Below are 523,379 nucleotides of genomic sequence, written 5' to 3'. Positions count from 1 at the left end.
TGACTATGAAGTGTGAGAACAGGCAAAATTAATCTATGGTGACAGGAGTCAGAATAGTGGTCACCTCTGGAGGGAACGCAAGTTGGCGACTAACTGAATAGAGCATGAGGGGCCACTTGGGGTGCTGGAAGTGGCTCTGCATCTTGATCTGGGTGGTGGCTACTTGAGTGTGTTCATATGTAAAAATTCATCAAGCAAAACACTGAAGATCTGTATGCTTTATGCCCTTTACTATATACATATTACATCAAAATTGTAAAAATTAAAAAAACAAACTAACGAGGGAGAGTTGCTCCCCGACTCACATCTGGGACCCCTGGGCCAAGCCATGGCTTCTTTCCTGTCCTCCTGCCCTTCACCTACGGATCTGTGGACACCAGGACAAGTGACAAGTGCCAGTTCACTGCTGCACTGGATGGATGACTTGGGGTGGGGGGCAAAGTGATACAAAGGTTGGCATAATTAGTGGGAAACCAGATGAGAGATTGGCATGCAGTCTGAGGCAGGATAAGCACTTCATGTTAAAATGCCTCCAGAGACTTTTCCGGTCTCCTGTTAACAAAAGGGTGTCTCATGCTGAGGTGGAGAAGGAAGAATTATATGAGCATGGATGATTTCCGCTCCCCTGGAAACTTGAGTTCGAGAAATACACACATGCGCGCGCGTACACACACGCACACACATACCCTACTTCTAACAGGCAGTGATTCCAGAGGAATTTAGATACTCAAAATGAGAGAGAGATTTAAGAGAAATCAGCAGGGTGTGCCAAACTCATTTAACATATGTATTAATGTTTTTATTTGTCTATTTGCTCACTGTAAAACTTACTCTGTGGTGTACAGCTGTATAAACTTGAACAAATGTATACCACCCTAGTATCTGTAACTGTCACTACTATTAAGACACAGAACAGTTCTATCACACCGAAAAATTCCCCTTCATAATCAACCCCTTGTCCCACCCAGCCACAGTGGGCCCTGGTCCATTCCCCATCTCTACAGTGCCTAGTTTTGCCTTTGCCACAATGTCACATTGATAGAATCACAGTATGTAGCCTTGAGGTCTGACTTTGTTTACTCAGCACAAGGCCTTTGAGAATCCTCCATGTTGTTGTGGGGGTCAGAAGTCCACATTCGGTTTTCTAGCTGAGCAGTAGTCTAGGGGACGGATGCACCACAGATTGTCTAGCCATTCACCAGTTAAAGAACATTTGGGTTATTTGTAGCTTTTGACAATTATGAATAAAGCTGCTGCAAACATTCATGTACGGGGTTTTCATTTCTCAGGCAAACACCTGTAAGTGGGATTTGCTGGTCAGAGTAACTTTCTAAGACACAAACAAACTGTTTTCCGAAGTGCTTGTACCATTTTTCTACATCCTTGTCAACATCTGGTATTTTCACTTTTAAAAAACTTTAACCATTGTAGTAAGTGTGAGTATCACACTGTGGTTTTAACTTGCATTTCCCTAATGACTAATGAAGGTGAGCATTTTGTGTGTGTGCTTATTTGCCATCCACATATCTTCTTTGGTGATGTGTCTGTTCAAATCCTTTGTCCATTTTTTAAATGGGGACATTCGTTTTCTTATCACTGAATTTGGAAAGTTCTTCATATATTCTGGATACTGGTACGTTGTCAGAAGTGTGATTTGCAAATATGTTCTCCCAGTCTGTGGCTTGTCTTTTCATTCTCTTAAGCATATCTTTCAAAGAGCAGTTTTTGATTTCAATAAAGTCTAATTGATCCATTTTTTCTTTTGTGACTCATGCTTTTCATGTCATATCTAAGAATTCCTTGGGTCACAAAAATTTCCTCCTATGTTTTCCTACAAGTTTTATTGCTTTATTTTATATATTATATTTGCATATATGATCCATTTTGAGTTAATTTTTGTGTAAGTTATGAAGCTAGGTCAGGGTTAATCTTTTCAATATGGATACCCAATTGTTCTAGTAACATTTATTGAAAAGACTATCCTTTCTCCATTGAATTACCTTTGCAACTTTGATGAAAATCAATTGACTGTATTTGAGTAGGTTAATTTCTGGCCTCTATTTTATTCCATTGATCTATGTTTCTATCCTTTCACCAATACCACATTGTCTTGATTGATGTGGCTTTATAGTAAGTCTTGAAATCATAGTGTGAGTCCACTGACTTTGCTCTTTTCCAAAACTGGCTTGACTACTGCAGTCCATTTGCTTTTCCATGTAATTTTTAGAATCAGCTTATCAATATCTACTCAAAAAACCATGCCAGGAATCTTGAATAGGATCGTACTCAATCTATAGATAAATTTGTGAAGAACTGACATCTAAACAATACTGAATTTCCCAATCCATGGACATGATATATCTTTCCATTTATTTAGATCTTCTTTGATTTATTTCTTCAGTGTGTCACAGCTTTCAGCATACAGATAGGTCCTGCACATACTTTGTTAGACTTACACTTAAATGTCTCACTTTTTTTTGGTGCTGTTGTAAATAGTACTGTTTTTAAAATTTTGAAGTCTAATTGTTTATTGCTAATACACAGAAACACAATAAATTATTGTGTATGTACCATGTATCCTGTGACCTTGCTAAACTCCCTTATTAATTCTAGGAGCTTTTTTTGTAGCTTCATTGGGATTTTCTACATAGACAGCACTATCTTCTATAAATAAAAACACGTTTATTTCTTCCTTTCCAATCTAGAAGCCTTTTACTTCTGCATTTTAAGGTTAATCCTATCCCTGGTTAAAAGTTTTCCCTTTCAAAACCCAAACCTCACAGTTCTTAAGATGTTGACCATCTCTCAGGTTGCACACTAGTAACTAAAACTGGGGGCCAACTAAATTACATCTGTCAGTTCTGGTTAGATTTTGCTGTAGTAACAAATAGCCCAAATATCTCAATAACAAATGTCTCTTACAACAAAAACGTTGTAAAATCTTGCTTGTAGTATACATCCATTATTGGATGACAGGAGGACTCTGGCCTCTGGCTTTTCAGGGACCCAGGCAGAGAGGCCAGCCACTGTGACTGTGCCAGAGTAAAGGAGAATTCCAGAGAATTTTTCACGGAAGATTCATTGGTCAGCCCACAAGTGACTCACATACATTCTGCTCACAAATCACTGACCAGAACAAGTCACATGACCCCATCCACCACAAAAGGGCTAGGAAATGCAATCCCACCATATGGCTGCCAGGGAGAGCCAAAAATATTTGGTGAGGAGCACTGATAACTATCAAGGCATATCTCATACACAGACACGTGCACACAAAGGATAAAAATCACTCTAATGCAAACCAGAAAGTTGGATGTGCCTTTAGAGAACTATAGGGAAAATCCAATTAGAGTTAAGAGAAGGTTTCTCTTGTATGAGGGGAGGCCTCAGGCAGCAGGAACCTTTGAAACTAGGCTTTGAAAGATGTTAGAAATCGGACATTCCATATGTTCCTATTTCATAATGTGGTATAGTAGTTAAGAGCAGGGGTTCTAGAGCCAGATTGTCTGGGTTCAAATCCCAAATCTGCCCCAAGGCGAACTGTGTGATCTTGGGCTAGCCATTTAACTTCTCTGTCCCAAAGTTTCCTTATCTGTAAATTGAAGCTACTACTTGTACCTGCTTCACAGGCTGCTGAGAGGATTAAATGAGTTAGTGTTTGTAAGACTCCAGAATAATGCAGGGCATATTATAAACAGTAAGTGCATGTACACACACACACACACACACACACACACACACACATCTCTGTCTTCAACCAACTCTAAATCCCTGAGATATTTTAATGCAGAGACTAGATAAGAAAAAAAATAGAAAATTAGTTAATGGTGAAATTTGCCCTTGGTTCCAGTGACCCAGGGCTGCAAACTGACAAAGCCATCCATTCTGCATCTCCTGGACCCTGAAGCCGTGAACAGAAATGCCACTCAGATTTCTCAGCTGTAGGCCAGCATTTTCCTTCCCTGCCTGGAGCCATACGAGCTGAGCCTTTCCCAGGACACTTTCCTCTCTGACTTTGAGGACTTAAACTCTGTTTAGGAAAGTCTTTCCACCAAGCTGTGTGAAAATAAACCTTCATTCATCACCTGCCCAGGGATGTCTTCGGTGCCAAGCAGGAGTTGAGACCCCACAGGACAGATGAGCATGCCACTCCAGGGGAACTGCTCAGAAACACGCTTTCAGTGACAGGTTGCAACCAGCACTAGGAGACCTCCACCTCTCTCTGAAGATGAGCCACTAAAGAAATGTTTCTACTGTACGTGGGCAAATAATAAATCTGATGAGTTGAGTAACAATGAAAACGTCCTTTGGTTTAGTTTGTTTGAATGACTAACGCTCTTGCAGGCGTAGGCCTGTGTCTGGTTCTCATAACAACTCAATGAGGAGTGTGGAGGCGGGGCTTGGGGGGTCATTCCCCCCCTGACCCCCTGCGTCAGAAAACTGAGACTCAGAAAGGGGAAGTGACTTGCCCATGACCTTGCAGCCAGTAAGTAACAGAGGACCAACTTGAACTCAGAGCTCCTTCTCCTGGTTACCTCGTAGGCCCTGTTTCCAAAAGGATTCAAGGTGTTCTATCAGCAGGGTACCAAATGATTTCATTTTGTATTTGATATATTTATTAGCAAAATGTAAAACCGGAACAAATCAGTAATTTGAAACTTCCCTTTCCAATAAATTTGATTTGTTTAAAACAGTCAATTTAAGGAAAATATTAAGCAATTAACAGCACAGATGGCACACATTTTAAGGCAAAAATTGTGAAGGCAGTCCCCCAAGGACTGAAGGCCGGAAGTCCTGCCGTAAGACGGCTGGCATGAAGAGTGACCTGGGTGTGGGTGCTCCGGGCCTGGTCCTATCACTAAAGGGCTATGTGACTTTGTATTGGCCATGACCTCTCTGAGCTTCAGTCCTGTGCTACATAGAATGACAGGGTTAGTTGCAGTAGTTTCTGGAGCCTCCAGCTGGAATCTTCTAAGATTGAAGCTGGATGTTATGTCCCAGAAGTGTGAAGGGCTGTGTTTCTTTGGCCCCCTTCTGCAGCCAGCTCTCATTTTCCTGAAATAAAGTTGCCAGGAGACTGCCAGGCCCAGGACACACTCCTCTGTGTCAGCTGCTCGGGGTCCTTCCTCAGGAGCTTCAAAGGAAGGCCCCTGCAGCAGCCTGGAGTCTAAGTCTCCTTCCCTCTCCTTGGCTGTGTGCTCCAGCCCCCACAGCCTGTGTAGGAGGGGAGACCACGACCGGCAAAGAGGGAAAAAAGGGGTTTCTGCAGAGCCATCCTCCAGTGCTGAAGGAGCCAAGGGGAAGACTTGTAAGAACTCCAGCAGGGAGGAGACTGAAGATAGCGAGAGGAATGCAGTTCATGAGAGGCCCGCCCTGAAAGGGCACAGGGTCAATGGAAACATTTTCTGGAAAGATCCAGGATTCTCATTTGAATGTGCCTTAAAGGTAGCAGGTGGGTGGGAGCTCTCCTACCACTGACCCAGATCAGCATCCAGCACAAGAAAGTACAGGAAGGTCACCATCAGCTCATGAAATTATGAGGAAATCCAGGGCCACCCTGCCCTGCTTTGTGACCTTGGGCAAGAACGTCACCTCTCTGTGCCTCAGTTTCCCTATCTGTGAAATGGATGTAATAACTGTAACTATCTCCTGAGGTTCTTGTAGGGATTAAGTAAAATAATATATGTAAAGCCTAACACAGGGTAAGAATGAATGTTACCATTTATGTTACCTATTGATAAGTTTAGACTGGGCAGCCAGGACAGCATTGCAGCTTGGGAGTTAGATAAATGTGGGTTGAAATCCTGCCTTGGCCGCTAACTAGTCCTGGAACACTGGGCTTCCATTGATAAAACAGTGAGAGTACTCATCTCAAGAGAGGGTTGTCGTAAAGATTCAATTGCATGAGCGCATAAAGCACATAGAAGACCTACACATTTGAATTGCTCAGTAAATTACAGTTGTGACACACATGGGGCTGTAGGCCCCCAATCCTCCTCGCAGACAGCCTCGTTGCCCCCGCTGCAGTGAGTGCCGCCAGCAGACAGGTGCACTGTCCGCACCTTCAGGGCCTGTGTGTCCCCAGTAACTTCCCTGAAGGCAGACGCCCCCCCACTTCTTTGGTGTCCCCAAGCTATTCAGCACAGCACTGCAAACATAGGTCAGCTCCAAATGCTTGTTGATGGGCTGACTGATTTAATGACTTACTTCTCAAACACAGGCTATATGTGGAGGAGGTCCACTTTGAAACATTTCAGGTGGGAGAGGGGAAAACTCAGCACAGCCTAATTCCAAGCCCACAGCCGGCATGTCTGCCAACGTAAGAGGTTCTGCTTTAAGCTTGGGTACAGAGCTCGGGCTTTTGGGGATCCAGTTTAGTTCTCATCAAAACCCCTCCTCCCTCCTGCGGCCCCGGCTGGGAGGACGGGAGCCTGGGGCTGACCTCGCTTCCAGTCAGCACAGAGTGAGAAAATGCAGTCTCGGCAGACGTGCCACTTCCAGAAGATTTTTACCCTACAGAACTTGACAGATTTTCGACCTCACTCTTTAATTTGAAGTTGCTCATATTTCCCCTCCCCTCCCGCCATTCCAGCTTGGGCAATTTTTCTCTGAAGCGACAGTTTCTCAGTTGGTGGTTGCATTCCAGAGTGGGTTAACGTGAAAGTCAGAACTGCCACATCTTGAATAACTTAAACCAAAGTGACGACTGAGTAGGGGATTGGCTAGAATGTAGCACAGTCCTGGGCTTTTGAGCAGTAGTTTCCAGACACCAGTGCATGGAGTGGGGCCAAGGTCCCGCTCCCGTGGAACTACAAGCGCTGAAATGCAATAATGGGCACCACGCTTCGCAGCTCCTCGTATCACAAGGTGCATATTTCCACCCCCTTTGAACCCCGGCTGGCCTTGCGACTTGTTTGACCAGTGGAATGCAACAGAACAGACTGTTGATTCCTGGCTGAGACCTCAGGAAGTCTTGAACCTTGCCCCCTCGAGCTCTCGGAATGCTACAGCTGCCATGTGGACCAGCCTGGGCGCACCTGCTGGAGGGTGAGCGAACATGCGGAGAAAGGCCCCAACGGAGGCCATCATGTACCAGCCAGCCAGTCCCTGCTGACCCCTCAGTTGCCAGCAGATGTATGAGCAGATCCAGTTCAAATTAGCCAAGCCTGGCCCAGGCAGAAGAACAACCCAGCTGAGCTTGGACCATATTAGCACCCTACAAAACCATGAGTCACTAAATCAGTCATGATTAACGGCACTGAGTTTTGGGGTAATTTGTTCCGTAATAAAATGGATAAGGGGGTAGACTGACTAACATAGAGGGAAACAGAAAGTCAAGAAGAAAACAAATAGAAGACCAGGATCACACAAACTGTGACACGTGTCATAAAGGAGACAAACAGGGTGCAGTGATGGAGAAGGACTATGGGGGACAATTTGGAAAAGATAGTCGAGGGAAGACCTCTCTCAAGAGGTGACATTTTTGCTGAGACCAAATGAGAGGAAGGATGCAGTGAGATGAAGCCCCGAGGGCAGAGGAAATTGCAAGTCAAAGCCTCTAAGCTGTGTTTTAAGAAACAGAGCAAAGGCCAGTGTGGCTGGAGCCCAGTGAGAGAGGGAGAGTGCGGCCAGAGGTAGTCAGAGAGGTGGGCAAAGTGCAAAAGAAACCACTGGAAGGTTTTAAACAGAGGAGTGACGCCATCTGATTTCCATCTTTAAAAGGTCACTCTGGCCGCAGGGTGGAGGACGGGTTACAGAGCGCCAAGAGGGGAAGCAGGGAGCCTGGTTAGGAGGCGATTGCACAAGCCAGGAGAGAGGAGTTGCCGGCTTAGACCGGGGAGGTGTCAGCGATGGTCACGAGAAGGGGTCAGACTCTGGAACTGTTCTGGAGGGAAAGCTTCCTTTTAGCACATATGCTGGCTTGACCCCCAAATCGGTTATTTGATCCATATGTCTAATAAAGTTAAGGGCACTGGTATTGCTTTACTCTTCATATGCTTATTCCAAAACTTTTATTGAGGAGTTTTTAATAAGTGTATAATTCACTCATGTTTTATACGAGTTTTTATTGTTAATTATTAATAGGTGCATAAGGGTTTCCTCATACTTAAAAAAAAAGTGGACAAAACGTTAATCCAACGTCTGGTTGTACAGAGACTAAAGTCTTTGGTTCATAACTCTTATATTCACAAGTTTGTGAGTAGGATACATTTTTTTTTTATTCAGAAATTATTTTGAAACTTTTAAATCAGAATCCCCAGGATAGATCTCCCAAGATGTCAACATTTGCTTATAAGCTATTGACTTAAAATGTTATTTTTCTTCGGAGTTAATTTGGAAACATTTGTTTAACAATTATTGAGACACAGTGTAGTCTGGTGATTAAAATCATGGGTTCTGGAGCCAGTCTGCCAGGTTCAAATTCCAACTCTGCCATTTATTACTTGTGTGATCTTTGGCATGTTTTTAAAAATGAGGTAATAACAGAACTTCCCATATGGTAGTATTGTGATGATTAAATTATTTAATACATGGAAAGAGCTTGGAACAGCCCCTGGTACATGGTAGGTACTCAGTGTTAGCTCTGACTATTTAATATCAAATGCCTTTAGGATGCCTATCACTGAGCTACATGTCTTTGTTAGCATGACTGGAAGGGACAGAATAACATTTAAAAGTAACAAAAAAATGTATTTCAGATTTTCACTCATCCAGCATTCCCCCCTAACTTTCTGTCTCCGTGAGTTCTGACGGTGTGTTGTCCTGCTGACTGTCCCCATGCTCACTGTGCCGCGGCCAGCACCAGCCTTGAGCTCTCTGCTGCGGACTGCACACAGAAGAAAGATGCATGTCAGCAGCGCTCCACAAGAGGTGGTGGCCGAGTTGTCCGTGAGGCTGCCGTTAGGAGGGACTGGGGCTGAGGTTATCTTGCAACGTCTTTCAGACAAATGTCTAGCACCTGGGCTGGGATGGCTTGAACAGCTGGGGCTCCCGGACATCTCTCTCTCTCTCTGTGGTCTCTCCTTGTGGCTCCTCTGACTTGGCAGCCACAGGGTAGCCAGACTTTCTATATGGTGGGCCAGGCATCCCAACGGTGGCTGTGGGGAGACAGGGCGAGAGAGAGACAGCAAAGAGCGAGGGCCAGGCAGAAGTTACTGCCTCTAGTGACCTAGCCTTGGAAGTCACATAACAGTCACAACCAACATCGTATGTAGTCTATTACTTGAGGCTGTCACAAGGCCCGCCTGATGCTCAAGGGGGAAGCAGCACAGACTCCACCTCTTGATGAGGGGACAGCAAGGCTCTGGAAGAGCATGTGGAACTGGACATACGATGGCCGCTGTGGGAAAATAAGCTCTGCCACAGATGGAAAGAGCCAGTCAGTCAAAGCATGACTTACACTGGCCAAGAAGATGATACCCACCATGAATCAAACCACAGGTCCCCTTGAGCCAGTTTAATTCACAGCTTGACCTGAACTGCCCTACCTTTATCAGGTTAAGACAGCGTGGTTATGAGGACAAGGGGAAGGATAAGCAGGAAACTCCTACTTGCTGAGCACCTGCTTTATACCCTGAATGCTTCACACAAAGTTAACTGTGGCTCAACAGCCACTCAGCTCAGGAAGGTGAGGATGGCAATTGGAACTGGATCCAGTGGACCAGGCTTTCTGATCTACGCCAGCCTCAGCTGACTGCTGGGCATGCTCACCCCCCAGCCAGCTGCCAGGTGATCTGGGGCACCTTGCTCCTCCCCCACATGGGCTCCCGTCCTCCAGGCAGGCGAGCCTGGGCTTGTTCGTGCAGTGGGAAGGCCCTGGAGCAGCAAGCCCCATCGGGCAGGGGCTTAAGTCTCTTCTTATGTCACAGTTGCTACTGTCCCACTGACCCCATCAAATCACAAGGTCAGACAAGATCCACAAACATTGCAAGAGTGTGGACACAGGGAAGGAAAGAACTTGTGGCCATCTTGGCAACTCCCCACAGCCCGTGTGAGAGGTACATTTTGTTCACCAGCCTCTCCACAATTTCCCGCAGGAAAGCGTCACAGAGAGAGAAGGAGCCTGCGGGAGAGCCCTTACGCATGCCCTAGGACAGCAAGGCAGGGCCAGGAGCAGAGTCTCAGGACCCGTCACCCCACCAGACAGACCCACGTGGGCCCAGGGCAGGGAGCGCACCCAGCCTGGAGTGAAGGCAGCTGCTTTGGGACGAGGGAGAAGTGAGTGCGAGCAGAGGAGGGAAAGGCCCTTTCCCAGGGGGTGTGGGTGGGCACGACGGCTCCCATTCAGCGCCCACCACCTTTCCCAGAAGGAAGCTGCCATTCGACCTCAGCACATTCATGTCATTAGCAGCAAAAGAAGTAAACGCCACTCACTTCTGCTTTTTGCTGTTTTTTTCTCTGCACATTTTGGTTTTGGCAGAATGGAGCAGCTCAAACCAGGGGACTGGAAGAACAAAAGGTCAGGGGAGCAGGAAAGCTACCAACCACACAAAGGGACCGACCAGGTCACATGGTCAACACGGAGGTACAGACCTTGTGCATTGGTTTTCAAAATTGGCCTTGGATCTTGGGCCTTCTTTATTTCTTCTGCTTAGATGCCTCATTTGTTTACCCAAAACATAAACTAAAGCCTTCCTTTGAGGCTGCAACTATGGGTGGTGGTTAGCAGTTAAGCTATGAACAATTTGTCTCCAAAAAACAGTCCCTTTCCCCACCATCTCTCCTCCTGCCCAAGCCCACCCAATGCCCATGGCCTGGCTGCCAGCCCCTTAATGGAGTTCCCAGTGTCTGTGCCCCCTTCAGTCAGGACGGTTAGGTCCGTGGGACGGAGACCAGACCCTGACAGCAGACACATTCTTGGCCAAGGTCTACGCAACCTTCCCCCAGTCCTGACACCCTTTGAGAGCCATGTGAGCCACAGGCAGTACCTGCTTGACTCCTGGCTGCTCCTGACTTACTTCCCAAATCCAGAGGCCTTGTGCCACAGGTGGAAGAATGGCCCCCCAAAGAGGCCGTAGTAGTCAGCTAGGGCTGTAAGGAACAACTGGCCCCAGGCCTCTCTCCTGGCTTCCGGTGGTTTGCTGGTGATCTCGGGTGTTCTTGGCTTATGGATTCATCACCCTGATCTCTGACTTTGTGTTCACATAGCCCCTCCCTGTATGTGTGCATGTGTGTGTGCGTACATGCATGTGCATGAGCACTCTCTGTGCCCAAATGTCCCCCTTTTTATAAGGACACAGTCATACCAGATAAGTGCCCACCCTAATGACCTCATCTTAACTTAATCATCTGCAAAGATGCTATTTCCAAATAAGGCCACATGCACAAGTACTGAGGCTTAGAACTTCAAAAGCCATGGGAGACACCATTTGTTCCATAACAGACGTCTACGCATCAATCCACAGAACCTGTGAATTTGTTCGTGTACATGGCAAAGGGGACTTTGCAGGCATGACTAAGGTTCCTCAGAGGACTCTGAGATAGGGAGATTATCCTGGACTACCAGCTGAGCCCAGTGGAGTCACATGAAGCCTTACAAGTAGAAAAGCTTTTCCCACCGCGGAGAGACAGATGTGTGAGGATGGAAGAACAGCCAGAGAGATGCGACACTGAAGATGATGGAGGGGCCCCCAACCAAGGGATGTGGTGGCCTCCAGAAGCTAAAAAAAGAGAGGAAATGCATCCGTCACTAGAGCTCTCAGAAAGATACACAGCCCTGAAGCACCCTGATGTCAGCCCAGGGAGACCTGTGCCAGACTTCTCACCTCCAGAACTATTCAAGACTTAAATTGTACTGTTCAAGCCACCAAGTTTGTGGTAATTTTTAGGCAACGAGAGAACACGAGTACAGCTGATATTAAGCCTAAGCAGGTCTTAGGCCATATTCCCCAGAAGCAGGGCCTGAGTCAGGGATTTTTGTGAAGGTGATTCATTGGAGGGAGCAAGATAGGGCAGGGGGATAAAGCAAAGCAAGGATGTGGTCTCTGCTGGAAACTAGCTTCAGCTCTGAGGCATTAACAGCACCACAGCGGTATTCAAATTTCTGCAAGGCTCTTACACCACCATGCCAGTCAGTGACCGATCAAGACCTATGGGGGGGTGGGGGAGGGGTCCAAGTAAGGCAGGGCCACAACTTGCAGAGATAGGAGCAGCTATGGGTTATCAGCCTCCATTCACAATAGCTGGCAAATGGGGGTCCTACAGATAACTTTGGGCAAGACAATCTAACCTATGACCTTCAGCTGCCTCATGTATATCCCATAAGGACAATATTTTTTTCACAGTTTTAGGGTGCTTATCTCCTGTGCTTCACAAGGACGTGACTTTGCCCTGGTCAGCCCAAGGCTTCTATTTGCGAGTGGCGGGGCGGGGGGGGGGGGGGGGGCGGGGCGCAGGGTGAGAAGAGATTGACATTTTGCTAGAGGGAATATGGAGAGAAAGACCAAGGTAATAGTTGATTTTTGACATTCAGAATTGAAATATGCAGCAGGGAAGGGGCTGGCAAGCCAAGAGGTTGTCTTCAGGAAAGATTTTCCAGAATCCTTGGTCTCTTCCTACAGCCAATCTGCAAATGAACTCGGAAGATTGCACTCCTGGGTTTTTACTACAGGGAGAAGGGGAGACCTTTGTCTGCCGTAAAGATGTAGCTGGAGTCAGGACGAAGGAAAGGTGACAAAGGGGACATCCCATCCCTTTTCCAGCTTAAGACTCTGTGAGAAGTAGGGCAGTGGAGGTGAGGAGGCAGTCTTAGGGTGTGTCCTGAGCTCCCCTTTCTGGAATGTGCAGTAGCCACATAGACAGACAAGAGGGCCTCGGACAAGCCTGAAACAGTGACCTTAAAGTCAACTGGATGGCACAGAGGGATTGAGCACTGGGTCCCTGGTCCTCCCAAGCTGCCTTTGGTCTCTGTAGGGTATGACACCTAGGTAACAAGCCAGAGGGCCCACCACGAGGCCACTTCAGTAGGACAGTGCAACCCTGCTGTGGGCCACACAGGCCTCAGCAGGCACCCAGGGGCTGTAGTCAGCACGCACCCAGAGGCCTGGCCATGCTGAGAGGGCCACAAGCCTTGACCACACCAATGCTCACTGAAGGGTGAAAGCAGCCACAGACAATATGTAAATGAATGAGCATGGTTGTGTTTCAATAAAACTTTATTTACAAAAACAGGTGGCCAGCAGGATTTGGCCTGCAGACCATAGTTGGCCAGGCCATGTTTTAAGAGAAGGAAAGGCAGCTGCCCTTTTCTTTTTCTTAATCTCAGTCTCCCTTCCCCACCCTTGCTTCCACACTGAGTCTCTTAAATTGGAGAAGTTCCCAGTGACTGTTAGAGGAATGAGTAGCTTGACTTCTTGGCTCACTGTGGCATAGTACTCCATTATATGAATCCACCGCAACTTATTTATCCATTCTACTGTTGGCAAACACATGGGTTGTTTCATTTTGGAGCTACTGTGCGTCCATGAACATTCTTGCACACATCTCCTGGTGCATGTGTGGAAGTTTCTCTAGGGCACATGCCTTGGCGTGGAATTGAGGTCTGTAGGCTATGCACATGTGCCAGTTTACTTGGCAATGCCAAAGAGTTGAATCATTCATTCGCCCAGAAGCAGTTGGGGGAGGCTTCTTATTGCTCCACATCCGTGTCTCACGGATTTCTTTATTCCAGTTCCTGCAATCCTTTCATCTCTTTCTTAGCCATGGTTCTAGCTTCACGACCCTGGTTTCTTCCTCTGGTGACTCTTCAGTTCTCCACATGATTCATTCATTCAGCAAATATTTACTAAGCACCTACCCAATGCCCAGACACTGAGTTGGGCACTAAGAGCTTGGACAAACAGAAGATGTGGGCTCTGCTCTCAAGGAGCTCAGCGCACTGATTAAGACAGATAACAGAAACAAATCATTGTGAAATAGCATGGTTCGGGCAACAAGAAATGCATGCACAGCATTACGGGAGCACTGCGGAGGGGCACTTGCAGGGCTGAGGCCCAGGAGGCCAGTGGCTCCATGGACAGAGTTGGGCAGAGAGGATGCCTGCCTGGATGCTGTCTGTGTGGGTCACTGATGTGAACGCGTGCCCACACACTTACACCCAGAGATTCCCAGCCCCAGAGTGCAGCTGAGCTTAAAGCACACTGGGAAGTGTCAGATCTGAAATCCCAGCTCTTTTCCCACAGTGAAAGGCATGTGAATTAAGTTGCAGTTCCCTTTGAAAATTCTAAGTTTCTGACGGCCTGGCCCCACCTGCCGGGCCACTGCCCTCCTCCGCGCACAGCTCCCGTAGTGGTGGCCACTGCCCTCTGTGCAGAGGGGCTGGAAGCCCACACCTGCCACAAAGCATCTCCCTGCCTGGGGCCATCCCTGGGAGGCCTGGCACCCCGGCCCAACCCCCTTTGTGCTCTCAGGATAAAGTTGATATTAAGGGCTACTCCAAAAGAGATAAGAAGCCTCCACTGGCACAAAGGCAGACCGTCAGCGGTCCCAGGCCCCTCGGAGGCGTTCCTCCCAGCCCCCCGCACCGCATCTCCGGCGGTGGGCCACGCCAGGCCGCTGGGGCCTGCTCTGTCGCTGGGCATGAGCAATGAGCTGCTCAAAGACAGCGCATTGGTGTCATAGTGATGGGCATGGGGTGTAAATATCCCTGGTCCCTTAATGCAGACACAAACCCCAGAGCACCACCGCAGGGTCGGGTCAGTTACTTCCGTGGGCTTTGCTGCGCCTCCTTCACCCCCAGCCCACTTCTCACGCCCCTCCTGGTCGTTAGTGCAGCACCATCCCATGAAGCCTTAGATCAGAATTTGCTTGCAGGGAACCCCACCTAAGACAAAAGATGAGTTTCTGGACTGGTAAGGCTGCAGTTCGCACTGGCTTGATTTGGGGAAAGGCGGGCCCAGGGTGAGCACCGCCTTGTTCACACCACTCGGTGACAGGCCCCCGGGTCAACGCAGCTCCTTCTCCAGGCTACAGGTCACGGCGTGACGGGGCCCGTTTCTCCCTAAGCATGGTGAAGTATGTGAGCGAGCTCACCAAACTTTCTGGACCAAGGCCTTCTCTGCTACAATGCTAATAGGCCACTGAAATGCTTAGCCACTGAAAGCAGCTTCTTAGATAAAGTGTGCTTGGACTAGCCCTAGGGCTTCTGAAAGGCATCATGACGGGGGGCACACAGGGTTGGGTCCTGACCACTCACCCTGGGATTACAAGAAGGGGCTAGGGGCACTTTCATTCAGGAGGGGAGACAGCAAAGAATGCCCTTGATATTGATCGAGCCTTCCCTGGCCATGCATGTTCTGAAGGAAATTCCTCTGTAACTGTCCTTGACCATAGAGGGTCATGAAAATACTAAGGGAGCATTTTTTGTCTTAACGTAGCACCTCTAAATCATGTATCTTGGCAGCCCAGATCCTGCTGACTTGGGATGTCAGAATTGGCAGGTGTGAAAAACCCCTACCATCCATCACTGTGAAACTCACCTTCCCCCTGGAGTCTGAGGCTAGCAGAGCTAAGGAGAAGGAAAACACACCGAGGAGGAGAGATGGCTGGAGCATCAGCCAGGGCTCTCAGATTCAGAGGCCCGGACATTCATCATGAGCCAAATGAAGGGTTAAGCCAAAGCCTGGCAACCTCTCCATTACCAGCTCCCTCCTCTGAACAGCTGGCAGAAGGCAGGCCAGACAGCTTTTGAGAAGCCCATGGTTTGTGGCCCAGGTGCCACTTGGGTGAGGTGGCCTCATGAGGACCTTCGGCCAAACCATGGCCAGGTACCCTTGGTGCACCTGCCCTGATCCGTGCACCCTGGGCAGAAATTTGGTAGAAGGTACTTGTCAGTCAGAGCAGAGCTGACATGCAGCACCAGACCCAGGGTTCTGGAAAGGGTGTTGTGGGGTCAAGAGGGCAAGGCCCAGGAATGAAGAGACCACCGGGGCATATATGGCTGCAGGCAGGACTGCAGTGTGCTCACTAAGATCCATTCCCTGATTCCCCGGCACACAGCTAGATGCACTGCCCAGTGCCCCTTGCATCAGCATGGACATGTGACTGCGTTCTGGCTAATGGAATGTGGACAGAAATGTGGGGTATTTGTCCTCATCTGGGCATGGATCCTCCTCCAGGATCCCCTGCACTCCCTACCCCACCTGCCTTCCAGAGGCAGCAGCCTAGCGGATGACACTGAAGCCCAGGGGAGGGCAGAGCCGCAGGTGGAAGGAATCTGAATCCCTGCATGACTCCATGAAGCAAACCGCTCCGCCCGCCTACCGCCCCTCCATGGCCAGCAGGACTTGGTGTGGACAAGAATAAGTGTCTATTGTGTTAATGCGGTGGGACTTAGGGGTTAGAGCAGCTAATATTACCTAAATGAACTCAGCAGGGAAGCTGAACCATGACAAAAGCAATCTTCATTGTTGCCCAATCTGGCCAAGGGTGGGCCCTGCCAACAATGACCTGACAATAATGAAAAACAAACAAACCAACGAAAAACTAGCTACCTGGATCAAAAGTTTCCCTCTGCAATTTGAGAAGCAGTATACAAAGCAAGCGTTGTGCCGGCTGACTGGCCAGGCTGTGAATTCTGGCTTTGTCATTGGCTAGCTGGGTGACCTCCCAAGGACACTTCTCCTCTAAGGCTTCAATTTCCTCACCTTTAAAACAGAGATAACCACATCTATTTTTGTGGTGTTAAAATGCTCAGATTCAATGAGATTACGTATCTAGTGCCCACACAATGCCTGATGTATAGTAGGCCCACCTTAAATATGAGGCTTTCTCTGCAGACTTCACGCTGCCATTTTCCCACATAATCACCGGGTAGTGTCTGACTTCGGTAAAACGGCAGACACATATACCTCTTGCAATTTTTCAGGTGCAGGAGCAAGATTGGGACTGGTGCTGGCCTTCTCTGTCATGCTGGGCCAACTTGACTGAGGATTTCATCCGATTGATTGATCACATTCATTTTGAGCTGCGTTTGGCCGCTCAGAGAAATTCATCTCCAGCCCTCACACTGAGCTGGAAGGCTGGCCTGGCCCCAAAGACACCTCAGCAAATCTACCCAGCTCCAGCGGCAGGCAGCCAGGCGTCTGGTCCCTCAACCTCAGTCATGGAGCTGTGACTGACAGGCAGCGGGGAGCTGAAGCTCTCATGTGAGGATCTGCTTTGGCTCCTAGAAAAATAGCAGCAGCAGCAGGCTCAATTGGAAAGCAGCCCTGCCAGCAGGCTAATGCTGACGCCCTGCTGCCCAGGGACCCACACCAGAGGGTAAAACAGCAGGTAACTGATGGCTTCCCAAACTAACTTAGCAGACTGAGTTGACTCTAGAGTTTAAGACACAGGTTTGATTCCAGCCCAACCCTAGCGGGCCATTTCCTGACAGCTCAAAGCGGAGAGAAAAACTGACTGTTGCTTTCTCAGCTGTATACAGAAATAACCCTTTGCAAGTGTGGGCAGCTCCAGTAGTGGGCCTCAGGACTGGCTGCACAATGGAATCAGCTGGGAACCTTAAAAACTCCTAACGTCCAGGTCACGACAAAGACCAATGACAACCAAATTCCCGGAGCTGGGATCCAGGCATCTGGAGTTTGTAAAGCTCCCCAGGTGATTCCGCTGGGCAGTCAAGAGTGGAGACCACTGGGCTCCAGCTTCCAAGTGCCCACCCAACCATCAGCTCCCTTGATGTAGGACTGCTGGCCCCATTTGACAGAGAAGACAATAAAATCAGACAGTAAAAGTAATGTGCCCGAAGGCATATGCTCCATAAGTGAAGGAGTCGGGATGTGGCCCCAGGCTTTTGGTACTGAATTCAGTAATTTCTCTCCTTAGCCCTCTGGCCTCATCTTCCCCTTCTGTCAAATGAGTATACCACTGACCTACCTAAAAGGGTGGTTATAAGGATAAAACAAGTCAATTTACTTTTTATTTATTTTACTGCCTATCTACATACAGCCTTCTGGTCTACCCAGCACTATTCAAGCCCTTTACAAATACTAACTTGGCTTTGTTCGCCAAGATAGCCTCCTGTGCTCTCCTACACCACCAGAGGGAACTGCTCCAGGAAGCAATTTAGCAACACTAACAATTGCCTTTAAAATGTATGAACTTTTGGGCCCAGCCAAGTCTCATAACTCACTAAAAGGAAATAATTAACAGTATATGAAAAACCATAAGGGTGATCATTGCAGTTTTTATAATGACAAAAAATGGAAACACTAATATTCAAATATAAGGGATTCATGAAATTGAAAATTATAGTACATCAAAAAACTGAACTAGCATGGCTTGGTTTTAAATAGTATGTGGCACACTCTTTCGTGTGGTCTGACTCGAATTCTAAGGCAGCTATGTTACAACTCTGTACATTGTAATAACTGATAGCAATGTAAACTCTCTCTTGCTTAGCAACACGCAAATCCTGCCCAGTCCTGTCCTACTAAGGTTCAACTGACTGGCCTCCCCACTGTGGGAGAGGTGGGTTTTGCCTTCATTTGCATATTCAACATTTTGATCTATTCTTTGGATTTTCTTTTGAACTGGTTACACCATCTGCCTGGTTCCCTCACTGATTAATGAGTTCAGTAAAATCTTTAGCAAGTGTAAAATTAAATTAGATTAAACAAAGCAAAGCAAAATAAAATAAATGGTATGTGGCAAATGGACGCTAGGGTGGCTCCATCTTCACACCCTGCAGAATCCCCTCCCACTGAGTGTGGGCAAGACAGGCAACTTGCTTCTAACCAATAAAATATGGCAAAGGTGATGAGATGTGACTGCTGTGGTTGCATTATAATACAGATAAATAAATAGATACAGTTATAAAGTTGATATATACACACAGATATACTACTTATCTTTCTAGTACACATAAGAATGACTCTCTTGTTTCCCTTGAAGAAAAAACAGCCATGTCATGAGCTGCCTGTGGAGAGAGCCACATGGCAGAGAACTGCTGGTGGCCTCTAGGGCCTAAGGGCAGCCTCTAGTCAAAAGCCAGGAAGAAGTTATGCCCTCACACATATAGCCTTAAGAGAATGAATTCTGCCAACAACCTGAATGAGCTCAGATGTGGATTTTTCCCTAGTCGAGCCTCCAGATGAAAATGCAGCCTGGCCTTCCACCATGACTGTTGCCTCATGAGACCCTGAGCAGAGGCTCAAACTAAGCCAGGTCTGGACTCTTGACCCAGGAAAACTGAGATAATAAGTGTGTGTTGTTTTAAGCCACTGAATATGTGGTAAATTTGCTATGCTGGGGTAGAAACTGACAGAGGAACCATGGAAGAATATTCTTTTACATGAAAGACATTTACAAAATATTACTGAACTACAAACTCAGATTATAAAACAATATGATCCAACACACACACACACACACACACACACACACACACACACACACACACACACTCTGGAAAGCTAATAATATAGTAGAACTTGGGATGACTTTTATTTCCTTCTTTTTGATTCTCTGTATTTTCTAAAATTACTTGCATTACTAATATAACATCAGAAAATGTTGCAAATAAAAATACTGAATAAGATATTCAAGTGTTAACAGTGGTTATGTCAGGGTAGTGAAACTGTGGTTGAATTTTATATGCCAGAATTCTAGAAAGTTATTTCAATTTTTCTACTTTGAAGAGCTGGCACTGACTGGTGTAATTAAGCAGAATAAATAAATAATTCCTAATTATTTTTTCAATTATTGAAAGAAATTCCAACATCCTTGTTCCCAGATTTAATTAAGAGGAAAAAACCATCCACGTAGGGTCTGTCTGCCACACATAGATACAGGATGACATAGAGCCAACAGCACAAACTCCAGTACCACATGACCTGGATTCCAAGCCTGGCCACCCAATTGTATTTTCTGAAGCTGGACAAATTACTTAGTCTCATCTATAAAATGGGAAAATAAAAGTATCTATCTTACATGGTAAGGATATCATGGGGATTCAATAAGATGGTGTATATAAATTATTTCTAAATGAGTCTGGTATATAATAGGTGCTCAGCAAATATTGGTTCATGTTACCATTATTATTATTGTTGTTATTACTATCAACCAACTTCCCATTGTACAGGTGGCAAACATTTCAGTCCTGGTGCTGTTCTTAGGCTCAGTTTTTAAAACAAGTGCAAAAGAAAAACATAAGAATTATAATTATGGCATATTAATTCAGATATTAAAAGGAATACCACATCCCTTGAAAGACCTGAAGTGGATACTGTGGGATGTTGAAGACACATTTTGCCCACTTCAATGCTACAAAGCGGTTAAATATAATTGGCACTACTATGCCTCTGCTGGGGTAATATGTGGTGGTTGGGACTGGCCCTTTAAGAATCTGAGTCATGCTGATTTGAGGTTTATTGCATGCTGTAATAAACCAGTTAGTTATGGTGTGAGGTGAGCCAGGTCTAGGTCAAAGTTCTCTCTCAACATTCCAGGGGCCTCTGGGCGCTGGGAGGGAGGTGGAAACAGTCCAAGGCCACCAAGAAGCACAACAGAAGAGTTACAGCTGCCCTTGGGATAGTGTCAAAATCTGGGCTTGCTTGGGGCAGGCCAGGCGGAGGAGACTTGACAAACAGGCTGGAGCAGGAGAGCGGCCAACATGAGGGGACTTGCAGGGAGGGTGACTGGGGGTGTGGCCACAGGCAATAGGCAAATAGCCAGCCAGCCAGCCAGGCGGAATCGGGGCTGTGCTACAAAGTTTTCATTGGCTGGGACAGACCTGGCCTTGGGAGTCTGGCAGAGAGCAGTGGGCAGAGGCTAGGCCCAGCCTGAAGGCGCAAGGGAGCCAAGCTATTGGCGGCAGCAGCACCACCATGAGACGCTAAGGAGGGCTTGTCCCATGGAGTAGTTCTAAGGCGTGAGTATCTTTCAGAAGCATGTGGCTCCAAAACACTGCCAGGGACAGGCCTGGAGTTGCATTCAAGTTAAATGAAATCCACCTAAATCTTCCCCAAGAAAACTCCTAAAGGATCCTCATGTTTCCTCCGGATGACCTGTGTCCACCCTCACAAAGAACTAAGCAGCCGACTGGTAGCACCCATTTTTAGATTAGGAACTCAGTTGTACATGGGGAGGAAGGAGCAGTGTATCCCCAGACTCCGAGAAGACATAGTGCCTCTCCGGTGAGTCAGGCTTTATTATTATTATTAATTATCCTTTAAGAGAACCTACAGATGTGCTTATTTCTGAAGAACTGGCCTTTTAAGATTCCAGTATTGCAACATGGGGATCAGTTCTCTAGTGGACAACTAAACAGGTAGAAACCAATATAGACACATTTTCCTTTCATGTGGGACTGACCACAATGTAACCAGCTTCTTCCCCTGGAAGGAAGATGTCTAACCTGAAAGGACTGCCTACTTTGGTGCCCTCCTTTCTGGTCTCATGGCCAAGGCCATACCTAGGCCATTGTCTCCTTAGACCCAGAACACTGCAGGAGGCTTTTTACCCTGCATTTGGCTTCTAAAGCCAGCATACCCAAATCACTGCTTTGAGGGGTGCAAAACTCCACTCAAAAGCCTGCCGTGGTGCCTACATTAGTCAGGGTGAGTAATGCCAGATGCCGTAGCAAACACCCAACATCTCAATGACTTAACATGATAAATTTTCTTGCTCATGGGAAGTCCACTCTGCTGAATGGTTCTCCTCTAAGGGGAGACTCGGGTGTGTTCAGGGTTGAACTGGCACCAACCAGCTGCCAGACGGGGCAGAGGAAGAGCATGGATGTTCCTATACTTACTACCTAGCCATCTCAGCCTGGAGGTTATGCACATTCCTACCACTCACATCCCATTGGAGAGAACTACTCATGTGCAAAGAGAGCTGGGAAAACAGTCCCTGGCTGAGCAGTTCATTCCCAACAACGCTACACTACGGTGGGAAACCCAAATCTTTGATGGTCAGCCAATCATCTATTCCATAGCACCTCTTTGCCCACTGAGTTACTTCCAAACTCTTTAAGATGGCATTCAAAACCTACTCCAATTTAGCCCCAATTCAAGTCATGAAGACTATCTTCTTAGCCAATCAGAATGACCCAGTTTTCCTCCAGACATATTGGTTAGCTTTTGTTGCACAGCAAACGACTACAAAACAATGGCTTAAAACAACAACCATTTATTTAGTTCATAGTTCTTCAGATGGACAATTTGGGTTGAGCTCATCTGAGAGTGTTCTGTTCTGGTTGTGCTCACTCATGTGTCTATGGTCAGCTGTTGGGTTTGCTGGGGACTTTAGGGACTTTTAGTCTAGAGGGTTCCTCAGCTGGGACAGCCTGCCTTTGGTTCATGCAATCTCACACCCTCCAGCAGGCTAGTCCTGGCTTGTAAACACAGCAGTGGCTGGCTTATAAGAATGAGAGCAGAATTGTGCAGAGCCACTTGAGGCCCTAGCTCAGAACTCACTTCTGCCGCATTTTTTTGGACAAAACGAGTCACAAGCCAGTTTCAATTCAAGGGGTGGATATTAGATTCCATCTCTCGATAGGAGGAGCTTCAAAACTAGTATACCAGATAAACACTATTCTTCAAACCTTTCTCACAATGTGCCATCTACCTAAAACCTCTCCCAGCTCCTTGTCTTTGGACAATTCCAGTTCAAATGCCTCCTATTCCACAATGGCTTCAGGCTTCGTTTAGGTTCTCCCCAAAACAGAGCCTGAGACAAGTACTTGAGCACAGATGTTGAGTAAAGAAGTAAGGAGATTAAAACAGAGATGGAGGAAAAGCTGGTATAAGTGTGCTTTACTGAGCCCACTGCTGCGGACAATGAGAGGTTGATTCCATGGGGATCTCAGAGAAGTTATGGGTGCCTTTCAGAATTGTCCATCCTTGAAAGGAGTGGAGCCTGGAGCCTTTATCTATTAGCTCCCATTTTTTTTTATTGGTTGAAGGCTGGCTACCAGAGAGGGCAGTACCCTCCCACATCTTGCGGTACTCTTGTATATGGACCCAGCCAGTTCTCACAGCAGCAGAGGAAAGCCCGGAGGCAGAAAGACACAGGTGCCACCTTAAAGTGGGATGCTGCCACTATGACCCCGAGCTTGCCTGGAACTCTCCACTACAGCCATGTCTGAAATCAGAGACCAGGGAATGTTCTGTGAGGTACCAAAAATGTTAGGTATAAGTACCCTGATGTCTTGTCGGAGGGGAATTCTCCTTCCGCGTGGGTCCTGTGCTCTGCAGCCCCCACCATTCCTTCGGCACCTATCACACACTGGTTTAAACTGCATACATTCATACATGTGTATGATCTCCCCTGCTGGACTACATACTCTGGAAGGACAACAGCCACATCAGATAGAACTTCTAGACCCCTCTGTTGGCCCCTATCAGTGCTGTTGACCGAGTAAGGGAAGAACTCCTACATCCAAGACATTGAATTCTTTCAGTCCAACACTCATTCAACAAGTAGCTGTAGATAGCCCTATAATGTGCAGTGCTGGGGGGCTTGTAAAAAGTGAGCAGACAAGAATAAGAAGAAGACCCACACTCCCCAATCTTAAGAATTTTGTAATCTAGTCGGGTCTATGAACCACACATACACACCATAAAGCCTAAGATGCCCAAAGCAAAAGTAAGTATGTATGTCTATGGCAGCGCTGGCAGAGTAAGCCGCGGGGGGCGACGGTACACAGGGGAGACTCACTGGAAGCTTCGGGTTGGTCCAGCTGCCGTCACAGAAGCCTAGCTGAAGGAGATAATGATGCAATAAAAAAGGCGTCACCTTCACCGAATGACTCAATATTTTCACAGCGTCCTTCTGATCATAAATATGGCACATGTGCATTATAGAAGGATTGGAAGATGCCAAAAAGAACATAAAGTAAGAGTTAGCACTCCTTCATGATCTTACCATCCAAAGGTGACCGCTGAGGCCATGCTGCCATAGTTCTTTCCTTCCTTCTTCTGACACATTATGTTACAGGGTTGAAGTCCTCCTGGGTATTGATTTCTGTTTACTTAGCCTGAGAGCTAGAAGAGACAAAAAATTGAGTCCAAGTTCCTCACTATATAAGGGAGAAATGGAAGACCCAGAGAAATGAAGGGCCCAGAGCTGAGACCACACTGAAGGTCTCCCAATCCCATGCTCCTTCTATGATAGGATGCTGACTCTATTTATCTCTTCTTCCTCCCCACATAACTGTGAATACAGACAAGACACTGATGCTTGGGGCTTAAGATTCCCCCAACTCAGTATCTGCGCTTGAAATTGACTGTCAACATGTGTGTGCCGTGCTGGGGAAAGACACAATGGTGGCCCAAGAGAGCCACCGCGGGAGCTAGAGGAGGTGACCCAAGGGAGAGAGCACCCAGCACGTGGCAGGGGCTCCGCGGGGAGGCCGGGGCGGGCAACCAGGGGCAGAGTGGCAATCCCAGCTCTGCTGTTTCCACACGGCCTCAAGTGTCAGCTCACACGTTCTGCTGCCCATGCTGGAAAATAAAATAAACTCAGCTGGGAGGGTGGGGCTGCCAGGTCTCCCCTCTGTGTCTGGGTGGATTCATTTTTCTATAAACTTTATGGCCCTTTGCAGTAAGGGCTGCAGATGTTGCAGGCCCCTGTGAGCAGACATTCACGACTGTAAAATCTCAGGGAAATTATACGTCTCAGCCTTTCAAGTCAATGAGCTAAAACCCAACATAACATTCTGGCCTCGTTTAGTATTTACCCCATTACAGCAGGCTGGGGATTAGTGGCAGGGAACAATTAGTAGCACTTCCTGGGGAGCAGCCATGGTCAGTGGAGTCACAGATAAACCCAGTCTCTCTGTGTCTCAGCCACTGTGATTATCTTTCTTCTGGGCTTAACTGATAACACAAACCCTCCAGTACCAGGGGAGAAATACATTCAGGGATTGTGCGGGTGGCAGAGAAAGCAGCACCTCTCTTCCCACAGGCAGCTTCCAGCCCCTGCACCGCCATTATCACCCATGCCAGGGGCGAGAGAATCAGAGTGTCAAAGGAGAGCCTTGGAATTATTGAACCTTCCTCCTGTGCTGGAACCTGGTGTAGTCTTAGAAAACCTCCTGTATAATAATCAGGAAGGCTTACAGGAATTTTAGAAAGAGAGCATTTGGAAGTCACAGCTTGCTTGCTTGCTTGCTTGCTGTCTTTCATTCTTATAATAAATGCAAGACCATCTCTTTTGTTCACATATACCTCAGCCTCTGAACACACTTCCGTGGAGAGGGATCAGGTTGCTTGTGTAGCGCTACGCATCATTTCTCTTCCAGAATCAGGACAGGGCATAGCATTCTCACTGCCACGAGCAACCAAGTACACAGGCTGCTCTCTTCCTCCCCTCCACCCAGCCTCTCCTCCCTCTAAACCAGCCCTTCCTCCCAAGCCGGGAAGTCAGTGAGGGGGGAACAACAATCTCCCCAGCACCACGTTTCAGCGTGAAGCCAAGGCACTGCAAAAAGCAGACTCCGAGCAACTCTCAAAAGCAGGGTCTTTTCGAAAACACTCTCTGCTCCTCCCTCGGACGACTAAACAGGGTGCAGACTGGTTCACAAGCAGAAACCTTGCAAGTGGGAATATAGAGACGGTGACATCTCCGAAACGGAACTGGGGAGAAGAGCCACTTGAAAACACTGGATTCACTTTAAATTCCCCAGGGAAACCCAAGATTCCCCAGGTGCTGAGAACCATTTCTAACCAGCGAACAAACAGGCCCTTCATCGCCGAGCCCACCCCAAGGAATGTGCCAGGATCCAGCCCAGCGCTGCTGGTGGCAGTGGGCAAAAGCCCAGGTCCCCTTAGTTTATCCAAGCCGCTTTGGCCCTCTCTCACTTACATGCACAGAGTTTGTTTTCCAAAGTCATTGCCAAGGGCTTCTCCCACGGCCTGACTGACTCCCCAGGTCTGCCTTTGGTGGAGTAAACGAGAGCTGTTATTAATAAGTTTGGCGGTCAGAAGATGAAGAAGCTCCCATCTGATGGCTTCTATTTTCTCTTTGAAAATGATGACGAGTTTATTTCCTTTAAGTTCGATGCAGGTGTTGTGTGTGTGTGTTAAGGGTGTCTGTGTGAGTGTGTGTTGAGTGTGTGAGCGTGTGTGTTGTGTGAGTGAGTGTGTGTGTGTGTGTGTGTGTGTGTGTGTCTTGGCAGAGGGCAGTGTTGAGAAAATGAAGGTTGAAAATAACTCCTACAGAAAATGGGAGACAGACTTAAGGACATAGAGAATGACTGTGTAACAGCAGTGAGGCCCCAGCTAACTTGGACAGTCTGCGTATGTGCTATCGTCCGTCTTTTTCTCGTGAGCCTGGGTATAGACTGAATGAGGCTGAGAGCCACACTGATCCGGCGGCAGGTTTCGTCAGGTAAGTGCACTTGAAGGACAGTGAGGCTAGGGAGTTGAGGGTATTTTCAGGAAAGTGAAAAGGACCTGCAGGGAAGGCAGGAGAGAACACCAGAGCTCCCATGAGGCAGGGTACAGAGCTAGTCCCACCACGCAGAGCGGGACGATTCAGAATTTGGGGGCAGCAGGTTGAGGACTCAGAAGCCATTTGCCTCGCCAGGGGGCAATAACGAGCCCTAAGCTAAATGCGGCTCTGGTCCTGCCTAGCAAATCTCAAAAACAAGACCCAGAAGATTCAAACTGCTTCTAAGTAATTCAACCACATCCCAGAAAAGGGGAAGACTATTTAGAGGACTGCAAAAAATACCCAATATCCAACAAGGTAAAATTCACAGTGTCTGGAATGAAATTTTTAAAAAAAATACCAGGAAAGCAAAGCGGCAGGAAAATCAATCAATTGAAACTGACCCAGAATGACAGAAATGATTGAATTAATAGACAAAGTCATTAAAACAGTTATAACTGTATTCCATATGTTCAAGAAGCTAGAGGAAAGAGAGCAAGTTAAATAGAGACAGAAATGGTAAAAATATAGGTAAATTATAGTTCTTTAAAGCACGGGGGAAGGTTGAAAGCAAAATACATAACATAACAGATTCCCAACATATGCAGATGTAATAGGTAAGACAACTATCGCATGACGTGGGAGGGCCAAGGGATCTATATGGCAGGACAGTATCTACAGTTCCGCTGAAGTAGGAAGACACTGATTCTAAATAGACTGTGAAGAGTTAGGTGTGCATTTTGCAATCCCTAAAGCAACTACTGATCAACTGTTCAAAACACACCACAGAACTGTCCCAATAAAGGAAACCCTACCTCTGTTGCAATAAAAAAGATAATAAACCATCAGAAAACTACCACCACCTCAATTATTGCTCTAGGAAAGGGGGGTCAGCAAACTATATGCCCTACAGGCCAAATTTTTGTAAATAAACTTTTATTGGAAAACAGCCTTGTTCATTTATTTATGTATTGTATATGCCTGTTTTCATGCTACAATGGTAGAGCTGAGCAGTTGCAACAGTGACCACATGGCCTACAAAGCCAAAAATATTTACTCTCTGGCCTTTTATAGAAAAAGTTTGTTGATTGTTGTTCAACTACCATAAAGCCTCAGCCCAGGCCATATCAACAAAATGAAAGCCCCCTGATCTGCCTCTCAACACCCGTGAGGTTAGAGCTTCATACATAAGTGCTTCTGCAGAGAAGCAAAACTCTGGGTGTGCTCCAGGAGAAGAAGGGCAGCCACCTTGCTTCCACTCTGCAAAATGCTCAGGGATGTATCCTCAAGGCACAACCTGGGACACACACGGAGTACAAGCTTTGAGAGGAAATGGGAAATGAATTTAGCTTTCCAGTCCCCAGCTTGCAGAAAGCATGCCGTAGAGGCTGGAATGGAACTGAGAGGGCCAATTCAGGCTGTCTGCCAAACCATCCACCTTGGTGGTCATTCCAACTAAGGAATCCATGGCCAGGCCGACAGGGTGGAAACCAGGAAGAGGTTTAAAGGGGGAGAACAGAAGGCACACTTTCCTTTTATTATTTAATTTTCATTGAAATATAATTCACATACCATAAAATTCACCCTTTTAAACTGTATGATTTAGTAGTTCTTAGTATGTTCACAGAGTTGTGCAACCATCACTACTATCTAGTTCCAGAGCATTTCATCACGCAAAGTGAAAAGCCATACCCACTGGCAGGCACTCCCTGTTCTCCCCTCCTCCCAGTCTCTGGCAACCACTAATCTACTTTCTGACTCTATGGATTTGCCTATTATGTCCTTTCATATAAACAGACTCATACATATGGCATTTTGCATCTCACTTCTTTCATTTAACATAATGTTGCAAGGTTCATCCATGCTGTAGCAAGTATCAATACCTCATTACTTTTTTGGACATGTATAGATACACCATATTTTGTTTATCCGTTTATCAACTGATGGATATTTGGGATGGTTCCACTTTTTGGCTATTATAAATAAAGCTGCAATGAACATTTGTGTACAAATTTTGGCATGGACATATATTTTCGTTTCTCTTGGGTGTATGTGTAAGAATGGAATTGCTGGGTCATATGGTAACTCTATGTTTAACTTTTTGAGGAATTGTCAAGTTGTTTTCCAGAGCAATTTTATAATCTTGACACCATTGTTTGAGGATTCCAATTTCTCCACATCACTGCCAAAACTTGCTATTTTCCATTTTTTAATATTATCATTCTAGTGTGCACAAAGTGGTATATCATTATGGTTTTGACTTGTATTTCCCTAATGACTAATAGTGTTGAGCATTTTTTCACATGCTTGTTTGCCATTTGTATATCTTTTTTAGAGAAAAATCTATTCAAAGACTTTGCCCATTAAGAAAAATGGGTTGATTTTTATTGTTGAGTTATAAGACCCTTTACATATTCTGTATACTAGTCTATCATCAGATATATGGTGTGTAAACATTTTGCCTGATTCTGTGAGTTATCTTCTCATTTTATAGCGTCCTTTGAAACACAAAAGTATTTAGTTTGATGAAGTCAAATTTATTTTTTCTTTCATCACTTGTGTTTTTGCTGTCATAGCTAAGAAACTATTGCCTAATTCAAGGATATGAAGATTTGTGTGTATATTTTCTTCTAAGAATGTTACAGTTTTATGTTTTTTATATTTAAGTCTTTTTTAAGTTAAACTAGGTCCATTTTTAAGTTAAATTTTGCATATAATGTGAGGTAGTGGTCCAACTTCATTATTTTGCATATGGATATCTAGTTGTCCAAGCACCATTTATTGGAAAGTTACTGCACCTTATTAGATTGTCTTGGAATCCTTGTAGAAAATCAATGGGCTGTAAATTTAAGGGTTTATTTTTGGGAATCTCAGTTCTATTCCATTGCTCTATATGTCTCTTCTTATGCCAGTACCATATTTTCTTGATGACTGTTGCTTTGTAGTAAGTTTGAAATTGGGAAGTGTGAGTCTTCCAACTTTGTTTTTCTTTTTCAACACTGTTTTAACTGTTCTGGTTATTTTGAATTTCCATATGAATTTTAGGAAAAGTTTGTGGATTTATATAAAAAGCACAGCTAGGATTTGTATAGGGATTACATTGAATCTGTATATCAATTTGGGGAGTATTGTCATCTTAGCAATATTAAGTCTTTCTACCCATAAGCATGAGATGTCCTTCCATTTACTTATGTCTCTAATTTCTTTCTATGATGTTTTGTAGTTTCCAGGATACAAATCTTACACATCTTTTGTTCAAATTATTCCTAATCATTTTATTCTTTTTTTTGTAAATGGAATTGCTTTTTAATTTCATTTTCAGATTCCTTATTGCTAGTGCATAGAAATACAACTGATTTTTTAATATTGATCTTGTGTCCTGTAACCTTGCTGAACTTATTGCTTAGCTCTAATTCCCTTCCTCCCTATGTGTGTGTGTATGTGTGTGCACATACACATTCCTTAGAATCTTCTACATACAAGATCACGTCATCTGCAAACATAGATAGTTTTACTTCTTCCTTTCCAATCTGGATAACTTTTATTCCTTTAACTTGCTTGACTGTGCTGGTTAAACGTCCATTAAATGTTGAATAGAAGTAGCAAGAAGGCTACATCCTTGTCTTGTTCCTATTCTTAGGGAGAAAGCTTTCAGTCCTAAGTATGGAAATTGTGAGTTTTTTATAGATGCCCTTTATCAAGTGAAGGAAGTTTCCTTCTATTCCTAGTTTGTTGAGTCATGAAAAGGAGTTGGATTTTGTCAAATATTTTTTCTTTGGATTTGAGGTGATCATGGTGTTTTTATTCATATGATGTATTACATTGATTTATTTTCATACATTGAAACAATCTCACATACATGGGATAAATATCAGTTGGTGACAGTGTATAAGCCTTTTTCTATGTGCATTTGGTTTGCCAGTGCTTTGGGGAGGATTTGTGTATCTGTAATCACAATGGATATTGGTCTGTAGCTTTCTTCTCTTGTAACATCTTTGGTTTTGGCATCAGGGTAACACCGGACACATGGAGTGGGTTGATAAGTATTCTCTCTTCTCTATTTTTTGGAAGAGCTCATGAAGGCATGGTGCTCATTCTTCCTTAAACATTTAAGAGAATCTACCAGCGAACTCATCTGGTCCTACGATTTCCTTTGTAGGAAGTTTTCTGATTACTGATTGAATGTCTTATATTCAGATTTTCTATTTCTGCTTGAGTCCATTTCAGTACTTAAATCTCTGGGAATTTGTCCATGTCATCTAGGTTATCCACTTTGTTGGCATATAATTGTTCATGTTATTCCCTTCTAATTATTGTTATTTCTATAAGGTCAGTAGTAATGTCCCCACATCCATCACACACTTTAGTGATCTGAGTCCTCCCTTTTCTTGTTCAATCTAGTTACAAGTTGGTCAGTTTTGTTCATCTTTTCAAAAATTCAGCTTTCAGGTTCATTGATATTTCTCTATTCCTTTTCTGTTTTCTATTTTATTACCTTCCACTGTAATCTTTGTCATTTCCTCCCTTCTTCTTGCTTTGAATTTAGCTATTTTTTTACTAGTTTCTTAAGGTAGAAACGTTATTGATTTGAGATCTTCCCTTTTTAATGTAAACATTTACACCAATAAATTTCTCTGTAAGCTCTGCTTGCAGCCCATAAGTTTTGTCTATTTCTCCCTTCAATTCTGTCAGCTTTCACATTATGTATTTCAGGACTCTATTGTTAAGTGTACTTATGTTTATAATTGTTCTACCTTCCTGATGAATTGGCCCTTTTATCATTATAAAATGTCCTTCTTTGTCACTAGTAACACCTTTTGTCTTAAAGCCCATTTTGTCTGATGTTAGTATAGCCACTCTAGCTCTTTTTGGTTACATTTGCATATCTTTTTTATATCCTTTTACTTTCAAACTATTTGCATCTTTGTATCTAAAGTGTCTCTTCTTTGTAGATGGCATTTTGTACATCATTTTTTAAATATCCGTCCTACCAATCTCTGCCTTTTGGTTGTTTAATACACTTATATTTAATAATAGAGGATCTATAGCTACTATTTTGCTATTTGTTTTATACACAAATTATATCATTTTCATCTATATTCCTCCATTACTGCTTCTTTTGTGTTAAATAGATATGAAAGAAGAGAGGAGATGTGAACTCAGTAGCCAAGGCAGGTTTATTGCTGACCCTGAGAGGCCCCCTCGGTCCCGGCCAGCAGAACAAAGGAAAGGGGGCCTCTAACAGGTCAGGAGGATTGTTGTGGGCTTTGGCGGGCTCTCTGAGGGGAGGGGTCAGGGGAAAGGCGGGCTTGTGGCTTGCTGACATGTCCTCTGGAGGATGCTTGGAGCCTAGGTGAGATGAAGCCTAAGTCTCTCTGAGATGGTGGGTGGGCTTATTCCAAAGGCGGTATTCAGGTCCAGATTCTATCAAGATATATTAAGAGTATCATTTTAATTCTCTTTTCATTTCTTCTACTATATTTTTTAATGTGTAGTCATTGCCCTGGGGATTATAATTAACACCTTAACAATTAACAATCTAGTTTGGACTAATACCAACTTAATTTTAATAGATACCAAAACTTTGCTCCTATGTAGCTCCCTGGATCACTGTAAGTTTTTGACTAATTTTCAAAGTTCTGGAAAAGTTTATTTTGACCATTTTTGCTAGTGTTCTTGTTGCTTTTATGGTGAATTGAATTTTGGAGGTCCTTGCTCCGACATCCCCAATAACATTACTCCCAGGCAGTTTACTTTTAAAAAGTGCCCACAAGCTTGGGCAGGAGTGAGATGGAGTAGCCGCAGGACTGGGAATCAAGATGGCCATTGTGCTTCCCAGCAGGCACACAGCTCTGGAGGTCTGGAGGACTGCACTGTAGTTTCCGATTATCCTCCCATCCCTCTATCTATGCCCTCTGCCCTGTGGCTTGGCAGTGCTTCCATCTACAGGTGGAATACACCTCCCTGACCCACTGATGATGTTGCTTAGCCATACGGCTTTCCTTGGCCAAGTGGAATGTAAACAAAAGGAGGATGCCGGGTTCTGAGCTGAGACCACAGAGCAGTCGATGTTTCCATTCGCCCCTTCTGTGCTTCTGCCATTGCCATGAGAAGAACACAGCCAGCAGCTTGCTTGCCCAAGAAGGGAAAGAGACCCAGGGAACCGACCTGAACTCGACCTAGAGCTTGGAGCCAAGTTCAGCCAAGCTTGGTCTGTATCATGCAAATGTCAGCCAACCCACAGGTGTGTGAACAAGAACAAATTACTTAAGCCACCGAGTCTGGGGCTGGTTTATTATGCAGCACGATTGTGGCAATGATACATGTTGCTGAATGATATGTGTTGTTTGGATCAGGCTCTTGTAAGACCTGGACCTCAAATAAACCTACCAGTTATTTGTGCCATCACCATTTCCCTTATTAACAAATGGAAGAGTTTGCTCCACCTTCTCTGGGCCAAGATAAGGAACCATTTTAGTTATGAAATTTCTGTCAGTTATGGAATGAGGATATGGTATGAAAGGCAACTATCACATTGGATCAAGCACACTCAGGAGAGCCCCCATCTCTCAGGGAAGCAGCCAGAAAATCATTCTCCAGATATCAGAAACTCAAGGTCAAAAGACCATGTCTTTTTTTCAAAAGAGAAATGATCAGTTCTGTCTCTGAGAGGAACAGTTTGCAACATGGAATGCTGCAATGGAAACTCCAGTTTTTATTCCAAGGATTTTCCTCCAGAATACTATGTCCTTCAGAACAATTTGTGATCACACAGTTTTCATTGGATGACATCATTTTGTGAGGAAAAATATCTCAGTATCTGGCAAAATTTGCTCAGTATATGGCAAAACTGTCCATAGGATCTGGGCCCTGAAAAATGGTTGAATGTGAGGAAGATATATGGGAAAATGGGTGAAGGTACTGGGTAAACTTTATAGGTGGTTTTTAAAGTGTTGGTAATTTTTCTGTTGACTACTGTATCATGCTCAGATAAATTTTTAGTTTTTAATAGGTAACCTCTAACTTATTGATGATGTTGATCATAGCTGATGATCATTTCCTGATCATTAGAATCATGTTAAAGAATGATGTAAGAAGAATTGGTTAATTCCTTTCTGGATTTAGGAAAGAAGATGCTCTAAGAGTTAGTAAATAAATGTACGTGTGAAAGTTTAAACCTAGCAAATCAGACGCCTGTACCCTCAATCTTAAGACATGTCTTATTTATGTAACCCCCTTCAAGAGGGGCTTATTTACATCAAAGAGGTATTTTTGTAATGAAAGAGAAACACATTTCCTTGAGAACCAGAGTAAACCAAGTACAGCTGCTTGCTTGAGAACTGGCGCTTTCTGGCAGATTGACAATTTTTGTGAGTTTGTGACAGCCACTGTTGCTTACCTATCCCAACTCCCATCACAGTCATCTTCACAGAACTAGAACCCCAATTTTATTCTCTCTAACTATGGTCTAGCTTAAAGATTACATTTCCCCAGTCTCTCTTACAATGAGATTTATAGCTAGGTGACTAAGTATTGGCCAATGAAATGTAAAAGGATATATGTATGGCTTAGAGGAAGTCTCTTTAAAGGAGTGGTAAGCCTTTCAATTACCTCTTTTCCTTCCTATTGCCTGAATATGGATGTGATGACTGGAGATCCAAGCCAATACTTGACCATAAAGTGATTAAAGAAAGGAAGCCACGTGCTAAGGATTATAAAGCAGAATGATACTCACCAGGCTTCCTGTGACAACATCAAGCCATCGTAGTTATTAGCCCTGACATATTGCCTCTAGATTTCTTTTACCTGAGAGAAAAACAGAACTCTCTCCCTTAAATCCGGGTTTATTATATAATGTACATGCATTAATATTTGCCCTTTTTAGGTGGACAGTTCAATGACTTTTGGCAAGTTTATACAGTCATGCAACCACCACCACATTCAAGATGTAGAACATTTCCATCCCACCCCAAAAAGTTCCCTCATGCTCCTTTGCCCTTGATCCCTTCCCCCATCCCCAGCCACTAGCCATTGCTGATTTGATTTCTGTCCAAATAACCTACTTTGCCCAGAATGTCATATAACTGGCATCATACAGTATGCAGCCTTTTGTGTTTGACTTGTTTCACTTGGCATAATGCTTGTGAGATTCATCCATGTCATTGGGTGTATCAGTAGTTTGGGCCTTTTTTGGCTGTTACCCCATTCTGCTGATGGATATTTGGGGTGTTTCCAGAGCTGGTAACTGCAAATAAAGCTACTATATGTATTTGTGTACAAGTCCTTGTGTGCACATAGTTCATTTCTCTTGAGTGGGACCAATGGGTGTTCTGGTGAGTGTGCATTTAATAAGAATCTACCAAACCTGCTTTCACCACGAGCAATGTATGAATTCTAATTGCTCTACATCCTTATCAGCACAAGAATGAATTTTTCATTTTACCCATTCTAGTAGGTGGGTAGTGGTATATCATTGTGGTTTTAATTTGCATTTCTCTAATGACTAATAATTTTGAGCATCTATTCATGTGTTTTTAGGCCATCTGTATTTCTTCTTTTGTGAACTATGTGTTCAACTCTTTTGCCCATACTTTTACTTAATTGTCTTACTATGGAGTTGTATTTAGGATATAAGTCCTTCATGAGATACGTGCTTTGTAAATATTTTCTCCCAAAGTGCAACTTATTCTCTAATTTTCTCAAGTGACTTTAAAATAATAGAAGCTTTTAATTTTGATGAAGCTTAATTTACCAAATTTTTCCTTTGTGGTTTGTGCTTTTTGTATCCTCCTTAAGAATTCTTTGCCTATCCCCAAACCTCAAAGATATTTCTCTTATGTTTCCTTCTAGAATTTTTATAGTGTTTATACTTACACTTTGATTTACGATATATTTCAAATAATTTTTACATATGGTGCAAGGTAAGGGCTGAAGTTCACATTTTTAAAAATATGGTTATTCAGTTGTTCTAGCACCAGTTGTTGAAAGACTATCCTCTTTCTGTGTTGAATTACCATGGCACCATTGTTAAAAATTAATTGACCATATATGTAGTGAGCTATTTCTGGACTCTGTTTTGTTCCACTCTATCCTTACACCAGTGCTCTGCTGTCTTGATTACAGGAATTTTATAGTAAGTCTTCTAATCAGATCTTGATAATCCTCCAGCTTTGACCTTTTTATTTTCAAACTTGTCTTGGCTATTTTAGTTTCTCTAATTCTCCATAAAAATTTTAGAGTCACCCTGTCAATTTCTACAAAAAAGAGTCCTAGGATTTTGACTTGGATTGCTTTGAATTTATAGATAATTTGAGAAGTTCTGCCAACCTAATAATTTTGAGCCTTCTGACTCATGAACATGGTATATCAAGAGAGAAAAATAAAATTTAATCGTGTATAAGACACTGAGTTTGCTGTTACATGCAGCCAAGCCTAATGCTAACCAATACAGAAGCACTCACAATTCCTTATGAATGCATCAGATAGTAAAAGAAATAGATGGGAGTGATAAAAAAAAAGGCTACCAAAAGAGCACCTGAAGGAGCTTCCAATTGCCAAAGGTGAAACAATTTGAGCAATACAATAATGATAGCACTGGATAATAACCCAAAAAAATAAATAAATATCCATGAGCACAAAATGATATAAATAAACAATTGAATAAGTAAATGAGGAAGAAATATTCCTTTCATAAGAATTTCAATTAACATAGATAGAAAGAGTGGCAGAAATAGAGAATCACCCTTAGCATACCACAGCAATAATTCCTGCAAGCAAAGTTCCCTGATTTATATGCATGTGCCAAAACCATCCAGCTGCACACCTTATATATGTGCAGTTTATTATATGTCAATTATACCTTAATAACACTAGAAAATGCATTAATCTTACTGCCTTTCATTCTTCAATGAAAAATTAACAATTTGGCTCTTCATTCGAGTAGAGAAAGTGAACCTTTTGCAGGCAGAAGTGTTCTCATGCCTATCAGAGCACACCTCAGGGAGTCACCCCTGTGCCCTCACCTCACCACTTCGGGTGCTAGCCCACCTTCCAACAGCCAGCACCTGCATCTGCCTGATGGATTTCTCTGCTTGCTGAAGCCCACTTTGCCTGCCCATCTCTCAGGATGAAGTGCCAGGGAATTGATGCCCCCAGAGGAACTTCCCTCAACCAGTGACTGCTGGGAAATGATTGGTGTATAAAGATCTCAGCTTCCTCACCTCTTGGGTGGAGTGACTCTGAAACACATTTTTCTACACTGTTGCCCAGAGTTCCTCAACAAGTTTATGCTCTCCACTTGCCTACAGAGCTAACTGGCTTGATAATGTACCTTTTCCCACCCTTGTCTCACTTCCCCACTTCCCTACTGGCATTTCCTTTACTTCCAGATAAACTACTTGCACTTGAACCCTTGACCCAAGGCTGGCTTCTAGGGAACCCCAACTAAGACAAACATGTTGTGGACACCTTTAGTGAACACACGAGCATCTCTTAGAAAAAATGGTGGGGAAACACTGCCTTTGAATAGAAAAACTACCAAGAACTTTAAGATCCCAACACTGTTTTTTCCAGCCTACAAATATGCTTTAGATTTACTGTCTATAAAACCAGTGCAATTAAAAATAAGCAATAATATGTGTAACTGGCTTAGAAATCTGCATCAGAAATCTGCTTCTCACCATTTCTGATGGATAACTCAGGCAATCTTGGCCATCACTCAGTTTATTCTCAGCCTAACAGTATATATTTGTTTGTCACTGTTCAGCAACTCTCTGCTCCTGAGGTTTTTATTTCTGCTATCCCTTACTTTGTTTTCATATCTGAGAAGAAAAGAGGAAGGCAAACTCATTGCACAAAGCTGCAGCTTTATAAGGCAACTACTTATCCTAATGAGAGGGGGTGCTGAGCTCAAGCCTTGAACACAATGGGTTGACAATGAGCAATTTGCATCACACATTAACATGGCAATTAAAGGCCATGAGAACTCTATAGATATTGGAAATGAAACGGTTCTGGAAATAGCAGCAGCTGACGTGGTTCTTTATCACCTCTGAGGAGAGAGTGCTGGTAATTGTGACAGACTGCAAAAACTGCCCCAAATCTCTACCTTTCCCTGTGTCCACACTCCTTTTCCATGTAACTCTGCAGTGTTCTTTTGCTATACGTTGGGGCTCAGCCATGGGGCTTACTTTAGGGCAACAGGGTCTAGGAGAACATGACACAAGCTGAAGCTTGAAAAGAGCTTCCATGATTGGGGTGGCCGGCTCGTGCCCTCTGCCACCACCACAGGAACACGCTCAGGATGGCCTTCTGGCAGATGAGAGACAAGTAGAGCGGAGCAGAGCCCAGTCACTGCGCTCCTTGTAGGCAAGGCGTCTTGGACCAGCTGACTGCTAATCACCAGATACGTGAGGGAGCCCAAGCAAAACCACGTACACTGCCCAACTGAGACCAGCTTAAGTCACCAACCCACAGACACATTAAATGTATGTCTAATATTTTAAGCCACTGAGTTTTGCAGTGGTTTATTATATAGCATTTTGATGGAGATAGATAATTAACACAGTAAGATTGGAGATTGAGGAATATAACCTTTCTTGGGGCAATAAGGTCCGAAATTCACATAAAATTCAGCAAGTCATCTGAATACTCAGAAGTATCTAGATAAGTGATGGGTTCTATAGCAACCAGATCAGAGGTTGCAAACTAGTGGCCCACCATCCACATCCAGTCTAGAGATGCATTCCTATGGAATGGTGAAAGCACTACCTCTTATCTTCTTTTAAGTCAGAAAGAATAAGTGAGTCTATATCAGAGAGCTTACCATTTAAACTTCTTTCACTACTACAGATTGAATGTAAAATCTAAACCTAAACCCTGGGGTCTAGAAAACTGACTTTGTATCAGACAAGGTTCAGTTAGAGAAACAGAACACTAGGAATGATGTAGAACAGGAATCTATTACAGGGATTTGACCTTAAGCAATGATGGGAAACGGTAAAACAGTTTGGTTGTTTCCTCTGTGTCTGGTATGGAGCCTGTAGGCAGACAGGCATGAGGTCAGTGACAACAGGGGCAACTACAACCTTTGAGGAACAAGCTGGAACTTGCACTGGCCTTTCCCCATCTCAAGCCTCCAACCTCATTGCTTTGGGTGACCTGCAGGAGAAGCTGGTGCTCTTCCATGAAGCCACACTGACGCCTGGCCTTGGGAAGAGATCCTGTAATGGCTGCCGCTGCAAACCTGGCCGCTGGCCTGGAGACAAGGTGTACCCGCAGGTCCCCGGAAATGGGCAGAAGCTCTAACAAGGCCTCACAAACACGGCCTCCCACCTTCCAAGTCTCCTGCTGGTTTCCCCAGAAATGGGCTGACTCTAACTAGAAACATACAGGGAGGGGAACTCTGGGAAATGTAGTACCAGCCTAGCCAAGTTGACACATTACAGAGCCACCAGATCTTGACACTTATTTGAACAAGTGAAAACTTCGGTGGAAATCAGGAAGCCTGCTATTATATCCTAAGTTTTAAATTTCTAGATGAAAACTAGAGAGAAGAGCCACCCAGTTCAGGCTGTGTGACTGCAAATGAATCAAACTGGCTCAAATACAGGGAGATTTCTTGGCTCCTAAAGTAAGTTGAAAGGTAGTGTGGTTTCAGAGAAGGCTGATTGCTGCTTCAATGACTCCTTCTAGGACCCACATTCTTTCCATCTTTTTGCTGACCATCCTTAGCATGTTAGGTTCGTCCGCGGGCTTGTCTCTGCCTGGTCACAAGGTGGCGGAAGCAATTCCAGCCATCACATCCCCACACACTATCATCCCAAAGTGGCTGTTTTGGACGTGTGAGGAAACCTTTCCCAGAAGTCTGCCTAGCAGACCTCTCTTGTACACTTAATTTATCTCGCATAGCTCTCCACTTAGTACAGAGGGCTTATCCCTTTTAACAGCTTGGTAAAATTCCATGATACGGATGTCCATAATTTCTTAAGCATGGAATGAATTTTTATTTTCAATATGTCCAAAGCAGACATTAGCTACCCAGGGGCAGATACTACCCATGGATGTGTTTTGTTCAACCACCACAGTGTAAAGTTTCAACATGTGGACCTCAAGGGGGCCTATGGGATGCGGTGGCCAGAGCTGTCCACCAACACCCAGCCTCCTCTTTTGACACTGGGAGGCCATCACTGGGAATGGCTGCGCTGCCAGGGACATTTCCCAGCTGCCTGGCAGCTGGAGCCACGGGACCAGGCTTCCCCAGTTAGATTTACATGAAATGTTCACAAGAGGCAAATCCAGAGACACTCAAGTCAGGTTAGTGGTTTTCTCGGACTGGAGAAGGGGGATGGGCAGAGGTTACTCAATTAAACCCCCATTTAATGTACAGGGTTTACTTTTGGGTTATGAAAGCATTTTGTAACTAGACAGAGGTAGGGGTTGTACAACACTGAATGTACTGCTGAACTCCTCACCTTAAAATGGTTAGTTTTATGTTATGCGAATTTTATTTCAATTTTTAAAAATTAAAAAAAATAGATGTGAGAGAAAACAGCTTTTCCCAACTTACTGTTAAGAATAAAGTGGTAATTACAGAGAAGACAAGTAGTGATTCTACAGAATCTTACTACGCTGATGGACAGTGACTGTAATGGGGTATGTGAGGGGGACTTGGTGATGGGGGGAGTCTAGTAAACATAATGTTCCTCATGTAACTGTAGATTAATGATACCAAAAAAAAAAAAGAATAAAGTGTAATTGTTAAAGCCACCTTGAGGTCAGGAAGAGACAAGTCTGAGGAATAACAACCATCTAAAGGTGGCAGAGCAAAAAGATGCAAGGAACCTGGGTTCTGGATGGGCAGACAAGCCGTTTAATTGATCTGCCACAAAACCACTTTTCCCTAGGTCTTGTGTGTGTGTCAGTGTGAGATAAAAACTTCCCCTATTAAGAAGTCCTAGGGATGGGATGTTTGCTGAATGCTTTTATTTTTTCTCTTTTATTTATATTTGCTGTTTGGAAGCTGGCAGCCTTCTGGAAATTTCCTTGCATGATTCCAGAAACTCCCATAATTATTTTCAGGCATCACAGCTTTCAAAAACACTCATCTACTCACCTGCAGAAATCAGACATGCCCCATTCCTGCTGTTATAAAAGCCAAGCCCTGTGAACCTAACAACTTTCAGAACCTAATCACCCCAGTCCTCCCAGAAACAGACCAGAGCAGGACAGAATGCAGGTACATTCCCTTCAGATCTTATTTGCGGTCCACGGGCACTTGACACTGCAGTCAGAAGGAACCTCACCTTCAACAGAATGGTTCTCTCTCTCTTTCTAGTGTCAATCTCATTTCAATTAATTTAAGTGTTTCCATATATGCTACTGGGGTCTCTTCCCAGTCTCACCACCAGATGAGCACACACATGCACACACTTCACAGCATGTGACTGGAGAAATATTTTTTACTTTAAAAATCACTCCAAAATCACAATGCCACAGATCCTCAAGGTAGTTCTGCCTCAGCCTCCCCTGCCCTACATCCCAAGAAAAGCACCTGGGGTGGAAGTGGAAAGGAGGTAGGAAGGCAGCCTGACACTTCGTGTCTCTGCCAAGCAATGGAACCGTGGAGGAGGTAGAAATCTTCTGGGAGACCTGAGCTATGGCTGTGGGGGCCCCATGTCAGCAGCCATACATGCTACGTAGCAGGAGCCAAGGTAGGAGTTGCCTTCGTGTTCCCTAAGACATGCTGTCTGAAGAACTCAACTGAGGTCTGCTGGTTAAGTTTTGTGTCAGGTGTAACAAATCCCAGCTATGACTCATGCGATGCTGTATAGCTGACAGAATGCTTCCACACACACCTTGTTATTTTGCTGGGGCTACAGTTCCTCAAGCTGGGTCTTCTTGTCCCCACGTCATGATAGGAAGCCAAGGACAAGTTAGAAGGAGTGACTTTCACAGAGCACAGCATAGAAGTGGCAGTGCCCTGATCTCCTGCTCTTTCTCTCTGTGTTCTCTGTTGTGGACATCTGGGGCCCCGTTGCCAGGACTTGGCCCTCAGGGTCGTCCTGAAGGACCTGGGAGTCTCCAGGGCCTCCTAACTCCCCAGCACCGTGCAGGTATCTGAGGCACCCTTTCCGAACCTCACTGGTTCAGCATGTCTCTGCAACTGTGTTAGCAATGCTGCTTTCATGACTCCTGAACTGGGGAGTAAATAACCCTGCAGGCTGATGGAGGTAAGAATAGAATCTCCTCTAGAAACCCACTAGAAGCACCCATTATACTTCTATGACCTGCCCCCGCCACCGCAGCCCCTGCCAAAACAAAAAAACAGTCTTTCATAAAACCATGAATGTCAGAGAGGTCAGAAAGGGCTTTTTATCTTTGAGCCTCTTCCCCATCCCTTCCTACCCCAACCCCAGGAAATTCCTGGTAGACACCATCATGTTGAGAGTTAAACAAGGACTTTGTATTAGTGTCCTATTGCTGCCATAATAAATTACTACAAATTTAGTAGTTTGAAACAATGTAAATTATACTTTTGGAGGTCAGAAGTCTGGATACAGCATGGCTCACCTGAGTACTGTGCTTAGAGTTTCTCAAAAACAAAGTCAGGTGTTGTTACAGCTATTCTTTTTGGAGGCTCTGGGGATGAATCTGCTGCCATTCACATACAAGTTGTTGGCAGAATTCAGGTCCTTGTGACCATAAGGCTGAGGTTGTTTCCCTATTGACTGTGAGCTAGAAGCCTCTCTCAGCTCCTTACGGCCACCTGCATTCCTCACCTCACTGTCCTCTCCCCCTGCAAGTCCTCATCACGCTCCACATCTCTCTGCCTTCCTCTTTCACTTCTAAGGGCTTACAATGTGATCACATTGGGCCTGTTGAATAATCCAGGACAATCTCCCTATTTTAAAGTCAGCTGATTAGTAACTGTAATTACATTGGCAAAGTTCCCTTTGCCATGTAATGTAACATAACCACAGGAGTAACAGCAGAGGGCAAAGACCACGGAGGCCAAAATTCAGCTTATCACAATCTACCCTCTGGTGGGGCCCATGATGCCAATCCATTCCATATGCAGCTGGTCCTCACAGCATCCAAGTCCAGATTTCTACTAAAGATATCTCTTTATGGTACTTAGACTTTCTCTAACATGAATTAAGATTTCTCTGTGATTGTCCTCAATGCTTCTGAGCCTCACCAACAGTCTTTAATATCCATATTTCTATTAATAGTCTGTGTAAGGCAATCTAGGTTGTCCCTTTTTTTTAAACTGAAATACAGTTGACATACAATATTATATTGGATTAAGGTGTGCAACATAGTGATTCAACAATTAAATACATTTAAAAATGCATAATACATTATAAGAATAGCTGCTGTCAACATACAAAGATATTTCAATACTATTGTTTCCTATGATGTACTTTTCATCCCTGTGACTATTTATTTTTATTTTTTTATTTTGATATCATTAATCTACAATTACATGAGGAACATTAAGTTTACTAGACTCCCCCCATCACCAAGTCCCCCCCACATACCCAGTTACAGTCAATGTCCATAAACGAAGTAAGATGCTATAGAGTCACTACTTGTCTTCTCTGTGTTGTACAGCCCTCCCCGTGCCCCACACACACATTATGTCACCTAATAGTAATGCCCCCTGAACCCCCTTGTCCCTCCCTTCCCACCACTCCTACTCAGTCCCTTTCCCTTTGGTAACTGTTAGTCTACTCTTAGGTTCTGTGAGTCTTCTGCTGTTTTGTTCCTTCAGTTTTTGCTTTGTTCGTATACTCCACATATAAGTGAAATCATTTGATACTTGTCTTTCTCCGCTTGACTTATTCCACTGAGCATAATACCCTCTAGCTCCATCTATATTGCTTCAAATGGTAGGATTTGTTTTCTTCTTATGGCTGAATAATATTTCATTGTATATATGTACCACCTCTTCTTTATCCATTAGCTTGCTTCCATTTCCTGGCTATTGTAAGCAGTGCTGTGATGAACATAGGGGTGCATATGTCTTTTTCAAACTGGGCTACTGCATTCTTACGGTAAATTCCTAGAAGTGGAATTCCTGGGTTAAATGGTATTTCTACTTTGAGCATTTTGAGGAACCTCCATACGGCTTTCCACAATGATTGAACTAATTTACATTCCCACCAGCAGTGCAGGAGGGTTCCCCTTTCTCCACAACCTCGCCAACATTTGTTGTTGTTTGTCTTTTGGATGGTGGCGATCCTTGCTGGTATGAGGTGATATCTCATTGTCATTTTAATTTGCATTTCTCTGATAACTAGCAATGTGGAGCATCTTTTCATGTGTCTGTTGGCCATCTGAATTTCTTCTTTAGAAAACTATCTGTTCAGATCCTGCGTCCATTTTTTAATTGGATTATTTACTTTTTGTTTGTGGAGGTGCATGAGCTCTTTATATATATTGGGTGTCAACCCTTTATCGGATCTGTCATTTATGAAAATATTCTCCCATACTGTAGGATACCTTTTTGTTCTATTGATGGTGTCCTTTGCTGTACAGAAGCTTTTCAGCTTGATACAGTCCCACTTGTTCATTTTTGCTTTTGTTTCCCTTGCCCGGGGAGATATGTTCATGAAGAAGTTGCTCATGTTTATGTCCAAGAGATTTTTGCCTATGTTTTTTTCTAAGAGTTTTATGGTTTCATGACTTACATTCAGGTCTTTGATCCATTTTGAATTTACTTTTCTGTATGTGGTTAGACAATGATCCAGTTTCATTCTCTTACATGTAGCTGTCCAGTTTTGCAACACCAGCTGTTGAAGAGGCTGTCATTTGCCCATTGTATGTCCATGGCTCCTTTATTGTATAATTGACCATATATGTTTGGGTTAATATCTGGACTCTCTATTCTGTTCCACTGGTCTGTGGCTCTGTTCTTGTGCCAGTACCAAATTGTCTTGATTACTGTGGCTTTGTAGTACAGCTTGAAGTTGGGGAGCGAGATCCCCGCTGCTTTATTCTTCCTCCTGTGACTATTTATTTTATAATTGGATATCTATGCCTTTTTATCCCCCTCACCTACTTCACCCATCCCCCAAAATCCCTCCCCTATGGCAACCCCCAGTTTGTTCTCTGTGTATATGAGTCTGTTTGTTTTTTTGTTTTTGTTTTTGTTTTTTAGATTCTTGTCTTTCTCTGACCCGTTTTACATGATACCCTCTAGGTCCATCCATGTTACAAAAGGCAAGATTTCATTCTTTACCATGGCTGAGTAACATTCCACCATATATATGTACCACATCTTCTTTTCAATTCATCTATCAATAAGGAGGTGGCTTTCATCTTAACTATTGTAAATTTAAAACACTGCAATAATCATAGGGGTGTATACATCTTTTAAAATTTGTGATTGTTTTCTTCAGGTAAATTCAAACAAGTGGAACTACTGGGATATGTTATTTCTATTTTTAATTTTACAAGGGATGTCCATACTGCTTTCCATTCCCACCAACAGTACAGGAGGATTCTCTTATCTCCACATCCTCACCAGCACTTGTTATTTCTTGTCTTTTGGATACTAGGTATTCTGATAGGTGTGAAGTGCTATCTCATTGTGGTTTTGATTGGCATTTCCCTGATGATGATTAAAGAAGGTGACCATCTTTTCATGTGTCTGTTGGCCATTTGTACACCTTCTTTGGAAAAATGTCTATTCAAGTTCTCTGCCTATTTTTTTTTTGACAGGGCATCTCTCATATTTATTGATCTGATGGTTGTTAACAACAATAAAATTCTGTATAGGGGACTCAATGCTCAATGCACAATCATTAATCCACCCCAAGCCTAATTCTCATCAGTCTCTAATCTTCTGAAGCATAATGAACAAGTTCTTACATGGTGAACAAATTCTTACATAGTGAATAAGTTCTTACACGGTGAACAGTACAAGGGCAGTCATCACAGAAACTTTCGGTTTTGATCAAACATTATGAACTATAAACAATCAGGTCAAATATTAATATTTGTTTGATTTTTATACTTGATTTATATGTGAATCCCACATTTCTCCCTTATTAATATTATTATTATTATTTTTTTTAAATAAAATGCTGAAGTGGTAGGTAGATGTAAGATAAAGGTAGAAAACATAGTTTAGTGCTATAAGAGAGCAAATGTAGATGATCAGGTGTGTGCCTGTAGACTAAGTGTTAATCGAAGCTAGACAAGGGCAATAAAACATCCACAGATGCAGAAGATTTCTCTCAAAACAGGGGGGGTGAGGTTCTAAGCCTCACCTCTGTTGATCCCCAATTTCTCACCTGATGGCCCCCCTGCGACTGTGCCTGTCTTAGGTTGTTCCTCCCTTGAGGAATCTTACCCGTCTCTGGCTAACCAGTCATCTTCCGGGGCCATACAGGGAAATGTAAAGTAGGTAAGTGAGAGAGAGGCAATATTGTGTGAAAAGGTTAGCTTTTTACTTCTTTGCATATTTATGCCCTGTGGCTTCTATGCCCAGCATTTGTCTTGAGGTATCTTTACCACTTGGAAGAATTATGATACTCGGTAAATTCGATTTGAAGCACAAATTCTATTTAAGGGTTGTAATTAGGAAGGAAGAAGAAAACCTATAGAAGTAACAGGCGGAAGAAAACATGGGAAGATTGATTATTTCTTTGACATATCTTCTTGTAGAGTAACTTCAGCATGTATAGGTTTTAAACTACTAATTAAATTGTGCACACACATTAACATGATAGGAGTACAGTTACATAATCAAAGCAGACCTATAATTACCAGCCATCGCCAGTGAAACCAAGAAAACCAGTTAGGCACCTTAGACATTTGTGAAAACTTATCTATGATATGGTGGATATTGTCCAACTGAACTTGAGCAGTCTGAGAGAAATCAGACAAATTACAACAACCCATTCCTGGGGACTGTTCACATCCCATATGTTCTTTTAACACTAGATAGTCTGTAGTTGTAAGATTTTGGAGCGCTACAATTTGCACTTCTCCTAATTCTTGGTTGAGTTCCAAAAGTATAGATCCAGCCAAATTTGTTGTTTTACTGTATGCACAGGCCAGCTTAGATATCTCCTTCTTAATTCCCATGGCAAGTCCAGGAACTGGTGGGATGAGTGCATCTACAGCTGTAGCAGCGCGTGGATTTTTGTTGGGGTTTTTTGATGATCATCTTCTGGCATGAGTCTTCCAGCGAGTGCTGATGTTGGAAGTTCTCTTTCATATCGTATCTTAGTTCATTTTCGGGGTAGCCAAATTAGGCTTTGATCCTCTGTATAAACACAAACAGACCCTTTGCCTACACTTTTATATGCTCTTTATACCATTGTGTAGAACTCATTGGAGGTCACCCCATAGGAACAGCTTTTTTTTTACTTTATTTTTGTTATCATTAATCTACACTTACATGACGAATATTATGTTTACTAGGCTCTCCCCTATACCAGGTCCCCCCTATAAACCCCTTTACGGTCACTGTCCATCAGCATAGCAAAATGTTGTAGAATCACTACTTGTCTTCTCTGTGTTGTACAGCCCTCCCCTTTCTCTCACCCCCCCATGCATGCTAATCTTAATACCCCCCTTCTTCTTCCCCCCCCTTATCCTTCCCTACCCACCCATCCTCCCCAGTCCCTTTCCCTTTGGTACCTGTTAGTCCATTCTTGGGTTCTGTGATTCCGCTGCTGTTTTCTTCCTTCAGTTTTTCCTTTGTTCTTATACTCCACAGATAAGTGAAATCATTTGGTATTTCTCTTTCTCCGCTTGGCTTATTTCAGTGATGGTAATACCCTCCAGCCCCATCCATGTTGCTGCAAATGGTAGGATTTGCCCTCTTCTTATGGCTGAGTAGTATTCCATTGTGTATATGTACCACATCTTCTTTATCCATTCATCTACCGATGGACATTTAGGTTGCTTCCAATTATTGGCTACTGTAAATAGTGCTGCAATAAACATAGGGGTGCATCTGTCTTTCTCAAACTTGATTGCTGCATTCTTAGGGTAAATTCCCAGGAGTGGAATTACTGGGTCAAATGGTAAGTCTGTTTTGAGCATTTTGATGAACCTCCATACTGCTTTCCACAATGGTTGAACTAATTTACATTCCCACCAGCAGTGTAGGGGGGTTCCCCTTTCTCCACAGCTTCGCCAACATTTGTTGTTGTTTGTCTTTTGGATGGCAGCCATCCTTACTGGTGTGAGGTGATACCTCATTGTAGTTTTAATTTGTATTTCTCTGATAATTAGTGATGTGGAGCATCTTTTCATGTGTCTGTTGGCCATCTGTATTTCTTTTTTGGAGAACTGTCTGTTCAGTTCCTCTGCCCATTTTTTAATTGGATTATTTGTTTTTTGTTTGTTGAGGCGTATGAGCTCTTTATATATTTTGGACGTCAAGCCTTTATCGGATCTGTCATTTTCAAATATATTCTCCCATACTGTAGGGTTCCTTTTTGTTCTATTGATGGTGTCTTTTGCTGTACAGAAGCTTTTCAGCTTAATATAGTCCCACTTGTTCATTTTTGCTGTTGTTTTCCTTGCCCAGGGAGATATGTTCAAGAGGTCACTCATGTTTATGTCTAAGAGGTTTTTGCCTATGTTTTTTTCCACGAGTTTAATGGTTTCATGACTTACATTCAGGTCTTTGATCCATTTTGAATTTACTTTTGTATATGGAGTTAGACAATGGTCCAGTTTCATTCTCCTACATATAGCTGTCCAGTTTTGCCAGCACCATCTGTTGAAGAGACTGTCATTTCACCATTGTATGTCCATGGCTCCTTTATCAAATATTAATTGACCATACATGTTTGGGTTAATGTCTGGATTCTCTAGTCTGTTCCATTGGTCTGTGGCTCTGTTCTTGTGCCAGTACCAAATTGTCTTGATTACTATGGCTTTATAGTAGAGCTTGAAGTTGGGGAGTGAGATCCCCCCTACTTTATTCTTCTTTCTCAGGATTGCTTTGGCTATTCGGGGTCTTTGGTGTTTCCATATGAATTTTTGAATTATTGTTCCAGTTCATTGAAGAATCTTGCTGGTAATTTGATAGGGATTGCATCGAATCTGTATATTGCTTTGGGCAGGATGGCCATTTTGACGATATTAATTCTTCCTAGCCACGAGCATGGGATGAGTTTCCATCTGTTAGTGTCCCCTTTAATTTCTCTTAAGAGTGACTTGTAGTTTTCAGAGTATAGGTCATTCACTTCTTTGGTTAGATTTATTCCTAGGTATTTTATTCTTTTTGATGCAATTGTGAATGGAGTTGTTTTCCTGATTTCTCTTTCTATTGGTTCATTGTTAGTGTATAGGAAAGCTACAGATTTCTGTGTGTTAATTTTGTATCCTGCAACTTTCCTGTATTCCGATATCAGTTCTAGTAGTTTTGGGGTGGAGTCTTTAAGGTTTTTTATGTACAATATCATGTCATCTGCAAATAGTGACAGTTAAACTTCTTCTTCACCAATCTAGATTCCTTGTATTTCTTGGCTTTCTCTGATTGCCTTGGCTAGGACCTCCATTACTATGTTAAATAGCAGTGGGGAGAGTGGGCATCCCTGTCTAGTTCCCGATCTCAGAGGAAAAGCTTTCAGCTTCTCGCTGTTCAATATAATGTTGGCTGTGGGTTTATGATATATGGCCTTTCTTATGTTGAGGTACTTGCCCTCTATTCCCATTTTGCTGAGAGTTTTTATCATGAATTGATGTTGAATTTTGTCAAGTGCTTTTTCAGCATCTATGGAGATGATCATGTGGTTTTTGTCTTTCTTTTTGTTGATGTGGTGGATGATGTTGATGGATTTTCGAATGTTGTACCATCCTTGCATCCCTGGGATGAATCCCACTTGGTCGTGGTGTATGATTCTTTTGATATATTTTTGAATTCGGTTTGCTAATATTTTATTGAGTATTTTTGCATCTACATTCATCAGGGATATTGGTCTGTAATTTTCTTTTTTGGTGGGGTCTGGTTTTGGTATTAGAGTGATGTTGGCTTCATAGAATGAGTTTGGGAGTATTCCCTCCTCTTCGATTTTTTGGAAAACTTTAAGGAGAATGGGTATTATATCTTCTCTGTATGTCTGATAAAATTCCGAGGTAAATCCATCTGGCCCGGGGGTGTTTTTTTTGGGTAGTTTTTTTATTACCGCTTCAATTTCTTTGCTGGTAATTGGTTTGTTTAGATTTTGTGTTTCTTCCTTGGTCAGTTTTGGAAGGTTGTAATAATTTTCTAGGAAGTTGTCCATTTCTTCTAGGTTTTCCAGCTTCTTAGCATATAGGTTTTCATAGTAGTCTCTTATAATTCTTTGTATTTCTGTGGGGTCTGTTGTGATGTTTGCTTTCTCATTTCTGATTCTGTTGATGTGTGTTGATTCTCTTTTTCTCTTAATACGTCTGGCTAGAGGCTTATGTATTTTGTTTATTTTCTCAAAGAACCAGCTCTTGGTTTCATCGATTTTTCCTATTGTTTTATTCTTCTCAATTTTGTTTATTTCTTCTCTAATCTTTATTATGTCCCTCCTTCTGCTGACTTTAGGCCTCATTTGTTCTTCTTTTTCCAATTTTGATAATTGTGACATTAGACTATGCATTTGGGTTTGTCTTTCCTTCTTTAAATATGCCTGGATTGCTATATACTTTTGTCTTAAGACTGCTTTGGCTGCGTCCCACAGAAGTTGGGGCTTTGTGTTGTTGTTGTCATTTATTTCCATATATTGCTGGATCTCCATTTTAATTTGGTCGTTGATCCATTGATTATTTAGGAGCATGTTGTTAAGCCTCCGTTTGTTTGTGAGCCTTTTTGCTTTCTTGGTACAATTTATTTCTAGTTTTATGCCTTTGTGGTCTGAAAAGTTGGTTGGTAGGATTTCAGTCTTTTGGAATTTACTGAGGCTCTTTTTGTGGCCTAGTATGTGGTCTATTCTGGAGAATGTTCCATGTGCACTTGAGAAGAACATGTATCCTGTTGCTTTTGGGTGTAGAGTTCTATAGATGTCTATTAGGTCCATCTGTTCTGGTGTGTTGTTCAGTGCCTCTGTGTCCTTACTTATTTTCTGTCTGGTGGATCTGTCTTTTGGAGTGAATGGTGTGTTGAAGTCTCCTAAAATGAATGCATTGCAGTCTATTTCCTCCTTTAGTTCTGTTAGTATTTATTTCACATATGCTGGTGCTCCTGTGTTGGGTGCATATATATTTATAATGGTTATATCCTTTTGTTGGACTGAGCCCTTTATCATTATGTAATGTCCTTCTTTATCTCTTGTTACTTTCTTTGTTTTGAAGTCTATTTTGTCTGATACTAGTACTGCAACACCTGCTTTTTTCTCCCTATTGTTTGCATGAAATATCTTTTTCCATCCCTTGACTTTTAGTCTGTGCATGTCTTTAGGTTTGAGGTGAGTCTCTTGTAAGCAGCATATAGATGGGTCTTGTTTTTTTATCCATTCTATTACTCTGTGTCTTTTGATTGGTGCATTAAGTCCATTAACATTTAGGGTGACTATTGAAAAATATGTACTTATTGCCATTGCAGGCTTTAAATTCGTGGTTACCAAAGGTTCAAGGTTAGCCTCTTTAGTATCTTACTGCCTAACTTTGCTCGCTTATTGAGCTGTTATATATACTGTCTGGACATTCTTTTCTTCTCTCCCTTCTTATTCCTCTTCCTCCATTCTTCATATGTTGGGTGCTTTGTTCTGTGCTCTTTTTAGGAGTGCTCCCATCTAGAGCAGTCCCTGTAAGATGTCCTGTACAGGTGGTTTGTGGGAAGCAAATTCCCTCAGCTTTTGTTTGTCTGGGATTTGTTTAATCCCGCCATCATATTTGAATGATAGTCGTGCTGGATACAGTATCCTTGGTTCAAGGCCCTTCTCTTTCATTATATTAAATATATCATGCCATTCTCTTCTGGCCTGTAGGGTTTCTGTTGAGAAGTCTGATGTTAGCCTGATGGGTTTTCCTTTATAGGTTACATTTTTCTGTCTAGCTGCCTTTAAGACTCTTTCCTTGTCCTTGATCTTTACCATTTTAATTATTATGTGTCTTGGTGTTGTCCTCCTTGGATCCTTTCTGTTGGGGGTTCTGTGTATTTCCGTGGTCTGTTCGATTATTTCCTCCCCCAGTTTGGGGAAGTTTTTAGCAATTATTTCTTCAAAGATACTTTTCATCCCTTTTCCTCTCTCTTCTTCTTCTGTTGCCCCTATAATACGGATATTGTTCCTTTTGGATTGGTCACACAGTTCTCTTAATATTGTTTCATTCCTGGAGATCCTTTTTTCTCTCTCTCTGTCAGCTTCTATGCGTTCCTGTTCTCTGGTTTCTGTTCCATCAATGGTCTCTTGCATCCTATCCATTCTGCTTATAAATCCTTCCAGAGTTTGTTTCATTTCTGTAATCTCCTTTCTGGCATCTGTGATCTCCCTCCGGACTTCATCCCATTTCTCTTGCGTATTTCTCTGCATCTCTGTCAGCATGTTTATGATTCTTATTTTGAATTCTTTTTCAGGAAGACTGGTTAGGTCTGTCTCCTTCTCTGGTGTTGTCTCTGTGATCTTTGTCTGCCTGTAGCTTTGCCTTTTCATGGTAATAGGAATAGTTTGCAGAGCTGGGACGAGTGACGGCTGGAAGAACTTCCCTTCTTGTTGGTTTGTGTCCCTCGTCTCCTGGGAGAACAGTGACCTCTAGTGGCTTGTGCTGGGCAGCTGTGCGCAGACAGGGTTTCTGCTTCCTGCCCAGCTGCTATGGAGTTAATCTCCGCTGTTGCTGTGGGCGTGGCCTGGCTCGGGCAGCTGCTCCAAAATGGTGGAGTCGCATTGGAGGGGGAGCAGCCAGGAGGTTATTTATGTCCGTGAGGGGCCGCCGTGCTCCCTGCTGCCCAGGGGGTTAGAGTGCCCAGAGATCCCCGGATTCCCTACCTCTGGACTAAGTGTACTGCCCTGCCCCTTTAAGACTTCCAAGAAGCACCCGCCAGAACAACGATCACATAAAAAAAAAAATGGCCACTCGTTTTTCTTTTGTTCTCTGGCGCTGGCCTCCAATACCCTCTCGTCGGTCTTGCTGCCCTGTTTCCCTAGCATCCAGGGCCCCGCGCATGCACTGTGTCTGCACTCTGGTCCAGATGGCTGGGGCTGGCTATGTAGCAGTCCTGGTCTCCCTCTCTCTTCCCGCTCCGACTCCTCTCCTCCCGCCGGGAGCCGGGGGGAGGGGCGCTTTGTTCCCGCCAGGCCAGGGCTTGTATCTTACCCCCTTTGTGAGGCACTGGGTTCTCGCAGGTGTGGATGTGGTCTGGTTGTTGTCCTGTGTCCTCTGGTCTTTATTCTAGGAAGAGTTTGTCTTTGTTATATTTTCATAGATATATGTGGTTTGGGGAGGAGATTTCCGCTGCTCTACTCATGCCGCCATCTTGGCTCCGCCTCCATATCTCTGCCTGTTTTTTAATCAGATTATTTGGGGCTCTTCTGGTGTTAAGTTTTATGAGTTCTTTACATATTTTGAGTATTAGCCTCTTATTAGATACATCACTTGCAGATATCATCACCCATTCAGATTACCTTTTCATTCTGCTGATGGTGTCCTTTGCTGTGCAAGCTTTTTGGTTTGATATAGTCCCACTTGTTTGTTTTCACTTTTCTCTTAAGACAATCTAAGATTTTCTCTATCATGCTGTCATGTCCTAAGTGAGTTACTTAACCTCTCAGGGTTAAAAATTTCCCCATCTGTGAAATAATTCTAGTTTCAAATTTTAGGAGAAAGAATACTCCACCAAATGATCTTAATCATCTTGTGAGCAGCTTGGGATTTTAGGTGTTACCATGCTCCAAGAGAACAATGTCATCAAGTCGTCCAGTGGTCATATTTTGGCCAACTCAATGAGGTGGGGGCACAGTATGACTAAGCTGTTTCCCTGTCTTGAAGTCAGGGGTGGGCTGGAACTCACTGAGATGACTCCTGAGATGGGAGCCCTGTGCCTACTACTTTGCAGGGCTAGACACAACGGCAAGGCCTGACAACAACCAACAGTCAATTTTTAATTTTTAACACGGCAAACACATGTGTGGCACTTATTAGGCACTGTTCTAAGTACATCATATTTATATTAACAAGCACTCTGACTGGTAACTTACAGGTGAGGAGATAAGGCACAGAGAAGCAAGTAACTTGCCTATGATCACAGAGCTATTAAGGGTTGGAGCTAGCCTCTGAATCCAGACAAACTCCAGATCTCATGCTTTTAGCCACTATGTTGCACTGCCAGAGAACCATCCTTCAGGCCCTCTCTTCCAATTCATCCTAACAGTGGAATTAAAAGAGGTGACAAAAGGAAATTATCCTCCTGCACCACCCCACTGCCTCCAACGGAACCATCAGAGAATTAATGAGCAGTGCTTGGGAAAAGAAAAGGAGGAAACTAAAACCGGAGTTGCAGAAGGAGGTAGAAGGTAAGGAAGTTGGACAATTATGAGCTCAAAATGTTAAAAGTTTCTCCTGTCTCTCCATGTCTTCTGCCTCACCGCAGCTTAAAGCTGACTTCCAGAGATGCTAAGAAATTCTAGAGTCAGAGAGGAATGAAAAAGGGATCAGCTGTGTTCCTCACAGAGCCCAGTAGGCTGAACACACAGTGGGGGCCAATAAAAAAACTCGATTGAATCATATTTTTAAAATGTTTATTATTGTGTCTATCAGAGGAAGGAAACGTGCTATTGAAAAGCAAAATTCACTAAAACCAGCAATTTTGCCATCTAAGAAACAAATTCCTGTTATTGAGAAGTAGAGTTCTACATTTTTTCTTCCCTTTACAAAAGCTGGCAAGGAAAGAATGAAAAAATAGGGAAATGTTGAAGTTTCTACCATTCTTCTGTGCTCCTAAAGCTGGGCTTGCAAACTGGCAATGCACAGGCCCAAGCTGGCTCTAAGACACGTTTTGTTTGGCCTGCCTGTCAGCCTGCACCACGGTCCCCCTGCCAGCCCCCCAACTCAGTGTTTTAAATTGGAAATAGTTGCCAAAATATAAAAAAAATAGGCAAGAATTCCTTGACAGATGTATTGCAAATAAGTTCTACTGTTTCACAGCTTGCCAAACTCTTTTACTTGTGAATTTTGATAAACAGAAGTTCTTAATTTTAATGAAATCTAGTTTCTCAATCTTTTCCTTTATGGCTAGTGCTCTGTATACCCTGTTTAAAAGACTCTTTATGAAATTCATTAAGATATTATCCTAGGCTTTCTTCTAGAAACTTTGTTTTACCTTTCACATTTAGATCTATGACCCATATTGAATTAATATTTGTGCATGGTAGAGATCCAGGTTCATTTTTTTCCATGTGGATATCCAATTGCTCCAGCACCATATAGTGACAAGACCATCTTTCCCCCACTGAATTATGATGGCATCTTTATATTAAAGCAAGGGAGCATACATCTGTGGATGTGTTTCTGAGCTACTCAGTACCACTGACCTATGTGTCCAGCATTTGCAATACTACTACACTCTTACTGTGGCTTTATAATAAGTCTCAACATCTAGTAAGAGTTAAGTCATCCAACTTTGTTCTTCTTTAAGATTACCTTGACTACTCACTAGAATGAATGCTTAAAATTGGTGTGTGGATGTACGATGCATATTATGCCTCAATAAAAAGGTAAGTAACACAAAAGGGACTTTCTGGGGGTTAGGGAGATGAGATATCGAACCTCTCTCACAGAAATCAGAAATTTGGCAACAAAAGAGCCTGTGTGGCAGTAATCTAGAGTGGCCTTTATTCACGGTATGCAAGCTCCAATTTGTCACAGTCCCCACCTGTTGTTTCTACCAGAGGCAGATGGGCCACTGCCACTTCTCATCTTAAGTCGCGCCACCCATTTACACTGCCACTTGGACCCTGGCAGTATTCGGGTTAATGAACGACTTCAGCAGAGCCCGTTGATGTAGCTCTGACCAAGGGAAGGGGTGCTCCCGGCAGCGGTGAGAAGGCTACAGTGCCCTGGATAATTGAGGGAAATGGAGGGAAGCCTGAGGGGGGCTTCTCTGGAGCAGGCTTCTCAACACGGCACTCCTGGCATTTTTGGCCAGATCCTTCTTGGTGGTGGGGGCTGTCCTGGGCACTGGAGGACATTCAGGAGCAGCCCTGACCTCTACCCACTAGATGTCCTCCCAAGCTGGCACAACCAAAAACGTCTCTAGACCTCGCCATATGTTCCCCAGGAGGCAGAGGCCAAATTGCAGCCACTGAGAACGCTGGCCCAGACATAGAGAGGAATAGGAAGAGCAGGAGAGACCTGCATGAGGTGTGGACACGGGGGTAGACTAGAGATACGGGCAGCTGCCCCCAGCTCCACCTGCCCACCCTCCCCTGGCAGGCAGAAGCAGAACAATGAATCTACAAAGAAGGAGAGGAACACTTTGAGGGACATAGTGGACTGTGCCACAGGGAGCTGAAAACAGGACAGCTGCATCGCAACCCCCTAGAGCATCTTTCACACAGAATAAAACGTGAACAATGTCCCCTGGAGCTGTGCGATGTGGTGGCCCTGGGTACAGACTATTTAAGAGCTCCTGGGTCTCTAAATTGTCTATAAATTTCTGCACTTTTCCCATTCTACCCCATCCTCCACACATATACATACAAATGTGTCACGTAAATGATGTTTGGGGGTAAAGAATGGTCCATCTATCAAACTCATTCCTAGGAGGCATATCAGAGCCAGAAGTAGCTAGGATAAAACCATCAATTCCCTCATTACCTCTGCCTCTTAGAACCTCCAGAAGGACTGAGACGCAGGCTCTCACTACACGCGGGTAGAGGTTCAAGCGAAGTTCATTCGCATTTCAAAGGTCCTGCATCATCATTCTCTGTGTCTGTATCCCATTTGCTTTGCTTTCATTTCCTTCCCCAAGCCTTACCTTTATTCCCCTTGGCTTTCCTGCACCTCCTAGCTTTGATTAGGTCTAGGACGGGCTGGAGGCATGTGCTGTTCTGCAGCGGTGTACCAAGGATGGGAGTGGTCCATCCCAGGTACAAGAACACAGGGTGTGTTCCCTGTAAAATTAAAAAAATAATAATAAGACTGACTAAAAGTCAGTCTGCTTTTATTATCATCATCCACTGGCAATTCTAAACTTGTTTGGACATTGGTCAATGATAAAATGCTCCTCCCCCTCAAAAATATTGCTGGTCTATGTTCTATAGAATTAGTGTGCCTATTGGTTTTGAAATATATTATACTTACATAAGCATAGCAACATAAGACAATTATTTTATATATGTATGTATGTATATATATATATATAAAATATTTATTGCTTTTGGTTATGATGCTAAAGGATACTCAAAAGTATCTTAACATTTTTACACAATTTCTGTGCCAATTCCTTCTTCCTGCCAAATCTGTCAAGAGGATTCAGGGCAAATAAAGGAAGGTATGTCTGGGTTACAATCTTATACTCCAAGATCCTTCTTATTCTACATTTGAAAGAAAAATGTGATGGGAGAAGAACCACTCATACCTGCAAACATGCATGTTTGTGCTTCTGGAACACCTCATATTTGAAAAACAACACGGCAGGACTCTGAAGTTGGAGTTTACCATGGAGATCCTATACTTGGAGCATTTCTCCTCTAGGCTTGGGAATTTTTCACAATTGTTAAATATACTCAACTGAGAACTCTTTTTCAAAAGGAATTGGATATCTCAGCTTTATATCCAAACTCTTCATTTCTGCACTTTGATAAGCCTTCTTGCCAAAAAAGTTTAAAAGAGCCCTGTACCTCTTGGTCATCTCGGGGCCCTTGGTATCTCCCCCAAAAATAAAGAGTTGAGGAGATAAAGTCTCCCACCATCCAAAAGGGCTCCTGCCCAGCAGCGTTTAGTCCCTTATGTTCTGGGGCTTTGGTCCTTTGGCCAAACACATACCAGAAGATGTGTAACAAATCAAACTAACAGGCTTGGTTCATGTCAGGAACACTAGTTTACAACCTTCCAATGAGGCATTTCCTTTCTAGGGAGTAGAAAAAAATTGGGAGAACACAAATCACTCCATGCGTATTAGTGAAGTGACTTCATGCATCTGTGTTTAAATCTTCAAAGGGGCTATAATCTCAGCATGCACTATGTCTTCTTATGACATGCAAGGCCTTCCCATCTGGCTTTTTGCCTGACTCTTGCCAGTTGCTCCCCTCCACACTCTATGTCCACCCATTAAATGCAGAGAATCATCTTTTGCCATTTTCAGAATATACCACGCTCTTATCCTGACTTGCCTTTGCATCCACAGCTTCCTCTGCCTGAAACACCCACTCCTTCTTAGATAATGCCTTTTGCTCTTTTAAGACTCTTCCATGAAGCCTTGAACCTTCCTGGCGCCCCACTGCCTGAATTAGATGCCCCTGTGTTCTCAGAGCAACCTGGCCTTTCATCTTCAAGCGGACACTGTGCTCACAACGTCTTCCTCCTGAGCTCACAGCTAGACTACATTTCCGTCTCCTTTGCTGTTAACTCTCATCACATGACTGCATTCCTGGAAATGAAATATGCATAGAAATGGTGTGTCATTTCTGTGAAGAGTAATTGTATTCTCTCTACAGTCTCTTTTTCTCCTCAGACTGGCTAAGGAGAAAACTCTCTAGCCCTAGAGGAAGATGGACACAAAGAGTCTGGGTCCCTGCAGGACCACAAAGAAAATGGTACAACTATGAGCATCCACTCCAGATGCTGAGTGAGAAATAAACTTCCATTGTGGCAATTCATTGACCTCTTAGGTTTCTTTGTTGCAAATGGCAGGATTTCTTTTCTTTTTATGGCTGAATAATGTTCCATTGTGTATGTGTACCACATCTTCTTTAACCATTCATCTACTGATGGACATTTAGATTGTTTCCATATCTTGGCTATTCTAAATAGTGAAGCTATAAACATAGGGGTGCATCTGTCTTTTCAAATCAGGGATTTTGTTTTCTTGAGTGGAGTGACTGGGTCAAATGGTATTTATATTTTTAGTTTTTTGAGAAACCTCCATATTGCTTTCCACAGTGGTTGAACCAATTTACATTCCCACCAAAAGTGTAGGAAGGGTTCCTTTTCTCCACATCTTTGCCAGCATTTGCTGTCTCTTGTCTTTTGGATAGGGCCATCCTAACTGGTGTGAAGTGGTATCTCATTGTGGGTTTTTTTTGCATTTCCCTGATGACTAGTGATGTGGAGCATCCCTTCATGTGTCTGTTGGCCATCCGTATTTCTTCTCTGGAGAAGTGTTACGGTTCTTTGTTACAGCAGTTAGCCAAGCCTAATTTATCATAGCACTTATCCTGCGCTGCCATTACAAGTCATTTGTAGGTCTCTGTGAGCTCGCTGGGGGAAGGGGTTCTGTCTTGGAGGGTCCCATCTCTAGTGCCTAAAATAGGGCTTGATACACAATTGGGGCACAGTAAAGCTCTGTGAAAGGGAGGTCAGGAGAGGGAACCACTGCAGGAATGGACACTGAATGAGCTGAGGCCCCACATGCGTCAGTTTTCCCTCTCTGTACCACAGTTTCCTTGACTGTCTGATGAGGCTAGCTTGATCACTTCAACTTTGGTGAGCATCAGTATCACCTGAAGGGCTTGTTAACACAAAGATTACCAGGCCCACTCCCAGAGTTCCTGTTTTGATTGATCTGGGGTGGGTCCCAAGAATCTGCATTTCTAATAAGTTCCCCAATGACACTGACACTGCTGGGGACCACACTTTGGGAACTACTTGCCTAAATGATCTCAGAGCTCTTTTACTTCTAAAGTGGGTGACCTAGTGATCCTCCCCAGTGCTTGGGAAAGGTCTGGGTCAGTGATGTCCTGTGTCCAAGCTTAGGAGCCAAATCATGGATGGTTTTCTAGAGTTAGTTTGGCACTACTACTAGATTGGAAATATCCTATGTGTAGTCCACCATTTGCATTCACAATACAGGATAAAACCCCAATCTGACAGGAGACTGGTGTCTCTTAAAATTATTCACATTTTAAAGGTAAGAAACTACAACTGGGGTGCCAGATTACTTAGTTCGGACTTCAAGCCAACTCTCTCTGAAACTCCCCCTTCACTCCTACCACAGCTAAGGATATGTTGATTGGTAACCTTTTTAACAAAAAGAACACTGACAAGATGAAGCAAATAACCTGACCCCACATTAAGTCATGTTTTCAATTCAGTGGATCTTTAAAAATCACTGTGAATTAGCTGTGATATCCCACAATCACCCAGTATTTACTCTGTATAGGCCTTTAAGAACCTAGCTCAGATCACCAGGAAGTAAAAATAACTAAGTGTCAGACTTTGATTTAATTGGGAAGATGTCCAACTCCTTTTCATTTCACTTGCATTAAATGCACGAGACCAAAGGTGGACCACAATTTATTGAACACCAAGACTCCATAAAAGCCACTCTTAAGTCATCATACATTTATTTTTAACATAGCACCCCAGTTTCACATTATGTACATTTTCCAAAGTTGGAGATTCTTAACCTACTGTGTTCTTCACAGACTTTCCAACAAGTGTGAAAAAGAGGCAGTAAGGTTAGCTTGAGACTACAAGTCACAATCCAACACAGGCTATCCTTTATTTATGTTTAAGATCAATATACATAATGCTCCCAAAGTTTAGTAAATGAATGAGACTCTAGCTGAGTAAAATATTAACACAACTTGCTAGCACATTATCATGAAAAGATGGAAGGCATCAAATATATCTTTGCTGTTACTCATTTTACTGTTCAATGTACCTGTAGTGAAAAAATATACATTTTTACTCTCAAGGTTAAAATAGACCACTCAGCTCATTATCCCTCCCAGCCCACTGGCATGAAGACTAAAATGGCTCTTCCCACCTCTGGCTCACTGGAGACAAAAAGAATGGAGGTGCTAAAGAGTATACCAGGCTCCCAAAGTGGGTGCAGTTGATGCCCTCACACAAGTTGCCTTAAAACAAAACAAAACCAACATAACCCAGTTGACCCAATCACCATACAAAGGGGTTATTGCATGAACTGTTCTGTTCCCAGGGCAGAGCTCCCTGAAGGGGCTTTAGGATCCAGTCCTGTTGTCCAACAAAGCACTTTAGGACAGAACCGGAACCTGAGGACTTCCTTTTGTAGCCCCCTCAAATTCCAACTCCAACCCTCTTAAAGTACAGTCCTCTGGTCTTCAGAGTCATAGACCCATTTTCTCCAACTTCCCATGGCCATGAACTTATAGCTTAGAGCAAGACAGGAGAACTCACAAAACATGAAAAATAAACATTCCCCAATTGTTGAGAGCAGACCAAGGCTTCTGTAACTAGAACAAGTCCTCTCCGCTGAAACCTTCCTATATGCCTTTTAGAAAAGGTTTCTTTATCATCATGTGTATTAATAGATGCAGAAAATAATTATACAAACCTAAAAGCGACAAGGTACCTGGGATGTCCTGCTCATATTAACAGACTGGCTGTTTCAAGGGAACATTTGTAAGGCAACCTCTGAAAAAGCCTATCTTTGGGGAGGGAAGCAGCCCTTAGACTCTGCTTGCACTGCTTGTAAAGTCTGGCTCCTATGTCTGTTGTTCTTACAGGTGCTCTTGGGAGGGTCACAAAGCTAGATGCATTTCCCATTACAAACAAGCAAAGCGAGGTGGCTCACAGAGTGACTCACATTCAAACTGCCATCAATGACTGACCTGTTGGCATTGATGGGAAGTCTCCCTTAGCCTGTGCTGAAGGAGAAGCAAGATATGTCACCTCAGCACTCCAAAAACCCGTCTCCACTTCTTACTACAAACTTGAATCACACTGAGTAATGATGCAGAAACAGAACAAAACAAAACACCCTTTACTAGACTGTAAACTCAAGCAGTCCTTTGAAATCAGAGTTTTAAAAGAGTACACTTGAAACAGTATGACACCTAGAAAGAGAAACCAAAGTTACTAAGTGTTCTTTACTAGGAGAAAAAGACCTCTCCACTGATATTTCATTTTGTTCACACTCATCCTGTTCAAACCACAACCTATGGAGACCTACTTGTCAATAATATGGGAAGATCTGGTTGCTATGATATTTGAAAATTTTTTAGATATTTTAAAAATCATGTTCCCTTGGTGATATCTAGTTGGGAGGTGTGATTCTAGCTCATGTTGAACAAATGTTTTTAGCTCTAAGGTGTTATACTATAATTGGGATCTTTCCAACTACTGCTTAGAAAATGACATCTACAAATGCTTGCCTTAACTGGAAGAAACACATCCATTCCAAGGTTTTCTTATTGGGCTTCTGAATACCTACCTATTATTACTAAGGTTGTGAGATCATTAAGAAATAAACAACTATCATTTAGAAACAGACTTTAGAATCAAGTCACATATACAGAGAAGAATGTTTTATGATAGCTCAGACATTGGTAGGAAATCAAAGGAAAATTCTTATTTTTGATTACTCACCCTAAAATGTGCTGAAGGTAACATTTGCAACCCAAGTAACCAAAGATATATTGAAGAAAACTGTAACTTACTACATATTGGGTTCATTTCAGTCACAGTAGTCTATTTTAAAAACAAACTCCCATAAGGAATATAGGAATGGAATCCACTCAAAGTAACAGCTGTCAAAAGTTCTGCCAAGAAACTCAGAGTAATTTACTGCATCATGAAAGATGAGGTGTTCGGAAGAATAGTTCATCATATTCTTTCCCTTCAGATTTTTTGTTTCAATCCAAGACAAATATCTAGATCTAAAACTCATTAAAACATGTTTTCATATTTTACGACTGATTAGATAAATAGAATTCAACATAGTAAATAGAAGAAACCCCTATAATCTATTTTTAATATTGCCTAGAAGCTAGAGGACTTAACTTAGAATCCATAAAATCAGGCTAGCATCCCAACTCTGCCACTAGCTACCTCTTTCTATGGATTATTCGGCTAGGAACCATGGCTTCTTAGGGCCTTGGCTTCCCCACAAGCAAACTGCAGGAGATGAATACCAGTCTCTCAGCTCTGACATCCGATTCTCCAAAGATGGTAAAATGGACACAACTGCCAGCTAAGCTGTCTCCTCTCCCAGCCAGGCCCAAAGCACTTCTCTAATATTAATAAGGCAGTTAGATCCTTCCAATTAAGGCAAACAGCTACCTTGACTACAACACGCATCTCCATTCCAATACCTACCTTTTGGTTTTGCTGGAAAGGGAGGTGGTAAAAGCAACAAGCCACACACAAAAGACACTTGGGTACCCAACAAGCCCACCATCAACCACTACTGTGATTTATCCTCAGGACCCCATGGAGGAAGACCACTTAACAACAAGATTATTAAACCCCTGGATGGGGGCAGCATCAACCGGCTGTCCACAGAGTTCTGCCCAACAAGCAGGCCTAATTTTGGAGTAGTTTTATAGAAGAAGTATAATGGTGATTTCAATAACCCTGCCTTCCTATAAAATAACATTAAAGGCTCATAGAAACATTACCAGGAGTTATAACCCTAAGTTTAAAATGTACATCCAAAGAAAACAGAGAAATAGAAGATGAGCATTAGTTAGGTAATAATAATGATATGCGTGTGTGTGTGTGCATATGTGTGTTTTAAAAATCCAGTTCTTAGCAGCTGATAAATGGTGGTCACTATTAAGTCCAGTCAAGAAGGTTGGATACAAATATTATTGGCATGTGCTTCAACGCAATGCCTACCTTAAAATACTGGTGAAACTATGCAACTCATGGGGTGCTGATTGTCCAATGCAAATTTTTCCCTTTAATGAAAACTAAGCCGACTAAACAAAACCCCAACCTCCTAATTGGCTTATCCATTGGCATTGGCTTGGTGGGGAAAAAACACATCAATATTTTCCAAATGCATAATATAGACTAACATTCCTTAGTTTACATGTGTGCTTAATGGATATGAAGTGCTATCTCCAGTGAGTGCATATGCACTGGGAGAGAGAACGTGTATATACTGGTCTCTCCTGGATTGAATGTAACAAAAGGCAAATGTGCTGTGAAATGCCTGCAACAAGGACACTGTTGGTTAATGTCTTGCTGCCCTCAGATCTCAGAACATGGGAAAAGAGGGGACCTAAAGTATTTGCACTGACCCAGTCATAATCTTAGGAGGGGATTAACTGACTCCAACCCCTTCCCACAGCAACAAAAAAAGGCAGCCGAAAGGGAAGGAAAATCGGAATAGAGAAATAGTTTCAGTTTTGTGATTTTCAAATCAAATCAGTTCAAAATCTTTTATTATGCACAGAATAGAACCAATTTGTTTTTCTTTGGAAAAACATCATCTGTTGGAGCTCCTCTGCCATAAGATACTGATAAAGCTTGCCAATGAAATAAGGAAGCATTAAATAAACGCCTACTCTTTCTAAAAGCTGTCAACCCTACTGAAATCAAAGGCTTAATCCCAATACACTGCAAACCTATCCTAAACCACTTCAAAAAGGACCGTAGGCGTACCCCACCCTCTAGCCTAAGAATGGGTAAATTAGCAAAAGGCTCAAGAGACCTCCTTTCGTGCCATCAGTCTCTCCAAGTGATGTTAAAGATGGTGTGCCTTGATCCCTGTGAGGGTTGGTCAATTCCCACTTTCAACTTGAGCTTTAGGGGAAGCAGTGGCTATTCGAATTTCTAGAGGGTATACTGGCTTCTGCCATTCGAGCTTGCCGCTTTACATCTCTTACACTGGAGTCAGCTGGACTCCTCCAGACCATGGAAAAACCAATCACTTCCCAAGAGTACACTTCACAGAGAACAAACAGTCACATATCCAGTGTGAAAACTGGCCTTCCTTTCATTATTTCTTTATATCCAATATACACACAATCCAAGTTAAAATAACAAAGACAAAACTAACTACTAGAGATTGTTGAATTGCTGATAATAACCATTTCCCCTTCTTCTCCAGTTTGAATACCTGGGTTCAAAAAACAATTATGTATCTGTTCAAAGTCTCATCAGCCTTTCATATCTGATGGGTGATTTCCAAATTCATGTGTTTACAGATATGTTTCCCATGCAGGATAAAAGTAGAGATCTGGCAACTATTTAATTTGATTGGGAGAGGCAGTTAAAACAGACTGCTCTTGCCTAAAAATGTACATAAAAGGACTGAGTTACCCGGGTTGATGGTCTAGCTGGGCCAAGTTAAACAGACCACTGACAAAACCTCCATTTTATAGAGGTGTAAAGAACCAGTAGGTCTTTGCCATTCAACAGAAAACGACAGTCATATATTATTCATAGCTAGATATAATATCAAAATGGCACTAGAGAAGCAATTTTTGGCATGTAGTGGTGGAGGGCACAGTGCCAGTCTAAATCTGATGCTTTTGTTTTATTTTAGTTTTTGTTATTATCATCATCATGCCAAAGACTAACCAATTGAACTTCCAATGATTCAGGAAACCAACCTACCGTATATGATATACATACAAAAATAAAACAAGCATCATGATGGCACCGGGTTATAAGGTTTTGTACAAATCATAAATTCTTTAAATAAACAATGCCCTAAGTTGTTTTATTTGCTAGAATAGTTTTTGATAAGGAGCAATACCTAACACCTTGAGGAAGTACTTAAGAATGGGAGATAAATTCCACCAATAATTATAGTTTCGAGTGTGATAATCAGTTGTATTTTTTCCACCAGAGTAAAACGTACAAGTAAAGTACAAGAGAAAAGGTGATATGGATTGTATTCTACTGCTCACAGCTTTTGACACAGTTTCAAACATCTAAGACAAGTAGTTGAGTTGAAACATTCAAATGAAAGATCTTGGCAGAAAAGGTCACCCATGGTTACTTGAATCTTGGGGGTCACAACACAGTAACTGGACGAAGTTGTTCCAACTGGTTTTCCAATGCAATCCGTTCTTGATGAACCTCCTGATTTGTACAAAACAGAGAGAAGAAAAACAAAAACACAAAGGGGTCATTTCCTGGGTTCATCCCTACTTGATCCAATATTAAAAAGAAATGTATAGTTGGACCCACAAACACTTATGTGCCATATGACTCCAGTGGACTGAAAGGCACATATTTAAAGCTGGTATGTAGACACAGGAGGCTTTACAAGTTGTAATTTCTCAACTCCTTTCTGAAGATGATGAAATGAACCTGACTAAACCACTCCTTCCTCCCAGCCTTAATCTCAGGCTCAGGTTTAAAACAGCATTGGTGGCTGGCAGGGAATGACACTAAAGATTCAAAGACTGATCAGAAGGTAGCAGAAAAGCAAAAGCAGACTCCACAAGGACTAAATCTCTAGTTACAACGTCTCATTTTCAATCCAGCACTATCTATACTCAGTCAAGTCTGAGGGATGAGAAAGTATGCTGGCCACCCCTCCATCAAAGTGTTACCCAAGCTCCTGGATAAAATATGGCTAAAGGCAGAAAAGAGGGTCAGCAATCTGCTATTTTGAAATTCAGAATTTCATCCCTAAAGCAGAATTACTGGCAGGAGGAGAAGGGTATACATGAAGGCATTCTAAAGTGGAATCGGTCAAGGTGGGAAAGGATTCTGCAGAAAGGCTGGATTCTGAGACGCTCCAGAAGAATCAACATGTTTATAGCACAGAACTCAACAAGCATTTATTTACCCACCCTCCTATCCTATCCAGCCAGCCAACAGCCTTTGAGTATCTATCTACTATTGGCCGTATTCTGTTCTAGGTGTGATGGTACCAGCAAAGAACAAGACAGCTCTGACCAATGACCTCATAGGGATTATAGTCAAATGGCTAGAGAAAGACAACGTTAAAGAGCAAACACTTTCAGCAGGAAATAAATAAGATGATGTAATAGAGAGTAATGGGGAATCTGGGAGAAAGACAGAGGAGTGCTCAGGGAAGGCTTCTCAAGATGCTATCTGAGCAGACTTGAATGAAATGAGGGGTGAGCCATGTGAAGATATGGTGGGGGAGGATAATCAGGGAAGACAAAATGGCAACTGCAAAAGCCCTGAAGGGGGAATGAGCTTGAACAATTTATTTAGGAACAAAAAGGTCTGTGTGATGAGCACAGGGAGCAAAGAAGATATTGCCAGGAACTGAAGTGAGAAAGTTAGGCAGGGGACAGTGTGGACACAGTAAAGAGAGTGGATGCCACTCTAAGTGCAGGGGGAGAGCACTGAACGCTTTGAATTAGGGAAGACACGTGACCTAATTCAAAATTTTCACTGCAGCTATTGTGTAGACAGTGGATTGTAGCAGGGCAAGAGTGGGAGCAGGCAGCAGTTGGGAAGTTACTGCCTGGACACAGGTGAGAAATGAAAATGGCTTAGATCAGCTATAAAGATGGGAAGAAGTGGATCAATTCTGGATATATCTTGAATCTAGAACTGATAAGACTTGCTGAGGAAGTTGATGTAGGAAAGAAGGAAGGGGGTTTTGGACTAAGCAATGGATGGCTAGTAGTGGTATTAATTGAGAACCAGAAGATTGGAAGAAATAGGCATTTCAAGGAGAGCATTGGGAATTAAGCATTTGAAATGTGTATTAGATACATCAGGAGAAAAGGCTGAGTAAGCAATTGTAAATACATGTCTAGAAATCTAAGGAAAAAGAAGTAGGGCTTGAAACAATCTAGAATCACCATGTTAGTCTTTCAAAGCCATGGGACTGTATAATGTCATCTAGCAAAAGACTACAGATAGAGGTTGGAGGTAAAGATGGAACTGAACATACCTACCATATTCATTCCCTACTAGAACTCCACTAAAACAATTTCAAAAAATTGTTTTAAGTCATAGACATACAAGGACAGGGAAAACAAAAGGGATAAAAAGGTGGTAGCGATAAAAACTTGTATGCTAGAAGGCAAACTAATGAACGGAAATGACTCAGCAAATCTAAGAAAAATAAATGTGGGGATTCTACCAGTCACTGAGAATGACTCTTCCAATTATGCATTATGAAACTGGGGAAGTAACCACAGGGTGGATTCAGGATCCACTGGCCCCACTGTGAGATGGACCTGAGCTACAATGCCACTGATCACCTGACCTCCATAAGCATCTACTCTGACTGGTGGGTCACAGGGACATCTTGAGTCTCTTGGAATTACTGTCAGTTCAGAGCCAGTGTCCAATAACCCACCCAAAATCAGACTATTTCCTTTTCCCCAAAGAACAGTCACCCTGATAAATGGCCTTTCCTTTGGGAAAGGCTAGGAAAGATTAACAGTATGAATTTTTGGTTGCATAGTGAGGTACCTTCCTTAAGGTGACCCAGATGTCCCTTTACTCAAGAGGTTCTACTTAAACTGACCTTATCTGGAAGTTCATTGAGAGGTCATGACTAGAGCTGTTTTGATGATTCTTCAGACTTGTGTTCACTAGACCTAGAACTTTTTCACTCATACAGATTAGGTAAACTGAATCACAAGCTAAGCACGGTGTTAAAACAGGAGCCAAATCGGATTTTACACAGAAGACTCCCTGACTCATTCATATTGGCAGCTCCAGATTCCTATGAAAGGGGAGGAAGACTGGCTAAAACAAGTGTTAGTTCAAAGTGTGCTTCAGAAGCAATTAGATCCCCAGGATCCTTCCTGCCACAGGGCAGAACACTGAAGATTTATTCAGTGAAAAGGTAAAACAAAGGGCTTCTAGATTAGCAATACACAGATACAGTTGAGGACAAGACACTAGACTGGAAATAGAGGGAGTAAATGATTATCTTGGATGCAGAGACCCACAGCCCTCTTCCTGCACTGAACCAGGTCTTTCTCTCCGTGCAGGAGACCAAAAGAGTCTCTTCTCTGGGGACTCCAACCAGACCAAAAGGAAAGAGCCAATGATACTGCCTTTGGGGGTTCCCCAACTGTATAGCCCAATCAGATGCATGAGTGAAGCCCAAAGCTGCTAAGCCCCACTACAGGCTATGAAATTCCAATCAGCATTTTCATCCCCTTCCTAAATATAAGCAAAGAAGGACCATCAGATATTGAAAGAAAGCATCTAATGAGAAATATGTACAAAATTTAAAAGCAAGTATGCAGGACAAAGAAAAATACTTCCATTAAGAGAGGCTATTGTAACAATGAAACAAGAATAGGATACCATCAGAAAGAATTGGAGAATAAAAAATGAACTCCTGGTCATTAAATAATAGGGGATTTAGAATTTAAAATTAAGTCTCTAGAAACAGACTAAAACAGAGGCAAAGGAAGAGGAAAGAAAGAAAATATGAGAAAATTACATAACCAAGCTAAGAGGTCCAATGTCTGAAAAATATCAGCAAGGGAGAACAAGGAAAAGGGGGACAGGGGAGGAAAATATCAAGAACAAAAATCAAGAAAATTCCCAGAACTAAAGAATATGGTTTTCCAAATTAAAAGGCTTTACCAAGTACACAGAACAATGGATGAAAATGACCTACACCACAGCAGAGGAGAGGGGAGAAAAACCCAGAAGCAAACAAAGCACAAAACAAAAACAAGGTCACCACACAAAGATTCATAAAATAGCACAAAATTTTATGTAAAATTGACTATTTTTTATTTTAGTGCACAGTTCTATAAATTATAACACATGTATAGATTTGTGTAACCACCACCACAAAAAAGGTACATTGCAATTCCAACAAAAAAAAGCTCCCTGGTACTACTCACTGAGACACAAACCCCCACTTCATGCTGTTTTCCAGCACTATAGTTTTACCTTTTCAAGCATGTCAAATAAAAGGAATCATGCAGCACATAACCTTTTGACACTAGCTTGTCTCACTCTGCATGTCTCTGAGTTTCATTCAAGTTGTTCTATCATTCCTTTTTACTGCTGAGTACTATTTCATTGGTGAGTGTACCACCATTTATCCATTCATCCTGTGGAAGACATTTGGGCTGTTTCCAAGTTTGCACTTACCACATGAAACTATGAACATCCACATACAGGTTTCTGGGCGAACAAAAGTTTTCATTTCACTAAGGTAGATATCCAGGAGTAGGACTGTGGGTCACATGGTAAGTATACATATAACTCCTCAAGAAACTGCCAAATGATTTTTCAGAGTGGGGTACCATTTTGCATTCCCATGACCAAGTCATGAGAACTCCAGTTGTCAGCACTTGGTGGTGTCAGTATTTTCTGTTTCAGCAATTCTAATATGTGTATAGTGGGTATGTGGTCACGGTTTTAATTTGCATTTCCCTAATGGCTAATGATGCTGAATATATTCTCACACATTTATTTTCCATACTTACATACTCTTTGGTAAAGTGTCTATTCAAGGACTTTTTCCATTTTTAAGTAGAGTTGTTTGAGTTTTGAGAATGCTTATTATTGAGTTTTGAGAGTTCTACACATAATCTGGAGAGAAGTTCTTTAAATACGTGTGTTAGAAATATTTTCGCCCTTGTCTGTAGTTTGTCTCTTAATTCTCTTGACAGTGTTTCTGGCAGAGAAGTTTTTAATTTTGATGCAGTCCACCTTATTTTTTTCTGTTATAGATTGTTGCTTTTGCCATCATTTCTAACCCCAACATGAATATCTTTTCCTAATGTTTTCTAAAAATTTTATGCCTTTATGTTTTAATCTGCATCTATGACTCATTTCAAGTTAATCTTTGTACAAGGAGTGAAGTTTTGATCAAGTTTCATTTTTTTATATATGGATGACCAATTGTTAGATAATAATTTGTTGGAAAGACTATCCTTTCTCCATGAATTGATTTTGCACCTTTGTCAAAGACTGAATGGCTGTATTCATGTGGTCTATTTCAGTACTCTCCATCCTGCTCCACTCATCTATGCATCAATCCCTCTACCAGTACCCTACTGTCTTGATTACTGAAGGTTGATACTAAAGTGATTCCTCCAACTTCATTCTTTTTCATATTTGTTTTAGCTATTTTAGTTCCTTGGTCCTTACGTATAAGTTATAGGATTAGCTTGTTCAACAAAAAAATCTTGCTGGGAGTTTAACTGGTATTACAATGAAACTATAGATCACTTGGGAGGAAAATTACATCACTACTGTGTTCAATCTTCTAATCCAGGAACAGCATATGTCTCTCCATTTATGTAAGTCTTCTTTGATTTCTTTTAGCAGCAATTTGTAGTTTTCAGTATACAGATCCTGTGTGTTTTGATGAATTTATACTTAAGTATTTCATTTGGAAGAAGGGTAAGCTACTGTGAATGGGAATGGTATTGTTTTTCAAATTTCCATTACCAATTATTCCTTGCATGTATATATATATCAATAAGATTGCTTGTTATGTTGTTGACCTTGTGTTCTGTGACCTTCATAAACTCAGTCAAAAAAAGGAAATTTTAGAAATAATTCAATTTGCAATAGTGACACAAATCTTAAAAACTGGGAATAAATTAAACAAAAGACATTTAATACTTACATACTCAGAACCACTAAGAGGAATTTTACAAGATCTAAATAAGTGAGAAGACATGCTCTGCTCACAGACCAGCAGACTCAAGATCATTTGGATGTTGATTCTCTTTAAACTGATCTATACATTCAATGCAAATCCAATCATAATCCTAGCAAGCTATTTTGTAGCAAATGACACACCAATTCTAAAATTTATATGAACAATGGGCCCAGAATGTCCAAAAGAATCTTGAAAGAGAAGAACTGGTTCAAAAATGTATACTACCTGATTTAAAGACCTAATACAAAGCAACTGTAATCAAGGTTGTATAATAGTGGCCTAAGGCTGAATAGATTAATGGAAGAAAATAAGAACCCAGAAATAAATCTACACTTATACGGTCATTATATTTTTCACAAGAGCACCAAAGTAATCCCAAAGAGGAAAGTAAACTCTTTTCAACAAATGGTGCTAGATTAATGAGATATTGATATGGGGAAAAAATGAACTTTGACCCTAACCTGATGCCATACATAAGAACAAAACTTAACTGAACATGGATTATACACATCGGTGTAGATACTATGGAAGTTCATTAAAAAATTAAAAATAGAACTACCAGGAATGACATCAATATCATGGCTGAATAAGACATCCCTCATCCATGTCCCCCTGCTAACAATAATTTGGCATCAATTCACAGATAAAGTGCCTTTGTGGGAGCCGTGGGATCCAGCACCACACACCAAGGGACTGAGGAGGAATCTCACACAGCCATGCATTGGGTAACAGGCACACAGACCTCAGTCCTGGCTCTGGACCCTGCAGTGGCCCGTGAACCAGCTCTAGTCCCTTGCAGCCACAGTCTAGGGACCCCCAGAAAGCCATGTTTCAGACAATGACTCACAGATGAAGGAGCCTTTGCAGAAGTCCAGGTTTCCTGCACCTAAGTTCCATCACAATGCTGGAGCAAAAAAAATGTAGGTTTGGATGCATTAGAGAGTGTAAGAGAAACTGACTTCACTCACATCACCCACCCAGTAAGACAGCCCAGCTTAGGGCCATGAGAGATCTTCTTGGCCCATGATTTCTTCCACGGGGTGAGAAGCTCTTGGCTTTTCCAGCTATGTGGGATGCTACTACTGAAGAGGCTCAATTCTCTCCTGCCCCATCCAGGGTACTGAATTGTGAACTGCATTAGTAGGGGACAGGAAGAAGCTGGCAGAACAGCAGACAGGACTCTTCAAGGGGATTAAAGGAACACAGGTCCTACTAAACGTGTTGTGGGACTCCATCAAAAAGCCCACCCATGAGTCTCTGAGGATCTTCCAACTGGCCACAGGGCACTCCCAACACTCCACTAGCCTTACTCTTAAACACACTCCCACCTTGTGGCCAGCTCCCCATTCATACTCCCAAAGACAGCAGCAACAGCAACCTTTGGCAGATGACTGCGAGCACATGCAGAAAGCCTGCACTGGCCCAAATCCCTGTGGGCCAGGGAGAGACCACAAATTTGAGCTTTAGTGCCACTTTTGAGAAAACAAAAGGGAGGCTGTCTGTATTCAGCCTGGTATTTTGCAGGACCAGGAGAAAGCATACAAGCTTAAGAATTCTGCCATAAAAGGGTGCAAGAAATCTCAAGCAGGTATATCCAGAGCACGTGTGAAAAAGCCTCAGAATCCTTAAGCAGATCTGGTGGAAGGTATTTCTCTCCTGAAGGCAGTTATAAGGACTGGAGATGACTACTACTTCAGATAAGAAGACAGCAATGTAAAACATCAAGGAAACATGACACCAACAAAGAATCACAATAATCTAGCAATCAATCCCAAAGACATGGAGATCTGATTTAACCAATAAAGAATGTAAAATAGCTGTTTTAAGGAAACTCAACAAGTCACAAGAGAACAAAGTCAACAAAATCAGGAAAACTACACTACATGAACAAAATGAGAAGTTTAACAAAGAGAAACCATAAAAAAGAACCAAACAGAAATTAAAGAATACAATAAATGAAAAGAAAAATGCAATAGAGAGCATCAACATCAAAATGGATCAAGCAGAAGAAACAATCTGAGACAGAAGACAAGAATGTAGAAATAATCCAGTCAGAGGGAAACAAAGAAAAAATATTTAGAAAGAGTAAAGAAAGCCTATGTGATCTACAAGATACCATCAAAAGAAATAATTTCTGGATTAGTGGAATCTGAGAAGTTGAAGAGAGGAGGAGGAAAAAAGTTTATCTGAATCAATAATTGCTGAGAATTTCCCAAATCTGGGGAGATATGGGTATCCAAGTTCATGAAGCTCACTGATCACCAAACTCAATTTAAAGAGATATTCTTCAAGACTCATTATATAAAACTATTAAAAATCAAAGACAATCTTAAAAGCAGCAAGAGAAAAGAAGCTTGTAACCTTTACAAGGGAACCCTCATAAGGTTACCAGCAAATTCTTCAGCGGCATTTTACACACCAGAAGAGTGGGATGATATATTCAAACTTCTGAAAGAAAAAAAACTGCCAACCAAGAAAACTCTATTTGGTAAAGCTACACTTGAGGAATATAAGAGAGAGAAAGACTTTCCCTAACGAAAGCTGAGGGAGCTCATCACCATTCAACCTGCCTTAAAAGAACTGCAGAGTTCTTTAAGCTGAAATGAAAGGATGTCAAGTAGTAAATAAAACATAAGAAAATATACAACATCCTGGTAAAGATAAGTATGTAGTCAAATTCATAGTCAAATTCAGAATACTCTTAATACTGTAGAATGGTGGGGTATTAACCACTTACCTCTAGTATGAAGGTCAAAGGACAAGAGTTTTAAAAGTATACCTAAAGTTATGTGTTAATACACAATATAAAAAGAGGTCAACTGCGGCATCAAAAACAAAAAGGGGTAACTAAAGGGTAGCGCTTTTACACGCAATTGAAGTTAAGCTTTTATTAGTGTAAAATAGACTATTATAAGATGTTATATATATATATATATATATATATATATATATATATATATATAGCCTCACAGTATTCCACAAAATAAAAGCCTATAATAGATTCACAAAACACAAAAAGAAGACAACCAAAGCACACCACTGCAGAAAAATCATTAATTCACAAAGAAGACAGCAAGAGAGGAAGAAAGGAACAAGGTAACTATAAAACAGCCAGAAAATAATTAACAAGATGTCATCAGTAAGTCCTTACTATCAATAATTACGCTAAATTTAAATGATTAAATTCTCCAATCAAAAGACATAGATTGGCTAAAAAACAAGACCAAACTATACACTGCCTACAAGACACTCACTCTGCTTTAAGTTCACACACAGGCTCAAAGTGAAGGCATGAAAAAGATATTCCATGCAAGTAGACACCAAAAGAGAACAGGGGTAGTAGCTATACTTAAAGTATATAAAATTTACAGTATAAAGTATAAAGCTATACTTAAAGTTTACTGACATATCAGACAAAACGGACTAAACAGACTTTAAGCCAAAAACTGTAACAAGAGATAAGGTCATTATGTAATGTTAAAGGGGATAATTCATCAAGAAAATGTAACAATTGTAAATATATAGGTACCCGGCATCAGAGGACTTAAATTTATGAAGAAAATACTAACAGATCTGAAGACAACAATAATAGTAGGGGAACTTCAATACCCCAGTTTCAACACTGGGTATATTATCCAGACAGAAAATCAGTATGGAAATGTCAGACTTGAACTATACTTTAGACCAAATGGACAAAACAGATATAAAAAACACTCCATCCAACAAGAGAAGAATTCCATGTTCTTCTCAAGTGCACATGGAATACTCTCCAGGATATACCATACCAGATGATAGGTCACACAACAAGTCTTAACAAATTTAAGACTAAAATCATACCAAGTATCTTTTCCAACCACAATGTTATGAAACTAGAAATCAGTAACAAGAAGAAAACTAGAAAAGTCACAAATATGTGGTGATTAAATGAACATAAAAAATAAACCCAAATTAAAAGTGAAGTCTATAAGAAACACCTACTGTATGGAGATACACTAAAGCCAGGCAAGAGACTCTTTAAATACTGCAATTCTACCCACACATAGTCAGACAAATAACATTTCAGTTGGGATGCTTAAAAATAGAGCACAGGGGAGAGGATTAAAGATGGCGGCGTGAGAGGAGAGACAGAGGCTTCCTCCTAAAACTGGATACAATTAGAAAATTTAATTGGCGCAACTAATCCTGAGAGAGCAACAGGAAAGAGGAGGCGTCAGACTGCACACACCTGGAGAAAAGAGCAGACCTCAGCGAACGGGGTAACGTACCAGAGCTGTGGCTCCGCGGGACCCGAGCCCCTCCCCGACCCCAGCTCACTGGCAGGAGGAAGAGAAACGGAGCAGGGAGGGAGTGGAAGGCCTGGGACTGCTGAATACCTAGCTCCGGAGATCTGCTCTGGGAGCACAAACCTACATTTCATGGTGCTTTCATGAGACTCGCATGACTACCAGGTTGGAAAGTTAATACAGGCAGAGTTCCTGGGGAGACTGGGATTCCGGCTGCTTGTGGAAAGCAGGGATCCATATCTGGCTGCTCTGGGACAAAAACTTCTACCTGTGTGACCGGCCCACTGGCTCAGGCAGTGGAGACAGACACAGCAGCCAGGAGGCTGGGAACAGCTCTTTCCTCCCCCCAGGCACCAGTACCGCTCCCCTGCGACCCCCGACATTGCTTCAGGGGCTCAGCAGCTCCAGAAGAGAGCTTCTGGACACTAGAGGGCGCCATATACAAACATGAAACGCCAAAGGAACCTTGTCCAGAGTAAAATTGTTAATACAACTCCCGAGAAAGATTTAAATGATATGGACCTCGTGACTCTTCCTGAAAGGGAGTTCAAAATAAAAATCATCAACATCCTAATAGAGGTAAGGAAAGACATCCAAGAACTCAGGAATGAATTCAGGTCAGAGATCCAATCATTAAAAAACACGATGGAGGGTATTAAAAGCAGCTTGGATATGGTGGAGGAGACAATAAATGAAATAGAAACTAGAGAAGAGGAATACAAAGAAGCTGAGGCACAGGGAGAAAGAAGGATCTCTAAAAATGAAAGAATATTGAGAGAACTGTGTGACCAATCCAAGTGGAACAGTATTTGCATTATAGGGATACAAGAAGAAGAAGAAGAGAGAGAAAGGGATAGAAAGTGTCCTTGAGGAGGTAGTTGCTGAAAACTTCCCCAATCTGGGGAAGGACATAGTCTGTCAGGCCATGAAGATCCACAGATCCCCCAACATAAGGGACCCAAGGAAGACAACAGCAAGACACATACTAATTAAAATGGGAAAGATCAAGGATAAGGACAGACTGTTAAAAGCAGCCAGAGGCAGAAATAAAATCACATACAAAGGAAAGCCCATCAGACTAACAACAGACTTCTCAGCAGAAACCTTACAGGCCAGAAGGGAGTGGCATGATGTATTTAATGCCATGAAGCAGAAGGGCCTGGAACCAAGATTACTTTATCCGGCAAGATTATCATTTAAATTTGAAGGAGGGATTAAACAATTTCCAGATAAGCAAAAGCTGAGAGAGTTTACCTCCCACAAACCATCTCTGCAGTCTATTTTGGAGGGACTGCTATAGATGGAAGTGTTCCTAGGGTTGGATAGCTGTCACCAGAGGTAGGAAAATCAAGGTAGGGAGGGTGAAGCAGGTGATTGCGAGGCAAATGCAAAATTAAATTGACTATCCCCAAAGTCAATCAAGGGGTAGACAAAAAGTACAGAATTTGATACATAATATGTAAAGAATGGAGGAGGAAGAAAAAGGAGGAGAAATAGAAAAGAACCTTTAGATTGTGTTTGTAACAGCATACTAAGTGAGTTAAGTTAGACTCTTAGATAGTAAGGAAACTAACCTGGAACCTTTGGTAACCACGAATCTAAAGCCTGTAATGGCAATAAGTACATACCTATCGATAATGACCCTAAATGTAAATGGACTGAATGCACCAGTCAAAAGACACAGAGTAATAGAATGGATAAAAAAACAAGACCCATCTATATGCTGCTTACAAGAGACTCACCTCAAACCTAAAGACATGCACAGACTAAAAGTCAAGGGATGGAAAAAGATATTTCATGCAAACAATAGGGAGAAAAAAGCAGGTGTTGCAGTACTAGTATCAGACAAAATAGACTTCAAAACAAAGAAAGTAACAAGAGATAAAGAAGGACATTACATAATGATAAAGGGCTCAGTCCAACAAAAGGATATAACCATTATAAATATATATGCACCCAACACAGGAGCACCAGCATATGTGAAATAAATACTAACAGAACTAAAGGAGGAAATAGACTGCAATGCATTCATTTTAGGAGACTTCAACACACCATTCACTCCAAAAGACAGATCCACCAGACAGAAAATAAGTAAGGACACAGAGGCACTGAACAACACACCAGAACAGATGGACCTAATAGACATCTATAGAACTCTACACCCAAAAGCAACAGGATACATGTTCTTCTCAAGTGCACATGGAACATTCTCCAGAATAGACCACATACTAGGCCACAAAAAGAGCCTCAGTAAATTCCAAAAGACTGAAATCCTACCAACCAACTTTTCAGACCACAAAGGCATAAAACTAGAAATAAATTGTACCAAGAAAGCAAAAAGGCTCACAAACAAACGGAGGCTTAACAACATGCTCCTAAATAATCAATGGATCAACGACCAAATTAAAATGGAGATCCAGCAATATATGGAAATAAATGACAACAACAACACAAAGCCCCAACTTCTGTGGGACGCAGCCAAAGCAGTCTTAAGACAAAAGTATATAGCAATCCAGGCATATTTAAAGAAGGAAAGACAAACCCAAATGCATAGTCTAATGTCACAATTATCAAAATTGGAAAAAGAAGAACAAATGAGGCCTAAAGTCAGCAGAAGGAGGGACATAATAAAGATTAGAGAAGAAATAAACAAAATTGAGAAGAATAAAACAATAGGAAAAATCGATGAAACCAAGAGCTGGTTCTTTGAGAAAATAAACAAAATACATAAGCCTCTAGCCAGACGTATTAAGAGAAAAAGAGAATCAACACACATCAACAGAATCAGAAATGAGAAAGCAAACATCACAACAGACCCCACAGAAATACAAAGAATTATAAGAGACTACTATGAAAACCTATATGCTAAGAAGCTGGAAAACCTAGAAGAAATGGACAACTTCCTAGAAAATTATTACAACCTTCCAAAACTGACCAAGGAAGAAACACAAAATCTAAACAAACCAATTACCAGCAAAGAAATTGAAGCGGTAATCAAAAAACTACCCAAAAAAAACACCCCCGGGCCAGATGGATTTACCTCGGAATTTTATCAGACATACAGAGAAGATATAATACCCATTCTCCTTAAAGTTTTCCAAAAAATTGAAGAGGAGGGAATACTCCCAAACTCATTCTATGAAGCCAACATCACTCTAATACCAAAACCAGACCCCACCAAAAAAGAAAATTACAGACCAATATCCCTGATGAATGTAGATGCAAAAATACTCAATAAAATATTAGCAAACCGAATTCAAAAATATATCAAAAGAATCATACATCACAACCAAGTGGGATTCATCCAAGGGATGCAAGGATGGTACAACATTCGAAAATCCATCAACATCATCCACCACATCAACAAAAAGAAAGACAAAAACCGTATGATCATCTCCATAGATGCTGAAAAAGCATTTGACAAAATTCAACATCCATTCATGATAAAAACTCTCAGCAAAATGGGTATAGAGGGCAAGTACCTCAACATAACAAAGGCCATATATGATAAACCCACAGCCAACATCATACTGAACAGCGAGAAGCTGAAAGCTTTTCCTCTGAGATCGGGAACTAGACAGGGATGCCCACTCTCCGCACTGTTATTTAACATAGTACTGGAGGTCCTAGCCATGGCAATTAGACAAAACAAAGAAATACAAGGAATCCAGATTGGTAAAGAACAAGTTAAACTGTCATTATTTGCAGATGACATGATATTGTACATAAAACACCCTAAAGACTCTCCACTCCAAAACTACTAGAACTAATATCGGAATTCAGCAAAGTTGCAGGATACAAAATTAACACACAGAAATCTGTGGCTTTCCTATACACTAACAATGAGCCAATAGAAAGAGAAATCAGGAAAACAACTCCATTCACAACTGCATCAAAAAGAATAAAATACCTTGGAATAAACCTAACCAAAGAAGTGAAAGACCTATACCCTGAAAACTATAAGACACTCTTAAGAGAAATTAAAGAGGACACTAACAAATGGAAACTCATCCCATGCTCATGGCTAGGAAGAACTAATATCGTCAAAATGGCCATCCTGCCCAAAGCAATATACAGATTTGATGCAATCCCTATCAAATTACCAACAACATTCTTCAACGAACTGGAACAAATAGTTCAAAAATTCATATGGAAACACCAAAGATCCCGAATAGCCAAAGCAATCCTGAGAAAGAAGAATAAAGTGGCGGGGATCTCACTCCCCAACTTCAAGCTCTACTACAAAGCCATAGTCATCAAGACAATTTGGTACTGACACAAGAACAGAGCCACAGACCAGTGGAACAGATTAGAGACTCCAGACATTAACCCAAACATATATGGTCAATTAATATTTGATAAAGGAGCCATGGACATACAATGGGGAAATGACAGTCTCTTCAACAGATGGTGATGGCAAAACTGGACAGCCACATGTAAGAGAATGAAACTGGATTATTGTCAACCCAAAGCACAAAAGTAAATTCGAAATGGATCAAAGACCAGAATGTAAGTCATGAAACCATAAAACTCTTAGAAAAAAACATAGGCAAAAAATCTCTTGGACATAAACATTAGCTACTTCTTCATGAACATATCTCCCCAGGCAAGGAAAACAAAAGCAAAAATGAACAAGTGGGACTATATCAAGCTGAAAAGCTTCTGTACAGCAAAGGACACCATCAATAGAATAAAAAGGTACCCTACAGTATGGGAGAATATATTCGTAAATGACAGATCCGATAAAGGCTTGACATCCAAAATATATAAAGAGCTCACACACCTCAACAAACAAAAAGCAAATAATGCAATTAAAAAATGGGCAGAGGAGCTGAACAGACAGTTCTCCAAAGAAGAAATTCAGATGGCCAACAGACACATGAAAAGATGCTCCACTTTGCTAGTTATCAGAGAAATGCAAATTAAAACCACAATGAGATATCACCTCACACCAGTAAGGTTGGCCACCATCCAAAAGACAAACAACAACAAATGTTGGTGAGGTTGTGGAGAAAGGGGAACCCTCCTACACTGCTGGTGGGAATGTAAATTAGTTCAGCCATTGTGGAAAGCAATATGGAGGTTCCTCAAAATGCTCAAAATAGACTTACCATTTGACCCAGGAATTCCACTTCTAGGAATTTACCCTAATGATGCAGCACTCCAGTTTGAAAAAGACAGATGCACCCCTATGTTTATCGCAGCACTATTTACAATAGCCAAGAAATGGAAGCAACCTAAGTGTCCATCAGTAGATGAATGGATAAAGAAGATGTGGTACATATACACAATGGAATATTATTCAGCCATAAGAAGAAAACAAATCCTACCATTTGCAACAACATGGATGGAGCTAGAGGGTATTATGCTCAGTGATATAAGCCCAGTGTAGGAAGACAAATACCAAATGATTTCACTCATCTGTGGAATATAAGAACAAAAGAAAAACTGGAGGAACAAAACAGCAGCAGAATCACAGAACCCAAGAATTGACTAACAGTTACCAAAGGGAAAGAGACTGGGGAGAATGGGAGGGAAGGGAGGGATAAGGGCAGGGAAGAAGAAAGGGGGTATTATGATTAGCATGTATAATGTGGGGGGTGGGGGAAAGGGGAGGGCTCTGCAACACAGAGAAGTAGTGATTCTACATCTTACTATGCTGATGGACAGTGACTGTAATGGGGTTTGTGGGGGGGGACTTGGGGTAGGGGAGAGCCTAGTAAACATAATATTCTTCATGTAATTGTAGATTAATGATAACAAAATTTTTAAAAAATTACAAAAATAATAGAGCACAAAAAGGTAAATACAGCATGAATATTGTAATAATCATTGTTTAGGAAATTTTTATCTTCCTTTTTAGTCTTCATTCTAAGATTACTAATTTTCATACATGTTTATAGCTATCCACAGATACACCCACAGAAGCATGAGGGACCAAGTATAAAACGTCATTTGCCTGAGGAACATGCGTGAGCTTCTAAATGTAACTTCTACCTATGACTAATTTAATAAAGATTTTTGCCGCAGAAAAAAAAGGGAAGTCTACAAATATCTTTAAACAAATGAAAATAGAAGCAGAATGTAACAAAACACAAGGCCAACAGGTACATGAAAAGGTGCTGAACATCACTAATCATCAGGGAAATGCAAATCAAAACTACAATGAAGTTACTACCTCACACCTGTTAGAATGGCTATTATTGAAAAGATAATTGTTAGTGAGGAAATGGAGAAATGGGAATGTACATTGGCAGAGCCACTATGGAAAACAGTACCAAAGTTCCTCAAAATTAAAAAAACAACTATAACAGGATTCAGCAATCCCACTTTGGGTATCCAAAGGAAATGAAATCAGGATCTCGAAGGGATACCTGCACTCCCCTGCTCACCACAGCATTACTTACAATAGCCAAGATATGCAAACAATTTTAGTATCTCTCTACAAAAGAATGGATATAGAAAATGTGGTCATACATACAGTAGGATATAATTCAGCCATAACAAAGAAGGAAATTCTGCCATTTGTAACATTGACGGACCTTATGGGCACTGCCAAGTGAAGTAAGTCGGTCAGAGAAAGGCAAATGCCTTTCGATATCACTTGTGTGTGGAATCTAAAAAAGCAAAATTCATAGAAACAGAGAGTAGAACGGTGGTTGCCAGGGGCTGGGGGAAATGGCAAGATGTGGTCAAAAGAACAAACTTCCAGTAATAAAATGAGTAAATTCTAGGAATCTGACTAACAGCATGGTGACTATAGTTAACAAATATTATATTACATACTTAAAAGTTGCTGAGAGAGTAAATCGTAAATGTTCTCACCATATAAAAGAATTGGTAATTACATGAGGTGATGGAGGTATTAACAAAAATACTACGATAATCATATTGCAATATATGTTTATCAAATGAACATATTGTACACTTCAAAATTATACAGTGTTATATAAGCACGCCTCAGATACTGCAGGTTTGGTTCCAGACCACCTCAATAAAGCAAACATTGCAAGAAAGCAAATATCACAATAAAACAAATCAAGTACATACAAAAGTTATGTTTACACTACTGTAGTCCATTCAGTGTGCAATAGCATTATCTCCTTAAAAATGTACATACCCTAATACTTTATTGCTAAGAATTACCTGAGCTTACAGTGAGTCATAATCACTGATCACAGATCACTAAACAAACATAATAATAATGAAAAAGTTTGAAATATCATGAGAATTACTGAAATGTGATGCAAAGATATAAAGTGAACAAATGCTGTTGGAAAAAATGGCATGAACAGATTTGCTGGAAGCAGGGTTGCCACAAACCTTCAACTTGTAAACAATGCAGTATCTGCTTAGGGCAATAAAGCGAAGCACAATAAAATGAGGTTTGCCTACATGTCAATTCTATCTCAATAAAGCTAAAAAAAAAAAAAAAGAACTACCATATGATCCAGCAATCCCATTTCTCGGTATATATCCAAAGAAACTGAAGTCAGTATCTTGAAGATATCTGCACTCCCATGTTCACTGCAGCATTATTCACAACAACCAAGTGATACCGGAAGCAACCTAAATATCCGTCAACAGATGACAGATAAAGAAAATGTATTTACAGCTGACCCTTGAACATATGTGTTTGAACCATGCAGGGCCACAAAAATGTGGACTTTTATCAATAAATGTATTGAAAAATCTTTTGGAGATTTGTGACAATGTGGAAAAAACATTTTCTTTCCTCTAGCTTACCTTATTGTTAAGAATACAGTATATAATACGCATAAACATACAAAATATGTGCTAATCAACTGTTTATGTTATCAATAAAGCTTCCAGTCAAGAGTAGACTATTAGTAGTTAAGTTTCTGGGGAAGCAAAAGTTATATGTGGATTTTCACCACATGTAGGACAGTCGGTGTCCCTAACCCCATGTTGTTCAAGGTTCAACAGTACAGTACATACAACAGAATATTATTCAGCCTTAAAGAAATCTTGCCGCTTGCAACAACACAGATGTACCTGGAGGCCATTATGTTAAGGGAAATAAGCCAGACACAGAAGGACAGACACTACGTGATACCACTCATGAGTAATTTAAATAGTCAAACTCATAGAACAGAGAGAACGATGGTTGCGGGGGGAGGGTGCGGGGGCATGGGGAAGTATTATTCAAAGGGTATAAAGTTTCAATTATGTAGGATGAATAAGACCTAGAGATCTATTGTACAGCATATTGCCTATAGTTAATAATACTGTTCTAAATAATTAAAAATATGCTAAGAGGGTAGATCTTGTCTTGTGTTATCACATATACAAAATAATATTAATAATAATAATATACAAAGAGGAAATTTTCAGAGGTGATGGGTGGTTTTAACTGTGGTGATGGTTTCATGGATAGTAATCTCCAAACCCATCATGTCACATACATTAAATATGTATAGATTTTTATATGTGAATCATACCTCAATAATGTCTTTAAAAAAAACAAATGTATCATAGACCAAATGTAAAAGTTAAAACAATAAAGCCTTTAGAAGAAAACACAGATCTACATAATTTACATGTAGGCTAAGTTTCTTTATACAGGAAGAACTAACCATAAGAGAAAAAAATGATAAAGTAGACCTTATCAAAATTAAAAACTTCTCTTGATGAAAAGATACAGTAAGAAAATGAATAGGCTTAACAAAGACTAGAAGAAAACACTCATAAAGTGTATGTCTGACAAAGGACTGATAACCAAGATAATATAAAAACCACCTACCTACAACTCCACAAAAAAGACTAAGAACAATTTTTAAATGGCCAAAAATTTTGAAAAGACACTTCAAAAAATAGAATATATGAAAGGTAAATAATCCCACAGAACAGTGCTCAACATCATTAAGCATAAGGGAGATACAAAATAAAAACTGCATCACCACAGGCCTGGCTAAGTACTAATAATACCAAATGTTGGTGTGGGTGTGGAACAACTGGAAAAATCTCAACCACTTTTGGAAAAGCTCTAGCACTTTTTTAATAAAACTAATCACATATACTCACCATATTACCTATTAATCCTAATCCGAATCAATTACCCAAGACAAATGAGAACATATTTTGATACAATGACTTATTCAAGAATGTGGGTTTTTTTTTTTCAAAATAACCAGAAGCTGGAAACAGCTCAAGTATCCATTAATAGGAGAGTGGATAACCAAATCGTGACATATTGACATATTCACTCAATAGAATATCACTCAGCAATAAAAAGGAACTGATTATTGACACATGCAATAATATAAATGAATCTCAAAAACATAATGCTAGAAGAAGCTTTACACAAAGTACATCATTTATATAGTTATAGAATAGGCAACACTTTGGCATAAAAAATCAAGAATACTGGTTGCTTTTGTGTGAGTAGGGAAGGATCTGGTTGGGAAGGAACATGAGGGAGCCTCCCAGGGTGATGGTAACATTCTCTATCTTGATGGGGTTTGGGTTCTATAGATGTATGAAATTGTTGAAAACTCAGCAATTGTACACTTAAGATTTAGGCACTCATTGTATGTAAAATTTATATCACAAGAAAAACCTGCAGAAACACTGAACTCTAGTTAATGATATGCATGTTGAAATATTTAGGGGATACGTGCAGATGTCTGCAATTTACATGAAAATGTTAACAGTAAGATTGACAAATGGATAAATAAAGGGTAGATAAATGGATAGATATGTGATAAAACAAGTTAATGGTAGAACTGAAGGGGTGGCTATAAAAGTATTTCCTGTATGATTCTTTCAACTTTCTTGTAGGCTTGAAAGTGTTCATAATAAAATACTGGGACAAAGGGAGAGGGTAATAAAAGAGAAATCAAAGAAGGAAGAGACAGCAGAGCATGCTAAGGAGGAGGCATCAGTGAAGTAGGAGGAAAATAAGAATAATAATGTATCCCAAAAGCCAGTCAGAAAAGTGCTTTCTGAGGAGGGAATGATCAATTGTATAGAATTTTTCTGAAAATTTGAATAATAGTAAAGCAGGTCTGCTGGGTATGGCTGAAAGAGGGGCATGAGTGGAGGAGAATAAAGCCACACTGAAATGGATGGAGAGCAAACTGCTGGTAAGGAAGCAGAGTCAGCAAGTAAGAACAACCCCTAAGAAATTTAGCTATGAAGCAGACAGGGCAGTAGCTGAAGAAGGATGTGGGGTCAAGATAATGGATAATACCAGAGCATGATTATGTGTGGACAGGAATGATCCAGTAGAGCACCAAGGGATGTAGGAGAATTGTGCCCCCTGAAAAGATAAGTTAAGTCCTAAGCCCCAGTACCTGTATATATGAACTTATATTGGAAATAGGGTCTTTGTGGATGTAATTTAGCTGAAAGAAGGTTATGCTGGTTTAGGGTCGGTCCTAATCCAATGACTGGTGCTCTGATAAGAAGAGGATACAAAAAGAGGAGGAATGTGGACACAGACACAGAGAGACACAGAGAGAACACCATGTTGAGTGTGGAGGCAGAAACTGAAGTGCACCTACAAACCAAGGGACACCAAGGATTGCCAGTAACTGGGAAGAAAGGATTCTCCCAGAAAGCCTTTGGAGAGAGAGCATGGCTCTGCTGAATATGACCATGATTTCAGACTTCTAGCCTCCCAAGCTGTGAGAACAGATGTCTGTCATTTTAAGCCACCAAGTTTATAGTGCCTTGTTACAACAGCTCTAAGAAACTGACACAGAGATTAATGATGAAGAGAAATGGGTGATGAGGATGGGGTGATGTCCTTAAGAAGGTGAATAGAACCAACTCCAAGGTACCAGGGGAGGGGCTGGCCTTTGACAGTATTAGGGTTGCCCTATTCTACAAAGTATAGCATCATTACAGGAAAATTTAAATGAGGAAGGCCTCACCCAGATGCTCTAGAAAATAAAGAATGCTTCAAGCAAACAGCCTTTGTAATAGATTCTCTGTCCTTTTAACTAACACCCAATATGCAGCCTACACATTAAAGTTACTAGTCTTCCTTTAACCATACAAGAACCAAGCCATAAAACTTAAATACAGCAATTCTCTGCCTCCCAAAAGGAGCTGCAGAACAAAGAGGCTAGTCTTACCAACAGGAATGGAACCAAATGCTCAGCCAATGGTCAAAGCAAAACAACCATATGAAAAGCCTGGTAATCCAAATGTGGCAAATTTCTTACCTTGAGCTGCTGTTGGAGTTCACTGTTCAACCGGGCCAGCACTGCATTTGCCTCTTTATTTTTGCGGATAGCAGTTTGAATAGCCTTCTTCTGTTTGGAAGACTGTCTACAAAAAAGTACAAACAGTTCTGTGAAATAGAACGTAAGACGTCTGGGCCCTTTTGGGTCAGAACTCTGATTCATAAGAACTAAACTAACAACAGGCTAATGTCACAGGGTTCCAAAAATAAAATCATCTATTTGCAGGCAGACAAGTAGGCAGGCACACACCAAAGGAAACAAATTTGTCAAGATGAATTATTTATACCTGAAGTAATTCCCATTTTATAACTTGAAGAAAAGCTGTGAGTTGGGCCTTTTCAAACACTGTTCCATTTATTCCAACACATTTTAATAAGTATTTCTTCCTGACAAACCATATTAACTGGAATGCCCTTTCTATGTAAGCACTGATGGCATTCAAAAGACCTGCAGGTGGACCCTGTGGACAAGTCTCAAGGAAATGAATAGAACATTCTCTTTGGCAAAATCCTACATTAATTCAGCCAGCCTAGGTAACTTCTTCATTTCTTAATTATTAGGCATGAATGCCTGAGTATGCGTGTGTGAGTGCACATATGCATACACCAGCATACATCTGTAGCACTTCAGAAAAACACAGAAATAATTTAATACCAATATTCCCAAGTTAAGCCAATAGTAGATTCACAGAACAGGTATGACTAAGGTGTCCATATGTCCCACTGTGCCCATTACAGTCTCTACTTACACCAACCCTAATTATTTTTAGCACCTCCTTTCCACCCTCAAAACTGTCCACAGTTGGGATGATAAATCAGGTGGTTTTATAACCTATATATCCCACAGCAAGAATACTGAATTCTCAAAGCAAAAAGGTGACTTAAATTCCCCTAGAAAAAGAAACTTATTTGTAATCCTTGGGAGATGGGTTCTAGGCCAAGGCAACTAAACTGGAATGCATTGTGACCACTGTAGAGATCTGATTAATATTTACTGAGAATATACACTATGCTAGCCACTCTAACAATCTGTAAATTCCCCAGTAAGTTTAGAATTAAAGATTGACTTTTTCATCCATAAATAGGTAGAGAAGAGGCTTCAAAATCTACTTTTAAAATGATATAGATTGGATTTCTGGTTTCAGGACAAGATGAAGTAGACACACTTCTCTCTCTTCCTCCCACTAAGTACAGTTAAAACCTTGGACATAACATATAAAACAAACATATGATGATTCCAAAAAGTGGAGTGAAGAAGCCAAACCAGCTAGAGAAGTCAGTCTATAAGGAAACACATAGCAGTGAGTTCCCTAGGTTTTCCTTTTCATTTCAAATATCCAGACTGGATAGTGGAGAAGCCGGCAATACATAAATGCTAATGAGGGCAAACAAACAAACAACAACAACAACAAAAAACCCCAAATCCTGTTCTCTCTAGCCAAAGGGTTTGGAAAGGGGCAGCCTAGCAAGACAGAAATTAGATATAATATCCCTCCCGAATACAGATGCAAAATCTTTAATAAAATATTAGCAAACAAAATTCAGCAATATATCAAAAGAATTATACACTATGACCAAGAGGAGTTTATTCCAGGGACGCAAGCTGATTCAATATTCAAACATCAATCAATTATCCACCGTCTTAAGAGGTGAAAAAAGAAAAATCAGATGACAGTGTATCAATTGATACAGGAAAAGTACCTGAAAAAACTCAATATCCATTCATGGTAAAAACTCCCAGAAAACTATGAATAGAGGTGAACCACCTCAACTTGTTAAAGAACCTCTACAAAAAATCTACAGCTAACATCATAATTAAAAACAGAATGCTTTCCCCCCAACATTAGGAACAGGGCAAGGATTTCTACTCCCATCACCATTTTCAACATAGTGCTGAAAGTCCTAGACAGCACAATGCAAGAAAAGGGGAAAAAAGCACACACATTGAAAAGGAAGAAATAAAAACTATTCCCATTTGCAGATGACATGATGGTCTGTGTAGAAAAACCCAAGAATCTATTTTTTAAAAAAACCTCCTAGAATAATAAGTGATTTCAGAAGGAAAGAAGTGAGTTTGCAGGACAGAAGATTAACATACAAAATCAATAGTATTTCAGTATACTAAAGATGAACACTTGGAAATCAAAATAAAAAATATGCTATCATTACAAAGACTCAAACTGAGATCCTTAGATATATCAAAAAACATATACAGAATTTACATGCTGAAAACTACAACTGAAAATTATATAAGTGATGAAAGAAAGAAAACAGGATCTAAATAAATGGATAAATATATCATGTTCATGGACTGGAAGACTCAACAGAGTAAATAAGTCAACTCTCCCCAGATTGATATAAAAGTTTAATACAATTCCTATCAAAATACCAACAAGGGCTTTGTAATTCAAGACAATTATTCTAAAATTTACATGGAAAGTCAAAAGAATTAAGTGGCTAAAACAATTTTGAAAACAAAAAGTGGGAGAAATAGGAGACTTATTATATAGCTATAGTATCAAGTAATCAAGTAATAAAGACATCAAACAGACTGTGTGGTACTGATAGAGGTAAAAACGCACAGATCAGTGGAAGAGAACAGAGAGCCCAGGAATACTCACACTAGCACAGCCAACTTATTTCTGATAAAAGTGAAAAGGCAAGTCAAAGAAGAACAGCCTTTTCAACAGTGCTGGAATAACTCAATGTCCACAGGCAAAGAAATGAACCTTGACCTGAATCTCACATCTTACATTAAAATTAAAACATTATGGATCAACTTAAATATGAAGTGTAAAATTATAGAACTTTTAGAAGAAAACATAAGAGGAAACCTTCAGGACCTAGGGCTTGGCAAAGAGGTTTTCAATGTGACAACAAAAGCACTGTCCATAAAAAAAATCAGTAAGTTGGAGTTCATCAAATTTCAAAAACTTTTGCTCTATGGAAGATTCTATTAAGAGGATGAAAAGACTTAAAGCTAAGACTGGGAGAAAATATTTGCAAACCACAGATCTGACTATTGATCTGTATTTAGAATATACACCGAACTCTCAAAACTCAATAGTAGAAAACCAATTCAAATAGAAAATGGGCCAAGAACATGAAGAGACATGTCACCAAAGCAGATATATGATGGCAAATACACACATGAAAAGATGTTGAACATCATGAGCCATTAGGGAAATGCAAAGTAAGATCATGATGGGATAGGACTACATACCTATTAGACTAGCTAAAAAACAAACAAACCAGTGACAGTGCCCAATGCTGATGAGGATGTGGAGAAACTGAATCCCTCACATACTGCTGCTGGAAATGCAAAATGGTACAGCCATGGTGGAAAACAACTAGGTAGTTTCTTTAAAAACTAAACATAATGTAGCATACAACCCGTCACCCTCCTTGACATTTATCCCAGAGAAATGAAAACTTATGTGCATACAAGAACCTGTATACAGATGCTCACAGCAGCTTTATTTGTAATACTCAACAACTAGACACAACCAAAATTGTCTCTGAACAGGTGAATGGCTAAGCAGACTGTGGTATATCCATGCCACAGAATATTGCTTAGTAGCATTGACTGAGATACATAACAACTTGGATGGATGTCAAGGGCATTATGCCAAGTGAAAACACCAAAACTCAACAGGTCACATGCTGGGTGATTTTTTTATGTAACATTCTCAAAATGACAAAAATTATGGTGATGGAAAAGAGACCAGTATTTGCCAGAGATAAGGGATAGTGAGGAGGCAGGCATAGGTATGACTTTTGTACCTTGATTGCAGTGGTGGTTATAAAATTCTACACATGATAGAGTGGCACACAACTATACACAGACACTGTCCCAGTGTCAGTCTCCCAGTTTTGATATTGTACTCCAGGTTAGGTAAAGCAATCTGGGAGAAACTAGGTGAAAGACACCTGGCACTTCTTTGTACTATTTTTGTAACTTCCTGTGAATCTATAATTATTTCAAAATAAAAAGTTTTTTAAAAAGATGTTGATCAGAACTGGATGCCCCTCCTTAAACTACCACCATGCTATGTACACCCAGTTTTTAACAGTTTCCCCCTTCTCTGGGAATGTCTCCATCCACTTCCCTCTCCTCCACAGGGACAGGCCCCTGGCAGGCAGTCCTATGTGTCTTAGGAAACCCTCCTCTCTATTTTCACACATGAATGGATGCTGGCCCATGCTAAGCTGACCAGATTCTCTCCCACAGGTATATAGGTTATAGCTAAGAGTTCAGCTCATTCTGGGCCCTGCACAGTGAGAATGAAATCTCTAGAGTTACAGGTGGCTGAGAAGTTTCCATAGATAAAAATGACAACAACATTCTAAGAAAGTTGAGAGGGAACAGGAGCCCCCAAAAGTTTTTAATCCGCTATTTCAATCTGTTCCTGCCACTACTTTCCATAAGTCACTCCTACATCCTTTCAATAAAGAATATGGTTTTGCCATCTCAGGTTGCTTGTATTATTTTCAACCAAAGGAACCCTAAGTAACGTGAAAATAGCACAAACCCCAGAATACCTCTCAAGGGTTCAGCAAAGGCATTTAACTTGCCTTATCCTCTTAAGAGTTGCTTCTATAGTTTGTCCCTTCAGGTTCCTCCTAATATTGTTACTCACTGTTCTAGGCTGGACTCTAACTTGTGCCCACTGTGTACCTTTATAAGGAGGAAGATGAAGGAGTAATCGTTACACAACTGTTATTTTGCCTATTTCTACTGTGCCATTGATTAGAACTGCAGCTCTGTGAGACACAGTCCACGCGAGGGTTTGTGGCGGACAACCCTCCAAAACCTGTTCTTGTGTCTCCTTGTTTTCAGCAGCCTATCAGCATCAGCTTGAGCTAGGCACATGGCCTTCCAAGTAGGAACTACATTTACCTGGCTTCCTTGCAGTAGGTGAAGTCACATGATGAAGTTTGGGCCAAAGGGATCAGAGAGATGTGATGTGTGTCACTTTAGAGTCATATCCTTAAAAGTAACTTGTTTTCTCTCCATTTGTTCCCTCCCCCTTCCCGCGGCCTGCAATGTTAATGTGTTAGTGGTGAGTGATCTTCACCAAATGGATAAAGGCAACCCCCAACAGGGATCCAGAATAAGAAGACAGAAAGCACCTGGGCTCCAGGACAGTACTCTGCTTCTGGACCACTCACCAACTCAGACTTTTACATAACAAAGAAGTCAATTTCTATGTATTTTGGGTGACTGTTACCTAGTTTTTGTTCGAACAGCTGAACTAGTATTTGAAAGAATATAAACTGGGGTCTCTAGATTAGAAAAATCTTAGCCTTCATTCTGGGCCCTAATTTCGCTCAAGGAATTATGAGTATAGCTTCTAAAAACTGAACTTAAATGCCTTTTCTCTACCTGGAAATGTTAGATTTTCACTGGGGATGCTAACCATCGACTCCACAGACATTCGGGTACTGCTGAACATGAGGGGGGAAGGAAACTATCCCCAACCACACTGAGAACACCATGCAGGCATGCAGATACTGACGACCTGGCTCACAGGCATGCTCAGGGGCAGTCCAGGCCACCTCCTGGGGTTACAGAGAAGAGCAGAGGACACAAAGGCTGGCACAGGTTGAGTCATAATAATGTCACATGACATCCTCTATCTCCAAACCACTCAGGTCAGTCTATTTTCCCAAAGTCCATCATCCTAAGCAAATACAAAAGATGTGGGGGGAACCAACTAAGCCAAATTATTTCGAGAAAAACCCATTTTATCCTTATGGGCAGCTCATTAGTGATGACATGATCTGAGAGCTGTTTATTACTTATGACCTGGACGCAGCAGCTCACCTGTAGAGAACATTTTATTAGTTCCCTTACCCTAAATGGAGTAGGCAAGGATATCTGAAGGAGAATTTATTTCTTCTAACAGGTCAGTTCTGATGGTCACTTCCCAAAAAGCTGATGGCCACTTTGCAACTAGTCTGTTTTTTAGTCTTTCTCAACCAGTGTTCTGTTAAAAAATTAAGAAAATGATTTGTGACTCCTTTCTTAATTTCCTCAAAGATAATACACAGTAAAGACCACTCTAGATATGTGGGCGAGAGGTTAACTTACTATAGACGATGGATGTCTAAGGGTATCTGAGCTTAACTCTTTCCCAAAACCCTGACTGAGAAAGGACTATAGAGACTAATCATTGTGCATCTGGCTGTTTCTCTCTCCAGGACTTAAAAAATTATGAATGCTAAGTCACTTCTTATCACTCTGAAATAAACTGGTCTGGGAACTAAGTTGCATAACATTCTCTGACCCCAGAGCTTAGATCCCTGCCATTTATAGCACTATTTGTGTTTCCGGTGGACACTGGCCTCTCTCAGCCTGACACCATGTGGTCACCTAACTAGAGAGTATCATGGTGAAGAATAGTCATTGAACAGGCAGAAAAAGAAAATACCTCCCTTCAACAATGGGCTGGCACATTGGATGTCCACATGCAAAAGAATGAAGTTGGACCCCTTTTTCATACTATACACAAAAATGAACTCAAAACTGACCACAGGTTTCAGTGTAAGATCTAAAATCATAAAACTTTTCAAGGCAAACACAGGAACAAATCTTCATGAACTTGAGTTAGGCAAAGGTTTCCTAGACATGACACCAAAGCACAAATGACAAAAGAAAAAGATAAATTGGATTTCATCAAAATTAAAAACTTTTGTGCTACAAATAATACCATGAAGAAAGTTAAAAGACAACCTACAGAATGGGAGAAAATATTTGCAAATCATATACCTGACAGAAGACATATCCAGAATATGTAAAGAACTCTTGATTCAAAAATAAAAAGATAAATGATCCATGTAAAAATAGGCAAAGGGTATGAGTAGACATTTCTCCATAGAAAATATACAGATGGCAAATAAGCACACAAAAGTTGCTTAACATCATTAGTCATTAGGGAAATGCAAACCAAAACCACAATGAGATACCCCTTCACAATCACCAGGATGCCTTTAATAATTAAAAAACCAGATTAATAAGTTAATAACAGATAGTAACAAGTGTTTTCAAGGAACTGGATAAATTGGAACCCTCATACATTACTAGCAGAATTATAAAATGCTATAGGCACTGTGGAAAAAAGTTTGGCAGGTCTTCAAAATATTACAGACTTACCGTATGACCCAGCAGTTCCTCTCACAGGTATATACTTTTGATATAATGAGTTATAAGAAATATGTATTTGGTCATTCAGATGACAAAGGTATATTTCTCAGATATATTTGGTCTTCATCCACAGTTCCTGAAATGCTTCAGAGCCATAAAGGTGAAATGGGTGTCTTGTTCTCTTGAGTCTTTGGGGCCCCACCCAAGGGTAGGGGCTGGTTGCCAGGGGGACCAACGATCTGATTAGAAGGTAGGCACACTCAGCCCCTAGTCCCCAACTCCTGGGAGGAGAGAGGGCAGAGGGGCAGAGAGACTGGAGGTTCAATCAGCCAACAGCCAATGACTTCGACAATCATGACTATGCAATGAAGCCCTCACAAAAACCAGAGAGGAGCATTTTGCTCTTTTGCATCCTGCTTCTCTGTTGGAAAGAGAGTTTCCATGTGCCACCAAAGTAGGCTCCAAGCTCCATGAGAACACAAGTTCCTTTATTTGGGACCTTGACCTATGTATGTCTTCAACTGGCTGTTAACTTGTATCCTTTATTAAGCTGGTAAATGTATTCTCCTGAGTTCTGTGAGCCACTCTAGCAAATTAATCAAAACTAAGCAGGGGAGGCTGTTGGAACCTCCAATCTGTAGCTGGTGGGTCAGAAGCATAAGTGACCACCTGAGGCTTACAATCGGTATCTGTAGTAGGGGGTGGAGGGCAGTTTGGATTCGGCAACTTGAAAGGAATACTCGAGACAAATGAAAACATAAGTCTACACAAAAACTTATACACAAATAGTATAGCAGTATTACACTTAGTAGCTAAAAGTGGAAACAACCCAAATGTCCATCAACTAATGAATGCATGAATAAAATGTGGTCTATCCATACAGTGGGATATTATTCAGTAATAAAAAAGATTAAGTTCTGATTCATGCCACAATGTGGATGAACCGTGAAATCATTATACTAAATGAAAGAAGCCAAACACAAAAGACCACATGTTGCATGATTCCATTTACATGAAATGGCCAGAACAGGGAAATCTATAAAGACATCAAGTAGATTAGTGGTTGCCTGAGGCTGGGAGGAAGGAGAAAAGCAAAATGACTGCAACTGGGCACAGAATTTCACTCTGCGGTGATGAAAATGTTCTAAAATTAGATTCTGATAATGGCTATACAACTCTGACTATAAACCACTGAACTGTGTACTTGAGGGAAAACTTTATGCTATGTGAATTACATCTGAATAAGGCTATAAAAACAGAAAAACAGACAAAGAAAAGAAAATGAAAAAGATCTCTGGGAATTCCATCAGCTGCCCTGCCAACCACTCTAGAGGATGTTGTAGCCACAACTGCCTAGCATTAAAGTGAAGTGGAGATTAAAGTGCAAAGCTGGGGTGAAGCATGGAAGAAAATTTAGCCATCTTTGTCCCTGACAGGGATCTGTCCCCTATGCTCGAGAGTAGCTGGAAGATGGTCAAAGTTCTCGGTGACCATTAAAGACAAAATACAGTTCCTTTTACACTGACACCACCAGAGAACTGTCCATCTGGAAAAAGAAAAACCATCATCTGAAGAGAAGCACTGCATGGATTCAGAATGTGACTTTGGCTTCAAAGGCAAATCGCACCCACAGAACCTGCTGCTTCTCTTTCTGTAACAGTGTAAGCAAGAGAAAATTGGCAGCAGCCTGAAATCTGCAGGACCTCTAGGACAGTGTCAGGGCATATCTTGAGCATTTACATTAGTGGCCAGTGAGGCTCACTTGAAGTCACGCACAACAGCAGGTCTGTCCTCTGCGCCTCTCTCAGTTTACCTACGGGGCAACTTGGTCGGCTCTCCTTAAAGCCAAAGCCTTTTGGGAAAGGATGGTTTGTTCAGAGCAGTGTTCTCATGTTCATAGGTGTCCCTACCCTCCACCCGCTGTCTGTTACATGTGGTCAGACAGATACCTGTAGGTTCTGCATGTGACCATTCTGTACTGATGACCAACAACAGAAACCCTTTATGGGGATTAAAGAGGAATCACACACCATGTCACTGAGAGTGGGTCTGAGCGGCCAGCCATGTGCCCCAAGGAACATGAGACAAGACAGGTGAAGAGGAAGAACTACCATTTATATGACTGTTTTCCTCCTAGGAAAATGTGGGCCAGCACAAGGAAGAGGGGCAGGAAGGAAAGAGGGGGAAGGGAAAGAAATCAAACCAAACAGAAACACTCCACAGCCTTGTACTCACTTGCCCCCTGGGTCAGGTGAAGTCTGTAGTTTAGAAAGCCTCTTTCTATGTTACTTGGGAGACTGTAATTCCACCATAGAGGTGAGTAAGGTAAGACTACAACCATAAAAATCACACCCTCCTAAGGATGTGAGTATAACTGTAAACATATTTACTTTTATACATACATGACAATTTAAAGGGAAATTTCTGACCTTGCTTTCATTTATCTGTTCTACTTACTTTTGGACTGTTGGATGGGGTTTCACAGTTGCTCCAGAAGCTGGCCCACCAACAGTGGTGGAAGGTTCTTGGTTTTCTGCAGCTTGATTTTCAGGTCGAAATTTCCTACGGATAGGCTTTGATGGGGGTTGAGAATATGGTATGTCCTGCAGATTAAAAAAATAAAAAAACACAAAAAAGTTGTAAGATGAAATGCTCCCCCATATCATGCCAAGGTCCCATGTTCCTCCAGGTCCAGTCCCAAGGTCAGGTGTGTGCTCTATTCAAACTCCACACCTGAGAATATGTAACTGATTCATGGCTGAGCATGAACTGGAGGGACATAAGATTCCAATAGCCCTTCTTTCTGTCTCCCCCCCGCCTTTTCATGCTTGCAGTCTATTACCTCTTTTTGTTACCTAGAAGGACACAGGAGTCATATTCCAGTGACCCACTTTCCCCCTCCCTTCCTTCCTCTCTTTTTTAAATACTGTGTGCCCCTCACACCAAGGCACCTTCTCTAACTGAAGACAAAATTCCCTCGTGCCTCATTTGGGGCTTTTTGGAATATATCTGTAGTTTCAAAGTTTGTAAAAATCTCAGTCCTATGCTCATCATTCTCCTACCCCCAATTCCTACATGAAGTCAAGCTCAAGTGCCATAGTGTCTTCTGGAAGGAGGCAGTTGGCCTGCTTCCTTGGAGACTCCCACGTCACCTGTGCTCCCAAGCCCAGGGCCTGCTCTCTGACAGAAGGGCCTGAGAAAATGGGGAAGGACAACAGGAAGACAGGAAGCTCAATGCAGAGCACGATGAGTGAGCAGTACATATGGCGCAAACAGCCCGTAACTCGGTGACACGGGTTGGCTAAGATGAACACACCAGGATACAACAAGGGACCATGGTTCAAACATGAAAAAGGGGAGACTACCCCACCCCCAAGAGGCTCGCCTGGCGTTTTAGCAGTGTGCAGTTCTGCTGAAGGCATCTGTCCCTCCCCACAGCACCTCCTGATCTTGCCAAAAGCAAGGCTGTCACAGTTAGCTGAGAGGTTGAAGAGGGAAGTACAAACTGTCACTGACATCAAGGTCAAGCCCAGGTGTCACCAGGACCCTAATCTTCACAAAAAACCCAAATTCTGGGAAATCTGGATCATTAACAGGCACATGAGGACATGAAAACCTTACAACAGTAGATGTGCTAACAGGCAAGAAGCCCGTGAAGGAGGGGGCCGGGGGTGGGGGGCAGTACTCACACTGCCACCACAGTAGCACCCTCGAGTTGGCCTTACCTTCTTTGTCGGACTACTTTCTGCAGCTTGAGAGGGAGCTCTGTTCAGCTGGGAGTGTAGCTCTGCCTCAGACGCTTGTTCAGACTGTAGCAAAAGATCACAGGAGGATAAAAATGCAAAAACATAACCACCTAAATATATAATGAAGAGCACTTAGAAAAATAGCTATTAATTGATTTAGATCAAGTTGCAGCCAAGCACGGTCAGGTCTATTAATCCCTGAGAAAACCTTCTGAAGACCCTGCAATTCCCTCCCATCCTTCCTTCTAGCATTGTTCAGCCTTAGGAAGAGGAGTCATGGGAATGTCTTCTATAATTAGACATATGCATATTGCTAAAAACTAATGCTTTACAAGCTCAAACTAAAAATAACAAAAAAGTAAAAATTTTAACCTGAGTGCTAAAAAGAAAAAAAGTAACCATAAGAAAAAGTACTGAATTAAAAAATACATATATATTCAATTCCTAATAAAGAAATTCTAGTAGATAAGAGTCTCTACCATTAAAAAGGTGGGGGCCAGAGAATACAATGGAAGAAATGAACAGAAGGGTGGAGGCTGCAGAATGGTTTGGGATTAATGAGTAACTGCACAAAGGCTGGTGAGGACTGCTCCCCCAAAGCGCTCCAAAACAGAGCCGGGGCCACACAGCCTAGCAGAAGAGCACAGGAAGACCGGGTATCATGGGAGACTCCCTTTCTCCCCAGGCTGACTAAAGTCAGCTGTGCTAGAGTGCTTCGCTCCCAGCTGCTAGCCAGCCACGCAAATGTTACATGCAGAGAAAGAACCCTCCATAGGAACAACGGGACTTATTTAAGTGTTATGCTGACATCAGTCCTCCATTTCCCCACTACCTAATCTGCATTCCAGAAACACACACTGCAGCACAACGAACAGCTACCAGGTGGGCCCACTTTGTCCCTGACCTGGCCCTCGCTAACCTCTCAAAAGAGCATGTTTTCTTCCTTCCTCTGACTCCACTGAAATAGCTTCTCACCGAGGGCAGCAATGCGCTCCCCTTTATGGGTTCTACCTGCCTCTTCCAGGCTTCACGTAGACCTTCCTCTGCTCAGCATGGCACCCCTGACTACCTTTTCAAACTTTCTATCCCTGGCATCTGACGAGCCACAGTATCTCACTGGTAATCATCATCTCTGTCCTGTTTTGACTCCTCTGTCCCTCAGAGGTTGGATTTCTCAAGTTTCTGTCTTCAGTACTTCTGACCCCCGTCCAACCCCCTCCTACCCTACTCCCACCCCCATTCATTCTTTCCCAGAGTAATCCCGTCTGCTCCTACATTTTCACTCGCCTAGCTTGGTTCCCAACCAACTCCCCACCTCTTCCAAACCAATTATGTAGGCACTCTGCATGCCTGATTTCTAGTTTCAAGATTTTCTTAGAGCTTTCTCCTTCCCATTAATGTTAACTGTATTATTATTATTCTAAGCATTATTAACAGATACTAGGAAACACTAAACACTATGTGTCACACATCACTGTAGACATTCTGCATGGATTACTGTACTACATTATCACAGTCCTAGGAAGTAGTTATTATCCCCATCTCATTAGTGAAGAAACTGAGGATCAAAAAGTTAAGGAACTCACCCAAGACCACACAAATAGTAGGGTCGGAACCCAGGCCTCACGTCCCAACACTGGGCTTGTTGGTCACTATGCCTCAGGTACTTTTGGATCGGAGTGTTATTCATTCAAGCAATACTTACTGAACAGCTTCTGCAGGCAGGCCCTGTGCTAGATCTGGCATTCAGGGATGAGCAGGACCCTTGAAGTCCAATGGGAGATGCAGAGAAATGACTGGGCAAATAGCTTCAGAGGAATTTGGGCTATGGTGAGAGAGTATGGGGGCTCCAGGAGGACCCAAGCCTTGTGGGTCAGCAAGGACTCAGGTGAAGCTAATGGCCCAGCAGAGACCTAATGATAAGCAGGTGCAGCTAGCTAGAAAGGCTGTGCATGGATGTGGTAATAAAGGAGGGTCTGGCACCCAGAACACCAGCTTGGGGTACCAGGAAAACACCAGGGCCTGTCCCAGAAAGGAACCATGGGTGAAGCAGTTGTGAGGCACACCCACTCTTAGGCACCCTGAGCTTGAAGCACCTGGGAAGCACCCAATCAAAACTCTGGAGGAGCCACACACTGCCAGGAGTTTCGGGAATGCAAGTGCTCACATGCGCCCTGTGGGCTCTGACAAATGGCACCACATGGCAAGATCCACAAGCGTACTTTCAGCTCGTTATTAACAGCTGAGTGAGAGCCCCATCATGCCCTGAATGCAGGGCTTCCCCTGAGCTGTGCTAGAGCACACAACTTGGACCTGAGACCCCTTCTTGCCTTCTACATGCAAATCTATTGCTTGTAACCCATTTGTTCTGGTCCCAAGTCTATGTGTGCAGCCCCCTGCAGAGCCCACAGGTGTGCACTGACACAGCCCACCAGCCAGGCAGGAAAAAAAAAGGAGTGGCAGACAAGTCCTTTGTCTTTCAACTGGTCAGTCCCGGTCTTGCCAATGGGTTTCAGCCCCGGGAAAGTTTGCTATGGATTCAGTGTGACCAAAGAAAATGACAGCAAAACGTTCTTGGGGTGAAAGGGTTATACACAACTTTATTTCCAGGTGGCAGGTCAGTCACTAAAATCCTGTTCACTCAGAGCGAGTCTGCAGGCAGCAAGCCAGTCTCTGCCTCGAGGCCCCTCTGTCCCACACAGCTGTCCTCTGGGCCTCTCTGCACAGTTGTCCCGCACAGCCGTCCTCTGGGCCTCTGTCCTCGGTGCTGCCACCACTCCAGCCTCTGCTCTGCTCTCCCGCAGCCTTGCAGCCCTGCCACCATGTCACGTGCAGAGCACTGGGCGGAGCTCTTTATATAGAGTCAATAGCCATGTATTGCCCACAGGTGTGCAGTGAGCTAGTCAACCAGGGCCTGGTGAGAATCCTGGCCACAGAAACTCTCATTTTATCCACAGTCCCCTTCACCACCAAGCAGACAGAAAGAATGCGGCCTTTTTGGGGAGATGTGTGAAGTCACGTTCTTGTGCGCATACCGAGGGAAATGATATATTGTACCCTTTTTTCAACAAAAACGAAGATTCTGAGAAACAGTACTACAGCATCTTTGTCAGCACCTCCGTTTTCTCTTAAACCTCTCTAAAAGGCTCAGAAGGATGAGGAAGCAGTTGTGAGGCATGTCTGCAAAGGTTTTTAAATTCACAAATTTACCTTTCTGAAACTGTTTCTGAGTGCCCGTGTTTTCTAGCTCTATGACTGGTAATAAACAACTCCTCGGCGTTATGCCAGGTTGAATCTAACCATCAATCCTCTTAGGAGGAAACTCAAGACCACCTGACCCCTTTCTACTGCTCCACAACCAATTGTAAATGTGCCCAACTCTTGAACATTCAGGGTAGCCAATCTCAGGAGAGGCCAGGAACACAGTAATCAGGAAGTTCTGAAAAGGCACCGCTTCCCCAGGGCCAGGAATTATCCCAGGAAAAGGGATGGGGAAAGAAACCCAGCTTCAGGATACACACTCAGGATGAGATTTAGAGATGCAAAAGCCCCTCTTCATAATAAACTATTTCACTTTTCTTCTGGAAAACAGCCTGAGACTTACATCAGGCTTAGCAGCTGGAAAGCAGAACCAGAGAGATTTCTTCGCTTTTCAGACTTTTCTAAGTTAACAATTTGGGGAGAATGATAACCCATGAAAACAGGGGGGTCACAGTGGCTCCTTTTTTTCCTCCATATATTAGAGAAAGAGGGATGAACTCTACTACCAATATGAACAATATGCCCTTGTATGAGTTTTGGTTGTCTGAACTGAAATCCAATGCCTGAATCTTATGAAAGGAGTATTTGGATTACAATTAATATGGCAAATGGCAGTCCTTCCCTCATGGCCCCATATATAACAACATGTACCCAGCCAGGATGTGACAAGCCAGGAAAATGTACTTTTAGCCAAGAGCCCACTGAAATTCTAGCTAAGATTCCTTTTAAAAATATGTATCTCATTGTAATATTAATATTCCCCTACTCACAAGTGATAAATATTATTTTCATTCTAATTTGCAATAAAAAGCCTGGATAGATTACATGTACTGGGAAGGTGCTGCTACTCAGGATGTAGAGAACAATTCTAGGGCTTTGCCCATTCCTGTAGTTGATAGGACAATATGGCCCCTGCTCAGGTGGCTCCCCAGAAATGGACATAGGCTCAGGGAAGCTAAGCATTTTGATACTCCACCAGAAGAAGGGTCCATACAGTTATTCAACTATACAGATAGTTATTTCATACATCTAATGTATCTCTTTGCAAGAATCCTCATCTCAGGTTCTGCTTTTAGGGAACTGGCCCTGAGATACCAGGCAAAGAGCCCCCAAAAGAGATGAGTTAAAGCACTGAAGTACGCTCCTCCTTGGTCCATCTCCTGGATCACTGGCTTTGGGGGAAGCCAGGTGCCATACAGTGAGGACAGTCAAGCAGTTCTAACAAGGGTGCTGTGGAGCAAGAAGTGAGGCCTCCTGCCAACAGCCATGTGGAGAGCCATCTTGGAAGTGGACTCTCCAGCCTCCACCAAGCCTTCAGATGACTGCAGCAGTGACTGACATCTTGACTGCAGCCTAATGAAAGACCCTGAGCCAGAACCACCGAGATTACTGTGAACTAGAGTGGTTTCTCTTTTCCCAACCAGACAATACCTGATACATCCATGTTGAGGATTTGCAGGTTATCCTGAAGGCCACAGGAACCACTGCAGGGTTTTGAGTAGAGAGGTGGTCTAACTAGATTTTCTTTTTAGAAAGATTATTTGGAATCCAGTGAGTAAAACAGATTGGAAGCAAACCATGCTGGGGGAAGGGAAGTCAAAAGGCTAAAGAAAAAAGATAAGAAATAGTCATTTAAATCAATCTGATGAGAATGGGGATAAGCAGATCTGAGAGCTATTTGACTAGAGACTTGATCTATCCACAGTGATTGATGGGATGTGGAAAGTAAAAGGAAAGAACAATGACCCATGGAAACCAAGTTTCAGTCTTGGACAATGGGTGAATAGTTGAAAGAAAAAATGGTTTAAAGCAAGAGGAAAGAAACAGCAGCATAGAAGCTGAATAAAAGTAAGCAGATTCATCACAAAGCAGTTCTAGAACAACCCACCTCATACCTTCTTATAGCAGTATCTCTCAAATAGGGGTTCCAGGAGTTCCAGGTTCTACCAACTGCCTAGAGCAGGGACAGGCAAACTTTTTACTGTAAAGAGCCAGACAATAAATATTTTCAGTTGTACAGACCATTTGCTCTGTCTCCGTTGCAAGTATGCACCTCTGCTTGAGTGCTCAAGTAGCCATAGCCAATACAATGAGGTGTCATGACTGTGCTTCAAGCAACTTAATGCACAAAAGCAGGTGGCAGGATAGATTTGGCCTGGGGGTCTCAGTTTGCCAGCCCCTGACCTAGAGGAGAAAAGAATCTACAGGTAATCAATCTTAGGAAACACTACATAGTCCATCTCCGCCTTAGAAATCCACAGAACACACAGCATGTCACACACACTCTGGAATTCCATGAGGTAAAGGATGCCCTTGCCTTTGCTTAACCCAGCAGTTCCCAACCTTATTTGGCTTAAACTCCTTATTTTCATATAACTCCTATTAACATCGAGCAGAACAAATGTTCTGTGGCACACACTTTGGGAAACACTGAGCTATAGACTGGCTAAGGGGAACAAAGGAAAAATATTTCATTTGACTTGAATGCCAAATGACGAGTTCCACACCTAGTCCTTCAAGAGGAACATTCTCCACAGTGGTTGCCAGGTCCAACTCCAGGGCCCCTGGTGTTCTGCCCTCTTCTTCTGGCCTTGGCCAAGAGTATGGAGGCAGGGTAAGGGTGGGGTTGCTGCTTGGCAGTAAAGGCCTCCCTTCCTCCCTCCTTCCCTGCAGTAGCAGCAGCTGCTGCCGCCAACTACTCCTCTGCATGAATTTATTTATTGGGCTCCTTTAAAACCTCCTGGACACAAATACAATAAAAATCATTCATTATAGTAGTTAAAGCAGATGAACACAATGCTGATAAATTACAGTTTTTTTTTAAGTAGCTTAAAACAACATGTCTCAGATTCCAGTTCCACCCAGGCAGGCTAACTTTGCAAAGGTTCCATAGCTCCCATCTGAGCCCAGGTGCTCGTCACACCTCCCGCCTGGGCCACTGCAAAAACTTCTGCAGGTCTTTTTCCAGCCTTCACATTTTTTTCCCCAGTCCAATCCACCCTGCACACCACTGAGGAACTAATCTTGTAAAGCATCTTCTCATCAAAACACATTTTCTCAAAGCCCTTCAGTGGGTCCCTAAGGCCTATGGCACACAAAACAATCCCTCAGCCAGTTAAAGATCTTCCATCATCTGGCTCCAATTTACCTCTACCTCATAACTACATTAGCTTGCTCATACGGAACCCGCTCCAGGCACATGGTATTACCTGAATCTTCAAACACACAAGAAGTTTTTTTCCCAACTCAATTCTGTTTGTTCTAGGCCTTCTGGAACGAAGTGGTTCCCAAATATAGCTGCACAGGAGAATTATCTGGGGAATTTGTATAAATTACAGGCTTTTAGATACTATCCCAGACTTCCCTAATTAGAATCTTCTAGAAGTGGAGCATTAGAAACTTCTATTTTAACAAGCTCCCTGGGTGATTTTTATGTAGCCAGCCCAGACCAACTGGGCACCACTGATGACCCAAACTCTTCATTTAAGAGATGAGAAAACCAAGTCTCCAAGGTCCTAGGCTGAAAAAGGCCGCAGGTGCTCCAGTGAAAACTAGGCTTCTTATCTGTTTTCTTGTCCATTTACCATGGAGATAATAGGGGCATATGCCATATGGTTCCATAAATAAATAAATATCTAAAGCTGGGCAAAATTTTCACCAAGACGACTTCTGTTTAAAAGTCAGACTTGCAGTGGGCCACGGGAGCAGCCCGGGCCCGCCCAGGGAGGCAGGGCCCGCCGGTAAGAGGCTCCGTGCGCTGTCGTCGCAATGTGGAAACCTGACACACGAGATGTTACCAAGTTGACTTCACTTTCACATGAAGTTATCAGCAGACAGGCCACAATTAATATAGGTACAATTGGTCATGCAGCCCATGGGAAATCCACACTTGTAAAAGCTATTTCTGGAGTTCACACTGTCAGGTTCAAAAATGAACTAGAAAGAAATATTGCAGTCAAGCTTGGATATGCTAATGCCAAGATTTATAAACTTGATGACCCAAGCTGTCCTCGGCCAGAATGTTACAGATCCTGTGGAAGTAGTACACCTGATGAGTTTCCTACAGACATTCCAGGGACCAAAGGGAACTTCAAATTAGTCAGACATGTTTCCTTTGTTGACTGTCCTGGCCATGATATTTTGATGGCTACTATGCTGAACGGTGCAGCTGTGATACATGCAGCTCTTCTGTTGATAGCTGGTAATGAGTCTTGTCCTCAGCCTCACACTTCTGAATACCTGGCTGCTATAGAAATCATGAAACTGAAGCATATTTTGATTCTACAAAATAAAATAGATTTGGTAAGAGAAAGTCAGACTAAAGAACAGTATGAACAGATTCTTGCGTTTGTACAAGATACAGTAGCAGAAGGGGCTCCTATCATTCCAATTTCTGCTCAGCTGAAATACAACATTGAAGTTGTCTGTGAGTACATAGTAAAGAAAATTCCAGTACCCCCAAGGGACTTTACTTCAGAGCCCCGACTTATTGTTATCCAGTCCTTTGATGTCAATAAACCTGGCTGTGAAGTTGATGACCTTAAGGGTGGTGTAGCTGGTGACAGTGTTCTGAAAGGAGTTTTAAAGGTGGGCCAGGAGACTGAAGTCAGACCTGGCACTGTTTCCAAAGACAGTGAAGGAAAACTCACGTGTAAACCAATCTTTTCCAAAATTGTGTCCCTTTTTGCTGAGCATAATGATCTTCAGTATGCTGCTCCAGGAGGTCTTATTGGAGTTGGGACAAAAATTGACCCCACTTTGTGCCAGGCTGACAGAATGGTAGGGCAGGTACTTGGTGCAGTTGGAGCTTTACCTGAGATCTTCACAGAGTTGGAAATCTCCTATTTCCTACTTAGACGCCTTCTAGGTGTACGCACTGAAGGAGATAAGAAAGCAGCAAAGGTGCAAAAGCTGTCTAAGAACGAAGCGCTCATGGTGAACGCAGGATCCCTGTCGACAGGAGGAAGAGTTAGTGTGGTCAAGGCTGATTTGGGCAAAATCGCATTGACTAATCCTGTGTGCACAGAAGTTGGAGAGAAAATTGCCCTTAGCCGAAGAGTTGAAAAACACTGGCGTTTAATTGGTTGGGGTCAAATAAGAGGAGTGACAATCAAGCCAACAGTAGATGATGACTGAATAATTCCTGTTAAATAATACATTTGGATGAGTTTTGAATTTCTCTTAACAACCTAGGGGTATGTTTTCATAGCAATATTGAGGAATTAATATCACAGCTGATTACCTTAGTAGTAGCTATAAGGTTATTCTCATTTTTTGGTGATTAAATTTAACCTTTAGTATTAAAATAGGATCTACAATAAATGTAAATTGGTGTAATGTTGGGTTGAATCTACATTTTAGCAGAAATTAATCATTGTCAAATAATGTCTGATTTATACATCAGTTTTGAAATGAAATATGTACAGCAGGTTTGAAATGAAACTGCTATAACCAGCCTTTGCTGTAGCATGCATATCACTGAACCTGTCTGAAATCAAATTTTTCTTCCTATTTTTCATGATTGTGTTTGGGTAGCTCCAGGCTTGAAGAACTGTTATACCAGTGAAAATTTGAAGATACAAATTCTCGAAAATCAGCTTTCCTTGGCCCCGCATTTTTATATTGCTTTATCTTTGAAATTTTGAGTGAAAAGTAAACTAATAAATACTACCCTTTAGAGCAAGAGTGCTTGCTCCCATGGACACACCTTTCTCTCCCCTTCCTCTCATTTCTTGGACTAGAATGCAGGAAATCAAACCCAGAAGTTCTCACTCTTTACCTGTGGGGCCCTGTGATTGTTTCTGCATTGGTTTATGTGTGAAACCCAACAGGCTTCCCTCATTGGAAAACACTGTTATACCAGATGATTCTAGGTAAGTAACAGATCTTTGTAGGCCTTGTTTTATGTTTTTTCTTAACTGCTTAATGGATACAGTAAATGATGTAAGTTCTGATATTAGTAAACTTTGGATGTTTCAAGAGGTAAATGACATTAGAAAGCAAAGGGTGAGCCCTTTGATTTTTAATTTAATCTCCATGTTCCTGCACTTCTCTTGTGTTATGCATTTTAACCTATATTTTTTGTTTCGTAAGAGTGTTAGAGAGGTGATTCCCAACTCTGGCTGACATTAGAATTGCTGGAGAAACTTAAAAAAAAAATGCCCTCCATGAACATATCTCCCCGGGCAAGGGAAACAAAAGCAAAAATGAACAAGTGGGACTACATCAAACTGAAAAGCTTCTGTACAGCAAAGGACACCATCAATAGAACAAAAAGGCATCCTACAGTATGGGAGAATATATTCATAAATGACAGATCTGATAAAGGGTTGACATCCAAAATATATAAAGAGCTCACGCACCTCAACAAACAAAAAGCAAATAATCCAATTAAAAAATGGGCAGAGGAACTGAAGAGACAGTTTTCCAAAGAAGAAATTCAGAGGGCCAACAGACACATGAAAAGATGCTCCACATCACTTGTCATCAGAGAAATGCAAATTAAAACCAAAATAAGATATCACCTCACACCAGTAAGGATTGCTACCATCCAAAAGACAAACAACAACAAATGCTGGTGAGGTTGTGGAGAAAGGGGAACCCTCCTACAATGCTGGTGGGAATGTAAATTAGTTCAACCATTGTGGAAAGCAGTGTGGTGATTCCTAAAAAAAAACTCAAAATAGAAATACCATTTGACCCAGGAATTCCACTCCTAGGAATTTACCCTAAGAATGCAGCAGCCTAGTTTGAAAAAGACATATGTACCCCTGTTTATCGCAGCACTATCCTAAGTGTCCATCAGTAGATGAATGGATAAAGAAGATGTGGTACATATACACAATGGAATATTATTCAGTCATAAAAAGAAAACAAATCCTATAATTTGCAACAACATGGATGGAGCTAGAGGGTATTATGCTCAGTGAAATAAGCCAGGTGGAGAAAGACAAGTACCAAATGATTTCACTCATCTGTGGAATATAAGAACAAAGAAAAAACTGAAGAAGCAAAACAGCAGCAGAATCACAGAACCCAAGAATGGACTAACAGTTACCAAAGGGAAAGGGACCAGGGAGGATGGGTGGGAAGGGAGGGATAAGGGCGGGGAAAAAGAAAGGGGGTATTACGATTAGCATGTATAATGTGGGGGAGGCGGCATGGGGAGGGCTGTGCAACACAGAGAAGACAAGTAATGATTCTACAGCATCTTACTATGCTGATGGACAGTGACTGCAATGGGGGTGACTTGGTGGTGGTGGGAGTTTAGTAAACATACTGTTCCTCATGTAATTGTAGATTAATGATACCAAAAGAAAAAGAAAAAAAAAGTCAGACTTGCCACAAAAAAAGAATGAGAGTGCAAGGGGAATTGGTGGGAGGTGGTCAAGAGGTACAGACTTCCAGTTACAAGGTAGATAAATACCAGGGGTGTAACGTATAACACAATGCCTAGAGCTAACACTGCTGTATGATACATGGGAAAGTCATTAAAAGAGTAAATCCTAAGAGTTATCATGAAGAGAAACTTTCCTTCCTTTTTTTCTTCTTTCTTTTCAGCTTATATATCTGAGAAAATGGGTGTTAGCTGAACCTGTTGTGGTATAATCACTTCACAATACAATATATGTAAGTGAAACCATCATGCTGTATGACTTATATAGTGATGTATGTGAAATATTTTTCAATAAAAATGGAAAAAAGAATCAAATATCATTAAAAAAATAAGTTATCTAATTGCAGAACTGCTGAACTGTGTCTAACTGGTCAAAGTTTTTTTTAAGCTTATAATATTCATGCTACTGACAGGTTAGAAAAAGAAACTCAAGCTTCATTTATCATCCAAGAATGCAGGCAGATCTCAAGACTGGGAATTACAAAGTCAGTGGCTAATTCTAGACCTATGAGCAGACAATTGTGCTATAGCCCATAAGGGGATCTCCAGCATCCTATTGGTATTCTAAATGTTATTTGGTGCCTAATTTTCACCTGACCCCCATCTCTACTAGGCACAGAAGATGCAGAACCAATGGCCAGCAGCACACTGAGCACAGCAAACTCCATAATTCCGCAAACATCATTCCTCAGAGAGAGGATCCAAAGGACTGAATCCTCTGCAAGAACAATTACCAAAATCCACATCCCAAGTGACCTGTCAGAAACAGAAATGGAGATGATGTGTGAGCACCTGGAAGGCAGGATCTATGTGTTGCTTCACTATCATTTTCCCAATGCCTAAGCTGAATGCCAGCAAAGAGCAAGTCCTCTGATCAATGTGTGGAACGAGCTAGTAATAAACCCAGTGGTGCTTTGGGTTCTACTGGACAAGCCAAGAATTCATCTCACAGTAACTAGAGCCACAGGACACACCAGTTACAGGGCAGAGGCTTTCGAGTCAAATCCAGGCTTTGCACTTACTTGGTGTATACCTGAGGCAGGTGCTTAATCTCTCTGAGCCACAGTTTCTTCATCTGCAAACGGGGATAACTCATGTAACTCCTAGCATTGTGAAGATTAAGCAAAATATCTGTCTAGAGTGCTAAGCACAATAACCTAGTAGCTGCTCGATAATGGCAGCTACTATCATAATTAGGTTTCCCACGCATACATTCAACTACTGCAAGTAGTGGCCAATTCAACATAAGGGACTTTTCCCCTCTTGCAAAAAAATGAAAACCTAGACTAACAAAGTTCTGAAGCCAGTTTAGATTATAAGTAAATCCTTAAGAAAGTTACCCATAATCCAAATTTGTGCCACTGAATATTACTGCTACTAATATTGGAGGGAAGATACTTTAAAAAATGAAAGCTCTTGGGGGGGGATCGGAAGATGGCGGCGTGAGTAGAGCAGGGGAAATCTCCCAAAACCACATATATCTATGAAAATATAACAAAGACAACCCTTCCTAGAATAAAGAGCAGAGGACACAGGACAATATCCAGACCACATCCGCACCTGAGAGAACCCAGTGCCTCGCGAAGGGGGTAAGATACAAGCCCCGGCCCCGCGGGAGCCGAGCGCCCCTCCCCCCAGCTCCCGGCGGGAGAAGAATAGGCAGAGCGGGAGGGAGACGGAGCCCAGGACTGCCGAACACCCAGACCCAGCCATCCGGGCCAGAGTGCAGACACAGTGTGGGCGCAGGGGGCCCTGGATACTAGGAAAACAGGGCACCAAGAAAAGTGAGCGGGCACCGGAGGTCATAAGAAAAGTAAGCGACCAATTTTTTTTTTTTTTTTTTGCTGTTTTGTTTTGGCGAGCGCTTTTTGGAAGTCTTAAAGGGATAGGGACCCCAATACAAGGAAAAAAGGGCAGCAAGAACAGTGAGCGGGCACCGGTGGCCTGGCGCCGGACGACACCAGAAAAGCGAGTGACCATTTTTTTTTTTTTTTTTGCTGTTTTGTTTTGACGACCGCATTTTGGAAGCCTTAAAGGGATAGGGACCCCAATAATAGGGAAACAGGGAAGAAGACCGCTGAGCAGATGCCTGAGTCTGGCGCCGGAGAATAAAGAAAAACGAGCGGCCACCTTTCTTTTTTTTTTTTTTTAATTTAAAAATTTTTTGTAAATTAAAAAAAATTTTTTTTTTTTGTGCTCGTTGTTTTGTTTTGGCGGGTGCTTTTTGGAAGTCTTAAAGGGGCAGGGCGGGACACTTAATCCAGAGGTGGGATTCCAGGGATCTCTGGGCACCCTAACCCCTGGGCTGCAGGGAGCAGGGGGGCCCCTTACGGAGATAAATAACCTCCCAGCCGCTCCCCCTCCAACGTGACTCCACCACTTTGGAGCTGCTGCCCGAGCCAGGCCACGCCCACAGCAACAGCGGAGATTAACTCCACAGCAGCCAGGCAGGAAGCACAAACCCTGTCTGCATGCAGCTACCCAGCACAAGCCACTAGAGGACGCTGTTCTCCCAGGAGAGGAGGGCCACAAAAAAACAAGAAAGGAAGTCCTTCCAGCCGTCACTCGCCCCAGCTCTGCAAACTATTCCTATCACCATGAAAAGGCAAAGCTACAGGCAGACAAAGATCACAGAGACAACACCAGAGAAGGAGACACACCTAACAAGTCTTCCTGAAAAAGAATTCAAAATAACAATCATAAACATGCTGACAGAGATGCAGAGAAATACGCAAGAGAAATGGGATGAAGTCCGGAGGGAGATCACAGATGCCAGAAAGGAGATCACAGAAATGAAACAAACTCTGGAAGGGTTTACAAGCAGAATGGATAGAATGCAAGAGGCCATTGATAGAATTTAAACCAGAGAACAGGAACGCATAGAAGCTGACATAGAGAGAGAGAAAAGGATCTCCAGGAATGAAACAATATTAACAGAACTGTGTGACCAATCCAAAAGGAACAATATCCGTATTATAGGGGTTCCAGAAGAAGAAGAGAGAGGAAAAGACATGGAAAGTATCTTAGAAGAAATAATTGCTGAAAACTTCCCCAAACTGGGGGAGGAAATAATCGAACAGACCACGGAAATACACAGAACCCCTAACAGAAAGGATCCAAGGACGACAACACCAAGACACATAATAATTAAAATGGCAAAGATCAAGGACAAAGAAAGAGTTTTAAAGGCAGCTAGAGAGAAAAAGGTCACCTATAAAGGAAAACCCATCAGGCTAACATCAGACTTCTCGACAGAAACCCTACAGGCCAGAAGAGAATGGCATGATATATTTAATACAATGAAACAGAAGGGCCTTGAACCAAGGATACTGTATCCAGCACGACTATCATTCAAATATGACGGTGGGATTATACAATTCCCAGACAAACAAAAGCTGAGGGAATTTGCTTTCCACAAACCACCTCTACAGAACATCTTACAGGGACTGCTCTAGATGGGAGCACTCCAAGAAAGAGCACAGCACAAAACACCCAACATATGAAGAATCAAGGAGGAGGAACAAGAAGGGAGAGAAGAAAAGAATCTCCAGACAGTGTATATAACAGCTCAATAAGCAAGGTAAGTTAGGCAGTAAGATACTAAAGAGGCTAACCTTGAACCTTTGGTAACCACGAATTTAAAGCCTGCAATGGCAATAAGTACATATTTTTCAATAGTCACCCTAATGTAAATGGACTTTATGCACCGATCAAAAGACACAGAGTAATAGAATGGATAAAAAAGCAAGACCCATCTATATGCTGCTTAGAAGAAACTCACCTCAAACACAAAGACATGTACAGACTAAAAGTCAAGGGATGGAAAAACATATTTCAAGCAAACAACAGTGAGAAGAAAACAGGGGTTGCAATACTAATATCAGACAAAATAGACTTCAAAACAAAGAAAGTAACAAGAGATAAAGAAGGACACTACATAATGATAAAGGGCTCAGTCCAACAAGAGGATATAACCATTCTAAATATATATGCACCCAACACAGGAGCACCAGCATATGTGAAACAAATACTAACAGAACTAAAGGGGGAAATAGACTGCAATGAATTCATTCTAGGAGACTTCAACACACCACGCACCCCAAATGATAGATCCACCGGGCAGAAAATAAGTAAGGACACAGAAGCACTGAACAACACAGTAGAGCAGATGGACCTAATAGACATCTATAGAACTCTACACCCAAAAGCAACAGGATATACATTCTTCTCAAGTGCACATGGAACATTCTCCAGAATAGACCACATACTAGGCAACAAAAAGAGCCTCAGAAAATTCCAAAAGATTGAAGTCCTACCAACCAACTTTTCAGACCACAAAGGCATAAAACTAGAAATAAACTGTACAAAGAAAGTAAAGAGACACACAAACACATGGAGGCTTAACAACACGCTCCTAAATAATCAACGGATCAACGACCTAATCAAAATGGAGATCCAGCAATATATGGAAACAAATGACAACAACAACACTAAGCCCCAACTTCTGTGGGACATAGCAAAAGCAGTCTTAAGAGGAAAGTATATAGCAATCCAAGCATATTTAAAAAAGGAAGAGCAATCCCAAATGAATGGTCTAATGTCACAATTATCAAAATTGGAAAAAGAAGAACAGATGAGGCCTAAGGTCAGCAGAAGGAGGGACATAATAAAGATCAGAGAAGAAATAAATAAAATTGAGAAGAATAAAACAATAGCAAAAATCAATGAAACCAAGAGCTGGTTCTTCGAGAAAATAAACAAAATAGATAAGCCTCTAGCCAGACTTATTAAGAAGAAAAGAGAGTCAACACAAATCAACAGTATCAGAAACGAGAAAGGAAAAATCACGACGGACCCCACAGAAATACAAAGAATTATTAAAGAATACTATGAAAACCTATATGCTAACAAGCTGGGAAACCTAGGAGAAATGGACAACTTCCTAGAAAAATACAACCTTCCAAGATTGACCCAGAAAGAAACAGAAAATCTAAACAGACCAATTACCAGCAACGAAATTGAAGCGGTAATCAAAAACCTACCAAAGAACAAAACCCCCGGGCCAGATGGATTTACCTCAGAATTTTATCAGACATACAGGGAAGACATAATACCCATTCTCCTTAAAGTTTTCCAAAAAATAGAGGAGGAGGGGATACTCCCAAACTCATTCTATGAAGCTAACATCACCCTAATACCAAAACCAGGCAAAGACCCCACCAAAAGAGAAAATTACAGACCAATATCCCTGATGAATGTAGATGCAAAATTACTTAATAAAATATTAGCAAACCGAATTCAAAAGTTTATCAAAAGGATCATACACCATGACCAAGTGGGATTCATCCCAAGGATGCAAGGATGGTACAACATTCGAAAATCCATCAACATCATCCACCACATCAACAAAAAGAAAGACAAAAACCACAAGATCATCTCCACAGATGCTGATAAAGCATTTGACAAACTTCAACATCCATTCATGATAAAAACTCTCAGCAAAATGGGAATAGAGGGCAAGTACCTCAACATAATAAAGGCCATCTATGATAAACCCACAGCCAACATTATATTGAACAGCGAGAAGCTGAAAGCATTCCTCTGAGATAGGGAACTAGACAGGGATGCCCACTCTCTCCACTGTTATTTAACATAGTACTGGAGGTCCTAGCCATGGCAATCAGACAAAATAAAGAAATACAAGGAATCCAGATTGGTAAAGAAGAAGTTAAACTGTTAAATTTGCAGATGACATGATACTGTACATAAAAAACCCTAAAGACTCCACCCCAAAACTACTAGAACTGATATCGGAATACAGCAAAGTTGCAGGATACAAAATCAACACACAGAAATCTGTGGCTTTCCTATACACTAACAATAAACCAACAGAAAGAGAAATCAGGAAAACAACTCCATTCACAATTGCATCAAAAAAAATAAAATACCTAGGAATAAACCTAACCAAAGAAGTGAAAGACTTATACTCTGAAAACCACAAGTCACTCTTAAGAGAAATTAAAGGGGACACTAACAGATGGAAACTCATCCCATGCTCGTGGCTAGGAAGAATTAATATCGTCAAAATGGCCATCCTGCCCAAAGCAATATACAGATTTGATGCAATCCCTATGAAACTACCAGCAACATTCTTCAATGAACTAGAACAAATAATTCAAAAATTCATATGGAAACACCAAAGACCCCGAATAGCCAAAGCAATCCTGAGAAAGAAGAATAAAGTAGGGGGGATCTCACTCCCTAACTTCAAGCTCTACTATAAAGCCATAGTAATCAAGACAATTTGGTACTGGCACAAGAGCAGAGCCACAGACCAATGGAACAGACTAGAGAATCCAGACATTAACCCAGACATATATGGTCAATTAATATTTGATAAAGGAGCCATGGACATACAATGGGGAAATGACAGTCTCTTCAACAGATGGTGCTGCCAAAACTGGACAGCTACATGTAGGAGAATGAAACTGGACCATCGTCTAAGCCCATATACAAAAGTAAACTCAAAATGGATCAAAGACCTGAATGTAAGTCATGAAATCATTAAACTCTTGGAAGAAAACATAGGCAAAAACCTCTTAGACATAAACATGAGTGACCTCTTCTTGAACCTATCTCCCCGGGCAAGGAAAACAACAGGAAAAATGAGTAAGTGGGACTATATTAAGCTGAAAAGCTTCTGTGCAGCAAAAGACACCATCAATAGAACAAAAAGGAACCCTACAGTATGGGAGAATATATTTGAAAATGACACATCCGATAAAGGCTTGACGTCCAGAATATATAAAGAGCTCACACGCCTCAACAAACAAAAAACAAATAACCCAATTAATAAATGGGCAGAGGAACTGAACAGACAGTTCTCCAAAGAATAAATACAGATGGGCAACAGACACATGAAAAGATGCTCCACATCGCTAATTATCAGAGAAATGCAAATTAAAACTACAATGAGGTATCACCTCACAGCAGTAAGGATGGCTGCCATCCAAAAGACAAACAACAACAAATGTTGGCGAGGCTGTGGAGAAAGGGGAACCCTCCTACACTGCTGGTGGGAATGTAAGTTAGTTCAACCATTGTGGAAAGCAGTATGGCGGTACATCAAAATGCTCAAAACAGACCTACCATTTGACCCAGGAATTGCACTCCTAGGAATTTACCCTAAGAATGCAGCAATCAAGTATGAGAAAGATCAGTGCACCCCTATGTTTATCGCAGCACTATTTACAATAGCCAAGAATTGGAAGCAATCTAAATGTCCATCGACAGATGAATGGATAAAGAAGATGTGGTACATATACACAATGGAATACTACTCAGCCATAAGAAAAGGGCAAATCCAACCATTTGCAGCAACATGGATGGAGCTGGAGGGTATTATGCTCAGTGAAACAAGCCAAGTGGGGAAAGAGAAATACCAAATGATTTCACTTATCTGTGGAATATAAGAACAAAGGAAAAACTGAAGGAACAAAACAGCAGCAGAATCACAGAACTCAAGAATGGACTAACAGGTACCAAAGGGAAAGGGACTGGGGAGGATGGGTGGGTAGGGAGGGATAAGGGGGTGGGAGAAGTAGGGGCGTATTAAGATTAGCATGCATGGGGGGGTAGGAGAAAAGGGAGGGCTGTACAACACAGAGAAGGCAAGTAGTGATTCTACAACATTTTGCTATGCTGATGGACAGTGACTCTAAAGGGGAATATAGGGGGGACCTGGTATAGGGGAGAGCCTAGTAAACATAATATTCGTCATGTAAGTGGAGATTAGTGATACAAAAAAAATAAAATAAAAAGGCAGTTCCTGTGTGGTAACCTCCAATGAGTTCTACACAAGGGTATAAAGGACATATAAAAGTGTAGGCAAAGGGTCTGTTTGTGTTTATACAGAGCATCAAAGCCTAATTGGGCTACCCCGAAAATGAACTAAGATACGATATGAAAAAGAACTTCCAACATCAGCACTCTCTGGAAGACTCATGCCAGAAGATGATCATCAAAAAACCCCAACAAAGATCCACGCAGTGCTACAGCTGTAGATGCACTCATCCCACCAGTTCCTGGATTTGCCATGGGAATGAAGAAGGAGATATCTAAGCTGGCCTGTGCATACAGTAAAACAACAAATTTGACTGGATCTATACTGTTGGAACTCAACCAAGAATTAGGAGAAGTGCAAATTGTAGCGCTCCAAAATCTTACAACTATAAACTATTTACTGTTAAAAGAACATAAGGGATGTGAACATTCCCCAGGAATGTGTTGTTTTAATTTGTCTGATTTCTCTCAGACTGTTCAAGTTCAGTTGGACAATGTCCACCATATCATAGATAAGTTTTCACAAATGCCTAAGGTGCCTAACTGGTTTTCTTGCTTTCACTGGAGATGGCTGGTAATTACAGGTATGCTTTCATTATGGAACTATACTCCTATTATGTTAATGTGGGTATGCAATTTAAGTAGTAGCTTAAAACCTATACATGCTGAAGTTACTCTACAAGAAGATATGTCAAAGAAATAATCAATCTTCCCATATTTTCTTCCGCCTGCTACTTCTATAGCTTTTCTTCTTCCTTCCTAATTACAACCCTTAAATAGAATTCGTGCCTCATATCAAATTTACCGAGTATCATAATTCTTCCAAGTGGTAAAGATACCTCAAGACAAATGCTGGGCATAGAAGCTACAGGGCATAAATATGCAAAGAAATAAAAAGCTAACCATTTCAAACAATAAGGCTTCTCTCTCACTTACCAACTTTACATTTCCCTGTATGGCCCCGGAAGATGACTGGTTAGCCAGAGACGGGTAAGATTCCTCAAGGGAGGAACAACCTAAGACAGGCACAGTCGCAGGGGGGTCATCAGGTGAGAAATTGGGGATCAACAGAGGTGAGGCTTAGAACCTCACCCCAACTGTTCTGAGAGAAATCTTCTGCATACGTGGATGTTTTATTGCCCTTGTCTAGCTTGGATTAACACATAGTCTACAGGCACACACCTGATCATCTACATTTGCTCTCTTACAACACTAAACTATGTTTTCTACCTTTATCTTGTATCTACCTACCACTTCAGCATTTTATTAAAAATAATAGTAATAAAGAGAGAAATGTGGTATCCACATATAAATCAAGTATAAAAATCAAATGAGTATTCATATTTGAACTGACTGTTTATAGTTCATAATGCATGAGCAAAACCGAAAGTTTCTGTGATGACTGCCCTTGTACTGTTCACCATGTAACTTATTCACTATGTAAGAATTTGTTCTCCATGTAAGAACTTGTTTGTTATGCCTCAGAAGATTGGAGAATGACGAAAATTAGGCTTGGGGTGGATTAATGATTGTGCATTGAGCATTGACTCCCCTATACAGAATTTTATCATTGTTAACAACCATTTGATCAATAAATATGAGAGATGCCCTCACAAAAAAAAAAAAAAGAAAAGTACACACTTCCAATGGTAAAATAAATAAGTAACCGGGATGTAATGTATAGCATAAGGAATATAGTCAAAATAATGTAACAACTTGGGATGGTGATAGCTGGTACCTAGAATTATCATGTATATAAATGTTGAATCACTATGTTGTACACCTGAAACTAATGTAATGTAATACTGTGTGTCAACTACCCTTCAATAAAAAATACTTATCTACAAAAAATAAAATAAAAGCTCTTTCATGCTTTCAGATTTCATGGCTGTTTCAGCAGACAGCTTATACTGAACATCTCTGGTGGCCTCCTATAGCAGGCCAATCCAACACTGGAGACGCCCAGGGGAACACTGACAGAGGAGCTCAGGGAGAATTTCAGTGGAAGTGGATAATCAGTAACTATAATGGGCAACTAGTCCCTTGATATAACAGCCACACAGCATAATCCCTTGGGGATTCCTGAAACCCACTGGATTATAGACAACATCCACGAATAAGACTTACTGTTACAACTAAAGGATCATGGGTAATTTATTTTGGTCTAAAAGACATTTTGTTCTTCTATTTCCAATTTCTAATAATAGACCAGAGATGAGTCAAGTCTGAACCCTACCCTCTCTCGTCAAATACCTACAGCCATATTATAATATCATTTACAGAGTCAACAACACGGACCTCACAAAGTTGTGATTGACGACAAGATTCTCTTGAGACACATATTCCCCACTGGATATGGTTGAAGATGTCATAGGCATGCCTCTTGCCACACCAAACAGGCCATGACTAAACAGGAACCCACCACCAGCACAATTCAAAGGAATCTGGTTATGAGGCCTTTAGAAATCCTTTTTGGCTGGTTCCCCACCTCTCACATAGACTCACCCAATATTTTAAACTTATAATTTTCAATTCCCTTCCGAACTCCACTGTTTTTTTATTAGTGATAGGGTGTTTGAATAAGATCTTTTCTAACCACTGATAGCGCATATATAGACGGTGATTACTGTCCCCTTTTGGGTTGACACAGTCCTTCCTTCATGAACTATGTCCATCAGAGGAAGGTAGCTTAAAAATTTAAATTAGAAATAGCTGGCTAGAAATGGAGCTAAAAAAATTACATAAGAGTTAGGAACCAGCCATAAAATAAATTCAGTACTTATGAGGATATAGAACTGGAATAGGAACAATATTGATAGGGGTATAAATCAGAACAAACACTTTATAAACCTCTTTGGCAGTATTCACTACAGCTGAATATAGGCCATATAAGCCTTCCCCATGACCCAGAAGTTCTACTCTAGGAATCTATGCAAGAGGAATGAAAACATAGTCCATTCAAAAACTTTTACACGAATATGCATAGCAGCATTATTCATAATTGCCAAAATTGGAAAACTACCCAAATGTTCATCAATGATAGAAAATATATTTGCACATACAATGGAATACTATATAGCAATGATCTACAATTACACCCAACAATATGGATGAATCACACAGTTATCACTTCAGCAAAAGAAAACAATCACAAGAGTATATACTGAATGGTTCCATTTATGTAAGGTAGAAAACAGGTAAAACTAATCTATGCCTTTAGATTAATGAGACATTAACAGTAACCCTAAGAATAAAGGAGAGTAATTGGAAAATGTATTAAGAGGGGCTTTCTGAGGTATTATTAGTAATATTGTTTCTTGATTTCAGTGCTGATTACACACATGTTCAGCTTGTGAAAACTGAGCTGCATGGTCAATGTGTACTTTTCAATATACATATTACATTTCAATAAAATTTAAAAAAGAAATCCATTAAAGCCCATTTCCTGTAATGTCCTTAAAGTGCCACCTAGTGGTACAAGTTAAACATAAACAAGAGGGAAGTTTCACCTTTAGCGATTTCAAAAATACAGCCCCATTTCTAACAGCACATTCTGGGATTGAGCTGAAACAGTGCCGTAGTCCAAAAAGACAAAACAAAACTCTTGTCTAGCACACAGAATCCTGACACAACACAAGAATTCAGTGGCAAGTTAAAGCTGTCTACTACAGAGAACACCAGTACCAATGAGCCAATGAGGCACATCTCTTCCCAATTCCACCTATGATCAGCCTTGCTGGGAGTATTTACAACAGAGACATTGGTAAAGGCTACAAATTGGGGCGTTTTCTTTTTGGGGAGAGACGGTTTACCAGCACACCAGTAGGTAATACCTACAGAGCGTGATGAGCACAGCAGGATATTCAAGAGGGAGAAAAAATCTTTTATCCTGTTTTCCCAGGACAGGCTTCTTTCCCTCTTCTCACCTTGAAGGGAAGGCCTCATAGTCTGGTTTCTTCTAATTATTCTGGAAAAACACAAAGTAGTGAAAAACCACCCACAGCAAGTCTTTGAAGCTGCCAGCTGAGTAAAGGGTATCTGCTCAAGGTTTTGCTAGGAAAGACAGAGCATCTTGGTCAGATTAAGGCCCTCAAGGCCAAGCCACTAACTATAGCCACAGGCATCATGCTCCCTGAGTTAGCAGATGGAGGGTTAAAGGGCTGATGAGGAAGTCATTCCTCCTTTCCACTGATTCTTCTCCTTCACATTTCCATTAGTTACAGCAAGAGGTGATGATCTGGGTTTGACCTATAGGCTGTAGTTTGCTAACCCCTGGTGAAGGCAAAAGGCCACCCGTGAAAGGTTGCAGAAGTGGGAAAGAACATGATTCTACTAGCAGTTTAGTAAGCCAGCCCAGCACTCATTCTGGGCTTGTGAACTGCTCATTTCTGGCTATCCTGTGTCTGTTCATGTTTGCCAACTACACTCTGCCTCTGTTTTGCTGGGCCTACTGTGATAATAATTATAACGGCTAATTGTCATTAAAGCTGACCATATGCCAGACACCATTCCAAGTGCTTTAAGGATATTAACTCATTTAATCATTACAATAACTCAATGAAAATAGACACTACCATTATCCCCATTTTACAGATAGTGAGATTGAGACACAGAGAGGCTAAGTAATTTGCCCAGACACATAGCCAGTAAGAGGCAGATAGGATTTGGACTAAAAGCCCATGTTCCTAACTGCTCTGTCTGGGTGCCTCCCTGGGCCCAACCCCTAGTTGTCCTCCACTGTCCTTTTCCATTAATACCATAGCATATTTGGGGGCCTCCCATCCCACCCCCCCGCCCCACTTCCACACTTGCTCCTCCCCTGACACTTAGGAGTGCTTCCTGGTTTCTGTCATTGTGTGGTATGGGGAACAAAGAAGAGAAATAAGAATCCCACCAGTCAAGAATCTAGAAACCAACCATAACTGACCTTCAGGAGAAAAACTGAGCTATCTTGTTAGTTACAGGAAACATGGATTCCAGCTAGTGCCTACAACTCTTGACAATAAAGCATGAGGAGATGGATTTAAATGAGACACATGGAAAATGATGGTTATATATATGTACCATGAGAGACTATAAATGGATGGTATTAGGCATGACTGCTGTCAGAGGGTGAAAGAAGATGAAGGGGCCACAGGAGAAGAAGCCAATCATAACCTTTGTGCCCCCACAGTTCTGAACAAAGTATTGGCTTATCAGAAGCATATCCCACTAATACCTGAAGAATCGATTAGATGAATTTACCGCATCTTCTAGAGGAATGATGCCAGCAAAGTAAGTGTTGCACAATACCATAAGCATGATAACAATGAGAAGGGGAAATCTAAGAAAGAACACAAGCTTCTAGTGGTGGGCTGAAGCTGATTAAGAGGTTTTGTAACATAAAAGGTATCCCTGATAACGCGGCAACTCGTTTAAAAGACAGAGGTTAAGAAAATAATCCTAAAATATGGTTGGGTAGCACAGCATAGGAGAAAGAGCTGGCAGGCTGGGACAAGATAACCAGTGTTAGAGCCACAGCTTTAACTCTTACTTGCTGTGGGTGACCTTGAACAAGTAAGTTCTCTAGCCTTAGTTTATATCTGCAAAATGAGGACAGCAATAGAACCTATTGCTCATGGTTGTTATGAGGATTAAATGAGTTAATATTTTTCAAACACTTCAAAGACCATCTAGTACATAAGTACTATACTTAAGTGCTTGATAAATTAATAAAATAATCACAAAGCCTCTATGGTTTGTATATTTTTTAAAACCAACCTTGAAATGCATAAATAACAATTATTTATTATACAGAAGTTCTGCCTTTCTGTTCCCTTTTAGAAGGCAGAGTAAGGGTTACAGGTGGCCTTTTGCTACACTAAATATGGCCTAATGACCAAAATGTGAAGGTTACTTTGGCCAAGATGAATGTACATCTAAACTGGGGAAGGCCCTTTAAAAATAAGCATTTTAGCTTAATGTAGGAAAATACTTCATATTTGGAAAATCATTGGTGGGCACAGAGCCTGGAAATTCTTACTAACTTTTGCTTAGCAGGCCTATAGTTAATTTGTGTGACAAGAAATGCATGATTTTTCTCTCTCTAAATGCTTATCATTAAATTTCTAGTACCTCCCCAGAAATCGTTCCAGCTCTCCTCTTTTACAAGAGCTGGCTCTGTCACTTACTAGCTGTGAGGCTTCAAAAGTAGCTTACTTCTACTCTCTGAACCTCAACTTGCTATTCTATAAAATGACATGCAATGACAGATGTGAGAGCATGAGCACAAAAATGACTCAGACACACTCAGAAACAAGATAAAGATCCCTGTGGGGCCAAATCACAAAGTGGGAGGCCAGGCTGAAGGTTCAGAACAGCAGAAGTGCTGAGAGCTCCCACTAGGGACTGAAACGCCCCACGTGAAGCAGGCGACCAGCACCAAGATCATTCTCTGAAGCCAGAGGCTGAGGAGATGCTTCACTACCTAAAAAGCTGCAAACCCAGGAGGACGCCTGTGAAGCCCTGGGCTGCCTACTTAGGAAAGGATGCAGATAGAGCACTGCAGCTCTGTCTTGGGCTCAGTCACCATCCAGTGCCACCTGCACAATCCCTGTACCATTTGCACCAATGGAAGCACTGAACCTCAAGTACAAGAACTGGCCCTAGACTGGAGGCCCATGAGTGTGGGGTTGTTGGGTATGGTTGGCAGAGTTGCCATGAACTGCTAGAAAGGGAGGAGGAGCTCAGGGAACTGAGAATGAAATTAAACTCCAACTCAAAATAAGACTCCTCCACAAATTTTCAAAAAGCATAAAGAAAAAAACCAACACTAAGAGAAAGAATGGCCAAAATAAAAAAAGAGACAGAGAGAGGTGAATTTATTCCTGACAAAAATGAAAATAGAACAAGTTGAAAAAACTTTAGTACTTATGTTTAGAATCCTCCCAAAGTTAAAAGTAGGGAACACTGTCAAAGAAATAATCAATCTTCCCATGTTTTCTTCCACCTGCTACTTCTATAGCTTTTCTTCTTCCTTCCTAATTACAACCCTTAAATAGAATTCGTGCCACATGTCGAATTTACCGAGTATCATAATTCTTCCAAGTGGTAAAGACACCTCAAGACAAATGCTGGGCATAGAAGCCACAGGGCATAAACATGCAAAGAAGTAAAAAGCTAACCTTTTCAAACAATAAGGCTTCTCTCTCACTTACCAACTTAACATTTCCCTGTATGGCCCCGGAAGATGACTGGTTAGCCAGAGACAGGTAAGATTCCTCAAGGGAGGAACAACCTAAGACAGGCACAGTCGCAGGGGGGCCATCAGGTGAGAAATTGGGGACCAACACAGGTGAGGCTTAGAACCTCACCCCCCTGTTCTGAGAGAAATCTTCTGCATACGTGGATGTTTTATTGCCCTTGTCTAGCTTGGATTAACACATACTCTACAGGCACACACCTGATCATCTACATTTGTTCTCTTACAGCACTAAACTATGTTTTCTACCTTTATCTTGTATCTACCTACCACTTCAGCATTTTATTAAAAATAATAATAATAAAGAGAGAAATGTGGTATCCACATATAAATCAAGTATAAAAATCAAATGAGTATTCATATTTGAACTGACTGTTTATAGTTCATAATGCATGAGCAAAACCGAAAGCTTCTGTGATGACTGCCCTTGTAATGTTCACCATGTAACTTATTCACTATGTAAGAATTTGTACTCCATGTAAGAACTTGTTCATTATGCATTAGAAGATTGGAGACTGACGAAAATTAGGCTTGGGGTGGATTAATGATTGTGCATTGAGTACTGACCCCCCTATACAGAATTTTATTGTTGTTAACAACCATTTGATCAATAAATATGAGAGATACCCTCACAAAAAATATATATATATTTTTTATATATATATATATATATATAAACACACTTCCAATTGTAAAATAAATAAGTAACCGGGATGTAATGTAGAGCATAAGAAATATAGTCAAAATATTGTAACAACTTGGGATGGTGATAGCTGGTACCTAGAATTATCATGTATATAAATGTTGAATCACTGTGTTGTACACCTGAAACTAATGTAATACTGTGTGTCAACTACCCTTCAATAAAAAATAATTATCGAGGAAAAAAAAAATGTAGGGAACACATCCTAATAAAGAACAGACAAGTATGAAATAGAAACTAGGAAAAGTGAAACAAGAACAGATTGATATAAAAAATAATGGACAAAACCTGCAATCATACAGTTACATGAAAAATTATTAATTTGAAAGAAGAAGATGATTTTATTCAGGTCCAGCCTAGCAACATCATGACATAAAAAGATGAAAGAGCTATTACTGGATTATTCAAAATAAAAGATGTGTTGACAGAATAGAAACATAACTAACTAAAGTTTGAGAAGAAAATAGAAGAAATAAGTCGAGAATCAAAACCAGTAGTGACATAACTAAGAGTGTTCTAAAATTAAAGACATGATTTTCCAGATGAAAAATGCACACCAAGCATCATCCGGAATAAATTTAAATCTACGCCTAGACACATCACAGTGAAACTGAAACAGAACATTGAAAATAAAGTTTTAAAAGCCACCCTAGAGAAAAGACACTCTCCCCAAAGAAACCAAAAATAGACTAATAGTAGAATTCTCAGCAGCAACAATAAATGCCAGAAGAGAAGTAATGCATTCAAAATGCTGAGAGAAAATCACCTTAATCTAGAATTCTGCACATAGCAAAATTACCATTTGAAAGGCAGTAAGAGTTTACTATCCAGAGAACATAGATGAAAAAGCTATTAGATGATGTATTTCAGTAAACTGTTTATATGAACCTCACAATTGCTGGAGTTATCCTAACTATACAATCATGCAATATTAACATTCTGTCTTACCATAAGTTCTGAGAGCAGGGTCTCTTAAAATTAGCTTCCAAAGGTCATTTTGTTCTAATAGAGCTTTGAATGACTTTTTTTCTCTATTCTAGTTGTCATCAGAGAGCATTTTTTCCCTTTTTCACAATCCTTAATTGAAAGAGGACACCTTTAAAAAGAAAAATGACATGATTTTTGCACCAAAACAGTTATTTAAACTTCAGCCAATTACTTAGCAGTTTACCCACAAATGCTAACTAGATGTGTGACATTTAGGGCTGAAATGTCTGGAGACCTTCATGGCTACCCTAATTCTCACACATACTACTCACACACAGTCTCCAGAAACTAGAGAGTGCATCTGTATAAGCACATTATTATAAGATGAGATAGGTAATTTATGAATGAATGACTTGATTTAGGTGACCCTGTAGCCCCCTAATAAGAGTTAATGGAAATCCACTGAGGAGTTGAGAATCTCAAAAGCCCACTAGGAAGGAAATGCTGGTCAGTAACGCTGGGAAAGTAAATCAAAACGTGACCAGAGCAAAGGGGCCAATACTACATTCCATGGACCTTCAGGATCACCCTCAGAGAGCAGAACACCTTACTGTCGAAGATCTACTAAATACTTTTATGCAGTACAAATGAGACACACTTCTCTATTTGGCTGTTATCTCTGTTTTCTACTATTTCCCACGGTATCACTTTAACAGATACCTAATATTCTATTAGGAAGATATATAATACTGTTAAACAGAAGCCTTTCTTCTTGGACATTTATGTTGTCTATATTGCTTTTATTTTTATCGATAATAATAAAATCAATGTCATCAAAGAACTTTTCATTTCTTTTGAACTAGTCCTCAGGATAAATCCTAATGGCATTTGTTGATAGCTGGCAAAACATTAAATGCTCTTTTTAAAAAGGGGGAATTTATACTTAGCCTTTCCTCCTCTATTCCAATGCCAGTATTTGATCACTATTTCTTACTCACTCTTCTCATTAAACTTATCACTATGGCTATTTCCTCTGCCTTTCAAATTTCTCATTCAGAACCAACTGTCTGAGAAGTTTTCGAATTCCCTTCATAAATCCTGATAAGAGGACTTGACAACTTTCAAGATTCAATCAACAGAGGCTGAGCTAAACCACAATTGTTTCTTCATGCTACCCCAACCTGGAGCTATCATTCACTCTTCAAGTAGTCTATGAAACAATTCTATAACTAGAGAACACAGAGTAAAATGTACCACCCAAGTCAATACAGGAATAAATACCTTAGACCAAACAGAATCATTCTACTTGAATATTCAACTTTGATCATTTCAAAACAATGCTATCTACAGCAAGACAAAGATTTGTCAGGACCTGGTTTTAATTTAAAATAGAGCCTTTTATTTTAACTAGAGGACAACACAAGCTTAATTACATTCTTGGTCAGTCTAGCTAAAGATTTGTCAATTCTACTGATCTAAAAAAAAACCACTTTTGGTTTCCATGTTATCTCCACTGCTTTCCTATTCTCCATCTCCATTCTAGTCTTCATTTTCTTCTTCCTTCTGCTAGCTTTGGGTTTAGCTAGCTCTCCTTTTTCTAGTTTCTCACAGTGTGAAATTACCTTATTTGACTTTTTAAAAAATAAATGTTAGTAGTGGAATGATCCACCTTTTTTACTTGCAAAGGATGAACAGAAAGCTACTATATTTCTCTAGGACATTTACAAAGAGTTATCTTCACCTTAAGAAGACACTGACCAAAAATAAATGTCCACTTATTTGACTTTTTAATGTAAGTGGTTACAGCTATAAATTTCCCCAAGTACTGCTCTCACCGCATCTCATAGGTTTTTAGTAAGTTTCTATTTACATTCATCTTAAGGTATTTTCTAATTTCACTTGTAATTTCTTCTTTGACCAACTGGTTTTTTTAACACTATGTTGTCTAGAGGAATAAAGGAATGGAGAGGAAATACAAAAACAACCAGAAAACAATTAATAAAATGGCAGTAAGTACATACCTATCAATTACCTTAAATATAAATGGACTGAATGTACCAACCAAAAGACATCAGGTGACAGAATGGATAAAGAAACAGACCCATCTACGTGCTGCTATAAGAGACTCATTTCAGACCCAAAGACATACACAGACTGAAAGTGAAGGGATGGGAAAAGATTATTTCATGCAAATAACAGGAAGAAAAGAGCAGGAGTAGAAGTACTTGTATCAGACAAAATAGATTTCAAAACAAAGAAGTAACAAGAGACAAAGAAGGACATTACATAATGATAAAGGGGTCAGTCCAAAAAGGGGATATAACCATTATAAATATCTATGCACCCAACAGGAGGATCACCTAAATATGTAAAACAAATACTAACAGAATTAAAGGGGGAAATAGATGCAACATATTCATATTAGGTGACCTTAACATGTCACATCAACATATAGATCAACCAGACAGAAAATAAAAAGAGAGGCACTGAACAACACATTAGATCAGGTGGACTTAACAGATATCTACCAAACATTCCATCCAAAAGCAGCAGGATACATATTTTTCTCAAGTATACATTGAACATTCTCCAGAACAGATCACATACTAGGCCACAAAAAGAGCCTCAATGAATTCAAAAAGATAGAAATTGTATCAAGCAACTTCTCAGAGCACAATGGTATGAAACTAGAAAGAAATTACACAAAGAAAACAAAAAGTCCACAAACATGTGGAGGCTAAACAACATGCTTCTAAATAATCAATGGATCAATGAACAAATCAAAACAGAAATCAAGCAATACATGGAGACAAATGAAAACAAAAATATAACAATTCAAAAATTCGTAGGATGTTGCAGAAGCAGTTCTAAGAGGGAAGTACATAGCAATACAGGCCTACCTCAAGAAACAAGAACAATCCTAAATAAACAGCCTAAACTTACAATTAAAGAAAATAGAAAAAGAAGAACAAATGAAACCCAAAGTTAGTAGAAGGAGGGACATAATAAAGATCAGAACAGAAATAAAATCGAGAAGAATAAAACAATACAAAAAAATCAACAAAACCAAGAGCTGGTTCTTTGAGAAGATAAAATAGATAAACCCCTAGCCAGAGTTATCAAAAAAAAAAAAGAGTACACAAAATCAGAAACAGAAAAGGAATAGTCACAACAGATACCACAGACACACAAAGAATTATTAGAGAATACTATGAAAAATTATATTCCAGTGAACTGGACAACCTAGAAGAAATGGACAAACTCTTAGAAAAATACAATCTTCTAAGAATGACCCAGGAAGAAATAGAAAATCTTCCAATTTTCAGGACAGACTGATTACCAGTAATGAAATTGAATTGGTAATCAAAAAACTCCCAACAAACAAAATTCCAGAACCAGATGGCTTCAAAGTTAAATTCTACCAAACATTTAAAGACCTAATACCCATCCTTCTTAAAGTATTCCAAAAAGCAGAAGAGAAGGAAATAATTTCAAACTCATTCTATGAGGCCAGTATCACTCTAGTACCAAAACCAGACAGAGACACTACAAAGTAAGAAAATTTTAAACAAATATCCCTGGTGAACATAGATGCAAAAATCTTCAACAAAATATTACCAAACCTAATTCAAAAATACATCAAAAGGATCATCTATCACAACCAAGCAGACTTTATTCCAGGGATGCAAGGATGGTACAATATTCATAAATCAATCAATGTCATATACCACATTAACAAAAGGAAGGATAAAAACCATATATGATCATCTCAATAGATGCTGAAAAAGCATTTGACAAAATGCAACATCCATTCATAATAAAAAAAACCTCTCAACAAAATGGGTGTAGAAGGTATGTTGCTCAACATAAAAAAGGCCATATACAACAAACCCACAGCTAACCTCATACTCAATGGTGAAAAGCTGAAACCTCTTTCTCTAAGATCAGGAACAAGACAAGGATACCCACTCTTACCACTTTATTCAACATAGTACTGGAGGTCCTAGTCACAGCAGCAGACAACAGAAAGAGATAATAGGCATCCAAACTGGTAGGGAAGAAGTTAAACTGTCACTATTTGCAGATACATAGAAAACCCTATAGATACATAGATACATAGAAAACCCTAAAGACTCCGCAAAAACAAACTATTGGAATAACTGGATCCAGCAAAGTTGCAGGATAGAAAATTAACACACAGAAATATGTTGTATTCCTATATACTAGCAGAAAGAGAAATCAGGAAAACAATTCCATCTACAACTGCATCAAAAAGAATAAAATACCTAGGAATTAAACCTAACCAAGAAGTGAAAAGACCTGTTGAAAACTACAAGACACTCATGAGAGAAATTAAAGAAGACACAAATAAATGGAAACCTATCCCATGCTCATGGATAGGAAGAATTAATATTGTCAAATTGGCAATCCTGCCCAAAGCAATTTACAGATTCAATGCAATACCTATCAAAATACCAATTGCATTTTTCAATGAACTACAGCAAACAGTTCTAAAATTCACATGAAACTACAAAAAAAAAAAAGAAAAACCAAATAGCCAAATCAATCTTGAGAAAGAAAAACAAAGCTGGGAGTATTATGCTGCCTGACTTCAAGTTATACTATACAGCTACAGTAATCAAAACAGTATGGTAATCAAAACAGTCTGGTACAGGCACAAGAACAGACCAATAGATCAACTGAATAGAATAGAGAGCCCAGATATAAACCCACGCATATGTGGTCCATTAATATACGATAAAGGAGCCATGAGTATACAATGGGGAAAAGACAGTCTCTTCAATAACTGCTGTTGGGAAAATGGGACAACTACATGCAAAATAATGAAATTGAATTACTAACTCCATAAACAAAGGTAAACTTAAAATGGATCAAAGACCTAAATATAAGACATGAAACCATAAAACACTTAGAAGAATACACAGGCAAAAATCTCTTGAACTAGACATGATCACTTTTTTCCTGGCCACATCTTGTCAAACAAGTGAAACAAAATAAAAAATGAACAAGTGGAACTACATCAAACTAAAAGCTGTACAGCAAAGGACATGATCAGCAGGACAAAAAGGCAACCTACAGAATTGCAGAATATATTTGTAAATGATTTATCTGATAAGGGTTTTTAACATTCAAAATATATAAAGAACTCATATGCCTCAACACCAAAAAAAAACAAATAACCTGACTGAAAAATGGGCAGAGGACCTGAACAGACATTTCTCCAAAGAATAAATACAGATGGCTAACAAGTACATGAAAAGATGCCCCACATTGCTAATCACCAGGGAAATGCAAATTAAAACCACAATGAGATATCAGCTCACACCAGTCGGAATGGTCACTTTCCAAAAGACAAGAAATAACAAATGTTGGCAAGGATGTGGAGCTAAAAGGAGCCCTCCTACACTGTTGGTGGGAATGTAAATTGGTGTAGTCACTGTGGAAAGCAGTATGGAGGTTCCTCAACAAAATAAAAATAAAATACCATACGATGCAGTAATTCCACTTCTAGGAATTTACCTGAAGAAAACAAAATCCGTGATTCAAAAAGATACATGCAGCCCTATGTTTACTGCTGCATTACATGCAATAGCCAAGATATGGATGCACCCAAAGTGTCCATCAATAGATGAATGAATAAAGAAGGTGTGGTACATATACACAATGGAATATTATTCAACCATAAAAAAAGAAATACTGACATTTTCAGCAACACGGATGGACCTACAGGGTATTATGCTAAGTGAAACAAGCCAGGTGGAGAGAGACAAGTACTGTAGGACTTCTATGTGGAACCTAAAAAGAAAACAAATCAAAATGAACAAAATAGCAGTAGACTCAAGACACTGAGAAGAGACTGGTGGTTACCATGCAGGAGGGGTTGCCCATTTCTTAATCAGGTTATTTGGGTTTTTTGGTGTTAAGGCATGAGAGTTCTTTACGTATTTTGAATGTTAAACCCGTATCAAATAAATCATATACAAATATATATTGGGTAGGGAGGGAGGGTGAGGGAGATTAAAGGGCACAAAAATTCTCAATCATAATATAAATTGGTCATGGGGATGGTAGTAGAGCATGGAGAATATAGCCAGTGACTCTGTAACATCTTTCTATATTGACAGATAGTATCTGTACTAGTCAGGGGGGTGGTATAAGGATTTAATATTATGGGTAACTGTGGAACCACTGTGTTGTATACTTGAAACCAATGTAAGATTGTGTATCAATAATACTTCAATAAAAAAGACTATGTTGTCTAATTTCCACATATTAGTGAATCTTTCAGTTTCCCTTCTGTTACTGATTTCTAGTTTCATTCCACTGTGATCAGAGAAGATACTGTGTATGATTTCAATCTTTTTAAATTTACTGAGACTTGTATTATGGCTAACATATGGTCTATCTGGGACAATGTTCCATGTGCACTTGAGAAAAATGCATACTCTGCTGTTGTTGGGTGGAGTGTTGGATAGATATCTGTCACTCTAGTTGATTTACAGAATTGCTCAAGCTTTATTTCCGTATTGGTCTTCTGTCTAGTTGTTCTCTCACTTAAAGTGAGATATTAGGTCTCTATTATTACAGAACTATTACTCCCTTCAATTCTATTGGCTTTTCCTTCATGTATTTTTGGGCTGTGCCATTAGGTGTGTTCATGTTTGTATTTTTATTATCTTCATGGACTGATCTTTTTTATCAATACATAATGTCCATGTCTCTTTTAACAATTTTTATCTTTAAGTCTATTGTGTCTAATAATAATAGAGCCACCCCAGCTCTCTTTTGGTTACTCTTTGCATGTAATACCTTTTTCTATCCTTTCACTTTCAACCTATTCACATCATTGAACCTAAAGTGAGTCTCTTGTAGACAGCATATAGTTGGATATTTTTTAATACATTCTGCCTCTGCCTTTTAATTGGAGATTTTAAGCCATTTAATTTGAAATAATTACTAGCAAGGGAAGATTTCTGCCATTTGCTGTTTTCTGTGTCTTAAACCTGTTTTGTTCCTCAATTCTTCCATCACTGTCTTCTTTTGTGACTTATTATTTTCTTGTGTACCATTTGTATTACCTTCTCATTTTTTTCTGTACATTCTTAAGTTGTTTTCCTTAGTAGTTACCCTAAGGATTGGTTAACATCTATTAACAAGTTTAGATTGATACCAACTTAGTGTGAATAGTATACAAAAACTTTGCTCCCTTACAGCCCTGCCACCTCCTATATTATTGTCACAATTTACATCTTTATACCCGTGTGCCCATTAATAGATCTGTAATTATTTTAAGCATTTACATTTTAAATCATACAGCAAAATAAAAGCGGAGTTACAATACAACAATGCAGCAATACTATCTCTCACATTTACCTATACAGAGCTACCTTTTCCATCCTCATTTCTTTGTACAGCTTCAAGCTACCATCTAGCGTCCTTCCATTTCAGACTGGAAAACTCCCTTCAGCATTTTTTATAGGGTAGGTCTACTACTGACAAACTCCTTGAGTTTTTACTTACCTGGGAATGTCTCCATCTCCAGTGATGGAGATACTTATCTGTAGGTATGTAAAGTGCCTCGCCAAGCCACATGCTGCCATCAGTTTGGGGTTAGGCGACTAGACTCCCCCTTTGGTCCCTGCTGAAACCATGTCACCCAGCAGGAAAATACCACCCTAAGCTGTGTGCTGCCACCGGGTGAGGGGCAAGAGACCAGAATCCCCGGTCAGTTTCTGCTCACACCAGAGTGAGGGGCATTCATGGCATTAGCCAAAGGTAGGGCAGGTATTGTCAAAAAGTTTTATATATAGCTTGGCTACCTCTTCCTCAGTCCTTTGGCTAGGGAGTAAAGTTTAGTTGGGGCTTTCTTTTTCTTTTGTCTGCATCTATTGGCAGTTCTGGGTTGCAGGCTTCTCCACTGACCAGTCCAAGACACAGGGAGATTTTTTTTAAAACCCAGCGAACTCACTGCCATGCTGTTCTTCAAGTCCTGAGTTCCTAGCCAGTCCACTTTCCTCTTTATATCTTTCAACATCTTCTTTCTATCTTCTGTTATATTATGTCCAAGGTTTTTAGTTGTACTTAGCAGGGGGCAGGGAAAAGGGAGAGATTAGTCCAAGCCATCTTGTCCTCCACTGTGTCTTACAATGTTTCATGTATACTTGTAGTGAAATTTTTCTTGGACAGAGGAATACAGCACAGAATCAGAGACCTGAAGCACTAGTAGGATTCACCTAAGTCTCATCTTCTCATTTCACGTAAGAGGCAGTAGGTCCGTGAGACTAACTTGCTTACTTCCCCGAAGCCGGAGGCTACACAGTAGTATGGCTAAGAATAAGACTACAGAAACACACATTCATATAGTGCTGTATAGCTTAGCTAAAGATAAATTCTGGGCCTAGATATTCTTTCCTTAATCACAGAAATACTCACTAACATACTGTGACTTTCAGCTGACCTACAGCATGCACTGTAGGAGAGAACACAGCAACACTTAGGAAGAAAATTTAGGTGGCATCTTAGGTGATGTATGTTTGTAAATTCTCCTCAGAATAATTACTGAGTTTTTCATTTATGAATACATAGAAAAATACCTCTTGACACATACTAAATTTATATTTGGGGATGAGGGAAAATTAGGATGTTGTACATGCCTTTGGAAGCTCACAGAGACACTTTACCTACACAGCCAATATATTAAGGTGATTTGGTGACTAATGTACATTATGTCAGGTCATCTGAATATGACACAGGATCTCATGATATCTGATGCATACTCACTGAGTTTTAATTTGATAAAGAAAAAAGCCATGAAATTTTAGAAGCAGTGATATTTCTGTAGTGTTTATACTTCAAGAATGTTTCCTGCTGTTTTCTTAGATATTTGAAAGCTGCCCATGACATAATACTTTATTTTACTCTCATGAAAATGGATTTAGTACATGTTTAAAATGGATTCAGTATGTGTTATACTTTAATCAAATTTACATTTTAAAAATGTATTAGATAACCCTGTAAGAGAGCTACATAATCACCAGTAATGCCAAAAAGAACCTAAGAACTCTCAATTTCTTCCAGGGGAACTTAGTATTTTGTATCATCAACTAATTAACTTACGGAAAGAATACTTGAAATTATAGACAGGATTTTCTTTTAAAAAGCATAAAGTAGGGGTGGAAGATGGCGGCGTGAGTAGAGAAGTGGAAATCTCCTCCCAAAACAACATATCTCTATGAAAATATAACAAAGACAACCCTTCCTAGAATAAAGACAAGAGGACACAGGACAATATCCAGACCACATCCGCACCTGAGAGAACCCAGCGCCTCGGGAAGGGGGTAAGATACAAGCCCCGGCCCCGCGGGAGCCGAGCGCCCCTCCCCCCAGCTCCCGGCGGGAGAAGAGCAGGCAGAGCGGGAGGGAGACGGAGCCCAGGACTGCCGAACACCCAGCCCCAGCCATCCGGGCCAGACTGCAGGGCCCTCGATACTAGGAAAACAGGGCAGCAAAAACAGTGAGCGGGCACTGGAGGCTGGGCGACAGAGGACATAAGAAAAGCGCGCGACCTTTTTTTTTTTTTTTGCTTTTTTGCTGTTTTGTTTTGGCGAGCGCTTTTTGGAAGTCTTAAAGGGATAGGGACCCCAATACTAGTGAAACAGGGCAGCAAGACCGGTGAGCAGAGGCCTGAGGCTGGCACCGGAGAATAAAGAAAAACGAGCGACCACCTTTTTTTTTTTAATTAAAAAAAAAATTCTTTTTTTTTTAATTTCAAAAAGTTTTTTTTTTTTTTTTTTGGTGGTCGTTGTTTTGTTTTGGCGGGTGCTTTTTGGAAGTCTTAAAGGGGCAGGGCGGGACACTTAATCCAGAGGTAGGGAATCCGGGGATCTCTGGGCACCCTAACCCCTGGGCTGCAGGGAGCAGGGAGGCCCCTTACAGAGATAAATAGCCTCCCAGCCGCTCCCCCTCCAATGCGACTCCACCACTTTGGAGTAGCTGCCCGAGCCAGGCCACGCCCACAGCAACAGCAGAGATTAACTCCATAGCAGCCGGGCAGGAAGCAGAAACCCTGTCTGTGCGAAGCTGCACATCACGAGCCACTACAGGTCGCTGTTCTCCCAGGAGAGGAGGGCCACAAACCAACAAGAAAGGAAGTCCTTCCAGCCGTCACTCGTCCCAGCTCTGCAAACTATTCCTATCACCATGAAAAGGCAAAGCTACAGGCAGACAAAGATCACAGAGACAACACCAGAGAAGGAGACACACCTAACCAGTCTTCCTGAAAAAGAATTCAAAATAACAATCATAAACATGCTGACAGAGATGCAGAGAAATACGCAAGAGAAATGGGATGAAGTTCGGAGGGAGATCACAGATGCCAGAAAGGAGATCACAGAAATGAAACAAACTCTGGAAGGGTTTGCAAGCAGAATGGATAGGATGCAAGAGGCCATTGATGGAATTTAAACCAGAGAACAGGAACGCATAGAAGCTGACATAGAGAGAGACAAAAGGATCTCCAGGAATGAAACAATATTAAGAGAACTGTGTGACCAATCAAAAAGGAACAATATCCGTATTATAGGGGTCCCAGAAGAAGAACAGAGAGGAAAAGGCATGGAAAGTATATTAGAAGAAATAATTGCTGAAAACTTCCCCAAACTGGGGGAGGAAATAATCAAACAGACCACGGAAATACACAGAACCCCCAACAGAAAGGATCCAAGAAGGACAACACCAAGACATATAATAATTAAAATGGCAAAGATCAAGGACAAGGAAAGAGTGCTAAAGGCAGCTAGAGAGAAAAAGGTCACCTATAAAGGGAAACCCATCAGGCTAACATCAGACTTCTCGACAGAAACCCTACAGGCCAGAAGAGAATGGCATGATATATTTAATACAATGAAACAGAAGGGCCTTGAACCAAGGATACTGTATCCAGCACGACTATCATTCAAATATGACGGTGGGATTAAACAATTCCCAGACAAACAAAAGCTGAGGGAATTTGCTTTCCACAAACCACCTCCACAGAACATCTTACAGGGACTGCTCTAGATGGGAGCACACCTAGAAAGAGCACAGCACAAAACACCCAACATATGAAGAATCGAGGAGGACGAACAAGAAGGGAGAGAAGAAAAGAATCTCCAGACAGTGTATAACAGCTCAATAAGCGAGCTAAGTTAGGCACTAAGATACTAAAGAGGCTAACCTTGAACCTTTGGTAACCACGAATTTAAAGCCTGCAATGGCAATAAGTACATATCTTTCAATAGTCACCCTAAATGTTAATGGGTTGAATGCACCAATCAAAAGACACAGAGTAACAGAATGGATAAAAAAGCAAGACCCATCTATATGCTGCTTACAAGAAACTCACCTCAAACCCAAAGACATGTACAGACTAAAAGTCAAGGGATGGAAAAACATATTTCAAGCAAACAACAGTGAGAAGAAAGCAGGGGTTGCAGTACTAATATCAGACAAAATAGACTTCAAAACAAAGAAAGTAACAAGAGATAAAGAAGGACACTACATAATGATAAAGGGCTCAGTCCAGCAAGAGGATATAACCATTCTAAATATATATGCACCCAACACAGGAGCCCCAGCATATGTGAAACAAATACTAACAGAACTAAAGGGGGATATAGACGGCAATGCATTCATTCTAGGAGACTTCAACACACCACGCACCCCAAAGGATAGATCCACTGGGCAGAAAATAAGTAAGGATATGGAAGCACTGAACAACAGTACAGCAGATGGACCTAATAGACATCTATAGAACTCTACATCCAAAAGCAACAGGATATACATTCTTCTCAAGTGCACATGGAACATTCTCCAGAATAGACCACATACTAGCCCACAAAAACAGCCTCAGAAAATTCCAAAAGATTGAAATCCTACCAACCAACTTTTCAGACCACAAAGGCATAAAACTAGAAATAAACTGTACAAAGAAAGCAAAGAGGCTCACAAACACATGGAGGCTTAACAACACGCTCCTAAATAATCAACAGATCAACGACCAAATCAAAATGGAGATCCAGCAATATATGGAAACAAATGACAACAACAACACTAAGCCCCAACTTCTGTGGGACACAGCAAAAGCAGTCTTAAGAGGAAAGTATATAGCAATCCAAGCATATTTAAAAAAGGAAGAGCAATCCCAAATGAATGGTCTAATGTCACAATTATCAAAATTGGAAAAAGAAGAACAGATGAGGCCTAAGGTCAGCAGAAGGAGGGACATAATAAAGATCAGAGAAGAAATAAATAAAATTGAGAAGAATAAAACAAGAGCAAAAATCAATGAAACCAAGAGCTGGTTCTTCGAGAAAATAAACAAAATAGATAAGCCTCTAGCCAGACTTATTAAGAAGAAAAGAGAGTCAACACAAATCAACAGTATCAGAAACGAGAAAGGAAAAATTACGACGGACCCCACAGAAATACAAAGAATTATTAGAGAATACTATGAAAACCTATATGCTAACAAGCTGGGAAACCTAGGAGAAATGGACAACTTCCTAGAAAAATACAACCTTCCAAGACTGACCAAGGAAGAAACAGAAAATCTAAACACACCAATTACCAGCAATGAAATTGAAGCAGTAATCAAAAAACTATCAAAGAACAAAACCCCCGGGCCAGATGGATTTACCTCGGAATTTTATCAGACATACAGGGAAGACATAATACCCATTCTCCTTAAAGTTTTCCAAAAAATAGAGGAGGAGGGGATACTCCCAAACTCATTCTATGAAGCTAACATCACCCTAATACCAAAACGAGGCAAAGACCCCACCAAAAAAGAAAACTACAGACCAATATCCCTGATGAACATAGATGCAAAAATGCTCAACAAAATATTAGCACACCGAATTCAAAAATACATCAAAAGGATCATACACCATGACCAAGTGGGATTCATCCCAGGGATGCAAGGATGGTACAACATTCGAAAGTCCATCAACATCATCCACCACATCAACAAAAAGAAAGACAAAAACCACATGATCATCTCCATAGATGCTGAAAAAGCATTTGACAAAGTTCAACATCCATTCATGATAAAAACTCTCAGCAAAATGGGAATAGAGGGCAAGTACCTCAACATAATAAAGGCCATCTATGATAAACCCACAGCCAACATTATATTGAACAGCGAGAAGCTGAAAGCATTTCCTCTGAGATCGGGAACTAGACAGGGATGCCCACTCTCTCCACTGTTATTTAACATAGTACTGGAGGTCCTAGGCACGGCAATCAGACAAAACAAAGAAATACAAGGAATCCAGATTGGTAAAGAGGAAGTTAAACTGTTAAATTTGCAGATGACATGATACTGTACATAAAAAACCCTAAAGACTCCACCCCAGAACTACTAGAACTGATATCGGAATACAGCAAAGTTGCAGGATACAAAATCAACACACAGAAATCTGTGGCTTTCCTATACACTAACAATAAACCAACAGAAAGAGAATTCAGGAAAACAACTCCATTCACAATTGCATCAAAAAAAATAAAATACCTAGGAATAATCCTAACCAAAGAAGTGAAAGACTTATACTCTGAAAACTACAAGTCACTCTTAAGAGAAATTAAAGGGGACACCAACAGATGGAAACTCATCCCATGCTCGTGGCTAGGAAGAATTAATATCGTCAAAATGGCCATCCTGCCCAAAGCAATATACAGATTTGATGCAATCCCTATGAAACTACCAGCAACATTCTTCAATGAACTGGAACAGATAATTCAAAAATTCATATGGAATCACCAAAGACCCCGAATAGCCAAAGCAATCCTGAGAAAGAAGAATAAAGTAGGGGGGATCTCACTCCCCAACTTCAAGCTCTACTATAAAGCCATAGTAATCAAGACAATTTGGTACTGGCACAGGAGCAGAGCCACAGACCAATGGAACAGACTAGAGAATCCAGACATTAACCCAGACATATATGGTCAATTAATATTTGATAAAGGAGCCATGGACATACAATGGCGAAATGACAGTCTCTTCAACAGGTGGTGCTGGCAAAACTGGACAGCTATATGTAGGAGAATGAAACTGGACCATTGTCTAACCCCATATACAAAAGTAAACTCAAAATGGATCAAAGACCTGAATGTAAGTCATGAAACCATTAAACTCTTGGAAGAAAACATAGGCAAAAACCTCTTAGACATAAACATGAGTGACCTCTTCTTGAACATATCTCCCCGGGCAAGGAAAACAACAGCAAAAATGAGTAAGTGGGACTATATTAAGCTGAAAAGCTTCTGTACAGCAAAAGACACCATCAATAGAACAAAAAGGATCCCTACAATATGGGAGAATATATTTGAAAATGACACATCCGATAAAGGCTTGACGTCCAGAATATATAAAGAGCTCACACGCCTCAACAAACAAAAAACAAATAACCCAATTAATAAATGGGCAGAGGAACTGAACAGACAGTTCTCCAAAGAATAAATACAGATGGGCAACAGACACATGAAAAGATGCTCCACATCGCTAATTATCAGAGAAATGCAAATTAAAACTACAATGGGGTATCACCTCACACCAGTAAGGATGGCTGCCATCCAAAAGACAAACAACAACAAATGTTGGCAAGGCTGTGGAGAAAGGGGAACTCTCCTACACTGCTGGTGGGAATGTAAGTTAGTTCAACCATTGTGGAAAGCAGTATGGAGGTACATCAAAATGCTCAAAACAGACTTACCATTTGACCCAGGAATTGCACTCCTAGGAATTTACCCTGAGAATGCAGCAATCAAGTATGAGAAAGATCAGTGCACCCCTATATTTATTGCAGCACTATTTACAGTAGCCAATAATTGGAAGCAACCTAAATGTCCATCGGTAGATGAATGGATAAAGAAGATGTGGTACATATACACAATGGAATACTACTCAGCTATAAGAAAAGGGCAAATCCAATCATGTGCAGCAACATGGATGGAGCTGGAGGGTATTATGCTCAGTGAAAGAAGACAAGCGGAGAAAGAGAAATACCAAATGATTTCACTTATCTATGGAATATAAGAACAAAGGAAAAACTGAAGGAACAAAACAGCAGCAGAATCACAGAACTCAAGAATGGACTAACAGGTACCAAAGGGAAAGGGACTGGGGAGGATGGGTGGGTAGGGAGGGATAAGGGGGTGGGAGAAGTAGGGGCGTATTAAGATTAGCATGCATGGGGGGGTAGGAGAAAAGGGAGGGCTGTACAACACAGAGAAGGCAAGTAGTGATTCTACAACATTTTGCTATGCTGATGGACAGTGACTGTAAAGGGGTTTATAGGGGAGACCTGGTATAGGGGAGAGCTTAGTAAACATAATATTCGTCATGTAAGTGTACATTAGTGATACCAAAAACAAAACAAAACAAAACAAAACAAAAAGGGCAGTTCCTGTGTGGTAACCTCCAATGAGTTCTACACAAGGGTATAAAGGGCATATAAAAGTGTAGGCAAAGGGTCTGTTTGCATTTATACAGAAGATCAAAGCCTAATTGGGCTACCCCGAAAGTGAACTAAGATACGATATGAAAAAGAACTTCCAACATCAGCACTCTCTGGAAGACTCATGCCAGAAGATGATCATCAAAAAACCCCAACAAAGATCCACGCAATGCTACAGCTGTAGATGCACTCATCCCATCAGCTCCTGGACTTGCCATGGGAATGAAGGAGATATCTAAGCTGGCCTGTGCATACAGTAAAACAACAAATTTGACTGGATCTATACTGTTGGAACTCAACCAAGAATTAGGAGAAGTGCAAATTGTAGCGCTCCAAAATCTTACAACTACAGACTATTTACTGTTAAAAGAACATAAGGGATGTGAACATTCCCCAGGAATGGGTTGTTTTAATTTGTGTGATTTCTCTCAGACTGTTCAAGTTCAGTTGGACAATGTCCACCATATCATAGATAAGTTTTCACAAATGCCTAAGGTGCCTAACTGGTTTTCTTGGTTTCACTGGAGATGGCTGGTAATTACAGATATGCTTTGATTATGTAACTATACTCCTATTATGTTAATGTGTGTGCACAATTTAAGTAGTAGCTTAAAACCTATACACGCTGAAGTTACTCTACAAGAAGATATGTCAAAGAAATAATCAATCTTCCCATGTTTTCTTCCGCCTGCTACTTCTATAGCTTTTCTTCTTCCTTCCTAATTACAACCCTTAAATAGAATTCGTGCCTCATATCAAATTTACCAAGTATCATAACTCTTCCAAGTGGTAAAGATACCTCAAGAAAAATGCTGGGCATAGAAGCTACAGGGCATAAATATGCAAAGAAGTAAAAAGCTAACCATTTCAAACAATAAGCTTCTCTCTCTCTTACCAACTTTACATTTCCCTGTATGGCCCCGGAAGATGACTGGTTAGCCAGAGACGGGTAAGATTCCTCAAGGGAGGAACAACCTAAGACAGGCACAGTCGCAGGGGGGTCATCAGGTGAGAAATTGGGGATCAACAGAGGTGAGGCTTAGAACCTCACCCCCCCGTTCTGAGAGAAATCTTCTGCATACGTGGATGTTTTATTGCCCTTGTCTAGCTTGGATTAACACATAGTCTACAGGCACACACCTGATCATCTACATTTGCTCTCTTACAACACTAAACTATGTTTTCTGCCTTTATCTTGTATCTACCTACCACTTCAGCATTTTATTAAAAATAATAATAATAAAGAGAGAAATGTGGTATCCACATATAAATCAAGTATAAAAACCAAATGAGTATTCATATTTGAACTGTTTATAGTTCATAACGCAGGAGCAAAACCGAAAGTTTCTGTGATGACTGCCCTTGTACTGTTCACTATGTAACTTATTCATTATGTAAGAATTTGTTCTCCATGTAAGAACTTGTTTGTTATGCCTCAGAAGATTGGAGACTGACGAAAATTAGGCTTGGGGTGGATTAATGATTGTGCATTGAGCATTGACTCCCCTATACAGAATTTTATTGTCGTTAACAACCATTTGATCAATAAATATGAGAGATGCCCTCACAAAAAAAAAAAAAAAAAAAAAGGACAGGCTTCCAATGGTAAAATAAATAAGTAACCGGGATGTAATGTATAGCATAAGGAATATAGTCAAGATATTGTAGCAGCTTGGTAGGGTGATAGCTGGAACCTACAATTATGTATATAAATGTTTTATCACTGTATTGTACACTTGAAACTAATGTAATGTAATACTGTGTGTCAACTACACTTCAATAAAAAATAATTATCTAAAAAAAAAAAAAGCATAAAGTATAAGCATTTCAGAAGAAGTTCAGGGCCTACACACTGCCATTTGAGTTTAAGTGAGCCTGTTTTTCCTCCCAAATCAAATAAAGGTACCATTTTATAAACAGTTATATATAAGAAATTTGGCTTTGAAATAGAGTAGCATGCCCAGCATATTCCTATTGGGTTCAAAATTGCCTTAGAGACCTGATTCTAGCCAGATGACAAAGTCAGATAAGGCTGAGTGGACTAAGGTTTCCTTTCAAGGCCATCTGTATTCATGGCTAGTCCTTCACAATGTCCACACAGAACTTAAGGAACACAGTGACTATTCCTTCTAGCAAGACCTTCCCGTCATGCCTCTGACCATGACGACATCAGCCATCACAAGAAGCCTAAGACTCCCAGGCCATCTGTCATACTCTGGATTCTTGTCCCCACAGGGTCTAGGTACATCTCCTAATCTGACCTCATGCCTTCTACACCCCTAAACTCGAGAAAGCCTCCCACTACAAGAACTCATGTCATTCCATCAAAAAAACCCTACAGTCCCAACTTCTTTGAACATTTCTTCTTCTTACCTTAATTCAGTGCTTGTCAATCATGACCGCACTTCAGAAATCCCTGGGAAGCTTCTTAAAACTCTTATGCCCAGGCCTGTTCCCACACCAAAATTTTTGGGGGTGGGACCCAGGCCTCAGAAGGATCAAAATTCCCCAGATGATTCCAATGTCTACAAGGATGAGCACCACTGGGCTGACACCCTGCACTCTCCCCTGAGGGACTGCTCCTGGGACAGAACTCTCTTGACAGGGGCCCCTTCCACTGCCCCAGCTCTGACACCACCGGACTCAACTGAGCAGGCCACTTGCTCCTCGCTGCCACCTCTGAACAGTAAACCTCTCTCCCCTGAACTCTCCGAGCTTTCCAAGTTTCAGTATTACTTGAACACATGGGGACCTCTGTCATGAGTTTCTTTACATTTGCTTTTTCTCTATGATAAAGCTCCTAACTTTTCAGCCACCTAAAAAGAAAAGTTGTCTTATTTTCTTTAGACTCATTATATTAGTCATCTCAGCCCTTCCACAAAGCCTTCTTGGTCTCTCTAAGCTTAGAAGCATTGATGAAATGCTTCCTCCATAGAAGCATTGATGAAATGCTTTCACCCTACAATGCAATTTTAACAGTTATTACATTGTTGGTGAGGAGTACATGCCATTATTAAGGTGAGAAGTTAGTGGTAAAAATAGGACAATTCTGAGCACATTACAGGGAGTCTCAATTCATCAAATGTGATGCTAATATAAAACTGAAAAGATTACCCTTTGCTACCAAAAAACTCTTTATTAAAGATAATTACACTGAAGCTATGGCTCTATCATAATAGCCACAAGAAATCTGGCATGAGATCAACACTATTAGAGGAACTTAACTATTGAAGTACCAAATATAGACACTTGGCAGAGAACTAGCCACAGGACAAGCACCAACTGTGTAGATGGCATTACACTTAGTTTATATGCAAACAGTAAGCTTTAATTACTAAGGTTAACTATCATTTTAACACTGCTCCACACGAAATAGTTAACTGGAATTGCTTTTTAGTCATTTATGCTATGAATGAGTTTTTTACAAAAAGAATGTGTCACCTCTTCTGAACTGAGCCAAAATATCATGCCCTGGTCCACAGGAAAATATAGGACACAAACCATTTGATTCTTTTTATATCCACTTGGTCCATTTTGATCTTACCTATAGTATGAAAAATAAGATGTTTATTTGAATGTATTCCTTTTCCTAACTCCAGGGCCCCATTTGTATAACTTAACCCAGATGTTCATATCATACTGATGGCTGGTATAAGTAGGGGCCAACTAAACTGCATTTTATACTGAAAACCTATAGCTCATCTCTCTCACTCGATAAAAGTAGAGATATATGTTTAATGTAGTACCAACGATCTATATATATATATCTTGGCGCACATTCATGCAAATGTACAAATTCTTTTCTCTTGAATACATAAAATCTGGAAGTACATCATTCATTAGCCACACAGTTTTTTAAATAGTGTGCCTTTGAAGGAATAAAATGTTTTCTTTATTACAATCGAGTCTTGCCCATTTATCAATTTAATAATTGAAAATTTTAATCCAAAACTTTTAAATCTTTTCTCAGACTAATAATTACTACTAATCATTATACTACTTTATTCTACCACATTATACACATTATACTAATAATATAGTGATTTTAATTATATCAGGCTTCCTGGTTTCTCCCCTAGGTACTACAGTTTAAGCCCCATAACAAGAAGTTTCCGTAGTTAAGGGTATGTGTGTATGTGTATATATATAGATAGACAGATAGTCTATATATACCAAGGAACATTCAAAAAATTTTAACAGAAAAGAAGAATTCAGAGTGTTTGAAGTTTTCTGTAATAAAATTTGCTGTGTGAAGTGGCAAAAATGACCTCATGAGAGAGTAAGATAGAAGGATTAGAAAAGCAAGGAAGAAAACACAAGCTGAAAACATAACAATTTGAAATCCCAAGCTAATATACAATAAACATTTTCATTTTCAACTCATCTAGGTACAACTATTGTCTTAAGTTATAAAAATTTAACTTTAATCACAGAGTAAAGAGATGAAGTGACAGATGAAAGAGGTTTGGAAATGTTCTTACTAATACCTTAAGATTGGTGTGTAATAATGTTTCCTAAACACTAAGCCCTCAGGATATTAACAGGTATTTTGTAAATAAAGAGACGAACAATCATAGAAGTTAAGAAACTGCTAGCTTTAACAGAACTGGCCAAGTTTCTTTACTATAGGACTTCAAAGCCTTTAATGGGCTCATATACACTGTGACTCTCCCAGAGCAGCAGCCTGCAAATTTGTCTTACCACAGAGCCCTATTATAAATTTCCTAGAAGACTGTTTTATCAGAAGTAGTTTGAGAAAGGCTAGACTACATAGGTGCCCCATACAGACGGTTGAGTTTCCCCTGGGGCCAATTTAGGAACTTGATACTTCACAAAGACTAAATACAATCACGTGTTTATTACCAAGGACTTCCTCTGGTGAATATGTGTGCCACACTTAGAGTGGGCAAAAGGGGCAGAGTGCAGGGAGGGAAGTGGCATAGGGATTTGCTGCCGGCATTTCTTACACACCTGTTTCTGCAGTCTGAAATCTCCATGGTCAGGCAGCTGAGATGGAGGCTTGGGCTGAGTGCTGGGCTCACTGTTTACATTGTGATGGGAAATCTGGTAGACAAAGAAGCAGCCTCACTCATCAACAGGGACTTGAGAGTTCCCAGTCCCCCATCAGATACTCGATCACTAAGCCGCAAAGCCAGCCGGGAGCCCACCTCAGCAGCTCAGATAAGGACTGCTGACAGCAGCAGCACACTTCACTACCAGGAAGTATCTATTGTCACCTGTGCAGCAGTAGAAACATAAGGAGGATGGTCACAAAAGCCCTTTCAAGCAGGTCTTCCACACATTCACCCAGGTGGCTCCCAAGCCCTCGTGTGAAACCAGCAGCTGGTAGATAAGCACCTCCAGAATGCCCACTACCTTTGTTGTGACCAAGTCCAGATTTGCTGTTGGTGCAAATCAGGAGCCTCATCTCATCTAGGTCCTCCTTAGGGGAACAGAAGTGAATGCCTCAATTGCCAGTGTAACAAACGGATCCCTGTGTTCCTGTATACACAGACACTTGGACTCCAGTGAAGGGAAGGGGAGGGGCCGTTAGGACATGGACCTCGGTTTGGGAGCCGACTCTACTATTTAGTAGCTATGTTACCTGGGGTGACCTGCTTAACCCCTAGAGTCTTCAATTTCCTCATGTATTAAAAAAAGGGGATATTAGTATATACTTCACAGGGTTTCTGTGAGGATTAAATAATATGCATTGAAAGCACTTAGCAAAATGGTCTGTTGTAGATGCTCTGTGGATAAAGTAAAGGTTCCTGTGGCCAGGATTCTCCCCTGGCCCTGGTCAGCTAGCTCACTACACACATGTGGGCAATACATTGTTATTGACTCTATACAAATAGCTGCCCAGTGCTCTGGGCAACACGGTGGTACTGCTGCAAGAGAGCAGAGATGAGACTGAAGTGGTGGCAGCACTGAGGACAGAGACTGAGATGGCTGCAGGTGTAGAGGGGCCCAGAGTCAGAGACCGGCCTGCTGCCTGCAGACTTGCTCTGAGTGGACGGGATTCTAGTGACTGACCTGACACCGTGGGAATAAAGTTGGGTATAACCCTTTCACCCTAAAAACATTCCACTGTCATTTCTTTGGTCTCACTGAATCCATAGAGAACTTGCCCGTAGCTGAAACCCATTGGCAAGACATGCTCTATAAACAGAGCTAATGATTAACATGAGCAGAAATTATAACAAGGGAAAGGCTTAGGACAGAACTAAAGCTTGGCATTAGATATATTGAAGGGACTCAATAAACACTTGTTGACTGAGTAACTAATATATCTTAAAGCCAGTGCTAGAGTACTGGAAAAAGGGTTCTCACTTGTTGATTTGTGTGGGTCAGGAAGAACAGGGCTTTGTATTAATTACCTTCAAACTGAAGCAAGAAGCCAATACCTCCTGGTATTTTTGTTTCAAGGTTGAGCGGATGCTAAAGACCATCTAATTCTCTAAAATAAGGACAAGCTAATGTTAAAAGTGGTTTCAGTGACTCAGTGAGTCCTGAGATGCACTGTATGGAAAGGTATGCTCTGAATCACCCAGAGCAGTAAGGTAGAAACTGGGACTGTTTGAAATTGCCCAACATTTTCTGCCAGAAGTCAGAGAGCATCTTCAAAGATAGTTTCTTCAGCAGAAATTAATGAGAGGAAGGATCTATAGCACCCTTTACCACACTCCACATTTGCTGCTTGCTTTTCATTTTCAACTCTGCAAAGTTGAAAGGCCATAGTAGTGTGTGTAAATAAGGCAGAATAAATTCACAGGTGAAACAGATTTTGGTGACAGGCTCTCCCAACTCCTGCTGTTTCAGCTTATTCCAAAGGAAAATACCAACCTAAAGAAAGCACCACAGATCGAAACAACAGCACTAACTTCATGTTGATGACCATTTAGTTTTAGTTTGTGCAGAATTAACACAGTTCCTAAAACACTGATGTAAATATAGGCACCCGGACTTCACATACTATGATAGAAAAATCATGTCCCCTGCCCCTGGTTGGAAAGATGCCCTTTCTTCTGCTCCTCTCTGTATGAAAACCACATGCAACCCTCCACAGCCAAGAGTGAACCAGTACACATTTGGTTGCTTATTAAGGAAACTTTCCCTTTTCCAATGAGGTTAGGAACTGACTGGATAAGCAGAAATTCAACCACTTTCTGCTCTCTTCACCCAGATGTCATCTTGGGAATCTAACTGGCCAGTTCTGTGGCAACAGACCCTTGCAAAGGAAGCACAGTGTAGGACAACATCCCTACAACATTTACAGAAATCAACATCTGCCTCCTACCTGGGATGGACAAGGTCTCGGAGGGAGCGCAGGTGGTGGAGGCAACAATCCTGACATAGTAGCTGAAAAGAAAAACACATACTGTTAAGAACCACCAAAAACAAAACACCCTTCTACTTCTTATCTAAGCATAGCAACAGCATTTAACATGTTTAAGTTTTTGTTAAAACGTCGTTCAGAATTCATCTGAAGGCTTAATTAAAAAAAAAGAGTACATGCTTTTTCTAATCCTTTTTTCATTTTCATCCTACCCCACATCCAAGTATTTATATAGGCTGCTGTGATTAAGACTGTGTAGAGCAGTAAGGAAAAGACACCCTTTGATCAAAGGACTAGAACCCAGCATGGGAAGGCAGTCAATCCCTCATTACTGTGATGTTAATTTTTAATAGTTTCAAATAATCTAGGCCCTTTGGCTTCTCTTCTATTTCCCCCTGGCTCTTGGCCATTACACTGCTCGTTAGCTCAGCCAGTACAGCCCAGAAACCAAGGGAGCCTGAATTCCAGTGCCTTCTAAGGATGGATCTGACTGCTGGAAGGGAGGCTGAAAATGATGGAATGAAATGATATTTAGGGATTCTTCAAAGAGCTCGATTTCCTTCTCTCTGCTGGATCCTTATTAATATGAAGCATCTTTTGAAAGTAAGTTTTGGTCTCATATTTTTTTAATTTTGTGAGATATAGAGAAAATTTGAGTTAAGCCAAGAACATCTGAATTGTAACTTAACAATGAAAATAAGTATCTGCTATTGAATTATAAAGCTCATAATCACACACAAGAAATAAGTTTATTATCACACACTGGCAAGCTAAACCACATTCTTTACAAACTCCTTAGAAAAGCACACCATACTCTATAAAACTATACATAGTGTTTATCTGCAGTTCTGTAATATGTGTGCTAATATTTGGACAATTTTCTCTGCCTTAAAAATAAACCATAGCAATGTGCCAAAAACATAAAAGTTTTTGCAAATCACCTTTAATTTGACTTAGCCAAATCAGACAAGCTAGAAAACGGAGTTCAGGGCTTTCCACAAAGTTAACTCAGAGTAATTTCGTAGAGACTTTCATTCTGAGCCAGTACACGGATATGGCACAATGATGTAGGCCAATCAGTGATTTCTTTCAATATGTCTTTCATTAAAATTTATGAAACACGAGTGGGTCAAAACTCCAGAGGTGGTGAGATAACAAAGCAGGTGGCTGCAGAGAATGACAAAAGCCTCAGCAATTCTCCACCTCAGGTCCCTACTCCACAGGTCCTCACAAATTGGGCCTTTAAATTACCAAGTACTTTAAAAACAAAATTTTTAAAAATCTATACATGCTTTTAAGGAAAAGGCCTTGCACTAGAACAAAGTTTAAGTTAAAATAAACCCTTTATTAACAAAAGAAGACTAAGAGTTGATAAGCCACTTAATTAAACTGACTTCTGCTGCCAGCCAAGAGGGAAAAAGAGACCAGATTTACCCTTCCATCTGAAGCAACCAAAAACAAACACATGCTTTTTATATGAAACAACAGTTTAAGACACTAAAACAAAACATATAAAACAACAGTTTTCAAGATACTAGAAAATCAGGCAACTAAAGACAGTGACCCCAGAGAGACAGGAATCAAACAAGTGAGCCATGTGTCTGCCTGTTCTGCTTATTGCCCAGTTACTCAAAACAAGACCTACATCAACTTGTGTCTGATTAACTTCATTTTTACCATTATGTCATTTTTAAAAAACAAATGCCCTGTTTTTGTAAAAGATGATCTGAGGGTCTGTTTGTGAAATATACTTTTGGATAAAATTTTATCACCTACAACTATTAACAGTTTTGTTTCCTCTTTTCAGTACCTTTACTTTTGTTTTGAATCTTACTTACCTAGGTAGAACATGTACTATAAAGTTGAATGATAATAGTGATATGGGCATTCTTCTCTTGACCTCAAAGGTAAGGCTTTCACTACTTCAGTACTAAGTATGGTATTTGCTTTAGGTTTATTGTTGATGCCTTCTAATAGATTATGAAAACTCCCCTCTGTTCTTGAGATATTTTTATGATAATCTGTTTTTGAATGTTAACCAAGCTGCATCTCTATCCATTAAGATGATGGTATGACTTCTTCGGAAAAATTACATTATGAACTTTTAATATTAAAATACCCTTGCTAACCTAGGTTAATCCAACTTGGTCAGGTTTTTATGTCTGCTAAGGTTTAGTTGGCCAGTATTTTGTTTAGTATTTTTGCAACTATATTCATGAATGAGACTGACAGGTGAGTTTCCTTTCTCATACGGTCCTCTGTTATGCTTGATTCAGCTGGAGACTGCTCCCCATCTATCCTCTGGAATAGGCAGTGTAAGATCAGAAATTTTTGTTGTTTTTCTGTCAGGTAAAATGATAGCAGAACCATTTTGGCCTGGAGTTTTAACACAAGATTTTTAATCATTTCTTTAACTGTTACAGGATTACTCACTTTCTAATTCTTTTTTTTTTTTGGTATCATTAATCTACAATTACATGAGGAATATTATGTTTACTAGACTCCCCCCATCACCAAGTCCCCCCCACATACCCGATTACAGTCACTGTCCATCAGCATAGTAAGATGCTATAGAATCACTACTTGTCTTCTCTGTGTTGTACAACCCTCCTTGTGCACCCCCCTACATTATGTCTGCTAATTGTAATGCCCCCTTTTTCTCCCCCTTATCCCTCCCTTCCCACCCATCCTCCCCAGTCCCTTTCCCTTTGGTAACTGTTAGTCCATTCTTGGGTTCTGTGAGTCTGATGCTATTTTGTTCCTTCAGTTTTTTTATTTGTTCTTATACTCCACAGATGAGTGAAATCATTTGATACTTGTCTTTTTCTGCCCGACTTATTTCACTGAGCATAATACCCTCTAGCTCCATTCATGTTGTTGCAAATGGTAGGATTTGTTTTCCTGTTATGGCTGAATAATATTCCATTGTGTATATGTACCACATCTTCTTTATCCATTCATCTACTGATGGACACTTAGGTTGCTTCCATGTCTTGGCTATTGTAAATAGTACTGCGATAAACATAGGGGTGCATATGTCTTTTTCAAACTGGGCTGCTGCATTCTTAGGGTAAATTCCTAGGAGGGGAATTCCTGGGTCAAATGGTATTTCTATTTTGAGCTTTTTGAGGAACCTCCATACTGCTTTCCACAATGGTTGAACTAATTTACATTCCCACCAGAAGTGTAGGAGGGTTCCCCTTTCTCCACAGCCTCACCAACATTTGCTGTTTGTCTTTTGGATGGTGGCGATCCTTACTGGTGTGAGGTGATATCTCATTGTGGTTTTAATTTGCATTTCTCTGATGACTAGTGATGTGGAGCATCTTTTCATATGTCTGTTGGCCATCTGAATTTTTTTCTTTGGAGAAGTGTCTGTTCAGATCCTGTGCCCATTTTTTAATTGGATTATTTGATTTTTGTTTGTTGAGGTGTGTGAGCTCTTTATATATTTTGGATGTCAACCCATTATTGGATCCATCAGACTTTCTAATTCTTAAGTCAGTTTTGGTAAATTACATTTGACAATTCATTTTAACTAAATTTTCACATTTATTGTCATAAAGGTTTTCATACTCCCCTCTTATCATCTTAATCTCTGCATATCTAATTTCTTCTTACCATTCCTAATAATGTTTGTGTGATTACTCTAGTCTTCATTAATCTCACCTGACATTTGTCAGTTTTATTACTCTTCAAAATAACTTTTTGAACCTCTGTGCTGCATGCTTGCATTCTCTTTCATTAATGTCTGTTCATCTCCTTCCATTTACCTTCTCTGGGCTTATTCCACTGTTCTCTTTCTTGCTTAAACTGGTTGCTTAGCTCATTAATTTCCAGCTTTTCGTCGTTTCTGATATAAGCATATAGCACTCACTATAAGTTTTCTTCCAAGTATCTCTTTCTAGAGAATTTCATAGGTTTTGCTATGTGACATTATTCAGTATTTAAATTTTGCTAATTTCTATTACAATTCTTTATAATGTTAACTTCTGCCTAAAGTTTATGCTTTATTGAGAGTCTATTAATAGCAAGCTTAGTCAGTTTCTGTGACTGCAAAGCCTTCATTTTGCACTCATTCTTGAAAGATGATTTCATTAGGTATAGATTCTAGGTTGACAGCTATTTTCTCCCAGCACACTGAAAACAGCATTTCACTGTCTTCTGGATTCCATTATTGCTGTTGAGAAGTCACAAGCCAATAGAATCATCATTTTTTGGTAGGTAGTTTTGTCTTCTCTGATTGTTTTTAAGATCTTCTCTTTGTTTTTGGTACTCTGCAGTACCAAACTTTACCCTGTGTCAGCATGTGTTATTTCCTCACTTGCATTTTCTTCCAAAACCTGCTGAACTCCATTGGAATTTGAACCATGTGGCATCCCATTAACTTCAGGAAATTCTCAGTGTTTCTTCAAATATTCTTTCCACCATTTTCTCTCATCTCTCCCTCTGGAGATCTTTGTCTAATGGTGCTTTGTTCTGGATAGTTTTCTAAGATCTATGTCCAATTAACTAATTCCCTTTTCAACTGTACTTAATGTCCTGTTAATGTAGACTACAGTCAAGTTTATCTCAATTACTAAATTTTTCATTTCTACAGGTTCTATTCGATCTTTTATCAAAATGACTTTTACCTTTTGGTAATTTCTTGAGTAGTATTTACTTTCTTCATCTCCTTTTCTTTCAACATATTAAACGTATTTAGGTAACACTCTGTGTCTGGTAATCCCCAAATCTGAGTGAGGGCTTTGTATTTCCTACTACTCTGTTGCTTCAGTTGGCTCTCTCACTGCATTCCATTTCCTACAGTGCCAGCAACTTTTACCCTGAGCACATATTCCTTGGAATTTTACATGTACAAATACTTTGGGGCCTGGGTAGAAATTGGATTCTCCTCTATTACTTCTGCCAGAAACCTGAAGGTACTATCATCAACCTGGGACCACTTTAAACTTAAAATCTTCACTGATACTGCATAGGATTTTTAGTTTTTGCTCTCCTTACATTTTTGTTAAACATCCTATATAGTAAGATTTCTAAGCATAGACAATAGTTTGAATATTAGCAACTAATCTCACTCTTACCTCATTAAAACCACAGTGAAGAGAACTTCTTTAAATTGTTTCAATTTAGAACTGGGAAAATAGATGAGTAACTGACAAATGAATGAGCAGTAGAGAAAGCAGAAGGTAACCATTTGCACGACAGAAGCTCCCCACTTTTCAAGAATTAGAGACATCAAACTACTCTGGAAGTAGGGACAAAATGAGGAAAGCAATAAAAAGTAAAGAAAATGAACTGACAGGGGATCCTATTTCCTACCCTGTAGGAGAAGGGCATACCTCAACAAGATCCTTGAAGATCTGGTTCCAGCTACACTTCACGCTGTTTTTGGCTTCACAATCCCTGCTGCTGGGGTCCCCTCTGCCATAGTGGCCATGCCCTACCCTACTTCACCTAGGTAACTCAGAATATAATAAGTGACCAGCAAATATTTGAATTAACATTAGAAAGAACTACAGGATTAGGCTCCACCCCCACATATAAAATTTCTTTAAAAGACTGAATAAAGCAGTTTAGGAGCAGTTAGGTACTGAGGGCTTCCTCTCCCACATTCTGCACACTTTCAGCATGTTTCATATGTTAGCAAAAGGCTAGAAGTATTTTTCTTCTCCAGGGAGGACACCAGACCCAGATGAAGGCATGGGGGCCATATTGAAAATGGGGGAATTCAGTACATGTATGTACTCTAGATGATGAGAGTCTTCTAACCTTCTCCCTCTCTGCTCCCAGACTTCCATCCAGAGATTGGAAGAATTGCTCCAGGGAATTGGACCAGCCAAGAAGGAAGATCCAGATATCATATCATGAGATTGCCAACAAGATGATGGCCCAACCAGATCATTCTACCATGAAGCCCACAGATGGTAAGCCACATGCATTTGTCCCTATATTCCAGCCAGCTTTTTAACCCCCATTCTTAAATATAAGCAGATGATGAAGTATTAGCAGATAACTGCACAAAAATTTCTAACCTGAGATACAGCAATAAAAACAGAAAAAAGTAACATTAAAGAAACAGATTCGATCTATACTAGCAGAAAATTATTAAATGCATATTATTAATATCATCAAAATGATCATTCAATTTACTCCAAAAATATTCAAACATTTACTATATAGGCCGGGCACTACTTGAGGCACTGTAAAAATATCAGTGAAAATTTTCAATACAGGAAAAAAAGCTCTACACTCATGAAGCTTCTATTCTATTGAAAAGACAGATAAAGAGGTGGGAATGAGGAATAAAATCTTTAATAGAGTCATCAGAGAAAGCCTCATTAAGAGATAAGGAGATGATATTTGCAAAGAAGAAATAATGGGATGCTGTTGAACAACGATCAATGAAAAAATTAAAAAGAGCTCCTGGAAATTAAAAACATGATAGCAGGAAGGGAAAGCTTACTAGAAAGGTTCAAAAGACAATCTGAGTTAATCTTAAAGCAAGCAGGGGAATTGGAAATAGAAAGTTCCACTAAAAGAAAGAAAGAAAGTAGCAAGAACAAATCAATTAAATAGTTCAAGAAAATTTCCCAGAAATGAATACTATGAGTTGCTAAATTGAAAGAGCCCACTGAGTACTCAAGACAACGGAAGGAAACAGACCCATGGCAAAGCACATCAATATGAAATTCAAAATACTGGAGTTAGAAGACTCTACAAGTTTCCAGCAGTGGGTAGGAGAGGAGGGAAGGCCATGTACAAAAGATCAGGAATCCAAAAGGTTTTGGACTTCTTAACATGCCAATGGAAGCTTGAATTCATTGGAGCAATGTCATCAAAATTCTGAAGAAAATTTATTTCCAACCGATGATTATATACCCAACCTAACAGCCTGCACAGTGACTCAGTTAAAGATATTTTTAGACATTCAGGGACTCTAACTGAGCTCCATGCACCCTTTCCAAGAAAGCTAGTCAAGGATGTGCTCTACCAAAACAAGAGAGTAAACCAAAAAAGAACAAGACATGGGATACAGGACAAAGCAAGTCCAACCTGGGAGAAAGAGGAAAATAATCCTTGGATGACAGCATAGGGAGATGCCATGATGAAAACTATGTACCAGCCATAGAAGACAATCACTTCAGATTTCTTCAAAACAATGAAACTAGTACCTAATGGTCAGAATTTCATAAGAGGAGCTTTAGAAAATTGAGGGAGCCTACAGTTGGTTCAGGGGCAAGAACATTGAAAAGAAACAAGTGGATTATTCCGTCCAAGGCAAACAAAAATCTCTGCAAGCAACACAAGGAAATAACTATTAGCTTATATAGTCATAATAATAATATAAACACTAAATATTAGTCTAACTAAAATTATAACTATACTGGAAGAGTAAAAGAAGGGAAAAGTGTGCTCGCTTCAGCAACACATATACTAAAATTGGAATAATACAGAGAAGATTAACATGGCCCCTGAGCAAGGATGACATGCAAATTCATGAAGCGTTCCATTTAAAAAAAAAAAAAAAAGGAAAAGTGCTAGGGGAGTGAAGACAGTAGATGATGAGTAAAACTGAAAAGTCAACAGAAGGTTATAAAAATATGTTATTTTGAAGTATGAAGGAAATATGAAAATAATCAGCAAAAAAATCCTGTCTGAGAGTGTATTCTCCCAAGTCTTAAGGTATATCAATAGCCTTGGAGGAACTTCCCAGACTTTAGTTCGTCCCCTTAGTTCAACACGGAGCCCTGGGCCTTCCCCTTGACCGTATCAGGATATCAACTGTGATTATTCACTTTTTCAGCTTCTTCCCTCTCTTTCCAAAAGTAATGTCCACTGGTCTTCGGTCAAGAGAAGGGAAAACTGAGAGTATACACTCATTTCACTTCACTCCAGATGTGGAACATCAGAAAGAATCCTCAAGAGTTGCCTACTCACACTCACAGCTTCTGGAGGGAGGCAAGCAGAGTCAAGAGTGCACCCAAAGCCTCAGGTTTTCCCTTAGTGGCCATGCTTTAAAAGAAAAGCCTGAATAGACATACCATTTGACCCAGGAATTCCCCTCCTAGGAATTTACCCTAAGAATGCAGCAGCCCAGCTTGAAAAAGACAGATGCACCCCTATGTTAATCGCAGCACTATTTACAATAGCCAAGAAATGGAAGCAACCTAAGTGTCCATCAGTAGATGAATGGATAAAGAAGATGTGGTACATATACACAATGGAATATTATTCAGCCATAAGAAGAAAACAAATCCTACCATTTGCAACAACATGGATGGAGCTAGAGGGTATTATGCTCAGTGATATAAGCCCAGTGTAGGAAGACAAATACCAAATGATTTCACTCGTCTGTGGAGTATAAGAACAAAGAAAAACTGAAGGAACAAAACAGCAGCAGAATCACAGAACACAAAAATGGACTAACAGGTACCAAAGGGAAAGGGACTGGGGAGGATGGGTCGGAAGGGAGGGATAAGGGGGGGAAAAAGGGGCATTACTATTAGCAGACAGAATGCAGGGGGTGGGCATGGGGGAGGGTTGTACAACACAGAGAAGATAAGTAGTGATTCTACAGCATCTTACTAGGCTTATGGACAGTGACTGTAATTGGGTATGTGGGGGTACTTGGTGATGGGGGGAGTCTGGTAAACATAATGTTCCTCATCTAATTGTAGATTAATTATACCAAAATTTTAAAAAAGAAAAGAAAAGCCTGTATTAGCTCATGCATCTTTCCTTGTTTAGTTGCTGCTGAAAAATCTCTTCCATGTGTTTATGTTTCTATGTTCATTTCCCATTAATGGCCAGAGATATTAATATTTTATTCTACCAACTTTATGTCTAAGTCATGTTTTTGTCCCCCACTGCCCCTAAACACACTGCTTTGTGTTTAGTAAGAACTCACATACTCCATTTATGACCTTAAATTGGATTCAAATGTTATCCAGCATGCTCTGATAATAAGTATTTTTTAAAAAGAAATACATCTTCATGCCAAGTGAAACTGAGAAATTATGTTGGATGAATAATCTAGTGTATATATGCAAAAGATGACAACATACCTGTTAATAGTAACACCTGCTTTCCCAGGAGGGAAGAGAAGGACAGAAAAGAGGGGAGAAGACTTTTTTCTGCATACACTAAAAGCTACCATACTCGTAAAGCAACTGCAGGTGTATTCCTAAAGTCTTACAGTTAATAAGGTGAAACACCAAGTATCAACAAGACTGTCAAATCAAAAAATTTTTGTAAGTGCAATCAAGGAAATTAATAAATATCCAAATACTGAAAAACAGATTAAAAAGCTCATCAAAGAAACTTTGATTTAATCCTAAACTTGGAAAATATAGTAATAATTTCAGTTGTTTAAACTTATTGAAAGATGAACATTTTCTGACACTGATCCACTGAATCTCAGCTTGTTGGTATCTTCATCCAAAACTCTAACTTCTAAAATTTTTTATCCTCTTAGTTCATTATGCTTAGAAATTTTCAGACAAAAAAATTATTCATAGATATTATTGTCTATTTACTAATTTCCTTCAGATTTTTACAAAGCTCCAAATCAATGCCTAAATGAAAACATGTTCCAACGTACAGAGTGGAAATAAAGCAGCAGATGTGGCAATTGAAAGCTTTAAGGAACAGAAAACCAATTCTTCAGGGAAGTGAAACTTGGAATAACTTCAGCTGTGGAAAAGGGCTCCCATCCCCCCAAACTAGGAATATTTTATGAAGAAAACAAAAGCATTCAAATGCCAAAGAAAAAAGAACACTTAAAGGGCGGAAAATGTTGAAAGAGCCTGCCAGCGGGACCTTTACTTTTAAGTATCAATCAAGTAGAGAGTTAGCCATATGCAAAGCTTCAGGAAATCATCAGTAAGGACCATTCCTCTTCTCAGCAGGTTCATAAAAATGGCTATTTCTTTGTAATAGAAAATGTTCTTTCTCTCCGTTCTAATCACCAAAGCATGTGTAAGCCTATGCCTATCCCCACATCTCCCAGTTACATACAGTGATGGGTGCCTCTTTATATGATGAAATGTTTGCCAAGGAGTACCCTTCCAATGATACCTGCCTTGATCCCCTGATGATGCCTCACTTACCCAAAAAAACAAGCTCATTAAATTCTCTGTTAAACGGATCAATTTTTTCCCCCACTGGTTAAAAGAGAAGAACTTTTACATGCCTTGGAATTGTTCAACAGGAAAATATTAATGACTTCGTTTGGAAAAGTAATGAAATAAAATTCAATTATTTCACTTTGCATATGAGAAAATTAAAGCCAGGAGAAGTAAAATGACATCAGCAAGGTCACAAGGCTACTATGATGCAGCAATCAGTATCACATTTGAAACCTACAGGACAGGTATGGTACAGCACAGAAAAGGGCACTGAGATGGGCAAAAAGCAGCTGGAAGGGGTTATTCTATACCCAGGGAGCAAGTATGTCAAAAGACTGCAAAGCAAGAATGTATTACAACTTCAAGGAACTAAAAGGATGCTTCTGAATGTGCTACATACCACAAAGTCAGATAAATAAGATCCTAGACACTATCTAAAAATGTGCCATTGTAGCAAGTATTTAGCCTTCTGAGTTATGTGATCACCTCTTCAAAAGACTATATATGACTCCCCTGCTTTAAAAAACATTCAGTGCAGTACTGGCCTAAGGACATATAGATCAGTTGCCTATAGAAAAAATAAGGTGTGCTCCCAAAATTAAATTACTATAGATTGTTTTCTCTGACACCAAATCTGCTGCAACAAAGATTTTCCATCTTCAAAGGATTCTGGTGGAAAACAAAGCAATTACATTCTCTGGACCTCAGTCTCCTCACCTGTAATATGTGAGAGTTCGCCAAGATGATATTTAAGTTCCCTTTTGGCACTGACACTCCATGATTCTAGCATTTATTTGACAGTGTTTACCAGTATAACTCCTTCCTGCACCATGGGATACGTGATAAAGGTTAACTAGGTCCCAGATGGAGACACAGGCAGTTAAGTGACAAGAACACATTTAACCTTGGTGAAAGTCACATTTCATTTCTCATATTACATTTACCAAAATGCATTCTCCTAATCATTTAAACTCCAGAGGTTGGTTAAAATGACTAGTAGTGTGTGTGTATGTTAGAAGGAAAGCATGCAACCTGGAAAAAGATTCTAAAATCTGGGAACTGCCTCTTTTCCATCATGAATTTTTAAAATATTACATATTGAGACCAACTTCTAAATCCAAAATATTTCAAAATGAGCTTGCGATGACCACTCCATGCCAAAGTTTCTCAATTACTCCACAAACTTTTACAATCTAGATTAACCCTACCACTCCAATGGACTATTCTCTAAGACTTCCTAGGGACATATTTTACAAACTCCTTCTCCCCTACTCTCACTTCCTTTTGGCCAGGCAGCAGACTGTAGATGTCTGGTCTCCACTTATTCCTGAAATATACTCCTCTGTGGACATGCCAGGCCATGGTACTGTGTCCCTTACTGAAGTCATGTATTTTCATGGCTTCAGATCTATTTGTCAAGAAGGAGTTTGGCATTTACACTGAAGGTCCTGAAGAGTTCTGAGCTGGGAGGTGACATCACAGCTGTATTTAAGAAAATTAATCCTGTTGCTTTATGAAGGAAAGAATGAACCAAGAAAACCAGATTAGAGACTACATAGTCATCTCACAGGCAACTGGTAATAAGTGAACCAAGGCAAATATTGAAGAAATATCAACAAAATTTGATTCCAAAAGTCATATCCATCCTTCAAAGGTTAGCTCAACAGCCTATGGAACCTCCATGAACAAATCCACAGATCACCCCAGTTAGAAATCACCCAGACTCAGTACCCTTCTCACATCTAATTATAGTACTGATTGGCAGAATTTGGGACTACATGCATCTTCCTCTTGGAGTTCTCCACGATACCAAGCAAGTGCTCAGTAAATATTGGTTAAATGAGTAAGACACTTTTCCTTTTTCCTGGTCACCACTACTGAAATCAATTTCAGTTTTCATTTAATTCTATAAACTCAAATGCATATAAGGAATTTACTGATGCACTGAGAATTATACTGTTTTATGGTATTCTTCATCTCTGCAGCTCACAAGCTTTATTAGTCATAAGTGAAATGTTTAACAGGAAAATGATTAAATAAACCATGGTAATTAATAAAAGCAAAATAAGTAAAACAGAGTATCACCATTTTGCGGCTACCAATGCAGCAGTGGTTTCCTGGAAACAGCTCTCTCCAGCTTGTGAGAGCCAACGTGCACATGTATTCCAACCCCACATAAAGTGACACATCAGTGAGAATGAAATTGTTCATGAGAGGAGTGTTTATACCATATAAATTGGCAAATGACCAGTGGTTAAACATTTGTCAACATACCACTGGATGTAGGCAAGGATAATCAATACCTGATAAAACCATTATTTGTAAGGCTGTTGGGGATTATCATAATGGATGGATTATGCAAATACTACATGAACCCACTGATTAAACATCACAAAAACAGAGGCACTGGACATCAGGGGCCCCCCTAATGTGATGAAGTAGGAAGTACACAGCATCACCCTGATTCTAATCAAACCTAGATCTACCTACCAGTTTATAGAAATACAGGCAATGGAAGAACTGACAACCAGCCAAATACAGAATGTAGAAATGTCTATAGAGTGGCTGATTTTCTTATGAATGAATTATCAATGGGGGCCAGGGGAAGACACAGATTGAAGGGGGATTAAAAGACTTAACAGATGTCAAAACAAACATAATGTGTGTGTAGCCCTTGTCTGGATCCTGATTTGAACAAGCCACTATAAAAAGACATACTTCAGACAATTCAGGGGATCTGAACACTAGTTAGATATCACATGATATAAAGGGATTATTAATTTTGTTACATATGATAAAGGTTTAGTGGTTAAGCATTTTTAAAAAATAAGGCCTTAGCCATTACAGATACACTAAAGTATTTATGTATGAAATTATACACTATCTGGGATTCACTTCAAAAAATCTGGGGGTGGGGGTTCTCTATTTTTACATACACTTGAAATTCTGCATAATACAATTTTCAACAGAGTAGCTTGTGTGCAGAACACATATAAAAGAATGAAAAAATTATCAGTACTGACATGGACACATTTACAAGAAATAAGAAACATGCACAATGTGATGCCAATTATTTTAAAGATAAAAAACATGAAATTGATGTCATAGGTACACATATACATTCATAAATTAACTAGAAATGTCAGAGGGATACATTCCCTGGGGGAGACACTGGGCCTGGTGGGGATGAGGTTAAGGAACAGATTTATAAGGTTCAAATTTTACACAAAGGAGAAGTATTTGTTAATTACTCAAATGAGTCTTTGAAGCATTTTAAAAATAAAGGTTATACTACCACTTCCCACTGCATCCTACAGAAATTCTAGTCCTGTTCCTCTGCACACTCCCTCATTAAAGCACTCATCTGGCAAGTACAGCTGTGAAACTGGAAGGCAGATATAAAGGAGAAAGCACCCTACCTAGTGGCAAGACTGGACATACCCTCACTCTGGCAAGCTTTTGTAGACCTCTTCTAAGCCTCTGTCTTCTTACAGCAGGCACCGAATCACAGCACTGTACTAATGTAGACATTTTCATACAACTCATTGTAAAAGAAAAAACCCTGTGAGTAGAGAAGGGAACAGAAAAAGGCAAAACAAAGGAAAACAAAACAAAAGATAGCACACTGCAACCACACCTCCCAAAGACTGAGACTGGCATGTATCTAGATGAGCATGCTCAGCACAGCCACAAAGAAGCTTGGAAGGATCTGGACTTTACTTTTACTTCCAAAAATGTTCAATTTTTTTTTGTTATCATTAATCTACAATTACATGAAGAACATTATGTTTACTAGGCTCTCCCCCTCACCAAGTCCCCCCCACAAACCCCATTACAGTCACTGTCCATCAGCGTAGTAAGATGCTATAGAATCACTACTTGTCTTCTCTGTGTTGCACGGCCCTCCCCTTTCTCCCACCCCCCACATTATACATGCTAATCTAATACCCCCTTTCTTCCCTCCCCCCCCCCGTTCTCTGTCCCTTCCCACCCATCCTCCCCAGACCCTTTCCCTTTGGCAACTGTTAGTCCTTTCTTGGGTTCTGTGATTCTGCTGCTGTTTTGTTCCTTCAGTTTTTCTTTGCTCTTATACTCCACATATGAATGAAATCATTTGGTATTTGTCTTTCTCCACTTGGCTTAAAATGTTCAATTTTTATTTGTCAATTAACCTCAATAAAGTTGGAGGAAAAATAGTTAAGACATTAACCAACCTGATCTATAGATTCACTCACTCACCACCAAAATCCCAACCAACTGGCTTTTTTTTTTTAACAGAAACTGACAAGCTGATCCTAAATTTCATATTGGAAATGCAAGGGACCTAGAATACCTAAAACCATCTTGAAATGGAAGAATAAAGTGGGCAGACTCACATGTCCAGTTTCAAAACTTGCTACAATTCAGCAATAATCAAGACAGCATGGTACTGGCATAGTGACAGACATATAGATCAATGGTGTAGAATTAAGAATTCTGAAGTAAACCTTTATGTTTTAGGTCAACTGATTTTCAAAAGGGTACCAGGAAAACTAAATGGGGAATTAATAGTTTCCTCAACAAATAATGCTGCGGCAACTAGATAGATACATGCAAAAAAATGAATTTGGACCTCTCTCTCATACCGCATACAAAAATCAACTCAAAATGGAACATGGACTGAAATTTAAGAGCTAAAAATACAAAACTTTTAGAAGGAAAGAGGAATAAATGTGGCCTTGAGTTATGCAATGACATGACAACAAAAGCACAAGTGACACAAGAAAAATCAACTTGGACATTATCAAAATTAAAAACTTCTGCACTTCAAAGGACACCATCAAAAAGGTTGAAAAGGACAACCCAAAAAATGATAAAAAAAAATATTTCTAAATTATGTACCTGAAAAGTGATTTATGTCCAGAATATATAAACAACCCTTACAACTCAGCAAAAAAAAAAGACAACCAGATTTAAAAATGGGCAATGATTTTGAATAGACATTTCTCCAAAGATGGCATAAATATGGCTAATGAGCACATGAAAAGATGTTCAACATACTAATCATCAGAAAATGCAAATCAAAACCATGACAAGATACCACTTTATACGTACCAGGATGGCTAAAATTGAAAGAACAGACAGTAACAAGTGTTTCAATGATAGGAAGAAATTGTAATCCTTATACACCATGAGATGGTAAATTGGCCCAACTGCTCAGAAAAATAGTCCAGTAGTTCCTCCAAATGTTCAACAGTTACCACATGAATTTCTGAATCCACTCCCAAGTATATACCCAAAAGAAAACATGTTTGAACCAAAACTGTACATAATTGTTCAAAGCAGTAGTATTCATAAGTTAAAAAGTGGAAATGACCAAAATGCCATCAACTGATAAATGAAAAGTGCCACATCCATACAATATAATATTACTCATTCATAAAAGGAATGAAGTACTGACACATGCTGTAATGTGGATAAACCTTACAATCATCATGCTAAGTAAAAGCAGCCAGTTATAAAAGACCATATATTGTATGATTCCATTAATGTGGAATGTCCAGAACGGGCAAATTCATAGGAACAGAAAGCAGATTAGTGGTTGCCAAAGGCTTAGGGGAGAGGAATGACGCTAATGGGAGTGGGTTTTCTTGTGGGGTGAGGAAAATGGTCTGAAACTGGCTAATGATGGTGGTTGCACACACTATGAATATACTAAAAGCCACTGGATTGTATCCTTTAAAAGAGTCAACTTTGGAGTATGCAGAATATATCTCATTAATGCTTTCATTAAAAAAAAATGTCCAGACTGCCAAACTAAACCCTTGATCCAAAAGTTTGGGGATGGGGCAGGAATCCTATAATCCTGCCCGATTTCTTAATCCTACTAGAGTTTAAATGGGAACAAGTAGCTCTTGCAGGAATGATACAATAAGGAAATCTGTAAGATCAAAGCCATTAGTGTGGCCAATTTCATCCTTTAGAGAACTTCAAAGGTAAGTCTGGTCTTGAGAACATCTCTTATTCCCCAAAGTTTTGCCTATTTCTCAAGTTACAGAAAGAAATATTCATTTGTAGTAAACCCAGGGCAGACTCTTCTCAGCCCCTCACTCAATAAATACACCCCAGTTACAAGTTAAGATAGAGCCCTTATCACAACACTTTGCCCATCTGCACATCTTACAGTGGGGGCTCTGGGAAGCTCTCCACAACTACTCCTCAGTGTTGCAGAGCACTGAAGAGGAATCTGAACATATCAGGGCCTTAAAGAATGCTCTGGAATAGTTCTATCATTTCACGCATTCTAGGTGGCGACAGCACAGTGGCCATAGAGATCCCCTGGCTACAGAATGGGAGGCAAGCTTGAAACAGGAAAACTCAGTCAGGGAGGACACCTCTGGTACTCTCAGGCACCATCTGGTCACTGCACCTGAAGAGTGAAAAGCAGAGTTTTTCTAACAGGTAATATCTGTACATGAGGCAAAATTTAAAAGATACAAATGGGTGTTCAATGTAAAGTAAGTTTCTCTCTCACTCCTGTCCGTAGTCATCCTATTCTCTTCCCCAGAGGCAACCACTGTTACCAGTTTCCTAAACATCCTTCTGGAAACAGTCTATACTTTTAAGAGCATATATATTCTGTGCCATCTGTTTTTCACTTAAATTATCTCAGATAGCTCTCCATTTAGTATAGTGAACTTATTCCTTTTAACAGCTTTGTAAAATTATTGATGGCAGGTCACCGTCATCAATAAGAGTGGAAGGAGGGGAGTTCCTACCATACACAGTGGAACAGAAGAAACTTCTTTTACAAAAAAAAAATTACCTTATGAAAACAACTGTTTCAATGAGGAAAAGGAGGTTAGGGTCTATTAAGTACTGCCTTCACAGTGTGATGTTTCTTACAGGAATTTCAGGAATAAAATATGTTTCATGGTGGTTACGTATAGAGCTATAAAATCTAAAGGGCACTGACCAAGCCCCGGGTCTGCCTGCTGCTAAATCCTATCCACCTGTGTCATCACTGACTTGGACTTCCTTGCCCATTTTTGTTTTCTCTCGAACCCAGCAGCTGTGTGAGACATTGAGAGGAGGGCTCTACAACCTGGATCGGCTATGACAAAAGTAACCTCCCTTTTACACACAGCCATCACTGCATATCAACTTCTCCCTGTGAAAATACACGCTCTAGGTGTAATGCCTGCATCTACTCCCTAGAGCCCCCTGGGACAATCCAGATGCCTCTAAGTCACAAGTTCATACTCTCATTACAGATACCAAGGTTAAAGCCAACTGTCCCAGGCTGCCAAAGCTGGCCATGTTCATTTTTATGTTATTCTTTCACATATCCCATATAAAATTTTAGTTATTCTTTCCCATATCCCATATGAAATTCCCATGTTACCTATGTTCATAAATCTGAAGGCATTAATGCCACCCACTTCCAAGCTAACTCCCTTAAATCCTACCTGAAGCCTACCCCAGTCTGTGGACTCTCCTCCCCTCAGGCTCTCCAGTCTTTTACCCTATTTGCTGCTTCTCTGTTTGTATCAACATCATCACTCCTTTGGGAACAACTGTCTCATCTTTTTCATTTCCCTTACATTCTTGCTTCTTTGGATCTTCTCTCCCTCCTACTTCTGCTCCACACCATTATTCTGCTGGAGGCCACTCTGCCTGAGCAACTTAGCCTCCTTTACTCTGTTATTCACAGTCCTGTGATAATACACTGGCTCTCTTTTATCTTTCCCCTTTAACTCAAGTCCACATCTTGATTCATCTCATGTTCTCTTCCCCTCTTTTCTTTACCTGTCCTTATCCTTCTGTTGTCATCAACAGGGTCACCCAGGTAGAGTCTGTCTTAAGTGGTACAGTTGGCAGAAAGACAGGTACTGGGAGCTATAAGGACACCAGCCCAGTTCATCAGCAATTAGCTTACCTTCCCCTCAGCCACCCTCACATTCCCAAGTGCTCGAGGTAAGAACACTGCAGAAAAAGTGAAGAGGAGCAGATGGTCCCTGTGATCAGGCAAAGAGATGTAGTAACAGAAATTGAGTAAGCCTTCTGAGCAGGCAATTCACAAAAGAAGAAATATGAAAGGCCAATGGTACGAAAAGATGTTTAGCCTCACTAGGAATCAAGGAAATGCAAACATTTGCTGATGAGATTGATAATGACTAATAAGATGAACATGAACCAGTGCTGACATGGGTGTGAAGAAGCCCTCTCAAACAATATTAGCAGTGGAGTAAGTTGATCGGTAGAGGTTTCCTATAACGCAGTTTGGTGACATATACTTACACTTCAAATGTCTAGGGCCTTTGACTCAACAACTCCAACTTGTAGGATTCAGCCCAACAAAATAAGTAGACAAGGAAACAAAGAGATAGATCAAAGGCATTACTAACCTCTGCCTTGTTTATGACACGACAGCACACTGAGCTTGGTGGGGGGAGCCAGGGAAAGGGAGGTTCATGCCTGGAAAGGGGGGAGGAGGAAGGGGAGGAGAAACAGAGGTAGAGGGGGAAGGGGAGGAGAAGGGGCCGGGGAAAGACAGGGAGTGGAGGGAGCGCAGAGGGTGCCAGGAGGCCACAAGGGCAAACAGAGAGGCTCACAAGGGACGCTGCGAGAAAGGAGCAAGGAAAGTGCACTCTGAGGCCAGTTGCACGTGAGCACGAGAGGAAAGTGTGGGGAAGAGACTGGGAGAAGGAGAGCAGACAGGTGAGAGAAGAATCTCTCCAAAGGCACAATCAACCATGGCACATCTGTATAACATAAGCCTCAAAAAAAGATGACGCAGTTCTCTACTCTGAACCAGAAAAATGGTTAACTGAGAAGTTCAGGACACTGGCCAGTAAGCATAGTGTGAGCCAGCTTATCTAAAGTGACACAAAGACAAGTGCAGCAGAGGGGTTACTACATGGGTACCATGGTGCTCACTGGGTGCACTATTGTGACAGATTTATACTTCACACTTTCTTGTCAGAATTTTAATAAATAATTTCTAGCAATATGCAAAACACTAAAATTCTACATAATTTTGACAGACCCTTGTACTTTCCTGTGAGAATTAACCAACATGGAAAAAAATTAAGTAGATGCAGGCCCCACCTGCTTTTTTGTTTTTTTGTTTTCTGTTTCTTTGTTTTATTTTAGTATAATCCACAATTGCATGAGGAACATTATGTTTACTAGACTCCCCCCTTCACCAACTCCCCCCCACAAACCCCATTACAGTCACTGTTCATCAGTGTAGTAAGATGCTGTAGAATCACTACTTGTCCTCTCTGTGTTGCAGAGTCCTCCCCTTTCTCCCACCCCCCACATTATACATGCTAATCATAATGCCCCCTTTCTTTTTCCCCGCCCTTATCCCTCCCTTCCCACCCATCCTCCCCAGTCCCTTTCCCTTTGGTAACTGTTAGTCCATTCTTGGGTTCTGTGAGTCTGCTGCTGTTTTGTTCCTTCAGTTTTCCTTTGTTCTTATACTCCACAGATGAGTGAAATCATTTGGTACTTGTCTTTCTCCGCCTGGCTTATTTCACTGAGCATAAAACCCTCTAGCTCCATCCATGTTGTTGCAAATGGTAGGATTTGTTTTCTTCTTATGGCTGAATAATATTCCATTGTGTATATGTACCACATCTTCTTTATCCATTCATTTACTCATGGACACTTAGGTTGCTTCCATTTCTTGGCTATTGTAAATAGTGCTGTGATAAACATAGGGGTGCATCTGTCTTTTTCAAATTGGGCTGCTGCATTCTTAGGGTAAATTCCTAGAAGTGGGATTCCTGGGTCAAATGGTATTTCTATTTTGAGCATTCTGAGGAACCTCCATACTGCTTTCCACAATGGTTGAACTAACTTACATTCCCACCAGCAGTGTAGGAGGGTTCCCCTTTCTCCACAACCTCACCAACATTTGTTGTTGTTTGTCTTTTGGATGGCGGTGATCCTTACTGGTGTGAGGTGATATCTCATTGTGGTTTTAATTTGCATTTCTCTGATGATTAGCGATGTGGAGCATCTTTTCATGTGTCTGTTGACCATCTGAATTTTTCTTTAGAGAACTGTCTATTCAGCTCCTCTGCCCATTTTTCAATTGGATTATTTGCTTTTTGTTTGTTGAGGTGCATGAGCTCTTTATATATTTTGGATGTCAACCCTTTATCAGATCTGTCATTTATGAATATATTCTCTACACACTGTAGGATACCTTTTTGTTCTATTGATGGTGTCCTTTGCTGTACAGAAGCTTTTCAGCTTGATATAGTCCCACTTGTTCATTTTTGCTTTTGTTTCCCTTGCCCGGGGAGATATGTTCATGAAGAAATCGCTCATGTTTATGTCTAAGAGATTTTGTTGATGTTTTTACTAAGAGTTTTATGGTTTCATGACTTACATTCAGGTCTTTGATCCATTTCGAATTTACTTTTGTGTATGGGGTTAGACAGTGATCCAGTTTCATTCTCTTACATGTAGCTGTCCAGTTTTGCCAACACCAGTTGTTCAAGAGACTGTCATTTCCCCATTGTATGTCCATGGCTCCTTTATCGTATATTAATTGACCATATATGTTTGGGTTAATGTTTGGAGTCTCTATTCTGTTCCACTGGTCTGTGGCTCTGTTCTTGTGCCAGTACCAAATTGTCTTGATTACTGTGGCTTTGTAGTAGACTTTGAAGTTGGGGAGTGAGATCCCCCCCCCTTTATTCTTCCTTCTCAGGATTGCTTTGGCTATACAGAGTCTTTGGTGGTTCCATATGAATTTTAGAACTATTTGTTCCAGTTCGTTGAAGAATGCTGTTTGTAATTTGATAGGGATTGCACTGAATCTGTATATTGCTTTGGGCAGGATGGCCATTTTGACGATATTAATTCTTCCTAGCCCAGAGCACGGGATGAGTTTCCATTTGTTAGCATCCTCTTTAATTTCTCTTAAGAGTGTCTTATAGTTTTCAGGATATAGATCTTTCACTTCCTTGGTTAGGTTTATTCCAAGGTATTTTATTCTTTTTGATGCTATTGTGAATGGAATTGTTTTCCTGATTTCTCTTTCTATTAGTTCATTGTTAGTGTTTAGAAAGCCACAGATTTCTATGTGTTAATTTTGTAACCTGCAACTTTGCTGAATTCCGATATTAGTTCTAGTACTTTTGGAGTGGAGTCTTTAGGACTTTTTATGTACAATATCATGTCACCACCTGCTTTTTATACTACAGAAATGCTCTGCTCTTCATGTGATCAATTTAAAGGGCTCATTAAAATTTCATTTGTATATTGGGAACAAGACAGGGATGCCCACTTTCCCCACTGTTATTCAACATAGTACTGGAGGTCCTAGCCACAGCAATTAGACAAAACAAAGAAATACAAGGAATCCAGATCGCTAAAGAAGAAGTCAAACTGTCACTATTTGCAGATGACATGATATTGCACATAACAGCAAAGGACACCATCAGTAGAACAAAAAAGGAATCCTACAGTATGGGAGAATATATTCATAAATGACAGATCTAATAAAGGATTGACATCCAAAATATATAAAGAGCCCACGCACCTCAACAAACAAAAAGCAAATAATCCAATTAAAAACTGGGCAGAGGAGCTGAACAGATAGTTCTCCAAAGAAGAAATTCAGATGGCCAACAGACACATGAAAAGATGTTCCACATCACTAATCATCAGAGAAATGCAAATTGAAACCACAATGAGATATCACCTCACACCAGTAAGGATCACCACCATACAAAAGACAAACAACAACAAATGTTGGTGAGGTTGTGGAGAAAGGGGAACCCTCCTACACTGCTGGTGGGGATGTAAAGTAGTTCAACCATTGTGGAAAGCAGTATGGAGGTTCCTCAAAATGCTCAAAATAGAAATACCATTTGACCCAGGAATCCCACTTCTAGGAATTTACCCTAAGAATACAGCAGCCCAATTTGAAAAAGACAGATGCACCCCTATGTTTATCACAGCACTATTTACAATAGCCAAGAAATGGAAGCAACCTAAGTGTCCATGAGTAAATGAATGGATAAAGAAGATGTGGTACATATACACAATGGAATATTATTCAGCCATAAGAAGAAAACAAATCCTACCATTTGCAACAACATGGATGGAGCTAGAGGGTTTTATGCTCAGTGAAATAAGCCAGGCAGAGAAAGACAAATACCAAATGATTTCACTCATCTGTGGAGTATAAGAACAAAGGAAAAACTGAAGGAACAAAACAGCAGCAGAATCACAGAACCCAAGAAAGGACTAACAGTTACCAAAGGGAAAGGGACAAGGGAGGATGGGTGGGAAGGGAGGGAGAAGTGGGGGGAAGAAGAAACGGGGCCTTATGATTAGCATGTATAATGGGGGGGGGGGCACAGGGAGGGCTGTGCAACACAGAGAAGACAAGTACTGATTATACAGCATCTCACGACGCTGATGGACAGTGACTAATCAGGTATGTGGGGGGGACTTGGTGAAGGGAGGAGTCTAGTAAACATAATGTTCGTCATGTAATTGTAGATTAATGATACCAAAAAAAAAATTTCATTTGTGTAAACCTGTACTGAAAAGACAATGGAATTAGACTATGAATATAGGTAGCACCCACCTAGCTATTCCTTGGCATTTATCAAACCAAAATACTTTCCCTCTTGAAGCTGCATCAACCTTGAAGATGTAAAAAGAAGTTGCCTTAATGCAAGTTCTTTCAAAAGCAGCCCCTGAGACAGGGGCTTGGAAACAGGTATTTTATTTGAGTGTCGGGAAAGGGCAGGAGGGAAGAAAGCCAAGAAAAGGTGTGCTAATGAAAGGGATACCACAGCAGGCAATGAGGATTTGGCCCCTCTGCGAGCCCTCTGAGAAAACGTGGAGAGCAAATCACAGAAGTGTCCCAGTGGGGGTCAAGGAAATCAGGGGCTTTACCCTCAAGACTCCCTTTCCTCAAGGGTCCTCTGTGGGAATGAGTGCCTCTGGGCCAAACATGCTGCTATTTGGATTAGGTTCATCATCTCACCAAACCCCACATTTCCATGGAGTTTTGGCCATATGTTACAGATTAGGAATCTGAGGTGCAGAAAGATTAAGCCATTTGCTGAAAATGAAGTAGTTAATAAGCAGCTAAGCTGGACTCCAAATCCACCTTTCTCTTCCACCACATGATGCAACATTGTAAAAGCCCCAGCACATCCATTCCCCAACAGAGCTGGCACTCCCTGTGGGGTTACACAGCCGGAGAGATGCTTGCACGTTTCCAGCCTCTCTCCTTGCAACGAAAGCGTACTGAGATAGCTTCCCAGGTTGTTTTAATCTTCTTGCATCCACAGAAAAATCGTCTAGGTCATAATCCACCAGCCATGTGAAATTTTTATAGCATCATCATCCATGGCTACTCCCACTCCAAATACCAGTTACTATGAAATTATGCCAGAATTTGGATCAAAGTATGGGGGAAAATTCAAGGCAAATTTTTATCTGATGAACTCATGGCAGAAAATCAAATTTCAGGGAGTTCCAGTATGTTAAAAAGTAAAAAACAATCTATAACTTATTATGAGGAGAGTACTTTATTAGAACAACTAAAACATGCTGAGCTCTACCAGGACACAGAGGTCAGGCTAATGGGTCAGCCAAGGAAAGTCTTTTCTTGCTTTAGTAGAAAAGATAATAATCTTCAAATAACTAGCATCTGAGACTGGCTTGATTTAAAATGCACACAGATACAGAAAAAGTTCCAGGAAACCACTGTATTTATAGCTTGCCTGCATTAGTCAGTGGAGCGGCCTTGCTGCTCTCAAAATAACACCTGGGAAGGCACAGTGTCCTAGCACCCTCACTAAAGCAAAGGTGTGGTTCTCATCTGCGGTCCCATAGGTTCCCGAGGAGGATGCCTCACACTTCCCAGGGAGCCAGGAGAACACACAGGCCCCTCCAACCTCCCCCACCTCTAGCCCAGCTGTTCAGCAGCTGGCTCAAGTACACCCCAGCCCAGGAGCTCCAGAGGAGCCCACCTGAAGGAGCCCTTGCCCTAGACTCCTCCACCAACCACCTACCATCAGTCAGATTTAGAAGGCAGAGACCCCTTAAACATCATACCCTACAGGACACAGGATCTTTGCCTTAAGGATAAAGTGCACGAGAAGATTCTGGCCAGGTGCTGATTACCAAGATCTCTCACAGAAGAACCACGTTAAGGGTCAGAGGAGGAAAAGACAGACAGAAATCTTGTGAACAAATTACCATGAGGCAGAGAACAAGACCCCAGTCATACCCTCAGTGGGCTGTCTAGGATCGAAGATGTTTATCCTCTTGGTAAAGAATTTCTTAATTCTTGATCCACAGCAAGTGTGGGCAAGGTTCCAGGCACATGTGAGTATCTGTGTGCCCAGAGCTGCCTTCCCTCCCAAGAACGCCATAGCAACATGAAGGCCTTCCGGGAATGGGCAATGGCCAGGTCTGTGCGTTCTCTGGACTCACAAAGGCCTCTGTGGCAGACACCCATCCACTGAGTGCAACAGGAAAGGGAAGGGCTGGGGAGCAGAGAACACTTCACCTGGCATACTGGGCTGGAAGACTTTATTCAGATCCAAGGAGGAGGCTCTGGAATGGGTTTTCTGTGGCCGCGGTGGCGGGGTGGGAGGATCCTCACCCCTTTTCATGGCCTCTTCTATGGAGGTGCTAGAGTAAGATCTGCAGCAAAATAAGGGAAGGTCAGAAGGGAGACAGCAAAGCTTTACTCTGAAGTTGGGTTGAAATGGTAAATACCCACAAAAGCCTGCAAAAGGACTGAGGAGCTCCCAGAGCAACATGAATTCTGGCATCCCTTAGATGCCACTATCTGCACTAACTGCCGAAACCGAACAAGTCATAATCTTTTTTAACCTCTTTTCTCTGATTATGCCTTAGACCTAAATTTACCCAAAAGGGAAAGCTTCCTATAAACTCTAATCAGTTTCCATTGGAGTTAATGAGAGTAACATGTAAACGCTTCCTGCTTAGGTACTTCTTTATTTTAATAGAAGGGTTTCATGGTATTAACTGACTGCAAAACTTTCCTCCTGTTCACATGCAAATGGAATTGGGACAGATAAGGTGAGAGTAAGAATCAAATGTTCAAGGGCATATGCCACAAATGAAATTCAGGAGAGGAAAACACATCAATTAGGTTGAGAAGTCTAGGTTGTCTAACCATGAGAAATATGGGTTTTTGGAAATTTTCAAAGCAAAAGGCTCCTCTCAACCTTCTCCTTCAATCTGTATGAAGGCAGTAGCTAACTAGGCAGCTTTTGAGATTTTAACTCCAATGACGACATTGAAAGAAAAAGGAACTAAATAACTTGCCAAAGGTCACACAACTAGGAAGTTACACAGGTCCCATTCAAATTCCAGTCTCTCACTGCTTCTAGCGTATTTTTCTCACTGTATTTTTTTAAACATTCTAATAGGGGATGAAACCTTTTGGCAGTAGCAACTAGACTGTTTATATTAGAGACCTACTTACTTGCTAAATTAACTCAACTCAGTACTAGTTCATTGCTAAGGAATAGGTTTGTGGACAAGTTCCCAATAGTTTTCCAAGAAGTGGATGTGTACATCTGCTCTATTCAGTGTCTGAGCTAACTTCATTTCAAAGAAGAAAATGACCTATGAGTCAGAGATATGTCCTAGCAACAAATTTACCACAGAAAACTGTTCTCAGTACTTAGCTCTTCAAGTGATAATTATGAAATTAGAATCTATCAATTACTATTAAGCAACTCCCGCTCTTGTAAAGCAAGTTTTCTCACAGCAAGTTTTTCTTTTCCTAAGTTTCTCAAGGTTTCTTTGTGGTAGTTGAGTTTTGTTTGTCATGCAAGGTTGCAATTTTTAATAAGGCCACTGTAACAGCATGTGACATGCTCTGGGGTGGTCCCTGTAATATAACTGGCAAGACAGGCAAGACAAAGGCATGCAGGAACTAGCAAGAAGACTGTTCTAATACTTTCAACCAAAGGAAAAGGGAATTGGTATGAAAGGACAGTTTTCAAATGAGATCACTTGATTTAAGAAAGAAAATTAGAGACCCCAGCTAGAAATTAAAAGAATTTTCTATGCTAGATATAGCGTTAGTGACATTTTCCACTCAAGAAGGAAAAAATGTATGTGTATAAATAATGTGTGTGCGTGTATATATAAATTATTATACACAGTGAAGCATAGTATCCCATACCACATCTCATCCCATTTTGTTTCCACATATAATCTGTGTATTTATATTTTCATAAGGAAATTTAACTGAATATCAAACCAATGATACTGTAAAACTATGACTGCAACCAATTAAAATATAAATGTGCAGGGAATCAACAAAATGATGAATGTAGTACTGTTAGAATGGTGGCTTTCCCTCTTTCCCACTTCTCCAAATCTTTCTTCTTCTAAAAAGGAGGATAAAAACAATTTCATTTCCTTGGTCTCAGTAAAGGTCCAGTTGGGAGTAGTAAAAATAAAGCCATCCAAATTAGACAAGAGGGCCATTTCCTAAAAGAATAATATATAAAATTTAACCTGAGATATTAATAATAGAATATGCGACTCAGATTTTATAATCCCCTCACTTTCAGGAGAAAGAAGTCATCAGCAGAGGTGAAAACTGTGAGGTTCAATTTACTGTTAGCATAGTACACCTAAGTACGTTTCTATAATTCAAAAAAGGTTTTTCCTACTATGAGGGCAGGTAAATGTCACCATTCCTACATCCTAAAGCCAGCAGAAACTAATCTGTAAAAGATCCATTCATACTTTAAAAAAAAAAGAATGAATAAATATGGTAATAGAAATACTGACTGTACCTTTTCTTCCAAACAATATAACTGTATCTACTGTTTTAAAAAATATGAATATAGATATCTGTCTTCTATGAACAAGGAAACAAAACCACAATTTGCAAAATCCAGACCTAAAAGATAAACTAATGAGTAACTCTTTGATTTAGAGAGATGAGATTTCCTTAAATGTCAGTATTACATGCACATAAAATATGATTAGATTTAAATTCACTTTTTCAGGAAGGCATCTAGTAACCAAAGGAGGAAAAAAGTCACTAAGAGCCAAAGTAAAACTTGGAAAACACACACGTAAGTGTCCTATCTTATACTAGTCTACTGGGGTGAAGAGCAGCCCCAATAGCATTTCCCCTCTTTGACGTTCTATTAGTTCGACTAGCGCTTCTGTATTCCTCCTCGCTCCTCCCTTCTGATGTCAGACGTCCGCTTCAGCTCCTCCTTCCTGGCTCTCCCTCTTCTATTAGCCTCTACAGCTTTACAACCTGCGAAGCCAAGAAGAGGCTCTAAGGACGAAGACCACGAGCACTGCTTACCTGAAGCTTTAAGCCTCAATGAAATCACCCTAAGCATTTTCTTTCCCTCCTCTAGATCTTATTCCCCTAGGTGTCTTACTTTTTGGTGTTTGCCTTGTCATGACAGTAAATTTTGGTGTTAGTTACCTTTTGACCGTATCTCTTTCTTTCCAAGCTACTTCCCCCTATTTGTTAGCAGCTTGCAACAAACGGGTCAAATCGCACAAGCTACCTCTTCACGGCAGGTGGCCGCAGAGCAGCAGCCACCATTCTCCAGCGCTAACAAACAGAAACTAAGTCTCCCCAGCAGCACTGCATGCTCCAGTCAGGCCCCTGAAGACAAGTGAACTTACCTATAGTCTAAGCTTCAGATCGAAAGGAAAAGGAGATTGTGGGTTGGGCTTGGGGTGGGGGGAGGGTACTTCTAGGCAGGAACAGGGCACACAGGCATTAAAGCAGAAATTAAACAAACACTACCTGGATCTTGGTCTTGATTTGAGACTGCTGGAATCCTTAGGAGTGGCTGAAACAAAGATTAGTTGTTGTTTGCCTGGGTTTCATTTCTGTAGTTAAACAGGTTTATATGCAGCACCTGGGCTAGTACAGACAGAATACATCAACAGGTAAGCAGGAGGTAGAGGGATCCATGTGGAGAACTGGCCCTCCACATTTGCATGCTTTGTAATTTCTAAAGCTAAAGGCACAATTAAAAGGAAAGAAAAACCAACATATTTTTCCTTTCATCAGAACACTAAGAATAGCACTATCAAATCTAAGTTGATTAATGAAGAAATTCTCACCTAAAAAGACAACCTGCTCAAAGGGTTATCTACTTACATAATAATGGGTTCAGACTTAGGGTTTGTGGGTCTATCATGATAGCCTAGTAACAGCTGTTGAACCAGTCTCTCCTGAAGGCTAGGAAGAAATCTATCAGGTTGCATATTTTAAGATTTTCTTAAAATATACCACCAAAGCAGCATGGCTGCAAGAAATTAAAACTCCCACAAGTAAGGTAAATGAGTTATGCAGCTCCTTCTTTAAGAAAACATTCCTGTGTCCCACGTCTCTGAGACCAAACCATACAGAAAATATTATAGAGTGAAATCATTAAAATGATTTGTCAACCATACAACTTTTCCTTATCAAATTTAAATCATAAACTAACTCACTCCCAGTCATAACTATCAACTCCCATGGATCCACTTTCCCATCACAAGTTGCTGAGAGTAATTAGAAACATTTACAAAAACATTCATCCTCTTTTTATGTTTCAATCCTTTATGGAAGACAACTTTAGAAACCACTGCAAGCTTTTCATAATAAAATGTCATAAAATTTCATAGAAAAAAGTGTTACTAAATAAGAACAAGAAGAATATAATTTGTATATTGTTTGCACAAATTCTTCCAGAAAGAAAATGTCTCTCGGCATTACGCCATCCCCTTTTACATTGCTCCAAAGATCAAAACCTCCTTGATATGAAGCAGCCTGAATTTATGATGCTCATGAAAATCCTAGGGTTAGATAAGCAGGGCAGAAAGAGGGGCTGAAATGCTAAGAAAGCACAAAGAAAACTAAGCAAACTAGCAATCACACTCCCTTAGATATGGTTGGCTGCAGAAGACATGCATTTCTTCCATCCTAAGCATTTTGGCATGTCATAATGAGAACACAGGCATCTTTCAACTTCAAACCACTGAAATGCTGCCAGAGCCCTGAAAAGCCCAGGAAGCTGAGGAGTCTGAGCCTGCCTTGCCCATTATCAAGCACCCGGCACCTGCACATAGATGGAAAACTGGCTCCCCCTCCTACAAACCCCAGGCAGCAAAGGAAAGTGGCCTAAGGGGAGCCTCTCCTCCAGCCGGGCAGGCTGCCCTGGGGCTGGGTGGACAGCGTGACCAAACTCACCCCAGAACTGGGGGCCACCCCCAGAGCAGACTGCCCACAGATGGCTCTGCGCCCCTCTTCTCTCTCAGGCCGTGCTGCTTTCCAGAAATATGTGAGTAGAAGTCTCAGCCATGCTGAAGTACTGTTTCTCAAACCATACCACAGTGACTGTTAATTCCTTTGTCAATTGTCATTATCTTTGTCTTCATGCTGGGGTGAGAATGGGTGTAGTAGAAGGGATGAGCCTTGTTGGTGAGAGATAGGCAGACAGATGGGGTAAAGGGGACCGATAGTGTGACCAGGCCAGGAGCCCTGAGGCTTAGGTGCTCCTCTTGGTCATGAGTCTAACTAGCTCTTACCCCTCTGAACCTCAGTTTCCTCACCTACCAACTGATGATAATAAAAATACAGTCCCTTTCTCACAGGAAGAAACAAGAAGGTGAAAGTACTTAGAAACTGAAAGTATTTTAGAATTGCAAAATATTTCTGTTGTAGAGCATTCCCAGTTTTTCAAGCCTAGAAATCTGGTTTCTAAACTCAGCTCCTTCTAAGACAGCAAAGGAGGTGCAGGTGGGAGCAGGTAATGGAAGGAAGAGAAGTGCTATACCCCGTAAGACCACGGGGTGATAGCTGGCAATGGGGCCACTGCTAGAATCACCAACAGCATCTGAAGACTGCAGTGCAAGGATGAACGGGCCAAACACCCTCAGCATGACCTAGAGACATCAAGGGAAAAGATCACAAGTGTGCAGTGTACTCTGTTGAATTGGGCTAGAATGTGATGTTAGCTGAGAACTCTGTTAGACTCCACTAAGATACACACTTCCAACAATTAAAAGGGTAAGGGCATATGAAAACACATGGAACAAGGAATACCACAAATCCCTGATAACAGTCCCACCCCATCTATAAGCCACCACATCACCATCATCACCATTACTACTGTCAGCATCATTATTACCACCCCAGTACAGAAGAGCAGGGCAGGGAGGTGCTTCGCCTTCCACTTGCAAAAACATATCCCAGGCAGGTCTTGATAAGTCTCCCCAGGTTTCAGACCAAAAAAGGCTGCAGAAAACTATTCAAGTTAAGTCTTCCATCAGCCTCCAAGTCCCTGAAAATCAGACTTAGCAACTGCAGCATGTGATTATCTACAAAAATGGCAAGGGGATGCTGTGTTGGAATCCAGGCAGAAGGCAGAGAGCAGATCATAGCTTCTCATTTAGCTGGGAAGAGGGAAGAACAACAACAATTTCCTAGAACACTCCAGGCATGTCATCTTTCCAAGAAACAGAAATGGGTGTAAGGGCAAGCCTAACATTTAGTTCTCCAAAAGGCAGCAATTCAACCGAGGTAAACTGTCCACATGGCATGGACAGCCATTCAGAATTAGAGACCAGCACCTTAAAATCTAGTGTCTCCTGCTGGAACCCAAACATTACCCAAGAAAGTGGGCATTAAACACATTTTCAGATGAGGGATTCCCTCATATCTGCTCTGAAAAGGGGCAGCAGTAGTAAGAACAACTCAAAACCACAGCGCAAGCTCCTAGGCCAAATGTGAAGAAAATTCATATGTACTCCGTGCACTGCGGCACACCCTCATAGGTTTTGTCTGGTGACGCCATGCCCTATTCAGGGAAGAAATGTTAAAAATGACATCTAGGGTAAAATAGATGAAGGGGCTAAAAAGGCACAAACTCCAAATACTAAAATAATTTAGTCACTATATGGAACATAGCTCATAATATTGTAATAACTTGGTATGGTGACAGATGGTAACTATACTTATGGTGAGCGTTATGTAATGTATATTATTATTGAATCACTGAGCTGTTCATCTGAAACTAATATAATGTATATAAACTATATTTCAATAAAAATTCTTTTAAATGATTCTAAAGCTCTGCCTCAGAGAACATGTGATGCTCATGAAAAGAATAAGAAGAGTTACTGGCCTCAAAGGCTGTTGGAGTAGCAATTCAACTCTCCAAATTTAAACAGCATTTAACTAATACCATTACATGAAGTTTACAAAAGCTGTGTCATATCCACTTTAGCTCCAGAAATTGGAGTTGTAAAGAATCTACCTCAGGCATCTGCCCTAGTGATGAAGGAACCCAAATCAGTTTCAAAACCCAAAAGCAGGCTTGAGAATTCCTACCACTTCTGTAGTCATGGTTGATCTACAATCTTAAATTCCTAATTCTTAACATCACCTTTTAGAGGTAGCAGTTCCCAAAATAGGCTGTACAAGAGAATCACTTGCAGGGCGGTGGGGCAGGTTGGGGGGCGGGGAATGCTGCACCAAAAATACAGATTCTTAGGCCTTATCATTGAAATCAATCACATTGCTCATTATATTTTCTCTCTCTCTCTCTCTCTCTCACCCACCGCCCCCACCCCATACCTCTCTTTTAAATCTTGAATGAACTTGGTGTTTGGGAAATGCTATACTATAGCACAAGCTTCAATGTTATACTGATTCCTTTTTTTAAAGGAATTAAAGGAATTAAAGTTCCAACTTTAAACAAATAAGCCTGGGATGACAGTGAGCTAACCAAAATAGACAGATTTACTTATTAAATATTGAGAGAGAAAAATAGAAGAGAAAGTGGCAGCTTCTTTCATATCCTCATAACCAGAGCTCCAAACAGTAATATGTCCCCCAGCAAGTTTGTTTTCAACTAGGCTCATCTTAGTTCAATGATGGCTCCATCAAGACAGCTAAGGACACAGGCCCAGCTATCTTCACCATTCACAGACATAGTTCCAACTCTCTAAGAACCTAGGCAAAGACAACTTTAATTTTTCTCTTGGGATCCACTCACTGTACAAGCACAGTTACTTGCCCTCCTGATGGTGAGTATCATGAAAACATTTGAGATCTTTGCTTTGGAAATAGAAAATTTCGACTGTGGGCCCCCAGCTGACCTACCCCACCAGTTCCTTAGTCAATACAAAGACCGCAATGGCTTGTTGAAATCTTCTCAACCCTAAGCCTTCTCAATTTTACTTAGTAACAATGAGACTCTAAATTAAAACCGATTCTTACAGTGAAACCTAAACTCAGAACTTTAAAAGAGTGAAGGGGTTTAAAAAAAAAAGGTTTCCTTATAATAAAACACAAGACAAATATTTAGAGAGAAACATATACATTATTACAGATGTAGCAATCTTCTACTCAATGGAACTACTGCTTTGTTTTGTTTTGCTTTTTCATTAGAAATAATTATGTTAAAAATATATTAAAATGTTTTTCTCCTACCTGGATCCTCAGACATGTCCTTTGATAAGGCTTCATCCTCAGTACTTTTCAAAGCTAGCAGTGTTTTGTTTGTTTTTAAAGGAGAGAAAGGAGAAAAGAAAAAAAAAGTTATAAAATTTAATTTCTGGGGCACATTACATTAAAACAAAGAATCCCTAGTCATCACTTACAAAAAGTGATGTTACAAACTTCTGTAAGTTGCTATAGCACTTACTGAAACAATGAAGTATGGAACAACCTAGGTTCTCCTATGGAGAACAAAGCAGGATTTTCACCTTTCCAGAGAAAGCGCCTCTAGTGGCTAGGAGGAGTATTGTTGGGAAGTATAAGGAATTTCGCCTGTTCATTCCTGACATCCAGAACAAGGACAACAGAATTTCTGGGAGACCCAAGCTTCAGTATTTTTAAGAGCTCGCCCAGTTATCACAATGTGGATTCAAGGCTAAGACTTCTGGCATACTTGTGAAAAGAGTGATCAGAATACATGCCTCTGGAGACAACATCCAGTTCTGCCTGCCTCTCCTGAGCAAATATTTAAATAGAGAACATGCAATTATTGTTTCCTCACAGAAAACTTCTTTTTCAAGTTTATCTCCTGTACAAAGCTGTGTCAATGGCAGGTCTTGACAGTAAGACCTGAGATAGCTTCACTGGTTTTTAGTCCCTTCAGATAAGCCTCTCGTTCATGGGTAGGGAACCAGAGTCAGGTAATAGAATATTGGCTTCACATTTAGGAAATCTTGGTTCTTTATCCCCACTCCTTTTCTTACTAAGCATGATTCATATTATCTGAACTTTAGTTGACTCCTCTTTAATTTTAGGTAATAAACATACCAGCCTCCATTCAGTTCCGTGAGGACTTAAGACAACAGTGTATGAGGAAGGATTTGGTAGATGATAAAGCACTATGTGGCACTCCATAGTGGGGGAGAGGGTTCATCCTGCACATCTAGATATTCCGAGGTGAACGCATCTCTGTGCTCAGCGGTAGAGATAACAGTGAACACTGTGCTACACTGCTTCCCACCCATGAAGTAGGAAAGCCAAATTGTTGCTGGGCTCCACACTGCAGCCCCACACCCACAAAGTCACAAAGAATAAAGCCCAGGGACAGAGACTCTCTCCAGCAGATAAGTTCCTCATGGATTAGACCTGTGTACAAATATGTGTTTATACTGCTATTCAAGAATCACATCTGTGGACACAAGATGTTAAGCTCTCAATTCTTTCAGCTTCCAGTCATTTCCTAATTCATATGACCAGATTCCAATGTAAGATGTCAGAGCAGCCTGAGGATCAGCAGCAATAAGGGGCCAATGAGTTTGGCGGCTTTGGACACTCAAGCTCTTGTTATCACTTTAAGAACTATAGTTCTGTGACAACAGTGTGAACTACTTAATCCATCCAAATATATTCATATACTGAGAACTGTCCTCACAAGCTCTAGAAGCCAGCCATTCCAAAAGAAGTGGATAAAGAAACATAGGTATTATGTCCCTAAAGGAAGAAAACTCATTCTTTTCATACCTTGTTTGTCATCACCAATCACATCTTGGATAGGGACAGGAAATTCAGCCATGTCTTTAATAGACAGCTTCTTGAAAAAGAAAATTAAATTAATTATATGGGTTGGAAGGGAAATTAAGTCATGTGCCCATATGATAAAAATGTTTTAAAAACTACATATCTCACCAATATTGTGTCTTCGGAAAATCCTGGCACTTAATACTATCTTATTTTCTTAGGTTCCTAGTGAGGCATAAGTTAATTTGTATGGAGAATGTATATGCAATAAAAGAAGAAAAAAAATAATGATTCCAATTGAAGCATACATATAGACCACACACATTAAATCTGAATTGGGTGTGGGACTCAGCCACAGAGTTACATAGCATTTGCTCATTAGTCAAGAACAAAACAAACGCTATGTATTTTTTCACAAGCAGAGAGAGGTTCTGACAAATGGTCCCACAATGGGTTTATTTGCCAGGATCTGTTATGCAGAGGGTATTCAACCCTGATTCAAACAGCCTCCTTGTCAAGGAATAAGAAAATTTTACTAATGAGCAGAACACAATTTTCTCCTAACTCTCATATGGGGGAAGTCTTCACTTATACTAGTAAGGTGGACACCCAAATTGATCAAGTACTGATTAGTTTAAAATTATGTTTAAAATCTACTTACTATAAGTTTATTTCTTATAAACTCTCAATTAACATTCACTCTAAGACCTCTGATGGGGCTGAATTAAAGAACAATAGATATTCATATTTGCTATATATATATAACAAATTCTGGAGAGATACATACAAACTGAAGGGTGACTGGATAGATTAGGGAAAGTGACAGGAGGAGGACTTGTCATTATATTCTTTTGATATTCTTATTATTTTAAACATCCTCAAAAAATCAAATACATAAAATTTTAAGACCTGGAGCTATCTGGTGCTCCAAAGAGTTAACTGGTTAACCCTTGAAATTTGAACAACCTGAGATAAGCAATGCTGCTATTTATAAATTGTTTCCAAGAATGAAGTTATAGTACTGCTTGGCAGTAACCTGATCTAGAATTTAATAATCCTCAGGTCATTATTGGCAGTATAATGAAGTCTCCAAATGTAATTTCCTAAGCAAAGTCTAGTATCTCCAGTAGAACAGAGAATGTATCTTAACAGTGCGTTTCTTTCACTTTGTTTTCCCATCTGCACTATAAACCAGATTCTTAGAAGAAAATGATTTAGAAGTAGAAAACATAGATAAAAACACATCCAAAAACACACTCTGAAAGAAATTTTTTAAATCTAAATAAATGGAAAGACATCCCATGCTCGTGGGTCAGAAGACTTAATACTGTTAAGATGGTAACACTCCCCAAATTCATCTATAGGTTCAATGCAATCCTCACATTTTTACAGAATTTGACCAACTGGTCCTAAATTTCAAATGGAAATGCAAGGGACCCATAATTGCAAAAATATTCTTGAAAAAGAAGAACAAAGTTGAAAGACTTCTACTTCCCAATTTCAAAACTTACCACAAAGTTATAGTAATCAAGACAGTGTGGTACTAGCGTAATGACAGACATATAGATCAGTGGAATAGAATTGAGAATCCATAAATAAACCCTTACATTTATGGTCAGTTGCTCTTCAACAAGGGTGTAAAACAATTCAATGGGGGAAAACTGTCTTTTCAATAAATAATTCTGAGACAACTGGATATCCATATACAAAAGAATGAAGTTGGACCTCTTCCTCAGAGCACACCCAAAAATTAACTCAAAATGGATCACAGACCTAAAACAATAAAACTCTCAGAAGAATATACAAGAGTAAATCTTCATGACCTTGTATTATACAATGTTTCTTAGATATGACACCAAAAGCATAAACAACAAAAGAAAAAATAGATAAATTGAACTTCATCAAGATAAAAAACATTTGTGTTGTAAAGGACACTATAAAGGGAAAAGAGAAACCAAAGAAAAAATACTTGCAAGTTATATATCTAATAATGGACTTCTGTTCAGAAGATAATAGAAAACACAACTCAACAATAACCCAACTATACACGGGCAAAGGATTTGAACAGACATTTCACCAAAGAAGACATACAAATGGCCAGTTAGTACATGAAAAGATGCTCAGTATCATTAGTCATTAGGAAATCGAGCGCAAAACCACAATGAGATACCACTTCACTCCCAACAGGATGACCAGAATCAAGAAGACAGACAGTAACAAGTGTTAACAAGGATGTAGAGAAAGTGGAATGCTCACACATTGCTGGTGGAAGAATGTAAAATGCTGCAGCTTCTGTGGAAAGTGTTTGATAGCTCCTCAAAAAGTTAAACACAAGTTACAATATGATCCAACAATTCCACTCCTAGGTATATATCCAAGAAAATTAAAAACATGTTTTCACATAAAAACTTGTACATGAATGTTCATAGCAGCATTTTTTTTTAAAGCCCCAAAGTGGAAACCACCCAAATGTCCATCAACTGAGGAATGGACACACAAAATGTGCTATGTCCACTCAATGGAATACTACTCAGCAATAAAAAGGAATGAAGCACTGATACATGCAGCAACATGAACTTTAAAGCACTATACTAAGTAAAAGAAGCCAGTCACAAAAGACCACATATTGTATGATCCTATTTTATATGAAATGTCCAGAATAGGCAAATTCAGAGACAGAAAATAGATTAGTGATTACCAGAGGCTGGGTAATAGGAAGAATAGTGAATGGCTGCTAATGAGTATAGGCTTTCTTTTGGGAATCACAAAAATGATCGAAAAGTAAGACTATAGCTATGGTTGCACAACTGTTAATGTGCTAAAAACCATTGAATTACAGACTTTAGAAAAGAAAATGATCCAGTAATCTAAGAAATACTACTGAAGAATATGTGAAATTATAATATTTAAATCCTGATAGAAATAAGTACATGGTTACAGCTCTGCTGTCTTTAGAAAAAGATGTATTATTGAACAAACTTCTCATGACCTGAACCAGCCACAGCTTTAGTCACAACACAGTTATATGGAGCCATCACTCACAAGGCTGCTACCAAGATCTATTTAAACTCCATGTATGCATTCATGAGAGATTAAAAGATTGGGAGAACAATGAATAAAATAGAAGAACATGAAATATTTAATCATTAGCTATTAAAATCTGACCTATACTTCCTGAATGGCCAAGTCATCAATTAACTTTATTACTTCACCCATGAATTCTGTTTATTACATCATTCTCTAAAAGCACCTCACCCTCAAGAAAAGCCATCTTGTTGGTAAAGTGTTTTTTGTTCTTGTTCTTTTGCCTTCCTGGCCTACAAACAAACCTCTCCGGACACTGCCAGCAGCCCCAAGGTATACTGAGGGCCATGAATAGTGGCTATGTATCTGCATCTCCATTGTACACATTCTGCAGAAAAAGGAATTTAAAAGAGTCAAAACTCTTCAAATGCACATCTATCACTCCTCCTGAAATCACCATGTACCTTTTTCCCATGAGTAGAAATCTGTCGAGGAAAGTAACATGGAGTCTATGACTCAAAGAGAAGCAGGAAGGCCAAGAGAGATGCTATCAGAGGGAGCACTACAAAAGCAAGCTTGACTCACTGACTCACTCACCAAGGTGTGGAGGATGTCATCTACTACACAGACTAGAGACATGAGAGCCCCACGGGAAAGAATAATCACACACAGTTACAAGAAGTTAAAGAAATGGCCCTACATCCTGTCTTTGACTTCTATCATCTTGTAACAGCTTTAACTAGGGTCAGAGGACTGTAAGAGAAGCCTATGAATAAACCTCCATTTATTAAATATCTCCAGATTTTTTTGAGGACAGAACGCCGGGTACCAGAAGTTGTCATCATAGCAATCTAATAGTGATGATGATGAAGGTGGTGATAGTAACAACTCCTATTTATGGATGCATACCTAAGGACCACTAAGCATATGGCTAAGCCCTGACATCAATGGCCCAACATTATGGAACTTCTCCAATTTCTCTTTAAGATCACCCAAATCAGTCTTCATGTGGTCCAAAAGCTAAAAACCTTGAGGGAGAAGGCAGCTTTGAGTGTGACTTGGGGCCCTCATATATAGTCCTCCAACCTCCCCTCAAAATCTTTCTTGCTCCTTATACCTTGTTAATACTCAGCTACTAAAAATTCAACTTTACAATGTGTTTTAGAATTAAAACTAGGTTAAAGTAAATAACTTGGCTAGTATTTTTCTGCTTAGTCAGGTTATATCTAAATTTCACCTCTAGAAGGTCAAGAGACTACTTATTTCACCATCTAGTTTTACGGAGAAAAGAACAAAAAAATGATTACAAATAGATCTCACATCTAAATTTGAAAGGCTGGACCTCACGTAAGTACTAAATAAGAAAGGAAAATGTTGGGAAAGTGGATTTTCCAGAGTTTGTAAAGACCATATGCTAATGGACTTTTCTACACACATCCTTACTTATTAACATATGAAGATCTTTTACCTCCATCCGATTCAAGTCACGGGGTTGTTGGTTTGCTGGCATTGACTCAGAATAAGAATCAAACAGTGCACATTCCCACTTGGGTTTAGGAAAAGCTAAGAAGAAACAAAAAGAATAAATAAGAATATATACTATAATCATAGGGGACATTGTTTCCTATCAGCTTTTCTGTGCTTGTTAAATGTAACACCACAGTCACCTAGCTCCTAGGTACTAGTTATGGCACTAATTACACTGAGATAGTATTTTAAGTTCTTTACATACACAACCTGGTATTTCTATTATCCCCATTCTACATGTAATGAAACTGAGCAGCAGGGAGGGTCAGCAACTTACTCAAGGTCTTACTGCTGGTCAGTGGAAGAGTAGGGACTTGCAAGTCAGCAGTCCTGCTGGAAGGTCCATGCTTCCTAGCACTGCAGGTTGTAACAGTCATTTTCCACATAAACCATCACTATCGCAATACTTAAGTTTTAACTATGGTACTAGCATAATTTTTAAAAGGCAGTAACTATGGTGACAGTTTTAATACTATAAACATTAAGGAAATACTTCATTTTAACTATTATTGTTAGAAATAAACAAAATCTTATAACGGTATATGCCCAAGAAAACATTATGAAATACACATTTATTTTAGTTAGCAGGAATAACAAAAATAAAAGCACAAGTTCTTGCTGATTTACAACAAGGAGATAAGACTCGCTTTATGGGTTTCTTCAAACATAGAACAGTCACCAGGGTTGTTAGCTGGGTAGCTGAGTGGATCAGCATGAGGAAAACATCGTGTCACTTGGTAAGCTAATACTTAACACTCATGCTATTAGAAGCCGATTCTGTTTTACCTCTGTCACAAAGTAATTAAGAAAGAAATGTCTTAACAATTAGAGAATTTGTCAATATTCCAAAGAGGAAAAGCAGATTGCGGGTAGACAATAAACAGAAGGTACAAATCTAGTTTGTCAAGACCACCTATTAAGAAATCAAAACCTTAATGTCACTCAAAAGAATTTTGAATCAAATGTTAAAAATGGATTGGCATTGCATTTAATCCTTTCTCACCCTCGTAATCCCCACCAGAATTTGAAATGTCAGCTTGCCTGCAGGAAGGCACTGACCACTGAGTAACAACTACCACATGCGGCTGAGTACCAGCACCTTGAGTTGCTCATCTGCATACTCTGGTCTGAATTTCACTGACAGCCGCTGGGACAGACTGCAGGCCCTGGTGGTTTTTCTGACTAAATGAGGTGATCTTTCTCCTTCGCAAAAACTCGGCAAAACACCTTTGCAACTACCATTCCTCAATCCAGTCCCAAAAGCAGTTTTAAACAAGGTAAGATTTTCCTTCCTAGTTTATCAATCAGACTGATGCCTTATCATGGGTTGGGAGCAAGGGAGTCTTCCTATGTAGAAAGTGAACACATTCCAAAGCTACAAATGCCATCAATTAACTGTTAAATCTCTCTCCAGCATGTCCCCATCTCTCCACCTATACTGTCACCTCCCTAGTCCCAGGCCCCCACAGCTCCCACATGGACAGCTGCCATAATCTGATCTTCCAGTTTCCACCCTTGCTCCTCAAAACCTGCTCTCTGGTCAGCAATCAGCACATCATTTCAAACAGCAAATCAGATGGTGTCACTCTCCTGCTTCTCTGTATGTCAATGCCACTGCCCATGATTTGTTCCCCACCTTCCTCTTTAGCCTCATCCCAGACCCTCCAGCTCTGGCTCTTTGTACTCCAGCCACTGTGACCGAAGCTTTACCTGCCTCCCGTATTCCAAGCCCCCTCTCAGGGCCTCTGCAGCACACCTGCTGTCGCCTCTACCCTGAGCCCATTCATCCCCCTTCTTCACCCTCATGTCTCAGCTCAAACATTTAAGGAAGTCTTCCCTAAGGTTATGCACCTTCTTGTGCCAGCTATACTTCCCCTTCATAGTACCTATAAACTGGCTCCAATTATGCATACATGAGTTTATTTAATATCAATCCTCTAATTGCCAGCAAGTTCCAGGATGGTAGAAACTCTCTTTTATACAGCATGCTGACCACAGAGAATAACACAGTGCCTCTCACATAGTAAGTACTCAATAAACAATTTTTAACTACACAGTAAAAAAATCTATACTAGAATCCACCCTGTCACCTAGACATGAAAATATCAAAAAGCTCCTTTTGCTTCCAGTATGGCCTTTTAATTTTCACTGTTAGGGGAAAAATCAAATACAACAATTCCTGTTTCATTATTTTATTGAAAACAAGCCTATATAGTTGTGAGAATAATGGTATCAACCAAATTCATATTCTTCACCAATCTTGTTGCAAACTGGATTAGATTTTTTTTAAAGACTGAATATAAATCAGTTAGAAAAATGGTGAAAAGACTAAGCTTTGAAAAAAGCTAAATGGGAAACCATAAACATGAACCCCCAAAATGAATAGGCCCACTCATATTTTGCAAAGTCTAAAAGCACAGAGAAGACCTAGGCAGTTCTGACCATTTTCTTGGGCTATATACAAAGGTAAACATGGGTGATAAAGCATTTAAAAGTTAACTGTTAAACCTTCAGGGTTTGCCTAAAATACACTGCCACTGAATTTTGCGAGGTCTCTCATGCTTCTTGTTCGAACTATATAATTAATATTTTAAGATTAACCCCACAAACTCTGGAAATGATGCACAATTTTTGTTTAATTGAAGGGTATGTGATGGATTCTTCAGTTTTTTCTGTATAAATGCATGCTGACTGCCTCCATAAAAGACCAGGAAGTAACAAGGGTTTCATGCCAAATGAAGGGAGATGCCTCCTGACTGGTGCTCTGTTTTATAGACATCACTCTACTGTATAAGCAAGGCATCACATTTTCCTTAGACACCACTCTCTCTTGCCAATAATCATCCATGTTTTTAAGAGACCTTCCCTAAAACGCAAGAAAGACTGATGCAAGCACCAGCTGTTTCTGGGCCCTTTCAACAGAAGCTATACTTTTCTGAGTAAAAGAAATCAAATCCCTGCCTACTGCCTTTGAAACAGGCAGGAGACACTATTAGTTTTTCCAGTCTTCCAAAGGAACTGATACAAATGTCGGACTCATCATGACTCTTTCCTAAGCTAAGGGCTTGGAGGTAACTCTCATTAAGGATAAAGACAAGGACAGTTCTATTTCAACCTTCTGGTGTGCTGAAATGTCCTCTACCTTTATCTGACTGCAGTTACATGGGTGTATACACATATGTAAAAATTTATCAATTGTACATTTAAAATTATAGCACCTCACACATTTCATTGCATGTAATTTTCTAACTTTTTAATTAGGTATAAGAGTTTTATTCCAGTCCATTGCCCAAGGCCACTTGAGGACACTGAGTCATGTCTAAAGACGCTAAGTCACATTTGGCTTTACAGGAAGATCTTCCTCTTCACTTTGTATCAGCTGGGAGGTTCAGTACTTGCCTACTCCAAAATTTTCATGCAAGGGTAAGTGACTTTGGTTCACATCCATCCAGAGAGTACTAGAATGGGAATAACAGATCACTCACACTTACCCAGGTCATTCCTATTTACTCATATTATAAGAAGTAAAAGTCTAATACTGGTTAAAGGACTGTAACTGCAGATAGAAAGGACTCCCTAAGTGTCTGAACACCACTTAAGAAACAAAAGTTACCTATAAGACCTAGACAGAAAATGCCTAAAGTGTAGGATTTACAATGAGGCCTTACCTGCTTGCAGGTACTCTGGCTGCAGAGTTGGGGGCAGGCCCTCAGGCAGTGGGTAACCATTCTTCCGGGCCACAATGAGATGAAATGCAGCACAGAACTCAGGCAGGGTCAAAGCTCCATCACAGTCAGCATCACTAAGTTCCCTAAATATCACAAATGTCATGAGCACTGAGCACAGGGCTTAGAGGAAAAGTTACTCTGGCTCAAACATGTAAATATAACTCTCAGGTTCCCTGGTTGGTGGGCCCTGCAAGGGCCCCAAGCCCATATGAAATCTCAGGGAGCCACTTGAAGGAAGAGAAATGCTGATCAACAGCACTGCATAGTAGCCCTTTATAAATAAAAAATTCTTCAGGTTCTCTGGTAGGTCTGTTTTACAACACTGAGTACACAAGACAAGAAACTGTAGCACGCAAAAGAAAATAATGCCAAGAATTCCATGGTTAGTTGACAGTCAATTGGTAAATGCCTGGTGTGGAGAGCTCCAGATTTGGTGCTCAAAACGGTCAGAGAAGGGGCTGACCCCAGCCATGTTACAGGTGTCCCGGCCATTATACAGTTACCCAAGCTCAGAAATAAGCACTTCATTTTACACCTTTAAGAAAAAACCTGAACTTTTCAAGTCACATAAATGTTGCATTAAAAATTTGCTTGAGTGATCAAAACTGAAAGTTTCTATGATGACTGCCCTTGCACTGTTCACCATGTAAGAACTTGTTCGTTATGCTTCAGAAGATTGGAGACTGTTGAGAATTAGGCTTGGGGTTGATTAATGATTGTGCATTGAGTCCCCTGTACAGAATTTTATTGTTGTTAACAACCATTTGATCAATAAATATGAGAGATGCCCTTTTAAAAAAAAAATTTGCTTGAGAATTCCCTCCTGGGAAAATACAAATAAGCTCAATAAATACTGGTTGAATTATATTTTCAGATAAAACTAGCAACTAGGGAAGGCTGGAACCAGATAAGACAGAAAGGAAGAAAGGAAGAAAGGTAGAGTCTTAAAAAGGCTTATCTTGCTTCAGTCATTGTTTCCTCATGAAAGGCATAGACCTATTTACTCAGCACAAAAGAAACTTATTTGCCAAAGCAACTAAGACCCCCATAATCTCAACCAGTTTCCTAGGTGTTCAGAGACAATATACTTGTGCTATGACAAGGAGAGAGATAAGACATATAAAATAAGAGGTAAGACATATAAAATGTACTGGAAAGGTGTCATTATTTAAAAGAAATACTGAAGGCAACTCCCATAGCTTTCCTTTGGACCAGTCATATCCTCCTCCGTCTCAAATGTTTAGATTGCACCAGCCCCTAAGATGAAGTGAGGAAACTGGTTCAAATGCTGGATGGAGAGAATACCATGCAGCTTTCATGGATATATCTCAACAAAAAGATAGGAAGCCTCATGTCCATAATGTTAATACTGGGAACTTTGCTAAAACAGACTATATTCTTTTCAAGATGATTATTTTTTTTTTTTGGTATCATTAATCTACAATTACAGAAAGAACATTATGTTTACTAGGTTCCCCCCTTCACTAAGTCCCCCCCACATACCCCTTCACAGTCACTGTCCATCAGCGTAGTAAGATGCTGTAAAATCACTAATTGTCTTCTCTGTGTTGCGCAGCCCTCCCTGTGTCCCCCATGCACTATACATGCTATCGTAAGGCTCTCTTTCTTTTTCCCCGCCCTTATCCCTCCGTTCCCACCCATCCTCCCCAGTCCCTTTCCCTTTGGTAACTATTAGTCCATTCTTGGGTTCTGTGATTCTGCTGCTGTTTTGTTCCTTCAGTTTTCCTTTGTTCCTATGCTCCACATATGAGTGAAATCATTTGGTACTTGTCCTTCTCCGCTTGGCTTATTTCACTGAGCATAATACCCTCTAGCTCCACCCATGTTGTTGCGAATGGTAGGATCTGTTTTTTTCTTATGGCTGCGTAATATTCCATTGTGTATATGTACCACATCTTCTTTATCCATTCATCTACTGATGGACACTTAGGTTGCTTCCATATCTTGGCTATTGCAAACAATGCAGCGATAAACATAGGGGTGCATCTGTCTTTTTCAAACTGGAGTGCTGCATTCATAGGGTAAATTCCTAGGACTGGAATCCCTGGGTCAAATGGTATTTCTATTTTGAGCATTCTGAGGAACCTCCATACTGCTTTCCACAATGGTTGAACTAGTTTACATCCCCACCAGCAGTGTAGGAGGGTTCCCTTTTCTCCACAACCTCACCAACATTTGTTGTTGTTTGTCTTTTGTATGGTGGTGATCCTTACTGGTGTGAGGTGGTATCTCATTGTGGTTTCAATTTGCATTTCTCTGATGACTAGCGATGTGGAGCATCTTTTCATGTGCCTATTGGCCATCTGGATTTCTTCTTTAGAGAACTGTCTATTCAGCTCCTCTGCCCATTTTTCAATTGGATTATTTGCTTTTTGTTTGTTGAGGTGCATGAGCTCTTTATATATTTTGGATGTCAACCCTTTATCAGATCTGTCATTTATGAATATATTCTCTACACACTGTAGGATACCTTTTTGTTCTATTGATGGTGTCCTTTGCTGTACAGAAGCTTTTCAGCTTGATATAGTCCCACTTGTTCATTTTTGCTTTTGTTTCCCTTGCCCGGGGAGATATGTTCATGAAGAAATCGCTCATGTTTATGTCTAAGAGATTTTGTTGATATTTTTTACTAAGAGTTTTATGGTTTCATGACTTACATTCAGGTCTTTGATCCATTTGGAGTTTACTTTTGTGTATGGGGTTAGACAGTGATCCAGTTTCATTCTCTTACATGTAGCTGTCCAGTTTTGCCAGCACCATCTGTTGAAGAGACTGTCATTTCCCCATTGTATGTCCATGGCTCCTTTATCAAATATTAATTGGCCATATATGTTTGGGTTAATGTCTGGAGTCTCTATTCTGTTCCACTGGTCTGTGGCTCTGTTCTTGTGCCAGTACCAAATTGTCTTGATTACTGTGGCTTTGTAGTAGAGCTTGAAATTGGGGAGCAAGATCCCCCCCCACTTTATTCTTCCTTCTCAGGATTCCGTTGGCTATTCGGGGTCTTTGACGGTTTCATATGAATTTTTGAACTATTTGTTCCAGTTCATTGAAGAATGCTGTTGGTAATCTGATAGGGATTGCATCGAATCTGTATATTGCTTTGGGCAGGATGGCCATTTTGACGATATTAATTCTTCCTAGCCAGAAGCATGGGATGAGTTTCCATTTGTTAGTGACCTCTTTAATTTCTCTTAAGAGTGTCTTGTAGTTTTCAGAGTATAGGTCTTTCACTTCCTTGGTTAGGTTTATTCCTAGGTATTTTATTCTTTTTGATGCTATTGTGAATGGAATTGTTTTCCTGATTTCTCTTTCTATTAGTTCATTGTTAGTGTATAGGAAAGCTACAGATTTCTGTGTGTTAATTTTGTATCCTGCAACTTTGCTGAATTCCAATATTAGTTCTAGTAGTTTTGCAGTGGAGTCTTTAGGGTTTTTTATGTACAATATCATGTCATCTGCAAATGATTAATTTTTCCCCTAGCTTTAAAATCTAATATAAGTCTTCTCGTAAAAAAAAAATATGCTAGAATATATTGCTGAAGAACATAAATTCAGCTCAGAATCACAGATACACTGGCATGAACAAGTATTACTAGAATAGTTTTTCCAACAAGATACACAAAGCATAATGAGCGATTTTTAAATCATACCATAAGTTTTATAAACCTTCATGAAAAAAGTTTTACATAAATATTCTAATGTTTTCCTTATATATTTATAGCACCATGGACCCCCACCCAGACTTGAGAAATAATAGCCCACACACAGCCAGGACTCTAGAGGCACCAAGCGTTTTCATAAACACAAATAAGGACATCTGGACTATCCCGGAACAGCCCTTCTGGAGCCAGGGTGGTGGCTGGCTCAGCAGCAAGGTGCAGGGCACGCCACAGCTGCAAGTCTGAACTAGGGCCCAGATGATAAACATCAGTCAAGTTTATGAAGCTCAGAGGCAGCTAGAATAGTCAAATTTTAACTTAATTCTAAAACATCTGTGGACATTCCTTTTACCTGGCCTCATAAAATATTGTGAAGAATAGCTTTTCAAGGTCCTCTGGTTAATTGCATCACATTAAGTAGAAATATTTGAAAATAAAATACACAAGATGGGAATTTTCATATGCCCACAAAACTGTTTAGACTGAAAAGGGAAGTAGATGAGGGTAATGATTAGGAATTACTTTTTAAATAATAACAGTTATAGTACATAGTATGTGCCAGACACTATTCATTATGCTTTTCATTTAATTAAGTTATTCAATCTTCCCAGCAAAAAAAAATCTAAGTTCTATTCACTCTCTTAGTCTGTTAAAAAAAATTCAAATGATAAGACTTTTAAAATTCAAAAGTAGGAACTAAGGAACACGTATGTTTGACACTATGTGGTATTAAGTGAACTTACCATATGTAAGAGAGTTCTGGAATGGAAAGCTTTGATTTGGTGAAGAAGTTCTTTGCCACAGAACCTGTCAAGAGCCATTTGTTCAAATAAATCATTAATTACTTATCTAGAGCAGCTTTTATATTTATTAGTAAATAAATCATCATTTTTTCATTCAGCAATCCCTCCCACAGAACCATAAACATGACATTAAAGCAACTATGAATCATATGGCTAAAAAACAACATATGAACAGCTTTTAAAATAATATATAAATTAGAATAGGCTAAAAGCAGCAAAGACATAATACTATGACCTGCAAATTATATAAATTAATTCTTATTTTTCCAAAAATCTGCAAAATTTCACTAAAATTTCAAAAGACAAATTCAAAATTATTAAAGTAAAAATCTGTCAAGAACTTTTAATAAAAGTGAGAAAGTAATACACAATCATAAAGTAAAAAAAAAGGAAATTAACACCATTAACCTCATCATACAGAGATCAGAGATCTTGGGAAAGGGTTTTGGTGAGATTTAAGATCTCTTGGTGACTCTTGGAGAACCTTATCCAGGAACCTCTTGCTACTTTCTATACTCATTTTTTACTAACTTATTTAGTCATTCTTTACTTATTTCTTTACTCAAATTTACTAATATTAATTGAAATCAGGTAATCATTCCATTTTACACGTTCCATAGCTGCAAGTTAGAGCTGCCCTTAAAATGTTAGACCCCATCCTTACTGAGATTGAAGTTCTGATGCTTTCAACTCTCAAAATAGTTTCACAATTCAAAAGCCTGAATTTTAACACAAAGAATTGTCAAATCAAAGTCCCAAGATCTATTTAAACAAAGTCAAAAATCTTTCCTTGGAATTATAAGTCTTCTAAATTGCCTTAAAACAACACATTATAATGAACCCTAAAGACTTATTTTCCTTGGATAGATTAAGGATCAAAGGCAATCTGCTCTATAAACCAATGAGCCTTCTCTCCAAAAGCATCCTGGAAATAATGCTGATAAATGATGTTGGCCATCAATGCAGCTACCTTGTCAAACATTTCTCAGAAATGCCTTAAAAACCTATTTAAAAACTATTTTATAGATATAAAGACATTTCCACTCTTCTCATTCTTTTTCTCCCTTGATACCCTTCAAATCACACTAGTCCCATAACCCACAACTTGAGACCTCATCTTGACTTCAGACAATAGAGACTGCTGTACCATGGCATCCCAGAGAAGTCAGGTAGCCCAGCCGTCAAGTTCACTTGTACCCTGGCTGCCACCCACCAGAGGGGGCAGCTGATAAGCCCAAGTGCTCCCCACTTAGTGGTGCCAGAAGTTCAAACAAAGACCTGCAACCCTCACCCCAGGGCCACCCCCAGCCAACCTAGAAACCCCAAGCCAGCCTCCTTTCCTTCCTTCTCTCCAGCCATTTTCAGATCTGCTAGGAAACCACAGGTGGGGAGGAAGAGGGAGAGGTGAGGCTTAAAAGCTGCCAGCAATCAAGCATCAAAACATGGATTCAGACTTTCTATTGGAAGGAGTCTCTCAACCTTGTAAACTATAGCTACACACAGCATTGACATGTCAGTGATAAAATGTTAACACACTTAATAGATACAGATCTTTAAAAAATAAAGAACAGTAATGCAATATAAAAATGAGGAGAGTTATGAAGGTTCATAGAAATAGATGCAACCAACCTTTAATCATATTTTTAAAAGATTCAACCTTGTTCATAAGAGATCTGTAAATTAAAACCACACAAGCATAACAGCCTATCAGAAGGGGGAAAATAGAAGTTAACATATTCTAATAACAAGAATGTGGGGAAACAGGCATCTCACACAATGCTGGTGGGATGACAAAATATCATAACTCCAATGAAGGAAGGTTTTGCAATATCTAGCAAAATCACATTATCCAAAGATACTCTGACAAAAGGATAAAATGACTTGTGAAAAGGCTATTCACAATAGAAATATATGCATTAGAAAAACACTAGAAATGATTCAAGTAGGGAACTGCCTGAATAAATGATTGCACATTTACCCTTACGAGTAGTATAAAAGTATAAAAGGGAACACGAAATATCTCCACATGCAACTATGTAGTAGTCACCTGGATATATTATGAAGTGAAAAAAAAAAGATGGAGAAAGATATAAATAGGAAGCAACCATTTATCTAGGAAAGGACAAAGATAAGAATACACACACATACACACATAGTTACTTTTATTTTTAAAAACAGACAAACCATAAAACAGACAGTTACCTATAGGGGCAAGGAAGGAACAGGGTAGTAGGAAAAGAGAGAATGGCTAGCTTTCTTTGTGACTGGGATTGTATTATAGACTCAATTTTAGAACCACAAAAATATTTTATATAAGTATAAAATTAAATTTTAAAACTATAATCCCTAAAAATTAAAATCAAAGCAAATAAAATTGAAAAGAACAATGTCAGAGAACTCCTGATTTCAAAACTTACTACCATAATCAAAACACCATGGTACTGCCATTGGGCTAGACATATAGATCAGTGGAACAGAATTAACATCCACAAATAAGCCGTCACATTTACAGTCAATTCAATTTTGACAACAATGCTGAAAAGAATAGTTTTTTAAAAAATGATGCTGGGGGATGGATTAAATATGGCTGCATGAGACATGAGACAGAAACCTTCTCTCAAAACCACATATAATATGAAAATATAACACATACATCATACCTGAAAGAGCAACAGGAAAGAAGGCTGCAGCAGGCTCTCTACACATGGGGAAACCAGCAGACCTCAAAGAAAAGGGTAACACACGAAAGCCATGATTCGGAGGGACACAAGACCTTCCCCCACCACTGGCGGGAGGAAGAGAAATGGAGTGGGGAAGGGGTGGGGGCCTAGGAGTGCTGAACACCCAGACCTGGAGATCTGCTTTGGGAGCATGAACCTACATTACATAGTGCTCTGGAGATCAGTGGGGTTGGAAAGCTAAGACAGGTGGAATACTTGGACAGACTGAGATTCCAGCCACTTATGGAAAAGAGGGATCCACATCCAGCCGCGCTGGGACAAAAGAAAGGTGGGCAGTCTGAGAGACTTCCTAACAGCAAGAGGTTGGCTAAAGGGGCAAAGATTGCACAGAGCTGCTGCTCAATAGAAATGATAGGTGGACAAAATTGTCTGAGAGCACTCTGCCCAGCAGATTGGGAACTTTCAGCAGTATCAGGCGCTACATCCCCCTGGATGGCTACACAGCTACAAGGGCCCCCACCAAGACATGCACCCTGCTTTGCATTCCACTCAGCCAGCAGCAGCTCACAAAACAGCTGCCCACACCACTGCACCAGGCCAACTAGAGGACGGCCCCACATATAGCAGGTACAAATGCAAACCATTGAGGCTTCTCCCTGGGTGCTCAGGCCACTGGCCCTGGCAGTGGAGGCAGGCACTGCAGGAAGGAAGCAGGAAAGAGCCTTTTTCCTCTCAATGGGCACCAGCACCGCTCGCCTGTGACCCCCACCATCACTCGAGGGGCTGAGCAGCTCCAGAGAGTAGAGTTTCTGGGCACTAGAGGGCGCCGCCTACAAATAAGAGACGTCAAAGGAACCTGGTTCAAACCAAAATCCCACAAACACCAGAAAGAGGACCAAGTGAAACTGAACTCATCAGTCTTCCAGGAAGAGATTTTAAAATAAAAATCATAAGCATGCTCAGGGAGCTACAGAAAAACGTTCAAGAACTCTGGAAGTCAGGAATGAGATAAAAACACTGAAGAATTCAGTATCTGAAAAGAAACATACAATGGAAGGATTTAAAAGCAGATTAGATGAAATAGAGGAGACGGCAAATGAAAAAGAAACTAGAGAACAGGAATACAAAGCATCTGAGGCACAAATAGAAAAAAGAATCCCTAGGAATGAAAGAATATTGAGAGAACTGTGTGAACAATCCAAACGGGAAAACTTTCACATTATAAGGGTACCAAAAGAACAGAGAGAAAAAGGGATAAGAAGTGTCTTTGAGGAGGTAATTGCTGTAAACTTTTCAAATCTGGGGAAAGAGATAGTCTCTCAGACCATGGAGGTGCACAGATCTCCCCACACAAGGGACCCAAGGAAGACAACACCAAGACATATAGTAATTAAAATGGCAAAGATCAAGGATAAGGACACACTATTAAAGGCTGCCAGAGAGAGAAAAAAGATCACATACAAAGGAAAATCCATCATGCTATCATAAGACTTCTCAACAGAAACCTTACAGGCAAGAAGGGAGTAGCGTGATATATTTAATGCAATGAAGCTGAAGGGCCTCAAACCAACAATACTCTATATGGCAAGGTTATCATTTAAATTGGAAGGAGGGATTAAACAATTTTCAGATAAGTAAAAGCTAAGAGAATTTACCTCCCACAAACCGTCTCTACAGTGTATTTTGGAGGCACTGCTACAGATGGAAATTTTCCAAAGGTTAAATAGCTGTCACCAGAGGTAATAAAACCACAGTAAAGAAAGTAGAACAGTTAATTACTAAGGAAATGCAAAATTAAATCAACTACACCCAAAGTAAGTCAAGGGATAGACAAAGAGTACAGAATATGATACTTAATATATAAAGAATGGAGGAGGAAGAAAAAGAAAAAAAAAGAACCTTTAGATTTTGTTCATAATAGCATACTAAATGAGTTAAGTTAAACTCTTAGATAGTAAGGGAATTAAACTGGAACCTTTAGTAACCAAGAATCTAAACCCTGCAATGGCAATAAATGCATAACTATCGATAATCACCCTCAATGTAAATGGTCTGAATGCACCATTCAAAAGACATTGAGTCACTGAATGGATAAAAAACAGTACTCAACTATATACTGCCTACAAGAGACTCACTTCAAACCCAAAGACATACAAAGACTAAAAGTGAAGGGATGGAAAAAGATATTTCATGCAACTAATAGGGAGAAAAAAGCAAGAGTTGTAATACTTCTATCAGACAAAATGGACTTCAAAACAAAGAAAGTCAAAAGAGACAAAGAAGGACATTACATAATGATAAAGGGGTCAGTCCAACAATAGGATAGAACCATTATAAATCTCTATGCATCCAACATAGGAGCACCTACATATGTGAAAATAATTCTAACAGAATTAAAGGGGGAAATAGAATGCAATGCATTCATTTTAGGAGACTTCAACACACCACTCACTCCAAAGGACCAATCAACCAGTGAGAAAATAACTAAGGAGACAGAGGCACTGAAAAACATTAGAACATATCAACCTAACAGACATCTACAGAACACTACAGCGAAAAGCAGTAGGATACAAATTCTTCTCAAGTGCACATGGAACATTTTCAAGAATAGATCATATTCTAGGCCATAAGAAGAGACTAAGTAAATTAAAAAATATTGAAATTGTACCAACCAGCTTCACATACCACAAAGGCATGAAACTAGAAATAAATTACACAAAGAAAATGAAAAAGCCTGCAAACACATGGAGGCTTAACAACATGCTCCTAAATAATCAATGCATGAATGAGCAAATAAAAACAGTGGTCAAGATATATGTGGAGAAAAATGACAACAATAACTCAACAACACAAAATCTGTGGGACACAGGGAAGGCCATGCTAAGAGGGAAGCATATTACAATACAGGCATACCTCAGGAAAGAAGAACAATCCTATATGAAAAGTCTAAACTCACAACTAACGAAATTAGAAAAAGAAGAACAAATGAGGTCCAAAGTCAGTAGAAGGAAGAACATAATAAAGACTAGAGCAGACATTATTTATTTCTATAAATAAATTTCAATAGAAAGAATCAATGAAAGCAGGAGCTGGTTCTTCGAGAAAATAAACAAAATACATAAACCCCTAGCCAGACTTATCAAGAAAAAAAGAGAGTCTACACACATAAACAGAATTAGAAATGAGAAAGGAAAAATCACTACAGACACCACAGAAATACAAAGAATTATTAGAGAATACTATGGAAAATTATATGCTCACCAATTGGATAGTCTAGACGAAATGGACAACTTTCTAGAAAAAAACAACATTCCAAGGCTGACCCAGGAAAAAACAGAAAATCTGAAAAGACCAATTACCAGCAATGAAATTGAATTGGTAATCAAAAAACGACCTACAAAAAACACTCCTGGACCAGATGGCTTTACCACTGAATTTTATCAAACATTTAGTGAAGACCTAATACCCATCCTCCTTAAAGTTTTCCAAAAAGTAGAAGAGGAGGGAATACTCCCAAACTCATTTTATGAGGCCAGCATCACTCTAAAACCAGACAAAGACACCACAGAAAAAGATAATTGCAGACCAATATCCCTGATGAAAAAAGATGCAAAAAATTAGCAAATCGAATTCAAAAATACATCAAAAAGATCATCCATCACAATCCAGTAGGATTTATTCCAGGGATGCAAGGATGGTACAATATTAGAAAATCCATCAACATCATCCACCACATCAACAAAAAGAAGGACAAAAACCACATGATCAATTCTATAGATGCCGAAAAAGCATTTGTCAAAATTCAACAACCATTCACAATAAATAATCTCAACAAAATGGGTATAGAGGGCAAGTACCGCGACATAATAAAGGCTATATATGACAAACCCACAGCCAACATCATACTTAACAGCAAGAAGCTGAAAGCCTTTCCTTTAAGATTGGGAACAAGACAAGGATGCCCACTCTCCCCACTTTCATTCAACATAGTTCTAGAGGTCCTAGCCATGGCAATCAGACAACACAAAGAAATAAAATTCATCCAGACTGGTAAGAAAGAAGTTAAACTGTCCCTGTTTGCAAATGACATGATATTGTAAATAGAAAACTCTAAAGAATCCACCCCAAAACTACTAGAACTAATAACTGTATTCAGCAAAGTTGCAGGATACAAAATCAATACACAGAACTCTGTTGCATTCCTATATACTAATGGTGAACTAGCAGAAAGAGAAATCAAGAAAACAACTCCATTCACAATTGCATCAAAAAGAATAACATACCTGGGAATAAAACCTAACCAAGGAAATGAAAGACCTATACCCTGAAAACTACAAGACACCCATGAGAGAAATTAAAGAAGATATTGATAAATGGAAATACATCCATTCTCATGGATAGGAAGAATTAATATTGTCAAAATGACCATCATGCCTAAAGCAATCTATAGACTCAATGCAATCCCTATCAAAATACCGACAGCATTCTTCAACAAGCTAGAGCAAATAGTTCTAAAATTCATACGGAACTACAAAAGACCCCAAATAGTCAAAGCAATCTTGAGAAGGAAGAAAAAAGTTGGGGGCATTACGCACCCTGACTTCAAGTGCTACTACAAAGCCACAGTAATCAAGACAATTTGATACTGGCACAAGAACAGACCCATAGAACAGTGGAATGGAATACAGAGCCCAGATAGAAGCCCAAGCATATATAGTCAATTAATATACAATAAAGGAGCCATGGATATACAAGGGGAAATGACAGCCTCCTCAACAACTGGTATTGGCAAAACTGGACAGCTACATGTTAGAGAGTGAAACTGGATTATTGTCTAACTCCACACACAAAAGTAAACTCGAAATGGATCAAAGACCTGAATGTAAGTCATGAAACCACAAAATGCTTAGAAGACAATATAGGCAAAAATCTCCTGAATATAAACATGAGCAAATTTTTCCTGAACGCATCTCCTCGGGCAAGGAAAACAAAAGCAAAAAGAACACATGGGACTACACCAAGTTAAAAAGTTTCCATACAGCAAAGGACACCATCAGCAGAACAGAAAGGTATCCTACAGTATGGGAGAATATATGTGTAAATGACATATCTGACAAGGGGTTAACATGCAAAATATATAAGGAACTCACAGGCCTCAACACCCAAAAACCAAATAACCCTAATAAAAAATGGGTGGAGTATAAGAACAGACAATTCTCCATAGAAGGAATTCAGATGGCCAACAGACACATGAAAAGATGCTCTACATAGCTAATCATCAGAGAAATGCAAATTAAAACCAAAACCACAATGAGATATCACCTCACACCAGTTAGGATGGCCAACATCCAAAAGACAAAGAACAACAAATGTTGGGGAGGATGTGGAGAAAAGGGAACCCTCCTACACTGCTGGTAGGAATGTAAATTAGTTCAACCATTGTGGAAAGCAGTATGGAGGTTCCTCAAAAAGCTCAAAATAGAAATACCATTTGACCCAGGAATTCCACTCCTAGGAATTTACCCTAAGAATGCAGCAGCCCAGTTTGAAAAAGACATATGCACCCCTATGTTTATCGCAGTACTATTTACAATAGCCAAGAAATGGAAGCAACCTAAGTGTCCATCAGTAGATGAATGGATAAAGAAGATGTGGTACACATACACAATGGAATATTATTCAGCCATAAGAAGAAAACAAATCCTAACCATTTGCAACAACATGGATGGAGCTAGAGGGGATTATGCTCAGTGAAATAAGCCAGGCAGAGAAAGAGAAATACCAAATGATTTCACTCATCTGTGGAGTATAAGAACAAAGAAAAAAACTGAAGGAACAAACAGCAGCAGACTCACAGAACCCAAGAATGGACTACCACTTACCAAAGGGAAAGGAACTGGGGAGAATGGGTTGAAGGAAGGCACAAGGGGGAAAAAGGGGCATTACAATTAGCAGACATAATGTAGGGGGGGCACGGGGAGGGCTGTGCAACACAGAGAAGACAAGTAGTGATTCTATAGCATCTTACTGTGCTGATGGACAGTGACTGTAATGGGGTATGTGGTGGGGGCTTGATGATGGGGGGAGTCTAGTAACCATAATGTTGCTCATGTAATTGTATATTAATGATACCAAAATAAAATAGGAAAAAAAAGAAATGGCAAAGGATTTGAGTAGACATTTCTCAAATATAAACAAATGGCCAATGAGAACATTAGAATATGTTCAGTGTCATTATTCACCTGGGAAATGCTAATCATAACCACAAAGAGACACCACTTAACACCCACTAGGATAGCTATTATCAGAAGACAGTCAATAACAAGTGTTGACAAAGATGTAGAAATTGGAACCTTCATACCCTGCTGGTGGCAATATGAAATGGTGTAACCACTGTGGAAAACAGTTTGAATGGACCCCATATGACAGTTACCATATGATCCAGATAATATATCCAAGAGAAATAAAAACATACCTCCTCACAAAAACTTTCACACAAATGTTTACATCAGCATTATTCTTAATAGCCAAAAAGTGGAAACAACCCAAATGCCCATTAACTGATGAATAGATAAATGAAATGTGATATATCTATACAATGGAATTACTCAGCCATAAAAAGGAATGAAGTTCTGGTGTGTAGTACGACATGATGAACCTTAAAAACTTTATGCTACGTGAAAGAGGTCCAACACAAAAGACCACACATTATAAGATTTCATTCATAAGAAAGGCCCTATTTGAATAGGCAAATCTATATAGAGCAAAAGTAGTTTAGTGATTACCCACGGATGGGAGGTAAGATAAACAGGAATGGGGACTAATTGTTAATAAGTAGGTGGTTTATACTGGGGGGGTAATGAAAGTGTTCTAAATTTAGATTATGAATATAATTATGAATATACTCTGTGAATATGTTAAAACCACTGAATTTTATGGTTTGAACAGGTCAATTTTATGGTGTGTGAATATCTCAATAAACATGTTTTTAAAAGAAGACATCACCTAATGGCAACATATGAAATTCCTCTTGACTCTGATCAAGCTAAACTGTTTTTTAAAAGGCATTTGCAAGAAAGACAAGAAATAACAAATGCTGGCGAGGATGCAGAGAAATGGGAACCCTCTGCACTGTTGGCGGGAATGTAAATTGGTGCAACCATTGTGGAAAGCCATATGGAGTTTCCTCAAAAAACTAAAAAACAGAAATAATATTTGACCCAGTAATTCCACTCCTAAGAATTTATTCGAAGAAAACAAGATCTCTGATTCAAAAAGACATATGTATCCCTATGTTTATCACTGCTCTATTTGTAATAACCAAGACATGGAAGCACTTAAGTGACCAGCAACAGACGAAGCGATAAAGAAGGTGTGGTACATATACACAATGGAATACTATTCAGCCATAAAAAGAAATCTTCCCATTTGCAACAACATGGATGGAGCTAGAGGGTATTATGCTCAGTGAAATAAGCCAGGCAGAGAAAGACAAATACCAAATGATTTTACTCATTTGTGGAGTGCAAAAACAGAAGGAACAAAATAGCAGTAGGCTCAAAGACACTGAGAGAAGACTAGTGGTTACTAAGGGAGACGGGTTGGAGAAAAGGGGAGGAGAGGGAAGGAGATAAAGGGGAACAATAATTGGCCATTACAATATAGGTTGGTCAAGGGAGCAGTAGTAGTACAGCACTGAAAATACAGTGAATGATTCTGTGACATCTTACTATGTTGATAGTGACCACACTAGAGGGGGTGCGGATTTAATAATACGGGTAACTATTGAACCACTGTGTTGTATATTTGAAAGCAACGTGGGATTGTACATCAATGACACTTCAATTTTTTAAAAGGCATTTGTGAGACAATCAGGGAAATTTGAACCACCAGTCAGAAAATGATGTCTGTATTTATGCAAATATATTTTAATTACCTTATTTCACAAGAGAAAATTAGTCTTATTTCCACACCTTAATGTGTCAGTTACAATTATCAAGAACATATTGTTATTCTTCAAAATTGAAGTATAAAAAGAAAGTTTTATGAACTTTTCTTCCAGATTCTACTATTTCATTGCTTAGTCTTCAGCCCCATAAAATGTAGGCACACAATTAAATCAATTCCTCTTGGTTTGAATTTTACATGAGAACTCAACAGGAACACATATTTCTGAAAGCAAACCAAAAGAAACGACATGTGGACATAAAAATGCTGGCCAATTTTCTTCCCATATTTTAATTTCCTTCAGAAAAAACAGAGGAGAAAGACAAGAGCCAAACAAAAGGAGCATGAATTTGCACTAAGTCATTAATACATAAGACCTGTGACACCAACTCTCTAGAAAGTTATTTTGTACCCTTACTTTAACACTAATATAATGAATAAACAAAGATGCTGTCTTGGTCACACTCTTATTTCAAAAACTGGTTCAGCTACTGAGGCACAGGGTCTGGATCAGGTTCCCCCAAATTCCCATTTAATCCCTTTGAAACTGAAACAGTTTCCCAAATGTCATTGTTAAGTGTTTTTCTGCATGGTTTATAATTGGTAAGAAGTCAATCTTAGAGGAAAAGAAACTGAAATCAGAGATGGCTGTTGCATTCATTCACTTCTCAAGAAAAAAATGTACTGTTATTTATGTGAGCCAATGATCACGTTCTTACCCATCAGACTTCATTACCTGAAATGAAGGAACTTGGATCAGGCTGCAGGAATCGGAACTGATTGACATAGTACTCTCGCTGCTCTTCGGTTATCCTCCAGGGTTCATCCGGGTAATTACTGTTGTTATCCTGTGGTTCTCTCTCCACTGAAAAGGACTTTAAAAATAAAGCAAATTATCAGAAAATCTGTCCTTAATGAGATGACAGAAATTTTAAACACCAATAAGTTATCATGCATTATAATACTTTTTTACTCAAGGGAACAAATTTAAACATCTTGTAACTAGAATGTAAACTTCTAAAAGGCAGACATCATGCTTTATACTTTTTTTGCATTCTACAAACTTGTTAACAGAACTGGACATGAAATATTGAACACTTGGTGAATGACTAAAGTTTTTCTAATGTGATGAAGGCTGGGTAAAAAGACAATAATTCTTATCTTCGAATATTCATATTTTGATGCTTTCAGATGAGCTGAGTAGATAGTAGAATAATCTAGATTCTTTTTAAACCATAAAAGAAAAATCTAGAAAGGCTATAACCACATCACCTTTCTTCCTGAGGCATTCCGATTGTATAAATCTAGAAGTCAAAAGTTCCACCTCCCCAGGTGCTACTTGCGTGGCAAGTCAGGATTACAGAACCTCTCATTCCACATCTGTGAACTGGGGATAACACTTGGTAACAGAGCTGGGTAGAGTAGCAGCTCGCATGGTACCTCAACAAACAGGGTAACAAGGGGTGCAACAGACCTGCCACTAGGGGTCGTGCAAGCCAAATTTGAGGATTTAAGGATACAAAGAACCAGACAAGCAGCGCAGGAGGAAACAAAGCTCTGCAAGGCAGCGTGGAAAGAAGCACAAAGGGTGAGTCTAGGCAGAAGAGTCCAGGGCTTTGTTCCAACTTGCCCTTCTACCCTAAGGCTAAGGAGCAACTTGCCAAGGGCCATCTTCTTGAAACCCAGAGGTGAACACAAAGAACAAGAGCGTTTAGGACAGTAAACTAGGATAAAGAAAGGGAGAGGTATTACTGCTAATAAGCCATCAAGTTGCCTGCTTCCAAACACACTATCAAGGAATTAATCATTAGGAGGGCATCCTACTCATATTTCTAGAAAAGACAGACCATCTCCTCCCCCTTCCTCTACCAACACACCCACCCCATTGTAGGAAGTAATTCTTCCCAGGTCACTCAGGTCTCCTCGGACTGCATTCAAAGAATAAACAGAACTAAAAAATTTTGAACTGTCATATAACCTCGAGATGTCCCTCTTTGAAATTTTCATACTAGGTGAGTTTCCATTAAATGTGAATCAACCCATTTTTAAATGTCCCGGAAAAGTACTATCCTTTAGTTAATACCTTCAATTCATAGTGTTTTGAAATTTACAAAGCATTTCCCAAGCTTTAGCTCATCTGAGCATCCTAGAGTGTTTGAGAAGTAGACATTGCAGGTAGTAGTATCCTTTTCCCAGGTGAGAAAGTGGAGGCGCAGAGATCCTAAGAAGGGACTGGCCCCATATCCTTCAATGAACCCCTGCAGCCAGCAAATAACTGCCCTCTTTATCATCTATTGTTCAAAGCCAGGATCTTGCACATCAGGTTTTATTATATCAGGCTGCATCCATCTGAACTGTTTTTCAGAAACCCCTTATCATTCTGGTAATAAACAATATAAAGAAAGCAAGGAAGGTCAGAAGTCACTCTGGGCACCCAATGGGCCACTCAACTTTCCAAAATGCTCCCACCACATTCCAGGGCCAAATTCAAATGCTCCAGCAACACTTTCTGAACAAGCCCAGATGTTTGACCAGGTTCCGGGACAAAGGATGTCACCCAGGGAAGAGGATGTCAGAGTGACATGGATAGGTTCCCAGCCAGACTATATGTGTAGAGTTCACAGAAGCACTGACCTCCCAGTCAGCACTGACAGAAACAGCTGGAGTAAAGGAGCCTAAAAGGCAGGGCATGGGCAGGACAGACAAGAATAGATGTTTATGAGTGAACCATTACACGAGCTGAGACGGTTCACAAAGCCAGTCGGACAAAGGTGGAAAGCTCTGTCCCAATGCTGCCTTCTGAATCAAGATGCTGAAATCTCCACACTGGGTGTTGGCTTCTGCCTGGAACTGAAGCTGCCACATCCAGTTGTTGTTAATGTCAACTCATGTTTGCTCTTTCTCTAATTCCATAACCATGTGCTCCTTCTATTTCCTCGCCCACATTACCTCACTCCTGAGTAACACCACTGGCCTCTTAATCAGGTCTCGAGTTTACTCTGACACAGGAATCAGAAATGACAGGAGAAAGTGATTGATTCCTCTGCTTAAAAGCATACAAAGATGACCTGTTAACCTAAGAAAAAAATCCACTTCCTCCAACTGGCCTTTAAGGCCCTTAAAATCTAGCCTCCACCACGTTCACTCTCAGCAGGCTTCGGATTGCACACATGCTCACTCTTCATGGGTCGAATTTGTGTCTTCTTCCTGGAACACCCTTCCTCTGATCCCAGCCTGCTCAAATCCTACATATTACTCAAGTCCCATTTCTTCAAAGGCTCCCCAGTGTACCTGCCAGGCCCACAGTCACTGCAGATGGCCTTGCCCATTCCCCAGCTCTTCTCCACAGGGGTGCCTGGCAGCCATGTGTGTACCACAAGACCCACTTCACACCTGGTCTCACCCAATTGAGTTCAATCATGGATGGGGATGGGGACACAGTTTTGGCCTGTGGGATGCTCTGGCATAGAAAGCTCTTCTGTAGCAAGAACAACTTAGGCCAGATGTTCCTTCTTGGGAGTGTGAATAAGAAATATGAAGATGAATAAGTAGAGAAAGCAGACCCTGAACAGATGCACAGCAGGGCTATGATGGAGAGTGAGGGACAGATGAGATTGAACACCATGAAGGACCCAGAACCAAGCATAAGCAGAACCTGTGAGGTAAAGAAGCACTGAAAGAGTAGGGAGTGAGGACAGCTGTAGACAGTGAAGGTAAGCAGACAGTGAAGCAAACTCAAAGCACTTAGGGCACCTTAATGTAGTACAAGCACTCATAACCAAGAACTCCCACTCCTCAGGGCCACTTGGACACTCCTTGTCTCTCCTTCCTTGGATTCCCATTAGAACCCCAATTCCTCATCCTTCTGAAAAAAAGGAGATGGCAAGGAGAATTCCTTCTCCCCAAAACTAAAGAGGCCTTACAACAAAGAGAGGGTACATGACCACTGTGCACCCCGTACCTAGTGTGGTCCTCACACTGGCTTGCACTGAATGTGTTAACCCACCCCATCACTTTCCCCTTGCTCCTCACTGCATGCTTTTAATTGATTTAATAAACCAAGTAATTTGAGCATCTTAAAAAATATGAATCCTTATTATAAGTATCACACAGTTTAAACACTTCAGGTGCTCTTGAATATCATCACTCAGGTTTCAACCTAGAGGGCCAGAACAATATCATACTGTCCTTTCTTCGACATATAGTCCCTAGCAGGTTGTCTTGCCAATGGGTTTCAGCCCCAGGCAAGTTCACTATGGATTCAATGTGACCAAAGGAATGACAATAGAACATCCTTGGGATGAAAGGGTTATACCCAACTAGAATCCCATTCACTCCGAGCAAGTCTGCATATAACAAGCCGGTCTCTGCCCCTGGACCTCTCTGCCTGCACAGCTGTCCCAGTCTCTGTCCTCGGCGCTGCCACCACTTCAGCCTCTGCTCTCCTGCAGCCTTGCAGCCATGCCACCGTGTTGCCAAGACAACTGGCCAGGGCTCTTTATATAGACTCAATAACAACAGGTTGCCCACACATGTGTAGTGAGCTAGCCAATCAGGGCCAGGTGAGAATCCTGGCCACAGGAACCTTCATTTTATCCACACACATACATCATAGACACTAAAAAAGTAGTGTGGGGTCCACTTATTAAAGGGTTCTACTAAGTTCATGGGGTATGTCATATTGAAAGAGATGCAGAAACACTATGCTGTGCTTAATAAATGAAAACCCATAAGTCCCTTTCATACTTTAAAGTTTGAGATCTATCAAAAGAATATAAAAGAAGTCCCTATCTGTATTCCGGTAATTCATTCACAGTCTCTGATCTCTATGGGGAGTTCTCAACTTCCATATCCATTAAGTGAATATTTCAGCAACAGGTAATGGCATATGTAAGGGGTAGATTACATTCCATATATCCTTAGGCTAAAATATTCTTAAACAAATCTGATCCACTACAAGAAGCAAAATCATTTGAACTCTGCTGCATAAACAGTTACCCACTCATTCATTCATTCAACAGATACTTATTGATCACCAACAATATTCCAGACACAAGTGATGAGGGGATACACTGATGGGCAAACAGATTCTTTTTCCCCAGGCAGCCTAGAGTCTGGTGAGGGAAAAGACAAACAGGCAATCTCAAAACAGTGAAAAAAAATCTCAAAGGCCGTATCAACATCTCCGGCCAAAGGTCAAGGTGGCCCAGAGGTAGGGAGAGCAATGAGAGGAGTAAGAGAGAAAAGCCACATGATCACCACCACTGGAAGGCTCATTACATCAGTGGGAAGGCAGCTCAGGACCTGTCTGTCAATAAATAGGGAGCCAGCTCACTGCAGAACCGAGATGCATGCAATGTCTTCTCCAAATGAACCCAAACGTCAACCATAACAATCAACACAACTTTTCAGACAAAGATCTGAAAAACCAGCCACCAAAGAAAGAATAATTGCAAAGGCTAAAGGTATCAAGAAAAGGAGGTAGATGAGCTATAGAGCCTTGGGCATCCAAGAAGCAGCCAGAACCAGGCAAAGCTCCACTTTTGCACGCACCCTAAGAGGCCTCTCCCAGTTCAATTCCAGCTCCAGTGGTTTTGTTGGCTGGGTGGAGATACTTGCTAGCTGGTGCCAATTTTGAGATCTGCCAGCATTTTTAAGTAAAAATGAGAGAGAGAAATCTTCCACATCTGTCTGCTTAAGCCACATACATATGGTTCATTATACAGTTTCTCAAGACACAGGAGAATTAGGTTTGCTTGTATTTAAAACATTCAAACCCCTGGTTTTGTTTCAAGTGAAATGCAAATATTTGGCACTGCAAGTTATTATCTCTGGGTGAAACAGGCTGTTTTTAATGAAAGAGACTTCAAAAGACTCATTAAAAAGTAATACTATTAATAAAATCCCAAAAGGTGACATTTTCCCCTCAAGAATCTTAAAAATCAAGCACAGCTGAATAATATGAATTGCAAGGAGGCACTGTCAAGGAGAATTTGCAAAGGGTGTGTATATTGTTTCAACCCTAGAACATTTCTGTTTAGAATATAACCCTACCCTGGAGGTATCCTGTAAATACTGCCTGATAGTCCAGCCAGCTCATCTGAAGGTGCAATTATCTGATACCAGTGTCCTTTTGGTGCCTTAGTAAACAAACCATCTGAAGTAGCAAAAGTTCATACCAAGTGCACAACGAATATGAGAACACCTCCCCTGACAACAGTATTTTGGAAATAAGATTGCCATGGTACAACCACTCATCAAAACATGATTTCATGAAAGAAGATGTGGTACATACACACAGTGGCATATCATTCAGCCATAAGAAGAAAACAAATCCTACCATTTGCCACAATATGGATGGTGCTAGAGGGTATTATGCTCAGTGAAATAAGCCAGGTGGAGAAGGACAAGTACCAAATGATTTCACTCACTTGTGGAGTATAACAACAAAGCAAAACTGAAGGAGCAAAACAGCAGCAGACTCACAGACTCTAAGAAGGGACTAGCAGTTACCAAAGGGAAGGGGCTGGGGAGGTTGGGTGGGGAGGGAGGGAGAAGGGGATTAAGAGGCATTATGATTACTACACATAACGTAGGTGACTCACAGGGAAGGCAGTATAGCACGGAGAAGACAAGCAGTGACTCTATAGCATCTTACTACACTGATGGACAGTGACTGCAATGCGGTGTGCTAGGGGGACTTGATAATATGGGTCAATGTTGTAATCACAATGTTGCTCATGTGCAACCTTCATAAGACTGTACATCAATGATGCCTTAATAAAAAAAAGAGATTAAAAAAATCCATGATTTCATGAGCGAAGATGTAAGGAAACTCAATCACCCTAAAGTAAAAAATGGCTAACAGGCTAGTGAGACTAGACTATAGCCCAAGTGAGATTATTAATCAGCCTAAGGAAAGATCATGGGAATTGAACAGTCATGGGGCTGAGAAAAAAAGAAGAGTCACAGAGGCAAACGACAGCAGAGCTCATATGTGGGATTATGGCAGCTGTTCTCCCATCATCACACCCCACCATGCCTCATGTAGAAATGTCACTGAATGACTGCCCACCCAAGAAGACATTTACCAGCCCCCAATGCAGCTAGGTGCAGCCATGTGACCAAGTTCTAGCCTATACAATGTGAGCACAAGTAACCTGCATGTTTTCCAGGCAGGGCTAGCACCCTGTGGCACTCCACTATGCTCATCCCCATCAGCCGCTAAATGGGGATGGCACAGCCACAGGACAAAAGGAGCCCTGGTGCCTGAATCAACAAATAGAGGAAAGCCATCTGCCAACATGTTGGATGAGTGAGAAATATACTGAATGTGGTAAGTCATTAATATGTGGGACCTATTTGTTATAGCATCTGTTACCCAACCTACCCTATCCTTCAAGCAAGGCCCAAAAGAAAGGCAGACCTGCCCAGTCCCAACAGTGCAACCATTCCTACACTGAAGATGGAAGCATGAGGCTTAGTTTTATAATTTCACCACCTAATGACAGGAGATGGTTCGGAGCACACACAACTTTATCATTTGATTGTCCATGCAGACTGTCAATAGGGACAGCATGTGGCTGCATCTTAATAGCCATCTTTCCTTGTTTGGTTAATATGAGTTTATCTTTCACAGGTTTGAAGGAGAGTCCCAGGGAGGATGTACAGAGTAAGAAGAAAAGGCTAGGGCAAAACTGTGGGAAAACTGTTAAAAGAGAATGAAGAAAAAGAGCTAGAAAAGGAAACATATGTGGGAAAAAAATCCCACATATGAGCTCAGTAACTTTGTTCTTAACATTCAACGACTCTGTAGGACACTCCATAATCTTGTTTATACTCGTCTCCCACCGCAATTTCACTATAGTAGAAGGCCCATACTCAACTCTGATCACTGCTATATCCCCACCATGTAGAAAAGTGACTGTAACATGGGAAATGCTCAATAAAATGTTAGCTGAATGAGTAAACAAGTAAACGAATGATTGGACAAATTGTCCATTCTGATCAAAAGACAGACAGATTAACCTGAGTGCTTCTGTAATGACTGGAGCTGAACTTTACATGCATTTACCAAACAATATCACCCAATGTATAAAGGCTGGGTCCTCTCCCTTACTATGAAATTGGAAAAAAATCCTTCCTTTTTTTTTAACTTCTTATTTTGAAATAATTATATATTCACAGGAAGTTGCAATAAATTACTTCTGTTTTTGCCTGTAGAGAAGTTAAAGTTAAATTCTAACAAAGCAATTTAACCTTATCAGTTTCTTCACGGAAATAAAATCCACAAAAATGCCTTTAATCACATATTACCAAACTCTCTTAAAGATCTAATTTCAGCAGCTTAGAAGGTTGACTCTCAAACTGTAGGAATAACTAAATCTAATGAGCAATACACTGCTGTTTTTAAGATAAATTTTTTAAATGATCACCAGACACAAGGGAATGTTAGGTACGTATTCATTACTTTGCTAAGTGCTAGGTACTGTAAGCCCCTGAATACACATGACTATTTTCATCTTCACAACCCTGTGAAGTAGGTCCCATTATTCCCATTTTGCAGAACAGAAGACCGAGAGTTAGGGAAGGGAAGTGACTTACCAAGACCACACACCTAGTGAAAGGTAGAACCAGGACATGAGCAGAGTCCAGACCATGTACTCATAATCAGCAATCCCTGTAGTTCTCCCCTCTCATCCATGTACCCTGTAACAATGCACCATTTCCCTTTAAGAAACAACCTCACAGCAAGGCCGCAATCATTGCAGCAACTCTGCATATTGAGAATCTGAGCTTCAGATATGAATATCCTATACTTACACCTCCCTCCCCATTATTTACTGTTAACTGTAGATTTTGGCCAGTGAATTATTAAATTATACAGACAGAGCACTATCTTATTTCACACATCATTTTTGCCTGTAAGCATCTGGCTTGTTTTCACATCAGGAAAAAATCCTGTAGATTGCCACACAATACAGGTATTGAATCATTTCACTGTAATTTTGGTATGTGGCACTAACAGTATTTTGGTTAGCATAAGAAATGTTTATGATTAGTCACTCTCCAATTCTTCCACCAAACATGCTACTCCAGCAGGGCATGTTTCCTTAGGACTTTGCTCTCTGCTTAAATAAGTCCAGGAGAAAGTGAGAAATCAGCAACAGAGGAAACTGACAAGGCTGTGGACTTCCAGTGCCCAGTCCTATCCTTGCCAATTAGGTCAAGTCCACCTGTCTCTTCCCCACCACATCCTCCCCTTAAGACTCAAGGCAGCCTGAGGTCAGATGAGAAACAGATGCGCCAAGTCTCAGGCTGAATTCAAGGAATATTTTAGAGAATGAGGCAAAAGACTGCAGGTTCTGGAGGCAGATGGTCTTGGGTTCAAATCCAGAAAAGCCACTTACTCACCATGAGACTTGGCCCAGTTACTTCACTTCTGAGCCATCAGTTCCCCAACTCAAAGGCAGCGCCTACCTCCCCAGCCTCATCTCCCTCCCACTCCAGGCTCTAGCCACCCTGACCTTCTTTCAGTTCTTCAATTGTGTCCCCACTCCATATTTACACGTTGGATTGAGTCACTCAACACCCACTCCACCCCCTCTTCTTATCATTTCTTGCACTGCAGATATTGGCTAGGTAAAAACTACCCTGTGCTAACACCTTTGCCACTAGAATTCCAGATGGGACTTAGGCTCCACTCAACACAACCACAGAACACTGATTCAGAACCAAGTCACAGGGTGAAAGAGGCAGGGAACAAAGCATTCATTTTGCTGGCCTAGATCAAGGCATGGCGTGGAGCAGGAGCTGAAAGCTATGAGCGGCAGTTGCCCAATTTCTGCCGCATTCTGATTGTGGCAGAGGCAAAGATCCCTTAGCTGTCCAGTCCTGCTGTGCAGTTTGGGGAATTATTCCTGCTAGCTCAGCACAGTCTGAATCTTCAGCCCTTCCAAAGATTCAGTGGGCTATTATCCACACCCCTTACTACAAATCCCTATTTGTTTAAGCTAGCCAGAGTCAGTTCTGTCATCCACAATGAAGAACCCTGACCAAGACCCACCCTTTGGACTCTTCCCGCCAAATGGGACCTCTTCTCACCTCCCAGCACCATCCCTCCTTTGCCTGGTTAACTCCTAGTCATCTTGCATAGCTCAGCTCAAGCATCACCTCTCTGGGGAAGCCCTCCCTCACTTTCGAGCCCTAGGTTGGATTTCGCTGTTATATGCCACTAAAGTACTCCATTGCCTTTAGGGCAACTCTCAGTTTCCCAGTATACATGTAGAGGTGGGATATCTGATTCACATCCATCTATCTCCCCACCTCCCCAGTGCAAATTCCCTGAGAGCAGGGGCCACATTTGTAGTTCTCTGAGTTCTTGGACTACCCTGCATGATGGCTGACCCACATAAGCCACTCCATAAGTATTTCCAAATGGATGAGTAGAAGACGTAATTTTGCAAGTAGTCTACCTTGCAAGACTGTTGGGAGGACCAAAAGGACACATACAAGTGAAGGGGCCAGCACAGTCCTGGGATGAAAGCAGCACACAAGAGGTAGTAATTCTTGATGGGATAGGCAATAGGGGGCCTGACAAAGCCTGCTCACCTGAGATCAGGCAGAATACTGATGGGCCTAGGACCTGAAATGGTGCCACTGCAAAGTAGCCCTTCAGTATTCATTAACCGAGATCCAAGGGTCCTGGGGAATACCCCAGAAACACCACTCTCCTTTCCAGCTTTAAAAAGTACTGTCTGCGACCAGGAGTTCAATCTGGTATTTTCAACCATACATGAGAAGCTAAATCAGAAACACTCCTGTCTACCACATCAGTGTGGGCCCTAGATACTACCAGGAAAGTTCTGGAAATACGCCTTTAAGGAAATGCCCATACCTGGTAGAGAAAAGCAATGCTGACCACACAAATAAAATATGCTCATTTGCTTACATCAGTAGTATAATTGACCTGTTGTAATACCACCATATGGATGCAGAATTCTAAATGTGTACCAGCCTACCATTTTTACCCTCCCCCCACCTATCTCTAAGCACGGATGCTATAAGGTCTTAAGGCAGCACCCAGTCTGTTCTAAGAGGCTGAATCAATGTCTTTTTCCCCAAAACATCCTTTAATCTCTATCCCAGTTACCTTCTTCTTATACCCTGGAACCACCTTTCTTTCAGTGACCCAGTATCTCTTTACCATTCTCATCCTGTAATACAAAACATTTTTGCCTTTCATGTAGAAGTACCTCCCAGCAAAGAAACCAAGTAGCTATCACCAGTTTAACTGTCAAGAAGTAAGAGTACATGGTAAGCACCTGAGGAACACAGTAAAAGACAGCTAAAAAAGATTTTGGCTGAGAAAAGTAAATTTCAGTATCAACTGAAATAAAATGTTTTAAAAATAAAGGCTAGAAAATCTGACAAAGAATTATAAGTAGGTGAAGGAAATAAGTAGGAAGGAGGCTGATGCTGTGAAAAGTAAGACCTCTTCATGCTACAGTGACCATTGGGATATCTGGGGATCCTAGGTAGACTCAGTGAAGAGTTCAAAACACATTAACCTTTTACCACCGAGGAGATGGTAAAACTCCGGGTAGGGTGTGAAATCAAATGGGGAATAAATCTGGTAAAACAAAATGTCAAGGCAAGAACAATGCACATGAATTCCTATGAAGTTTATCAGACCAGTTCTTCCTGTTACACACAAAAGCAAACACACACATAGAGTCTCTCCTCCCTCTTCCTCCTCTTCCTCCCCCTCTTTCCCTCAGTCTCTTTTAGTTCAGTCAGAGAACATAGCTGTGTAAGCAATGCTGAGGGACACACACACACACACACACACACACACACACACACACACACACACACACACACACACACACACACACACACACACACACACTGTGTTAACATTTACAATCCCTAACAACGGAAGACGTTCCTAGCCCTAATTTTAACCCATAAACTAAGTAATTCAACTTTACTGCCATGAAGGTATAAACAAGAAATCCCTTTTGCCACCAGGCCTGAGAAGCTTCAGAACCAAAAGGAAGCTAGGGTCCCTAACCTCTTTCAAAGGCCTCCGGTGCCCAGGACCTCCTCTTGACCATGCAAGAAATTGTTTTCCACATATCCTGTAGCCTGTCACTTGTCCAAAACAAAAGACACCAGCCTCTGGTTTCAGACTGGTAGGAATGACAAACCAGTAAAAAACACTGATAGCCCAGAAGCAAAAAAGGGCATAGGATATAAAGAAGCAATTTACAGAAAAGGAAATACAAATGACTTGTAAACTTGAAGATATTCCACCTCACTAATAAAGAGAAATGCTAATTAAAATTACAGAGATATCATTTTTCACCTATCAGAATGGCAGACCCTTTTTTAGCATATTGTGTTTGCATGGGCATGGGAAAATAACCTTTTTCATACATTGTTGGTAAAGTGTGTAAATTGGTACAGTCTGTGGTTTGAAAATACCAAAAATTTTAAATGTGCAGAGATTTCACCCTATTATTCCATATCTAGGAACTAATCCTATATATATGCAAACAATGCTGGGACTGCAAGTTTCAGATGTTGATCAGAATGGGCTGGTTAAATGATTAATGGAAGATGTATACAATGAAATACTATGCATTTGAAAACCCGAAAAGATAAGGAAGTACTTTTGGAACTTCCATGTTATTAAAGCTTATTTTAAGTAAAAAATGCAAAGTGCATAACAGATATATAGTATGCTACCATACTTATAAAAAGGAGACTATATATTTTGTACATATTATATGTAATTACATGTAAGAATACCTATAACTCACTTGTATATGCATAAAATATTCCTGGAGCAATACAAAAAAAGGTCACAAGTTGCCTCTGAGCTGGGGAACTGGATGGCTTGGGGAAGGGATGGGAGAGCCACTTTTCACTCTATCCTTTTGTGTCTTTTGAATTTTTGACAGATATTTTTTAAATTCCTGATTGCTCTGAAGAACAAGAACATTTGAAAGCTCACATCCAATACCTGAAAAAAAACCTGAATTTCCTAAAATATTAAGCAAAAAGACTATTCATTCCAATGATTGGATGCTGAATTTGATATAAGCACCTCTAAAATACCAAGGTCATGAGCTCCAACACTAGCCCAGGGTCCCTAAAAGTCTCCCTCAGTACCCAGAGGCCACCCTTCTTACAATTAGGCAGGAAGGACTTGAATACAAGACAACAGAGGAAGCTAGAAGAGAGCAAGATTGCCATCAACACATTAAAATGGCACTGTGAGGGGAATTAGTTACCCCAGCCTAGCCTAGCACCATGCCCAATCCATACTAATCCTCTAACCACCTCTAACCTTCACTTCAGATCCCCCCATTGACATGACTAATTCAGGTTGGCATTTTACATTCTGGGATGTGGAGTCCAGCCAAACCACACTGATAGGCATAAGAAGGAAACTTAAGAACTAAAGAAAGAAAAACACATCAGCCATGAAAACCACAAACTTCTGTCCCAAGAAAGGCCCCTTGCTCTCATCTTAAACAGAACAAATGCTCCAAACAGGAGGGGATCAGGGGGCGTGGGCAGCAATGGCGGGGTGGGCCTCTACTGATGCCAAGCAAACACTAAGGGAATCAGACTGTTGCAAATTATTACACTGGACTATTAAATCCATTCCAAGTCATCCACGTTGCAGAAAACAGAAGGGATTTGTCTGAGGTCACACCGAGTTTGGCTGGGCCTAGATGAAAACCTGTCTGGTTTTATCTACACTATACAGTGAAGTCCTTTGAATGGTCAATTGCTGCCAAATACTTAAATGCAGCCCTGGCTCTCCCCAGTGCTCATATATCCTACCATCTCTTTGACACCTCCTGTAGGCTAACACAAAAGCTTAAGTCCCAACATCCAACATTGAGCTCTCCTCCAAATACCTGAAACACCAGTTTTTCATCCAGGACCCCTTAGCTTAAACAGATGACATCACCATTCATTGGTTTCTGAGCCAAGGACTAAACTGTGTTCAGCATTTTAACTCCAGCCCTACCACTTCCAGTTGTGACCTTGGCTAAATTAAATAAGGTCTTTAAACCTCAGGTTTTGTCATCTGAAAAATGGGATAATTACAGGAACTATCTCCTAAGACAGCTGTGAGCACTGAGAGAAAGGATGTACATAAAATGCTAAGCACATAGAAATGTTTTTGTATGTTCAGTCTTCTCGCCTACTCCCCCACCCCACACCCTTCACCTGGTTACCTATGATTCTGTCTTGTTTCAACTCAAATGTTACTCTCCACTAGAAGCCTTCTTCTATCACCCCCTGCCTGCCAAGGTCATAAGTAAGACCCCTCCATTTTCCTCAAGGCGCAGTGTGATTCCCCCTCACATCACATATCATAATTATATATTTACTTTGTGATGGTTTGATTAATGGTCATCTTCTCCCATAGCCTATTAAGCTCTATGAGGGCAGGGACCTGAAGTGTTAGACCTAATTTTTGTATCCTCAACATAGTTCCTGACACTTACTTGTTATTTAGCAAACAGAAGTCAGGTGAAGTACCCAAGAAGCATATTTATCAGCAGAGAAACAGACCTAGATATTACAAGAGAAGTCACAGGACATCAACCCAAGTGAGAGCTCATGTCCCTCCCATCTAGGGGACTAGGTAGTTAAGAGCCCAGTGAGCCCCATCTAACCACTGGGAAGTTCATGACTAACGGCTTGTTTGACTAGGATTCTAACCATACAGGATTTGGTCTCCACAGAACTAGAATACACTCTCCAGAAACATGCACAGCCACACCCCAGAGATTTTTTGGATGACTCCCAGTCCCTTCCATACCTTTCCTAATGTAACCATCATTCCACAGTGTATGTGATTCTCATGTTTAAAGACACGTATTTTCATACCACAGGACCTCTAAACACAGCCAGCTACTACATTTGGGGCTCAGCTGAAGAAACAGTTCTGTGTTCCAACTTGGGGGTAAAACTGAGCTCTACTGGACCTAGGAGGAAAAGGCATGTTGGCTCCCCAGTGCCAATACCAATAAGGGATTTTCAGGAATATCTTTTACTACACTCAATGTTTCTTTATGCAGCAACTCCAGAACCTAGCCTCCTTGTAATATGGGGCTGTAATGTATAGCAAAGTATTTGTCAATGCAGCTTTTGACACCAGGCAGGACTGGTTCAAATTCTGGCTCTGCCTCTTACTAGTTACGAATGAAGCCTTAGACCCCATTACTTGACCTCGGCCACAGTTAACTCATCTATACTAATAGATAAAACAGTGCTTCCTACGCATACACAGTTCTGGGTGCAACACCCAGGCGGCCACCTCTTTATGGGACTCCCCAAGCTGGACAATTGAAATGTCATACAAACCACCCAGCAGGGTCCCTTGTCTTTAGGGTCAAGTGAACCCAGTTTTCACACACACACACACACACACACACACACACACACACACACACACTCACACACACACACTTTTTTTAAGAAGGGGCGGGGGAAATAAGAGCTCTTCAGCCAAAGGAAAATACTGGAGAAAGGGAAGCTGAAATTTTCTAAGCTCTGGTGTAGCCAAGAGAAACTGAGGTATCACTTGTGCTTCTGCCCTAATATTTTGTTTCTCTATTACACGAAGGAAACAGTAGTTGTTGCCATTTGCAAAGTGACTGTTCTCCAAACAGCATGAGACCAGGCACTGAGAGAGAATACAGAACTACCTTTGCCTTCCAAAAGCTTGCGGTGTAACTGGAGGCACAAAACAAACGGGCAACAGCTAACTATGCCCTGAATGAGTAATAAAGAGTAAGGCTGAGATAAGATAGGCTGCTTTGGAAAAAGTAAAACTCTCTTGAAGGAGGCACCTAATGACTAGGCAGATGAAGGTGGAAGGAAATTTGAGACATAGCAAAGACAAAGAACCAGGTTGAGTTGGCCTAGACATACTAAGAAGGGATAGAAACATACAGAATAAAATAGATTTAGGAAAATGTATAAGCAACAGAATAAGAAGTGCAATATTTGCACGAGGGGGCAGTTTTACTTCTTCCTTGAAAAAAAATGAGAGAGCAAGCAAGCCCATCAAAAAACCATGTGTCCAAAGTCACCCACCAGCAGCACCCCTCAAAATCACTTACCCGAATAAGGGAGGCCTGGTGCCGAGGGGGCTTGGCCCCTGGGCCCCCCGATGAGGGTCCTTCAGGCTGGACGAGGGGCTGTCTAGCCTCATAAGGAGCTGAAACAGCAAAAGAGAGTCAGCATGGTACACAGATTCCACCCAAACTTTACCACTTCACACTCAAACTGATAGAGCATCTGCTCTTCAGGGAAGAATTCGCAGAGGAATTAAGAGTTTACATGCCTAGGGCCACTTAGGACAAACAAACCTTGATGCCCCTGGCTACAATTTAACTAAACAATCTAGACATTCAACCAATTCATGGTAAAACAGGAAAACATTTACATCAGGTTAAGGATTAGGAATAAATTATAAGAGTAGAATGGGGAGAACCTAAAATGGGATAGAAAGCAATCAGCAGTTAGAAAAGTGCCATGTTTTAAGTGTTCAAATTCTAAATATAAGAAAATTCTATATATACCCTACTGGTTAAAAGTCTTCCATTCATCATCCACCCTGCAAAGAAGCAAAAAAATAGGCATTTTGAACACTTAACATTATCATTTTTTTTTTTAATAAACGGCACTGTCTTCTTTACCCCATTGGAAAAAATGTAAAACCAAGTAGAGAAAAATACAAAGAAAGATAAATGTATCATATATGTATTATTTTATCATTCCATAACCAAACTGAAAAGAACTTTGCTAACTTTTAAAAAAGTTCTTAATCCACAAAACAAATGTAGTTTTTCATTCCTTTCAATTCTATAACACTTAATAATGACCTTGCCAATATGGTAGGAAAACAATTAATCATAACCAGGTAGTATTCAGTTCCAGTAGAAAGGAGAAATTATCACCCAAGATGAAACCATTTCTGATCTCTGTGGGTTAACAGTTCAAGTTTTTGGAAGTACAGAAATAAGCAAAATGCTTTATTTCTGTAGCATCTTGATAAATAAAATTAGGTAGGGAGAGCAGTGCAGCCTAGTATGGCATCACCTTTAGTACACTTTGACCCTTTTAAAATAAAGAAGGTATAACAACAGCACACCAAGGACAACAAACCACTCTTGGGCTCAACATCTGCTTTTGGTATTGCTTCCAAGGAACTGGAATGCAACAGCTTAACACATTAAAATACATTAAAACACATTCAAATACTAAAATCATTGCCTGGCAAACCATTAAGTAGATTTTCAGACCCTGCTAACAATGGACTAAAAATGCAAAAACTTCAAAAGAAACATACACAGGAAGCTCATAATGCAGATCTTAAAAAACAGGTCTCAGCTAGCAAGCAGGCATTGTCTTTGAAGAAGGATTTTTAAGATCATTCCATTTTGACAGAATACCTAATTAAACTCTTAATGCTGGAAGGTTTAAACCACAGTAAACCGTACCGTGGTTGCATTACTAGTGGTCATGAGCTTTCCATGGGGAGCTGATCCCACAGACCTCTGGTTCTCCTCAGAGGGCAGGAGCTTCTATTGCCCAGGAGGGACACATATGAGGGAAGCCATCTGGCCCATAGATCCAGTCCCCCTGCCACAAAGGCCTTCCCTTGGAAGAGACAGACACACCTCATCAGCAAGGCTTAAACAAAGACTCAGCCGCATGGGGGGATCATTTTTGAAGAGGCCTGGCCTCAATGGCAACTTTTTCTACTCTTGCGGGAAGCCTAGGCTGGCTATGCCTGCCTATGACTGAAAAGGTCAGTGTCTGAAGCCCATCTGGTCACAAATCTAAAAGACATGTGCCCTGATCTGCTCTTTCACTACAACAGCTGATCGTCAAACCATCATGGTCCTGACTCCTGTCTCATTCCTCAACTGGATCCGAACTCAGGAGGTTAAAAAGGTTAAGTGTTACTTATTACCTCTACTCGCCTTCCTCCCAAATAAAACTCAAAACACGCAACTCAATGCAAAATAAACAATTCTTATAACCCCTTACAAAAGGTTTAATAAGGAAATAGAAGTAACTTTCTCCAAGGAGAAGTGTATAAATGAATCCTAAAGATTTCATCACCCTGAGATTCAGTGTCAAACTAGAACAGAGACCACAAGTAACTGCACAATAGACTCTACAGCCGTAATCAACCCAATGAGTACCTAGGTGACTTTCAAGAATACTTGAGAACTTCAAAAACAAAACAGGTACTAGATTCTAAAAACATAAACAAAATACTAGGGAACACCAGAGTACCTACAATGTGCCAGAAACTGTGACAGGCACAAATGTTTATGCAACATTTCTCATATGCTCCATACAGCAAACCTCTGAGGTAGAGATTATTCCACTTTACAGATAAGGGAAACTGAGGCTCAAAAAAGTAAAAACCTAAAATCACACAAGCTAGAAATAGGCAGAAATAAGAAATATTTGACATCAGAAAAAACTCACATCCCAGCCCAGGTTCTTAAGTGAATAGATACCTAGAATTGACATTTTCAGAATAAAATGTATAACAAAAAGCAGAACTTGATTTTTGAAATAAACATTACATATCAGAAGAAACAAGTAAAAAAGTTGAAAGTAGTCACCCCTGGAAATCAGAAACAGGTTGAATGAGAAGAACAGTTGTTTTTGACTACAGGCATTTAAAGTATTATTTAACTATACACATGTATTACTCTGATTTAAACATTATTTTTAAAAACTATGAATAGCAGTTACTGCCTCTGAGGGTTGTGATAAGAAGAAAATAATGTACACAAAGACCTCTGCACAATGCCTGGTGCACAAGACTTACCCAATGAACATTAACTAGAGCTATATCCAGGAGCCCAGGAGAGAAGGTGAACAGGGGCCTGAATCACAGGTTGTTCTGAAGATGTTCAGGCTGATTTAAAGCATACATTTCACAAATGCCCCAGTAGCCAGGAATCATGGCAGAAACTTGAACAAGGAAATGACCCCAGAAAAATGTACTCCAAGAAAATTATCCCAGAGCAAAACTCGTTTCTGAAAGAGGCATAAATTAATAATTCTTGAATGCTTAGTACCAGAGGCACTGAGGTTGAACAGGTTTTAGAGATGCCATTATATAGATCAAAGGGAAGGTGGTATACAGAAATAGGAAAGAGAATCCTAGATTTGTCACATGCATTGATGGCATTGTGAGGGCGAGAGAGGAAGAGTTAAGAAAACAGATGGAAACTGAGTTCTGAAAATGTGGGGAGAATGAAGACATGTGGGCTTCTCTTACTTCTTAACCTAAAGAGATACGACAGAAAAGGAAGCAGACAGGCAAAGAAAATCCTTTGGGAGGAAATCCACAGACATTATAAAAATAAGAATGAACCAGTTTCAAAGTAAACAGTATCAATTAGAAGCAAAAATCATAAGATGGACCCAACTTACAGATGGAAAAACTCTCCCTTCCTTTGACTTAGATAGATAGAGAAGTCTAAATGGAAACAACTGTAAATCTTTTATTTCTTAATGACTTTGTTCCCAGGTACAGCAACCTAACAGTTTCCTAATCAATGGTTAGACCTAGAAAACTCAATTCCCTGAGAAACAGAAAACTGTTCAGATTCCTCCTCTCTGTGGGTAAGCTGTGCAAAGGAGAACCCTCTGGAAGAAAAGTTCAAGTTTAAGGATCATGACGTAGGAGAAAAACCAGGAAGGGGTAACAGAAACTTAGAAAACGAATGTTTCAAGTATGAAAGAGTGCCCACAAGGAGATGTCACTTCACATCTAACAAAATGGCTAAAATTAAAAACACTTAAGAAAAAGAAACTACTGAGAATACCAAACACCAGTGCTGGCGCAGAGCACTGAACTCTCACACACACTGCCAGTGGGAGTATATAGCACATTGTAAAATGCTCTGGCAGTTTATATACACCTACCCTAAGGTCTGGCAATTCCACTCCAAGGTGCCAGGGAAATGACAATATATCTCACATAAGACTGGTACACAAATGTTCATAGTACCCTTATCCATAACAGCCAGGCACTGGAAATGAACCAAATGTCCATCAACAGGAGAATGGATCACCAAACTGAAACATTCACACAATGGAAAACTACTGAGTAATAAAAAGGAACAAACTACTAATATACATAACAATATGGATAAATCTCAACCATTGTGCTGAGGGAAAGGCAGCAGACTGAGTACAGTCATTCGATATGATTCCATTCGTATGAAGTTCTAGAAGAGACTAAACTAATCCATGGTGATAATAACCAGAACAGTGCTTGCACGGTGGGGGGGTGGGCAGCAAATAGACTGGAAAGGGGCATCTCTGGGGTGATGGCAATGTTCTATTCTTGACTCAAGTGGTGTCTACATGAGTGTATCCATTTGTTAAACTTCAATTTGAAAATTTTAAATGTGTGTATTTTATCATGTGTAAATTTAACCTTTTTTTTAAAAAAAGCATAGAAAAGAATGAAGGCGTGTACAACCTTGACATAGGTTACTAAGAGTCAAGAAAGATGGAGAGAGGCACGTTATTTCCTTTCCAATGAGGGAAATGAAGCCCAATTTAAATGGAATGAGAGAATGGGGCTTGAAGTAAAGAAAGTGTATAGACAAGTTTTTTAAAGGAGTATCAAAAAAGGTAGAACTTGGTGATAGCCTGATTCAGTAGAAAAAAAAGTATTTCACCTGGGAATTAAGAAACAGGGCACCACACTAGGCAGAGGACTCCCAAATTCCAAGCCCAAATAAGATTAGCAATAAAAAAAAAAAAACCCTCTTCTAAAACTAGGGCAATCAGGCAAGAGAAACTATAAAAGGAAAATGAAGAATTCTCAACCCCATTTCCTTTCAGAAGCAACGTAACAGTCTCCTAATCAATGGTTAGACCTAGAAAACTCAATTCCCAATAGGACATTCAAGTTTCAGGAGAGATTTTTTTGTTATTATCCCTTAACAACATTATCTCACATTTGCATAGGACTTAATTTCAAATCAGATTTTATATTCACATTCTCACTAATCGTCACAACACCCCTATAGGATACTGTTACTCCATTTTAGAAGAGGACAGGAAATCGTGGTTCAAAACAGTTAAATGGCTTTCCCAATGTCACATAGCTAGTCACATAAATCTACACTTTCACATTCCAATTGAAAGATTTTTCCATTATGCCACACCTGCTTCTCTCTGCAAGACTGCAGCCTCTCTTTAGTCCAGCCTAGCATACATTTTTATATGTGTCCCTCTAGAAGTCACCACTATTTTCAATGCAGCAAAACCTGCAGAAACTGGGTCATTTTCAACCACGGCTCACAAAATAAAAAAAAGGGGAGGAAGCTACAGATATCCAATTCTAGAATACCTTTAATTGGTCATATCTTATAGGAACCTGAGCCTCAGGAGGATAAGATGCTGCAGTGAATTCATGGAGCTTTAAGCACTGCAGCCTAGGCAGCCAACTCTGCAAGTCATCCTCAAAACCAACTAACTTATTTTGCCTCTAACATGGTCAACATAGCAAGCTACCCCACAGCTGGGCACTTCATATACTTCTCAGCAAAATGGTCCCCCTAGCATTTCCCTTATTCTTATTCCCAAACAGAAACTAAATATTTTCACTTATGTGATCAGTCTTTAAAGATTGAATCAACTCTGTTGCTTTTGGTTTGCATAGTTAATATTTTTTATGTAGTTTCATAACAGCAGTTATTATATAAATATGTTTGGTATGTTTGCAGAAAAGGAATAACAATTCCCAAACAATACAAACCCTAAATATGTCATGTTCCTGTGTAATGAAATCTGTGTATGAAGGTTTAAATCATCTAAACCATTGTTTACCAGTCTAAAGATGAACTAGCTTGTAGGACAGGAGACGTGACATTACTAAGATACATTTCGTTCTTTTTTTTTAAACCTGGCTTGAGAGTGTAAAATTAAATTGAGCCACATGTCCAAAGACAGTGGTAATTAAGTCAGGAGATCCAGCAGCTGGTGGCATTGCTGCCTGACAGATGGAGGAGTCTCTAAGACACTGCCTGGGATGGCCTCTTACCTGGATGCATCTGCTCTGTGCTGCTCCGCAGTTTGCTGTAGCCATGGCTCAAGGGTACCCTCTGGTAATGAGGCGGGGAAGAAGGAGGGGAGGCGAGGGGTGACATCGTGGGAGACTGTGTTTCCTGCTTCAAAGAACCAGAGCAGAGTTCAGAGGTGATCACTCCAGAAGCCTGGCACTCTGAGCTGCAGTTATGAAGTATAATGTAACTCTATTGCTGGTGAACTGGCTGATCTAACAAATGGAGGAAATGTTCTCTCAAAAACGTAAATGGCTAAAAAGCAATGTCTGAGGACTCAAAAGTCTCCCAGAGAATAAAGTCTCCCCAGTGCTCAGTTACCTAGATTACTAAAACAAGACTGAAACACTCCTAGTTATTCCAATAATATATTCCTTTGAAAAATTAAAGACATTGATCACATGCATGACTTCATACTCCCCAATCTTGACCTCTTTGTGGATAGATTCCATTTTCATTCATTAATAAAAGCTCCTACTTCTTGGATTTACCACTTATCACATCTTCCAGCAAATGTGAATATTCTTAAAAATTATTTAAAATGCACTACAAGAAGATATGTCAAAGAAATAATCAATCTTCCCATGTTTTCTTCCATCTGCTACTTCTATAGCTTCTCTTCTTCCTTCATAATTACAACCCCTAAGTAGAATTCGTGCCTCATATCAAAATTACCGAGTATCATAATTCTTCCAAGTGGTAAAGATACCTCAAGACAAATGCTGGGCATAGAAGCCACAGGGCATAAATCTGCAAAGAAGTAAAAAGCTAACCTTTTCAAACAATAAGGCTTCTCTCTCACTTACCAACTTTACATCTCCCTGTATGGCCCCGGAAGATGACTGGTTAGCCAGAGACGGGTAAGATTCCTCAAGGGAGGAACAACCTAAGACAGGCACAGTCGCAGGGGGGTCATCAGGAGAGAAATTGGGGATCAACAGAGGTGAGGCTTAGAACCTCACCCCCCCTGTTTTGAGAGAAATCTTCTGCATCCATGGATGTTTTGTTGCCCTTGTCTAGCTTGGATTAATACTTAGTCTATAGGCACACACCTGATCATCTACATTTGCCCTCTTACAGCACTAAACTATGCTTTCTACCTTTATCTTGCATCTACCTACCACTTCAGCATTTTATTAAAAATAATAATAATAATAATAATAAGGGAGAAATGTGGGATTCACATATAAATCAAGTATAAAAATCAAACGAATAATCTCAATAGACCTGACTGTTTATAGTTCCTGATGCGTGATCAAAACCGAAAGTTTCTGTGATGACTGCCCTTGTACTGTTCACCATGTAAGAACTTATTCACTATGTAAGAACTTGTTCACCATGTAAAAACTTGTTCGTTATGCTTCAGAAGATTGGAGACTGTTGAGAACTAGGCTTGGGGTTGATTAATGATTGTGCATTGAGTCCCCTATACAGAATTTTATTGTTGTTAACAACCATATGATCAATAAATATGAGAGATGCCCTCTCAAAAAAAATTATTTAAAATGCTTAATACTAAATATTCTTGGAACTTACTATACCAAAGTAAAATGCTAGCTTTTTTTAAATCTTGAGATATTACAAAACAATTCATTATGGGCAAACCACTCTAACTAATCCACTCCTAAACATTAAGATGGAGCCTTAAGAAGCTGTTATTTGAATCTCACTTCAAGTGTGAACTTTGTGTAGGACACTAGGCAAGGTAAGCAACCTTACTCTGCTTCTGGGTTTCCTCCTCTTTTTTGTTTTAATGCTACCAACAGAACTGGTAACTGGACTACCCAAGTAACAAGAGAACAGTACTTCTTTATCAACACAGAGACTATACAGGTGTTCTTAGTGTAAAAAAAAAGCAATCTGAGATACTGATCAAATACACTTCTTCAAGAAAAACAAATATTTACTTTTAAGTGTGAGCTCACACCCACAGATTGGGTGGGCCTAACATAAACCCAGCCTGAAGAAACAGGATGGCTCCTCAATCTCACAGCCAGGGAATGGGGCCTTGAAATTTCCCAAGGCCTCAACCACCTGGAATAGTGGACCCTTATTACTCTCCAAATGCTGGTAGGAAAACATGTCAAAGAATATTGACTGAAAAATCCTATACTCCTTTTTACATATATCCCTGAAGAGCTAGTTTAAAATGTATCAGAATTATGAAAGCAACAGTATATGGGTTATTGAAGAAGACATGCTACACCTCAGCTATAAATATAAAACGTCTGCAGCAATACCTCATATATCCAGCATTATCAGGGTGAGCCATATAAATTATTTTTCTGACTTAATCCTTTAGTATTCAGTGTAGTTCAAAAACATTTTGATTCATTTTCCTAAAATATAAGAAATTTTTTTGCCTTATAGAATATATTATATTGAATATAATTTGACTTTTCTGCATGATTCAGTGTCTTATTAGAAGTATGGGGTATACCTTAATGCCCTCAGGGTTTACTAAGGTGTAAGGCTATTTACCTCTTCTAGATAGGCTTACTCTGGTATTTTCTACTTTTGTCTACCAACCACCGCCTGACTATTGCAATTAATGGTCTACTTTTAAAAGCCCACCCTCTCCATTCTTGTTCCTAACCTGATAAATGTGTAATAGCAGCATTTCCCAAACATGCTCCCCCCAAAAAGATTCCCTACTCAAAGTTTAGAAAATGCAGATCTCTAGGTCTCTTTCTTACAAGACTTCTCATGGCCTTTAATATGCTCATGTGCACTGTGGATCTCCAAGACTGTAGATTTAGTGCTTCCCTCCAAAATAGGATATGAAGCAGCATTCTCCAAACATATTTAACCACAGAAACATTTTCTCCAGACTTTTTTGGAGAAGACCTATTAAAAACTGTTGGAAGTTACATTTCAAAGAACCCACTTGGAAATGCTGAGTACAGAAATCAAATAAGTGTGCTACATCAGGAGCCTGACTGTAGACACAATTCTACATTAAACTCTAGAGAGCCCATGGGTGGCTCATGGTAATTTCTATTCATTAGTCTCTTTTCCTTGCTACAAGGAAACTTCACTGGCTGACTTCCAAGTCTGTAACTGAACCCCAGATGATGAGATTTGCTGGAAGCTTGACAGCAGACATGAGGTACTGCTACATGAGGTTTCATGTCAGAATCACATGGACATACCTGATCAGACTGTTTACCTGTTTATCTTCATCATCCATTCTTTTGAAGGTATTTTTTTCTGGGATCAAATATGGAATGTGAACTTTAGTCCCATGCAGCTCAGCCAGGTTTCCAAATCGCATGTCACCATCGGTCTTTGACATCACAAAACGAGGCAGTGGCAATTCTTTAGAACCAGAATCAGAGAAGCTCCAATGAGACTACTTTAAGACTGTTAAAGGAGAACCTCGTGGACAAAAGATGAATCACTTTTGAGGAAAAATTCCAGAGCAGTAAATACAGATTAAATTTTTATTTTTATACAGTGAGGACTCCTATATTATTATTATTGTTATGATATATAATAATGTCATAATAGAAAAATGCTTGTTTTACCAAGGTATTCTAGTTTAACATTTTTAAATATTGTCAAATCACTGCAGAACAAATGAAGATTTTGGACTGATCTTCCATTTCAGCCCTTTTAGTACAGCACCAAGAGAAAGGATGTGGTAGTGAGTAAATACAATAAGTAACAAACGTGGCAGGCAAAACTTACACGGTGCTTATTACATGCCAGACACTATATTAAAATCTGCAAATATTAACTCATTTAATCCTCACAACTTGATTTGTTAAGACTATCATTAACCACCTTTCCAATGTGGAAACAGACACAAAAGAGCTAAGTAACATCCCCAAGTGCATGCAGCTCCTCTGTGGCAGAGCTGGCTGTTAACCAGCGCCCACTGCCCCTATTCCTAGGGCAAACTTACTGGATAGAAAGAATAGTTTCCCACCCTATGTCATTCCCTAAGGAATTTTCACACTCAATCAGCAGTTGTGTTTTCATAATGGAATAAGGAAAATGGTATCAAATTAGAGCAATCAGTCCAACGTTCAGCCAGATTCTACTGTGAAAACCATTAGCCACACTCACAATGCTACAAAGAGCTGAAATGCCATAGTCTGCTATATTTACTTCCAAATATCTGACAAAACTACGCTGAAACCAGAAATGATTCTCTGGCACACTTCTCATTCTCAGCACAGCAACTAACACACAATCACACAACACAAAGAACTCCAAAAGTGGGGATAATATTATGGCTTATGCATAATGATTTGCATCTGTATCCATTGTTCAGGAGAATACTCATCAGTGTGCCTTTGCACTTCCATCAGCTCTCTAGTCCAAAAACACAGCTGCTCTTCCAATGATTGATGCTGTGCTAAAGCCAGAAAACATCTTAGCAACAGCAAGCAAGTATCCTAGCTCCCCAGGCAAAGAAGGCCCCTGGCTCTCTAATATCCACATCATGTTTATTTTTAGTTGCTATGTCCACATTTGATTCAAAGAAGTGGGCAAGATGACAAATCCCTGTGTGATCAATCAGCCAAAGGCCCAAGAGACATAAATAGAATAACCAATCTGGAAAATTAAACCAAGACTCATCTCTAAAGAGAGGATGGCCACCATTTTTAATGTTTCCCAACCTTGGCAGCTCTCCAGCACTCAAGGCAGGACTGGACTTCAAAAGAAAATCTAGATTCTCAGTAAATCAAATATAAATTAATCTTATGATTCTCTTCTCAGAAAGGTATTTGTTTCAGCTCAGTCTGCAAAAAGGATCTTAAAAAAAGATGGAACAAGATCACATAAAATAATCTGCAGCCTGATCTACCCACAAGATGACTTAACTTTCAAGCACTACTTGAGGGAAAAAAGAAGTAAAAGCTCAGCATTTGTAAGATCCCCCACCAGTGCTTTACTGGCGTTCAACAGATAACTCCAGGAATAATGGAATACAAACATGGTATGATCAATATCAACTACTCTACTAGGGCTCCCAGCTACCCTTTAGGACACTATCACTTCACACATTCTCCTTCCCTGAATATGGCATTTCTCCAGAACTGTTCACCTGGGAAAGAACGTCTCCCCCAGCCAGCCAGCAAACAGCAAAAGACAAAATACAACTGAATTTCTGTCATACTTTCTTTGGCTATGTGATTTTAAGCAACTCTCACTTAACAGACTTGTAACCATGCATCATAATATTCCTATCATTGGAAATGTTAATTTCCCTTAAGCTACTGCTAGCTTTTAAAAAATGAAACTCTAGTTTGTTAATATTCAATCGAAATATTTTTCCCTAGTACCATATACACCAATAGTGAAACTTCATTAGAAAATTAATAAAGTATTTGCTATCTAGCTATATATGTCAAGCAATCACAGGAGAAGATCCATTTGTAGTAGCTGGTTAGAATCTTTTCCCCCAAATTGAATTAACGCACAGTAAACGAGAGTTTGAATTAAATGTTTACAGGGGCCAAGCAGACAATGAGTACAGCCATCTGAGGCAATAGTTTGTTTCATAATGGTATCTTAGGTTGTAGTCTTTGAACACAGAAACGCATTGTATATTAAATATATTTTCCCTTCCACAAAGAAAACTAGTTTTCCTCCTTTTTTAAACATGTGTCTCTAAAAATTAAGGGAAAACTTCGTTTTTCTAGGTTTGATGGAAACATGAATATAAGAAATAGTTCAATTTCCTCAATCCACTTCAGAAAACATAAATAGTATAAATGAAGTAACAAATGGCAAATCACAAGGGGAAAGGCGGGGCTGGGCAGAGAGACTGTGTCCTATCTAAACTGGCAGCTGCTGTTCACTGTCCTTCAATACTGTCCTTCAATGCTGTCCACTAGAAATATAATGCAAGCCACATACATAATAATAAATTGGATAGTAGGACATTACAAGAAATTTTTTCAAGTGAAAACACCAGTCACAAAAAGACAAGCACTGTATGATATCACTTATATGAGGGCTCACTAGTCAAACTCACAGCAACAGAAAGCAGAATGGTGGTTGCCAGAGGAAGAGGCAATGGGGAGTTGTTTTTTAATGGGTACAGAATTTCCTTTTTGTAAGATGAAAAGCATTCTGAATTTGATCAATAAATATGAGAGATGCCCTCTCAAAAAAAAAAAAAACAAAAGAGCGGCTAATGAACTAAAAAAACAAATTTATATTTGTACTTTTCAGAAGTATCAAGGAGAATATTCTAAGAAATTTTATATAGAAAGATATGGACTGAATAGACTACAATAAAAATAATATTCACTTGCCCAGAATGGACATAAGAGGGCATATACAATTAACACAGCACATTTTAAACAACAATAACAGTAATTCCCATATACTGGAGTCATTAAGAATATGAAAGAAATAATGTATACAAATTAATGTGTTATGTTGTTAGAGTTATACAATTTATTATTGCATTGCTTTGTGAAAATCCTCCATCCATGTAACCAAAAAATACAAAATCCCCTAACAAGGATTGACTAAATAATTGAAATTCAAATACTTGCAATCACATGTATTGGAGAGACATAATTTTTAATTGTGAGAAAAAGGCTAACTGCTAGGTCTTGTGGACAGTTTTCCAGAGTACAAAAATTATTTGGATTAATTTATATTCCTACTGTTAAAGCCCTTAAAACAAGGAAAAAATATCATTAATTCCTACTGGCTAAAATACAAATATCATCTATTAAGTATTAAGAGTAATTTCTTTCCTAAGACCTGTGATGCACCTGAGAATTATATTACCACCATGAATACAACACAATTTTACACTGGCAAAAGAATATATGTCTATACATCTTTCTAGGTGATACCTTGCAAACTCATTTGGTAACTTCCTCAAACTACATTTTGAACTTTTGTAATACCTCTCTCAATTGACAAACTACTTTCTCTATTTTTAATTAGGTTCTTTTAACCATATATACCCTTAATTTCCAGGGTATCCAGAGCAATTCTTGAATAAAAGTAGAGGAAACTGTTGTCTTTATCCCTGCCTAAAGAAACTGATACAAATAAAATGTGATTTAGTTCTATATTAATAAGGTAATATGGTACATTAAATAACCTGTGTTTAGATGTTTCAAGATGTATTTGCACAAAACTACAGTGGAATTGCTTGCACAATTAAAAATTATCCAAAGTAAAAAAAAAAAAAAAAGCATTCTGAAGATGGATGGTGGTGACGGTCACACAACAATCTGAATATACTTAATACCACTGAGCCATACACTGAAAAATGGTTACGATAGTAAATTTTATGTTTTCTTATTATAATTTATTTAATTTTTAAAGTAAAAAAAGTGAAATTTTAATATATTTTAACCCAATGTTATCATTATGGCATGCAATCAGCATAAAAAATTATTAATGAAATAGTTCACATTCTTTTTTCAGACTAAGTCTTCAAACTGCCATGTGTATTTTATCTACATCACAGTTCAGATGTGCCACATTTCAAGTCCTCAGCAGCCACACTAGTTTGGCTACTGGTTACCCTGGCTGGAACAGCACAGCTCTAGCTGATGGCGGCCATGAGGGACTGTGGACCACTGTGGCCAGAAATAAGGATTTTACTAAGAAACATGTTAAATGATGACAACTAATAGATTTCTTTTTAAATTATGTAAAGAGTATTTGTATGGCAGAATAATTTATATAGATCTTAAGGGTACCATTTGAAGAGTTTTGACAAATGTACATATAAACAACAACCAAAATAAGATACATTTACATCACATAGATTTCCCTTCACACCCCTTTCTAGTTAATCCGCTCCCCTTGTCCCACTCGGCAACCTCTAATTTCTAACCCCACAGGTTTCCTCTGCCATTATAGAACTTCCCATCATGGAATTAGACAGTATTTACCCCTGTGATTAGTTTCTTTCACAACATTTTGTCTCTGATAATCATTCAATGCATTGTATGCAGACACAGTTCATGCTTTTAGATTGCTACGGCATAATCCATTTTTATGAATACATTGACATTTTTAATCCATTCTCTTGTGATGAACATTCAGGTGGTTTCCAATTTGAGGCCATTATGAATACAGCTGCTATGAACTTTCTTATAAATGTTTTTTGATGCACATGAATTCATTTATCTGGGGGATATGAACCAAATCTAACCCACTGCCCATTTCTGTACAGCTTGTGGGTTAAGAACAGGTTTTATACTTTTGAATGTTTGAAAAACATCAAAAGAAAGCATGTCATGATGTGAAAATTATATGAAATTCAAATTTCAGTGTCCATGAATAAAGCTTTACTGGAACACTGCCACAGTTGTTTACATATTGTCCAATCTACTTTTACAGTTCAAGAGCAGAGTTGGGTAGTTACAGCAAAGGCCATATGGCTCCCTAGAGTATCTACTATCTAGCCCTTTGCAGGAAAAGTTTGTTGATCCCTGTCTTACACAATGCAATGGTCGAAGTAAGATGTAGCCTTACTAAAACTTAATGAAAAAATAGTTTACACTGCTTGAGTTTTTTATTTAAAATTCAATAATTTAAATTTTCAATTCCTTAGTCACATTAGCCAGATTTCAAGTGCTCAGCAGTCAGGCATCTATGGCTAGTGACTACCATGTTAGATAGCACAGTTCAGATGCTTTTCCAAATGTATGAAAAGAGATTACCTGATTTTATGCCCATTAAAAGGCAGGTACTGTGGATATACCCCTTTCTCCAAGTGAGCAATGTGAAGCTCAAAGAGATTAACTTACCTGAGGGCACACAAAAAGAGATGGAGCAAATGGAGATGGTAGTACAGCATATATACAGTCAATGATTCTGTAACATCTTTCTATGCTGATAGACAGTAACTGCACTAGAGAAGGTAAGGATTTGATAATGTGGGTAACTGCTGAACCACTGTGCTGTACATCTGAAACCAATATAAGATTGTATATCAGTGATACTTCAATTAAAAAAGAGTGATGAAGCAAAAAAGATTCAAAATTAGGCAGTCCTATTGCTGGGGCTCACACCCATAGCTGCTAGGTTATACTGTCTTCCTGAAAACTAAAATATTCTTTGTATTGCAAGTCTGAACAGTCAGCATGAAACTGTAGCATTAAGATCTGGAAAGTGATCTAGAGAAAACCTGCTGGAATATCTATATCTTACAAGTAAGGAACTAAATAAGCCCAGGAAGGCGAGGGCAGGCCTAGTCTTAGTCATGCAGCAATATAATGGGAGAATTATGACCACAACACTCCTGACTACTGGGGCTCCCTTCTCTTCCCACTATTTTTTGTTGCCAATTCATTTATACCAGCTATTTATAGGTTAACAAAAAGCAACGACAATAATATTCTATAATTCCATAGTGAAGCCATTCCCCCACATTTTCCTGAAGTTACTTCGGAAAAAAACATCAGGTCAGTCTTATCAACCCAGATCTGGGTTGGTCAAAGAGTTCTACTTGCCTACCTGCACTAGCCACCAATTAATCTGGAAAAACCTCTTGCCAATTTGGAAATAGGTAGCTATATAGCTAGAGTGGAGATTGGAGATTGGTTTGGGAAGGGTGATCTTGTAATTTTTTTTGGAGGAATGACAGTAAGTTACACTTACCCATGATCAATTTCATAAAAGGGTATTTAACAAAAGGAAAAAAACCTATCTCAGAACTGAATATATTTCATCTCATAAATAACTCACATTTTGTCCTAATTCTTTCTCCTTTCACTATAGACTATGCCAGACTACTATCCAGTCAGGAACCAGTTTGGGGAACACAGGCCTAAAGGCTGGGTGAATCACATTATTGTACTACTGGGGTTCAGAGACTCCCAAAGGGCTATGGAGAGATATCAAGGGGTTTGTCATCTTAGATGAGAAGAAAAGTTGTATCTTTATGCTCCAAATCCCAACCGAAAGTTAGCAGTCCTTTCCATGGTGATCGCAGACAACAAACTGCTTGTAGCATTCATTAGCAGTGCCTGTAACTTTGTCACCCATCCAGATCAGGTATTTTTATGTCATATTACACTTGCTGTAGACATCTTGAAGTATTGCTTGTGCTCATCACTACTTTCAAAGTATAGTAATTATTTAGATCACTGTTAAATCTTTTATTTAATACATTAATAAAAAGGCATGTATATTACTATATAACAATTTTTAACATCTTGATTTTAATTTAAATATAATTGGTTTCCCTTATAATCCTGTGTCTCTGTATGTATTTAAACCATTATTTCAAGAAGGGGTCCATAGACCTCAGACTGCTGAATGGGCCCATCGCACAAGGTGAAGAACCCTACTCTAGACCCTGTCTACAGATTCCCTCAGTTCTCACCCCACCTCACAGCCAGTCCTCAGGAAGAAGAAATGTACAGCAGTTCTCAGGGCAAATGCTCACCCCATGGTTTCCCTGTCAGGGATTCTCTACTGGTCCTCAATCCTGCCCCCACCACTGGCCTTCTGCCCTTCTAAGTCATCCTATGGTTCCACCATTTGTTTAACTGCTCAAACTAAGGTGAGGCTAGAGAGAGGCTTGGTGCCAACATTTAAGGAGGCACTCACTCTCAAGGCCAAGTGCAGAATTGCACTTGCATGGCCCTGACAGTGAGTGCCCCTTAAATTATGCATACTAAGCGCCTCTTGCCTCACCCCATTACAGGTCCTGGTATAACCAAATATGTGCTCATCAGAGTTTAAGCACAGCTCTTGAAAATGCTCCACTGGACTTTCATCAGAAATCACTCTCAACCTTGGCTCCACATAAGAATCACCTGGGAAGCTCTTAAAAATCCTGATGCTCAGGCTATACTCCAGACTAAATGAGATTTTTCAGAGAGGGGGGTGGTAGGCACATGTATTTTTTATTTTGCATGTAAAGCTCTCCAGGTGATTCTCAAGTACAGATGAGTCAGGGAACCAGGGCCTGAAAAAGATGACTTTACTGTAAGTGTCCCTCAGGAGTTCAAGGTGAATCTCAGTTCCAACTGTTTGAGCTTAAAGATGGACAAAGGATTAAATCTCACTCCCTACGCATGCACATTCACCTCTTCATTCATCCAATCATTCAAAACTTGCCCTGAATGCCTACAATGCCCGACAGCACAGGCGTTACCAGATCCTCCTCCCTTCTCCTTAGAGAAGCTTGTAGACTAGTGAGGGAGACAGACAAACATCAGTGAAACCTGTAAAGGAGTATTTACAAACTGATGAAAGTGCTAAAAGGAGCAGGTGCTGAAAGAGAATAAAGTAGGGAAGAGATTGTCACACAGAAGCACTATCTAATAGGCCCATCTAAGGATTACCTAACTCCTTAGAGGTATGTACTGTTTTGACTTACTATTTACTCTTTATTGGGCATTTTACAATGCTGAAAGGGTAGATATTAACTTGCAGAAAATGGTTAACAACTAATTCTTGCCTAATAGCAATGCAAACTAATTCCATCTTAGAAAACAGTACAGTAAGTTACAGTTTTACTGCTCTACAGGGCATTCATCAATTTTATATGTAATTTAGCAATCTGATTCCAGCAGTCTTTCTTTCCATTGACTATAAATACTTCTGACTCTCCTATACTTCCTTAAACCAGCTTTACTATTTGCTGGTTCCTTCATTAATAAATTAATTTGACAGGATCTATTTTAGACAGGATGGTGGGGACAGTCTATGAATCCTGAATGATGAGGAGGAGCAAACAGCTGTGGGAAGGAGGAGGAAGAACAGACCACTAGGAACCCAAGACCTTGAGACAATGTGGTCTTTCCTGCAGCAGGAAAGAGATGGCCCAGAAACGGCCAGACGGTCAGTGAGGCTGGGGGACAGATTATGAGGAAGGGTGAGAGGTGTGAAGAGAGGATGGAGAAGTCGGCAGAGACTAGTTTATGCAAGCCCTACAGATCAGTGTAGGGCTTTAAATTTGGAACTACACATGACAAGCAAATTGCTGGAGGGTTTTTAGGAGGAGGATAAATGATCTGATAGGATTTCTAAAAAGACCACACTTGCTACTGTGTGGGAAAAAAGACAAGAGTAGAGAAGAGAGTTGGCCAAGAAAACAATGACAAAACCATTGTGGTATCCAGGTGAGTGGCTGAAGGGGGCCTGGTGTAGCAGGGGCAGGGAGCAGAAATGGAGGGAGCAGGCAAGGAGACTGAAGCTACATTGCCAGGACTTTTGAAGGATTATATGAGGGAGTGAGGGAAAAGGGCGAATATCAAGAATGACTTCTAGGTTCCCAGCTTGAGCAACTGTAGAAAGTGGTGGCATTTACCAAAATGGAAAAGGCCAGGGGGTTAGAGGTTAACACAGACATACACACAAGCACATGCCATTCATGATGTAAGGGTGGACTCACAACTCCCAGGCTGTGATGGGGCTACCACAGCCTTTCAGGTTATGTTCTCACACAGTATTTGGCCTTTAAAGTTTATGTCATCAAGCATTAAGGTAATGGATTTCAAGCAACAAATTGGAAAATTCCAAGGAGCAGCTCAAAGTCTGGCCCAATCTTGCCCTCATTCTTACTCAACATACGCTGACTGCAAATAACTTTTACTTAATGAATCTGTAAGGGAAGGAAGAAAATTCAGAATTAACTCTGAGTATACTGAAAGCTTCAGAGGGAGAAAGTAGCATCAGGATTCATAAAATACAACTGAGAAAGCCTTATGTTTGTGAAAAAATATTAATCCTTTACACAAGTGATAATTTAGACAATCCTTTCCCCCTCCTCCTGGAAATTAAGTCATAGATATGGGCACAAATCAGGTAAAGGACTTCAGTCTAACCTAAAATAAGCAACAAAAGTGTCAGAAGTTATTCTTATACACAACAAAGCAGCTCTAACTTTCCCAGAAAATAAAGTTGGAAGTTACTACAATAAAGCTTAATGGCCATTTACAATGGAATGGAAACAATCAGTACCTACCACAAATCCAAAATCAATGTGATGTAACTTTAATCACAGAAAGTGACTTACAGCAGTGACTGCTGTCTTGCAGAAATAAACCCCAAACTTGTCACTGAAAGAAAGCTCCATCAAGTCACCTATCTAAGGAACCAAATTATGTAATACCAGGGGGTGCCTTTGGGGCCAGATTTTTACCTCATTTGGAAAATATTCCATGATTACAGATTATAAGTCACCACCTTAATAAACATAAGAATAATCAAAAAGAGACTACTTTGCATGGCAATGCAGAGCATGGGAAATGGAAGCTGAGCTTCTGGATCCAACTCTACTAATCTTGCATCCTTAGGCAAGTTACTCAACTCCCCTAAAATTCAAATTCCACATCTGTAAAAGAGGGATAACAACAGTAGCACAGAAGAGACGTCCAGTCCATAACCAGTTCTCCGCTCCTTGCAGGTGCACATGAGAGAATTACATCTCCCCCAGTCGGCTCTGCCATTCAGTGGATCCATGTGACAAGTTCTGGCCAGTGCACTGTGAGCAGCAGTAATGTGAGTCACATCCAGGCCAAAGCATTTAACTGCTGGGGTGAGAAACTATTTCTCTGTTATGACAATTATGGGAACAGGTGCTATGTTGGAGGGGCCATAAGATAAAGCAGCCAGGATCATAGAGCCAACACTTGGAGGACAGATGCCCTAGAGGGTCACCCTGACCTACTATAAAGCAGGGAGCAAACCACTGTTTGGTTAAGGCACTGAGATTTCCATGGCATTTGGTATCACAGCTAATCCTAGGGAATGCAAACTTAACACAAATAATTAATTTAGTAGGATGCTGTGAAGACTAAATGAGATGGTGCCTGGCACACACTAAGCCTTTAATAATGATTAGCAGGATGATAGCAGCTCCCAATGATTAGTGCAAAAGGGCTTTCTTTCCCCTAGACAAGCTAACCAGAATCTTCTCAGGTATTTGGAATTGTCTTACAAGGTTACCATAGACTAACCATAAATCCTGAACCCTCTTCAAGGTCTACCAGGGACTTCACAGGACAGGCATGAACAGCTGAATGGTTTTTATCTTAAAATGAGGGAAAGGAGAGGTTCTGCATAGCCATATGGACATGTGAAAGCAATCTGTTTCAGAGTGAATGAACAGAGAACATCAGCACATCCCCTGAATAATCTCCTTCCCCATACAGATTTGTAAAGTCAACAATGAGGCAGTACAAATGATGCTAAGCGTTTGGGGCTTTGCTTTTTGTTCAGTTGTGGAAAGTGTTCAAGTATACAGTGGGTTTGAGGGTAAGGATGGCAAGATAAGGGCATATTAAATCAAAACTTTAAGAAGATAAATTCATTCTACCACAATTGTGGAAGCCTCAAAGTACTCCATAATCATCAGAATAGAACTTCTAAAACTGCAGAGTTAAAGGATGATCATATCAGAAGTGACTGGCAGGGACAGGAGGGAGAGAAAAGAAGCAGTTCCACTCAAACTCTCTGAGTTACTTGTCCCCTTGTTCCTAACAGAGCCTTAAATGACATTACAGATTCCTCAAGTGGAAAATTAAACTGATTGTTATTATTTTGCCACAGGTTCTGAATTGCTGTCCCTATCTATTCCTGCTAAAGAACAAAATCTATTTTAACTTCAAGTCAGTTAAAAAAGGAACTAATCTCAGGTCACTCTCTAATTTGGTTCCCATTTAAAAAAGAGAAAAAGAAACTAAGATACCTGCTAAGTTTTCTTACCTTATTTCACAGAAGAGTTGGAAGAAGAAAACAAGAAATCCCATAAATGCTTATAGAACAGGGCTTAAGCCCACTAAAAATGGGTCTCATAAGCAAGAAATCTGTCATGAACAGTAAAATGTATAAATGGGAGATACTTACCACATTTAATACTCTCTATCCGCACAGGGAGGCCAGACTGCGCTGCAGCAATTAATTTCAAGGCAACGTAAAACTGTGTTGGACCAAAATAACCAACCCGCTTTGCACCACACAGTTCTGTGATCTGAAAACAGACAAGAAAGACGATGCTGAAAACCCCATTTCATAACAGGAAAATGAGACAAGAGATATTATGAAATCTCAAGAATTTCACAGTGTAGCTAACCAAAAAGTCCCTGGAGAACCTATGTGTACACACTGGTTGGTTTCTTTTTCCTCCAGTTTATAGGGAGGCTTTCAATTCAGATAATTAAATTCTACCTACTCAGGATGTTTCAGGACTGGGTGATTATTCCTCCTCTTTAAAGATAAAAATAAAGGTGACAAAGGATAGCTGTAACTCTTCTTACAAAAGAGAGTGAATTGTCCCGGGGGTGGATTCTAATGTACAAACTCTAGAAAGTCACTGAGGTGAAAAGAGAAAAAAAGAGAACAGATTAGTCATTATCACTACATGTGGATTTTCCTAGTCGATCAAAACTAAAAGGGAATTAATTATTTTTAAAGGTCTCAGGCAACATCATTTCATAAGCATTAAAATTACATCTTGAGTGCTCATTTCAAGAAAGTACTATACACAAAAATATTTTCAAGATATTACAATCTTTTAGACCTCAAACTAACACATATCCTGTTGGTAGTTTAAAAGTAAATATTCATGACTTTTTAAAAGTTATTTCAAAGTAACAGAGACTCAAAAGTCCAAATAACAGTAAGTAGACTGAAGAACTAAAAAGCACCCCCCACTTCCTATGCCCCAGAGGAAAACACATATTCTTCTAGAAATGTTCTATGCATATATATAGCACACACCTGTGTTTTTCCTGTTGTTTATTCAGTAGTTGATACAAATAGAATGGCACATACTATTCTGCAACTTGTTTTTCATTTAACATTGTCCCTGGAATATTTTTCTCTATCACAACAGTTCAAGTTACCTCATTGTCTTAACAACTGCATAATATTCTGCTATACACTGTGGGGTTATTTTTTTAGTTGGTCCTTATAGATAGGCTTTTAGATTTCCAATAACTAAATATTAGAAGCACTTTCAGAACAAACTATAATAGCCACTAATTAATCTTAAGAAAATTTCCATAAAATTTCAACTGGGATGTCAACAAAAAATGGTGAAATAAGGGCCTCCCAAAACTCCTCCATCAAAGCAATGAGAAAACCAACTAAAATGGACAAAACTCTGGGAATGAAAGGCTTGGAGCAATCCAGGGAGCATTTATTCAAGAAAAACCACTCAGTCGCAGGAAGGACATCAAGCTTTGCACCCTTTTAACTGGCCTTACTCCCAGGCCACAACCCCAACTGTGAGCATGTTCACTGTGATAGCAGTTATCCCCAGCCTGCAGTCACAGGGACACAAGCAGCCTGGCAGCCATGGGAGGGGTCAGGACAAGGCTGGGCTTCTTGGATATGTAACTAGTGTTCATCAAACTGGGTAGTTCTCAACCATTGTTTCTTCAAATATTTTTCTGTCCCTTTCTCTCACTTCTCTTTTGCTACTTGTAGTATTTCCAGTAGCCTGTGGTCTACCTCCCCTAGCCCTAGACTAGGATCTAGGGATGGAGGGAGAGAGTCCTGACTTCTTGGCTGTACCCACCAGGAGCAGAGCTTCCACCATACAGAACTAGTGAGATAAGGGAGGGAAGCTGCTCATGGCTCAAATGCTGCAGACTCATTGTTCTTACCAAGCCTTAGTAGATTTTCCTGAATATTTCTCCATTTGTTGTTATGTCCTCAGGTCAGTTTCCAATGACTTTAACTGATTGTTTTTTACAATCACTGGAAAGAGGATCTGCTGAGTTTCTCACACTGCCATTTCAAAAGTCTCAACCCACCTCAGATTCATTTTTAAGTGGAGAAGCTGCAGGGCATTATGGCAAAAGGAACAGCCCTTGGAGTAAATGACTTGGGTGTGAATCCTAACCCCAGCACTAATTAGCTGTTTGTATAACCTGAGGCAACTTCTTATTAACTCCCTGAGCCTGGGTCTCCCCATAGTGTAAACAGGGATAATGGTCCTCACCTCCTGAGTGCTAGCTAGAGCAGCAGGGCTGCCAGCAGTGGCCATTCAAGTAACGCATCACTGTCTAGTTTACTGGTCTACTTGTCTTATTTTGTTCCCACTCCAGCTGCTTATTAGAATAACCTGAGGAACTCTTGAAAAACACAATACCTAGGATTCACACCCAAAGATTCTGCTCTATTTGGTCAGTGGTGTGGCCCAGGTATGGGTATTTTTGTAAAGCTCTGAGGGTAATTCTAAGGTGTAGCCAAGGTTGAGAATCCCTGTCTTTGATCTCATTCTCTCTCCAGGCTTCAATTACCATCCAAATAATCACCAAAGCTCGCTTTCCAAATTAAACATCTCAGACATTCCATGCACTTTTCCAAAACCCTACAGGACACCTATACATGGATACCCTAAGCCATCTCAGACATACCATAAATCTCACTCATTTGCCCCTCCCCACATGTCCTTGAACCTGCTCATCCTGCAGCAGCCCTCACCTCAGTTGTTGACATCAACCATTCCACATCCCAAATCAGAAACACTATCTTCAACACTAATCATACCTACCTAGTTGATTCTCCCACAGAACCACCTCCCAAATGAAGGCTACTTCTCTTTTGCCAGTGCCTTAATCCTTCCTAGTATGTTTCTTGGCTATCATGACAAGCTTTAGTTCACATATTTAACTGTATAGGGACAGATTTCTTTTTTAACTTTTTTTAAATTTCATTCCACTAGTTGCTGTCGTACTCTCAACTACAAAGAGGGTAGGCACTAATCCTGAGAGAAGCAAAGAACACTTGAGACTGACTTTCAGGTAACAGTGTGTCACTTTTCCTCAAGCAAGCAAGTGGGCATCATATACTTATCAGAATTTGTTTCTAGAAGAAATGTTGCTCTCTGAAATGTAAACCATTTTTCTACTAATTTATATATTTTATCGAAGTATAATATTCATATAGAAAAGCATAATATACATACACAAAAGGACACAATCATAAGTGTAGAGTGTATAGTTAGGTTGGTTTTCATAAATGGAATACAACTACATAACTAGCACACAGATCAAGAAATAAAACATTACAAGCCTTCTAGAAGCCTGCTTTGTAGCTCCTTTCAATCACTACCCACATACCATTTTCTGAACATCTAAAACCACAGATTAGTCTTGCCTGTTTCTAAACTTATACAAATGGAATTACAGACTATGTATCTTCATGTCTGGCTTCTTTGTTCAATTTTTTTGTGTCAATATACCACAAATTATTTATTCTTCTGCCACTGGACATTTGGATGATGTCCAGTTTGGGTCTACTGTGAATAGTGCTGCTATAATACCCTTGACAAACCTTGTTAACACATGTGGAATGGAATACACTGGAGTGAGATACACTTCTCTTTGGTTTACACCTAAGAGTAGAGTATCTGGTTTACCAGATATATATACATTCAGCTTTGGTAGAGATGACCACATTGCCACCATCAGTGCTGGAGACTTCAGACTGCTCCACATCCTGGCCAACACTTGGTACCTTTTGGCTTTTTCATTTTCACCATTCTGACGGGAGTGCGGTAGTATCCCACTGTAGTTTTAGTTTGCATTTCTCTAAGAACTATGAAGTTTAGCACCTTTTCATATGATCAGAGGTATTATGATTCTGAGACCAATTCCAACATATTGGCGGGGGTGGGGTGGGGGTAGAAATTCCAAGAACTTCTCCAGACACCAACTGAGTGTCCTACAATTCAACTCAATTCTGACACTATCTGCCCAGACACAGCATTAGATTCCACAGGTTGAGGACTCAGACCTAACAAGACTGCCCCCTCCACATCCCCACTTCAGATGCAACCTTTGCTTTTGACCAACCGGCTACAGGAAGTTTCAATAACCCTCCTCCTTGGGCTTCAGACACCAATTGTAAATCCAGGGTATTACCTGTACTTCTGACCAACTGATTATAAATCAGAGGCTCCCATGACTATCTCCTCAGGTTCAATTAGTTGATTAGAGCAACTCACAGAACTCAGAGAAACATTTTACTTACTGGATTACCAGTTTATTATTATAAAACGATGTCACTCAGGAACAGTCAGATAGAGCAAGGCATGGTGGAGAAAGCTGACAATACTGTTCTCATGCTTAACAATATCTCAGCCTAGATCCCCATCACCCTCAAGACAAAACCCAGCCTCTTTAGTATGGCATTAAAAGTCCCTTCACAACCTGACCCTGAAAAACTTTTCTAGTTGTAGTTTCTTAACAGATACACACACATGCAAGCACACACCTAATTCCATAGCTGCAATCAGCTTCTCCCACTTTCCCAAATACATCTTGCCCTTTTACATCCTGTATCTGGTGCACACAGTGCAGAACATAGGACACTAAATAGCCTTCAAGTCAAGGTTGGTTTTTAATGAAGAAACTAATTTATTTTATGACTTTGGGCAAATTAATCTCACTTGCCTGAAACCTAGTATCCTCATATGTAAAACAGAGATACTGCCTCCCTCACAGGACTACTGTGAGGAAAAAAATTAAGTAACATACTAAATGAACTTAATGCAATGCTTAGCAATGTTCAAAAATTGTTGGGTTCCATTCCATTTCCCGGGAAGTAGAACAGCCTCCCTCCCCACTATATTTAATTCAAATGTTATTTCTCTGTAGCTCCTTCCCAAGTCTGCAGGCATATTTTCCCAGTGTATTCTAGGACTACTCAAATGTCTGTAAGTGTCCATCACATGATATGTCTTGGATTGGATTCCAAATAAAAGGGGGAGAAGAGTAAGTGGGAACATGGGTGAAAGCAGCATGACCAAGAGTTGAGAATTACTGAAGCTGGGTGATGGGCCCATGAGGGGTCATCATCCTACTCTATACTTATGTATACATTTGAAATTCTCCATATTCAAGCTTTTTAATGTCTTTTTCAGCACTTAACACATTAAAATTATCTATTCACCTCTGCCTCAATTAAAGTGTCTTCTCTCCAAGGGCAAGGGTAACTTCATTTTATCTCCTAGCATAAGGAGGCAACCCACGATACTGTCAAAAAATTCTCAACCAAGTAAATGAACCACCCCTCATGAATAAAATGGACCTGAGTGTTACAATACATCCCTTATTGTGAATAAATTACCAATCTTCAGATACAGGCTGTACGTGGAAAAAACACCAACAGTGTCAATGTAGTTTCAACATCAAAAAAGCTGTCTTACAGAATAGTTTCTAATATTAAGAAATTATAATCCCTGGTATGCTAACAACTTAACCACTACATTTCAGTCAGTGTTAATATAGCATCGAGTTAACCTTCAGTTATTCCTTTACCATAACTAGCACATAGAACTGGAAAGCTCTTAACTGATGGTAACTGAAATTGCTGCTAAAACATTCACGATGGTACTTTGAGACTAACCCCCAAATCTGACATTAGTAAACCACCTTATTTACTTTGGAATCTGTCCTTTGGTCCTATTTATCACTAGAACCACAGCTTTATAACCAAGGTAGCATATACACACATAAATGAGGTAAGCCCACAGGTCACTTTTCTTGCTCTTTGTGCACCAAACCTCCAAGAGACCTGCCAAAAACTTTCTGAAATAGTCAAGCCACAAGATTAAGTCATTACAAGCTGTTAGAACTTACGAATGGAGCCTCATAAGCCTGAGATTTCTCAATCCAAAAAACAGGTTAATTTTGTAAGGCTTTTTTTTTATTGAGGTTCAAAACATTCTAAGTCTAAATTAATTCTTCATGGAAACACTCTAAGTCATGGGTAGAAATGTTTTAATGCATTCTAAAGAAAACAAAGTGGTGCTTTATTCCAGACACTCAATTAGCAGGAGGTATTTTATATAAATGCTCCTTTTAACAGGCCCAAGTTGCCAAGCTTTTCTCAAAATAAAGAAAAAGTCAAAGGGTTCCACTCTTCTTTAGTCTAAACTCCAAACCTGTAACACTCTCAGCTGGATCTCAGGTTACACATTGTGCAAATTTCTGATACAGAACAAGAATCTATGGACTAGTGTTTGTTTTCTCAGGTGAAAGGCAAGGGGTGAAAAAAAACGGAATGGATGAAATCAACTTCCTTACAGCTTACAGATGTACACTAAACTGTCGGGGTGCTGGATACAAATCAGAAAAATTCACTGACCATTTGGGAGGAATCTGGACGATGTTCTGGAAGACTGAAGCCCACTAAAATAGCTTCCCTCCTACCTAATTCTGAAAGATTAAGTGACTGTGCTGAGTAATCAATCCTCACATGTTCCAGTTTGCCTGAAATAATTCTTTCTTTCCAAACTGAAATGTAATAAATTCTCAGAACTGTTCAATGGTTTGAATAAGCTTTCTCTTTCAAGCACTTTCAAGGCTTCCTTACAAAGATTTAAAATTTTTAAAAGAGAGGGACTGGAAGAATTCTACAGGAACACCAGTGGACCCGTTTTCCATTTTCTCACCACTGCAGCTGGCCAAGTCCAGATTCTTGGCTTACTCATTGACTGCTTTCAAGTCCTGCTCCCAGACTCATGCAACTTCACACACCACCACCACATTCCCTCCATTATACCCTAACAAACAAGATCACCCCAACTCAAACAGGTTTGCAGGGCTCCTCATTCCCTTTCCTGTAAAACCCAGTCTCCTGAGCATGACTGTTGAGGCCCATTTGGCCCACACTACCTGACAACCCCATGTCTGTTTCCTCCCCACTTTGCATCTAAGGCTTCAGCCACTCCAAATGCCAACCAGTCTCAACACATGAAAGCCATTCAGGCCTCTGGGCACCTGGTACATCCTCGTCCTGGAAACTGGATATCTCTCCACTTCTTTACCCACCAGCCTCATTCTTCAAATCATCTCAAAACCAACCTTATTTTGGCAACCTTAAATCCCTCCGCAAGGTGTGTTTTCTGCATCCCCATCATCCTTTTCACTAGCTATCACATCACTAGCCTTGTTAATATAGCAAAATTGGTATTTTGGTCATTGTCTCCACTGTCGCCCATCTCCTTCCCCTACCCTTCAAGTGTCCAGCAAAAGGCAAAGGAATATATATATCTATCATTTTGTACCCCCCAGGACTCATACTTCACAATGCTTGCCATTTATTCAATTACTCAGTGAATGCTGAATTAACTGGTTTTCACAGCCTGTAGTAGCAGAACCCTTCTTCTTTCTCTCATCTCATAATTACTTTACAAGTAGCTGCTAAATTGGCTTCAGTCATCTCATACTGCATAGCCATAAGAGTTCCTGCAGGAGTATAACAGAACATTAATTTCTCTGTTCCCTCCCTGCTCATCTAGGAGGGACAGGTTAGGGTCAAAGTAGGAGGAAAGGCCTCTGCCATGCCTCACCCTGCTCCTCTGCCCGGGGGGTCCAGAACCTCCCAGTGGTGCTCGAGCCACTCAGCACTCTGGAGATGGGCTGCAGGCTGCTTTCTCCATGCTCCCCCAACACAGCATACCCCAGGGGAGGTCAGGCTCCAAAGCAGGCACCCTCAGCAACAGAGCTAGTGAGGAGAATGTGAAGTACATGCTTATGAATTGTACCTCAGCCTCTCAGTAAACAGCTAAAGAGACAGGTCAACTATCCTGGGATTTCCTTTCTTATTTTTTTATACATTCAAAAAATCAAGGGGGACTTTCAGTCCAGAGCAACCTGGGTGAGCCACCCAAGAAAACATAAACCCCATATCCAATTAACCAAAATTAGGTTGGTATAATGCCTAAGTCAAACCACCACACTGTTAAAGACAGAATAGAGAGAACAGCCTTCTAACACCTAAAAGTACACATCAGTTTAAAATATATTGGGCCCCTCCCCAGTGAAGGCATCGTGCTCAGTGTTTTGCTAGGAAGTGAGCGGCGCTAAACAAAACTTTTTATTTTTTCTCTCTCATTCCCTCCCCTCTATCCCTCTCCTACCTCCCCACTCCTAAATACTTTATTATTCACCTCTCAAGAACAGGGATATTCTACACCATCCCACCATCATCACCACACCTCAGGAAATGCACATTAATATTACCATACAACATATGGTCCCATACTCACATTTCCTCAACTGGCCTATGGAAGTGGATTTTCTTTTTCCAATCCAGGATTTAATTAATGTTCACGCATTACATTTTTATTTTATGTCTCCTTAGTCTTCTCCTAATCTAGAATAATCCCCTCAGTTCCTCAAGACACTGAATCCTTTCCTGCATTCAAATAGTTGTCCTACAGAACATTCCACATTTTGGATTCGTCTGTTTCCTTGTGGTAACATTCAAGTCAAACTTTTCTGGCAAGAACACCACATAGGTGATGTAGTGAGAGATACACATCAGTGAAGTGTACATGATGTCAGAACATCCCACCATCGATCGCCAAGCTTAGCCATTTGGTTAAGGTGATGACAGGAGATCTCTTCACTGCAAAAACATGTTTTCACACGGTACTTCGAGACCACGTAAATAATCCATCCCTTGACAAACTGCCTTTTGAATCTGTTAAATACTAATTCTAAGTCAGTCTAACTAAATTACATCAGCATCTACAGAACTGGAATTCTAATGCAAAATCACAACAAAGATGGGGATCATATTTATTCCATGAGATAAGTACTATTACCTCTACTTTAAGTACAAATAAACACCATAACTCAGAAAGTTAAGTGATATATTCAAGGTCACAAGTTCAGAGCCAGTACTCAAACCTCCATATGCCTGGGTCCAATGTGCATGGTCTTTCCATTATTTCAGGATTGGAAAACTAATGCTCATGGGCCACATCCAGCCCACTGCCTGGTTTTGTATGCCCCATGAGCCAAGAATGGTTTTTACAGATGACCATTTGCAGTCAATTTGATGCTAGGGAACACTTACTTTAAATTCCATTAGGTAAAATGTTAGCCCAAAGACAAGAATTCCATGCTTACTAATAGATCAGTTATTACAAAAAAAATTGTACTTAATTATGATTTTATTTTGAATATTTTCAATAGTAAGTTCATGAATGTTTTTTTCTCTCTTATTATGTACCTCTCTAAATCCTCAATTTTGCCTCTTGGCCTACAAAGTCTAAAATATTTACTGTCAGGCTCTTCACAGAAAGAGTTACCATGCCCTTCCAACATGACACTGCATCCCCTGAGCTATACTTTATATCCTTGCAGATACCCTTAATAGCCATGCAGAAAGAGTTCTCTTGAAATACATCAGCTACAAGACATGAATTCCAACTTAAAGACTCAACACTTGGCAACAGGAGAGCACACATGCATCCCCCCCCGTTTTCCACCCATTTATGTACTGTACATTTGTTTAAATTTTTCAGAAGCTTTTGAACAAGGGCTTCCTACATTACTACAAACTTCCACAGCAACCAATTGGAGCAACTGGATGCCACATTTCAGGTATGAGCAAAATCTATGCAATAAATCACAAGCTAAAAGTAATATTCTGCTTTGTTTCAGCTTTAATGAGGTATAACTAACAGACAAAATTGTAAGATTTTGAGTGAACAGTATGATAATTTCATATGCATACACATTGTGAAAGGATTCCATTGAGTTATTTAACACATTCATATTCTCATTTTTTGTGTGTGAGAACACTTAAATTCTACTGTGGGTACAATTGTAATATTCCAGAATCTCTCCCCTGGCTTTAGTGCATCTGCATATCAACAGGTGTTCCTAAGGGGGGGAGAGCAATAGTTCATCTCCATATCAGTGGATAATTAACTGGGCAACCGAGGGCTTATCTGAACCTGAGAGATTGGGTGGAGGCTTCGCTTGCTTCAGCGAGAGCAGGAAAGAGATGGCCCCCCAGACTGCAGTTTCTAAGCAATAAACGGGTTTTAAACTTTATTTCTCCCTTTGACTGATTTCAGTTTTAGAGGTATTTTGCCCTGGGATTTCCTCTCCCAGGGCAAATCTTTTAGCAAATCAACTTTCTTAGCAAATTTCAAATGTACTATACAGTTATATCAACTAGTCACCATGCTATACATTAGACCCTCAGACTTTATTCATCTTAACTGAAAGTTTGTACCCTTTTATAAGCCTCTCCCCATTCTCCCCACCCCCAGCCCCTGGCAACCACAATTCGACTCTGTTTCTATGCGTTTGACTTTTTTTTTCTTTTTTTAGATTCCACATATAAGTGATACCATGCAGTATCTACCATTCTCTGTCTGGCTTATTTCACTTATTTGCTTTTTATTTTTAAAGGGAAAAGGTGTTCTAAATCTTCATAACCATTGTCTGAGAACTTCCTTATGCATTTGTGAACACATCATGATTCAAGACACCCCCAATGTGTAAGCTACTCCCAAAGTGCAAATCAATTGTGGAAGCTACATTCTATTTTCGATCCCCCAAGATGCCATTTAATTTAGGACTAGAGATACTGTATGCCAGGTCCAGCCTAGATACTAAATATAGGCCCTATTGGCAGGTTATGGCCCAGATCCAGTTTGCCAGCATTCTTGGCCCAAGGCTCAAAACTCACCCCAACAGAGGGGAAGACCCAGCCTCCCACTCTGGATCAGATGAGATATGAATGGGGAAAAGACTGGGCAAAAAAAATCAGGTACTTGTACATTGCTAGTGGGAGCACAGATCACTACAACATCCAGAGACCATTTGACAATATCCATAAGAATTACAATCAAACTTTTGACCTAGCAATTCTACCTCTAGTAATTTATGTTCATTTTACACAAGCAAAATGACATACATACAAGGTCATTCAATATTTATTTTCTAAGACACAGATGGGAAAACACCTAGAGAGAGGTCCATCATCTAAAATATTAGTTTAATCAATTGTGGATCACCCACACAAGGGAATTTTAAGCAGCTCTAGTGGTCATTTGTCATATATGTGATTGCCCATCTTTTGAAAAGCCCTTTTCTGTTTGGGAAAATTTCTCATATTATAATTTTCACCTGCCAGCATGAAAGCTGGGAAATTCCTAGGCTTCTCTGCAGCTAAGCTGCAACATGTGATCAAGTCTCCACTGATCAGACATATCCACACAAGACTTTGCTTCAGAGGTGAGAAATGTAAGGAAAGTGACTCTTGCTTAGAGCTTCTGCTTCAGCAGGTGAGAAGCTGCAGTGGCCTCAAGTTTGCCCTCCTGGTTCGGGACAATGGAAGCAGATGCAGTCCAATAAAATCCCTGCTATCAGCTGCTCAGTGCAGGCAGGAGCCCAGGTGGCTTCCACTTAATACTAGTACTATGCATGGCTTGGGGTTTTGTTTCTGGAAAGCTAGATGCCAGCCTGTTCCTCCAGCCTTCCAAAGGATTCCATGACTTACCTAAAAACCCAATCCCTTTTTGGATTAACCATCTAGAGTAGATTCAGCTGTTTGCCACAAAAAACACAAACTAAAAAAAATGAGGGTGCTCTGTGCACTGACATGGCAAGATCATCAAGTTAAACTGTTGAAAAGAAAAAAGCAAGGTGCACAATAGTGGGTAAAGAAAGTAACAATGTTTTTAAAGGGGGTCAAATATAGATGCATTTGCTATACGGTTTGAACTGCATGGGTCCACTTATACATGGATTTTGTTCAATATATTAGGAAAGTTTTTGGAGATTTGCAACAATTTGAAAAAAATTTTTCCTTTCTCTAGCTTAATTTTAAGAATACAAAATATATAGAGAAAATGTGTTAATCAACTGTTTATGTTATCAGTAAGGCTTCCAGTCAACAGTAGGCTATTGGTAGTTAAGATTTTGGGGAGTCAAAAGTTATATGCAGACTTTTGACTGTGCAGAGTTTGGGGCCCCTAACCCACACATTGTTCAAGGGTCAACTGTAAGTTGAAGCTAACAAACTTGGCTGCTATGGATAAAGTGAAGGCTCCTATGGCTAGGATTCTCACCTGGCCCTGGTCAGCAGCTCACTACACACATGTGAGCGATACTTTCCTATTGACTCTATATAAATAAAGAGTGCCAACCAATGCTCTGGTATGGCCACACAGCTTCATAAAAGCAGAGACTGCAGTGGTGGCAGCACCAAGGACAGAGACTGAGAAAGCTGTGCAGGTAGAGAAGCCCAGAGGCAGAGACCAGCTTGCTGCATGCAGACTCACTCTGAGTGGACAGGATTCTAGTGATTGACCTGCCACCATGGGAATGAAGTTGGGTATAAACCCTTTCACCCCAAGAACGTTCCATTGTCATTTTTCAGTCTCATTGAATCCATAGTGAACTTGCCAGGGGCTGAAACCCATTGGCAAGACAACTGGCAACGTAGGCAGGATTCATAGTTGACCAGGAAAAGAACAGGCTGCTCTCATGGGAGGAGTGTTTCAGTGGGCTGCCCCTATGGATGCGGAGACATTTGAGTGTCCCCCAGTGGACATGTGGTCCAACGTGGCTTGCCGCCTGTAGCACTGGGCCCCACCCCAAGACTGGGAAGGGTGGAAGCAACACCTGAGGCAGTAAAGTTGGCCCTCAGCAAAACAGGGAATTCCTTAGAGAAACAGAGTGCCCATGAGGCCATGGGAACCGTGGGGAGTTTTCTTCTCACAATATTGAGAAATGCCGTAAGGGAGAAAGACGTCCTCCTGCAGGAAGCACAAGAAGAGGCAACACAAGAAAGAACGTGAGCTGCGAGGTGCCGGTGAGGAGGTAAAAAAAAATGTGTTGGTGACTGTAATGGCATCACTACAGGGTGCTGTGGGAATGGTAACGGATGTCGTGATAGCCCAAGAAGCAGCAGCACAAGAAGGAGCAGCAGGACGAGAGCGCAGGCTGCCAGATGTGGTGGGGCGGGTGAAGGATGTAGTGGAGCCGTCAGCCCCAGAAATGGAGGAGCACAAGTTTGACAAACGGGTGGGGGTGGAGGCCCTGCCGGTGCCGGAGGTATCAGCCCCTCCTCAGCTGAAACCCCACAAGGTTGAAAGCTGCTGGAAAGTCCAAAAGAAAATAAAGACTTGGCAACCACGGGTTCCCTCCAGGAGAGGTGCCGCCCTCTCCCCAGGTCGTGGAGCACACTATGCTCTGCTTCTGTCCTCAGGCTGGAGTGATGAAAGCACAAAAGGAAATATGGTCTGCTCCTCCAAGGAAGGATTTCAAGGGCCCCGTGAAGGTCACAAGGACCCAGGTGTGGGTTGATTTGATAAAGGCAGGAGCAGACAGAGAGAAACTGGATGGAAAGAAAATCAAACAGGTTCTTACAGGAGCTGTGGCAACAACTGAAACCAGAGCAGTGGTTCTGGCCACTGAGAACGAAGCAGAAGCCAGAGACAAAGCAACAAAATAGGCCTGTGTGTCTGCAAGACTTTCTGCTGGAGAGGCTGGAGAAGGGTGGGTATTTTAAGGCCCACCCATGGTCCTTTTGGTTAACTCATGTGAGTAGAACTGGTTTGAATACAGCCGGGATGACCACTTGGTGGCAGTGGATCTCCTCAGGCTTGAGGGTTATTATAATTTGCTGTAATTTTTGTTATTTGTATATTGTCGTAGCCTCTGTTACTATGGAATTTGCTTACAATGTTCCAGCTTCCTACCACAGGAACCATTACAGAAGATTGAGGGCACATAGATTGAGAGGCGAGAATCCCGTAGGGGTGGAGTGTGGATAAAGTGAAGATTCCCAGACCCAGGATTCTCACCTGGCCCCGGTCGGCTAGCTCATTACATGTATGTGGTCAATACTTTGCTACTGACTATATAAAGAGCTCTGCCCAGTGCTCTGTGAGACACGGTGGCATGGCCGCATGGCTGCAGGAGAGCAGAGACTGGAGTGGTGGCAGCGCCAAAGACAAAGACTGAGACGGCTGCGGGGACAGAGAGGCCCAGAGGCAGAGACCGGCTTGCTGCCTGCAGACTCGCTCTGAGTGGACGGGATTCTAGTGACTGACCTGCCACGGTGGGAATAAAGTTGGGTATAAACCCTTTCACCCAGGAACGTTCCACTGTCATTCCTCAGTCTTACTGAATCCATAGTGAACTTGCCAGGGGCTGAAACCCATTGGCAAGACAGCAGACTCCAGGGAAGGGAAAGTTGGCTAGGGCACAGGGAAAAGTTTACTGTATTTCATTTTCTACTTCAGAATTTTGAATCATGTGGCTATACTTCTGTGGATAAAATGAGAGTTCCTGTGGCTAGGATTCTCACCTGGCCCTGGCTGGCTAGCTCACTACACACATGTGGGCAATACATTGCTACTGACTCTATATAAAGAGCTCCACACAATGGTCTTGCCAACATGGTGGCACAGCTGCAAGGCTGCAGGAGAGCAGAGCAGAGGCTGGAGTGGTGGCAGCACCCAGGACAGAGGCCCAGAGGATGGCTGTGGCTATGCGGGCAAAGAGGCTCAGAGGCAGAGACCGGCTTGCTGCATGCAGACTCCCTCTGAGTGGATGGGATTTTAGTGATTGACCTGCCACTGTGGAAATAAAGTTGGGTATAACCCTTTCACCCCAAGAATGCTCTACTGTCATTTCTTTGGTCACATTGAATCCACAATGAACTTGCCTGGGGCTGAAACCCACTGGCAAGACAACTTCCTACTTAAAAATGAATTTAGAAATATTGTAAGGAGTTAGAGACAAAACCTAACCCCATGTAGACATACCCCAAAACCATTCCCCTCCCACCTGCTCTAAGTGAAATTTCAAAACAACACCCAACTGGACAAAGCTGCAATGGTCTTCACACACCAAGCCCAGATTTAACACAGAACTTGCCAACACAGAACTTAGCTTTCTAGAAACTAATTCTCTTTGTCAAAATTAGCTCTGTCTAAAATAACAAAAAATGTTGGTGAGGCTGTGGAGAAAGGGGAACCCTCCTACACTGCTGGTGGGAATGTAAATTAGTTCAACCATTGTGGAAAGCAGTATGAGGTTCATCAAAATGCTCAAAACAGACTTACCATTTGACCCAGGAATTGCACTCCTAGGAATTTATCCTAAGAATGCAGCAATCAAGTATGAGAAAGACCAATGCACCCCTATGTTTATCGCAGCACTATTTACAATAGCCAAGAATTGGAAGCAACCTAAATGTCCATCAATAGATGAATGGATAAAGAAGATGTGGTACATATACACAATGGAATACTATTCAGCCATAAGAAAAGGGCAAATCCTACCATTTGCAGCAACATGGATGGAGCTGGAGGGTATTATGCTCAGTGAAACAAGCCAATCGGAGAAAGAGAAATACCAAATGATTTCACTCATCTGTGGAATATAAGAACAAAGGAAAAACTGAAGGAACAAAACAGCAGCAGAATCACAGAACTCAAGAATGGACTAACAGGTACCAAAGGGAAAGGGACTGGGGAGGATGGGTGGGTAGGGAGGGATAAGGGGTGGGGGAAGAAGAAGGGGGGTATTAAGATTAGCATGCATGGGGGGGTGGGAGAAAGGGGAGGGCTGTACAACAGAGAGAAGGCAAGTAGTGATTTTACAACATTTGCTATGCTGATGGACAGTGACTGTAAAGGGGTTTATAGGGGGGACCTGGTATAGGGGAGAGCCTAGTAAACATAATATGCGTCATGTAAGTGTAGATTAATGATACCAAAAAAAAAAGGCAGTTCCTGTGTGGAGACCTCCAATGAGTCCTACACAAGGGTATAAAGGGCATATAAAAGTATAGGCAAAGGGTCTGTTTGTGTTTATACAGAGGATCAAAGCCTAATTGGGCTACCCCAAAAATGAACTAAGATATGATATGAAAAAGAACTTCCAACATCAGCACTCTCGGGAAGACTCATGCCAGAAGATGATCATCAAAAAACCCCAACAAAGATCCATGCAACTGCTACAGCTGTAGATGCACTCATCCCACCAGTTCCTGGACTTGCCATGGGAATGAAGAAGGAGATATCTAAACTGGCCTGTGCATACAGTAAAACAACGAATTTGACTGGATCTATACTGTTGGAACTCAAACAAGAATTAGGAGAAGTGCAAATTGTAGCACTCCAAAATCTTACAACTACAGACTATTTACTGTTAAAAGAACATATGGGATGTGAACAGTCCCCAGGAATGGGTTGTTTTAATTTGTCTGATTTCTTTCAGACTGTTCAAGCTCAGTTGGACAATATCCACCATATCATAGATAAGTTTTCACAAATGCCTAAGGTGCCTAACTGGTTCTCTTGGTTTCACTGGAGATGGCTGGTAATTACAGGTATGCTTTGGTTATGTAACTATACTCCTATTATGTTAATGTGTGTGCGCAATTTAATTAGTAGTTTAAAACCTATACATGCTGAAGTTACTCTACAAGAAGATATGTCAAAGAAATAATCAATCTTCCCAGGTTTTCTTCCGCCTGCTACTTCTATAGCTTCTCTTCTTCCTTCATAATTACAACCCTTAAATAGAATTCGTGCCTCATATCAAATTTACCGAGTATCATAATTCTTCCAAGTGGTAAAGATACCTCAAGACTAATGCTGGGCATAGAAGCCACAGGGCATAAATATGCAAAGAAGTAAAAAGCTAACCTTTTCAAACAATAAGGCTTCTCTCTCACTTACCAACTCTACATTTCCCTGTATGGCCCCAGAAGATGACTGGTTAGCCAGAGACGGGTAAGATTCCTCAAGGGAGGAACAACCTAAGACAGGCACAGTCGCAGGGGGGCCATCAGGTGAGAAATTGGGGATCAACAGAGGTGAGGCTTAGAACCTCACCCCCCCTGTTCTGAGAGAAATCTTCTGCATCCGTGGATGTTTTATTGCCCTTGTCTAGCTTGGATTAACACATAGTCTACAGGCACACACCTGATCATCTACATTTGCTCTCTTACAACACTAAACTATGTTTTCTACCTTTATTTTGTATCTACCTACCACTTCAGCATTTTATTAAAAATAATAATAATAAAGAGAGAAATGTGGTATCCACATATAAATCAAGTATAAAAATCAAATGAGTATTCATATTTGAACTGTTTATAGTTCATAATGCATGAGCAAAACCGAAAGTTTCTGTGATGACTGCCCTTGTACTGTTCACCATGTAACTTATTCACGATGTAAGAATTTGTTCTCCATGTAAGAACTTGTTCGTTATGCTTCAGAAGATTGGAGACTGATGAAAATTAGGGTGGGGTGGATTAATGATTGTGCATTGAGCACTGACTCCCCTATACAGAATTTTATTGTCGTTAACAACCATTTGATCAATAAATATGAGAGATGCCCTCACAACAACAAAAAAAAAAAGAAAAAAAAAGTACACACTTCCAATTGTAAAATAAATAACCGGGATGTAATGAATAGCATAAGGAATATAGTCAAAATATTGTAACAACTTGGTATGGTGATAGCTGGTACCTAGAATTATCATGAATATAAATGTTGAATCACTGTGTTGTACACCTGAAACGAATGTAATGTAATACTGTGTGTCAACTACCCTTCAATAAAAAATAATTATCTACAAAAAAAAAATTAGCTCTGTCTAGCTGGGTGACTGTGGAGAAGGCACCTGAATTCCCTTGGTCTGCTGGAATGAAGCAGTCAGGCTAGAGAGCACACAAACCTTTTTCTTGATCCAAAATGCTACAAAAAAAAGGAATTGCATGGGTAAAAGCTAAAACCGTGGTTTGAACCTCTCCCTCTGGCACTTACCATTTCTGCTTTGTGTAACAGTTCTCAGTATGCCTGCTACACCCCGCTGCAAGGCTGTGAGTCTGCAGAGGGCAAGTCCTGCATTTTAAAAACCACCCTTGCATCCACACAGCATCATCTCACTGGTTTCCCACTGGGAAGGCTTATGGAGTAAATTAAATATGCCTACTGAGTTTGAAGTCTTTACTACACTAAGAGAACCCCTAAGCATGTTATTTTTTATCTTTCAGTTGTGACTTATGTGAGTATATCAACCTATTCTGCCCCCCCAAAAAATTTTAAGTTTTAAAGAATCAGAGACACTACCTGATCCAGGATAGCAAGAACCTCAGGTGAATTTGGGTAAGTCACTCTGTAATCACCTGATTCCAAACAAGCAAAGCCAAAGAGAAACACAACACATCCTCCCAGAACTTTGATTTTATCTCATTTTTTTTGTTTGCAGGAGGGGGATCATTTTATATTAAAACACAGAAATATGTTAAAGGGTCAAATATGAAAATAATATGGTTCTTAAAAATGATGGGTCTCTGAATGTAACTCATGAAACCATAAAACTCTTAGGAAAAAAACAAAGGCAGAAATCTCTGGGACATAAACATGAGCGACTTCTTCATGAACATATCTCCCTGGGCAAGGGAAACAAAAGCAAAAATGAACAAGTGGGACTATATCACACTGAAAAGCTTCTGTACAGCAAAGGACACCATCAATAGAACAAAAAGGCATCCTACAGTATGGGAGAATATATTCATAAATGACAGATCCAATGAAGGGTTGACATCCAAAATATATAAAGAGCTCACACACCTCAACAAACAAAAAGCAAATAATCCAATTAAAAAATGGGCAAAGGAGCTGAACAGAGTGTTCTCCAAAGAAGAAATTCAGATGGCTAACAGGCACATGAAAAGATGCTCCACATCCCTAATCATCAGAGAAATGCAAATTAAAATCACAATGAGATATGACCTCACACCAGTAAGGATGGCCAACATCCAAAAGACAAACAACAACAAATGTTGGTGAGGTTGTAGAGAAAGGGGAACCCTCCTACGCTGCTGGTGGGAATGCAAATGAGTTAAACCATTGTGGAAAGCAGTATGGAGGCTCCTCAAAAAACTAAAAATAGAAATACCATTTGACCCAGGAATTCCAGTCCTAGGAATTTACCATAAGAATGCAGCAGCCCAGTTTGAAAAAGACAGATGCACCCCTATGTTTATCGCAGCACTATTTACAATAGCCAAGAATTGGAAGCAACCTAAGTGTCCATCAGTAGATGAATGGATAAAGAAGATGTGGTACATATACACAATGGAATATTATTCAGCCATAAGAAGAAAACAAATCCTACCTTTTGCAACAACATGGATGGAGCTAGAGGGGATTATGCTCAGTGAAATAAGCCAGGCGGAGAAAGACAAGTACCAAATGATTTCACTCATATGTGGAATATAAGAACAAAGCAAAAACTGAGGGAACAAAACAGCAGCAGAAACACAGAACCCAAGAATGGACTAACAATTACCAAAGGGAAAGGGACTGGGGAGGATGGGTGGGAAGGGAGGGATAAGGGGGGGGAGAAAGGGGGCCTTACGATTAGCATGTATAATGTGGGGGGGGGGCACAGGGAGGGCTGTACAACACAGAGAAGACAAGTAGTGATTCTACAGCATTTTACTATGGTAATAGACAGTGACTGTAATGGGGTTTGTGGGGGGGGCTTGGTGATGGGGAGAGTCTAGTAAACATAATGTTCCTCATGTAATTGTAGATTAATGATACCAAAATTTAAAAAAAAGAAAAATGATGGGTCTCAAAGAATTCTACACTCAAGCTGACTGCTTTGGTTTTTGCCCAATAGATTGGCATATACAGGTTTGATGGAGTGATTCTACAGATTTTTATTATCATACAGTTAGACTGTCTTGTGGAATGAGGAAGGATTATAGATAATAATGGCATTTGATGGCAATGATTTCTTATCATGGCTTTTGTAAACCAGCCCTTTTTTGGCAAGCCAATGACACTGCCTTTCAAGCTGTCCAGCTGGCTGAACACGTGTGGGTACACCTCTCACGGCCAGCAGTTCCTCAGGGCTGGCACCTGCCTAGGGAGAAACCTCGATCTAACAACTCAAGGGTGAGGAGAGGAGAAAAGGGTGATGGGGGTGAGCACCAAGGTACAAAGGAAGCATTCTCCCCAACATAAGAACACAGTCACTGTGATGTGGGAGAATGGCTTAGGGGAAAAGAACAGAATCGAAGTAAGAACTAACATTTACTGAGGGCTGTCTGTGCAGATTTAACTGCCAGGAATTGATGAGATGAAGGAAACCTCTCTGTCTCTCTCTGTCCCTCCCTCTCCCTCTCCTTCTCTCTCCCTCTCCCTCCCTCCCTCTCTCCCTCTCTCTCTCTCTCTCTCTCTCTCTCTCTCTCTCTCTCTCTCTCTCTCTCTCACACACACACACACACACACACACACACAGTCTTGAAACTAGAACTGAATTAAAATGCAACTACAGCTCAGATTACAAAAGAAAATTCATTTTAGGATTCTGGCCCAGGTTTCTGGGCACTGTGTATCACAGACTTTTGTACAGCTGGAGGCAGTGGAATCTCAGGTGAATTACACATGCACTGCCAAGATTACATAAAGCCTTTACTGCTTCTGGCAATTCAGACTTATCTAAACAGTCAAAGGACTTACTTTTCAGACAATTCGTTTATTGGCATTTTTACTGTTTTTCAAAAATAAAAACACAAGTTGGGGTTATTTGGTATTTTATAAGTTTGTTGACTTTTGTCCATTCTACATTTCATATCTTTTACTTTACACATACTCAATGCACATGCACGGACGCACACATTTCTTTCTGAAAGAAACTAGTGCCTGAGTGAGAGAACATAGTAAGCTGTTCTCCAGGACACTTCATGTAACTGGAGCCTCCCATGTTATACACAAATCCTCAAAATGCTTTCAGAGAGGAAGAATGAACGGAAGGTTCAGTCTCAGATCACACTGGAGTTCTCACTCTCCAGCCTAAATCCAGACAGACTGGAACTCTCCAGCAGAGTTAAACTCAACCCAAAAACAGGACTTTTTGATGGAGTAGGCAATTTGACTTTATTAATTGGGTTTCTTTGCCCTATCCAATTGTTAAAATAACAAATGCTCCTCTCACCTCCCTGACATTTTGGCAGAGACTCTCTGAGAAGGCTGGCTCCTCAAAGCAGGCTACTGCAGGGCACTGAAACTGCAGATGGCTCCCTCCCTGTTCATGACTATTCTCCCCACAGCAGGGCCTCATGACAACCAGTACATTCAGTCCCCCTGCATCATGGCAAATGCAGATGGACTTAAGGGGTTTCGGCCCAACTAGCTGGAACCCAGCCTCAAGCCCATTCTGTAGTAGGTCCTACTATACCTACAGGCCACACTGTATTGACCAAACTCACCTCTTCCCATGACCAAATTCCCTTTATACCCCAGCTATAAACGTCCATCCTCTTCCCTCTCTGGCTTAACACACACCCATCATTTACAGCCAGGCCTTGCTCTCACCTGTCTGTCCATTCTGCAACTCACCCACAGCTACCTGCCAACATTTCTCTGATAGTCAAAACACTGTACTCTCCCTGCTCTTAGATCTGACACTGAACTGTGTTTGCCAGGAGGGACATCCCTAGGACCCAGGTAGATCTCCTGTCTCCTACCTTGAATTGCCAGTAGACACTGTTCCATTAACTAGACGTTGCATTGCCTAATCTAATAACATCTACCCATTCCCCTAAACTGGTGCCCCCACCAGAATGGGTAACCTGAGACCTACGTCCTCGTTTCTCCTATGACATTCTAACCCAAGTACACACACTCACCCAAGCCACACCTGGAGATGTGACAACTTACAGATATTTGACACAGAAAGAACAGTCCCTTCCCTCAAAGGATTTATAACCTGTTATGGACTGAATTGCCCCCCAAAATTCCTACGGTGAAACCCTACCCCCCAGGAGATTAGGATTAGATGAGGTAATGAGGGTGGCGCCCTGAAGGATGAGATTTAGGCCCTTACAGAATCACAAGAGAACTTGCTGCTTCTCTCAGCTCTCCACCATGAGAGCACACAGCAAGAAGTCAGCAGTCTGCAACCCAGAAGAGTCCTCACCAGAACCTGACCATGCTGACACCCTCATCTCAGACTTCTAGCCTCTAGAACTGTGAGAAATATATTTGTTACAGCAGCCTGATCTATGACATAACCAGATTGGTATATTGGTGTGTATATCTAAGTGTGAGAGAAAGGATCAACAGTTTTCAAACACCTACTACACACCTTCCAGGCATGATGCTTTTCACTTTCATGTTTTATTTAATATTTAAACTAATCCCACATGAATTTGTAGGTAGGCACTTCAGGATTCAGAAAGGTTTTTAGAGAAACCACCTGTAACTCCAGGTGGGAAATCCCAGGGCAAAATACCTCTAAAACCGAAATTAGTCAAAGGGAGAAATAAAGTTAAGAAACCAATTTATTTCTTAGAAGCAGTTGTCCCATCTCTCTCTTGACCAGGCCGCAGCAGAAGAGAGCTCCACCCAACCTCTCCAGTCCAGATAAACCCTCACTTGCTCTTGGTATGTAGATGAACCACTTCTCTCCACCCCTTGAGATACCTATTGATATGCAGATGTACTAAAGCCAGGTGAGAGATTCTGGAAATACTGCAATTTTACCCACACCACCTGAAAGTAAAGATCTTGCCACCCAATAATTTGTATTATAAACATCACATGAACCAAATTCACTATTCAAATAGGTTAGCAACCCCTTATAATCACTAACATACCATTCACCCATTTCTCTTAGGTGGCACGATGAACGGAGTCTCTTTGAGCCCACCAACTTAAAGACACATACTGTTTGTACCTTGGCAGCCAGAGATACATGCAAATCAGGGCCCAATGGCCATGGGTACACATCAGCAAGAGAGAGCAGGTGTAAAAGGTACAGCCTCAGAAATGAGAATTTTCTCTCAACAGAACCAAGGAAGGAACCACAAAGCTGGCTTCATCATAACTGAGCTATAACAAAGTACAGAACAGAAACTAATGAACATGTGCCATTTTTCTTTTGGCTGCCCAGCATCAGAGCCCCTGTCAATGTTTATGAAATTTTCCACCTGCCTTCACCTAAATAAGCTAAAAATGTCAGGTACTCACTTTCCTGATTTCTTCTCAACCAGGGTATGGGCAGCACAGGACCTAAGGTTGGCCAAACGTACCACACAGATGTTTGAATCAGGAATGAGTATGCAAAGCAGCAGGAATAGTAGATCATTGTTTTCAGGAAATAGCAGCAATGCCAGTTCCCAGGGGCAGCAGGAGTGTGGAGCCCCACACCCCAAGTACACTGCAGGCAATGTGGGGTGTAGCTGGAGGCAGCAGCTATAGATCCAGCATCCTTGCTGAACCAATTCTACCTGTAGTCCTAGGCAGTGCTGCCCCTTAGTTGTGCATTCTTCGAGCCTTTTCCGCAGCTTTCCTACCAGGGAAAGACTGAGCTACCCAATATCCTGCCAATAAACTCTTCTGTTTAAATTACCCACAATTTCTCTTACTCATGGGATTGTGTTACTAAGTCCTGGCTGTTAGAGAGGACAAGTTAAAGGCTGACTGGTAGAGCTTCTGAACTCAGCTGTATCAATTATCTATTATGCGTAACAAACCACCCCAAAACTTTAGTGCCTTACAATATTTATTTAGTTCATCATTCTGGGAGTCAGCAATTTGGGCTGAGCTCAGCTGGGCAATTACACTGATCCGGGCCAGACTGCACTGACCTCAACTGAGGCTCACTTATGCTTACACAGACGGCTATCAGATTGAACCACAGCCTCCATTCTCCACCATACGGCCACTCATCCTCCAGCAGATGAGGCTGGGCTTTTTTACATGGTGGCAAAGTTCCCAAAGCAAGAACTGAAGCTGTAATGCTTCTTCAGGCCTACGCTCAACACTTGCCCAGGTCACTTGTCATTTCTAATGTATTCTGTGGTCAAAACAAGTCACAAGGCCAGCCAGGACTCTAAGTATGGAAACACAGATCCACTTCTTGAGTATTGGGGGAATTTTGCAATCTATCATACCTAGTTGATAAATAAATAACACAATGGGGGAAGCTGTCACAATAAAGATAACCCTACAGATTCCCATTTATTAGAACTGCTTTATATTCAGAATCTGTGCTGTCACCACCATTGCATTAATTCACCACCAACACCAGTCACTGATTCAACAATAGCTAACTAGTAGTAAAACACACCATGAGTCTGCCAACTCCAAAGGCTTTAAACAGTTTCATCCAAGGCAGGCCTCTTGGATCTCTCATACTGTAGGGCATGCTAAAAATTATGGACTGTCAAGTCATGTGGCATCAGACCATCTCTCTGACCTTGAGCCTCTCTTTGAACCTTAAGCTTTCCTCCCCCAAAACTCAAAATCAACATTTTCTGCATATGAACAAATGGGTAGTTTGATCACTTCAGGCAGAGGACTAGTTAATGTCCATAAGTTAAAGAAAAACCCACTGTAACTTTAAGGGGATCTAAAAAGCTCTGCTCTGAATTTGTTTATTAAGATCTTGAGTAAATTTAACCATATCCTCTTCCAAGAGCCACTTATTTAGGCAGACCCCACAAACTGAAACTAGATGTTTCTCTGACAACTGTTGAACTGAGAGAGGAAAGTCTCCTGAAAGAAGTCTCCATGGAAACCACCCAGTTCTTGCATCTACCATTTACCTTCTATTTGGCTGGCATTCAAGCACATCAAATCAGCAATCAAAACATAAGGAAGTTGGACGGGCTTTGGAGCAATGAAGAATGTCTGTGTTTGGTACAGTGAGATTTTCCAGGAAAAAGAAAGCATATTCAGTCCAAATGTCTCAGGACTCAGATTAAGAAGCGTCTGCATGCCTAACCCATCTTTTTTTAAAAGACAGTGTACTGCAACACACAGATCTTACTATGCTGACAGTGACTACACTAGAGGGGGTGATGACTTAACAAAATGGGTGAATGTTCAAACCACTGAGTTGTTTATGTGAAACCATCATAAAATTGTATATTAATGCTACTTTAATAATAATAAATAAATGGCCCAAAGAGCCACTTGCAAAAAAAAAAAGGCAGTATACTGATTTCCCTAGTGCTGCTATGACAAAGTACAGGGTACAAATAAATAAAAACCATAAAAACTATTTATTTGGAAAAAAACAGGGTTAAAAAAGATCAGAGAAGAAATAAACAAAATTGAGAAGAATAAAACAATAGCAAAAATCAATGAAACCAAGAGCTGGTTCTTTGAGAAAATAAACAAAATAGATAAGCCTCTAGCCAAACTTATTAAGAGAAGAAGAGAATCAACACAAATCAACAGAATCAGAAATGAGAATGGAAAAATCACGACAGACTCCACAGAAATACAAAGAATTATTAAAGACTACTATGAAAACCTATATGCCAACAAGCTGGAAAACCTAGAAGAAATGGACAACTTCCTAGAAAAATACAACCTTCCAAGACTGACCAAGGAAGAAACACAAAAGTTAAACAAACCAATTATGAGCAAAGAAATTGAAACGGTAATCAAAAAACTACCCAAGAACAAAATCACTGGGCCAGACGGATTTACCTCGGAATTTTATCAGACACACAGAGAAGACATAATACCCATTCTCCTTAAAGTTTTCCAAAAAATCGAAGAGGAGGGAATACTCCCAAACTCATTCTATGAAGCCAACATCACCCTAATACCAAAACCAGGCAAAGACCCCACCAAAAAAGAAAATTACAGACCAATATCCCTGATGAATGTTGATGCAAAAATACTCAATAAAATATTAGCAAACGGAATTCAAAAATATATCAAAAGGATCATACACCATGACCAAGTGGGATTCATCCCAGGGATGCAAGGATGGTACAACATTCGAAAATCCATCAACATCATCCACCACATCAACAAAAAGAAAGACAAAAACCACATGATCATCTCCATAGATGCTGAAAAAGCATTTGACAAAGTTCAACATCCATTCATGATAAAAACTCTCAGCAAAATGGGAATAGAGGGCAAGTACCTCAACATAATAAAGGCCATATATGATAAACCCACAGCCAACATCATACTGAATAGCGAGAATCTGAAAGCTTTTCCTCTGAGATCGGGAACAGACAGGGATGCCCACTCTCCCCACAGTTATTTAACATAGTACTGGAGGTCCTAGCCACGGCAATCAGACAAAACAAAGAAATACAAGGATTCCAGATTGTTAAAGAAGAAGTTAAACTGTCATTATTTGCAGATGACATGATATTGTACATAAAAAACCCTAAAGGCTCCACTCTAAAACTACTAGAACTGATATCAGAATACAGCAAAGTTGCAGGATACAAAATTAACACACAGAAATCTGTGGCTTTCCTATACACTTACAATGAGCCAATAGAAAGAGAAATCAGGAAAACAACTCCATTCACAATTGCATCAAAAAGAATAAAATACCTAGGAATAAACCTAACCAAAGAAGTGAAAGACCTATACCCTGAAAACTATAAGACACTCTTAAGAGAAATTAAAGAGGACACCAACAAATGGAAACTCATCCCATGCTCATGTCTAGGAAGAATTAATATCGTCAAAATGGCCATCCTGCCCAAAGCAATCTACAGATTTGAAGCAATCCATATCAAATTACCAACAACATTCTTCAACAAGCTGAAACTAATAGTTCAAAAATTCATATGGAAACACCAAAGATCCCGAATAGCCAAAGCAATCCTGGGAAAGAAGAATAAAGTAGGGGGGATCTCACTCCCCAACTTCAAGCTCTACTACAAAGCCATAGTAATCAAGACAATTTGGTACTGGCACAAGAACAGAGCCACAGACCAGTGGAACAGATTAGAGACTCCAGACATTAACCCAAACATATATGGTCAATTAATATTTGATAAAGGAGCCATGGACATACAATGGCGAAATGACAGTCTCTTAACAGATGGTGCTGGCAAAACTGGACAGCTACATGTAGGAGAATGAAACTGGACCATTGTCTAACTCCATACACAAAAGTAAACTCAAAATGGATCAAAGACCTGAATGTAAGTCATGAAACCATAAAACTCTTAGAAAAAAACATAGGCAAAAACCTCTTAGACATAAACATGAGTGACCTCTTCTTGAACATATCTCCCCAGGCAAGGAAAACAACAGCAAAAATGAACAAGTGGGACTGTATTAAGCTGAAAAGCTTCTGTACAGCAAAAGACACCATCAATAGAACAAAAAGGAACCCTACAGTATGGGAGAATATATTTGAAAATGACACATCCGATAAACGCTTGACGTCCAGAATATATAAAGAGCTCACCCAGCTCAACAAACAAAAAACAAACAATCCACTTAAAAAATGGGCAGAGGAACTGAACAGACAGTTCTCCAAAAAAGAAATACAGATGGCCAACAGACACATGAAAAGATGCTCCACATCGCTAATTATCAGAGAAATGCAAATTAAAACCACAATGAGGTATCACCTCACACCAGTAAGGATGGCTACCATCCAAAAGACAAACAACAACAAATGTTGGCGAGGTTGTGGAGAAAGGGGAACCCTCCTACACTGCTGGTGGGAATGTAAATTAGTTCAACCATTGTGGAAAGCAGTATGGAGGTTCCTCAAAATGCTCAAAATAGACTTACCATTTGACCCAGTAATTCCACTTCTAGGAATTTATCCTAAGAATGCGGCACTCAAGTTTGAAAAAGACAGATGCACCCCTATGTTTATCGCAGCACTATTTACAATAGCCAAGAAATGGAAGCAACCTAAGTGTCCATCAGTAGATGAATGGATAAAGAAGATGTGGTACATATACACAATGGAATATTATTCAGCCATAAGAAGAAAACAAATCCTACCACTTGCAACAACATGGATGGAGCTAGAGGGTATTATGCTCAGTGAAAAAATAAGCCAAGCGGAGAAAGAGAAATACCAAATGACTTCACTCATCTGTGGAGTATAAGAACAAATGAAAAACTGAAGGAATGAAACAGCAGCAGAATCACAGAACCCAAGAATGAACTAACAGGTACCAAAGGGAAAGGGACTGGGAAGGATGGGTGGATAGGGAGGGATAAGGGGGGGAAGAAGAAAGGGGGTATTATGATTAGCATGCATAATGGGGGGGTGGGAGAAAGGGGAGGGCTGTACAACACAGAGAAGACAAGTAGTGATTATACAACATTTTGCTATGCTGATGGACAGCGACTGTAAGGGGGTTTGTGGGGGGGACCTGGTATAGCGGAGAGCCTAGTAAACATAATGTTCTTCATGTACAATTAATGCATGCTTTAAATATCCTTAATTTTGATCATTTAAAGGGTGTCAGATGATCAGCTATGGAAGTACATTTTTCTGATAATATTCCTTTCTCTTAAAAAAAAAAAAAAAGCAGTTCCTGTGTGGTGATCTCCAATATGTTCTTCACAGTGGTATAAAGGGTATATCAAAGTGTGGGCAAAGGGTTTGTTTGTGTTTATACAGAGGACCAAAGCCTAATTTGGCTACACAGAAAACGAATTAAGATACGATATGAAGAAGAACTTCCAACATCAACATTCTTTGGAAGAGTCATTCCAGAAGATGATCATCAAAAAACTTCAACAAAGATCCTGGTGCTGTTGCAGTTGTAGCTGCATTCATCCCACCAGTTCCTGGACTTGCCATCAGAATGAAGAAGGAGATATCTAAGCTGGCCTGTGCATACAGTTAAACAACAAATTTGACTGGATCTATACTGTCGGAACTCACCTAAGAATTAGGAGAAGTGCAAGTTGCAGTGCTCCAAAATCTTGCGACTATAGACTATCTACTGTTAAAAGAACATATGGGATGTGAACAGTTCCCAGGAATGTGTTGTTTTAATTTGTCTGATTTTTCTCAAAATATTCAAATTCAGTTAGACAATATCCATCATATCATTGATAAGTTTTCACAAATGCCTAGGGTGCCTAACTGGTTTTCTTGGTTTCACTGGATATGGCTGGTAATTGTAGGCCTGCTTTGGTTATGTAGCTGTATTCCTATTATGTTAATGTGTGCATGGAATTTAATTAGTAATTTAAAACCTATACACGCTTATGTTACACTACAAGAAGATATGTCAAAGAAATAATCAATCTTCCCATGTTTTCTTCCGTCTGCTACTTCTATAGCTTCTCTTCTTCCTTCATAATTACGACCCCTAAGTAGAATTCGTGCCTCATATCGAAATTACCGAGTGTCATAATTCTTCCAAGTGGTAAAGATACCTCAAGACTAATGCTGGGCATAGAAGCCACAGGGCATAAATCTGCAAAGAAGTAAAAAGCTAACCTTTTCAAACAATATTGCTTCTCTCTCACTTACCAACTTTACATCTCCCTGTATGGCCCCAGAAGATGACTGGTTAGCCAGAGACGGGTAAGATTCCTCAAGGGAGGAACAACCTAAGACAGGCACAGTCGCAGGGGGGCCATCAGGTGAGAAATTGGGGATCAACAGAGGTGAGGCTTAGAACCTCACCCCCCCTGTTTTGAGAGAAATCTTCTGCATCCGTGGATGTTTTGTTGCCCTTGTCTAGCTTGGATTAATACTTAGTCTATAGGCACACACCTGATCATCTACATTTGCCCTCTTACAGCACTAAACTATGTTTTCTACCTTTATCTCGCATCTACCTACCACTTTAGCATTTTATTAAAAATAATAATAATAATAATAATAATAATAATAATAAGGGAGAAATGTGGGATTCACATATAAATCAAGTATAAAAATCAAATGAATAATCATAATTGACCTGATTGTTTATAGTTCATGATGCGTGATCAAAACCGAAAGTTTCTGTGATGACTGCCCTTGTACTGTTCACCATGTAAGAACTTATTCGCTATGTAAGAACTTGTTCACCATGTAAAAACTTGTTCATTATGCTTCAGAAGATTGGAGACTGTTGAGAATTAGGCTTGGGGTTGATTAATGATTGAGCATTGAGTCCCCTATACAGAATTTTATTGTTGTTAACAATCATATGATGAATAAATATGAGAGATGCCCTCTCAAAAAAAAAAAACAAAAAAAACCAGGGTTTAAAAAATTAATTTATTATCTCAGTTCTGGAGGCTTAAGCCCAAAATCAAGGTGTCAGCAGGGTTTTCTCCTTCCAAGCACTCTGAGGGAAAATCTGTTCATGCCTCTCTCCCAGCACTTGACAGCCCCAGGAGAAGGCTGGCTTCAAAATACATCACTCCAATCTTCATCTTCACATGGCATTCTTCCTGCATAGATAAGAGCCCATCCTACTCCACTGTGATCTCAACTTGATTATATCTGCAAAGACTTATTTCCAAATAACATCACATTCCAAGACACTGGGGGGTAGGACCTCAACACAGTTTTTTACAGTGACCCAATTCAACCCATAACACAAGACTTTTAAATAAAGTATTTGATGTTACCCATTCACTCAGTATTAAGGCAAATTGATAGCTCCATTTAATTTGTGGCTTAATCAAAATAGAAAGAAGGATCATTCTTGGTCACAAAGCCACACCTAGCTATTGAAATCTGAGTAGTGCAACCTTTATTCATGTGCCCAGCCCAAAACTGGAATTCCTAGTGCAAAAGAGAAGAAAGGGATAAATATCAGGAGACATCTAAAAATCTCTATTATATAGGCAAAGGGAAAATTCATTCAGGAAAACCAAGTCAAGCGTTCAGCTACTCAGGTCCATGGGTAAGAACACACTGCAAAAAATGAAATTATAAAAGTTTATGATGCTTGGAAATGACCTTGGAACTGAAAAGAAGAAGCGTTTGTGTCTAACAGAAAACCAGAGGCAGAAGACTCTCAAAGGGTAAAGAGAGAACAGCATCCCAAATTAGAAGTACTTGAGGAAAAAAGTCATACACTTTCGTATAGGGACTCACATGGAACCACATGGCTCCATTTTAGAACAAAACTGGGCCAGGACCTTAGAACACGAGCAACTACAAAAGTGCTACATTATTTAGTATTTATTCTTCTGACTCTGATCTTTACAGATCTTTTTTTTTCTTAAATACTTTTTTAAAATCAAAGTTTTTATTTTGAGATATAGATTCACATGCAGTTGCAGGAAATGATACAGAAAGATACTGTGTACCCTTTACTCAGTTTCCCCCAATGGGAACATCTTGCTATATATATATATAGCACAACCAGGATATTGACACTGATACAGTCAAGACAGAGAACACTTCCATCACCACAAGGATCCCTCATGGTGCTCTTTTATAGCTAATCATTTCCTTCCCACCCCTGCCCCCTCAACCTCTGGGAACCACTACTCTGTTCTCCATTTCTATAATTTTGTCATTTAAATATTATATAAATGGAATCATATAGTATGTAAGCATCCAGCTTTGGCTTTATTCACTCATCATAATTCTCTAGAGATCCATCCAGTTGCATCTCTCAATAGTTCATTCCTTTTTACTGCTGAGTTGTGTTCCATGGTATGGATGTACCAGTTTGTTTAAACATTTGGCCACAAGGGGACATCTGTGTAATTTCCAGTTATGGGCTATTATGAATAAAGCTGCTATAAACATTCATGTACAGGATTTTGTATGAACACAAATTTTCATTTCTCTGAGATAAATGCCCAGCTGAACAATTGCTGGGTCATATGGTAGTTGCATATTTAGTGTTTTTAAGAAATTGCCGAACTATTTTTCAGAAGGGCTATGTCATTTTATATTCCCATCAGCAAAGTACAAATAATCTCATTTCTCTGCAGCCTTGTCAGCATTTGGTGATGTCATTTTTTTTTTTTTAGCTGTTCCAATAGGTATGTAGTGCTATTTCACTATGGCTTTAACTTGCATTTCCCTAATGGGTAGTGATACTGAACATCTTTTCATGTGCTTATTTGCCATCTGTATATCCTCTCCAGTGAAATGTCTGCTCATGTCTTTTTGCCCATTTCCTAACTGGATTTTTTTATTTTTTACTATTGAGTTTTGAGAGTTCTTTATAGATAGTCCTCTGTCAGATATGTGGTGTGCAAATATTTTCTCCCACTCTACAGCTTCTCTCTTAATCAAGTCTCAGAGTAAGTTTTAATTTTTATGAAACCCAATTTACCATTTTTCTTTTTATGGATCATACCGTTAATGTCAGGTTTAAGCTACCTAGGTCCCAAAGATCTTCAGGTTCTTTTTAATTTATAATTTTGTTTTATATTTAATTTGGGACCCATTTTGAGTTATTTTTTATATCAGGCGTGAGATTTAGGTCAAAACAATTTTTTTTGCCTATTGATGTTCAATTGATCCAGCAGCATTTGTTGAAAGGCTTCTTTCTCCCCTCCATTTAAGCACCTTTGCAATTCTGTCATCAATTGGGCATACTTCTATGGGTCTACTTCCAGGTACTTTCTTCTATCCCACTGACCTATATATCCATCCTTCCACGAATACTATACAGTCTTCATTACTGTAGTTAAATAAGTTTTGAAATTAAGCAAACTGACTTCTCCTTTATTCTTCTTTTTCAAAATTGTTTTAGCTATTCTAGTTCCTTTGTCTCTCCATACACATTTTAGAATAATCATATCTATATCTACAAAAATTCTGGCTAGGATTTTTTATAGGATTTATGTTAAACCTGATTATCAGTTTGGGGAGAACTAACATCTACTATTTTGAGTCTTTTAATCCATCAACATGATGTCTCTCCATTTATTTAGATCTTGATTTCCTTCATCAGTACTGTATAATTTTCAGCATACAAATCCTGTGCATGTTAGAGTTGTACCTATTTTTTTATTGTAAATGGTTATTTTAATTTCAGTGTCCATGTGTTCACTGCTAGTATACAGAAATACAATTGATTTTTGTATGTTTACCTTGTATCCTATGACCCTGCTGAACTCACTTATTAGTTCTAGGAGTTATTTTATGGATTCCTTCAGATTTTATACATAATAATGTCATCTGCAAAATAGGCAGTTTCATTTCTTCCTTTCTGATCTGTATGCCTTTTGCTTTTTCCTGCCTTACTCCACTAGCTAGATCTTCCAGCACAATGTTGAAAAACAGAGATAGGAGCAAACACATTCTTGCCTTGAAAATGAACCCAGATAGAACCTCAGAGATGTAGCAAGAAATGAAGGGTAAACAAAGTAGCAAATGTAGATAAACTGATATTAGGAGTTGGCAAACTAAGGTCAGCAAGCCAAAATTGACCCACTGCCTGTTTTTGTAAATAAAGTTTATTGGAACATGGGCATGCACAATCTTTTATGTATTGTTTGTAGCTGCTGTAGAAGCTAAAATATTTACTATCTGGTCCACTAGAGAAAGAGTTCACTAAACTCTGACCTACATAAACAATGCCTGCATAAAATAATAATATCTTGTGGAGTTTAACATATACTACTAAAATATAAGACAAAAATAATGTAAGTTAGGAGAAGGAATAAGTGGAGTTAAAGGTCCTTGCATTATCCAGAAAGAGATAAAGATAAAAATTATTGGTAATAATTTTTTTTTACCAAAGCATCCCCTAAACACATCCTAAGTTCAGAGGGAAGAAAAACCTCCATCTCCTCTCATTCCTCTGCTTTTCAGTCAAAGTAGAATTACTCACCCAGTAGCATCACTAGGTACCAAGTTGTTATGTGTCTATAATAAACCCCTCCTTAAAATATCTGTAAGGGTACTCACCAGTGCCAAACCATCCATCTGCATACTTTTCACTGCCCGATGACCAGTCATGTGGTTTGCCCATGATTGAGGCAGTTTCCAGGATGTGAGACTTCAGTGCTAAAATTGAGAAAGTCCAAGTTGGCCACCCTACTTCCAGCTCCAATGGCCCATACTCATGAAATGGACTGAGCAGGGCACGAACAGTTCCTCTCTTTTCCATTCACTTCTGGTGAACAGGTCACTTCTAGTAACCCAATGAGCAGGTCACCAAGCAGAACTCATTAAAGTCAAGCACACTGCCTCACCTACAGGTATCACTTATAATTGCTCCCCAAATGCTGTTTTTGAAAGCACACAAATTCAGTGGCTTCTCAAAGGTGCAGTGTGTCAACCAGTTAATGGAAATTGAAAGACTCATGGATATTTCATCAGGCTCTGCCTTCTCACTCTCTAGATCCCTGTGTCCTGTTAAAGGATACCAGTATGTAGCACAGAAACAAAATCTATTTTAAGCTAAAAGAACTGGGAAACTTCCAAAGAGCACTGACCTGAAAAATCTGGACAGAACAGAGGAAATCGATTTTCTACCAAAGCCATGCAGAGGATTAGACTCAGCTTTAGGCTAATAAAAGATTTACATTCCATCCAAGTCTCAATATAACATGATACACTGATGAAAACATGCTCGTGAGCTGACATGCTGACACACATTACAAAGTCCAAAGTAAAAGCTCTTAAGAATGCGAGTCCCAAAGATACAAGCACAATATGTAAGTTGCATTAAAACTTCTGTAATGAACCACAGCATAATCAATCATACAAATGATTTTCATGATTAATTTTTATTCTCATTCTGGTCCCTTTTCAAAATGACTGCTCACAAAACTTCCAGGACTAAACATCAGCATCAATCATGCATTTATAATAATCAAAGAACTCTTAAAAGTGATAACAGATATCTTAAAATTACAAAAATCTCCCGCTTCCTACCTTTCAAATATTAGACAACTCCCCACCCCCACTGTCACCACCCATGCAGACAACTGTGACACTACACTTTACTATAAAACTCTATTATGTCAAGATTTCCTATACACAGCTACTCTTAGAACCAAATGTAGTATTGGTGACCAGCTTGACCTTGACTGATGTGGGCACCTACACTGGGCCGTATGCAATGAGAAGGCAGTTCTGCCCAGCAGATGGCCATCTATTCTAGCTACAGTGAAATTAAAATTAAAGCTGTTTCTTTCACAATGTTCTTCACTTTTGCAAATTTTCTTCAAATCCTGAATTTTTTTTTCAATCTTCTATGTCTAAGGAAGAAAATATGATGCATTGGATGTCGAGTCAATAGAAAAAGTCAAGGAAAGTTATCACTGTGTAAAAGAAGCATGACACTGGGACTGTAGAAGTCAAGAATGAAAGTGAGTGAGCCAACCTCCATGTAGAATTGGTCACATCCAACTGAATACAATTTTGAGAGAAAAAGGAAAATACTTAAAGGAAGCAAAAAGTCCTAAGCCAATGCAATCAATAGTGGTTAAAAGTGATGGGCTGATTCCTGAGGTGGAAACTTTTTTGATTTCATGGTTGCACGATTAGACACAGTAAATCCACATACCTCTGTACCCAGTCAAGGCCCTTTATTCCCCAAAGCTCAAACCAAGTGAAATACACAAAAGTATAGTTAAACTGCTTCAGGAAGAAGACCTACTAACATCCTCAAATTTCAGGAAAACTTAATTCAACCTTAGAGAGAGAAAAACTCAGTTCTGAACTTGTTTAAACAAATTCCCTTTCCAAGAGCCACTCAAATTGATGGGTACCACACATTAGCTAGAAGGGGTGCTTATCAGCAACAACTGAATGAAGAAAGGAAAGTCTCCTGTAAGAAGTCTCCATGGAAACCACTCAGTCCTTGCATCTACCATTTTTCTTATACTTTGGCTGCCATTCAAGCACATCAAATCAGCAATAAAAACGTAAGGAAGTTGGAAGAGCTTTGGAAAATGAAGAATTCAGTGTTTGGTACAGGGAGATTTTCCAGGAAAAAAAAAAAAGGTAACACAAGCAATCTGACCTTCTCAGGACTCAAGAGGCCTGTGCTAGTCAGTCCATTAAAACACAAACCAAATATTCCAAATGAAGTATTTGCAACACAGCTTTTAGACCAAGAACTCGAGTTTGCTCATTCACCAAATGTGTATAAGAGCAAATTTATATTTTCATTTATATTGTGAGTGATATGGGTATTTTAAAGTTTGAAATTCTGGTTTGGAATTTTAGACTATGAAAAGGAAATGCCATTTCTAATTTTGCAACTATTGGAAATAAGGATCTTGCACAATATTGTAACCAGCCTCCAAGAAAGTCCCCAGTGATCTCCACCTGCTAGGATTCATGATGCCCTTGTACAGCCCTTTTCCATTGTATCAGCATTGTCTGTGTGACCAAAAGAACATGGCAGAAGTGATATGTGACTTCTGAGGTGAGGACATAGAAGACAGTGTTGTAGTTTCTGTCTTGCTGTCTCTCTCACATCCCTCACTCTGGATGAGGCCAGTTGCCAAGTCACAAAGACAATAAAGTAGCCCTAAGGAGAGGCCTGTGTGATGAGGAACTGAGGCCTCCTGCCAACAGTCATGTGAGTGTACCATCATGGAAGCAGATCCTCCATCTCTAATTAGGCCTTTGGATGACTGCAGTCGTGGATGACAACTTGACAACCTCAAAACAGATCCTGAGCCAGACCACCCAGCTTACCTTCTGAATTCCTGATTCTCATTTCAAGTGTATGAGATAATAAATGTTTGTTGTTTTAAAGTGGTAGGCAGCAATAGATAACTAATACAACACATAACTGTTAGCTCTCAGGCATTGCCTTCCTTTATGTTGAAACCAATGCTAAAGAGGTAGTATAGTAGTGTGAGAAGAACAGGGTTCTGCAGGCAAACATACCTGGGTCAAATTCCAGGCCCACCACCTAAAAGCTGTGTGATCTTGGTCAAACTGCTTACCTCCAGGGCCTCAATTTATTCATCTAAAACAAAATGGAGATAGGAATAACAATTTCAAAGAGTATTTGTAAAAAAAAAAAAAAATCAAAAAATATATAAAGAGCCTGGTACTAAATAAGCATTTAATGTTAGTTCCCTCCTTTTTAAGGGGTAAATGAATCCACTAAAGCTGAGACAATTTATGAACAGAAACAGAACTACAATTAAACTGAATCCTAGGGGAGTTGGAAAAGACCCCTTTACCCATGAGCACAAGGGAAAACCTCAGAGCTACTATCAGGCTCTGCCACATAATTTAAAAAAATAAGGGGGCCGCCCTGTGTTTTAAGTGTTTTATATAATTCATTCCATTGAATCTTTTCAACACTCCTGCATTAATCAGGATAACCTAGGTTATACTAACACAGGGTTTCTCAACCTCAGCACTACTGGCATCTTGGACCAGACCAAACTTTGTTGTGGGGGCTGTCCTAAGCACTCTAGCATGTTTATCAGCATCTACCCACTAGATACCAAACAGCACTTTCCCCAGTTATGATAACTAAAAATGCCTCCAGACATTGCCAAATGTCTCAGAGTAAGAACTGCAGAACTGCCTCTGCTTGAGGACCACTGTGCTAAAGTATCAAATAGTCACCAAATCTTAATGGTTTTAAAATGACATTTTTTTTCCCTGCTCATGTCAAAGTCTACTGTATATTGGAGCTCTGCCCAAAATCATTTTCATTCTAGTACCCAAGCTGATGGAGCTGTGTCTATCTCGAACATCCACCAGTTGTCAGGGCAGAAGGAAAGAGATAACACAAACCACTTGCTAGCTCTTAAAGTTTCTGCCTGGAAGAAAGTACATATCACCTCTGCTCACAGGCTACTAGCCAAAACAAATCCATGGCCCAAGATGGTATTAAGAAAGGAACAATGAATATTTGTAAGCAATTACACAGTCTATCAACTCCTAAACCATCCAGAGATACTAACATTTTTATAGATGAAGAAAGATGTTCACAAGTAACTTAACAAAACACACCATAGCCTACCAAAATTCTACCCAAACCTACGAAACACACTCAAAAGAAGCAACATTCTCTCTACTTAAGCACTGTTTTTGCAAACTGCATTCTATGGAAGCGAACAGCTTCTAGAGATTCTATAATACTTAACCATTTTAATTTCACTTTTAAAAAATATTTTATTCCACTCCTAAGTATATAGCCAAGAGAACTGAAAACACATGTCCACATAAAAAGTTACATGTGAATGTTATAGCAGTATTATTCATAATAGTCAAGAAGGGGAAACAACCTAAATGTCCATCAACAGATGAATGGATAACAAAACCATGGTATATCCATAAGTGAAATATTATTTGGTCGCAAGGAAGAATGAAGTACTGATACATACTACAACATGGATGACCCCTAAAAACACGCTAAGAAGTCAGACACAAAGACCACATATTTTATGATTCCACTTATATGAAATATCTGCAATAGACAAAACTAAAGAGACAGAAAGTAGATTAGTGGTTCCCTAGGGCTAGAGGGCAGGGGGCGGGGGGAAGGACTGCTAAAGGGTTGGGGGTAATGAAAATGTTCTAAATTGACTGTGATGATAGCACAATCCTGTGGATAAACATCACTGAATTGTGCACTTTAAATAAGCAACTTGTAAGATATGTGACTTGCATGGTAATAAAATTATTACCAAAAAAGAGTTGCCAAAATAGATATAAAAATGCTTTTTGTTGTTGTTTTCATTGTTATCATCCCTTTTTTCCAGATCACTGTAAAATAAATGTGATACGATTTGCCTACAGGTGGAGATAATCTAGGCTCTCAGACAGTGCTTGATCACAGTCTGAAGAACTGCTTCCCTACAGGAAGAAGAGGAAATAATAATTTGGAAACACAAGAAGGTGGGTGACCCAGATTCACAAACTTGGTGGAAATAAAAATAAATTTGAAATTTCACAAAAATGTTTGTTTGTTTACAAGATAGCACCTGTAAAGAACCAAGTACCAACTACCTACTCCTTCAGCATTCTTCTGGAGAACATTAGAAGACTACCAAGAATGCTTTAAAGATAAAGGGGCTGGCTGTAATCAAGTAACAGACCAGAATGATGGTTTCACATCACAACAAATTCACTCTGCCACCTTTTGCAAAATAGTATCTTGAGGAAAGGCCAGCGGTGACATTTTATGTAAACCTACCTCTAGTCACTCTGCCTATGTTTTCTGTACTTCTGTATTCACAGTCTCAGCCATAAACTAACAGTTTCATGGTTAAACCTCTAATCCCTCTCCACCAGGATACACCACAGAACAGCTCCACAGGAAAACGTCAGGGTCCCAATTCCCATGGAGCACGCAAGCTCCCACATCTACCCCATGGAGACTGTGGCCCTGAAAGGCAGGAGGCACGAGACACTGTCTGGGGCAATGTGGATAAAATGAAAGTCCCTGTGGCCAGGATTCTCACCTGGCCCTGGTACACAAGTGTGGGCAATACACATTGCTATTGATAAAGAGCTCTGGTCCAGTGGTCTGGGAGACACGGTGGCATGGCTGCAAGACTGCAGGAGAGCAGAGCAGAGGCTGGAGTGGTGGCAGTGCCGAGGACAGAGGCCCAGAGGACGGCTCTGTGGGACGACTGTGCAGAGAGGCCCAGAGGACAGCTGTGCAAAACAGCTGTGCAGACAGAGGGGCTCAGAGGATGGCTGTGTGGGATGGCTGTGCAGGTAGAGAGGCCCAGAGGCAGAGACCGGCTTGCTGCATGCAGACTCACTCTGAGTGAATGGGATTTTAGTGATTGACCTGCCACAGTGGAAATAAAATTGGGTATAACCCTTTCACCCCAGAAACGTTTTACTATCATTTAATTTGGTCACACTGTATCCATAGTGAACTTGCCCGGGGCTGAAACCATTGGCAAGACAGGCAACTTCCAGGAGAGTGTGACCCCTACCACAATCCAAAAAAAGTAAACTGGAACCTGCTGAGGGAGGTCATCAGGAAGTGACTGCTGGTTGACCCATGAGCTGGGCCCAGGCAATTGGAGGCTCCTCAACCCCTCCCCTATCCTTGGGATGTGCACTCCATTGCCTTCCTATCTCTTAGAGGCTGCCCCAAGGACATAGCCTTGAGACAATGATGTGGTGCTGAGACCATCTGGCCAACACACTCACCGAACCCAGTTAAGGCTTCTATATAAACTCTCAAGATTTCATGGGCGGGTGTGGAGATCTACTGGTCTTGCCATCGCCGAAAACAAGCCACTGTAAATTCCCTTGATTATTTAAACCTGCCACCTACCAATCTGGAATGGCCTGCCTTCCTCTGGTCTTCCCCTGCCCTCCCCTTCTGAAGGGCGGTTTCACATCACACCTGGGAAGCTCCTGAGGAGGTGTGCTTGCAGAAGGAGCAGAACCTCTTCCCCACACCCAGGGATTTAACAGAGATCTACTGAATGCAGCCCAGTACAAACAAGAAAACCATGTCTTCTCCAGCTATGTCAGGGTAATAACTTAGCCCCTGAAGACAGATTCTCAAATAAAAGTCAAAGTTGATTGCACAGTAATTTTTAGGGCCCACAGAGGAGCCAAAAGAAAAAAATCCCCTTTTAATCTTTAAATTTTTTAAGGTTTCCTATGAAAGACACTTAGGCAGAAAACTGCTTTCTTAAATTGTGGTCAGAAAATTAAGTATGGTAACTTATAATCCATGCTCTACTAGGGGACAGGTTATTCATTTTTCATGAAATGGATCCTTTGGCAGGCTAGTTAAGCATTATGCATCCCTTTTAGGAATGATGTTTTTAAATGCAAAAGGTAAAACATAGGATTACAATGGGAGGCAAATGTATTAAAATAGTTATTAAAACTTTATGCTAGAAGGGGCGGAAGATGGCGGCGTGAGTAGAGCAGCGGAAATCTCCTCCCAAAACCACATATATCTATGAAAATATAACAAAGACAACCCTTCCTAGAATAAAGACCAGACGACACAGGACAATATCCAGACCACATCCGCACCTGAGAGAACCCAGCGCCTCGTGAAGGGGGTAAGATACAAGCCCCGGCCCGGCGGCAGCCGGGCACCCCGCCCCCCAGCTCCCGGCGGGAGAAGAATAGGCAGAGCAGGAGGAAGACAGAGCCCAGGACTGCCGAACACCCAGCCCCAGCGATCCGGGCCAGAGTGTAGACACAGTACGTGCCCAGGGGGACCTGGATGCTAGGGAAACAGGGCAGCAAGAACAGTGAGCAGGCACTGGAGGCCGGGTGCCGGAGGACATAAGAAAAGCGCGCGACCATTTTTTATTTTTTTTGCTTTTTTGCTGTTTTGTTTTGGCGAGTGCTTTTTGGAAGTCTTAAAGGGATAGGGACCCCAATACCAGGGAAACAGGGCAGCAAGAACAGTAAGCGCGCACCGGTGGCCTGGCGCAGGATGACACCAGAAAAGCGAGCGCTCATTTTTTTTAATTTTTTTTTTTTTTGCTGTTGTTTTGGCAAGCGCTTCTTGGTAGTCTTAAAGGGATAGAGACTCCAATACTAGGGAAACAGGGCATCAAGGCCATTGAGCAGAGGCCTGAGGCTGGCACTGAAGAATAAAGAAAAACGAGCGACCACCTTATTTTTTTTAATTGAAAAAAAATTTTTTTTTTAAATTTAAAAAATTTTTCTTTTTTTTTTTTTTTGGTGGTCGTTGTTTTGTTTTGGCGGGTGCTTTTTGGAAGTCTTAAAGGGGCAGGGCGGGACACTTAATCCAGAGGTAGGGAATCCGGGGATCTCTGGGCACCCTAACCCCTGGGCTGCAGGGAGCAGGGAGGCCCCTTACAGAGATAAATAGGCTCCCAGCCGCTCCTGCTCCAACGCGACTCCACCACTTTGGAGTAGCTGCCCGAGCCAGGCCACGCCCACAGCAACAGCGGAGATTAACTCCATAGCAGCCGGGCAAGAAGCAGAAACCCTGTCTGCGCGCAGCTGCGCAGCAAAAGCCACTAGAGGTCGCTGTTCTCCCAGGAGAGGAGAGCCACAAACAACAAGAAAGGAAGTTCTTCCAGCCGTCACTCGTCCCAGCTCTGCAAACTATTCCTATCACCATGAAAAGGCAAAGCTACAGGCAGACAAAGATCACAGAGACAACACCAGAGAAGGAGACAGACCTAACCAGTCTTCCTGACAAAGAATTCAAAATAAGAATCATAAACATGCTGACAGAGATGCAGAGAAATACGCAAGAGAAATGGGATGAAGTCCGGAAGGAGATCACAGATGCCAGAAAGGAGATTGCAGAAATGAAACAAACTCTGGAAGGGTTTATAAGCAGAATGGATAGGATGCAAGAGGCCATTGATGGAATTGAAATCAGAGAACAGGAACACATAGAAGCTGACATAGAGAGAGACAAAAGGATCTCCAGGAATGAAACAATATTAAGAGAACTGTGTGACCAATCTAGAAGGAACAATATCCGTATTATAGGGGTCCCAGAAGAAGAAGAGAGAGGAAAAGAGATGGAAAGTATCTTAGAAGAAATAATTGCTGAAAACATCCCCAAACTGGGGGAGGAAATAATCGAACAGACCACGGAAATACACAGAACCCTCAACAGAAAGGATCCAAGGACGACAACACCAAGACACATAATAATTAAAATGGCAAAGATCAAGGACAAGGAAAGAGTGTAAAAAGGCACCTAGAGAGAAAAAGGTCACCTATAAAGGGAAACCCATCAGGCTAACATCAGATTTCTCAACAGAAACCCTACAGGCCAGAAGAGAATAGCATGATATATTTAATACAATGAAACAGAAGGGCCTAGAACCAAGGATACTGTATCCAGCACGACTATCATTCAAATATGACAGTGAGATTAAACAATTCCCAGACAAACAAAAGTTGAGGGAATTTGCTTTCCACAAACCACCTCTACAGAACATCTTACAGGGACTGCTCTAGATGGGAGCACTCCTAGAAAGAGCAGAGCACAAAACACCCAACATATGAAGAATCGAGGAGGAGGAACAAGAAGGGAGAGAAGAAAAGAATCTCCAGACAGTGTATATAACAGCTCAATAAGTGAGCTAAGTTAGGCAGTAAGATACTAAAGAGGCTAACCTTGAACCTTTGGTAACCACGAATTTAAAGCCTGCAATGGCAATAAGTACATATCTTTCAATAGTCACCCTAAATGTTAATGGGTTGAATGCATCAATCAAAAGACACAGAGTAACAGAATGGAAAAAAAAGCAAGACCCATCTATATGCTGCTTACAAGAAACTCACCTCAAACCCAAAGACATGTACAGACTAAAAGTCAAGGGATGGAAAACCATATTTCAAGCAAAGAACAGTGAGAAGAAAGCAGGGGTTGCAGTACTAGTATCAGACAAAATAGACTTCAAAACAAAGAAAGTAACAAGAGATAAAGAAGGACACTACATAATGATAAAGGGCTCAGTCCAACAAGAGGATATAACCATTCTAAATATATATGCACCCAAGACAGGAGCACCAGCATATGTGAAACAAATACTAACAGAACTAAAGGGGGAAATAGACTGCAATGCATTCATTCTAGGAGACTTCAACACATCACTCACCCCAAAGGATAGATCCACCAGGCAGAAAATAAGTAAGGACACAGAAGCACTGAACAACACAGTAGAGCAGATGGACCTAATAGACATCTATAGAACTCTACATCCAAAAGCAACAGGATATACATTCTTCTCAAGTGCACATGGAACATTCTCCAGAATAGACCACATACTAGGCCACAAAAAGAGCCTCAGAAAATTCCAAAAGATTGAAATCCTACCAACCAACTTTTCAGACCACAAACGCATAAAACTAGAAATAAACTGTACAAAGAAAGCAAAGAGGCTCACAAACACATGGAGGCTAAACAACACGCTCCTAAATAATCAATGGATCAATGACCAAATCAAAATGGAGATCCAGCAATATATGGAAACAAATGACAACAACAACACTAAGCCCCAACTTCTGTGGGACGCAGCAAAAGCAGTCTTAAGAGGAAAGTATATAGCAATCCAAGCATATTTAAAAAAGGAAGAACAATCCCAAATGAATGGTCTAATGTCACAATTATCGAAATTGGAAAAAGAAGAACAGATGAGGCCTAAGGTCAGCAGAAGGAGGGACATAATAAAGATCAGAGAAGAAATAAATAAAATTGAGAAGAATAAAACAAGAGCAAAAATCAATGAAACCAAGAGCTGGTTCTTCAAGAAAATAAGCAAATAGATAAGCCTCTAGCCAGACTTATTAAGAAGAAAAGAGAGTAAACACAAATCAACAGTATCAGAAATGAGAAAGGAAAAATCACGACGGACCCCACAGAAATACAAAGAATTACTAGAGAATACTATAAAAACCTATATGCTAACAAGCTGGGAAACCTAGGAGAAATGGACAACTTCCTAGAAAAATACAACCTTCCAAGATTGACCCAGACAGAAACAGAAAATCTAAACAGACCAATTACCAGCAACGAAATTGAAGCGGTAATAAAAAACTACCAAAGAACAAAACCCCAGGGCAACATGGATTTACCTCGGAATTTTATCAGACATACAGGGAAGACATAATACCCATTCTCCTTAAAGTTTTCCAGAAAATAGAGGAGGAAGGGATACTCCCAAACTCATTCTATGAAGCTAACATCACCCTAATACCAAAACCAGGCAAAGACCCCACCAAAAAAGAAAACTACAGACCAATATCCCTGATGAACGTAGATGCAAAAATACTCAACAAAATATTAGCAAACCGAATTCAAAAATACATCAGAAGGATCATACACCATGACCAAGAGGGATTCATCCCAGGGATGCAAGGATGGTACAACATTCGAAAATCCATCAACATCATCCACCACATCAACAAAAAGAAAGACAAAAACCACATGATCATCTCCATAGATGCTGAAAAAGCATTTGACAAAGTTCAACATCCATTCATGATAAAAACTCTCAGCAAAATGGGAATAGAGGGCAAGTACCTCGACATAATAAAGGCCATCTATGATAAACCCACAGCCAACATTATATTGAACAGCGAGAAGCTGAAAGCATTTCCTCTGAGATCGGGAACTAGACAGGGATGCCCACTCTCTCCACTGTTATTTAACATAGTACTGGAGGTCCTAGCCACGGCAATCAGACAAAACAAAGAAATACAAGGAATCCAGATTGGTAAAGAAGAAGGTAAACTGTCACTATTTGCAGATGACATGATACTGTACATAAAAAACCCTAAAGACTCCACCCCAAAACTACTAGAACTGATATCGAAATACAGCAAAGTTGCAGGATACAAAATCAACACACAGAAATCTGTGGCTTTCCTATACACTAACAATAAGCCAACAGAAAGAGAAATCAGGAAAACAACTTCATTCACAATTGCAATAAAAAAAAATAAAATACCTAGGAATAAACCTAACCAAAGAAGTGAAAGACTTATACTCTGAAAACTACAAGTCACTCTTAAGAGAAATTAAAGGGGACACTAACAGATGGAAACTCATCCCATGCTCGTGGCTAGGAAGAATTAATATTGTCAAAATGGCCATCCTGCCCAAAGCAATATACAGATTTGATGCAATCCCTATGAAACTACCAGCAACATTCTTCAATGAACTGGAACAAATAATTCAAAAATTCATATGGAAACACCAAAGACCCCGAATAGCCAAAGCAATCCTGAGAAAGAAGAATAAAGTAGGGGGGATCTCACCCCCCAACTTCAAGCTCTACTATAAAGCCATAGTAATCGAGACAATTTGGTACTGGCACAAGACCAGAGCCACAGACCAATGGAACAGACTAGAGAATCCAGACATTAACCCAGACATATATGGTCAATTAATATTTGATCAAGGAGCCATGGACATACAATGGCGAAATGACAGTCTCTTCAACAGATGGTGCTGGCAAAACTGGACAGCTACACGTAGGAGAATGAAACTGGACCATTGTCTAACCCCATATACAAAAAGTAAACTCAAAATGGATCAAAGACCTGAATGTAAGTCATGAAACCATTAAACTCTTGGAAGAAAACATAGGCAAAAACCCCTTAGACATAAACATGAGTGACTTCTTCTTGAACATATCTCCCCGGGCAAGGAAAACAACAGCAAAAATGAGTAAGTGGGACTATATTAAGCTGAAAAGCTTCTGTACAGCAAAAGACACCATCAATAGAACAAAAAGGATCCCTACAGTGTGGGAGAATATATTTGAAAATGACACATCCGATAAAGGCTTGACGTCCAGAATATATAAAGAGATCACACGCCTCAACAAACAAAAAACAAATAACCCAATTAAAAAATGGGCAGAGGAACTGAACAGACAGTTCTCCAAAAAAGAAATACAGATGGCCAACAGACACATGAAAAGATGCTCCACGTCACCAATTATCAGAGAAATGCAAATTAAAACTACAATGAGGTATCACCTCACACCAGTAAGGATGGCTGCCATCCAAAAGACAAACAACAACAAATACTGGCGAGGCTGTGGAGAAAGGGGAACCCTCCTACACTGCTGGTGGGAATGTAAATTAGTTCAACCATTGTGGAAAGCAGTATGGAGGTACATCAAAATGCTCAAAACAGACCTACAATTTGACCCAGGAATTGCACTCCTAGGAATTTACCCTAAGAATGCAGCAATCAAGTATGAGAAAGATCAGTGCACCCCTATGTTTATCGCAGCACTATTTACAATAGCCAAGAATTGGAAGCAACCTAAATGTCCATCGACAGATGAATGGATAAAGAAGATGTGGTGCATATACACAATGGGATACTACTCAGCCATAAGAAAAGGGCAAATCCAACCATTTGCAGCAACATGGATGGAGCTGGGGGGTATTATGCTCAGTGAAACAAGCCAAGTAGAGAAAGAGAAATACCAAATGATTTCACTTATCTGTGGAATATAAGAACAAAGGAAAAACTGAAGGAACAAAACAGCAGCAGAATCACAGAACTCAAGAATGGACTAACAGGTACCAAAGGGAAAGGGACTGGGGAGGATGGGTGGGTAGGGAGGGATAAGGGGGGGGAGAAGTAGGGGGGTATAAAGATTAGCATGCACGGGGGGTAGGAGAAAAGGGAGGGCTGTACAACACAGAGAAGGCAAGTAGTGATTCTACAACATTTTGCTATGCTGATGGACAGTGACTGTAAAGGGGTTTATAGGGGAGACCTGGTATAGGGGAGAGCCTAGTAAACATAATATTTGTCATGTAAGTGTACATTAGTGATACCAAAAACAAAACAAAACAAAACAAAACAAAAAAGGGCAGTTCCTGTGTGGTAACCTCCAATGAGTTCTACACAAGGGTATAAAAGGCATATAAAAGTGTAGGCAAAGGGTCTCTTTGCGTTTATACAGGAGATAAAAGCCTAATTGGGCTACCCCGAAAATGAACTAAGATACGATATGAAAGAGAACTTCCAACATCAGCACTCTCGGGAAGACTCATGCCAGAAGATGATCATCAAAAAACCCCAACAAAGATCCACGCACTGCTACAGCTGTAGATGCACTCATCCCACCAGCTCCTGGACTTGCCATGGGAATGAAGGAGATATCTAAGCTGGCCTGTGCATACAGTTAAACAACGAATTTGACTGGATCTATACTGTTGGAACTCAACCAAGAATTAGGAGAAGTGCAAATTGTAGCGCTCCAAAATCTTACAACTACAGACTATCTACTGTTAAAAGAACATAAGGGATGTGAACATTCCCCAGGAATGGGTTGTTTTAATTTGTCTGATTTCTCTCAGACTGTTCAAGTTCAGTTGGACAATGTCCACCATATCATAGATAAGTTTTCACAAATGCCTAAGGTGCCTAACTGGTTCTCTTGGTTTCACTGGAGATGGCTGGTAATTACAGATATGCTTTGGTTATGTAACTATACTCCTATTATGTTAATGTGTGTGCGCAATTTAAGTAGTAGCTTAAAACCTATACATGCTGAAGTTACTCTACAAGAAGATATGTCAAAGAAATAATCAATCTTCCTATGTTTTCTTCCACCTGCTACTTCTATAGCTTTTCTCCTTCCTTCCTAATTACAACCCTTAAATAGAATTCGTGCCTCATATCAAATTTACCAAGTATCGTAATTCTTCCAAGTGGTAAAGATACCTCAAGACTAATGCTGGGCATAGAAGCTACAGGGCATAAATATGCAAAGAAATAAAAAGCTAACCATTTCAAACAATAAGGCTTCTCTCTCACTTACCAACTTTACATGTCCCTGTATGGCCCCAGAAGATGACTGGTTAGCCAGAGACGGGTAAGATTCCTCAAGGGAGGAACAACCTAAGACAGGCACAGTCGCAGGGGGGTCATCAGGTGAGAAATTGGGGATCAACAGAGTTGAGGCTTAGAACCTCACCCCCCCGTTCTGAGAGAAATCTTCTGCATACGTGGATGTTTTATTGCCCTTGTCTAGCTTGGATTAACACATAGTCTACAGGCACACACCTGATCATCTACATTTGCTCTCTTACAACACTAAACTATGTTTTCGACCTTTATCTTTTACCTACCTACCACTTCAGCATTTTATTAAAAATAATAATAATAAAGAGAGAAATGTGGTATCCACATATAAATCAAGTATAAAAACCAAATGAGTATTCATATTTGAACTGAGCATTTATAGTTCATAACGCATGAGCAAATCCGAAAGTTTCTGTGATGACTGCCCTTGTACGGTTCACTATGTAACTTATTCATTATATAAGAATTTGTTCTCCATGTAAGAACTTGTTTGTTATGCCTCAGAAGATTGGAGACTGACGAAAATTAGGCTTGGGGTGGATTAATGATTGTGCATTGAGCATCTACTCCCCTATACAGAATTTTATTGTCGTTAACAACCATTTGATCAATAAATATGAGAGATGCCCTCACAAGAAAAAAAAAAAAAAGGACAGACTTCCAATGGTAAAATAAATAAGTAACCGGGATGTAATGTATAGCATAAGGAATATAGTCAAGATATTGTAACAGCTTGGTAGGGTGATAGCTGGAACCTATAATTATGTATATAAATGTTTTATCACTGTGTTGTACACTTGAAACTAATGTAATGTAATACTGTGCGTCAACTACCCTTCAATAAAAAATAATTATCAAAAAAAAAAAACTTTATGCTAGTTTGTGACAGAGTAATAGGTATTCTCTTTTAAGGCACAGTGAATAAAGTGAAGGTTCCTCTGGCCAGGATTCTAACCTGGCCCTGGTTGGCTAGCTCACTATGCACATGTGGGCAATGCATCACTACTGACTCTATATAAAGATCCCTGCCTAGTGCTCTGGGCGACATGGTGGCACAGCTGCAAGGCTGCAGGAGAGCAGAGCAGAGGCTGGAGTGGTGGCAGCACTGAGGACAGAGACTGGGATGGCTGTGTGGGCAGAGAGGCCCAGAGGATGGCTGTGTGGGTAGAGAAGCCCAGAAGCAGAGACCAGCTTGCTGCCTGCAGACTCACTCTGAGTGGACAGGATTCTAGTGATTGACCTGCCACCATGGAAATAAAGTTGGGTATAACCCTTTCACCCCAAGAACATTCTACTGTCATTTCTTTGGTCACAATGAATCCATAGTGAACTTGCCCAGGGCTGAAACCCATTGGCAAGAGAGGCACTAAGATCAAGAACTAACAGAAACTCTAATAACTGCCAAAATTTTGTAGTAGTGATCAGCATAAATATTGCAAGACATGTGCAACAGCTGTGATGCAATATGAACCTGATTTATTCATGACCAAGTCACAGGTGGGGCAAAGAGTCCTGTAATTTGTTGCCTGCTTTCATTAATTGATGAAAATGCAAAATATCCATTCTAGTCAAAATAAAGATGTACTTTCTTTTCCACTCAAGGTTAGGGTCACCTTGAATTCGACCCACAGATCCCATGGAGATCTGAGAATCCAGGGTAACAACATCTGTTTAAAAATGAGAAATAACCAGAGGGTTTCTCTACATGCTAGATGGGAAGCTGCCTGATTCATAAATCACTTAATAAAAACAACTAAATACTCAAATATTTTAAAAATGAGTAATAACCTAAGATGTAAATCCTTCCCAGAGGGATGCAAATTTTAAGATGACTGCAGACACCACTTAAAATGTTTTCTTTATAAGCAACATCAACAAAGAGTTATGATTTTTGTAATTTTTTTATACTGCCAATGCCTAGTATCCAGCACTTTAATAACAAAGCAACATTAATAAATAAATAACATCTAAACCTGGAATAAAAGAAGTAACCCATGTTCGCTTTTATTCTGTACATTCTCTTGACATAAATTCTGTTATCAGAGTTGGCTGACTGCCTAGAATTTTATCTGAACTAGCTCTCCACCATGGGAGAGAAAAGCAAATTTTATACTACCCCCGGAATTTATTGTCCACCTACCTTCAACACTTCTTGAGACTGTTCTCAGATTTCTTAATCAATACTGAAGCAAGTTAAATTTCCAGTGGCTATGAATTTTGGCATGCTTAATGGTATCCATGGCAACATCCTAACTGAAAACATTCAGTTCCCAGTGGATCACCTTTTCCCATGAAGCATTTAACAGAATCCATTTAAATCCTCCCACATATTTGACACTCTACAAAGAGTCTTACAAGTACTAGGTAATACATATATGGTATAGGGGGAAACCTGTAATCTCAGCATTCAAAAATAATTCTAGGGAATTGTTTATGGGCACTCAAAACTCTAACTAGGATGTGTTTGCAAAACTTGGTAAATTTAGCATCTTGTCTATAATGAAAACAGCACTCATAAGTTAGGAAAAGCTTATCAGAAATTTCCTTCTGATAAAACATCACTTTTCCTACTTTAAAGATCCAGTGCTACAAATAATAAATATAGGATCATAAAAAGATCCAGCTTTACTATTTTTCTCTTGTCCATGGCACATGTTTTGTGATATCAATCAGTACCAGGGTGAAGAGCGTAGAGAATCAGATGCTGCCATTAAGAAAAGCCATTTTATCTTTTTATACCTCTTCTTCCTTGTATGTAAAATGCAGATGAAGATGTGGTGTCCCTCTCCTACCAAAAACGTGGGAGCATTACTGCAACTGAACCCAAGCCTTACTTTCACCAAAACTGTATCGCGGCAATGATGCTCCTTCCAGTGCTCACTCAGCAGGAGGGAAATAAAAAGAAAACACAAGGGCCCAGAGAGAGCATGGATACCAGCCACGGCAGACAGAGTTTCAATAACCTGAGACTGGAAAAGCTGTACAAATGTATTTATTATCAAACTGTTTCAACTTATTATTATCAGCTTTTATTGAATAAAAGGTCTTCTGTGCTCACACCAGATGGCCAGGAGAGCATTAGGAAATCATTTCTAAAGGATGGTGCTCAGTAACCCAAAACAAACCAAAAATTGAACCTCCTGCTATCTGGACAACTATCATCCACACAAAGAGCAGAGGACATGAAGTATTATTTCTTCAGCTTTCTACCCTGATTGGGTTAGAAACATGACAAAATAAAATGATAAATATCACAATCCCAGTACCAAGTATGTTTGAGAATACATAACTGAATTTAAAATGGAGGCTTTCACTTCATCACCAGCCTGTAAAGAGCACAACTACCCAGGGACCACCATGATGTGAGAAGCCTAAGCTGTGGGGAGACACCCTGGAGGATGAGATACCACACGGAGAGACACTGCTCATGGAAACTGAGGAGCCATTCCTAAGGGTAAAGAGGCCATCTTGGAAATGGAACCTCCAGCCACAGCTACCCAACCAACAACATCTAGAGCAGAGATGACCTGCCAAGCTGAGATCTTCTGAAATCTCTGCCAAAACTGTGGAAACGGATGCTGCAAACAACTAAGTTCTGGGGTAGGTTTTCAGTCAGAGCTGAGGTAATAATCTCTTGCATGAGCTTTGGTACAAAGAAGAAACAGTGAGGCAGCCTGACCATTCTTCAGACAAGAGTAGAAAATGAACAAGTGTTGATATTTGATCAGAGAGAGATTAAAGATGGCAGCATGAGAGGTGAGACAGAGGCTTCCTCCTAAAACCACATATAATACGAAAATATAATTAATACAACTAATGCTGAAAGAGCAACAGAAAAGAGGGCTGTGCCAGACTGCATACACCTGGACAAAAGAATAAACCTCACGGAACAGGGTTGGGAACTTTTACAATCTTCAGGCACTCCATCCCCTTGGCTGGCTACACAGCTCCAAGGCCCCTCACCGTGATATGCAGCCTGCTGTGCCTTCCTCCCGGAGAGCCTGCACCTGGCTTGCAAACCGGCAAACCCTGCCTGGCATTTGGCCAGCCAGAGGGGAACCCCACCTACAACAGCTACAAACGCAAAGCATAGAGGCTTATACTTGTGTGCTCAGCCCACTGGTTCTGGTACTGGAGACAGGCATAGCAGCCAGAAAGCAGGAAACAGCTCTTTCCTCCCCACAGGCACCAACATGGTTCCCCTGCAAGCCCTGACATTGCTCCAGGGGCTGAGCAGCTCCAGAGAGTTAACCTTCTGGGCACTAAAGAACGCCACATACAAATATGAAACATCAAAGGAACCTGCTTCAAAGCAAAATTATAAATACACCAGACAGAGTCAAATGAGATCGACCTCATGAATCTTCCTGAAAGAGATTTCAAAATAAAAATCATAAACATGTTCATGGAGGTAGAGAAAAATATTCAAGAACTCAGGAATGAATTCCAGTCAGAGATCCAATCATTATGAACACAGTATCAGAAGTGAAACATACAATGGAAGGTTTTAAAAGCAGATTAGATATGGTGGAGGAGACGATAAATGAAATAGAAATTAGAGAACAGGAATACAAAGAAGCTGAGGCACAGAGAGAAAAAAGGATCTCGAAGAATGACAGAATATTGAGAGAACTTTACGACCAATCCAAATGGAACAATATTCACATTACAGGGGTACCAGAAGAAAAAGAGAGAGAAAAAGGGATAGAAAGTGTCATTGAGGAGGTAATTGCTGAAAACTTCCCTAATCTGGGGAAGGAGATAGTCTCTCAGGCCATGGAGGTGCACAGATCTCCCAACACAAGGGACCCAAGGAAGACAACACCAAGACATATAATAATTAAAATGGCAAAGATCAAGGATAAGGACAGACTATTAAGAGCAGCCAGAGAGAGAAATAAGATCACATACAAAGGAAAGCCCATCAGGCTATCATCAGACTTCTCAGCAGAAACCTTACAGGTCAGAAGGGAGTGGCATGGTATATTTAATGCAATGAAGCAGAAGGGCCTGGAACCAAGAATACTTTATCTGAAATCATTATCATTTAAATTTGAAGGAGGGATTAAACAATTTCCAGATAAGCAAAAGCTGAGAGAATTTATCTCCCACAAAGCATTTCTACAGTGTATTTTGGAGGGACTCCTATAGATGGAAGTATTTGTACGGCTAAATAGATGTCACCCAAGGGATAGACAAAGAATACAGAATATGATTCATAACATACAAAGAATAGAGCAGAAAGAAAAAGAAAAAGGAGGAAAAAAAAAAAGAACCTTTAGGAGTATTTACACCATGGCAATCAGCAAGTGCTATAAATTAGGACTTTTTGTTTTCTAGAGAGTAGGTCTGTAAGGACAACACTGTCAGTAACCCTCTGATATGAAGAATGACTAAAGACAGAGGGTGTTGCCATCGCTACTTATCAGGGAAGTGCAAATAAAAACCACAATGAGATATCAATCACCTCACACCAGTTAGGATAGCCAACAAAGAAAAACTAGTAACAACAAATGCTGGTGAGGATGTGGAGAAAGGGGAACCTTCCTACAATGCTGGTGGGAATGTAAGCTAGTTTAACCATTGTGGAAAGCAATATGGACGTTCCTCAAAACACTAAAAATAGAAATACCATTTTACCCAGGAATCCCACTCCTTGGTATTTACCCAAAGAATACAACTTCTCAGACTCAAAAGGATAGATGTACCCCTATGTTTATTGCAGCACTATTTACAATAGCCAAGATATGGAAGCAACCTAAGTGTCCATCAGTAGATGAATGGATAAAGAAGATGTGGTACATATACACAATGGAATACTATTCAGCCATAAGAAAGAAACAAATCCTACCATTTGCAACAACATGGATGGAACTGGAGGAAATTATGCTCAGTGAAATAAGCCAGGCAGAGAAAGACAGATGCCAAATGATTTCCCTCATTTGTGGAGTATAACAACGAAGCAAAATTGAAGGAACAAAATAGCAGCAGACTCACAGACTCCAAGAAGGGACTAGTGGTTACCAAAGGAAAAGGGTGGTGGAGGGTGGGTGGGGAGGGAGGGCGATGGGGATTGAGGGGTATTATGTTCAGTACACATGGTGTGAGGGGTCACGGGGAAAACAGTGTAGCACAGAAAAGGCAAATAGTGAATCTGTGGTGTCTTACTACACTGATGGACAGTGAATGCATTGGGGTATGGGTGGGGACTTGATAATACGGGTAAATGTAGAAGCCACATTGTTTTCTCATGTGAAACCTTCATAAGAGTGTATATCAATAATACCTTAATAAAAAATGTTTTTAAAAATGAACAAGCGTCTTCCCAGCTGGCTAAGACCTCAAAGTTACTCATCCTTAATCCTCAGGCATAAGTTATTTATGGAAGGAAGTGGATCATCTAACTTCTGGCCAACTCCCTCCAATAGGAATCATGCAGGCTCCAGAGACACTAATGGTGAGAGGCTACCTCATTCAAGTTGAGGTTTCCCACAAGCAGGGAGGCTGGATGGAGTAGGGCCCTAAAGTAACTGCTGACTATTAAGATAAATGACCTCCTGCCTCAAGGAATCCTCCCCAACTGTGAGACCGCAAAGAGATCCTGTAAACTGTGTTTGGCACGTACCTAACTAATAACATGTTATGCGATCTGTCAGTCTGCTACTCTCTAAAGAGCATGACACTCATACTCACAGGCTAGTCCTGGAGTATCTCTTCATTTACAGCCCTCCTGAACCATGGAATCTGCTAACAGTCACAAGGCCTTGTCAAATTTGTCAAGAAAATGAAGCAGACACCCAGCACCATATAGCAAAGGAATAGACGGGTCATCTGGGATATTTTATTATTTGAATATTTTTAAATCTATTTCTTCAGCTCCAGATAACTGGGACATGTGGCCATGCTTTTAAAATTAGTTCTATGGGGCTATTAAAATTAGTTCCAGTAAATACTCCTACCACAGAAGAATGACTGGGTAGGTGAACCCTGGAAGAACACTGAGGAACGTTACTAAGAATAAGGAGAGTTTCTACTCTGCAAAGTGTTTCACAGTTTCATCCCAAAGCACCCTGTGGAGAGAAGCCAGTTTAGTCATGTTCACTTTACAGACCAAGAAATAGGGATACACAAAGAATGCAGTGAGAAAGTGCCTCTATGAACCCTGGGCCTGTAACACTGATAGAATTTATCCCAATTTACATGTATCTGTATCTATCAAGCCATGCATAAATGCTTTGATGATCTGAATGACCATACCCAATTGGTGGACAGCAAGATGGAAAATAAAAGAGGCAATTTAAACTCTGGTCTGCCCTACTAGAGGAATAACTTCACCTCCCCTTGCCCTTATCCCATCCAAAATACCCGAACCCCAGAGGTAAAAATTATCAAACTAATGATTGTTTCTGTTAATTGTCAGAATAAAACTGCTTCCCTTACCAGGATTTGGAGTTAGAGTAATTCAAGATAAAATGCAAAAGTTGCTTCGTATTATATGGCAAATAATAATTTTATCATAGTCCTGATATGGGAGGAAAAGTCGAGTGATCTTATCCCAGGTAACATAGGTAGCTGGTGTTTATTCAAAAATATTGTGATGACATACAAAATGAGGTTGCCAGAATCTGGGGGAGGGGGAAGGTGATTTAAATTATTGTTTAGCAGGCACAGAATTTCTGTTTGGGAAGATCAAGAAGTTCAGGAAATGCACAGTGGTGATGGCTGCACACTGGAACGTACGAAATGCCACAGAGCTGTACACTTAAAAATGGTTAAAATGTAACTTTTATTACTTTACTACAATTTTTAAAATTGTAAGGAAAAAAATGTCTGCATAAGAGAATAAAACAGGAGGGGCGGAAGATGGCGGAGTGAGTAGAGCAGCGGAAATCTCCTCCCAAAACCACATATATCTGAAAATATAACAAAGACAACCCTTCCTAGAATAAAGACCAGACGACACAGGAAAACATCCAGACCACATCCGCACCTGAGAGAACCCAGCGCCTCCCGAAGGGGGTAAGATACAAGCCCCGGCCCGGCGGGAGCCGAGCGCGCCTCACCCCAGCTCCCTGCGGGAGAAGAATAGGCAGAGCGGAAGGGAGACGGAGCAAAGGACTGCGGAACACCCAGCCCCAGCCATCCGGGCCAGAGTGCAGGGCCCTTGATACTAGGAAAACAGGGCAGCAAGAACAGTGAGCGGGCACTGGAGGCCGGGTGCCGGGGGACACCAGAAAAGCGAGCGACTTTTTTTTTTTTTTTTGCTGTTTTGTTATGGCGAGCGCTTTTTGGAAGTCTTAAAGGGATAGGGACCCCAATACTAGGGAAACAGGGCAACAAGACCGATGAGCAGATGCCTGAGGCTGGCACCGGAGAATAAACAAAAACGAGCGGCCAACTTTCTTTTTTTTTTTTTTTTTTTTTAAATTTTTTTTTTTAATTTAAATTTTCTTCTTTCTGGTCGTTGTTTTGTTTTGGCGGGTGCTTTTTGGAAGTCTTAAAGGGGCAGGGTGGGACACTTAATCCAGAGGTAGGGAATCCGGGGATCTCTGGGCACCCTAACCCCTGGGCTGCAGGGAGCAGGGAGGCCCCTTACGGAGATAAATAGCCTCCAGGCCGCTCCCCCTCCCACGTGACTCCACCACTTTGGAGCAGCGGCCCGAGCCAGGCCACGCCCACAGCAACAGCGGAGATAAACTCCATAGCACCCGGGCAGGAAGCAGAAGCCCTGTCTGCGCGCAACTACCCAGCACAAGCCAGTAGAGGTCGCTGTTCTCCCAGGAAAGGAGGGCCACAAAAAAACAAGAAGGGAAGTTCTTCCAGCCATCACTCGCCCCAGCTCTGCAAACTATTCCTATCACCATGAAAAGGCAAAGCTACAGGCAGACAAAGATCACAGAGACAACACCAGAGAAGGAGACAGACCTAACCAGTCTTCCTGACAAAGAATTCAAAATAAGAATCATAAACATGCTGACAGAGATGCAGAGAAATACGCAAGAGAAATGGGATGAAGTCCGGAGGGAGATCACAGATGCCAGAAAGGAGATCGCAGAAATGAAACAAACTCTGGAAGGCTTTATAAGCAGAACGGATAGGATGCAAGAGGCCATTGATGGAACTGAAACCAGAGAAAAGGAACGCATAGAAGCTGACATAGAGAGAGACAAAAGGATCTCCAGGAATGAAACAATGTTAAGAGAACTGTGTGACCAATCCAAAAGGAACAATATCTGTATTATAGGAGTCCCAGAAGAAGAAGAGAGAGGAAAAGAGATGGAAAGTATCTTAGAAGAAATAATTGCTGAAAACATCCCCAAACTGGGGGAGGAAATAATCGAACAGACCACGGAAATACACAGAACCCCCAACAGAAAGGATCCAAGGAGGACAACACCAAGACACATAATAATTAAAATGGCAAAGATCAAGGACACAGAAAGAGTTTTAAAGGCAGCTAGAGAGAAAAAGGTCACCTATTAAGGAAAACCCATCAGGCTAACATCAGACTTCTCGACAGAAACCCTACAGGCCAGAAGAGAATGGCATGATATATTTAATACAATGAAACAGAAGGGCCTAGAACCAAGTATACTGTATCCAGCACGACTATCATTCAAATATGACGGTGGGATTAAACAATTCCCAGACAAACAAAAGCTGAGGGAATTTGCTTCCCACAAACCACCTCTACAGAACATCTTACAGGGACTGCTCTAGATGGGAGCACTCCTAGAAAGAGCACAGCACAAAACACCCAACATGAAGAATCGAGGAGGAGGAATAAGAAGGGAGAGAAGAAAAGAATCTCCAGACAGTGTATATAACAGCTCAATAAGCGAGCTAACTTAGGCAGTAAGATACTAAAGAGGCTAACCTTGAACCTTTGGTAACCACGAATTTAAAGCCTGCAATGGCAATAAGAACATATCTTTCAATAGTCACCTTAAATGTTAATGGGCTGAACCCACCAATCAAAAGACACAGAGTAACAGAATGGATAAAAAAGCAAGACCCATCTATATGCTGCTTACAAGAAACTCACCTCAAACCCAAAGACATGTACAGACTAAAAGTCAAGGGATGGAAAACCATATTTCAAGCAAAGAACAGTGAGAAGAAAGCAGGGGTTGCAGTACTAATATCAGACAAAATAGACTTCAAAACAAAGAAAGTAACAAGAGATAAAGAAGGACACTACATAATGATAAAGGGCTCAGTCCAACAAGAGGATATAACCATTCTAAATATATATGCACCCAAGACAGGAGCACCAGCATATGTGAAACAAATACTAACAGAACTAAAGGGGGAAATAGACTGCAATGCATTCATTCTAGGAGACTTCAACACACCACTCACCCCAAAGGATAGATCCACCAGGCAGAAAATAAGTAAGGACACAGAAGCACTGAACAACACAGTAGAGCAGATGGACCTAATAGACATCTATAGAACTCTACATCCAAAAGCAACAGGATATACATTCTTCTCAAGTGCACATGGAACATTCTCCAGAATAGACCACATACTAGGCCACAAAAAGAGCCTCAGAAAATTCCAAAAGATTGAAATCCTACCAACCAACTTTTCAGACCACAAACGCATAAAACTAGAAATAAACTGTACAAAGAAAGCAAAGAGGCTCACAAACACATGGAGGCTAAACAACACGCTCCTAAATAATCAATGGATCAATGACCAAATCAAAATGGAGATCCAGCAATATATGGAAACAAATGACAACAACAACACTAAGCCCCAACTTCTGTGGGACGCAGCAAAAGCAGTCTTAAGAGGAAAGTATATAGCAATCCAAGCATATTTAAAAAAGGAAGAACAATCCCAAATGAATGGTCTAATGTCACAATTATCGAAATTGGAAAAAGAAGAACAGATGAGGCCTAAGGTCAGCAGAAGGAGGGACATAATAAAGATCAGAGAAGAAATAAATAAAATTGAGAAGAATAAAACAAGAGCAAAAATCAATGAAACCAAGAGCTGGTTCTTCAAGAAAATAAGCAAATAGATAAGCCTCTAGCCAGACTTATTAAGAAGAAAAGAGAGTCAACACAAATCAACAGTATCAGAAACGAGAAAGGAAAAATCACGACGGACCCCACGGAAATGCAAAGAATTATTGGAGACTACTATGAAAACCTATATGCTAACAAGCTGGGAAACCTAGGAGAAATGGACAACTTCCTAGAAAAATATAACCTTCCAAAATTGACCCAGACAGAAACAGAAAATCTAAACAGACCAATTACCAGCAACGAAATTGAAGAGGTAATCAAAAAACTACCAAAGAACAAAACCCCCGGGCCAGATGGATTTACCTCGGAATTTTATCAGACATACAGGGAAGACATAATAGCCATTCTCCTTAAAGTTTTCCAAAAAATAGAGGAGGAGGGGATACTCCCAAACTCATTCTATGAAGCTAACATCACCCTAATACCAAAACCAGGCAAAGACCCCACCAAAAAAGAAAACTACAGACCAATATCCCTGATGAACGTAGATGCAAAAATACTCAACAAAATATTAGCACACCGAATTCAAAAATACATCAAAAGGATCATACACCATGACCAAGTGGGATTCATTCCAGGGATGCAAGGATGGTACAACATTCGAAAGTCCATCAACATCATCCACCACATCAACAAAAAGAAAGACAAAAACCACATGATCATCTCCATAGATGCTGAAAAAGCATTTGACAAAGTTCAACATCCATTCATGTTAAAAACTCTCAGCAAAATGGGAATAGAGGGCAAGTACCTCAACATAATAAAGGCCATCTATGATAAACCCACAGCCAACATTATATTGAACAGCGAGAAGCTGAAAGCATTTCCTCTGAGATCGGGAACTAGACAGGGATGCCCACTCTCTCCACTGTTATTTAACATAGTACTGGAGGTCCTAACCACGGCAATCAGACAAAATAAAGAAATACAAGGAATCCAGATTGGTAAAGAAGAAGTTAAACTGTCACTATTTGCAGATGACATGATACTGTACATAAAAAACCCTAAAGACTCCACCCCAAAACTACTATAACTGATATCGGAATACAGCAAAGTTGCAGGATACAAAATCAACACACAGAAATCTGTGGCTTTCCTATATACTCACAATGAACCAACAGAAAGAGAAATCAGGAAAACAACTCCATTCACAATTGCATCAAAAAAAATAAAATACCTAGGAATAAACCTAACCAAAGAAGTGAAAGACTTATATTCTGAAAACTACAAGTCACTCTTAAAAGAAATTAAAGGGGACACTAACAGATGGAAACGCATCCCATGCTCATGGCTAGGAAGAATTAATATCGTCAAAATGGCCATCCTGCCCAAAGCAATATACAGATTTGATGCAATCCCTATGAAACTACCAGCAACATTCTTCAATGAACTGGATCAAATAATTCAAAAATTCATATGGAACCACCAAAGACCCCGAATAGCCAAAGCAATCCTGAGAAAGAAGAATAAAGTAGGGGGGATCTCACTCCCCAACTTCAAGCTCTATTATAAAGCCATAGTAATCAAGACAATTTGGTACTGGCACAAGAACAGAGTCACAGACCAATGGAACAGACTAGAGAATCCAGACATTAACTCAGACATATATGGTCAATTAATATTTGATAAAGGAGCCATGGACATACAATGGCGAAATGACAGTCTCTTCAACAGATGGTGCTGGCAAAACTGGACAGCTACATGTAGGAGAATGAAACTGGACCATCGTCTAACCCCATATACAAAAGTAAACTCAAAATGGATCAAAGACCTGAATGTAAGTCATGAAACCATTAAACTCTTGGAAGAAAACATAGGCACAAACCTCTTAGACATAAACATGAGTGACCTCTTCTTGAACATATCTCCCCGGGCAAGGAAAACAACAGCAAAAATGAACAAGTGGGACTATATTAAGCTGAAAAGCTTCTGTACAGCAAAAGACACCATCAATAGAACAAGAAGGATCCCTACAGTATGGGAGAATATATTTGAAAATGACACATCCGATAAAGGCTTGACGTCCAGAATATATAAGGAACTCTCACGCCTCAACAAACAAAAAACAAATAACCCAATTAAAAAATGGGCAGAGGAACTGAACAGACAGTTCTCCAAAAAAGAAATACAGATGGCCAAGAGACACATGAAAAGATGCTCCACATCGCTAATTATCAGAGAAATGCAAATTAAAACTACAATGAGGTATCACCTCACAGCAGTAAGGATGGCTGCCATCCAAAAGACAAACAACAACAAATGTTGGCGAGGCTGTGGAGAAAGGGGAACCCTCCTACACTGCTGGTGGGAATGTAAGTTAGTTCAACCATTGTGGAAAGCAGTATGGAGGTACATCAAAATGCTCAAAACAGACTTACCATTTGACCCAGGAATTGCACTCCTAGGAATTTACCCTAAGAATGCAGCAATCAAGTTTGAGAAAGACAGATGCACCCCTATGTTTATCGCAGCACTATTTACAATAGCCAAGAATTGGAAGCAACCTAAATGTCCATCAATAGATGAATGGATAAAGAAGATGTGGTACATATACACAATGGAATACTACTCAGCTATAAGAAAAGGGCAAATCCAATCATTTGCAGCAACATGGATGGAGCTGGAGGGTATTATGCTCAGTGAAACAAGCCAAGCGGAGAAAGAGAAATACCAAATGATTTCACTTATCTGTGGAATATAAGAACAAAGGAAAAACTGAAGGAACAAAACAGCAGCAGAATCAGAGAACTCAAGAATGGACTAACAGGTACCAAAGGGAAAGGGACTGGGGAGGATGGGTGGGTAGGGAGGGATAAGGGGGGGAGAAGTAGGGGGGTATTAAGATTAACATGCATGGGGGGGTAGGAGAAAAGGGAGGGCTGTACAACACAGAGAAGGCAAGTAGTGATTCTACAACATTTTGCTATGCTGATGGACAGTGACTGTAAAGGGGTTTATAGGGGAGACCTGGTATAGGGGAGAGCCTAGTAAACATAATATTCGTCATGTAAGTGTAGATTAGTGATAGCAAAAAAAAAAAAAAAAAAAAAAAGGGCAGTCCCTGTGTGGTAACCTCCAACGAGTTCTACACAAGGGTATAAAGGGCATATAAAAGTGTAGGCAAAGGGTCTGTTTGTGTTTATACAGAGGATCAAAGCCTAATTGGGCTACCCCGAAAATGAACTAAGATACGATATGAAAAAGAACTTCCAACATCTACACCCTCTGGAAGACTCATGCCAGAAGATGATCATCAAAAAACCCCAACAAAGATCCACGCACTGCTACAGCTGTAGATGCACTCATCCCACCAGTTCCTGGACCTGCCATGGGAATGAGGAAGGAGATATCTAAGCTGGCCTGTGCATACAGTAAAACAACAAAATTGGACTGGATCTATACTGTTGGAACTCAACCAAGAATTTGGAGAAGTGCAAATTGTAGCGCTCCAAAGTCTTACAACTACAAACTATTTATTGTTAAAAGAACATATGGCATGTGAACAGTCCCCAGGAATGGGTTGTTTTAATTTGTCTGATTTCTCTCAGACTGTTCAAGTTCATTTGGACAATATCCACCATATCATAGATAAGTTTTCACAAATGCCTAAGGTGCCTAACTGGTTTTCTTGGTTTCACTGCAGATGGCTGGTAATTACAGATATGCTTTGGTTATGTAACTATACTCCTATTATGTTAATGTGTGTGTGCAATTTAAGTAGTAGCTTAAAACCTATACATGCTGAAGTTACTCTACAAGAAGATATATCAAAGAAATAATCAATCTTCCCATGTTTTCTTCCGCCTGCTACTTCTATAGCTTTTCTTCTTCCTTCCTAATTACAACCCTTAAATAGAATTCGTGCCTCATATCAAATTTACCAAGTATCATAATTCTTCCAAGTGGTAAAGATACCTCAAGACAAATGCTGGGCATGGAAGCTACAGGGCATAAATATGCAAAGAAATAAAAAGCTAACCATTTCTAACAATAAGGCTTCTCTCTCACTTACCAACTTTACATTTCCCTGTATGGCCCCGGAAGATGACTGGTTAGCCAGAGACGGGTAAGATTCCTCAAGGGAGGAACAACCTAAGACAGGCACAGTCGCAGGGGGGCCATCAGGTGAGAAATTGGGGATCAACAGAGGTGAGGCTTAGAACCTCACCCCCCCGTTCTGAGAGAAATCTTCTGCATACGTGGATGTTTTATTGCCCTGCTCTAGCTTGGATTAACACATAGTCTACAGGCACACACGTGATCATCTACATGTGCTCTCTTACAACACTAAACTATGTTTTCTACCTTTATCTTGTATCTACCTACCACTTCAGCATTTTATTAAAAATAATAATAATAAAGAGAGAAATGTGGTATCCACATATAAATCAAGTATAAAAACCAAATGAGTATTCATATTTGAACTGACTGTTTATAGTTCATAATGCATGAGCAAAACCGAAAGTTTCTGTGATGACTGCCCTTGTACTGTTCACTATGTAACTTATTCATTATGTAAGAATTTGTTCTACATGTAAAAACTTGTTTGTTATGCCTCAGAAGATTGGAGACTGACAAAAATTAGGCTTGGGGTGGAATAATGATGGTGCATTGAGCATTGACTCCCCTATACAGAATCTTATTGTCGTTAACAACCATTTGATCAATAAATATGAGAGATGCCCTCACAAAAAAAAAAAAAAAAAAAGGACAGACTTCCAATGGTAAAATAAATTAGTAACCGGGATGTAAGGTATAGCATAAGGAATATAGTCAAGATATTGTAACAGCCTGGTAGGGTGATAGCTGGAACCTAGAATTATGTATATAAATGTTCTACCACTGTGTTGTACACTTGAAACTGATGTAATGTAATACTGCGTGTCAACTACCCTTCAATAAAAAATAATCATTAAAAAAAAAAAAAAAAAGGAAGAACAATCACAAATGAATGGTCTAATGTCACAATTATCGAAATTGGAAAAAGAAAAACAAATGAGGCCTAAGGTCAGCAGAAGGAGGGACATAATAAAGATCAGAGAAGAAATAAATAAAATTGAGAAGAATAAAACAAGAGCAAAAATCAATGAAACCAAGAGCTGGTTCTTCGAGAAAATAAACAAAATAGGTAAGCCTCTAGCCAGACTTATTAAGAAGAAAACAGAGTCAACACAAATCAACAGAATCAGAAACGAGAAAGGAAAAATCACGACGGACCCCACAGAAATACAAAGAATTATTAAAGAATACTATGAAAACCTATATGCTAACAAGCTGGGAAACCTAGGAGAAATGGACAACTTCCTAGAAAAATACAACCTTCCAAGATTGACCCAGAAAGAAACTGAAAATCTAAACAGACGAATTACCAGCAACGAAATTGAAGCGGTAATCAAAAAACTGCCAAAGAACAAAACCACCGGGCCAGATGGATTTACCTCGGAATTTTATCAGACATACAGGGAAGACATAATACCCATTCTCCTTAGAGTTTTTCAAAAAATAGAGGAGATGGGGATACTCCCAAACTCATTCTATGAAGCTAACATCACCCTAATACCAAAACCAGGCAAAGACCCCACCAAAAAAGAAAACTACAGACCAATATCCCTGATGAACGTAGATGCAAAAATACTCAACAAAATATTAGCACACCGAATTCAAAAATACATCAAAAGGATCATACACCATGACCAAGTGGGATCCATCCCAGGGATGCAAGGATGGTACAACATTCGAAAGTCCATCAACATCATCCACCACATCAACAAAAAGAAAGACAAAAACCACATGATCATCTCCATAGATGCTGAAAAAGCATTTGACAAAGTTCAACATCCATTCATGATAAAAACTCTCAGCAAAATTGGAACAGAGGGCAAGTACCTCGACATAATAAAGGCCATCTATGATAAACCCACAGCCAACATTATATTGAACAGCGAGAAGCTTAAAGCATTTCCTCTGAGATCGGGAACTAGACAGGGATGCCCACTCTCCCCACTGCTATTTAACATAGTACTGGAGGTCCTAGCCACGGCAATCAGACAAAACAAAGAAATACAAGGAATCCAGATTGGTAAAGAAGAAGTTAAACTGTCACTATTTGCAGATGACATGATACTGTACATAAAAAACCCTAAAGACTCCACCCCAAAACTACTAGAACTGATATCGAAATACAGCAAAGTTGCAGGATACAAAATCAACACACAGAAATCTGTGGCTTTCCTGTATACTAACAATGAACCAACAGAAAGAGAAATCAGGAAAACAACTCTATTCACAATTCATCAAAAAAAAAAATACCTAGGAATAAACCTAACCAAGGAAGTGAAAGACTTATACTCTGAAAACTACAAGTCACTCTTAAGAGAAATTAAAGGGGACACTAACAGATGGAAACTCATCCCATGCTCGTGGCTAGGAAGAATTAATATCGTCAAAATGGCCATCCTGCCCAAAGCAATATACAGATTTGATGCAATCCCTATGAAACTACCAGCAACATTCTTCAATGAACTGGAACAAATAATTCAAAAATTCATATGGAAACACCAAAGACCCCGAATAGCCAAAGCAATCCTGAGAAAGAAGAATAAAGTAGGGGGGATCTCACCCCCCAACTTCAAGCTCTACTATAAAGCCATAGTAATCAAGACAATTTGGTACTGGCACAAGACCAGAGCCACAGACCAATGGAACAGACTAGAGAATCCAGACATTAACCCAGACATATATGGTCAATTAATATTTGATAAAGGAGCCATGGACATACAATGGCGAAATGACAGTCTCTTCAACAGATGGTGCTGGCAAAACTGGACAGCTACATGTAGGAGAATGAAACTGGACCATTGTCTAACCCCATATACAAAAGTAAACTCAAAATGGATCTAAGACCTGAATGTAAGTCATGAAACCATTAAACTCTTGGAAGAAAACATAGGCAAAAACCTCTTAGACATAAACATGAGTGACCTCTTCTTGAACATATCTCCCCGGGCAAGGAAAACAACAGCAAAAATGAATAAGTGGGACTATATTAAGCTGAAAAGCTTCTGTACAGCAAAAGACACCATCAATAGAACAAAAAGGATCCCTACAGTGTGGGAGAATATATTTGAAAATGACACATCCGATAAAGGCTTGACGTCCAGAATATATAAAGAGCTCACACGCCTCAACGAACAAAAAACAAATAACCCAATTAAAAAATGGGCAGAGGAACTGAACAGACAGTTCTCCAAAAAAGAAATACAGATGGCCAAGAGACACATGAAAAGATGCTCCACATCACTAATTATCAGAGAAATGCAAATTAAAACTACAATGAGGTATCACCTCACACCAGTAAGGATGGCTGCCATCCAAAAGACAAACAACAACAAATACTGGCGAGGCTGTGGAGAAAGGGGAACCCTCCTACACTGCTGGTGGGAATGTAAATTAGTTCAACCATTGTGGAAAGCAGTATGGAGGTACATCAAAATGCTCAAAACAGACCTACCATTTGACCCAGGAATTGCACTCCTAGGAATTTACCCTAAGAATGCAGCAATCAAGTATGAGAAAGATCAGTGCACCCCTATGTTTATCGCAGCACTATTTACAATAGCCAAGAATTGGAAGCAACCTAAATGTCCATCGACAGATGAATGGATAAAGAAGATGTGGTACATATACACAATGGAATACTACTCAGCCATAAGAAAAGGGCAAATCCAACCATTTGCAGCAACATGGATGGAGCTGGAGGGTATTATGCTCAGTGAAACAAGCCAAGCGGAGAAAGAGAAATACCAAATGATTTCACTTATCTGTGGAATATAAGAACAAAGGAAAAACTGAAGGAACAAAACAACAGCAGAATCACAGAACTCAAGAATGGACTAACAGGTACCAAAGGGAAAGGGACTGGGGTGGATGGGTGTGTAGGGAGGGATAAGGGGGGTGGAGAACAAGGGGGGTATTAAGATTAGCATGCATGGGGAGATAGGAGAAAAGGGAGGGCTGTACAACACAGAGAAGGCAAGTAGTGGTTCTACAACATTTTGCTCTGCTGATGGACAGTGACTGTAAAGGGGTTTATAGGGGGGACCTGGTATAGGGGAGAGCCTAGTAAACATAATATTTGTCATGTAAGTGTAGATTAGTGATACAAAAAAAAAGGGCAGTTCCTGTGTGGTAACCTCCAATGAGTTCTACACAAGAGTATAAAGGGCATATAAAAGTGTAGGCAAAGGGTCTGTTTGTGTTTATATAGAGGATCAAAGCCTAATTGGGCTACCCCGAAAATGAACTAAGATACGATATGAAAAAGAACTTCCAACATCAGCACTCTCTGGAAGACTCATGCCAGAAGATGATCATCAAAAAACCCCAACAAAGATCCACGCACTGCTACAGGTGTAGATGCACTCATCCCACCAGTTCCTGGACTTGCCATGGGAATGAGGAAGGAGATATCTAAGCTGGCCTGTGCATACAGTAAAACAACAAATTTGACTGGATCTATACTGTTGGAACTCAATCAAGAATTAGGAGAAGTTCAAATTGAAGCGCTCCAAAATCTTACAACTACAGACTATTTACTGTTAAAAGAACATAAGGGATGTGAACATTCCCCAGGAATGGGTTGTTTTAATTTGTCTGATTTCTCTCAGACTGTTCAAGTTCAGTTGGACAATGTCCACCATATCATAGATAAGTTTTCACAAATGCCTAAGGTGCCTAACTGGTTTTCTTGGTTTCACTGGAGATGGCTGGTAATTACAGGTATGCTTTGGTTATGTCACTATACTCCTATTATGTTAACGTGTGTGCGCAATTTAAGTAGTAGCTTAAAACCTATACATGCTGAAGTTACTCTACAAGAAGATATGTCAAAGAAATAATCAATCTTCCCATGTTTTCTGCCGCCTGCTACTTCTATAGCTTTTCTCCTTCCTTCCTAATTACAACCCTTAAATAGAATTCGTACCTCATATCAAATTTACCGAGTATCATAATTCTTCCAAGTGGTAAAGATACCTCAAGACTAATGCTGGGCATAGAAGCTACAGGGCATAAATATGCAAAGAAATAAAAAGCTAACCATTTCAAACAATAAGGCTTCTCTCTCACTTACCAACTTTACATGTCCCTGTATGGCCCCGGAAGATGACTGGTTAGCCAGAGACAGGTAAGATTCCTCAAGGGAGGAACAACCTAAGACAGGCACAGTCGCAGGGGGGCCATCAGGTGAGAAATTGGGGATCAACAGAGTTGAGGCTTAGAACCACACCCCCCCTGTTCTGAGAGAAATCCTCTGCATATGTGGATGTTTTATTGTCCTTGTCTAGCTTGGATTAACACATAGTCTACAGGCACACACCTGATCATCTACATTTGCTCTCTTACAACACTAAACTATGTTTTCGACCTTTATATTGTATCCACCTACCACTTCAGCATTTTATTAAAAATAATAATAATAAAGAGAGAAATGTGGTATCCACATATAAATCAAGTATCAAAATCAAATGAGTATTCATATTTGAACTGACTGTTTATAGTTCATAATGCATGAGCAAAACCGAAGGTTTCTGTGATGGCTGTCCTTGTATTGTACACCATGTAAGAACTTATTCACTATGTAAGAATTTGTTCTCCATGTAAGAACTTGTTTGTTATGCCTCAGAAGATTGGAGACTGACGAAAATTAGGCTTGGGGTGGATTAATGATTGTGCATTGAGCACTGACTCCCCTATACAGAATTTTATTGTTGTTAACAACCATTTAATCAATAAATATGAGAGATGCCCTCCCAAAAAAAAAAAAAAAGTACACACCTCCAATGGTAAAATAATAAATAACCGGGATGTAATGAATATAGTCAAGATACTGTAACAGCTTGGTATGGTGATAGCTGGTACCTAGAATTGTCATGTATATAAATGTTGAATCACTATGTTGTACACCTGAAACTAATGTAATGTAATACTGTGTGTCAACTACCCTTCAATAAAAAATAATTACCTACAAAATAAAAAAAAAAAGAATAAAACAGTCATAAATAGCTAAATCATGCATTAACATTTAAATGGTAGAAAACAGCTAGGAGAAAAGTTAAAACAGTTTCAATTACATGTTAAGTATTATGTCAATCTGAACAATATTGAAAGGCTTTTCAATCTAAACACTGTTGGTAAGAGGCTTCAAATAATTGATCACTGATATTTCATATCTAAAAATACTTCAGACTTAGGTAATGCTTTAACCAAATGATCAAAATTTAAACCACCAATGAGGGGCGATGAGACATCACATGCCTCCTGATGCTTTCACTACCTGAGAAGGACATGTCACTTTATGCAGTATCCAGACAAAAATGCATAATCTTAATCTGAACATGAGAAGCCATCAACCAAACCCAGATTTGGTACGTTCTACAAAAGTGTCATGAAATGTCACTGTTCAATGTGTCAATGTCACAAAAGACAAAGAAAGGGAGGAACTATTCTAGATCAAAGGAGACTAAAGAGCCATGACAAATAAATTTCATATGTGATCCTGTATCAGGAAAAAACAAGAGTCCTACAAAGAACACTGTGGGGACAACTGACAAAATTGGAATAGAGACTGCAGACTAAAGTATTGTGTTAAATTTCCTGAAATTAATAACTGTATGTGGTTATATACAGTTTTCAAATTTAACACCTCAAATTTAATAATTCAATATCTTGACTAGATACTGTAAAGTTAAAGAAAAAAGAACTGTTCCCAAGTGTTGTAATCTAGTTAGTGAAAGTGTTTCTCACAGGGTTATGAATTAGCAGTTGTGAAACTACGTGTCTACCAAAATTAAACAAATAGATAAATATATAAGTTTAAACTATTAAGGCATACAGGACCATGATATGATGTATGCAACCTAATCTCAAATGGTTTAGTATAGACAGATGATAAATAGATGGAATGGATGGATGGACAGATACTATATATATAGATAGACAGATTTTATATATATATATATATATATAGTGTATCTATCTATCTATATACAGTATATATAAAATAGAGAGAGAGACCAGGGAGGGAAGGAAGGATGGAATAAGGCAAATGTGGTAAATGTTAAGTAAACCTGGGAAAGGTTATACAGGATTTCTTGGTTACTATTCTTAAAACTTTTCTGTCATTTGAAATTACTTCAAAATAAAAAGTCTAGCCTGGATCCTAGCATCACTACATGACAGAATACCACTTACGCAACCTGCGTTGTGCCCCATTTCCTTGAGTCCCCCATGCAGAGCCGCAGTCACCAGCCTCAGTCGCAAGATGTAAGAGCAAAATAGGTCTTTATTGCTAGTTCGAACTAGGGTCTCAGAGGCCCATCAAAACACAGGACTCAGTCTGAGACCCAGAACAAAGTTCCCTTTTTGCTTTTATACTTTTTGGAACAGTTAGGGGCTTTCCAAGGGGGAGGGGGTGGTCTATTGTGACCTTAGCTTATTGGCTGAGGAGGTTGCTGGGCAAGGTTTCCATGGGAATGGGTCTGGCTTGAGCGGGAAACTCAAAATGGGGGACACAAAACAAAATGGACGGACACAGTTATTCAAAATGGAAGACACAAAATGGAGGCAGGGGTCATGTAGGGGACACAGCTATTCAAGATGGTGGACACAAAATGGAGGCAGGGGTCAAGCTAAGTTATTCAAGATGGAGGACACAAAATGGAGGCACATAGTTATTCAAGATGGGGGACACAAAATGGAGGCGGGAGTCAAGCTAACCTTCCAGGGGTCCCACACCTGCAACACCCACACTGGGAAGGAAAGCTTCTGTTAAGCCCCCTGAAAGCTGGACAACACAGTTGCTAGTGTTTATACTAACCAATATAATAGGACTTCAATGTAATTGATCTTTGCTTCTTGTAGGACACAGCTCTATTTTACTTAATCGAATATTTATCACAAATACTCTAAGAAAGAACATGAAAAGAAATGGATATGTATCCACCAATGAATGCTAAAAATTAATGGGCAAAAGTTTGAGGAGAAATAGGGTACTTCATAATCTCAAAGCATCTCCCCCGAGATCCTTTAACTATAGAGGAAAGATACCCTGCAGACTCAACTAAAGGAGTCAAGGGAAATGTCACCAGTAAGTATCAACATTATGAACTCTATAATACAATGCACTTTAAAGGATGATCACCATTTTTCTAGTAATCTTGCCAAGAATGCACAACTTTACTCAAATCATAAGAAAATATCAAACCCAAACTGAGGGGCATTCTACAAAATAAATGATCAATACTCTTCAAAACTGTTGTGAAAGACAAAATGAAGAAACTGTTACAGACTAGACAAGACTGAAGATAAATAACTAAATGCAATATGGAATTCTGGGTAGTATCCTAGAACAGAAGCCGACCAGCAGGGGGAAATCTGAATAAGGTCAGTAGTTTAGTCACTAATATTGTACCAATAAAATCTCCTGTTCCTGAGAGAGATTAAAGATGGCGGCATGAGAGGAGAGACAGAGGCTTCCTCCTAAAACTGAATACAATTAGAAAATTTAATTGGCGCAACTAATCCTGAGAGAGCAACAGGAAAGAGGAGGCGTCAGACTGCACACACCTGGAGAAAAGAGCGGACCTCAGCGAACGGGATAACGTACCAGAGCTGTGGCTCCGCGGGACCCGAGCCCCTCCCCCACCCCAGCTCACCGGCAGGAGGAAGAGAAACGGAGCAGGGAGGGAGTGGAAGGCCTGGGACTGCTGAATACCTAGCTCCGGAGATCTGCTCTGGGAGCACAGACCTACATTTCATGGTGCTTTCAAGAGACTCGCATGACTACTGGGTTGGAAAGTTAATACAGGCAGAGTTCCTGGGGAGACTGGGATTCCAGCTGCTTGTGAAAAGCAGGGATCCATATCTGGCTGCTCTGGGACAAAAACTTATATCTCTGTGCTCAGCCCACTGGCTCAGGCAGTGGAGACAGACACAGCAGCCAGGAGGTGGGGAACAACTCTTTCCGCCCCCCAGTACTGCTCCCCTGCAACCCCTGACATTGCTTCAGGGGCTCAGCAGCTCCAGAGACTACAGCTTCTGGACACTAGAGGGCGCCATATACAAATATGAAACGCCAAAGGAACCTTGTCCAGAGTAAAATTGTTAATACAACTCCGGAGAAAGATTTAAATGATATGGACCTTGTCACTCTTCCTGAAAGGGAGTTCAAAATAAAAATGATCAACATCCTAATGGAGGTAAGGAAAGGCATCCAAGAACTCAGGAATGAACTCAAGTCAGAAATCCAATTGTTAAAGAACACGATGGAGGGTATTAAAAGCAGCTTGGATACGGTGGAGGAGACAATGAATGAAATAGAAACTAGAGAGGAGGAATACAAAGAAGCTGAGGCACAGAGAGAAAAAAGGATCTCTAAAAATGAAAGAATATTGAGAGAACTGTGTGACCAATCCAAGCAGAACAATATTCGCATTATAGGGATACCAGAAGAAGAAGAGAGAGAGAAAGGGATAGAAAGTGTCTTTGAGGAGGTAGTTGCTGAAAACTTTCCCAATCTGGGGAAGGAGATAGTCTCTCAGACCATGGAGATCCACAGATCCCCCTACACAAGGGACCCAAGGAAGACAACAGCAAGACACATAGTAATTAAAATGGGAAAGATCAAGGATAAGGACAGACTGTTAAAAGCAGCCAGAGGCAGAAATATGATCACATACAAAGGAAAGCCCATCAGACTAACAACAGACTTCTCAGCAGAAACCTTACAGGCCAGAAGGGAGTGGCATGATGTATTTAATGCCATGAAGCAGAAGGGCCTGGAACCAAGATTACTTTATCCGGTGAGATTATCATTTAAATTTGAAGGAGGGATTAAACAATTTCCAGATAAGCAAAAGCTGAGAGAGTTTACCTCCCACAAACCATCTCTGCACTCTATATTGGAGGGACTGCTATACATGGAAGTGTTCCTAGGGTTGGACAGCTGTCACCAGAGGTAGTAAAATCAAGGTAGGAAGGGTGGAGCAGCTGACTGCAAGGCAAATCCAAAATAAAATTGACAATCCCCAAAGCCAATCAAGGGATAGAGAAAAAGTATAGAATCTGATACCTAATATATAAAGAATGAAGGAGAAAGAAAAAGGAGGAGAAATAGAAAAGAACCTTTAGATTGTGTTTGTAACAGCATACTAAGTGAGTTAAGTTAGACTCTTAGATAGTAAGGAAACTAACCTGGAACCTTTGGTAACCACGAATCTAAAACCTGAAATGGCAATAAGTACATACCTATTGATAATCACCCTAAATGTAAATGGACTGAATGCACCAATCAAAAGACATAGAGTCACTGAATGGATAAAAAAACAAGACCCATCTATATGCTGCTTACAAGAGACTCACCTCAAACCCAAAGACATGCACAGACTAAAAGCCAAGGAATGGAAAAAGATATTTCATGCAAACAATAGGGAGAAAAAAGCAGGAGTTGCACTACTAGTATCAGACAAAATAGACTTCAAAACAAAGAAACTAACAAGAGATAAAGAAGGACATTACATAATGATAAAGGGCTCAGTCAAACAAGAGGATATAACCATTATAAATATATATGCACCCAACACAGGAGCACCAGCATATGTGAAACAAATACTAACAGAACTAAAGGAGGAAATAGACTGCAATGCATTCATTTTAGGAAACTTCAACACACCATTCACTCCAAAGGACAGATCCACCAGACAGAAAATAAGTAAGGACACAGAGACACTGAACAACACACTAGAATAGATGGTCTTAACAGACATCTACAGAACTCTACACCCAAATGCAGCAGGATACACATTCTTCTCAAGTGCACATGGAACATTCTCCAGAATAGACCACATACTAGGCCACAAAAAGAGCCTCAGTAAATTCAAACATATTGAAATCCTACCAACCAACTTTTCAGACCACAAAGGTATAAAACAGGAAATAAATTGTACCAAGAAAGCAAAAAGGCTCACAATCACATGGAGACTTAACAACACACTTCTAAATAGTCAATGGATCAACGACCAAATTAAAATGCAGATCCAGCAATATATGGAAATAAATGACAACAACAACACAAAGCCCCAACTTCTGTGGGATGCAGCGAAAGCAGTCTTAAGAGGAAAGTATATAGCCATCCAGGCATATTTAAAGAACGAAGAACAGACCCAAATGAATAGTCTAACGTCACAGTTATCAAAATTGGAAAAAGAACAAATGAGGCCTAAAGTCAGCAGAAGGAGGGACATAATAAAGATCAGAGAAGAAATAAACAAAATTGAGAAGAATAAAACAATAGAAAAAAATCAATGAAACCAAGAGTTGGTTCTTTGAGAAAATAAACAAAATAGATATGCCTCTAGCCAGACTTATTAAGAGAAAAAGAGAATCAACACACATCAACAGAATCAGAAATGAGAAAGGAAACATCATGATGGACCCAACAGAAATACAAAGAATTATTAGAGACTACTATGAAAACCTATATGCTAAGAAGCTGGAAAACCTAGAAGAAATGCACAACTTCCTAGAAAAATACAACCTTCCAAGCCTGACCAAGGAAGAAACACAAAATCTAAACAAAGCAATTACCAGCAAAGAAATTGAAGCGGTAAACAAAAAACTACCAAAGAAAAAAACCCCTGGGCCAGATGGATTTACCTCGGAATTTTATCACACATACAGAGAAGATATAATATCCATTCTCCTTAAAGTTTTCCAAAAAAAGAAGAGGAGGGAATACTCCCAAACTCATTCTATGAAGCCAACATCACCCTAATACCAAAACCAGGCAAAGACCCCACCAAAAAAGAAAATTACAGACCAATATCCCTGATGAACATAGATGCAAAAATACTCAATAAAATATTAGCAAACCGAATTCAAAAATATATCAAAAGGATCATACACCACGACCAAGTGGGATTCATCCCAGGGATGCAAGGATGGTACAACATTCGAAAATCCATCAACATCATCAACCACATCAACAAAAAGAAGGACAAAAACCACACGATCATCTCCATAGATGCTGAAAAAGCATTCGACAAAATTCAACATCCATTCATGATAAAAACTCTCAGCAAAATGGGTATAGAGGGCAAGACCCACAGCCAACATCATACTTAACAGCAAGAAGCTGAAAGCTTTTCATCTGAGATCGGGAACAAGACAGGGATGCCCACTCTCTCCACTGTCATTCAACATAGTACTGGAGGTCCTAGCCACGGTAATCAGACAAAACAAAGAAATACAAGGAATCCAGATTGGTAAAGAAGAAGTTAAACTGTCATTATTTGCAGATGACATGATATTGTACATAAAAAACCCTAAAGACTCCACTCCAAAACTACTAGAACTGATATCAGAATACAGCAAAGTTGCAGGAAACAAAATTAACACACAGAAATCTGTGGCTTTCCTATACACTTACAATGAGCCAATAGAAAGAGAAATCAGGAAAACAATTCCATTCACAATTGCATCAAAAAGAATAAAATACCTAGGAATAAACCTAACCAAAGAAGTGAAAGACCTATACCCTGAAAACTGTAAGACACTCTTAAGAGAAGTTAAAGAGGACACCAACAAATGGAAACTCATCCCATGCTCTTGGCTAGGAAGAATTAATATCATCAAAATGGCCATCCTGCCCAAAGCAATATACAGATTTGATGCAATCCCTATCAAATTACCAACAACATTCTTCAACGAACTGGAACAAATAGTTCAAAAATTCATATGGAAACACCAAAGACCCCAAATAGCCAAAGCAATACTGAGAAAGAAGAATAAAGTGGCGGGGATCTCACTCCCCAACTTCAAGCTCTACTACAAAGCCATAGTAATGAAGACAATTTGGTACTGGCACAAGAACAGAGCCACAGACCAGTGGAACAGATTAGAGACTCCAGACATTAACCCAGACATATATGGTCAATTAATATTCGATAAAGGAGCCATGGACATACAATGGGGAAATGACAGTCTCTTCAACAGAAGGTGCTGGCAGAACTGGACAGCTACATGTAAGAGAATGAAACTGGATCACTGTCTAACCCCATACACAAAAGTAAATTCGAAATGGATCAAAGACCTGAGTGTAAGTCATGAAACCATAAAACTCTTAGAAAAAAACATAGGCAAAAATCTCTTGGATGTGAACATTAGCGACTTCTTCATGACTATATCTCCCCGGGCAAGGAAAACAAAAGCAAAAATGAACAAGTGGGGCTATATCATGCTGAAAAGCTTCTATACAGCAAAGGACACCATCAATAGAACAAAAAGGTACCCTACAGTATGGGAGAACATTTTCGTAAATGACAGATCCGATAAAGGCTTGACATCCAAAATATATAAAGAGCTCAAGCTCCTCAACAAACAAAAAGCAAATAATCCAATTAAAAAATGGGCAGAGGAGCTGAACAGACAGTTCTCCAAAGAAGAAATTCAGATGGCCAACAGACACATGAAAAGATGCTCCACATCGCTAGTTATCAGAGAAATGCAAATTAAAACCACAATGAGATATCACCTCACACCAGTAAGGATGGCTGCCATCCAAAAGACAAACAACAACGAATGTTGGCAAAGTTGCAGAGAAAGGGGAACCCTCCTACACTGCTGGTGGGAATGTAAATTAGTTCAACCATTGTGGAAAGCAATATGGAGTTTCCTCAAAATGCTCAAAATAGACTTACCATTTGACCCAGGAATTCCACTTCTAGGAATTTACCCTAAGGATGCAGCACTCCAGTTTGAAAAAGACAGATGCACCCCTATGCTTATCGCAGCACTATTTACAATAGCCAAGAAATGGAAGCAACCTAAGTGTCCATCAGTAGATGAATGGATAAAGAAGATGTGGTACATATACACAATGGAATATTATTCAGCCATAAGAAGAAAACAAATCCTACCATTTGCAACAACATGGATGGAGCTAGAGGGTATTATGCTCAGTGAAATAAGCCAAGCAGAGAAAAACAAATACCAAATGATTTCACTCATCTGTGGAGTATAAGAACAAAAGAAAAACTGAAGGACCAAAACAGCAGCAGAATCACAGAACCCAAGAATGGACTAACAGTTACCAAAGGGAAAGAGACTGGGGAGAATGGGAGGGTAGGGAGGGATAAGGGCGGGGAAGAAGAAAGGAGGTATTATGATTAGAATGTATAATGTGGGGGGTGGGGGAAAGGGGAGGGCTTTGCAACACAGAGAAGATAAATAGTGATTCTACAACATCTTACTATGCTGATGGACAGTGACTGTAATGGGGTTTGTGGAGGGGACTTGGGGTAGGGGAGAGCCTAGTAAACATAAGTAAAAATAAAAATAAAAAATAAAAAATAAAAAAATCTCCTGTTCCTGATAAGTGTACTAATTATGTAACATGTTAACATTAAAGGAGCAGGGCAAGGAATATAAGAAATTGTATTATTTTTGCAGCTTTTCTAAAAGTAAATTTTTATAAGCTCATCTCAAGTGATCGAATGAATATTCCTACTGAATTGAACATACATATTAACCTCCACTCCCACTCAAAATTCCACTAGAACAATAAAACAGGGCTTTTTTTAAAAAAAGGCTTAAATCTACAAGAACAAAATTATGGTGGCTAGAAAACAGATGGACATACAATGACTGCAGGAAGTGGAAACCAAGAAGGTCAGTTCATACAACAGACTCTGGGAAAGGACCCAACTCCCTATGAGGTATAGACAGAGCTAGAAGCACAACGCAGCATCTCAAACCTAAGACACCATTATTTTACATAGCACTAAGAAAACACTGCCAAATAAGACATACTTTACCACTTAGCATTTATCTTAGAATTGCTAAAAGAGCTCTTTTGGACTTAGATTTTTCATTTATCACTTATATACATAAAAAGTAAAATAAGCAAAATTAATTACTCAAAGTTTTCCTAAAACTTCTTCACATGCACAATTGGACTTTTGTCAATCTTTCTAAGAGTGGTCAGCATCCATAATTTTCCACAGTGTTGTCCTCTGTGTCATCCACAGCATTCAGTGATGCATCATTTCTTTAAAAAAATCCATAGAAAGAAACTGGAATCATTAGTACTCAGCTTTGAAATTATGTAAAGCTGCACTATTTTTGACTCCCGCTTTGAGTTTCCTGCTAAACCCTGAAGGTGCATCCAATTTACCACTTCTCTCACTACCCCCACCTCCCACCCACTTGGTTCTTAAGAGTTAACAGTACTCCAATCTAGATTCCAGTATCCTTTCCCAAACTACTAACACCCAGTCTCCCAGCTTAAATGCAATATAAAAAACCATTAACTGTGAAATGCCATAATTTTAAGTGGGGGGTGAGGGGGTTCAAAAACAGATAAAACAAATTAAGACAGTGTAGAACTAGCTTAATGATAGAAATACAGATCAAAATAATGGAATGTACAGCCCAAATATAAACCCTTGTATTTATGGTCAATTGATTTTGGACAAGGGATCTAAAACTATTCAATGGGAAAAGAATGATGCTAGGACAACTTTGCAACAAATGATACCGGACAAATGGATATCCATATACAAAAGATATTAGCTGAACCCTTACCTCACAACATACATAAAAATTAACTCAAAATGGATCAAAGATTTAAATATAAGACCTAAAACTACAAAACTCTGGAAGAAAACATAGGAACAGATCTTCATGATCTTGGATTAGGCAATGATTTCTTAAATATGACACCAAATACTTAAGTGACAAAAGCAAAAAGTAAATTACCTCATCAAAATTTTTAAATTCTGTGCTTCAAAGGACACCATCAAGAAAAGGGAAAAGACAACCCACAGAATGGGATAAGAATTTTGCAAGTCATTTATCTGATAGTGAACTTGTATCTAGAATATATAAAGGACTCTTACAACACAATATTTTATAAAGAAAAATAACCCAATTTAAAAATGGCCAAAGGATCTAAATAACCATTTTTCTAAAGAAGATATACAAATGGCCACTAAGCACATATCATCAACATCACTAGTTATCAAGGGAATGCACATTAAAACCAGAGTAAGATACCATTTCTCACCCACTAGGATGCCTATAATCAAAAAGACAAACAATAACAAATGTTAGCGGGGATGTGGAAAAACTGGAATCCCTATATATTGCTGGTAGAAATGTAAAATGGTACAGCAGCTTTGGAAGAGTCTGGCAGTTCCTCAAAAGGTTGAACACAGAATTACTGTATGACCTAGCAATTCCACTCATAGGTAATTAACCAAAAGAAATGAAACATATATGCACACAAAAACTTGTACACAAATGTTCATAGCTGCATTATTCATAATAGCCATAAAGTAGAAAAACCCAAATGTCCACCAATAGATGAATGGATAAATGAAATATGGTATAACCATACAACAGAATATTCAGCAATAAAAAGTACTGATAAATGCTACAACATGGATGAACTGAAAACATTATTTAAGTGAAAAACGCCATTTACAAATGAACACATATTGTACCATTTCATTTACAAAGAATGTCCAGAATAGGCAAATCCATACAGAAAGCAGAACTGTGGCTGCCTAGGGATAGTGGGATTGGGTGTGACTGCTACTAGGTATAGGTTTTGGGGGTGAGGAAAATATTGTGGAAATAGACAGTACTTAGTGAATATACTAAAAACTGGATTGTACACTTTAAATGGGTGAGCTGTATAATATCTTGATTATATCTCAATAAAGCTGTTATTTAAAAAGTAGGGAAACAAGAGACAAAGGAGAAAACATTTTCTAAAAATAATTGCCTGAATATTCCAAAATTATGTTGAGTATATTAAATCCAAGAGGATGAATGTGGAAGATGTAATCTTTATCATATATGGGATTTATTAAATTAAAATAGCAAATCAGTGCAGGTGGCTTAGTTAGGATTATTAAAGTACAGATGTTTATATGTTGGCTGAAAGCCCAAAAGTAGAAAGCAATATAATCAGAAATAAACAGAGCTGGCAGGATGATAATTACTGACCTAGCAAAGGAAACACATTAACTAGTGAAATGACAAGTCATTATCATCTCTTATTTGGGAAGGGTTATGAATATTTGTTATGATAAAAACCAGTAGGAAGAAAAGATGCTCCACATCACTAATCATCAGAGAAATGCAAATTAAAACCACAATGAGATAGCACCTCACACCAGTAAGGATGGCCACCATCCAAAAGACAAACAACAACAAATGTTGGGGAGGACATTTGTGGAGAAAGGAGAATGTAGAATTACATTCTACACTGCTGGTGGGAATGTAAATTAGTTCAACCTTTGTGGAAAGCAGTATGGACGTTCTTCAAAAAACTCAAAATAGAAATACCATTTGACCCAGGAATTCCACTTCTAGGAATTTACCCTAAGGATGCAGCAGCCCTGTTTGAAAAAGACATATGCACCCCTATGTTTATTGAAGCACTATTTACAATAGCCAATAAATGGAAGCAACCTAAGTGTCCATCAGTAGATGAATGGATAAAGAAGATGTGGTACATATACACAATGGAATATTATTCAGCCATAAGAAGAAAACAAATCCTACCATTTGCAAAAACATGGATGGAGCCAGAGGGTATTATGCTCAGTGAAATAAGCCAGGCAGAGAAAGACAAGTATCAAATGATATCATTCATCTGTGGAGTATAAGAACAAAGGAAAACTGAAGGAACAAAACAGGAGCAGACTCACAGAACCCAAGAATGGACTAACAGTTACCAAATGGAAAGGGACTGGAGAGGATGGGTGGGAAGGGAGTGCTAAGGGGAAATAAGGGGGGGGCATTACGTTTAGCGGACATAATGTAGCGGGGCACAGGGAGGGCTATACAACACAGAGAAGACAAGTAGTGACTCTATAGCATCTTACTATGCTGATGGACAGTGACTGTAATGGGGTATGTGGGGGGACTTGATGATAGGGGGGTCTAGTAAACATTATATTGCTCATGTAATTGTAGATTAATGATACCAAAATAAAATTAAAAAAAAAACAGGGGCATAGAAGAAAGTTGAAATCAAGTAATCTGAGATAAGTCATTGTATGTGAAACTAACCTTATGAAAACAGTAGCTTTTAGTGAAAGAGAGGAAGATATAATACTTACCAAAAAAGAAGTCAAATACATACAATCCTGTACATATATCCAGTCTGATTTTAATACACAAAAAATTCTAAGAGTAGTACTGGATCCCAGCAAGCCACTTAACAACTATTTGTGATGATATTAGCAAAAATATATTCATACTGACTCCAAGGGAAAAGACAAAGATAATGTATCCATTTCTGCAGTAGTACAGTACAGATCAGAATTAGAGCAGCTACTTTTAGGTCTAAAATTCCCAGCCCTGGTACTTTCTCAAGAGAGTCTAAAACTCTCAAAATTAGAGTTAAGTTTTATTTCAGCACCAGGAAGCTGTTATTTAGATATAAAACAAACTTCTAGAAGAAAGGTGAGAGGATGACAAAATGAGAGTTACTGCTCTAAGAAATTGCCCAAAAGATTTTCAAAGGAAAAACTAAGATTAGGGTCAAGATTCCATCCTTGACTACACATGTGAGGCCAATGTTAAAACCAGCAGGGGAAACTGACTTTTACCAAGGATCTGTTCCATTTAAGAACTACAAGAAATTAGTATTTGATAAACAGCTCAGAGCTCATCTATTCCACCTGTCACTCCCTACTTTTTTTGGTTTATAAATATAAGGCACTTAGGCAAAACCATTTGTTCAAGAATAGGAGAATTCTACCACTTGCCCCAACCAATCTTGCGTTGCACAGCTTGTAGGACTGACAGAGCAGGGAAGCCATTTACTTAGCACCATGAGAAGTGCCTTCAATCATATTTACCCGACCAGGAAAGAAAGGCTTATAACTCAACAATTAAACAGAGCACCACTACCTGCCTCTTCCAGATAAAATTGCATTTTGAGAGAGAAAAACAAATCAATACTCATTTTGATTTCACAACCTTGAATAACGGAGTACTGACAAAGCACCCTACTATACATTCACCCAACCACCTGTCACCATCACCCATGAACACAAAGGGCTATTTTTATGTAGTACACTACAGAGAAATAATATCCCATTGCCATAGCAACAAGTTTTCCATAAGATACACTAGCCCATGAAGAATGCAAAAGAGAACAAAGCCATGTCTTTGCATTTGCCTTTACTTTGCAGTATCTGGCAAAGATTCTAAGTTTTTTAAAGGCCTGGGTTTGCTCAAGAGAGCCTTAGTGTGAGCAATGTACAAAGAAATTTTGAGTGCATACAGCTATTTTTTGGGTGAGGAAGAATCCCTAGGGAATCCTATCCTTCAGGAACAGAAAAGAAGTCAAATAAATGCTATGCCACACCCCCCAAACATAATAATACTAATTCATCTGAACTAATTCATCTCCAGTCCTAGGACAACTTTTCCTGTAACATGTAGCTACTATTGGCAGAATCCTCAAGAGGGCCACTCGATTGCTGCATTTTTCCCAGGGCCCTGAACAAGAACAAACACTGCAACCCATGGAAATGCCCCACTCTGATCAAAAGCATATATATACATGTATGCACACATGCCATATTCAAATGCAGACAGACAACCCCACAGTCCTCAGGACTTGCCTGGAGAAGTGGAAAGAAGCAGCTCAGATGGACCAGTCACTCTGGTCCAGCCGTCTCCTGTCCCTCCTGGAGGTCTGTATGCCCAGGTCCTGTCTAGCACAAATAGACTTCCCTCAGTCCCCACGCCAGCCACATTCCATTCTCCCCTGTATCCAGCAGTTCCCAGTCCAACCTGGAGCTTGCACTGGCTTTTCCTGCATTTGTCCCCTAGAGCCACTCCCAGCCCTTCTTCACCACTCTGCCCATCAGGCTGGCCTCTGTGAGCTTCAACTCCTTTGTCTGGCCTCCAGTCAGGTGAAGACAACGAGGCACTGCAGCATCTCAGCAAGCAGGAGGCAGAGTTGGTCACTTGTCTCTCAGCCCACCAGCCCCACACTAGCCACAGTTTTGGCAGTGGCTGTGCTCCTCAAGACTACCGTTCCTGTAGGGGAGCCTCCTTTGACAGCTGCCCTTCAGATAGATCCAGGATCAGCAATGGCTTCCTGCTGCTGCTAGTGTCTCTGTGCCTCCACATTCCTGTTCTCAGTAAAACTCTCTGAGCATGCCATTTCCTGCAGGACCCTGAATGATACATAGCCTTACCCCAACTTCTGATGGCCTCCTTGGCTTCAAAGTTTAATCAGCTTTGACTCTAGCCTGTCCCATGGTCCTATTCACCATACCACAGAAGCTCCTCAGAGATGGTCCAAATCCCATTCTCAGCCACACACCCACAGAATCACCCCATTAAGAAAGAATTTCAACATTTACACAGAATTGCTATGAAAGCAATAGCCTCTCCATTGAGAAATCATCAGGAAACCCCCCTTTCTTTTTTTTTTAGATTTTCTCTTCAACAAAGACTGAATTTCAACCCAAATAATTATGAAAAGTATTAACAGAAGTCACTGATCTGTGTAACCTTGGGCAAGATATTAACTGAACCTCTGCTCCTCTTTTGTTTTCTTCAAACTGGGAATGGTAATACCTATCTTCATGGTTTGGTTGTGGGAATTAAATGAGATGAGCATTCACGAAGTTTAGGACAAACCCAAGTAAATGGTAATACTAAATAAATAGTAGCTGCTACCATGACTTCTATCATCACATATATACAACCAGAGTAGATTTTGCCCCAGGGGACATTTTGCAGTGTTTGGAAACATCTTTGGTTGGAACAGTTTGGGGAGGGACAGATATTGATCTGTGAGTAGAGACCAGGGGCGCTGCTGGACACTCTACAATGCGCAGGGCAGTCCCCATAGCAGAGAATGATCCAGCCCCAAATGTGAACAGTGCAGAAGTGGAGAAATTGTGATCTAGAATGAAGACTAAATTAAAAGAATCTAAAACATCCACAAGCCAAAATTTCTCGTGCTTTGCTTCCACTGCTACCTCTCACTAACAGGGCTATAAAGGTACCAGAACATACACAAAGGAAAGCAGTTAACACATTTTAAAATAATTTTAAAGAGAAACTAATTTTTTTTAAACTCAGAAAGCAAGCACACCAAACATCTCCAGGGGCAAAAAGCTATTCCTGCATAACCATCTGTTTTTCACAAGGCTGACCCTGAATTACAGGAGAAACAAAGATATCACTGCATTAAATATATTCTTTTGAAGGCATCAGGAACAAACATTACACATTTAAGAAAGCCTGCTTGAAAAAAAAAAACAATTCTAAATTTCTGGCATTTATGGGATTTACTTCAATTAGGAAATTAACACAGTGAAATACTTGATTACCTCAAAGAAGAGGCTGAACAAAGATATTTTTCTGTAAACCAATGGCAAAATATTACAAATGAATTAAGTCAAAGCTAACATTTACTATTGGCCTAATATTAATAGTCTCTCCTGGTCCTGAATTAAATCATGAGGATGGCCGAGTTTCTCCAGTCTGTGAAAATCACTTTTTCCTTCAAGTCCATGTTCCAGCCAGTCTCTGAAGCAGATAATAGTGGTAAATAAAACAGGCTCACAGCCAGCTGGCACATGCTCCGCAGGGGCTCTGTGGAGTGAAAAAGAGGGGAGAGGGCCAGACAGAAAGGTCAGGAGCAGAGGGCTCCCCGCCGGCACTGCGGGACCTGCAGAGTGAGGGCCTGGAGGAAGCAGCCGAGCATTCATTCACCCTGGGCTTCCTTCCCCCTCGCAGGGCAGACTGCAGGGGGAGGGGCCACAGAAGCCTCGTGGAATCTCATTCCTGACCCGGACTTGCCAGCAGTGCTGCTGCCATTCTGACTTTGAAAACAATGAACTAATAAGAACTGCAATTCCGCATCCTGACACCTTCCAACTCTTCAGAGCAGGAAGCTGCTTTTGTGCAGTGGCCCCTTTGGCAGTCTGCATGGACCTCTTCTTGATGTTTTTAAATGTATAAAATTAAACACTCAAAATACAAAGGATTATAAAGGAAATATACTGAAACACAGCTGCCAAAATATTAAAAAACAAGTTTGTGATAGTAATGCATGTGTTTCTTTATTAACACAGTAAGGTCAGCCAGCGCATCTAAACTATTGTAAATTATCATTGAAGTACCTGCAACAATTGTAGGATTTTTAAAAACCCTATTTCCACAGGTGATAGTCACAGGTACTGCTAATACTACCGCGGTTTGTTGCCTACATGCATAATAGAAGGTAGGGGTTAAATATAGTTAGGTGAAAATACGTATTTTTTTCCACATCTAAATTCACAGACTGCTGAAGTGGACCCAGGATTAAAAGGCTTTTGATTATTCCCTGCAGAAGTGGGCTTAAAGGATGTTCAAAACTGCTTTTCCACATTTTTCCCTGCCTCCTACTAGTTAAGAGGCAAAACAAATTGCCTGAAGTCTAAAATCGAAAATAATACCTAAGAAAGTAATATATTTGCCAGTTCTACTTGGCATAAGAAAATGAATTATGCATGAAAAATTTTTTTAAAGGATAAAGAAATTCTAAGTGAGTAGTTGGGCAAAAACATATATGTTTTCTGGCCCCAAAAAACTAAACTGAGTAATTTTATACTTTAGAAATTTCTGGAAAGCAAGTGTGGTAGAAGACCCCTAAGGTAACTCTCCCTCCCAATAATTCTTACTTCCTCTTATCTATGCTTTTGTATAATCCTTGAATTCAGACAGAACCTGTGACTTGCTTCAAACCAATAGGATTTGGCAAAGGGGTGTCACTCATCTAAGCTGACTGAAGAGGGAGAATTTCATGCTGGCCTTAAAGAAGCAAAGAACCATGAAAAGAACTGCCTATGGAGAGGGCCATGTGGCAAGGAAGTGCAGGTGGCCTCTGGAGCTGAGGGCTTCAGTCCTAAAAATCACAAGAAACTGAAATCTACCAATAACCATGTTAGCTTGGAAGAGATCCCCGAGCTCCAGGAGCTCCACAAAAGGAATGCCATCTGGCCAATGCTTTGATTTCAGCCTTGTGAAACCCTTGAGCTGAAGATCCAGTTAAGCTGTGTCAAGACTCCTGACCCACAGAAACAATGAGATAATAAAATGTGCTGTTTTAAGCTGCAATTTATATTTGAGGAAATTCATTATATACCAGTAGATAACTAATTCAGTATCCAACAGAGGGGGATGACCAACCATCCCAGTTTGCCTGGAAATGTCCTGGTTTGAACACTGAGAATCCCGTGCCCCATAAGGCCCCTCAGTCCTAAGCTAATCAAGTTGGTTGGTTGCTGCTATGATCTGAATGTGTGTGTCCTGCTAAAATTCCTATGTTGAAATCCCAATGCCCAATGTGACAGTATTAGAAGGTGGGGCCTTTGGGAAGTGCTTAGGCCACGGGGGTGGAACCTCATGAATGGGATTAGTGCCCTTATAAAAGAGGTTCCAGAGAGATCCCTAGCCCTTTCCACCAGGTGAGGACACAGCAACAAGGTGCCCCTATGAACCAGGAAGGATCCCCTCACCAGAAGACGACCATGCTGACACCTTGATCTTGGACTGTGAGCAACAGTCTGTAGTATTCTGTTATAACAATCTGAACAGACTGAGACAGTTGCCTACCAATAGACGTGTACTGAAGAGAAGAATGATACAGCTACAAAACACTAGCCACTTGCCTTTAGAAAACAAATAGAAAGCTTGAAAAAACCTGGAAGGGATCCCTCTCCAAAAAGTTACAAATAATTAGTGAAACTACTCAAGACTTCCTCACAACCAATTATCTATCTCCTTAAAGTAGAGCAGTCTCCCGTTAAATGAATATAAAACTAGGACACTGTTCAAATCCATCTTATATTTCTAGTGTTCATTTTCGTACCTTTCCAGTCTCCCCACTGGTTTCCCCAATTATTCTAAATCAGTTCTCAAATTTGTTTATCTTAAAGACTGCCAATGGCTTGATCGTTTGAAACCATCATTCACGCTTGCCACTTGACTACAGGCCACAGATATCTTTTCTACCCACATTAAACCCCTGCATGTTTCCATCTCCTCTGACCACCCTCAGGTTCCTTCCTTAAACATAAACCCTATGAATCACATGATGTCTGAGATTTGCTTCAGAATAACTGAGGGGGAAGGGAACCAAGGTGGGAACACAGATGCAATGGAACTGGCCATGTAGTAATGGTTGTGGAGCATGGGTGGCAAGCACAGAGAAGTTTAATGTATTAACCTTTGTTTGAAATTTTCCATTTAAAAAAAGATGGGGAAAAATCAAGCCTATGAAAGCCTAACCAGCTCAAAAGTCCTCTAAAACTCTAAAGAATAACTGCATCTTATCTATGAGTTTTTGATGTTCATGTATGTATAACACAGTCCCCAGTCATATGATATTCTATATAAAGAACAATGCCACCTACTTTCCTCAGGCATAAAGGTCTCTACAGCACCATAATAAGTCATTACAAGAGTAGGTAATGGAGATTTCTAAAAGGGAAACAAACGAACTAGAGCTGCATGTGTCAACCAAGACGGATCTCAAAAACACGGAGAGAAGCAAGTTGCAGAATTTTACACAGAGTGAAATATTCCTCGTTTTAAGATGAAAAGCCATAGAGAAATAATTGTTTTAATGACATATCTAAAATATATACACATGATATATATATATGCACAATATATATACACATAAACATTTTTAAAAAGTATTAAAATTTTTCAGCTGATGCACACCAAATTTAGGACAGTGGTAACCTCCAGGATCGAGAGGGAAGAGAAGGGGACCAAAGAAGGGGTCATAGAAAACTTTCACACTAACTGGGCTGTTTTATTTCTTAAGCTGAGTGGTGGGTTTACAGTTATTTGTTGGATAATCCTCCAGTTTTGCATACCTGAAATGTTTTATTTCAGTAACTATTATGCACATATCCTCCTTTTAACCAATGGTTTGGCTCTGGAACTTCCTATATCCATTGACATTCATTCTCTTTGACAAAAAAAAGAACACCATCTCAAACAGCATATATTCCTAGATACTGTTTTAGTATGCTGGCCTCTATCTCCCTAAAGTATATGTTTCAAAGGGATATGATATGAAGGTGCAAAAACAGGAAATTGTTTCACTTGCTTTTTCATTTTTTACTTTATCTAATAATCTAGCAATGGGAAAAAGTTCACAAGAATTTTCTTTTACCTACAGTTTTCTTTAATGATTAAACAGTCACTTCAAATAATTACAAGAAAACCTTTAAATATGACTTATTCCCAAAGGTGAGGCCCATGGGCAAGACTTCTTAGAATATCCCTTGCTTCTCACAGCTCTGTTTTACTTCTTTATATTTCACATCCTTTCTTGCTCAAATAAACTCAAGTATAAAAACATCTGCACTGGAATGTAAACTCCATGAGGATGTAGATTTGTGTTTGATTCACTGCCGTAACCTTAGCACATACAAAACAGTGCTTGACACTCAATAGAAACTCAAATTTGCATCAAACCCAAACCACATTCCCAACAATGCCCTATGCCTTCTAGTAAAATGCTGGCCTTTGAATACCAATGAAAGTATTTCACAACTTTGGGAAACCAATCACAAGCATTTGTAGTTCTTTATCTAAAATTATTAAACAAAAATTAGTTTAATGCTGATGTAACGGTGATTGCAAAGGGGTGTGGCGGGGACTTGATAATATGGGTGAATGCAGTAACCACAATGTTGCTCATGTGAACCTTCATAAGATGTATATCAATGATATCTTAATTTTTAAAAAAACTACTAGTTTCTCAGACATTCATATTTTCCTTTCATAATTTAAAAGTTTTTCATCCATCATTTTTCCACCTACTACTAGAACCCTGCTTTTAAAATAAGTCAGCACATGAAGATTCTCTTTTAGAGAGACCAAAAGGCCTTTTATAATAGGCCATTATGATACATTCCAAGATAGCAAATACGCATATGGAAATATGCTCAACATCATATATCATTAGGGAATTGCAAATTAAAGCAACAATGAAATACCATTGCATTCCTATTAGAATGACTAGAATCCAAAACACTGACATTAATGCTAGCAAGGATGTGGAGCAACAGGAACTTTCATTGATTGCTGAGGGGATTGCAAACTGGTTTCAGCCACTTCGGAAGATAATTTGGTAGTTTCTTACAAAACTAAACATACTCAGCACATGATCCAGCAATCATGCTCTTTGGTACTTACCCAAAAAGAGATGAAAACGAGTTCATACAAAAACCTGCACACTGATGTTTATCGCAACTTTATTCAAAAATCGCCAAAACCTGAAAGCAACCAAGATGCCCTCCAATTGATGAATGGATAAATAACCCCTGGTACATTCAGACCATGGAATATTATTCAACACTAAAAATAAATGCACCATCAAGCCATGAAAAGACATGGAGGAAACCTTAAATGAAAGAGGCCTATGTGAAAAGATTATATACTGTGTGGTTCCAACTTACATTTTGAAAAAGGCAATACTATGGAGACAGTAAAGAGATCAGTGGTTGCCAGCAGTTGGAAGGTAATAAGGAGAGACGAATAGGTGGAACACAGAGGATTTTTAAGGCAGTGAAATTATTCTGCATGACATTATGATGGATATATGTCATTAAACATTTGTCCAAACCCACAGAAAGTACATCACCAAGAGTGAACCTACTGTAAACTATGGACTCTGGGTGATTACGTTGTGTGAGTGCAGGTTCATCAACTACAAAAGTCCTACTCTGGTGGGTGATGCTGATAAGCTGGGTGCTGCACATGTGCAGGGGCTAGGAGATACATGGGAAATCTCTGTACCTTTCCCTCAATTTTGCTGTGAGCCTAAAACTGCTGTAAAAATTAAAGTCTTATTTTTTTTTAAACATAGACTGTGTAACACCAAGAATAAACCCTAATGCAAACTATGGACTTTGGGCAATACTGAAATGTCAATGCAGGTGCATCCACTGTAAAATGTTCCACTCTGGTCAGGAATGTTGATAATGGGGAGGCTGTGCTTATATGAAAGCCAGGGCACATGGCAAATCTCTGAACCTTCCCCTCAATTTTGATGTGAACCTAAAACTACTCTAAGTATTAATATATTTATAAATTAACTTAAAAAAATCCTTAAGATAACTCACTTCCATAACAAAGTAACAGATGAAGTGGCTTATTTCTCCAAAGAGACAAAATTGAGTATTTTTATAGACATTTACTCCAGGTAAGATTTTTGCCCTTCCTGAAACATTATGATAATTTTAATTGTACATTTATTAAGAAGAAAATCTAGTTGTTACCATAGAAACTACCAAGGCTGGTTATTGCCTCCAAGATTTGAGCAGTTATACCTGCTGGGCCACTGAATTCTGAACTTACAGGTTCCTGTTTAGCAGGGAAAGGCTAAAAATGTCTACATTTGTTTTAAAGAATGGCTAATACACTCATGGGGGTAGTGCATGTCAAGGTGAATGGAGCACAGAAGCACACACACACATCCAGACAACACACATCACACCCATACCACCAAAGTGGTGGTAAAAATCAGGTGGCCACCAGCTGCCGGTTTTATTCAAATTTCTTCTAATCACATTTCCCTGTCCAGGATACCACTGATGTTAATTTTCACCTCTACAGAATTATTGCAATTATGTTAGGTTAATGTGGGAGGATGCATTTTGTTTTGCTGTGTGAAATAAGGGAGCTTAAAGCTCTGAGAGATTTACTACACAAGCACCTTCTAAGGATGTCCCTTTTGCCAGAATTTGAAGCAGTCTTTTGCAAGCAGGTTTCAATTGGACATCAAGAATATAATCTCATTCATGCAAAAGGCACTGTGCCTTGGTTTGTCTTCAAATCACAGATATCTCAAAGGAGCATAGGTTTTACACCAGGGAAACACCCTCACCAACATACTCAAGATTTAATATGCCCCCCTTCTCTCATCACACTCCACATATTAACAGCAAAATAAGCCTTAACAGGTGCACTTTGGCCTCAGTCACTTATTCCTGTTTCAGTTGAGAAGTAGAAACTGCATTTAATAAACTTACTATGTTTGGGAGTATTCTGAGGGCCCCATGTAATAACAATAATCTGTGTTTTAAGATACCAACTTTTTCTCTACCTGGTCCAGCTCTACTGCATAACAGCAGTGGCAGAACTGCCTACATATCAAGGACTTCTTAGGGGTCAAACGGTCATGCTAAGTTCTGTAAATACTAAATATACATTTTCAGAAATCCCAAATTCTAAAAGGTGAAACATTAGAGTGGCTTCAGTTATGCTAACATATAAGCATATGCATGCTCCAGCAGTAAAAAGAAAATGAAGTCTTAAATGATTTCAAAACCTACAAACACAATGATATTGCAAGGGAACCACAAACTCCTCAGCACTACTTTGGAACTAGATTTTAAAATACTACTCCCCACTCTAAACATTCAATTGATGTTAACTTTCATACTGACTACCGCTTTCAAGAAAAGCTTCATTTCACGTTTTGGACCTGATATTAAGAATTTGACTACAATTGTAGTACTGGTGACGTCAAAAGACAAAGTGTTTATCAGGAGTCTTCCTCCAAAGAAAGCACAAAACAAAAACAACATCTGCTCTGATCATCCCTTCGTCTTCCAGGTACGAGCAGCCAAAGGAGGCAGCTATGACACACGTTACTTTCCAATATTATTCCAAGTCCAAGTAATGATAAGATGGTAAACCACAGCTGTCCACCTCTAGGCCTAAATAGGAAGCCTGGCTTTGCCTTGACAGCCGTCCTCTTGCAGTCCTGTGTTCCTGCCCTGCAACTTAAGGCCTTCTAGTTTAATACTAATATTCGTAAATACATTAGTGGGGAAATACATATGATAAATATGTATATATTAGAAGTAAATACTGCGGACAACATTCAGTCCTGGGCCCCTAGCCCTAGAGACATACACACGCACACACCTTTCAAGTTCAAATCCCAACAAGGCACCCACAGCGTCCACCTCTTCCCACCCACCCAGGAAAGGAAAGGACAGGAGCGGCGAGCAGAGGTTAAACCAGACACCAGCCAAAACACACACCACTTCCAAAACAAGGCAAACTTCGGGTCTGGGCGGCTGCAGAGACCCAGAAGCGGCCGGGGGAGGGGAGGGAGCGTCAGTCTCAGGGCAGAAAGACCGGGAGCGCACCCAGCACTGCTGAGCTGCGGAGGAGGCTGGCGTTCCCCTGAGGGACAAGGGCGTCGCCGCCATCCCCAACAGCGACCCCCTCTCTGCGACCTGGCCGAGGCCTCCGGGTCCCTGGGCAGCCCTATCGCCCCAGGCCGCCCACCAGAGACCGGCAGGGGAAGGGGGCGCGGGCTCTTACCTGGTGCAGCGTCTCGGCGGGCAGCTGCGACGCCCGGAACAGGTCGGCCACGGGACCCGCGGCTGCGGTGGCCGCGCCGGGGACGGCCCTGACGGCCTCAGGGGCCCCGGACGCGGGGCCCCCGCCTGCGGCGCCGGCGCAGCGCGCGAAGAGCTCAGAGTAGCACTGCTGCTCGCCCTCGCTCAGCAGCAGCGGTGGCCCGGAGCCGCAGCCCCCGCCCGCCGCCGCCTCCATAGAGCTTGGAAGGGGCCCGGCAGGGCACCGTCCACGGCTGGGTCGACGCCGCCTTCGCCTCCGCCGCCTCGGCCTCGGCCTTGGCCGCCGCCACCACCCCCACGCCCCGCAGCTGCCGCGCGGCCGCTTCCTCCCGGCGCGCGCCGGCCCCGCCCCCGGACTTGAATGTTGTGCCTCAGCCGCGCGGCACATGGAGACAGGCGCGGCGCGGCCCAATCGCAGACGAGGATCGCCCCCAGGCCCCGCCTCCGCCGCCCGCCCCGCCCCGCCCCGCACGGCGGCAGGTAACTAACTCCGAGCGCCGCGCGCTTGGCCGTTGGTCACCTACTCCGCCCAGGCCGCCTGGCCAGAGAGTGCTGGGGCCCGCGCGGCGGCGCGCCCCACCCAGCGCAGGAGGGTGGCCTTTGGCTCTCCGCCCGGGCTGGGAAAGGGACCTGCCAGACCCACCTGGAGAATGGCCTTTGCAGGGAACGGGGAAGGCTGTGGCATATTCTCCTTAGGACGCTAGAGCAGGAGTGGTGCCCACCGCACGCCGTGCCCTTCCCAGAAAAGGGACCAGGCAAGGGAAATTAGGCTTCCGTTTTTCCATAGCAGTACTGCTTATGTCCTGAAAAGCTGGAGGACCGGGATCTCTATTGAAACGGGGTCGCAGTGACTCCCCGTAGCATTCAGGGTGGCGACTAGGTTAGAGCACTTTCTCAGGCATGGTTTAAAAGGAGTAATATCGCTTAGTATTAAATACTAGAGGAATGAGTAAAGAGGCCCCGGGAAGAATTGCACTTATGTATGCATTAAATCTCGCGGGGAAACACCAACTGAAAGGGAAAAAAAATCAGTCCAAAGTTAAGCACTAATAAAAATTACGTTTCAGAATTTACTTTAATAAAGAGATATATCAAAGTTTCACCCCAAATAGTTTTAATTTTTAAAAAAAGAGCTCAGGAAATAGCAGCGGTGATAAATACACTTTGGTATTTTGGTCAACTAAATTAAAAACCAAGGACAGAAACAGAGGGGAAAAAAACTCAGGAGATGGTAAAGATAGAGGTGTGAGGGTGGAGAGAGATACATAAGAAGGAAAAAGAAAAATTATGTCAATTCATAAATGATGGCTGGAGTAATATTTCCCTTTTGGAATCTGAAGAAATGAAATAAAGATTAGCCACTCCAAAAAGAAGAATTTCTTATCCCTTCTTTAAGATTTCCTTATACCACATTTTGCTTCAGACCTGCCAGGAGAGAATTAAGACAGCAGTAAAGTACAGAGTAAAAGAGTACAGAAAGGATAGGTAAGTTAGGAGCAGCAAAGATTAATTTAGCTGGAGAATTTCCATTTCAAAATCTCACCACTATTGTATTTTCCACATCCGTAATACCTTCTCAGGAAAATTGGAAGCCGAGAGATCACGTTTACTCTCTTCCTACCTTTCCAGTTGTAGTCAGGCTTCCCTGCAAATGGCCTGCCATTCTAACAGAGCTTAGCAAAGGATCCCCTCTTCCTGATAAATCCCAAATCCCACTTTCCCCCTGTGACTTCTGCAAAAAGAAACGTACAGTATAATAATCTCTAACATGCATATGGTTCAAAGCTATATTACCTCATTTAAGCCTCCCAGTAACTCTGAGGTAAGTCAGAAAACATTTTTATCTCCATTTTGCATGAGAATATGGATACCGAGAAGGTATGATTTGCCCAACTTATTACTAGATTCAGAAATGATCTTCATTACTCAACTCTGTTAAATAAATTTGACAGACATTTATTAAGCACCAGATACTGCAGAGATGGGTAAAACATCTTACATCTGTGTCTATCAATCCATCAGTCAACATTTATTGGTGCAACAGGAAATACTGTGTCCCTACTGGAGCACTGTGAAGGATTTTTTAAAAATACAAGATGTATTTCTTTCAAGGAGTCTGCAGCCTCACTGGGAAAGACAAAACTAACACAGCAATGAAAACAAACAATAAAAGACAATATATAATTAAGTGCTAAATTGTGTACCCCAGGCTAAGTGCTGTGGGAGTTTAGGGAAGAGAGAAAATCCTTGAGCTGGAGATCAACCAGGAAAGCTTGATGAAGGGGGCCCTCGGATGGATGTTGATGAAGTAGGGAGGAGCCCTAGAGACTTGGGCCAAGGAAGTGATGAGTGAGGGACCGCAGGCCAGGTCCAGGGAGGGGCAGCCTTTGATGGGCTCTGGGATGCCAGAGGGAAGCTGCTCAACAAAGGATGAAGAACAAGAGACACAGGCAGAGGTGGCCAAAGTGACCCAACAGCAGCAACATTTATGCCCAGGACACAGGAAAAAAAAAGGCATTTTTTAAATGTTCTAATATCTAAGGAATGCCAAGTACTGTTCTTTATTTCTGCAACAGTATTCTGAATAAAAGAAATAGCTATCAAACTTCAAAGAAAACACAGATAAGAATATAAAAACTAGAAACATTCATATCCCTTAAGGCTGACCATAAACAACAATGTTTTAGAAGAGAATTTCTTTATATTTTTTTGCAGTTCTAAACTTACTCACTTGTTCGGCTCCATCATGGTCAGAAAAGCCGGAATGATAATACATTTAGGAAGAGCCAAAAGATACTTACTCTTCAAGACATGCTTTTCTCCTTTTAAATCCACCATCAATGCCCTGCATGAAAATGACAACCGACTCAGAACAAGGTACTGGTTACCTATAGGTAAGAGTTTTCTAAAGCAGTGGGTAGAAAACTAGAACCAGTTGCTTGGTTTTGTATGACTCAAAAGCTAAGAATGGGTTTTACATTTTTTTAATGGTTAAAAAAAAGTAATGCTTTCTGTGCATGGAATAATATTTCAGGACATTTGAAAATTATCCAAATTCACATTTCAGTGTCCATAAGCAAAGCTTTGTTGGAACACAGCCACACCCATTCATTTCTGTGTTGTCTGTGGCTGTTTTCTCACTGCAATGGCAGAGTTGAGTCATCGCCTAAAATGTTTACCCTCTGGCCCTTCACAGAAAAAATTTGCTGATTCCTGTCCTAAAATATGGAGACCTAATATTTTCTCATGCCAACAGTTTACAAAGTACCTGGGCGGGGGTGGTATGGAGAATCCTGTTTGGCTTCTCTGAGCTTCCGAATTTTCCTGAGTGACATTGAAATACTTTAGACTGTACCTCAAAGATTGATGGACTTTAAAAAGTACTTGTTGAGGAAGTGACCAAGGTAAATACTAAATAATTACTTGTTTGGCTGACTTTAACTTTGTTTTGCTTTGCTAGTAGTGAAGACAGGTAATCTTTAACAGTGTGAAAGAGAATCCTATTCCCCTGACCACATTTTTTCATGAGAAAGTTTCCTCTCTCCTCCCCATGAGGGAATATTGATGAAGTAACATTGGCATGTCTCCCAGCTCCTCTCATTTCATTTATCTCCTCTAAGGAAGAAGTGATGGAAGGGAGAAAGAAGTGCCTCTGTCTTTGTCCCCTTCTTTCTCTCCCTCTCCCTCTGTTTCCGTCTCTCTCTCTCTCAACCTGTCTCCCTGCCACCACCACCCCTGAATTCTGATGCCGTCAAAGGGGACTCGAGATTCCACATGGAAAGCACACCTACTTTGGGCCACTCTAGCCCCACTTGCAGGGCTTGATGCGTATAAGACAGCAATTTCCTTGCAGCTTCCCAGGTTAGGGTCTGTTTTCTAAACACTCTCTGAGGTGGGGAAGGAAGCGGGGAGAGAGAGTAAGATGAAGCTTGATTGTGGCAATAAATTCAATCCAAATCTCCAATCCAACTCCAGCAACCATGAAGCTGATGTTGGCCACGTGGACCAAACCCAATTCATTCTACACTCAGAGGAAGAGAGGTCTTGGAGGACTTGGACCTCCATATGTCCTACAAACCACCAAGGACAGTGGAATCTTACAAGTTACTGCCTCCCATAAAACCAGTTTTGAACATTGGTGAAATTATATCCTGCACCCACCCCCGTTTGTGTGTGTGTGTGAGATAATGTGCCCTCTTTCTTCATATACCAACTCCATCCTCTGAAGCAAAAGCCTGACAAATTGAGAAGGCGGCTATTCTCCAGCAACAAACAGCTTGTTCTCAGCAGCCCTGCCGGCCTCTTCTGTTAGGTATCAGACAATTCACCTCTCTCCATGGAATGAAGCCTTTGGTAGCCCTGGGAATAGCTGAGCAGAATCGTTAAAAAGCTGTCTGTGCACTAGGAAAAGTCCAATAGTTATGTCAGACAAACTGGAGCCAACAGTTCTCACTACTTGTGAACAACAGCAAGCTGTTGGAGCAGCCATGGCGGCTGTGGTTGCTGTTTGCAGCGGCCTAGGAAGGAAAAAATTGATGCACTTCATAACGGCTGTTGTCTGCCTCACAGACCCCAGACTTCACGCAGTGCTGTGGAGAAGTTGTTCACAATATAAACAAGTAACCAGCAATGAGGACCTGCCCATTCCAATGGAAATTCTTAAAAGGGACCTCTTAAACGGTGTACATTATGTGGAAAATGTGTAGATTATAAGAATGTACAGCGTTTGTCCTAGTTTATTTCTCCATTTACTCGATGCATTTATGGGAGACACATTAACAGGTCCCTGTGGGCAGAAACAAAAAGAAAATCACAAAAGCAATTAAGAGAGCTCAAATAATGGGGTTTACGCCAGATACATACAAGGATCCTGCATATCTCAAAGATCCTAATGTTTGCAACATCAAATATCACTAGTCAATTATATAAGGTTATCATCAGTGAACTCATTTTACAATTTAAAAACATATCAAGCTGTCTCACCTTGGGAAGGAAGCTTCCTGCTTTGGTTTCCTGAACAGGATTTTGGATAATAATTATCCTAGCCATATATTTTCACAGTGCTTTTTTAATCACCCATGTTATTCAAATGTACTGTCAGAGCTTTTTTCTATGTTTTAACAAAGAAAAAAATTCTAACTGTAGTTATTCAGCATTTCATCATCACAGCTTTGAACAAGGATTATTATTGATTGAATTGATAGAATTCTGAAAATCCAATTTTCAGAAGTTATTTATGTTTCTAAAAATGGAGGGTTAACTAAATGAGTCAGGTTAATACTGAAATGAATAACCTGAAAATTCTCAGTGGGTTAATATAATAATAATTTATTTCTTGCTCATATCACAGTCCAACAAGGGTCTGTGGAGGGAGTGGTTCTCTTCATGTTCATTCAGGGACAGTGTCTAGTAGCTCCTTCATCCTCAAAGTCCTCCACTAGATGCTCTACATCTGGAAGTTATAAAGAGGAAGCTCAATAGAGCTACAAAAAGAAAGAGCATAGAAGATTGCTTACACAGAGGATTTTCTGGGCCAGGGCCAGAGGATCATTTCTCCCGGCTTTCCATTGGTTAGAACGGAGTCATATGGCTATACCGAACTACAAGGGAGTCTGGGAAATGCAGTCATGATATGTACCCAGGAAGAAGAAATGGATTTGGAGGACATCCATCCAGACTCTGACATAATTACCATGTAAAAATTTCAGAAATATTGTAGACATTGTTGGTTCACTGCCAAGATTCCTGTCACCAGGCAATGCACTCATCAATGAGTGTTGAATGGCTCACAGCTGCTCCCCTCTTTGGAGATGTCCCCTCAGACAACCTGGAGCCACTTCAGTGAGGTTACACCTCCACACTCCCCATGGAGCAGCCCACAGCCAATGGCTGAGTGACATGAGGTATAGAAGGCCAGCCTCTTGCCTCAAGGTGAGACCAACTCTGCAGTACAAATCATATTCCAGAGAGCCCCGTGGGATCAGGCTGGGGTGAGCCTCCAGCTGAGACTGCTTCCTTGCTTAGTTCCTTTTCTAACCTCACTCTGTTTCCTTCACTCCCCTTCTCCAGAGAGTTCTCCCTCAAAGCAGCACTTACCGAGAATCGTCACCTCAGTTTCTGCCCCTAGAGTACCCAATCTGAGCTAGGATTTTAAATCCGAGAGGAATATGACTCACATCTCACAGAAAAAACATGGGCAGCACAAGTTGATCTGTGAAATTTAAGTGCTCTCAGTAGAGTATCCATAGTCTTACACTCAATAAACAGAGACTGCCTTCCCAGCACTATAAACAGAATCCATTTATGGTGAATATGGATCATAGCCTCATTCTCCATTTCTGTTTCCTGCCCTTTTCTATTTTGACCAACTTGATGTGGCTACTGGGTCATCTGGGATCTAAGTCTCAGCCTTTCAAGGCCAGAAACGCATTTATCACTTCTTTGGAGGTCTCACAATGCAGAGGAGAGCGCAGGTACAGAAATCACAACTCCAGGTAACATACTGACATCCACAGTGCTATCTGTTCTGTGAACTGTAACTCTCACGCACAGAGCAGTTCCCTTCCAGGTGTGTAAGTTCTCTCTGGAGATAAACTTGCAATAAGAAAACTGCTTCTTGACAAACAGGGACTCTGTGGCATCTTACTACACTGACAGACAGTGACTGCAATGGGGTATGGGGGGGACTCGATAATAAGGGTGAATGTAATAACCACATTGTTTTTCTTGTGAAACCTTCATTAGAGTGTATATCAATGATACCTTAATTTTTTTTAAATGAAAGAAAACTGCTTCTCATATATAGAACCAGAGAAGCAAAGAATCTAAATAAGGACAGGGAGCCTGAAACCAGCTTTTTCACAGTCAAGGATGTTTCCAAGTAATGTTTTGAGGATAAGGAGCATGTCTGAATCATCTGATGCCCAAAAATGATTTATTTAAATCAAGGAAGAAATCAGAATTACTTGGAAAGTACTAAAAACACAACAGCAAAGTGTCTTTCTAAGATTTCCTCTCATGAGAGGAAATGTTTGCTTTTGCCATTAAATCTCCTCCTAGTTGAAACCTACTCTCATGACATGATTGTATTCTAACTTCTTATCTTATTTTACGTGTTTACTGATTTCTTCGGTTCTCTCTAGGAATTCCAGCCAGTCACTAAAACTTAAATCTAGTTTAGCTGTTTGCTGATGACTTCTGAGCAAGTATCATAATCGCAATAAATAGTTTCCAAAATGACAATGTAGATTTTGTTATGTCTTAGAAATTTTCCTCTCTATAGTAACTCTCCTTTACAGATTATATCAGAACCTGGTGGAAAAGATCAGTTTTACATTGAGGCAGTTGTCCAGGCAGCATGATTTCAAGGTGTTTAAGATATGGAATTGTATTACTAATCTATTGCTGCATAGCAGCAACTGAAACAACAAACACAGTTTCTAAGGGCCAAGAATTCGGGAGTGACTTCGCTTTGTGGTTCCAGCTTAGGGTCTCCCAGGGGGTTGCAGCCAAGCTGTTGGCCAGGGCTGCAGTCATCTAAAGGCTGGACAAGGGCTGGAGGATTCATTTCCAAGATGGCGCACCCACATGGATGCTGTGAGAAAGTCTCCATTCCTCCTTTTGTGGGCCTCCCTCCACAAGGCTGCCGGAGTGGCTTCAAGACACGGCAGCTGGCTTCCTCCAGAGCTACTGATCCAAGACAGAGTGTTTCTGCCCACCGTCTTCTATGACCTAGTCTCGGAAGTGACACAGCACTTCTGCCATATTCTGTTTGTTAGAAGGAAGTCATTAAGGACAGCTCACACTCAAAAAGAGGGGAACTGAGCTCCAGCTCTCGAGAGGAATGTCAAAGAATTTATGGACACATTTTAAACCACTACACCTCTCTTCATGGAACTGGTTCCTAACTGCTTTCCTGTTCTTCACAGAGTCCCTCTCAAATTTGCAAAGGACTTTTTAATGTAATTTTGAGTTCAAATTCATACCACTCTATTTATAATGCTACAGTGAGAACAGACAGGATTTTTTTAATTCATAGGCATTATTTCAGTTTATTACCGTTTTTGCAGTAATTCAGAATCACAGAAAACTGCAAAAATAGTACAAAGAATTCCTATATGTATTTCACCCAGCTCTCCCAAATATTTCCACATTTGCTTTATTATTCTGCCTCAATCTCTCTATATACTTTTTCTGAATAATTTGAGAATAAGTTTTAGACATAATATCCCTTCACCTCTGAATACTTCAGTGTACATTTCCTAAAAACAAGGATATTCTCTTGTATTACAACTGTACAATTATCAAAATCAGGAAAGTAACTATCATCTGATCTACAAACTTTATTTGATTGTCAACAAATGTCTTTTAGAGTAAAAGGGGAAAAAACATTTTTCTTCATCCAGAATCACATGTGGCATTTAGTTGTCACGTCTCCTTAGCCTCCTCTCATCTGAAGCAGGTCCTCAGGCTTTGTCTTTCATGACCTTGACAATCTTAAAGACTTTCATTAAAGCCTTTCATTACCTCAGTTTGGGAGCAGATAGTATTTGATTTGTTTATAAACCTGTAATGTAAGTTTGTATATCCTTCTGAGAAGCACATGAAAACAAGCCCTGCTCAATATTTTTAAAGTCTATCAATGGCTTGTGAGCCAACTGATACTTTTGAGAATTGACAAATAAAGGGAAAGAAGCAAACATTGATCTTGCCTTCCCTGTCAAGCTGCACCACCAGGGAACCAAACAGTAGACGAGGTTGAATTACAGGAGGAATGACAGAATTAAAATATCGCCATTTTGCAGCCCCTAATGAGAAAAAAAATCCAAACATTGATTGATCATCAATGACTGCTAACATCCCAAAAAGAGTCAGATATTATATGCTCTGGCTAGACGTACCCAACACTACCTATGACATACAATTGCTGGACAGCAAACATGAATTTCATGAAGTCTCTCTGAGTCAGCACTGTCCAACAGAAACATGATGCAAGTCACTATGTCATTTTAAACCTTCTAGTTGTCACATTAAAAATATTAAAAGAAATACATGATATTAATTTTACTACATATTTATTTAAACCAATGTATCCAAAACATGATCATATCAACATGAAAAATTATTAAAGAGATAGTTTACATTCCTTTTTTGTACCAAGTCTTTGAAGTCTGGTACGTATTTTACACTTGTAACCCATGTCAGTTGGGACTAGTGTTAAAGAAGATAATTATTCAGACACTTTAGTTAAAGATGGTAAGTCAGACTTCCTTCAAAAGGGAACACTACTATGAGGCTTTGCAGTAGGGGAGAGAGATGGGGCTCAACTCCAAACACAAGGGCAAATGGAGATATACAGTCAAGGAGCAGAGCGGAGATCAGTGGATGGAAAACTACTTGGAGGAAACAGCAAGGCTAGGTGGATTTTTATAAGAGGGATTTGACAGGATTCTTGCTGTAGGCAGGCCGGGGTGATAAGATATGAACGTCTAGAGATGAGGAATTTGATCAGCTATCAAGAATGGGAGATTTTCACTAAATTGACCTGGCAGGATTCTTGCTAAAATTGGACTAAGAAAGCCAAGGACAAAGCCAAAGCCCTAAACCTAGTCAGAAAAAGGACTCAGCAGAGCCTGACTCAAGTTTGGTCAAGGACAGAGTCTTTGTCACTAATCACATCTCAAATGCCCAATAACCACAGAGTGGTCAGCATATTGGACAATGCAGCCCTAGACAGAGCTGTTAATGTGCAGGAAACACAAGACAGAAACACATTAGACACCACCACAGAGAAGCAAGCAGCCAAAGCCAGATAGTAGGAATGTCTACAAGACAGTTTGATTTCAACAAATAAACTGCAAGAGGAGTAAGGAGATGGAGGGGAAACCTCTACACAAAAAAAGATTCAAGATGTATATAATCCAATCACATCTATGACTCTTGTTTGGATCCTGACTCAAAAGAACTAAAACAAATGTATGGCACTTACGACACAAATGGAAATTTGAACACTGGCTGGATATTTTGTAATAGTAAGTAATTATCATTTAAGTTTTTCAGGTATGATAACAGACTTGTAGTTATGTTCAAAGAAAAGGATAAGGATGTTTTTTAAGGATACATAGTGAAGAATTTGTGAATGAAATTATATGGTGTTTCAGATTAAAAATTATTATAAGGGGTATCCATTTATATGAAATATCCAGAATAGGCATAGCTATAGAGACTGAAAGCAGATGAGAGGCTACCAGGACAGGGAAGATGGCAGAATAGGGAGTGAGTGCTTAAAGGATGTGGGGTTTCCTTTTGGAGGGAATTAGGTAGTAGGGATGGTTGCACAAGATTGTGAATTTCCAAATGCCACTTAATTGTACACTTTAAAATGGTGGAAATGATGAGTTTTATGTTAGATGAATGTTACCACAATAAAAAAAGAAATATATTTGAAAGAAAAATAAGACTATATGGAGAGGAGCATGTGGGACTATAGATGGAGCAAGGAGTTAGAGTTGATCATTGTTGAAAGTGGGTGATAGGTCCAAAAAAAAAGAAAGTGGGTGATAGATGGGGATCATTTTATTATTCTCTTTATGTTTGTGTATGTCTAACATTTCCCATAATAATAACACTAAAGAACAAAGTCTGTCAACCATGAGGGAAATTTGAGTATGGACTGAGTATTTGATGATCTTGAAGGATATTATTTAAAGCACGATAATGACAGAACGGCATAGTGTCTATGGAAAAAAACAACCCTTATGACTTATGGATGCATTCTGTATTATCTGCAGGTGAAATGGCATGATATTTTGAATGTGCATCAAAATACTCAGGCACAAAAGAAAAAATTGGGGAGGAGTTAGTTTGAAACAAGAATTGGAAAATGTTGACAATTTGTTTAAGCTGAGCAATGGGTACAAGGAGGGAATTATATCACTCTCTCTAATGTTTTATGTTTGAAACGTTCTAAAACAAAGTACTTTTAATATATGTCAACCCTTATCAGCACCCCTTAGTAGTCCCGTTTTTCATTCCAAAATGTAAGTTCTGACCTGGACTCCTATATCTAAGTGGTTTTGAACCTTAACATTAAACAGAAATGTTAAACAAAATAAAATGTTAGGTCATGCCTTTCTCTTTGAAAATAGTGAAATACCTGGTAACTACTCACAAGTGTTTGTTGGTTTAGAATGTGACTGTATGAGAAAGTTCAGCACATCTGGCCAACAATACCCTGCCTTCCTTTTGCACTGGATGAAATAGAAGAGCATGTTCATTTCAAGAGGATGTTTATTTTGGATGTGGAGTATTCACTAGACTTTGCCTCTTAACTCAGATGGGAGCCAGGAACAGGAGCACCCACTAATAAGCTGGATTTTTTTTTTTTAGCTTCAGAAAGCCTTGGGGGAATATGTGTTTGCAAAAAAAATTTTCCATATTACCACACATGCCAACTCAGTAACTACAAAAATAACACCACCAGATTAAAAAAGAGTTTATCACCCCTGTAATTTCCATTTTGAAGCCAGAGTATTACATTGATGGAAAAAGGCCTTAATGCACAATGAGGCTTTAATCTGAGACCTTGTGCAACAGAAAAACTGGAAACATTTTTGAGTTCATGAAGCTCATTCTCAATTTTGACCTAAACCAGCTGTTTCATTTAAGCCAATGGATATTAAAAAACAAAACAAAACTATCCTTTCTGGAGCCAGATCCCACCTAGCAAGGCCTCAAGAGACTTGTGCTCCTTTAGGAAAGCACTATTAGAAAACTTTTACAAGTGTGCTCCATCCCTGGGACTGTGCTTAACAACTGGCATAAAATATATATAGCCAAGTGAATGAGAGTTCATCAGACACATAGCGTGACCTACTAGGATGGCTAGAACCAAAAAGACAGACAATAACAAGTGCTGATGAGGATGCAGAGAAACTGGAACCCTCACACACCGATAATGGAAACATAAAATGGTGCAGCCACTTTGGAAAGCAGTCTGAGTTCCTCAAGAAATTCCACATGGCTCAGCAATTCCCCTCCCAGGTATATACCCAAGAGACATGAAAATCTACATAAAATTTATACATGAATGTTCACAGCAGCATGATTCATAATATCCATAAAGTGGAAACAACCTGAATGTTCATCAACTGATGCATGGATAAACAAAATGGGGTATAGACACACAAGGAAATACTTCTTGATAATAAAAAAGAATGAAGTACACATACAGGCTACAACATGGATGAACATGGAAAACATTATGTTAAGTGAAAGAAGGCAGACACAAAGGCCACATATTGTATGATCCTATTTATATAAAATGTCCAGAGCTGGCAAATCTAGAGAGATGGAGTGGTCGCCTAGGGCTGGGTTGGGGAAGGTTGGAAGGAAATGGGGAGTGACTGCTAGTGGGTACGAGATTTCTTTTTGCGGTGATGAAAATGCTCCGGAATTAGTAGTGATGCCTGCACAACCTTGTGTATGCTAAAACCAACTGAATTAACACACTTTAAAAGGCTGGATTTTACGGTATGTGAATTATGTCTCAATAAAAAAAGTGTTTTCAAATACATAGCACTTCACTGCCACCTCCCCATCGTTTCCTTGTAGGAGCAAATAAAAAACAGTGTGTAGTGAGTAAGATAACAATCTAGTTCCTCTCCTTTGCTTAAGTCATGCTTGGAATTTAACCCCCAGCCTATACCAATCCACACTGATCCGAACAGGTAACACTTCACACTGGGCGTTGCTGCTCTTTCACCACTGCATTACACCGTGCAAATGCCATGAAAACTGCGCACTATGTCAGTTAAAAGCAAATGTAAAAACTGGGCAGTGACAGCATGGAATTCAGCCTTCTCAAATGGTGCCCTTCTAAATCTTGCTTCAACCCTGCTTCTGTCTTACCCCAGATCCGAGGCTCCAACAGAAGTACCACATGAGGCAGCTCCATCTGGTGGTCCAGCCGGGGAGGGCAGGTCTCCAGCCTCGTCCCAGGCTTCCTGACAGGCATTTCTCTTTTCCAGCCTGTGGGGAAAACAGTTTAATAGCTCAGTCATGTCTCACTTGACACAGTGGGTTATCTTTCAGATATGCTTCTGAAACTGTATAAACCAGATTTTCAGAAGGATAAGTGAAATTTGAACAAATTCAGGGCAGGCTTAAAAACTAAATATTATGAATCATTTTGTCGAATGGCTAGTTACCTCTATTTCTTTGTTGGGTCATATTGATTTCATATATCTGGTTTACTTTGAAGAACAGGAGATGTATAATATAGAGATTCTGTATTATAGATACATGTGTACATATCTGAATATTTATTTATACCTATAATTCATCCAAGAAGAGCTTCCTGAACCCAGAAAATAATTAGGTTAGGGTCTTAAGTAGAGAGGTGAATTTTAAACTTTCTTTTTAGCAGCTTTCAAAACCACACATCTAAAACATACTTCGTAAGTTAAGCTAACTTATTAAGTTAGTAAGGCTAACCACAAGTGGGTTGTGTCTTATTTTCTTCATTCTTTTTTTAATTAAGTGAAAATTCTCTCTCAAATAAATGTATATAAGAATGAGGCACAGTAAAATATATAAAATAACAGCTAAATTTAAAAAAATTATCTTGCCCAAATTTCCATCAACAGGTGAATGAATCAACAAAATGTGGTGTATACATATAATCGAATAGTGTTCAGCCATAAAAAGAAGGAAATCTTGACATATGCTACAATACTGATGGACCTTGAGGACATCCACAAAACAAGTTCAAGACAAATACTGTATGATCTCACCTACACATGAAATCTAAGAACATCAAACTCATAGAAACAGGGAGCAGAATAATGGTTGCCAGGGACTGAAGGGATGGGGAAATGGGGATATGTTGGTCAAAGGGTACAAACTTCCAGTTATATGATGAATAAGTTCTAGAAGTGTAATGGTGCCTATAGTTAACACTGTATTGTATGTTTGAAATTTGCTGAGAGTAGATCTTAAAAGTCTCAATCTGTGGGCTACCGATGTTTTGGTAAATCATACTGTTGACACTAATGGTTCTCCCCCCCACTATCGAGGCTTTCCGGTCCCAAGCCATGTCCTTGGTCACCCTCCAACAAGTATCCTCTGAGAAGTGCAGGCTGCGTATAGCCTTCAGATCACTGGTGGCAGCTGGAGTCCACAAAAAGATCTAAAGTCTTCAAGGAAAAATAAAATATTTTTCTCCATATACTTCTGATAAACTTGAATTTAAGAAAACTTAGGATTTTTATATAAATTGCAGTTATCACAAACCTAAAGTGTGTACATTCACCATAAACACTCAATTGATCAGTAACATTGATTTGCTAGGATGCATTTGATCTTAGCTAATGTATTTTTATATCATCTGTATATTATTACTTACATTTGTCCAGTTTGCAATTTTTGTTGTTACTACAGTGCTTCATCATATTCCCAATTTGTAAAAGTGGATCAGCAGTCCACTGAAGCATAAGAGTACTTAAGAAAAAGTTATCTAAATATTGCCGTGCAGAATGACTTCATAAATGCAAATGCCTAAAAAAGTCAGTGTGAATATAGAGCTGACTCTCTATTGCTGGGGCAAGAGAATGTGTAATGTGATGGGCAGACAAAAAAAGAATAGGAATAAGAAATAGAATAATTATATGAAAATTAGATTTTGTCTTTAGATCCCTGTGCTGTGCCTGTTATGAAACTGTCAAAGAGTGGCAGGAAGCCACCAAAACCTTGAACACTTTTCATAAACAAAGAACAATGACCTCTGGTAAACCGAGATTTTTCTAGAATAAGCCAAAAACTGTGCTTTCCTGGATGCTAAAGGTTCAAGTCGTACTACTGCCAAGAAGTTTGCAAAACCACTCACAAAATTAATGGAAATGTTATGCTAGGAAGGAAAATGGAATAGCCTGTTGGCAAAATTCTCTGATCAAATGATGGTGTTGTACATCCCCTAATATCAATGGCATTCTGTATAAACAAGCACTTATGGTGCTTATGTGAATAGGAATTTCACATTACAGCTATAATAAATTTGCTCCTGGCATATGAAAGGAGCATGTGTGAGTGAGAATTGTTCAGTTCTCTTTTGTCTCTGAGTATCCATATTACAAAAGCGATTTCTCATATAGGTAAAAATTATGGTGGCAGCCAATGCCAGGGTAGCACCAGCTATGCAAGCAGCAACACAGGGCTTTGCTAGGTGAACCAGATTGGTGGCAAGTGATAGAAAAAGATTGAAACTGCCTTACACCATAGAGCATTTATTGGCTCACATAACTTAATTCAGGCATTCAAGCAATATCATCCCAAAGCTGTTTCATCTCCATCTCTGCTCTCTGCTTTCTGCTCTGTTAGCTTCATTTTCAGGCTCTGAAGAGTATCTCTCACCTACTCTAATCACACATGCTCTCAGGTTGAAGTCCAATTTTCCACTCTTCCAAAAGCCCCAACCAATGTCTACTTGAACCTCACTGGCTAAATCTAACTGGGTCACATGCCCATCCATGAATCAGTAGTTTCTTTGGCCAAGGGCATGCAGTGGTTGGGCTTGCCACGCTTGAGTCACCATCCATCCCTGGAACTGGGGATGAATTCAACTCTCACCATAGACCACAGCCTGAGATGCAGGAAGGGCTGATCTTCCAAAAGGAAATCAGGGTATTACACCAATGAGGGTTGAGTGGGAGATGGGGAGGCGGGATGATAATAGATGGCAACTATAGTGTGTGAATAAGATGACATTTTCCATACAAGTAAAATGAGCTTTTTCATGCTCATTTGTGCACTTAGGACAGCCTGATATCAGCAATATGCTTTTTGATTCAGTATGGAAGTAATCTGACAAAATGACTACCACTCAGTATACATTTTTTTCCAGTATGCTGGGAAAGTAAGAGGCAGCATGCACAAGATGGTTTTCCCATACTGGGGTGGATTCACTATCAAGAAAAAGGTGCTCATATAAGCAGGACACCAATAATGTCAGTAAAGGCCATTTCTGCATACTCCAGTGCTTGCAGCTTTTCAAAGAGCAGTTCAGTGATGCATTTAATACATTGACTATCTGAAGTTGTCACTTGAGATGCAAAACTGTGGTTTCTAATGTTCAGCATAAGATATTTTAAAAGATCAGACTGAGGCACAAATGGCTGTCACCAGGACTTTCACCCTCTCTCAACCTTTGATGAGTTTCTTCATTTGATGGAGAAAGAAATCACTGCTATATTTGGGGGTATATTTTAGAATCACAAGCAGTTCTAGTTAAACAAGGCAAACTGACCTCATACATATATCTTGGGTCCCTTTTGAAACCCCATTAAAAGACTAAAAGGAAATTTTTAAGACACACTCTCACAGGGAAACAGAAAGCCTTCAAAAAGTTGATGGCTGATATGAAAACAAAATTTTGAAAGCTGGAAGGTGGATAGCCAAATAGCATATGATATAATGGAGAAGAGAAAGCTAAGTGCCTGCAAGGTGGGAAACCAATAAAAAGTAAGATGATTCATGTCAATAAACCCCCAGATAAACTTAGGAACTAGAGAGAGAACACTTGGAGGGTGGGATGCAGGGTGGTGCCAAAAGCAGAGCTGGGGAAAATTCTTCTAAAGGAACAGCTAGACCTTAAATCTCCAACCTACCTGTACACACTCCCCAAAACGGAATGAATGAAGGTAAAAAATTAACTTGATTTATAATAAAGAAACCTGCAGCTTAGCAAAGCTGGTTCTAAGACCATTTGAGAAACCAAAATGTATACCTTCAAGCAGGAAAAAGATGCTGAAGAAAGTTAGTTTAGAAACAAAACTATTAATAATTTATAGGACAGAGAAAGAAGAACAAAGCTGGGGTATTATGCTTCCTGACTTCAAACTATACTACAAAATTACAGTAGTAAAAAGAGTATGGTACTGGCACAAGAACAGACCCATAGATGAAAGGAATAGACTAGAGAGCCCAGATATAAACCCAAGCATTTATGGTCAATTAATATACAATAAAGGAGCCATGAATATACAGTGGGGAAAAGACAGCCTCTTCAACAGCTGGTGTTGGCAAAACTGGACAGCTACATGCAAGGCACTGAAACTGGATAACTGTCAAATTCCAAACAAAAAAGTAAACTCAAAATGGATCAAAGACCTGAATGTAAGACATGAAACCATGAAACTCTTAGAAGAAAACATAGGCAAAAATCTCTTGAACACAAGAATGAGTAAATTTTTCCTGGACACATCTCCTCGGGCAAGGGAAACAAAATAAAAAATCAACAAGTGGGACTACATCAAAGTAAAAAGCTTCTGTAGAGCAAAGGACACAATCAGCAGAGAAAAGCAACCTTATATGACAAGGGGTTAACATCCAAACTATATAAAGAACTCATATATCTCAATACCAAAAAAACAAATAACCCAATTAAAAAGTGGGTGGAGGACCTGAAAAGACAGTTCTCCAAAGAAGAAATACAGATGGCCACCAGGCACATGAAAAGATGCTCGACATTGCTAATCATCAGGGAAATGCAAATCAAAACCACAATGAGATATTACCTCACACCAGTTAGAATGGCCACTATCCAAAAGACAAGAAATAACAAGTGTTGGAGAAGATGTGGAGAAAAAGGAGCCCTCCTACACTGTTGGTGGGAATGTAAATTGGTGTAGCCACTGTGGAAAGCAGTATGGAGGTTCCTCAAAAAAACTAAAAATAGAAATACCATACAACCCAGTAATTCTACTTTTAGGAATTTACCTGAAAAAAACAAAATCCCTGATTCAAAAAGATATATGCATCCCTATGTTTATAGCCACATTATTTACAACAGCCAATATATGGAAGCAACCTGAATCCATCAATAGATGAATAGCTAAAGAAGAAGTGGTACATATATACAATGGAATATTATTCAGCCCTAAAAAAAAGAAATCCTGCCATTTGCAGCAACATGGATGGATCTAGAATGTATTATGCTCAGTGAGATAAGCCAAGTGGAAAAAGACAAATACCATATGATTCCACTTATTTTGGAATATAAAAACAAAGCAAAACAGAATGAACAAAACAGCAGTAGACTCATAGACACTGAGAAGTGACTGGTGGTTACCATGGGGGAGGGGTTGGGGTGGGTGGGTAGGGAGGGAGAGGGGGATAAAGGGGCACAAAAATTTTCAATCATAATATAAGTTGGTCATGGGAATAGTAGTACAGCATGGAGAATATAGCCAATGATTCTGTAACATCTTCCTATGGTGACAGATAGTAACCACACACTAGAGGGGGTGAGGATTTAATAATATGGGTAACTGTTGAGCCATTATGTTGTATATTTGAAACCAATACAAAATTATATATCAATGATACTTCAGTAAAAATTAAAAATTTTTAAATAATAATAATAATAATCTATATGACAATAAAACCATTACCTTTGGGGTTATCATTTCTGCTAGATACCTCTATTGAATAAAAATCTACAAGTTAATATGTAAGTTCAGAGTATGAACCCTAATTAATAGAAGGCAATATGTCAAACAAAAGTACATATTCCTAGAGAATGAAATTATTCTTGGGCAAGACAGCACTGCCATATGACACTGAAAGGACATTCAGTCATCCTTTTGCCTTGTTTACATGTTTTGGATAATTTTTCTTAATAAGAGAAATAAACATCTCTTTGAAAAGCCATAAATTGAATACTTACAAGCATTCACCATATTACAGTAGTAACATTAATATTATCTCACATGTGGTTTCAACCTTTTCTGCTGTTCTAGCTCCTTCCCTCTTCAAACACTGGTTCTTAAAACTAAATGTGTAAAACATAACTGGGGGTGTTTGTTTTTTAGAAAAGACAGATTCAAGCCCACCAGAGATCTTGATCATATTTTAATTTTTACATAATTTTAATTACTACCTAAGTGTATTATGTGGACACTCATAAAGTAAAGAAGGATTTCACCACTGACTGGGCAGAGTCAAGGGACCCACACAAGGCAGCCACCGTGCCCACGAGCCTCCCGGCTCTGCCTATAGTCACATTCCAGACTGTCTTCTCCACGTTCATCTGCAGGCCCTCAAGTTCCCACTGGCCTCTTTCTTGCTTAAGTTTTCTCCTTCCTCAAGCCTGTCAGCCCACCATCTCCCAAACCAGGATAATCTTAATCCCGTCCTCATACAGCATCATTCATTCCTTTCTCCTCTCTCTTTTAAAGTCACCGTTTATGAATAAACTTTATTCCCAACTCCTTTAAAGTTCTACCCTTTGATTTACAAAAACCTTATCTTTTCTCAAAAACCCTGGCTCATGCAAATCAAAAGCACCGGCTTTCATGTTATGTCCAATACTGACCTTCCCAAATACCACCAAAATAAACTGTTGATAAGCAAAACTGAGCTTATTCCATATTGCAGTAAGGGAGAGCGCTACCTTGGCGGTCTCAAAGCATATCCAAAGGGTGAAGGCCAAAGGCCAAATTGGGAATTTTACAAGGTTGTTTTTTTTTTTGGCAGGTCTGGTTTAAGACTGGTCTTTCATATGGGTTTGAGTAGGAATGAGAAAGGATCTGATCTTGATAATAATAAGATACAGTAGTTTTAGAATTGGTGGGCACAATGAGGGGAGTGTTGGGTCAAGTCTAATAGAACAATTGAGCTATTTAATGCTATCTGTTGAGACGTTGAGTAGTGTGACATTCCTTTAAATCAAAGGCTTCTGAACAGAACACTAAAGTTATTTCCACTTTTCTCTTCCTCCGTGAGAGTTACATGGGGTAGTTAAGTCATATTAATAAAGACATTGGAATAGCAAAGGCATGTTAATATATACAGGTAGCAAACTGGGCGAATAGATGGACTTCATTCTCAACCACTACCTCTGAAATGGGTTTCAGAGACTACTTGGTGATTAAAAGCTAGACATTGACTTTCTCTTCGCATTCCTGCTCTAAGAATCTTTAAAATCCTCAAGACAATGGTTGCCTCTGGCTTAATATGGTAAGGTCCAGTTTTTTCAAGTACGACCTTGAAAACACAATTACATATCTGTAGCTTTTCTCTTCCTACGTAAGTATGTTAAAGCCTCTTGGATTTTTAAAAACACATCTTTCCAGGTAACCTGAGGGCACATGGGGCATTCATCATTTTCTGTGATTCCTGCTATGTTTGGCTTCTCATCATGCTCAGATACCTGCTCCCGGAGGACAGGGAGGGTCCTTGCCACCTCTGCATCCCAGCAGCTCTGGTAATAGCTCCTGTGCATGGCAGATATACACTAACTGCTTGGACAAGAAACAGCAAAAAGCAAGCAAACAAATGAAAACCCCAAACAAACAAAAGTAATAACGACCTCCGAGCCTTTTGAAAGAAGCCCATAGTCACTGTTGCTATTAAAAAACAAAATTCAACCAAGTAAACTTGAAGATCTAATTGTCTTTATTGAGCCATTCATGAATCCAGCAGCATCCTCTCTAGTGGACAGAGAGAGGCTCTGAGGAGCTGTAACAAATGGAAGGTTTTTATAGGCAGCAGGGTGGGGCAAGAGGTTATTAGCAAAAGAAAAGAAGGAATCATTTCAAGCCAGGTCACCCTCCCTTAGGTGGACATGCAGGGGGGCTTATCACACAGGTTACCTCATCTTCTTTTGGGGGTGTGTGACAGATTACATCATTGGTATTGACCAGAAAATTCCTGACCGACTACATTTCTTGGGGAGGTCGAAACTGCAATTAGGTTATGTATTAAGCCCCGGTTCGGTGATTTGGCCTAGCAGAAGTGACTGCATTTTGAGCCTGTGGTTTTCTAAACACCAGTCTCTTCCCTCTGTCCTTTGTAATCTGTCTTTTGTCTCCTCCACTCCACAACTTTTGCTAAAAGTGTGGATGACATGATTACTAACCCAACAGTCATTTCTTTATTGCTTATCTTGCTTGATCTCTCTGCACATCTAGAATTCAGAAGGAATTAATCAGAGAGGATGAAAGATAATCTGGAAAGCACAGTATCATGGAAGTCTACAGAAGAATTTTAAGAAGGAGGGAGTGATCAATATTGTCAAATACTTCAGAGAAATAGGACTAAAAAATCATCCCAGGTTTTTGGCAGGTAGGGGGTGATTTGTTTGGAGAGAGATTGCAGTCCGTTGGGATCCAACACTTCCCCAGTGTTCTTGTAAGCAGTTTCCACCATTCAACCATGGTTTGGCAAAAAGTACAAATGCAGGCAGAAGCCTGTTCCCCTCAAATGAAGGATGATGGCTACTGCTGTTGATTTATTACTAATTCCAAGGAGTGTAAACTAACAGAAACTCCCTTCAAGTTGTACTGGGGGATGTTCTTGTTTTATCTTTTCCTCCCACTCTTCACTTTCTGTACAGTAATACAAAGCATACAGACTTTGTCAAAGTTCACACAAAGACTACCAGAGCCATCCTTTAATCACATAAAGGGGGGGTATGAAACTTGCTGAGTAAGGGTGAACCCCAAATTCACAAAGTCTCAGTAGCAACTTACAAGAAAGAAGTTAGATAACCTACATACATATAGGGTTTTGGAGGCTGGCCTCAGATGGTTCTAAGGCTGGTCTGGGCAAGCAATGAACATGTGCCAGAATTTGTAAACCACCCAAGTTCCTGAACCTTGGAATACATGGGTCTGAATTGGCTGATGTTAAAACAATTTGAGCTTAAGCAGTTTTTGCTGCAACTTTGTGGTTTGCCTTTCTGGGACAGACAGTCATGTTATCCATTTTAAGAAATTATTCTGTGAACAGTGTTCCAATAATGGCATTGAAAGAACATGAAGCCATCATTGTGCCTGTTTTTAGGTTCCACATACTTTTTTCTTAATAAAAGTCAGAGCTATGCATTAGAGGTCCGGGAGCAGCATGATCTGCTGCAGGGATGACAACCTATGGATCCACTCAGCGCCACTGGTCCACAGTGCTGGGTTGACAAGGATTTTCAGGTTGTTGCTGGCGTCTTAAAGAAGGAATCCTATAATCTATTACAACTCTCTTTTAGGGGGCTTCCTGTTCTGTACAAATCGGAAAGCTAAACACTTCATTTATTAGATTCCCCTGGAGCTAGAGTTTCAGATGTGTTTTGGGTTCTGCCAGTCAGATCCCCTCAAGCCAGCAGGGCATGAGGCATCTCTGTGCTGGCATGGATTGTGGCCCCAGACCCAGGGCTTCCTTGGTTGTGCCCTTCTGGAGCATGGCTGTGAATGTCTTCCTTGAATTCCATGAGCCAAACCAAAACCCTGTCATCAAATCTTCTTTGTTACTTAAGTGAATCCTAGTTGGGCTTCTGCCACTTGCAACCAAGTCCGTAGTGATATGTTAATTTGCACAAGTATTTTGTATTCAATTTTAGGCCCTCACAAAACCTACCTGCAAACCCTAGGTTTAAAAAACATACCCCCACAGAGGGCTGTACAACACAGAGAAGACAAGTAGTGATTTTACAGCATCTTACTACGCTGATGAACAGTGACTGTGAAGGGATATGTTGGGGGGACTTGGTGAAGGGGGGAGCCTAGTAAACATAATGTTCTTCATGTAATTGTAGATTAATGGTACCAAAATAAAATAATAAAAAAATAAAAAACATACCCCACAATCATGGGGAGAACAGTGTAGCCCAGAGAAGGCACACAGTGGATCTGTGGCATCTTGCTGCACTGATGGACAGTGACTGCATGGGGCTATGGGTGGGGACTTGATAATATGGGTGAATGTAGTAACCACATTGTTTTTTCATGTGAAACCTTCATAAGAGTGTATATCAATCATACCTTAATAAAAAATTTAAAAAAAAACATACCCCCACAAACCCAATGTAAGAACTTAATAACATCATTTTACTCTTGAGTGTGTCTATATTATACTGAAAATCTAGTAGAAAGTTGATGAAATCGCTATCACATGCCTATAGTAAAGTGGTTATAAATAAGTCTTTTCCTTTTCCATTGACTCACCACAGTACCTAAAAATCCACTCTTTAGGATATACTTCTCAGTGTTAAACTATGATACCTTATTTGTTCTTTTTTTTTTTCCAGAAAATAGATACTGCATCCCAACTACAGTGGGCACTACACTACACGAAGAACATAGAAATGGTTCATGCCCCTGTGGAGCTTTAATTCAAATGAGGGAGAAAGACAAGTAAGTTGGGGGGGGGTTCTTATTTAAATGCCCCTGGTGTACCATTTATCATTTATTAAACAAAATAATTAATTAATTTACAAAATGTTTGATCAGTTTAACATTATCTCCTAAAGCTAAACATATGCCATCCCATGACCCAAAATCCCACTGCTAGATATAGAGCCAAGAAAAATCGTGCATGGGTCTACTAAAAGACTTATACTATAATGTTTAAAGCAGCTTTATTCATAATAGCCAAAAACTGGAAACAACCCAAATGCCCATGGACAGGACAATGGATAAACAACAAAGAATGGCATATTCATACAAATAAAAAACTACACAGCACTAAAAAAAAGCACAAATCCTAGCTACCCCCAATCACATGGATGAATCTTACAGACACAATGATAAGTGAAAGAAGCCAGACACTAGAGAGTACATACTGCATAATTCCATTTCAATGAAGTTCAAGAACATGCAAAATTAATTGATGGTGATAGAACTCAGTAGAGTGGTTACCTCTGGGCTGGGGAGTGGTACTGCCTGGGAAGGGAGCATGAGGGAAGCTTCTGGGTAGCTGTAAATGTTCTATATTCTGATTTGAGTGGTCTCTACATATGGGTTTATATATGTCAAAATTCTTTGAGCTTTATGTATGAGATCAGTGCATCTTACGCACTTGGCTGTTGTTTTGGTTAGCGATTGCTACAAAACAGACCGCCCCAAAACTTAGTGGCTTAAAGCAATGATGACAATTCATTATCACTCACCGTGGTGTGGGTTGATTGGGAGGCCAGTCACATGTTTCGGTCACATGGTAGCTGAGGCTGGAGTCATCTGGAGGCTCACTTGGGACGCTGGGGTAACTGGGCCTTGCACTTTCTCTATATGGCCTCTGCAGTAGAGCAGTGCATGTGCTGGCTGTGGGAGGGCGCCACTCACATCTCCATCTAAGAGAGAACCTGCTGTGAAGAGCAGAGGCAGCTGACAGCCTCCAGAGGTTGTAGCTTTGGGATCTACAGCAACTTTCACACAGAGGCCGTGTTCTCCCTGGGCCTCCTCTAGCCAGTGACTGAGTACAGTGGGGGTCCTAGCGCTGGGCCATTCCAGCCCACTGCAGAACTTCTCTAACAGGTAATATTTTCCCTGGGGCTCCCCATCAGCCTGGCCAAGAATTCTCAGAAGTAAACTGCTTCCTACCCAATCCTCCTCTTTCCCTCTTTCCTTTCACAAGTGTCAGACTTGCAACGTGATCTGAAAGCTTTCCCAGGCTATACCTGCTCTTTCTCCCTTTCCTCCTTCATTAGCATTTCCCCTAATGAGTCTCTTGCATCTATGATTAGGTCTTGGTGTTTGCTTCTTAAAGGATCCAAACTGAAAAGCCTCCTGACAATGAGTGTTTCAAGAGGAAGGAAGCAGAATCTACCAGTGTCCATAAAAGCAGGCCCAGAGCTGGCTCAGGGCCACTTCTGCCACACTCTATTGCTTAACTCAAGTCATAGAGTTAAGCCAGATTCAATGTGGGAGGGGAACACCAGAGCATGAATTTGGGGCCATTTATGAAGACTATCTACACTGTATACAGTATGTTACACCCCAATTTTAAAAGCTTTTTTAGAAGTCTTATCATTTAGAGAGGCTTTGAACTCTGGAGCTGGAGGGAGGTTGTCTACTGGGGAGATAAGAGCATCAGAAATAGAGACAGAGAGAGACCTCTCAAGGACACCACCTGTATTCCTGCCATGTGGCAGTGTTGAAAGAGAGATTTGGAAGTGTCACTGCCCATGTTTGGCCTCATATGTGGGCTTAACTGTGACCTAGATGTATTCCATTAACAGGGGCCATTTATCTGTCAGCTCAGCCTTGTATACTTCCTGGCGATTGAGGCAGGATACACAAAGGATGGGTTAAGACAAGAACTGGTTGATTTTGGTTGATTTCACCTGTGAGCCCTTATCAGGATATTTTTCAGTTTAATCATTATTTGAGATTAATATAAACAGTAATCTGATCTAATTAAGTAATTATATTGCATCGGATTTGGCAGTTAGAAAAGCCAGACACACCATTGTGCTTCCTTTTCAAAAAAATTAGAGCAGAAATAAAACTCAAAAGAGACAAAAATTTTTTTGATTTTCATTTCCATTGTGTTTTAACAGCAAATGCTTACAGTGAAAGACCAGGGAAAGGCTAAGACAGGAAATAAAAATAGAACTTGAGGCAGGTAGAGCAGCCTTTACTGAATCCCAAAGTGAGATTGGAGATAAACCACAGATCATCAGGTTCCAATAGGTAACCCGTGTGGAGGAACCAGGTCAGAGCTCTGGTGCTCGTGATATCGGACTACATAGAGGGTCTTAGCCTCAAAGAGAAACTTTTGCACTGTAGGTTGGCCTTGCATTTTCTTGGATGGTGTGGGAGTGGGAGGGGCTCTTATTTTTGAATTACAATATAGTTGACTTTTTAAAAAAGCCACATAGATCTTAAGTATATAGTTCAATGGGTTTTGACAACTATATACCCATGTAACCAATATCCTAATCAAGACATAGAATGTATCCTTCATCTCATAAAGTTTCTTGTGCCTCTTTCCAGTGGATCCCCATCCAATCCCAAACCCCTTTAATCACTCTCAGATTTTTATCACCATAGGTTAATTTTGCTTGTTCTAGAATTTCATTTACATGGAATTTGACAGAATGACCTTTTTCCTTCAACCTAATGTTTCTGAGATTCATCTATGTTGTTGCATGAGTCCTACTTATTTCCTTTGCATTACTCAGTAATATTCCATTGTATAAGTGTATCATTATTTGATAATCCATTCCCTGCTGATAGATACTTAAATTGTTTCCAGTTTGGGGCTCTGATGAATAAAGTTGCTATGAACATTTTTGTATGGGGCTTTTTTGGACAAATGTTTTTCATGACTCATGAGAAAATACCTAAGAGTGGGATTCCTAGATCCTAGAGTAGATGTATGTGTAACTTTATAAGGAACTGATAAAAAGTTCTCCAAAGTTTCTGTGCCATTTTACTCTACCAGAAGTTCCAGAAAATTCCAGTTGCTCCACATTCTCGTCAATAGTTGTTGTCAGCCTTTCTTATTTTAGTCACTGTATTCATAGCTCAATTAGGTTTTAATTCCATTTCCATGATGATTAATGATTTGAGTACCTTTTCATGTGATAATTGGATATTCCCGTATTTTCTTTTGTGAAGTGTCTGGTTTTAATGCCTTCAATCTGCCTTTTTTATAGTCTGCTTTATCCACTTTAAAGAAGAAGATATTCAAGTTCACTGCCTAAAAGAGTTCTGTGACAAAACAGATCAATTCAAGCAATATATTTAGCCAAATAGCTTTTTATACTGGTCCAATTCCACTGTTAAAAAGCAAATACCCTTGCTCAAATAAATTGGTGTGACCTCCAAAAAGTAAAATGCTGACTCTAGTATTTTATTTCCAGCTATGGGACTTATGTATGTACTCTAAATAAACAGTTTCACCACAAGCGTGACAACTGGAGGCTATGGTCTCTTATAAATAAATTATGTTTTTAAAAACTAGTCTATTTGCTTTTAAATGAACTCTGGCCTGGGGGAACATTGAAAATCATAAGTATTTCTATTCCTACAAAATAAGGCTGAGAACCTAGGTCCCTCCTGACTGCAACTTATGGTGGAGTGGGGGGTTGGGAGGGGTGCTTAAAGCTTACCAGGGTCTTGAGCTCTGTCTGCCTGCATCCCACTAACACCTGCCTCAATAGCATGTTTCAATAAAGAATTAAAATCTTACAGAACACAAGTCTTAGCTTTATGCTGTACGTGTAAATTTAATGTTGGGTATCAGCAGTGACACCAGATCTTGTTTTCATACCTAAGGATGAATCAGTTTGAATGTTTGATTATTGCATCTTCACTGGTGAAGACTTGGTACTTTAATGTGCTGTAAGGAATTTAATATTACTGAATGTAATCATAAATGTGATGGAAGGGTGTGGTTCAATGGTCATCAGGTATCTTGTTCCACTTAAACCTGACCAAAAAAATCATCTCTTTTCTTCGTTATGCATTATGTTCACATTACAACATTTCAAAGTTTTCTGATTTTTGCCTACTATTCTTATATTTAGATTTGTCATTTTCTGTGTATATGAATACTGATGCCAATTTGTTCCTGTTTTGTAATAGCAACTTGCTTTATCTTGAGTAGTTTAGTCATAGCATACTGAGTCACCTGGATCAAAGCTTCTTAAACCTTGATGTGCATAGGAATGACCTGGTGATGTTATTAAAATGCAGATTACAATTCAGTAGATTCTGAATTTCTATCAAATTCCCAGGGGATGCTTTTCCTGCTTGCCTGAGGATTCCACTTTAGGAGCAAGGGGCTACAGAATAATCATAACCTTGTCCCCGTTCTGAATGATATTCAAATGTAATTTACCAATACAAATTTTTAGCTATACAAGTATCACATTGTGGCAGATGATGTATTTTACCTCCCCAATTGCCCTCTCTTGTCCCTCAACCCCATGCACCTTCTGTTTGTTAACAGAACTCCCATTTTATTCAGAGAAGCAATCCAACCTTGGCTATTCTGCTCCCTTTGCTAAGTATCCACTTTCCCAGGGCCCCTTGCATCTAAAGGTGGGCATGTGACTCAACACTGGCCAATGGGGTGGAAAGGAAAAAGTCTCCTAGGAGGCTTCTGGGAAAGCTTTTATTTCCCTGCTAAAAGAGACTCTGACACAAGAAACACTTTTTCCTCTCCAAAGCAAATTCAATCTCAACAGCTAAGCACTTTGTCACTGACACAGACCCATTAGTTTCCTGGGGCTACCAGTAAAAAACTATCACAAACTTGGTGGCTTAGCACAATAGAAATTTATTCTCTTCACAGTTCTGGAGGCCAGAAGCCCGAAATCAATGCGTTGCTAGGGTTAGTTCCTTTCTCCTAGCTTGTGGGGGCTGCAGGCAAGCCTTGGCATCCCTTGGCTTAAAGATGCATCACACCAATCTCTGCCTCCAATTTCATATGACCTTTTCTGTTCTGTATGTGTCTCTGTATATCTTTTCCTTTTCTGTCTTTATTTATAAGGACCTCTGTCATTGAATTTAGAGCCCACCCTAACCCAGGATGATCTCATCTTGAGATCCTTACCTTAATTGTACCTGCAAAGCCCTTATTCCAAATAAAGTCACATACTGAGGTTCCAGGCAGAACCTTTCGGAGGGACCCCATTCAACCCACTACACAGCCCTAATCTGTGTTGTGAGAGGGAGACCGTCCATTAGCTCAGACTTGAATCGTGGGGCTTGAGAGATACAGGATATTTGGAAAAGGACTTCTATCCCATCTACGATAATTACTGTCCAAGCTGTATGTGCCTACAAAAGCAGGGTGTTCCTCTAGTGGATCCACACATTCCTTGCCAAGTTCTCCTTCGGGAATCCTCACAATGTCAGGGAGGAAAAAGTCCCCACCACTGTCACCCCTTACGCCTTGGTCTTCCCAGCAGACCTTGATATATAAATTCTGGGCCCAATGTAAAATGAAAATACAGGGCCCCATGTTAAAAAAATCATGAAGAATTTCAAGATAGTACCAGCAGAGCATTAAACCAAGCACAGGGCCCCATGTTACTGCATGGGTCTCTCCCCCTTGAAGCCAGCCCTGTTTCCCAGTCTCCAAGAAGCCAACTCTCCCTTCTGGGTTGGCCAAATCCATCAAACTCTCCCCTCCATTCTCTGTCCCTCTGGAAGATGAAACACAGGAGCCCTCACCACCCTTTGGAGCCTAGAGACTGTAATTCAGAGTGCAGGGCCTGGCCGGATAGAACAGAAGCAAGGAGAAGACTGTCTGAGTTGTCATTTTTCTGATGAGTCCAGAGCAAAAAGATCCAGTAATATACAAATCAGTATACAAAATAATGTGTCAATTACTTACTGTGTTACAAAAGAATGGTTTTTAAAAGCTACCTTCAGGTGTTCTGAGGATCCTGGAAAACATCAGGGTGGGTCTAGAAGTGAAAAACAAGGGAAGAAACGACATAACAACATTTTTAAAAAACCACCACCTACCAAAATATCACATTGCTTCATCTTTTTAGTCCAATTTAAATGACTTTTTAGAAGTTCTTAAATGTTCTATGGAATAGGGAAGTTAGCAAATTCTTCTGGTTCATGTTTTAAAAACAGTCACCAAAGAAAATGTTAACCTTGCAAAGCCAACCACAAGCTGAAATGCAAAAAGAAGTGAGAACTTGACAACTTAGGGTGTTAAAAAATAGAAATTGTAATTACTAATAGTATCACCCTGTTTCTTGGGTTTTTCATCTTCATTTCTTTCACGAACACAAGTATGAAAAATACCTAGGCTGTTAAAAAGTTTGGTTTTTCTAAATTTAAGGGTTATAACTCTTAATGGATACCCATACTAAAGAAAATGGACAAAATTTTAATTTTTCCACCTCAGTACTGATTTCTATATTTAACATATCACATCAAGCTGAGTTCTGTTTCTGTGAAAGCTACAGAGCTATGTATTTCTGCTTTCCGTGTAAGTAAACACAGACATTTCCCAACAAGTTTGCTATGAACTTCTCAGAATTTCAAGTTTGTTGTTTTAAAAAAGTAAATATAACAAAATATGTATGATTTGGAAACAAGTTCAAGTTAATCTCTTACTAGGTACAATCCTATAACTCCATTCCACTAGTGATTCAATTAACCCATGAGAAAAATGTGTGAGTAGTAAATAAATACATACATTTCAAAAAGGCCTGATTTTATTAGTAATTTTCAAATGTAAGCTTTTTTTTGTATCCTTTTACCAACCTCTATTTCCCCCACTCCCCATACCTTGGCTACCACTTTTCTACTCTGTCTGTATTACTTTGACTTTATTTTTAGATTCCACTTAGAAGTGATACCATATGGCATCACTTTCTCTGCCTGGCTTATTTCACTTAGCATAATGCCTGCTATGTTGTGGTAAAATTGTAACATTTCCAAGATATTTCGCCTGGCTTTGGTGCATTTGCATATCCCCAGGGGTGGAGAGAAGTTCATCTCCATGTTAATGGATAATTATGTGGGCAAACGAGGGTGTGTCTGAACCTGAGAGGTTAAGGGGAGGAGCTTGTTCGCTTGCTTGTTCCGGAGCAGGGGAGAGAGACAGAGTTGGACTGCAGTTTGTAATCAATAAATGGGTTTTAAACTTTATTTCTCTCTTTGACTGATTTCAGTTTTTAGAGGTTATTTTGCCCTGGGATTTCCTCTCCCTGGACTCACATATTTCCATCCACATTGTTGCAAATGGCAAGTTTTCATTCTTTCTCATGGCTGAATAATATTCCAATGTATAAACACCACATCTTCTTTACGCAGTCATCCACTGATGAATACTTACGTTGCTTCCATATCTTGGTTATTGTGAATAATGCTGCAGTGAATATGGGCATGCAGATAGCTCTTCAATATCTTGTTTTCCTTTCCTTTGGATATATACCTAGAAATAGGATGGCTCGATCATGTAGTGGTTCTATTTTTAATTTTTTGAGGAACCTCCATACTGTTTTCCATGGTGGCTGTGCCAATTTAACTTTCCATCAACAGTGCACAAGGATTCCTTTTTCTCCGCATCCTTGCCAACACTTACCTCTTGTCTTTTTGATGGCAGTCGTTCTAGCAGGCATGAAGTGGTATCTCATTGTGGTTTTGATTTGCTTTTTCCTGATGATTAGCGATGTGGAGTATCTTTTCATCTACTTGTTGACCATTTATGTGTGTTATAAAAATTTACATTAAAACAATTTATCTAAACACTCATCATCCAATAATTGCCAGCTAAGAGATTCTAGGGATAGAAATATAAGAAAGATATAATGCCTACCTGTGAGGAGCGTTAGAGTCTACAAAAAGAGAGACAAGCATGTTAACAAATAAATACTAAAGTTATATAGGTGCAAAATTAGAAATCTGTATGTGGCGCTACAGGTTCCAAAGAAGGGAATGGTTAATTTTATCCAAAAGGCATGGTGGGCTTCCTTAAGGAGGTACACCTTCTTTTGTCTTCAAAGATGTTAAAAGAAATCAATGGTAGATTAGTGTGTGTAATTCAGAGTGGGCAACTGTGCTGCAGTTGAAGTAGCAAGAGCAATGAGAAATAGCAAGGTGTATTCAGATATGTATAAAAAGCTCAGTTGCCTGGTATCTATGGTTTTAAGATGGGGGAAAGGAGTAGAGTGAGATAGCATGGGGCAGGTAGTCATGTGTCAGACCTAAGGACTCATAAGCCATGGACTGATCATTTATATTTATTCCCTAGCCTAAGTCATCCTGATTGAGAGTGGCTATATGGTTAGTGATTACTGTGATAGATTGTTTGCAAAAATGGTTGCCATCATTCTCCTTTCTGTATCTATGCCTTTGGTAATTGCCTTCCACTCTGACTCTGTGCTTGGCCATGTGACTTGTTTGGGAGACTGGGACAATAACAAACATGAGACTTGAAACATGTTATGTTTGCACTTTTCCTGTTCCTGAGAATCATGTAACCATAACCATGCAAATAGGTCACACCTAGCCTGCTGGATAGGCATGACCCTTCATCCTTGCCATCCCAGCCAATACCGGCAACCACTCTAGATATGTAAGAGATGCCATATTTGGCCAATAGTTTCTATTAACACATCCTTACTGGGAAAAATCAAAAATAAACATGCCACCAAGGGCTGTACTATCTAAATATAACTATTATAATATAATGGTTATATTTAAATATAAGCTTTCTTAGTATCTTTAACTCCAATCTTTTTCTCTGCACAGATTTATTTTCTTTATGGTTATAATAATTCTATATGGATAATTTTGCAACCTGTTTTCGAATTGTATTAAGCATGTATATTTTCTTTTTACTCTCAAAAATAACATGTTTAATGGCTGGGTAATATTCCATCCAGTGAATGACCTGAAATTTCTTAGCTGTTGTTGGGCAATTAGGTATATACCACAATGAATCTTTATAAGCATAAAGCTCTTTACAAATTTAGGATTATTTCCTTACAGTATTCTCACTAAGTAGAGAACTTGGATCAAAACATATGAACATCTTTTAGAACCAATACACATTGACAGCTTTCATTAAGGATTTCATAACAATTTACACATCCATTAACATTGAGTACCCATTTCACCAAAGCCTCAAAGGCTCATGGTTTTTTTTGTTTTCAGTGTTCATTTTGTTTTCTATGTTTGTTAGTTTGGGTGAGAAATGAATTCTGGTTTCCACTTTAATTATTTCCTTAATAATTAATAACGTTGAAGAGTTGGAAAGTCACATTTTCTCAAGGCCTATCAGAGCTCTCGGATAGTTGATTTCTCAAAATAGTTTCTTCGGATAATCAACAGAATAGTTTGTTAATATACTCCACACAACAGCTGCTTCAGAATTTCTATGTAGGAACTATCTAGAAGTACCTATCTGTTTGAATCTGTGTTTGCACAGCAATTTACAAATACTGAGATGTCAGGTGTGCATATCTAAGAATGAAAATTGGTGGGAAGCCCAACTCCCCACTACCCGCCAAGAGTTGGTCTCTCTTTTGCAATAGTCTTTTATTAAGACTATTGCAAAAGAGGAGACTTCAGTATAGAACCACGTTCAATTCTGAATGCAGCATGGACCAGTGGGAATTTATACCCAAGGAGCAGGGAAGGAGTCAGTGGATAGAAAATTACTAAGAGGAAACGGCAGTGTAAGGGGGATACTGGCTAAACCAACCTAGCAGGATTCTTACTGAAGACAGGCCAGGGTGATCAGACATCACCTGGGGAGCAGTGGAGTATTAGGAACCAGATTAAATATCCAGGGGGATCAGATATGGAGTGGGGTAGGTACTGGCTAAACTGACTTAGTAGGATTTTTGCTAAATCTGGATTTTCTAAGGAAGTGCACCGATGGGTTTAGCAGAAGGTTCAGGAGCCTGACTAAACAAGCAAAGAATCTTTGTCAGCATCACCAGGGAATTCACACCACAATATTGTTTCAATTTACAGATGAGTATCTCACGCCTTGGAGATTACAAGAAACCTGCTCAAGAGTCCAGTGGATATACAAACATCAGAGAACGTAAATAGAGTATCAGGCAGAGTGGATGGGGCTCCTCAGTTCACAGAACGAAAATCAAATGAGGTAGCAAGAAGGAGAATACTTCATTACAAGATCTTTCTTGTATATCTCAAATGCAACCACTTCTCACATCTCTATGGCTGCCACCCCAGTCCAAAGCACAATCATGCTCTCCTGGGCTACCATGGTAGTCTGCTAACTAGCTGCCCAGATCCCACCCATGCTCCTCTACAGTCTATGTTGCACATGTCTCCCAAATATTTCAGCAATCTTCATGTTCTTTTTATTCCTTTGGCAGAAAAGGAAACTTGCACAGGTCATTCTGGTTGACCTCATCTCACAACCTGTTAGGCCCCACAACCAAGGGAAAAAAGAATTATAAGTGGGTGACCCCAAGCTGACCCGTTCCCCACCTTAGGACTTGGGATGAGAAAGGCAACCTAACCGTGTGTCTCAGCCACCTTAAACATCTCCCTCACTCTTCTTGCTCAATCCCCAGCCTGCCAGATTGAGGGAAAACCCTTCATATTAACTTCCATTCCATAAATCCTGATTATCTGCTATGAGACAGGTTGTTGTGCTATTTACTAAGGTGCAAATGGTCCTAGTATTTTGATGCCTACATTCTAGCAAGGGATACTGACAAAACAAGTAAATAAATAAAGAGAAAGTTCACACAGTGTGATAAGCATTAAGAAGAAAGCAGAATGTTGTATTAAACTAGAAAATAATAGGGAGGGATCTGCCTTAGATTGGTTGCTTGGCAAAGGTCTTTCTGGGAAAATGACATTTAAACTATGGCCCAGAGGAAGAGAAGAGGGGCTGAAGTTGGGGTGTGGAGAGGCAGAAAGAAAACAGTAAGTTCAGCATGTATAATGTCAGGGGGGGGGCACGGGGAGGACTGTATAACACAGAGAAGACAAGTAGTGATTTTACAGCATCTTACTACATTGATGGACAGTGACTGTGAAGGGGTATGTGGCGGGGGACTTGGTGAAGGAGGGAGCCTAGTAAACATAATGTCCTTCATGTAATTGTAGATTAATGATACCAAAATTTAAAAAAAAGAAAGAAAACAGTAAGTTCAAAGGCCCTGAGGTAGAACAAAAAATGTTCCATGTTCAGTAAACTGAAAAAAGACGAGAATGTTCTTGGTGCACAGGGGGCATGAAATGTACCTGAGATGTAGTCAGGAGTCCAATTATGTAAGAACTTAGAGACTATGGTGATGAGCTTGGATTCTATTCGCACAAATGGGAAGGTTTTGAAGAATCAAGTAGGGAAGAGAGATAATCAAATATCTCTTGACAGTTTGTGGGGAATGGATTAGAATGGTTAAGGGTAACAGTGAAAAGACCAGGTGAAATGAGAGATAATGGTGGTTGTGACTGGGCTGGTGGTCATGAAGGTGGAAAGAAGTGGAGGGATCTAAAGATTTATTTTTTAGGTAGAATCAAATGAAATTGCTTTTAAAAATCTACCTTTCATCAAACAGTAATGAACTTACTTGTCTCATTAATAATTTTTAAAAACATTAAATATTCTTAGATCAAAATGGCAAACACATATGTAAGGAGTATTCTAGAAAGAAAAGATGTTATATTGCTATATGTGATTTAAATTTAAAGAAAATCTGAAGGACTTGGATGAAATATGGCATAAGAAAAATCTCTGTGCATTGTTATACAACTGCCATCAGACTTGGAAAAACACGTCATTCTAATTCACCTGAAATGTAAAAAAAAGTCATATTCAGGCAGTTATAACTGGTTGACCAATGACTCACAAAATGTTTAATCATTTAAAAACATTTAAAAAAAAATTGCTGATGGATTAGATGTAGACAGTAGAGTCAAGATGGCTCAAAGGTTTCTGATTGGGCAATCTGTGGTTGATATTTACTTTTAATGAGATAAGGACAAGTGAGCAGGATATGAGACAAAGGCTGTCCACAGGGATTAAAAATTCAGGCCCTGACATGTTAAATTTCATACGGTCTTAGTCTTCTTGATTCTGATTCTGGATAAGGTAAACACAAGATGGCTCCTGATGAAAATTAATGTGACCTAAATTATAACAACAACTTGAAAAGTAGTAACAAAGGGGTAAAAAGAGGGAAATTTGTATAAAAATAAAAGCACCCAAAATTATTGGGTTTCACAGAGAATTTATTTGAAACTTGCAAATTAATATCGCTATCAGGTAGGTGCAGGATTATTGCTCTCCTACAGATGAATAAAGGAAAGGAGTGGAAACTTAAAAAAAAAAAAACTCATCCAAACTACACAGCTAATAAGGAGAGGAGTTAGGAGTATATAAACTGTATAATATAATTGTACCATAAATACCATAATATAATTGTACCATAAATAATTTATGGTAAATGTAGGAAAAGATTGCCTTATTTTCCTATGACCTTGTGTCAGACAGTAAATTATTGTCCCCAGCTCCAATCCAGTCCTATATTCTGGCTGATGATGCACATCTCTGACAGTAGGGGAAGCTAGAGAGAGACCCTGAAAAGCTGGAAAAGGAGGAAGAGATTTGCTCCTCCTGTCTCCTCCCTGCACAGCGGCAGCAGCAGTTCCTTCCCACAGCAGCACCTGAATCCAGCTTTTCCAGCATTTGCAGAATCAGCTTCATTATTGCCATACCTCGACCCCAGAAGACAGCTGCCCCAGTTGGCAGCACTGCTCCCATGAGGTCTGGGTTCCAGTTTCTGCCTTTTAAGTTTCTAAATTTTAATAATTCCAACCTCTTCTTTTTGTTCACTCAGCCATGACACCAAGTTCTCTTTTTATCATTTCATACTTAACAATTCTTTGTATTTAATTTTTTTAATTGTAATCTATTATTTATTTTAGAACTGAATACAGAGTTATAGGATGTGCCTTTAACAGTGATTTTCCTAGGTTATCTAAAGTAAAAGGGACAACTGCAATTTTTCAAGAAAATTTATTGTATAAAAGCTTTCTTTTGCCCAATTGATATAATACAGCTCAGTCTGAATTCCTTACATAAGTAGAGCCCTCTTCCAGGTGACTTTTTTTCCCATCCAGAACTTGTGTTTTTTTGCATAACTGAAACTTTGTACCCTTTGACCAATACCTCCCCATTCCTCCCCTCCCCTCAACCCCTGGCACCACTGTTCTGCTCTCTGCTTCTATGTGTTTGACTGTTTTATTTTCCACCTGTAAGTGAGATCATGCAGCATTTGTGTTTTGTTTAAATAACTAGTGTGGTTTCTGTCTCCTAAATGACCCTGGTTGACACAGGCCTGAAAAGTTAAAATTACCAGCCAATGTCACCTACAAATACAGATGCTGAATTCTAGAAAATTTTAGTAAACTCAGAAGCCTAACAGAGGCACTGCCTGTAGTCATGACATGGATCATCTTGGTGGAGCATGTCTCATTAGCTAAACTATTCATTTAATACATTCTTACAGAGCACTGTCTACGTGCAAGACACAGTCAGGAAGAGGCCACAAGGCTAGGAGAAAATGTTTGCAAATCATATATCAGATAAAGAATTTCTCTCTAGAATACATAAATAACTCTTCCAACTCAATAATAAGAAATCAAATAAGACAGTTTAAAAATGGGTGAAAGAATTTGCAACAACATGGATGGAGCTAGAGGGTATTATGCTCAGTGAAATAAGCCAGGCGGAGAAAGACAAGTACCAAATGATTTCACTCATCTGTGGAGTATAAGAACAAAGAAAAAACTGAAGGAACAAAACAGCAGCAGAATCACAGAACCCAAGAATGGACTAACAGTTACCAAAGGGAAAGGGACTGGGGAGGATGGGTGGGAAGGGAGGGATAAGGGCAGGGGGGAAAGAAAGGGGTTATTCCGATTAGCATGTAGAGGGGGGCATGGGGAGGGCTGTGCAACACAGGGAAGATAAGTAGTGATTCTATGCTGATGGATAGTGACTGTAATGGGGTGTGGGGGGTACTTGGTGAAGGGGGGAGCCTAGTAAACATAATGTTCTTCATGTAATTGTAGATTAATGATAACAAAATTTAAAAAAAAATCTCACAGCAAAAAAAAAAATGGGTGAAAGATATGAATAGACATCTCACCAAAGGAGATAAATGAATGGCCAATAAGCAACATCATTAGGGAAACAATAAGATATGCAACATCATTAGGGAAACAAATTAAAACCACAGGGCCATACCACTTCACACCCATAAGAATGGCTATAATAAAAAGAACAGACGGAAACAAGTTTTGGCAAGAATGTGGAGAAATTGGAATGCTCATAGATTCCTGGAGGGAATGTAAAATGGCACAGCTGCTTTGGAAAACAATTTAGCAGTATATTAAAGAGTTCAACATAAATTTATCATATGATCCAGCAATTTCACTCCTAGGTGTATACCCAAGGGAAATTAAAACATGTCTATACCAAGATTTGTATTCAGATGTCCATAATAGCCCAAAATTAGAAATAACCCAAATGTCTACCAACCAGTGAATGGATATTCAGAATTCTGAGCTGGATAAATGATTGGTTCTTTCCCTTTATTTACCAGCTTTAAAAATAACCATTTGACTTTCTAACATTCACTAAAGAGGACCGATCATTTTTCATCGTTATTTGTTTTCAAGTAATCATGATGAATTCCTTGATTGCTGAGTATTTGATGTGCTGAGTATTCTTAATAGTTTCCAAATTGATACATATTCATGGGAAGTACAGAAAAGAAGAAAAAAGTCATCCATAATCATATGTACCAGAAGCATGTTAAGATTTTGGTTTGTGTCCTTCCAGTCTTTTTTCTATGAGTATAGCTTTATTGGGTGAGAATGTACTAGATTCCAAATATTTCAGCATTTCTTCAACACAGTGGGAATACTGCCATGTGCTAGTAAGTACTAGGAAAAGGCAAAGGGCCAGTCTCTGGCCTTTCAAGAGCTCAGCAGAGTGGTCCTGCTATCTTGACAATAGTACACTGTCATTTTTCCATGAATCCTGTGCTCCAGGAGTCTGCAGTCTCCTGAGAAAGAAAAGATGATGCAAATAACTGTAATTCAAGGTAAAAAAAATGTTAAGTGGCATGAAAGGGAAATTTTATCGAAGTTGAGAGGAAGGAGGGATGATTTCCACTGATCATGTCTCCTTCCCAGGACACTGCCTTCCAGAGCTGAGTCACCTCTGCTCTGTGCATCTCCTAAGATGTTACTATGATAACCCAAAAAAGAAAAGAAGGACTATACATCAGTTCTTGCCCTTGGCCACACATTGGAATTATCTGGGGTGCTTTTAAAGATCTCAGGCTGCACTGCAGACCGATTATGTCAAAATCGGGGGTGGTGGTGGGGAAGGGCAGAGATCAAAGCATCAGCATTTAAAAAAAATTCCCCAGATGATTCCAATGTAAAGCCAAAGTTGAGAACTGACAAACTATTATTGTATTTCAAGTCTATGCTAAATTCTATGCGGTGCCATAAAAACATAAAGTACATGCCTGTATGTGGAGGCACTTCACTTTTTAATAACATTCTATTCTTATATGAAGTCATTTTTCCTTGTGCATTTTTCTCCAAGCACTTAAAAATAAACAGGTTAGTCATTCAAACTCATAGCTATTTGTACCCTATTAATTGCCCTCTCTGACAGAACTAGTGGACTAAGATACAAATGGAAACAGCAAGTTCAAAGTTATCAAAAAGTTAATGATTTATCCTCCCCCCAACTCCACCTCCTGTTGTTGAAGAAAGATGACTATTTGATAACACTCCTGTTTATTTTGAAAGCAAAGGAGATGCCTGTTACAAAGAGTGATTCCAATCTCCATTCCTTTCATCTTAAAGTCTAAAATGTAGCTGCCTTTAAAAAAAATTTTTATAGTGAAATCGTTTCACACTTACAGAAAAATCCCATATATCCCCTTCACCCAAATTCATCGGTTGTTCACATTTTACCACATTTCCTTTGTCATTCTATAGATAGATAGATGGTTTTGATCCTTATGAGAGTAAGTTTACCATGTGCCTTTATCCCCTAAGAACTTCAGAATGTATTTCCCAAGAATAAAAACATTGTCTTACAGAACCACAATTCACTCACAGGGATCAGGGAATTTAATGTCAGTATTATACTATTATCCGATCTACTATTCATAGTAACAGGTTTCCCACTGTCCCAATATTGTCCTTTCTATCACTTTCTCCAGTCCAGAACCCAGTCCAGCAGGACCCCACATGGCATTTAATTGACAAATCTCTCCGGTCTCCCTTCATCTGAAACAGTGCCATGGCCTTCTGTGCCATTCTTGACACTGACAGTTGCGACAAGTATAGGCCAGTCATGTTATGGAGGGTCCCTCAGTCTTGGTTTATCTGATGTTTCCTCACGATCAGACTGAGTTACCCATTTTTGGATAGAGATACAACGGAAGAGAGCTCATGTCTTTGGATACCTTAGGAAGCTCCTGAAGTCAGCTCATCCCATTACTGGGAGGTTAAGGTCGATAATTTGGTAAAGGTGGTGTCGGGTGTCTATCAGTTTTCTCCACTGTAAAGTTACTAATTTTCTCTTTGTAATGTCATTTTTGGGGACTCGCATGAGACTGAGGCACTTGGGGCACAAAATGCACAGAGAAGCCCCCTTTCGGGGTGGGCAGGTGCCAGTCCAATCCCTGATGAGGAGGTCCTCTTCTCCCTTTTGGAAAACACCTTGTCACAGCATTTCATCTGCCTTCTCTTATCAGGTTCAGGAGGAAGTCTTGCAAACTTAAAATCAGGTTATCAAATCTGAAAAATAAAATTGAAATCAAATGTGGCCTAAATGAGAAGAGGAAGCAGGAAGCACAATCCAGGTGGATGAGCATAAAAACAAGCAAAGCAAAGCAAGTGGGAAAGTGTGTGTTGGGCAAAATGTCACTGGTGCTCAGAGCAGAGAGTGCGCGTCAAGGTTACTGTGCAGGCCTCCTAACTGGACCCCTGAGTCCATCTCTGTCTCCCTTCAGTCCATCTCAACACAGAAACACGAGTGTGCCTTTAAAACGTGAAATGCCATCACGTGGACCCCTTTGCTCTGGGCGTGGAGGCTAATGGCTCCCCAGGCCCTGAAGAACCCCCACCCTCACCCCCAGCCTCTTCCCCACCATTCTCCCTTGCTCATGGAGCTGGCACTCTGCTAGAACAAAGCAAGCTCATGCCACCTTGCCTCGGGGACTCTGCGATGGTTCCCTGGCCTAGGACATCTTGTTCCAGATGGTCATGCGCTCCCTCCCTCCTCTCCCTCAGGTTTCTGCTCAAACTCCCCAGTGAGGCCTTTCTGACCACCCCTCAAATTCCTCCCTGCTCATGCCCAGCCCCCATCTCCTTTCTCTGCTATACTTCTCTCCAGAGCACTTCTAAATACAGAAGAGTTTCTTTGTTTATCTACTCCACCCCACCGGAACAGAAGCGCCACCAGGCTAGGGGTTCCTGCCAGCTTTTCTCCCTTCTGGAGATCCCCAGGGCCTGGAGCATATGCCTGATACCTAAGAGCTCAGTAAATGTGTGTGTGTGTGTCTATGTGTGTGTGAGAGAGAGAGAGAAAGGAAGGGACGCAGAGAAAGGGAAAGGAGATCAGATAAGGTTGGGAGGTAGGTTGGAACGGAATGCTATTGGCTCTCTAACAGGATGGATTTATCAGGAGGTTAATGAAGCTTAAGGAAAGGTCTTAGCAATGAAAATGTTCATGGGGCCATATGTTTACTTTTGCAAAAGTAAAATGCTTAAGCTGCAGTCAGCTGAAAACACCATCTTTTTCCGTTCCGGCGTCTCCTCTCTCTTACTCACTGTAGTGGCTTTGTCGTCCTAGTTGTCCCCCACCACCACCTGCTCCCGCCTCCCATCAGTTTAGCTTAAGCTGGAAGGCTGCTCTTTTCTCTGTATGGCTTCAGGTTCACACTGGCCATTAGAGTCATTTTGTGGAAGGCAGATGTGCTCCAGCAATCATATCTTAGAAGTTCTGAAGGTGTTTTCCGGAGTGCCAGGCACCGTGGCAGCTGGCGCACAGTGTCACTGATCTAACTGCCTCCCCACTTAAATGGTAATGGGGAGCCCTTTGGCCCACAGCTCTTTCAACTGCCTCCAGATCCTGTGCTTTCACATCTGGCCCGCCCACCTGCTGGTCTGGGGGACCTGCAGTGACTTTGGCCTCAGCAACAGACACACAGGCAGCCGCCCACGCAGACTTGTCCACCAGCTCCCGCGGCTGCCAGAGACCTCGCCCTCTAGTGAGTCCCTTACTCTTTAGCACTCATGGCAGTTCTGCTTCTCTGATAAAACCTGACTGAAGCACTTCCGGTGTGCTCAGTGGCACTGGAGCGGCCACAGGCACTTTGGGAGGCCCAGCTAAGGGGAAGTGGAGCTGGAGACACATTTAGGGTTCAGAGATATACTTATGTGATTTACAATCACTTCCATTAATGGTGAGGTCATTGATTGCCACTACAAATAGGGTGCCATATGCCCTCTGATCATGTCTTAGGGGACCTGGCACCAGAAGATGTGAGTAGTGGGTACGGAATGAGGTTTCAAGTGTACAGAGCCAGAAGCAAGTCTGTGGAAAGTTCTTCCAATCCTATTATGTGATTTCTTTTCAGATTTTGTGATGTTCCTGATATTCGTCAGCTTTTTAACCTTTATAATTTGTTATGATTTATTTTCTCATTCCAAATAATTATTCACTTTTGTACCTAATATCATATTACCAAGTTTAAATTATTTTTCTTAAAGAGGGGCCCCAAACTGCAAAGGCCTTAGGACCCATGAGGCCTGAACCACCCCTGCTCTTAAATATCAAGCTGGAGAAGTTGGCTTCTATCCTGGAGGCAGTCAGGAACCATCACAGGATTGTGGCAGAAGAATGCAATAATCAGACCTGTACCAACTGGTGGTAGGCGGGAGCAAGGTCATACTAGCTCTTGAGAGCTCACTGTTACATTTTCAGGAATTTCACACAGTGGTTGACATCATTTTGGTAGCTTAAAATCAGCTGCTGTGGGATATTTATACCAGAGAAATTGGCAAATGCTACAAATCAGGCCTTCCTCCACCTCCACTCCCAGAGAGTCAGTTGTTAAATGTATGCCAGTACATCACTGGTACCAAGTGATTTATTTGGTCATAAATTTCCATGAGAAAATGTGCCCATAATTAATTTCCTATCAAGTGTAGCTGACAGAGATGGGAGTAGGGAGGGAAGAAAGGATAGAGGACATCACAGAGAAGACAGTGCTGACTTAAAAGCTTTGAGTATCCAAAAAAAAGAAATAACAAAAAAGGATGGAAAACTGTCATGACCAATAAAACTGCACCCATCCCCCAACCTTTGCTGAAGATGAATCCTGTGGATCTTCAGTTCTGTGGGGGTGAGGGTCACTGCAGCAGAGGTTTTTGAGTTTGTGTGTTACACGCCATGCCTTGGCCACTTGGGGAAGCACTGCTAAGGACGTACGCAATTTAATATACTAAACTGGATTTAGAATCACAATATATCGTTTTTGTCCCTGCCTCTGAGGGGTTTTCAAAATGTGTATTGAAGTAAATACAAAGATAAATAATTTTGCTGATATTCTAAAATTACACATACCATATTTCATCTAAAGTGTCATGATTCTGAATTACACCATTATTTTATATGTATAGCTAAGAAAAATGCTGTCAACTAAACTGTGAAGTGCCATTGACTGTCAGATGAAACCAGATGTTAAAACGTGGAAAAATGTGAGTTTCACTCATCCCATGCTCCTGGCTAGGAGGAATTAATATTGTCAAAATGGCCATCCTGCCCAAAGCAATCTACAGATTTAATGCAATCCCTATCAAATTACCAACAGCATTCTTCAACGAACTGGAACAAATACTTGTAAAATTCATATGGAACCACCAAAGACCCCGAATAGCCAAAGCAATCCTGAGAAGGAAGAATAAAGTTGGGGGGATCTCACTCCCCAACTTCAAGCTCTACTACAAAGCCACAGTAATCAAGACAATTTGGTACTGGCACAAGAACAGAGCCACAGACCAGTGGAACAGATTAGAGACTCCAGACATTAACCCAAACATATATGGTCAATTAATATACGATAAAGGAGCCACGGACATACAATGGGGAAATGACAGCCTCTTCAACAGCTGGTGTTGCAAAACTGGACAGCTACATGTAAGACAATGAAACTGGATCATTGTCTAACCCCATACACAAAAGTAAATTCAAAATGGATCAAAGACCTGAATGTAAGCCATGAAACCACAAAACTCTTAGAAAAAAACATAGGCAAAAATCTCTTCAACATAAACATGAGTGACTTCTTCATGAACATATCTCCCCAGGCAAGGGAAAAAAAAGCAAAAATAAACAAGTGGGACTATATCAAACTGAAAAGCTCTGTACAGCAAAGGACACCATCAATAGAACAAAAAGGCATCCTACAGTATGGGAGAATATATTCATAAATGACAGATCCGATAAAGGGTTGACATCCAAAATATATAAAGAGCTCATGCACCTCAACAAACAAAAAACGAATAATCCAATTAAAAAATGGGCAGAGGAGCTGAACAGACAGTTCTCCAAAGAAGAATTTCAGATGGCCAACAGACACATGAAAAGATGCTCCGCATCGCTAGTCATCAGAGAAATGCAAATTAAAACCACAATGAGATATCACCTCACACCAGTAAGGATGGCCACCATCCAAAAGACAAACAACAACAAATGTTGGCGAGGTTGTGGAGAAAGGGGAACCCTCCTACACTGCTGCTGGGAATGTAAATTAGTCCAACCATTGTGGAAAGCAGTATGGAGGTTCCTCAAAAAGCTCTAAATAGAAATACCATTGGACCCAGGAATCCCATTTCTAGGAATTTACCCTAAGAATGCAGCAGCCCAGTTTGAAAAAGACAGATGCACCCCTATGTTTATCGCAGCACTATTTACAATAGCCAAGAAATGGAAGCAACCTAAGTGTCCATCAGTAGATGAATGGATAAAGAAGGGGTGGTACATATACACAATGGAATATTATTCAGCCATAAGAAGAAAACAAACCCTACCATTTGCAACAACATGGATGGAGCTAGAGGGTATTATGCTCAGTGAAATAAGCCAAGCAGAGAAAGACAAGTACCAAATGATTTCACTCATCTGTGGAGTATAAGAACACAGAAAAAACTGAAGGAACAAAAGAGCAGCAGAATCACAGAACCCAAGAAAGGACTAACAGTCACCAGAGGGAAAGGGACTGGGGAGGATGGGTGGGAAGGGAGGGAGAAGGAAGGGGAAGAAGAAAAGGGGCCTTACGATTAGCATGTATAATGTTTGGAGAGGCACAGGGAGGGGCACAGAGAAGACAAGTAGTGATTTTACAGCATCTTACTATGCTGATGGACAGTGACTAATCGGGTATGTGGGGGGGACTTGGTGAAGGGGGAGTCTAGTCCTCATGTAATTGTAGAGTAATGATACAAAAATAATAATAATAATAATAATAATAATAATAATAATATTGTAGATCAGAAGTTCTCAAACTTTTTGGTCTCAGGACCTCATACTCCTGAAAATTACTCTCAAGAGGTTTTGTTTGTATGTGCTACTGCTGCATTTATCAAAACTTTTGAAATTAAAACTGAGAAACTTAAAAAAAAGTGAGTTTCAGAATCAGTGAAATACGAAATAGCCATTGGAGATCTCCTAGACTAAAAGCATTGTTTGAGAAACAAGGCAATTCTAGCTGCAGAAAGGCAAACCATCTACTTAAGGTTATAGGCCTTGTTAGTAGTGACAAAACTGGAAAGGGAACCCTGTTTTCCCCCTGTCTATATCAGAGCTTATGCTGATAATTTCATTCATCAGAGATAGCGTTAAGGGTTATTCTGGAAGTTCCTTCCAACTCTGAGAACATGATGCATAAAAATGTACAAATCATCCTCAGATAAATCAGAAAATGCTATATAGGACAGAATGATAACATTTACTAAAAAGGCCCCCATATCAAGCATCGGTTCCTATTGCAGATTTCCAGTGTCTATAATAGTGCCTCACTGATATATTTATTGGCACATTGTAGGTTCTCAAAAAATATTAAATGGGTATATCTGGCTCAATGACTACCTCAGTGACTTTGGGCCAGTTACTTCTCCCTAGAGTATGCTTCTTTGTTCATAATATCAGCATACAGATATCCACCTGCCAGGTGGGTCAAGTGAGATGGGTATATAAGTATGCCTGGCACAGTAACTGGCCAATGAAGGGAATATCAATGTTAGTTTCCTTTACCTTTTAAATAATTTCTGTTAGATTCAGTCACTTAAATGCCAATACTATAAAGATACCAATATTCAGAAAACCCAGTATTCCTAGCAAGTCTAGTGCTCTAGACTTGCACAGTCTGATATAGTAGCTGCTAGACTCATGTAGCTATTAAGATTTATAATTAAATTAACTAAAATAAAAAATTAACTTCCTGGGGTGCATTAGCCACATTCAAGCATTCGATATCCACGTGTGGCTAGTGGGTGATGTACTGGACAGCACAGATATAGAATATTTCCATCATCACAGAAAGTTCTCTCAGACACTAAAAGGAATACAATACTGCTCATGGGATTTTTTCTCAACCCAAGGATTGTCCCCAACATCTTATACAAAACTTCACTCTATTAATGTATTTGTGCGCCCTCGCGTGGCTAGAGATAGAATCTAGTCTGTGTTTGAGGTGAAAGCACATTTATAAAAGGGATAGTTGAGAAATCTTTAGTAATCTGACCACTAAAAAAACCACATCAAACAGTATATGTATTTTGAACAAAACAAACGAAGAAACAGAACAAAATAGAAACAGACTCATAAATATAAAGAACAAACTGGTGGTAGCCAGAGGTGGGGAGGAATGGGGGATGGGTGAAATAGGTGAAGAGGATAAAGGTGTACAAACTTCCAGTTCTAAACTAAATGTATGTAAAGTACAGCAGAACGAATATAACTAACAATATTTTAGTAACTTTGTACGGGGACAGACGGTAACTACATTTATGGCGGTGAGCATTTTGTAATATATATAAATGGAAAGTCACTGTGCATACCTGAAACTAATATAATATTGTATGTCAGTTATATGTCAATTAAAAATAAAAATATAACCTAAAACAGTATATGCATTTTGAATTCTCCAGAGACTACTAAGGAACATCTATTTGAGAAGGTCTAATCTCGTATTCATTCCTAACTCTCAGTATTTTCTGAACTATTTATGCTTGTGAGATAGACACTCCCTGGTTTAAACAAAGGACAGTACTGTGTAAGTGTTTAACAGTGAGGGGAGACAAGCAGGATTATTGGATAAATGATCCCAGGAGCTCAGTGGCAGCTGGCAACAACAAGCTGGACCCAGGGCTCCCCAAGAGTGGATGGGTGTGTGTGTGTGTGTGTGTGTGTGTGTGTGTGTGTGTGTTCCCGCGCGCACGCGCGCTCACACTAAACGGAAATTCCATTTCCCACCGGATGAAGGGGACTCTTGTTTCTGGGCACCAGGCAAGGGGCCCGTCACGGCACACCCCTACACAGCTGCCTCCTAGGCGCAGCCTGCTTGGTGTGATCCCAAAAGATTCTTCCCCACCTCTCACTGGCCATGCCAGGCTGTTCTAAGGCTTGCACAATCAAAACGCAGAACTGTGGCAGGCGGGTGGGGCCTGTCCTGGAGCAGCGAGTGCCAGAGTTCAGCGCCCCACCCAAGCACCGTGTCCCCCAGGACACCCAGAGTGTGGAAGCCTGGGTAACTGCGACTCTTCTGCCCAGGGTTACGGCCTCACCAGTGACACTCCCATATGTGAAAAACAAAAATGCTAAACTCGTTGTAAAGGCTTGTTTTCTCTCAAGACATTAATATGTCATTTCTACCAAAAAAAAACCCCAGAGATTCTGGGTTGGTGAACATGTGGAGGTCCTGGGAAGGCGACCTGCTGGGAGAGAGCATGGGAGCTCCATGCCCTTTCCCCACACCTTGCCCTATGCATCACCTCTTCCAACTGGCTGTTCCAGTTACATCCTTTTATGATAAAGCAGCAATCTGTAATAGATTATTCCTATGCTCAACTAGCAGTTCCAGACTACAGAAAAATATGGAAAAATCTAATTCATTTTATGAAAGCCGTACAACCCTGAAATACAGTCTTGAAGAATATAATGGGTGGGAGGGGGGAGAGGGGACCAAGCACTAGATGAAAAACTATAAATAAAATAATAGCGAACCGAATTCAATAATACATTAATAGAATCATTCACCATGACCAAGCGGGCTTTAGCCCAGGAATGAAAAGACTTTTGTTTTTCAGGTCATTTTATTATAAAAAGAAATAAAATCTTACAGATTTTTTAAAAAGTCAGAAAACACTAAGCATAAAGACAATAAAGATCACCTAGAATTTTGTCACCCAAAGAGAGTCATTTACTAATAGCTAAATATATGGTTGCACTACACATTGTGGCATTGGCCTGCAGCCCCTCCCTGCTACCCACTAGTTTACAGAGTTTCAAAAAATAACACTTTTCGCAACACACCCAGGCCAAAATGAAGCTGCCTCCTGAGGGCTGGCCCCATGGTTGCAAGCGCAGTTGCAAGCATTGGGCTGAACCCAGGCAGCCACTCCTTGATTCAGCACCTATGCATACACCATGCTTAGTGCATTGTCTTTGAGAGTAGTAAGTGCCAAGTCACATCCCTCCTCGGCAGCTGCAACTCATCAGTCAGGGGTTTCACAATGCATGTTTCTGAAAACCAGGTACAAGCTGACCCGTTAAGCATTCCACATTTATCTTAGCTTACTACCTTCTAGGGAGCAAATGCACGCAGTGTTGCTTTTCTTGTTTTAAAAATAGCTTTATTGAGATATGATTCACATGCTGTACAATTAATCCATTCACAATGTACAATTTGACTGGATTTTACTATATTTACAAGTTTGTGCAAATATTGCCACAATCTAATTTTAGAACATTTTCATCCTCCTTAAAAGAAACAGGACCCATCAGTAATCACTCCTTCCCCCCCTTCAAAACCTCCCAACCCTAGGCAATCACTAACCTACTCTGTGTCTCTAATGGATTTCCCTATTCTAGACATTTCATAAAAACAGAATCATACAATAAGTGGCTTTTTATGCCCACCTTCTTTTACTTAGTATAATATTTTCAAGGTTCATTCATGATGTAGGATATATCAGTACTTCATTTCTTTTTTTTCGCTCACATTTTTTATTGATGTATCATTGATATACACTCTTATGAAGGTCTCACATGAAAAATATTATGGTTACTATATTCACCCATATTATCAAGTCCCCCCCACCCCACTGTAGTCACTGTCCATCAGCGTAGTAAGATGCCACAGAGTCACTACTTGTCTTCTGTGTGCCACACTATCTTCCCCATGATCCCCCCACACCATGTGTGCCAATCGTAATGCCCCTCAATCCCCTTCTCCCTCCCTCCCCACCCACCCTCCCCTACCCCTCCCCTTTGGTAACCATTAGTCCCTTCTTGGAGTCTGTGAGTCTGCTGTTGTTTTGTTCCTTCAGTTTTGCTTCCTTGTTATACTCCACAAATAAGGGAAATCATTTGGTACTTGTCTTTCTCCACCTAGCTTAGTACTTCATTTCTTTTTATTGCCAAATAATATTCCATTGTATAGATATACCACATTTGTTTATCCATTCATTAGTTGGCAGACATTTGGATTGTTTCTACTTTTTATTGTGAATAATGCTGCTATGAACATTTCTGTACACTTTATGTGAATATATGTCTTCATTTCTCTTGTGTACATACCTAGAAATGCAATTGCTGCTTTTGCATACATACCTAGAAGTGGAATTGCTGGGTCATATGGTAGCTCTATGTTTAATTTTTTGAAGGACTGCTAAACTGTTTTCCAAAGTGGCTGGATATTTTACATTCACACCAGCAATGCACAAGGGTTCCAGTTTCTCTATGTCCTCACCAAAACTTGTTATTGTCTTTTTTTATTATATCCTTTCTTGTGGGTGTGACTTAGCATCTCATTGTGGTTTTATTTACATTTCCCTCTTCATGGGCTTCTTGGTGATGGGGTTCTTAGCTCATACCCTTTTTGTCTTATCACAGTTTTGCACAACTCTCCACTCTTCATCAAACCTAGCATAAAATCATTCAGGCTTAAATGCTTCTTCAGGTCTTCATTTCCTTATGAAAGTTCCTGTGTCATGTAAAACTTATATTAAATAAATGTGTGTGCCTTTTTCTTAATCTATCTTTTGTTACAGGGGCCCCAGCTGAGAATTTGGAAGGACAGAGAAAAAATTATTTTCCCCCTTACATATGCCATTTGTACATCTTCATTAAAGAAATGTTCCTTCAGATCTTTTCCCTATTTTTAAATTGGGTTGTCTTTTATTATTGAGTTGTAAGAGTTCTTTATATATTCAGGATACGTTCCCTTATCAGATATATTATTTCTAAAGTTTCTCCCCTTCTGTGGTTTTTTTTTTACTTCCTTGATGGTACCATTAGTAGCCCAGAAGTTTTTAATTTTCATAAAGTCCAGTTTATCTTTTTTTTTGTCACTTGTGATTTTGGTATCATATCTTAAGAAATCATTGCTAACACAAGGTCACTAAGATTTACTCCTATACTTTCTTCTGAAGGTTTTATGGTGGGAGTCCTTCAACTTTGTTAAGATTGTTTTGGCTTACTTGGGTCCCATGACCTTCCATATGAATTTGAGGATCAGCTGACCAATTTCTGCAAAGAAGTTAGCTGGGATTGTGATAAGGATTGCACTGAATCTGTGCATCAGTCATACTGTTTTATAACATGCTTTTCTTCAGCTAAAAATATTGTAAACACCTTTTCCACTTCAGTAATTACAGAGTGTCATGATCTTCTTCTTTTATGTAATAATTCAACAAATATTTATTAAATAATTATAAGACATGAGGTGGTCTGGTTGCTGATTATATCTAGATGAATCACACATGTTTCCCATCTGTAAAAAGGAGCTTTCTACCTTGGAAGGGAACTAAAACATGAACATAAATAGCTATAGTCCAAGTATGAGAGAGATATAGATAAAATGATACAAAATAACATTATTTACAGATACAAGGGAGGAGGTAAATCTTCCACACAGATAGTCATTTGGCTAAACTAGGGTTTTCCAACCTTAGCACAGCCCTCCCCAGTTGTAACAACCCAAAATGTTTCTGGACATTGCCAAATGTCCCCTCAGAGACAAAATCGCTCCTAGTTGAGAACAACTGAGCTAGATCTTACATCATCATTTTTAATGGCTGTGTAGTACATCCCAAGGATAATCTACAATTTATACAACTAATACCCTATTATTACACATTCCTGTTATGTCCAATTTTCCACTACTTTTTATAAAACATAACGTTTAGAATGTATGACATCAGCTCCCTGAGGTAAATAGCTACATCATGCTAGATTTTTTTTAACTCTAAAAGTTATATATACTAAAATTATCTTTTCGAACAATTGGAAGATAAAACAAAAAAGCTCTATCTCTCAATCCCAGGCCCCAGAAATACAGTCTGAAGTACATCAATTTTAAATTTTTATCTTTATTCAGAACTGAAGTGGTAAAAGCCTTTTTAATGCAATTTTATCATTACATGTGATAATTTGGTCTATTCACCACACATTTCATCTGGAGCTTTCTAAGCCATGTTTTTTTAAACTGCAGGTCTTGGCCCACTAGTGAAATCAAATTAGAGGGTCATGATCAGCATTTTTTTTATCAGCATCTTTTTAAACAAAATAGAACAGAACAGTTCAGACCAGACTCTATTACACAAAGCAGTTGTACACAAAGTACAACTTCGAGAATTTTATTTCACTATCATAGAAAGGTAAATAAATAGATAATGTAAAAAATATATATGTTACTGTGGGCTGCAGCCCAGAAAAGTGTTAAAGCCACTGCTTTAAACAATCTAAATATATATTTAACATTCCTTTTCTATAATGGGATTGAAGTGGTAGATGGGGCAAGCCTATTTTTTCTCGAAAAAATAATCTTCTAAAAGAAAATAATATAATGTAAGCAAAAAAACTTAGTGTTAACAATTACTCCCCCCAGAAAAGCAACACTGATTTCCATACAAATACTGGCTAATATAAATTTAAAGCCAGGGCTCCATCAATTCAAATTGCCCTGACTTTTTAAGAATTAAATGATTCAGTAAGAATCATCCATAATGCTTTCATACATTTGCAATTTAATTAGCATTGTGGTATACATTGTGGTTGCTGACATTTTTAAATCTAGTTCTCTTGGTACCTCTTTCTTCACTCAGTTTGCTTTGTTACACATCATCATCAAACATTTATGACTGCCTGTGGGGAACATGGGAAGCGGTGGCTTACACAGATGTTATACCTCCCCTCGGTGAGTGTAAGTTAAAGTGGCAGGTTATATGGCCATGATGCTCTTGAGTATCTTTATTTCATACCAGGATAACACACTAAGGGCCACATGACAACTGACTTTACATTAGTAAATAATCATTATGTTCATTTAAGACTAAACTGTTTTTAGTTCTAAGGCATGGTTAACAAAAAGTTTCACTGGAATTATAATTAAGATCTCTCTCAAAAGTTAGAATATTTATTGTAACTTGAAATGATATTTGCAATGTCACTGAAGCCAAAATTGTAGATGAACACACAAAATGGCTTTCAAACTAACACAGACAGGTAACATTTCGTAGACATCAAAATGACTTTTCCCTAAAGTTTTATTTAAAAGATCACCAAAAAGACTTGATAAAGAAAACTTTTTAATCTTCTGTGTGCATCATTCTTTACCAGAACCCCCACAGCCACTGAAAGCCACATGGCAGGGAGAGATAAAAATCATCAAGTAAATGCTTTGGGAAATGAAATAGTGAAAAAAATTCACCTCTACTTCTAAGAACAGAATTTCATTCTGAGATCTAATTCAACACCTCACTTTTGAGGTGAGGAAACTGAGGCTTTCTTTAATTAATAGATAGTTTTTGAGCCTTTAAGATTTACAGAACAACTGAGTGGAAAGTACAGACTTCCCAAATAGTTCCTTACCCCACCAAACCAGTTTCCCATGTTAATTCACACGTGAATGTCTATTAATTCAATCTCACATGTTAACCTTCCTGTGTAGTACATTCCTTACAATTGATGGATCAATATAGGTACTTTATTGTCATTAACTAAAGTCCATAATTTACATAAGCATTTGCTCTTTGGGTTGCACATTCTGTGGGTTCTGACAAACATATAATGACATGTATCCACCATTATGGAATCATACAAAATAGTTTCCCTGCCCTAAAAATTCCCTACATTCCATCTATTCATCCCTTCTTCCCTCTTCCTGAACCCCTGGCATCCTTTTCATTGTCTGTGTATTAGTTTTCAGCCATTTTAATAGGTGTGTAGTAGTATCTCATTGTTTCAGTTTGCACTTTAATGACATGACACTGAGCATATTTTCATGTGCTTATGTGCCATTGGTATATCTTTTTGGTGAGATGTCCTCTCAGATCATTTGTTCATTTTAAAATGTGTTGTTTTCTGATTGTTGAGTTTTAAGAGTTCATATATCTTGGATACCAGTGTTATTTGCCAGTACGCTTTGTAAACATTTTCTCCCAGTCTGTTGCTTGTCTTTTCATTCTCTTAACAGAACAAAGCAGAAGTTTTTTTACTTCAGTGAAGTCCATCTTATCAGTTTTTTCTGTCATAGATTGTGCTTTTGGCCTTATATCTAAGAAGCCATCACCAAATCCAAAGTCATCTAGATTTTCTCCTGTGTTATCTGTTTTCCGTAGTGGCTGTACTGGTTTACATTACTGCCAATTTACATTGCATATAAAAAATTCCTACAGGGCCATGAGGGTTTATTTTTCTCCACATCCAGCATTTATGATCTCCTGCCTTTTTTATTATAACCATCTTAACAAGTGAGGTGATAGGTCATTGTGGTTTTGATTTGCATTTCCCCAATGATAACTGATGTTGATAACTTTTTTGGGTGTCTATTGGCCATTTGTATGTCCTCTTTGGAAAAATGTCTATTCAGGTCCTTTGCCCATTTATTAATTCTTTTAAGACTTTTATGTTTTCACATTTAGGTCTATAATCCACTTTGAGTTAATTTTTGTAAAAGGTGTACGGTCTGGGTCTAGATTCCATTTTTGGCATGTGGATGTCCACTTGTTACAGCACCATTTGTTGAACAGACTGTTCTTTATCCATTAAATTGCCTTTGCTCTCTTTTGTCAAAGAAAGGGTAAGACTTTTTAGCAATATACCCAGGTGTTTTTCTCATGTCACTTCTTTTTGCTGATAAAAGTAACTACAGCTGTGTTTAAGGGCATTGCTCTGCAGTCAAAGACCCATTTTTTAACATAAGCTCCCCTTCAGTTATAAGCTGTGAGATCATGGGCAAGTCACCTCCGAGCCGCAGTATCCTCAACTGTATAATGGACTTAACAGTAATAGAATTGATGATAACATAGGGTTATCATGAGACAAATTAGAATATATGCAAAATACCTGGCACATACTAAGTGCTCAATAAATATAAGCTGTTATTCTTATAGTATTCTAAATTTAACTTGCTCTCTGACTCAGGGGATCACCATCAAAATATGTATCAGACAAGGATATACACATACTTTTCTCCATTCTCTAGGCTCCCTTCTAATTTTTACAAAATCATGTACCATTTGTTTTTCAAAACCACATTCTCTGTAAACTCATCTATGGTGACAAAATGCAGATCAGTGGTTGCTCTGTGGCCATAGATGGGGAAAGAGGTAGAAGGAAATTTTGGGGGGGATGACTGAAATGCCCCATTAAAAAAAATTGTGGTGGTGCTTTCATGGATGTTTACATCTGTGAAAATTTAATTTGTGTACTTCAAATGAGTGCAGATTATTGTACATAAATTATACTCAATAAAGCTGAAGCACACACCTTCATTACAAGACTAGCCAGTAAACGTAAATGCTATCTGGATATTGATATCAAGGAATTGTTAAATTTTTTGCCTGTGAGAATGTATTATAGTTATTTAAAAATTTTTAAAAAGAGGAGCCCTTAGGAAATGACAGCCTCTTCAACAGCTGGTATTGGAAAACTGGACAGCTACATGTAAGAGAATGAAACTGGATTATTGTCTAACTCCATACACAAAAGTAAACTCAAAATGGATCAATGACCTGAATGTAAGTCATGAAAGAATAAAACTCTTAGAAAAAAACATAGGCAAAAATCTCATGGACATTAACATGAGCAACTTCTTCATGAACATATCTCCCTGGGCAAGGGAAACAAAAGCAAAAATGAACAAGTGGTACTATATCAAACCAAAATCTTCTGTACAGCAAAGGATAACATCAGTAGAACCAAAAGACATCCTACAGTATGGGAGAATATTATTTGTAAATGACATATCTGATAAGGGGTTGACATCCAAATTATATAAAGAACTCATGCACCTCAACAAACAAAAAGCAAATAATCCAATTAAAAAATGGGCAGAGGAGCTGAACAGACACTTCTCCAAAGAAATTCAGATGGCCAACAGCCACATGAAAAGATGCTCCACATCGCTAGTCATCAGAGAAATGCAAGTTAAACCACAATGAGATATCACCTCACACCAGTTAGGATGGCCAACATCCAAAAGACAAACAACAAATGTTGGTGAGGATGTGGAGAAAGGGGAACCCTCCTACACTGCTGCTGGGAATGTAAATTAGTTCAACCATTGTGGAAAGCAGTACGGAGGATCCTCAAAAAGCTCAAAATAGAAATACCATTTGACTTAGGAATTCCACTCCTGGGAATTTACCCTAAAAATGCAGCAGCCCAGTTTGAAAAAGACATATGCACCCCTATGTTTATCGTAGCACTTTACAATAGCCAAGAAATGGAAGCAACCTAAGTGTCCATCAGTAGATGAATGGATAAAGAAGAGGTGGTACATATACACAATGGAATATTATTCATCCATAAGAAGAAAACAAATCCTACCATTTGCAACAACATGGATGGACCTAGAGGGTATTATGCTCAAAGAAATAAGCCAGGTGGAGAAAGACAAGTACCAAATGATTTCACTCATCTGTGGAGTATAAGAACAAAGAAAAAACTGAAGGAACAAAACAGCAGCAGACTCACAGAACCCAAGAATGGACTAACAGTTACCAAAGGGAAAGGAACTAGGGAGGGTGGGTGGGAAAGGAGGGATAAGGGGGAAAAGGGGGCATTATGATTAGCACACATAATGTAGTCGGGGGAGACATGGGATAGGCAGTATATACAGAGAAGACAAGTAATGACTCTATAGCATCTCACTACGCTGATGGACCGTGACTGTAACGGGGTATGTCACGGGGGGACTTGATAATAGGGGGAGTTTAATAACCATGATGTTGTTCAAGTAATTGTACGTTAATGATATCAAAATAAAATAATAATAATTTTTTAAAAAGAGGAGCCCTTATATTTTAGAGATGAATGTATAAATATTTATAGATGAAATAATGTGTGGTCAAAATAATTAGGGATGACAGGAGTGGATGGGGGTGGGGAGTAGATGAAACATACTTGACCATGAGCTGACAATTATTAAAGCTGGGTGGTGTGTACATGCATTCATTCCACTATTCTCTCTTTTCTGCTGTGCATGTTTGAAATTGTCCATACTTTAAAAGTTGGAAAAAAACCCACACATGCAGGAATTCTTGTCTTTGGTTAATAAACGGAACAAGACTGAATGCATTGCAAAGGTTTTATGACTGTTGTTGCACACTGTTTTTAATTCTAATTTTTATTGAAAATTTTTGAAATAATTATAGATTCACATGCAATTGTAAGAAATATTATAGGGACATCCTGGGTACATATGTGTTTCCCCCAAAGGTAAAATCTTGCAAAACTATACTATAATATGACAACCAAGATACTGATACTGATACAATCCACTCAGCTTATTGAGATTTCCCGTTTTACTTGTACTCTTCGGTGTGTGTATGTCTGTTTATGTGTTAAGTGTTATACAATTTTATCACTTATGTAGGTTTATGTAACCATCACCACTGTCAAGATGCTGGATCTCTATAGCCAATCTGCAAGCATAAGGATTCCTCATTTTGACCTTTCAAAACCACACTCACATTCTCAAACCCCCACCCCCAATCCCTAAGCTCTGGCAACTATTAATCTCTCCTTGATTTCTAAAATGTTGTCATTTCAAAACTGCTGCGTGAATGGACTCATAAAGTTTGTAACTGTTGGGGATTGGCTTTTTTTTGCTCATCATAATTCCCAAGTTTTATCAATAGTTTCTTCCTTTTTATTGCTGAGTAGTATTCCATGGTAGGTGAGTACTAGTTTGTTTAACTATTCACCAGTTAAAGGACATCTGGGATGATTTCAGTTTTTGGCTATTACAAATAAAGCTGTTATGATCATTCATGGATGTATTTTTCAACTAACATTTTGCTTTGCTAGTAGTATAATAATTTCCCTATTTATTAATCTTAGAAGACTTGTAATTTTGCAGACTTTCCAAATAAAATCTGTTGGTTTAATTGAGCTACACATTTTAAACATGTGTAATTTCCCTTAAGTGAGATCATGAAGTATTTTCTCAAAGAAATAATGAATTTCTCTGGCTTTTTTCCTAAAATATTTTGAAAAGCAATTCTCAATAGAAATTTGTAAATGACCTCATAATTATAGACATTTTGATGACTAAGATAGCTTTACAACAATGCTGGTTTCTTCTTTGTAATAATCAAATGGAACAATTTTGCTGTACCTCCTGTACCTCATAAATATGTATTAGGAGACAAACTTTGCAACTGATGCATCCATATGACATCACTAAGGGCCAGGGAACATGTTACAGATATTTGTGCCCTTAGGTCTTTCAGCAGAAAGTACAATAATGATGTAATTTACATTTAGCCACAGATATATTGAAAATTTCCCATTTACTAAGGAATTCTATTTTCAAAAGCCATTACTGATCCTTCTAAAAGCAAAACCTGCTTTTGTTGTGATTATTTACCTGCTGTCTCTTAGCTCTAAACTATTCCTTTTTTTAACTCTGCTCTGTGATGCAAGGGCTGGGCCTCTGCAAACTGCTTTTCCCAAAACTCCCAAGCCAGTTGCCACCCTGGTAGGTTTTGTCAGTGGGAGGTTCTGATGGGAGATGAGGAGGGAGAAGGGGCCTCTGGTTGCCAGTTTCCATCCATAGTCTCTCTGTCATGGCTCCAGCCTCTAGCTTCTTTTAGCCTTCACAACATCACAATACCAGATCACCATAGAGGCACCAGCACACACCAGCCACCCATTCCTTGGTGGTCTGACCTTGAACCAAATACTGTGCCTCATACTAGACATCTAAGCAGGGGCTATGGTGTGCCTCCACCATGTGTCAGCCAGTCCAGGGCCTCTCCTCTATGTTCCAAGGTCATGGTAACCCAACTTCTTTCCTCAGACTAAGTGCTCGATAAATGTTAGCTGTTATTATTATAGTATTCTAAATTTAACTTGCTTTCTGCATTGGGGGCTCACAATCAAAACATCAGACAGGAATATACACACATTTAGGGAAGGGATTAAAGATAGCTGTGTGAGAGGTAAGACAGAGATCTCCCCCCAAAACCACATATAATATGAAAATATAATTAACACAACTAATCCTGAAAGAGCAACAGGAAAGAAGACTGCACCACACTGCATACATCTGGAGAAAAGAACAGACCTCACAGAACAGGATAACATACCAAAGCCATGATCCAGTGGGACCCAAGCCTTTCCCCCACCCCAACTCACCAGCAGGAGGAAGAGAAATGGAATGGGGAGGGAGTGGAGGCCTGGGACTGCTGAACACCTAGCCCTGGAGATCTTCCCTGGGAGCACAAACCTACATTGCATGGTGCTCTGGTGATTAGTGGGGTTGGAAAGCTAAGACAGGCAGAATACCTGGACAGACTGAGATTCCAGCCACTTGTGAAAAACAGGGATCCATATCTGGCTGCTCTGGGACAAAAGAAAGGTGGGCAGTCTTAGAGACTTCCTAACAGTGAGAGGGCTGCTACAGGAGCAAGGACTACACAGAGCTTACTGCTCAGGAGAAAGGACAGGTAAACAAAATTGTCCAGGTGCACTCTGAACAGGAGGTTGGGAGCTTTCATGATCTTCAGGTGTTCCAGCTCCCTGGCTGGCTACACAGCTGCAAGGGCCCCCTCCGTGATACGCAGCCTAGTGCGTCTTTCTCCTGGCCAGCCCCACCTGGCTCTCAAACCAGCAAACCCTACCCTGGCATTAGGCCAGCCAGAGGGAAGACCTGTCTACAACAACTACAAATACAAAGTATAGATACTTATACCTGTGTGCTCGGCCCACTGGTTCAGGCAGTGGAGACAGGCATAGCAGCCAGAAAGCAGGAAATAGCTCTTTCCTCCCCCCAGGCATCAATACCACTCCTCTGCAACCCCCAATATTACTTCAGGGGCTGAGCAGCTCCAGAGAGTAGAGATTCTGGGCACTAGAGGGGCGCCATATACAACTATGAAATGCCAAAGAAACCTGGTTCAAAGTAAAATTATTACTACAACACCTGAGAAAGATTTAAATGACATCGACCTCATGAATCTTCCTGAAAGGGAGTTCAAAATAAAAATTGTTAACATGCTCATGGAAGTACAGAAAGATATTCAAGAACTGAGGAATGAACTCCGGTCAGAGAACCAATTGTTGGAGAGAACAATGGAGGGTATTAAAAGCAGATTAGATATGGTGGAGGAGACAATAAATGAAACAGAAACTAGAGAAGAGGAATACAAAGAAGCTGAGGCACAGAGAAAAAAAGGATCTCTAAGAATGACAGAACATTGAGAGAACTGTGTGACCAATCCAAACAGAACAATATTCGCATTATAGGGGTACCAGAAGAAGAAGAAGAGAGAAAAAGGGATAGAAAGTGTCTTTGAGGAGGAAATTGCTGAAAATGTCCCCAATCTGGGGAAGGAGATAGTCTCAGGCCATGGAGATCTACAGATCTCCCAACGCAAGGGAACCAAGGAAGACAACACCAAGACATATAGTAATTAAAATGGCAAAGATCAAGGATAAGGACACACTATTAAAAGCAGCCAGAGAGAGAAATAAGATCACATACAAAGGAAAGTCCATCAGACTATCATCAGACTTCTCAGCAGAAACCTTACAGGCCAGAAGGGAGTGGCATGATGTATTTAATGCAATGAAGCACAAGGGCCTCAAACCAAGATTTCTTTATCTGGCAAGAATATTATTTAAATTTGAAGGAGGGATTAAACAATTTCCAGATAAGCAAAACCTGAGAGAATTTACCTCCCAAAAACCATGTCTATAGTGTATTTTGGAGGGACTGCTATAGAAGGAAGCGTTCCTAAGGTTTAATAGTTGTCACCAGAGGTAATAAAACCACAGTAAAGAAGGTAGAACAGTTAATTACTAAGCAAATGAAAAATTAACTATCCCCAAAGTCAATCAAGGGATAGAAAAAGAGTACATAATATGACACCAAATATATAAAGAATGGAGGAGGAAGAAAAAGGAGGAGAAAAAATAAGAACTTTTAGATTGTGTTTGTAATAGCATATTAAGAGAGTTAAGTTAGACTCTTAGATAGTAAGGAAGTTAACCTTGAACCTTTGGTAACCACAAATCTAAAGCCTGCAATGGTAATAACTACATACCTATCGATAATCACCCTAAATGTAAATGGACTGAATGCACCAATCAGAAGACATCGACTCACTGAATGGATAAAAAAACAAGACCCATCTATATGCCACCTACAAGAGACTCATTTTAAACCCAAAGACATACAAAGACTAAAAGTGAAGGGATGGAAAAAGATATTTTATGCAACTAATAGGGAGAAAAAAGCAGGAGTTGCAGTACTTCTATCAGACAAAATAGACCCCAAAACAAAGAAAGTCACAACAGACAAAGAAGGACATTACATAATGACAAAGGGGTCAATTCAACAAGAAGATATAACCATTATAAATATCTATGTGCCCAACACAGGAGCACCTACATATGTGAAACAAATACTAACAGAACTAAAAGGGGAAATAGAACGCAATGCATTCATTCTAGGAGACTTCAACACTCCACTCACTCTGAAGGACAGATCAACCAGACAGAAAATAAGTAAGGAGACAGAGGCATTGAACAACACATTAGAACAGATGGACCTAACAGACATCTACAGAACTCTACACCCGAAAGCAGCAGAATACACATTCTTCTCAAGTGCACATGGAACATTTTCAAGAATAGATCATATAATAGGCCACAAAAAGAGCCTCGGTAAATTCAAAAAGATTGAAATTGTACCAACCAGTTTCTTAGACCACAAAAGTATGAAACTAGAAATAAACTATGCAAAGAAAATGAAAAATCCCAGAAACACATGGAAGCTTCACAACATGCTCCTAAATAATCAATGGATCAATGACCAAATAAAAATAGAGACCAAGCAATATATGGAGACAAATGACAACAATAATTCAACACTGTAAAATCTGTGGGACACAGTGAAGGCCATGCTAAGAGGAAAGTATATTGCAATACAGGCCTACTTCAGGAAAGAAGAACAATTCCAAATGAGCAGTCTAAACTCACAAAAACTAAACTAGAATAAGAAGAACAAATGAGGCCCAAAGTCAGTAGAAGGAGGGACATAATAAAGATTAGAGCAGAAATAAATAAAATCAAGAAGAATAAAACAATAGGAAGAATCAATGAAAGCAGGAGCTGGTTCTTCGAGAAAATAAACAAAATAGATAAACCTCTAGCCAGACTTATAAAGAGAAAAAGAGAGTCTACTCACATAAACAGAATCAGAATAAAGAGAAAAAGAGAGTCTACTCACATAAACAGAATCAGAAGTGAAAAAGGAAAAATCACTATGGGCACCACAGAAATACAAAGAATTATTAGAGAATACTATGAAAAATTATACGCTAACAAACTAGATAACCTAGAAGAAATGGACAACTTTCTAGAAAAATACAACCTTCCAAAGCTGATCAAGAAACAGAAAATCTGAACAGACCAATTTCCAGCAACGAAATTGAACTGGGAATCAAAAACCTACCTAAGAACAAAACTCCTGGACCAGATGGCTTCACCGCTGAATTTTATAAAACATTTAGTGAAGACCTAATACCCATCCTCCTTAAAGTTTTCCAAAGAGTACAAGAGGAGGGAATACCTCCAAACTCATTCTATGAGGCCAGCATTACTCTAACACCAAAACCAGGCAAAGACACCACAAAAAAGAAAATTACAGACCAGTATCCCTGATGAACATAGATGCAAAAATATTCAACAAAATATTAGCAAACCGAATTCAAAAATACATCAAAAAGATCATCCATCATGATCAAGTAGGATTTATTCCAGGGATGCAAGGATGGTACAACATTAGAAAATCCATCAATGTCATCCACCACATCAACAAAAAGGACAAAAACCACATGATCATCTCCATAGATGCTGAAAAAACATTCAACAAAATTCAACATCCATTCATGATAAAAAACTATCAACAAAATGGGTATAGAGGGCAAGTACCTCAACATAATAAAGGCCATATACGACAAACCCACAGCCAACATCATACTGAACAGTGAGAAGCTGAAAGCTTTTCACCTAAGATCAGGAACAAGACAGGGATGCCCACTCTCCCCACTTCTATTCAACATAGTACTGGAGGTCCTAGCCACAGCAATCAGACAACACAAAGAAATACAAGGCATCCAGATTGGCAAGGAAGAAGTTAAACTGTCCCTGTTTGCAGGTGACATGATATTGTACATAAAAAAACCTAAAAAATCCACTCCAAAACTGTTAGAACAAATATCTGAATTCAGCAAAGTTGCAGGATACAAAATTAACACACAGAAAAATCTGTTACATTCCAATACACTAACAATGAACTAGTGAAAGAGAAATCAGGAAAACAATTCCATTCACAATTGCTTTGAAAAGAATAAAATACCTCGGAATAAACCTAACAAAGAAAGTGAAAGACCTATACTCTGAAAACTACAAGACACTCATGAGAGAAATTAAAAAGATATGAGTAAATGGAAACATATCTCATGCTCAGGGATAGGAAGAATTAATATTGTTAAAATGGCCATCCTGCCTAAAGTAATCTACAGATTCAATGCAATCCCTATCAAAATACCAATAGCATTCTTCAACAAACTAGAACAAATAGTTCTAAAATTCATATGGAAGCACAAAAGACCCCAAATACACAAAGCAACTCTGAGAAGGAAGAATAAAGCCGGGGGGATTATGCTCCCTGACTTCTACCTCTACTACAAAGCCACAGTAATCAAGACAATTTGGTACTGGTACAAGAGCAGAACCACAGACCAGTGGAACAGACTATAGAGCCCAGATATAAACCCAAGCATATATTGCCAATTACTATACGATAAAGGAGCCATGGACATACAATGGGGGAATGACAGGCTCTTCAATAACTGGCGTTGGCAAAACTGGACAGCTACATGCAAAAGAATGAAACTGGATTATTGTTTAACCCCATACACAAAAGTAAACTCAAAATGGATCAAAGACCTGAATGTAAGTCATGAAACCATAAAACTTAGTAGACAACATAGGCAAAAATCTCTTGAATATAAACATGAGAAACTTTTTCGTGAACACATCTTCTTGGGCAAGGGAAACAAAAGCAAAAATGAACACATGGGACTACATCAAGCTAAAAAGCTTCTGTACCTTAAAGGACACCATCAGCAGAACAGAAAGGCATCCTACAGTATGGGAGAATATATTTGTAAATGACATATCCAACAGGGGATTAACATCCAAAATATATACAGAACTCACTTGCCTCAACAACCAAAAAACAAATAATCCGATTAAAAAATGGTGGAGGATATGAACAGACAATTCTCCAAAGAAGAATTTCAGATGGCCAACAGGCACATGAAAAGATGCTCCACATCATTAATCATCAGGGAAATGCAAATTTAAACCACAATGAGATATCACCTCACACCAGTTAGGATGGCCAGCATCAAAAAGACTAAGAACAAATGCTGGAGAGGATGCAGAGAAAGGGGAACCCTCCTACACTGCTGGTGGGAGTGTAAGCTAGTTCAAACATTGTAGAAAGCGATGTGGAGGTTCCTCAAAAAACTAAAAACAGAAAAACCATTTAACCTGGGAATTCCACTCCTAGGAATTTACCCAAAGAATACAAGTTCTCAGATTCAAAAAGACATATGCACCCCTATGTTTATCGCAGCACTATTTACAATAGCCAAGATATGGAAGCAACCTAAGTGTCCATCAGTAGATGAATGGATAAAGAAGAGGTGGTACATATACACAATGGAATACTATTCAGCCATAAGAAAGAAACAAATCCTACCATTTGCAACAACATTGATGGAGTTGGAGGATATTATGCTCAGTGAAATAAGTCAGGCATGGAATGACAAGTGCCAAATGATTTCCCTCATTTGTGAAGTATAACAACGAAGCAAAACTGAAGGAACAAAACAGCAGCAAGACTCACAGACTCCAAGAAGGGACTAGTGGTTACCAAAGGGGAGGGAGGGATAAGGGGATTGAGGGGATTATGATTGGCACACATGGTGTGGAAGGATCATGGGGAAGAGAGTGTAGCATAGAGTAGACAAGTAGTGACTCTGTGGCATCTTACGACACTGTTGGACAGTGACTGCAATGGGGTGTGGGGGGGAACTTGATAATATGGGTGAATGTAGTAACCACAGTTTTTCATGTGAAACCTTCATAAGAGTGTATATCAATAATACCTTTATAAAAAAATAAACAGACAAAAAGAAGAATAATATAGACATTTAGAAAAAAATAGAAGGGAGTACCCTTCTATTTTTTTCTAAAATCGTGCACTAGTTCGGTTGAATTTTTTCAAAACGACATTCTTTGTAAACTCATCTACAGTGACAGAAGACAGATCAGTGGTTGGTCTGTGGCCATAGATTGAGGAAGGGGCAAAATGAAATTTTGGGGCATGATTGAAATATCCTGTTTTTTTATTGTGGTGGTACAAATAAAATATAGCAAATTTTTTAGTATCTTACCTATTTCCTCTCCAACTACAGGGATCATGTTCCTTATTCAGAAGCATCTGTGGCTGAACTCATGACTTGGAATGGGAAGGGGGGTAGGTGAATATAAGAGATTCTTTGGTTCTAACCAACAAACGGACTCAGGCTAATTAAAGCCAAAAGGGAATCTGTAGAAGTCAGTTTGGAAAGGGTGGGAACCACAGCCATTCCTGAGATCTAGGAAGTGGAGTCAATGGACGAACCTTGGGGTGCTTCACCAGCATGAAACCATGGAATCCACAGTCCAGCAAGGGTGTGGCTGGCTGCCCCACTGAGGTTAAGGGCCCACCTTTTGGCCAATGGAGAGAAGGGTATCCTTATGGGCAGTCCTACGAAACTGTAAGAATCAGGAAGATGAGCTCACCCAAAAGATTCAGCATGCTGTTTCCTGGAGAAGGAAGAATGGATGAGGGCCAGTAATTGCAACAAATTCATTACAGTAAACTTCAGAGGCAGTTTTCCGTTGTAAATTACTACACATTGCATACTAAAACTTTGAATAAAAGAACAATGTGCTTGGGGTAGAATGTTGGCAGCAATTTTTTTGAAAAGAAGGTTCCACATGTGAAGCCTCCTCTTTGCTGCCCATGGATTGGGACAAGGACAGGAGGAGTTTCCTATTCAATATTTTTTGTTTGATACATATTTATTTACTATGCACCAGTGATTCTAAGTCCAAGCCCCAGGGATTCTATTCTAGGTCATTTCTTTTATTCACTGTCACAAATGAGGAGGTCGTGTTGCTTAACATTAACAGCTAGCACAACAGGGTAAGTTTGGCTTTTCAGAAATCCAGAGGGACACCCCACATAGGTTAAAAATTAACTCATTTATAAGTATAAACCTATTACTTCATTTTACTGAATAAAGTATCAGAATTGCAAATGAAAACAAAATGTAAGTTCAAATAAGTACAGTATGTTTTCCATTTTATAATAATTGTCCTTCAACTCCCTCTCACACAATTGCATTAAACAATATTTTAAGGGAAATTACTTGGAATTCTATCACACTATGACAATTCTTTTCATTTGTCTGCATTACTCTATAATTTCTTTATATTTTTTCTCAAATGTGGGGGAGATTTTTTTTGTTTGTTTATAAGAGTAGTACCTGTCCACTGGATAAAGTTTTTAATTAGCACAATATACGAAGAATATACTAGTTATTCAAATTACCAGTAACCAAGACACAATGGCTATTAATGTTTTCCCATATTTTCTTCTGCTCCTACTGATTTGGCCAGAAGCAAAGTTGTTATTCTTTATGCTCCCTTTTGCTTATGTAATTTTCAGATTTTTCTGAAATACTCTTTGCCTGTGTAATAAAACAAACAAACAATAAAGGAATGTATACAAGAGCTGGAGCTCTGTATGTCTTGTTCATTCCAGGTATCTCCGGTTCTCAGAACACCACTTGACACACAGTAGGTACTCCAAAAAAATTTTTTTAATGGCTAAGATTTTCACCAAAAACTAGTGAGACAAGGATGCTAATGAACACAGAACCACCTGCAGCTATGTCTGGTATTGTTTCCCTTTCTCACTCCTTTTGGTAAATAGTTCATTCTAGCCCATAGGATCACTTTTGCTGTTTTAATATAAGACTGACAGAATTTAAATCCCAACTCCATCACTCACTGGCTATGTGACCTTGGCAAGAAACCACTACTCTGTCTGAGCTTCCTCATCTGGTAAGCACTGGTCCAGGTGCCAGGGATACAACAAAACAAAGATTCCGCCCTCAGTTTACATTCTAGTGTATCGGGGAAAGCCTATAAACAAACACTTGTCAGGTGGTGATATGTGCTATGAGAAAAAGAGAGTACAGGGGATAGAATGTGATTACCTGTGGGGGTGGATGAGGGCATGTTGCTATTTTATAAAGGGTGGTCAGAATCTGGTAAGAGGTTTCAAAACTATCCTAGTGTCTATGTTCCTCAAATTTCTAGTTGTGACTAGGAGTGATCAAAAAATCAATGTAGAGGGTAATTTGCATGTTTTTGAAATGAAATAAAATACAAGAGTGCATCCAGACATTAAAGGTCAGGACTGTTTAGTGTAACTTGTTTCGGTTTACATTCAAGCGTACTGGTCTGTAAAACACGGAGAAAGTGGTGGCTAACACTGCAGCAACTTTGAGGGAAGTAGTCTTAGAGAAAGGTACCTAACCAGGGACTCTCTCGGTTAAGGTAGCCCACACCTTCTGCATATGCATATGTTGGTGCCTTACTCGATTAGTTGACTTAGCTGAGTGCAAGAGGACAAAAAGACAAGCACAAAGACAGGCGGGAGAAAAGATTAGGACCAGAGCTAAGAAATTGGGGTGAAGGGCAAAAACCAAAGCTGAACAGTTAAGCAATTCGAGATAACTGGTTATTACATTTTTCATGCAAAAAAGTACCTGACTGGAAAAAAGACCTCACAAAAAGAGAAACAGAATTGACAGATTCAATTTAACAACAAAATCCAAAACTAACAAAATATGCTGTACGGGATACTTTCAGATTAAGCGTAAAATAGTGCCTGAATATTTTCAGAAACTCCCCAAATAATCTACTCCATACTTCTCTGACCCTCAGTGAGGTGGATATTATTAAGATTATAAAGCCATACCCTTTAGGAAGATTTCTTTCAACGCTTTAAACATTTAATAGGCTTTGGAAATCGTGCCTACCCATCAGAAATCACGAAAATAAATTAAAGGGAGACTGGAAATCATCTGCCAAGCCTTCTCTTGCTGTGCACATGAAGAGGGTCCCACTGAAGCAGAGCTGTAAGACACAGTTATTCTAGAACAAGGAGAGCAACAAACTACAGTCCTTTGACTAAACCTAACCCGCCACCTGTTTTGTATGGCCCACGAGCTAAGAATGATTTTTCAAGTGGTCAGAATTTTCAAGTGGTTGAAAAAAATCTTTAGTCCCTAACAAGATTCGTGGGCCTGACTTGGAGGCAGAGCATTATAATAATGCATTGTATCATATCGGAGACCAGAGATACCAGATGATAAATTTCTATATAAGGGAAGAAAAGTTCTGCCACCGACTAGAGTAACGTCTGGATTTGCTTCCTGGTCAGAAAAGTGGGCATCACAGCGGCAACTGCACGATTTCATTTGAGAATCACCATGATTACTGGTATGAGGGCACTTGGAAAATATCAAGGCAGCAAATATTCCGGGGGTGCTTTTGCAGGGGGTAGCGTCTCTGAGGGTCTGCGAGTGGAGTAAGAATCCCTTTGCACGTAGGCTCCCCGGCCACCTCCCACTACCCCGTCCCCTCTGCTCCTGGCCCTTTTGGCCTTGCAGCCCGCTTTCTCCTCTCTCACACACTCCTCCGGAGCTACCAAGTTCCCGGGCAGAGCAGGGCTCAGGTCAGCCAGCCCCGGTCGGCATAGCGCAGCTCTCATCAGCTCCGCCAGCTTAGGGTGGGGTCGCCCTGGGACCCCCGAAGGTGACGAGAATGACTCAGCAGGGTCTGGGGCTGGAACGGAGACAGGAACGCCAAAATCCCCTGCAGCGAGAGGCCGCAAATCATGATTTTAAGAACCCAAATATGCAAACAAACGAAATGTAATTCAAGTCAGCTAGGGGCCTTGGCGGCCTGTGCCAGCGCAGGCCGCAGGTTTAGCCTGACAGGGAAGCCCGGAGGCTCTTGCAGTCATAAACACCCGCGGCCTCTGCAAAAGGTCCGCTTTGCTTTCAGACGAACCCCACCTCGGCCCCACCGGGCTCCAGGAAAGACCAGGCGATTAGAGGAAAACCTTTCGGGGTGCACAGAATTGCATGCTCCTAATTATCAGGGAGACTTTGAGGGCACAGTAATCTCTCGAGACTAGAAACCATTTTCCTCTCTCGCTCTGAGATTTTGCTTGGCTAAGCGGTGGTGGCCTCCCAGCCCCCCTCCACCCCCACCGCCAAGGCCGCCGCAAGCAACCACGCCCCGCGGCCCCAGGGCTCGCCACCCCCCGGCTCGCAGCCCCCGCGCAGCCCACACGCCGAGCCTCCACTCACCCCACCCCCTCGCGCCCCCATACACCCCCGCGCCCGGCCCTAGGAGCGCCGGGCGAGTCCTCGCGCCTGCGCCTCTCCGACTTCCTGCCGCGGAACGCCCCGCCCACCCCCAGAAGCCCGCCTCCGAACGCCGCGTGAACCTGTCTGCCGCACGTCATTGGTGGAAACCACCGAGCCGTTGGCTCCCAGGCCGGCCTCTCCATCGCCTCTCTCTTTTCCCAGGGCGGGTGCGCCTGCGCTTAGCTTCCTGGGCGGGCTGGGAGGCGCGGGTTGAAAAGTCTCGTTCCAAGTTTGGAGAGAGAGAGAGAAGAGCGCCTCAGACCTCGCTACCCGTAAGCGAGGAGGAGGCACGAGAGAAGGACGCGGCGTCTGGGGAGCACCCAGGCTGTGAGACGGAGCTCCCGCTTCGAGAGCTGGAAGTGTGTGACGCGCCTGGGAAAGGCAGGAGCGCCTGCGGTTGGGCTGCTCTTGGCTAGCGAGGGGAGTCTGAGGCGGCGGCGGCGAGGGGCGAGCGACCCGACGCAAGATGGCGAGTAAAGAGAGTAAGAGGCCCTGCGGGGCGGCGCGCGCCGGGGCGGCGGGGGGCGGCGGGTGCGCGAGGCCGCGGCACGCGCCGGCGAAAGGCGCGAATTGGCGTGCGGAGCAGGGGGCGGGGCCGGGCGCGAGGCTGGGCGCGCGCCTCGAGGGGCCTACGCGGGATGGGCCGCGGCGCCGAGGGCTCCGAGCACTTCCGGAGCCGGGCGCGGGGCCGCGGTTTGGGCCCCCTTTTTTCCGCCCCCCTTCTCGGCGGCGGCGCTCCCTCTCGCGCGCTCGGCCCCCGGGCGGAGGCGGCCTGTGCTGCCGGAAAGCGAGCACGGCGGGTCCTTCCATGCACGCGCGTCGAACGCCTCGGGGTCGCGGCCCTTGTCCGGGGGATTCTGAAACCCGCCGGCTTATGGCTGCCGACGCGGGCTTCGTGGGAGCAAAGGCTTCTCATTGTGGCGGACGGAGGGCGCGGGCCTATGACCTTTCGCTACACGTGGATTCGTCTCCCGGGGCGGGTCGTGGAGCCCCTCTACATACGGGTCATCCTCATAGAACAGGTGCGAACATCTGTAACCGGCAAAACAATTTCGATGTCCGTGTAACTAATTACTCAATTATGTATATGCAGGCGGAATTGATCTCAAAGTGCAAAAAATAAGCTTGCTGGTGTTAATATTCTCTCCACGTTCTCGTAGAGTTGTTAGCTGTTTTTGTCGAAATTAGACGTAAAGGGAAAGTAGATGAGGTGTGGCCATCTCGAGGTGACCCTCCAGTATCTACGATTCTGACTTCGATCCCACACCCAGCCACTTAATCGTATTGGCTTTCTCCAAATTTCAGTGTTTGAAGATACTGTGGAGGAGCGTGTCATCAATGAAGAATATAAAATCTGGAAGAAGAATACACCGTTTCTGTATGACCTGGTTATGACCCATGCTCTTCAGTGGCCGAGTCTTACTGTTCAGTGGCTTCCTGAAGTGACTAAGTAAGGGTTTCTGGCAACTTTTATTTTGCGTAAATTTAACTGTTGTCGTGAATTTCCTACTTTTGGTGTTTTATATACATCATAGACCATAAGCGTGTGATCAAGTTAGCTCTTGAATGAGGTGGCAGGTGATTTTTATTTTCAAAACTTAAGCAATTTATGGGATGATTTCTGACGTATAAGTGTGACATTAAAAGGGGAGAAAGAATCTGTTGTGAGAATAACGATATTTGTAGGAAGCACCCGATATATTTGACATTTTGGGGGCTTAAATATAGAACAGCATCTTTGAGCTCCTGACTAACGTATTTCTTTAAAGCTTTATTGAAACAGCATATGCACAGAAAAGTGCACAAATCATAAGCATATGGCTTGGGGAATTCTTACAAAGTTGAACACACCCATGTAACAAGACCCCAAGATGAATACGTTTTAATTGGCAAAGGGGGAAACAATTTGGCAACAGTTCATCAAAGAAAAGGTGCTGTTATTGGCAAACAGTATGGAATACACTTGGAGGTTTCTGTTGGTCTTCATAAGAGTGTTCTTTGCAGTCATTTAAAAAATTTCTCTGGTGGTAATTGTTGGCCTTTATTGAGCACTTACAATAGGGCCTGCCATACCCAGAGAGTTCTGCATCCTGTTATTTAATACTCGTAATAGTACTGATTGCTTTTTATCATCCTTGCTTTATCGATGTGGAAACTGGTGGTGAGATGTTAAGTAATGTGCTCAAGATTATACAGCTGGCAAGTGGTAAAGCAGGCTTTAGACCCAAACTGGGTGGCTCTAGTTGAAGCAACCCCAGCACTAGACAGCCTTTCTCATACACTTGTACTTTTTCCAGTAGGAATTTGGCTGTGTACTAAAAGTGTATTAAATTTGGATATCATGAGCATGAAGTTCATATAAAATAGGCTTATATTTTAATGATGGAGATGAAAGGATTAATCAATCTCTAATCTGAAGAGGGAATTTATGGCAAGTTACAAAAATAGTTAATTTTATATACAATTACTCATATAATGGCCAGATTCTCCATATCCGAATGTTGACTTCCATAATGATAGGGACTTCTTCGGGGCTCCCAAAAAATCTCAGTGTAAATATACAGATGTGGAGTTGCCAAGAACTAAATAATGGAGGCTTCTAAGCATTGATGTTTATAACAACTTGGAGTGTCAAATACTTAAGGGTACTCAGGTCCTGCATTAGAACATTGAGTGCATTTGATTCTGTGTGTCTTCTTGTTAAGCAGATTTATAACTATAACAACTTAATTTACATTCCCTTGGATCTTTTGACCTACTGTAACAGAAAAGAGCTGGGGTTTAAGATTAGAGACCTGAGTTTGAATCCTGCCCCCTGCTTGGTAGTTTTGTGAATTGGCGTGTTGGTCTAATTTGTGAATTGGTTGGTTTAATTTGTGAATTGGTCAGTCTCTGTATCTCACAGTTGTCTGGTCTGTAAATGGAGGTGCTGATGGTTCTGACTGCCTATATTTGAGGGAATTAGATTAGATCATGCACGTTCAAGTGCTGGCACAGTGGTAACTGATGCTGATTCTGCTGCCCCTTCCTGTTCAGAAATAATTTGTTAGGGTGGAATAACTTTCTCCATTTGGATTTCAACGGAAGCTGCTTACTGACATCGTTTTAAAATGCTACTTATACTGTGTTTTGTGTAAAGATGTTGAAGATAATAGATCTGTATGTTATCAGCCCAGGTACTGCTTTTATATTAACATGTAGGAGCTTAACAGAAAATAAATTATGTATTCTGTGGTGTTCTTTGCATACAAAGAAGTGGGATCTGGTTGTGGGACGTGCAGTAGCTTTGGGAATGCAAGAAAATGCCAGCCAGCCTGCATTCTTGGGTGTTGAGGATGTCTGTGTGGTGCTTTTGCAGGGTTCTGTCTGGAGTATGAAGGGACTGTAATTGTGTTTTGTCGCTATTATCCAGAACAGTTGAAATGTTGGCTACTTTTATTATCTGGGTCTTTGAGGAACTGGACCTTGCTCAACCTCATTTTTAAGGCTGGCCTTCTGCCTGTATACAACATGCTTCTGAGTGATTGCTTGCACTTTCTGAGCTCTTGTCTATAAATTGAGTTTGGTAATTGTCCAAATAATTGACTTTAAAAATTTTTTTCTAAGGTATCTCTAAGAAGTTATTTTTCAAAACGGGTAGGTCATGATTTCATATCTCTTGCTAAATAATTTTTTGATGATACTGAGGCGCATTTACTCTCTACCTAAAAAACTTGGGAATCATTCAAATTCAGATGGTATGTAAGTGCATAGGGTGAAAAACAAATCCCCGTTCCCCATTCCCTGTTCACCTAGTTCCCTTACCCAATGTGGAGGTAGTCATTGAAATTTCTTATCTTTGCTGCAAGGATGAAGTACATACCTCTATCTCTCCTTCATCTTTTTTTCTGGTAGCAAGTTTTTCGCTTGGCTTTTAAATTAGGAGTTTTTATTGGAGACTTTTTCCTATCAGCATGCTTAGATGTACTCATTTTTTTAAAGGATGTCATAGAATTCCATTTGTGGATATACTCTAATGTCACCAGTTCCTTACTGAAGCTTAATTAGGTGGTTTTCAGTCTTTTGCTGCTTCAGACAGTGCTGCTGAGAATAACCTTGTGAAAATCCTGAGGTTATTGGGTGACTGTCTTTTACCAGTGGAGTCAAAGTAGTCAGATTCTGGCACTGAAAATGATAGTCTTCATCATTAGTGCTTTTGCAGCCTTAGGTGCAGCCAGTATAAGAGGAAAATAGTGTAATATTGATTGGTTCAGGAAAACAGGCTTGTATTTTAATGATGGAGGTGATTTGTAGTAAAAAGAAAAAATCCTCATATGATGATCGGGTTAGGGGAAACTGGAATAATTGAATTTTAGAATTACGAGAAATTTTCCAGATCCTCCAGTCCAGTTTGGGAACAGTGCTCCTTAGAAAAGTCCTGTGATGACTGATCTGTTTACCTGTCACTCCTACCTGTTGGTCTTGGTTTTTCTGCCTAACCCCATAAGAATAAATCCCTTCCTTCCTTTTTTATGTCAGCCCTAATGTTGCTCTATGGTGCCTCTTTTCTCTCAAGCATTCCTGTATGTTTTCAAATGGTTCTCATGAGGCGGTTAAATTTCTCTTTCATCTTAAGCCACTATTCCATGTGAAGGTTTCTTTTTGTCTGAGTCCTAAAGTACGTTGCTGAGAGCCTAATTTTCTGTGTGGTTTTTCTAGTTGAAAACAAGTAGGGCAGTGCTGCCTCCCCCTTCCCCATATAAGTTCATCTGAGATGGAATTAATTATCTTTTTTGATCACCACATCATATTCTTGGCCACTGAACACACATCAGCTAAGACCCTTGTCTTTTTACAGACAAGCTGCTGTTGCTTAGCTAGGCTGCCTTACTGTTTTTCAAGATGTATATGTATGTACTGTTCTTTTTTTTTTTACCTTAAGCCAAATCTTGGTAAAATTTCGTCTTGTATTTTTTTTAGTTACTACTAAATTGCATGCCTAGAAGTAACCCTCAAACTTCTTTTTTTTAACCACTGAATTCTTCGTACACCTGGAATTTAGAAACAAAGAGCCTAATTTGTCTAGTGTTGGGGCCCAGAGCCCTACTTCTGAGCTCTACTCACTGAGGTGGGACTGTGGAGCACAGGTGAAAATTGCTATTCTAGGTAATATGAATGGGAAAGCATTGTTAATAGATACAGATGCAGATATCACTGCTTAGACCTGGGTGCCAAGAGGCATCAGCAAGTTCTTCAGCCTCAATATGAGTTTCTATAAACAAGGTAACAAAAATACCTACCCCCTACTCTGTAAAAAGGAGAATGCCCATTTCATCAACTTTAAGCACCATAAACATACGTACATAAGAGGTTTTCATATCATGCCATTTGCACTCATAACCTGTTTTTTAGTTGAAGAACAGAGGCCCACAGGGAAGTTGTGATTTAAGGAATTGGATGTAGCTAATTTTAGTTTTGAGCCAGGATTTAAACCTGGTTTTTCTGATTCAATAGTTTAGTCTTTCCATTCCACCTTGTGCCTCTTATAGGGAAATCAGAAACATCCAGTATATTAAAATGGAAGATACTTTTTAGGTGGGAAGTCATGACTTTACAAGTATGGGGATTGGTGATGGACTGAATTTGTTAGCAACTAATATCTTGTAGATTAGTGTGACATTTTCTTTCCTAAACAGACCTGAAGGAAAGGATTACGCCCTTCACTGGCTAGTGCTGGGGACTCACACATCTGATGAGCAGAATCATCTTGTGGTTGCTCGAGTCCATATTCCAAATGATGATGCACAGTTTGATGCTTCCCACTGTGACAGTGAGAAGGGAGGTAGGTATACCATATATTCCAGTATTGGTGACTAAGGGAGTATGCCTCTTTCTAATTCTGTGGTTAAAACTTTATACTAATATCTTTTATCCCAGCAGTTTAATTTCTAGGACTTTTTCCTATATAGGACTACTTGCCCACATGTGCACAAGGATTTCACAATAGCATTATTTGCAGGATTGGAAAAATAGGATCAACCTAGTAGCTGCAATATTAGTTGAAAGGAAATTGGTTAGACATTTTATGGTATGTTTACAGCAGCAGTTACCAAGAATGAGATAAATCTAAAGTTTTACACACAAATGTATAAAGAATGAGATAAATATGTATGCACTGGTATGGAAGGATGTCCAAGATAATAAATTGACTAACTGCTATATGTGATTATAATATCCATTATATCGAGTTGTGTGCGGATTTTCGACTTTGGGGGTTAGTGCCCATAACCCCTGCATTGTTCGAGGGTCTACTGTATACCAAACAGTTAATCAGTTAATAGTGGATTTTTAATGGAAGCTGTTGACCCCCAACAACCACCCCACCCCACCTCTGAAAACATGTATTCATTCCCCTATTTTGGTATTCCCACCATCACCCAAGTTTGATGATTTTGCCAGAAGAACTCATAGTACTTGATAGCAAATTATAGTGATGGCTAAAATCTGTTGCAGTGAAGCATACAGAAAAAAAGCAGCAGGAAGAAGATACGCATCGCGGAGTCCAGGGAGGTCTGGCACAAGTCTCATCCAGGGCTGCACAGAATGTGATTTCTATCTGGCAGCACATAACAAGGACACATGCGGAATCTCTCACTCTGCCCAAGGAAACCCATTTGAGTGTCAGGGTCTGAGGCTTTCACTGCTGGGGGTGGGAGTTGGTTTTGTAGACCTGCCCTGCTGGCAAGCAGCCATGACAACTGAGGCTTGCAACCCCAATACCGAAAGCCAGATGCATATCATCAATCTTGATATTTCTGCAAAGCAGTCCTGACAAACTAGTATAGCATGGTCCATTGCTCCAGGTGCACACCACAAAATCATTAATCTGTCAGGGACATAAAGAACATTCTGAGGTCCATGTTCCCTGGAGTTGGCCACGGGTCAGTCCTGTCCCAGTGTTCCTCAGAGCTACCAGGGCTAAGCAGGCAGGCCTATGGGCTTAGCACTTTCCACACAGCCCCAAGTGGTTTCATCTTCACGTTTTCCAGTATTTGCTTTAGTTTTTTCTTTATGAAAATTATGTGTTATGTTATAGCTTAAGTCCTACCACCCCTATCCTATTCCTCTCTGCCTTCCTATCCAGAATTCATCACTGTCCATAGTATGCTGTTTTCAACTGTTGTATTTTTATTACTCATACAGTAGTAAATATACATTGTGCTGTTTCAAGCTTACTTTTTTCATTCAGTGGTGCCTTTATGTGTGTGTATACCATGTAGATGTCTTACCTCATTCTTTTTAACTGCTGTGTAATATTCCTTTGTAATTAAACCTCAGTTTCTTCATTCTTCTGCCAAGGCCTAGTTGGATTTTATCTGGATTTTTGCTGTTAGGAATAATGCTACAGTGAACATCCTTGCCATGTTTCTTTGTACACATGTGGGAGAACTTATCTAGTGGAATGGAATTGCTGTGTTGTATGGTGTATTCACTGTCAACTTAAAATAATAAAAATAATTTTTTTATTTTCCAAAGCAATTTACCTAGTCTACCAGTTCCACAATTCACAGTCCAATTCCCCTATAATGTTATGCATAATTTCTGTAAATATTATTATAATCAGAAATTTTTAATTGACTTTTAGTCCTAAAGTATGTACTTAGTGGACTTTCTGTTTAAGAATTAGTCTCTGTGCATAATACATGGATATATTAAGTTCAGGTTACTTGTTCAGGGTATTACATTAACAAGTGACTGAATTCACAGTTAACCCTTTTTTTTTTACTTTCAGTTATGGTATTTTCTTTTTAACAGATGCTACGATTAAGATAGTGGTTTTTCAGAATTGCGTTTGAGTTTGAGAAAAACAAAGCCCTGGGTTCAAAATAAATCTTAACTGGAAACCCAATTTTCTCCCCAAAGGAGAGCTAGTCAGGTTGTCTCAACTAAAGGAATTGGGAAACTTAAGTATCTTTATATCAGAAGGGTTAGAAAGAACTCTTGGGGTCCGCAGGGGGGTGGGAGGTTGAAAACCAAAGTGGAAGTAGAGTGGTTTGGAGCAAGGCCTCAGCAGGTAGGAGGTGATAGGATCAAGAGGGGTAGTTGTAGAAAGGTTGAGGCGCATTTCCATTGGCACAATGGAAAGGGTAAGTGGTAAGGAAAGAGGTGATTGCGCATGGTAGTGAAAGAGTGTTATGTGGAACAGGATGGTACGATTTTTAGCTACACCGAAAGAGTAAGCTGCATTTGCCAGAGAGAAGAATGGCTAAATGCTGACATTAAGTCATGGGAGCCGGTGTTCGTTAAGCATTCCCTCATTGCAAGAATTGGCTGAAACAGAAATGGTTTACTGCTTTTGGTGTGTTTTCTCTAAGCCCAGGCCAGCCTGTTTATTTTACTTGTTCACCTGCCTGGTTCCATTAGGCATTTGAGTTAGTATTCCCTAACCTGAGACACTGGATGAGCTAAAAAGGAATGTGCAAAGAAGCAAGACAGGTCAGGAAAAAATAACACAATTATAATGGGAAGCCTCTGAACTTTTTAAGTGTCAGCAAGTAATTCAAGTTTTTATCTATGAGCACAGAAAACAAAGTGTTCTTGTTTGCTATTATCTACTTCAATGTTCTTGTATTCTTTCTTCTATCATCTTGCTGCTTCTCAGAAGTTACCATACTTTTGATGTGGCTTTGTCATTTTCCAAAGCCTTCTTAATAACTACTTAATGCTATAGTCTTATTCACACACCGCAAAGAGAGGTTAGCCCCCTTGTTTTAGCTTTGGCACTCCACTGGTAGTTAAACCAGATATACTGGTGGAACCAATGTATGTGAGTGTCTTAGGACTGAGTGGGGGTCGGTTAGTATGGAGTCCTGATTTGAGGATGTTTTTGACTTGTAGACATAAGGAGTGTTCTATACTCCTGAGGGTGAAACCTTTCCTGTCTAAATAGAAACCTAAAATGAGATGCTAATTTACTGCAGTGCTTCCCAGTGAGTTGTATTTGAACTAAACGGCTGAGGTGTGTTTTATTACATGGTTGTTCGAATTTTAGTGAGTAGCTACATCATCTTCACAACTGGAAGAGACCGATTTTTAAGTGTTTTAAATGCAAAGTGGAACTGAATTAAATTGACTTAGTAAACTCTAGCTGTCAACATTTTACAGTGCAAATCGGCTTTGAGAATAAATTAATTCCAATTGACAAGTGAACCTGTATTTCTGTTTTTTCCCTGGCCAATTTATTTTCTTTGTGTCAGGTTAAAGTCTGTTGGGTTGATTAAGTGACTTGTGAATTTTAATCATAAGTATATGTGTTTATTTCTTTCTTCTCACATTAGAATTTGGTGGCTTTGGTTCTGTAACAGGAAAAATTGAATGTGAAATTAAAATTAACCACGAAGGAGAAGTGAACCGTGCTCGTTACATGCCGCAGAATCCTCACATCATTGCTACAAAAACACCATCTTCTGATGTGCTGGTTTTTGACTATACAAAGCACCCTGCTAAACCAGGTATGTGATAATAAAGTCAGGCCAATTGCTTGACCATTTTTCTTGATTCAAAATGTAATTGCTCTGAGGTCATTCAAACTAGTATGCTCTATAATTTTTAAAGATTTAAAAACTGTTCTGTTGTGGGGGGAGGTCCCATAACCACCTTCAAGTTCAGTGAGTTGCCAGAAGGACCTCACAGCAGGTTATACCTGGCTAAGGTTTATTGCAGCAAAAGATAAAGACTGAAAGCAGAAGGAAAAAGATACACATCAGTCAGAGGTCAGGGCACAGGCTTCTGAGTCCTTCCCCTCCACGGCCACATAGAAAATGCTTTTTCTCTAGCTGCAGGCCACAGGGGCCAGTGATAAATGACTGCCCAGGGAGCCCTGTTGGAGTCTCAGGTCTGGGGTTTGTGGAGGTCTGGCCACTTATACGCACCCTGCTCTATAACCAGCCATAGTAAGGGAAACTCAGGACCCTAACAGAGATGCCAGTTACATCACACATCTTGCTAAACATCTTGCTAAAACCCTGCAAGTCTTGACAAGCTGCTACAGCAGGCCTCACTGCTCTGGGTGTACACAGCTTCGATCAGTCAGCAACATGAAGAATTTTGGTGAGGGTCACATTCTTAGGGGTTGGCTAAGGGTCAGTCATAGTTGCAGGGTACCCTGGAGACATGCAGGGACTGAGCAACCAGACCTGTTAACCCTTTCCTCACAAAAATATTTTTAAAAATTGACCCAGAGGTGGGGCAGTTTGCCACCATGCAAAGTTGTGGGATAGCTGTAGTTTTTAGTATTTTGTGTTGAAGCTAGAACTGTTTTGCAAAGGAACCAGTCATTTCTGGTCATGAGACTTGGTTTGCATCTCATATTTGACATGAAGCACAGAGAGTAGCTTTTCAAGGCAGCTCTGGGTCGGACCAAGTCCACGTTCTAGTGCCGTGCTTTCTCAGGTGCCATAAAAAATGTTACGGCTCACTCAGGAGTGGGGATTGTTCTTACCGGTTCTGATAAACGGATAATCATTTAGTAGTTAATATATTTCTTATTTTCTTTAGACCCGAGTGGAGAATGTAACCCTGATCTCAGGTTAAGAGGCCACCAAAAGGAAGGCTATGGTCTTTCCTGGAATTCTAATTTGAGTGGACATCTCCTAAGTGCATCTGATGACCATGTGAGAAACGTATTCTTCCTTAATGTCATGTACTGGGAATTAAAGAGAGTATCACACAGCTCTGCATTGCCTCAGCACTACATAGATGACAGGTTCCCTAAGATAATACTGCAGATGATTGTGATAACATTTTCACAGGATTTAGAAGAATAGTGATCAGGCTGCCCCATTGTGGGGGCATCATGGGGAAGACAGTGTAGCACAGAGAGGACAAGTGATGGCTCCGTGGCATCTTTCTACACTGATGGATAGTGACTGCAGTGGGGAATGGTGGGGGACTCAATAATATGGGTGAACGTAGCGACCACATTGTTTTTCATGTGAAATCTTCGTAGGTGTGTGTGTCAATAATACCTTAAAAAAAAAAAGAATCAAAAGTACTGCACTGATGTGGTCTTGTTAGTTTATTGTAGGTCAGTGTTGGTAGCATTCTTGCCAGTAACAGCTCCATACCTTCTTTTGTTTTTTTTTTTTACTGTAAGCAGAAAGTGTTTCATGTGACTCCAACCAGAAGCTGAGAGTAGACTTCTGGAGCTTTTGAAAGCTCATGTAACTTGGTCACAGTTAGCGTTTTAATGTCAGTTTTGTGAGAGCAGTTTACCTTGCTGTCTTCCTTAGTATCTCCCCATGCCTAGAACAGGGCCTGTCACATCTCAGACCTTTATATTTCTGTTGATTGTAATTTATGTTAAGCTTTTTGAAATATTGAAAGTAGATAATTGGCCAAGTGAAGATTCTTTAGTTGTGGGCAACCAAAACTAACTCTGGGTGATTTAACCAGAAAAGGAATTTACAGAACGGCATTGGGTAGTATTGCTGTGATGGCTAGAAAATGGCCTGGAACAGAGAGGAGAGCCCAGATCCACAAACCAAATCAGGCCAGTGGATGTTACCTGCCACTCCCACCCCCCATCATAAGAACAGTTCTCCCATTGCTGTTCACAATTCAAAGTCCTAGTCGGACTGATGGAGTCTGTGTCATGTTCCAGCAGCCCTACCACAAAGGAGGCCGGGAAGCAAGGGTCTGCCTTGGTTCTCTGAGAGGAAGCTGTCCTCAGCTTCCCTCAAAGTGGACATGAGAGTCTTCCAGAGATGATGGGTTATATACTTAGTACTTTAATTACTAATGCCTTTTGAAGATACCAGACTGAGAGTTGTTAGTTATAATAAAAGCTGCCATTTCCCAAGAACTGTGCATGTGCCATGCATCTTACTGATCTTCCCAGGATCCTTCTGAGGTGAGGAGCAGGGGATAATGGCATGACCCCCAGACGTTCCTTTTTTTTCAGTGCATGTGAATTGTGCATCTGAGTGTGTGTCAGTGGAGACTAAGGGCATGTGTGTTGATGTAAAATTATGTTTTTGTTACTGCGAAAATAGCTATTCCTGGGAAATAACCTAGTTACAGAAATCCTTTCAGATAAGAAAGTGATTTAAAAAGAGAAGTCAATACCAATGTTGGTGGAATTAGTGAGAATATACCTTAATGGAATTACCCTTTATTTTAAACGACTGGATGAAAAATCTTTGTCCTGTATCTTGCAAAATTGTTCATAACTTGTCTTTGCTCTTAACTTTTTTGTGATGGGATGTCAAGAGAAGACTCAGCTCCTAGAGCCTGCTGATCTGTGATCTTAGCGGCCTGGGTGAAGGCCTAGTGGCCTCTCCTTGGGCTCTGCTGACATTTTAAGGAACATGCTGGGAGATCTCTCTGCAGGCCCTAAGCTTTGGCCTCTCAAAGTAGCCTAGTAGGGATTTCTGGATCACTCATCTATTACACTTCCTGATGTCTATAGTCGTTTCTAGTGTGATATGAGAGGCTTATCTGAAGGTGTTTGCTTTTTAAGAGGCACATTGTATTTTTAAATCCCAGTGTTTGAGCCCAGTGTGAATGTTTATGACAGACATATCTCTTTGGTAGACTCTGAATGTTGGGCTCTCAGTGTTGTATAATGTAGATGAATTTTAGATACTTGACTGAATGTATGTGGGTAGAAATTCAAACCTGCTTTTATCTTGCCTGCTGCCGTGCTCAGTCTTCCCCCGTCCCCATTATAGTGTGTTTTCCTTGTCTTCGCCATCTTGGATCATGGAAGGTGCACACATACACTCATATTTCTGAAGCTTCACTTTTTGTTAATAGTTCTCCCTCATGTTCATTTCTAACTTTCATATAGTTAATTTTTTTAAACAAACGTGTGTTATTAAGATGTCAGCGTTTAAATTCAATCTCTTACGGCTTTTGTTGTTTCCTTTAGACTGTCTGTCTGTGGGATATAAATGCAGGACCAAAGGAAGGCAAAATTGTGGATGCTAAAGCAATCTTTACTGGCCACTCAGCTGTTGTAGAGGATGTGGCCTGGCACCTGCTGCACGAGTCATTATTTGGATCTGTTGCTGATGATCAGAAACTTATGATGTAAGGTGGAAAGTTCATTGGGGTCTTGTTATATGGGTGTTCTGAATGGTATGATTTCCTTTTTCAAAGTTATGTTCTGTACTAAAAAGGAAAAAAAAGCTTTAGTGAGGTATAACTGGCATGTAATAAACTGCACATAATAATAGTCCTTTTACATAAAAGTTACTGTGCTATATGCATGAACCAAGAAAGAAAATAGGTATATAATGTAAGGAAACATAGTTTTGATAATGGTATGTAGCAGAACTAGGATTAGGGTGATTTCTGTTAAAGATGAGAGAGGATGATTGCTTCAGGGTGTGGCCACAGGACTGCATTCAACCACCTGCAACACTTTTTATCTCAAACTCAATCTCAAACTCAATCTGAGGCAAATATGGCTAAGTACTGAAATTTGATAAAGCTAGGTTGGTAGGTATCAAATTGTAACATTCTGTACATAATATTTTGTGTATGCTTGAAATAGTAGGTGATTAAGACAGGAATCTAATAAGTGAGAAACCAGAAATAATAGCCCTAGTTGTTCTCCCTAGGTATAGAATGCTTCAGGTAGTCGGTGAAAGCATGCACTGCCATCTCTGCATATTTGGTGTGTCTATGAAGGGGCAAGCGTGGTGGAGGCAGTGGCCGTGTGGCGTGGTGCTGATCTGGAAACAAGCATGAGCTTGCGAGAAGCTGGGGAGAGCCGAGTGGCCTCCTGTGTGCTGTGTGCCTTGTACCTTTGTGTTTTAGATGGGATACCAGGTCCAATACCACCTCCAAGCCGAGCCACCTGGTGGATGCGCACACCGCTGAGGTCAATTGCCTGTCATTCAATCCCTACAGCGAGTTCATTCTTGCAACTGGCTCTGCTGATAAGGTTTCTAAGTTTTTGCATATTTGGTGTTTACAGACCCAGTTGTCTTGTACTGTAATCAGATAACTTTATTATGTAAAGTGCAGAAATGAATTCCTTTTCATGTATTTTTCTTCAGACTGTAGCTTTGTGGGATCTACGCAATTTAAAATTAAAACTCCATACTTTCGAATCTCATAAAGATGAGATTTTCCAGGTATGTGACCATTTTGTGGTGTCTCTGTGTCTGGTTTTAGTAACTTTTTGGTGGAGGGAGTTTTTTTTCATTTACTTAGCGGGCATGAGACTTTAAATCTCCTTTTATGGTATATAAATAAAACTAGTAGGAAGTAACTTGGAGCTTTTTGAGGAGCTCTTAGATCAGAAGTAGAAGAAAAAACCTTGCAAGACAGGATCAGTTTAAAAAGTGAACTCCAAGGGTTCTTCAGTTAAGGTACACTAGTGTTGCAGGGCCTCTAGTGAAAAAATATCTAGTATATGATTTAAAATAGAGATTTACATAGGTTAAGGTACACTTCACTGAAAGTTTAAAAGCTTTTGGGTTGGTTCATATGAGGCTGAGTAAGTTGATTTGGGGTCCTAGCTGAGCTCCCTGCTTTGGGGAGTACAATCTTCTGGGGACAGGTGGATGAGATGGGCCATTTAAGAGCGCTTGAAAGGATATAGGACAAGGAGTTGCAAGGGCTTAGGCCAAGGAGAGGTGGGAAAATACTGAAGTTAGAACAATATTCACAAACTGTAGGAACAGGTGATTCTTTACATTTTCAAATCTGCATTGGTAGGTCCACTGGTCTCCACATAACGAAACGATTCTGGCTTCAAGTGGTACTGATCGCCGCCTGAATGTGTGGGACTTAAGGTAACTCAGACTGGTGACAAACTGCATTAATGTGCTAATCTGACAGGTTATGTAGTTATTCATAAGCTGGAAGAGCAATTTGCTGACTCGCTTAGTAAGTCTAATATTAAAGTAACTTTTAAGTACCTTTCTGAGGAATCTTTGCTTTATAAGAGACAAGTGAATCCAGCCAGTGGACTACAAACTAAATTTATGCTCTGAGGTTTGTTTTCTGTTGATACTCAGGTGTGAAGTTGGGGGTGAGGGGTGCTATGTGTCTTAACAGCCAAATGATTACATTGGAAACACTTGCTGTAGAAAGGGGTAGAGATGTTAGCTGTTCTTGTCTCCCTTAGTCTCCCGTACACTCTAGTCAGGAGAATTTTTTTCTGATTGTTTGCTTGTTGGCTTTTATTGACTTCTTTTGCAGATAGGAGCTTTTTCTATGGGTTGCATAACTGCTGGGGACACTCTTGGGAGCGGGATTAGCATAGCCCATGCCGTCAGAAAGCTTCTGGGGGCTCATTGTATAAGGAGTTGGTCTCAATTCTTCAAGTTCTTGATTTCAGAGTTGCCATTCTAATTTCAGACTTTTTGTCTGAGCCTTTAGAACCATTAGTAAATTTGCTGTTATATACTTCTCCATAAGATTTCATTATCCTAAGTTTAAGTTACTAAATCACCAAAAAATAACTCCTACTTGTATTAAATGTACTGTTTTGAACTGGACTAAGTTTTTAGTATATTAAAACCAAAGCTGCCTTACAGAGATAGGAGACCCATCCTTCAGTGTATAGAACAGACATTGCAGGATAAAATGTGTGAGTTAAAGAAAGAACTTCTAAACATCTAATATTCTGTGCTTTTATGGAACAAACTCTGCCCATGACAGAATTCTTGAAAATGTAGAGAATCTTAAAGCAGACATTTGAGTATACTTTTATTTGAAAACATTTTTAGTAGTAAAATTAGAAACCTAAAACAGAAGTCTATATAGTGGTTATATGAAGTGGTACAGCAAGGTATGGAAGTCTGGTGCCAGTAAAAAATTTGTGGGCATTGTATAATTTCTTAAAATTACATTCGATAAAATTAGATTAAAATGACCTGTGTTAGCAATTGTATGGGGAGGGCTTGCAAGCTTGCAAGGCCGTGTATGTTGGCTCTCTTTTCAGCAGTTACTGCTAGCAAAGTCTGTCTTTGGGCTAGATACCAGGTAGGGCTGATGTCGCTGTGTAACTTAAGAGTGATTTCACTGTTGGGGCTGCTGGCAAATTCTACAAATTGAGGATTTTAAGAGAAGAAAAAAAACTTAACCTTTTCTTGGCTTATCCATTCTGTAGTTTAAAGTTGTGTTGTCCTGTCTATAGGCAGATCTACAGTACTGGCATGTAATTGTACTTCACTCTGGGAATGAAAAAGGCTTTGATTAAAATGAAGTGTAGGGGCCAGGGATTGATTCTTCTGTAGATATTTTATACACTTTTACTCTTTTAATGCTGATGCAGGTACCACAGTCAAAATAGTGAATTTTAAGTTAATATTTATTAAGAATTTCTATTGTTATGAGCAGTTATTAGCCACTTCCAGAAAATAAATATCCCACCCTCCCAAAATAGTTAATATAAAAACTAATTTAGAACAATAAAGAAATAAGTTGTTTTTAGAGTGTGCATGTTTTAAGATGGGCTTTCTGGGTTGATACTGGTATGGCAGACATTCGTGCTACCAGGTTTTCAATAAAGAAAGCATTATGTTCTTTGCTAACAGCAAAATTGGAGAAGAACAATCAGCAGAAGATGCAGAAGATGGGCCTCCAGAGCTCCTGGTATGTACTGGTTTCCTAAGCAATGTCACAAGCAGATTGGACTATTTGTCATTAATCCATGTATCTGGAAAGTGAGTCAGAACTTCAAATTCTAGCTCTTGAAGATGACTCAAATTGGAGGTTTCAGAGGTTGTGATTGGGTTTTGACATTTATTGAAAGTAGTAAATAGAACACAGTAGATCTTTACAAATGTTTCACTAAGAAGAACAATTGCTACTCTTGGGAAATTGTGTGTAGTAATTTCTCACTGATTGTCAAGTGTTTTGAGGGTTTTGGGGCAGGTGGTGGTGTTGATACTTGGTGAGTGATACCACTTTTAACACTATGAAAAAATATAATAACCTGATTTTTAAATTCCTTGCCCAGAAAATGAATGCTTTCTTGATCTCACTGATGCCAACAGTGTCCACCATCTCCCCCCGTTTCCTCACTGACTGACTTGGTGTTGCCTTGGCTTGAGTTTATGTGGTAGCCTCTGTCCTATCCATCTTCAGCCTTCCTGTCCTCGAGTCCCTGTGTGTACACTTCAGTCACTTTTCTATTGCCAGACTTAGTGGTTCTTTGTCCCTTGTTCTGAATTCAACATTTGTCTCCACCAGCTATTGAGCCAGATAGTCATTTGTTCCTCTGTAACATAGTATTTAGCTGTTCTGCCAGTACTAAATTTTTGTACAGATTTGTGCTTGCCTACCACTTTTAAAAGGTAAAGGTCCCTGAGGGTGAATGCTACAAAGAGAAGATGCTCACTAAATCCCACATTGTATGGACATCCAGACCCCCCCCCCTTACTTGTCCAGTGTGTTTACTACTCCCAGTAGCACTGGACAGAAAGTGCCAGAGGATGTAATGAGTCTCAGATGTGCCAGCATATTCAGCATTATTAATACCACTACTGCTTAAAGAATAGTAATTTATCAAACTGCTACTCTAAACAGATTACAGGATCTGAATAGTGTATTCCATATAAAGTGACTTAATCCGAAAAGTCTGTTTTGTGATGAGGTTTTTATAGTTAAGTATTTTCTAGCTAAGGTGTTGCTACCAGCTATTTTGTTATTTTTCTGTACACCTTTATTGATAAAATTCACATGCCATACAATTCACCTATTTAAAGTACTGTTGATCCTTAAACAACGTGGGGGTGTTAGGGGCACTGACCACCACATAGTTCAAACTCCTTACTTTGACTCCCCAAAAATTTAATTACTGATAGCCTGATGTTGACTGGAAGCCTTACTGATAACATAAACAGTTGATTGACACCTATTTTGTATGTTATATGTATTAAATACTGTGCTAAAGTAGGCTAGAGAAAATTTTTTTTCAAATTGTGTCAAATCTCCAAAAAAAATTTCAATATATTTATGGAAAAAACTCGTGTATGAAATGAACCTGTGCAGTTTAAATCTGTGTTGTTTAAGAGTCAGGTGTATACAATTCAGTGATTTTTAAGATATTCAGAGTTGTGCTTCCTTCACCACAAATCAACTTTCAAACATTTCATCATGTCTAAAGGAAACTCCATACCCTTTACTGATTGCCCCATGAGCTTCTCCCTTCCCATCTTCTGGCAACCAGTCTGTTCTCTCTAGATTTGCCTGTTTTGTACATTTCGTATAGTGGAATCATAATGTGGTCTTTTGTGACTGATTCTTGAACTTAGCTGGAAACCTTAAAACATTACACTGTTTTTTCATATCACAGGGAGCCAAGAGTATGTGACTTTGTATATTACGGCTCTGTAACAGTCTCGTGGTCCTTAAGAAAATCTGCTAGGATTTTGCTCTTTTCACAAGAAAGCCTGAAATAAAGGGGACATTCAAGTGTAGAAAACTGGATATTAACTGGAATTTTAATATAACAATATCTTGATGACTCCTGTATAAATTCTAAGCTGTGGTCTTAAAATATTTTCACTTATGTTCCCCTTGAGACTATTTTGAAACTGATAGGTTATTCGCAAAGTAACTAGTTGCCCTAATACTTTTAATGAACAGAGACCTCATTGTCAAACTAGAGTTAAGTCACAGTTCCTGACAGTCTGATTTATCAGTTCAAAACAATGTGTTCATACTGTCCTTGTGAGAATTGTTTCTTCTAAATCTTAATTCTAAGATAAATGAGGCCTAGTGCCTTCCCTTGAGGTTGTCTCTTGCAGGAAGTAAGACACTGCCCCTTCAACATTTCTTAGGAAATCCGTCCAGAACTAGTTTTTTTGGAACTCGTGGGATTCTTTTTTCCCCTGCCTTGGGGCAGTGTGCCTTGGAAAGGTTGAAGATGGCTGAGGTTTGTCTTTTTTTTAGTAGGAGGGAGAAGGGGAACTGTGGTAGGGGCCACAAAAGAACCAGGAGACTCCTCGGGTGGCCATTTTTAGGAAAAAGTATATGACATTCTGGAAATTTACCACCTTAAATATTTGTGCTAACTGTATCATTTGATAATGGGATTGAATTAACGTTTATTATATTAGATATGGAAATGGCATTGAGGGGTGTAGGAAAATGTCCTTATTCTTAGGCAATGCAGGCTCAAGTACTTAGGGGTGAGGGGTCCTCTCTCAATTTTGTGGTGGGTCAGCAGGGTTGTGTAAGAAATCACACGTTAACAAAACAGCATTTGGGGACTCTAGGTGAAGGGTATTATCACCTTTTTTGAGGGTTTGGAAATTTGCAGAATCCAAAGTGGTAGAAGGGTAGAACACTAAGTCTGTACTGCCCTGCCTACAAACCCCCAGACTGCACCCCTCAGTTGCGAGACTGATGCTTTAAAAACTTTAAAAAAAACCTCTCATTTTCGTATCTTATTACTAACAGTTTATTCATGGAGGACACACTGCCAAGATATCTGACTTTAGTTGGAACCCCAATGAGCCTTGGGTCATTTGCTCCGTGTCTGAGGATAACATCATGCAGATATGGCAAATGGTGAGCTGAGATACTTGCTTTCTCTGAATGACTGTCCTGTGAAGGAGAGGTTTACCTATACATTGAACATAATAGAAATATCTTGAATATTTAGGTTTGCATAGTATACCAGATCTTCATAGAAGCAATCTTAAAAGACCTTTTTCCATTTTAATACCACAGTCTTTGTGTGGTTCAGTATGCACCTGTTGGGTCAGGAGAGAGGTGTGTGTGTATAAACACACAGATGTAAACATAGCACGTACTGTACTTTTCCTGGCTGTGCACTATCCCACCCTCTTCATCAACCGGGCTCTTGGCACCACTGCTCCGTCCAGTGTCTGCTATGCCATCGGCACGGAGGAGGCAGGAGGGAAGTGTCAGTGTGTTCACATGGTAGTGCTTGGTACTTGACATTTCTAAGGTGTTTTGTTAACCCACCCTTTCGTAAACTTCAGGGCTAGCACTTCCAGTAAAAGATTTGGAATGCTTTTGGGAAACTAAAGTAAGTAGTACGTGGGTGAGTAGGTGGGATTGTACACTAGCAAGTGATTGAGAGCACTGGTCTGATTTCTCCTCATTAAATCATTAGGTGAGAAAGCAAAAAGGAAACTACTACATCAATTCCTTAAAAATGTGTCCATGTTTGATTTCTGACACTGAAGCACATTGACCAGTGAATCCTAAAATCTGGATAGACAGAATTATTAAATGTTATTTTTAGGGAGTTTTGTAAAAACCTTGCAGATTTTACCTATGAATTTATTTGGTTGTTATCTCCAGGCTGAAAATATTTACAACGATGAAGAGTCAGATGTCACAACACCAGAACTGGAGGGGCAAGGATCTTAAACCCAAAGTACAAGACATGTTTCTGTTGAATGTAATGCTACATTGAATGCTTGGTTTATCAAGCACCAAAAAGGCATTGTATAGTAGGAAATGTTAAGTGGGGTGGCATATGGCGTTCTTTACCTTCTGATTCTAGCACTTTCAAGTGAGCTATTGCGTACTGTATCATATTGTAGCTTTTAGGGAAGAAAGGAATGTTGCTTAAGAAAGAACATCACTATTGTTAAAATATAAGTAGCAGGGGTACTGCCTTTGATTCAACTATTTTAAGTCCTTGTTTTCTCAAACTGCTTGCTGTTCCCAAATATGCAAAATTTAACTTTTACACTTTTTCCCTCCAACACTTGTTGATTGGCTTTGCAGAAATAAAGTTTTAAAATAAATTTTGCTTTGTTCTTTGGGAACTTGGGTTGGCAGGGCTGTGTGTCTCCCTTCTTGTGAGGAAGCTGTTGGGTATAGGGCCTTCCAGCTAGAAGTATTTTTCACATGTAATTTTAAAGAGCTCTAAGCCACCCAATGACTTGTGTGGCCCACTCAATTCTAAAATACTTAGTATACCTAATTTGAGGAAAAGTCTGCCAACCTTACCATTTGGTTGTACGTGCTTAAATACCTGTTCCTCATCATCAAAGATCTTTACTGTGTGCATCTTGTGTATATATACACTCAATTCAGCCATTCAGATATACCCTGGAATGTGCTAAGAGCAGCCAGGGATGCAGAAATGCATATATGCATAGTCCTTGTAGTTTAAGCTTTGACAGAATTGTCCTAAAGGAAAAAATAAAAACAACAGGTGTGGATACATAAAATGAGTCTTCTGCCACCGAATCGGATGGTGGCCAGCGCTCCATTCCTTCTTGCTAAAATCATGATAATGAAACTACCTTCTAAGGCCTGAGAAACCAGCTATGTACAACTATCTTTGGACTTGACTGCTATACAATTAAGGTAACATGGTAACAAAAGAATACACAGAAGCTGTTAAATTTATACATATTTACTTAATCTATACAGAATTGAGTAGATAAAATCAGATTCACATTAGTGAAAAATCTCTACAAAATGTCTTTGAAAAGCAAAACAAGACTGCCTCAATTCATTTCCTCATGAAAGACGTGGGCTGTAAAAATAAAGCAGTGTTTAGCACAAACTAGAAGATATCTGCATCTTTTCACAGTTATTTCCATCTACAGTCTGAAAGAGGTAGATTTTTCTGCAACACCTGAGAATTGAATTGTGATAACCAGGTGTAATAAAGGCAGTTACATACATACATAACTAAAAAATACTGGTCTCAAGACCAAGAAATGTACTCCTACAAGTCTGAGGACGAAACGGTCCATTATCCAAGACCCAAGTGTTCTCTACTCCTTGGAGTCTGCTGCCACTATAAATAACACACATCAAGATTCCATGAGGGTGCAACAAGTGCAACTGAAGTGAATTTGACGGTTAAACCTTCCTGGGCCAGTCTAGTAGCATTACAGTGTTCTAGAATATGGTAGATACAGGGTGTGCTACAAAGCCACAACACTGGGCTGGTGAGGTGATTGTTTTAGGAGGATGTCCTTCTCAGAGGGTCCCTTCTGTTTTTATTCACAGGGTAATGGGAGGAAAGATACTGTAAAGGACAGCAAATGCATCCCAGATAGAATCTATTATCTTTTAACACCATGGTAGCATCTAGCTAAAAATACATAGTTAAGCCAAAAGCAGCAGGCTAGGTACTGTTAATCACACTGCTTTATAAAGCCCTTGGGAATATGCAACAGGTCCAAGGTTTACAATCTTCCACACAGGACAAGCACCACAAAGAAACGTGGGCTATACAAATGGCTTCAGCGTTGAAGAGCTGTACATCAGCAGAGTCCTTGTGAAATGTGATCATTAGAACTAATTTTAAAGTATACACCTTCCTCTTCAGAAAATAAGTCCAATATTTCATTTAGTAGAGAGGGTATGTACGAGACGCTGTTGGAAGACGGAATGTTTGTATCTGCTTCTGACTCATTTTGACAGAGTAATTAGATAACCTACTTTGTGAGTTTCTTTTCCTCCAGGCCCCTCAATTACCACAACCGATGGTGTAAGCTTAGATACAACCCTCTACTCCAGGCACTGCAGGCACTCTTCCCTATCAATGGGACAATTTTCAATTCTTTTCAACCCAGTTCAGACCACGAATGTGACAGGACTTTACAAATAAAAGCTTTTAACAAAAAGAAAACCCTTTAAACTGGACACAGGAGTTACAATTCAGTTCCAGTAAGCAACTGAAGAAGTATCAGTTTGATAGCTTTGTTTAGTGGAATGTGCTTAACATCAGTTCTAGCAGAGCCTTTTTATTTCATACAGTATTTCAATGCAAATGATACCAGGGATAAAGTCAAAACTTCCACGGTGTACCTGATTAATCATTTGCATAACTTTAGCCACAGTCAGTAGTATAAAGAGCAAAGGAAAAGTTGCAGGCAGGACTAACCCAAAGAGACATGCTTAATTTCAAGTTCTTCCATTCCAAGTGTAGAGACCTTGATATAATACTGTCAAAAAAAAAAACAGTAACTAGGGGTGAGAAACAGATTGAAAGCGTTATAGATCCTGACCACCTCACTGCTGAGTTTTCCCAAAGGTAAAAGTGTTGGTTCCAGTCTTTGTTTGGGAAATGAAATCAATTAAAACTGTCTAGAGAACTTCGCTGGTGGGATTCATAGAACAGTTGAACAACCAACTTTCAAGTAGCCAGAAGGTAAAGGCAGTGAAGGGACTTGTGCTTTAGGAAAAGCTACCCATGGGTATCACCCTCACTGCCTTAATCCAGCAAAGGACCACCAGTGGGGCTCTGTATCCAAATCCCTTAACTGGCAGCAGCTGGTTGTCCGTGTTCACACACTAGCTCTACGTAACCTGATTCGAGATCGCATAAACATTAAGCATGTTTGTCCAATGATCTGCCTGTATATACTTTGTTTATAAGTGACACCTTTATATAATCTGCCAAAACTTTGAGGAATTTGAGGCTTGCACCCATCTCAATTTATCAAATGATAAAAATACTATTCAAAAAAACTAACTTGAATCAAATAAGCTATGCTGGTTTCTGACCCAACCCTAGAGTTTAATTTTTACTTGGCATTTAAATGGGCTATTAGACAGAATTAGTCATCTTGATATTTTCCTTAAAAAAAAAAGCTAACAGAGTCTAGGACATTTAAATGAATATTGTTTCCACATCAAGGAACCATTATCAGAACACAGTTCCCTTGTCAAGGTCGGCCCTGTCTTGAGTGAAATTTTTATTAGGATGATTCTGTGCAAGGAGCCAGAGAAGAAAGCACAAGACAATGACCACATGCATTCCAGTGACGGGAGATGAGGCAGATGTGCAACACAGCTGAGGAAAACATACAGAGTAAAACTACTCAAAACTGCTAAGCAGCTTCCTGTACCACATAAGTCCAGTAGTTCTAAGAAAATACAGATATGGTAGAAAAAGTAAGAAAATTTTCACACAAAACCAATAGTTACTACTAACAGAGAAAGATATACACAAAATATAGCTCTCGAAACAGTGATCACACTTCATCTCAGTCAACTGACTCGATACTGGGCCCAGTGCCCACATACGTGGTCTTGGACGCAGCCTCCAGTGGGGCTCCCGGGGCGCTTTTAGAAGCAGTGTTCGGCTCCCTGGAAGCAGCCAGGGCAGCGCAGGGCTGTGTCCCAGGCGGTGCTAGATCGGCACCTGCGGCCCTCCCGGAGACCTGCTCCTTCAGGACTTCCACCCTTTCGTTGAGCTCATTCCTTTCCATCTGAAGGGCCCTGCACAGCTTCTCTAACCGGTCCAGTTTTATTTGAAAGGCCTTGTACTCTTTATCACGGACAGTTTTCTGTAAGAAAGAAAAAAAGAGGATTTATGTAACCTTGCTGAATACATATTAGGTTACTGGATACAAAAAAATTAATCTGAGCCATACTTGAAACTACATCTTGAACATGTTCAACCTCTTCAAACACCACCTAACATTCTAGCCAGCTTCGCTGCAATCATTTACCTATGCATACCAAATAATACTTAACACAATACTGGTCTAAGGCAACACAACCAAATTCCCTTTGTCATGTTCCTTAAAAATAGCCCAACTGCACTTTTAAAAACATTCTGTATTGATGAAACATTAAGGAAATTCAAGATACCACGAAGACTAGCAGATAGGAAATAAGACCCTAATTAAAAACGAATGGACTCGTTTATACATAGGTTTCTCTCTTCTAACAATTTTTAAATGAGAGCAAGATTCAAGGTGTGAAATTTAGTGTTCGCAAACAACACACTCCAGCTTTGTAAGACAGGCACGGAGAACTTTGCTGCCTATTTGAAAAGACTGAGAACGGCACTGGAGTGGTTCGCATGTGCTCGCTCAGGGAAATCTGGTCAGGGCCTGTCAAGGTGGGGGCCTGCACCAGCACCCCCTTAGTGGATGCTTGTTAGAAAGTCCGATTCCCTGACCCCACCCGAGACCTAGTGAGTCAGACTCTGGGCAGGGCCCAGCAACCCTGGTCTCAACAGGCCAGAGTTTGATGTAAGCTCAAGTTGGAGAAACCACTGCTGTAGAAGAAAGCAAAATCTAGATGCTTCGTGGCTACCTCCAACACAAGCGTGGGCCAGTTACCCGGGTAGCAGGACACTTAATACCGCCCTCAGGGCTTTACACCTACAACCTTGAAAGACATCATGGATTGTGTTCAGCCAACCCCCCAGCCCTGCTAGGTACCTAACTTCTGAGTCCCCATGACTAAGACCACAACCTTGGTGGTAAGAAACCATCTCACCTCTTCAGCCATTTGCAGAAGGGCTTTGTTGTTGTTTTCCCATTTGGTACGCCATATTATTGTTTCTTTTTCCAGTTTTTTAATTTTCTTTGTCATCTGTAAATCAACACAGTTGCAAATTCAAATTCTAAGTTCCACTGTTGAACTCGACACCCTGTTCCCCTGGAAAAAGTCTGACAGCTGTGCCTGTCTGCTGGCACAGCTTATCTCAGAACCTCCTCGGGTGGCGGCAGCAGGAACCAAAGTGAGGGTTTGCTATGATGAGGAAATCAAATCTGCTCAATTTCAGAGGCAGTGGCACATGGAGGAAGCTGTCGGCACACTCGGAACTCAGTTCAGGCCGCAGCGAGTCTTCCATTACAGCTGGGGCTAAAAAAGAGACCAGGCCTCTTCTCCCCAAGTTATAAAAAAAAAAAAGCCATCTTTGTGAGTTTTCTGGTCATTACACTAATTCACCTGATTCTTGAAAAGATGAGGTTTCCAGCCCCTCAAAACATTAGAAATTGATGCTGTACCATCAGCTCTGAGACCACATGAGTTTCAGAACTAGAGGCAGCATAATTTAGGTAAGAGTCCAGTGACCCAGAAAAAGATAAAGTAGGTAATCCTCAGCTTTGGTCATCTTCACAATTCCCGTGATTGTTTTACTTCAGGTTGTGCTAAAGATAAAACAGTTCTAAAAATAAATGGGAATGTTCTTAAACCTATGCTCCAAGAACCCAGTTTTTAGACATTCAGAATAAGATTTAGCTATGCCGTCAATGAGCCCAGTTTTCAAGGTTTTTTTTTTTATAACTGCTGACTGTGCCCTAGTTCTGACTGCAGGTGGGGCACTGAGCCAGGCACTGTTATGGGCAACAAGGGTAGGACAGAGACAATGCCCTGTGCCATGAGCAACTGTCCACAAAACTGTACCTCAAGGTGGGGTGGAGAAGAGCTTGTGGAAGATCTGGGTCAAGTGCTGACCGAAAGTTATCTCCATAGCCACTAGCAGACAGGAATGTGCACCCAGAGCATTCTCCAGAAGGGATGGCAAATCGGGTGTTCTTGTCTTAAACTCCGTCCCACCTCAACAGTGCGTGTGCTCAGTGAAGCCCAGCTCAGGTGTTCCCTGTGCCTGAGTTTCCCCTCGACTGGAACCTCAGCTGAAAGGACCGGCAGGCAGGACTAACGTGCTGCCCCCCACGACACTGCTGGAGCTCTAGGTCTAAAAACACCTGAAGGTGGGAACCTGAGCATTCAGCATGGCTAAGCACTGTCTGATCTATTCTACTTTAGGAAGGACAGGCAATTTTGTTATTTTTAACAAGGAAGAAAACAGAATGTCAAAAAAAGGTCAAAGAAGTTGTTCAGTCACGTATTAAATGATGCCACTGGGGCGAGAACCCAGAGCACGCGCTCCCCATCAGTACGTGGATGTGGTCACAGTCATGACTGCCGTCTGCTGAATGCTTACAAAGTGCCAGGCCCTGCTGTGCTTCTCCCCAACCCAGCACCAGTTTTAAAAGGCCTCTGTTTTCAGGGGAATATACCAAGTAAAATAAGGATGAATAGATGGATATATATATACATTTTGCTTCTTAGCTTGATAGCAAGGCTCTCTCTTTCCTTAACACAGGCAGGAAAATGAAACCAAAGCCAAAGAATTGGTCTGGCTGAGGGAGAAAGAATTCAGTGGGAGTGCAGTTAAGAGAAAAAGAAAAGTGATTACTCTCCAAATAATTTAATCTCCAAGGACAGAGCTCTGTGAAAGGCAGGAGCGAGGTCACCTGCAGTGAATGAAACAAGACACAGCAAACAAAAAAGAAACCACTTCATGTCTAACAAACTGTATTTCATAGAGGAATTCACTTAAATAAAGTTAGAATTTTAAGAGCATAGAGCTCACTAGCTATCTGGGGTGCACTTAGGGCAAAGCGGCCGAATACAGTGCCATTGTATTCTGACTAGAAGGTCAGAAAAGATGAAATTAAGACATAAACTTGTCCAAGTACTAATTATGCTTAAAACAGCTTCCCACAGAAATCCCTTTTTAGGTGACATTCGGCTAAAAACATGCAAATACCTTTTCCATTTCCTGCCGGAAGGTTGTAAACAGTTCATTGCTTTTTGCCATGGTAGTCTGGAATTCTTCAAACTTATCCATATAAAGAGAAAGCTGCAGAAGAAAAAGAAATACCCTGAGTTCCAAGTAAATAATTTAAAGTCCCAAAAACTTTCAGAAAGAACATAATATGGTTAAACATTAGTTACTTGTTATAGGGACAGAAATAAGAACAAATGCACACCAATCCTTGGACACCAGACACTGACTGCTGAAGGTCTACAACCCACTGAAAGGCACTGAAACTGAGCAAGTTTTATTGACTTAACCATTTTTTGATGCAAGTGTTTAAAATGTACAAATATTTACTAGCTCCATCCCACCAATTATAATAAAAACTGAATCATGTGGTATAGCTATAAATTTCATACAAGTTATCCTTTGTGAACTACCCCCTTCTCTCCTTGTATCTGACAAATTGTCCTTAGAAGATTATCTTTTAGAACACCACCTGCACAGTTCTTAGCTTGATAGCAAGGCTCTGTCTTTTGTTAACGTAGGCAGGAAAATGAAACAGAAGCCGAAGAATTGGTCTGGTTGGAGGAGAGAGAATTCAGTGGGAGTGCAGTTAAGAGAAAAAAAGCTCAAAGAGGTAGAAACACCATTTTTCTTTTAACTCCCACCCTCAAGGAAATTTTATGCTTGCTGGAAAAATAATGTGAACTGACAAGCCAAGCAGAATACAGAGTAAGGCGTCACCTTCTCCCCTCTAGAACAGTTCAGAGAAAGGGGGCAGGATACAGCAGGGGTCAGAATAGAAGAGCTAGGGGAGGCTTCAGGTCAGCAAGGCCCGAGCTAGGCCTCAAGGGTAGGCTGAATTACTGCATTTTAGACTAGGAGGAACCCTCTAGATCCTATCTAATGTAACTATTATTTTCAGGCTGAGGAAACAGGTCCAGAGGAGTAAGGTGTTCTGCTCCAGATCATACAATACAATACAATGAAAGCAGAGAAGAATAAAGATCACCAGAGGCCAGGAAATAGTGTAAGCGATGCCTTTCCACTTCGAGCAGTGCTGTGTGAGGAATATTAAACGCAGCCACGTGGACAGGATGAGGGGGGGCCAGAGTGTGATATGATGGAACCAGCCCACCCAGGTATCAGGTGGGATGGACCGTATGAGAAGCACTCAGAAGCAACCTGTACGTATGGGGGAGGAAGATGCAGAACGAAGGCGAGACAAGACAATTGGAAGACAGCCAATGCACACCTGCAGAAAGGTGGGGGCAAGGGCTAGGGTGAACAGAAGTTTAAAGGCAAACTGAGAAAAATGCAGAGGACTGATGACCAGTCTGTAGAGCGGCACACACTGATATGGCCTCTGAGGCTGCTGGCCTGGAGTCGGGAACAACAGGAGTGGCTCAGGCAGATGAAGGGAGCAGTTCTGGTACTTGTGGGGGATCAGGAGTTACGGCAGTCTTAACACGGTCTGTTTTTACTGAAGATGGAACATCCAGGTTAGATTGGTGCAGTCCAGTGCTGGCCCACACTAGGTAGTAAGTGGCACCTACCATCACACCTGGACTTCTGTGGATGGATTACAAAACACCAGGTCAAGATACACCAATAAGACTATGAAATCATCAACAAATGTTGGAAACTGACATGGTGAGAGCATGAGACCAACTCTTGGAAAGAACTGCCACCACATTTAGGGAGCAGGAAAAGGTAGAGGTGACAGCAAGGGAAACAAACTAGTGATCAGGTAATGTGACCCAGAGTCACACAGATCACAGATAACAGCATTGGAGATGTCTGTAAGCTTGGAGGAAGGGCCCTCCGGTACCTCGCACTGGACAGTTGGCAGTGACTCCAGCATTAAAGCCCATCTTCCAAAGCCAGATATAGATAAATAAAGCTGGATATAGATAAAACTTTACATGCCTAATTTTGCCTCTCCATAAAGACATGGGAAGTATTTTCTGTACCTTTTCTTTAAGTAGAGAGGCAACACCTGATGCCCTTACTCCACACAGCGCAAGCACAGAGAAAGACGGCATTAGGGCCGACCTATGGCGTGGGGCTCGAGAAGCAGGGAGGCAACAAAGAAAATCCTGGGCCCAAACGGCTTCATGGGTAGACTCCACCAAACATTTAAAGAAGAATTAATGCCAGTTCTTCTCAAACTCTTTCAAAAAATTGAAGAGAACACTCCCAAACTCATTTACAAGGTCAGCATTACCCTGATACCAAAGCCAGAAAAGGATACTACAGACAGAGATAACATCAGGCCAACATCCCTGATGAATACTGATGCAAACATTCTCAACAGAATTCTAGCAACCCAAATTCAATAGCATATTAAAAAAGATCACACACCATGATCAAATGGGATTCATCCCTGGGATGCAAAGATGGTTCAATATATGCAAATCAACAAATGTGATACACCATGTAATAGAGTAAAAGACAAAAATCATTGATCATCTCAATAGACACAAAAAAGCATTTGACAAATTCTAGCTGTTCATGATAAAACACTCAACAAATTGGATACAAAAGGAACATCTTCAGTGTAATAAAGGCCGTATATGAAATGACCCACAGCCACCATCATGCTCAACAGTGAAATGTTGAAAGCTTTCCCTCTGAGATCAGAACGAGACAAGGGTGCCTACTCTCACCATCTCTATTCAACACAGTACTGAAATCCCCAGCCAGGGACATCAGGCAAGCAAAAGAAAAGGCAACCAAAACAGAAAGCAAGGGGTCAAACTGTTTGCTAATGACATGATCTTACGTACAGAAAATCTGAAGGTTCTGCCAAAAAACTGTCAGAACAACTTTGGTTTCAAGATACCAAACCAACACAGAAATCAGCTGTGAAACTTCCTATACACTAACAACAAAATATCTTTAAAAGAAATAAAACAATACTACTTACAAGAGCAGCAAAGAACAATAAAATACTTAGGAATAAATTTAAACCAAGGGCATAAAAGATATATACACCAAAAACTATACAACACTGATGAAAAATTGAAGAAAAAAATAAATGGAAAGACATCCTGTGTTCATGGATCAAGAGTTAATTTTGTTAAAATGTCCATAACTACCCAAAGCCATCTACATATTCAATACAATCTCTATTAAAATTCCAATGGCATTTTTCATAGAAATAGAAAAAGAATCCTAAAATTTGTATGGAACCACAAAAGAGCCCAAAGAGCCACAGCAATTTCTTTTTATTGTAGCATGGTTGATAAACAATCTTATCAAAGCAATCTTGACAAAGAACAAAGCTGGGGAGGCATTATGCTCCTATACCACAATGCTAAAGTAATCAAAACAGTACGGTACTGGCATAAAAACAAAGACCAATGAAACATAACTGAGAGCCCAGAAATAAGCCTACACAAATATGGTCAACTAGTATTTGACAAGGGAGCTAAGAATCCTCAACTGGGAAAGGACAGTCTCTTCAATAAATAGTGTTAGGGAAACTGGAGTGCAAAAGAATGAGAAAGAGTGAAACCGGACCCCTATCTTATACCACTCACAAAAATTAACTTGATGGATTAAAAAAGACAGACCTGAAACCATGTAACCCCTAGAAGAAAACACAGGCAAAAAGCTCTTGACAGTGGTCTTCGGAATGGCTTTTTTGGTTATGACACCAAAAAATACAAGCGATATAAGCAAAAATCAACAAATGGGGCCAGGACTACATTGAACTAAGCTCCTGCACGGTAAAATAAACAAAATGAAAAGGCAACCAAAGGGAGAAAATACTTGCAATCCATGTATCTGATAAAGGGTTAATATCCAAAGTATATAAGGAACTCATGTAATTTAACAGCAAAAAACCCCCGAATAACCCAATTTAAAAATGGGCAGAGGACTCTATAAACACAGTTTTCCAAAGCAAACATACAGATGGCCAACAGGTACATGAAATGGTGCTCAACATCGTAATCATCAGAGCAGTGCAAATCAGAAGGACAATGAGCTGCCACCTCATACCTGTCAGGATGGTTATAATAAAAAAGATGAGATAACAAATGTCGGTGAGCACGCAGAGGACAAGGAGCCCTTGTGCACGGCTGGTGGTAACGTACAAAGACACAGCCCCTCTGGAAAACTGCATGGAGGCTCTTCAAAAAATTCAAAGTCGAACTACCATATGATCCAATGACCCCTCCTTTTGGATATATATATGTATCTACTAAAGGAGATGAAATCACTATCTCAAAGAAATATCTGTACCCTGCACCCCCTGCCATGGTCATTTGAGGCAATATTCACAATAACCAAGAAGTGGAAACAGCCTGTTAACAAATGAATGGGTAAAGATAATGTGATAATATATTCGATGGAATTCTTATTCAGCCATAAAAAAGGAGGAAATCTTGCCATTTGTGACAACATGCATGGATCTTGAGCGTTACACTATGTGAAATAAGGCAGACAAAGACATATACCATATGATGATGTCACTTATATGTGGAATCCAAAGAAGTAAAACTCATAGAAAAAGGAGAGTAGAATGGTGATTGCCAGGGGCCAGGGAGTGGGGGAAATGGGGAGATGTTGGTCGAAGGATACAGACTTCTAGTTATAAGATGAATGAGTTCCAAGGATCTAATGTATAACACGATAACTATAATTAACAATACTAATACCACATTTTGAAAAAAAGAAGAGGAAAAGGAAAGGGGGACCCCACTGAAAGCTCAACCTCCACAGCTCTACCTGGGAGTGGGACTACATGGTCAACAGGTGGTTTACAAAATAGGTTATATGCTCAATGTACTCACAGCACAAAACTCTAAAGAGCTTAGGTTAAACCATAAGAAACTGACATTATGTAGGCCAAAGAAGTCAAGTATCAGCATCTTCATATGGCTCAATTTAATACAAAGATTGATGAGTTTTTCTTCAGTTGGAAGTTAGCTGACACATGTGGGAACAGACTGAGAAAGGGAGGCAATACCTGGGATGGTGGAAAGGGGGACCCTGAGATAGTGTGACCAACTAACTGTCTGGTCGGCCTGAAACTTGAGTGCTTCTGGGGACCCAGAACTTTGAGTGCTAAAACCAGGAATGTTCTGGGCAAATCTGGGATGAGTTGATCCCCCTGACCAAAGAGGAAAACTCCGAGACACGTGGTCTACTCTCAGTTCTGGCTGGGCACAAGCAAAAGCACCTCAGAGAGAGAGTCAAGGTCCACATCAAAGGAAGCACAGATTTTTCTTAACAAGCGCTGCTACCCCTGCTTTCAAGTTACCTGCTGTTTTAGCTGCACTTCTTGCTGTTTCATCTGTTCGTATTTGTGCCTCGATTCTGTTGCTTCTTTTAACAACTAGAAAACAGAAACATTCTGGCAAAATACTAATGGTAATTACAAATATGACTACAATGTCAAATGACCGGATAGTTAGGCTGGATCCTCCCACTCGTTATTTCAGCAAGGACCATGAGTCTGTGGATGAAACATTCTGTTACATCAAATGCCAATTTCCCTGTATCTTCCATCTGTTCCTCTTTGGAATGTGGGAATAATCTCTTATTGTTTAGAAAAAGTACCCTGGAGGCCTAATAACAGGTTTACAAAACTCAGGGTTAAATTGTTATGTTTTAGGTGAAAATAATTAGAAGCCTAGTATTAGCAGAAAACATGGCTAGGAATCTTGACATTATCTGGGTGATTTAGAAAGCGCCTAGACTCCACAAGAGGCAAGATGAGGTGGAGTGAAAGGAGATGGAGCAAAGCAATGAATCAGAGACCTGGTTTCTGAGCACTTTTTAAGAACTGGGGTGAGGGCAGAAGGGAGCTTTATTTATATACTTGGGTTTTCATGAAAAATCTATAGCGAAGTTGAACAGTAGACAGCTGTGAAATTCAGTCCCTGAAGTAGAATGTCACACACAAACCGAGTAAGCCTCGAAATGTCCCTGAACCAACCAGAAAGTACGTACATGTACTGTGCCCCATGTGTGTGCACATATATGAAATTCATACTCCAACTTTGGAAAAGACAACTGTTTCTTCAGTTATACACAGGATGGTACTGTCAGCTCATGAGGAAGGACACTGTGAAAAATGCGTCTCTCTTAACCCTATGTTCACACTTAGCACGACACATTTGTATCCTGAGGGCCACTCCAGAACCAAGCCTTCATACCAGGCTTTCTTGCCTCAAGGCCTAGGCTACTCCAGTGAAAGCTGGATGGAACAGTCCTCATTTTCATAATCATTTCATTTTGGGGGTGGGGGTGGTGAAGCATCTATAGGTTAATTTGCATATGTTAAATATATATTCCCAGTGAGATGTCACTATACTCACAATTACTGACAGGCAATATAATCTGAGCATATGCTAGTAGACAATGCTACTGATAAGGGTATAGAGAATTCTGTTAAAACTTTTGTCAGAAAATTATACCAGAGTAAGTAAACAGTTTCCCTAGTTTTAAGTTACCTATTTGAAAACAAAATATAACAGTATATAGATATCCTTGTGTGGCAAGCTTGATATTAAACTTCATTGCCAGATTTATTGTGCTAAACTTGGTGACCATTACCCAAGAAGTCAAATAAAAATTCCAAGTACAGAAAAGTCAAATGAGTGTGGGTCTTTCCACAAACTTGGCCTAATCTCTCCAGTGTATCTTCTGAATAAAAGGCTAAATAGAAATCAAAAGTCAAACACTTTCTAACACACACATGCCCTTCTCAATCTAGAGCAAAAAACCAATTAGTATGACTCAGGTGCTACATTAAATGTAGAGTAAGTTTCAATGTCTTAAACAGCTTTGGTTATAATTTTGGTAATAATTTAAGAAATAGAACTTACAAACTCTCTCTCTCTTTGATGTTTTTCATCAGCTTCTTTTATGAGCTGTGTTGTCTGCTGAAGTTTGGCGTCCACAAGCTGTTGTTGCAGCTCCTTATGTTTGAACACTTTATCAATGTGCTACGGGAAAAGTAAAATTTCTTCCATCACTTACTGAAAAAAGGAACACAATGACGAGGAAACATAACACAAGTTACAATGCCTTGCTTGTTACCCTGCTTCTCTTGCTAATGCCACCATAGCTAATGACACTGAGTCTTTCTGGCCACATGCTGGCAGCAGCATGTGCTTTCTACCACCTGGCAAAGCCTCCTGCACCTGCAGGAACGAAGCCCTCACTCCCACCCTGTGCCTCCCTTTCGGAGGTGGGCCATCAAGCGAGCCTCAGCGGCCACACGCTTGTAGAGTCTTCCCATTTCTGCCCTACAATGAAAATGAGCCTCCAACTCTTATCAAGGAAAAGATGGATAGGGAGATCAGACTGTTGAAACCATGTATCATACACGTAAATCCTAGGTATTTTTTTCTCCCCATTGAATTTTCCTAATTTCTCAGCTGGAGGCAGCATGTTATGGAAGGCAGGAATGGTCCCAGTTCAAATCCTGGCTAGTGTGCAGCACCAGGCAAATTCTCCCCCTTGCTGAATCTCAGTTCCCTGCCTTATGCGAGGATAACCATGCCTACACTGCAGAGTTGTAAAAGCAAATGCAACGGTTATACTATGTAAGGTGCTCGGTACCTGGTACCTATTAGACATTTGGTAAAAGGCCATTATTATTTCCAAACAAAATTATTAAGGGGTTGTGTGTGCACAATAGTCATCAGAATATCCCTTTCTCAGATGCAAAAAGAGTAAACTCTTCCTGATCAAAGGAAGAACATACAGTAATATTCAAAATAAATAAGACTCACAAGTAATGTGATTTAAACGTGTAATTTAAAATTTTTCTACATCTTTGATGTGGCAGACTGTCATTAAACAACAAAACTAAAAGAATAATTTTAAGAAAATTGAGCTTTATCATCTAGTAGAAAATTTATTCTCTAGGACCAAAAAATGTTTCTTCAATAAACATGTTGTAAAAATGAAAAAAAAAAAAGAAAAGGAAATCTTTATGTTAGAGACTTGAGACATATCAACCACTGAAATGATAGACTTCAATTGGATCTTGATTCAAACAGCATTTTTTAAAAAGGGAGGGAATAGAACAATCAGAAAAATTTGAACAATGACTGGATATTTATTATTAAGTAATCATTGTCAATTCTTTAGGTGTGAAAATGTTATTGTAGTTATGCTTGAAAACTAATCCTCAGGGTTTTGAGGTACAGCCTCAAATAGATCTGACTGGAATGACACCTTGGATTTGCTTCAGAATAACCCAGGGCAAGGCGACGGGAACATAGCTGCAACTAGGGTCTCATCTGCTAAAGCCAGGTGATACAGTCTTCACTTTTAAGTTCGTAATTTTCCATAATAAAAAGTCAAAAAAAAGGAAAAGGCAAAGAGTGATAAATAAGAATACCTTTAAAAAAATAGGTTTTGAAGGGTTGTATGTAAAACACCAAATTAATATAAAGTTTGCCTTGAGAACTATATAAAGTAACTCACAGAGATGCCACAATTTTTAAAAATTCAATCAGGTATTTTAATCAATTTGTGCAAGGGTTACAACACACATAAAAGTATATTTTCTTGACTTCAAAGGCAGGGGTTGCATCATTTAAAAAGCCTGATGCCTCTAATCCTGCCCAGTGAGGAAACTTAAAGGGCAGGTCACAACACCTATTCGCTTTTAATCTAAACACCACCTCCAAATTTCCTGATTAGCTTGTGAAAGTCTTCGTTGGAGGCCAATGACCAAGATCAGCAGCCTTAGATCCTTCCAGTAAATCTCTTGCTTCAATGGGTGGGTGTATGAAGGTTTAGAAATAGATACTTTTTTCTCCCAAACAGTATAAAACCCCATTAAAAAAAAATCTGAGATCACGTGTAATACAATGGTAGACTGCACAGATTATCACAGATATCTGAGACAAGGGGTATTTTGGAGCCAAATATTTATTATTAATCCAGATGAGCAGAAAAAAATCTGTATGCTAACATCACAGTCTTCCAGTATCACATGGAAGACAAGCAGTACTTAACACGTCTCCACGACACTGCCTCATGGACCCAAATCCATGGACTCCTGCACCATCAGTGCTGATCCCAGAGCATCCTGCTGGGGTGACGGCAGAGGCTTTCCTAATACATGTCGAACATCTGCTACACACATGCCCAAGTTCTAGAACACCCTGTGACGAGGGCTCTACTTCAGCAGTGAGTGGCAGGAAGTTCCTGCTCACAGCGAGCAGCTGAATAAACAAACAAAAGGGCCTTACCTCCTCCCTCAATGCGTACTGCTCGATGAGCTTCTTCAGCTTCTCTCCCAGCTCAATGTTTTCCTGGCGGAGTTTGGCATTGTGTATGTCATGTTGTTCCAGCTGGGCCTGGATTTCGTTTAAAGTGATTTGGAAGTGTGCAGTGGCTTCTTTCCGTCTTTCTTCCTCCTCTCGTGCCTGCTGCATATTTTCTTCCTTATTATTCAAAATAACTTGTTAATGGTACAGACTTACAGGTAAGATGTTCATAAAAGAAGCTGTGCTGTGTGGGTTCATTTATTGCTGCCCTGGCGTGTTGCTTCTGAACTGTAATTCCTTCCCTTTACTTAGGACCAGAAGGCTCCTGTTTAAAAGCAAGCAGCTTTTTCCTAAGTACCTAAGAGTAATCAGAGACCAGCACAGTGCCCTGCTATACAGTAAGGGAGATGTGCTCATCTAAAACTCATGATGCTGAAGGGCAAGTGAGGAGCCTCTCTGCACAGCTAGCTCCCTCCACGTAATGTTCCCAAACACCCTCTCCTTGCTGGCCACACAGGGCGGCATCTTAAATCAGCCTGAAGAGATAAACCCTTCTTGCAGCTTATTTTGGGGTCACACCAACTCCCCAGAAGGCAAGGGACAAAAGGAACATGTACCTTAAAAAGTGTACTTCCAACTCTTGCTAGGATGCAAGTGTTAAAAGACCTTTACATGTCTAAACAGTTTATCCCTACAATCAAAATGTTTATTTGCTGTGGGGAAAAAAACCCCTACCTACTTTAGCAAGTATCTAAATCTAAGGGTCCAAAAGCAAAGGAGAAATCATCAGCTCCCACATCAAGTGACGGTCCACTTTCTGAGTGCCCCTGTACTCCAGGGCTGGGGCCGTTTGCTGTGGCTGGGGAGCATGCTGAGAGGTCCTGCTCAGGGTAACCACACCAACATTCTACATGAGGACAAGCCTGCCCATGTCTCTGCTCTTCACCCTTCTTCCCCTGTTGGTACCAGTTAATCTTTAGGTGCCTGCTACCTCTTCCTTTATAATCAGCTGACGTAGAAGTGCTCTTCTAAAAGTACTTAGCAACCTTGGCTGATTACTCAGGAATTGGGGTGGGCAAGGGCAGTTCGGCAGTGTAGCCCAATAACAGCCCTCAAGGAGCTCAAGGGGTGTTTTCCCTTCCCAGACTCATTCAGCCTCATCTCTTTCTACTTGGCTTCTCACTTCATGTCAGCTTTTCATATACAGTAATTAATTACATCAGTACTCAGCAGAAAATTGGCAACTTTGAGCTTCCTAAGCCACAGCTCCAAGCAGGAAAGCTGTGGTCTAAACATCAATCTCATCTAGACTCCCCATGACCAAGTATGAGGTATTAGTTAAACAGCATCAGGCCAAGCGACATAAAAAGGTGGTGTCTCTATGTCCAGGTAGAGGTAAGGATTTATGTCAAATAGATACCTGGTGATTATAAAACAAGCTAAGTCAGTCCCTCTTGAAAACAAAAATGAACTAACTAACCTTTAACGTCTTGTTGTGACGCTGAAGTTCTCTACAGAGAGATTCCAGTTTGCTTCTTGCCAAGATGGCCTTGCTGTGTTCGCTCTGCAAGTGAACTTTCTCTTTTACGATCTGGGCTTGTTTCTTCTGCAGAATCTTCATTTGCTTCTGAACATTCCGGCTCTCCTCCAGCTAAAATTAGTAAGCACTTTACATTTAACAAGTATAGTGAAACTCTGAGATATAGCTGGGAAAATTACATTAAGAACTATGAAAAATATTTTTAAAAACCAAATACTATAGTGTAATATCTTATTAAAATTGTTTCATGCCATGCTACTCTGCCAACCTCTCTTTTCCAGTCGTTGGAGAAAAGTAAATAATTCAAGGTAGGAAAAAAACAATCTTAAACCCTTTACTTTCTTACTAAAAACAAAAAAATGTTTTTTGGAAAACTTGAGGAATCAACACCACCAGAGTTTTACTTTTCTAAAAAATACACAAAGGCTACTTTATTGAAAGGTGCCTCCAAATTACAACTTAATAAGCACCACCCAAGGTTCTTTGTGAGTAGGTGGATAATAACTCCATTTTTAGGCCTGGAGCAAATGAGTCTCTTTCAAGGTTAAATCAATGCTAACAGATAACATGGCTGCCTTACTGACTGACCTTTTACTGAGGAAGGAAATGATGCTGAGTCTATTTTAAGACCCAAGAGTGACACCTTGTGGCTGATCAAAACATACTGGGCATCCTTACTGGCCATATGCTTACAGTTACTAAAGATATCTTAATGGAAATTCCTGCAGGAAAAATAATTTCGTTTTTGTCTAACACATTTGTAAAGTAATCTGACTATGGACCGTGGACTGCAAGACAGTTCCAAGAGGCTGCTGATTCTGTGCACACTGTGTATAAGGCCACCAAGGGCTGGAATGCCACCTGCCTTGCCCTGACTCAAGGTAACCACAACCCTGAATTCTGGGTTCACTATTCCTTTGCTTTCCTCATTTGTGTGTGTTCCTAAATTGTTTTGGTTTTGGTTGTTTTGACTTTATTGTGAGTAGCGCAATGAGAAACTGAATTTTAAACTTTGTTTAAATTAATCTTAAATAGCCACATGTGGCTAATGACTGCCATTTGGATAGCACAGCTGTAGATGATATGCTATGACTCGTCCAATGGTTTGCACGTAGTTATAGATCAGGGGACAGCAAACTTTTTCTACAAAGGGCCAGAAAGTAAGTATTTTAGACTTTGTGGGCCACATATCGGGTCTGTTGTACTGTCGTCTATTTTTAAAATAACCCTTTAAAAATATAACACCATTCTCAGCTCGTGGGCAGTACAAAAACAGGCCTTGCCAGACTTGTTCCACGGGCTGTATAACATTCTGCTCTTTCACATGGAAACATACTTTAGTATGTTCCACACACAACATACTTTACTGACACCACCCCCCAAATCAATGGACATTTGGGTTGTTTCCAGGTTTTATCACTTACAACGACACAAACATTCTCAAATGTATTTCTTTTAGACGCAGGCGTGGATTTCTCTTGGGTGCAAACCTAGAAGTGAGGTTGCTAGGCAGTGATTTCTAAACGTTCGATTACACATAACAATGCCAAACTGTTCTCCAGAATGGCTGGCAAGTTTATTCTCCCATCAGTGATTTATATGTAGATGGCACATCCTCTCCAAAATTTACTACGATCAGAATTCTTTATGCCCCTACAATGGGCATAGAATGGCATCTCAGTGTGGTCCTGACTGGCATTTCCCTGATCACTAAGATAGAACATCTCTTTATATGCTTATGCAACTTTGTGTTAAGATAGCTTTGTATCTTTGTTTTTCCACTTCTATGAAATGCCTCTTACATGTTTCTTGCCCAGTTTTCCACTGGCTTATCTGTCTTTTTTCTATTCATCTGTAGGTGTTCCTTAGATATTCTTAATACTAAATCTTCTGTTGGTTGTATTTGTTGGAACTATGCTCCCTCAGTTTGTAATGTGTCTCCTCATTTTCTTCTAAAGTGCCTTTTAATCTACTGAAAGTTTTAATTTCAGTATAGCCAATTTTTACATCTTTTCTCTGATAGTGAGTACTGTTTGTATTGTAAGAAATCTTTCATTTAACCCAAGTTTGGAAAAATATTTACCTATTAATATAGCTAAATGATATCTAAAATTTTTAAAGCCTGACTTTTGGACATTTAAACCCTTAATCCAGCTGGAATTCTTCATTGTGTATGATGTGTAATGATCTCATTTCATTTTTTTCCCATAAGGATATCCACTTTTTAAGTTCCATTAATTTTATGAGGATGGCAATTCTCCCCCAAATCCATCTATAGATTCCATGAAATGCTCTTCAAAATCCCCAAGTGGTGTTTTTTTTCCCATGCACTATTATGTTGAATCTAAAATCTTATAAAGAGCCAAAAATAGCCAAGATACTTCTGACAGAAAGAGTAATAAGGAGGATGATATACACCTACCCAACCAGATACCAAGATCTGTCACTACGCTGTAATAATCTACACAAACCAACTAAAGATCGGCACTATAACGTATGTACGGACATGTTACAGGCCTAATAGTATCTACACTTAGCAAGTGAAATGTGACGACTTCATGGACCCATGTTTTCTGGTGAATGTGGTGGTCCACAAGGTCTTCCCAATAGACAACCCCAATTACAGTGCCAGGCGCCATTCCACCTGCTCTACAGGACTTCTCTAAGTGTCCACACCACAAGCACCCATGACGTCAGATGACACTGTCACAGAAAGCGGAGGGGACAGTGATGGCAAAAAGGAAGTTTATGCAACAATTCTTAGGAAAAGGCTATTATTCCCTTGATGGTCTCACTGCTATATACCTTTATACACTTACATATACTCTACCTTTTAAAAGAAATCAATGTTGTTTCAAGAAATAAAGCTTCAGAATATTTTCTGAAAATAGTATACGTTTCATCCTTCATATTTTCAGCATAAATGTAAATCAAAAGTACTCACTAGGCAGGTCTTCAATGTGTCACATTCTAAAATGAATGTAGTAATTTATTACCAGTGCTTAAAAACAACCATACCCCCCACCCCCCAAAAATAACACCCAAGACCCTGGCTACTTCAAGTGTGAGCCAAGGACTGACAGCATCACCACCACTACCACCTGGAACTTGTTAAAATGCATACTCCCAGGCCCCAACCCAGGCACAGTGAATCAGAATGTGCCTTTTAACCAAAGTCCCAAGGATCTACTGGGTCTGAGAACTGCCCGTCAGCAGTCTCTTTGACCTTTCTTCTCCTAATCCATTCACTGCTGTCTGCTGTTTTCACAACACAGGGTCAAGTAGTTAACCCTCTGCACTGCTTGCTTTCTTTTCCCTTTTTGGTTCGTGTCTTCTTTTTCCACTACTTCTTGCATGCGTCTCCTCCTGTGGATGGAACCCACAGGGATGGCCTTCCAGAGCCAATGGAAGTGCTCCTTTCCTGAAGCTGACAGCCTGACCACACTATGTTTTCTGCCATCTTTGCATTAGTACAATTCTAGGCCATTTTCACTGATGCACAGGGGTTCCTGCGAAGGTGCCAGACTGCTGAATGCCAGCTATGTGGGGGCACTCACGCACTACTTTATAAACTGAAGGAAAGTAAATGTAGTTCTCTGAGTAATAAGTAAACAATTCACTTTAAGTGCTGGTCATTGACAAAGTCATGTTTATCATACGGAATAACTGCTTTCACAACACATGGAAATGCATAAAAATTGCCAATGACAATTCATATAAGTATTTCACAAAAGGCATTAACTGTAGCATTTATATTAGAACAATTCATTCTAAAAATATCCCACAACCCTTACTTCAAAGGGTTCTATGTCTTTCTCATTCTTCAACTTAAATAGGATAGCAGTGTTTCCATGTTGAGACTGCTTTCATAATTTTAAAAAGAGAATTGATGCTCCTTGAAATAACACAGGCCCAGAACAAATGAGGTCCATTTCTTTGGAAGATGGAAAAAGGAATACCTGGCACATAGTAGATGCTAAATAAATATTTCCTGAGACACAGTATTGTTTTAGTAGATGACTTCATCTAACTCACAGTTTCAATCACAATGGGCAAAGCCTTTATCTCTAGAATTCCCTTGGGAAAAGTTAAATATGGTAACCACTACACCCCAGCTGACTGGCATCTGAAGCATCACAACACAGGAATGAAAAGGGTGACTTAGAAATCGAAGACTGAATTCCAGACAGCTTTTGCCATATCTTAGCATTATGATATTCTGTACTTATAACCTTGTAAGATAAAGTCATACAAGCAATAAAAAGCCCCAAGAAATCAGATTCTCCTCTTCAATTCTGGAATAAAATATAATTTTAGATTTAAAGCTACATCAAAATCATATTTTTAAAAGCTTATCAAGCACATAACATTTTGCCATCTATTTTATACGGATCTTGTGCCTTGATTTAATACTCACGAGATCAGCGCATTTCTTACAGAGAGCTGCCAGCTTCTCTTCTGGAGTTGAAAGTGTGTTCAGGGCTTGCATCAGTAATAAGACTTCTTTTCCTGATGATTAACAAGATAAGAAATAAGTCCCAGAAGAAGAATGACATCAAATCTAACCTGTAAATTCTATGTAACACTTCCTATGTTCTGACATCCAGGGCAAAATAATTTATGCCTACAACTAGAAATAATAAGAGATCTATAACTAGAAGTAAGAGCTAAATTAAGAAATCTATTTTTAAATTCTGGATTAACAGGTACCCCTCCCTCCCACCCCAAATTTCTTCACTCACTAACATTGTTAGCTATTTGTAAGAACTCTTGCTGAAGGCTTAAAAATACTGCTGCTTAACCACCAATGTCCAAGTTAAGACAAAGGGCAGAATATTTTTAAAAGCTTCCTCCTAATCAAGTACAAATATAGAAGTTCAGAGGCAATTTCAGATGGTTCTCTCTACATATCTGAGAGGCATGTAATCACTTGTGACACCTGTCTTCTCCTATGAACAATTTAAGTAACTTCTGATGATTCAGTAAGCACATTCCGTGTGTTAACCAAGTTTAGTGTAAATAAGAGGACGTAAAGATAACTCTTCCCTTGGGGGACAAAGCTTAGCAGTATTTTAAGGACTTTGGCAAAGAGAAGCAGGTGACTGAGGACAGGAGGGGACAAATGGTGTTTCTAAATAAGTAATAATGCCTTAAATGTATAAGTAAGGAAAAAAAATAAGTGATGTTTTATTTCTTAAGCTGGGTGGTAAGTACCATTTTAATTTTTTTTAAATGTTTGCTATTTACATGTAGGATATTTCATTTAAGAATATATATTAAAATTACTTTGCTACATGGTATAGACTGCTATAAGGAAAAAAAGCAGACTGACTTTAAAATAGAATACTTTCCCATCCACATAAAATATTGGTAACAAAACCTTCTCTCATTCAGCCCAAGGCCAGTAAGGATTTTAAAAGAAATGTCTATAATATGACCTACAATTTTTAGGAAGAATTTTTTCCCCAGTCACTCTTTGAAGACTTTAAAACTCACACTCGGTTTTTTTTCCGAGATACAATTCACATAGCCACAAAATTCACCTTTTCACTTAAAAGTGAACAACTGAATATATTCACAAAGTTGTATAACCATCACCACCGTCTAACCTCAGAACATCTGTATCACCCCAGGCCCACCAAACTCCCCCCACTGCTCCCTCCTCCAGGCCACTACCAACCTCTACTTTATTTTCTGTCTCCACGGACTTGCTGATTCTGAAAATGGAATTATAGTATGTGGCCTTTTGTGTCTGGTTCCTTTCACTTAATGTTTTCGAGGTTCACCCATGTGGGATTAACATTCCCTTTGTGCAGATAGATCACATTTTGTTAATCTTTTCATCAGTTGACACATAACTGTGTTGTTTGAACTTTTTGGCTATTACGAATAATGCTGCCATGAGAACTCCTGTACACGTTTTTGTGTGAACACATTTTCCATCTTTTTGGGTGCATACCTGGAGGTAGAATTGCTGGGTCACATGGTAACATAATGTGTAACTTTTTAAAACACTACCTGCTTTTACACATATATTTGGGGCTGCTGGCATTGAAGAAATTTGTCTTGTTTATAAGCAGTTAAAATTATTTTTCATATTTCTACAAATTTCTACATTTTCCAAATTAGCAGAAAGTAGATTTAATAAAAAGGGTAATTCTACAGAGAAAACCATACAAATCAAACATTGAATCTTAGTATTAAAAACTTTGGGCCAACCAGTAAGGATAAAATAAAAGGGGATTTCAGATTTTATAATGAGATTTAACATATCACGTTCTTAGTCCTCAATCTCAAACAGCAGGAAAGAGAACATATCACTCACTGAAAGCCAGTTTTAACCTACTTGCTGAGCTACAGACGACTTTACGTCATCTCTAGTTTTTTGACTAGCTTTTCTATGAAGTGATTGAATACACAGTTTTCACAGTAAATTTTGGTCAGACTACATTAAAGATGCAAACAAGACAAGTCAAATACTGCTTCTGTCAAGATCGCCCCAAATTTTGTCCAGAAAGCCAACTCTTGCTTATTCAGACAGAAATCACTTCCTACTCTGCACATACTGCAGCAGATGGGCAGACTGGCCCTGCTGAGGACAAGAGGTTTATCAGCTAAACAACACCCACCTTGGTCATGTTCATAGTCACCTGTGCTGAAGAAAACAGAAGTCAAAAATGAGCAGCATGTGAAAATGTCCATTCACTGAACAGAGACTATTACCTAAGGTTTTGTCTTTGTTCCGGTTGCACTCGGAATCTTGCTGACCATCAGGGGGATCTGTTCGGGCTCCGCACCTAGGAATTTCCTCTCTTGACTCTTGTGTGCAGAATGCCGGGCTCACCAAACTCCTGTTCTTTGTTATAAAGTCACTGCCTTCCTCCTCTTCCAGTGAATGCTTGTCACTTTGGCCACCACAATTTGCATCTTGATGTTGAAGAATATCATTTGATTGAGAGTTACACAACGTATCTGCTTTTACCCCTAGCTCACATATTCCAGCTTCTTCCATTGTGCCAATCACAAACTAGATGGAAGAGGAAGGAGAAAAAGATGGAAAAGGGGGTTAAACCAAATGTAATCAATATTTACAACCAGTGGCACACCATAGGTTGGCAGCTCCTTTCTTTCTTTGTGGTTTGTAAAATAAATGTGACTACGGTAGTTTCTAAGTTTCACTGAGAGGTAACCTACCTGTAAAGTATAAGAAAACTAAAGTTAAAACTAATTACATAATTAAGTGGTACCAAATGAACAAGAAATGCCACTTAGCGATAAATCTACACTTACCTCCCTATAACAATTCACCACTTAAAACAATCAGCACCTTAAAAACATGAAATTATCACAAGTTAATGAATATTAATTATTCTGCCCTTATCTACAAGGAGATGATTGAGATGGCTCACTAGTTATCCAGCAAAAACGTGTGCTCCACCAATCCTGTGGAGCTGGCACTGCTCAGCCCAGGACTACATTTCCCAGCCTCTTACTTCTCCATAGTGGGGCACCCATGTGAAGTTCCCACCAATGGAATGTGAGCTAGAGTGTTGACTGTCTCTTCTGCAACAAGACTTTTATTCTTAGAAGCACATGCTCTTTCTTCAGAGTCTCTTCCCCACTCTGGCTGAATGCAGACTGGGCCCCCAAATCCCACATACACGTAAGGAAGGCTGCCCTTCTTACAAGAAATCCCAGGTGGCCTATTAGATAAGCAAGAAAATGTATTTCTCTCTCATGTTAAGCCACAGAAAGTTTGAGAAAAAAATATTTTCAGCAGCTATCCCTGCCCTAACAAATATAGGTAGTAAGCATGGGAGATGGCTTTATTCTAGTATTTTATTCTCAAATCAGTAACTTTACCTTACACTCTCTTCTATCATATTGTTAACCCCATATACATAGGGGGCTCTTTTCTCCCCTTAACACTACTTGGTCATATGATGTGGCACAAATTTAAATTCTGTTAAATTCCTGTGTGAAAGGGGCCTCTTCCTTTTCTAAATAATACAATTGAAGCGGGACATGTCTCATCTTTGTTTTATCACAAATGGACAAAAGCTACTTTCCAAAGTTAACAGGAGAACAGAGATTTATTATCTGAATTCACAATCCAACTGAAGAACTAAAAATAAAGTATCAAGTAGCAGGGGATGAAGAGTTTAAGAAAACTAAATTCTTATATTTTATAGTCAACGCTGATAAATCAAGTACTGTGCTTCTGGAAGAACAAACTGGTATAGCCACTTTGAAAAACTCTTTGGCAATATGGATACCTTCCAATCGAGTTAATTCTATTCCTGGATTTTACCCAACTGTGTACATATGTGAAACCAAAGGCCAAAAATGTTTAAAGCAGCACTATTTATAATTGCCCCCAAAAAGGAATCAACTCAAATTTCTATCAACAGAAGAATGGTATATTAGAGTATGTTCACACCATCTAGCAATGAGAATGAACTACTGCTAGATGCAGCAACAGAGATGACTCTCATAGAATGTTGCAATGAAGGTGCCAGAAGAATACATATCGTAGGAAACTATTTATATATAAAGTCCAAAAAAAGCTAATTGGTGGTGCTGGAAATTAAGATAGTGGTTGCCATTGTGGGTAGAGCCTTCTGGGGTGCTTGGTAATATTCTATTTGTTGATCTACATGGGGTAACACAGATGTTCTGTTTGTGAAAATCCATCAAGCCTAAACATTTATAATCTGTATACTTTTCTGAATGTGTTTCACTTCAATAAGGCTTATTTTTAAAGTTGTAATTTATACAAGAGTTATGAAGAACCTAAACAAGTATTTTCCTCTGGGGAGAGATTAGAAATTTGTTGCTTTTCATGGTACTTTTAAAATAATGTGCATGTAATACTTTTCATTTCTTAAAAAAAAAAACAATGCATTAAGGGAAACGGGTTGTTTATTTCCAGAGTTATGGTTTGATGCCACATTCTAAGCCTGAAAACTTATAAATATTGAAAAGACTCTTATATTCTTTCAACAAAATTTAAAAATTCACTTCCACATGTAATGCATTCCATAGAGCAGTGTTTCCCAAGTGTAATCCATGGGTATTAAGTTTACAAAATATTCGTGAGGAAATTTTAGGAAACATCTTTTGTTAAATTTCATTACTGCAGAAACTTCTTAAAGCTACTAACATGCCCAAATGACATACTACAAAAGTATTAATATCAAAACAAATGCAAACTGATCATTTTAATACTGCATTTAATACTAGTTCCACCTGTACTTTATATTGAATATTAAATTACCATATACTAGTTGGGCACATGGATAATATTAACAGAGACCTTTATACAAAAGCAATACAGAGAAAAAATGAGTACTATTAATACTATCTTCCCGATTTTTTTTTGGTATCATTAATCTACAATTACATGAAGAACATTATGTTTACTAGGCTCCCCCCTTCACCAAGTCCCCCCCACAAACCCCATTACAGTCACTGTCCATCAGCATAGTGAGATGCTGTAGAATCACTACGTTTTCTGTGTTGCACAGCCCTCCCTGTGCCCGCCCCCCCCCACATTACACATGCTAATCGTAAGGCCCCCTTTCTTTTTCCCGGCCCTTATCCCTCCCTTTCCACACACCCTCCTCAGTCCCTTTCCCTTTGGTAACTGTTAGTCCATTCTTGGGTTCTGTGATTGTGCTGCTGTTTTGTTCCTTCAGTTTTTCTTTGTTCTTATACTCCACAGATGAGTGAAATCATTTGGTACTTGTCTCTTTCCGCCTGGCTTATTTCACTGAGCACAATCCCCTCTAGCTCCATCCATGTTGTTGCAAATGGCAGGATTTGTTTTCTTCTTATGGCTGAATAATATTCCATTGTGTATATGTACCACCTCTTCTTTATCCATTCATCTACTGATGGACACTTAGGTTGCTTCCATTTTTTGGCTGTTGTAAATAGTGCTGCAATAAACACAGGGGTGCATCTGTCTTTTTCAAACTGGGCTGCTGCATTCTTAGGGTAAATTCCTAGGAGTGGAATTCCTGGGTCAAATCTTCCCGATTTTTAAAAAAGTTCTTAAACCTATTCCCTGAAAACCATCAGTGTAAGAATAGGGCTACAAAAATCACAATATTGGCTTTAAATATTGATGAAAGTCTGTTAAAAGATAATTAAAATGGAAGATTGCTTATTTCTAATAGAATTTCTCACACATGTAATAATAAAACCCACATAGTGACAGAAAACGTGGTGCTGAGTCATATCAAAAAATGTAAATAAGCAAGCAATTTGTTGGGAGAAGGGGGAGCATAAATAATTTTTACCAAGGAAATCCTGAGGCCTCTCCTAGGATCAATTTTAATTAAAAAGGTACCTCAGGAATGGAATTGATTAATTTTCAGTTTTTCAGTTCTATTAGTGATTTTTTGTAACACCTTTGTTGAGATGCAATTCACCAATTTAAGTGTACAATTCACTGGTTTTTAGTGTATTCAGAGTTGTGCAATGATTACCACAATTTTAGAATGCTTTTGTCACCTCAAAAAAAAAATAGTACTCCTCAGCTATAAACCTCAAGTCCTCCCATTAACCCCCGGGCCCTGGGCAACTAATGTACTTTCCATCTCTACAGATGTTATTCTGGACATTTCATATAAGTGGAATTATACAATACATAGCCTTTTGTGTCTGGCTTCTTTCACACAGTATAATGATTTCAAGGTATATCCATATAGTACAAACAGTATTTAATTTCTTCTTATTGCCAAATAATCTTCCATTTTATGGATATACCACATTTTATTTATCCATTCATCAGTTGATGAACATTTGGGTTATTCCCAACTTTTGTGCTATTATGAATAACTTATGAATATTAATATATGTCTTTGTTGGGGGTATGTGTTTACATTTTGCCAGGGTCTATACCTAGGAGTGGAATTACTGGGTCAAACGGTCACTCCATGTTTAGCCTTTTGAGGAACTGCCACACTGTTTTTCTGAGCACCTATACCCTTTTATATTCCCACTAGCAGTGTTATAAGGGTTCCAATTTCTTGACTTCTTCATCAACACTTGTTATTGTATATTTTTGTGATTATAGCCATCATAGTTGATGTGAAAGTATCTCATCTAATAACTAATGGTGTTGAGAATCTCTCCATGGGCTTATTGGCCATTTGTATACCTCCTTTAGAATAATTTCTATTCAGATCATTTGACCATTTTTTAAATTGGGTTATTTGTTGTTTTATTATTAAGTTTTAAGAGTTCTTTATATATACTAGATACAAGTCCCTTATCAGATATATGATTTGCAAATATTTTCTCTTATTACTGTTCTTCATTCTCTCAATTTTGGGAGGAAAGGAACAATATAGTCACCTATTTCAAAATGTATTTACGTTACTCTGGCTTTCAGATTAAAGGCATATATGCCAATTACAACTACCACTGAGTTGAAGACGTTTGAAGACATTAGAAAGGCTAAAACATTCACCTAACTCAAAATAATAGCTGCTGGCACTGAGCATAAATAAGGATATTAAATCAAACTCTATATAGTACACACCATCACATCTCATGTTGTCCTTCTAATTTTAATTCATCATTCTCTAATTTTAACTAGTACCTCTTTTTTGTCTTTCCAGACACTCCTTTCACCTTTAAACTGTCACACATATTACATTATCACTTATTTGGTATGTATAACCTCTTAGGTAACAATAGCTTATGCATAAAAGGTACTTAAATGCCAACTGATGGAGAACACAGGGGCCAAAATGGCTGAAAACAAGCCATAGAAATTACCCAAGCATTACTACACAGGTCAGAGAAAAATACCACTCACATTATCATTAGAGGCAAGATAATATTATATTTCCCTTCTCTCCTATGCATCTAATTTTGATGTATTTTTCAAACTTGCCAAGGAAAGCCCTACTTTGGCTCTACAAAATCTTTTTGTTTATGTATAAGCCTAGTTCTGGCTGGGCTTGATTCACATCCTAGTCTACAAATACTCTTGAAAGAGCAGGCCCCAATTTCTCTATTGAAAGGACTATTTGTTCAAGAACCTACTTGAGGCACTGCACTACTTGACATGAAGTGAATTCTTAGGCCAACAACTTAAAACTGTAAATTATTCCTCAGCCCTAATCCCCTAAAGCAGAGAAATTCCACATCATATGTCCAATACAACTTCCTACTCTGCCCTCTGATACTCATCCTGTATGTCTTTTCTTGGGTACAATCTCTTAAAAAAAACAAAAGCAGCAGCAGCTATTAACATTTCAATAGCAAATACTACATCCAGGCACTACTGTGGGAACTTTCCTATATAAACTAATTTAATCCTCACAGTAATATCACAAGATGGGCAGTATTATCTCCATTTTGCAGATGAGCAAACAGGCATGGTAAAGTTAAGTATCTTGCTTATGGTCACAGTTAGTAAATAGCAAGGCACATATTTGAACCCTGGCAGTCTACTTCCGAGTCCATGCTCTTAACCATGACAATATTACTGCTTCATGACTATCCTTTGTCTACAGCACAAACATCCTTGTTCTGGCTCAGCCATCTTATAGAAGTCTCTTTAGCAATGGGGAAAGAAGCTCCCAAAATACCATGCATAAAAACAAACTGCAAAACACTATGCATCATATATTTCATACACACACACATATGTGTTGGGAGGAAATACATCTAAACATTAATAATGGTTTCTTTTAAGTGGTACAATTATGGATGGTGCTTCTTTTTCTTTCACTATATTTTCTAGTGTTACTACAGTGAATTTTTACTACTCCTGGAATTTAAAAATATTTTTAAAAAGACAATGACTTGCACTAGTAACAGAACACTGGAAGCATCATAGAACATATGTAAACTTTATCAAAAATTCTAAGCAGTCAGTAGATAAATATGAATGTTTTATTGAATGTAAATGGTTACTCAAATGAAATAAAGCATGCTAAGACCTACAACCCAACAAAAATGGGCAAACAATATGAAGAATTCACATTAAAGGAAATACAAGTGACTTAGAAACTGTATGCTTAACTCACAAGAGAAATGCAGCTTAAAACTACCAAATACCATTTTGCACATCAAAAACTAACTGCACAGTGTCAGAAAGGGTGCAGGATACTCTCAAGCACTTCTAGTTGGGGGATAAATTGGTTTAACCACTAAGGAGTCTAATTCAGGGTAGGGACTGTCTGGGAGGGGGCAAAAGGGAATATTCTAGGGTGATAGGAATGCTCTATATCTTGATGAGGGTTTGGGTTAGAGCTACACGTACATACTTAACATGGCTCCATGGGTGAAGGGACAGGTATATGGACAGATAAGTGAAAAGGCAAGTATAGTTAAACTGTCAGTGGTAGAATCCAGGTGATGGCAATATAGATATCCAGCATCAAACTCTTTCAACTTTACTGTTATGTTTAAAAATGTTCCTAAAAAATGTTGGAAAAAATCATCATGCCACATATGCTTTGACCCAGCAAATTCATTATCAATTTTTCCTACAGATAAACCATTACAATTGTGAAATGATATACATAGGATATTTATGCAGCATTATTTGTAATAACAAAAAAATCAGAAATACCCTAAATGACAATTAATATTAGTCTGGATAAATTGTGGTACATCCATACAATGGAGTACTATACAGTATCTGTTAAAAAACAATAAGGTAGTTGTATAATTACTGATCTGTAAGGATAAGCTGAAAAGGGGGAAAAGAAAAATACCTTATAGTATGTACTATATGCCACGATTTGGGTGCAGGCATGCCGGGAGTGGGGGCTGCATAAGTTTATGAGTGGAGAGCATACACAATCTTTAGAAGGATACAAAGAAACATATTAACAGAGAGAACCTGGATGGGTGGAGACAGGAGGGAAAGGACACTGAGATTTCACAATATGCTTGCTTTTTATCTTTCGAGTTAGGGACAAACCATGAGTTACCTTCGTAACAGTTTGTTGTTTTTTTTAAAAATACCAAGATGAATAGAGTTCTCTAATATAATACCTATTATAACACCTATCATTAGGGAAAGCAAGAGGGGAAGGAAATGTTTACTTAAATTCCCAAACTCAAATGAAAATGAAACCAACATAAGTAGTTTCAAGATGAATTTCTATTTGAACCTTTCCGTGAACAAAATCATAAAACAAAAGCTATCAGATTTTCATTTTATTTACCAGCCTATAGTCATGAGCAGCACGTGTAGCTCTTGTAGCATGACAGACAGTAGAGAGAGCAGGTCATTCAGCCACAACCGTGTTTACAGTGTTCTAAGCCCCAACAATCTCCCACCCCAGCCATTCCCCTTCTGTCAAAGGATACATTTCTCAGTCTTCCTTCCACCGTTCTCAATACATGGAGTTAAGATGACTCCTTAAGTGAAGAGATGCCTTCAAAATGGACAGCCACCAGTTTGCCAACCACTAATTGTAGGAGCAAAAAGTAACTATTATGGAAAATTTTGTAAACAAACATGAATACTCTATATGCACCTACTATGTGTAATAGCTTTTTGGATCAATATACTTGAAACTTGAGATCACATGGGAATTAAAAGTCTAAAGAAAAAAATTTTAATTAGTTTCTTTCCCTTCTACTCTGTGAATAAAGAGAAAGATGAATAATTTTTAAGTTTCAATTTTTTACTTATGATCTTTCAAATATTTTTGAAGCTAAAGAACCATTATTTCTTTGGCTTATTTTGCTTAAGAGCTTAAATTAAATGTTTTTAATAATGGTTGTTCACTTACTAAGACTGGCCTAAATAGAAAACAAAAAAGCCACACCCACATTCACTTCCTAATTATTTCAACTATCATCTGCTTAAATAAGATTGAATGCCTTTAACCAGTGCATGTGTCGATAGCAGAAATCACTCAGTCCTTGCCATGGAGGGCCAAGCTGGACCTTCAGAGGGAGCACGTGGCAAAGGTTGTGCACATTTACACACTGTCCTAGGGAGAGATGGTTATCTTGCCTTGGGTTACCACAGAGTCTCAGAGAAACTTATCAAGCAGGTAAAGAAAACCCTGAGAACCTACAAGCCCTGTTACCCCATTTAACCTACCACACCCCACTGAGGGGTGGGTCTTACTGTTCCCAGATAAGGAAAATGAAACTTAGTGAGGTTAAATAAATTGCCTGAGATCATATTAAACTCAGTAAAAGGGGCCAGCATAATTCAAAATGAGGTCTGTTGAACTTAAAGGCCTATGTTTTCTCCATTACAAGTTCCTCTCCCTTCATACATCAACCTTAGAAAATGAAAGGTCAAACAGCTCTCATGCAGTTATAAAATAAGGCTAAGAAATTAAGTATCTAAAAATACACAGCATGCTTTTATACCAGTATGAATTTAGTAAAACATTGGGAAAGAGCTGCAGAAGTTTTAACAGTGATTAACTCTGAGATTTATGGGGACAGGACAGGACTAATTTGGGGTTAGGGATATTTTTAAATAATTCAAAGTGATTATTTAAGCCAGTCAGGTGTTTTGTTTTTTAAACTCTTTTCTAACAATAAACTAAATTATCTCTAAAAATCCTTTCAACCCCATGTTTCTAGTAACTTACCCTAAGGGTTGTCAACTACCAAACAGGAATGTGAGGACAAGAGTGCATGCTTGCCCAGCCCACTGTGGGCCAGTGAAGGCAGACTGCACTGGAAGATACCAAACGATATCAGCGATACTCTACAGCCCTCAGAACATCAGCTGTTGGTCTTACTTGGTTTTTTAAATATAAACCTCCCTCCGAAAAGTTTCCAGTATTTTTGGAGGCTTTTACATTTCCACACACAAACTTCACAAACAAAGCTATTTAAAAAATGACATTTTCATGTGCTTTTTAACTTTTTAATTTTTTTAAATTGGTAGATGGAGTTGATGGGTTCATGTGCTTTTTAAATTAGAAAAGTGACTTTAGCTATCTATGTCATTTAAAATAGTTTATATAGTAAGGTTATTTTAACCTTTCAAAGAATTATTCTGGATAGCAAAGTTTTCCACATAGCTAACACTTTATCTATCATTCATTTCAAAATTGTTTTAACCATTTTAGACCAAAGTCTTTAAAATATGTATTACATAACTCAATGCCTCCTCTTAAACAGTCTGTTTTACTACTTACTTTGTTCTGTGTCACAACAAAGGAATAAAATGAAATTAAAGAGTTTTTATTTTTAACAGGTAAAGTGACATATTAATAAAACAGTACATAAAATTCAATAGGGTTTCAGATCCCACAATGGCAACTAACCTTCAAGAACTACTATTTGCCAAGTTCTGGTATAGTATCAAAGAATTTCCACAATTATCTAAAGAAACTATTAAACACTCCTCCCTATTCTGACTATATGTGAATACAGATTGCCTTCATATACTTCAAGTAAAATGGTACATTGCCACAGACTGAATGCAGAAGCAGGTATGAAAATTCAGCTGTCTCCTATCAAGCCACTCACTGAAGTCTACAAAAATGTAAAACAATGCTATTCTTCTGACTTTTATTTTGGAAAATCAGTGATTTTTAATTTTCAAAAAACACTTACGTTAATGTGTGGTAGGCAGCTTCTGATATGGCCCCCAATAATCCCAGTGATCCTCCTGGTATCCATGACCTTCATAACCCCCTCCCCAGAGTGTAGGCTGCACCTGGTGACTGGCCTCTAATGAAGAGAATTCGGAAAAAGTGAGATATGTCACTCACTTACATGACTACGTGACAAAAGACTGCAATTTCCTTCTCTCTTGTGCTGGGACTCTCCTGCTCTTTCTGTTGAAGTCAGCAGACAAGTTGTGAGATGCCTATGGCAAGGCCATGTGGCAAGGTACCAAGAGAAGACTTTGGCCACCAGCTCACAAGGAACTGAGGCTTCAATCCAAGAGCCCATGGGGAACTGAATCCTGCCAACCACCACATGAGCAAGGTAGGAAGTGGATCCTTCCCAGTGATGCCTTCAGGTGACTGCAGCCCATGAGAGACCCTGAAGCAGAGGACCCAGTGAAGCCACACCCAGATTCCTGACCTACCGAAACTGACAAATCCTGAATGTTGTTTCAAGCACTAAGTTTTGGTGTGATTTGTTACACAGCAATAGATAACTAACACAACACCATTTCTTAAATGGGTAATAATTTAAAATGTTTGTTTAATTTCTAATCTGGGAAATATTAGATATAACCCACATCAACAAAAGCTTCTTGGGGTTCTCAATAATTTTCAAGTGTGCAAAAGATCCTGAAACCAAAAAGTTTGACACCTGCTGTCCTGGAACAAGGGAGACAGGAAGGCCAGCTCAGTCAAACCAAGGTCTGAGAGGGGTCCCTATGTTGGCCCCTATAACCAACCAAATCCATTTCTAGAGAATGTGCCCTGGGGCCAGGTGTGAGGACAGGAGAGGGTGCCATTTCCTGTGGCTCCTTCAGAAACCTCTCCAACAGTACTTGATGTACTTCCTCATTTAATCCCCAGAACCATCTTACAAGCAGGTATGATGAACAAATCACCTCAGTGTTAAGGTAATGTTAAGTAATTTGCCCATGGTCGTAGGACTTGGAAAGCAGAGATTGAATTCTTATCTTTCTCTGTAACATTCCAGAGAGTATGTTCTTCCAGGGTTAGATTAAAAGGAAATGTAGTGATGGTCACACAACTCTGTGGATCGTACACTTTAGGTGGATGAATTATATGGTATGGGCGTTATACCTCAATAAAGCTGTTATCCAAAAAAATTAATAAATGAATACACGAGTGAAGTGAGAGCAATGACAGAGTTCTGAGGAGGGATAAAATGGAAGCAAGATAAATTCTAGGAGTTGTCCCAACTCCTAACTTATGGCAGCCGAAGGCTCCATAAACACTGTTGCAGTACGTGTGAGGACAGGGGAGCACAGAGGCATTAAAAGGTAAACGAGAAAAAGTGAGGGGCAAACTAATGCTGAAGTTAGGGTGAGGGAACCTGATTTCCCTCACTGGTGAAGCAGTCAAGAATGAGTACAGGTCTGGTAAAGGTCTAGTTAGGACACAGCCTCTCTGGCCTCATGATCTCTTACAGTAAAAGGTGCTACTATCTATAGCAGCAGGTGCTAACATCCATATCAGACTGCACATTATTTGCCTTTTCTAATGAGTATGATGTCATTAGATTTCACATTTAGCTTCTACGGCTATGGTAGAGGACTCCATGATTTGCAAAATTACTCCTAGCTCTAAAATTAAAATTCAGTGATAAATCTGAGAAATACCTGTATTCGCCTAAACACCTAGGCAGCAAAAACGGATCAGGAAATCTGAAGATTTAACACCAAAAACTACTAAAATATGTGTGGGGCTAACCTATTTTGCAGTGGGACAGGAGCTGGGTCACACAATTAGCATCAAGCCACAGGCTCCTAAGATGTAAAATGGTCCCCTACTCTTATGGGTTACCTATACCTAAATGGAATATCCCCATCCTAGTTTTATGAAGTCACCCTTCAGTAGTTCCATGTTAATCAATCATGATGCATCTCTGAAACATAAAGCCTTCTCTTTTTAACTTGTCCTACTTAGCCAGACTGCTTCAGCTCTTTGTTAGTATCATGTCAGGTGAACTTTAAGACAAGTTTTTAAAAAGGGTCTCTCTAAACCTTCTCTACCTTTTTCAATTTGTCCAAATTATACTTGGAGGTACCTTTGCAGGGAGTTACAGCACACCTCCTAAATCATTAAACTTTTTTTTGATATCGTTAATGTACAATTACTTGAACATTATGGTTATTAGACTCCCCCTATTATCAAGTCCCCCTCCACATACCGCATTACAGTCACTGTCCATCAGCATAGTAAGATGCTATAGAATCATTATTTGTCTTCTCTGTATATACTGCCTTCCCCATGTTCCCACCCCCCTACATTATGTGTGCTAATTTGTAATGCCCCATTTTCGCCCTTATCCCTCCCTTCCCACCCACCCTCCCCAGTCCCTTTCCCTTTGGTAACTGTTAGTCCATTCTTGAGTTCTGTGAGTCTGCTGCTGATTTGTTCCTTCAGTTTTTGCTTTGTTCTTATGTTCCACAGATGAATGAAATCATTTGGTACTTGTCTTTCTCTGCCTGGCTTATTTCACTGAGCGTAATCCCCTCTAGCTCCATCCATGTTGTTGCAAACGGTAGGATTTGTTTTCTTCTTATGGCTGAATAATATTCCATTGTGTATATGTACCACATCTTCTTTATCCATTCATCTACTGATGGACACTTAGGTTGCTTCCATTTCTTGGCTATTGTAAATAGTGCTGGAGTTGCATATGTCTTTTTCACTAAATCATTTATCTTAAGGTCAACCTAGGGCCTAAGTGAATGGAACAGAAGATATTAAGCCTGTAAGCTCCAAACTCCCCCAATTCCTAGATTACAATAACTTTGCTATACCTACAATGCCCCAACCCCACTATTCACAATTTGTCTTCATTTAGCAAAAACTATTATTTGTTTTACCTACTAGCAAGTTTTGCTCACATTCAAGAGGGAGTACATATCCTCAAGAAATATGTTAAAGAACACAAGACACCTGGCATATGAGTAACAGCTTTGGTGCCCAAAGAGCATGCCCTTTGAATATACCACTTACTATTTTCTATGTGGCCATGGGGAGCATGGGAAGGTCAATCTTTCAGTTTCCTTATCTGTAAACTAGGGCTGTACATCTACCATCTAGTTATAAAAAGATTAGAGATTAATGAAAATCAATTACTACCATGCAGCAGAACTGTTATAATATCTGAACAAGGATCTATTTGCAAATTACACAAAGTAACTGTATCCTCACTTTAATACAGCCCACATGTCAATCCAAAAAATCCTTAAAGAAATGTGCGTCTAAGCTACTGGTACATCTTCCTTGTCAAATTATTCTACTTTGACCTTTCTGAAAAGAGAGAAAGAAGAAAAGTGAGCAAGTAGTGGTTTAGCAATATTACTTGTGGCAGACTACAGAGTGGGAAGTTAGGGATAGTGGGAGTCATTCCAGGGACATTTTGGAAATTTAACTGAATGCAATCAACACCTTGAGCAATAAATGCCAATAGTATTATTTTGATAGCATAAGAGAACACTGCTCATGTTATGTGTCTTTTGCCTCAAATAATAAAATTTCAGTAATTATAAATACCAAGAGAATTTCAAGTAGGAAATAAACTGAATCATAAAAACATATTTTTGGGATTCAAACCCTTTAAGGGTCACCTCATCTGTTTTAATCCGCTTTTAGAAATACCCACTTGGGAAAATTTTAAACATAGCTAATTCTCCATGTTGATGAACACTATATTAAATATGTACACTACTTTATACATTTTAAATACTGTTACATCCATTAATTAAAAGTTACTAATAATCATGTTAGAACCAATCCTACATAATCATGTCGGGAACTGCAGGGGTTGGAAGGGGAGGAAGAGGCAAAGGGATTTTGTGGAGATATCAGGTTAGAATTCACTAGGTGTGATATGTTATAAGAAATACATATTTGGTCATTCATATGACCAAATATGTATTTCCCAGGTATACTGGTCTTCACCCACAGTACCTGAAAACACTGCAGTCTTAAAAGTGGAACAGGTGTTTTGTCATGGTAATGAGCTATTTGGACCCCCACGCAAGGGCGGGGGGGCGGGGTCTAGAGGTGTATCAGCCAATGGCCAATAATTTAGTCAATCATGACTATGCAATGAAGCCCTCACAAAAATGCTGGAGAAGAGCTCTCTCTGTTCTGCCTGCTCTGCTCAGTTGGATCCTGCTTCTTGGTTGGAGAGAGCTTCTATGCTTGGGGAACCAGATGCTTCCATGTGCCACCAAGCCAGGCCCCAAGCTCCACAAGGAAAGAAGCTCCTTTATTTGGGACCTTGCCCTATGTCTCTCTTCATCTGGCTGCTAACTTGTTTCCTTTATAGTATCCTTTATCAAACTGGTAAACGTGTTTTTGAGTTCTGTGAGCCACTCTAGCAAATTAATTGAACATAAAGGGGAGGTCATGGGAACCTCCAATCAGTAGCCAGTTGGTCAGAAGCATGGGTAACTGCCTGGGGCTTGTGACAGGTGTCTGGAGTTGGGGGGTAGAGGACAGTATTATTGTAGGACGGAACCCTTAACCTGGGAGTCTGGTGCTGTCTCCAGGCAGATAGCAACAGAACTGAGTTCTCCGATACCCTGCTGGTGTTAGAGAATTTCTAAGTATGTGTGGGAAGACCCCCTCCCACATATTTACACACACTGGAATCGGGTCCGGGTACCCAAACGAAGTTATACTATTACTGCTGTGTATAATATTGTTATTGTCACATATATGTAGGGGAAAAATTCACCATTGAATTTGGTGTTGGACATGTGGGAATTGCACCAGGTAAGCAGAGGGCACCCATGTACTCAGGTTCATCAGTTGCACTACTGATTACACAATTATATACCACTCTATGCCAACTTCACGGTGAGCAATGGTACTTAAGCAATTTTTTTTTTTTGGCCTGGGCCTCAGATGCCTTATCTGTATACCTGGGGATACTACCTACTCTGCAGAAGTAAGGAGGTATTAGAATCCAAGTATGTTTTAAGTGCCTGGCACAGTGCAGGAACAACGAGAACTCCAATTTCTTTCCTCTGAAACACAACTCCCTGAAAAGTGTAAAATCTGAACAGCATACTTATTGAAAAATCCATCAGTGAAGAATCCCACACAAAAGCAAAATCACACACACCCTATTTATGGCATCTCCATTTGACCTACACATTCCTAAATAAAACTACTGTAGTCAAGACCAATATAAATGACACACAAAGTAACACATAGAACACCTTCCAGTGGCATAATAAATAAAGGTGGCATATTATGATCAAAAAACATACTAGAGAAATGTGCTGTATTTGGGCTGCTCTCATTACTGCTTTGCCTGCTTAGTTCCCCATGAAAATGAAATTTACCAAAGCTTGATGACAGCCAACAATACTTTGACTCTTATTACTTAAATCTTTGTGCCAGAAGAGTGGAAATGCATCTACTCTGCAAATGGGAAGAAAAACAAGATAATGAAATATTTTCTTTCTACCCTATACTATACTCTTGTCCCGTTCTGACCTGATTTCTTATTATGTCTTCAAAGAGAAATTCTAGGAAGAGTGAAGGAAGAAAACAAGAGTTGGAAATGGATTTACAAAATTAATAGCACCTTAAAGCAAGAGGAATGGATCCTTCCTCTTGCTCCCACCAAATCAAGTAAAATTCTACATGCCTGGTATTGTGCTAAATGCTCACATCAGCTCTTATTCTTCACCCCACATGATAGGTATTAGCATCACCCTCACTTTACAGATGATGTAGTGAGGCTTAGAAAGATTGAGTAACTTGCCCAAGGTTGCACAGCTAGTAAGTAAGTGGCAGAGAGCCAAGAGTCTTGACTTCAAAATCCATACTATTTATCCACTACTACACTACTTACTATTGTAGTGTAGATGAAAGGTTATTGGGTTTGACTCAGCTTCAACCCTTAGGCAAAACACTTGACCCTGCTGAACAGTTTGTCACCTGTAAATGAGGGCAATGTCAGCTGCCCATCCTTTTCCATAGCAGCAAGTAATGCTGAAAGAGTTAATGTATGTGCAGATACACTGTAAAAACTAGAGGGCGGTATATGTAATATTTTGTTAATTTGAGGCCTAGGTTCCATATGTCTTTATCCTTCCAAATGGTTTATTGACCTAAAAATAAGTTAAACAGTAGTTAAATAAATTTTAACATTCCCAAACAGAAATCTAGTTTTAAAAAAGCAAAAACAGAAAAACCTCAGACATTCTGGAGAAGGCAAAACTATAGAGACAGTAAAAAGATCAGTGGTAGCAGCAGTTTGGGGGAAGGGAGAGTGGGATAAACAGGGAGTTTTTAGGGCAATGAAACTACCATCTCTGATATTGTAATGGTGGATTATAAGCCATTATACATCTGTCAGAACTGTTAGAATGTACATCAGGAATGAACCCTAATGTAAGTTACAGACTTTAGTTAGTAATATCAATATTGGCTCATCAGTTCTAACAAATGCACCACAGTAATGCAAGATGTCAATAATAGGGGAATGGGTGGTGTGGGGGTGGGATATATGGGAACTCTGTAATTTATGTTCATTTGTTCTGTAATCCTTAAACTGCTCCAAAGAAAAGTTTAGTAATTTTTCAAACTGAATCCTATAAAACTAATTCTACATAGGGATTTAAGAAGTCATATGACTGAGCTTGGTGATCTAAAAAATGCCTGAATACTTGACAATGTATATCCCATCTTTTCAGACCAATGTTGTCCAACATAACTTTATGCAATGATAGAAACATTCTAGATCTGCTCTAATACAACAGCCACTAGTCACACTGGCTACTGAACACTTGAAGTGTAGCTAGTATGTGTGAGGAATGGAATTTTTTATTTTACTTAATTTAAATTAATATTTAAATAGCCATGTGCAGCTTGTGACTATCATATTAGCACAGTTCTAGACAATTCAAGAGACCTCTAGAAATGTACTGTTAAGGGTTAACTTTAGAAGAAAAAGCTATCAGGAGACCAAATTTATACAGTTTTGAACCAATGTTACAATTAATTGAGGTCAAGAATAATTAAGTAGATGTTTAAAACAGCCAGGAACCAACAAGGGCCCATCTCCACTGTTTCACTTTAAGTGTCATAATGCAACCCAATAGTAAGTACAACAGTCACTTCTCCCTTCATTCCTTCAATGTTTTCAAACAATTCAGTTAAACATCTTGTCTAATTCCTGAAAAACAGAGCACAGCTCACGTTAGAATTAGGAATATTTTTTCAAGTCAGTGACCCAGAGGAAATGAAAAAGTAAGGGTAATGAGAAAGAGCTTAAAAGTGATTTTTGCAGACAAATCCAACTTTTCAAAATGAAAATTCAAAAACTAATATTTAACTGTGTATTTCAATTCCATGTCACAGTCAATCGTAAATCAAAGGGAAAAAAGATGTCCAGAAAAGCAAGAGCAAAAGAGAAAAAAAGGTGCACAAGGTAAGCAAACAAAAATGAGCCAGTACAGACACACACGACTATTCATATCCAGCTGGTAACCGGAGCCTGCCTCAAAGGGTCATTACCTCTTATCCTGGTTGGTTTAAAATGCCAGTTGATTAAACCTCAACTCCTAATTCACTTTTTGTCTTTCTCCCAGCGGCATAAAAGGGAACTTATGTCCTCAATTGCAGTGGCTTTTTATCAGAGTCCTCCCCTGGGGGACCTATGAAATCAAACACAGATTGGCTCCCCACCCTCAGGGAGTAAGTGAGGTGTCCAAAGTGACAGTGTTGAATCCCTAGGGCACATTTGGTCCACAGCTTCCTTTTCAGTCCTTCGAGTACTGGGTCTTTTAGAGTACAAAAGCGAGAGAAAAGGAGGTAATTGAGAAGTAGTAACACCCTCATGCAGAAAGACAGGAAAATACCTGACCTTAGAAACAGGCCCCAAAAGCTAATTCTTGACACGGTGCTCAGATGTAAACCTAACCTCTGTTCTCCCTTTTCAGGTTCCTGAATCGCATTAGAAAAATATTATTTTGTAATTTCATACGGGAGTGATTTTTAAGAGTACTCATATGCATAATTAAGTAGTATTAAATAGCCTTCAGTGATCAAGCAGGACTTCCAACAAGTTGAACGTTTCAATCTGTTCAAATGAAAGTAAAAGGAGACAGTTTTCATCTTTCCAGCCCCTTTTCCCGCAGTTCTCCATTCCTGGGTCCTAAAAGCCCTGTACCCGATCCCGTTGTGCAATCCTTTCCGAACTCCACCCACTGACTCCAGAACAAGTGGAATTCTCCCATTCGGAAGGTCTCGATTTTCCTGTATCCAAGGAGACACTGAAAACTCGACGTGAGTCAAGTAAGGCAAGGGGAACGGTCCAGCCTGTCTCCCAGATTAAGAGAAAGAGACCAAAGGCCAGAGGGGGAGGCGCTCAAGTTTCCGCTCACCAAAAAAAAAAGGAAGAAAAGGGGGAAATAAAGAGCAAGGAGTGGGGAGAACTGGATTGGGAAGACCGGCTATCAAGTGATGCTGCTCCCAACGCTGCGGGACGGAGGTCCTCTCCAGCATCGCCTCCCCATTCCCGGCCCCATGTGCAGCCGGGCCCGTGGCACCCAGAGACCAGCCCCGGGGGCGAGCAGCCCCTCCAGTGGCAGGGAGCGCGGGGCGGGGGGTGGGGCAGAGAAAGGGGGGCGCAGCGTAACCCCGGCTCCCGCGCAATTTTCTTACTGCGCAACAACCTTGCCCGCGCCACCCGGGCGCGCCCTGCGCACCTGCCTGGCGCGAGCAGAGCCAGGCGGTTGACCCCAGGCAGCCCCCCGGCGGCGGCGCCCAGCGCAGGGAGCATCGAGGAGCACACGGAGGGCGTAGGCTGGGAGAGAGAACACCTGGCGCCTGGGGCTCCGCGGCGCCGGCCGCACGTGGCTGTCACACCCGGCGCGCCCCCGCCGCGCACCCCTTCCCCCTCACGGCAGGCTGCGCCCCCAGCCCTCTCGCTACCCCGTCCGCCACGAACCCGCAAACCACAACCTGTGTCCCCTCTCACCTCATCCATCCCGGTCCCACTCTTCCCCACCTGCTCCCACTGTCGTCACCCCCTGGAGGAAAGAGGGCCGGATGTTCGTCCCGTGGCTAAAGGTAAACGGGGAGAGTGAAGAGGTGGATCCCGAAAAAGCGAGCCCGAGCATTCTCCCAGCGCGGCACCAACGGGGGCGCCACCAACACTGACCTTCTGCCGCGGGCTGCGTTGCCGTCCGCCCGGTCCGGCCTCAGTCGCCTCCTCGGCGCCGCCGCCTCTTCCCCGCGCTGCCTCCTCTACCCGCGTCGCCATGAGGTGACGGTAGCAGCCAAACAAGCAGCCCGACGAGGGGCACTGAACCTCGCTCGGCCTCGCGCCCCGCCCCTGAACCCCCACGACCAATCGCAACACGCAAGACTTCTCACGTGACCGGAGGAGGTTGGTACCCGAAGGGATGGAGTGGAATGGGGGTGGGGAGCATTGAAACCAGGGCTGTGCTTCTGCGGGGCCGAAGGGCAAACCTAGGCCGCGCGTGCCTGAGCGGACAGGAAAGGGAGTCTGGAGCCGACTACAAGCCCCAGCAGGCTGCGCGGCTACCGCTCGCCGGCGCGGATCGGGTGGCCCTGTAATGCGGCATCCCTGGACGGGAAGAGCAGCCACTGTGCCGCGCGTGCAGCCTACTGGGGCTTGTAGTTTTCTGCGGGCGATGTACAGATACCGGAAGGTACTCTCTGTTACCCTGTGGGAAAAGTTCAGAACTATTGCAGTGTTTGGGAAGGAGCGAGATTCGGGACACGTTGCGTTTCTGCTTTTGATGCTCTTCTTCGGTATTGAGTCCGAATGATTTGGGGCTGAGGGGAAATACTTCTTGATTTTCAAGCAGGAGAGATGTAATTAATGGCTTTCAGAAATTGAGGTTTCTGGCGGGACACCTGCCCCGCCACCAGAGCTCTCTGCACCGTTTACCTGTCCCGAGCTTCTGCTGGATGAGGGCTGCATCCTATTCACCTTGGCTGTACCGCCCCGACTTCTAGCACAGTTCTCCGCATTTAGTTGGCGCTTAATACATGTCGAATATTCTGCTTTCTCCGCCAGTCGTTACGTTACTGAATTTTTTTTAACAAACTCATTTGTTGAATCGATTTTTTTCTTGACGTGACTAGAGCGGAGGGTGGAGTTTTCTTCAGAGATATTCCACTATTTCCATCTGATGGAACGAGATCGCCAATGACCGACCCTCTGAAAGTCATAGACCGTCATGAAATCCTGTCATATTAAATAACTCAATGAAAATTTGTGCAAATTCTATACCATTTTTTATTAGAGATGAAGACTGAACAGCCATAACGGACGCCAAAAATGTAATAACATACATGAGAATAAAATATCAATTTGGGGGAAATTCCATCTATTTTAACTATAGCTGTAAATTAGGGTAAAGTGCTATAATGTTATTTCATGGTCAGAACACCTCAGTCTGGCTTTCAGATTTCAAAACTAGAGCAGTAGATAATGAACCCATACCCAGGTTCTATATAAAGTTAATGCCTCACATTCTTAAAGTCAAAAGTCCCAGCAAGATGCAGAATCTATCAGTAATGCTTCTAACCCATCCAGGGACTTGAGTGTTAAAATACACCATAATTAAATTATGGTACAATAGAATATCATATAGCTACTAAAAATGATTAACGTTTTTTAAATTGATCTAAAAATGTACATACATAGTGAGCTGTAAAAAATATCCATTTATATAGAATTGCCTGTATATGTTTATAAAGAGATGTTTAGAAGGATATTAATCAAAATGTTAATAATGTTTTTTCCTGGGTGGTGAGATTTGGAAGTATTTTTACTTCATGATTTTCTGTATTTGAGTATAAGTATGTATGGAACAAAAAAATCACTAGTTATCTTTATTAAAAAAACAGAAGAACTATGCAAGTGACCTCAAGTCTTACGAGAAATGAAAAATATTTAGTTGTATCAATTTTATTTATATGTGTTTTTATCTCAGAAGGGATAGGGATTTGGGTTACTTGTAAACATATACACAATATGCCACAACATATATACATACATACAGACACACACACACGCACAGACATACATAGAGGAGGGTGGGGATAATAATAAAATGAAAGTTAAAGAAGGATAGGAAAAATAAGATGAAGTCTGGGGTGAGTTGAATCTATAAAACACATGCCTTAAGGTCTTGTACTCAAGCTGCAGGTGAACTACATTTTTATTTTGAGCTTCTTGACAGCTGAGAAAAGGAGAAAACACAATTTACAGTGATCCACACCATTACAAAATAAAAACAAACTGGTTATACCAGAGAAACATGGCTATTTCTGCTCCTGCATGAAATAGAAATTTTAGAGGTATGATTCTTATAACACCTTTAATGTAGTTGATGGTGGTTTTAAATCTGTCCACAAGTTCTTTGATGCAACTCTCTTCTAAAGGTGGAGTCTGATTCCCCTCTTCTTGAGTGTGGGCCAGGCTGTTTTTGGCTTCTAAGACACACAGCATAGAAGTGACAAGTAACTGGCAATGCTTGTGAAAAAAAGAATAGCTTCTGCCTGGCCCTCTGGGTCTTAGATCACTGTTCTTCCTAGGGTCAGACTAACGATTGCTGACAGACCCATTCTTTATTTAGATCTTAATCTTAAATGCCTGCAAAGAGATCACTGTCAAGCCTAAGCTCCGGACTCTGTAAAGCACTGCTTATCTCTGCTGGGATTCATTGTTGGGGTTATATTTTAGGTCTTCAAGGGTTATCATTTCTTTATTTCCAAGTCTTTAAAGGACACCCAGTGTTCTGTCTACACTAATTATTCTCACATTTGCTCAAGAAATTATTGTCTCTGTTATGGACCGTGCCTCCCGGGAAGGTGAAGGTCACAAGAGAAACAGCTCCTCATTGGGTATTGGGTATTCTCCCCAGGCTCCCTAAGGGCTATCCAACATAACCTGAATAAGGGCCCATTTATTCAGATGTTTATTAAATAGCTACGAGCCTGAGATACAAAACAGTTCTTATGAACAGTGAGTTCAATGATGTCTCAGCTTTCTGTCCTTTTACATGCTCCAGTAATCATTTTGTGTGAAATGCAAAGGCACACAGGCAGACTCACCACTAATACAGAGGGAGGACTCTGTTTTGGTCCCATTAGCCAGTATCAGAGAACTGAAACTCTCAGAGTTCATAGCTGGACACAGGAACATTTAGAAGTTTAGCCTATAGTATTATCCCAAAGGGAACAGACTTCAGACTTGCTAGGTTCTTACATTCTGTTGGTGTAAGAGAGTCTCACATATTTTAAACAATGCAGATATCTTGAATATTACATACCTTGATTTTTATTTTGCCAATGCAAGCCCATTTCTATCACCCATTATAGTGGCTAAAGAGCTACTTATTTCACCAGCGAAAAACAATTTCTAACCTTCGTTCTATTCCTTAGCAAAGCCTCTGGTCATAGACAGAAGCATTGGTAGTAGGTAGAAGATAGACTGTGGACTCCCTGATTAATATAGCTGACCACTCCTGGTGTGTGAAAGTTCTGAGTGAAGTCTAATCCAGCCCTTAATTTAATACAACACACACACACACACACACACACACACACACACACACAGAGGCTACTACTATTACTATTACTATACTGCTTTTGCTTACAGTAAATTACAGAACTTACCATAGAAGTATCCTACCTATACTATGATCAAAGGCACTGACATATCTAAAGAAGCAGTCTATCAGAAGAGTAGAAACCTAAAAAAGGGAGAGTCAGGGAGCCCAGGTTGGGAGAGCCCATCCAAGCAATGTTTTGGACAAAGAAAATCTTGGTCAAAAAAGAGAACTTCAAAAATAATGGCCCTATTTGCAAGGTTATCCCTAGTGTGGGGATGGAGGTTCCACCATCCTAATCTAATGCCTTTGGACAGGGAGAATTGTTTCAATTTCTTACCAAACAACCTTTCCATTATAATCTGGCTCCCTATGCGGGCTTTACTACAAAGAAAGATTGTAGGTATGTGCCCATTTCCATTTGGTGAGCCACTTCTATTGCTCATTGTTAACAAAGGGACGTCTTGACTTCGTAAATCAGACCTGAGAGCTGTACTCTGGATAGAATGTATTCTGGGTGGTCCCTCCAGGAAGCCCCTCTGGCACCCAGAGTGTCTTAGGTGCACTGTTATGCATCCCTAGCATGCTGTACTTCCCATCCCAGGCCAATCCCACTGTTCGTGTAAGAACAGTTCGCTCTTTTCCCCAGCCAGGTGGCAAACGAAGTGAGAGAAGGGGACCATGCCTGTGGAACTCCTGTATTTCCAGTGTCCAGAATAATGCCAGACTCAGAGAAAGCTCTCAATATATACTTATTGAGAAAAAGAGCCTCTGAACAGATAAAATGCACTGATTACTAATTTTCTGAACCTGTACAGACAAAGGCCAAACCTTCAGTTATCCAAAATGATATCTTTTTGTGTTGCCTCTTGGAGAATGTCATGGTGGTGATATCCCTCTGTAACCCGAAGACCTCAGGCAGCCACAGGACCAAGATCACCCCAGGATAAACTTGGTGGCAACAGAAAGTTTTCCTTCATCAATCAAACATTTTCTAGCATCGATATTCTGAGCACTTTATTAGGCATTGGGCATACTGCAATTTAGAATAAGGGCTCCCAGGCCAATACTGGCCAGTGATATACACAACAAATAACAACGTGATTTATAAGATAGAGGTATTGCAAAATAACTTCTTAAGGGCTATTTTCTACTGGTGGTGGAAAGGTCTAAGGAAGGTTTAAGGTGACATCTGAGCTGTGTTTTGAAGGGTCAGTAAGAGTTAAATATACCATGCTAGTTTGACTTGTCTACTTAAGAGTATTTTCAGAGAAAGAAAAGCTCCTACTAACCTTTAAAGGAGCCAAGATTCTTATTTCATCAAAAGACTTAGATTTCATGTTTATTGGATATTATTGGGGTTGTAGGTAGGGAAAAGGAGTGTTCACCTTTTCATAGAACAAATAGCTTATTGTTAAATTCAATTACCCAATACCATCCTTCTGAGCTAACCCTGACTTTAGCCCTTATAGGAATTTGGCCAATTTCAGCATTTGCTGTACGCTTCCACATTTCTGGCAGACACTAAAAGGTTTAGAAAATGATTATACCCAGATTGCTCAAGCATATTGATGGCAGTCTCTGGAATTATACTAGTAGATTGGCACACACTGGGGTGCCTCCATCAGGAAGAGGATACTTCAAATAAAAACTTGTCATGTATGGAATATTGGGAAAGAGAACATGCATTTCAAAAATTCAAATACATATATTGCATATTTCAGAATATTGGCATTCATGAATTTTGTTCTGATTTATTTCCCCAAGTCTTGGCTAATAATTATAGACTTTCAAGGAAATGGAAACTATATTAATGTATAAAGACAATGGTAAAGAAAAATAGAAAATACTCATGGGTTAGGCTCTACTGAAAATGACTTTGTAAATGATTAAGTTTTCCTTGAGAAAATATTTCTTATATGAAATATTCTTCTTCATCAGTGTTTTCCAAAGTTGATCCAAGAACTATAATTTCAAATTCTCCTAGAATGATAAAACACAAATTCCAGGCCCCCCTTCAATATCTAATTTAGAGAAGACTGGCATCTTTAGGGATATTCATCTTCCCATCTACAGATATAGTATATCTTTCCATTTATTTAGCTGTTCTTTAATAATATTGCCTTACATTGCATGTATATCTTTTGGCTGGTTTATTCCTAGCTAATATTTTTTTATGGCTAGTTAAAGTGGTAAATTGAAAATATTAAATTAAGTATTTCAGACATACAAAATACTATAAAGGAAATATAATGAATAACTGTCTACAGGTGATGCATCAGTCATGTCCTGTGAAAAGACAGGAACAAGACAATTACTTCACAGATCAAATTTAATATAAAGAATGGTTAGCCAAAGCAATCTAGAAAGAAAACAAAGCTGAGATAACATGTGCCCAAATTTCAAACTATACAACAAAGCTATGATAATCAAAACAGTATGGTACCAGCACAAAAATAGACACATAGATCAATGTAACAGAATAGAAAGCCCAGAAATAAACCCACACTTATATGGTCAATTAATATATGACAAATGAGGCACAAATAATACAATGAGGACAAGTCACTTAAATAAATGGGTTTAGCAAAACTAGACAGCTACATGCAAAAGAATGACACTGGACCACTGTTTTATACCATACACAAAAATACACTCAAAATAGATTACAGACCTAAATATAAGACCTGAAATCATAAAACTCCTAAAAGAAAACAGGCAGTAAACAAACACTGGCATTAACAATTTTTTCTACACCTGTCTCCCCAGACAAGGGAAACAAAAACAAAAATAAGTGGGAATGCATCAAACTAAAAAGCTTCTGCACAGCAAAGCAAACCACCAACAAAATAAAAAGGCAACCTACGGAATGGGAGAATAAATTTGCAAATATGTATCTGATAAGGGATTAATATCCAAAATATATAAAGAACTCATATAACTCAACACCAAAAAAACCCCCAAATAATTCAGTTAAAAAATGGGCAGGGGATCTGAATAGACATTTTTCCAAAGAAGACATATAGATGACCAACAGATACACGAAAAGATTCTCCACATCAGTAATCATCAGGGAAATGCAAATCAAAACCACAATGAGGTATCACTTCACAGCAGTCAGAATGACTAGTATCAAAAAGATAAGAAATAAGATGTGTTAGCAAGGATGTGGAGAAAAGGAAACCCCATGCACTATTGGTGGGAATGTAAACTGGTGCAGCTACTTTGGAAAACAGTAGGGAGGTTCCTCAAAAAGCTGAAAATAGAAATATAACACTACCTCTGTATATGTACCTGAAGAAAACAAAATCACTAATTCAAAAACATATATGTACCCTTGTTTATTGAAGCATTATTTACAATAGCCAAAGTATGGAAGCAACCTAAGTGTCCATCAATAGATTAATGGATAAAGATATGCTATATATATATGCAATGGACTATTACTAAGCTGTAAAAAAGAATGAAACATTGCCATTTGCAACAACATAGAGGGTATTATGCTAAGTGAAAAAAGGCAAAGACAAATACTATATGATTTCACTTATATGTGGAATCTAAAAAGACATAACAAGCAAACAAAACAGAAATGGACTCATAAATACAGAAAACAAACTGGTAGTTGCCATAGGATATAGTTGGACTGGGGGATGGGTGAAATAGGTGAAGGGGATTAAGAGGTACAAACTTCCCATTATAAACTAAGGAAGTCATGGGGCGAAAAGCTCAGCATAGGGAATATAGTCAATAATATCATAGTATCTTTGCATGGTGACAGGTGGTAACTACACTTACCATGGTGAGCATTTCATCATGTATATACTTGTCAAATCTATGTTGTACACCTGAAACCAATATCATATTGTATGTCAGCTATACTTCAATTTTTTAAAAAAGTAAAAAGAAAGAATGGCTAACTCATGTATTGGAGAGCTGAAAAGACAAAAAGAGGACTCTAAGCAACTGCTGGAGACAGCTAAGCCTCCTAGGACTAGAGGAAAAAGAGGTTGGATTTAAGACTGACAAGCTTGAAGAAGGGGCCCAGACCTCTGAAGAGATGGCACTTGTCAATACCAGGGTCTCTGAGGGCACCGTGAGGTTGGTTCTGGAGAAAGCTGCAAATGGGAATTAACTGCTCCTAGTGAAACCAACCTCCGCCACGTGAAGACCGCTGCAGAGTTTATGCTGACAAAACCCAGAACCAAGTCATCTCCTTCTTTCAGCTGACTCTCTAGCGCCTCCCAATGGCAGGAACTAACGGAGCCGCTGGCCAAAGAGAATCGTGGAGCCTGGAAGGGAGGCTGTGAAGCTTGCAGAAGAAAGCTTCCTGACCAGCGCAGGTGGACGACTTCTGGCTGAGAGGGGGCCTGGAGGCCTTCAGCTCGTGCTTGGCTTTGGCACCGTCAGTGGCTAGATCAGGGGGTACACTTGGGGATTGTCCTGAAGGAGGGGCCTGAGTGGTAGGGGGACATATTCACAGTGTCTTTATCAATGCTAAATTTCTAACAATAGTTTCTTAATATTATCCAATATCCAGTCCATTTTTAAATTTATTGTCTCAAGGATACATAAAGTATGTATATTATTTTAGATATATAATACATACATGTTATCATATATATTTTAAAATTTGAGTCAATATTCACATAAATAAAAGTAGTCATTTTAAAATGAACAATTCAGCAGCATTTAGTACATCCACAGTGCTATGCAGCCACCACCTCTGTCCAGTTGCAAAACATTTCCACCATTCCAAAATAAAACCCCACACCTGTGGAGTAATTTCTCCTCATTCCCTCTCCCAGTTATCAATCTTTGTTCTGTCTGTATGGATTTACCCATTCTGAATATTTCATATAAATACAATCATCCAATATGTAACCTTTTTGTCTGGCTAGCTTCTTTCAATTAGCATAATGTTTTATATATGTATATAAATTTTTTAAGTATTGTTAATGATGGAAAAGTAGCTTACAGTGACTGTGACCCTTTATCATTCCTAGTGTTGTTAAACTTTCTCACTCTTTTCTTTCTTGATCAGTATTTTTGTTTCACTGAGCCTAATATTGGTTTATATTCATTCATTCATTTCTGCTATAGTTTTAATTTTCTTCTCTTTCCTTTTTTTGGTCTTTAATGAAATTGCCTTATTGATGATTCATGTTATAAAAGTAATACACACTAAATAAAAAACTTTCAGACAGATGTAAGCTGTTAAAAATAGCATCAAGACAGAGCCATTATTAACACTTTATTGTTAGCCTTCCAGTTTTGTTTCCTATCTACACCAAAGGACAGCACACATGTGTGAGCATGCACTCTTTCAACTTTTTTTTTTATTGTGGTCAAATATACATAAAACTTCCCATTTTAACCATTTAGAAGTAGAATATCACGATCTTGCTACTCCCAGTGAATGAATGAACTATGCTCCCAAGGTCCACCTGGAGAAATCGCAATTTTAAGCCTCCTGATGCCAAGAACCACCTATGCTTGTGGTGAAGTAATCAGAACTGCAAGGAATCAAGCCTCGGCATCCAGCTGCCAGCTTGCAGGAAATACCAAGGGCACAGTTACTCCTGGAACAGCACCCGGAGTTTGCAATCAGCAGCACTCAGGCTGGGGGAAGCTGCCTGGGTCAAAGGGCCTGGGTTCTTCTACAGGTAAATCATCAAAGAAAACAAAAGGATGGAGGGGAAACTGCAGATAAAAACAACTTAAAATACATTTACAAAAATGGACAGGACTAAACTATCGTGCCTAGGGATGCACATTTGGGTGAACTGTAAAAAAATGAAGACTATAGAAGCTGGGTCTGTGTCTTCCGATGAAGGGAGCAATGATAGGGGCGGGCCCTGGGAGGGGGTTCTGGGGATAGCTGGCTAATTTCTATTTCTTGACCTGCATTGTGGTTCTCAGGCTGTTTAGTTGAAAATACTTCATTAAGCCTCAAGTTTGTATGTTCTACCTTTTTTCAAAACAGGTTACAAAAAATCAGCAGTATCCTGCTTCACACGTCCCCATCCCTCAGCTCTCACTACCTGGAGGCTACCATTTTCATCTCTTTAAACAGTCTCCTTTACCTGCCATTATATGTTTTTTACTAAAAGGTTTTTTTTGTAAGCTGCTTTGTGATTTTCATTTTTAGATCATGGTAGAGACTTCTAGCTGCCTACTCAAATCACTTCTCTCCTTTCCCTTAGTAATAATCTTCCCACCCTCAAATTATTAGTTGGGCACATAAATGTGGAGAATAAGACTCAATTTCCCAGACTGTCTTGGAGCTGGACTAGCCAAATGACAAAGTCCTGGCCAAATGGCTGCGAGTGGAAATGTAGTGTGGCTGCTTCCTCCTTATGGGACTGCAGATGGTGCCATTGCCTCTTGTCCCTTTCCTCCATCTCTCTGCAGGAAAGGCAGATAAATAACCCCTCTAGGGAGCCAGGGACTGGAAGGGGCCAGAATCCCAACTGTTTCTTAGAGCACACTTAACATTGCTCACCTTCCTCTGGACTTCATTGATGTGAAATAGAAATAAGCACCCAGTTTGGACCACTGTAACTTTGGATTTTCTGTCATATGCCATCAAATTTATTCCTAAATCATAGAAAGATATTACATATAGATTTTCTACTAGAGAAGAAGAGATTCTAATGCTTTTTCACTTACCCTCCCATACCACACCACAGGGTCAGAAAGAGAATCCCAAAAGTTTTCTGAGAAAAAACACAGACCATATACCAAGATTCAAGAATCAAAATTCCATTTGTTCCCTGACAACACTGAAAGCTGGAAGGCAATATAGCAATGCCTTCAAAATTCTGAAAGAATTACTTTTCCAATCAATAATTTTGTACCCAGCCTAAGCAGAGGTGCGAAATAGACTCAAGAGTGTCTGTGTGACCTACTTTCACCATTGGAATGTGGACAGAAGAGACATATGTCACTTCTGAGCAGAAGCTTAAGTATTATCTCTGGTTAGATACATGCTCTTCTCATCTGTCTTGAGACTGATGTCCCAGATAAGGGCTGCTCTAATCCCCTGGGTCCTGCAGAGAAGAGGAAGCACAGAGCTACAGCCAATCCATGAAGGATGCATACACACAAGAAATGTTTGTTGTTGGAGGCCAGCAAGGTGTTGGGGTCATTTGTTACCAAAGCGTAACTTAACCTTGGGTGGCATAACCCAGAAAATGAGAAAAATACGAGATCTGGGAAAAGGGATCCAACAGAGGAAAAAGGAGAGGGAGACCCAGGCTCGAGAGAGAGCAAATAGTACAGATTGGAACAGGAGGGCATAGAATCCCTGGAGGGATGTCTCCCGAAGTAGATAAAATGACTAACTTACCTGAGGTGTTGGAATGTATTGAGAGGACAGTAACATTTCCAGCAAAGACTATGGAAAAAAATTAGGTAATAAGTGTATAGAAAATCAAGCAAAGAGAAACAAGGCAATTATTAACTTAGAGACCAAAAAAAGTTGAACAAGAAAAGTAATGTATTTATAGGACACATATGAATAGGTTGTGAATAATATTCACATGACATTAATGTAAAAAAGATATTAAATTAAAACATAACTAATTTGGGAGGATGGTGATAGGGAAGTGCACATGTGTTTTTGTGTGTGTGCATGCGTGAGAACGTACTTGAAAATTTCTTTAATTATTTTGTTTTCATTCTGTAAGTTGGCTTTTCACTTGGTAGTATCCTTTGATGCAAAAACTTTATAAATTTGAAGAAGTACAAATTTATTTTCTTAAGTCTGTATCTTCTTTTGTTGATTATACTTTTGGTGTTATATTTAAGAAACCATTGCCTAACCCCAGGTCCTACAGGGGTACACCTATGTTTTTGATTTTCTAAGTTTTATACTTTTAGCTCCTACGTGTATATCTCTGATCCATATTGAATTATATATGGTGTGAAGTAGGGACCCAGATTTATTCTTTTACATGTGGTTATCCAGTTGTTCCAGCATCATTTGGCCTTAAATGGTCTTAGCATTCTTTTTGAAAATGAATTGACCATAAATGTATGGGTTTATTTCTGGATTTTCAATTCTGTTCCAGTGATCTATACATTATCCTTATGCCAGTACCAAATTGTTTTGATTATTGTATGTCTGCAGTAAGTTTTGAAATTGGGACATGTGACCACTCAAACATTATTCTTTTATTTTTCAAGATTGTTTTGGGTATTTGGGATCCATTGTAATTCCATATGAATTTTAGAATCAGCTTGTCCGACATTTCTACAACTACAGGAAGTTGGAATTTTGATAGCAGTTTTATTGGATCTATCTATTTGGGAGTATTACCATTTTAATATTAAGTCTTTCAGTCCTTAAACATGAGATATCTATTTATTTGGGTCTTCTTTATTTTTTTTCAAAAATATTTTGTAGTTTTCAGTATACAAGTCTTACACTTTCTTGTTTAGATTACTTATATATATTTTATTCTTTTTGGGTGCTATTCTAAATAAAATTGCTTTTTAAATTTTATTTTCAGATTTTTCGTTGCCAATGTATAGAAATACTACTCATATTTATATATTTAATTATTTCATAATGTTCTCTCTGTATTTTCTTTTTTTGGACTTCCTTTAGCTAGCTGTTGTATATTCTGGAATGATGCCCTAATTTTGACTTTTCTCTCCTATTTTTCTATGTCCTGTTTTGTTCTCCTTTCCAGAAGATGGTCTTAACTTCATTCTCTAATACGTCTGAAGAAACTTTAACCTCTGCTGTTGTATTTTAATTCTCTAGACCTATTTCTTATTCCTTGAATCTTCTTTTCCTAAAGCATACTGTTTTTTTTTATGGATGCAATACTTTCTAATACCTCATTCAAGATTAATAGAGTTTTATGTTTTGTTTTAAGTTAATTATAAAGTTTCTCATCCATCTTTCTCCTAATGGTTTTAGCATCATTGGTGATTGTTGACTAGATCCTTACCTTATTTTGCCTTTTGAAATGGTACTTTTTGTATTTATTAGCTGGAATTCTTTTATCAAGAGCTTTGCCTCATCAACTCTTTGTGTCATTGACTCTTCTTCAAAACTTATTCTCTATCCTGAATACAGTAAGCAAAAAGCAAAAAATAGACAAGAAAATTCTTGAAGAATAAATACTTTGTTCCTTCAAAAATGCATGATTCTAGGTCTGGAGTAGGACATATAAAAGGTGAATATGTGACATCTTGTCATCTTGTGCATGGATGAGTGTGTATGTGTATGTGTGTGTGTATGCTGCAGAGCAACAAAGTGTACCCAGAGTGGCAGTTCCCTGGCACTTGTCTCTCCAAGAGATGCTCCACTTACGTTTCCCATCAAATAATACAAACCTTTCATCTTTCACTAAAGATTTCCACTGAGGTAAGCTCGAGCCTTAACTGAAGCTTTGAGTCCCTGTGGATAGAGGGCTAACCCTAATGTGTAATGGGAAACCTTCTAGTTAGCCGCTTTTTGGTAATTGTGACTTTCTCTTCCTTTTCCTTTTTTTCTCTTAAATACTGAAGCTGTTTCTCTCTTTCCAGCTGTCTTCCATGGTAGTCACCTCTTTTATTGTTTGCGTAGTTTCGTTTTGCCTGTTTTAAGCTTATGTAGAAGTCATTCTGTTCTTTCAGGTCTTGCTTTTTTTTCGCTCAACATTATTATGAGGTTCAAGGTTGATTCAGATTATGTTGTGTAGCTGTTTGTGCATGGTATTTATTCTAACTGTGATATCATGTAGTTTTATTTCCATTCTGTGTTGATGTGTTTGGGTGGCAGCATGAGGCCACTAACACATTATTATGGACATTCTTGCACATGTCACCTAGTTACACATGGAATATACCCTTCTATTTATCTTCCATTTTACTAAGTAATGGTACTTTTCATCATAAGTAGTTATATCATTTTATACTCCCTAGAAGAGGAATTGCTGGTCAAAGGGAAATGCATATTCAACTTTGAAGTAATGCAATTTTTGCTTTTCCCCCAAAAGACTGTACCAGTGTACACTTTAACCAGCACAGCAGTATGTCAACATTCTTGTTTAAATTCCTGCTATTTTCAGACTTTTTACGTTTTTGACATCTGGTGGATGTGAAACCCAACAGTTAAAATAGTTGCACATAATTCCATTGTATGGATTAGTTATCACTTGTTCAAATCAAGATTCTGGTGTAGGGCATGCAGTTTCCACTTTTTCTGTTTCATAATCAAATCAGTGCTTGTCCAATTCCTTGGAATAAATTCCAAGAGTGGAAATGCTGGACTAAATGTTCTGCACATTTAAAACTTTGATCCCTATTACCCAATTGCCATTTGGAAAGATTTTTACAATTTTACATTCCTGTGTATGGTACTTGCATATCTTTTTCCCCATACCCCCTTAAGTCCAGGGAAAGGAAATTCTAAAACCGAAATCAGTCAAAGGGAGAAGTAAAGTTTAAAATCCACTTACTGCTTACAAACTGCAGTCCGCGGCTATCTTTTTCCTGCTCTAGCAGAAGCCAACCAGCCCTCCCCTTAACCTCTCAGGTTCAGATAAGCCCTCCAGTCGCCCAGGTAATTACCCACTGATACGGAGATAAACTCTCCACCCCTGAGTCACGCCTATTAATATGTAGATGCACTAAAGCCATACTTCTCTCCACCCCTGAGGATGCACTAAAGCCGGGCAAGATAGTCTGGAATTACTACAATTTTACCCACACCCACATACCCTTGTCAAAAGTAACTTAAAATTTTTTTTCTTTTTTTAATCTAAATGATGCATATACTTAATTTTAGAAGTCAAATGACACAAGGCTTTCAGAACGGTAGACCCTTGACTTGCTGCTGCTCCGGGAGGAGCGGGTTCCCCACTCGGGGAAAGTTCACTATAAATTTGGTGAGACCGAATAAAGACAAGGGCAAGTTGGGGGTTAAAAGGGACTCATACCATGTTTATTCTCACAGCGGTCACAGACAGCTGGCTGCCGCGCAGCACCCTTCTGCTCCCCAGCGTGGGGCTTTCTCCCCTAGCACTGGGGCTCCAGGGTTTCTCTCTCCTGCTTCCTCTCTGCCCCACTAAGCTCTGGGCCTCTCCACTCACACTGCTCTCTCCTTCCCCGCCTCTAGCACCAGGGAAGAACTCTGTGGATGGGTCTCTGGTGACTGGCGGACGCCCGACCAATTACATCCAGAGCTGGTATGTTTCTTCTCCACCCCTTCCCTGGGCTGCTACGCCTCTGACTGACCTGAGGCTCTAGCCGCAGGTAAATATGCTGCTGCCCATAGGTACGCAAACAGGCTTTTCACGTACACAGTGGGTGATATTAAAGTCTGGCAAGAATCCTGGCCATAAATTTCCATTTTCTTTATACTTGCTCTACTCCACCACCAATTCCCACCTCCCAGGATAGTCATTTTAAGCTTTTAGCACTTTCATTTATTTGCTTCTATATCCCGTAATAACGTTTATACAAGTGTGGTAGAGACTTCTAGTTGCCTACTCTGATACCAGTTTTTCCTCGGCCTGTTAGAAATGGCATAAAACTAAATGTGTTTTATTCCCAGAGGAATTAACGTTTAAACAAAAGGGTATTAACGAGAAGCCTACAAGTCAGAACATGTACCAGGGAGTCACTCCAGCTGGGAAGGGGAGGAAGCTTAAGAAAGAGCAGGCTGTACATCACTTCAGGAAAAATGCAGAAAAAGTTTTAAACCAGCCAATAGAATTAAGACAAGTGTAAAAAAAAAAAAAGCCTAATATAGATACAACTTGCTTAGGCGGACATCCAGGCAAGAATATGAACCTGTAGTACTCGGCCAATGGGGAGCCAGGGGAGGGACGCGCATACTAAGGAATAAATTGCTTGTTGTAGGCGCCCTGAGGGTGCCTGCTCACCAGACACCCGATTTTGGTATAGCGCCATTAAAGCCTTACTCCGCTCTTCTCTTTGTCTCCGTGTCCGCTTACCGAGTTTGGACCAGTGAGTGTATTTCTCACAGCCTTCAGAGGTAGCACACCACCGGAATCCCTGGGCCTTTCCGGGGTTCTTATCATCAAAATGGCCTTGTCACCACCTGGGTGCTGCTGTCTGCTTGCCTATTTTTGTCACTATGAATTTATACCTTTTTTGTTCCTTCACTGGCATTTAGTGGGGTTAGTGGAGTGGAGATAAATGCATATATTTAATCTGCCACATTCAATCTGAAAGCCTAAGATAATGTACATTTCAGAAAGTTAACTTTGAAAACAGTTAAAATGGCATCTATTTTACAAAGGCCTTTCTTAAAATAGGGTATGTAGGGCATGGGGTAAATTTTTAAAAATACGCAATTCCACCCTCATTTTCTAAGCAAGCAGCTGAGCACCTCCTAGTTGTGTATCTTTCCCAAGTAAAACTTTCACCTCTGGCTTCTTTCTTATGAGGCCAGTGCTTGGCAATCCTGGCTGCCCATCAGAATGCCTCAGGGAGTTTATAAAAAAAAAAATTCGAAACCCAGGGCAGACCAGTTAATCTCTCTGCAGGTGAGCCTTGGACATCAGCATTCATTCATCCATCCATTTTATTTTTTTATTTAAGCAGTTTAAGTTTTATTTCAATACACTCCCCGAGGGAGGGGCGGGCCAGAGTCCAGGCAGACCAAGGCCTCAGTCTCTTAGGCGAGGGTCTATTTATCCTGTCCCAGTAGGGAGGTGACTCTTAGAGGCATGAGCATTTTTAATGCTCCCAGGTGGTTCTCAAGGGCTGGATCACTGCCTTAGGCCAAGAGATTCACTGGCTTAGCCCTTTTCTGAAAGCATGGTAATAGGGGCAGTAAGACATCCATCCGGGGTTACCTTGTTGGCTAAACTCCACGGATGTAATATATACTTAAAATTTTCCACTAAACATGGTTACAAACCATTTTGTTGTTTAAAGGAGTAACACTTTACCTACCTGTATAATTCACAGAAGCAGGACATTTTACTCCTTGATGAACCATAAAAATGTAGCATAACTATTTTTATGCTGAGTACAAAATCTGACTTTATCCTTTTTTCACAGGGCAATGCACAATTAGGTTTTCAGTAAGAATATCATGTAAAATTGATTTAACAACTAGTCCTATATTTCTATTATAATTTTAGTTTTTTTAGTTTCTCTGAAACCTTTTTGTATTTATTCAACATTCACCACTAAAAATTTTAGTGCATATACTGAGAGCCAAACACTGTGGTATTACGATCTGTTTTACATCTAGGATTTTTAGCTACTTGAAAACATTTAACATGTATCTTTCCCTCCAGCAAACTCTATTTGAAAAACACCCAAAACTTTTCCCTTTAATAGGATTACTTTAGAAGTTGCGAGTCATCATCTCCTAACCCAAACTCAGCAATTAGAAACTGTGGCACCGTAAGCAGAAATGTCTTGATAATGGGATCAATGGTTTCACAGATTATATGAGTTTATTGCTATTACCCAGTTGATCCCAGTTGAGATAGTCTGGCTCATTCACACGTGTATATCCAAATTATGAACAGAAGAGTAACGCTTAGACCCACACAGTTTTCTTGTTGACTATACCTTTGCCAGAGGATTGTGGACTAACTTTGATGCGGTCAAGAATATAAACATGCACATTTTTCTTACAAAGAGTGGTCTTAATTTTATTCCCCTTTATGAAATAAAGGCTCCTTGAAGAATGTTTCAGGAAGCAAATACTTTGAAGCGTTCTGACAGTAAGCCACCTTGTTTTTTTTTTAAAAAACCATATTCTATGAACATGGGTCTGCTGGTATACTAGAATACAAGCAGGATTGATCAGTGAAGTCTCATAAGTTGTACCCAGAGGAACACAATTTTATAAAGATTAATAGTTTAATTAAGACAAACAAAGCTAAAATATTTATATGTGGTGATGATTTAAACAGGAACAAGAGACTTTACAGTGAATGTGCTTCTGCAGGTCATTATTACAAAAAAAAAAAACATTGAAAGGCCCTGCTTTTTACAAAACCATCATGTGAATTTAGGAAAATATTGTGGTGTAATTAAAAAACAAAACAAGAAAAGGCCTCAGAGATAGTATTTTTGCAGTTACTCCTCAATGTCAAATTGTGTGTATCACTAGCATTAAAATCACCATAATTATCTCTTGGCTTCCAGATGGATTTCAGAAAATATCTAGCAAGAAAATAGTCCTGAAAGTGCTTCTTCTTAAGTTCTTTGGTACAATTTGGTCATTTTGATAGTTACCAATCCATTATCAAGTACTTTAACATACATGTATCAATGAAAATGCAACAAGAAGTACAAATGTTTAGAAAGCCACAACTGAAGAATAAATCATATTCTTGACCTTATGGAAAACAGAACTTTAAAAATTTTACTTGTGTTTCTGTGGCAAAGATATCCATACTGACTATATCTCTAGCTAGATTTATACTAAAGAAATATCACATAAAACATCCTTATTCGATCATTAGAATAACTGGTCTGTATATTTTTTAGAAGAGGCAAGTTTCTACTTGAAGAAAGAATAATTTTGGATTTCATGAAGTTATACTATTTTGTGTCTTCTGATTCAGTGAGTGTTGCCATCTAGAATTTAATGTCAGTTACAGAATGTTAAGGATTATTCCTTTATTTCAGGAAACAGCTAATTTTCATCCTGCAGCATTTTCTCTATTTCTTTATCCCAGTTTTCATCTCGCTTCTCCGATTCTGTCACCACTTCATATTCTTGAAGTTCCTGCTGTAGTTCTTTTTCCCAATCTGCAGATTCGTCTACATGAAACAATGAGAAGGAGAAGGTTCTCTCTGAATTCATAACGCTGGTTTTAACAATTTAGTCACCTATGACTGCCTATGTTAAGTCCTAGAGACAATAATTTTTACCGTCTCAGTTTTCTCACTGTATGAGCACCGAAAAACGGAACAAGTTTTAACAGTGATCAAAGAGAAGTATGATTAGAAAGATAAATTTGTTAAATGAAGAAGCAAAAGTATCAGATGTTTGGAGTTATTTTGTTTTACCTGGGACTCTGCTTTTCCCTACATTTAAATGGATAGTGGGCAATTAACATTTGGTTGCAAATGAACATTTGCCACAATAACAATGGTTGCGAAAACAACTACCATTTCTTAGCACTCACTGAGCCACACTGGGCTGCTTTCTACATATTACTCTTTGTTTCATCCTTAAAATAATCCATGGACTAGATACACCACTGCATTTCACAGGTGGGTAACTGGAGGCTTAGAGAGGTTAAGTAACTTGTCCAAGATCACACAGCTTGATAACAACAGACATACAGATGGAACTAGATCTGCAGACTCCAGTTTGTGCTCAACCACTTGAGTACTAGTCTCCCTAGAGTGGCAACAGGTGCTAGCACTTGGAGTCAGGCAGTCTCTTGCCAAAGCCTGCCTCCTCACATGGGGCTCCATCTGAGCTCTCACACCAGTCTTCCATGTTGAGATTTAGGTCTGCCACTTTCTGCTTGTACACTAAACACATGTGCAAGTGCATGCACGTGCATGTACACATGCATGTATATATAGGATAGGGCACCTGTTATGTAATGTTATAAAATAGTGAGGAAAAAAAGTGGCTATTTAAAAAAGTAAAGCTACAATTCATTTTCATCTTTTAAAAATAAACCCTAAACTTAGTAGCTATAGAGGAAACGAAAACCAAATGTTTTAATTTTTTTCAGCAGCGACCTCAAGGGAAAAGAGTGTGTTGCATAACAAACCACCAATTTCACAAATGTATATTAGGTGCAAAATGGGTGCTAGGCTCCATGTTAGGTACTGTTGGGGATAACCAGACAAGATATAACTGCCCTTGTGGAACTGAAAATGTAGCTGCGGTGGCCAAGACAACTAATATAGAAAAGATTATTAAGTGGTCCAAATTATGACCAGGGCAGGAATTCAGAAAAACAGCTAGCCCAGAGTACTAGGCAGTACTTTAGAATCCTGCCCTAGGGCTCCTTCCAGCCTCCCACGGGACCTCTGCTACTGGTCATCACCAATGCACAGTCCACAAACATGGGGCTCATGCCCACCTTCCTTCTTCCGTGGCCAGCAGTCATCTTGATTAGAAAACAGGTGCGGGTGGGAGGGGTCTGAGGGGCCTAGTAAACACAGGTTTTCACTTGCCCACTTGATTCTTTTTCTTCCAGCAGCTCCTCCCTCCTCCTTCCTTCCCAGTTTTCTTCTCCAGAGTCCCTCCATAGGATGCAAACAGGTTCCAGCTTGCCCCTGGGAAGCTAGTTTTCTCACCGGTGCCCTCTGCACAACTGTGGTAACAGCTGGCTTCCTAAGTGCACTGTAAGTCTCAGAAGGCTTCCTGAAACACCCTTCATCTGCTGATTAACCCAAGCCTTTCCTTCCCATCCAGTTGAAAGCCAGTCATTTGTCCTGATGTGCCAAAGAAATCAGTGTTCCCCTGCTCCCCCACCCCAGGCTTGTACATTTTTCCTAAATCATTTTACTAAAATAAAAGCAGCCTGCTCCTTCCCAGAAGCAATACTCTTGTGGCAGACAGCAGCTGGGAAAAGAATCTACGTGTACTGTAACCCCAAGCAGAAGGCGGAGGGGAGCATCTCTAGTAAAAGGGTATGCACTCCCTCGCGTATTCCTGGCCACACATCCTTGGGGCTGAGGTGCCTTGGACAGATTACTTAACCTCTCCGGGTCTTGTTTCTCCTCTCTCTGCTTCTGTGCATGCTTAGGGCATAGGGATGTGAGGTCTGGTCATGGCCAGCATCCACCCCTTAGTGAGGAACAGAGAAGCAATTCTGATGCAAGTTATAATATATGTTTGCATTATCTGCTTCAGAATAACAATTTTCTACAACCAACTTCAGAATTGGGGAAGAGTGTAGACGTTTTGTACCTTCTGGTATGGCTTTCTCCTGCTCCTTTTTGTCAAGCACCAGCTGCTCCATCTCCTTCCTCAGGTCCTCCTGATCTAAGTTACAGGCATTGAAGGCATCACTGACGAACTCAGAAACACCCGGGCTGGTAGAAATGTCCTCTTCGTCCTGAAATGCAACATGACCTGTGGAAATGGTTCTCTATGTGATATTCATGTGCTAGAGTTTGTTTCTCATCCTCTCACACTTTAATGCAGCATCATTTTCGTTACCTTCCTCTGTTACTTGAATGATCGCTGCTCTCCAACCTTCTAACCTGCACAGTTACTCGGTAACTAAATGAGCTACCACCTGAATCTATTATGCTCACTCATAGTTTGCATCACTCCACTCATTCTGTCCGATTCCTGATGAGCCTATCTCATAAATGATGAGAATCATTTGTGCCAGGGAATTGCCTTACATCTCAGCTACAGGTCCTTAACTATTCAAGGACTGGACCCTCTTCTTCAGAACAGGTAAAACCCATATTCACAAGTAGTTTGAAATGGTATCTGAGATAGTTAACACAGAGTTATTTCATTTCCAGACATCAACTACTATGTACAATGTAAAACTGTATTACCTCTTGAGTTTTAAGCTGAGATTTGATTACAACAGGTGGCGTTTTGGGCCGTACTGCCTCTAAGAAGTGAGAATAAAAGAGACAATAATTGCTTGATTCAATTCTGAATACATCTTATAACAACTAAAATATCCACAAGTATGACAATACTAAATAATTTCCAGAAATAAGCTTTTATATGTTGCTTTCAGTTTTTCTTATTATAAGAAATAGCCAGGTGGAACTATGTCAACCTCTTTCTTTTGGGGATTTTTCTTTTATGTCATCATATTCAATGTCCCTCACATAAGATTTCTAGCAGGAAGTATATTTTGACTTTACTGTCAGCAAAATTCATTGAAGAATACTTCTGCTCTTTTAGGATAATGAGAATTCAGTTATTCATCAAGTCTTCCTTTTGTCACAAATGCTAGAAGGCACACAGTGAAACAAGATGCTCAGCCACAGCTTCTCCCCTTTCTCCCAGGCCACACTTTCTGTCTTACCAACTTTACAAGATGTATAATCTTTCCTGAATCCTGTCTTAAGCCCATTTTGTTACACAGGAGTATTTGGTAAAATGGCATTTTCCAATAAAGTTAATAAAAATAAATACTAAAGAATGACAGACAACTGGGATTCATGTTAACGTCTATAAGCAAACTGCCAAATGTTACTATGTGGCAACTTCATTCCATTTGCTTGACCCTAAATGCAGCCTGAGGTTCTTTCCTGGTGCTCTGTACAGCCAGCGCCTTATATACCATGGCTCTGTGTAATTACTTACAATTCTGTGAACGGAGTAAGTCTCCCACTGTAATTTGTACCTATGCACAGCAGGTAGTCATTCAATGTTAAAAATATGACACAAAATACATTTCTTGTTTTAATTATTATTACAGATATTAAATTGTTGCTGATATTATAAAATACTTTCCCCAAGAAGCAGGGGCTAAACTGTCCAGTAAGAGTCAAATATGTAACTTAATGGCACCTTGCTCTGAGCTGGACTCTGGTAACTTGGAGTGGAATGGAGCTTAGTTCTGTTCTACAGACCATATACGGTACTGGGGAAAGACCAGGTTGGATGCAGGGCTGAGAAACAAAAAAAAGCAGTACTGACTCAGGGGAGGACAGAAGGCACAGAGCACCACACAGTAAAGGGCAAGGAAAGAGGCAGGAAGATGACTGGTGATCGAGGGAGAAATAAAAAAAAAACAGACAATGAGAAAACACAGCAAAGTAAAGGAAAGCTTGGGGAAGACGTGTGAGCAGAGTTAGAGGCAGTGTGAAGAATGAGTATTTCCTCTGGAAAGAAAAGAATTTTCCGTAAGACAATGACATTACTGGTACATACAAGATGGCAAGCTCACGAGAGTGTCTAAGTTAAGAATGTTCTAAAAGCAACTCTTTGTCTTTTTTCTTTTACTTTCAGAGTGAAATCTTCTCTGAATATACCTGTCAGTGGCAACTCATCCTCTCTGCTGTGCATCTTCTCTTCCTTCCCGGTGGCCTGCTGCTGGGCGGCCAGGGCTGTGAGCTGGGCTGACTGCTTAATCAGGGAGACCCGGTAAAAGTAGTTCCTCCAAAACACTTCTTCCTTCACACTTTTAAAGACAAACAACACATTTGAGACTGCATACCCACAAATGCATGCAGGAATTATCGGTTGCAGTGGAGATTAGAACAGATGCTTTTTAGGGGCATTTTCAAATCTGAGTGAGACTCAAAGGATTCTCATTTGCTTTCAATTCAAAGTTGAGTAACATGAAGAACAGCTACCGTCTTCATAGCAGTGAAAGACAATTTACAGAACACCAATGAAACCTCAGAGTTTCTTGGTGTTTAGTAATATCAACATAACCAACAGCACAGGAAAACAGGCACTGCTGTGAAAGCTGTAGATCAACCTGGGCAACTGGAAGCAGAGCCAGGGCTCCACCAATTATCTGCTATTTACCAAAGGATTAAGTGCTTTCAAGCAGTGAGAAGAAAGGATTGACATAACAAGCAATCAGTAAGAGTTAGCAACCAGCTGGGGTACGGTTGATAAAAACACTAAATAAAAACCTGAGAACTTTCAGTGGCTCTCAAACTTATCTGCATATTAGAATCACCTGGTGTGCAGTGCTGTGCCTAAGTGGGGGAAGGTACATGGCCACACGGGGGTGGCCTGGAATGCGGAATGAGAACATGAGTAGGGAGAGGAGAGTGTCTGAGCAGGGTAGGGGGTGATGGCAAAAAACAGAAGATTGGATACATGCAGGGGGATTGACTGATTAAGGGAAAATATTAACAATAGTGGAAACCAGGTTTCTCACCATCAGAAAAGGGAGTTACAAACATTAAAAGGGAAAATTGTAACACGATCCATGTCTTGAGGTATCGCTATGAACACATGGTTTTCATTTAATAGAGATGCAATGAGTGCATGCATGTGTACATGAGCACATGCATATTCCCTAGTGCTGTCCAGAGTGGGCGGGCCAAGAAGTGATGACACCCCAATAGCAACGACCATGCCTTGCGCTCAGAGACTGGTTTCGAAACACCATTTTCCACTAATAGGAACGAGAGCCCCTTGGACAAATGGCTGATATCAGGGTTGCAGTAAGGGAAGAACAAGATGAGCCTGGACTATCTTATGCTCAAAGAATGATGGGGATGAGTCAAAAGAACACAGAAGCCAGCATGAAGGGGCTCCCACTGGTCAAACTGGTAATAATTTGAGTAGAAAAATAAATAATGATAGCAACAGATTATAACCATTGCATTATCAGGACTATGAGTCCATACAGATGTACATAAATACAATGACTACACGGGAAGTCCTATGAGGAGCGTACCTCCCCAGAAAGTACTTATTAATATCAAAGAGGAAAGGAATAACTTAATAGTCAAGAAGCCTGGCAGGAACCACCTTAAATCAAATGACAAAAGTGTGGACAGTAATGGGACAAAATGGCAGTGTGTACTCCCTGATACGATGCAGCAGACTGAAGGAGACTGATGAGACATGAAAACGAAATGATCATGTGTTTGAACTGGATGCTTTTGCTAAAAAGGGTATTATTGGGAAGAATGGTAAAACTTCGATGGGGTCTGGGAATAAGATGGTAATGACACGTAAGTGAACCTTTACTGACTTGGACGCTTACATCATGGTTATGTAGGGAATCCTTGCTTGTAGGAAACACACACCAAAGCATGCAGGGGTGATGGGGAATCAGATCTTAGATGAATTCAAAAAAGAAGTTCTTTATACTGTGTTTCCAGCATTTCCATAAGTTTGTGATTGTTTCAAAATAATAATGAAAAATATTGATGATTGTGCTCACCTCAGAGCAACTAAATAAAAATTTCAAGGATGGAAGACAAAACAAGACTCAAGAAAAACCACAGAATGCACCTCCCCCCAAACCAAGGATAGCCAAGGAATGGCTTTGGTGACCTGTGGAGTATGTGTGGGATTTTTTGCCTGGAGGACTTGCTCATTTTAGGTTCCAAAAATGTTTTGCTGGTAGAAATGACAAAAGGGTGGGAAAGTGCCTCTGTACCTCCTGGTTTACTAGCAGGGATGCAGATTCTTAAAATGGGGGGAAAGTCAAGGAAGAAAGCGTAACAGAAAAAGACTTTGAAGAAGTAAAAGAAAATCAGTGAGAACCAAGAAAATAAAATACTGAGGCCCAGACTTGTGAATAAGGACAGGACTTGCCTTGGATAAGCCATCAGAAGATGTGGCTGTCACATTTGTGAATGGCAAAGCTAGGCCAGGAAGCTAGCTTTTTAAGTGACAGAGGCAAAATGCAAGATTATCTACAAAAGCTAGGCTAGGTAACAAGATGACATACTGCTAGATGCAACTCATCTTTTTCTTCATTAATTCCACCAGCATTTACAGAGTGCCACATCCATCAGGTCCCATGCTAGATGCTCGGGGATGGGAGGATAGGGGCCATCAATTCAGGAATGAGAAAGACAAGTGGTCTGCCAACACAGATTGTCACAGGAATAATAATCTCTTGTTAAGTTCTTACTATGTGCCAATCAGCATTTCCCAAACTCACGTGGCCTCATAACTCTCTTTTTCTTATAACATCTCTTAGAAATAGTTCAGCAGGATGGAAACCTGGCTTCACAGCTAATCATGAAGCATCAAAGGCACAAGTTTACCTGAGCAAACAACAGTATGCTGCAGCTGCTCGAAGAGCTGATGAAGTCTTAGGCTGCATCAAAAAGCAACACAAGATACACTACAGTGTGCTCTTCTGCAATTAGACAGCACAATGTTTTCATTTTGGGGGACTCACTCTCAGAGGTTAATCACCTGGACAGTGCAGGGGTACAAGACTGATACCTGGGGAACAAATGAAGGATCTGGGGCTATTTACCTGGACAAGTTCAAGGGTCTTAAAATCGCAACGTTGCAGCTATATGAGTGAGATTAGCCTTCCCGTGAGGTAGTAAGCTGCCTGAGTATTTTCAAGGTCATTTTTAATTCTGGGTTCTAGATGTCCAAAATGAAAAAGATGTACTACCTATCTACAGTGGATTATGGACAATGTTTGCTCTCTGAATAAAAGTAAACATCTAGACTGTTTCTTTTCCAAAGCCTCTCCCACTTGATATAAGAGGAAATGGACACAGAGGCACCTGTAAAATACTCTTACCGTCTGGAAGAGTCACAATGCAGATGGCAGACTGAACATCCTGAGAAACCTCATGATAATGAAAACCAGGGAACGTAGCAACTCCCAAACATTTACCTGATCACTTACACTTTCATGGACTATTTTAAGGCATTGGTATTCTGTGACACACCTTTGGGAAACAATGTACATATGTCACAGTCCAAGGCTGGAAAGGACTTGCGATTTCTCTACTGTTGTCAGAGTGAAGGCCTCGGGGTGTCTGTGATGCAAAAGCAGGGCCGTATCATGCCAGCACTGCTGTCACAGGGAAGTGCTAACACACTAAAAGGTATTTTAAAATACAGACCAAGTGTTATTTTCTGAATTGTTAATGACGGTTTCTGTTTAGAAAGTGTCTCAAATGATCAAAGCCCTATATTTGTGCGTGACGGCTCATTATTGTTCTGTTAGGGAATTATGGAAATTTCAACAAAACAAAGTGGAGAGACTAGAACAAAGAACCCCCCTGCATACATGAAACCTAACTTGACAATTATCAGCATTTTGCCAGTCATGCTTCATCTATGTCACTTTTCCTTGCACACATGCTTTTCTTTGGGTGGGTTGGTATATTTTAAAGCAATGCCAGATATCATATCCTTTCATTCATAAATACTTCAGTGAGCATTTCTAACAGAGAAAGACTTATAAAAACCAGTGACCCTAATTTCTAAATCAGCGCTAACAGAATTAGCAGTAGGAAACTGGAATCATGTTACTCAGTGGGCAGCTTACTTAGCCTATGACAAATCAGAGATACTATTTGCCACATACCAATTCTCCAAAGCTTTTAAAAAGTCTAAAATTACTGTCATCAGTGAGAGAGTCCAGATCCTCAAAAACCCAAACCAGAGACAGCTACATGCTTACCACAAGCGTGTCAGGCCCTGCGTGCCACACCTCAGGGCCCGAGAGCGCTGGCAGAGGGCCCACTGTGAGGCCCAGGGTGAGCCAAGTGGTCTTCACGTTGATGGAGCCTTCAGGTGTGAAGCCCGCCTGAATTCAGAACTCTGCTACTCTTCTCTCACAAGACACGGCCACTCTGAATGGGTATGACCTCAAATTCTGAGGTGACAGAGCTTCCGACAGATATACATATACATACGAACTGTTCAAAAGCCAATTCCCAGGGTTTTGTGGGCATAACAGTACAAAATTATGATCAACTGGTAAATTTTTTTATACTCCCAACTGAAAGTTGCTACTTTTGGGAGGGTGGAAGGCTGTATAAATTCACCACCAATATATTAAAATTATGAAGGGAAAAGTTTCACTTAAAAAAATAAAGAAATAAAAGAGTTTATATAACTGTTGTTCCAGACAGAAGACCTCTGCTGCTATGTGAACCATAAGGCTAGCAGATATTTGTTAAAACCCCTATTTGGCCAGCTAACCATGGCACAACAAATATATCTGAGCTCCCTTTGAAAACACCACTAAATACACATACAATGGTACACATTTTATAATGGATATAAATGTTGAATCACAATGTTGTATGTCTAAAACTATTATGTCAACTATACTTCAAAAAAAGTCAGAAACAAAAAAATCAAAACAAAGACCACTGCAATATAGAAAAGGAATGAGGTAGACAAAACCCACGTTACCAAAGAGAACTAGTGAGGAAAAGATAAGTTGATGGTCTAGGGAGCTTCCCTGAGTTGCCTGCTGGAGGGGTGGCCAGAAGCAAGTCTGTTTATCAGGCCAAAGCTCAGAAAGGTCCCTGGACAGGAGGCACCAGTCATTTCGGGAGGCCAAGTGCAGGCTGGGCTCAAGACAGGAGGCACAGCGGAGGCCCAAAAGGAGTGGTGGCTCCTCCTCCCTTGCTGCCCCTTGTGGCTGGTGGCCAGGGAGTCTGTTGCCACCGGCTGAGGAAACACTGTGGGTGGGAAAGAGAACAAGAACTCTACTGCCAAACAACAGAGCCCAAGTGCACATAGGCAGCGGGCAGGACCGAGGGGCCCCAGAGACCTCAGTTGCATTCGGAAAGGCAAGGGGACATTTGTTTTTGTGGGAAACTGCGATCTGCCTTCTACGTGGGGATAAGAGAGTGCATCTCATCTCCATCTTGACTTCCTGCAAAATACCCTTTGGGTTTTGATGGTCTGGCACTGTGTGTGCTGTGTGGAGAGCGCTGAAGGGCCGCAGAGCCTGCTTTTAGTGAAGAGAGAGTCTGAGACAGTTCTGGGCCACCATTCCATGATTCTCCCTGATACTATGCACATGACCAAGGTCATTAGAAAAACTCAAATACATGATGCAACAGCACCCCTCCAGTTCGAGAACACACTGCTTACAGTTTAGGAACAAGGGCAAATCTCATCCTGCTCAGCAGCTCATCCTCCTGAAGCATGACGAGGGCAACAGGATACATCTGATCAAAGTCAAAATTAAACTGCACACCGGCTGGAGGGTCACGAAGGAAATTCCTCTTGTCCTTTGAAGAAAAGGGGTAAACACATGGGGAACACCACAGAATGTGATTTACATGTGATAATGCATCACTCACTGATTTGCCAAATACTGAAATGTCATGAAGATTTCAGCCGTCAAGTCCACTGAGCTATCACTGACCTGTTCACTCATGAGAGCAAAGAACAACAGATTCTTTCATATATTTTTTAAGGATCAACTGAAGGGAGCCTACTGGGAGGCCAGGAATTCAATGGTGCAATGATTAGTTGCAATTACACAGTTTGAAATCATATGAACACACGTTTGTTTCAGTGAGCACCTTTATGTAAGTGAAAACTAGAGTCAATAATGTTAGAAACACTGACTACTTAGAAACTGGCTACTAACAGTGCCTGTCATTTTCATCTCAACTTACTCATACTGGATTTTAACAATATTTTTGGTTTTTGAGAATTCCTACATTAATAAGGCAAGAAAAAAATCTGATCCTCAATGAACTTTACTTATTCTACCTTCCAATGTAAAAATTTCAAAGCCTGAAATTGCTCCAGTGATATTTCTCCCGGATTTGTACAGGAGCCGTCTAATGCGCAACGGTCTCCAGTCCCAGTTCTCCTACCCCGAGCAACCTGCTCCTTCCACCGCCTCAAGCACATGTAGTTTACCTATGACTGAAATCCTTCAATGACCCCTTGTTGCCTGAAGATAAAACCTAACCTTATCAGAATGGTATAAAAAGGCTCCTTACCTACTTCTCCACCTGCATCCTATACTCCAGTCATACCCAAATGCTTCCAATGCCCCTACTGAATGCCAAACCCTGCCCCACTTCCCCCTCCCACCCCTGAACACAAACCACTGCCTAAGACTTAATAACTTGGCCCGTATCATCACTTTGGGGAAGCTTCCCTGGCGTCACGCCTATGCCTCTCTAAATGCCTCTCTAAAAGAAACAAGCTGCCTCTCCTTAGCGTCCTGCGTCACAGCACTTATTGCAGGGAGTGATACTGTATCTGTGGTCACTTAGCAGCTCCCCACTAAGCCTCTAGGCTCCTGGGAGGGGGGACTGTCTCATTCACCTCAAGTCCTAGGACAAGGCTTGGCCCAGAGGTGTTGCTAAAAACAATTTGCTGGAGGGGCGGAAGATGGTGGCGTGAGTAGAGCAGCGGAAATCTCCTCCCAAAACCACATTTATCTATGAAAATAAAACAAAGACAACCCTTCCTAGAATAAAGACCAGAGGACACAGGACAATATCCAGACCACATCCGCACCCGAGAGAACCCAGCGCCTCGCGAAGGGGGTAAGATACAAGCCCCGGCCCGCGGGAGCCGAGCGCCCCTCCCCCCAGCTCCCGGCGGGAGAAGAATAGGCAGAGCGGGAGGGAGACGGAGCCCAGGACTGCCGAACACCCAGCCCCAGCCATCCGGGCCCAGACACAGTACGTGCCCAGGGGGCCCTGGATACTAGGAAAACAGGGCAGCAAGAACAGTGAGCGGGCACTGGAGGCCGGGCGCCGGAGGACATAAGAAAAGCTCGCGACCATTTTTTTTTTTTGCTTTTTTGCTGTTTTGTTTTGGCGAGAGCTTTTTGGAACTCCTAAAGGGATAGGGACCCCAATACCAGGGACACAGGGCACCAAGAACAGTGAGCGGGCACTGGTGGCCTGGCGCAGGAGGACACCAGAAAAGCGAGCGCCCATTTTTTTTTGCTGTTTTGTTTTGGCGAGCGCTTTTTGGTAGTCTTAAAGGGATAGAGACCCCAATACTAGGGAAACAGGGCAGCAAGACCGGTGAGCAGAGGCCTGAGGCTGGCACCGGAGAATAAAGAAAAATGAGCGACCACCTTTTTTTTTTTTAATTAAAAAAATTTTTTTTAATTTAAAATTTTTTTTTTTTTTTTGGTGGTCGTTGTTTTGTTTTGGCAGGTGCTTTTTGGAAGTCTTAAAGGGGCAGGGCGGGACACTTAATCCAGAGGTAGGGAATCCGGGATCTCTGGGCACCCTAACCCCTGGGCTGCAGGGAGCAGGGAGGCCCCTTACGGAGATAAATAGCCTCCCAGCCGCTCCTGCTCCAAGGCGACTCCACCACTTTGGAGTAGCTGCCCGAGCCAGGACATGCCCACAGCAATAGCGGAGATTAACTCCATAGCAGCCGGGCAGGAAGCAGAAGCCCTGTCTGCGCGCAGCTGCGCAGCACAAGCCACTAGAGGTCGCTGTTCTCCCAGGAGAGGAGGGCCACAAACCAACAAGAAAGGAAGTCCTTCCAGCCGTCACTCGTCCCAGTTCTGCAGACTATTCCTATCACCATGAAAAGGCAAAGCTACAGGCAGACAAAGATCACAGAGACAACACCAGAGAAGGAGACAGACCTAACCAGTCTCCTTGAAAAAGAATTCAAAATAAGAATCATAAACATGCTGACAGAGATGCAGAGAAATACGCAAGAGAAATGGGATGAAGTCTGGAGGGAGATCACAGATGCCAGAAAGGAGATCGCAGAAATGAAACAAACTCTGGAAGGGTTTATAAGCAGAATGGATAGAATGCAAGAGGCCATTGATGGAATTGAAATCAGAGAACAGGAACGCATAGAAGCTGACATAGAGAGAGACAAAAGGATCTCCAGGAATGAAACAATATTAAGAGAACTGTGTGACCGATCAAAAAGGAACAATATCCGTATTATAGGGGTCCCAGAAGAAGAAGAGAGAGGAAAAGAGATGGAAAGTATCTTAGAAGAAATAATTGCTGAAAACTTCCCCAAACTGGGGGAGGAAATAATCGAACAGACCACGGAAATACACAGAACCCCCAACAGAAAGGATCCAAGAAGGACAACACCAAGACACATAATAATTAAAATGGCAAAGATCAAGGACAAGGAAAGAGTTTTAAAGGCAGCTAAAGAGAAAAAGGTCACCTATAAAGGGAAACCCATCAGGCTAACATCAGATTTCTCAACAGAAACCCTACAGGCCAGAAGAGAATGGCATGATATATTTAATACAATGAAACAGAAGGGCCTTGAACCAAGGATACTGTATCCAGCACGACTATCATTCAAATATGATGGTGGGATTAAACAATTCCCAGACAAACAAAAGCTGAAGGAATTTGCTTTCCACAAACCACCTCTACAGAACATCTTACAGGGACTGCTCTAGATGGGAGCACTCGTAGAAAGAGCACAGCACAAAACACCCAACATATGAAGAATCGAGGAGGAGGAACAAGAAGGGAGAGAAGAAAAGAATCTCCAGACAGTGTATATAACAGCTCAATAAGCGAGCTAAGTTAGGCAGTAAGATACTAAAGAGGCTAACCTTGAACCTTTGGTAACCACGAATTTAAAGCCTGCAATGGCAATAAGTACATATCTTTCAATAGTCACCCTAAATGTTAATGGGTTGAATGCACCAATCAAAAGACACAGAGTAACAGAATGGATAAAAAAGCAAGACCCATCTATATGCTGCTTACAAGAAACTCACCTCAAACCCAAAGACATGTACAGACTAAAAGTCAAGGGATGGAAAAACATATTTCAAGCAAACAACAGTGAGAAGAAAGCAGGGGTTGCAGTACTAATATCAGACAAAATAGACTTCAAAACAAAGAAAGTAACAAGAGATAAAGAAGGACACTACATAATGATAAAGGGCTCAGTCAAACAAGAGGATACAACCATTCTAAATATATATGCACCCAACACAGGAGCACCAGCATATGTGAAACAAATACTAACAGAACTAAAGGGGGATATAGACTGCAATGCATTCATTCTAGGAGACATCAACACACCACTCACCCCAAAGGATAGATCCACCGGGCAGAAAATAAGTAAGGACACGGAAGCACTGAACAACACAGTAGAGCAGATGGACCTAATAGACATCTATAGAACTCTACATCCAAAAGCAACAGGATATACATTCTTCTCAAGTGCACATGGAACATTCTCCAGAATAGACCACATACTAGGCCACAAAAACAGCCTCAGAAAATTCCAAAAGATTGAAATCCTACCAACCAACTTTTCAGACCACAAAGGCATAAAACCAGAAATAAACTGTACAAAGAAAGTAAAGAGGCTCACAAACACATGGAGGCTTAACAACACGCTCCTAAATAATCAACGGATCAATGACCAAATCAAAATGGAGATCCAGCAATATATGGAAACAAATGACAACAACAACACTAAGCCCCAACTTCTGTGGGACACAGCAAAAGCAGTCTTAAGAGGAAAGTATATAGCAATCCAAGCATATTTAAAAAAGGAAGAGCAATCCCAAATGAATGGTCTAATGTCACAATTATCGAAATGGGAAAAAGAAGAACAGATGAGGCCTAAGGTCAGCAGAAGGAGGGACATAATAAAGATCAGAGAAGAAATAAATAAAATTGAGAAGAATAAAACAATAGCAAAAATCAATGAAACCAAGAGCTGGTTCTTCGAGAAAATAAACAAAATAGAGAAGCCTCTAGCCAGACTTATTAAGAAGAAAAGAGAGTCAACACAAATCAACAGTATCAGAAACGAGAAAGGAAAAATCACGACGGACCCCACAGAAATACAAAGAATTATTAGAGAATACTATGAAAACCTATATGCTAACAAGCTGGGAAACCTAGGAGAAATGGACAACTTCCTAGAAAAATACAACCTTCCAAGATTGACCCAGAAAGAAACAGAAAATCTAAACAGACCAATTACCAGCAACGAAATTGAAGCGGTAATCAAAAAACTACCAAAGAACAAAACCCCCGGGCCAGACGGATTTACCTCGGAATTTTATCAGACATAGAGGGAAGACATAATACCCATTCTCCTTAAAGTTTTCCAAAAAATAGAGGAGGAGGGGATACTCCAAAACTCATTCTATGAAGCTAACATCACCCTAATACCAAAACCAGGCAAAGACCCCACCAAAAAAGAAAACTACAGACCAATATCCCTGATGAACGTAGATGCAAAAATACTCAACAAAATTTTAGCAAACCGAATTCAAAAATACATCAAAACCATCGTACACCATGACCAAGTGGGATTCATCCCAGGGATGCAAGGATGGCACAACATTCGAAAGTCCATCAATATCATCCACCACATCAACAAAAAGAAAGACAAAAACCACATGATCATCTCCATAGATGCTGAAAAAGCATTTGACAAAGTTCAACATCCATTCATGTTAAAAACTCTCAGCAAAATGGGAATAGAGGGCAAGTACCTCAACATAATAAAGGCCATCTATGAAAAACCCACAGCCAAAATTATATTGAACAGCGAGAAGCTGAAAGCATTTCCTCTGAGATCGGGAACTAGACAGGGATGCCCACTCTCCCCACTGTTATTTAACATAGTACTGGAGGTCCTAGCCACGGCAATCAGACAAAACAAAAAAATACAAGGAATCCAGATTGGCAAAGAAGAAGTCAAACTGTCACTATTTGCAGATGACATGATACTGTACATAAAAAACCCTAAAGACTCCACCCCAGAACTACTAGAACTGAAATCGGAATACAGCAAAGTTTCAGGATACAAAATCAACACACAGAAATCTGTGGCTTTCCTATATACCAACAATGAACCAACAGGAAGAGAAATCAGGAAAACAACTCCATTCACAATTGCATCAAAAAAAATAAAATACCTAGGAATAAACCTAACCAAAGAAGTGAAAGACTTATATTCTGAAAACTACAAGTCACTCTTAAAAGAAATTAAAGGAGACACTAACAGATGGAAACGCATCCCATGCTCATGGCTAGGAAGAATTAATATCGTCAAAATGGCCATCCTGCCCAAAGCAATATACAGATTTGATGCAATCCCTATGAAACTACCAGCAACATTCTTCAATGAACTGGAACAAATAATTCAAAAATTCATATGGAAATACCAAAGACCCCGAATAGCCAAAGCAATCCTGAGAAAGAAGAATAAAGTAGGGGGGATCTCACTCCCCAACTTCAAGCTCTACTATAAAGCCATAGTAATCAAGACAATTTGGTACTGGCACAAGAGCAGAGCCACAGACCAATGGAACAGACTAGAGAATCCAGACATTAACCCAGACATATATGGTCAATTAATATTTGATAAAGGAGCCATGGACATACAATGGCGAAATGACAGTCTCTTCAACAGGTGGTGCTGGCAAAACTGGACAGCTACATGTAGGAGAATGAAACTGGACCATTGTCTAACCCCATATACAAAAGTAAACTCAAAATGGATCAAAGACCTGAATGTAAGTCATGAAACCATTAAACTCTTGGAAGAAAACATAGGCAAAAACCTCTTAGACATAAACATGAGTGACCTCTTCTTGAACATATCTCCCCGGGCAAGGAAAACAACAGCAAAAATGAGTAAGTGGGATTATATTAAACTGAAAAGCTTCTGTACAGCAAAAGACACCATCAATAGAACAAAAAGGATCCCTACAGTATGGGAGAACATATTTGAAAATGACACAGCTGATAAAGGCTTGATGTCCAGAATATATAAAGAGCTCACACGCCTAAACAAACAAAAAACAAATAACCCAATTAAAAAATGGGCAGAGGAACTGAACAGACAGTTCTCCAAAAAAGAAATACAGATGGCCAACAGACACATGAAAAGATGCTCCACATCACTAATTATCAGAGAAATGCAAATTAAAACTACAATGAGGTATCACCTCACACCAGTAAGGATGGCTGCCATCCAAAAGACAAACAACAACAAATGTTGGCGAGGCTGTGGAGAAAGGGGAACCCTCCTACACTGCTGGTGGGAATGTAAGTTAGTTCAACCATTGTGGAAAGCAGTATGGAGGTACATCAAAATGCTCAAAACAGACCTACCATTTGACCCAGGAATTGCACTCCTAGGAATTTACCCTAAGAATGCAGCAATCAAGTATGAGAAAGATCAGTGCACCCCTATGTTTATCGCAGCAGTATTTATAATAGCCAAGAATTGGAAGCAACCTAAATGTCCATCGATAGATGAATGGATAAAGAAGATGTGGTATATATACACAATGGAATACTACTCAGCCATAAGAAAAGGGCAAATCCAACCATTTGCAGCAACATGGATGGAGCTGGAGGGTATTATGCTCAGCGAAACAAGCCAAGCGGAGAAAGAGAAATACCAAATGATTTCACTTATCTGTGGAATATAAGAACAAAGGAAAAACTGAAGGAACAAACAGCAGCAGAATCACAGAACCCAAGAATGGACTAACAGGTACCAAAGGGAAAGGGACTGGGGAGGATGGGTGGGTAGGGAGGGATAAGGGGGGGAGAAGTAGGGGGTATTAAGATTAGCATGCATGGGGGGGTGGGAGAAAGGGGAGGGCTGTACAACACAGAGAAGACAAGTAGTGATTCTACAACATTTTGCTATGCTGATGGACAGTGACTGTAAAGGGGTATATAGGGGGGACCTGGTATAGGGGAGAGCCTAGTAAACATAATATTCGTCATGTAAGTGTAGATTAGTGATACCAAAAACAAAGCAAAAAAAAAAAAAAAAAAAAAGGGCAGTTCCTGTGTGGTAACCTCCAACGAGTTCTACACAAGGGTATAAAGGGCATATAAAAGTGTAGGCAAAGGGTCTGTTTGTGTTTATACAGAGGATCAAAGCCTAATTTGGCTACCCCGAAAATGAACTAAGACACGATATGAAAAAGAACTTCCAACATCTGCACTCTCTGGAAGACTCATGCCAGAAGATGATCATCAAAAAACCCCAACAAAGATCCACGCACTGCTACAGCTGTAGATGCACTCATCCCACCAGTTCCTGGACTTGTCATGGGAATGAGGAAGGAGATATCTAAGCTGGCCTGTGCATACAGTAAAACAACAAATTTGACTGGATCTATACTGTTGGAACTCAACCAAGAATTTGGAAAAGTGCAAATTGTAGCGCTCCAAAGTCTTACAACTACAGACTATTTACTGTTAAAAGAACATATGGCATGTGAACAGTCCCCAGGAATGGGTTGTTTTTTAATTTGTCTGATTTCTCTCAGACTGTTCAAGTTCAGTTGGACAATATCCACCATATCATAGATAAGTTTTCACAAATGCCTAAGGTGCCTAACTGGTTTTCTTGGTTTCACTGGAGATGGCTGGTAATTACAGATATGCTTTGGTTATGTAACTATACTCCTATTATGTTAATGTGTGTGCGCAATTTAAGTAGTAGCTTAAAACCTATATATGCTGAAGTTACTCTACAAGAAGATATGTCAAAGAAATAATCAATCTTCCCATGTTTTCTTCCGCCTGCTACTTCTATAGCTTTTCTTCTTCCTTCCTAATTACAACCCTTAAATAGAATTCGTGCCTCATATCAAATTTACCGAGTATCATAATTCTTCCAAGTGGTAAAGATACCTCAAGACAAATGCTGGGCATAGAAGCCACAGGGCATAAATATGCAAAGAAGTAAAAAGCTAACCTTTTCAAACAATAAGGCTTCCCTCTCACTTACCAACTTCACATTTCCCTGTATGGCCCCGGAAGATGACTGGTTAGCCAGAGACGGGTAAGATTCCTCAAGGGAGGAACAACCTAAGACAGGCACAGTCGCAGGGGGGCCATCAGGTGAGAAATTGGGGATCAACAGAGGTGAGGCTTAGAACCTCACCCCCTTGTTCTGAGAGAAATCTTCTGCATACGTGGATGTTTTATTGCCCTGGTCTAGCTTGGATTAACACATAGTCTACAGGCACACACCTGATCATCTACATTTGCTCTCTTACAACACTAAACTATGTTTTCTACCTTTATCTTGTATCTACCTACCACTTCAGCATTTTATTAAAAATAATAATAATAAAGAGAGAAATGTGGTATCCACATATAAATCAAGTATAAAAACCAAATGAGTATTCATATTTGAACTGACTGTTTATAGTTCATAATGCATGAGCAAAACCGAAAGTTTCTGTGATGACTGCCCTTGTACTGTTCACTATGTAACTTATTCATTATGTAAGAATTTGTTCTACATGTAAGAACTTGTTTGTTATGCCTCAGAAGATTGGAGACTGACGAAAATAAGGCTTGGGGTGGATTAATGATTGTGCATTGAGCATTGACTCCCCTATACAGAATTTTATTGTCGTTAACAACCATTTGATCAATAAATATGAGAGATGCCCTCACAAAAAAAAAAAAAAAAAAAAAAAATGGACAGACTTCCAATGGTAAAATAAATAAGTAACCGGGATGTAATGTATAGCATAAGGAATATAGTCAAGATATTGTAACAGCTTGGTAGGGTGATAGCTGGAACCTAGAATTATGTATATAAATGTTCTACCACTGTGTTGTACACTTGAAACTAATGTAATGTAATACTGTGCGTCAACTACCCTTCAATAAAAAATAATAATTAAAAAAAAAAAAAAAAAAAACCCCAACAAAGATCCACGCAATGCTACAGCTGTAGATGCACTCATCCCACCAGCTCCTGGACTTGCCATGGGAATGAGGAAGGAGATATCTAAGCTGGCCTGTGCATACAGTAAAACAACAAATTTGACTGGATCTATACTGTTGGAACTCAACCAAGAATTAGGAGAAGTGCAAATTGTAGCGCTCCAAAATCTTACAACTACAGACTATTTACTGTTAAAAGAACATAAGGGATGTGAACATTCCCCAGGAATGGGTTGTTTTAATTTGTCTGATTTCTCTCAGACTGTTCAAGTTCAGTTGGACAATGTCCACCATATCATAGATAAGTTTTCACAAATGCCTAAGGTGCCTAACTGGTTCTCTTGGTTTCACTGGAGATGGCTGGTAATTACAGATATGCTTTGGTTATGTAACTATACTCCTATTATGTTAATGTGTGTGTGCAATTTAAGTAGTAGCTTAAAACCTATACATGCTGAAGTTACTCTACAAGAAGATATGTCAAAGAAATAATCAATCTTCCCATGTTTTCTTCCGCCTGCTACTTCTATAGCTTTTCTTCTTCCTTCCTAATTACAACCCTTAAATAGAATTCGTGCCTCATATCAAATTTACCGAGTATCATAATTCTTCCAAGTGGTAAAGATACCTCAAGACAAATGCTGGGCATAGAAGCTACAGGGCATAAATATGCAAATAAATAAAAAGCTAACCATTTCAAACAATAAGGCTTCTCTCTCACTTACCAACTTTACATTTCCCTGTATGGCCCCGGAAGATGACTGGTTAGCCAGAGACGGGTAAGATTCCTCAAGGGAGGAACAACCTAAGACAGGCACAGTCACAGGGGGGTCATCAGGTGAGAAATTGGGGATCAACAGAGGTGAGGCTTAGAACCTCACCCCCCCGTTCTGAGAGAAATCTTCTGCATCCGTGGATGTTTCATTGCCCTTGTCTAGCTTGGATTAACACATAGTCTACAGGCACACACCTGATCATCTACATTTGCTCTCCTACAACACTAAACTATGTTTTGTACCTTTATCTTGTATCTACCTACCACTTCAGCATTTTATTAAAAATAATAATAATAAAGAGAGAAATGTGGTATCCACATATAAATCAAGTATAAAAACCAAATGAGTATTCATATTTGAACTGACTGTTTATAGTTCATAATGCAGGAGCAAAACCAAAAGTTTCTGTGATGACTGCCCTTGTACGGTTCACTATGTAACTTATTCATTATGTAAGAATTTGTTCTCCATGTTAGAACTTGTTTGTTATGCCTCAGAAGATTGGAGACTGACGAAAATTAGGCTTGGGGTGGATTAATGATTGTGCATTGATCACTGACTCCCCTATACAGAATTTTATTGTTGTTAACAACCATTTGATCAATAAATATGAGAGATGCCCTCACAAGAAAAAAAAAAAAAAGGACAGACTTCCAATGGTAAAATAAATAAGTAACCGGGATGTAATGTATAGCATAAGGAATATAGTCAAGATATTGTAACAGCTTGGTAGGGTGATAGCTGGAACCTAGAATTATGTATATAAATGTTTTATCACTGTGTTGTACACTTCAAACTAATGTAATGTAATACTGTGCATCAACTACCCTTCAATAAAAAATAATTATCAAAAAAAAATAAATAAAAACAATTTGCTGAATTGAGTTCTCATAAGTACCCAATGACAACTGTACTATCCATTTTTTTCATGCATTAAGTGGCCCAATACAAGAAGCTTCAAGGGTTACTCTGCTATATTCTGAATTATCCCAAACTAGTGCCCGGTAAGTCAGAGAATGTAGGGCAACTCTGGCAGAGATTGCTAATTGTCCCCCAGGACTTCTTCCTTCCTTTCTTTCAGGATCACAACTTAGTTCCAGCTGGGCATGTGGCTGCCTGGCCAGAGGCTGGATTTCCCAGGCTCCCTGGCATCTAGGAGTGGCTAGGCTGTCTAAGGTGAGAAAGGGGGGTGGGCCTCAGTGATAGGTACAGTTTCCGGGTCTTGTCTTTCAAATGGTCTGGCATGCCCACACACCTCTTCCCAATCCCCACAGGCTGGAACACAGTCATGGTCATGGGGAGCTGGCTTCCCCACAGGGAGGCAAGACAACATCCTAGGGGCTAGTACAGGATGGGACTGAGACAGGAAGAACTTGGGCCCCTAATGACTTCACGGACACAGCACCTCTACTTGGACCATCTATCTCTGGACTCTTACGTGCGGGGTTAGGAGACAGGGACAGAAACTCATACCTTATTTAACCTACTGTATTTTTGGATTTTTCTATTATAGCAATTTAGTCCATCCCTTAACAAATTCAGCAGTCACCATAATGGACATATTGGAGTGGCTTTCAAAGCCTCTGGATCATGCCAAAATTCTGTGGGCTCTTTTGTAGGCACGCCTGTATGCAACGTTCACTGAGTCATCCATGCATCAGGTGCTCATTCCGAACCTACTGTGCTCCAGATACGTGCCACCTGCTCAGCCGGGCACAGCACAGGTGGAGTCCCTGTCTTCACGGAGCTTCCATTCCAGTTGGGGGGTGGGAACAGACCGGATTTAGACTGCTAAGGATGAGATGGGCTCATTGGGAACAGACGGCTGACAGAGTGGTGGGGGAAGGCTTATAGGAGGTGCCATTTGAGCTGAGATCGTGAGGATGGTACAGGGTGGGGAGGAGGGGAAAGGAGGAGGGGAGAGCAACCACAAGGCACTACAGTGGGACAGAGCTCAGCCTGGCTGTACTCCAGCAAGACATGGTGGCTGGAGTGCTGGAGGTCAGTGCAGTGGGGCACAAGGGAGGAGAGGTGCACAAAGCCTGGGGCCTTGGAAGCCAGTGGAAGGAGTTTAGGTCTTAAGTCTACGAAGAGATACCAGTAGAAGGGTCTATGTATGGGAGCAACAGGACGTGATTTATGCCATAAGTAGATCCCTCTGCTGCTGCTGAGAGGAGCTTATCCCGGAAAGGGGCAAGAATGGGATAGGACAGCAGCTGGGATGCCTCGGGCAGGAGATGACGGCACCAGGCCCACAGTGGTGGCAGGGGAGAAGTGGGCTGGAGCTGTATATCCCGAATACAGCATGGTCAGGACAGAGTGCGGGAGGCACAACTCATGGAAGACTCCTGGGTTTGTGGCCAGAAAAATACTGGTGGATAAACGGGAGTTTTATTCTGAGATGGAGACAAGGAGAGAACAGGTTTGGGGGACAGAGGAGCTGTGGGGGACCGGACTGGTGAGTATCTGACATTTGCTCTGAAATGACATTGACTCTCACTGTCCTTCTCATTTGTCCACAAATTCCTTCTTGAGATAAGCAGGTATGTACTATGCAACCTTGGTGTCAATTTGGTCATAACATGGCAAACAAAATATACGGTGTTCACACTTCTCAACCCGTAATGGATGCTCTGGTCTCTACAGGGTTTACGAATGGAAAGAAAAAAACCCTTAAAATGCCCTGGGTGAGGGCAATGGAAAGGAGGTAAAGCCCAGCTCTACATTTGTTTGTTTTCTAGACTGAGGTTCCATTTATGACTTTGGTTAAAAAAGAAAAAAAAAGAGTGGATTAAAAACAAACTTGAAAACCACTGATAGAGTAAAAAGCCCTATTAGCTGAGTTCTGTGCCAGGCAGGCTGCTGGGTGCTGAGGATAGATGGAGATCAAGGCCAACCTCTGACCGTGAAGAGTTCACAGCCCAGTGGAGACACAGATAAGTAGTGAGGGTCACATTGGACAGTCTTGGTCCCCATGCCTATACAATGTCAATAAAACCCTTACCTACCTCACAGATGTACATTGGGGCTCAAAAGACAGAATGTATGAGAGAAGGCTTTCTGAAACTGTCAGGTGCTACACAATTGTTACCTGGTATCTCTACATTCCCTCTAAAGTCCCAAGAGCTATTTTCATGGGCCAGCATATGGAATTTTATTTCTTTCAATTTCAGTTTCAAATACAGGGGGCTGTTAAGGAGAAAATTTAGAATATAATCATTTGATTCAGAAAAATCAGAATATTATCTAGAAACTATATATGACAGCATATCTCAAAAGATTATCTTAGTAACATAAAATAATCCTTTTAAGGCTGAGTTACTTTGTGGTAATAAGCTATACTTTTCCCCATTAAGTAAAAAAGAACTTGAAAAAAAAAAGAAAAAAGAACTTGAGAAGCAAATTAAAAGTTAGTGGAAAAAATAGTGAAGTTGCTATATACATTCCTAATATTTCAAAATATTAAAAAAATTGTACAGAAGAGAGACATTCTCTTAAGGATAAAATCATGCTAGGAAGAAAGTATTTCTATACATGGAATCATAAGATACTTACAGCTGATAAGGCCAAGATTTGTTGTTGAATTGTTTCTTCATCATTACTATCAACCCACGGGGGCACTGCTGTTTCTAAATGGTTTTTAATGGCAAAGAAGAAAAGAGAAAATCAGGTTACAAGGGTTATGTGGCAATCCATGGTTTGGAAGAATAAGAATGTTTCCACACAATCATTTTAGCAATTTACAAAGAGATTCCAAACACAAACATTCATAATTCCTAGACTTACCGTATCAATCTTCTGCATGTATGCATTTGGTAAAAAAATTACTCTGCTTGGAATTATATGGTGGAGAAACTGGATGACACCTTGACCAGGTGACTAAAATCAACATCCCCAGTGAAGGAGAGATGCCACTGTGGGCCTCCAGGTGTGATATCCTGAGGACACATCAGCTGTGAGCTGTTCTGGCCAAGAACACACAATCTGAATCTAATCATAAGGAAATATCAGGCAAAGCCCAGTGAGGAACTATCTATTTAAAAAAAGGGGGGTGGGTGGGTTTGAGTATTCTTCAAAACACTAATGTCATAACAGACAAAGGGTGTGGAAATATTCCAGATTAAAGGAGGCCAAGAGACATAACAAAATGGCAATGCTGTGTCCTAGACTGGGTGTTATATTGAGGGGGAAAATATGTAAAAGACTACTGGGCCAACTGACGATATTAGAATATGCATACTATATCAGTGTTAAATTTCCTAAAGCTGCCAACTGTACGGTCAGTGATTATGTGAGAGAATTTCCCTACTTATGAGGAAATACACATTCAACGTAACAGAAAAAAAGGATGCAAAAAGGGAAAAAGCGTGTAAATAATAAGGCAGATGGAATAAAATGCCAACAGTCTAGGTAGAAGGTATATATGTTTGCTGTACTACTTGGACGCTCGCAACTTTTTGGTGAACTGAAATTATTTCCGAATAAAATATTTTTATAAACTAGTGGTGCTTGACTCATGACAAAAAGTGATAAGGAGGCTGCAAGATAAGTAATTAGGAATTAAAGGTTGTCAAGAGTGAAAACAAATGAAGAAAGACACGGACAAATCGGAGGCAATAAACAATAGAGCTGGGATCAAATCATCAATGAGCCTCTAGAAGCTAAATGCTGGGAATACCAAGATGACTAACACCCAGCTGGGTCTTCCAGGGCTCACAGGAAAAAGAGATTATTGCAATTCAGCAGGATTATAATGCCAGGTGATAAACGGTAACCTGGAGAGGGGAGTCCCACAGGATTTTCTATGGTGACTTGGGAGCCAATCTTGGGTTAGGAGTTCAGTGTTGGGTGTGTTTAGGGGGTGTTCAGAGGGAGCAGCAGGTGTAAGAGCAGAGGCAAAACCACAAAGCATGCAGCTCAACCATCTAAGCTTGGAGCAGGACAGGGGGGCAGAGCCGAGGCTGTGGTGCGGGTGCTGAGTACAGAGATACACATACAGAGGTTCCTAACGTTTTTGCAGAAATAATTCCTTTTTGTGTTATGCTGCATAAGTCAAATGGAAGAGACATCCTATTGTGTATCAACTGATAGAAAAGTTATGTACACTCATGGACAGACACTTGGTTCATTCTCTGCTTATCCTAAGCAAGCAAATGGTGGCAACTATAATTCAAATTCTGCTAAATGTAAGATAAACTATTTTCATGTTAAAAAAAATTAGGGTAAAGCTCCTTTAAAACTTTTTTTCTCACACTTACTGTAACACTTTGGTCTCCATTTTCAGTCTATTCATGTGGGCAGCCTCTCCTAGTGCTCCAAGGCCCACTTTTCTGGTGTAGATGAGACACCCCCATCTCCCTGTTCCTCTGAAACTGCTTTTTAGGGCAGCCAATAATCCCCAGGTTGTCCAACCCCATGGACACTTACTCCTATTCTCTGTAGGCTGGCTTCCTCATCTGGAAAATGGCGCTTACGGGAGGTTGCTCACAGAAACACTGTGACCATTAAGTGAACACATGCACATGGACCACTCATCAAGTGCCCTTCCTCATGGTGACTGTAAACAGACCTTGCAGCTGGCCTTGTTCTCCTTGAAATTCTCCCATCTATGGGCTTCTACTGCTTCTCTCCTAGCAAATGTTCTCTCTCTTGGGTAAGTGGGCACTTGTTTTGATGGCAGATTTATTTCCATCACTTACTAGCTGAGCAACCTTCAGCAAATGACTTACCCTTGCTGATCCTGCCTTTTATAATAGGAGATGACATATATAAAGTGCCCAACACTTAAGCAGGCCCTCAGAAACTGCCAATTCCTCCTGCTCCTCCCTTCCCCTCAAACCCTGTACATCTCTACTCAGCTCTCTTCATGCTCGGCACTGTCACTGAGGAGCTCACCTACGCTCATGGCTTTGGCACATCTTGACTAGTAATCTGTACCAGTAGATGGAATTCGCCTCTATGCTTCAAAAAGGAATAAATTGCTGCTGGACCCCATTAATTTAGCAGTGCTGACCAGCAGAACTTTCTGCAATGATAGAAACGTTCTCTATCTGCATTGTCCGATATGGTACCCATTAGCCCCATGTGGTTACTGGGCACCTGATATGAGAAATGGAGTTTTTCCAATATGCCACCTGCATTCCCTTCCCTGCCTCTGTACATGTTCCTCTCACCTGAGGTCTAATTGGGCGCCTCAAAACTGAAAGTACCTCCAATCCTCTCATTCCTGATCCCTTATGCTTCCTATCTCAGAGAACCAAGCAGCTCTTACACCAAGTCTCTGAGCCAGGATCAATTTCACTACTTCCTGTGAATTGGTAAGTTGCGCTAAATTGTATAGGTTATTTCTCCCAAAGAGCTGCTTCATACTTTTGAGTAACTAGGCGCAGCAATGCCCAACAGGAACTTGCCACAGTACTAACTAGCTCTTTCTGAATTTGTGGCACTGCTCAAACCCACTGAGTTATTTTACACTTCCGTCAAATGGAAAGACATGAGGCCAGTTTTGGGTTTCAGCACCACCCAATGGTAACAGTAGGCAGTTTAAGACCTTATAACTGCAAATATTTAGACAAGCATTTGTCAGTAAAGAAATCTATTGAGTACGTTCTCCAAACGCCCATGACTTTTCACAGCCCTCTGCCACTCCCCTGGAAAGCTTTGTTCTCTTTTTCTCCTGAAGAGAATGGGAGGGAGCCAACATTTGCTAAGTGCCTATTATGTGTATATATTGCACTGCCCTGGACATGTTCTAAAATGAGAAATGAAAGTTTTCTCTCTTTCACAGCCTGCCCCCACACCCCCACCAGGGGCTGTCATTTGGTCAACCTCATCCACCATCCCAGCCATGGGCAACGATTTCCTTCCTTCCTTTAAACCCTGAAGGTTTATGAGTTTGTCTCCTCCATTAGTCTTTGTGCTACCAGAAGGAGGGGGGCTGTTACTCACACATTTTTGTATTCTCAGAGGCCTAGTGTGGTGTCTGGCACACAACAGGTGCTCAATGAAATTTGGCAGCTAAGTAAGTCATTACCACAAACCTATATCATACCTGATTTTTTGGTATGCTGTTCCTCAACAAATTTTTTCTGTTCCTTCTGAAAATCTCCTATAATTGTCTGTTAAAAAATATGTAAAAAGTCAAATAACTTTGAAAAGTTTATTAGATAAGAATTACATTCAAGATTTGTGAAGCTTATTTAAGACATTCATTTTCCTCAAATAAAAAGGCTAAAAAATGAGCTACTTCCCCCTTTACCCAGCAAAAAGAGAAATTCAACATTTTTTAATTTAAAGTATACTCCCCTTTATGATAGCTTATCTTTGAAAAGCAAAAATAAAATGAGTTTAAAATTCAATTATTGTATTACTCTAAAAAACTGTAAGGCGAGGGTAAATCTCATTCTAACAAATAGTATACACAACAAAGTACCTAGATAACAAGCTATCTAAAGTTTAATTGATGACCTCCTTAGTTCAAATAATTACCAACATAAATGAAATTCCCTAGGTCTGCACCCTACCTCTGCAAAAAATGAACAAACTCACTCCTTAGGGTCTTAAAAGGGTTGTTCCTAATGGGCTAGGGCTTTAAAATCTTAACTGAATAATGCAAAGGCTAAATAAATATATTTAGAAATAGTAATAGTTTAAAATTAAACTCACAGTATGAAAAGTGTAGCATTATCCCAAAATATTAATGTATTTTAGAAACTAAAACAAAACTAAAACATTAAAACTAAAACAAAGGTTATTCAAATCAGGTAATTTATATCATAGCAACTTGTTACACAAAAGAGAGAAAAAACCCAAGAATCTCAACAATCAATATTTTGATCAGAACATGATATCTTACTTGGGTTAATCAAGTTCAGAAGGGATGATTATATTAGGTGCTAATGAATTTCATAAATCTCTACTTTCAAAAGATATTTAAATGTACCTTATCAATGATGTCATCTATCTTTCCTTCTTCAACTGATTTCTTTATTGTCTGTGCTGTTTCAGCAACTGATTCAGTTATCTTTTTTGTAGCAGCAGTTGCAAAGTTAAATAGATAGGCTGTAAAGAATAAAAGAGAGTCTATGCTCCAAGTACAATGGCTATGGTATCTGTGACTTTTCCCTTAAAGAGCTCTTACAGGAATCTTAAACCACTGGGCACATTCCCTGTTAGTCAGGACTTGAAACAAGGAATGAGAAGCAGGGGCAGTACTCTACTTTCCGGGTGGATAGGCCATCCTGATTGGGCCTTGAATCCATCTCTTGCAAAGACCTTTAGCATGCTGCCCAGTTCTCCCTGGTAGCTGTTTCAAACTTGTCTGGCCCTTCTCCAGTCATTAGTTCTAGCTTATCTCACTACATAATCCCCCCTTCAACTTCACAAATCACACCAAGGCTCCTTTTTACTTTCCTTCCTTTCTAGGCCCTAAATAGCCCATCTTTATTTTCTCTTTCTTCCCTCCTATTGAACGAAAAAATGTCCGTCCTTTCCTAGATTAGCCCATCCTATGATAAATCTGGGAGAATTAAAAAAAAATAGAAATCGTGGCAAGCCCTAATATAAATATGAATCCTTCTTAATAATAATGAGCAAATATGTAGAACAAATTAAAACTAAAACAAACTCCCACCTTTACAAAAGGAAAAAACAAAATTAACTTTCCTTAAGACCTGAAAAGACATGTACCAAAGCTCCACTGTGCTATATAATATAAAGGCCTGAATGTGGACAAGTACCACTTCAAAGTCCATACTCTGCACCAAATGGGCTGCAGGAAGTGACCTCAGGCAGGTCCTGAAGCTGGACCCAGATGCGCCCAGGCAGCTGGCCTGCCTTCCACTCTTCTCATCCTACAAGAAATGCTCTGTACGTCAGGGCCGTCTGGCCTCTGCTACTTGCACTTGCCGAGGGGGCAGGTGGGCTGACTCTCACAACACTCAGGCAGGGAGAAAACGCTTTACTGCTCCCGCTATTTACACACTTTGTAAAGACTGACCAGTCACCAGGAACTTCATGCAGAGGATTTAGCTGCTAGATGAAACCTCGGCCTTGCCCAGATCCTCACCAACCTCTCCCGTCGTGAGAAGACCGACCGACAGACACACCTTCTCCTTCTCCTTCCCTCCACCCCACAGGCCCCAACCAGTCGCGCCCGCGCCCCAGAAGTGTCAAGATGGGTGCGGGCATTCCTCGACATTCTCTGGTCTCGGGGGCCAGGGTAGACTCACTGCCGAGGCCTTTGGCCTGGTGAAGGAGCTCCTGGTCCCCCGCTTGCTGAGGCTCCCCCTCCGCCGACTCCACCACCGCCTCAGCACGCTGCTCGGGTGGAGCGTCTCCTGCACCGTGCCCATCTCCCTCGGACTGCCGGCCACTCGCCGCCGGCTGCTCCAAGCCAAACCAGCTGCTCAGACCCTGGAACATCCCGCTCGCGGGGCGGCAGCCGCGGTCCGGATCACTGGAAACCGTTGCCTGCCCCCAACTCCACAACGCAGGCCCCCTTGGGATATGGCCGGAAGCGCTGCTCAGGGCAGCTGGGCCCATGGGTCTCCCCGCCTCTACGGCAACTCCGACGCCGGCCGCGCATGCGTCACTTCCGGCCAAAGACCCGCCTCCTCTGTTTATTTCGGTAGCGTTCTTACCTGCGTGGAAACCCAACAAAGGGCTTTCCCACGTCGTCTCGCCCCGCCTCCTTTCCGCCTGACGCAGTTTAGTGGGTGCCTGACCTGCGCGTGTGTGAACGGCGTCTGTGTTGCTCCAAGAAGCTTGGCTGCTGATTTAGCCTCGCCTTCTCAGGTCCAGCTGGGCCGGCCCCGCGGAAATGGATGTCTTTAGCCTCTTCCTAAATCCAATTAGAACTCACCATGGGGTGCAGGCAGCAGAATCTACGCTGTGAGAAAGCACGGGACACATGACCTTGTTTTTTCAAAGAAGTTGCCAGGAGGGTGGGGGGGGAGGAGAACCTATAGATTAAAAACGATTTAAGAGCCATAACCCATGGCAATTGGATTTTATTTGGATTCCAAATCAAACAAACATATTGGGGAAAAAGGGATGAAGTTTTCAAGATTTGGAAATTTAGGCGCTGGATCAGGAAAGTAAGAAATTGTTAAATAAAAAAACTTTTAGTTGTAAAAAACATAAAATTTACCATCTTAGCCATTTTTAAGTATACAGTTCACTAGCATTAAGTACATTAACATTGTTGTGCAGTCAATCTCCAGAAATCTTTTCCTGTTGGAAAAGTAAAATTCCTTACCCATTAAACAATTCGCCTTTCTCTCCTTCCTCCAGCCTCTGGCAACCATGCTACTTTCTGTCTGCGAGTTTGACGATTCCAGGAACCGCATATAGGTGGAATTATACCGTATTTGCCTTTTTGTGACAGGCTTATTTCAGTTAGCAGATATCCTCTCGGTTCATCCATGTTCTAGCATGTCAGAATTCCCTTATTTTTCTGCCTTAAAAAAAGCTACCTTTAAAAAGGCTGAGTAAGCTCAAAATAGAAATACCATTTGACCCAGGAATTCCACTCCTAGGAATTTACCCTAAGAATGCAGCAGCCCAGTTTGAAAAAGACAGATGCACCCCTATGTTTATCGCAGCACTATTTACAATAGCCAAGAAATGGAAGCAACCTAAGTGTCCATCAGTAGATGACTGGATAAAGAAGAGGTGGTACATATACACAATGGAATATTATTCAGCCATAAGAAGAAAACAAATCCTACCATTTGCAACAACATGGATGGAGCTAGAGAGTATTATGCTCAGTGAAATAAGCCAGGTGGAGAAAGATAAGTACCAAATGATTTCACTCATATGTGGAGCATAAGAACAAAGAAAAACGGAAGGAACAAAACCGCAGCAGACTCACAGAACCCAAGAATGGACTAACAGTTACCAAAGGGAAAGGTACTGGGGAGGATGGGTGGGAAGGGAGGGATAAGGGCAGGGAAAAAGAAAGGGGGCCTTACGATTAGCTTGTATAATGTGGGGGGGGCATGGGGAGGGCTGTACAACACAGGGAAGACAAGTAGTGATTCTACAGCATCTTACTACGGTGATGGACAGTGACTGTAAGGGGGATTGTGGGGGGAACTTGGTGAAGGGGGGAGCCTAGTAAATATAATGTTCTTCATGTAATTGTAGATTAATGATAACAAAAGAAAAAAAAGACTAAGTAATATTCTATTGTATGTATATGATGCTGGGGTTCTTGTTCAGGAAGCCAAAGAATGAGCTTCACAAATAGTCAACGTAGGAGAGCAAGGTACAGGCTTTTATTTAGAGATAAAGTGAAAGGACAGAGCTGCCGGCTCACACCAGGAGGGGACAAGAAAGTCCATAGTGGTGCGTTGTCTAGGGGGTTTTATAGGCAGTTGAGGATTTTTCGAGAACACGAAAAAAAGCTTAGGGGTGTGGACTTACTAAGTGGTCCCCAGATATTTACAACTAACTTGATACAAGTAACCTCCTGCTCTGTTGATTTCTCCCTGAGATACCAGCATCTTGGTCTGGGGGCATATGAAACAAGGACACATGCTCAGCCTGACCCCAAGGTGGGCTGAGGCATGTTTGCTAAAGAGTAAGTTAAGTGCAATTTTATCTTTAAGGTGGAATCCTTCTTCCTTTTACTGTATTATGGCTGGGCTTGCATGCTAAATTAGTTTGCCCAGTTTGCAAAATCACCTCATTAGATCTGAAGGAGGAAAGACAGCACATAGGCCTGGGCCTTTAGACATGTTTAAGTGAATCTTACACATGATTATAAATGATTAGCATAAAATAAACATGTGCTACTCTTCTTTATCTGGGGTACACCAACTGATCTCAGTGAAGAGTGACTCTAGAGCTGGATGTTTAACACAGTTTTAGTAGGGGGTTTCCTTGCATGTGGTTACTTTGCTCTGACTGCAAATATTCTGCCTTGCTTTTTTGCGGAGGCCTTCACCCTACTCTGACTACACCCACGGTCCCTGTCTCATATATACATTTTGTTTATCCACTTGTGTTGATGGACATAAGAATTGTTCACTTTTTGTGTTTTGAAGTTCTTATTTTTTTAAAGAGTCATACTGAAATATTTACTAATGAAATGATAGGATGTCTAGTATTTGCTTCAAGTTAATACAGAATTGGGGGAAATGGGTGGGGATACAGATGAAATAAGCATGGCCATGGGTTGATAATTGTTGAAGCTGGGTGGTTATAATTTTATGTCTGCTTTTCTATATATTTAACTTTTTCCATAACAACATATAAAATGAACCAGAAAAACTGGCCAAGTGAACAACTACCCCTTCAGAGTATGGCATTCACGAACTTACTTCCCAAGCACAGTCTCAAGCAATCTGTTGGCAAAAAAACACCCATTATTCCTCCTCCCACCATTTTTAGAAGAGTAGCTTACTTCCAGTGACCTGTGTGAGCATGTAGAAGACAGATTACCATTCTGATTTCCCTTCTGTCCAGTTTTCCATCCTGAGGTATATTTACAATTCAGTTTGGGACTTAAGCTTAACAATCCCAACCTGTTATTTTTTTTTCCAGAACAGTTTTATTGAGATAAAATTCACATACCATGCAATTAACCTGCTTAAAATGTACGATTCAATGGCTTTTGAAATATTACATTATCAATTTAACAAATTGTAGTAAAATATATATAAAATAAAATTTGTCATTTTAACTATTTTTAAGTGTACAATTCAGTGGCATCAATGACATTCCAACGTGTTTTTAGAGTCTGGGTATTGATTCAGCTTTGAAAGTCAGGAGGCATCTCAGGACCAATCCCTTTCTAGAATTTCTTAAGTCAGTGAGAACTTGGAATTGGTGAACACTTTCCAGAAGAAGGATATTTGGTTTAAGTGTGATTGGAATGAACTGGAATTTCACTTAGAAGTCTAGGAAGGGGTCCTAACTCTACCATCTAATAGGTGAATAACTCTGATTAATTACTTGTCCTTTCTGCCCTTCAAATTTCTTCACCTGCAAAAGGAATATAGTATTGGCCCTTCCAAGAGGGCCAGCTCATTCAGCCTTACTTTTGCTTTATCTTGGAGGAGCGCCTTAAACCACAGTGAAGGCTGTGTTTCCCAGGGGACAGACAGCTTTTCAACTGTTCTGAAAGGTAGAATTCTTCAAACTAAAAGACTGTAAAAGAACCCAAGCAATCAACTTAATGATGGACTTCTTTTTCATCTCTTTTTTATCCTCAGTGCTATGCTAGTTGTAGGCTGTGAATAAACACGTGAATGTGGACATGTTCTTGTCCCACACAAATCAATCTGAATCCTGTTACCAAATTTGTTTATCTGCTTAAATTTTTCTCCCATTTTGGCTATTTTATTAATAGTACAATAGTTATCATAATTCTCCCTTTGTATTTATAAAATATCTTTTATCTGTTAGCCTTGCAGATTAATAGAATGAGATAAGAACAAGGCCCTGCATGCTGTGGTGAAGTCTGTTCTCAGCTTTGCTACACGTATTAATTAAGGTACCTTTGGTTAACAGGAGTTCACATCCAGAAGCCTCAGGTTCTTCATTATAAAAAGGGGGTCACAACAGCTGTCCTGGCTGTATAAAGGAAATGAAGTGCTGAAATGTGGCTGGGAATCTTAAATACATGGCAGGTATTAAGTACGTCTATCAATGCCAACCTCTTTCACAAGCATCCTTTCTCCTGGATTCTAGAAGACTTGTTTCCTAACAAACTCCTCTCTGCCTCTAACCTTTTCACAAAGTGTTCCCTCCTTTAAAATGATTTCTTGGCCTTCTCAGAGACTTGGGTCTCCCCTGTAGTTCCTGCTGAGTGCAGACTCTGCTCATTTTCCAAGAAGCTGGCATTGCTACCCCAGCTTCTTGTTGCTTCTTCCTCAACACTGCCTTGCCATCCTTGGTGGGGTAAAACTCCCTTTTGTTTTGAAACTCATTTTGCCACATACCCCTCTACCCATCCTTGTGGTTGCCATCTAGTAGCTTTGGGGTTGCTCCTCCACATTCATTGAAGACTTGGTTCCTCAGCCTCAACTAACTGCTTCAAGTTCCACCATCCTTTCGGGGCCCCGATGTTCCACACACTGGCCTGGTAGATGCCAGACCCACTTCCAGTGACGCCCATTGTGGGTAAAATTGTAACATTTCCAGAATATCTCGCCTGGCTTTGGTTCATTTGCATATCCTCAGGGGTGGAGAGAAGCTCATCTCCATGTCAATGGGTAATTACCTGGGCAACCAAGGGCGTGTCTGAACCTGAGAGGTTAAGGGGTGGGGCTTGCTTGCTTCTTCCAGAGCAGGGGGAGAGAGACAGCGACGGACTGCAGTTTGTAAGCAATAAACGGGCTTTAAACTTTATTCCCCCCTTTGACTTATTTCGGTTTTTAGAGGTTATTTTGCCCCGGGATTTCCTCTCCCAGGATTTACACCCATATAACTTGATCTGTTTTTGCAGTCAGAGTGTAAACTATATCATCTTCGGAAATGGCTTCCCCTTGACATCTGCAATGCCAACACTAACTGTGGTGACAACAGGTCAGGTCCCTTATTCCATAGGCCCTTGTCTTTTGGGGAGTCTCTTTTCTCTTTCTGATCCTATCAGCTCCTGCTGATACGGTCCTTTCCTCTGTGGACTAGACCTTGGTGCTTTACTACAATCACATTCTTTCTGTGCCTTCACCTTCCTTGCTCTTGTCCTACTCTGGTCAATCAGCAAATTCCTGTTTGATCATAAATATACATATTTAGATATCTATAGACATCTTGCAAAATTAAAGCTGGCCATCATTACACACCTATAGCTTCCAAACTCCCCTGGGTCTTCAATGACTCTTGTCTAACTTGGCACTCTAGTGACACACACTGGTTATTCGAAATTTTCACCACTTTCCTAACCTTTCCACCTCAACTCCAAACCCTTCTGTTGCTCATAGTTAGATCCTGTCTCCTTTAGTGGCTTGTATATGTTCTCCCCTTTGCCTTATTAACTTATTGTGTCTTTTCCCAGCACCAGTCATCTTCCAAATTCTCTTTAAAAGTCACTGGTGAACAAATGTTGGCAAGGATATGGAGAAAGGAGAACCCTCCTACACTGCTCATGGGAATGTAAATTAGTTCAACCATTGTGGAAAGCAGTATGGAGGTTCCTAAAAAAACTCAAAATAGAAATATTATTTGACCCAGGAATTCCACTCCTAGGAATTTACCCTAAGAATGCAGCAGCCCAGTTTGAAAAAGACATATGTGCCCCTATGTTTATTGCAGCACTATTTACAATAGCCAAGAAATGGAAGCAACCTAAGTGTCCATCAGTATATGACTGGATAAAGAAGAGGTGGTACATATACACAATGGAATATTATTCAGCCATAAGAAGAAAACAAATCCTACCATTTGCAACAACATGGATGGAGCTAGAGGGTATTATGCTCAGTGAAATAAGCCCGGCGGAGAAAGACAAGTACCAAATGATTTCACTCATCTGTGGAGTATAAGAACAAAGAAAAAAACTGAAGGAACAAAACCGCAGCAGACTCACAGAACCCAAGAATGGATTAACAGTTACCAAAGGGAAAGGGACTGGGGAAGATGGGTGGGAAGGGAGGGATAAGGGCAAAAACGGGGCATTAAGATTAGCACACATAATGTAGAGGTGGGGCACAGGGAAGGCAGTATAGCACAGAGAAGACAAGTAGTGACTCTATAGCATCTTACTATGCTGGACAGTGACTGTAATGGGGTATGTGGTGGGGACTTGATAATGGGGGGAATTTAGTAACCACAATGTTGCTCATGTAATTGTACATTAATGATACAAAAAAAAATACAAGTTTAAAGTTAACAGAAAAAAAAAACGTCACTGGTGAAGCAAATCCTACCATTTGCAACAACATGGATGGAGCTAGAGGGTATTGAGACAGGGACCGTGGGTGTAGTCAGAGTAGGGTGAGGGCCTCCGGAAAAAGCAAGGCAGTATATTTGCAGTCAGAGCAATGTAACCACATGCAAGGAAACCCCCTACTAAAACTCTGGGTTAAATCTTTATCTATAGAGTTATTTTTCAGTGAGATCAGTTAATATACCCCAGATAAAGAAGAGTAGCAAATGTTTATTTTATACTAATCATTTATAATCATGTGTAAGATTCACTTTAACATGTTTAAAGGCCCCGGCCTATGTGCTGTCTTTCCTCCTTCAGATCTAATGAGGTGATTTTGCAAACTGGGCAAACTAATTTAGCATGTAAGCCCAGCCATAACACAGTAAAAGGCAAGAAAGATTCCATTTACTCTTTAGCAAACATGCCTCAGCCCACCTTGGGGTCAGGCTGAGCAGGTGGCCTTGTTTCATATGCCCCCAGACCAAGATGCTGGTATCTCAGGGAGAAATCAACAGAGCAGGAGGTTACTTGTATCAAGTTAATTGTAAATATCTGGGGACCACTTAATAAGTCCACACCCCAAAGCTTTTTTTCATGTTTTCGAAAAATCCTCAACTGCCTATAAAACCCCCTAGACAACGCACCACTATGGACTCTCTTCTCCCCTCCTTGCGTGAGTTGCGTGCTCTGTCCTTTTACTTTATTTCTAAATAAAAGCCTGTTCCTTGCTCTTCCATCTTGAGTGTTTGTAAAGGTCATTCTTCAGCTTCGTGAACAAGAACCCGGCATCAGTATTATGCTCAGTGAAATAAACCAGGCGGAGAAAGACAAGTATCAAATGATTTCACTCATCTGTGGAGTATAAGAACAAAGAAAAAACTGAAGGAGCAAAACAGCAGCAGACTCACAGAACCCACAAACGGACTAACAGTTACCAAAGGGAAAGGTACTGGGGAGGATGGGCGGGAAGGGAGGGATAAGGGGGAAAAAGGGGCATTACGATTAGCAGACAGAATGTAGCAGGTGGGGGGGGTGGGGCCACGGGAAAGGCAGGCAGTGTATACAGAGAAGACAAGCAGTGATTCTATAGCATCTTACTATGCTGGACAGTGACTAATGGGGTATGTGATGGGGACTTGATAATGGGGGGAATTTAGTAACCACAATGTTGCTCATGAAATTGTATATTAATGATACAAAAAAAATACAAGCTTAAAGTTAACAGAAAAAAAAAATTCTAGTGAAGGCCCGATTGTCCTCCACCTGCCCTGCACTCCCGCAATTTTTTTTTGCTACGCGTGTATTGTTCTAGGAACCTTACTGATTCGGATACACAAGTAGATCTCCCCCCAGCCTGTGAGCCGCCCCTCACAGGCGGGAATCGTATGTTATTTTTGTCCTCTCCCCAGCAAGCCTGCAGTTCCTGGAGCGCAGCAGGGGACCCACAAACATTTGTGACAGAGTGAAGTTCTTTACAGTGGTAAGCACTGGACGGGAGGACCAAGCAAGGGTCCTGCCAGGAGCGTGGCAGTCACCCGCGTGCCCGAGGTGTCTTTGCTAAGCGAGCCACAGAGGGGAGGTGCAGTCCCCGGGCTGAGCCAAATGCACCCAGGGCGGAGGGTGGAGGGAAGCTGTCTGTGCCCGAGGAGCCACTTTTTCGGCGCCTGTTTGGGAGCACTGCGCAAACGCGGGTGCAAACCCCAAGTTCACCGGAGTGAATCAGCGGGGGCAGCAGCAGCTGGAGAGGGAAAGGTGGGGCGGCGGGAAGGACCCGGTTGCGACAACGGACACCCGTAGCGGCTCCTCCCCAGCCCGACAGGTGAGCGCGGGCCGGCCGTGGGGCGGAGTCCGCCGTCTCCACCCGCCAACTTCCTGGCTCCACCGCCACTTCGCTGGTAACTAGCCGCTCGTGCCCACGGCCTCCGCGCGCCCAGCCCCGGCGCCTTTGCCTTCTCCCGGGCGGCGCCGGCCCGGAGCCCGTGACCGGCCGCAGCCGGGCGCGCGCCCACACCCGGCGCCCGCAGAGCGCGGGCGGACGGCAGACAGGTGGGGCGCCGGGGCGCCCCCGCCCGTGCCCAGTGCCTTCGGGGCCCGCCCTGCGGCGCCCCGCCAGCCGGGGTCGGGAGCGTCGCGTTCCCGGGGTGCGCTTCCCCCCGCCCATCGCCGCACCCCCAGCCCCATTCTGGCCTCCGGAGCCCTGAGAGCTCCGAGATGGCGTTGGCGGAAGTCAAGCCCCGCGCCACGTGAAATGGCCTTTCTGCCTCCTCCCCCGCCCAGTGCACTCGTTAAACAGCGACCCTCGCATGTCCCCCCAAATAGCTGGTTAGGGCGTATTGTGTCCAAGTGTGCTGCCGCTACGAAATAGCTTTACTTGTGTAATCTTTTTTACAGATTTGGTGTGTAATTTATATACAATAAAACGCCCCCGTTTTGTTTGCAGACCAGGGATTTGAGAAATTATATAGCTGCGTAAGCACTACGCCAGCGTGCACATAGACCATTTTTCATCACTCCAGAAAGTTTCCTCGTG

General features: G+C 40.3%; 5 protein-coding genes, 2 long non-coding RNA genes and 2 other non-coding genes across 23 annotated transcripts; 4 read left to right on the top strand and 5 right to left on the bottom strand.

Annotated features, from left to right (window-relative positions):
• Nucleotides 1-59,796: 59,796 nt before the first annotated feature.
• On the bottom strand, nucleotides 59,797-334,599 carry REPS2 (RALBP1 associated Eps domain containing 2). 14 transcript variants are annotated; one of them, XM_057496022.1, is made up of 20 exons: nucleotides 334,223-334,599; nucleotides 241,863-241,986; nucleotides 230,233-230,381; nucleotides 227,045-227,171; nucleotides 221,070-221,167; nucleotides 205,649-205,787; nucleotides 194,225-194,288; nucleotides 189,739-189,881; nucleotides 186,012-186,106; nucleotides 181,523-181,592; nucleotides 179,996-180,049; nucleotides 175,316-175,361; nucleotides 172,055-172,191; nucleotides 147,347-147,408; nucleotides 145,018-145,110; nucleotides 97,142-97,225; nucleotides 95,874-96,019; nucleotides 86,250-86,355; nucleotides 71,622-71,678; nucleotides 59,797-65,268 (listed from the first exon to the last, which is right to left on the bottom strand). In XM_057496022.1, the coding sequence occupies exons 1-19, from the start codon at nucleotides 334,454-334,456 to the stop codon at nucleotides 71,661-71,663; spliced, it is 1,989 nt and encodes a 662-aa protein (XP_057352005.1). In that variant the 5' UTR covers nucleotides 334,457-334,599; the 3' UTR covers nucleotides 59,797-65,268; nucleotides 71,622-71,660. The 14 variants fall into 14 exon arrangements, with proteins under 14 accessions (XP_057352005.1, XP_036768789.1, XP_057352004.1 ...); XM_036912894.2 differs by lacking the exon at nucleotides 71,622-71,678; XM_057496021.1 differs by lacking the exon at nucleotides 71,622-71,678 and having other exon boundaries at nucleotides 181,523-181,589.
• Nucleotides 126,176-126,305, bottom strand: LOC118926316 (small Cajal body-specific RNA 24). Its single transcript, XR_005030412.1, has one exon. It is a non-coding gene; the product is annotated as a small Cajal body-specific RNA 24 (non-coding RNA).
• On the top strand, nucleotides 154,799-154,905 carry LOC118926320 (U6 spliceosomal RNA). Its single transcript, XR_005030415.2, has one exon. It is a non-coding gene; the product is annotated as a U6 spliceosomal RNA (small nuclear RNA).
• Nucleotides 334,600-338,747: 4,148 nt separating the features above from the next.
• LOC118926175 (28S ribosomal protein S18c, mitochondrial-like) lies at nucleotides 338,748-339,100 on the top strand. Its single transcript, XM_036912756.1, has 2 exons — nucleotides 338,748-338,899; nucleotides 339,043-339,100. The coding sequence occupies exons 1-2, from the start codon at nucleotides 338,748-338,750 to the stop codon at nucleotides 339,098-339,100; spliced, it is 210 nt and encodes a 69-aa protein (XP_036768651.1).
• Nucleotides 339,101-343,980: 4,880 nt separating this feature from the next.
• Nucleotides 343,981-360,886, top strand: LOC118926176 (uncharacterized). The gene is made up of 3 exons (XR_005030360.2): nucleotides 343,981-344,291; nucleotides 357,335-357,440; nucleotides 360,686-360,886. It is a non-coding gene; the product is annotated as an uncharacterized LOC118926176 (long non-coding RNA).
• A 42,175-nt stretch (nucleotides 360,887-403,061) lies between these two features.
• RBBP7 (RB binding protein 7, chromatin remodeling factor) lies at nucleotides 403,062-423,637 on the top strand. Of its 2 annotated transcripts, none has more exons than XM_036912905.2 (12): nucleotides 403,062-403,387; nucleotides 404,211-404,355; nucleotides 408,581-408,726; nucleotides 412,223-412,396; nucleotides 413,442-413,557; nucleotides 415,816-415,976; nucleotides 416,709-416,835; nucleotides 416,951-417,028; nucleotides 417,615-417,691; nucleotides 419,441-419,498; nucleotides 422,313-422,423; nucleotides 423,186-423,637. In XM_036912905.2, the coding sequence occupies exons 1-12, from the start codon at nucleotides 403,372-403,374 to the stop codon at nucleotides 423,252-423,254; spliced, it is 1,278 nt and encodes a 425-aa protein (XP_036768800.1). In that variant the 5' UTR covers nucleotides 403,062-403,371; the 3' UTR covers nucleotides 423,255-423,637. The 2 variants fall into 2 exon arrangements, with proteins under 2 accessions (XP_036768800.1, XP_036768799.1); XM_036912904.2 differs by lacking the exon at nucleotides 403,062-403,387 and adding an exon at nucleotides 403,765-403,927.
• Nucleotides 423,638-424,238: 601 nt separating this feature from the next.
• On the bottom strand, nucleotides 424,239-466,910 carry TXLNG (taxilin gamma). The gene is made up of 10 exons (XM_036912903.2): nucleotides 466,741-466,910; nucleotides 447,658-447,961; nucleotides 445,352-445,443; nucleotides 440,875-441,045; nucleotides 439,377-439,571; nucleotides 436,992-437,111; nucleotides 435,422-435,496; nucleotides 430,156-430,248; nucleotides 428,091-428,186; nucleotides 424,239-427,147 (listed from the first exon to the last, which is right to left on the bottom strand). The coding sequence occupies exons 1-10, from the start codon at nucleotides 466,840-466,842 to the stop codon at nucleotides 426,845-426,847; spliced, it is 1,551 nt and encodes a 516-aa protein (XP_036768798.2). The 5' UTR covers nucleotides 466,843-466,910; the 3' UTR covers nucleotides 424,239-426,844.
• On the bottom strand, nucleotides 453,917-466,734 carry LOC118926262 (uncharacterized). Its single transcript, XR_005030388.2, has 3 exons — nucleotides 466,558-466,734; nucleotides 457,504-457,620; nucleotides 453,917-455,378 (listed from the first exon to the last, which is right to left on the bottom strand). It is a non-coding gene; the product is annotated as an uncharacterized LOC118926262 (long non-coding RNA).
• Nucleotides 466,911-483,979: 17,069 nt separating the features above from the next.
• On the bottom strand, nucleotides 483,980-514,543 carry SYAP1 (synapse associated protein 1). The gene is made up of 9 exons (XM_036912906.2): nucleotides 514,197-514,543; nucleotides 512,909-513,027; nucleotides 512,018-512,084; nucleotides 508,522-508,595; nucleotides 494,616-494,755; nucleotides 489,083-489,231; nucleotides 487,646-487,704; nucleotides 487,041-487,188; nucleotides 483,980-484,921 (listed from the first exon to the last, which is right to left on the bottom strand). The coding sequence occupies exons 1-9, from the start codon at nucleotides 514,507-514,509 to the stop codon at nucleotides 484,794-484,796; spliced, it is 1,197 nt and encodes a 398-aa protein (XP_036768801.2). The 5' UTR covers nucleotides 514,510-514,543; the 3' UTR covers nucleotides 483,980-484,793.
• Between the last annotated feature and the right edge of the window lie 8,836 nt (nucleotides 514,544-523,379).

This window comes from Manis pentadactyla, chromosome X (genome assembly GCF_030020395.1).
Source record: "Manis pentadactyla isolate mManPen7 chromosome X, mManPen7.hap1, whole genome shotgun sequence".
NCBI classification, from domain to species: Eukaryota; Metazoa; Chordata; class Mammalia; order Pholidota; family Manidae; genus Manis; species Manis pentadactyla.
The sequence above is the reverse complement of the archived record's forward strand: the minus strand, read 5'-3'. Positions and strand labels throughout refer to the sequence as shown.

What these genes read in the sequence shown, in the direction of transcription:
- REPS2 (XM_036912894.2), bottom strand. Translation starts at nt 334,456, where the DNA reads ATGGAGGCGGCGGCGGGCGGGGGCTGCGGCTCCGGGCCACCGCTGCTG. An exon ending in AAAGTAGTCCGACAAAGAAG is followed by an intron (nt 96,020 to 97,141) that starts GTAAGGCCAACT and finishes TTTAATCTGCAG; the next exon opens with GACATACCATATTCTCAACC. An exon ending in AACTCCAACAGCAGCTCAAG is followed by an intron (nt 65,269 to 86,249) that starts GTAAGAAATTTG and finishes TGTACAAATCAG; the next exon opens with GAGGTTCATCAAGAACGGAT.
- LOC118926175 (XM_036912756.1), top strand. Translation starts at nt 338,748, where the DNA reads ATGGCGGCTGTGGTTGCTGTTTGCAGCGGCCTAGGAAGGAAAAAATTG. An exon ending in GTAACCAGCAATGAGGACCT is followed by an intron (nt 338,900 to 339,042) that starts GCCCATTCCAAT and finishes ACACATTAACAG; the next exon opens with GTCCCTGTGGGCAGAAACAA.
- RBBP7 (XM_036912904.2), top strand. Translation starts at nt 403,780, where the DNA reads ATGGCTGCCGACGCGGGCTTCGTGGGAGCAAAGGCTTCTCATTGTGGC. An exon ending in TGGCTTCCTGAAGTGACTAA is followed by an intron (nt 404,356 to 408,580) that starts GTAAGGGTTTCT and finishes TTTCCTAAACAG; the next exon opens with ACCTGAAGGAAAGGATTACG. An exon ending in CAACTGGCTCTGCTGATAAG is followed by an intron (nt 416,836 to 416,950) that starts GTTTCTAAGTTT and finishes ATTTTTCTTCAG; the next exon opens with ACTGTAGCTTTGTGGGATCT.
- TXLNG (XM_036912903.2), bottom strand. Translation starts at nt 466,842, where the DNA reads ATGGCGACGCGGGTAGAGGAGGCAGCGCGGGGAAGAGGCGGCGGCGCC. An exon ending in GTCACAACAAGACGTTAAAG is followed by an intron (nt 439,572 to 440,874) that starts GTTAGTTAGTTC and finishes TTGAATAATAAG; the next exon opens with GAAGAAAATATGCAGCAGGC. An exon ending in AAGTGCAGCTAAAACAGCAG is followed by an intron (nt 430,249 to 435,421) that starts GTAACTTGAAAG and finishes TTTCTTCTGCAG; the next exon opens with CTTTCTCTTTATATGGATAA.
- SYAP1 (XM_036912906.2), bottom strand. Translation starts at nt 514,509, where the DNA reads ATGGGCCCAGCTGCCCTGAGCAGCGCTTCCGGCCATATCCCAAGGGGG. An exon ending in TAGATGACATCATTGATAAG is followed by an intron (nt 512,085 to 512,908) that starts GTACATTTAAAT and finishes ATTTTTTAACAG; the next exon opens with ACAATTATAGGAGATTTTCA. An exon ending in ACAGCATACCAAAAAATCAG is followed by an intron (nt 508,596 to 512,017) that starts GTATGATATAGG and finishes AAAACCATTTAG; the next exon opens with AAACAGCAGTGCCCCCGTGG.